Source organism: Anabrus simplex, chromosome 6, assembly GCF_040414725.1.
Source record: "Anabrus simplex isolate iqAnaSimp1 chromosome 6, ASM4041472v1, whole genome shotgun sequence".
Taxonomy (NCBI): Eukaryota; Metazoa; Arthropoda; class Insecta; order Orthoptera; family Tettigoniidae; genus Anabrus; species Anabrus simplex.
In genome coordinates, this window is record NC_090270.1 from 133,521,832 (window position 1) to 134,098,547 (window position 576,716).

Here is a 576,716-nt window from a genome sequence, read left to right on the forward strand (position 1 = left end):
CGTTCCTCCTCCTGGCTTGGTGACCGTGGTGTGGCGGGTGGCCCCGCTGCAGGGCCATCTTCTCCCTCGTAGTTGGCGGCGGCGTCGCTTGTTACTGGCATCTCTGTGCATTCCCTGTCCTGTAGGGCGCATATGGATGTCTGCATCGTGAACGAGGTGCTAGCAGGCCGGACCTGGGTAGCAGCCTCTGAACGCCCGGGGGCTCTTTTCTCCGTGCCGCATTCCACCCTTCGTGTCGCCTTCCTGGTCTGCGCCAGGGTGGTAGGCCTTCCCTGATTGGCCCGGGCAGATGGTGGACGTTCCTGGTTGGCGGCATTGTTGGTCTGCGTGTACTTCGTGAAGTACAGCAAATCAATTTGGGGCGCACCATAGCAGCGCTCGGGAACGCTGCCGTCGTCCTCGGTCCTCGGCTCCGGAGGAGCCAAGAAGCGTATGTCCGTTCCCACCTGCTTGTGCCAATGTCTCCTGGCTGTCTGCGTCCCGACTGTAGACGTCTCCTGTGACATCTGGGTGGCTGCCTCCTGGCTGCCTGTGTCGTTCAGCTGCTCCCTGAGTCCTGGTAGTTGGACTACCTGGAAGTGTTTGGACGCCACTATCTCGTAGGCGCGGAGGCGATTTGCGTCCTTAGAGCGGATGACGACCGCCCACCCAGGGATCACTTCGCCGAAGAGCTAGATGATCGGCTCCACTTCGACAAGCTCCGCAATCGCTATAAGAAGATCGATTATGAAAATCGTCTCCGGGTAAGAGTGCTTCCCTCATCGGTTGTACACCATCTGCGCCGGGAGACTAAGGTCTTGGGCGAGCACCGAGCTCTCTTTCGCTTGGAGTTCCTGTGTGGCTGCCCTGTAGTAGCAGTCGGCTGGTCTCGCTGGAATGGATAGCTGCTCCATCCTTGTACTCCTGATATAAAAACCTGGAAGAGAAACAGCACAAAAAGTGCTTCCTGATAAAGCTCATGGCGTACTTAAAAGTACACACATTAGAAAATGCTCTTTCGGAGATGTACCAAGAAGTACAGCTGTCTGACTAGTGCTTGGAAAGTACAGATCGCCTGGCGAAGAGAGAGAGAGTGAGCGAGAGAGAGGAACACGTTCTTCCACTATGACAGTCAAGCTCGTCCTCCTCTGAAATGGTGGTTTTTTTTTCCCGGGGGCATGGCCTCCGACATGCTATTAGTTCTAAGAAGAGAAAGATAGCAGGGAGGATTGGAAGTGTGATACTACAGGAGTATCTGCCTGTCCCCATGCTCAGCATGTTACCAGGCCAGATGTGGTGGTGGGTATCAATAGTGGTGTAATCAGGTAGTAAGGGTCAGGACAAAACCACATAGGCAGAAATAGAAAGAAGCCTACATGTAAAACCTGACATTTTGTAGATAGCACATGCAAAGATGTGGTTCTGGAGAGGTCCAGGTAATTGCGTTAGTTGGGAATAGGTATCATGCTCAGTCACAAGCCTATTCCTCGCCATTCCAGTTATTCAGGGGATCAGTCCTTCTGGGCACTGCTGTGACTAGCGTGGGCCGTGCCGGTTGCCGAGCCATGCGGCAATAGCCACTAGTGCCTGCCGCACCGCCCGAACCCCTTGAGGTCCTCATACCCAGTTTCCAATCCCGGAGAATGAGGCCAAGCCCGCCGAGGCGGGGACCTGCTGGATGGTTGTGGGACATGGCACCGGGCCTCCTTCCTCTCTGCCTGCGTCATGGCCCGGTATACAGGGCAACTGCGATGGGAGGCCGGGTGGCCCCCCGCGCAATTGGTGCACACCGGCGCCTCCCTAACTGTAGCGCAGGCCGTGCAATGGTGATCAAGACCACAACGGTTGCACCTTATTTGGAGCCCACAGCTGACCTGACGGTGGCCCCACCTCAAACAGCGGAAACACTGCAAGAGCTGTTGAGGGGGACGTTCTGTTCTCACCTGAGTGGTGCTACCTGCTGAGATCCTCTCCTGATTGGTTCCTCGGTCGACTGCTGTCCTGGGTTGCAGCTGAGCAGTCCTCTCCTGATGGGCCGGCGACGCCTTCTGCTTCCTGATCCGGCGTCGTCTTCTTCTTCTTCCCGGGAGTTTCTTCTCGGCAGAGGGAGAGGCCTCATCCTGGTGGCCCTCCTTCCGGCCTGGTGACCCTGGGGTAGCTGGTGGCTCCGCTGCGTCGCCGTCTTCTTCCTTCTCCTGGCTGGCAAAAGCGGCGTCGGTCGGTGCTAGCACTTGACTGCGCTCCCTGTCCTGTGGGGCGCACATCGAGGTCTGCAGCTCGACAGACATGCAGGCAGGCTGGGCCTGGGCAGCAGCATCAGAAAGCCAAGGGGCGTCTTTCTCCATTGCTATGCTGCTTTCCACCAAAACGGGCGCTTTCCTGGTTTGCGCCCGGGTAACAGGCCCTTCCTGGTAGGGCTGCGTCTGTGTCCACTTCATCTTGGTTGGGGGTCGACGATCCTGGTTGGCAGCCTTGTTGGTCTGCATATACTTTGTAAAGTACAGCTTTCCAAGTGGGGTTGCGCCGTCGCGGGAGCGCCGCCGTCGTCCTCGTTCCTCGGCTTGTCTGTGTGGCTGTCTCCTGGCTGCCGATGCCGGTAGTGTAGTTCCCCTTGCCTGGTATTTGGGTGACCTGAAAGTAAACAGAGAAGCTCCTCTCGTAGCAGCTGATCTGGCCTGGGTTTGTGGGGCGTATAATTATCGCCCAGTTCTTAATGTTCTCGACGGCGTCAGGGGAGAGCTCCTTCCCTGTGGCCCCCCGTGAGCCTCATGAGGAGCTCGATGATGAGGTAGGCCTCCCTGTAGGTGTCCTCCTCAGGTCGGTACTGCACCAGCAGCGCAGGGGCGGCGTGGTTCAGTGGGACGGTCCTGTGGTCGACCCAGAGAACAATCTCCCCTACTACTTCCTTGAAGTTCTCTGGTAGGTCGTCTCGAAGTTCCATCATCCCTGTCGCTTCCTGAAATAAAAACCTGAAAGAGAATAGCACTAAAAAGTGCTTCCTGACAATGCTCGTACTGCGTACTTACAAGTACAGACAGTAGACAATGCTCTTTCGGAGATGTACTAACAAGTACAGCTGCCTGACTAGTACTGCGAAATAGTGATGGGACATTCGATTCATTTTACTGAATCGATTCATTTGATTCCGTTCACGTTACTGAATCGATACAGTGATCCGATTCACGGCTCATTGGTCACCGCTCCTACTGCATCTGTGTAGTATGTGCTGGTAAGACAGCAGCAACAGCATTCAGTGCTCGCAGCTGCCATCTGGTCTTCATACTATGAACTCCTTTCTTAAAAAAAAAGCTAGTTACTCTAATACATGGAAGGTTTCCGGCGACGCAGGGTGGGAAAGATCAGGAAGGTAGCAGCCATGGCCTGAATTAAGGTACAGTCCTGCGCACGACAACTCGCTCTGTCATTTTTTAAAAAAGTATTTTTCTATCAGCTGAGGATTTTTTAATCGTCATATTTTGTATAGGCTACCCGAGATGTACAGTAGCCCGCTGGTTTTCTGATTCAACATACTCTTATTGCATCTGTCCACATATGATTGAAGTCTTGTGCAACGATGTGACATATGAACTGAGAGAATACTGAGCCGTTCTTCTCAATATAAAACAGGTACTGTTGAGTGGTCATGAGCATGACTCATAGTCATAGGGCAGGCTAGAGTCGAGTTTAATTGTCAAATGCCAACTAAGTTATAATACTAAGATTCATTAAACTAATAAATAGTGTAACCTAATAGCCTACCTACTTACTAGCTACTTCAGAATTATGTTGTGACTACCTTTTTATCACTGCAAATAAATCCATCTATTATTTAAACCTCCCTGTAACAAGAGGACAGTGAATGCAAATGGGTATTATTTTCAAATGAGATGAGCTCGAGAGTCCATTATAGCATACGATTCTTTCAGTGTAGCATGGCTCACTGTATGTCTTGCTGCAGCGGAAGCTCTGCTCTCCGCGTGTCCAGTGAGCCGATAAGGAGCCGTGTGTATCATGTGTCTCACTGAGCCGCGCACATTCATGATTCTTTTGATGTGCCATGATTCACTGTCTCGCTGCAGCGGAAGCTCGGCTCTCCGCGTGTCCAGTGAGCCGATAAGGAGCCGTGTGTATCATGTGTCTCACTGAGCCGCGCTCGTTCACAATTCTTTCGATGTGCCATGATTCACTGTCTCGCTGCAGCGGAAGCTTGGCTCCCCGTCAACGTCCAGTGAGTGCGCCACTCAGCACTGTCCGCTGGGAGTAAGCTGAATCGTGTCCCGTGAGCTCGCCTTTCCTGTGAATCGATTCACTCGGACACTTGAATGAATCGATACACTGCTTCGAATCATGCATTCAGTAGCCAACACTACTGCGAAAGTACAGAGCGCCTGACGAGGAGAGAGCGAGTGAGAGGAACATGTCCTTCCACTACGGCTGTCGAACTCGTCCTCTGAATTGGTGTTGTAATCCCAACTCATTATATAGTGCAGGCTACGGTACACTGCTCGCCTATTGGTCCGTCATGCTGGGGAGGGGTGGGACGGTCGCTGATTGGTTGTACTTCAGCCAATGATTGAAGCATAAAGGAGTCCATGTACATCGACCTGCCTGTTCTAAAGCAAATTTATTTTTTCTACGTCTTACTATATTCAGATCACTGTCAAGAACCAACGCCTCCTTTAAAAAATTCCTTTGGACAGAAATTTGATCATATATGGAAACATGTTCATCACTGTAATTTGAAAGATGACTCACCAAATTGTCCAGCTTACTCCACCTGTTACACTTCAGGTCACTGTTTCCTTCACACTGCATTATCCACTTAAACTTCTCAGTAGGCATGCACAGATTCCTATAAAATACTTTTACATCTAAGGAACTCGATACTTTGGAACACACATTCATTAATGGTACATCGTTAAATATCCCACCATCATCTATCTTTAAAAAAAAAAAAAACCCACTATTTTCACTCATAATTACTGTGAACGGAGCCACCTGTTTGTTGCTGAAAATTCTTCTAAAGTTTAAAAAAATGGTTTTAAATCTTGCTCACACCATTTAGTAAAATTATTCTCCTCCCTGTCGACCACTTGCTGTAATCATTCTTCTGGATTTCTCCTACCTTTGCAGAGTCTAATTGTATGGTAAGAAGGTTGATTTGGGAAAATTGTAGGAACTGCAGCAGGAGTTAATTTAGGAATTTTACGAGGGATACAAATAGGCTCACCATTTTCTGTTGGAAAGAGAACTTCCGTAACCACACATTTTGATTCGAAATGTTTCACACATACAACAGTTTGGTCTTTGACTTCCAAATTTTCCCGATGAATATTTCTTATCCATTTCTCTCATAAAGCTCTATATTTAGGGAATTTAACAGTTGAAGTATCCGCAACGGTATAGTTCAATCCACAACCAGGAACGCAGCAGGAACGACCAATTTCGTGAAATGATACAGAACACCAATATATACACAATACAATTATATACACTCCTAACAATGCACCATACTAATAAACCGTTAGTGATTACTATTTCACAAAATATATACTTTATACTTCAATTACTCGATCGAAATAACACTTTTCACACAATGTAACCACAGCCATGAATCAACTACACGTCTCAAAAGATCGCCTGCCGAAGCACCATTTTCCTCCCAATCGATAGTAGTATTAAGGTCTGATATATTGTAGTCGGTCTTTTCTCTATGTTGGTTTCTCCACAACTTTCTTATGGGGAAATAGCACCTTTTGAACAGACACTACTCAGTTGCTCTATGAAGGGAATAAACGAGAACGTCGATTACGGTACCTGCTTTTCAAAAGTTGTCACATGCTGGCAAGGAACGCGTAGGTTTGTAATTATAGACGCCCTATAGGAAAAGTATTTTGCAACTATCAGATAATTGGTATCGGTACGGTTGTACATTTATGATACTCCAAATTTTCACCAGCATGCATAATATAAACACATCGAGAACCATAAAAATCATCATAGTTAGTTTAATACAGCTCCTGACTGTCAAACAAAGCAGGGAATTTATTATTTTGCCATTTGATTTACGTCGCATCGATACAGAGAGGTCTTATGGCGTCGATTGGATACGAAAGGCCTAGGAGTGAGAAGGAAGAGGCCGTGGACTTAATTGAAGTACAGTCCCGGCATTTGCCTGGTGTGAAAACGGAAAACCACGGAAAATTATCTTCAGGGTTGCCGACAGTGAGGTTCGAACCCACTATCTCCCGGATTCAAGTTCATAGCTGTGCGCCCCCAACCGCACGGCCAACTCTCGCGGTAAAGCATGGAAAGACTGTGCATTTTTGCTACAGAGAGCTGTGCGTGATGAAAGCTGCACGCAAGGCAGCTGTATTCCTCGGCATCCACACCACTCCCTTTACAAACAACTTTGAATTTGAGTGTGGGTTCCAGTCAGCACACACGAACTCAGCACGGTGCGATACTCCCAACCCGTTTGTGGAACAAAGCAAATTTGTTCTCAATTCACTTTGCAGTTTCCCAGAATGATTTATTATTCATAATATTTACTGCGTGAAATAAACAGCAGTCTACAACCCACTGTGGTAAGTATCAAACAATTTAACGTTCAACGGTGCATCTTCTAGGTACTTTATTTTAAAGCGTGCGCTACACACATCGCACCCTATAAGGGTGTACACGCCCGATAACTATGAAATACAACTGTTGGGAAGAAATAAATGAAACTCTGGAAATTGATTGTACGTATCATTTATTGCTTTAACATACATTTTTACCCTACATTCTATAATTTGGGTACCTACTTCATATTCAGCAGAGAGAAGTTCATGGAAATGTTCCTGATTTAGACAAAAGTAATTTTTAATTCTACAACATTTCCACGCAATGCTTGAATCAATTATGGAATTCATCATGAATTATTTTCCCTCCAATTTCATGTATAAATGATCTCTTTCTGTTCATTTTCTTTCTTCGTCCTCCTTGACAGCGGCCAATAAAAAGTCTCCTGTTTAATGGATCCGCCATCCTCAAACGGCTGTCTAGCATTACCTTAACTTTATATTCGTGACATAGCACAACATAGCTTGGCATCGCTTAGCATAGCGTAGCCTAAAGTAGCTTATTCCATTATTGGACATTATAAATCTTCCAGCCAACTCATTCCTGGTTGCCAGCATTTCGGCCCCGTGTGCCAGGTGGCAAAATCCCTATACGTTGTTTTTCTAGCCTTTTCTTCAATGATTGCACAGAAATTGGAAATTTATTGAACATCTCCCTTGGTAAGTTATTCCAATCCCTAACTCCCCTTCCTACAAACGAATATTTGCCCCAATTTGTCTTCTTGAATTCCAACTTTATCTTCATATTGTGATCTTACCTACTTTTAAAGACACCATCCAAACTTATTCGTTTACTGATGTCCTCCCATGCCATCTCTCCACTGACAGCACGGAACATACCACTTACCAATATAAATGGTCCATTATTGGACATTATAAATCTTCCAGCCAACTCATTCCTGGTTGCCAGCATTTCGGCCCCATGTGCCAGGTTGGGCTCATCAGCCGGTACCTAGCACACCCACCAAGACGCTGGCCAGTGCATACCGTGGAGGCCACTGCGTAGGCTACCTGGAGCCACCGGCAGTGCCAATGACCTGTGAGAGACTTTGTCTCTTTACCAAAAATTGATGCCTGCTTGGCCATGCACTGGCCAGCGTCTTGGCGGGTTTGCTAGGTACCGGCTGATGAGCCCAACCTGGCACACGGGGGCAAAACGCTGGCAACCAGGAATGAGTTGTCTGGAAGATTTATAATGTCCAATAATGGACCATTTATATTGGTATTATAAATTTACTCATTCGGGACAAATATTTCAGATTCCCTATGGGAATCAACATCTATATCAACATACCACTTAGTCGTGCAGCTCGTCTCCTTTCTCCCAAGTCTTCCCAGCCCACATAATGCAACATTTTTGTAACACTACTTTTTTGTCGGAAATCGCCCGAAACAAATCGAGCTGCTTTTCTTTGGATTTTTTCCAGTTCCTGAATCAAGTAATCCTGGTAAGTGTCCTATACACTGGAACCATACTCTAGTTGGGGTCTCACCAGAGACAAATATGCTCTCTCCTTTACATCCTTACTAAAACCCCTAAATACTCTCATAACCATGTGCAGAGATCTGTATCCTTTATTTACAATTCCATTTATGTGATTACCCCAATGGAGATCTTATATTAATACTACAACAGGTGGACCTCTAGGATTGTTCACTGGAGACCATGGGGACACAAGAGAGGCATTGGAAGACCCCTGAAGAGATGGCTCGACGACATAAAGCTGTTGGCTGGAACACGCTGGTTCCAAGTGGCTCAAGACCGAAGACGATGGAAGCACATGGAAGAGGCCTATATCCAGCAGTGGATTGAAATAGGCTAGAAAAGAAGAAGAAGAAGAAGAAGAAGAAGAAGAAGAAGAAGAAGAAGAAGAAGAAGGAGAAAGATTTACAATGATCCCCAAGGGGAACTTTCACCCCATCAATGCAGCAATTCAAACCAAGAGACTTTTCCTATTTGTGAAACTCACAACCTGACTTTTAACCCCGTTTATCATCATACCATTGCCTACTGTCCATCTCACAACATTATCGAGGTCATTTTGCAGTTGCTCACAATCTTTAACTTATTTATTACTCTGTACAAAACAACATCATCTGCGAAAAGCCTTATCTCTGATTCAAATTCTTTACACATATCATAGATATATATAAGAAAACATAAAGGTCCAAGAATACTGCCTTGAGGAATTCCCCTCTTAATTTTTACAGGGACAGATAAAGCTTCACCTACTCTAATTCTTTGAGTTCTATTTTCTAGAAACAGAGCCACCCATTCAGTCACTCTTTTGTCTATTCCAACTGCACTCTCATTTTTGCCAGTAGTCTCCCATGACCTACCCTATCAAAAGGTCAATCGCAATACAGTCCAATTGACCTCCTGAATCCAGGATATCTGCTATATCTTGCTGGAATCCTACAAGTTGGGCTTCAGTGGAATAACCTTTCCTGAACCCAAACTGCCTACTATCAAACCAGTTATTAATTTTGCAAACGTCTAATATGATCAGAAAGAATGCTTTCCTAAAGCTTACATACTATGCATGTCAAACTGACTGGCCTGTAATTTTCGGCTTTTTGTCTATCACCCTTTCTTGTACACAGGGACTACTATAGCAACTCTCCATTAATTTGGTATAGCTCCTTCATGCAAACAATAATCAAATAAGTACTTCAGATTGGTACTACATCTTACTGTAAATGTCATTGCTGTCATAGGTCAATTTTAATACTTCTTTAGTAGTAGTCACCTCCTCTATCTGGACATTATCCTTGTAACCAACAATCTTTACATACTGCAGGCTGAATACTTCTGCCTTTTGAAGATCCTTGCATACACACTCCCCTTGTTCAATAATGATTCCTGGAATGTCCTTTTTGGAACATGTTTCTGCCTTAAAGTACCTATACATACTTTTCCATTTTTCACTAAAATTAGTATGGCCACCAATTATGCTTGCCATCATGTTATCCTTAGCTGACTTCTTTGCTAGATTCAATTTCCTAGTAAGTTCCTTCAATTTCTCCTTACTTCCACAGCCATTTCTAACCCTATTTCTTTCCAACCTGCACCTCCTTCTTGGTCTCTTTACTTCTCTGTTGTAATATAGTAGATCTTTTCCATTCCTTACCACCTTTAAAGGTACAAACCTATTTTCACATTCGTCAGCAACTGCTTTATACCCATGCCAGAGACTGTTTACATTTTTATCAACAGTTTTCCACTGATCATAGTTAACCCTCATGCCTGTTTTATCAGCCATATGGTACTGCCTAACAGTCCTAATTTTAATCTCTTCCTTTCTTTCACATTTATTTTTAATTACCACAAAAACAGCTTCGTGATCACTAATACCATACCATCTATTACTTCGGTTTCTCTATAGAGCTCATCTGGTTTTACCAGCACCACATCCAGAATATTCTTCCCTCTAGTTGGTCCATCACTTTCTGAATCAGGTGCCGTTCTCATATTAACTTATTTGCCATTTGTTGGTCATTCTTCCTGTCGTTTGCATTACCTTCCCAATTGACATTTGGTAAATTGAGATCACCCGCTACAATCACGTTCCTTTCCTTATTGTTTCTCACATAGCTTATTATCTTATCAAATAATTCTTAATCAGCATCTGCACTACCCTTTCCTGGTCTGTGGACTCCAAAGTCATCAAGTTGACTATTATCTTTAGAGATGAGCCTAACCTCAAGAATTTAATGTTTGTCATCTTTAACTTTTTCGTAGCTTACAAATTCTCCTTTCACAAGAATGAATACTCCCCCTCCTACCATTCCTATCCTATCTCTACGATACGCCCTCCAGTTCCGTGAGAAAATTTCTGCATCCATTATATCATTTCTCAGCCATGATTCAACTCGTATTACAATATCTGGTTAGTATTTATCTATTAAATTACTTAATTCTATTCCTTTCTTTACAATGCTTCTACAGTTGACCACTAACAGTTTTATGTCATCCCTACTTGATTTATAGTTCCCTGTTCCCTTAATACCGTTCCCTAGGCCACCCTGTTTCCCTGATTGTACCTTCCCATAACCCTTCTAAACAAATTTCCTAACTTATATGTACCACTGTGGTTTAAGTGAAGGCCATCTGAGCGCAGATCTCTATCTCCTACCCACCCATTAGGATGTAGAAATTTCACTCCCAGTTTCCCACACACCCACTCCATAGTCTCATTTAAATCCCCAATCACCTTCCAGTCAGTATCCCTCCTACACAGTATTCCACTGATAACAATCTCCGCTTCCTTAAACTTTACCCGTGCTGCATTTACCAGATCCAACACATCCCCAACTATGTTGGTACTTATACCTGCTTGACTTACGTTGTTAGTACCAACGTGAAACACTACCACCTTCTCCTTTCCCTCCTTCTTCTCTTCTACTTTCCTCAACATCTGCCTTCACTTAATTCCTGGATAACACTCTGCCCTGGTACCCTTTCCTCCACACACTTTCCCGACAAGTCTAACGATAGAATCCCCCATAACCAGAGCCTCAACCCTACCCACCTCATTTGATTCCCTCCCCTCCTGGTCAGTCCTATCTTTCCTGACAGCTACAGAAGCTACTTCCTCCTCCCTTTTCTCCATCGCATGACACTGTTCCACCTGTCTTTTCCTACTACTCCACATTTCCCTTTCCCCTACCTCCACACTTCTCGGCAACGGTTCCCTGTTCCTCATCTTCCCTCGGTTGTTCTACCTGCAGTGACTTGTACCGATTTCTCACCGACACCTGTCCTGAATTTTGATCCTGAATGGACCCCTTAGCCTGCAATCTCCTTCTCCTTAAAACAATTCCCCCTTTCCGTCCCATCCCTCTATTACACCTACTGTATCCTGTACATTGTTTGGAGTCCTACTTTCCTTCCTGTCATCTGAGAGAATCCTAATTATCTCCTTCAAGCTCTCCAACTCCTCCGTCATTCTCCTTAATGCCTGGCCACACCCACAGTTCCTACACTCGCACTGCTTAGTCATATTTTACTAAATAATGAAAAGAAAAGGAAAAATAATATAACTTATTTTGTGCAAAACAAAAATGAAAGGAAAGAAATACTGTCTAGGTTAGTTCACAAAGATCACACGACAGTAAGTTAATTAATATAGGCTACTACTGCACTACAATACTACTTAATTATACTACTTTTTATTCCTACAACACGTTAACATGATGAAAATTGCTGTTAATTACTGGAAACAGAGAATAATACACAAGAATTACACAATTCTTAACTGCAGTTAAGTCTAGCCTAATTACAACAACAGAATTTTAGTAAGAGAGTTACTACAGATACCACAGAAACGGTACTATACTACACAAATACTTCACAGTAATAGAATATACACACTACTTTCTAATAAGATGCTACAATACACTACAATAATTTTAAACTACGTTCAGACTAAGTACATATACTACAATAATTTTCACTACATTCAGATGTATTCTAATTACAAAAGGTTATTACCAAGCAAAAAACAGAAAAGAAAATTACTATTGAAGTTCAAAATTTGCAAAACTATTCAAAATTATAGAATAGGCACTCATCATCATCATCATCATCATCATCATCATCATCATCATCATCCTAAACCATCTCCAGTTTCCCGGGTGTGGTAAATAGGCACTCTAATTTCTAATAAGTTACAATACTACGCTACAATAATATTAAAACTACGTTCAGACGTATCCTAGCTTCTTACTAAGCACAAATGGAAAAGAAAATTATCTTAGCTTTCTGTGTGCGGTGGCCTCAAGTTGGTTGAAATTACGCTCAAGCTAGCTCCCTTGTCTATTACACTTCACATTTGCAATCCGTAGATCCGTGTCATGAATATGGGAAGTTGTTTCACACGATCTTCTAATGAGTACTCGGGCTTGATCATCCAAGATTCTATCTATGTGATACTCCATTCGTTATTTTCTCCTGACTCAAAATTCAATTCAAAATCGGCGTTAATTTGCTAGATAGCCGGTTGATAATTTTATACTGATGGGCTATGTCTGCTATCAGCGTTTTTGCTCCTTCTCTCTTCTTGCAAAGCTAAACTTTAAGCTGCCGTACAGTCGGTATTGAGATTTTGCTGACTTACGACATCGCTCTTCTGTATTTGCCGTTACCTACGCAGGCAACGGTGTGACCAACTCTTCAATAACATATTGCCATCTCAGAGCCATCTGCAGTTAAAGCCGGAAAGTACGCTTGGCAACGCTGCATCTATCTGTCAAGCGGAGGCCGAGGAGAAAAGGGTGTGTGTCCGATTTTGAATGACTTCACCCATATTCACTACGTTTAAACCAACACGATGATTATGATAAATGCACACTCTTCGTAAAATGGTACTAACAAACACACACATCAGTAAATGCATTCACTGAAGTTAGAAATACACATTTTACGTTAATAAAAACAAAACACATTAAGAACAGTACTCACAAGTTCAATTATTTTGGAGTGTTGACAGCTTCCTCCACTTAGTGTTTCTATCCTCACTACTGACATAACTCGTGTTCTTCATCTGCTTTCTGCACTTATTTAATACGACATTGGAAAATATGGACAATACACAATCTATCGCACCATTATTGTCATGCCCACAATGACGGTGTTCAAACAGAACTGTTGATTGTCATCTCTTCCTAAAGCAGCTAAGGATAGAGAGAACAGAAATTCTTTATGATTTTCACAATCCAGGTAGTCTTCGTATAACACTGTTCTGCAGACACACCCAACACAATGTAATGGCACGACTAACCCACCTCTGAAGTTCTTCAAAATAGGGAACACCTGTTTCATTACTCTGCAGGAGACCTAAACAAGTGTCACAGCTTATCCTTCAGGATGTTGTTCTTAGTGTATACCCAGAAATGTACAGCATATTACCCCTCACATATCAAAATGCTCACCAAAAAAATCACATAATAAAAGTGAGTCTAACTTGTTTATTACTTCCACACTGAGCCCAATAACATCTGTCTTGATGGAATCAGACATTTTTAATTGGCTACAGCCAAACTTCACTTTTCCATACCATCACCACCACCACCACCGTAACCGTAAAACACCCTTAATCCTAATTTTCATCTCACTTTTTAGGACTTGAAGTGCAGTAACAACCAATAAGCTACAAGTACTGACTAAACCTTCTTTCTAAGTTAGGCTATCACTTTGAAACTTTCTTGTCAGTAAATAATTTGCTTTCACAGCTCCAAACGAAACTTTTTGAGTAGGGCCTAACTCTTCTTCCTCTTAGTGCTAAGAATAATAATGTTATTTGCTTTACATCCCACTAACTACTTTTACGGTTTTGGAGACGCCGAGGTGCCAAGATTCAGTCCCTCAGGAGTTCTTTTACTTGCCAGTAAATCTACCGACACGAGGTTGACGTATCTGAGCACCTTCAAATACTACCGGAGTAAGCCAGGATTGAACCTGCCAAGTTAGGGTCAGAAGGCCTCAACCATCTGAGCCACCCAGCCCGGCTCTTTTAGTGCAAAGTTCAAATTGTTCCCTTAAAAATATGAGGCACGACAAAGAGTGTGCTTTCACTGCTTACCTCACGATACTCTATGAGATTGTGAAGCATTTTAATAGATTTATTTGTACATATTTAACACTACAAGAAGTGATATTTTACCATCTGCTAAACATGTAATTTTTTTACCAATAACTGATAACTTAACATATATAGTGATATACATATCTTGGTGAATTTTGAGTAAATGGGTTACATTTGGCATATCATCCTTGTTTACCATACTCTACATTTTCAGGCTCCTACCTTTAGGATCTTTCCTTTTAACACTTTTCGATAACAAACATTTTGGCAAAATTGGGAAAATAAGTGGACATTCATCAGGGAGAAGCTAGTTATGTTTAGGTGATAGTATAGTTACGTTGACTTTACTATCACAAATGTTATCCCCTGTTGAAAAATGTCCATGTGTGACATGTTTTATGCATACAACTGAATCCTTTTCAGGTTCCCAATTATCCCGTTTAAAATGACAAATCCATTTTTGTTTTAATTCCTCGTCTGAAGGAAAACTAAACGAGGTAACAAAACCTTTTTTAATGCTATGCTATACATGGAAAAACAACTTTTTCTGGCCATCTGCAAATACACGAAACATTTTATTAATAAGCCAAATTCAGTCCGCACCTTCAGAAATAATGTTATTGATTTAACATCGCTGTAACTACTTTTATGGTTTTTGGGAGATGCCGAAATTTTATCGCGGAGGATTTCTTTAACGTGCCAGGAAATCTACCGACATGAGGCTGACGTATTTGAGCACCTTCAAATACCACCAGACTGAGCTGGGCATAGAAAGCCAGCTCTACAGTCCAAGCTACTCAACCCTGCTTAGAGTTCACATTATTTCGATAATGGGCTCTACGTATGCGTATTCTATCACTTATCTTGTTATACATACTCGAACCTATCTGTGAAAAATTAAACAAAATACGAGACGAAGTTCACTAGACATCAGAATACACGAATAGATCCTGCGCTTTCACTTTGGGCTCTAATGGACGTTGCCAAACTTACATGACTCCGGCTTGTAATTGTAGTCGGCTATGGCCATCTGCATTATTCTTGGCGCATTGGCGTGTTGTATATAATTATGAGTGTTTGTCACTAAATAATTTTACATTGTAGTTATATTCCAAGGAAAGTGTGATGCGATGAACAAATTACCCATGGCATGGGCACTGATAGGGACCGCAAGTATTAAAAAAGTAATGACCTCACATCTGTGTTAAGGTTAGAGTCTATGCCCTTATATTAAGAAATCAATCAATTACTCTACTGAAATGTAAGAGGGACGTAAAACCAATAACATTAACAAATATGGAACTCTTAGTACTCTTAGACTTGAGGGTCAGCATTGTTAAAAATTCCATAAATTTCACAACTGACAACTTGTGGGCCTTAGGTTAATGATTATTGCGGTAGTCTTGAAATTGAAAGCCATGAGTTTCGAAACCATTCAGCTTACTTTTTACTGTAATATAATAATAATAATCTTTTACGGCTTACGGTTTTCGGAGATGCCGAGGTGTCCGAATTTAGTCCCGTGGGAATTCTTTTACGTGCCAGTAAGTCTACCTACATGAGGCTGGTCGTATTTGAGCACCTTCAATAATACCACCTACAAATTGGATCAGAAGGCCAGCGCCTCAACCATCTGAGCCACAGCCCGGCGTAAGCAAATTATTTCAGTATATTATTGGCATAGGGACAGGGTAAGGAATGAAAGAATAAGGGAGCAAGCTGGTGTGTACCCATCCCTGAATGAAAAAGTGACAAGGGCCCGTTTGAAATGGATTGGCCATGTCAAACGAATGGACGATGGAAGGACAGCAAAACAATGGCTACACACAGTCGTGGCCGGAAAACGACCGGTAGGAAGACCTAGGAAGAGGTGGCTGGACCAAGTGAAAGAGGACATAGGAGCAAGAGGAATCAGCTAGGATGTCGTCTTGAGAGAAGAGTGGTACATGGACAGACAGAAGTGGAGAGTGCTTGTAAACCACACCCGGGCAACTGGAGTGGAAAACTGATGATGATGATGATGATGATGATGATGATTGGCATAGGCTTGAGTACCAGCCTAACTAATTTAATATGCATGTAGGGTAATTCTTCACGCATAAATTTGAGAAAGAGACTTCAGGAAAATCTGAACACTTCTTACTTGTCAGGAACATCGTAGTTCACTCATGTAACCCCAATTATGTATTATACAGGGTTATTCACCTAACATGTTATACGCAAATAACTTCTAAACCATTAAAGGTATCAGCATTCTGTTTTCATATTCATAAATGGTACGCAGGGTCTTGTAAAATAACGTGCTACATAGTCTCACGGGGTGATTAACAACCGAGATATTGATACTAACTCCATATTTTTAAATAGAACGGCACAAATTTATACAGCTGATTTAAAAGTTCAAATATGTAAGTATTTTCAAAATCGGACAATTACTTTTTGAGATATAAGTAAGAACAGCATGCGCTGTTTTGCATGCCGCATCAGACTGCGTGACATATTGAGGCGCAAGCAGTTTCCTGGGAGCGAGTTCAGCCACAGAATGGGTACCAGGCATATAAGCACCTCGTACACATGTGAAGGGTTTGCAAAGTGTGTATGACAGGCGAACACATGACAGGACAGAAAGGGTTGATGTGTTTAAAATGAATAAAATAAGTACTTTGCCTTGAAAGGAACATAACGAAAGCTATAATTGTCACTGGTTTTAGTGCACAGTTCATACTACTCTATGAGTTGAGAAATAAACATAACACAAAACACCGGAAGAACTCCTTCTAGAAAAGCAAATGTTCACAGCTGATCGTAGTGAGATGGCAGCAACACTGTTATTTATGTTTTATTTTACATGCATTAATCTCCGCAGAGCTCTAGCGCGACTGTAGTAGCATGCATTCGGGAGAGCGTAGGTTTGAGTCCGGTCTCGCCCAACCTGACATTGATTTTCATGGTATCCCATGTTCAACACCAGGCAAATACCGGATAGGTACCTTTGTGATAGGCCACGGCCGACTTTCTTTCCAAATCCTTCCCATTTCCATCCGTCAGATAAAATGCTAAACTGAGCGCAGCATATTACATGTCAAAACAAAACAATATAACTTTAATTTCCCTCCCCGTTATGTGTTCGCCAGCCATACAATAACGTTGCATATCCAGGGTATGTTACGGTACATCACATTATGTTTACAGTACATGTCTGGTATCCGTTCTGTGGCTGGAATCAAGGCCAGGAAGCAGCTTGCACCTCAATATGTCCTTGCTCGACTTCACGCCATCTAATGCGGCATGCAAAACCGTGCATGCTGTTCTTATTTATATCTCAAAAATTAATCGTCCGATTTTGAAAATACTTACATATTTGAACTTGTATGCAGATGAACTTTTAAATCAGCTGTATATATTTGTGCCGTTCCATTTAAAAATATGGAGTTAGTATCAATATCTCGGCTGTTAATCACCCCATGAGACTCAGTAGCACGTTATTTTACAAGACCCTGCGTACCATTTATCACTATGAAAACAGAATGCTGATATCTTTAATGGTTTAGAAGTTATTTGCGTGTAACATGTTAGGTGAATAACCCTATATATTGTGCCTTTCCACTATTCCACTATTCCAGTCGCAATGAACGTGATTACTGGCAACAAAATTAAACATAATGAATGACATTATAAAGTATCATGGAAGTTCAGAATAACACAAAGCCGAAATATTTAGGATCGCACTGGCGGTGAAAGACAAAGTAAGAATTCGAATTTTTAAAAAGAACCAACACAGTATAAATGACACTAATGAAGAAGCAAGCTTAGGAAGCAGAAGTATTGCGACTGAGAAGCAAACTGAATCTTTTAAAATATCAAGAAGATAATTTAAGAAAAAGAAGTTACAGTATTATCGTCGATAGAATAACAAAATAACGCAAAACAGAGAAGAATGTTAATATAAAACGCGTTATCTGATATATATATGATACGTGACAATACTTGGTTATCAGCCATACTATAGACGGAAAGAAAAAGCTTTGACCAGAGAAACAAGCAGTTCATATAATGCAATATCATCATTGTGCCATTCATAAGGCAATTCTAAATGGCATGTATATTGAGATGACTGCAGACATCTTGGAGGTCTGATAGAAATTAGAATGTCTTCAATGTCTGAAAGGTGACCTACCCGTGGTGGCTGATAAACAACTATTAGAACTTTAACTGTTGTCACAGTGATCTCGGCAAAAATGAACTCGGGTCTCAGGTCAGCACAATGGGCAGATGATTCATACGATTTTACATTTAGTATCACCTCTACGGTACAAGGCTACTCCTCCACCTCTTTTATCTATTTGGTCATGCCTCTAAATATTATAGCCCGTTATGCATACCATACTACTAGGAATAGTTGAGCATAACCAGTTCTCACTAACACAAGCTATGTGTAGGCCTACATTGCTGTTTTCAAGGAGAGCTGTTAGCTCCTCATGGTGAGCAGATAGGGACTGAGAATTTAAATGAATGCAGTTCAGTGAACATGAGTTGGCCTGAAATACTTTCACTAATGAGCTCTGGCAGCGGGGTGTCTCTGTTCTTGGATAGGAGAGGTTACAGGTAGGGGGACAGTCGGGTCCACAGTTGGCAGTGGTTATAACAGTACTCATCACACAAAGCAGAATACCAAGTAGAATACATGCTTCTTATGTTCGTATCTCCTCCGACATCGCGCCGGCATTTCATGCACTCAGTAATAAAACTTAAACTAAACCACATTGTCATTACTTCACTACACTGTTTCACCCCCTAGCTGCTTGAATAACATTGTTAAGGTCAGATCATGGGTCACTTTTAATTTTCTTTCATCAGAGTTTAGAATACCGGTAATGATTCGTTCATCCTGAGTCCATACAGATTTCTGACTGAAGCGGTCATGCGCTGCGTTTAGTATGCCCTTTCTCGCTGCTGTTAGCGATTCCCTTATCCTCAGCGATTTCTTTGCATGCCAGATATGGTCACGTTTGTGATATCGCGTGAACTTTATTATGATGGGCCTTTTCCCTCCCATCACTACCTCAGCTGTTGTTCTTGGTTTCCCAATCCTGTGACAGCGATCTAAATTGTCCAATGTCAAGTCTATCCCTAGATGAGATTTCACAACACCGAACACCTTATCAAAGACGTCCTCGTTCGGAGCTTCTGCCACCCTGTGGAGTAATAGGCAGTTTCTCCTGCTGTACTGCTCTGTCGTCCTATTTGGATTTCTTATGCATTTCAGTAATTTTCAGACTTCACCTCCTTGGTGACAAAAGCTCTGAAAGACTGGAACTCAAGGGCGGGTGTGTCTAGGGAAACATCGCTGGTGTTGGTAGCACTGTTGTTGGCGGCGCACGTTGCCTTCTTGAAGCGAGCTTGGATGTCGTTTAGCTCATTAGCTTTTCTTCAAATGATGAAATCCACTTGTTCAAAGACTTTAGAGACATTGTGAATGATCTAATCACCGAGTGTCATGTAGTAATGTAACTTGATCTAGTACACACAAATTAAGTCATCTATTTGCAAAACCGGCCATCTCCAAATGGTTAAATTTTTCAGGAGACCGAAAAAACGTATAAAATCTAAATAAAGAGATTTAGAATTATTTGAATTTGCTTTATCACTTATAAATAGCATTGTAATGAATGTTACAGAATGCCAATGTTTTATTCGTATAATTATTTGAAATATTTAACGTTCAAATTTGGAGATTGCCAGGTTTACCCCAAACTAAAGAAACTGAAGGAATGAAAATGTGCAAAAAATGCTTTATTTAAAAGTTAACTTAAAAATCAATGCAATATAAAAAGCCAATGTATTTACACAAAATGAATCAGAATTAAATTTTAAAAACATTAAATTAAACATTAATGCCATTGTCTACACTGTGATCACATGCATTTTCTGGGTTATTTTGTGGAAGGTTATTGTTATCAATGGGTTCTTTGTAAAACTTAAGTTCTTCAATATTTCTCCACTGAGTCCCAAAATGTTTAGTCAATAGAGATTCAACATCTTTTGCCTTTAAATTGTTTACTATTTTACCAGCATGTATAACTTTTTGCCTTTCTTACAAACGCCTAATTTTGTTTCAATGTCTATTCTGTAGCTGGGTTCACCTTGAATTAACACTGAATTAGCTCCTTTTGATTTGGTCAAAATAACCCTTTTTGCAGTGTCCGACTCGTTGGCTGAACGGTCAGCGCACTGGCCTTTGGTTCAGAGGGTCCCGGGTTTGATTCCCGGCCGGGTCGGGAATTTTAACCTTAATTGGTTAATTCCTACGGCACGGGTGCTGGGTGTATGTGTTGTCTTCATCATCATTTCATCCTCATCATGACGCGCAGGTCGCCTACGGGAGTCAAATAGAAAGACCCGCACCTGGCGAGCTGAACCCGTCCTGGGATATCCCGGCACTAAAAGCCATATGACATTTCATTTTACCCTTTTTGCAGCAGAAAATTTGAAGTGCCATTTCCCTGTAGGTTTGAAAATACTGTAGAAATACATTCTGTTTTCCAGTCAAAGTTGGAAACATTGTCATCTTTTCCTAGATGAATAATTTGCCATACTGAGAAAGAACATTATGAAATTCCTCAGGTTGTATTAAAGTTTCTCTTTTCTTTGTATGTTTTTCAATTAGCCCAAAAACTCTATCGGATGGTAAAAATGAATGGCCTGTCACAGGGAAAATTAACTCAATTTCCTTAATGCTTTTAGGTGCCTTTGTGACAAACCAAAAGGAGAGCATTGATATCATAACAGAATTTTTGTTCTGTCCCTCACATCCATCAGCAAAACACCTTATAAAAGAAACATTGGACATATCAGTAGTATTTAGCTTATGATAAAGCGCTGATACTATTTCATTGACTTCTTTCGGAAATCATTTTCACCCCATGAATAAATAAATGTGTTATCTGTCAATGGTTTTTTTGAAGAACCTTTCACAATGGTGAAACTGTATAAATACACTTGCCTACTATAATATGTTGCCTGGTCTGGAATTTTAGGCATAGGGAAATTTTTTTGACAATCAAAAGAAAGAATCAGTAAATCATCTCTCTCTTCTTTCATTAGTTGGTAAAATGCTTTAAGTCCTCATTTTATGCAGGTTTTTTTTTCTGCTCTTAAGATTTTTGGACTGTCAGCCAGTTTAATTCTCTTATGTAATTCAAGACACTTGGAACAAATATCCGTACGTGGGGAGCCAAATCCAATGTTAAAGCATGTGGTGAAAATTTTGTGAAAAAGATTTTCTTTTAACCTTAATTCAGTGACAGTTTGGGAGTTATACATGCATTTTCTTACTATTTAACTCACTACTTAAATTCCAACATCAGATTTACCTCTACAATAATGTGATTCCAGACCTTTGAATTACTTTATGAAACTTACAATATAACTGCATCCCTCTTTTGTGAATATAACTGGGTTCTATGGTCACCTCCTCTATTTTCTTTTGGCATTAAACCAGACTTTTAAAAAGTTTTGCCACTCCCTGTACTCTGTGTTTTGTAATACCTAACACACTCAGAAATGTTTCCCTGCACACAGGAATTTTGGTTGTTTCTGTTCATATAGTATATTATCAAAAGTGTTTTTGCTTCCCCGGTGGCAGCACTAGGCCTATGTCGAACTGAAGGCATTATGTCATTGTACTTCAGAATGAAGCAATCTTGTTTTATTTCAAAATCAAAATCTCTTTATTTGCAAATGAGGTGTCTACCTCGGTGGCAAATGGTACACTAAAATACGTTATTGTCAAGCACTAAATTTTAAATTAACAAGAGACGAAGAAAATTTTCCTAGAATACAATATTATACAATTTACGCTAATAATTTGTTCTATTAAACACACACATCATCCTTAATAAATTTATATTGTTTACAAAATTCTACTTATAATATCTTACAATCATAGTCAACTCATATACAGTATGTGAAATTACTTCTAATAATAATATACAACTGGTATAAGATTAAAATTAACATTGAATTTATTTACATATTTATATTTTACCCATTTTGGAACCTAAGTAGCATAACGACCTGCTGCGTCTTAACCAGAGCCCCTTTTGCCACCACTTTTCAGAGTTCCTGAAGGGCCTTCACAGCTACCGTAGCGGTCCCAGGGCCCTCAAAGTCCCTACTGTACTTCACCCCTACAGGCAGTCCCCTACTTGGGCTGTCCAAACTCCATAGACCAGGGGATGGAATTAATTTAATCACACACATTTTTTATTTACAATATCCTGCACTGGTCAAATGCCCTCTAACATTTCACTTATTTTCTCTGTTGTTGTTTATTCTCTTCTTGAATATCTGTACAGTTTTTGGAAAAGGATCAAACACTACCCCTGGTAAACTGTTCCACTCCTTCACGCCCTTCCCAATGAATGAAAATTTACCCCAATCGCTTCTGCTAAAATTCCTTCTAATTTTGTACTTGTGGTCAGTTCTACCAATATAATTATTTTCCAACTGAAGCCTCTCATGGATATCTCTCCATGCTTCTTCTCCTCCTGTATAGGCTCTATATAATCCTATAAGTCTAGTTTTCTCCCTTCTCTTACTTAAAGTTTCCCAACCAAGTTCCTTTAACATTTCTGATACACTACTCTTTCTCCTGAAATCCCCTGTTACAAACCTTGCTGCTTTCCTCTGCACACCATCTAGTTCTTTTATTAGGTATTCTTGGCGAGGATCCCAAACACTGTTTGCATATTCCAATAATGGACGAACCATACTTAAGTAACTTTTTTCTTTTAATTTTTTGTTGCATCCTTTAAGTAGCCTCGTTATGACATGTAACGATCTGTATGCTTTCCCAACAATGTCATCAACATGACCCTTCCAGTGCAAATTACTTTCAAATCTCACACCTAAGTATTTGCACTTGCCATATTTAGGGATAACTACCTCATCCAAAGTATATTCAAATTCAGTTTTAAAGCTCCTGTTTGTAAATGTTGTAACAGTTGATTTGCCTCCATTAATCTTCATATAATTTTCTTCAACCCATTCTTGGATACTCTCAAGGTCCCTTTGTAATTCTGAGCAATCCTCAATGTTATTTATTTCCCTATAAACAATTATGTCATCTGCATACAATCTTATTTTCGATGTTATATTGTTCCCTAAATCATTTGCGTATATTAAGAAAAGTAACGGACCGATTATGCTACCCTGTGCAATTCCCTTCCAAACTTTCTCTTCCTGTGATATATTATTTCCTACTTTGACTTTCTGAACCCTTGAATTTAGAAATGTTCTTATCCAACGCATAATCCTTACGTCCAATCCTATTCCCTCCAATTTCTTTCATATTCCATGTTCCACTCTATCAAAGGCTTTGGAAAGATCTATGGCTATGCAATCTAACTGGCCTCCTGAATCCAACTGATCTGATATGTCCTGCTGAAATCCCACCAGTTGTACCTCGCAAGAAAATTTCTTTCTAAATCCATACTGGCTCCTCATGAACCAATTTTTATCATCACATATCCCTCTGATGTACTTTGCTATTAAACTCTCCAGTATTTTACAAACTATACTGGTCAGGCTGATTTGTCTGTAGTTCTCTGGTTTACTTTTATCACCCTTTCCTTTATAAATTGGTATTATTATAGATTCCTTCCATTCCTTTGGTATTACACTATTATTTATGACATAGTCAAAGAGAAATTTTAAATAAGGCACTATATACCACCCCATTGTCTTTAATACCTCCCTAGTAATTTGATCACTTCCTGCTGCTTTTCCTTGCTGAAGCAGTTGGATTTCTCTGAAAATATCTTCATTTGTGAATGAGAAGCTTCTTGTTTCCCTATGTGTCTCTCCCTCTCTATCTTCTGTTATGGTTTCCAAGTCCTGACAATCTTCTACTGAATCTCTGAATTCCCTACTGAAGAGGTTTGCTTTCTCAGTATCTGTTAAATAGTGTTCACCCCCTTCTCCCACCATTGTAGGAATTTGGATTCCTTTTCCTTTTTGATTCCTAATATATGAAGTAAGATGGCGACTACTGTGTGTGAGTCGGTGATATCCGTTGTAGATAATGGTGTAAGATGCAGTGAAAAATGTGGCAAATGCAGAAGAGTAGTTAAAAATGGGATTCTGTGTCGTAAGTGTGATGAATGGTACCATTTTCGTTGTGCAAATATTGTAAACAGGACTGATATTGAAGAAAGTGAGTGGCTGTGTCCCGAGTGTAAACAAACCGATAGTGAGACAGAACAACAAGAAAGAGAGACATACGAAACTATAATTAAGATTTTAGGAGTGCTACAAGAAGACTTATGCGCTCTGAAACATGAAAATGAAAGGTTAAAGGACAGAATAAAGAAACTGGAAGATAAAGAAGACATTGGAGAAGAAAGATCGCCATGGACGGAAGTGACGCGTAGCCATTTTAGGCCTAATGTTAAACATATGGGAGAAAGTATGTACAACTTAAAACCGGGAAAAAGCTCTTTGCAGTGCCAAAATAGATTTCAGTTACTTCAGCAAGTTCCAGAAGAAGACACACCAAGTTTTCCAAATAATTTTAAATCCAGTGGAGGTAACCTACAGAAGAAGAAAACCAACCGAAAGTCAAGATCGCCAAAGATTCATCTCTACGCAGACAGTAAAGGGAGGGGTATGGCAGAAGGCATCAAGGATGAGCTACAGAATCCAGAAACTGAGGTTTTAGGACTAATTAAACCAGGTGCCAAAACTGAAGACGTCCTTTCAAGTTGTGATCCTGTGTTAGAGAAGTACAATTATGTGGTAATTGTGAGTGGTGCAAATGACATTGCTGCAAATGAAGGTGAGGAACTAATTACGACTCTCAGAGGTAAGATTTCCAAACTACCTGACTCAAAAGTAATTGTAGTTAATGTGCCACCTAGGTATGACCTTTTAGAGGACTCATGTGTGAACAAAGCTGTACATGATGTAAATATAAAAATCAAGAGATTATGTCAGAGTTTTAGAAATGTCTATGTAGTAGATACTTTAGGTCTTAGCAGGCAAATGTTCACTAGGCATGGGTTACATCTGAATGGGAATGGAAAAGCAAATCTCTGTAGACAAATTGCTACAATTATCAACAGAGATTTGCAAACTAATCTGTACTTAAGAAAACCCATACCACTAAACTGGCACATACAGGGAAACTTGCCAGAAAACCCAGACCCTTAAATCAAGATTTATGTACAAGGATCTGGGTTCCAGGGACGTTCTCAACTCATGAGTCAAACGTTACCCAATTGCAACAGTCAAGTTTTAGGGAGGAAGGAGGTCTGAGATTGCTCTTGGTAAACTGTCAGAGTGTAGTAAATAAACAATTAAAATTTGGTACATTGATGGAATCTTATGAGACTGATGTGGTGATAGGAGTAGAATCATGGTTGAGAGAAGGGGTGGCTAATAGAGAAGTATTTCCAGAAGGGGACACAGTCTTTTCTCTCTCTGCTATAGGCTTTACGTCGCACCGACACAGAGAGGTCTTATGGCGACGATGGGATGGGAAGGGCCTAGGAGTTGGAAGGAAGCGGCCGTGGCCTTAATTAAGGTACAGCCCCAGCATTTGCCTGGGGTACACAGTCTATCGTAGAGACTGAGGAGATAAAAAGGGAGGAGGGGGGGTGTTTATTCTGGTGAAGGAAACTTATTGTTCACATGAATGGTTTACTGATGAAAGGGATGAAATATTAGGGATAAAATTAGTTTGTCATAATATGAAGGAGGTGGGAATTATAGGAACATACAGGCCTGGAAGAGAGGAAAGAGACATGGAAATATTTGAGAAAATAATAGATTATACTCATAAAAACAATAATAATGATATGGTAATAATTGGGGGAGATCTAAACTTGCCTGAAGTTGAATGGAATGGAGCTGCAAGTGAAGCCCATGAACAGAAACTGGCAAATAAGTTAATTTGGGAGGGAGGATTTACACAAGTAGTACAAGAACCGACTCATCTCAATAACTTACTAGATGTATTCTTAGTTAAACCATGGGAAATTGTTGATAAAACTGAGGTAATTGAAGGAATAGGTGACCATAAGGCTGTAATAATGGATGTAGGACTGGTACCAAAAAGGCTTAATAAGAGGGTCACACAAGACAAGAAATTATACAGAAAAACTAAAGTTGATGAATTTGGGACTTACCTTAAATCACAATTCAGTTGTTGGATAAGTGAAGGGAGTAATGTGGATACACTTTGGGCTAAATTTAAAGGAATCATTTGGGAAGAAGAGAAGAGATTTGTACCTGTTAAGAAGGGTAAAATGACCTCAAACCCTGTTTATTATACAAGGGAAATAAGAAAATTAAAAAGAAAATGTAGAATAGTAAACAAGAAAATCAAAGAGGGTAGGGAGAATAGAGAAACTAGAAAACATCTAATGAGGGAACTGAATAGAGTGAAAAAGGAAGCAAAAGAGAATTATATGAATGGCATTCTTCAAGAGGGTAATGACCACAAAGGGAAATGGATATCTGTAGAACTGATCATGAAAGGTAGTTATATCAGCTTTCTTTACAGTCGTACACTGGTGAGTTTTTGTTGAATGCCAACACACACTGGAAGTTTCGGCCTGTCACTTGAAACACAATATCTGTTTGAAAACAAAACACCCTCGTTATTGTGCAAATTAAAAAATCAGCGATGTTTAAAAACATATTTCACTGAAGAACATCAAAACATAACCTTAAAAGATACAGTTACCTTTCTCTTTTCTGTTTTTCTCGTTTCCAAGAAACTGGATTCCTCTGCCTTTTTCTGGCCCTTTCAGGTGTCACTTCATCAACCTTAGTGTCCATTTTTCCCACTAGAATTATAATACATACATAGTTCTATGATAAAAACCACAACTTTCCTTACAACAGAACTACAACACCTACAATAGTCACCATGAATCAGCCGTTCTTTCCTGCACAATTGCTGCGATTGCTCTGCCCTCTAGCATTAGATGAGATGGCTGGTATTGCAACTCGTAACCATACGTGGATGGCCGTGTTTGTAATTAACTCCAATTTTTGATGAAGTAAATAAGCTGGTTAGATGCTGAGCTTGCAGTTAATAGTTTGCCACCTTGTGTAAAAGTGGACAGAGAACACATTCAGCACAAAAAGTGGATTTCAATTTTTTTTGGAAGATGGCCGGTTTTGCAAATAGACGACTCAATTGTAGTTAAACTTGCTGATTTGCTAGGTGGTTTAAGGAGCTCTCTTACATGCACTTCTTTACCGCCACCATCTTTAATCTGTTATTGTATTTTATTTTCATTTAAATATCAAGTGTGGCCCACAAGATAAAGACTTCATCATTACTCTTGTTTTCTAGCCCAAACCCTCTACTATCGGCTCAGTTGTACTTGTCTTAATTTACAGTGTGAACCAGACTGATGGCTTAGCCCATGCACTGTCAAATGGCCTACAGTTTTGTTTTGATTAACGTGTCACCAGCTGAGCAGCAGTGTTTGTTTGTATGGGTGGAGACGGCAGTGAACATGGGTGGGTAGGTTGACAGATGTATGAAGGAAATATTAAGCATACGATTACTGTTATTATTTGTAACTAGTTTATGAGGATTTATATCATATATTACTATATTTTGGTACAATAAATGAGACTTACTCTGATATCAAGGCAAAAAGTGTTTTTATAACAATAAGTAAGGTAAAGAATTAGGTTGTGTTACTGGGACAACAATTATAATGAGTTATGACTAGTGGAAATTGATTCACTTTATCAGTTTTGACTTTTTATCTACATTTTAATACAATAGTTTATTAGTTTGCTGTTGTTGAAAGAAAGACTACAAGAGGAAAATGAATTTCATTTTGTATTGTTTCAGGTAGAAAATATATCATTAATGAATTCATTTATTATTACACATGTATTCAACACAAGAATAATATGACCCAAACATATTTTTAGGGTTGATTAAAAAAAATAAAACGTAACAACAAAGATCAGTGTATTCATGTTCAACATCGCCATGTTCCAGTTGCCTGGGTCCTGAGTATCAGCCTTCACCACCTCTTTCAGTTCAAGATTATATTTTCATGTTCACAAATATTTTGAAACAAAAACAGCTACTGTACTGTATTTTGTTCTAAACTATTTTAATAATAAAGTATTAAGAGTCATGTCCCAAAATAAAAAAATCTTTCCTTAAAAATAACACCTAATTCCTTAAATTGTATGTATTAAAATTATGATATTGATTTAATGGCTGACTGCCTGGCAGGACATCACTGGTATCACTCAATTCACTGCTCCAAACCATGTTGCACATATGCTGCTTGAAAGACAGGCCCATGCAGACGAGTAAATCCAACCTACATGACAGTGCACTGAGGTGAAGGCTCCTGGTTTAGTCTCTCTCTCTGATTTTTTAAGTCAGTTTATACAAAACAGGAAGACTGGTCCTTTCTTCTTTTTCTTCTTCTTGTTCTGAATCTGAATAATGGGACTTACTTCTGGTAACTTTACAACGGATTTAGATTGAATTTCCAGCTTCTAGCACTCCTACTGCAATTAACTAAGCTAATTACATAATGGGTTAACAGCCAGTTAATAGCATGAATGCCCTAAAAAGGAAAAATAAGTACAAAAGTCAGCAGAAAGGATCAGACTAATTATAGGACCTCAGGTTTATAAATAAAAAATAATAATAATCATACAGAGCAGAGGGAAGAATTCAATCAAAATTAATAATGATGAAAAAATCATTTATTGCTTGGAAGGCCTGTTTAACACTTTTGACGTCAATACTGAAGAGAGTTTCTAATGGAAGTTTACAATGAAGTTTTTAGGTTCCAGACAATTCAATCAAAAACAGTACATACTGGCTGATATATTAAAATTATAGTCGAAATTCTATGTATTCCTACTTTCTCAGTAGAGATGTCACAGTCATTTATTAACTTTAATGATACAATGTTAGATTAACATAAAATGGTTCAAATGAAAATACACTGCAATGCTTCATTAAACGGAACTCAAAAAAACAAAGTTAAGCTTAAGCTAATCCTTGATAATGTAACACAAGGTCTGGTATGCTTTAAAAAATACTGTATTTCAAAACAGGGAGGTACTGAAGAGTGAATACAATAAATACATTTCAAAAAAAAAATAAATGGAACACAGCAAAAGTTAAGTTATCATGGAGAAAGTACAAAGATTATAATCTAAATCCCAGAGTACTGCTTTGCTCCTGTGAAACCTAACATTTATAATATCTGATACAATTCTCACAATTTTTATATTATTTGATTACAAAATTCAGTATCTTATCAGACAAAGAAAAGATCCAACAAGACAGGCATTAGAAACTAAAAACAAATTATGATATTTAAAACAATCATTTGGAGAGGTTGAGCCTACAACCATTCTAAAATTTAAAGAACATATTTTGTTCTGCCACACCTTCCACTGATGAATAACAAACATTCTTGACTCTTCTGTAGTTGATGTTGCCAAAGATCTTATTATAGAATAAGACAGGACAGCTTTGATAAAAGCTTTACACACCCGGCGAGTTGGCCGTGTGGTTAGAGGTGCACAACTGTGAGCTTGCATCCGGGAGATAGTGGGTTTGAACCCCACTGTCGGTAGATCTGAATATGGTTTTCCGTGGTTTCCCATTTTCACTCCAGGCAAATACTGGGGCTGTACCTTAATTACAGTCATGGCTGTTTCCTTCCCACTCCTAGGCCTTTCCTATCCCATCGTCGCCGTAAGACCTATCTGTGTCGGTGCAATGGAAAAAACAAACTTTACACATCACTCTACATCCACTAGATGGCAGTAACATGTCTTCTACTTTTATTATGGTTGTTATAGTACTGTCCTGTCGTGTTCTAGTATGAGGTCTTTGATAGATACCTATAAAATGATACATAAAATCTGTTGATGTCACTTCAATCATCTTCCAATACACTTGGTAATGCAGTAGCATCACAGCACCATAACAGAATTGGAAGTGCTGTCATCTAGCAGACGTGGAGTAATAACGTAGCACTGTCCTGTCTTGTTCTATAGTAAGTCTTTGTTATTCTGTCCTTTCGTAAATAGTGAAAGGAGACAGCTTTCAAAGAAATTCAACAAACCTAATACCCACAGCCCAGCATAAGAGACATGGTAGTCTTTAGGGTAATTAGTGCAGTGGCTTAGATGCTATCTTTTCACACAGTGTGTTGAGGTTTTAATCTTTGCAGATCCTAGGGTGGAATTGTTACCTGAAATGCCATTAGCAGGAGCGTGTGAGCTTAAAACCCCAACCAGAACTGATAATGAGCCAGGGAGGCTCAAGAAACTCCAGAAATAACTGGGATAAACTGAAAAAGTTAAGCAATGGTCATCTGGGTTCAATAAAACAAACCAAACCCAAACCCCATGGCACTACAGCCCTTGAAGGGCCTTGGCCTACCAAGCGACCGCTGCTCAGTCCGAGGGCCTGCAGATTACGAGGTGTCGTGTGGTCAACACGACGAATCCTCTCGGCCGTTATTCTTGGCTTTCTAGACCGGGGCCGCCATCTCACCGTCAGATAGCTCCTCAATTCTAATCACGTAGGCTGAGTGGACCTCGAACCAGCCCTCAGGTCCAGGTAAAAATCCCTGACCTGGCCGGGAATCGAACCCGGGGCCTCTGGGTAAGAGGCAGGCACGCTACCCCTACACCAGGAGGCCGGCTCAATAAAACAAACTTCAGGAAAATTCTACATTTTGAGAGGACTTCTCTAGAACAGTCGTGGCTGGTCATGGATTACTGTATTTCTGAGGAAGCAAAAGGAGGTTTTCATGAAATATAAAAGTTCCTTGCAGTCTGTCCTGTTCTACATGTTATAAACAGAAAAGACAGATGTCTACAAAGCTACATCTCAATCCTGTTCTTCACAAATCCCTTTCAATATTGCAACCAAATTTCTTTAAGTTCATGGTACATGTAATAGTTAATACTTTTGAACTATGTGTATTTTTTTTACAGAAAGGAGTATATTAAATTGCAGAAGCATTGAAAATCACAGTACACTGAAATGAATTGCTGAATATAGTGGAATCAGATTATTATTATTTTTTTTCTTTTTCTTTTCCTAGGGGTTTACATTCCACTAACACATCAAAGGTTTTCGGCAACACAAGGTCGGGATGATAGTGGCCGTGGCCTTAATTAAGGTACAACCCATTCTAAGTCATTTATGGTTTGCAGGCTATGACTGCGGTGTGACAAAGTCACTATCTTCTCACCTAGGCAGCCACAGTTATAATCCTTGCCAACATACATGGAATTTTGGAAATGAAAAATCATGTTCTTATGGTTCAGATTTCTGGTTGCTTGCCTTACTTTTACAGTTTTTATGAAGATAATATTACTACAGAGTTCTAGGAATGGCTGTAATGTTGTGAAAGACAGCAACTACTTCATTCTCTTCCTTCCTTTCTTGACATTTCTTTCTGCTCTATTGGATAAGTAATATTTTCCTATGCTGGGTAGTTTAAGATCGGAACACACTGTACTTGAATTTGATGCTACAATGGGACCTTAATAAGTGAAATATTACAGGACAGAGTTCTGGAGTAAAGAGTTAAGAAGGGGATACACTGTGCTTGAATTTGATGCTGCAAAGGGCCTTAATAAGTAAAATATTATAGGACAGAGTTCTGGAGTAATGAAGTTATACTCAAGACGTGTTCAGTTGTTGGAAGGAAGTATAAGGAAAAAAGAATGAGAGGTGAGAGGTGAAGACAAAAAGATTAGAGTAGATGTAAGATGCAAGCACTGAACAGTCAATGGACTGATGACCCAATCAAAATACAACTACAATAAAACCTCGTTAATTCGAAGTCGTTGGGACTCAAAAATTGGACTTTGAATTATGTGATTTAGAATTAACCGCCAATTCATAATTCAGAAGTGCCAACCCTTGCCATGTTACAAAATATTCTAAGGCCCGTTACTGCATGCAGTTAACCTTGATTCACAGTTTGAACCATTCAAATGCCATGGAAAAAGAAAACTATTATTCCAAAATGAATCCAAGAAAGTGCATTTAGAGTATTCAACTCACTGACAAACATAACCTCTCGTAACAAAAGAAAGAGAGAGAAAAAAAAAAAAGAGCACGATTCAAAGACGAAGATAAACTATGCTAGTTCCCCTGTGCAAATGCATTATTTTTTTGGATTACTCCACCGTTTACATTTTTAGATGTGTTGTACTTTCACGGAAAATGCCCGACGCCCTTAAAACATTGTGGCTTATCGAACTTTCCTATGACAATGGGAGGAGTTCTCTCGCTTCCGTGTTCATTGCAACACAGTACAATGACTCCCACCCCCACACCCTTGTACGATGTCGCGGCAGGCACTTTCTCCTTTAAAACAAAGAGATCGGTCGGGCTCGGCATTAAAAGAAAGCAATGCACTTTCGTCGGCAATGACAATATTGTTCGGTGCCTATGAATTGATTATATGAGCCACGCTTTTTCGTCAACTGTCGGCATTGTCAGGGTTCGTGAATTCTGTTTCTCCGCACATTGCCTACTGCGTGATATTACGGCGTTCCTTAAAACGTTGTATACAACAGAATTCTGATTTCACTCAAACTTAGCAATTATGAAGCACACTGTAGACACACCGAAGTGTGTGAAAGTGCAGAAAGCTACCCCTGCACGTTCTGGAAGACGTGTTCCATTATGACGCAGATAAATTTTGAATTTAAATTACTCAGTAACATACTATTGTTTTAAAATGTAAAGGCAGTTTCAAATTAAAAGTCTGAATTTCGGCAATGGGGCCGACATTGTACTTCAAATTATGGATTATCTATATTTCGAATTAAACAATTTAAATAACATGCAAAACTGCATCTCATGTTTCCGGGAACGAGAGCTTCTTTGAATTAGGCGGGATTTTGAATTAACCGATTTAGAATTATCAAGGTTCTACTGTATCAAGTTCTTCAAAGGTTTGTGAGTTTCGATCGATCAATCGATCGATCGATCGATCAATCAATCAATCAATCAATCAATCAATCAATCAATCAATCAATCAATCAATCAATCAATCAATCAATCAATCCATCAATCCATCCTGATCACTGCATTTAGTTATTCTCTTAAGTAGTTGAACACTGGCCATAACTTAACCACTCATATGATGCTCACAACACAGTATAGAGACATGGTTATTCAAAGCTATTTGGTAATGCTATAATGCATTTCTCCATCTCTCTCTGTGTGACCTAGCATCATTCATCTTCTGAACTCCCGCATGGGTGAAAGCTAAGATCATATCTTGGTAAAAAGCATCTCAAACACATTGAACTGACGTCAACTGCTAATACTGAAATGGGTGGACTTTGTACTGCAAAATAAGTCCCACATCTTATGTGTTGACCCATGTTCTGTGAAACCAAAGGCCAAATACCTATTTTTAACCCTAGCAATACCAATGCAGTCGGCGGGGGTGGGGGTATTTTGTGCCTACCACTTCAACTGTTTATGGTTTAGTCACGGTATTTTGTTCTACATTAGGGAAAGTTATTGTCTTTTTTGAATCCGGTTACCTAGTCATATAATTACTTTTTAAAACTATTATTTATAGTAAAAGATATTAACAATTTTCTTTTTGTGGGCGCAGAAGACACCCCTCCTAGTGGTAGTTAATTTGTTATTACAATAAGACAAAGGGTGAAGTGGACACTGTGGATAAGATGGTGCAGGAATATTCCACAATGATTCTACAACGAATGGCACTCGAAGATGGTCACAATCAGCTTTTTACACTCTTTTACACATTGCGGCATTGAATGGTTTCACACTTCTTTTTGCTAAGATTTCCTGAACTGGAACAAACAAAAGCTTAATAAGTGAGGGCTGTATTAATAATAACTGCAAGTTCAGCTCATCAAACCATGTACTGAGGAGCATGCTCAAAATACTGAGGGACTGTGAATGTCACTAATTTTGGCCATGGAAGAGATATTAGACTGTAAAACAAATCAGGCAGTGAAAGCCAAGAAAGCTGATGGCGGAAGAGGGCGCAGCCACCTTTTCACTAAGGAATGTGATTCCAAACGGCAAAAGTACAAGAAAGTCAACAAAAACCATCATAATTTGTTCTGGTTGCATGGAAAAAACACAGTAAGAAAACAATCATATGTTCCAAGTGTGCTGAAGATAGTGAGGAGAGTGATTAGTGAGATGAATAATTTACTATCTCAACTTCTTTTTTCATGATATAGAAAATTTGTATGATTTTTTATACAACTGTTATTAATGAAGTTCTTTATTGTCCTTTGAGGTTCAAAATATATGATATGTTAATTCAAGAGTACAATACAAATCACACAATATGAATTTAGTCTATTGGCCAATTGGTACCTTGTGGTTTGAAAATAGTTTGGTATTGCTACGGTTAATGCTAGTTCATTTTATATTTCTTACGTCCAGCTTTGGAATTATATCCTGCTGATTCAACACACATAAAGTTACAAATAATATATCATTAGTCACAAACTTCTCTATATCAGTCATCAAGGATATCAGATATCTCCTTGTCCCCCCAATCCCCCTTCCATCTGTTTTACGTTGCACCAACGGCAATGATAGGATAGGAGACGGTTAGGTGGGAAGGAAGCGAACATGGCCTTAATTAAAGTAGAGCTGCAGTATTCCCCTGGTGTGAAAATTGGGAAACCACAGTAAATCATCTTCGGGGCTGCCGACAGTGGGGCAGTGGGGTTTGAAACCGCTATTTTCCGATTGCAAGCTAACAATATATGATCCACACCAAATAACCAACTCACTTGGTTCTGGTTTTGTAATAATAATAAAACAATAACAACAATAATAATATTTTTTTTATGCCCCACTAACTACTTTTATGGTTTTCAGAGATGCCACGGTGCTGGAATTTAGTACTGCAGCAGTTCTTTTATATGACAGTAAATCTAGCAATACGAGGTTGATTTATTTCAGCACCTACAAATACCATGGGATGAGCCGGAATCAAACTCGCCAACTTGAACTCAGAAGGCCAGCGCTCAACCATGTGAGCTACTCAGCCCGGCATCAGGATATGTACTTGAGGGATCCCAACATAATGAAGTGCAATAGTGATATGTTTGGTAGGACTAAAAGTAAGTTCAGATGTCCTTGAGACTGTGAAACAGCATGCCAAGGAGCTAACTGAAAGGAAATGCAATGTGTGTTGGGAAAACAATAGGATACAGCACACGACAAAACATGTAATGTGTTGTTCTACCCAACGCAAAAAGCTACCGTGTCCCACACGGCACAGGAAGCAACACATCATTACCGGTATATAAAAAACAGTATTTTTTTCTGTTTCAAGATATTCTTGAAATTCAGAGAATGGCCTTAGGCTTAGTGGAGTGACAAGGCAAGGAAGTTTGACAGGGAGAGAATTAAATCCTTGGTGGAGGTGGTCAATTCTGTGTATGCTAAATAAGCAACATAAACAGGTAAAGGCATTGTTGAGGGCCTATTGGTAGGACAAAGGATAAGGTACATTTAGCATAATAAGGAAAGCGAAATTCAGACATAACTGTTATAAGGATTAACATGATTAATAGAACTGGTATATCCATATGAAAAGAGATGTCATTCATGAACTAGGTGTTGAAACAACTGTATGTCTCCCCTGTCCCCCACTTACTACTCTCCAGTGGTGTGTTTTGGTTGTATTCTTACCTGGTAGGCCACTCTTTCTTTCTATGCTCTTTTTCCTACAGCTTTAAAATGTTACATCTATTTTGATTTTCTCTAGTAGTTTACTACAAATATAATGAAAACTTCAGGTACAGGATATGAAACTTATCCACATCAGAGAATATTTCAGACTGTATATTATAAACAGCGTACTAGTTAATAGAATATGTATTCTAATTCATTTTCAAATACGGTGCAATTCTTCCTTGATCATCACAAACTACAATCGATTTACGAGGATAAATAAATTAAGATTCAAAGTAACTATGAAGCTTAACTTTCATGATTTAGGTGGTGTCATGCAGTTACCGTCAGGGTAACGCTTGCGAAATGCTTGAATGAGTTCAGGATCCACTAAGCGAACTCCATCTACTTGGTTACCCAACGTAATCCTGCAAACATATTAAACAGACATGTAATGATCTTCACACAATACTGGCATCACATTAAAAATTTAACAAAAAGGATAAACTTTGCAGTTAATACCTCCTAAATAAATACAGGAAAAAACAATATTTCCATTTATTACAGCAGGAAGATGCTTAAATACCTAGTGCAGTAAAATATCTAACTATTCTCTATAAAATAACATAGGAATACTTAGATGACAACATTTATGAAAAGGTTACAAACTCTTTATAAAGATACTGAATTTCTATGTGACCGTGTTTTAATTATTATGCTATACTAGTTGTAATATCTGCTTTATCCATATAGGCTATTGTTACGATGGGCGCGCCACACACAAAGGCATTTTATACCTACTGCCAAGTTCAAAATTAGGCCGCCCCTAACTGGAGACAGACTCCTTTCGTAGCTGCTTCTCTGGAGTACAGATAAGGAAGTGCTATTGATAGGAGATCTAAATGCACAAGTTGGAATGGAAAAACAAGGAAAGGAACATGTTGCAGGCCTCTTTGGATAAGGAAATGTAAATCCGGAAGGCAAGTTGTTGGTGGATTTTTGCATGAGGAACCAAATGATTGTTGGAAATACCTGTTTTAGGAAGAAGAACAGTCAGAAGATTACAATGTATGGTTGGGGAGACAGACGAACAAAGACCATGACTGATTATATAATCATCGAGAAAGAACACTGGAAGAACTTTTTAGATGTTACAGCCATTCCTGGAGAAGCCTTTGGTGGAGATCATAGAGTTGTGATAGGAAAATGGAAAGTGGGAAAGATTGAAAAACCCCCATTTAAAAGATAGAAAAGAATTAAAGTATGGAAGTTGAAGGAGAAAAGCATACAAGAAGAATTTCAAAGGGAAATAATACCTTGGTACCCAGGATGGAGATGGAGAATGTTGAAGATGAATGGACAAGATTTAAGGAAGCACTGGTTGGATGTGCAGAAAAGGTACCGTATAATCCCAAATACCACCCACACTTTTTTCCCCCAAAATATTGGTTCTAAATCTTGGGTGCGGGTCGTATTCAAGCTATTCATTCTCATAAATATTTACTACGTTTAAATGGAGTATTGAAATAGATCTGAATACGGTTACCGCACTCAATATACCACATGTAAATGGGCATTCAGGTCTTATTGTGTTTTAGTTATGTTCTAGAAAACAAGACTGATTTTTCTCGATACGGTTACAGTGGCATATAAATGCGACATGTAAGGTAATGAAATACGGTAAATCAAAGAATATGGGTAAATATGCAGTAAATATGAAAGCCGCTGCCACGGATGCTCGATTGTCATTTGTTTTACAAGTGTTGCTGGCATGCTGGGTGCGCGAATAGCTGATCTAGCGGGATATCGTACTATGCAAGAGTCGAGACTGTTGGTTACGGAAGTCTACCTCGCTCACATTTGAGTTCAGTATCGGTCTCGTGAAAGTGCTGTCTCGATAGTAAGTGATGGATTCAAAACGGTGTCTGCAGTCATTTACTGTGTGGGAGAAACTTTAAGTTGTAAGTGAAGCTGAAATACACGGAAATCGTGCCATTGGCAGAAAGTACGATATTGATGAATCGTGTATTCGTGATTGGCGGAAGAAGAAGAAGAAGAATAAGAATAAGGAAGAACTTCTAAAAAGTAACGGCGATCGCAGAACGTTCTGCAAGCAGAGTGCAGTGTTTCCGGAAATTGAAGAACGACTCCACAAATTTGTGATAGGTTGTTTCTAGTGAAATGTGTCAATTGAAAGCACTAGAGATCTCAAAATAACTCAAAACACTGGTTTTTTTCTGCAAGCCGCGGATGGATCTGAAATTTTTATTGGAGAAAGGGATTGTACATTCGGAGATGTACGTCTATTTCACGTCTCCCTGGGGCGTATGAAGAAAAAGTAACGACCTTTCAGCGTCTCATTATTCATTTGAGGAAGCAAAATTCTTATTTGCTGTCGCAAATTGGGCATGCTGACCAGACACCTGTCTATTTTGAAATGCCGTTGGAAAATATAGTGGATACGAAGGGTTCTAAAAGTGTAACCATCAGAACAGATGGTAACGAAAAGCAACGATGCATGGTAATGTTGTGCGTATTAGCGGATGGAACCAAACTCCCTCCATATGTGGTTCTGAAAAGGAAAACACTTCCGAAAGTAAACTTACCGTCTGGTATTACTGTTAGAACACACGAGTCCGGCTGGATGGACAGTGCGTAAGTTGAGGACTGGGTGAAGTGCATTTGGCAACGTCGCCCGGGAGCTTTGTTACAAAAACGAAACATGCTTGTGTTGGAAAGTTACCAAGGACATACAACTGACACCGTAAAAGATGATGAGTAAAGGAAAAACCGATCTTGCGATAATTCCCGGAGGACTCGCTTCTATTCTACAGCCGTTGCATGTGTGCGTGAACCGGCCTTTCAAAACTGCAATGAAACAGTTGTACACCAAATGGATGTCTGATGGTGATCACGCGTTAACACCAACCAGACGAGTGAAAAGGCCTGAAGTGGGACTAATATGCAGCTGGATCAAGACCGCATGGGCGTGCATTCCCAACGATCTAGCGTCCAAAAGCTTTAAGAAATGTGGAATTTCAAATTCAGTGGACGGTAGTGAGGACGACTATCTATGGAAAGATGCCAGCAACGAAAGTTCCTATGGTGAACTTCAGATGACGACGGTGAATTGTGAATGATCTGAATATTGGACCGATTTTATTTACGATTTTTGTGATGATTTTATTAATTGCAAGCTGTTTGAATTTATATTTGTGGTATATTTGAAGAAAATCAAATAAGTTTGTAAGTTATTTTATTTTTCTTCCTATTTTGCCGTCTCAAATTTAGGGTGCGGGTCTTATTTGGTGGCGAGTGGTATTCAAGATTATAGAGTATGTGGTAGAACATCAGGAAATGTGAAAGACAAAAAGATGCACTGGTGGAATGATAGTGTAAAGATTAAAGTGAAGGAAAAAAAATGGCATGGAAAAAGTGGAAAACATCTAAGATGGAAGAAAGTAGAAGAAAATATGTGGAGGCGAAGAATTTTTCAAGAAAGGGGTGGAGAAAGAAAAGAGGAAAAGCTGAGCCTCGTTTACGCAGAAATTGAGAGATGATATGCAGGGCAGCAAGAAATTACTGTATGGTATTTTAAGAAACAAAAAGAGCAATCAAATAAACACGAGATTTGTGAAGGATGAAGGCAGCATAATATTAACAAAGCTAGAAGAAATAAGAAATATATGGAGAGAGTATTTTCAGAAGTTGCTGAACATGAGAACTAATGACAGTCATTCAATGGACGACCAGGTTAGGCAATTAGTTGATGGAGAAATGGATAAAGAAATTACAATGAATGAAATTGAAATGGCAGTAAGAAAGATGAAGAACGGAAAAACTGCCGGAATAGATGACATTTCAGTGGACATATCGAGTTCTCAGGATTGTCTGGGAGAATAAGGAGGTCCCTGAGGATAGGCAAAAAGGAATAATCAACCCTATTTTCAAGACAGGCGATAAGAAGGTATTGAAAAACTACAGGGGAATTACTCTGATATCCCATGTTGCTGAGATAATAGAGAGGATACTGGAAAGTAGGATAAGATTGAGGGTCTAAAATCAGATACAGGAAAATCAGTTTGGTTTCAGAAGTTGAAAGTCAACAATAGAGCCCATTTTCATTATGAGACAACTAATGGAAAAGTAATGGGAGTATGGGAATGATATGGTGATGGCATTCATTGACACTGAAAAGGCATATGTCAGTGTCCCCAGGACTAAAGTTTGGGACAGTCTGATGCAAAAAGGAATTGGACAATGATTAATAAAAATTATCATGGCAATGTACAAGGAATGTTGTAGTTGCATGTAAAGACAAGTTGGCAGGACAAGTTGGTTCAAGATCAGTAGTGGGCTGAGACAGGGAAGTGTTCTATCACCAATCTTGTTTACAATAGTAATGGATGACATCATGAAAACAGCAAAAGGAATATATGGAGGAAGAGAAATGAACATCATGTTATTTGCAAATGATATTGTGATTTGGGGAGAAAAGGACATGAAGGTTCAAGAACAGTTGGATGTGTTGAATGGGAAGTTCGAAGAATGTGGATTGAAAATAAGCGTAGAAAAGATTAAAACTCTTGTTATGACTAGAGGGGAGAAAGAAGGGTAAGGTCAGATTAGACTTCCAGACAAGCCCCTGGAAGTAGTGGAGACATTCAAATACCTGGGGAGTGAATTAATGGAGAATGCTCGACTGGATGCTGAGATTAGTAAGAGGATTCAAGCTGGAAGCTGTTTCTATCATAGTATAAGAAACATGTTATGGGACAAAGATGTGCCAATGGAAGCAAAAGAAACTATGTACAAGATGTATTACGTACCCATAACAACTTACGGAGCAGAAACTTGGACAATGATGAAGAAGGATGAGAGTCGAATACAGGCAGCCGAAATGAAGTTCTTGAGGAGTATGATACAGAAAAGACAAAATAAGGAATGAGAAAATCCGGGAAGAAATTGGAGTGGAAAAATGAATGACAGAATAGAGAAGAGCCGACTAAGATGGTTTGGGCACATAAAGCAAACGAGTGATGAAAAAATGCCAAAAAAAAGGTGATGGAAATGCAAATGCAAGGAAGGAGAGGCCGTAGACGACCGCGAATGAGATGGAAGGACACAATCCAATGCAGTATTATAGAAAGAAACCTGGACTGGGACACAGTGTTGGTGGAGGAGTGATGGAAAGACTGAAGAAAGTGGAGAGGAACCATAGTTACCCCTACCCAGCTACAGCTGGATAAAGGGAAGTGATGATGATGACTAGTTGTAACGAAATATTTTAAGTTGTTCTTCATCTTCTACTTCATATTGCTAATGACTCTTCTAGTTTCAATACAATCCATTACAGAGCTCCTACATCTCATTTTAGGCCCTTCTTCTTCATATAGCTAATGACTCCTCTAGTTTCAATACACGCCGGGCTGAGTGGCTCAGACGGTTAAGGCGCTGGCCTTCTGACCCGGTGGCAGGTTCGATCCTGGCTCAGTCCGGTGGTATTTGAAGGTGCTCAAATACGTCAGCCTCGTGTCGGCACGTAAAAAGAACTCCCGCGGGACTAAATTCCAGCACCTCGGCGTCTCCAAAGACCAAAACGTAGTTAGTGGGACGTAAAGCAATTAACATTATTATTATTAGTTTCAATACATTCCATTACAGAGCTCCTCCATCTCAATTTGGGCCATCCCCCAGGACTCTTCGCAGTCACTGTATCCATGAATGTTCCTTTTGGATTTTTTTAAAGAATATAAAGAGATTAAAACAAAAATTGATAACGAGTAGGGATGGCAGACATGTCCTCTTTTTAACAGCATGAAAAGCTTCCAGCTGGATTTTCGAATAACTTGACAATTGTCCACTTTCTGGTTAAAACAAATATTTTAACTTCATGCGGTGTTTAGTTATCAACTTCACTGCCACATTTACTGTAAACAGGCAGCACTTTTGTTTATAATTATTGTTTGCATATGTATATTTTGTTCTCTAGTTCAGCATTGTTTAGACGTTGTGTCTGTGCATAAATTGTGTATAAATTGAGTTCTGAAAGTTTTATCAAGTATTATTTTGCCGTAAATATAAAGTTTTCTCTTGTACCAAGTCGTAATGCAAGCACAGAGTGAATATTTTTATTGTTTAATTCACAGTGGACCAAGGACAGAAACAGGTTCACAACTGAGACTGCGAACGGTGTAGTGTGTTTGCAGTATAACTTCAAATATTTCAATTGCATCCAGTTTCACCACTATTTATTGGAGAACAAAATACATTTACAGAAGATTTCATCTGCGATGAATGTGAAGCCGATAAAAGTGATAAAGGTGCAGTGATTCCATCAGTAGACTGTGTCCTCTTTTCTTATGTTGGTGATATGGCATCCCTAATAATGAGCCAACAATGAATGAATAAATGATAACAATCTGCTTCACACGTAAGTTAGAGCATTTTATGCAAAAACTTCTAGTGTCTAACCAGATCAAATATTGAATGAAACTGCACCTACACAAATTGCACTTAATGGAAAGGAAAGTGTGTGATTAGTTGTGGCAAATCTTGCAGGCTATAGTTCATTTGATCTCTTCATGACTGCGATGATCTTATTCAAACAACCTGTTACCAATGATCATCGTTATCTTTTCTTCTTCCTGGCTTTTCCCCAATTTATAGAAGTCAACACTTGAGATGGATTTCACCCAGTTTTATGGCTGGGTGCCCCCAATGAAACTAATCCTATGTGGAGGGATCGCGTGTTTCTGTGGTGGTTGATAGTGTGGTGTGTTGTAAGCTGGTGAAGCTGTTTTACGACTAACACACAAACCCAGTCCCCGAGCCAGAGGAATTATCCATATGCAAATAAAATCTTCCGCTTGGCCAGGAATCAAACCTCGGGCCCTCTGAACTGAAGGCTAGTGGTGATTAATGTTCTAAGAGGAGATATCACTGGGCAATCATCCTCTATTAACACTAATAAGAGGGAAAAAGTGGAAGAGGTTCGACACCTCAAAAATTAAAGGTATCAGCAACAGAAAGAGATAAGACATAAAGGCTGGAAAATCGCTAGGCCTTTTTTAAATACAATTTGTTTTATAGTGCACTGACACGGATAAGTCTTATGGTGACGATGGGGAAGCAAAGGGCTAGGAAAGGGAAGGAATCAACTGTGGCCTTGATTAAGGTACATGCCTGGTGTGAAAACAGAAAACTACAGAAAACCATCTTCAGGGCTGCCGACAATGAGGTTCGAACCTCCTACTCTCGAATGGAAGCTGACAGGTATATGACTCAAACTGCGCAGCAGCTCACTCAGTAAATCAAATACCATTGGGGTTGCGGAAGAATGAAACTTGACCAAGAGAGGTCAGATATGAAAGATGAAAGTGAGGAGCCTGATACAAGTAACTGGAAGCAATGCCAAATTCAGCTAGGTAGTGGTGGTGATTATTGTTTTAAAGGAAGTACAAATGGATAACCATTCTCTATTAACACTAAAAGATGGAAGGGGTCTGATACTTTGAAAAATGAAGGTACTGGCTAAAGAAAGACTTGGGTCATGAAGGGCGTGAAAATAAAAGACTTCCTTAGAGTTACCTCTTACAAAAGGCAGAGGATACCATGGATGTTATTCTACTGTTCCCACCCACAGGGGTGACCGTTCGGCCAAGGAGTCAGTGAAGAAGTATCATCTACCCCTGAATAAGACCAGCATCCTATATTTTAAAGGACAAAATAAAAAATTTAAAAAAAAGTTTCACTCAAATTTATTTACAATACGGTATTTAGAACACACACAGAAAAAGTTATCGATCACAGAACGATAGTTAACAGAATATGTATTCTAACTTATTTTCAAATGCAGTGCAAGTCTTCCTTGATCATCACAAACTACAATCGATTTATTAGGATGAATAAATTAAGTTTCAAAGTAACTATGAAGCTTAACTTTCATGATTAGGTGGTGTCATGCAGTTACCGTCACAGTAATGCGAAATGCTTGAATGAGTTCAGCATCCACTAAGCAAACTCCATCTACTTGGTTACCCAACGTAATCCTCATTCATCATCAGAAGTCGCCATAAGACGTGGGCCACGAAGGGCGTGAAAATGAAAAAGTACCTTATAGTTACCGCTTACGAATGGCAGGGCATACAGTGGATGTTATTCTACTGCTCCCACCCACAGCGGATTGAAGGCCAATATGTGAGGTTCATCATCAGAAGTACCAATTTTGGCGCTTTCACTATCACTTTGACCATCACTTTTCCACACAATGTCGTCTTCGCTGCCATCCATAACATTAGAAATAATGCACTTCTGAAACTTTTCTGGACGAGGTCACCAGAGATACGATCCCGCACAGTCTTTACCCATGAACAAAGCAGTTGAACTTCTGAGCACTTAACATATCCAGTTAGAGTCAGTGCAAGATTGTCAGCTGCCACCCACTCGGTATACAGGTGTTTCAAGGCTGCTTTGAACGCACGGTTTACACAGACATCCAACGGCTGTAACTTAAATGTCAATCCGCCTGGAAAGATATCTAGAGTGGTTTTTGCGTCCTTAGTTTGCTTCTTCACAATTTCTGTTGTGTGACCGCAGTAGCTGTCCATAACAAGCAAGCTTTTCCCTCCAAGCAATGCACCAGGGCGACGTTGCCAAACACATTTCAGTCAGTCTTCCACTAGTAGATTGTCCATCCAACTGGAGTCCTGAGTTCTGATGATTACACCAGCAGGTAGATTTTTTTCGGAAGCGTCTTTCTCTTCAAGACAACGTAGAGTGGAAATTTAGTTCCATCAGCAAGTACACATAACATTACTGCCGGGTTAGAAAGGAATTAAACTTCGCAAGAAAGGAACCAGTGATTATCAAAGATTGTCAAATTAGGCTTGTAGCATGAAAAACCACCACCACCAGCAATACCATTAAAAACAGTGTTATGCAGAATATCTGTATATCTATATATGTGGATATACAGTATTTTAGTCAATATTAATAATGTGGTGGAAATTCACTTACGATAATTACAAATCAGCAAAACTTTTTAAAAATCATTTTGGTCTCTTCTATTACCTTGACTTGCATCAGTTAGCCATTAGTTTCCTAGAGACAGGTTTGAACATACATATTAGTTTTACTGCACTGATAAAAATCTTACCAATTTGGTTGCACATTATGTGGTCGTCCAAAGAGTTCAATTTTTCTTGTGCCGGGAGACAGGCGTTCAATAATGCCATAGATCTCGTCTGGCTTGTGACTAGTAGCACGAACTTCTGCAACTATGACGTCACAATCCAACCCACGGTTGAGATTGTCAGGGCTGCCTTTCATTCCAACCTATCAAGGACAGAGAGGCTGAGTAATATTTAAATCATTGGCAGCAAAATAGACAAGTTATTTCAGTTATAAATTCAAGAATCCCATGTGCATCGGCTAGGATACAATTTATGGCTATGCCATTCACCTATCACACCAGCTAGTGGGAAATTTCCCACTCTTACCCTGTTATCACTGAACCAGCAAAAAGTGAATCTTTTATAGTAACAGTTACTGCTGGAAATGATGAACTTTATACCGATCGAGTATCAGGACCTGCTCGCATATTAGACACCAACTAGCTTTTCAGGACAAGGAAAATAAGAAATTAAAGCCCACATTTTATATCCACCCAATATAATTTGTCACAAAAGAACAGGGATTCCATAACAAAGCGGAGTATTTCAAATGTGACTGAATCAATGACAACAATGCTGTAACAGTTTTATTTAGATAATGACCTGTGTTCAGTGCATCAGTCTGCTTCTGAGTGAGGTTTTACTTTCCTTTACTTTTTTAAAATTCTTTTTTTATTTTTTATTATGGAGACGAGTAACAGGAAAAAGAAGAAGTGTAATGTTGCTACAGCTTTTAAATCAAAAGCTGTGTTTTTTGCAGAAAACAAGGTTGAAGCCAGCAGTCAAAAAATTTTATATTCAATCTAACATGATCGTATACTGGTGAACTAAAGAGAGAAACTGAAAGAGGCAAATAAGAATTTTTTCATGGAACCAAAAAGGTAAATATCCTAGAGCATATAACTAAGTTGAGAAATGATTTTGTTGTAACTTATGATATAATTTAACAAAGAGCTTTGGAAGCACCAAAAGTATTTAATGTCAGTCGGCAAAAATAGATAAACTTTTCCAATATTTATAACAATAATCTTGAGAGCCTCTTTTATGAGAGGAAGTATTTATAATGAAGAAATTAAGCCATATTAAAACCAGTACCATCTTTGAATATTGAATTTTCACGACCACATTGTAATCGAAAGCGACTTTCAACCTACAACATACATTTAGTACGTGTTGAAGAGATGTTAAGTACAGAACAAAAATGGCCAATCAGACACGACCTAATAGGTTGAAAGTCGCTTTCGATTACAATGTGGTCGTGAAAATTCAATATTCATTGACTTGGCCCTCAACGGGCAACTTAAACGCACTCTACAGTGTGATGGTAGTAGTACAAGACCTGTAGCTCAGATCCTTTCCAACAGAACAAAGATGGCTTGGGCCACCATAGCTCAATTGGTAGAGCAACCAACGCAAAATTGGGAGGTTGTGGGTTCGGATCCCACTGGTGTCTGGTTGGCCATTTTTGTTCTGTACTTAACATCTCTTCAACACGTACTAAATGTACATAACACGACCTAATAGGTTGAAAGTCGCTTTCGATTACAGTACCATCTTGATGTGAAATACTGTAATCTGCAACATGAATAGCAATATAGGAAACCATAGTGTCTACAGATGAGTCTATGATTGATCAATAACTAACATTAGCCATATAGCTAATTTATTTATTTATTTATTTAATTGTATGGTGACTATAACAACAAATTCATAAGTCCAGATCCAAGTTTTCAGCCACTCTACATCACTTTCTGAAAGATGAAACAGGTCGCTGGGGCTTCCGGTGTAGGCATTGAAGAGGACATCACAGGATGACATGGTCCATGGTCTGTTCCTCTTCACTGCATTCACACACTGGAGAATCCATCCAACCCTGCTTATGGCATAAGCCATGCCCAGTTCTCAGTCTGTTAAGGTGACACCATAGTTTTCTTGGGAGGTCGAATCCCTTCATTTTCTGAGTTGGATTTAGCTCATGAGCATTAGTTCCAGATGTTGATTTTGACCACTCATCCCGCCAGCTCTGGTTTAGATTAAAATTATCCCTCAAGAGTCGGCTGGCCAGTATGCTTGCTGGTCTCCTAGATCTAAGTCATTGTGGCGACGAGTAACAAAATTCCTGGTGAAAAGGTAATGAGGGAAATGACCAGATCTTCTTTGCTTCTCTCAGCAGAGCCTCCTTTCTCCTCAGGTGTGGTGGAGGGATATGACTAAGTACGGGTAACCAGTGGCGAGGTGTTAACTTTACAGTACCAGGTATGCAGAACATGGTATCATTCAGCTTAGTATCCACTTTATGCACATGTGCCCTTTTCAGCCATACCGGGGCACAGTATTCCGCTGCAGAGTAGACAAGACTGATACCCGTTAGTTGTAAGCAGTCAGCTGAGGATCCCCAGAAACTGCCACAGAGCTTGTGCTGGATGTTATTCCTTGTAGTGATTTTGTGAGAGAGCTTAGTAAGATGTTCTTTGTAGCTCAGGGTTCTGTCCAGGGTGACTCCTAGATATTTCAGGAATGGGTTGTATTTTACAGTAGTTTTTCACCAAGGAATAAAACAGATGGTTCGTAGTTTACAAGTCGGTTGCTGAGATGGAAACATGAAACCTCGGTCTCAGAAGCACTTGGAATCAATCACCAAGACCTGAAGAATGTTGCCATTTTGTCCAAGTCTACCGAAAGAATGCCTTCTCCAACCTCAAAATTTCTGCTCTGAGCTATCAGTGCAATGTTGTCTGCATAGATGAACTTAGTAGCTGTCCAACTCGTTGGCTGAATGGTCAACTTACTGGCCTTCGGTTCAGAGGGTCCTGGGTTCGATTCCCGGCTGGGTCGAGGATTTTAACCTTCATTGGTTAATTCCAGTGGCTCGGGGGTTGGGTGTTTGTGCTGTCCCCAACATCCCAACAACTCACACACCACACATAACACTATCCTCCACCACAATGACACGCAGTTACCTACACAAGGCAGATGCCGCCCACCCTCATCTGCCTTACTAGAAATAGCCACACGAAATTATGACTTAGTAGCTGTGATTGATGGTAAATCATGGATGTAGAGGTTAAAAAGAACTGGGGTCAATACTGATCCCTGTGGCAGACCGTTATTTAATTTTCTTTTGCGACTTTTAGAATCACCTAGGAATACTACAAACTCTTTTGCAGAGCATGTTGGAAATTAGGTTTGCAATTTCCAAGCAGGGATTTACTTCCAACACTTTAAGAATTAGTACATATCGCCAGACAGTATTATATGCACTTGTCAGGTCAATAAAGACAGCTGTTGATTTTAACTTCTTTTGGAAGCCTGCCTAGATGTGAGTGGTAAGAGCCAAAACTTGATCAGTACAGCTACAATTTCTTCTGAAACTGGCTTGTTCTGGAGGGATTACAGCTTCAATGAGGGGTGCTACCCTAGTGAGGAGAACTCATTCCAAGAGTTTATAAATGCAACTATGAAGTGCTATTAGACGGTAGTTTTCAGGTCTCTGCTCCGACTTTCCAGGTTTAAGAAGGGTGATTACCTTTGACTGTTTGAACTACTTTGGCAGGTTGTTAGTATGAAGGATGTAAGTAAAAAGAGAGGTGATCCACTTTGTGCTATGTGGACCAATATTTTGAAGGAATTCGTTGTAGATATTATCTGGACCGGCAGCCTTACTGGTTTTCAGCATTCTGATAGCAGCTTCAACTTCCTGAATAAAGAATGGCCTAAACAGTTCCTCATTTTTCTGTATTCCATGACAGAGCTCGGTGAGCTTATGTTTCACAGTTTTCGTATGGTATTTATCTCTCTTGGTTCGGGTGACTTTAACCATTCTATTTGCAATGACATCTTAGATTAAATTAGTGCATTGCTTTCTAGAATAATGTTTTCCAGTAAGTCGATTTAAGACTCTCCAAGCTTTTCTGCTCGATTTTTCGAAGTCCATGTCTTTTACTGTTGCTTCCCACTTTTCTCTCCTATTCTTGTTGAATGACCGTAGAAGCTGTGAACCTACTTCATGGCTGCCTGTTGTTTGATATTCTTCATACAGAGCCTCACTTTCTGGATTCCAACCAGGCACATTTTCTGAAACCTCTCGGAATGTTCGATTTGGCAGCTGAAATGACTAAGCTGACAAAGTCATCATAGTTACTGGCAGTTGGTTCTAGATATATATCCGAGAGCTTCTGATCAAGATCTTTAGAGAAATTATCCCAGTTTGCACGATTAAAATTCCACCTAGGTAAAGGCAATGAGGTCACCAGGGGTATCTTCATACCTGCTTCCAAAAGGATTGGTCGATGCTGGCTGTTTGGGAAACTCGACAATATTGTATGTGAACATTAAAACAAGAATAATAGTTAACACCATCTTTCCAATACTTATCTTTCCTTATATTTAGGAAATAAACATTACAACAGGCGTTGTAAGATGGGACATGTTTCGCTTAACAGTGTATGTGTAATACTGAGAGGTTGGTCAAAGCAATCCTTGGGACACCAAATGTTAGGTCAGGGTTGTAGTCTCTTCTACAGCGAGCAGAATGGAAAGTGCCCTTGTCTTTCGCATCAAAAACTGGTTGCAGATAGGACATTTCAGCAAACTGAGTTAATGGATCACCACTGTCATCAACTGTGTCACATCGCCAGTTGATACGACGGCTGTTAAAATCTCCACTGTAAATGCAAGGATGGCTGAAGGTTGGCATATGATATAGCTAATATAAAAAACACAGATGGTATACAGAGTACTGTAACTTAAAATTAGAAAGGAAGTACAGCACTAATTATTGGTGAAACTAAACATTACAACTGCAACTCGCTGTGTAAATTGAATATTTTGACTTATTCCTATCCAACACAATCAACTACTGCAGGCGTTCTAACAATACTGGCTTATTTTGAACACATTAAAAAAGGGTCAGTCATAATTAGAGGTTTTGTTGTTTAAAAAGTTGAATTTGAACATGGCTACTCCATCCTTCATTTCTAGTCATTCGTAATAATGACTACAGCAATCCATCCAATTTTAAGATTTTAAGACCATTTTTGTTGAAAATGAAATGTGTCCATTAACACTTTAGCGTCGACGTGTACATTTGCTTTTTTTGTGGTAAACTGATGAAATGCGATATACATTTTTCAGATTGTTGTGGGCTACGGATGTTCGTAATTTCATTCGTAGACGATAATCAAAGACATAATTTATGTTGAAAGTTACTATTTTTGTGTCCCCCCCATTGGGGTGACATATGGTTATTAGGTTGACTATCCAACAGAGAAAGCGCACGTCACCCCTACAGGGGTGACGGCTTTTTTACCTTTGTTGTTGTGGAACACTGTGCTCTGTGTTGTGAGCTGTTGATTTACGCGCCTTTCAACGAGTTCCTTGTAATTTACAGTTTTGTGACAAGAATTTAATTCATGTTATGTGTTTCTGTGTTGAGTAAGCCATGGTTACTGATGGAGAGATAAAAGAACAGCTTGAAAAGGGTTCGAATGTTCAATCAAGAGATGTTGACATTTAGGATTTGCAGTGTGATGCCACCTTTTCCGAGTCGGAATTCGACAGTAGTTTGTGTAGTGAGGACACTAGCAAGGATTCCGATCCTGCATCAGGCGATGATTCAACCAAATCACCAGCCAGTGTCCGCCTCCGTAGCGTAACAGTTAGTGTTATTAGCTTCCGTCCTCGGAGGCCCGGGTTTGATTCCAGTACTGCCACAAATTTAAGAATGACAGGAGGGCTGGTAGGTGGTTGAAATGGTACATGCAGCTCACCTCCAATGGGGGTGTGCCTGAAAAGAGCTGCACCACCTCAGGATGAGGACACGAGTTTACGTTTACCAGCCAGTGACAATTACTGGGGAACATTCTCAGGTTTGCAGAAACATTTATATTCACACGTAGCCTCGGTTTACAGTTTCATCTGAGTGCTAAATCTCAACCAGTATGTAAGAATAAAGCAATAATAAACTCCAATCCACATTATTTTCCTTGCCATTAATAACTGAGTTCTGATGGTTGCGTATGTCACCCCATATGGGGTGACAAATGTCAGAGAAATTCCACTGTCTGTTGCGCAATGCACAGCGTGGTGAGAAAGGAATGGGCACTGCGCTGCACTCTATGAACACCTAACGTGAACAAGCAATGCAATACAACAGCGAATGATAGCGCTAGTTCCGTATGACAGCCTAAAGTTGAGAGGCCTGGACATACTACCGTGTCACCCCATGAGGGGTGACATACTATATTTTGTATGAGGGTCCATCACCCCACATGGTGTGACATCGTCTTCAAAGTGTTAAGCAAGGAAATTTTTTCTAAAATTTTAAGGGGAAAACTGGGGTCTGACTATTATGCAGTGGCATCCATTACATGAGTAGATTTGGTATATAGGTCTAAAAGTCTTGTGTTCACCATTTACTGTAATGTAGGCCTAAGAGTCATATGTTCACCATAAATACTGGGAGATTCTCACATAATGAAGCTCCCTTAAAGTACATTTTTCAGTTATAAAAAAAAGAATAAGAGTGGGTCTGAGACAGCTCAGTGAGGGAAGAAAACACATAAGGAAAAGGACAATATCTATCGGGTGTCCACAAGTTATAGTATTCAGCGCGGGCTGTAATGACTGTAGGAGTCTGAACTTTTGTAGATATGCTAACTAAGCAATACACTTGTGAATTATACCACAAAAATTATTAGTTCCAAGTTTTGCCACCAGGTGAAAATAAGCGGTCAGAACATACAATATTCTGTAACTCTGACATCAAAATGTAATGTAAGAAAGTTGAACTTTTCCGTGTGAAACGTAACGCCTATTGGGAACACAGACCGTGCAGTGCTAGTGAAGTTGCTTTTTCAGAATGACAGCAATAGCAATGCTGCATTGCATGAAGGTCGCGGACAGAAACAGCAAAGAAGAGGTCCCATGACAAGTAATGGGCTGAAGAAAATGATTAAGAAATTCGAGGAAACAGGTGAATTAGGTGTCGCACCAGGGAGAGGATGGTAGCCCATCCCCATGGATGTTATTGATGAAGTTGCTGTAGCTGTAGCAGACCGTGCAGCACATTCTCCCAATTCTGTAACCAGTGCTCGAGCTGTATCATGTAAATTGTTGCTACCCCGGTCAACAATTGACATGATTTTGCAGCACATTTTACACAGGTATTCATGCTGTTCCCAAATTGGAAACCCCAAGATGTTGTGCTGAGACTTTGCCCATTGGTTTCTAGCATGTGTGGAAATGGACATCATGTAACCAGGGAATATTCTGTGGACTGATAAGACGCATTTTACACTTTAGGGTACAGTGAACGCACAGAATTGTCGCATATGGTGTTTGACTCCTCCAAACATTGTGCAGGAACAACCATTGCATTCAGCTTACATGACTGTTCGGTGTGGTTTTACAAGCTCCTTTATTCTAGGTATGGTTTTCTTTGAGGAGATGACCCCTCGTGGGCCTGTTAGGTGAACAGTGACATCTGCACATTATAGGGACCTCCTTGTGCAACACGTGATTCCAGCTTTGCAGGAACGCAACTGTGACCACACCGTTATTTTCATGCAAGATGGGGCAACACCACATATCACAGGCCAGATGAAAGAATTGCTTCGAGAAACCTTCAGTAATGACCGCATTATCTCTAGGCATTTTCCAGATGCGTGGCCTTCCGACTTTTGGTTGTGAGGATATTTGAAGATCGTCTATCTGGTACATGCCTGGTCTCTGCCTGATCTAAAGGCTAGCATACGAAAACATGTACCTCTGATTTCACCCAATATGCTGCGGGCAACTGTCGACCATGCCGTGTTACGGATCCAGCATGTTGCCAAGTTCGGAGGCCATATTCAACAGTGTTTGTAACCATAGATGCTAATAAATCTCCCAGAACCACTGCTATCATGTGTCTGATCTTTCGTGCCTCTATATTTTTTTTTTTTTTGAATGCCCCCACCATTGCTTACAGCACCATATTTTTGCTTGGAACTAATCATTTTTGCGGCATATTTTGCAAGCGCATTGCTTAGTTAGCATATCTATGAACTTTCAGACTCCTATGATCATTACAGCCTGTGCTGTACCGAACTGAATACTATCACCTTAATTGTGGACACCCGGTACAGTACATCTTCATACATTGTCATCTTCAAATATATTTAGCTCACCCCTCAACAATACCAGTTCTACATCCATTCCTTCTATCTAATCATTACATTAGAATATCTTCAGTTTCCAGTGCCATGTAACGCAATCATAAACATTTAATCTGAATCAAATTGTTAGGACATTTTGAGTTGTTCTTGCTTATTGTTCAAGGGCTAAGTATACCACTGCTGTTCTTCAAATCAATTTTAAATTTGTAACACAGCTGGAAAACAAACTTATGTCAACAGGTGGAAGAATAAAGGTTAATTCCTAGACCATATAGTTTTCTCACCTTATATCCAGAAGAAAACAAAAAGTGATGATGCAAGAAGGAATTCCAGTCTACAAAATGTAGGAATTTAGAAATAGCTTTACTACATAGCTTCTTTTAAAACAATATTTATTTAAAACAAAACAGCTGAAAATGTGACAGTTGCTGAAAGTCAATCTCATGTTGAATTGTTTTGTCCATAAAATCATCTGTCAGGCATGTCTAAATGCCAATAAACCCAACTGATGATGTACCAATATGTTCTACCAGCCGAGCTGGAAAATGAGTAAATTCTTAAAACTTAAGAATGAATTTACAGGATGATTTCCTTTAATCTAAATTATTAAGATATGAAAAGATTACACAGGAAATTAAAGATGAAATGATGTTTGGTTTCACTCTGTAAAAAAAAAAAAAAAAAAAAAAAAAAAAAATTAAAAATTGGAAGTCTTATTTGCAGTTGAACGGTGCATTAAAGAACCTGTGATAAATGGTATACTGAACCATGTTAATCATTGTTGCTACTCTAGAGAAAACTGATGCAGCAGCTATCATACTTTCTTCTCTTCTTGTTGTTGTTTTTGTTGATAACATCACATTTACATGAAAAGATTTGTTACGATTTTCAAAGAAATGAAGTTTCACTGTCCGAAATTCAATTACAAAGGAGTTCTGCAACTCTTTCTTGTCATATATAAACATATACCTATTGGTTGGAGATTTAGACAGCCTATGTAACATCAAAGAGTTGAATAATGTGTCAACCATTCTAGTAAAAATATGTTTATAAATCCATCTGGAGAGAGGGAGGGATTCGGGCGAGTGTGTTATGGGCAAACACACTACTTGCTTTCTCTCCCTTCGATTAAAATAATTAAATGCAGTTAACATTATCATTTCTCTTCACTAAATGGATTTGAGGTGAATAGTATAGAGGTGTGTTATGGATGAATACCAGACCTGTAAAAAGTTACACTGATATTTCAGCAAACACTGAAACACTTCATTACATCATGATGTTAACAGTAAAAATTAGGGACACCAAAGAGAGAGAATGGAAGGCAAATCAAGTAAAAGTAAGGGACAGAATTATAAGTATGGAAGTATATATATAAAAAAAAAAAAAATAGTGAAGAGTAAGACTTACAAGACAGTGTTCCTTGCCATGATTGAGCCAGTGTCCAGTTCGACCAGTGCGGATGATGCGCTGAAGCTGGTTTGTTTTGACCCAGATGATCTCGTCCACACGTTCATAACCCCACAGCTTCAAACATTCTCTTCCCAATTCCATGGCTCTGCACACACATTGGCCTATATAAAGGTCAGTCATACTATGACAATATATTGTGGAGGGCAGTGCAGATGACTTGAGCAAACCTCAAAACATATCACACATACTTATGAAAAGAGTTTCTCTTTGAGACTTATGTCCTTGAGTGACCAAGAATGAAGTCAGCAAATTGAGAATCTCTATGATTCCCAATTTGCAACTAGTATTCTATTGCTTAATGATGGCCGTGGCGATGGCGGTTGCAGTTTTTGTTTTAAGAGGAAATGTACACTAATCATAGGAGAAAGAGAAAAAGGTCTTACTGTTTAAAGATTGAATGTATAGATTATAAAAGAGAAGGGCTTTGAAAATAAGGCAAATTAAAACTTTCCAGATCTCAAAAACCTAATACTACCTAACAGGAACAAAATGAAACAATATTAGATTTAGTGGGGCCTCATGGTAACTACAGTATAACCTTATGCTCACAAGGTATAAGTCCCAGTGACAGGTAGCATTGTTTAGAGGAAGAGTATAATATCTTTTTGCATTTCACAATTGAGACATGTAAGTAAATAACAGGCTAAGCTGCAAAATTATAGTTTTGAGATAAACAACAAAAAGTGCATAACATTTGAATAACATAGTTTGGGGAGGCGAGACAGGTTAGATGCAAAATATGCACTCAGTTTAAACTAGTCTGGATGTAAAATGTTACATAATTTAACATTTTTGAAACAGTACATGTTTAACTGTGCTAACAATTAAAACGATTCAAGCACCACACAGTAAATTTCTTCATTTTTACTATACAGAGTCATCAGAAAATTTTAAAAAAATGTTTATTTTTTATTACCATTATTGGGAACTGTTTCAGTAAAATCCTTTGTCCTTCCGTAATTTTTGCCAGTTCATACAATGAAGCAGTTTAAGATCACTTCACTTCACCAAGACTCACCTCTTCTCATCTGACAACCTCTTTGCTGTCTGAAGTGGTTCCAGCTGTGCTTGTACAAGATCAGAATACTCCATTCTTTCTTTCAGGACGCATATTTCCTTGAATTCTGATATTTTGTTTAGTGTCAATCAAACTTGCAACACTCCTGGTCGTTCTGTTGTCAGCCTGATTCATTATGCATTTAAAATTCACGCTGGAGGTATTAGTGAATCTGACAACAACTGATTTGAAATTAACCCACTCGTCTCATTTGACGTGACATTCACACGGGCATTGGCCAGGCCATCCGCTCAAGTGACAAGACATTCAAGCGCCGCGCCGAGTCTAAGTACTAGCTTATATTTTGATCACCCCTGCAAGGGTTTCCCTTTTGTAAACTTCTATGAACAGAACAGGAATATGGCTTGTTTAAATCTCTCCTTCTAAGAACTCATACCATTATCTGTTGCCCAATTTTAACCTCTGAAAGCACAAACATTTCATCAGGTGTCAGTCTCCAAGCCTTGGCTCTGAGCGTAGTAAAGGCCGTTGACAGTAATGGATAATATTGAAGAAGAGATTTTAGGTGACAGTTCATCTGATATGAGTGACTGTGAAATCAAACATACTGTAAAGCCCCACATGCAAAAGCAAAAGATACTGACTTAGTAGGTCAGTAATAGTGATAACCAACCAATTATTCATCACTTTACAGTCTCTCCATGGGTGTCAAGATAAAACTGAGAGACAAACATTTTGGTAATTCTGTAGTGAGGAGTATGCACAAGAATACTGGTCTTGCTTGCCTGAAAGATTTTGCAGTTTCTTCGACCCCAAATAAAGTGTCTTATGAATTAAAGTTCCTGGTTCCTTGGGATCGTTGGGCCATCTACACACGGAGCTACTCATTAGTAACTGATTGGTAACTGAAGTTTCCGGCCGCGTACTTGAGTGAAACTTCCTGTGTATTTCCTGGAAAGCCACCAGTTAGTAACTAGTTTGTAATCAGTTCCAGGTGACTCGCGGAGCCAGTCACCAGCGAGTTTAGTTTCTCAGTTCCCAGTGATCAAGTGCCTTTTTACGATGGCGAGCGAACAAGTTTTCAACGTATAGTGGGAGTATGAAAAACACCCCGTACCGTACAATTGTACGCTGAAGGATTACGCAAGAAAGGACATTACGGAGAAAGCATAGAATTACTTTCTAAGCTTTTAAATTTTTGTTTGTTTGTAAAAATGAAGTTCACTTTTCTTACCTGAGAGTTATTAGCACACTTTCCTCAGCACTCACACATTCTCTCACATTTGTATTTCGCTGTCGAATGGCACCACCGGGCGAGTTGGCCGTGCGGTTAGAGTTGCGTAGTGAGCTTGCATCCGGGAGATAGTGGGTTCGAATCCCACTGTCGGTAATCCTGAAGATGGTTTTCCGTGGTTTACCATTTTCACACTCGAGGTGCTGTAATTTTGTCCCACGGGAGTTCTTTCACGTGCCAACAATTTATAGCGCCACACACGTTTCCATAATATGTTGACTGCATTTTAATCAGTACAGTGGTTCTACTTCAGATACTGACAACACGAACACTGTTCATGTAGTGAACCACTATAAAAATATTATGTATCCGTGATCCGATATACAGTAAATACGTAGAAAGAGACAAAAATGTCGTTCGGTCGATAAGTCACTTGCTTTCTTGGCTTATGCTGCGTGAACCATCAACGATAGACCCCAAGTGTAAGCGGACGAAATGTAGAGCATAGAATCCTCTACAAAAAAGTCCATGATGGCACATATCTATTTCCAACCGGCTGCCCTCTAGAAGCGATTTTATGCTATAGTCCGCGGTAAAAAATATAACACCTTAAAATTAAATAAATATTTCGATATTATCCTCGAGCTCCTCATCAAAATAAATTGTTTAACCTCCTCCAGTATTTTATAAGGATTACAACAACCTTATCAGGACATTATTTGCATGAATGGTTCAGAAGTTATGACCATTTTAGACTGTAGTGGTAATACGTGTCAACAGGATGGGCAAGCGCTGTGTCCGTCACCGTACAGTAGCTTCATGTGTGGAGCCAAGTTACTATTCAGTTACTAACCAGTTTGTGACCCCGGTTACAAACCAGTCACGTTTCTAATGAGTAGCTCCGTGTGTAGAGGGCCTTAGAGGTACTATAAACTTTATGGAATTGTGTTAATGTAGCATATGATGCAATCTGTAATGCAGGAAGGAGCTGAAATCAAGGAAAAAGCAATCCAGTGATGGGAGCTGCTAAACTGCTATTCCATTGTTTTCATTGCCAACTTCATACCTAATTCTTGACATCATAACTACTGTTCAAATCAATCACTACTGATCTGCATTTAGGACAGTCAACCAAGTGACAGATTCCCTATCTGTTGCTTACATAGCTTTTTCTTAAATTATTGCAAAGAAATTGGAAATTTATTGAACATCTCCCTCAGTAAATTATTCCAATCCCTAACACCCCCTTCCTATAAACAAATATTTGCCTCAATTTGTCCTCTTGAATTCCAACTTCAACTTCATATTGTGATCTTTCCTAGTTTTAAAGACACCATTCAAACTTGTTCATCTACTAATGTCATTCTATGCCATCTCTCCACTGACAGCTCAGAACATACCGCTTAGTCGAGCAGCACGTCTCCTTTCTCCCAAGTCTTCCCAACCCAAACTTCGCAACATTTTCGTAACACTACTCTTTTCTCTCGGAAATCACCCAGAACAAATCGAGCTGCTTTTCTTTGGATATTTTCCAGTTCTCGAATCAAGTAATCCTGGTGAGGGTCCCATACACTGGAACCAATACTCTAGCTGGGGTCTTACCAGAGACTTGTATGCCCTCTCCTTTACATCCTTACTGAAACCCTTAAACAACCTCATAACTACGTGCAGAGATCTGTACCCTTTATTTACAATCCCATTTATGTGATTACCCCAATGAAGATCTTTCCTTATATTAACACCTAGGTACTTACAATGATTCCCGTAAGGAACTTTCACCCCATCAATGCAGTAATTAAAACTGAGAGAACTTTTCCTATATGTGAAACTCACAACCTGACTTTTAATCCCATTTATCATCATACCATTGCATACTGTTCGTCTCACAAAATTATCAAGGTCATTTTGCAGTTGCTCACAATCTTTAACTTATTTATTACCGGTATTCTATACAGAATAACATCATCTGCAAAAAGCCTTATCTATGATTCCACTTCTTTACTCATATCATTTATATATATAAGAAAACATAAAGGTCCAATAATACTGCCTCGAGGAATTCCCCTCTCAATTATTACATGGTCAGATAAAGCTTTGGGTACTCTAATTCTTTGAGACCTATTTTCTAGAAATATAGCAACCCATTCAGTCATTCCTTTGTATAGTCCAATTGCACTCATTTTTGCCAGTAGTCTCACATGAACCACCCTATCAAATGCCTTAGAAGGTCGTCTGCGATACAATCCATATAATCTCCTGAATCTAAGATATCTGCTATATCTTACTGGAATCCTACAAGTTGAGCTTCAGTGGAATAACCTTTCCTAAACCCAAACTGCCTTCCATCGAACCAGTTATTAATTTTGCAAACATGTCTAATATAATCAGAAAGAATGCTTTCTTAAAGCTTACATGCAATGCAGGTCAAACCGAATGGCCTGTAATTTTCAGCTTTATGTCTATTGTCCTTTCCTTTATACACAGGGACTACTGTAGCAACTCTCAATTCATTTGATATGGCTCCTTCATACAAACAATAATAATCAAATAAGTACTTCAGATATGGTACTATATCCCAACCCACTGTCTTTAGTATATCCCCAGAAATCTTATCAAATCCAGCCGCTTTTCTAGTTTTCAACTTTTGCATCTTATCGTAAATGTTGTTGTTATCATAGGTAAATTGTAATACTTCTTTAGCATTAGTCACCTCTTCTAACTGGACATTATCCTTGTAACCAACAATCTTTGCATAATGCTCACTGAATACTTCTGCCTTTTGAAGATCATCGCTAACACATTTCCCTTGTTCATTAATGATTCCTGGAATGTCCTCCTTGGAAGCCGTTTCTGCCTTTAAACTACCTATAAATCATCATCATCATCATCATCATCATCATCATCATCATCATCATCATCATCATCATCGATGTCCCATTCCAGTCGCCTGGGTGTGGTTAACAACCCTCCTCCACTCCTTTCTGTCCTTCCACTTTTCCTGCTCCATTACTTCCACCACATCCAATCCAGCTTCTCAAATGTCCTTCCAAATCTAATCCATCCACTTTCTTCAAGGTCTTCCAACTGGTCTCTTTCCCTTAACTTCTCTTTCCAATTCCCTACTTGCTACGCATTTCTTTCCCATTCTTTTTACATGTCCAAACCATCTCAGTCTTGCTTTCTGTACGTTCTGTACTAACGGTTCTATATTTAGCTCTCCTCTGATTTTAATATTTTGGATTCTATCTCTTCCTGTCTTTTTAAACGATGTTCTTAAAAATTTCATTTCTACTGCTTGGATCTTACTATAATATCTCTTATTAGTTACCAGCGTTTCTAGTCCATATGTTACAACTGGTATGAAATACTGTTTATATAATGTTAATTTCGTTCTCTTGGGTACTATACATACCCTTACAGTTTTCACTAAAATTTGTATTGCTGCCAATTATGCTTGCCATCATGTTATCCTTAGCTGACTACTTTGCTAGATCATCACCCTCTAGTATATCTCTCAGCCTTCCCACTTCGCTTGGCTTGCATGCTTCTTTGCGAACATCACGTAGGGACTACTTTGGCCGCTGTGGCGCTAGAAGCGTGGACGAGACCCGTGCTGAAGGCACGTTAGGAACAACAAGAAAGGTAGTAAACAATGTGTCGAGTGTCATTTCTTTATGTAGTTTACTGAGATTGTGTTGAGTTGTGATATTAGTGGAAGTACAGACTATTGATTTCATCATAAGAAGGTATGTAATGGTAGTAATTTTTACAAGAAGTAATTACAAGGCATACTTCAATCTCGCGCACCGTTCGAGTTTCTCATAGCCTTTTAATATAATTTCCTACTTCACTGAAGGCTATCATAACGTATTTGCTTTAATTAGTTATTGCTTACGATCTTGCCATAGGCTACATTAACTTGGCATATTAATGTCCTATTGCAGGTTTCTATCTATCAATAGCAATGGTGTACTGCTATGTGCCTTGCTGCACAAGCCGGAGTAGTAAAGTGAAAGGAGTATCATTTCACGAATTTCCCAACTGAACTGACCTCAGAGGACAATGGCTTAAAGCTATATCAAGAGCAGACTTCAGGCCCAATTTAAATTCTAGATCTTCTGTGGTATGTAGCCTTCATTTTCATGAGTCTGACTATCGACCTGGATTGAAAATTAAGAAACTGCAGGATGCTGCTGTTCCCTCTGTTTTCCCTTCGTATCCATCTTACAAAGTACAACAGATCAAAGCAGAACGTAGACCTATTATAAAACATTCAGTCAATGCCAAAGATAAGAAACGGAAATATAAATCAACTGAGCCAAGCTGTGACGAAAGTAATACTTCAGGTGTTTCCCTGCACGAGTGTCCCGCAAATCATGACTTTCATCATTCCGTTGATGTCCAGTGCGACATTTTAGACGAGAAGCTACTCAAAATAGAAACAAATAAATTGCGACTAAAACTCTGGAGAGCGCGGGCTAAACTTTCACGTCCTGAAAACGAACTAAATAAAACTAATCAGGAGTTGGAGATTTATAACAATAATTATCATAAAGCCTTGTCATGAATAATAACGTTTGTGTAACTGAGACACACTGAACTCTGCAGGTAAATACAGTCTACAGGATTTTGTTCTGTTGTAGTGAGACTCGCATGCTCTCAAATTCCCTATAAATTCCATAACCTTTTCCTTCTTGTGAATACTCTTTTGTGATCGGCAATCACCTCCTCTATTTTCTGGTATTACTTTTCCAGCCTTCTTGAATTTTGCTATAGTCAAAACCCTTCGTTGTGAGATGGAGAACACTGTGAGGAAAATTTTTGACAAACATCTGTGTGATCTTCCCCGACAGGTATTTGTAAAACAAATCATGCGACCAAATATGTATATTGTCCCATTGTCAACGTACTGTTATAAATATCTAATCTTTGTCTATTCATTATTATCAATAATAGCTATTGCAATATTACCTGGTATTTAACTGTCAGTGTGTTGCCTCCACGTGCATTGTTCCTCTTTCTGTGTCTCTTTGGTGATTTGACAACAATCCAGTTGGATAATTTCCTATCTTGAATTAACTTATCTGGAATCGCATAACATTGGTTCCTCACTGCTAGGATATCTGTCCTGTTAACCTCACGACAATCATATCGTCCCTACTCTGGCAAACTAGCGAATCTGCAAATTGTCAAAAGGTTAGAGGAGCTGAAAGAAGTTGTGATTACTCATGTCAAATCAATTTTTATATTTAATGCTTGCTTTCATGTGTTAGGCATAAGGAACGAGTTGCAGATGTGAGACTTTGTCAGAGGGTAGACAATATTTAACCAATAAAATCTACAACAAAACTTCAAAAGTAGAGATTCCCTAGTTTATCACTTTCGCTAGTTTGCCAGAGTGGGGACGATATCCACTGTTGAGTGGATGATTGCAAGGCATTTCCAGACCCAAACAACATAGAAAAAATGAATGTGAAACGAGCGAAGGACATATTTTCTACACCAGTAATAACAGCTCTGGAATATCTCCAAAAACATTCTGGACATCCAAAAGCCCACTTGTTCCAAGACTGCACAGCAACTATATACTTCATGAAAATGATTCGGAAATCGTTCAATATCCATGATGTTAGCAGTCACAACACTAAGTTTTGCCCCGACAAGGTCCATTTTTTCAACACAGATGATGACAGGCTTCACTGTCTGGAGAGTGAGTTTCTGGTATATCTTGAGGATGTGAAGAAAGCATGCCATGAGCAAGGAGCGAGTTTTCTCAGCAATGAAACTTATGAGGCTATTCGGCTAACTACGTGTTCTACAGTTCTCTGTATCTGATACTTATTGTCGTCTGGCTTTCATTTTGTGCTAACTAGAGTATTTAACAGCGATTCCCTAGAAATGTTCTTTAGCATTTTGAGGAGAACTTCAGGCAACAATGACATGCTGGATTCAAGGGCTGTAGTACTTGCCCTCAACAAAATTTTGAAGATTGGAATTCCTTTGAAACAGCGAAAGCAACATACTCGTGAGATGAATGTTATTAGCTGTGTCAAGTCATCTCAATCAGTCCTATCGGAAGTGATCCCTAACATTCCAGGAACAGTGACAGAAATCCTGCAAAATTTTCACAAGCCGCATTGTACGTATACTCACTTTTACAAAATTTATTTACTGTTGGTTATTAGATAACAGTATTCTAAATAATAACCATACTGTTATTATGCAGTAAGCTTAATACCCTTATTTCTTTTACAGGTCTGGAGGTCATGTCTATTAAACTTGCATCGCTTGGTTTTCTCAGTGGTTTCATTGTGAAGGAAATAAGAAAAGAAGTAACTTGTGAATCATGCCGTAGCCTAATTCAACAAGAAAAATGCAGTTCTCCACTAATGGACATAATTTTTACGCAAGATCGGTGTAATGTCTTCTTCTATCCATCAGAACAGTTGTTGTGGATTATAAACATTGTTAATGATTTCGTGTGTGAAGCTGCAAAATTTGTTAATACAGTAGCTTGTACGACTTTAACTACCGTAGTTCTGCCTGTTTTGAAGAGTTCGAGGTTTTAAAGTGCGACTCAAATGACAGTTCTAATCATGCTGAGAAATCAGGTCAGGCAATCTGCAAAACTCTTATCCCGAGTATCTTAAAAAACAATGGAGATGAAGTGACTGAACGTTTTGAGAGGGTGAAATACTTAAACAGTAAGCCGATCAACAGGAAAATAATCAGAATGTAGGCCTAACAGCTGTGGGGAACTGCGTGCCGCTCGTTATGACTAGCCATGCTTGCAGCGCTCCAGTGGAGAAAGTGAGTACTTCTTGATGTTCGCATGTATTCTTAAAGTGGGGAGGCTGATTTATACTAGAGGGTGATGGCTAGATTCAATTTCCTAGTAAGTTTCCAGTTCCATGAGAAAATTTCTGTATCCATTATATCGTTTCTCAACTATGATTCAACTCCTATTACAATATCTATTAAATTACTTAATTCTATTCCTTTCTTTACGATACTTCCACAGCCATTTCTAGCTCTATTTCTTTCCAATCTGCATCTCCTTCTTAGTCTCTCTGCTTCTCGGTTATAATATAGTGGGTCTTTACCATTCCTTACCACCTTTAAAGGTACAAACTTGTTTTCACATTCCTCAACAATTGCTTTAAACCTATCCCAGAGTCTGTTTACAGATTTATTTATTGTTTTCCACCGATCATAGTACTTTTTTTTAAACTCCCTCATGCCTCCTTTATCAGCCATATGGTACTGCCTAATAGTCCTACTTTTAAGACCTTCCTTTCTATCACATTTATTGCTAATGCCATCTATTACTTCAGTTTCTCTATAGAGCTCATCTGGTTTTACCACCACCATGTCCAGAATATTCTTCCTTCTAGTTGGTCCACCACTTTCTGAATCAGCTGTCCTTCCCATATTAACTTATTTGCCATTTGTTGGTCATGCTTCCTGTCGTTTGCATTACCTTCCCAATTGACACTTGGTAAATTGAGATCTCCCGCTACAATCACATTCCTTTCAATATCGTTTTCCACATAGCTGATTATCTTATCAAATAATTCTGAATCAGCGTCAGGGCTACCCTTTTCTGGTCTGTACACTCCAAAGACATCAAGTTGCCTATTATCTTTATAATGAACCTTACACCTAGAATTTCATGTTTGTTATCTTTAACTTTTTTGTAGTTTACAAATTCTTCTTTCACCAGAATGAATACTCCCCCACCTACCATTCCTATTCTATCTCTACGATACACACTCCAGTTCCATGAGAAAATTTCTGTATCCATTATATCGTTTCTCAACTATGATTCAACTCCTATTACAATATCTATTAAATTACTTAATTCTATTCCTTTCTTTACGATACTTCTACAGTTTAACATTTTTATGTCACCCCTACTTGACTTCCCTCATGCCTCCTTTATCAGCCATATGGTACTGCCTAATAGTCTTACTTTTAAGACCTTCCTTTCTATCACATTTATTTTAACTACAGTAGAACCCTGCTTAACCAAACTTTGCTGAACCGAAAGCCGGCTTAACCAAAATGCTCTTGCAAAATTGTATTTTAGAATTTTGTTTTTACCTTCTCGTTCTTAGCTGTCGATATTAGTAATTATCTTGCTTTATGAGGTGAGAGCTACTAGGCAAACCCTATTTTTACCTTGCGACTTATGCCAGAATGCACGTGTAGCATAAAACAAAACGATTTCTTACCCTCTAATTCGTTCCATGATACATTTTTCTTTTACAAGGAGAAATTATTATTATTATTATTATTATTATTATTATTATTATTATTATTATTATTATTATTATTATTACTGTATTATTATTCGTCATGAAGATTATGTAAACTGTGGTTGACGTTGCTTCAGTTGTGGGAGTTTCATCCTGCTTACTGCTTGGACTATACTGCAGCTTCTGTTAGGAAACCAGGGAAGTCTAGCGACCCTTCTGCATTCATATTTTTCACAATTAAGTATTTATTTATTTTCCACCTAGTCGATACAATGATTGCTTAATGCAATTTATTGGTTTAAAGTGGTACATGTTTCGTATATTATCAACATCTTCAGCTACATAATACTGTTTAGAGGAAAAATATATAAATTGACAAAGTAATACTTTAGAGGAAGTGTCCTTAAAATTAACATAAGATTGACAACATTAAAACAAACAAATAACTAAAGAGAAAATATATAAATTATGAAGCTGATTTTATGTAATTCATATTTTTCTTTCACCTAAGGTCGTTCCACTGGCCTTGCAGTTCTGTACTGTAGTTCCAATGATTTTCTTACCCCCATTGTAACATGAACTACTGTACCTGCTCATAACTGTACTGTACCTTACATTACCCTTATCCTACCAACGCTGTCCCAGGCAGATGGACTGGGTTCTTTTGAAATACAGTAGCAAGGTACAGTACACAGTAATTAGCTGTGTTAATAGTACAGTGGAAAGTGCGTGCTTATTGAATAATGTCAACTAAACGAAAACGCGTTGTTGCAAGAATCGAAAAAAATTTGAACCAGTGAGACAGGTGGAAAATGGTGCGATATTGCAAAATGATGCTGCAGATTATGGAGTTGGTATGTTAACAGTGACTCTTTGTAATTCCTGGAACAAACTGCAAGAGATGGTGAAACAAATTCCAGGATGTGACAATGTTAACCAGTGTAAAGCGAACGAGTGGTTACAATCAGACGATGCTGAACTTGATCTAACAGACCATGAAATAGTGGATTCCGTTTTACTGCCAAGGGTTGAAGCAGATGACTCTGACCTTGCCAATAGCAATTCTGAGAATCGAGTTACAGCAGATGATGGATTTAATGCACTGGAGATAAGATTGATTTTTAATGTTTATTAAAATACAGTGTTGTTGTTGTTGTTGTTGTTGTTGGAGTCATCAGTCCATAGACTGGCTTGATGCAGCTCTCCATGCCAACTTATCCTGTGCTAACCTTTTCATTCCTACGTAACTACTGCATCCTACATTTTCTCTAATCTGCTTGTCATATTCATACCTTGGTCTACCCCTACCGTTCTTACCACCTACACTTCCTTCAAAAACCAACTGAGCAAGTCCTGGGCATCTTAAGATGTGTCCTATCATTCTATCTCTTCTTCTCGTCAAATTTAGCCAAATCGATCTCCTGTCACCAATTAGATTGAGTATCTCTTTATTTGTGATTCAATCTACCCATCTCACCTTCAGCATTCTTCTGTAACATCACATTTCAAAAGCTTCTATTCTCTTTATTTCTGAGCTAGTTATCATCCATGTTTCACTTCCATACAATGCCACACTCCACACGAAAGTCCTCAAAAACATCTTTCTAATTGCAATATCAAGTGAGCAAATTTCTTTTCTTAAGAAAGCTCTTCCTCGCTTGTGCTAGCCTGCATTTTACGTCTTCTTTACTTCTGCCATCATTAGTTATTTTACTACCCAAGTAACAATATTCATCTACTTTCTTTAGGACTTCATTTCCTAATCTAGTATTTCCTGCATCACCTGCCTTCGTTTGACTGCACTCCATTACTTTTGTTTTGGACGCCTTACCCAAGGTTTCGTCCATACCATTCAGCAGCTTCTCAAGATCTTCTGCAGTCTCAGATAAAATCACAATATCAAAGGCAAATCTCAAGGTGTTGATTTCCTCTCCTTGGATTGTGATTCCCTTTCCAAATTCCTCTTTGATTTCATTTACTGCCTGTTCTATGTAAACACTGAAAAGGAGGCAGGACAAAATGCAGCCTTGCCTCACTCCCTTCTGGATTTGCTGCTTCTTTTTCAAACCCCTCGATTCTTATCACTGCAGACTGATTTTTATACAGATTGTAGATAATTCTTCATTCTCGGTATCCGATCCCAATCACCTTCAGAATCTTGAATAGCTTGGTCCAATCTAAGTCATCGAATGCCTTTTCTAGATCTACGAATGCCATGTATGCGGGCTTGTCCTTCTTAATTCGATCCTCTAAGATCAGACCTAAGGTCAGGATTGCTTCACGTCTTCCTATATTTCTTCTGAAGCCAAACTGATCATCTCCCAACACAGTTTCAACTTCTTTTTCCAATCTTTTGTAAATAATATGTGTTAAAATTTTGCACGCATGAGATACTAAACTAATGGTGCGGTAGTTTTCATACCTGTCAGCACCGGCTTACTTGGGGATAGGATAACAACATTCCGCTGAAAATTCTCCTGTCTCATACATTTTACACACTAAATGGAATAACCATGCCATGCTGGTTTCTCCTAAGGCAGTCAGTAATTCAGAGGGAATGTCATCAATTCCAGGTGTTTCGTTCCTAGTTAGGTTGGTCACTGCTCTGTCAAACTCTGACCTCAAAATTGGGTCTCCCATTTCATCAGCATCAACAGCCTCTCCTTGTTCCAGAATCAAATTATCTACATTTTTACCTTGATACAACTGTTGGATATGTTCCTGCCATCTTTCTGCTTTGTCTTCTTTTCCTAGAAGTGGCTTTCCATCTGAGCTCTTAATATTCATACACCTAATTTCCTTTCTCCAAAGGTTTCCTTGATTTTCCTGTAAGCAGCATCTTCATTTCCTAGGACCATACAACCTTCGACATCCTTGCACTTCTCCTTCAGCCATTCTTCCTTAGCTACCTTGCACTTTCTATCTACTTCATTCTTTAATCACCTGCATTCTTTTCTGCCCTCTTCATTTCTAGCATTCTTGTATTTTCGTTGTTAATCAATTAGGTCTAGTATCTCCTGAGTTATCCACTGATTTTTAGTTGATCTTTTCTTCCTTCCTTCCTTCCTAACATTTCTTCAGCAGCCCTACTGACTTCATTTTTCATTACTATCCACTCTTCCTCTATTGTGTTTCCTTCAGCCTTTTCATTTAGTCCTTGTGCAACATGTTCCTTGAAACAATCCCTCACACTCTCTTCTTTCAACTTGTCTAGATCCCATCTTTGTGCATTCTTCCTTTCTTCAATTTCTTCAACTTCAGATGGCATTTCAAGACCAACAAGTTGTGGTCAGAGTCCACGTCGGCTCCTGGGAAAGTTTTGCAACCAAACAGGTTTTTAAATCTCTGCCTAATCATAATGAAGTCTATTTGATACCTTCCAGTGTCTCCAGGCCTCGTCCACGTATACAGCCGTCGTTTGTGGTGTATAAACCAATTATTGGCAAGGACTAAATTATGATCAGTGCAGAATTCAACCAGCCGAGTTCCTCTTTCGTTCCTTTGTCCCAATCCAAATTCTCCCACTGTACTACCTTCTCTTCCTTGGCCTACCACTGCATTCCAATCTCCCATTGCAATTAGATTCTCGTCACCTTTTACATATTGTATTAAATCTTCTGTTTCTTCATATATTCTTTCGATTTCCTCATCATCCGCTGAACTAGTAGGCATATAGACCTGCACTACTGTGGTTGGCATTGGTTTGGTGTCTATCTTGACTACAATAATTCTTTCACTATGCTGGTCATAGTAGCTTACCCGCTGCCCTATTTTCTTATTCATTATTAAACCAAATCCTGCATTTCCCCTGTCTGATTTTGTGTTGATAATTCGGTAGTCGCCTGACCAAAAATCCTGTTGTTCCCCCCAACGTACTTCACTTATACCAACTACATCTAACTTTAGTCTATCTATCTCCCTTTTCAGATTCTCTAACCTACCACAGCGATTCAAACTTCTAAGATTCCACGCTCTGACTTGCAGAATGTCAGTATCCATCTTCCTGCTGATCGCTCCCTCTCGGAGATCCGAATGGGGGACTAGTTTACCTCCGGAATATTTTACCCGAGAGGAAGCCATCATCAGTACATCATTCATACAGAGAAAGCTATATGTCCTCGGGAGTTAGTTACGGCTGTAGTTTCCCGTTGCTTTCAACCGTATAGCAGTATCAACACAGCTAAGCCATGTTGAGTATTATTACAAGGCCACATCAGTCAATCATCTAGACTGCCGCCCTTGCAACTTCCGAAAGGCTGCTACTCCCCTTTTGATGAACCATTCCTTAGTCTGGTCTCTCAACAAATACCCATCCGATATGGTTGCACCTGCGGATCGGCTATCTGCTTCATTGGGACACGCAAGCCTTCCCACCGCGGCAAGGTCACATGGTTCGTAGTACTACGGTACCACACGCTTTAATTGCAGACTGTAATAAAATTACTGTATACGGTATTCAGTTCAGTAGTAACAAAATAAATTGTTTAATTATTTCAGATTGCTTTGCGCTGTGTCAAAGCGATGAATCTACACTAGCTAATGTACTGCTGATTAAACGGGGTGCGACATAGCTGCGCGACAGTGCTGCACCGAGAAAATTCAGAAGGAAATCGATGATTTTATACAATGAGTGACATTATGTAAACATTTTAATGTTAACATTCAATATGCACCTTCGGTTAACAGAGTTTATCGTTTTTATTTGACATTTAACTTCCAAAAATACTTACCATGTGTCATTCGAAAAAAAACCACATCAACCGCCCCCTTTATTTTGGATAAACGGAGTTCTACTGTATGTGATTGCTAATGCCATCTATTATTTTAGTTTCTCTATAGAGCTCATCTGGTTTTACCACCACCACGTCCAGAATATCCTTCCCTCTAGTTGGTTCCATTACTTTCTGAATCAGCTGTCCTTCCCATATTAACTTATTTAAGCCTTATCACCGCTCCCTAGACCACTCCGTTTCCCTTAATGTACCTCCCTATAACCCTTCTAAACAAATTTACTAACTCATACGTACCACTGCGGTGAAGGCCATCTGGGCACAGATCCCTATCTCCTAACCACCCATTAGGATCTAGAAATCTCACCCCCAATTTCCCACATACCCACTCCAGTCTCATTTAAACTCCCAATCACCTCCCAGTCAGTATCCCTCTTACACAGAATAACAATCTCCGCTTCCTTAAATTTCAACCGTGCTGCATTTACCAGATCCCACACATCCCCAACTATGTTGGTACTTACACCTGTTTGCCTTACATTGTTGGTACCAACGTGAAATACTACCACCTTCTCCTTTCCCTCCTTCTCTTCTATTTTCCTCAACATCTACCTCAACCTAATTCCTGGATAACACTCTCCCTGGTTCCCTTTCCTCTACACACTTTCCCCACATGTCTAACATTGGAATCCCCCATGACCAGAGCCTCAACGCTACCCGCCTCATTTGATCCCGTCCCCTCCTGGTCAGCCCTGACAGCTGCAGAAGCTACAATGTTCCACCTGTCTTTTCATATCCTCTACTCTACATTTCCTTTTCCCTTCCTCCTACTTCCACACATCTCAGCAACAGTTCCCTGTTCCTAATCTTCCGTCTGTTGTTCTACCGGCAGTGACTCGTATCAATTTCTGACAGACACCTGTCCTGAGCTCTGATCCCGAATAGACCCCTTAGCCCGCAATCTCCTTACCCTTAACCCTTTTCTCCTTGAATATTTTCCTAGCCGCAATGTCTCCAAACTTCTAATTATTTTAGTCAGTTTTTGCCATACTGCGTGAAGTATTACGAAACACTTATTTACATATTTACAACAAATTTCTACAGAATCAAAATGCAAAGGTATGGTACACAAAGACATAAGAAAGACAAAGATAGGTTTTATCCCACATTTTCATTGAAATTTCTGGAGGGTGTGATATTTTTTCAAGCACAGTCCTGGGTAAAGTCCTGGTTGGTTCTCACAGATTTTGCAGAAGTGACCCGTTTCCAACCTCCTCAGCTCAACTACCCTACTGCTGCAAACCTTGCAGTTCTTCTACTGTGACTTCTTTCCATGAACACCATACAGACTGCTTCTGAAGTGGAGTGTTTCTCTGAATGTTTAGTTTCGCGTATTTGTTAGTCTCATTTGTAATGGAGGCTAGTAGTTGGTCCGTAAAAAAATAATTGACAGTAATGAAATTCTGTAACAGGTCTATTGACATGGCTTACCAATCCACTTACTGACCTAAAAGGGCAATTTAGGCAGGCCTACATCACCTGTAGTCCACGATTCCCAAGCAGTATTAGCATTCTCTACATACCGATGAGGTCCGGGTCGCGGCAACACATTATCACCTCCCCCAACATTACATGCATCGCTGTCATTATTATTACCCAGATCACTTTCTGAAACATCACTTGCCTCAAAAAGTTCATCACTTTCATGGTCATTACCATAAATTCAGTCAAAATTTTCACCTATATTTCATCCTCCGCCAAGCCAGGCGCCGCCGTTTTCTCGCAATCGTTTTCCATTGAGCATATACATAACCAAGGAAACAGAGTAATATTGCCTTTGCATTCTAAAAGAAGTTGTCTGAAATTCGTTCTCACAATGCCCAGAAGATAGCAGCACTCACTGAATAATAAACAGTCTTAATATACTCCACAGAGTAGTTATGCGACGCAAAACCGTGTGATATAGATGCTGATTCCCATAGGGAATCTGAAATATTTGTTCTGAATGAGTAAATTTATAATACCAATATAAATGGTCTGTTATTGGACATTATAAATTTTCCAGCTAACTCATTCTTGGTTCCCTATGGGAATCAACATCAATATCATCTGATGGCCAACCAGGCATCAATTTTTGGTAATGAGAATAAGTCTCTCATAGTGTATTGGCACTGCTGGTGACTACAATTAGCCTACACAGTGGCCTCCACGGTATGCACTAGCCATGCGTCTTGGTAGGTGTCCTAGGTACCAACTGATGAGCCCAGCCTAGCACACGGGGGCGAAACGCTGACAACCAAGAATGAGTTAGCTGGAAAATTTATGATGTCCAATAATGGACCATTTATATTGGTATTATTTACTCATTCAGAACAAATACAGTGAAACCTCGGAATGCGAGTAACTTGGTCTACGAGTATTTTGCAAGACAAGCAAACATTTTAAATGCATTGTAACTTGATATGCGAGTGAGGTTCCACAATACGAGCATCACGTGTGCTTACGTTTTCCCCACCCCTGTGCCTTTGTTGAATGGATGAACGTGGTCTTTGGTCCTGTAGTGAAGAAATACCTTTCAGAAAATAATCTGACGCTCAAAGTCTTGCTGGTTATTGACAATAATGCTTCTGCTCATCCTCCAGGCCTTGAGGACGACTTACTGGAGGAATTCAAGTTCGTTAAGGGTAAGTTCCTTCCTCCCAACACTACTCCAGCCTATGGATCAGCAAGTCATTTCGAAATTCAAGAAGCTATAACCGAAAGCACTATTTCACCGACGCTTCAAGCTGACCGAAGGAAGAAACCTTACCCTCCGTAAGTTTGGGAGAAATCATTTCCCCATCGCGAACTGCCTGCTGGGGTGGAGTCACCAAGAGAACTTTCACTTCCGCTTAGGGAAAGCTGTGGCCTGACTATTCTTCGAAGTGAGTTTGAGGGAATTGCTGGGGAACAATGAACCGCCGATTGTTGATGAAATTGTGTCATTAGAGAAGACTATGGAGCTGGAGGTGAATGATGTGGACATTCAAGAGCTGATGGAAGAACATAACCAGGAACTGACCACAACGAACTGATGGACCTGTATCGCGAACAACAGGAGGAGGTTAAGGATGAGATCTCGTTCGGGGAAGAGGAGGAGGAAATGTCAAAGGAATCTCTCACTTCAACTGAGATTCAGGAGAAGTGCAAACTGTTAGAAACAATGCAAAATTTTGTAGAGAAACACCACCCGAATAAGGCTGTAGCAGTGCGAGCGATGAATCAGTTCAATGATAATGCAATGTCACATTTTCACGAAATCCTAAAAAAGAGGCAAAAGCAACAATCATTGGGCAGGTTCCTCGTTAAAGATGCACGAAAAGAAAACAATTCCAGTGAGACAACGGATAGCAGCGATTCGGTTCATGAAATTCGTGCTACACAGTAACTCTTCACATGTCATCTCTCGTCTCCCTCACACCAACAATGATTCTATGGTAAGGTAAAGTGCACTTTAATTTGTTTTACGTTATATTTTGTCTTAGAAATGGTATGCGAATAAATATTTTTGTGTTGTGGACGAATCATCCGCGTTTCAGTTGTTTCTTATGAGAAAACTTGCTTTGATATATGAGCGCTTTGAATTACAAGCACGTTGCCGGAACGAATTAAGCTCGCAATCCAAGGCTCCACTGTATTTCAGATTCCCTATGGGAATCAACATCTATATCATCTGATGGCCAAGCAGGCATCAATTTTTGATAATGAGAATAAGTCTCTCATAGTGCATTGGCACTGCTGGTGGCTACAATTAGCCTACGCAGTGGCCTCCATGGTATGCACTAGCCATGCATCTTGGTAGGTGTGCTAGGTACCAACTGATGAGCCCAGCCTAGCACACGCGGGCGAAACGCTGGCAACCAAGAATGAGTTAGCTGGAAAATTTATAATGTTTTATAGTTGGTCCGTTATTGGAATTACAAATTTTTCAGCTAAGTCACTCCTGGTTGCCAGTGTTTTACTCTGGAAAATTAATTAGGTGACTAAGACCACAACGACTGTGTTCCTGCTTTACTACTTCGAACATTATGCCATACCATTTTCTAATCCTATTATTACGGGAACTTTATCAGCACCAAGTGCTAAGCAATTTTTTATTATGAAATGCAGAACTTTTGTAAAATTGAGAGCAAAATATTGGCAATGTTCGCTCCAATAAGATCCCCTTCTAAACCAGGCACAGGGAATAGGCAACTCTGAATTTCATTGAGTTCAGACCAGGAAAACATTACAACAACGAGGTAAGTACTTTGCAGACACTTTGATTGCTATTATCAGTTACAATAGAAAATGGTTCCAATTTTCTCCTATTCTTACCTGCAAAAGCAAAGCAAACCAAAAGCAAAATCACCTCCGTACAGGCCATGAGGGCCTTGGAGGAGTGGAAGGTAAAAGCGTCCACCATTGTTAATCCGTTATGGGGTAGAGTGGTTAGCTCTACGCCCGGCCACCTTTGCACCTAGGAATTAACCTGGTACTCATTTTCGGTGCAGGCTGAGTGAACCTCAGGTCCATATGCACCTCCGGAAGTGGAAATATTGTTTCTTAAATTTTGCGACTTCCTGATAGGGATTCGAACCCACGTCCTTCCGGGCGAACCGAGCGCGCCTTTACCGCCTCGGCCAGGCAGCCCCTATTCTTAACTGCAAATTTCTGTAATAACAGTTGTCACTTTGGTTCTGGTATGTCCACATTATTTTGCAGTTTCTGAATCAGGAAAATACTATGTGAAACAAAGGACTCCCATGGTTGGCACAATTCACAAGAAGGTTTTGCTCTACGATTATTTAGCATATGGCTTTTAGTGCTGGGAGTGCCTGAAGACATGCTTGCTTGGTGCAGGTCTTTCTTATTCATACCCATGGACAACTTGCATATCTGGGTGTGAGATGATGATGGTAATGCAGTAAGGAGAGGGTGAAACATGGTGTCGTTACATTGCCTACTCCTGTCAAATAACACCAAGAGGTCTGTTCAAGGCTTAATGTCTCCATCCAACAGACAAATCACTGTCAACAGTGTCATATGCCCTCACTCCATCTCAAGAATAGAGAGGCTTTTTGTACTTTGAAAGTCAATTGGGGCAGCATTCCACTGGAACACTCCAAGAACCCCCAAATATCTGGGAGTTAATCTTGGCCATGCTTGAAAAGAATAAGTTTCAATGACATCTCTGGCACATCCTTTGTTTGGCTATCAGCCAGCTTGCCAACATGTTAGAACAGGAGGAAGAAGCTTCTTAAGACCTACTGAGGCACTTCAAAGTACATCATGGCAAGCAAGAATTAAAGAGTGGCAGGTAAGAAGCCAACTTAAAATGACTGGAAGATGCCAAATAAACACATCCCTCTTGGTTACACAGCAGACTGGATGACACGGAAGTCACTCAACCGACCGCTATTAGGCGTCACGAGATGCAGGTCAAACCTGCGGAAGATGACTGAACTATTTTGTGTTTGAAAAATTCTAAAGAATAATTCTGATACAACTTTAATGTAGAAGAGAGGCACATTAGGCCTCACATTGTCTTAGTGGAATACCATTTGTTCACTAATTCTATGAAATGTTTTTGTTGTAATTTATCCAACTTGTTGCAGTATATATTTGAGTTATCATATTAAGAGGCAGTAGCAATAGTAAAAAATAACTTTTTAAAAGTGTCCTACTTTGGTGTTTGATTTGTTAAAAGCACTTATAAGAGTACAGAATACTACAGAAATGATTATCTAGTAATTTTCTTGATTGTTAAAAAATATCATATATCTTAAAATTAATTACTAGCTGTTGCTATACGATATTTCTGTGAAGTTTTTTCCTGCACATAGTCATCAGCAAAAAGTCTTCTACTTTTCAAAACTTAATCATCCAATGGGATATCATTATTCTCCAACAAGCTATGATTAAATGTTATGCTTAATAAAATAATCAAACAAATATCTACTTACCGGCCTGTCACCCACAGAAATATGAGTCCCTCATCTTGAAGGGTAGGAATGCCCAACTGTCTCATTTCATCATCTGACATGGTACCATACGGCAATTCCATATGAATATCCCATGGGGGATCAGCCATGATTACTGCAAATTTTCCTGCAACAAAACAAGTATCATCTGTAGACAGAGCTATACAGGATAATTTTTAAGAACTATTTTATTACTGGCATGTATTTACTTGCATATCATCAGGTTTCAACTGCTATCTCAAGTGGTATACTGAAGTTTCCTGTCCGTTTCTTCTCCGACTGCATACTGATTGTTCCCCATTTCTCTTTACTCTTCCACTAACAGATAGGTTTTGTTAGATATCAAGATAGAAAAGGCCAGGACAGGGAAGGTAGTAGCCATGACCTAACTTAAGGTACAGCCCTGACATTATTTTGTTTAACCTTTTAAGTGCTGAGTTACCAGTTGACTGGTTGGTACCTGAGTGCTGAGTTATTTCATTCGTATGTAAAAAAAATTACAGAAGCCTCAATTTTTAACTTATCAGCGACGTGATTAGCTGAAAATGTTTATAAATCTAAAAGAAAAGCCTAAATTTTAGTTAAATATTATTTTGAGAGAAAACAAAATTACACCTTTTGTGCCATGCGTACATCATCTTTATACAAAGTAAAGAGCCCGAAATAAAATTATTTCCTAAAATCTGTAGGTAACTAATACACACAACTCCTTACAAGTACATAAGTTGACATTTTATAATATTTTCTAAACCTGGAATGTGGTGACAGCTCAATGCTTTTCACTAATTTTGTTTGTGATACTGATTTGTTTCATCAACAACCACCTGCACCAACTCCTGGCAGAATAGTTTTTAAAAAGTCAATGATTTTGGGGTTGTCATCAAACCCTACTTGGTTCCCAGAGTCTGTCACAGTAACTTGAAAGTCTGGTGGAGAAAAGTCATCCGTCCGCCACGAAAATAGTGGTGAAATAGCTTTCGTTTAGAAGGAGGCTCTGTTTCTTTCTCACTTACAATATCTTCAGCACACACTGTATCACACTTTCAAAATCGCTTAACAATTCACTAAAATCATCTTCTTTATCATCACTTTCTGCTGTGGTTAATTAAAAGATTCTTTGAACCAAAATAACATCGCTGTGAGAGCAACTAGCTTGTTATTTCGCCATGATTGTTTATATCACAAATGAGCTCTACAGACGTCTACAAAAAACTCAGTAAGTCACTTCCCGAAGCCATAAGCCATGATCAATTAGTTCTAGATAATGCCCAACAGAAGGCAGAACATGCCAGAGATCGAATCGGCACTCGAGAAAGATACCAATATAAATGGTCCGTTATTGGACATTAATTAAGTGCACTAGCCATGCGTCTTGGTGGGTGTGCTATTTACCAACTGATGAGCCCAACTTAGCACACTGGGGTGAAACGCTGGCAACCAGGAATGAGCTGCAAAATTTATAATGTCCAATAACGGACCATTTATATTGGTATTATAAATTTACTCATTCGGGACAAATATTTCGGGTTCACTGTGGGAATCAACATCTATATCACTCGAGAATGAACCGGGACACTAAAAAAAAATTAAAGTTCTCGTGCACCGTCTATAGACGGGCGTTGCAGTGCTGGACCGGCCGCGTCAGCCCGTCTATAGGCGGGCATAGCACTCATCGGGTTAATAGTGGGAAATGAAGGAAAAACCAATCTTACGGCTGCTGATGATGGCGTTCCAACTCACCATCTTCTGAACACAAGCTTACAGCTACACAGTCTATAACATGTAGTCAACTTGCTTGGTCATACAACTTTAATCAGAGGTTATGAATATGTTCTTTTATTCACTTGGATCTTAACTGGAACTTAATATAAAGGTTTTAGAAAAATATTATTAAGAAACTCACATATGCAGAACAGAGTTCAAAGTGTTGCCAATTGGAGAAGGTACAATCATACCAATCTATAGCTGAGACAAGCAGACAAAGCTGCACAGGCTAAATTATACAAACTCAACTTTTGTTTCTCTTTTTATTATTGGCAAACAATTGAAAGGATTTTGTATGTGTCTTAAATAATTAAAAATCTCCCTGGGAAAATTGTAAGAAAATTTTACAAATAAGTTTCAACAGAGAAAGAAAGAAGGTGCTTAAAACATATCCCTCCACATGCACACACACTAACTATGTATTGTTAATGAGAGGCTCTGTCTTTACATGCTATCTATTTGTTAAAAGACTCCTGACTGGTCTGCTTCTGTGCTATTTTTATTATAATTTATGGACAAAGCCTTCTACAGAGAAATCTACAATGTTTAAGTATTAAGAGGAGTAGATACAGGTTCAAATCATTACATAGTCAAAATCAAAATTAAGTTCACACCACTAAAAAAGAAACCAAAATGCACTAAACAAAAGAGGAACTTTGATCCACACCAATTAATTAGAAATGATAAATGTAGAGAAGTCACACAAAACATAAATAACTGACAGATAACTTAGAACTGGTTCCAATTCTCAGGCAACAAGCTGAAAATTTAGCCCCATTGAACCCATGTAAGACATGCCTGGTGGACCTCAGAATGTGACAAAATTCATGAAGAAAGACATCAGGCATGGTTAAAATTTCAAACACACAAAACAGAAGAAAGTACAACTAACCTCAAAAATATCAGGAAAAAGTTCACATAAATTATCAGGCAAATCAAGAGACAATCACAGAAAGATCTAATTGACTCAGCAGAAGAAAATTACCACAAAACCAATTCCAGAGACTTTTAAATGTTTGGAAGACAACTACAAAAATTTGCCCCTCTCACGTTAATGCTGAAAAGTGAGGATGGAAAAATAACACACGACAAGGAAAATGCCAAAATCATGGCAAAAGCATTCATTAAACTTTTGAATTCTGAAGAATCCCAGGAACTTTTAGCAATTAATACAAACATGCCCATCAAGACCCCATCTGAACTCATTAACCCCCTCAGCAATCCAAGAGGTTGAAACAGCACTCAGAGAGGTGAAAAATTATAAGGCATGCGGAGAAGACCAAGTTTTCGTAGAAATGTGGAAATATGCCAGTGATACATTTCGAACATCCATACATGTGGCCCTAACAAAAATCTGGTTAACAGGAAAGTTCCCCGAACATTGGACCACAGCCATAATCCACCCATTCCACAAAAAGGAGATAAAAGCAATCCAGACACTAACTCCTGGCAGAATAGTTTTAAAAAAATCAATGATTTTGGGATTGTCATCAAACCCTAATTGGCTCTCAGAGTTGGGCATTTTTCATTATAATGGCATAAGGATAACTGTTAGAGTGTCAACAGAATTGAAGAAGAGAACAAAAGAAGACAATAAACCCAGGCTAATTCCAACTAAAAACAATATCAGTATTCTTGTTAGAATACAATATTAACAGACTAGAATGTCACGGTTAAAAGCAATGCTCTCATACAAAATGGTCGATCAAATACAAAATGGTAAAGTTTCTCACTATCTCTTAAGAGTGCACATACAAGATTTTCTCTAGAATCCTATACAGGAGGGTCAAAGAGCAACCAGAAAAAGAATTAGGTGAATACCAAGAAGGCTTCAGACCTTGGAGAAGCTGTGCAGAACAAATCATCACTTTAAAATTAGCCATAGTATATTACAAGAAACAAAACAAACCTCTTGCAATAACCTTCATGGACTTAAAAAAACTTACGACTGTATCCATAGACATTCAATGTTAGAAATCTTAAGAAATTTCAGGCTCCATCCAAAATTAATCAAATTGATAGAACTCACCCTTACCAACACTAAATCAAAAGTCCAGTACAGAGGGGAATTCTCTGAGCCATTCATCATAAAAACAGGTTTAAGACAAGGAGATTGCTTGTCACCACTGCTGTTCAACTGTGCCTTGGTGTATACAATGAGGAAATGGTACAAGATTAACCCAAAGAACATCCAAATTGGAAGACCCAAAGGCAACATAAGTTTAAATTGCCTAGGATTTGCTGATGACCTTGCTCTCTTGTCCAACAATATTTAGGAAACCAGACAACAAGTTATATCACCAGAGGAAATAGCACAGAAAATTGGTCTTGGAATATCTTTTGAAGAGACAGTAACCATGTTAACTGACTCACCACTCACAAACAAAATTGCCATAAGAAACCAAGAAATTAAAATTGTAGATAAATTTAAATATCTGGGAGAAATCATAACATATAACCTCAACAAAAAGCCAACATGGCATAACAGAATAAATAAAATGACCAGAGTACAATATGTCCCAAGAATACCTACAACAAAATTAAAACACTACAAAACAGTCGCTCAACTAGAAATAACATACGCAAGTGAAATCATTTTCAAAACAACTAACACTGCACAAATAGACAAAATACTCAAGACAGAGAGAAGAATCATTAGAACGTGCATCAGCAAATCATACCAAAAAGATGGACACTGGAGAGTACCTTCTAATGAAACAGTCTACAGTAATGAGCACAATCAGGAAGAAACACATTTTATTTTTTGGACATCTAATCAGGACACCAGAGAAGAGGATCATCAGGAGAACAATAGAAAAATTATGGAATAGTGACCTAATCAGACAAGAAAGAAAGATAACATCCAAGAGAATGAAGGAGTACTGGGCTGACAGGAAACTGAAAAATTCTTTGTATAAAGTTGGCTAGAATGGTCCAATGAAGGCCGTAACATCATCATCATCATAATAATAATAATAATAATAATAATAATAATAATAATAATAATAATAATAATAATCAGAGCTTTGTCTGTACATTGCTCAGAATTTGAAAATAATGGTATTTCTGTATCGGTCATGTCCACAGTAACAAGGAAATGCACTTCCCCCCCCGTAATTTCTGTCTGTCTATATGTATGTACACGCATCACTAGAAAACGGCTAAAGAGAATTTAATGAAAATCGGTATACAAAGTCAGGGAATAAGTCGCTACAATCTAAGCTATAAATAATTTTATTCATGCTGATAGAAATGGTAGTTTAGGGGAAAGCCTAAAATTTAATTTTCAAATATTTATGTTATTAGTGGTCCTATCTTAATAAAAATTGGTATGCGAAGTTGGGGAATAAGTCGCTACAATCTAGGCTATAAATAATTTTATTCACGCTGAGTTAAATGGTAGTTTAGGGTAAGGCCTAAAATGTAATTCTTAAATATTTACATTATTAGTGGTCCTATCTCATTGAAAACTGGTATACGAAGTCGGAGAATAAGTCACTACAATCTAGGCTGCAAATCATTTTATTCACGCTGAATTAAATGGTAGTTTAGGGGAAGGCCTAAAATTTAATTCTCAAATATTAATATTATTACTGGTCGTATCGATACATACTACATAACCAAAGTTATATAGAATTAAATTTCCGACCATTTATGTCTTATACATTTTTACCATACCGGCTATGATAACACATATATTCATGAATTTGTATTTTTGTTCCTAAGTCCATATCGACGCCAAGCCACGAGAAAATGGGTTAATACATTTTAATGAAAATCGGTATATAGAGTCAGGGAATAAGAAACTACAGTCTAAGATATAAACAATTTTATTCACCCTGGATGAAATTGTAGTTTAGGGGAAGGCGCCTAAAATTTAATTTTTAAATACCTATGTACTTGGTCCTTTCGAAAAGTGCTACATAATAAAAGTTACAGAGAATACAATTTCCTATCTTTTGTGTCTTATTCAGTTTTACCATATCGAGTATGGTAAGAGTGGTATTTCAGAGTCGGAAGAAAACTAAATGTGAAAGCCTATAATATCAAAAGCGCATAATATTGATCAACAACAAAATTACATTGACCATTGTTTGTTGTGATGTTATTTGTTTCTTATGCTGCCTCTCAATTCCGATAGATGCGATTACTGCTGCGTACCGAGTAAAATAACCTGGCTGCACATTGGCGGGAGATAGCCGGGGAGTTAGAAAACTTTATTCTTTAGCATGCCATTCCTCTGGTTCATACATTTTCTGATACAGCTGGTACGTAACACACTGGTTCTCATCGTATTCCAGTTATTCGATCCCTATTCTGACGCGCTGTTTTGAATGAGCAGTGTGCATACTTAAGGCAGAGGCTGACTTAGTAGTAGTAGTAGTAGTAGTAGTAGTAGTAGTAGTAGATGGGTCTAGAATAACAATTTAGGCCTATTCCAAATGATAGCACCACAATTCACTAAATAACTCAAAATTCAACCCTGAAAAGAGCCGTTTCTTAAGAAAATTTTCTTCCTCTTCACTTTTATTAAATTCTACATTTGTTTTATTCCAAATTATCAGTGAAGTGGCGGTTTCTCCTCTGGCTTGGAATTTTTCCACCGCCAGTGTAGTGAATTGATATTTCCCGACTCATCAGGTACTCCTAGGAAACAGATTAGTAAAAGGGCATAGTTTTTGTCCTGGGAGTCTCCACTATTTGACCCTCTCCCCGCCGAAAAAAGACGAAGAGTGTTCACGAATCATGGCTGTCTGCGGCTTGGTCATTCCAGCTCTGGAACTTTGGACTGTTAGATCGGCAGTGTAGTCCTATTCGTTAAAAGTGAGAAACTGTGGTGTTTCATTTGATCAAATATTTCATATGAAAGCATTGCTTTTAATCGCGCCATTCCTGCTGACGTCATTGTAATGTATGATTATTTCAGTTCGGAAAACGTCTATGACAGTCTTTCTGAGGATGTAGTAAGGCAGGTGGAGAGTGAGTGTCTACCATTATAATGAAAACTCCCCAACCTGATTGTGACTGATGGCATGCAAGCGGGTCTACCATTACAGTGAAAATTCCCTAACTCAGTCTTCACATGAGGAAAGATGTTTGGTGACTTCCCCGTAGCGTTTCTAGGCTAACGTCAAGGGCTATGCAATTGCTCACATCGTGTACACTAGAATTGTGTATACAATGTAGAATTCCGTAGCGAAGCACGGGTACATCAGCTAGTAATAATAATATAATTATCAAACACATCTTGCTTTTCATTCTGTAGGATGGACCTCCTTTAGTTGAACTCAAGTACGTGACCCATGGGTAAGAGCTGAGTGGTCAAGCTATTAAGTAGTACCAAGGACCAGGGAATACCATTTAGCATATAATGGGACATGTTTTGCAGACAGATTCTGACTTCACACTTCTTATGCTAACTGGTTAGGCTTGTACGTTTTAACTTGTTGATTCCAAAACCAAACCAAAGCACACCAAACCAAATCAAATAGCTTATTACAGGCTATAGCCAGCCAAGATACGAAGGTTATGCCGGAAGTTTTTAGCAGCGCGTAAACTGTAATTCTGAGGACAATGGGATTACTTTCATTTGAAAGAGCGATGTTTTTCGACCTTGGAACATGCGCACGCAACCTGTCCTAGCAGTAGTTCCTCCACAGTGACGGAAGAAATCACAGGCAGTGCTGAGTCAGACACAGTGCAAGATGGATCTGTCGCGCCACGATTTTCGAGCAATGATTTTTTTTATAATTATAAAAAGAAATTAAGTGCCGAAGAATGCCATTCTTCTTTGCTGTGCATTTTTGGTGAGGCTGCCCCTTCTAGAGCCACAGTTGGAAATTGGTTTCGCGAGTTTTCAAGGGGTCGGCAGTCAATTGAAGATGAACCTCGTCCTGGTCACCCAGCAACATCTGCGACTCAAGAAAACACTGATGCTGTGAGGGAAATTATCAAAGTAGATCCACATCTTACATTTTGTGACATTGAAGGGACCTTAAATATTGGGTCAAGAGCAGCGCAGACTATCATTCACGATTATTTAGGCCTTACTAAGAGATGTGCCCGCTGGGTGCCACATTCCCTGACAGAAAGCTAAAACGAGGAGAAAGTGGACTGGTGTCACTTCATGCTAGAAAAATTCAATGGAGGGCACTCCGAAGACACCTACAATATTGTCACAGGTGATGAAACATGGGTATACCATTATGACACTGAAACAAAGAGACAGTCTTCTGTGTGGTGCTTTCCAGGGGAGGAACCACCCACAAAAGTTCAACGAAGTCGGAGCTCCGGACGGAAAGAAGATGGTGGCAACTTTTTTTTTTTAAATGAAAATGGGGCATCTCACCTCTGTGACCTTGGTCACACGTCGTACAGTCAATGCTGAATGGTATGTGAATGGCTGTCTTCCCAAAGTCCTCGCCATTTGGAGGTCACAGCACCCAAAGACCAAGAGTGGGCACCTTCTGCTGCATCACGACAATGCATCTGCACACAGGGTTGCCAGAACAATGGACTTTTTGGAAAGGGAAAAAGTGCGAGTGTTACCTCATCCCCCCTATTCACCTGACCTGGCCCCATGTGACTTCTTTCTGTTCCCTAAGACCAAGGAAAAAATACATGGCCAGAGGTTTTCGTCAGATGAAGAGGCCATTGCAGCGTACGAGAGTGCACTAAGTTACACCCCGAAAGAATCTTGGACTGAAAAGTTTTCTAAGTGGTTTCAGATAATGGAAAAATGTATACGTGCTAATGGAGAGTATTTTGAAAAGTTGTAATTGTTGTTTCACAAATAAAAAATTTTTCTCGCACTCTGCTAAAAACTTTTGGCATAGCCCTCGTAACATCTGCATTCCAACAAACCACTGCACCCATTATATGTTCGAAAAGTGCACTGGTGATTAGCAAAGAAATTAAGAGTGAATTCCAGAATTGTTCAGGATACTTAGAGGAATATAAGAAAAGAATCCCAGAAGAAGAGAAAGAACGAGTGATTGACATACAGGACAAGAGGCACTTTGGATGAGCATCAAGTCCAGAAATATGATAGGCCTACAACATTCAATGACATGGTAGTGATAATTGCTGTATTTAAAGAAAAACAATAAAAGAGTTCCAACCTCTACATGAATGGGAGTCTTCTTCTTGGCGTTATTTACCATCACAAGGTGGGCTCAGCCATTTTGCACCTCACCTTCCATTTGGCATGGTCAGCTGCATGGGCAGGGTGGATGCCTAGTGTTCACATATCCTCCCACTAGCTGATGTACCCATGCTTCACTACGGAATTTTACATTGCATACAGATTTCTAAATGAAGTAGTGTACACGTTGTGAAAAAGATTTGATTAAATTACATAGCTCTTAGCGTTATTGGAGAAACGCCACATGTTGTTTCTCATGTGAACACCATTTTAGGGAGTTTTCACTGTATTGGCAGGTCCTCTTACCTATTGCCAGTCACAATCGAGTTGGGGAGTTTTCATTATGATGGCAGGTCCCTTTGCCTACTGCCAGTCACAACTGAGTTGGGCATTTTTCATTATAATGGCATAAGGATAATTGTTAGAGAGTCAACAGAATTGAAGAAGAGAACAAAAGAAGACAATATTAACAGACTAGAATGTCACGGTTAAAAGCAATGTTCTCATGCGAAATGGTCGATCACATTTAAAATGGTACAGTTTCTCACTTTTCACAAACAGTACTGTACTATGCTGACGTTCAAACCGCGCCAAGCTCCACAGCTGGAATGACCCAGTCACAAACATCACTGAACACTGCTCTGCCACTGTCCGTTAAGTGAGCAACCTCCCCATTCCTATAACAATAACACATCAGGGACAAAACAACGGGAAAACTGTAATGAACCAGTGTGTTACATACCAGTAGTTATCAGACCATGCATGAACCAGAGGAATGGCATGCTAAAAAAAAAGAAAGTTACCTAACTCCTCAGTTACTTCCCACCAATATTTAGGCAAGCTGCTCTACTCGGGTAGTTAACTTCCTTAGCTAACGTGGCACGCACCAATAATGCCATAATGAGCGGCAGCAGTAGAGACAAAGCATATCACAACAAACAATAGCCACTGCAATGTTACTGTTGATTAGTTTTAAGGGCTTTCAATATTGTAGGCCTTCACATTTAGTTTTCTTCCAACTCTCCGAAATTAGGTCATCCAATATAAAAGGAGTCCTTCCTACTTTCATGACTTCCTCTTGTCTTATTCTTCAGGCAATCATTTCTTCATGACTTTTTTTTCTCATTTTGATAGTCATCTTCAGAATTACTCTTGACGATATGGGCTGAGGACATGACAATTACGACAGAAACCACCATCATTGCCAGTTAACACGATTGAACAACATTTCCATGTTAACTCTGTTCGGTATTGATATGGACTAAGCAACAAAAATCTAAGTTCATCCAAGAACTGAAGGTGAGGCCTTTCCCTAAACTACCACTACTACCATTTCACCCATTTACAGCCATCAATGTAGTGCTTTATTCCCAACTTTACATACCGATTTTCATTAAATTCCGTCGAGCCATTTTCTCGTAGCTCAGGGTTGATATGGACTACGTAACACAAGTGTAAATCATGAATATCTTGGTTACTACAGCCGGTACTGAAAAAATTAATAGGACATAAATGAAATGAAAGAGTAATGTAGGCATAAACAAACCTTTCATATCACTCTGCAAGGTCCACGTGGTCTTCACACGCAAATATGAACATGTAAATTTATGGATATAGCTGCTTTGCCTGAGATAATAAAACAATTTACCCCTGCAGTGTAATATATTTGCCATGAAAATTAGCAAGTGAGTCTACTTCCGTGACAGATATTTCATTGGAAGATAGGAAAACTTATAGGGTCCACCTTTTCAATACAAAAAATGTTATAGATAGATAGATATACTGTAGATATTTCATTAATCTGAACTTGCAATAGGCTCGATTCCCTGTAGATCGGAAGATTCGGTATCTCTTGCATCAATAGAATCCTCTCCTAAATTTCTTACAAATTCGTCACACTCCACTTCTAAACTGCTCCTTACGCGCGGTCTCTTTTTACTCGGGTAGTAACCTGACTGGTGGTGGATAATTCTTTTCGTGCAATGTAAACATATGAAACAAACACACCTGCGGACTCGTTAGATGGTTTTGCGATACAGTAAAATCTCGTTAATTCAAAGTCTTTGGAACACAGAAATCGGACTTTGAATTACATGACTTCAAATTAACTGCCAACGTGTAATTCAGAAATCCCAACCCTCGCCGCGTCACAAAATATTCTAAAATCCATTACCACATGCAATAAACAATTGATTCTCAGTTTAAAACTTTCAAATGCCATGGAAAGAACTACTTCCACAATGTATCCAACAAGGCACATTTACAGTATTCAAATGTTGCACATGGATAACTCACTGGCAAACATAACCTCACCCAACGAAAAAAAAAAAAAAAAAAAAAGATTCAAAGACGAGGAGAAATCTCTGCTGGCTCCCCTGTGCAAGCGCGTTATTCATTGCATGCATTTTAGATGCCTTGTACTTGCACGGAAAGTATCTGATGCCCTTAAAACATCGTGGTTTAACAAACTTTCCTATGACGAGGGGAGGAAGTAGGAAGTATCTCGCTTCTTCGTATTTGATAGACTTCACTCGCGCGTTACGTCCAGCCACCAGTCTTTTTTATAATAAAAGGAAAGTTTCATGAATAAATGAGGTTGGGACAAGTTTGGGATTAAGCCCGTAGGATTTGTCTCTCTCTCTCTCTCTCTCTTTCGCTTCCGTTTGCATTGCACTAGACTACAGTACAGTGACTCTCCTGGTGCAATTTACCGCCGTGGCACTTCACTCGTAATTCAGAAATCAATCAATCACTACTGATCTGCATTTAGGGCAGTCGCCCACATCGCCAACACTTGCAGCGTAACAAAGTAATCTTAGACCCTTTAATGCATGCAGTCACCTTGATTCACAGTTTAAACCTTTCAAATGCCATGGGGAAAAAAAAAAATCTCTTTCTGAAATGTATCCAACAATGTGCATTTACATTATTCAAATAATGCACTTGAATAAATCAATGGAAAACATGACCTCATGCAACAAGAGGAAAAAAACACCGTCCAAGACAAATTATGCTGGCTCCCTTGTGCAAGTGCTTTATTTTTTGGTTTACTGTACTGTTTGCATTTTTAGATGCCTTGTGCTTGCATGTAAAGTGCCCAACGCCCTTAAAACATCGTGGCTTTTCGAACTTTCCTATGACGAGGGGAGGAAGTCTTTCGCTTCCGTCTGCATTGCAACACAGGACAGTACCACAAGTCCATTTGGGCTCGGCATTAAAAAAAATGCAGTTTCATTGGCATTGACAATATTGTTCGGTGCGTGCAAATTGATTATGATTATGATCCATGCTTTTTCGCCAGCTGTCGGCATCGTCAGTATTCACGGATTTTGCTTCTCCGCACACTGCCTACTACGTGATATTGTGGCGTTCCTTAAAACACTGAATACAAAATAATTACGATTTCACTTGAACTTCAACTATGAAACATACTATAAACACACCGAAGCGAGTGAAAGTGCGGAAACCTACCTCTGTACATTTCGGAAGATGCGTTCTATCGTGACGTGAAGAAATTTTGAATTTAAATGACTGTGTAAAATACTATTTTAAAAAGATGTAAAGGCAGTTTAGAATTAAAAGTCTGAATTGTTTTCCGTTTAAATATGACATATGGGGACAGTTTTCTTCCATCTGCAGTTACACAAAGCATAACTGTACACTCAACACCGAAAACTAGGTGAGCCAGGAGCTTGTTGCCAACCTTGATGCAAATAAAACCCACACCCCAATTTCTTGCCTCAAAATGTTTTACAGTCAAAGATAAGGGTAGGGTTTTCCACCAGCTCAATACTATAAAAAAATGTGAAATAATTAAAACGTCTCATTTTTATTGTCATTTTTGGTACCGGTTTCGGCAATTTTATTTGCCATCATCAGCCTAGGAGGAAGTAACAAGGACATTTAAATAGTTACATTAGAATATTTATAATATATGTATGTACAAACATAGAACCTTCTAAAATAAGTTTGTTATTTACAATTGCATTATATCATAAAACATTTGGATAGTTGAAAAACAAAGACTTACCTCCTTATAAAGTTCTAGAAAAGACATAAAATGTTCTATATACAGTCTTGTACATGTTTATCTCGTGGCGTTGCTAAATGTTTGTAACTATGCATAAAATTAATTATAGCACCAAGTTTCAGATAAAATTTCCTTTTTTAATTATATCTTAATAGCTGTTAAAAATATACAACTGTCCTTGAAGCGATCCTTGTTACTTCCTCCTAGGCTGATAATGGCAAATAAAATTGCCGAAACCGGTACCAAAAATGACAATAAAAATGTGACGTTTTAATTATTTCACATTTTTATAGTATTGAACAGGTGCAAAACCCTACCCTTATCTTTAAGACTGTAAATCTCATTTCAATACGGACCAATAATGAAATTTTTTACATTAAATCAAAATGTTTTTTTTAAATATGCAGGGATTATTCGCGTAAATACAGTAATCTAAAATTGTATTTTCTATAACTTTGGTTACATAATATTTATCAAAAGAACCACCAATAACATACATATTTGAGAATTACATGTAAGGTTTCCGTTAAACTATCATCTCACCCAGGGTGATTAAAATTATTTATAGCCTAGAATGTAGGTTTATTCTCATATCGATTTTCATTAAATTCTATTCAGCTATTTTCTCGTGATGTACGTACGTACGTACATACATACAGACATACAGACATGATGGAAATTTAAAAATTGCATTTCCTTCTTACTGCAGACATGACTGATACAGAAATATCATTCTTATTTTAATTCTGAACAATGTACAGACAAAACTCTTATTTTATAAAGATAGATGGGCTGTCCACCCACCACTTCCTGGGCCAACCTTGGAGTTGTCGTCCATCTAGGCTAAGTGCAACTGCCTATTTTGTGATTGAATCTGGATCAGCTCTAGCCACATGGTGAAATCACTGAAGCCTGCCTTCTCTCAATATGTCTGGTATTGTAGCTAGTAAAAGAGTGTTTCAGACATCTTCGTACTTAACATGGTTCAACTGTGTCATCTCCAGCGAGAAAGATTGAACGACAGATATCTGATCTGAAGTGTAACATTTTGCGATCACAGAAGACACCTGTAACTTGACACTAACTAAATCAGGCAATACTGAATGTGGTCTGACATCTAATGATGCGTCGCCATCAGTTGTCATGTAAAAGCCTAGGTACCTAAAATGAGATGGCTTCGGGAGGAAATTACCATTGACTGTGATCATGCTAGCAATCTTGAGTGTTACCTCATAAGGTTGAGGTGCAGTCTGAAACTATCTTGTCTTGCCTTCAGCTAACTGACTAATCGCTGGATTCTATCCCAAGTTTCACTGGCCAGCATGATATCATCAGTGTAGAGTAGCGTTCAGTGATGGGGGATTTTGTAAGTCTGCAGTCACAGTGACGATGCAGAGGATAAACTACAAAGGTGACAGTGGAGAACCGTGATGGACACCCACTCAAATGCCAAACTGATCAGTGATGCCAACAATGCAATGGACACAGCTAATGATAGTATGATAGAGAAGCACCCAATAGACATAGGCCTTCAGAAAGACATGTAAACGAAGCGAGTACCAAATAACATCCAGGAGGACCTGACTGAATGCCTTCTCCAAAATAAGAAAGACCATAAGCACTGTCTTTCTCTTATCTCATTACTTCTCTAACAATAAACGAGTAGCAACAATCAAGTCAGCTGTTCTGCCACCCTTCATGAAGGCACACTTGTTCACTGAGATCATGCTAATACTATGTAGACAGCCATCAATTTCATTCTCCAGGCCCTTCATGGTATGGCAGAGAAGGTGGATGAGGCAGTAGGTGAGGCACTGTCTTGCCCAGTGATACTGATCTGTCAGGAGGATGGCATCTCATCATCAATGCACCTCCTGAAGAGCTCCGTTAAGATATCCACACCATGTTGTTCCATATTCTTCCAGACTTCAGCAGGGATGTCATTGTGTCCAGTTGCCTTGCCATTCTCCATGGCATGGAGAGCAATTTCAATCTAAGTTGAGGAGTAATAAGAACAGGACCCTGAAACGGAATGGCCTGTGACCATCTCCAAGCTGTGACTGTGGTGAAGAACTCCAGACAATGCGACACATCATCTTCAGATGCTCACACAGAGCCTTCCGCGGAACTATCGACAACCTCCTGACAGCTTCAACAATGGCTATTCAATGGCTGCAACAACTGAACATCCAAGTTTAGTTTTCATTTTTCATTTGTTAATTTATGAATTTACTTATATTTTATATCATGTCTGTGTTTTTGTATTTTTCTTTCTATTTTTCTGTATCTATATACAGTAGAACCTCGATAATTCGAAATCGGTTAATTCAAAATTCCGCCTAATTCGAAGAAGCTCTCGTTCCCGGAAATATGAGATACAGTTTTGCATGTTATTTCAATTGTTTAATTCGAAATACGGATAATTCGTAATTCGAAGTACAATGTCGGCCCCATTACCGAAATTCAGACTTTTAATTCGAAACTGCCTTTACATTTTAAAACAATAGTACCGTATGTTACAGAGTAATTTCAACTCGAAATTTATCTGCTCCGCGTCATAATAGAACGCACGTTCCGGAACGTGGAGGGGTAGCTTTCCGCACTTACACTCACTTCGGTGGGTCTACAGTGCGCTTCATGATTGCTAAGTTGAATGAAATCGGAACTCTTGTGTGTTCAACCTTTTAAGGAATGCCGTAATATTACGCAACATGCAGTGTGCGGGAAAACAGAATCCGCTAACACTGGCGATGCCGACAGTTAACGAAAAAAACATGGCAAATATAATAAATTCGTAGGCACCGAACAATACCGGTACTGACATTGCCGGTGAAACTGCATTGCTTTACGGTATGTTAATGCGAGCCCAAACGGTCTTATTGTTTTAAAGGAGAAATTGCCAGCCGGGAAATCATACAGTGTGAGGGATGGGGGTCATAGTAATGCGTTGCAATGCACATGGAAGCGAGATACTTTATTCCCTCGTCATAGGAAACTTCGATAAGCCACAATGTTTTAAGAGCGCCGGGCACTTTCCATGCCAGTACAAAGCATCTATAATAAAAATGCAAACAGTAAAGAAATCCAAAAAATAATGCATTTGCACAGGGGAACCGGCATAATTTATCCTCGTCTTTGAATTGTGCGATTTTTTTCTTTCGTTGCGTGAGGTTATGTTTGTCAGTGATTTATTCAAGTGCATTATTTGAACATTGTAAATGCACCTTGTTGGATACATTTCGGAAATAGTTTTTTCCATGGCATTTGAAAGGTTTAAACTGTGAATCGAGGTGATTGCATGTATTAATGGTTCTTAGAATACTTCGTGGCGCGGCAAGTGTTTATATTTCTGAAGTACGAGAGAAGTGCCATGGCGGGAAATCGTACAAGGATAGAGTCATAGGAAAGTTCGATTTTAAGGGCATCGGGTACTTTCTGTGTAAATACAAGGCATCTAAAATGCATACAGTATAGTAATCCAATTAATAAAGCACTTGCACATGGGAGCGAGCATAGATTTCTCCTCGTCTTTGAATCGTGCTTTTTTTTTTTCCTTTCTTTCGTTGCGTGAGGTTATGTTTACCAGTGAGATATCCGAGTGTATTATTTAAATACTGTAAATGGACCTTCCTGGATACATTTTGGAAATAGTTCTTTTTTCATGGCATTTGAAAGGTATAAACTCTGAATCAAGGTTAAATGCATGCAGTAACGGGCCTTAGAATATTTTGTAACGCGGCAAGGGTTGGTACTTCTGAATTGCGAATTGGCGGTTAATTCGAAATCACGTAATTCGAAGTCCGATTTTTGAGTCCCAGCGACTTCGAATTAACGAGGTTTTACTGTATATATAAAAGCAAGTCGGTCTGGAGTGATGTATATATAAATATTTAAAAATGAAAAAAGACGTGAATTAATGAGGCACTTTCAGAAATCTCAGAAATTTGAAACTTGGTACGGGAGAAGCTGATGACCCCAGCATCCCTAGAAAAATCGAAAATTCTCAAAATTCCCTCAAGGCGGCACGCTGGGGGGCCTCAAATTTTGGGCTCAGCATAAGAGCGCAGTCGTATAATTTATCCAAAACGACAACCTATAGGTTTCGAGGGCTTAAAAATTTTCGGGAATTTCCTCATTTTTATCCCCCGTCCTCCCAAATCAAGATGGCGGCACAACCTGCCAGACGAGGTAGAAAATTGAAATTTGGTGAAATTATAGCTTTTGGTCCCTAACCGATGGAAAAATTCCAAGATGTGCAAATTTTTTACTTTTTACCTGCAAAGATATCGAAATATGGCGGCAATTTTAATGACTGTGCAGACATTCCTTTTGAGCTATTTGTTGGCTAAACGCTAAGTCGTATGGCAAAACGGATGGCACAATTGGCTTCAATTTGGAGTGATCTACAACTTTGGTCCTATGACATTTTGTCGTATCTCTCTCCCTTATACGTTAGATTTGGCCGTATTTCTGGATTGTTCGTAAATTTGGTTATTTTTACAAGTATATTTCACTGCTTGACGCACTTATATGAACGATAGGATCATCAAGTTGGGTTCGCACATTGGCACAATCAAGGGCCATAAGTGGACCAAATTTCATGATTCTAGCTTATACATAAGTAGGCAAAAAGGAATGTAAAACGTTACAAATGTACCGAAATTTCACCCTATTCAAATTTTGAACTCAATTTACCCACTAAATAGGGGAGATACGAGGAAATGGTTTAAAAACCAACATGTATAGCGATAAATGAGGCGCCTGATGGCGCAAACCATTTGTTAATATCATGCACCGTTTAGGAGTTAAGAATCTCGAAGTGGAAGTCTGCACTTTTCAACGTGCTCATGCTTATCCCTCATCATCTTTATAAATAAAGTTGTAGGGGGTCCGCTGTCTGTAATTTCTTTTGTTTTGCCAATTTTTCAGATATTTATCCGTTTTAGGTCAACTCAAGACCGAATCGATGGTTTTTACTTTTCGTGTCTGTTTGTTCCACCATCACGTCGAAACGGCTCGATAGATCTCAACCAAACTTCATATTTAGGGTATACTCATGACGGGGAAGGTTTCGATATGCATATCATTTTTAATACCTTTGAATAAACGGGGGGTTTATAGGAAAACCAGAACGGTTTTCCTCCATTTTCTCTTATACTATTGATTTTCTGTAAACTCCATGGACCATACGTGAAATGTCTCTTCATTATAAACAAATTTCGTTATGTTCATAATTTACCTTACTCTTCACATGGCGGAGAAATTTACTACTTTCTGCGGGTATCATACTCTGCATTGAGTGACCGACAGACCGACAACAAGCCTACAGGTCACCATGGCAACGAATCTTGACTAATTGCCAGCAGGGAAGTAACGTATTGCCGTTTTCCTCATCATGCTTTTAAATTCGGGGTTGTTCCTTGAATAGAAGGCAAGAGAGGTGTCAATCGGCCTATCTGCGGGATATTTGCGGAATAATCATTGGAGGTTATAACCGTCCTCGAATAGAGTAAGTAATAACACCATTAGTCCTCTTATCTGTTTACCTAAGAATCACTGTGCCTAAATGTCTCCTCTGTTACCGCTTTATTATATCCATAACTCACACCAGCACAATTTATTGAGGGGCATTTGATTTCTCAATACATTAATTTGGCATTTACACATTTGTCGTTATCCAGCTGTCCTCAGTTATAATCCATTTTCTATTTATTTCAACTTTTCTTCCTTAATTACTACGTATGTACGCGAGTGCTAGAATATACTGGATATATTTCCACCAAACTTCATATTTAGAATCCACCTGTCCTTGTGTAGGTTTTAGGGCAAATATTGTTTCTAAATCGCTGAACTGACTGGGGGGTTTATACGAAACCGAAACCGTGATTTTGCACGCCCACAAAATATACACAACCAAACTTATTGGAAATCTACCTGCCTTAACGGAAATTAATTTCTAAACCTTTTTTCTCATGTGCATCATTTCAATGCGAGGATTAATAAGGGAGATATCTTTAACGGACCATGTTTCGGTACAAGTCTCATCGGACTTAACTCAAGAGCGGGTGCGTGTAAAGCGTATTTCTTACAACTTGAAAACTACTGAAGATATTCGAACCAAAAATTATATTTAGCATCCACCTATCCAAAGGTAGGTTTTTAAAGGTCAATAACATTTCATGATCAAGGAATGGACTGGTGGTTTATAAGGAACCGAGATGGTGATTTTACTCTTTCACAATACATACAGTACAGTAATACCAATATAAATGGTCCGTTATTGGACATTATAAATTTTCCAGCTAGCTCATTCTTGGTTGCCAGCGTTTCGCCCTCGTGTGCTAGGGTGGGCTCATCAGTTGGTACCTAGCACACCTACCAATACGCTGGCTAGTGCATACCGTGGAGGCCACTGCGTAGGCTAACTGGAGCCACCGACAGTGCCAATGCACTAAGAGACTTTGTCTCATCACTAAAACTTGATGCCTGCTTGGCCATCAGATGATATAGATGTTGATTCCCATAGGGAATCTGAAATATTTGTCCTGAATGAGCAAATTTATAATACCAATATAAATGGTCCGTTATTGGACATTATAAATTTTCCAGCTAGCTCATTCTTGGTTGCCAGCGTTTCGCCCTCGTGTGCTAGGGTGGGCTCATCAGTTGGTACCTAGCACACCTACCAATACGCTGGCTAGTGCATACCGTGGAGGCCACTGCGTAGGCTAACTGGAGCCACCGACAGTGCCAATGCACTAAGAGACTTTGTCTCATCACTAAAACTTGATGCCTGCTTGGCCATCAGATGATATAGATGTTGATTCCCATAGGGAATCTGAAATATTTGTCCTGAATGAGCAAATTTATAATACCAATATAAATGGTCCGTTATTGGACATTATAAATTTTCCAGCTAGCTCATTCTTGGTTGCCAGCGTTTCGCCCTCGTGTGCTAGGGTGGGCTCATCAGTTGGTACCTAGCACAACTACCAATACGCTGGCTAGTGCATACCGTGGAGGCCACTGTGTAGGCTAACTGGAGCCACCGACAGTGCCAATGCACTAAGAGACTTTGTCTCATCACTAAAACTTGATGCCTGCTTGGCCATCAGATGATATAGATGTTGATTCCCACTGCGATAGTAAAGCGGTAACATGCTTTGATGGACACCTCCGTCCTGTTGCATGGAACATTTATAAGTTCATTATTGCAATTAGCTGGTCGGAGAGATTTATTCTCTATGTTTTCAGCCTACCCGATTGATGTCAGGTGATACCTGCAGCTATTTTCTCTGTGTAAATAGTTACTCTGAGCTGAAATACGGAAAATAAAAAGCACCTCATTTTGCAGCTCGTAAACAATCATGGCGGCATCCAAGCGCGGCATGGATGAGTTTATTCGTAACAGGTTTGAAAATAGTGATGTTGAAAGTGGAAATGATTCTCTGGAGAGTGAAAATCTTCTTCTTCAACTGAGTGATGAAAGTGTTTCCGATTTCAGTTCTGTGATGATAGTGCCAATTGAAACTACATGACAAAACCAGAATGCAACGCAACAAGAACGAGTGAGAAGTCTAGGTTTTCTTCTTTTTTTTTTGCTAGTTGTTTTACGTCGCACAGACACAGATAGGTCTTACGACGACGATGGGACAGGAAAGGCTTAGGAATAGGAAGGAAGTGGCCGTAACCTTAATTAAGGTACAGTCCCAACACTTGCCTAGTGTAAAAATGGGAAACCGCAGAAAACCATCTTCAGGGCTACCGACAGTGGGGTTCGAACCCACTATATCCCAGATGCGAGCTCACAGCTGCGCGCTCCTAACCACACGGCCAACTCGCCCGGTGAAAAGTATAGTAAAATGATACTTGGAATTATGATCTTGTTGACAATAAGCCTCTTTCTGTAACATGTAAACCAGTTTTTGAAATTCACTCTATAGTGGGGAGGGGGTTGGGTAATAATCCGAAAAAAATGGACGTAGGGAATGAATTTCTGACCCCACAGTTCTGGGATCACGTTACTAAGGAAACCAATGCCTGTGAGTCTACATTTCTTGCCAATTTATCTGCTTCCCTTGAAACCAGTAATACTTGCGAACAAAAACATTGGTTTCCTGTTACTATAGACGAGCTAAAAGCTCACTTTGCTTTGTGTATTCTTATGTAGGCTATGTGATTAATCAAATTTATGTTAAAGTGACGAAAAAATAAATGGTATGTAAGGGAATATTTCCTTTCACAAGTAATGGTAGGCCAAAGGGTTAAATCATTCAATGTGTGGAATTTCTTTCACTGGCTAAAGAGCACTGCAAGGAACAATCAATCAAACAGCAAATACACTTTCAAGCACCACGTTCATTCTCTTTGTGTGTTGACCCTTGATCATAGTCGGTTATTCTCGACATTGGTGTTGAGTAGTAGTTCCGTTTAAAAGTACGGTAGCGATTTATTTTATTGTCTGGTAGCCGATCAAACAGCATGTCGAAAGTCACAAATCGGGACATTTTTATGTAAGCGATACAGATGGCCTATATTGATGTGCCGACTCGGCAATCAAAGACTTGAAGAAGAAAAGAAAATGTTTTGCAGTCCTTCCTTTGCCTTGGCAGCACTTTTGTCCCTTTGGGCCTCTACGAACAGTGTTGATGTAGAGTTGTTTTTAGCAACTACACCATAATTGTAACTGATAAGCGGTCTCAGATGAAGGAGGACACCTTTTCAAGCAATTGGCATGTTGTACTTTAAATCATCATTGGAATTCCTCTTCCTTGTAGGTGTTTTGTACTGTGATAAATAAATAGTTCAGAATAGTATTTTTCACTTTGAAATTGTGATTGTAAATTTGAAAATAAGCATATTCCTGTGTGTGCGTTAATACTTCTTGCAGTCTTATGTTGATGTTTGTCTTACTTTCCATAGTGAATTCAAAACTGCATGATGAGCAATGTGTGATTAAACAGTATGATTTTACTCCCAACTGTTGTGTGTTCAGTTTAGCAAATTATGCCTACTTTTAACCAATTTGGTACAAAACACTAAATTTGAGAAGTTTAGATGCTACAAAACGCTAAATTTGAAAATCAAAACGCTAAATCTCTGATTTTTAAATGCTATAAACCACGAACTCTACCAATTAGAGATGAAAGTACAGATTGATGCTTATGAGCTTATGCTGGGGGGCAATGCTGTCTGAGGAGGATGACATTGGAATCCATCACCAGCTTCAGATCTCTTCTCCACACCAACCAGTAGTTAATTTGTGTATCATAGCCATCACTACTATGCATAATGAGGTAGAAAATACTCTTCTTGAAGAATATTTTCACCGGCACCAAGTTGCATAATTCGGTGCACTCTAAATCACATTCCCAGTTTCACTGTGTATGCTGTATCCACAACCACCACGGACTCAGTTAAAGCCTTGCATGATCTACCAACAGGGCAGTCGAGGTCACTATCAATGAACAGACACTCAATATCGAGTAACTGAACGATTGCTTCAAAATCAGACCAAAATGATCCACACAGCTGTTGACCCAGTGATGATTCGGATGCTCATCAACTGGTCAGAGACTCGGTTCACATCGGGAATGGTGTCTTGTAGTTGTTCATACACAACTACTGCCAGTCCATTTCAATGAGATGTTGTGCCATAGTACAGGAGTTTATACCCTTCACCAGTATCGGTCTTTGCGCCTTTCCGTTTTGCTTCCTGAATGCAGCTGATACCAATCCGGCATCGCTTTAGAGATTCAGCCAACCTATGGCACCTTCCAGACAGGGTCCAAGTATTGATGGCTGCAAATCAGGTTCTTTGGCTTTACTTCTCTAGCCTGCTCTGACGTTGTGCAGGTACCTTTTGCCCATTTCTCACTCTGATTGGGTGGGGTCCGAGCGTGTCACCTATGGGGGTTGCCAAGCTGCAAACTGGACTCTGTACTGGATTTAATGGTTGATGACGTGGCAATGTAAACTTAGCCGACTTGTCAAGTCTGACATCAAGCTACTGACAGCAAGAAAAATAGGTTGCTCATAAAATTGAGAACAGATAATTGTTTTAGATGCTCTACTGGAGGAACAGATGCTACATGTAAGGGAGTTTCATGAGCATTTCATCTACTGAGGATACCTTGCCCTACTACAAAGACTCATCCGTCCAAAGTGGCTGGCCTTTGTAGGTAGTCGAATTATTTCCTGCCGCCTGACACTCAGCAATGACTTGCTGGCTGTATGGTTTACTCCATTCCTTAGTATGGACATCTTTACAAGATGGGAGAATGAAGTAAGAAAGAGGCAGGAAAATTATACATTCCAACACCTCACAAACTTAGTACTATACTTTACAAGCTACTATGACCTATTGGGAACAATGGCAAAAGAAATGGATTATGGTAAGACCATGTGATGTGTACATACTGTATACGGAGTATATATAGAAGTTCAAAGGACTTGTTGATAAAAGAAACCGACCGGGCGAGTTGGCCGTGCGGTTAGGGCCGTGTAGCTGTAAGCTTGTATCCAGGAGATAGTGGGTTAGAACCTCACTGTCGGCAGCCCTGAAGATGGTTTTCTGTGGTTTCCCATTTTCACACCAGGAAAATGCTGGCGCTGTATCTTAATTAAGGCCACGGCCGCTTACTTACCATTTTAGACCTTTCCTGTCCCATCGTCGCCATAAGACCTATCTGTGTCGGTGCGACGTAAAGCCAATTAAAAAAAATTAAATAAAAAAGTGGCTAATTGTGAATAGTGTGTCACAAATGTTGAATGCACAGTGGCAGTGGCATAACAACCTAAGAATATGTATGAATAACTGAACTGATAAGGTCATTATATTTAAGTTCACTGAGTACAAGATTACCTTACCTAGAACTGTCATATCCAGGTAGCGGAGATCACACTGGACCCACTGAGGGGGATACAGGATAGTCATTTCCTTTGGACGTCCCAAAGCTTTACATTCCAAACTCTCGATTTTGCTGCCTGCATCCTTGGGGAACTGTACTGTTGGACCATCCACCTCATAATGAACATATCTATCACAGAAAAAAAAAAGAGCACAAAATTATTGAATGTGTTTTGAATTCCAGTTAGTGGAAAACTGAAAGGCTCCTTGACTGCAAGGTTGTGACAGACTATTCAGTCATCAGTCCCATACACTTTGTTATAACATCACAAAGTCTCTGTTTATGTTTTTTTGCTAATTTCTTTTCTTTTAGTGTCGCACCAAGGAAATCAAAGGTTTTTGGCAGTGCAAGGATGGGGAAGTGATAGGATTGGCATGGTAGGATCTGTAGCCTTATTTGTGGTACAGCTCCAGCATTTGCCTGGTGTGTAAATGGGAAACCACGGAAAACCACCTCCAGGGCTGCCAATGGTGGGATTCAAACCCATCATCTCCCGAATGCAAGCTCACAGCTACATGACCAAATCTGCAGGGTCAACTCATTTGGATTTTAGATTTTAAAACTGAATTGATGATATAATAAGTATTATTATTATTGCTGCTGTTGTCATCATTGTCATCATCATTATCATCATCATCATCATCATCATCATCATAATTTACACAGATAAATGATAAACAAAGAGTAATCACCCTAGACTTTAAACTTTATATAATAAGCCTACTGGGACTTGGAAAACAGTGCAGTGCAGTGAAGAGACAGAAAAGTGAATAAGCAAAGAGCCGGTCTCGATAGCATTGAAAAATGACTAAAATAATCAAGCTAAGTTATTCTTCAGAACTTACAAGTCCCAGCTTCATTTGGTTACAGCCACTGGAGTAATAAAACCTCTTATCCTCAAACAGGTTGTTTAATTGTATATCATCAAAACTATAATATGGTAAAGTACCCTAGGACCAAAAATGTTTACATATGCAAAGTTTGTCTTAGAGAAACTATACTCATAATTAAGCACTCGCATGAAATATTTGCTTTAACCTTTTGACACCGACCTCCATACGTTGTACAGACCTCCTTTTCTTCAAATACTGTGAAGTATACACCCCTGTAGGCCTAACTTCAATTTGTTCCAGCTTGTACATTTTTATAGTTGTCAAGATAGAAATAGTATACTGTTGAAGAGGTAGATCTCTGCCTTCCTTGTAAGTATGAATCAGTCCAAATCAGTGTTAAAAGTCGAGATAGAAATGGTATATCTTTGAAGGGGAAGATCCCTGTGTTCCTTGTAAGTATGAATCAGCCCAAATCAGTGATTCTTTTTTTCTTTCTAAAGTGTTTGAAATAGTCTGACCTATTTCTGCTTGACAGCATATAGGCTTACATTTCTTATGCATTCTAGTGAATGTATGTTTCATTACAGGACGTTTCCTTAGGAGACTGATAGTATAAATCACCATCTCTTCACTGATATGAATACTGACATCATCTGGTGAAAATTCCTTTAATTCTTCCAATGCCTTGAAACCTCTTATGACTCGTTATTACCGTCACTTTGAAATACGATATTGAGTGGCGAAGAAGCATGGCACAGTGCAGTTTGAATGAAAGAGAAGTAATTCAGTTTTAATAAATCAGACGATAAGAGCACTACACCCAACTGAACTGAGCAAAGCAAGAGTGGACGCATGACGTAAGGAATGGCAAGGCATGATGCGCACAGTCAAGTAATGGACGACAAAACACATCAAAATTATATGCCCTCTTTCTCATGAACTAATTGTCCCATTAACTTGGAATTTGTACTAAATGAATCTTTGAACTATTGTTCCCAGTTCTTCCACTTAAAGTTCCCTGAGACATTAATTGTCCTACTTTCCATTGCATTGCACTGCATTGCATTGTGAAACAACCCGGACAAATATAAGAACGCTACTTTCATTCCATGCAAAATGTGGAAGGTCTCTTCTCCATTACTGAACTATAAGGTAAATATAAAGTTAATGAATGCAAACTACATTCTTTTGAGTCTCTACTGTAAACATTTGAAAATAATCTGAGCTAAACATTTGTAACAGTGAATTTTTAAAGAGATCACTGCATTTTCTCACACCTGAAGCACCTCCGTCCACTGGGTAAAGTGGCACTCAAACGTTCCTCGTCGCTGAGGGGTTAATGAGTGCTGTCTGCTTCTACTTGCACAAGGAATCATTATGTTCTGTACAATCATACAGTCATTGCATAACAATGGAAAGCAATTTATGAACTATTTTGGATGATGCAGCAAAATTAGTATATTATATTAAATCAAGACTCCAATGCACAAAAGTTTTAATTCCTTGTAAAGAAATGGGCATCAAACATACAAGTTTGTTGTTTCATATAGAACCACGATAGTCATCTCGGTATAAGTTTTTGTATAGTACGGCCAGAAGATATTGGAGTTTTACATGATTAGTGTTACAATTGCTCTGCAGAATTTATGAGGTTAGGAGAACCCTGTTCTACCCAACAAGCACAGAATAATATAGAGATGGCAATGTGTACTGTAATATGCTCGCTGAAACCAAGTTTTGCACACGTCACCATATTGGCAAGATCACCATTTCCAGCTAAATCCTATGAGAACCAGTATTTTCAAAGGCATTTCAGTGTTTTTACTTCATCTTTTTACCAATCTGATGCAATGAAAAAGATGATGAGCACTCGACAGTCGAGAACACTATGTGATCAAATAGCCCAGTACTGGGCTATTCATAAGTAATAAACATCATTGTGGTCCGTATTGGCGAATGATCACTAACAAAGAGGGGGAAAGGAAGGTCAACCTATTCAATACCTGGTACTTCCTCCTGGATCAGGGCGATATCCCAAATTTTCAACCGGAGAGCATTCCTCCGCTGTTGAACCTCGTGAAAATTCCTCAGTTGTGCAAGGTATCCTTTCAACCAGCGTTTCTACAAATCGTCCACTAGCTTCTGGTGCAACCTGAAATCCTTAGTTAAATTATTCCTGATTTAACCTCAGATCCACTTGGGATGGTTGTCAATTTTTTGCCGCAGAGGAAATGGGGCAGGTGTCGAAGGCTCGAATCCTAATTTTTTCGAGAGACTGTGTTACAGTCCTTATGTTTAAAGCTGCTTTGATCATGATAAGGACAGTGTTCATCCTTTCATCTATTAACTGGGCTCGCTTGACCTAACACCTTCCTCAAGCAATGTTTCATAGTGCCAACCATTCTCTCACACATTCCTCCCTACCAAGCAGCCCTGGGAGCAATGAACTTCCAGGTAAAGACATGTGCTGCAAGGTGCTGACTAGTCTTAGACACAGTGAAAGCACTGCACTACTCTGCCAGTTCTTTGTTTGAGGTGTGAAAGTTCTTGACATCATTGGAATATACCGGATGAGGTAACCTGTGTCTCCCTACGAACTGCTGGAGTGCATAACTCAAGATGGACGGCACATGTCGTGGCACATGTAAAAAGTGCAACATAAGCTTTTCTAATTTCACTCCCCACCTAGATGTATAATGGGCTGGCAAAATCAATCCTGTGACTTGAAAAAGTTTTAGTGGTTTGATCCTGTCAGAAGGAAGAGAAGCTTCAATTACCTGTCCCCATGGGTTCCTTGCCATTTTACAAGGAGACATTTGCTAATTACGCTCTTAATTGATCGATGGGCATATACTATCCAGAATTCCTGTCTAAGCTCTGAAAGAAAAATCTGAACACTCATATAATGCAATTTGATATGAGTATCTTGAATCAGCAGTTGAACAAAGTGATATTGCCCATCTAGTAGTAGTGGATGACATTGTGATTGACAGAGGCCTTTGGCAAACTGTAACCGCCCTCCAAGACTAATGAATCCATTTTCGATAAATGGATTGAAGTGTGCAATCTTGAAATCCTTCAGCAACGGAATATTATACTGCAAGGTGTATCGTTCGGCTGGGAAAGTCTCCCTTTGGGCAGTCTTGATCCAACTGTTCTATGCGGTGGAGTAAGCTCCAAAGCTGTGAGTTCTCCTGAAAGTCTGTTCAGTGTGTGTGCGTGCCGTATAAAGCGAAGAATCCATGCTGTTATATACAGTAGCTTCCAGCAGGAATTGTATCGTGTAGTGTCAATAGGAGACACACAGGTATTGATAGTCAGTACTTGGTGGCTAGTTTTTCTTGCCTTGGGGAATGTAACATTAGAAACTTCGTCACAAAGCCAGAAATCAGGATGCTCTTTTAGCCACTGCAGTCCGTGCCACCACAGCAGGGATGTCTTCAACTGAATGGCCGTTGTTCAATGAGACAATAGATCTGTTGAATTCTCCAGACCAGGACAGTCTCAAGATAGTGCTGGAGCTATAATTGACTGAATTTGATTAACACAGTTGCAGATGAAGGCTTTCCAGTGGTTGGCACTGCTGCGAATCCATCCTAAAATGACAAGAGGATCTGTCCATAGTGTTGTCTTGGTAATGTCATAGCCGGTTGACCGAAAAAAATATTTTAGGAGTTGACAGTCTACTACTGTGGCAAGCAGTTCAAGACAACGTTGTAGTGTCACTTTCTTGATTGGAGAAAGCCTAGTTTCACTGCAGGCTAACAGTATAACAATGTTGGAGTCATATTTTCTTCTAACATATAATACAGCATCGCAAAATACGTGGACTTCTGGTGCTAAAGCGACAGACATATCCATCATGCAACTGTCATATCTGATAATTCTACAAGGCTTGACACCCAATATTGCAATTTACGAGCAATGTCGGCTGGAAGAATTTAATTCCAGTCTATGTCAGCCATGTATCTTGAAATAATATTTTGCCTTTAACAGAGACCGATGAAAGTATGCCAAGTGGATTGAGAATCCGGAGATAACCATCAAAAGTTGTCTTTTCGTAGTTTGTTCCCATGAAAGTCCATCAGTAACACCACGAGGCAAAATAAATCCAGTGAACCTGATTCTGTATTCCAATGTACTCCAAGGATACCAGTTTCGTTCTTTACATCACGTCCTTCAGCATGCCAAATTTTCTGCAGCAGCATAGCATTGCTGGCCCATTTCACAATCGGAAGTTGTATTTGTTTTAACAAAGCAGTGATTTGATAATACACTGTGATAGCTTCATTATTTTTTTCAGTGCTAGCAACAAAATCCTCCATATATGCATTTTGGTCCAGAAGTTTTGCTGCTGTGGGAAACCTGTTGTGGAACTTAGCAGCAAGCTCTTGCAGAGTGGCTGACAGGAGAGTCCAAACGGCAAGTGCGTAAATCTGTACGTGATAACTTCATCTGTCATTCATCAGGAACCGGTCGCTAGTTCTTTGACTTGAAACCAGAATCATGTCAGGTCTCTGTCTCTCTCATTCAACTTTACTTGGAAAAAAAAAAAAGCTTCATACCTTCTCTTTTTGGTACAAATGAAAACAAAACAGCGTTGACAAACTTTCAGGTAACAAGTTGGGACCAAGTTCTAGGACGTCGTTCAGAGATGTGTGCTGAACCAAGCCTGCCTTGGTGATGCACTTCCTTTATTCCTACTTCTCCTTGACTGTCGTTGTCGCCATTAGTGATAACATTACCCGAATGTGACGTGAAACTTAAAGTTTCTCATTGAAGATGGCGCTCTAGCCATCGGTGTTGAGACACAGCCTGTCTCTCACTCTCCGAATGTTAGGTTGGTCTGCTCGTGATAACAACAATGGAGGGATAGAAAATGATGGACAAACTGGGATTTAAAATATGCTTCTTGATCTACGAAATGCTATTATCAAGGATTTACTTGTTTCAACGCTCGGATCTCTGCTGGGAGTCATTATTTTGATTAACGTAAATATTTTGAGGATCCAGATGTGCTGCTCCCAGGTATTTCATTTTATTTCATTTCACGTGCCATAGTTACAAGAACGGTTACAAGAACAGATGCATAGTAAACTGTCTTCTACCTAACACAGCTTCTCAATTTTATATCGCGGCCCTTCCGACCCTTTATAATAAGGCAAAACACCAGCCAACATTATGGAACAATAATCAAGAAAGGGACCGCTAGATTGAGGAGATATTGAGAATGCTGCTATTTCTCAAGCTTTAAATTTCATTGGTGTTTTTTCCTTGTCACAGGGTTTTCGCCTGCACGTTATATCAGGCTTGGTTTCTCAAAAATGTTTGCTCCCGCTCCCCTCCTGACCAATTTAATGTGATGGGTTTCTACAAGGATGATTTTCGACAGTGATTTCAACCTGTTTTGTTATTGTTACTAAACAATATTTTGTAAACTATGAGGTCCACAACCTCACCATGTGCTACTATTGTTCATTTCCATCTGCATCATTTGTTTTTTCATTCCTTTGTTTTCTTAAGTTAACACAGTTTTTAGTTTCAATTATTATTTTAAATTAACACCTTTTCGCTGAATTTTGTCGCAGTGAGTTGTTTTTTGCTCCGCATATTGATGTAAATATTGTATATTTGTGCTAATTTTGTTTCCGTCTAGGCTCTCTTTTGTTTGTTTTTTCATTTGCTCCTTCATTATGTTTTTTAGCATTTTTTCAACTTATATTATGTAAATTATTTCAAACTCCTCTCATTTTTCACTGAAGATGGCTCAAACAAGCCGAAACATGTTTGAATTTGTTTACTCCGTCTAATGACGGAATATTTATTGTATTGAATTAGGAGGATACTCTCATTTTTCACCTATGTAAAGTGAAAACCATCAATACGGAATGATTCTAATATCTTGTAAAGGAATCGTTCTACAAACTGAAGCGGGATTCATCTGTGAAGAGCACATGCCTCCATTCATTCATGGTCCCATGGTCCAGTTTTGATGTTGACCGCTCCACAGTAAATGGGCCCATCTCTGTGCTGGAGTGAGCGGGACACACACCGCTGGACGTTGGGCAAACAGCCCTGCTGTTCTGAGCCTCCGGTACACAGTTTGCCGGGAAACGGCAACCACTGAGATGGCTGCAAGCTCCGCCGACAATTGTCTTGCAGGTGCACTCCAATTTTGTCGGGTGGTTCAGGCCAGATATCGGTCTTGCTGTGGGGTGGTTAACCTTGGTCGACCTGATAATGGCCTACAACTAACATCTCCTGAGTCTCGAAATCATCTCCAAAGTCTGGAAATGACACTTTGTGTCACATTCAAGGATACGGCGACTTCGGTCTGTGTCTGGCCTGCTTCCAGGCGACCGAGAATTCTACCCTGCAAAAGGGGGTCCGAATGGCGTCGTCGTGACATTATGTTGTCACGTTCACCACAAGGCTACACTTCGCACACTATAACAGGGCAAACATGACTGAGGGAATATGGGTCGCAGGCACTGGCTGTGTTTACCTTGCGGTTATGCCGCTAGTCAAAGCAGGCAACACCCCTTTCCTATACAGAGCGAACACGTAAGGTTGGTAGGTGCGTATGTCGTGTGATTTGCGGTCTATTTCCTGTTGCTCTGCTTACTCGTAACTTATGCTTAACTTTTGGATACTAGTGTAGATGAGAAAATGCTTTTTTTCCTTCTCAAATTGGAAGCAGGGACCAAACTCCCATCTATTTCGATATGCTGTGAAGCACAACAGTGCATCTGAGGGCGTGTCCAGTGTATTAATTAAAACAACAGGCACGGGGAAATTATGATGTACAGTCATGTTGGCAATTACAGCAGACAGCTACCACCCTTTCAAAAGAGCAATTCTGCCGAAGTTCAATCTTCCTGGTGGTATTGTCATTCGAGTGCAGGAACAAGGATGGATATCAGCGCACGTAATGAAAGACTGGCTGAAAGTTGAGTGGGATTGACACCCTGGAGCTTTACTTCAGAAAAAAATCCATGCTTGTTCATGACAGTTTTCATGGCCATTTAGCAGAACCCGTTAAAAATGAGATGTTCCGTCTCAACACCATTCCTGTCATAATACACAAGGTAGGTAACATCAATTTTACAACCGCTAGATGTCTCAAAGAATAAACGTCTCAAAGATCATCTCAGCCGGTTTTATGAGCAATGGATGGCATCTGGTTCCAACAAATTGACAAAAAGGGGCAGCAATAAGAGACCTGCCATCGAACAATTATTGTGCTCATGGATTCTTTGAGCTTGGCATGTGATCAAGGAAGACATTGTTGCAATAAACTTCAAGAACACTAGGATAACAAATGTGATGGATAGCTCGGAAGATGGCATCATGTGGGATGATGCAATGGATACAAATAACTCCACTGATGAAGAATATCTGTCTACTGGTATATCTTCCCAAGAAAGCTGTCGAGAGTAAAGGACAGGGACAGTGATTTTATTTATGCACTTAATGAGCTAATTTTGATTCATGCGATTTTTAGCCTGACATACATTTATTATGCAATGTTAGTGTTGCTAGGCTTGACCCCAAATTTAAGTTCACTTGTATTGCTGCCGCTTTTGATATTGAACACGACACAGTGTTTGAAGAAAAATCTCACAACTGTTCAGTTTTTTATACTAGTTATTTACTTTTAAATGTTAATTTGATAAATAAATGACATTTATGAAATTGTATATTTCAATAGGGATGTAGGCAGAGAAAGTTCGCGCCAGATAGCGCTCGTGTACTACTGGGTAAGCGCAAGGCGATCGTCTTATGTGTATCCCAGTCAGCTGCGAGTAATGTATCGAATGTGACCGACATTTCTGAGCTAAAGTCGATTGTATCTTCTCTAGTTTTACTCCAAGACTATATTAATTAATTGTATAGGTACATCCCCTGGTATATTACGGACGATTTTCAGCGTTTAAGCCTTAAACAGCTGCAAAATGAGCTACGGACCAGAAACGCTAAAACTAGAGAGAGGAAGGAAGAATTAGTACCGGTACAGCGGTAATTATAAAATTCTAACACGCTTTATTATCCAAAAAATGAATAGGAGTCAGCATGCCTTTTCCTTAAGATAACAATTACTTGAGTATTGTACATTGATAAATATAGAAATGTACCTCCATAAGACTTAAATCATAAATAGATACTTAAATATCCACTTGCTCCCCTTGCTTATAGACTTCGATTCATGTATTTTTTAAGGTTGATGGCTTACATGAAACTGCAGATACAGCCTCTGTCCACCACCAAAGGCATGTGAATATTCTTGAGTTTCCCAGTGCCGGTTCCGTTGAATATTTGACCATCAGCCATAAGGTGAAGATCACTATCACAAATCTGCATCTGATGGATTATTTCGCATTTAGAAAATCGGAAATAGATGGAACACCTGTTTCCAACTACAAATCATTGTGTTATGTTGGATACAGACTTTTCAGTGGAAAGTTTGTTTTGTTTATAAAAGGTTGAAATTCTAAAATGCAGTGTCAGATTTGTTGTCCTTAGCTTCATAACAGTCAAGAAGAAACACAGTCTGTGTTCAGGAGGGAATATCTGTAAATTATATCTGTTTTCTCTCAGAACAGCAAACACCAAATTACGATGCTGGACGTCTACAAACCCTGTATAAAACAATATGGCATCACGATTACGCATTGCTTGCTCAACAACCAAATTACCTGTAGAATTTTTTGAGTGCTGGTGTCTTTGAAAATGGGAGTCACAAATGTAACATTCACTTCTTCGGGTATATTCACGATTTCTTCCTGTATCAAGGGAGGTTATTTCTGCATATTCTGATATTGTAGGCTTATCGAGGTAATCAGGCAAATTTATGGTGTATGGCCCCTTCACTGTTTTCGTTGTGTTCATGGTCGACGGAAAAAGCGATGGAACAGCGCCCGGTTTTAATCTTGCTCTCTCACCTTTAAATTCAAACGCATAAATTCGGCGGTTGTTATCAAAATGCCTAATCAGTTTATCGGTAGAAAATAGGAATTATTTCCCTTCGTAAATCGGACTTGTCCAACAAAATTTTCGTGAAGTCACCGGGTTGAAAATAATGGGAACACCCTTTAATACTTTCGGTCAGATTCTTCTCACCGAAATTTTTCCTTCTAATAGCATGTAACCATTTCTTCCTCATTTCTTTATTTTGTGGAAACTGGTGAAACGAAAATGGGCTTCCCTGATATTTTCGAAGAGGAACACTGCAACAGCTCGGCATAGTCACGAAAATAACAATTTAAGCAACTTAAATTCGTGGATATTCAGCAGCATGAGTATACAGGAGACAAATGAAGAGCGCATTGCGCTTACCCAGTAAAACAGCAGTGCGCTCTATCGGTGCTAGTTCTATACATCCCTATTCTGCGTTCGATATTTTGCAGTCATCGCATAATCTCCATGTATTTTCTCCTCTCGAGTTTTACCCTGTAAATTTTAAGGTGGGGGGATTATGCAAGTAAATGTGGTATTTTACCTAAAATACATTATTCAATATGGAACAGAAACTCTGAAAATTCACATAAGTTTGCTTATGAACATTTAGTACAGCTAGGGTGCAACATCCATTATAGTGTTTGAAACAACACACATTTTTCAAACCATGAATGCTTGTCATAACGAATACACTTAAAAAGACATATAAAAAAAAAAAAAAGCTATATATCTAATGTCTAACCATGAGCTTAATTCTGTAGGTTTCAGGATCAAAATAGTTAGATCTAGACCTAACAAGGGAACTGTCCATACTGTCATATCGAAATCGACAATGAAATTTGGTAGAGAGGATGAGGGGTCCATAAGAATGCAATGTACAAAATTTCAGCTGTCATTTTGATCTGTAAGGTCCTGAAATCGATACAGAAATGTCTAACAGTATTGCACAAATTAGTGAATAGCTCAACGTGGACCGCCCTGGTGATCATCTAAAGCAACTGGGTTACCTTAAGCTTTCTGCACTGGTCAGTTAACACACGTTCCTTCGAAAGAGCAGTCATGAATTTGGCTAATGTTCTAGAGTATGCTTTTCGTTATTTCCATGAAAAAGGTTTCTCCTCTTCCTGTGAAATCACTTCAGAAGAAAGGGAGATGGGTAGACATGTGATCGAACTAATTGAAAATCATGCCATGGGTGCCAGCATTGTCTCGGAGTCGTATCTGGAGAGAAATACTAACAGTGAAAGTGACAGTAGAAGCAGCAACACCTCATCTGCATTATCTGAAAGAGAAGGCAGCACACCATTGCCAGGAACAAGATGTGTTACGGATCCGATTTTGAGCCCCGAGTCTCATTCCCGTCAATCCAGTGAAGAGACACTGCAGTCATCTAGCAAATATACAAGTTCAAACTATGCTTCCAGTCCACAGAAGAAAGTGAAACAAACTGTGGATCTTGCGTACAAGAGAAAAGATGTAAATTTATGGTTAAATAAGGGGGTTAAGAAGAGGCATTCATTAAGCACTGTTCACAAAATTTGTCGTAAGGCGACGTCACTACGACAACTGTACAGGTGGAAGAACCAATTAGAATCTACATCAGTAAGCCCCATTGAACACAGGAAATTGATGCATACAAAATTATTTTATCTCTTTACAGAAGCAAGAAGACTGAAGCGGAATGTATGCGATGAAGACCTGTGACTGACGGCCTCTGAAATTTCAAGAGAGATTTCAATGGGGCGAACAAATTTCAGCATTTGTGATAGTTGGTTGAGTCGTTTTAAGAAAAAGTACAGATTAAAAAGTAGAAAAATTACAAAATTTGTATCCCGTACATATCTTCAAGAAGAGGACGAAAAAGATAAAGTCGCAAAGCAATTTGTGGAAGCAGCTACAGAGCGATTTTTAGATTACACCCCTTCTTCAATATACAATACTGATCAGAGTGGTTTCATGCACGAAATGAAAGCGAAAAGGACTCTCGTTTGTTGATGAGAAACATACAGAAACAGCTGCTCAATCAGTTAGTGCACTCACCCATTCGTACACAATTCTGCTTACAATTAGTATGGCTGGTGCTCTTCTCCCGAAATGATTCACTGTACTACAGGAGGCAACTGGAACTTTCGGTTCGAGAATTTCCAAAGAAATTTTTCATGCCAGAAATATAATTGTAACAGCCACAAAATCAGGGAAAATGGAGAAAAATGAATTAAAGTATTGGTTTCAAGAATACTTCTTCCCATTTGCAGAAGAGAAGTGTTTACACTGTTAGATTCCTGGACTACTTATAGTGATAAGAGCTGTCTTGAAGACATTTCTCTAGACAACAGTATAGAAATTCTCCAGATTCCTCCCAGCACTACAGGGAAAATACAGCCCTTGGCAAGTTTTTCTTCTGGCACTGGAAGGCTTTGTATCCCCGCTTAACAAACATTGTGCTAACTTGTGAAGACTTTCAGTTTGATCTTTATCAGAGAAACAGCATACTGAAAATGCAGTCCTTCATTCATTTTCAACTTTCTTCCCCATGGTTCAAGGACATGATTAAATATTCGTTCTTCGCAACCAATTATACAATGGAGAGACCTCCCGAGTTCGAAGTGCCTGCGAAATATTGCCTTTAAGCAAGTAAAGAAAACTGTGAAGAACAATGTGGTCTCAAAGGACATATTTTTTGTGCATGGTGCCAAAAATATTTGTGTTTTTATCATGTGATTAACGCACCTCATTTATGTTTCACATTTGTTCCGTAATAATGAAGTGACCTTGACGCTTGGCAACCTGCTAGTTCGTTCTCTCTCTCTTTCCAGTACAACTGCAACTCCACTCTCTTGTGCGACGCACGAGCCAGCAAGAAGCAAGGGTTGTCCAGTAAGCTGCGTTGTCACATAGATTTTGCATCAAGATTTCTAAACGCTCCAGTTCGAAATGGCAGCTAAATTTTTGTACATCACTATTAGTCTCCTCAGGGTCTCTGCGAAATTTCATTGTCGATTTCGATATGACAGTATGGACAGTTCCATTTAAGTATAAAATATAAAAAAAGAACGAGTTGGAGTCATTACAATGTACGTGACTAGGTAACAATCTCATATGTAAGAGCTCATTACACATACTTGCATGTATCCATGTGAAAACAGGTGTTTAAGAAAGAACAGTCACCCAATGATTCGTCAGTGTGCTTCTGGATGATCTTTTTGAAATGCAGCTTCTTGCAAGGCTCTGTAGAGCTTACTTTTATGCATTCTGCCTTGGTACCATGTGGACAGAATTCCATCACCTGGGCACCTAAGAAAAATTAAATATACACAATCTGATCAAAGTAGCAATAGTTTTGAATTGTATTCTAGATCAGTAGAGAGATATTATTATCAAGATTGAAGAATGAAGTGGAAAAAAAAAAAAAAAAAAAAGAAAGGAAGTGGGATTTACTGAGCAAAGGCAAGGTAGAAAATTTATGATGTACATACAATGCAAAAATTAATGTTTCATAGTAGGACCAAAGAAGCAGTTTTTCTTAACCTAGCATGGAAAAACACTTGCGAGTGGAAAATGTGAACAATAAATCCTGAATAATACATACAGTACATTCAGACATTATAATTTCTGCTTGCATAATTTTGGATTTTCTAACCCTGCATTAGTAACTCCTTTTCTAAAACATCAATGGTTGCACGGGGTAGATATCAACCCCAAAATATTTCCCTTGTAAAAAATTACTAAATTCATTTATTTCTTAAATATTATTTATTTCAAATACTGTATAATCCCGAATACACCCGCCACCGAATAAAACCCGCACCCTAAATTTGAGACGGCAAAATATGAAAAAAATCAAAAATCAAATAACTTACATACCTATTTCATTTTCTTCAAATATACCACAAATATAAATTCAAACAGCTTACAATTAATAAAATTCTCACAAAAACATAAATAAAATCGGTCCAATAACTCAGATCATTCACAATTCACCGTCGTCATCTGAAGATTCACCATAGGAACTTTCGTTGCTGGCATCTTTCCACAAATAGTCGTCCTCACTACCGTCCACTGAATTTGAAATTCCACATTTCTTAAAGCTTTTGGACACTATATCGTTGGGAATGCGCGCCCATGCGGTCTTGGTCCAGCTGCATATTAGTCCCATTTCAGGCCTCTTCACTCGTCCGGTTGGTGTTAACGCGTGATCACCATCAGACATCCATTTGGTGTACAACTGTTTCATTGCAGTTTTGAAAGGCCAGTTCACGCACACATCCAACAGCTGTAGAATAGAAGTGAGTCCTCCTAGAAATATCGCAAAATCGTTTTTTCCTTTCCTCACCATATCTTTTATGACGTCAGTTGTATGTCCTCGGTAACTGTCCAACACAAGCATGTTTTGTTTTTGTAACAAAGCTCCCGGACGACATTGCCAAACGCACTTCACCCAGTCCTCAACTAATGCACTGTCCATCCAGCCATACTCATGTGTTCTAACAATAACACCAGATGGCAAGTTTCCTTTCGGAAGTGTTTTCCTTTTCAGAACCGCATATAGAGGGAGTTTGGTTCCATCTGCTAATACGCACAACATTACCATGCATTACCACCTGTTCTGATGGTTACACTTTTAGAACCCTTAGTATCCACTGTATTTTCCAATGGCATTTCAAAATAGACAGGTGTCTGGTCGGCATTCCCAATTTGCAAAAGCAAAATAATAAGAATTTTGCTTCCTCAATGAATAATGTGACGCTGAAAGGCCGTTAATTTTTCCTCATACACCCCAGGGAGATGTTGTGAAATAAGACATACGTCTCTGAATGCACAATCCCTTTCCCCGATAAAAGTTTCAGATCCATCTGCGGCTTGCAGTAAAACCCTGTGTTTTGAATTATTTTGAGATATCTAGTGCTTTCAATTGACACATTTCACTAGAAACACCATATCCTAACTCAGGTTTTTCTATCACAAATTTGTGGAGGCATTCTTCAATTTCCAGAAACACTGCACTCCGCCCGCAGAACGCTCTGCGATCGCCGTTACTTTTTAGAAGGTTTTCCCCCTTCTTCTGCCAATCACGAATACACGATTCATCAATATCGTACTTTCTGCCATATATTTCAGCTTCGCTTACAATTTTTTCTCATGCACAGTAAATGACCACAGACGACGTTTTGAATCCATCGCTTACTATCAAGACAGCACTTATGCGGGTCAGATATGGAATTCGAATATGAGCGAGGTAGATTTCCGTAACCAACAGTCTCAACTCTCGCAAAGTACGATATCCCGCAAGATCAGCTATTCGCACACCCAGCATGCCAGCACAATTTGGATACAAATGACGATTGAGCATCCTTAGCCGCGGCTTTCGTATTTATCGCATATTTACCCATATTCTTTGATTTAGCATATTTCATTACCTTACATTTCGCATTTACATGCCACTGTAACCATATTGAGAAAAAAATCAATCTTGTTTTCTAGAACACAACTAAAACACAATAAGACCTGAATGCCCGTTTACATGTGGTCTATTGAGTATGGTACCCGCATTCAAATCTATTTCAATACTTCATGTAAACGTAGTAAATATTTAAGAGAATGAACGGCTTAAATAGTACCCACACCCAAGATTTAGAACCAATATTTTGGGGATAAAAGTGCGGGTGGTATTCAGGATTATGAGGTATACAGCATAAGTCTGTTATAGTGAGAATTCATAATGTCGAAACATTTACTCTCTATAACGGATTGTCGTTATGTCCAAATTTTTGTAAAAAAGTCGGGAAAAAACCCATACACATTAAAATCGGTATGAAACAGCAATCAGTTTGTTCAAAACTTGGATTTTCGCGGATATCCACACTACGGCTTACTCGTTTGTTGTTTTCCAAAATCCAATACTGAGTGAAAGAGTATGTTTAATTTCATTCTGAAAAAATTATAGTATCACTCCAGAGGCCTCTGTGGCAAACATCCCAGTTCACTTCCTCAAACAGCGCCACCCAACCTAATGGTATAATTATCATGAAAACATATTTCAAGCACACGTATAGAAATGATAACTTCCTCATTAAATATTTGCATGGGAACAGCCTTTCCAAAATTTAATTAAATGCAAGAAAATATAAACTATCCTCTGAAATCAGTGATGTACTCTGCCATATCTTGAGATGTAGCAAATTCTTACTTAATTTCAGTATATAACAAAAAATCCTGAATAATACAAACGGTACATTCAGACATTATGATTTCTGCTTGCATAATTTGTGATATTTTTTAATCCGGCATTAGTAACTCCTTTTCTGAAACATAGATGGTCGCACCTCTATCGCATTTTGTGGCAAACATTTCAGTTTTCTTATTCAAACAGCATCACCTATCCTAACTTAACAATACTATATGTTTGATGAAAACATATTTCAAGTGCCAGTAGAGAAATGATAACCTTCTCGCTATAAAGTTATATAACAGGCTTTCCAAAATTTAACCAGATGCGAAAAAATATAAAACTAACCTCTGAAATCAATGATGCACTCTGCCATATCTTGAGGTGTATACCAGTCTTACTTAATTGCAGAATTTAGCACTAAAATTAAGGGATCATTTACTTTGGCCTTTATTTTTAACGAATTAACAACTGCTATCGGACACGTTATTTACATATTTATTATGAAAACATGTTCTTCTCTTTCATTTCCATTTTTCTTTACGGAACAAAATCGACTGGTATTACTAATCGACTCCGACATCGCTTTCGAATGTCAACGAGAGAACTTGCTAGTGGTCATAGCGAGAAAATTATACCGAAGATGATTGATCGCCTGCAATATAATCGCTGGGTTCACAAATGTCGGTGACGGAAAAAATCGTGCACACTTATTCACTTGTAATAATGGATGCGTCAGTGATGGGGCTCTCGTAACCGAAGGATAATACACAGTTTAATATAGGAATTTTGAAGAAACCAACAAAAACTGTCGTTATAACAGGGTTCTTGTTATATGACATACTTGCTACAGCAGACATCTACTGTACTATCAACCATGTAGGAAAAAATGTAAACTGAAATTAAAACTTACATTACTAATTAGTCTTTCTTCACCTATATATTTTGATAATAACATTATAACTGAAGAAAAAAAAACACTGAAAATTTGAATGAAATGTTTGTATCCCAGAAATTGTCAGAAAACATTGTGGTCGGCTGCAACTCATATCCGAGTAAACATATTCTTCAGCAGTTTACATTTTCACACTCACAAAGCTTTGTGAATATGTTTTATACGACTTAGTAGCCCAATCTTGGCATGAAACATATGTCCACACAGATCACATGAAGTGGTTGGGTGAGGGCGGAGTTGTAAGATCCTTATTCATGAAGACATGAGGGGATAAACGTCCAAATGCTGAGTGGGCAGTATCAATTCTCCTATCAACATCTTGTGAGCATTTAGCATTTGTTAAGAGGATACTTCCTAGATATAAAAAGTGGTCGACCTGCTAATTTGGAGTATCCGCAATGGAGATATTGAAAGAAGGGAGGTTCGATCCAGGTGCAGGCTGCAAGAGTACTTTCGTTTTCTGAACATTAATGGAGAGACCAAAACGATCACAAGTATTCTTGAAACAACTGACTGACTGTTGCAACTCCTCAGGTGTGAGAGCAGGTGTGGCAGCATTATCTGCATACTGCAATTCCATAATGGAGGAAATCTTAATAAGCTTTTGGGAGCGGTCTAGCTAGATTGAACAGTCCCCCATTGGTTGAAGCGATATCTGATCTTTACACTTTGGTTGTCTGTAGATGTTCTATAGAGCATGGCAGCTAGGTAAAGAGTGAAGAGTGTTGGAGCAAGCACACATCCTTGTTTCAATTCATGAGTGATTAGAACTGGATCAGAGATAATAGTTTGATGAATGACTTGCCCAGATGTGTTATCATGAAGAGCCTTGACTAGATCTACAAAATGCCGTGGACAGCCACAAGTGTTTCAGTATTGTCCACATAGCTGGCCTCGGGACTGTGTCAAAAGCCTTTTCCAGATCACAGAACACTAGGTATGAAGGAGTTTGTTGCTCTCTGCATTAAACATATGTTTACACAAAAACAATAAGTCGGTGTAGGTATAAGACAGCTAACTGTTAATCTTGAAAAGATACCTAAAACTCTGTTCGTAACAGGCTTATTCTGAATCATTTCCAAATCACTCCTTGCACACAGTAATAGAATAGTCAACAGAGACCCACTTCTCACACTTCTAACAACATTTTGTGGATTTTATGTCTTTGTTGCAGGGGCAAATGAAGCATAAGCATCTTCCAGATGACCTCATCCTTTCTTGCTGTTTGGATTGCTCTGGCTTCATCACTCCTTCAATTCTTGATGACTTGCCATGGATAGTTCGAGGAAGGGAAGACTCCAATGCTCACGTAGTAAGAGTAGGCTTCATAAGTTCCATGATGATTCTTAAGAAAAGTCTTCTTTTTATCTTCTTTTGAGTAATTGAAGTACTGTACATTCATAACAAATTTTAGGATAGGCTACCTTATGTGACTTTACTGTATTTAAGATGCTTTTACTTACAGTCATTCAACACAAATCACAATGTTTTGCTACTAATATCTCTGAAGGAAGTATCACATATGTAACCGGTACTTCAGCAGCTACATCAAACACAGTTAAAGGGAGGAAAATAAATGCAATTACACGGTACATAAGACACTACATTCACAATAAAAAATCTGATGCACTACGCAGAACTCCGCCGAAAACAACACTAGTAAATATCAATGAGGGCAACTTGATGATAATAAACCAGGAATGTGGAAAGGAGACTAGGGATCCTTACCAAGGGCCATGGAGGTTGCGGTTTTCCGAAAAGCCAACAGCGATCTCTTGTTTTCAAAATATTAGTTACAAAATCAGCAATACAAATTAACTTCTGAAACAAATTCAGCTGTACACCAAATCAAGATACACACTACACATGAAATCAAAGTTCTTTGACAAATATAGTTTAGATGTTCCTAGACAAGAGCTTTGCCTTAAGTTCAAAGCAGTACACAAATACATCTCAGTACAAATCAAATTCCACACATACAATATTGAAGGTAAGAGGAAGCACAAAATACTATTACATTTTAGAGTGAAATCAAAACTTGCTTTTCACAACATCTGATCAAAGGGGTGACGATTAGGGCAAACTCCTGTGATACACCAACGAAAACTAAATGGAACTTAAAACCGGTCAGAAAACAACAGCGCTTACCCTAAGGTAGTCCATGCTGGTACCGAGGAGACGTTCACGACATCAAAAACTTCGGCAGGCTCGGCAGGCCAAGACCAAGACGGCTCAGAGACTTAAGACCTCTCACAAAATGCTGCCTAGCCCCTTTTAAAGGGAAATCTGGTCTAGGAGTAGCCAATCAGAACACAGGAGCTTGCCCAGATTGACCAATTATAACACTTTCTGCGTTCGCGATATTTAAATCACTTTCTCAAATACATTCGATCGCGAATCTTCCATTTCCAGAATAGTAAGAACATATTTCTCGAAAGCGTAACTAACAAAGGCCAACACACCCTGTTCAAAAATTTGTGTCACAAACTTTCTGGACTGTTCCAGTAAATATAGAAATGTAATCTACTAGTTACCAATATGTTACAAAAATATTTACACTGTACGGGTTAGGTAGTTACATGGAATACAAATAAAATATACTATCACCGCACTCCAGATCACACAGAAGATATTATTAAAACACAAGATTTACAAATAAAATCTCCTACAAACACTTTCCACTTCCAATATATTATTCTACACCTGTGTCAAAATATGTAGAATAATGCAGGCTAAATATCAAGATTTTTGCAGGTGCCTGATTAACATTTGCAACAAATTTTAAAAGAAGAGAAAGCAGGACTTTCATGGTGCTATGAATAGTCACAAATTTCAGACACGAGTGGATATATTATTAATCATAGGATTAAGAAATATAGGACCCTGTATTGTCTGCAGCAACTGACAATGAAATGGAGAAAGGATTAAATATTTTCTACTGAATGATATTTAATGATGTTACAGATTTTAATTTAATTTTCCTTCAATTTACAGTCATGGTTGAGGCAGAGAGGAGTGTCCCCACCAGAAAATGCAATGAAAGATGAGTTTGAAAGGTTGTGTCATATGAATCAAAGTCACTTAAACAGGTATAGCATCTAAATATGAGTATGGCTAATGTTGTTTATTTGCCTTTATGGATAATAAAATGACTTTTTTTTAAACCAGATATGTTATGGCACGAATGCTACACAATGAAGGCCATACTGTTCTATGACTTCCTCCATCTCACTCATTTTTCAATGCTATAGAATTAGTATGGTCTGTGACAAAGGAGTATTATATCGAAACAGTGGCTTCAAGGTCAAGCCATGAATTAGACAGAGCTAGACTTGTAGGAAGGGAGTCTCTTGATCAGGTAGGCCAAGGCAAAGTATTATTTGATACAGGCATGTGGATTTCACCAGATTCTTGTCAGGTTGTGATACCTGAATATATCCAACAGGTGAAAGCAGAGATATGGAGAAATGAAGCAAAACACATCAAGGAGATGATCGTGAAATACCATAAGGATAGCGAACCTGGTTCTTACAGATAGGACCTAGATTTTATATTCAGGGAGGTCAGGAAATTTAACCTGGATGTGAGGGCTGGTTCAAGGTCCACTCAGTCTGCATGAGAACAATAATTATTGAGGAGCCACCTGATAGTGAGATATCAGCCCTGCTCTAGAAAGCCAAGAATAATGAATGGCTGAGAGGATTTGTTGTGCCGACCATGCACCACCTTGTTATCCGCAGGCCTTAAGGTTGAGCAACGGTCACTTGGTAAACAAAGATCCTGCAAGGCTGTAGAGCTAATGAGGAGGTGGAGGTGAGGTGGAAATAGTTAGTGGGTGGTATGAATAAAACTAGAGTACATACTCAAATTTTATGCTTGTGAGCTTGTTGTACATCAGTGCTTGTTCTACATCAGACATTAGAGATTTACTTCTTTGCCTGAGGTCTTACGTCAACTTAAAGGCATCATATTATGACAAGAAGATCATAACCATAATTTTTGTTATTATATGTATTTTAATGTTATAATTATTTCTGCAACACTGTCTTTGTCTGGTATACATATGTTTAGTTATAACATAATCTGCTTAATTTTTAATTGGCTGAAGATGGCCACGAAGTGGCTGAAACTAGTCCCAAGACTGATGTAATATCATTTACTTGATATATTGTATTAAAAAGGGCCCTCTTGTCAATTGATTTCTTATATGTCAATCAGTAAGATGTTCATATTTCAACATCACTGGGTCCTGATCTCCAATACATATGCATGCAAATAAAGTTGTATTTTCCTCACAGCAATGGAAAATGTTCTCTCAATAACATTTGCAAATGTTTAATGGGAATATTTTGTCCTGTTAACAAGTCTTGGAAGAAAAATTTGAGGCTTTAGAATTAATTAAAACAAAATTACAAACCTTGTGAAGGAAGGAGACAGAAATATTTACAATAACAAACAGGTAAAAAGTATAAAAATGAGGTGGAAATGAATAAAAGTGTGACATGTATGTTAATATTTTAAAGCCTTTCAAAGGTGAAAGATTACAGCCTTGTTTAACCCTTGTAATTAGCTTGAACCAAGAATTCATTCCACCATAAATTCTCAAAGTAGCCCAATTGTCAACATGAAATTTTTTGATTAATTTTAATAAGCTACCCAAATTATCAAATCATCTAAAATGAAAGCAGACAACAATGATAATATAGTTTCCTACAAGACAATGTTTCACTTAAAAATATGACTTTCTTGAGCTTATCCTGTCTACTTTTGGGTTTGCTAGAGCCACCCAGGTTCATTTTGGTTTTGCCTGGGGGTTAAAAGTCAGATGCCCTTTCCGACGACACAAGATATTTGAGACAAAATTCTCAATGTAGAAACAACTGGGATTTGAAACTCAGCTTTTTGGGTGGGAAGCCAGCAACTAATCCACTGAGCTAATGATACCCCTCCAAAGCTTCAGTAAAAAATATATATCATCATCCATCATTTTCCAACTCCAGTTTCTTGGGTAAAATTACTAAATAGGCATACTGAAAAGTAAAATCTGTAATTTTAAAGATAAATTGATATTTACTTGTACCACTATACCTGGTTTTACTTTGATCTCAAGTTACCAATAATATTGCCAAAATTGTATTTCCAAATTGGAGAATGACAATACTGTCTCTTACCTCCTTGAGACCGGAATCTTTCAGCTAGAGATCGTTCTTTAGCAGTGGGTTTGCTAAGTAGGTCAAGAATTTCTTCTCCAACCTTCTTATTCTCCTTTTCACGAATAGATGGCATTGACAATAATGACTGAAACAAATCAGTAATACATATCATGAGATGAAAAAGTATGCAGAGGTGAACTAATATTTCTTTTGCATTTATGTAACTTATGATTTGCAAATGATACCATATGGTAGTTACAATTTAACATTTAAGAATTGATACCGAACATGTTAACCCTGTTGACACTCAGTCAACCAAGTTTCCAGCTGGAGGTACAGATTTTAATAAAGAAAATAAATGACTCATTTTTTGACAGAGTAAATATTCTATGACATCAGCCATAATGCTAATAAACAAATTTATTTTATTAACTGTCTATGCAACTCATTTGCAACAGGATTATACTTTAATATCTGATTATATCTTACAGTTCTTAATGTTATTATATTTCTAAACCTCTCAGTTACTGGTCCAACTATGTTTTTTAAGAAATTAATGCCAATATTTATTTTCTATCAGTTATGAAAATTTTTGATCGGTAGAAATCAAAACAGAAACACAATCTGCAGAAAGTACAGTATAAAATGGAAAGATATATTATTTGCACCAAATTAATGGAAATCTTTCAGAAACCTTTTATTTTAATCTAATGTCCTCTGCTCAGTGGGGAGAGAGAAGTACTAAGTAGCTATATTCTATTTGTCATTGTGTGTATTAGAAAATGAATCCATGATGATAATTTTTAAAAGAAACCTAGTACAGCAATGAATTACAGAGTACTTTGTATGAGTTTATTTTTAGTGATAAAATAATAGACTGTAAAAGAGTCTCAAGCGGTGATGAGTATTGTTAGATATAACCTAACCCACATTCCAGACGTACATTGAGCCAGAGTAACCTCCAATGGAATTAATTAAGATCTAAGGAAAAATAGTGTGAAATGCTGTTTTACCAAATTTGAATTAATTTAGCAGCGTGAAGAGGATGGAATTTTTCGGGAATGTGTGATCGTTGAGGTTGGATTGGTTAGATTTTTTTTTGTGATGTGTATTTCTATAGCTTCCTGTATGATTAATGATTTGCTTTTATTTTCAATGTGTCAAATTTTAAGATCTGTATTGATGTCTGTGAAAAAGCGAGAACTGTTATATACTGTACATGTTATCTGAAAACTGAATGTTGATTGTATCTGACAGCATTTTGGTGTTCTTTGAATCTGGTGTGGAAATTGTGTTTAGTTTGCCCTTTATATTGCTTTTGGTTCTTAACACTTGCATTCATAAATACCTGATTTGGAAAAAAGGACCTGTTTAGTCTATTTAGGTTGCATTTCAACTTATTAGATTAAATTACCACCTAATCGATACTTTATTACATGCCTTTGGCAAAATTATAAAAACATTAACAATCACAGTACATGTTTCGACCACTTAGTGGTCATCTTCAGCTGTATCCAAAAAGCTTAGATGATAATACATGAATAGTAAGCACATTGAGAGCCTCCGTGGCTCAGACGGCAGCGCGTCGGCCTCTCACCGCTGGATACCGTGGTTCAAATCCCGGTCACTCCATGTGAGATTTGTGCTGGACAAAGCGGAGGCGGGACAGGTTTTTCTCCGGGTACTCTGATTTTCCCTGTCATTTATCATTCCAGCAACACTCTCCATTCTCATTTCATAGCATCTATCACTCATTAATAAATCACTTTGGGAGTGGCGACCCCATCGTACTAATAGCCTATATTTGCTTCATTCACTCCATCCCTGACCCGGTCAATGACTGGAAAACAGGTTGTAGGTTTTATTTTCAGTAAGCACATTATAAAACCTTAATCTTTTTTTCCCATGGGAACCTTAAAAAACTATTACTATGTGGTGTTGAAAGATGAAGTTACCTTAGGACAACAGTAAATCAAACAGCTTATCACAGCCTTCTAGTACAGTTTAAATGGAGCTTCTAAGGAAGATTTTCAATATATCATACAATCAATAAACACCTGAGGACTGTAATACACATAGAGTTTTTATTGTATACAAGAACAAGTCATTCAGTAATCTTACAGAAATGCCTCACCACAAACTTTTAAAAGATGTTTTCAAAAATGTTTAATTGGAAAAATATGTTTTAACAACATTGTAGACACAAATTTTAATTTTAAGTATTCTCCTTTTATCCCATCTTACCCAACCTCCAAACTAAAATATAAATACTGTAAAACTGCTTATTTAAATGATAAATCTTCATTATTGTCAGCATAATTGCATCAATTACATGGGAGTTTAAAGGTTTAGCTTGAATATCATGTAATGTCATGTGCAAGCAGTGTCTGGATTAGCATGGAAACGCAAGCGAGCACTCTATTTTACATGATTATGAACGAGCAGTAGAATCCTAGAAGATCAAAATTCTCTGTTATGTCTTGTTCATGGTAATGACACTAAAATAGTTCAATTTTGGAGTTAATGTTCACCTGTCTGATATCGCTGTTAATGCCCTGAGAGGAATAAATTGAAATTTTATTATATTCATTTTTTTACGTAGTATTCCCCGCCTGGCTACTCATTCCTGCCACTCGGCTGATGAAAATTTCTGGGGAGAACACTCTACATCATCTACATATCTGCTTCAGTGTCAGATCCCTTTAAACAGTTGGTTGGTTAAGAAAATGTTCTTATGTTATTTAGGAATATGTTCACGATTATTCCTGATAATAGAACAATATTTCACACTATTTTCCCCTAGGTCTGCCTCCTTGGCTGAATGGTCATTGTTAAGGCCTTTGTTTCAGAGCGTTCTGGGTTTGATTCCCAACTGGGTCGAAAATTTAATTATGTGTGATTAATTATTTTGGCTCGGACACTGGGTGTCTGTGTTTGTCCCAACACTCTCCACTTCATCTTCAGACAACACACCACACTACCAACCACCACAGAAACATGCAACAGTGATTACATCCCTCCACAAAGGGTTAGCATTGGGATGAGTATCCGGCTGTAAAAAAAGGGCCAAATCAAAATGTGCAAACATAGTTCGCAACTGCGACTCCACAGGTGTGGGAAAAGTGGTAGTAATAGTAGAAAAAGAAGAAGGAGAAACTATTTTTCTCTAGCTCTTAATTAATCCCACTGGCAGTTAATCTGATGCAAGGTATGTTTGGAATATGTGTTAGTTATATCTATCTAGTTACTAAATTCTACGAAGTAACTCGCCATTCGGGACCATTTTGTACTCTTATTTTACCCTTTGGCTTACCTAACTGTCAAATCAACAGGGTGTGCTACCGTGGACTCGACTTACGTAGCCGCCGAATCGATGGGGCAATGCAATGTACACGAAGATATAAGTGAGCGAGAAGTTGTGGATATCTTAACACATAGTGACTGTGATGAAGATTATGATATATCTCAAAGTTCTTCTAGTGAATGTAGTGATGAAAACACCTCATCTGTGCTTAGTGAAGTTAGTGATAATGATATGAGTGATGAAGCAAACATAAATATTGCGACTTTAAATGTTCCCGTGCAACATAACAAGAAACAGAAAGTAGAAGAGTGGAAATCTTCTTGTCCATTAAAAGATATTCCTACAAAAGTGCAATTGACAAGAATTCCTGGGGTAAGTCCCTATTTTTCAAACATTGAACTTACGGGTAAAAAGATTCTGGATCAGTTTCTCAGTGATGACTTTAGCAAAGCGTGTGTAATAAGAAAAACTGATGTGCATTACTAGGTGAGTTTATTTCCTACAGGTTTTTTTTTGCTGTAATGTAGCAAATTTCATTGAAATAGTTATTTATACTGCGTTGACCTTTGCAGTGCAAGGCGGCTGCTGTCCGGCTTGTGACCTGAAGATGACGGGAGACAGCAACTGCAGTTTTGGTTCCCTATTAGGTACTACTACTCGCAGCAGCTTCCTAATTGTCTTCACAACGCATGGTTAATGCCATTCCAAGATTCCTTGTATTTCTAATCTATTAAAAATCTATTAATTTTATAGATTTTATAGAAGATGAAGAAAGAGTTACTATTTTCAGATATAAATAAGGACATAAATTAACATAGAGAGATTAATTTAATTAGATTTTATCATTTATGATTGGTAAAATTCTGGTAAAATATGCGACAAATGACGATGTTAATAGGCAAAAGAAAGAGTAATATTGTAACTAATTTAAAATTCATATATTTTAATATATAATTGAAATATGATACCAATGAACCATAGTCCTAAGATAATTAGTACTTGGCACCGCTGAGGAAGAGAGCGGAGGCTCTCGAAACATGTACATGTACGGTAATTAAATAGAATAAAGTGTATAAAGTATTGATAAGGCAGAAAATTATTTTATAGAAATTTGTATATAAGTCAGTACGGACCAAAATGGTGAAAACAGTCAATTTCTAATCTATTGTCGGTGCCAAGAATCAAAACCAGGTTGCCTTAACGAGATGGTAGAATTCTATACTGGAACCACAGTGGGGGGGTCTGTCTGATTCTGAGTATTTATGTACCGGTTTCACATTATTTGAGCAAATAGTTGCAGAGGTATTACGGTAATATTTAAATACAGCCACGTATGAAACTCATTTGCATCAGAATTTAAATGGTAAATCGAAGGTTCAGAGCACATGTTTATATAGTAAGCAAAGGGGTTAATCACTAAAGTACCGAGCTCGATAGCTGCAGTCGCTTAAGTGCGGCCAGTATCCAGTATTCGGGAGATAGTAGGTTCGAACCGCACTGTCGGCAGCCCTGAAAATGGTTTTCCATGGTTTCCCATTTTCACACCAGGTAAATGCTGGGGCTGTACCTTAATTAAGGCCACGGCCGCTTCCTTCCCACTCCCAACCCTTCCCTGTCCCATCGTCATCATAAGACCTATCTGTGTCGGTGCGACGTAAAGCACCTAGCAAAAAAAAATCACTAAAGTTAAACTCATACAAAGTACTCTTTATTTCAATGCTGCAGATTAATTTCTTCCAAAAATCATTATCATTCATTCATTTTCTAATATATGTAAAGATAACCAGACTGTAGCCACATAGCACATCTCTCTCTCTCTCTCTCTCTCTCTCTCTGCTGAACAATGTTGTCCCCCACTTCACCTTCCTCTACTACCACCCCTACAGACATAATCAAGGCCAGTCACCTGAAATCAGTCCAGCCTCGAAAGCTGGAGGTAATGGACATGAAACTATAGCTGGCTTTAAGTTAAGTACAGAAAACTTCAGCAAACCTACTAACATGCTAATAACAGACTTCAATATTCATATAATTTGTCACACTTGTTCATTACATCACCCATCCACAAACACTGACAAGTTTATGCAACATAAACAATACTGTACATATATAAGCATGGTTAAAAGTGATCTGACAGAATATGAGGATGTTCTTGTACAACAAAACATGTCAATCTGTCAGATTCTTTTCCTTAGGTATGGTACAGTGTTCTAAGTGTTATATTTCTCGTGTTTTGACAGACTGGAAAACTTAAAAAGTTATATATACAGAGTAGACAATGAAAAAGAATGACTTCCCTCTTAACAAAATATTTTCATTGTACCAAATTTTAACATCATCACACAAATATTCATTCTCTCCAACTCGCACCTCATTCAGAATGCATGATGGCAAGGTATTAAGAGAAATGAGAAGGGTTTTCATTCCACTTCAGAGAACATTAATTTTTTTTTTCTAGTGGCTTTACGTTGCACTGACACAGATAGGTCTTACGGCGAAGATGGGATAGGAAAGGGCTAGAAGTTGGAAGGAAGCAGCCGTGGCCTTAATTAAGGTACAGCCCCAACATTTTCCTGGTGTGAAAATGGGAAACCATGGAAAACCATCTTCAGGGCTGCCGACAATCGGATTCGAACCCACTATCTCCCGGATGCAAGCTCACAGCTGTGCGCCCCTAACCACATGGCCAACTTGCCTGGTGCGTAACATTAAGAAAGTATGAAAATTTACATTACATTTATGACCGTGTAGCTCAACACATGAATCTAACTCATCTTTCCTCCATGGAACATGAATCTAACTCATCTTTCCTCCATGGAACAGACAATTTTATTAGAGCTCCATTTAGATATTTAAAGGGGTAAAACTTGCAATACACTTCTTTATCCTCTACTGTGGAAAGGAACACAAGACTGCTGTAAATTATTATGCTAACTGAGCAGTCATACAAAGGAACTACTATATGTTTGGGAAAGACTAGTGTGTATCCCTCATATACTGTTTTTCATACTGATTCTTGAAATACGAGTACAGAATAAAAGCTTTCTACTAATGTTACACATACATCACAGAAACAAAACATTTATACCAAATAATAACGGAGAAAGAAGTGCAGAGAAAATATTTTATTTGTGAGACTCAGTTCCAAGCATTTTTTAAAATGTATGAGTCAGTCTAATGATATAGATCTCTCTCACTAACATAAATTTAAATGGCCACCAGCTGTACTGGGAATCAATCTTGCACACTTGAGCACAGCGAGTCCCTAACCAATTAAGTTATACAGCTCATATGACGAGGAAATGAAAACAAAGAAATATCATCAGCCTTCTGTCTTCAACCACAGTCAAAATAAGTGATAACCATACAATTCACATTCACTTTTGGCTACTAAGTCAGAAGAGGTACTTTACCATGATATCGGCAGCTTTAGGATCCTTCTTTTCCTTCTTCTTTTTCATGTCAGTTTTATCATCCCTGTCTGTATTAGCAACCCTAGCTGCTTTGGGTGCAGATTCTCCCTCTGCATCACCCCCATCTGCTCTTCGCTTCAGTCCATCTTCAACAGGTTGATCTGCATGCTGTCCATCAAAATCATGCACCATAGCAACCAGTTTGGTGTGTTCTGCCTGAACCACTTCCAGTTCTTTGTTGCATTCCTTCACACTACAAATAAAGATGAAACACACTGCTCACTGATCTGATGTAGATTCCAGAGCACTATTACAGTATATACAGTACTTATACTCTTCACTCATCAAAAGAAACCTGGGGTATTTTTTTCTAAAATATGAACTCATCAACTGTAAAGGAAAATCCTGAAATTTAAACTGTTTCCTAAGTTTCTTAAAGCATCCAGTAAGTGGAAGAAATAACACCCAGTATACATTTTAAATAACTATTATCTATTATGAGCCCCAAATGGGGATACATCTTAAAATACCCTCCACAGAAATATAAAATAAAATGCTATTAGGTATCATATATACTGTAGACTATAGGAAATAATATCCTGATATTACAAACTGTCTATATAATGATTATATATACCTAAAGAAAAGAGATTAAGAAATCCTGAAAAACATGTGTGCTTTCTATGAAAATGGTTCCAGGATGATAAATCCATGGACAATATATCTACTTTTCAAATAGTCTATCTGGAATCATGTCCATAAAAATACTGGACATTATATCTCCATTATAATTAAGTAAAGTACTACCAAAATATACATTTAACTTAAAGTCCACATCTTTTCAATATCCATTATGTGTAATAATAGTTTAATTGAGTCTATTAACTGTATGCCGTTAAGTTCCAATTGGTATTTTGCCATCTTGTGAAAAATTGGTATAAGTTTACTTTAAAATTGGGACAAGCTGAGCAAATGATTCAAAATTAGGTTGCCTATAGAGAAAGAGGTGAAACTGAAAGAATCTGAGAGGCATGTCTTACTAGTTGAAGGATTAACCTGAAGAATTCACCACTGAAAACAAAAATTTTGATAGTTTGTGTAACTTAAAATTAATCAGCAGCTATACTTAATTTCCTTCTTTATCCAAAGTATAACATAATCTGTCTAAAAAAAACAATGAATCATTATTAAATAAAACTTTCATAGACATAAAATGAAGGTATTTCGGTAGCTTTAGGCCCCTGCGCATAGATTATAGCAAAGCAAAATCATCTCCATACAGGCCTTGGAGGGGTGGAAGGTAAAGGTTTCCTCTATTCGTAACATTGCCACTTGATGGGGTAGAGTGGTTAGCTCTATGCTCGGCCACCTTTGTCCCCAGGAATTAACCTGATACTCATTTTTGGTGTAGGCTGAGTGAACCTCAGGGCCATATGCACCTCCGGAAGTGGAAATCTCGTTTCTTAAATTTTACAACTTCCTGACGGGCACATAGATTATGGACATCATAAATGTGGACACAAATGCCTGTAAACATTATAGCCCTAGACAAAAAAACGTGGACATAAGCACTGTGAAGTCTGAAAAACTGGACATGTCGTTAGCAGACGTAAAACAGTAGACTTGACATCTGTCAACTTAAGTAACACTCCGCTACCAATACATTTAACAATTCAACAAACACCTCATGCATAGGTTTGAACAAAATTATGGATAACAAACCGACAATGCCAATCTATAGATTGCTTCAAAATTTATGCAACAAAAAAGTTCCCCAAATGAAAACCATGTCAATTAATGAGTTAATGATAGAGTGTCTACTAGCTCTATGAAATATTAACCATTACTTTTGTTTTTATGAATTTCTAACTTTTGGGAAAATAAGGTATCAAATACTGTATATTTTTAAAATCAAAATTATATGTCCCCCTGTTACAGCAAACTCAAGCCTAGATATCAGTAAAACTACACTTACCAGCATAAAAGGAGACATAATGCTGTTACTGATTAATTAGAGGATTAGTGAGTCAAAATAGCCCGTGACATCCAACATGGACTAGTTATTCATTGTTACATCAGAAACAAATCAGTTGGGGACATTTCACTCCTCCTGAAGTAGCCCAAATTGACTGTTGGTTGGATTCTTTACAGCGCATGAACTCAGATAGGTCTTTTGGTGATGATGGGATAGGACACAGTTAACCAGGACTGGGAGGGAAGTGACCGCACCCTTAATTACTGCAAGGTTCAGCCCCATCATTTTGCTGGAGTGAAAATGGGAAACCATGGAAAAACCATCTTCAGAGCTGCCGACAATGAAGTTTGAATCCAAAGCTCAAGCTCACAGCTACATGCCCCGAACCGCACAGTCAACTCCTTTGGTAAAAATTGACTGTTGATAATCTAGTAGCACAAAGGAAAATGTTAAGGCACAACCACAGAACAACTATGGCTGAGTAAACCACATTTAGTGGCATGCAGGGATTTGAAATTTGAAAAAGATGCTACGTGAAAATTGTTGAGCATCGAGTGAAACAATCACCTGAGAGTTCAGCAGCCAGCCAGCATTATGATTGTGCCGAGAGTTCAGAGGAATGAGGTTCCAAGGTCAAGCAGTTGCCCATAAACCAAACAATTCTTCCATGAATGTTAATCCCCATCTAAAGAGGTGTAAAGAAGAATAGTGTGAGAGGTAAAATAAACAACACAATAAGCACCTAGAAGAGAAAAACAGACATATATTCAAGTATATTCAATACAATCTTATTTTAAAGGGAAGGGTGACGTGTATGTGCACACTTCTTTTAAGTTTTGAATGTTCTGACAGTGAAGCAATTCTCTTCAGACAAAAATAATTCTAGATTAGTTATGAGATAACAAGTCCAATTAAAATTTAGAACTATTTACAGTACATTAAGAGTCACGGTTAATGTTCAGTAGCAATTTAAAACTTCAATTAAGTGCTAACCACCTGAAACAACCACCATAATTATTTTCACTCTAACTCAGCTACGCTAAACTTTCCCCTGTGAATGTTTTCTCTACGTACTTATGTAGATACAGGCTTACTACGTCAATATTGAGATATTATTTATATAGTTTTATATAAGAAGTTTATTTTTCTTCTTTTGTTAGTTGCAAGAAAATGCGAACAGTAGTTATAAATTTGATTTCAGACTGTTCAAGCTGCATGCCCAAACATTTCCACTTGCCTTACGGAACAAACCTATATAGAGTTTAATGTCAGCAATGTTATTTCGTCATTCTGAATTAGATACGCAAGCTAGCTTGCTCTCGTTACAAATTTACAAGTGCAGGCAGATGCTGTCTGACGCATGTGCTTATCATGTAATAAAGATGCAGACCTATAAACAGCACATCAGATTACAAAAATAAATATACAGATCTACGCTCATGCTATTATACAAATATGCCTTGAATATTTAGGTTGGATCACTATCACTCGTAACTATGGCTTCAACAAGTCAAGGCGAGTGGTTTGCAAAGTTGAGTGTTAGTGGCACAGAAATTACAACGTATTTTGTTGAAGGTGTACTAGACAATGGCAGTGATATTGATTTCAGCTTTAGCGATAGGCTAAAAGAGAGACATTTCATCTCCAACATTCCATACACAGACAAGGAAAAATATGCTAGCCAGCAATTTGTGTTGTGATTTTACCACCCACACTTCCCTCAAAAACTACCTGAGCAAGTCCTGTGTCTCTTAACTCTCTTGGAGCCAGGCGGTACTGCGAGCACCCGCTCTTTAAATTGCCAGAGCCGATGAGATCAGCCTTTAAATATCCGGTTGGAAGTTGTCAGAGCCGATTACATCGGCCGGCTGGAAATGCTATGATATACATAATTTTGTGGTCGCCTGTAGTGACGTGCATACTTTTGTGACAACCTGTAATAAAAGGGGCTACAAGTTATTGTGTGCCTGACCTTGCTTTGGAATTTCTAAGATGGTGTTCTAGCTTTCACAAGAGTTGTTTCCTGTGTTTAGAAATACCGCTAACCGGTCAATACAAGATTGCTCCTTGCAGTGAGTGGATTCTTGACAGCAGAATGGCAAGTGGTTCACGTGATATATTTTCAGCAGGTATTGATGACAATAATTTAATGGAATATTTGGAACAATGCGAAGTGAATGCGGATGATTTATTGGATAGCGATAGTGAATTTAGTTCAGAGAGTAGTGATGAAATTATACCAGACACGCCCCCGGGATCACCACAGCTAAAGAAGAGGTGTTTGTTTTTAAGTGCTTCAACAGTCGTCTCAAATTTTGAACAACATTATATAGCGGTGACGAGTCTTCTTCTCAAAAATTTTTGGTGAGTAAATTAATTTTGTCATTTTCCTTCTTTTTACCAGTGACATAATAAATTTGAATTTACATATTTTTGTTTTTCTTTTTCTCATTCAGAGCAATTATTCTGTTCATAAATGAATTATCTATCATACGTAAATGCCGGTCCCCGCGGGTCAAGTGTAGTGTGCCTGCCTCTCACTCAGAGGTCATGGGTTCGATTCCCGGACAGGTGAACGATTTTTACTTGGGACTGAGTATTGGTTAGAGGTCCAGTCAAACTAAGTGACCCTAAGTGATTGGTCTAGAAAACCATGAATAATGAACGAGAGAATTCGTCTCACTGATCATGCGTCACCTCATAAGCTGCAGGTCTTCAGACTGAGCAGCGGTCGCTTAGTAGACCAAGGCCCATCAGGGCTTTAGTGCCATAGATGTTTTAATTACGCACATTGTATTGTATTGTAAAATTTTTAAAAAAATAGATACTGGAACAGAAAACTAGAAAAAGGGATTTCCGATAAAATAAAAACTATAATCTCAAACATTATTTTTTACTTTTTAATAACTCAGAACTATTTTTATACAATCTAGTCCACACATATAAAATTTATCTTAAGTGTTTGCCATACATCGATATATACATAAATTTTATCGGTGAGTAAAATTGTCTTATTTTCATTAGTGACATACGTTTGAATTTGAATTTTTTATATTTTTATTTTTCCCGTTCAAAGTAATTATTTTAGAGAATTATATTTAGAAATAAATTCTACATTATCACGTATATTCTTTTGTATCGTAGATGATATTTTCAAAGTAGATATTGAGAGAGAAAGTGCGAAAATGTTTTTCTCTTCCTAAAAGTAAATGTTATCAACAAACATAATATCAACAATAATACTTTTTAATTCTTTACATCACTCTAAATCAGTTGCTTATTTTATGTAGTCGACGTGTAGAAAATTTCTTGTCGGTATTTGACATACACCGGTAGATATACGCGAATGTTAAAATGCACGTAATTCTACTAAAAACGGCCTGGCACTTTACAGTAGTAGAGTCAAGCGGAGCTCTGGCCTCTTCCAGCTGCTAGTGAGTGGCCGACCAGATCGGCTCCTGGCTCCAAGAGGGTTAAATGTGCCCTATCATTCTGTCTCTTCTTCTGGTCAAATTTTGCCAAATCGTTCTTTCCTCACCAATTTGATTCAGAATCTCTTTATTTCTGATTTGATCTACCCATTTTATGTTCAGCAATCTTCTGTTACACCATATTTCAAAAGCTTCTGTTCTCTTTCTTTCTGAGCTAGTTATAATCCAGGTTTCATTTCCATACACTGCCATGCTCCAGATGAAAGTCTTCAAAAACATCCTTCTAATTCCTATATCAATATTCGAAGTAAGCAAATTTCTTTTCTTAACAAAGGCCTTCCTTGCTTGCGCTAGTCTGCACTTAATGTACCCCTTACTACTGCCATCATTAGTTATTCTATTAGCCCAGTAACAATATTCATCTAATTCCTTTAAGACTTCATTTCCTAATCTAATATTGCCTGCATCACCTGACTTTGTTTGACTGCTCCCCACTACTTTTGTATTGAATGTATTTATTTTCATCTTGTACTCCTTCTCAAATACTGTGTCCATACCATTCATCAATATCTCCATAACTTCTGCAGACTCAGAAAGAATAACAATACCATTGGTAAAAATCAGAGTTTTGATTTTCTGTCCTTGGACTGTGATTCCTTTTCCAAATTCCTCTTTGATTGATTTCCTTTATTGCCTGTTCTATGTAAACACTGAAAAGAAGAGGGGACAAATAGTAGCCTTGTCTCACTCCTTTCCAGATTACAGCCTCTTTTTCATAGCCTCCAATTATTATCACAGCAGACTGATTTTTGTACACAGTGTAAACAATTCTTCTCTCTCAGTATCTGATCCCGATTACCTTCATAATATCAAATTAACATTACTGAATTAATTTTCTAGATCTACAAATGCCACGTATGTAGGCTTGTCTTTCGTAATTTGATCCTTCAAGATCAGACATATAAAGTCTGGATTACTTCACGTGTTCCTACATTACTTCTGAAGCCAAACTGATCTTCTCCCAACTCACCTTCAACTTGTCTTTCCATTCTTCTGTAAACAATACGTGTTAAAAATTTGCAAGCGTGGGATACTAAACTAATGGTGCGCAGTTTTCACACTTGTCAGCAATTGATTTCTTGAGAATAGGTATAACAACATTCTGCCAAAAATCGGATGGCACTCCCCCTATACCATACATCTTATACACCAAATGGAATAATCTCCCTATGCCGGTTTCTCCTATGTCATCAATTTCAGTTACTTTTTTCCTATTTAGATATTTCAAAGCTCTGTTCAAATCTGACCTCAAAAATGGGTCTCCCATTTCATCAGTATCAACAGTCTATTCTTGTTCTAGAACCTTATCATCTACTTCTTTCCTCTGATACAAGTGTTTAAAAAGTTCCTGCCTCTACCTAGTCTTCTTTCCCTCAAAGTAGTTTTTCATCTGAGCTCTTAATATGCATACACCTAGTTTTCCTTTCTCCAAAGGTTTCCTTGAATTTTATATATGCAGCATCTACTTTCTTATAACCATACAACCTTCAACATCCTTGCACTTCTCTTTTAGCCATTCTTCCTTAGCTGATGTGCACTTTCTATCTACTTCATTCTTTAATCGCCTATATTCCTCTCTTCCCTCCTAATTTTTTGCAGTCTTTTATTTTTCTGTTCATTAATCAGGTCTAATATTTCCAAGTTATCCACTGATTCTTACTAGATCAAGTTATCTACCGATTCTTACTAGATCTTGCCTTTCTTCCTAATTTTTCTTCAGCAGTTTTACTGATCTCATTCATTTATTGTGTTTTGTTCAGCCTTTTCATTTAGTCCTTGTGCAACATGTTCCTTGAAACAATCCCAGCGCCGATGACCTTCAATGTTAGGCCCCTTAAAACAACAAGCAACAAGTGAAACAATCCCTCACACTCTTTTTTTTTTCAACTTATCTAGATCCCGTCTTCTTGCATTCCCTCCTTTCTTCAATTTCTTCAACTTCAGATGACATTTCATGACCACCATGTTGTAGTCTGAGTCCACATCTGCTCCTGGGAATGTCTTGCAAATCAACACCTGGTTTCTGAATCTTTGACTAATCATAATGAAGTCTATTTGGTACCTTCCTGTGTCTCCAAGTCTTGTCCACTTGTACAGCCATTGTTTGTGGCGTTTGAACCAAGTTGCAAAGACTATATTATGATCAGTGCAGATTCAACTAGCCGACTACCTTTTTCATTCCTTCATCCCAGTCCGAATTCTCCTATGGCATTACCTTCTCTTTTTTTTTGTGTTGATAATTGTTTAGTTGCCTGACAAAAAATCTTTTTTTTTTTTTTTTTGTTATTTGCTTTACGTCGCACCGACACAGATAGGTCTTATGGCGACGATGGGACAGGGAAGGGCTAGGAGTGGGAAGGAAGCGGCCGTGGCCTTAATTAAGGTACAGCCCCAGCATTTGCCTGGTGTGAAAATGGGAAACCACGGAAAACCATCTTCAGGGCTGCCGACAGTGGGGTTCGAACCCACGATCTCCCGAATACTGGATACTGGCCTGCAATTAAGCGACTGCAGCTATTGAGCTCGGTAAACAAAAAATCTTGCTCTTCCTACCAACATACTTACTTTTACAAACTACATCTAGTTTTAGTCCATCCATTTCTCTCTTCAGATCCTCTAACACAACAATTCGTAGAGATAGAATAGGAATGGTAAGAGGGGAAGAATTCATTCTGGTGAAAGAAGAATTTGTAAGCTACGAAAAAGTTAATGATGACAAACATGAAATTCTAGATGCAAGGCTCATCTCTGAAGATAATAGGACCGGGCGAGTTGGCCATGCGGTTAGGGGCGCGCAGCTGTGAGCTCTCATCCGGGAGATAGTGGGTTCGAATTGAACTGTCGGCAGCCCAGAAGATGGTTTTCCGTGGTTTCCCATTTTCATACCAGGCTGTACCTTAATTAAGGTCACGGCCGCTTCATTCCCATTCCTAGGCCTTTCCTCTCCCATCGTTGCCATAAGACCTATCTGTGTCGGTGCAACGTAAAGCAAACAGCAAATAAAAAAAATAAAAAAATAGGCAACTTGATGTTTTTGGAGTATACAGACCCAGAATTATTTGATAAGAAAATCAGTTATGTGGGAAACGATACTGAAAGGAACGTGATTGTAGCAGGTGATATCAATTTATCAAACGCCAATTGGAATGGTAATACGAAGGACAGAAAGCTGCTTGAAATGGTCCGCCAGTGCTGCGATTGAGTAAACTCGAGCCGGACTTTGCGCCGGCGGTACTGCGGTCGAATATACTCGATCTGCCTTATAACTGTGTGTCATATGCCTCTGCCATCTATTAGTCACATTTTAAGCTAAGTATATATATTTTTTCCAAGAGTAGTTCTGCAGGTAAAGGTTTCTCTTTTGTCACAGTTGTAAACATCGTATTTGAATGATGGCTGCCACATATGAATGTAAGATGCTTCCAGAAGAAATCTTACACTTTTAGGGGAGATTAAGCCTGATATGGATTTCGACCGTGACTTTAATAATGCTATTTGCTTTACGTCCCACTAACTACTTTGACAGTTTTCGGAGACCGTGACTTTACTGATATTGAGGATATCAGTGAAGTGATAGGAAGTGATAATAATGTTGATAGAGCTGATGATTTGCTGCCAGAGAGAGGAAGAAATAACACTGACCTAGGCCCGCCCACGTGGTTGGACAACGAGTTTACGCCGAAGGTGCATGCATTTCAAGCGCCAAACTTAGCTATCGATACTTAGGTGGAAAAGTTTTTATTTAATTCTTATTTGATTACAATATCGATACGGAATGAAGTGGATAGTATGTAATAAAATAAACTTAGCTATTTCAAATAATACTAATAATTTGACCCCTGAATGCCCTGACATGGATTATTTCTGGGTATTTGTGAATGAACAGACATCGGCGAGGGTAGCGGACGAAGCAAACAGATTTTATAAACAGACAGTTGATGCTAATTTTATGACAAGTTCCGCCCTACATTTATCAATATTGTGTGTTTAATTTAATCTTTTTGCTGTTAATCGTATGTATGGTTTGGTATTGTGTATAAATATAGTAGACATAGCCCATAATGCAAATGAAAATTTCTAAGCATCTTCCTAACGGATGAAATTTTCAACACATCATCAGGAATCGAACCCTGGATCCCAAACATGAACCATCTCCAACACTGTAGGAACAAACTGGTGAGTTAAAATATCATCTCAAAATATTATTCTGTAGTTACTGCTTGTATTTTATGTTTAAATTGGCGATAACCTTCGATGAGGTTGTTGGCTGAAAAAATCCAGCACAGTGGTCGCACCAGCCTATGTGAGAATTCAGTAGCGAAAAGCTTAATATGGGAAGGACAGCTGAATCAGAAAATGACGGAACCAATAAAAGGAAGAATATTCTATGTGTGATGCTGGTAAAACCAGATGAGCCCTATAGAGAAACTGAAGTAATAGATGGTATTAATGATAACAAAGCTGTTTTTGTCATAGTTAAAAAATAAATGTGATAAAAAGGAAGGTCGTAAAAGTAGCACTATTAGGCAGTACAGTATGGCAGATAAGACAACATGAGGGAATTTTTAAAAATTTTAGTGAAAAGAAAAAATTATGATATGTGGAAAATGATAAATAACAATGTAAACAGACTGTGGCATAGGTCTAAAGCAATTGCTGAGGAATGTGACAACAGGTATGTACTTTAAAACTGGTAAAGAATAGTACAGACTCACCCAGGAACACCTCTGCGGAGGTTCGGACCTGCCTTCAGGCAGAATGACCCTTACCTTACTATACTGTAACAGAGATGTAAAGAGACTAAGAAGGAGGTGCAGGTTGGAAAGAAATAAAACTTAGACATGGTTGTGGAAGTCAGGTGAAATTGAAGGAACTTAGTAGGAAACTGAATCTAGTGAAGAAGTCAGCTAAGGATAACATGGTGGCAAGCATAACTGGCAGTCATACAAAATTTTTGTGAAAAATGGAAGTGTATATACTGGTACTTTAAGGCAGAAACAGCTTCCAGGAAGGACATTTCAGGAATTATTAATGAACGAGGCAAGTGTGTCTGTGAGGAACTACAGAAGGCAGAAGTATTCAGTCAGCAGTATGTAAAGATTGTTGTTTACAATGAATAATGTCCAGAAAGAGGAGGTGACTAATACTAATGAAGTTCTGAAATTTACCTATGATAACAATGACATTTATAATAAGATACAAAAGTTGAAAACTAGAAAAGCAGCTGGAACTGACATTTCTGGTGATACACTAAAGATAATGGGTTGGGATATATTACATATTTGAAGTAATTATTTGATTACTGTTTGCATGAAGGAGCTATACTGAATGAAAGGAGGGTTGCTATAGTAGCCTCTGTGTATAAAGGAAAAGGTGATCAACCTAAAGCCAAAAATAACAGGCCAGTCAGTTTGACATGTGTTGCATGTACGCTTTGGGAAAGCATTCTTTCTGATTATATTAGACATATTTGCAAATTTAATAACTGGTTCAATAGGAGGCAGTTTGGGTTTAGGAAAAGTTATTCCACTGATGCTCAACTTGTAGGATTCCAGCAAGATATAGCAGATATCTTAGATTCAGGTCAAATGGACTGTGTCATGATTGACCTATATAAGGCATCTGATAGGGTAGATCATGGGAGGCGATTGGCAAAAATGAGTGCAATTGGACTAGACAAAAGTGTGACTGAATGGGTGGCTATATTTCTAGAAAACAGAACTCGGAGAATTAGAGTAGTTGAAGCATTATCTGATCCTGTAATGATTAAGAGGGGCAGCAGGGGGGGAGGTCCTAAAGGGTAGAATTATTCATCTTTACGTTTTCTTATACAGTATAAATGATATGAGTAAAGAACTGGGATCAGAGGTAAGGCTTTTCGCAGATGATGTTTACTGTAGAGAGTAATAAATAAGTTACAAGATTATGAGTAACTGCCAAAAGACCTCGACTATGTTGTGAGATGGATAGCAGGCAATGGTATGATGATAATGGGTTAAAAGTCAAGTAGTGAGTTTCACTAATACAAAAAGTCCCCTCAGTTTTAGTCAGTGCATTGAGGGGGGTGAAAGTTTCTTATGGGGATCACTATAAATGCCCAGGCATTAATATAAGGAAAGATCTTCATTGGGTAATCACATAAATGGGATTGTAAATAAAGGGTACAGATGTCAGCACGTGATTATGAGGGTAATTAGGGGTTTTAGTAAGGATGTAAAGGACAGGGCATAAGTCTGTGGTAAGACAGCAGGTTTTTTTAAAGTTACTTTACGTCGCACCGACACAGATAGGTCTTATGGCGAAAATGGGACAGGAAAGGGCTAGGAATGGGAAGGAAGCGGCTGTTGCTTTAATTAAGGTACAGCACCAGCATTTGCCTGGTGTGAAAATGGGAAACCACGGGAAGCCATCTTCAAGGTTGCCGACAGTGGGATTCAAACCCACTATTTACTGAATGCTGGCCGCACTTAAGCGACTGCAGCTATTGAAATCGGTAAGACTGCAGTTAAAGTATGGTTCCAGTGTATGGCACCTTCACCAGGATTACTTGATTCGAGAACTGGAAGATATCCAACGAAAAGCAGCTTGATTTGTTCTGAATGATTTCCGACAAAAGAGCAGCATTATGAAAAACTAGCAAAGTTTGAGATGAGAGGACTTGGGGGAAAGGAGATGAACTGTTCGACTAAGTGGTATGTTCCAAACTGTCAGTGGAGAAATGGTGTGGAATGACATTAGTAGACTAATAAATTTGAGTGGTGTGTTTAAAAGTAGGACAGATGATAATATGAAGATAAAGTTGGAATCCACGAGGTCAAACTGGGTCAAATATTTGTGTATAGGAAGGGGGGTTAGGGATTGGAATAATTTACCAATTCTTTGCAATTATTTAAGAAAAAAAAAACCTAGGTAAGCAACAAATAGGGAATTTGCCTCCTGGGCAACTGCCATAAATGCAGATCAGTGGTGATTGACTGTCATACTGGACAGCATGTCAAAATAGACAGGCAATCTGGTCAGCACTACCAATCTCGTTTACCATGTTCTTTTCTAAATTTAATGGCATGATGCTGAAATGCAACAAGTTCTTCAGCATATGCTGTGGGAAGACACTTTACTAGCCTTGTTCTATGCCACGAGAGCCTTGCTCTCTTCATCATTCTCATGCAACAGTTCGAAATCTCTTTGCAGATCTGCCACCTGTTCTGAGGAGTTGCCGTTTCAACTCAAGCGCCTTCATTCACATACTCGATCCTCCAACTTCTTGATGTGTCCATAAATAGTCCAGGCAACGTAAAAACTTTGACCCTGAATGGGTGTATAGGTGATTTTGTATTCGGGGAAAAACTATTGTTTCTTATATTAGGGTAGAGGAGAACAACGGAAACTACCTCACTCCTGACTTCCCTAGTATGCCTCTTCAGTGACGCCTAGGCTATCTAGGCAGCTATTGACGGAACTGTGGAGGATCAAACCAGCCTTCGGGCTGAATACCCAACATACATATTAGGGTAAATAAGGTATTTATTGTGTTCTGCCCTCATGCAGGTCTTCACACAGCAACTCTCCATGCAGTCCTGTCTTTAGCCACCATCTTCGTTTGCTGCTAGGTTTCGGTTATCTTGACACTGTCCACCAGCTGCTACATTCTCCATCTTATTTCTCTCCTTTCACTCACCATTCCTTCTAGGGTGCCAATCTGCAAACACACTCTTTGTAGTCAGTTCCTCTTCCTTGTTTGGATAGCATTTAATAGTTTCCCCAGCTATTCAATAACCCCCCCTCATTTCATAAATTTTCCACCCAGGATATCCTTACCATTCTATTCCATAACTACTGTACCTCACAAATGCTTCCAGTCTCTTTTCATCCTCCTTCCTTAATGTTCAGGAAGAAGCAGGCAGGCCATCTTCCAGATTGTTCTACATCAGACATTAGAGGAGAGTCTCATAAATAACTTTTTTCCTTTTTAATTTCTTTTCTGTTTGTTTATTCATTCCTAATTCTGGCTATCATTTCCAAATTTACTTCTTCGCTTGAGGTCCTAAGTGAACTTTAAGGCATCATATTATCATGATAAGAAGATCATAACCATAAATCTTGTTATTACATGTAATTTAACGTTATAATTATTTTTGTAACATTGTCTGTTATACGTATGTTTTAGTTATCACATAATCTGTCAAATTTATTTGGCTGAAGATGGCCAATAAGTGTCTGAAACTAGTCCCCAGACTTATGTAATATCATTTACTTGATATATTGTATCAATTTATTCTTACTATTACAGACAAGTTACAGCAGCTGTGATTATTCTCTGTAAGAAAAATTCTAAAGAAAAAAGGTGTTCGTTTAGCAATCTTCCGTACAATAGGAGGAACAGTAAAAGAAGTTGCTCCCACTATCTACAATGCCCTTGAGGGAAAATACTTACAGGTAAAGAAATCACTTCTGCTGAAAGAATATCCTTATTTAATCTTAATTATTTATGAAAGTAATTAGACAAGTTCTAGTAAAGCAAACTGATAATTCAACCAAAAAGAACAATTTTAGGCATACTGTATATAAATTTTCACAACATACAGGAAGGAAAGAAATATAGTGTACATAATTTTGCATTACAGATCTGCCAAATTAAAAGTATTAATACAATCTCTTGCCGAATTCAACTGAGAAGTCTGTGGTAATGCAGGAGGAGATGAGAGAAAATCACTGTATCCTGGTGAAGTGCTGTTGCTGGCACTCACTGAAGAGAATGAACACATTGCTTCTTCATCCTCATCCTCCGCACGAACTATGGCTTTCCTTATTACATCTTTCAACTTCCTTCTAACATACTCATTTCAAAGAGTGCATAATTCTAAAGCAACATTTCCCAAATTTGTTGTATTCGTCTGGTGTTTCCTTCGCTAGTACATCTAATGCAGTCATCTTCTTCCTCACGTTTCCTTTTAGGTGACTTTGAAGTTTTTTACCTTTCTACTACACTCAGAGCAGTCTCCTCATTTTCGCAGGGCTTTTCCGAAGTTTCAAAAACTTCTCCTTCCTTTGGTATGTCTATGTCAGAATTTGAAGAACTGTCTACCTAAAATTAAATAACAAAATACCAAATTAAAAAACAGACCTAATAAGAAAACAATAAAATCAACTGTTATTGTTTATTATTATTATTATTATTATTACTACTACTAATATCTACTTTTATCAAATATTACAACAATAATTAATTAATACATCTTCCTAGTTATTCACTGACTAAGCAGATTATTATTCGATCATTACAGTTTCCACAAAACATGGATGAATGGCTTAAAATAGCAGAAGACTTTGAAAGACGATGGAATTTCCCTCGTTCCTGGGTGCCTTGTACGGGAAGCATGTAGTTATACAATCTCCTAATAACAGTGGGAGTCTGTTTTACAACTACAAAGGAATGCACAGTATTGTTTTGTTGGCAATTGCAGTTACTAATTACAAATTTATTTACAAAGACATTGGTTGTAATGGCCAAATTTCTGATGGAGGTGTACTTTCTAACAGCAGTTTGTTCGATAAATTGGAACCTCATTCTGAACCACTTCCAGGAAGAAATATGCCAGTGCCATACTGTCTTGCTGGTGATGATGCATTTGCATTGAAAACATATCTGTTGAAATCTTATCCCTTTCGTGATCAACCAGCACCCAACCAAATTTTTAATTATCACCTGTCAAGGGCATGTAGAACTGTGGAAAACAGTTTCAGGATTTTAGAAAACAGATTTCAAGTACTCAGAAAACCTTTGCTCTTGGATCCGAATACAATTACAGATGCTGTGTCGTCATTATGTGCCCTTTAAAATTTCCTACTGAACCCAAACGAGTCAACCTATTTAGGAAATGGAATGACTGATTCAGAAAATGTGGTAAGTCGAAATGTGATATCTGGACTTCGGCGTGATGAACAGAACTCTGGAAATACACTTTTTCTGCTGGAACGAGGCAAAAGAAATAACTATACAACTTCAGAAAAGGATGTGAGAGATGAATTCAAAAACTATTTTATGACTACTGAGGGTGAAGTGGGTTGGCAGTATAGCCACATCGCAATCCACAACAGAGAATAATGAACTTGTGTTGAAGATGGAACTGAGAATATGAACTTACCAAATTAGACTGTGTTGAACAGGGAATAAATCCTGAGATGACAAACTTCAGAGCATTGAAATAAGGCCAACTACTTCGGTAAATGTGAACTGTCCGGCTACTGCTTTTCAATTTATTCAATTCTTGAGATACCTTAAACAATAGAGAGCATCACTTTATTGACTAATTTATATATTGTATATACATATCATATACTTGTTATTATAATATTGACCAGGCTACAATTATTATATTTATTTTCATACAAATTGATGTGATTATAATAGAATGTAAACTAACAATTTACTCTTAATGCAACTTTATTAAACAGTCTTACCTGATTCCTTAAATTGTGAAGTTTCCTTTGAACATCAATTCTGTAACATAAAAACTTCACTCCTAATTTCTCTTAAGTTTTATGTTTCTTCACTCTGTCGCGGTAATTAGTACATTTCACATTCCACAAAATTTCTCAACTTTCATACATGTCAATTAACAGTTTTGTTTCCTCCGGTTACCAATTTTTAATCATCTTAAAATTTTAAATAGAACCAAGCTCTCGATAGCTTCGGCACAATTCAAACACAGTATGTATCTGGAGAGCTAATCTCCGAGAGGGCCAGGGAGCACATGTCAACTAGCGAGCAAGTTGAGACAAGTTAGCTCTCAGAGAGTTGCGAGCGCTCGGCACTGTGTCCACTGGCAAGTAACTGCTATCGAGAGGTTCTCGCCAGTATTTACTCTCAAATGTATGGGCACCTTTATACAAGATCAGTTAAAAAAAAAAAAAAAAAAAAAAAAGCGCAGAATGGGTAAAACCAATCATCATCATCATCATCATACATTTTAAAATTTCATGCACTTTCGCGCAACACAAGTTTGCAAGACATTGATACATTTGTGGCACACACCACCAAACCAACAATGCTGGAACAAGTGCTATTTACAAGCTAACAGAAGCACTGTTACCGAGATAAAAATTTCACTTGAATTACTGAGGTTGGGAAAGAAACGTAGTGTGCGGTATGAACAATGTGATTTAGCAGTAAATCTTTATCTCAGTATGTAAGTAGGACTATAAAATGATATTGCAAAATAATTAATATTTATAAGTAAGCTGTTTCGAGATATAAAAGAGTGGATATGTAAACATTTAATTTTGTAGGGTAAAACTTTTTTTTTTTTTGCTAGTTGCTTTACGTCGCACCGACACATATACGTCTTATGGCGACGATGAGACAGGTAAGGGCTAGGAGTGGGAAGGAAGCGGCCGTGGCCTTAATTAAGGTACAGCCCCAGCATTTGCCTGGTGTGAAAATGGGAAACCACGAAAAACCATTTTCAGGGCTGCCGACAGTGGGGTTAGAACCTACTATCTCCCGAATACTGGACACTGGCTGCACTTAAGCGACTGCAGCTATCGAGCTCGGTAGGGTAAAACCAATCATGCCGTGACATTATAAGAAAATTCAGTATACCTGGAAACTGCAGTCCAATATGCAAGGGTTGGAAGGTAAAGCATTCAGGAGGCCTCCAAAAAATATGCTGTGCCAAACACAACGCTGAATGACACCTTACAGCAACGGTGCTTTTAACATCGGAGATCTAGCTTGTGCAGTGACTATGAAATGTGTAAAAGGGGATCAAACTGAGTTGAAAGGGAGGGACCTTATGCATGGTCGATATATTTTCTTGGGTGTCAGTGAATTCCAAGTACAGCCGTAGAAGAAAACAGCATTGTTCAACTTTAGCTGTTTCTTATTTTTTGTTTTGTTTTTCAATTCACAAAACATTGTGATCATTTCTTTAAAATTAAGTACTTGCCTAATATTAGCTAGTTTTAATTTGAATAACTTAGTTATACCATTTAAGATATCCAAAACTGTATCAAATTTGCAAGCATTCATTGATGATGATTAATCTGAATTAAATCTTTTTGAAAATTTGTTTTTTAGTTGTTCCATCTATTCTCTGTTCAACTGTGCTTGTCAGAAATGTTTAACAGGTTAATATTTTGAGAAGTATGATGAATAAAAGAAAAGAAATTAAGAAATATTTTTTTCTTAGAAAACATGTATAAATAAGAAAAACAACTGGTGTCAAAGAGGAATATTAGCATTAACGCAACTATTGATTTTGAACTAAGAGAGCAAAACCATTATTCGGGCACAATATAATATGGCTATCACCCTCACATAGGGGTAAAACTGATCAAAACTCAAATTCTCAAAATCATTGAGTGGATTCTTGACCAGCGCCTTACAGATACTATCACAATAGGCATCAATCAGTATGGTTTTGTAAAGGGAGTCAGTACTTCAGATGCAACCTTCGCAGCCTGCATCTTCTGAAGAAATGTCGAGAAAAAGTAAGCCATTACACCTGGCATTCTTTAACCTAGAAAAAGCGTTTGATCGTATTCCCAATCAGCTCATCAGGTTTGTGTTGCCCAGAGCTGCTTATCAACTGCGTCTGTATGCTTTATGACAATGCTTGTAGCAGAATGAGGTGTGTTGCTGATTTCTCTGGGAGCTCCCTGTGAGAACTGGAGTACATCAGGATCAGCCCTCTCACCACTGCTTTTTGTGACAGATACAATCTCACCATGAGTGGTGGTGGTGATTATTGTTTTAAGAGGAAGTTCAACTCAGCAACCACCTCTATTAACACTAATCAGAGGGAAAAAAACAGAAGGTTGATTTTTTGCTGTTATTGTCGCACTACAAAGCGGAATCCTTATACTTCTTTCACAAATTATGTTGTGGGGTGTTTTATATAAGAGCTTTGATTTTTTTTAATTTTTCACTGTCTCGAAGAGCCAGGGCACTCTAATATGCAAGAGGTTCAAACAGTGTTTCACGAAATGTGTAAAAGGGGATCAAATTGATTTGAAAGGGAAGGACCTTATGCGTGCTCTACTGTACATTACATTAGCTTAACTATATTCTATTTGCAGTGCACTTTGAAGCTTATTTATGAGAATTTTTTCTTTCCATACGTCCCAGCATGGAAATCTGAATGGACAGCTGAAGGTGTACTGAGTGTTCCATTTAACAAAGAACCACTTTATTAGGTTTGTTTGACCTGATAATCATTAAATTCACACATGTAAAACAAACCATCTTCGGGAGGTCTACCAGCTCAAGGTAATGGCAGATTCAGTATAACCATGTGATAGTCTTTGAAAACTAGCTCGTGGGGATGGTTTCCAGTCTTAGTAATGTAATGTTTCTTTTCTCCAGTGTAAATTTCAAGCTTTAAATGTAAATTTCAAGCTTTAAATGTAAATTTCAAACCAGTAGAAACAACTTATCCGAAATCAAGAAATAGAAAGTGAGGTACCTGAAGCATTATTCATCAAAATACGCTAGTTATGTCATATACTTTGGACAATCAACCGTCTACGTGACATATATTGTGTCTCTCAACGGCACTTGTAATTTGGTGAATTATTTCATTCTGATATGGACCTTGCATTTACGGCCTAGTGATTGCACGGAGCTGTGATATTACCACGATTATATGAGACTAGAATTCTACTATAGTTGAAGCATTGGATGTATAAAACTTTTGTATCTGGTGGACTCTGATAAATTGTGCCTAAGCACTGTGAACTCTTTGCCTACTGGTCATCTACTCTGTCTATATGTGGAGAAGTGAACCTTTAGTCACATGGTTATATTGTGTGTTATTATCTCTAAGGATATTATTGCATTGCGGACGGCTACACATATTCTTACGCCATCTATGAGACTACATTGCTACTACAGTGTGTGTTTAGACAGCGCCCACCAGGGCGAGTATCGGTCTAGTCTGTGTCGCTCCTAGTGTAGAACTTGGAAGTGCACTGTTCTACACTTGAAGGTGTTTGAAGACAGACGTCTCGGTGCAATGGCTTATATTACCGCTGCCAATATTATGTGTCTGCAGACTGGTATAGGGTAATGCCCGAAAACCTTCCCACCTGGGGAATTGTGGTTTTTTTTAATGTGTAATTTTGTTCCATAGTTCTTCTAGTGTAAATATGTAGTTGTAAGAAGGTGAATATGTAAAGTTTATTCCTTACTGGGGAGTTGTAGTGATAGTTCGGAACACGGTTGCCTTACCTAGGCATATATGGATTAAAGTAAGTACGCCGTTATCATTTCCTTTTTTACAAAAACATCAAATGATTTTTTAGTATTGAGAAGGTGGAATATTAAAATTTTGTATTTACTTTAAGCATAGTCTCAACTCAATACGTAACCTAACAATGAAGTTTATTACTTTTAATCATTTCCTTGTGCTCATACTTTTTTCTTGTGTACGTTTGTGTATGCTGGTGCGTGTGTCCATTATGATTTAAATATATATTTTAGTTTGGTGGTAAGGCGTCATGTTTTCTGTGTGTTCTGTTTGTAACGAAGTATGCCAGTATTGCCTAGGTAATTTCAAAATTCTCCTCCGCCTTGTTTGAAAGTGATTTTCCCTTTGGTTTATTTGTTTCTTGTATTTTTGCGTGTGATTATGGCCTTTGTTTGTTGCGTGTGCTGTTCCTATTTTGAATATTTTTAAAATTTTGCTGTTGTGGTGTGTTTGGTACACATTCCTGCGTGTGATTTTGTCATGATTCTCATCTAATATTTTTTGTACATCTTTCTGTGTGTTCTGGCATTTCATTTGCCCGTGTTCGAACTAACACTACACTTACACTAGTTTCTAATTTGTTTTGAAGTTCATTATTATTACTATTATTATTATTATTATTTTCGTTATTTTAAAAACAATTTTCTCTCTCTGGGAATATTTATTTGGGTTTAGTTAGTGTATTTTCATCCCTATTGTGGGTTTTTAATGAGATCCTTGTTCTAATTTTTTTGTAAACCCGCATTTATGTTAACGTTGGTCAACAATGCCATTGAAACGTGTTCATTTTAATAGAGGGCTTGGATACTCCTAGTGCGAAAGATATGGACCCTGGTCCTTATCTTATCGCTCCTGATTATCATTGTTGTGTTATCTTTCGTGCCTGACGGTTACGTAACCTATTATTATTATATTTATAATTATTGGAGATATTATGAATTGCCGCCGGCACGCTAAGAGCATCTTGTGGATTGCTCCGTGAAGATTATTATGACTTGTTTCCTTCTGAATCTGTGTGTTTGTTTTTTGGGTCTCGGTGATGTTATATGAACTAGTTCTATCCTGTAAATTATGTTTTGGTGATTAATTTATTAATTGTATTTTTATTTTCGGGGCGTGTCTGCTGTGGTGACTTTATGGTCCGTATTTGCTGTGTTCTGTGTTAATGGTGATATGTCGGGTTTCTTCATTAATATGCGGTTTGGTGGGATGACATTTTCCACTGGGTTGTGGACAAAAGCCCTCGATTTACAATCCAACACTTCCTTTTTCTGTGTTAAATTTTAAATTCATTTAATATTAATATACTTCAAACATGTGTTTATCATGGGTAACTGTTAAGCTAAGCTGATGCATCAGCATATCTTCTTCTTTTATGACCACATAGGATCACTTTAGTCAGTACGTCGTTCAGGTCTCTTTGAAGGGATTGTTCGGGCGTTGCAGTCCTCCCAGTACTTCTTCAGACGCTACGATCATCGTGCCCTTTCCTCAGTTGAAAATGTGCATGTTGTTGGTTTGTTTTGTGTAAGGGTAAAGCGGAGGTTTGTATTCTTGAGTTTTGTATTCAATTTTATCTTATTTGTGGTGTCTTCTGTTGTAAGGCCTATTTCCTTCAGATCCTCTCTTACTTCTCTGATCCATTTACATCCTGTTGTGGTATTTTTTGAGACGAGATTGTGTTGTACTAGTTGTTTCAGAAGTCTCGAATCCTGCATCCTCATGATATGTCCAAAGAATCCCAGTCTCCTCTTACGCATAGTATCTGTAATGGGTTCTAGCTCTTTGTACACGACTTTGTTAGGTATTAACCGCCACTGTCCATCTTTCTGGTATTTTTTGTTAATGCAGGTTCTTCCAATCCTCCTTTCAATTTTCAATTTTATTCAGGTAAAAAGAGTGTTCCTGCTGCATATGTAGCTTCCAGTTTTATAACTGTGTTGTAGTGTTTTATTTTTGTATTTAATGATAGACATTTCTTTTTGTAGATATCCCATGTTAATTTTTGTGCTTTAGCTAATCTATTTGTTCTTATTTGGATTGAGATTTTTCATTTAGGTTGTGTGTTATTACTTCTCCAAGATATTTAAATTGAGTTACTATTTTGATTTTATTACCATTTATGGTGACTTCTTTTAGCTGTGTTGGTTTTTGGGGCATAATTTCTGTTTTTTCAAATGATATTTTGAGACCAATTTTATTTACAATGTTTTGAAGTTCTGATATCTGGGTTTTTGCTTCTTTTATGTCCACTGCTAGTAATGCTAAATCGTCAGCAAAACCCAGGCAATTTGTTTTGACTTTTGGGCCAATCTTTATTTTGGGGGGACATTTCCTAAACCATTCCCTCATTACTATTTCTAGAGCACAGTTAAATAAGAGTGGTGAGAGCCCATCTCCCTGCTGTACTCCAGTTTTAATATCAAATGTCTCTGATGTTTCACCCCTAAACTTCACTTTAGATTTGGTGTTGGTGAGAGTCAATTTTATCATGTTTATTAATTTGGGGTGTAGTCCAAGGTGTCTTAAAATTTTAAACAGAGATTCTCTATGGATGCAATCATAAGCTTTCTTGAAACCTACAAATGTTATCACCATATCTCTGTTTCTTCTCCTGTTATAGTCCATTATCAACTTAAGACTCATGATCTGATCAGGACAGCTCCTCCAGGATCTGAAACCTCCTTGATATTCTCCTAGTTCTTTCTCAAGTTGTAAACTTATCCTACTAAGGATGATTATTGAAAATATTTTGTATGTTATGTCTAGGAGCGAGATTCCCCTGTAGTTATTAGGGTTGGTTTTGTCTCCTTTTTTGTGCAGTGGATGAATGAGGGCTGTTGTCCAGTGTTCTGGTAGTTCTTCTTTAATCCAGATAGAGACAAGTTATTGATGGAGGGCAACTTTTGCTGACGTTCCTGCATATTTCCAGATTTCCGCAAAGGTCTGATCTTCTCCTGGCGCTATGTAGTTTTCAAATTTTTTCAGAGCTTGTTAGACTTCCTTTATTGTGGGGGGATTGATGTTCTCTGGTGATGTTTTTATCGGGGTGTTGGTGTCCAAATGAAGGAGTTCTGTAGGTTCCTCACAATTTAAAAGCTTGTTGAAATGTTTAGCCAGAATTTCTGCATTGTCTTTATTGTTACGGGCCAGCTTACCATCTTCATCAGTAGGATCGGGGGTTCATATTTTTGGAGCTGCTTTCTGAAGGTTTTGTAGTAATCCCTTGATTGAGTTTTATTGAATTGTTCTTCAATTAACTGCAGGGTGTCCTTATGATGTTGTCTTTTTATTCTTCTTAAGACTTGGGTAGTTTCTTTTCTCTGTTTTACTAGCTTTTGATAGGATATTTCTGTTGTTTTTTTTTTTGGGACTGATGTAATAGCAATGCCTGATGTCTCTTCTCGACTGTTTCATCACATTCACTGTTCCACCATTGGTGTTTTTTACGTGGTTTAATTGGAGCCAGGTCTTCTGCAATTTGTTTAAGGTTGTGTGCTAAGCCTTCAAGTTTATCTGTGATTTTTTTTTTTTCAGTTGCTTTCTGGTAATTTTTGTTGTTGATTAGCTGGGTAAGATCTATTTTTCTTTTAGTTGTAAGGGCTTGCTTTTGTTGTCTCCTCTGGGGAGTGAGTTTAATTTTAATTACGTAGTGATCTGAACCTGTGTCTATTCCTCGGAGGACTTTGACGGTTATAGATCTCTTTGTGGTGGTATTTGTCCATGCAGATGTGATCCAGTTGCCATTCTCCTTTAGTGTAGTCAGGTGTTTCCATGTTTTGAGTTTTTGAGGTTTCCTCTTAAAACATGTAGATTTTGAGATTAAATTATGGTTTCTACACAGGTCAACTAGTCTCTCTCCATTTCCAATTGTTTTCTTGTGTGCTGGCCATTCTCCGATGATGTCACGGTATTTTCTTTCTCTGCCTGGTTGAGCGTTGAAGTCGCCTCTTAATAATTTTATATGGCGTTTGGGGATGTTATCTATGGTCTGGTCCGATAGGTCCCGAAAATTCTCCTGTTTCCTTCTGGTCTTTTGAGGAGTTGTTTTTATCATTAGTGGGAGCATGGGCATTTATTATAGTACAGATTTTATTAGATGCCTTTAAGGTGAGCATTGAGAGTTGTGGAGACTGTGATCTGAATTCTTGAACTGAGTTTATTATTTTAAGGCTGACCAAAAATCCTGTTCCAAATTGTGGGACATTCTTCATCACTCTCTCCCCGGGTATACATTTATAAAGTCTGTACCCTTGAGATTCCAAGGCATCCTGGTCAGTGTTTCTAATTTCCTGTAATACCATGATAAGAATTTTGTGTTGGCCCATTATGTCGGTGATCACTTTTAGTTTACCGGTTTGCATGAGTGAGTTTATATTGTGTGTAGAGAATTATGTTATCTGCTTTGGTTTGATTCTTGATTTTGTCTCGTTCGTGTATGTGGTACTGGGGTATTTCCGTGCCTTTGACTTCACGGTATCTTTCAGGTGGCAGCCCACCTTATCCGAATGCTGGCTTCTCTGAACTCTTGGTTCAGCCGGTGGAGTATTCCTTAAAAGACCTTCCATGGTTGACTGTCAAGGTGTCACCTTTGTGGGACTACAGTAGGTCCCGAATTACAACTTTGGATGTGATCCAGTGAGGTGATAATGAGGCCGCTCCTCTGGAGTACAGACGCCTTGTGCAGCCGCCCCTAACCTGGAGAACAGACGCTGCATAATGGATTCCAGTGGCATTTCCTCCACTGTGGGGACCATCACCCCACCCAAAGGGGCTCATTCACCGGAAGCCGTTGGCCCCCTTAGGGAGTTTCTTTTTTTTCAGATAGAATGATACTATTTATTAGGGATATTATTTTATTTACATCTAAGTCATGTATTTAATGAATGTTCATTTTACTCCTTAAAGTTGTGTTTGTTTTTTTGCAAGTTCCATTTATTCCTCAGAGATATTTATTTTATTTTAAATTTGGTGTATAGTTGTAACTATTAATTATATTTTTATTTTTTGAAAATTCTGGTGTCATTCTGAGATGAATTGCCTCGTGATTCCTAGGATCCCCTCCTCAATCCTTTTTTATGGGTAGGTTCCAGCACTCTTCCTTGGTTCCTTTTATTTTGGTGTGTTATTTCCTGTTTTGGTTTCATTTACTCCTTGTTTATTTTTGTCTTGTGTGCACACGTCCCTATGACGCACGTCATTCATTGCCATGGTTTGGGGGTGTTGCATACCCTCTCAAATTTCCTTTCAACTGGCTTTTGAGGTGATTATGATTTTGTAACTTTTTCTATGTTGTAATTTTTGTAACTGAAATATTTGCTCCATCTAGTCACCTCAGTTGTACAGGCTTAGCCTCTGTAACGTCGGGCCGCAAGCTCAACTAGGTTTTTCAAAAAAAATGCATTTAATGTAAACTTCAAGAGTGCAAGAGATCGCCTCCTTTCCATTTTGGTTTTTGGGCCAGTAAGTTAACCTTTTGTTTTTACCAAAGGCCTTGTAGAAAGGGTAAGTGCTACCCCTGTTACAATCAATGCCATTCCTTTTCATGTTAAAGATACCAGACTGCTGAGTAATTATGACTGAAATTTTGTAAAATGTAGGTTGTGCCACTGATAATCCTGGCAATTTTTGGAAATAAGATTCCTAAGTGTAAATTTAGAGAGCAAAGACGCTCTTCTTATTAATGTAAAGGTTGAATGGTGCCTTTGGAAGGCTAAAATGTTATAATGTTCGGAGAGTTGTCTCCTCGATAATTTTGTGGAGCTAAGGTTCTTTTGTAAGAGATATTATTGAATGGAGTAGTGGTCGCTCTTGTCACATTGTCAATGTTGGAGCTTCAAGCTCATATTATTAATTAATATTGTTTAATTGTTCTATGAATTCATAATATTACTTTTCGAGATTATTGATGTACCTGAGATTTTGTTATTCGCTTAGTGAATTGTTTTTGTTAAAAGTTCACATTTGAAAAGAGGAAAGGAAAAAGGGGAAAGAAATAAAACTGCCAATTTTAAAGTTTTAAATCAATCTTTCAATTTTCGAATATCCATCCATTCATGCCCGCACCTTCTTTCACCTCTGTAAACCACGGTATCCCACAACAACAACAACAATAATAATAATAATAATAATAATGATGATGATACTAGCTTTACATCCCACTAATTACTTTTATGTGCCTGTATATCTATCAACAAGAGGCTGACGTATTTGAGCACTTTCAAATACCACTGGAATGATCCAAGATCAAGCCTGCAAATTTGTGCTCACAAAGCCAGTACTTTAAAGTCTGAGCTGCAGTAATCAGCTTGCAAAAGAAGGGAGAGATAATGATGATGATCATTTTTTTCATGTAGAAATACTATGTACAGGACATGCTACTGCCAGGTAAATTCTATTTCCTGCATGATACAGGCCAAACATACTGTGGGTTAAGAATATGGGAGTATGTGCAAGAGTACAATGAGCAGTGTAATCCACATTAAAATTGTAATTAAACTTGCAATGAGCTTGCCCTTACTCCTCTCTTACCATATTTTCTATGGTTAGTGCTTAGGGAAGTCTGGCTCGTTGCTGAATGGTCAGCGTACTGGCCTTTGGTTCAGAGTATCCCGGGTTCAATTCCCAGCCGGGTCGGTGATTTTAACCTTCATTGGTTAATTCCAATGGCCCAGGGACTGGGTGTTTGTGCTGTCCCCAACATTCCTGCAACTCAAACACCACATATAACACTGTCCTCCACCACAATAACATGCAGTTACCTATACATGGCAGATGCTGCCCACCCTCATCAGAGGGTTTGCCTTACAAGGGCTGCACTCAGCTAGAAATAGCCACACAAAATTATTATTAACAGTGCTTAGGGTGAGAACTGAATCCCCTAAACTGCAAGACAAGATAGAGACAAGTAAACTGAAATGGTATGGACACATGATAAGAATGGAAGAAGATAGATTTTGAATTTCAAAGCGAGTATTTACAACGAAAATAATACGAGGCAGACACCAGGGAATGCTCAGAAAGAGGTGGATGGATTCTGTGAAGGAGAGTATTGAGAAGAGAGGAGTAAAAGTAGAAGAAATATTGAAGGAAAAGAGTGGTGGATAGACTACTGTAGAGGTCCTTGATCCACAAGCCAACAGAAGAAGAAGAAGAAGAAGAAGAAGAAGAAGTAGTTTTCAGGGATGTCACACTAGGCTGGTTTTCCAAAAATATACACTCACAACATAGCATGGTTGACAAGGATGCAACGCAAGCAGCACTTGAAAGTGCATACATTATTAGCACTTTCTCCTCTTTCACCAAGAATCTCTTGCTGAGCTCTCCTAACTACAGATTATCTTCCAATACTAAGGATTTACCATCAACCTTAGTACCCAACCATATATTTTGGGCACAATCTTGTTTTTAGCATACATTTTTGTCAACTTTATACATCTCATTTTTTGTCCCGTACTGGCATCAACTCAACTATGGTTAGGTTGAATGGAGAATCCCACCTTCCAATACTTACTTGTTTTTTATTGCTAGTCTATGTATGTATGTAATCCAGCTTAAAATCTAATTACAATATTAAAACGAACATCATCGCAGCCGGGACGAAACCTCCTATGTGAAACATTTTAGTTTAGAAATTTGGCCAGTAGGGTTCTGTCATCTAAGGTTCAATATTGTGTGAATACTGTCAAGGCATTTTCGCTCTTCATAATATATGTTCTGCGGGTCAGTATAACTCCAAAAGTATTATCACATAGGAGGTTTTGTTCCCGCAACGACGACATGTTTCATTTCATGTGGAACATCTTTAGGTAAAAAAGATACAAACATTGGCTTAAACAAACTAAAAACACTTATGATGATAATAATAAGATTAAATGTTCCTTCATGTTGGGTTAAAACCTCAACAAGTAAGTGAAGGAACATTTTATCTTATCATCATCATCATCATCATCATCATCATCATCATCATCATCATCATCATCATCATAAGTGTTTTCTATTTCTTTTATGCCACTTTTTGTATCTTTTTTAGCTGAAGATGTTCCACATTAGGAATGAAACATGTACTTTTTAATATTGTAATTAGATTTTAAGCTGGATTATGTTACATAAATACATAAACTAGCAATAAAAAACAAATATTGGAAGACGGGATTCTCCATTCATCCTAAGCATTGTTGATACATATTTGTGTTCTTAACAGAGTACAATTATGTTTTTTTTTTTTTTAAAAATAAAAAGCAAGGTCAGCCATCTAGTCATTGTAAAAATTCTCTAACATACCTTATTAACTGTTGGGTGGCAAATTTCTGTAAGAGATTAGTAACAGCTAGATGGGAAACACTCTTATTCAGCTGCTTGCCCACAGCTGAGGCCAATTCCATAGAACTTGCAGGAAGTGTAACTGAAACTTCACATAAACACCGTAACAATTGCCTCTCAATCTCAGGATCTGGTTTAATAGGATCAGCCTTCTGTTCTGCTTCTTCGACATCATCTGCAAAGAAAATAACATGACAATTCATACTGTTGTAGTAATCAGGCTTACACATCTAATTTTCTGTATTTATTTGAGAAAAGAAATACAATGTAAAAGTTCTAAGAATATATTTTACAAGTGCTGTTTTTTTCCCCCCCTAGATGTTAATACTTTGTCAAAGAAGTTCTTCAGATTGTCTCTAGTTTCAGTCTGTATACGTACCATCATTCTGAGACTACATGCATCGCGTTTATTATCAAATAATCTATCGAGATCTTAAACAAATTCATACAACCTTTTATCATAAAATGCCATTTAATGACTTGTTATTCAGTACATACTCAGAAAATTGGTTTGAAATCTCGGACAGTAGGTGTCACTTCAATGTCATAATGCTGGGTAACACAAACATCAAAATAACAACAGTGAATTCATGTGGAATGGCAAACTATAGGCCTTTTTGAAGGATAATACTCTGTAAGACAAGCAAAGTGACACATAAAGTGTAAGATTTAATTTCGGCATGCACGTTTTATTTTAGAGTGTAGGCCTATATCGTGAGGGAAACAAGGCAGAGAGAGTGTGTGCACATCCACATGTACATAAACATCACTGTTGCCATCAGACTAAAGTGTGAAAACCAAACAACCGATGATTGAAAAACGAATTCAAGATAAGAGATTATGGTGATTCGGCCATGCGTGCGAAATGTCCAAACAGTGTTTGATTAGTCTGGCAACAGAGAATTGCACACTGGAAGGTTCAGAGAATGGCTCCCAAGAAAACCTGGGCAAAGCACATCGAGAATAACCTCGAAAAACAAAGGCATAGCCTTCTCAATGGCAGACATGAAGTCCTTAATCGTCAGACCTGGAAAACTGTATGTTAAGTTTGTAATCTAGGGGTATTCACAGCAGTGCATTGGCTTCAAGGTCACACTTGTTGAATCATTAGCTAACGGAAAGAACAAGAGGAAGAAGAAGAAGAAAAAAAGAAGAAATATCACTAGAGGGAAGAGAAAAAGTCTATAGAAATACAGTAACTCCACATTCATTTGAAATTTTAGGAAAACCAGCCTAGTGTGATACTCCCTACATGCATTGCTTTTAAAATCAAATAATTTATGATGATATTAAACAAATTCCAGAAATTTAGGCTTAGAATTAATTCAAGATCAGAGATTATGGTGATCTAGCCACGGGTGAGTAATGTCCAAACAGTGTATACCACTTTGATTAGTCTGGCTACAGATACCTACAAACTTGAAGGTTCAGAGAACAGCTCTCAAGAAAACCCCAACAGCATTTACATGCAAGCTACTGGATGAGACATGGCATTGTAGAAACAGAGGGCAGGTTGAGGATGTGTAGTGCTATGAACTTTTGTTTAGTCAGCAGTGTTCTCCCCAGAAATTTTCATCAGCCAGGTGGCAGGAATGAGTAGCCGGGCGGGGAATACTATATAAAAAATTAATAAAATTTCAATATATTCCCCTCAGGGTATTAATAATAATATCAGACAGGTAAACATTAACTGCAAAATTGAACTATTTTCCATGTTCCAGCGTGGCTAACACGTGAGTTGTGAGGCTCTCAGAAAAAGTAAAAATAGGAGGGGTAAAACAGTGGTGTGTGCATTGAAACTGTGCTTATGTGCCATGTGTGAAGTGTGTTTAACCAATAGCTAAGTACCTTGTACGAAAAAGCTGCAGTTTCATACTTATCTTTAAATTATTGATTGCCTTGTGAAGTAGCGTCATGCCTGTATCCAAGCCCAGAGGAAGTGCTGCCAACCCTAGTGTGGAGGGCACCATTCGGCGCGTACTCCAGGAGCTGAACGTAGCAAAGGTGCTAGCTGATGTGGTTGCAGCCAGCTTAGAAACTCAAATTTTAAATAGAGTGGAGAAGGCACTGTCTGGTTAAAGACTTTGAATAAGGAACTTAGAAAACAACTCAGTTTACAGGACAGTGAATTGAACAATTGAGGCAAAGCTTGGAGAAGCTAAGGACATCGTCTAAGGAAGAAATTATCTCTCGGACTGATAACCTCGAGCAGTACCAGAGGAGAGACAATCTGCAAGTGTTTGGTGTGCCTGAGACTGAAGGGGTAGACACTGACCAACTTGTACTGGATTTTGCACGAAAAATAGGAGCTGACATTTAGTTAGCCGATATTTTGTGCAGCCACCATGGTGGTCCGAAGGCGGGGCAGAAACCTCGCCCGGTAATAGTTAAATTTGTGTAATACAGAGACCGCAGCAGACTGTTTCATAACAAGAGGAAGCTTAAAGGGAGTGGGGTCACCATCCGGGAAGATCTGATGACCTGCCATCTGAGTATCTTTCGTGCAGCAGTGGAGCTCCACGGACTATGTAACGTGTGGACCAAGGACTGCACAGATGGCAGCAAAATCCGAGCAACACGGATGGAACGCATTACATTGTAAATATTAAGATAACATTATTTTCCGTAGTTATGAAACTCCGGTGCCCACTATTCTGAACTGTAACGTTGATATTTCAGTATTACTATATTTGTATATACCTTTCCTATTCGTAACACTTTATTTTTAATTTTAATTAACCTTTGAATTTAACTAAATATGTGTATCTGAGTTCTTATTTTTTATGATTATTATTAATGTAACATTTTTTATTTTAATTTTTAATTTTTTAATTTTTATTTTAAATAGTTTCATTACTTTTTTTTTTTTTTTTTTTTGCTAGGGGCTTTACGTCGCACCGACACAGATAGGTCTTATGGCGACAATGGGATAGGGAAGGCCTAGGAGTTGGAAGGAAGCGGCCGTGGCCTTAATTATGGTACAACCCCAGCATTTGCCTGGTGTGAAAATGGGAAACCACGGAAAACCATTTTCAGGGCTGCCGATAGTGGGATTCGAACCTACTATCTCCCGGATGCAAGCTCAGAGCCGCGCGCCTCTACACGCACGGCCAACTCGCCCGGTTTTCATTACTTTACCAGTAATATATACTTCATTATTTTTAGACTAGACACCCCTAATTTAGTTGTACTTTAAAAAGATTAGGTAATTTTATGCACAGTTGATTCATTACCTGCACCCTTGTACTTCAGTTAACGATAATTTCCTCCTAGCCCCTCGTGTTTATTTATCTATTTTGGTGATTTACATTCTACCAAGTTGGTTACTAACACGAGTCACAATGCACAATCCTCTGACGTCACCTGTCTATCTCAGCAGCCACCAGGCCATCTACCCTCTCCTTTCCTTCCGCTGTCCCCGCTTCCCCCCCGCCCCCACCCCCCTCTATTTCCAACCCTGACCAAGGTACCGCTAACATTTTATTAGCTGCCAATCGAATGGATGAGCTTACAGAAATATTCAGCCCAGTTGTTTTCCATATCCTACTAGTGTCTGAGTCATGGTTAACAGATAAGAGCCCGTCTTCTCTGTGTCAACTTGAAGGCTACTCGCTTCTGAGAAATGACCGCACCCACAAGCATGTGGCTATTTCTTAACCAGCCTCAAACCCAAAATGTTTGGTCATTCACCAGGCAGGTATGAGAGGAAACCAGAATACATGTTTGTAGAAATAACAGCGAACGGGATTAAAGCCCTTATAGGAGTAGTTTACAAACCTCCGAATACAGGCCACTTAGAAGATTTTGAAGCTGACTTAACTGCTGCCAGACTACCCTCACACAATAATTATGGGAGATTTTAATACGGGCTTAAATGACGTAACTTCCCCCGAGACCACGCGACTTAAAACATTGTTTCAAGCCCATAATATGGACACCTTGTCTCTCTCTCCAACTCACCACACATCTCATTCGCACACACTGTTAGATCTTACAGTTACCAACAATTCAGACAGAGTTCTCAATGTTGCTCAAACCTCTGTATCTGGTATTTCTGCACATGACGCGCAATATACATCTCGTATAACCTCCGGCCACCGAAACGCTCCCAGAAATTTATTACCTATCGACCATTGAAACACATAAATAAAGATAGACTCTTCGAGGATGCAAGCAACATACCCTGGCATAACATAATGACCTATAACAACTAGACAGCAAAGTCACCTTTAACAGCAAAGTAGCGGAACTATTTGACAAGCATGCCTCAAAACGGCGAGCGAGAATATCTAAAAGACCCTCCCCGTGGTTAAATGACTTTATTGCTAGTTCCTCCGCAGTACGACCTGTCGACAAATTGAAACTTATGAACCATTACAATACACCCCCACCCCTGACAGAGATAAATTCTATTTCAGTTACGTGACACCCCTCCAAGTCAGAAAAGCAGTCCTTAGGATAAGCATGAAAGCTAAAGGAATCGATGACATTGGCACCGAGATGGTCAAACTAATTCTTGATTTTATATTACCAACCTTAACCCATATAATCAATTTCTCTCTTCTATACTCCACATATCCAACTCTCTGGAAGAAGGCTATTGTGCTACCTCTTCCGAAAAGTCAAATGCCTTCGAACGAGGGAGACTATCATCCAGTCTGTACTTTATCAGCCTTATCTAAAATCTCAGAATATGTTGTCCATACACAAATATCAGAGTACCTTCAAAAGCACAATCTCCTTAATCCTTTCCAGTCTGGTTTCCGAAAAGGACATAGTACAACTACAGCCTTACTCAAAGTGACTGAGGACGCTGACAAGAAATAGACAGAGGATGAGTCACAGTTCTAGTACTACTAGATTACAGCAAAGCTTTTGACAGCGTAGACATTGGCATATTACTTGTAAAACTGAAGGCTCTACATTTTTCTCAGAGTACGATTGCTTGGATGCATTCCTATCTTCACAGATGTCAGCAATATGTGAAAGGTAATAATGGAATAGTTTCCTCATGGCACCATGTGAATAGAGGAGTCCCTCAGGGCTCTGTACTTGGACCTCTTCTTTTTGCACTCTTTGTGAATGACATATCATTGAATTTAAGACACTGCAAATACCACATGTACGCTGATGACCTTCAACTCTCCACAGACTCTACAGCACAAGACCTTCAGGAAAATATAGACTCACTAAACATTGACTTACTGTTAGTGAATGGTCTGCTGCCCACGGCCTGTAACTGAACCCTACAAAGTCACAAGTAATCCTTCTTGGCCATCAAAATCAAATGGCAAGTATTAATAAACTTCCACTGACAAGAGTAATCCTTCAGAATGTTGCAATTCCTTTTGTACCACAAGTGAAGAACCTCGGCGTTATCATGGACGAACGCATGACTTGGTCTGGACATACCTTACATATCTGCTAAAAGGTTTTCTCTGCTCTTCATTCTCTATATAAATATATATTTCCTATAAAGCTTAAGCAGAAATTAATCGAGGCTCTTGTAATGCCACATTTCGACTATTGCGATGTTGTTTTCAATGATGTGAGACCACTGTTGTCCTTAAGGCTACAACGTGCTCAAAATGCATGTGTGAGGTATATATGCAATCTAAGAAAATATGACCACGTGTCATCATCTTTCCTAGAACTAGAGTGGTCGCGACTCCACGTTCGCCATAATCATCATACTCTGTCTTTCCTCCACCAAGTCCTTACTACATCTTCCCCATCTTACCTTTCTTCGCGTTTTCATTATTTCTCAAATGTGAATAACAGAGATACAAGGGCTCAAACATCAAACCTGCTCGTCATTCCTCATCATCGAACTGCCACATATAATAACTCATTTTCTGTGTTTGCCCCCGAGAATGGAATCGTATACTGGATGACGTCAGAGGAATACCAACCACAAAGTCATTTAAAAGAGCATTAAAAGGTACAGCAGGATATGAATGAACTGTGCATTTCTAGTATTTTACTGATGGTACTAGTACATTATTACCACTAGCTATTATTATTATTATTATTATTATTATTATTATTATTATTATAGTAAGTATGTTTATCTCACTGGGGTGGAATTTTATTTCTGTTACAAAGTAGGCTATTTAGATTGTCTTTAACTGTGCTATATTTAGTATTAATTACGGTAGTGTTAACTTTGATTCTATGTACAAATTGGTTTAGTGTAAGAGAAGGCTTAATGGCCTTAAATACGCCAATAAAGACATTTATCTATCTATCTATCTATCTATCTATGAACAAGACATACCAGAGTATTTTGAACTTCTAGTATTCTAATGCTCTTTCATAATCATGTAACACCAGGGCTTACCACTCGGTTGCTGTGAAGTGGCATCATGCAGAATCGAATACTCGCATGTGATTCCACGCTAATTCAGACACTGCTCACACACGACACTATGTGATATTCAAGCTAAATATTTAAGTGATGCTATTATTCTGACAATAATAAAGATTTATCATTTAAATAAACAGTTTTACAGTATTTACATTTTAATTTCGAACATGACTCAAAATTGTATTAATATTATGTAACGTTCTTTTTCTATTTTGCTTCACGTCGCACCAACACAGATAGGTCTTATAGCGACGATGGGATAGGAGAGGCCTAGGAATGGGAAGGAAGCGGCTGCAACTTTAATTAAGGTACAGCCCCAGCATTTGCCTGATGTGAAAATGGGAAACCACGGAAAACCATCTTCAGGGTGGCCGACAGTGGGATTCGAACTCACAATCTCCCGGATGCAAGCTCATAGCTGCGCGCTCCTAACCACACGGCAATGTTATGTAACTAGCATATATCTACGTTATGCTAGCTGGGCCCACTAAAAAGGTCCTAGGGAGTACACTGATCAGTGTCTGCTGCAACTAGCATATTAAAATATGTCATCCTTTTATCTGATAGTGTTTTATAAACTGTTTAGCAGCCATATTTCAATGAAATTTAAAACCTCCAATTTCAAATTTTCAACATATGTAACTAATTCACACATACTTCTATATGTATTCTATTTACCTTAAAATGAAGGAGAAGGAAGACATACATCATCCTTTGCCATTATTGCTATTGCAGTGCAGAACAATATACATACGATGGTTGTCAAAATTATATCGCAAAAAACTTCTTCCGATGTAGCATGAAGTGGTGGATGCATATTTAAAATATAACACATCTTTAAAATTTGTATCTTGTCCATTTTGTTGTTCAGAATTAACCAGATCATTTCTTATGGAACATATTTCAGAATAAACATAAATTTTCTGGAGAACACTGTTAAACTTTTCCTTTACTCCTCCAATAAGATGTCCAGGTGACAGATTTTTGAACACTTCTAAAGACTTCATCATGGCTACATGAAATATTTCTGATGTTTTATGGTTTTTGGTAAACTTTCAACATTAGTTTTAATGAAATTTAAATTTGTTGATAAATTTGTAGAAATTGCAGATATGGCAAATCTTAATTGAAGGCACTTCCTTGTCATTAAGACTGTTGATAATCACAGTTTTGTTGTAACGTTCACCATACAATATCACCACTTCCAACATCTCCCCCACAGAGTTAATACAGGTTGAGGAAGAAGTGGAAGGACTGATTCTATTCTTTAAATTTCTAATTTTCTAAGAGCCGTTCAAAAATCTTCTTCTGTAATTGGCCATGAAAGTGGTAACATCAGCAAAGGAAAGACAAATCACTTCAGATACTCTATGATGTTGTGAGTTACAGCAGACAAGTCAGGCGCAACCCTTGAAACAAAACAAATTTGCTTACTTGTCTTCATGATGTATGGGGCAATAAGAAGCAAATCTAATGACTTTGGGCTGTATAAGTGACATCACATTAAAAATAAAATCTAGATTGTTGCATGGTTTACCTTTACCAGAATTTCATACATCAAATTCCTTCAAAGCACGCATGAAATAAAGATATACTACATACAGAGCATTCAACAGCTATTAACTGAAATAGCCATGACCCTGTTCTATGCCTAGGTAACGCCAATTCTAACATATGAAATTGCGATCATCTCGCTTAAATTTCCGTTGAATAATGTATCCACCATAGAGAAAGTTAAAGCCTGCTTCCTAAAAGCCACCCTTGGCCTATCAAAATATACTCCCGCAAGACTGGCTGACAAGTGATACCATATCAGTTGGTAACTAGGTCACCTACCAAGATGTATGTCTAGTACATACAGATGGAGGCTTCTACGTAAGCCACTTGGAGCCAAATTGGCACACCTGGGCAAAACGCTGGCAACCACAAATGAGTTAGCTGGAAAATCTATAATTTCCATTAACGGAAAAATTACACTGGAATTATAAATTTACTCATTCAGAACAAATATTTCAAGTTCCCTATGGGAATTGAAATCTACATCATCTGATGACCTAGCAGGCATCAATTCTTATAAAAGAGGCCAAATCCCTCATAATTCATTGGCACTGACTGTGGCTCCAAGTGGGCACTAGCCATGTGTCTTGGTAGGTGTGTCAAGTTACCAACTGATGAGCCCAAATTGCCACACGGGGGTGAAATGCTGGTTACCAAGAATGAGTAAGCTGGAAAATTTGTCATTTCCAATAACAGATCAATTACATTAGAATTATGAATTTATGGATCAATTACATTATGAATTTATTCATTCAGGACAAATATTTCATGTTCACTATGAGAACTGAAATCTACAACATCTGATGGCACGGCAGGCATCAATTTTGATCAAAAAGACCAAGTCTCTCACAATGCATTAGCACTGCCCATGGCTTCAAGTGGACACTAGCCATGCGTCCCTACACAACCACTGTTAACAGTTCCCAAAGTTAATTTACAACCGTTAGGTTCTTCAGTCTGCCGGAACTTAAGTTGTTTCTTCTTCAAGTATAATAATGTTACCATATGTTTTCTTTTTTTTCAGGTAGTTTATGCATTTATTACTAAAAATTAGTTTCGGCAGACTGAAGAACCTAACCCAAATTAACTGAGTCAAATCTGAAAAGAGACGGCTTCAGATGTTAAGAAAAATTCCCAAAGTGACATCAGGTACTTGAAAGATTAGTACACTGACTTAGCAAATGTCATGGGATAGTCACCTAATAGCGTGTGGGGCCTCGTCTGGCCTGCAAACTGCAGTAAGACGCCGTGGAAGTGAGTCGACAAGGCCCTGGTAGTCCTCTGGACGCAGCTGACACTAAACTGTTTGCAGAGCGGCCGCCAATGTTGGTCTGTTTGTGGGTGCAGGATCCGTGGCACGGAGCTTGCGTTCCAGGACATCCCAGATATGCTCGATAGGGTTTATATTGGGGCTCCCGGGTGGCCATGGCAGTCGTTGGACCTCCGCTGCATGTTCCTGGAACCATTCCCGGGCAACGTGGGAGCGATGTGGCGGCGTGTTATCATCTTGAAACACCGCAGAACCGTCTGGGTACTGGAAGGCCAAAAATGGGTGGAGATGGTCTCTGAGCAGCTAAACATACCGCGTACCATTCAATGTCTCTTCCAGAACAACTAGGGGACCCATTCCATACCAGGAAAATGCACCCCAGACCATAACAGAGACACCAGCGCCCTCGACCACACCTTCGAGGCAGGCGGGATCCATCGCTTCATGTGCTCTGCGCCATACATGGGCCTCCCATCGGCATGGTACAGTTGAAATCGTGATTCGTCCGATCATATCACATTACGCCATTGTTCCAGTGTCCATCCCTGGTGACTGGCGACAAATGTGTGTTGTTGTGCCTGATAACGTTGGGTTAACAGTGGCACCCATGTGCGGCGCCGGCTCCCATACCCCACAGAACCCATGTTCCTATGGATTGTCCACTAGGAGACGTGTCTAGCACGGCCTGTGTTGAATTGAGCTGTGATCTGTTGCACGGTTGCCCGTCTGTCACTACTGACAATCCGTCTCAGATGTCGCCGGTCACGGTTATCGAGGGTGGCTGGATGGCCAGTCGTTCGTCTGTTGTGGACGGTGACACCCGCATTCAACCATTCACGATACACCCTGGACACGGTTGATCGTGTAAAGCTGAATTCCCACACCACTTCCGAAACCGCACTTCCCATCTGTCGGGCATTGACCAACATACCCCGTTCGAACAGTGTCAGCTCACGACGACGTTCCATGTTACACCTGTCACATGCACAGCCACTGCTCACAAGGTCTCCTATACAGCTGCCGCTGGCACAGGGGGTGTGTGGTACGCAGACAGCACACCTGGGCATCAGTGCTCCGCTATCCCATGACGTTTGCTCAGTCAGTGTAGATACTGTAATCATAATGGCTGTCAGACGACTATATTGCGATTTAAGTTCACAATTTGATTATGTAAACGAACTAATACATAATCTATGGGTGAGAAATACTACTTAACATGAATATAGATTAGTTTGATGCAGAGCAAACCGCTAATTACTAAGGGGAGAGGGTAGAAAGACATTAATATGACCTTACACTCAGCGGCCAAGATGGAATAAAGACCTTCACTATACAGAGGGGGAAAGGATAACATAAAATAAAGCTCCTCACTGTATTGAGAGTTAAGAGATTGATCAGACGGTTAGACATCGGCCTTTCAACACTGCAACCCAAGTTCAAATGTCAGTCTGTTCGCGTGAAATTCGTGGTGGACAAAGCGGAGGCAGGACAGTATTCTCCGTGATCTCCAGCCCCCACTGTGAATTTAATTCCGGTAATAATGAGTAATGCCATTTTTACAGCTGTTGGTGTTGTGTTGCTCTTCTTGGTTTATAGCTGAAACTCGTAAAGGGTAGCGATGTGCTTGAGCCCGGCAAGAACTGCTTGAACAGATGACGTCAGAGTTCAAACAAGTTCGAGCTTTTGGGCGCGCAGCGACCTAGCAGCTTGCTTGTTATCAGCCAGAAACCTCAAGAAGGCTGTGTTAGATTACTGAGCTAGGAGATACCGCCTTGTCCTGTGTTTGCTGAGCACTTCCGTATAGTTTGAGCGTATAATCCCTTCAAAATGTATTTAAAATTTGGAGACAGCCAAAATCTGTGTATGTGTGACGATTCATTGCAAATGCCTCCCCAGAATATACAGACTGCCTCCAGAACTTCATTTGAATGTACAGTACAAAGACGACGCATTACAACAAGTTCTTCTTACAATGTTGCGGCAACATTATTTGTATAGGCCTATATGCAAGGAACATACTTTTGTTGCTATCCTTGACACTATTACCCCCTGGCCAGAAGTCAGAGGCACATCAGGGATGGTGGGCGGGGGTAATAATCTATATTATTACTATTATTATTGTGTAGCCTACTTTTATTGGTAACTACTAGACAATTATTTACAATTTGCTTTTACTTCGCTCCAACACAGATAGGTCTTATGGCGACACTGGGATAGGACAGGGCTAGACGTGGGAAGGAAGGGCCGTGGCTTCAATTACGGTACAACCCCAGCATTTGCCTGGTGTGAAGATGGGAAACTACAGAAAACCATCTTCAGGGCTGCCGACGGTGGGGTTCGAACCCACTATCTCCCAAATACTGGATACTGGCTGCACTTAAGTGACTGGAGCTACTGAGCTGGTTTTATTATTATTATTATTATTATTATTATTATTATATTTCCATTCTTAGTTTGTTTACCCTCCAGGGTTGGTTTGTCCCTCGGACTCAGCGAGGGATCCTACCTCTACCGCCTCAAGGGCAGTTTCCTGGACCTTCAGATTCTGGGTCAGGGATACAACTGGGGGGATGACAAGTACCTCGCCCAGGCGGCCTCACCTGCTATGCTGAACAGGGGCCTTGCGAGGGGATGGGAAGAATCAAAGGGATAGACAAGGAAGAGGGAAAGAAGCGGCCGTGGCCTTAAGTTAGGTACCATCCCGGCATTTGCCTGGAGAAGTGGGAAACCACAGAAAACAATTTCCAGGATGGCTGAGGTGGGATTCGAACCCACCTCTACTCCGTCGACCTCCCAAGGCGGAGTGGGCCCCGTTTTACCCCTCGTACCAATTTTCAAATTTCGTGGCAGAGCCGGGAATCGAACCCAGGCCTCCAGGGGTGGCAGCTAATCACACTAACCACTACACCACAGAGCCGGATGAGTTGCCAATCAATGAATAAATTGATGGTTTCATAACGTATTGCTTATGCACTTAAAATCGGTACAAACTGTGTACGTCAACAATAGAGTAACTTTGTAGACCCTGTCCAGGCAGACATTCTGAGCCCTTCACCATTCTAATGTGAGCGGCCATCCACTGTGCTATTCATGAAAAATAAAAAAGGAGCCTATTAAGGATATTTTACCTGCATATGTCGATGTTGTTTTAGGTAGAAATATCTCCCCCTCATTTGGAATGGTTTCATTCGACGAAGAACGAACATAATGAATTTTTCCTATCATCGTTGATGTATTTTCCTTCTCCTTCTTAATCTGTTTACCCTCCAGGGTCAGTTTTTCCCTTGGATTCAGCGAGGGATCCTACCTCTACCGCCTCAAGGGCAGTGTCCTGGAGCTTCAGATTCTGGGTTGGGGGTACAACTGGGAGGATGACAAGTACCTCGCCCAGGCGGCCTCACCTGCAATGCTGAACAGGGGCCTTGCGGGGGGGATGGGAAGAATCAAAGAGATAGACAAGGAAGAGGGAAGGAAGCGGCCGTGGCGTTAAGTTAGGTACAATCCCGGCATTTGCTTGGAGAAGCGGGAAACCACGGAAAACCACTTCCAGGGTGGCTGAGGTGGGAATCGAACCCACCTCTACTCAGCTGACCTCCTGAGGCTGAGTGGACCCCGTTCCAGCCCTCGTACCACTTTTTAAATTTCGTGGTAGAGCCGGGAATTGAACCTGGGCCTCCGGGGGTGGCATCTAATCACACTAACCACTAACCAGAGGTGGACCGATGTATTTTTACTATCGTTTTTTTAATATTTTATCACATCATGTGTATTTTACTTGTTTGTCTGGAAGCTCTTCAAAGTAGTCCCAAGTCCAGGACCTTTTCCTACTGGTCATTGTCTGCTCTGTCTGAAGTAATAACAAGTTCGTATAATATATTATTAATAATTATTAATGAGAAAATAATAACCCGTAGCATACAAAAAACATGTTAACTATCACTACTTGAAAGTAATGATTAACAACATTATGCTTGCAAAACAGGACAAAGTTATAAAGAAAAGCATTTCTGAAGAGCAGACAAAATGTGAAATGCAAAGTTAAATATTAACGAAATAAATAGCTCACAATAAAATTGCTTTTAACTATCTGTTGTTCATACTACCTGATAGACTATAAACAAATGCTCTTTCCCTTCACAGAGAACATTGTGTTCACCACCCCACACACATAAATATACTGAGTGTAGTAGTCTAATACGACAACTGGTCCATCAGCGCTCCACATAGATTATGTGTAGGGGTTGCCTGACAGTTCGAACAGGTTCGATAACATATCGAGCCTACGTAGCGTATCAGGCCAGCTTGAACTTGCATATCATTCGCCCATCATTAGTAAAGGGTGTTCTGGGTTTTTAATTAGTACAGGATAAATCTCATCCATCAACCTCACTACCGCCCTGAGTGGCTCAGCTGGTTAGTTGTCGTCATTGTAGGCCCAAGTTCCAGCTCAGGTAAGTGCCCTTTAAAGGGTATTTCAAAGGTAACAGATCCGTGTCATTGGCTTCTGGCACATTAAAGAACTCCTGTGGGACAAAATTCTAACACCCCGGCTTTTGTTAAGAGCTAGCATTTAGGACAGATGTATAACAGAAAACAGTATTATTACGTTCAAACTGACTGTTGTTTGAGTTCTCTAAAGGCAGCAACCTATGTACAATTCTGTATTGAAAGAATTCATTACAGCTATTTCAACGATCAATGACCTGTTCATCATACCTTTATCACGAACATACAGAATGTTCCAGTGACTCTGCCATGCAAGAATCCAAATCTCACTGTATAGGAAAAGTCCCTACAAATTCATAAAATAAAATTTAAAAAAAAAACTATGGATAATGAAAACTGAAGTGATATTAACCAAGCAAAGTGTATGACAAGATTGTTTCAGTAATAAGCTGGCAAGTCTATACAACGAGATTTAAAAAGGGCCTAGACTTAAATTTGATCACATAAAAATAGTTGTGCTTTAGAGAAAGTTTCATCCCAGTAACTGATGCCTGTTAAACAAATAAATGTACAGTATAAGTACATTTAAAAATTAGGTACTTATGTTGTGTGAGTATTTGTTTCTACAATTTTCTGAAGAGAATTCCAAAAAGAAGTAAATTAGTAGAAATCAGAAATTTCCTCACTGATTCAAAATGGAAATCAGGTGCTCAATTTACAAAAGGTGTTCAATGTGACCACCATTAGCCCGAGCGCATAATTCGCATCAACAAAGTCGGTTTCCTTGTACATGTTCACATGTTGTGATAGCTATAGCAACAAGAAAGCTGGTTGGTCAAACCGCTGAATGATGCAAAATTAAGGATTACTAAATTTGGCATTTGCTCTGCTTTGAAGCGAAGACAAGAGACAGACACTCACAAATATTGAATGTGTAGTGGACATCCTAGAAGAACATCTGCTGTCAAAGTTAAACAAACTGTGATCTTCAGCAAGTGTAACAAAAGGTTTACAGCTATGGAATCTGCACTGAAATGAATGAATGAATGAATGAATGAATGAATGAAAATCAACAGCACTAAAGAACAATCAGCATCAGTGTCAACTGTGAAATATCATTTACGTGATGTTGGGTTGTGTAGACACGTATGTACCAAAAAGCCTCTTTTAACAAGCAAACATAAATCTCAAGAGACTTCAATGGGCCAGACAACGCTTGTGCTATGGACTAATGAGTCAAAATTTCAAAAGTTTGGGTCAAGTCATCATCAGTACGTCTTCCATTGTGCAGGAGAAAGAATGCTACAATGTTGTCTAACACCAACTGTGAAGCATCGATTGAGATGGTAGTGTTATGGTTTGGGGTTGTTTTGGAAACATTAAGGCAGGAGATTTGGTGAGAGGTGGTGGTGGTGATTATTGTTTTAAGAGGAAATCAGACGGAAAATATGGAAGGGGTCCGACACTTCGAAAAATGAAGATATCGGCCAAAGGAAGACAAGGGCCACGGAGGGCGTGAAAATGAAAGACTCCCTAGCCCTCGCAAACCTAATAGCGTTGGGGTCGGAAAAGAACAAGAGCTGACCAAGAGAGCTCGGATAGGATAGATGAAAGTGAGGAGCCTGGCACAAGTAAGTGGAAGCAATGCCAGGACTCAGCTGAGGGACCCGTGGTCGCCAACCCACGCTCCAAAGTTCAGAGCCCCTGGGGCCCCTTTTAGTCGCCTCTTACGACAGGCAGGGGATACCGTGGGTGTTATTCTACCGCCCCCACCCACAGGGGAAGATTTGGTGAGAATAGAAGGTATCTTGAAAAAGGAGCAGTACCATCGCATTCTATCGAGCAATGCAGTACCATCTGGAACTCAACTTATTTGAAGAGGGTTTGTTCTGGAGCAGAAGGATGACACAAAACACAAGACAAAGCTGTACAAGAAGTATGTAAGAAATAAAAATCATCAAGAATTCTACAAGTAAGGACGTGATCCTCCTAGTCACCCGATTTATCACCTACCTACTGAGCTGTTGTGGGATCGCCTTGACTGTACACCAAAACAATCTTCAGTCAACAGTCGTGAAGACCCCTGCAATGATTTTTGCAGGCATGGAGAACTATAACCACAGAGATGTTGGAAAAACTAACCAGAACAATACCACAAATTTGCCAAGCAGTAATTAGAACAAAGGGAGAAACACAGATGAGCAAAGAGCTTGAACAGTATAGCTTTAAAAGACAGTGTCTTTCATAATTTGAAGCATAAACTGTTTTATAGTGTGTCAGTTTATGTATTATGCATGTCTATTTTTGTATTTTAATTTTAAATATTTGTTATGTGAAATAACACCAATCTGCAATCTTTCAAATAACAGGAACAGGAGTTTTCTTAATATTAGTTCAAACTTTTTTATGCTGGTGTACATATTGCTAGAATTATAAACTTTCATTTTATTCATACTTATTTATTGCATATCTGAAACATATTGTCTAGTACACTTTCTCTTTTTTAATCCATAGACCTGCCTTTCTTCTTTTGAATATTTTAAAGGAAGCATTACATAGTTATTTGTGAGTACTCATGGTATAAGCATTCCATTTTGTTTACATTGACTTTTTAGTCAACTTATGATTTACTGCTTTCTGTTACCTATGATACATTATTGATATGGTATAAATGGTTTACATGTTTGTGGGTTTATGGCTATGTCAAGGAGGCCCTTTAAGAAATTACCTAGTCTGTGTGCCTCCATCTAGTACTACTGAATAAATATACTAAGCGAGTTGGCCATGCCGTTAGGCTCATGTACCTTCATCTTTGCCATTACTGTTACTGAAATAACACAAAACAACTGTATTAACTCACCTGTCGATCAACATTGGCTGGCATGAACACATGCATATGACTATGCAAACTCATATGCATGTAAACACACTATTTTGGTACCATTTTCCTGCCCTTTAAATATCATGAAGGGTCAAAAGGAGTAGCTTCCAGTGAATGCTAGAACCACCTCTCATTCAAGAATTTTACCAAAAAGTGAGGAAGGTGACAGCTTGATATTTCCTGGGAAGTGCCGTAATGAAACATATCTTTCTCCAAAAATATCCTATAGGAACACTTGATCATAGCCTCATGTACAAAAAAACAAAACAGACAGTTGCTGCACATAACAATACACTATGCAAGATAGTCAGTTCAGGATGGGGTGCAAAGCAAAGCAAAGTCATCTCCGTACAGGCCATGAAGGCCCTTCGAGGGGTAGAAGGTAAAGGCTTCCACTATCCACAAGCTCGGCACTTGATGGGGTAGAGTGGTTAGCTCTACGCCCGGCCGCCTTTGCCCCCAGGAATTAACCTGGTACTCATTTTTGGTGTAGGCTGCGTGAACCTCAGGGCCATGTGCACCTCCAGAAGTGGAAATCTTGTTTCTTAAATTTTACAACTTCCATTGCAAGTTATAAATCTCATTCCGTAATATTTATAAAATCCTCCTTATCAATACATAAGGAGGATTTTACAAATATTTTCATTTACAACTTCCAGATGGGGATTCGAACCCATGTCCTTCTGGGCGAACTGAGCACGCCTTTACCGCCTCGGCCTGGCAGCCCCTCAGGATGAGGTGCACAACCACAAAATTTGCAGACAACTGCTTTGTCTTTAAAGTTTCTCAGCTGGTGAATAAGAATCCCTGTACGGTGCTGGTCCATGCATGCCAAATTACTCTGTAGAACTGTTACAGGCTGTCGCAGACGAACACTAACCGGCAAAGTATGACTGGTTGAAATAGCTCCAACTTTGAATAGAAGGAAAGTTTCAGCATGCCAAGACAAAACTATGTGCCAGGAGAAAACTGTGGCTGCAACAAATGGAAAGCATCCTCTGTATCCATATAGGCCTAAAATCTCAAAACAGTTTCTTCCCAAATGACATTACAGCAAAAGGTAAATAACGGAAATCTTACCTTGTATTACTTGTACAGGAGAGATGTACCGGTATTCATTATGTTAGTGACATGCAGCTGCGAACTTGCATTCGAGAGATAGAGGGTTGAATCCCAAGGTCAGCAGACCTGAAGATGGTTTCACATTTTCACACCAGGCCACACTGTAAATAAGGCCACAGCCACTACCTTCCCAATCCTAGCCCTTTCCCATGCTTGCGTTGCAGAAAACCTTTGATGTGTTCGTGAAGTGTTAAACGAGTAGAAAAAATTCATTATGAATGTCATGAACCCATCAGCCCGCCAAAAAAGTATATTTACTTTTATAACTTAATCATCCATACTTCCAATAAGTATTCCCAATGCCAGTGGATTTAATTTCATGAGATACACCTAAGAAAATGGAAATTGCAACACCCAGAAGGAGTGGTGCTACATAGCTGCAATTGAACAAGCAGGACGAGTGTTCGGTTGTGCTTCGATGATTACACTTTCAGATCCCTCTGACCGCAAGTTTGGACAACAGTCAATACAGGATGTGCCCACCACGAGCTGCAATACATTGATGAATTCATCGAGGCATGGAGTCAATAAGGCCCTGGATTGCTTCCTGAGGAATTGTGGCCCATGCTTGCTACACTGCACGGGTCAGTTGTTCCAGAGTTGTGGGTGGCTGAGGACGGTTGGCCAGTTGTTGACCCATTATGTCCCTCACATGCTCAATAGGACTGAGGTCCGGGAATCTGGCGGGCCATTCTAAGGCTGTGATGTTGTGCAGAGCTTTTCTGGAGAGCGTGCAGTGTGAACCCGGGCATTGTCCTGCTGAAACATCCCATTAGCAATGTTCGCCATCATAGGGACAATCACTGGATTGAGTACCCTATCAACGTACTGTCGAGCAGTCATAGTGCCCAAAACAACCACTAAGTGTGATTTCACATTAAAGCCGATAGCTCCCCAGACCACAATGCTTGGTGTTGGCCCTGTGTGCCTCTCGACAATAAGATCTGGGCGGCCCCTCTCCCCGGTACGTCAGCGCACACGATTCCGGCGATCACTGCGGGCAAGACATCATCATTAAAGACGACACTATGTCATTCGTTGACCCACGTCGATCTTTCTCGACACCAGGCCAGCCTTACATGTCGCTGTTGTGGGGTCAATGGAACACCTTCTGCAGGGACACGGACTAGTAAGCCAGCTGCACACAGGTGATTACCAACTGTTTGTTGTGTATCGTGGGGTGCCACAGCTGCTCGAATTTGCGCTGCTGTTGCATGGGGTTCCATCCGGGCCATCCGAATGATGCGGCGATCCTCTCTCACAGTTGTCCATCGCGCTGGGCCTGTGCCAGGTCTACGAGTGTGGGTACCTTCATTTGACCACTGCTGCCATACACATTGTACCGTAGATGCCTGTCTGCCAACACGTGCAGCGACAGTCCTTAGCGATAATCCAGCCTCACACACTCCAATTATCCGAGCCCTCTCAAACAGCGACAGTTGTTGATAGCACGCTCTTCTCTGTTGTCCAGGCATGTTTGACGGGGAACACTTCATTGCACAGACTGCAAGTCAACTACGCTACACCAGAGTCCGTATACTGGAGTTGATTCCTCCGCGACCAATCACGTGGGGAGACCTATAGCAACAATCCAATGGGTCTGAAACTTTGATTGTTTACATACCCAGAGGTGCCAACCTTTGAAGTGGATTATCAGTAATTGCCCCCCGCCCCCGAGAAAAATTTTGAGTCCAGTCCAAATCATGCTCCTTCCTTCTCGATAATGACACCCCTTTTGCCCTTCCCTCTAGCAACCTATTCAAAAATATATCATATTACACAATAAAATTTGCAAAACAACCTGAAAGTTCTTTGATAAAACAGGTAGAACTCCATAGGCTACACTGCAAGGATTATTACATAAAATGTTACTTTAAATGCTGCTCATTCCTTATCGCTTCTTTCACACGCAGCAGTTGCTTTTCAATGTACTTGTTCTTGAAGCATCCTTCCCACTGTGATAACATTTTCGTCTTCTGAACCATAAGCGATTCCAGTGCAGATGTGCTTAATGCAGGCCTCACTTCTTTCTCAATCTTTCTGTCAACTGTCAGGCACACTTAACACATCAAATACAACATTACTGAAGGATTTATAGTGGAGAAGAGCAGCGCCTGAACTCCTTCATTCACAATGAATGTTACAACGCTTATGGTTAGCAAAAGGAAGTCACGAATGAATAAGTATCGAAACAAGCATTGAAACGAGGATGATTTAGGAGAAAGGCTCGAGGATGGTTTAGGAGAAAGGCTCGAAGGATTGAACATTTTTCCTTCTTTTCTCTTTTTCCGTAGAAAATTATTTTTTCGTGATAATGTCATTTTCCGTAATAATGTCTCCTTTGACCGTAATTCCGTAATCATGAGGTGAAATCCGTAATAGTTACGGACAATCCGTAATAGTTGGCACTTTTTCATACCTATATGGCATCGTTCCATATCTTGAAATTCAACACAAACGACCAATACCTTCATGGTGTTGCAATTTCGATTTTCTTAAGTGTATGTTGTCATTCCAAGAAATAAATAAAACTAGTTAGTTACCAACTACTGCACAAGAAAAAATTCTAAACAATTTTGGTCAATGGCTAACATGAAACACGACCAGGTGGAGCATTTATTAAAGAGTAAGCAGAAATAATTTCACGCTCTGGCATGCCGCAGCACTATAAATATGCTGCAGGTGGTACATCTAACAACTAGCATGAGGGACCATTATTTAACTTATAATAAAGCTCAGAAAGAATACAAAATAGAACTGTGAAGGGGCCCCCAAACTATGAGGCTGTCTTCATGGTTACAACCGGAAGAACAATCCCTCCAGACCAAGAGTGTGAATGGAAAGCCCATAACAGACTTTGAAATGGAGTGGGAAGATGCAAAGGAAATTGACAGAAATGGGGATATCTGGGCAATAACTATACTGCACTATGTACATGCGTAGAAACCCAGACAGTATGCTTAATCAGTGCCCACTGGCTCCTGTAACCTGTATTCAGTACAATTAAACCTATGATTCGAATGAGTCTCTATGAGTAACCTGTATTCAGTACGATTAAACCTATGATTTGGATGAGTCTCTGCGAGTAGCACAGTATTGGGCCAACTTAGAGTAATTGGTAAAACTTTACTAACTAGTTTGCAAAAAGGAACATGGAATGGCATGGCTCACATGATGTCACAGAATGCTACACAAGGCAGCCATCTAAGGAACTTTGGTCAGGCTAGTGACAAGAACATAACCAGAATACTACATACGTCCGGCTACAGAAAAGAACATTGGTATGGATAGGTTACGTCCATTTAACAACAAGACCATTGGTCTGGATTTGTTAAGTCTTATTAGTAACAAGACCACAGGGCTAGATTGCTTAGGTCTGGATAGTGACAAGACCACTGGGCCTGGAGGGGGATAAACAGGATCAAAGAGCATTAACCCCCCAAATTAAACCTGTGAAATGGCTCACAGTCCTCTACTATCCCCTGTGAAAATAATGGGCTGTGACTAGACCATCAGTTAAGGATAAAGACTACTGGAGAGTTATGTTGCAGATGCTGCAACTATATCCAGCACATTCAATGGCATGTCACTTTCATTATTTTCACAGAATGTGGTAGCGGTGGGGTCACACTTAGGTGCCCAGCAGCCAATAGGAACACAGGAAATGGCAGCAATTTAGAGACTGATATAGGTTTTTTTTGCTAGTTGCTTTACGTCGCATCGACACAGATAGGTCTTATGGCGACGATGGGACAGGGAAGGGCTAGGAGTGGGAAGGAAGCGGCTTTGGCCTTAATTAAGGTACAGCCCCAGCATATGCCTAGTGTAAAAATGGGAAACCACGGAAAACCATCTTCAGGGCTGCCAACCGTGGGGTTCGAACCCACTATCTCCCGAATACTGGCTGCACTTAAGCAACTGCAGCTATCGAGCTCGGTGGACTGACAAGGTATTGGTCTTAATTTTTCTATAGATAAGAATACCTCTTGGGGCAGATTGGAAGGTCCCTGGCAGGCATAAAGGAAGTATCTCTTCTCTCATCTACTTCAAGTATCAATACACATCATTTTTGCATGATTTTCATCCCCACTTCTTTTAATACTCAGCCACTTCAGACAATATATAAACATTCGTAGGCCCAATGTGTAACTAACCTGTAACCTGGGAAACCGGGGAAGGCACACTTGTAGAACTACTCTCTGTAGCTAAGACTTTAGTCTTCAATGATGGAGGTAATGCAGCATCTAGAATTCATAACATAATACTGGTAAATTACGTACCATGATAATTTCCAGAGTAAATAAAAAGGCACAACTGTTGATTTACAATCAAATCACATAAAATTTTTGGCTTATCCCAAAATTTTAATATCAATCCACTCACCAGACCCCAAAGTTCCACCGGACTGATTCAGTATATCTTGCCGTTCCTTTTTTCTCTTCTGCAGCTTTTCTCGTAAACTGTTTCTTTTGCTCTTAATAGCCTGTATTTCTTCCCAAGCATCTGACATGTTTATTCAGTAAAAGTAACAGAACTAGTGAACAAAAATAAATGTTTAAAATCAGACCAACCGTAGACTACTGTAGGCTATTCATACCATTTCAATATAACCTCAAAGGTTACGAAAGTCAGCAAATTCGAAATTACACTTATAATGTTTTACAAATCAGCCGTCATTAAAAACAAGACTACGTTTATTCAAAACGAGCCAAGTTTTTTAAAATATCACGGTACGCATCAGAACAGTTCTTCATTACAATCAAACATCCACACCATGCTATAATAACAAAACTGAAACAACACAAACACAAAACCACAACAAAACACAACATTCAATTCGATAGTCGATAAGCGACCCAGCGATTCAACGATTGTGGCCAAATACAGTAGAGACAGTACACGACACTGAGCGAGATATCGAGGGACAGCTATTGGAGCTCACTCTAGCGGATAGACCTGAACGGTTCTGATTCTGTCATAAGAGCACGTGTATTTTTGTGTGAAGTTTTTGGTGTTATTTATGCGTTTTCAATGAGTTGACGTAATTAAATAGTAGCGTGTGTCATTCCTTGATATCTCCTCTCAACATGAGGGGAAAGGTACGTGCTGCAGTAATTACGTAGTAGAGAAAAATGTGCGCTCGTTCTTCAGGTTCCCTCGTGACAAGAACATGTAAGTAATATTGTGTTTGCATATATATATTCTTCCAGTGACAGAGATTTTTATAGTACTTCATAATCTTATGACCTGCTCGACCCATGTTTTAACGGGCTTAAAATATAATACGCATATTTTATTGTATAGTGCAGCAGTTAACCTTCAATACTGATGTGTTGTTGTAGGTGTGATCTGTGGGTTGTGAAATGTCACAGAAGCGATTTGGATAAAGTGTACAAAAAGAAGGGACGTTACGCTTGTATAAGAATTATAAGATCTGTTCAGATCATTTCCAGGCCAGCGACTTTAAAAATCCTCGACTACACAGCCAAGGGTATGTTACATTTTTACTCTAATTGTACGTAAATATTCCTCAAAGCATCACTATCGACAACATTTTCAAACTTTTATTTCTTTTATCCCTCTTCTCAGATTAAAGCCGGGATTTTATAGATTTTCTTTCTGTTAGTGGACTTCATGTTAAGAGGAAAATTGTCCAGCTATTAAATGTTAATTCATTGCATCATATGTGTAAGGAATGTGCCGATATTTTTATTGACAAATGTCTTAATGTGATGATACATTGTTTTTAAATGAGGAAAAAAGACAAATCCAACCGTAAGATTTCAGGCAGGTATGCTAAAGCTAAAAAAGTAATGCATAAATGAAAGATCAAGCCATTTCACAGCAGTCCATTTCACACCTTGTTTATATGTCTAATTTCAGTCTTTGAATAATAACCTTTTAAATAATTCTTCATTCATTTATCCAGAATTGCTTTAGCAACTTCGAAGTTAATATCTCAATACCACTTTCTTTCTAGACGTAATTTATTTATCCATTTCCGTATATATATTTCCATTGATATTTGAATTTAGCGCGATTTGTTCAGGTCAAGTCACTAGGAGCGCCACCGTCGAATTGTCTCCCATTTTAGCAAGGCGAAATCCGTAAGTGTCGTGTATTGTCTCTACTGTATTTGTTGTGGGAAATCGGTCACAAAATGAACTACGTCTGCCATACCAAGACCGACTCTAATCAAGACCATCTACGGTCTTGCCAAGACCGAATCCAATCCTCAGAACGTTTCTACTATTCAATGAAACAACTTTGCTGCAAGTCCTTAGCAAAAGGGCGAGTAATTGCAGTTCTTGTATTTGTCTACAAATTATTTTACAATCGCATTAGTAGCTATAACTTGCTCTCTCTGTTCAACTTGTCTGTCCCTAATCCATCTACACGCCCAAAACATGTTACTTTCTACTGTTCTAGATCAAGAACCCAGCAACATAGTAATTCGCCAGTGTTAAATTCAATGAAAATATTTAATAAATATGGCAATGAGTACAGACTAGATATATTTGCAACTACATACACATGCATAGAAAAACAATGTAAACAAATTACTTAATTGTTTTCTGTTCTAAGTTAAAATCCCACTTTGCTGACTCCTATTGTTAAGCTCATAAATTTAGTTATCTTTCTAGTTTCTGGTTATACCTTCTACCTCATCATCATTATTGTCTTCAATAACATCACTACCATCATGTATAATTACAGCACTAATGCAGCTTTAAAGCAGTTCGTAATCATTTTAATTGTACTATTTTAAATACCTTGTTATACTATGTGCATATGTAACTGAATATTTGTAATATTATATTACTGAAGAAAAGTGTATTTTTATTTCATTTATGACTTTATTTTAGAAGGACTTTTATAAGAGGCATTATAATTTTAATTTAATATTTGTTTTTATCTAATGTAATAGTATATGTATACGTGTTTCACATCATTAGGTGTGCACCTGTCTGAAGCACAGTAAATAAATAAATAAATAAATAAATAAATAAATAAATAAATAAATAAATAAATAAATAAATAAAGTGTCCATCTGACCTTTATATAACCACACTGCAGTGGACTACGCTTCTTCACCAATTTGCAGGGTACCCATTGTTAATTATAGCAGGTGACTTAAATTCTCACCATACCTCCTGGGGTTGTGATGTAGACTTCTCAAATGGTAACAACATACTTCATGCTGCCTAAGAGCATCACACATTAATTTTGAATGATGGATCACCCACTAGGTTAACTGCTCCGGGAGTTTCTCGAAGTGCAGTAGACTTATCCTTGTGTAGTATATCATTAGCTCGTAAAATGACCTGGAAAACCATCAAGGACGCACACCTGAGTGATCATTTGCCCATTTTTCTCACAGTCGGAGTCAGTAAACTTAATCGGATTCAGGTGTGTCAAACGTACAAATCCTTCCATCGAACACTAAAAAATTTTAACCCCCATATCTTTCATAATTATATTTTGACACACATGCAACATCATGGGGCTGCACCGCTAACACATCTCCAATTAATGGCCCTTATAAAACAATATTTAGATATGCATCATCTTTTATTAGTGACTATACCTAATTTGTTCATACCGTAGCTAAAATACATTGGTGGGATAATCAATGCCACCAACCGCTTGTGATGAGAAAGCATCTTTTTAACGTATATCGTCGTGCCTTAACACCACAAAATTATTTCACTCTTAAAAAGCGTACTGACAAATTCCCCATGACTTCCTATATCTAGCGAGCAATTTATTAATTGATCGCCAATTATGGATGAAAGCTCCCAGCCACCCCATGCACACTAGGTCTACTTCGCAAGGCCTCCCTCAAGGGGATATATTGAGTGGTCTATTTCTTGCATTATACTTACAGGACTTTGGAACATTTGGTTACCAGGACAGCTTGAATCATCACCTTTGCAGATGATATACTTATTTACACCAGCCATGCAAACATAGATATATGTTTGCACAATATAATGACCACCTTGAGAGAGGTTAATGCCTGGTTTTTGGTAACGGTTTTCAACTTTCCCCTGATAAATTTTCAGCCATGATCTTTACACATCACATGCAGTATGATACCTCCCGTAATATGATGGATTCTTTTGCAATTCCTATTCGCAACGTTCATCGTTATTTAGGGATACCGGTGCTTATTGATCATAAATATTCTTGGAAACCTCATTTTCGGAAGCTAAAACAACAAACCAACTATGTACGTAAATATTCTTAAATCAGTTTTTCGGCGGCAAAGAAGAGCAGACCCAAAGCTATGGTTTGGCCGCGATTAGTTTACGGCGCTCATCTTTTTGACACTTCTTCTGGGACCCAGCTACGAGCCTTAGATCTTATCCAATATAGTGTCTTCCGCCCTAGTCTGGGTGTCCTAAAAACAACTCCAACAAATGGGTGACTAGTAGAAGCTGGCGAGCAACCATTACATATACGAAGATTGCTACCAGCAAAAAAATACCTACTAAAGAAAATGTCCATGGCGCGAAGTGTGATCATCCCCAAAATCCAGCTCTTATATGAACATTTCTAACAATATATCAAGGGAACTATGTCACAGCCCGCCTTGGTTACGGCATATAAGCAAATTTTCACCCTGCCCCATCTGGCATTTCCACTCAATATATTACAAACCGCAAATCATTATCCCTTCTATAAATTCCTTCAATAACTGTATAACTACGCATCAAACTGCCATGGCAACTATTAAGCGCCTTCGATTATCCAATTTTGATATTGTACTTGACATTTATACTGACGGATCTAAAACTAGGACAGGAGTATAATCTGCCATTTACTTTCCCCAACTTGCAATCTTCAAAATAATTTTCATTACCATCTACACTGTCTATTTTTACAGCAGAAATTTTTGCTGTTCGGCAGGCTCTCTTATTTATTAACGATTCCCATGACAGAAAGAATACTATTTATACTGACTCGATGAGGGCCCTCCAGTCGTTAATTTATTTTAATACATCTCTCAAATGGTATGTGTATAATGTTAAAAAAAATTTATGACCTGGAAATGGCTGGGCAATATATTACATTAGTTTGGATTCCTGGGCATAAAGGTATTTTCGATAATACTACTTTAGATCACTTGGCCAAATAAGCGGCCTTAGATACAGCTGTAGTATTTGACATCGCCCACCCGTTTAGTGATTTACTAAAAGAAGATAGCAATAATCAATGGAATGATTTTTGCCAATCCACTTCCAAACACAAATGACGATAATTATTATTAGGAACTTCAATCCTCTGTGTGCACTAAACTTTGGTATTTCACAGAGGATTATACTCGTCGCCATGTAACAAATATTATCAGATTAAGATTTAATCACGCACTCACACAATATAAACACAAATTTCATCTCCAAACATCCGCTTCGTGTCTATAAATGCCGGTCTCCACTGATTAACATTTAACACCAACATGTTAAATTTAATATGTTACAATTGACATGTATATCGTGATTGTGTCTTCCATTTGACTTTGCATGTTAACTCAGTATGTGAGGTTAACACTTTTAACATGTTAAAAAACTTAGCGTCCCTCAGCTCCCAATACAGTCGAGTACTGCAAAAAAATCAAAAGTCGGGTGCGGGAGCGGACGAAGTTTATACTTCAAAGTGGTTTGCTTTTGAAGCAATGAGGAGGATGAAGCCAGGAATTGTTTCTAATAAAACTGCATTTCTAAGTCATAACAAGAAGCAACAGTGGCAATAACAAAGTGCCAAATTCTCTTCATCTGAGTCCGTTGTCCTTATTTGAAAATACTAGACACCACCTAAATGTATTACCACACATTGTTATGATGAACTACTTAGAGCCTATATATAAAGAAATAAAGTCAAGTTTAACATGTTTATTAAGTGTGGACACAATGTTAAATGAAACAGTATTCAACATTTAACATGTTGATGGTGTCACCAGTTAACATTTAACACTTTTAACATCTAACATGTTGTTGTTAAATGTTAATCAGCGGAGACCGGCCTTATGCGGTGAGGTTGCGAGTGATGCAAATCATATTTTTTTACTGTAAATTTTTTGATGTCCCTCGCAAAAACATTTGCAAAAGTTACCACAATTATGCATTCCTTTTCCAACCAGTATATCATTTTTGCTACATCAACCTTCTAGGTCCATCATTAATGTAATTGATTGTTTTATTGACCAAGCTCAGATTATCGTTTTGATAAGATCCCTGCTACCAATATGACACAGAAAAAAAAGGTTGCCTTATGTCATATATTTTTTTTTCATAAATCCCTTTGTCTGCAGTCACTTTGACGCTACGTAGAACATTTCCACTGATTTGGTCCTCGATCTTCTTTCAATTGTTTTACAGATACCGGTCATGTATAGCTCGTCGTTTCATTCCTTCTTCGTCGCTCCGTAATTCTCCTTGTACTGGTAATGCTTCATCGCCTCACCATGTTTTGATATTTTCCCTCTAGCATCTATCCCACTAGAGTTTTTCCTATACTTGTTGTATCCATTATATGTCGATTCGGTCCTGTCTTAATGGGTATTAATCCTTATAGTCTTGTATGTCGAGCAACTCGTTGGCTGGATGGTCAGCGTTTGTTATTTAACATCCCTGCAACTCACATACCACACATAACCCTATCCACCACAACACGCAGTTACCTACACATGGCAGATGCCTCCCACCCTCATCGGAGGGTCTACCTTACAAGGGCTGCATTCGGCTAGAAATAGCCACACGAAATTAAATTATTAAAATGTCGAGCAGAGCATCAGAGTGCCCGAAAAAAAACATTAATGTAACACAACTTTACGAGGTGGTGCTTTACATAAATTTGTGTGAACAGTGTTGTAGAAGAAACTGTGATTCTTGTTCTGGTGAACTCCTAATGTGAATACTCTCCTTCTTGAACAGCAGTCTTACAGTACTTATATGACTTTTATTTCAAGTATATCAAATTATAAAAGCTACCTTAAAGCCGGCTTTACATTTACGAGTAAGGCTACTCGGACTGACTCGGATAAGAAATCGTAAATGTAAACGATAACTCTTACGTACTCGTAGCTCGTATACGAATAGCAATCAAAGTAGAGAGGCTTCCGACTTGCATCCGAGTTAGACTGTTTTAAAAATGGCGGAGACTAAATACTGCAGGATGTCTCGTGAAAATCTGGAGGAGTTCATTAATTTATACTACAGAGCGGAGTGCCTGTGGAATGTTAAGTGTTCTCAATATCGGGACATCAATGCGAGATATAAGGCCTATGAAGTTAAACATAACTACGGATCTAGTTAAAAAGAAAATCAACAACTTTTGGAATGAACAAGGAAAAAGTTGAGGCTGATACACGCGTCAAGAATTCTAATGATTTGAAGCTATCTCCAGTAGCTAAAAATCTGAGTCACTGCCAGTTCAGCTAAGAATTGATACAACTTCTCATCTGAGTGTTTTCTTTGGGGATATGAGGGGCAACCTAGAAAAAATTAATTACTAATAATATGCCAGTATTTAGCATATCGGTACCGGTATTATAAAAGTCATTTCGTCCACTTACCAAAAGGTACAACATTTCAAATGTACTAAAATTCATCCTTAAGAAGTCTCTATAACCATCTCCTCCCTCGTTTAATAAATCAGCTAATAAATGTTCCTGTATTCCAAAAACGGGTCTTTTCTTCAAGGATTCTTTAACCCAAAAAGCTCCTGACTTTTTTCGCTCATTCTGTTGTCTTGTTTTAAAACACAACAGCAAGATACCAGCCATTGTAAGACGTTTTCATCTGCTTGGAGCCATATTGGAAACGGTACTCTTATACGAGTAAGCACCATAAATGTAAACGTGTTTCCTACTCGTATATGTAAAGCCGGCTTACAGTACTTATATGACTTTTATTTCAGGTATATCAAATTATAAAAGCTACCTTAATGGGCAAAATAAGATTAGCCCAATCAATATCAAGTAGGAGAAGAAGAAAGAAAACAATCATTACCTAAGAAGAAGAAGAAGAAGAAGTACCTCTCTTGTCGTAGAAGAATGATATTGCTTTTGTGCAGTTCTTTGCTTCGTTGCACGTTGTTTTGAAGTCGGGTAGCTCGCGTGCAGTAAGGAAAGTGTGGTTTCGTCTTACTACAACGTTTTGTGTTTGTTGTGACATTGTATTATAAATTAAATACAACAAGACAGCTTGCTACTACGAAACAGGAGAGGATTACTTTTGTTACTTAATAGCTTCATATTATTGGCAACATTGTTTCTTATCTTATTTGCTGATGATGAAAATATATTACCATTTTATGTTCAGAAAGGTTAGAAGTTTGTAAGTTAGGTATTTCAGGAGAACTTGAAGAATTTTTATTGTATCCGCTGGTGTCGGAATTGCCTAAAAGATGTCAACGGTAGCGATACCTAAGAAGCTTCCTTTAATCGTCATCGAAGACGACGTATTGTTGCCCAGTGCGACAATGCGGATTCCTGTCACACGCACTTCGAGGTGAGATATGCTTCTTTTTTCGCCTTTCAAACCTGTAGGGAGTACAACTAATTTGTTCACATTGATCACGCTTGAAGTTCATCTGTTGGCCTACCGCAAACTAATTCTGTCTGTATAAATTTGTATAAATTGACTTCTGATATGCATTGTTGAGATTTCTTCAACCCGTCAAAGTCGAGACACATTGTACGAAATAAATCAATGTACTTTGTATGAAATTATGTTGCATCCAGTAGGCTGAAGAAAAAAAGCTCTTAATGCACAGGAAAGATGCTCCACAGAACATGTAGTGCTTAAGGGTTCTTGCTTGTCGGTGGCATTGGTCAATGAAATGACTGAGCTGGTAAGACGTGGGCTGTTTCGTTCCTAGTAAGTGAACTGTGAACTCACAGGAATTTTTTAGTTCACTCACTTGTCTATGGTAATTGAACCAGCACTGAACATGTAGTCCCATTCTATGCTTGTAGACAAAATTCTTGTGCGCTGATGTCACTGAGCACACATCCTTTGAGTACAGTTTCTGTCCATGTGTATCAGAATTTCCACGTAGTTTCACTTTGACGGGTATCCTTGATGAGACTGAACCTCTGGCTGGATTCCTGTATGGAAGCTTTTATGCAGTACACATGCACAATATTTCATTGGGAATTGCAGTATGCCAAGTCCCCTTGCTGTACCTGCCATTCTGTTTAATAACTAGGGCCTACCAGTATACTGGCGTGCTGCGTCCAAGTCAAATGCAAAAGGTAAAAATCACCATTTCTTGCTACGAGAGCTAACACGAAGTGAATAGGTATTTTCATCAGATATGTTGACCCCTTCCATGTATTTTTTGTACTTGAAGACAAATGAACAGTCCACCTGAATTTTTCTGTGCTTGCCTTCATTAAACCCAACTCGGTCTGCTTTTGTTATTGGAGAGACACAATGTCTGTTGCTCTGAATGAGATAGTTTCATGAATTTATATTTTCATCTGTTTGACTTTCTCTAAATCACAGTTCCCCAGTTGGTCATCACAGATGATTCCTTTAACACCATGTTCACGAAGAAATTGAACGCTTGAGAAAGTTATAGAGGTTGTATGGTGCGCGACATGCTGGTAGCCTACTTTCAGTTTTGAGGACAACTACTTCTCACCTATACTCGGACTTCGGGAAGCCAAGCTTATTTAACTCCTTGGTGCAGTGCGAAGGCTATGAAGTAACCAAGTCGTGTTGCAAGTTACATAGGCCCTAGTATGTAGCTGAACTGAACGGTGTTCCATGGATATGTTGCTTGGTACTGTAATAGTTGTAATAGGGAACCATTGTTTTATCCACTACAAGATGGTTTGATTGGGTTTTTTCAAATTGGTGGTCAAAGTTTTGATTTATAATTTTGAAGTAGGTATTCTTTTATCTTGTCAAATTTGTCATTTAGGGGGAGGTTCAAATTATCATAAATTTGCAAATACTGATGAATTTCTGCAAATTATTTCTTCTTGAACTGTTGGAAATAAAGTCTTCGTTTACATCTGGTTTTGCTTGAAAAAAAATTTGTACGTTTTGCACTGATCAACAATGGTATAGCAGTATAAACCCTTGTATCATCTGAATATATGTCTATATAGTATAGGTACCTCTGCACAGCGTATAACTTGGACATTAATTGATTTATCACTAGACAGTAACTCAGAACACTGAACTGAAGACTGTTGCAGTCTATCATATTTTGAAAGTTCTCCCTTTCACATTACCTCCTTCCGATCGCTCCATTGGTGGGGGCAGTAGAATACATGCAAGGCATTTCCTGCTTGTTGCATGAGGCTCTTAATTTGGGAGTGTGGTTTGGCGATCATGGTTCCTATAGTTGTCTGGCATTGCTTCCACGTGTGTCAAGCTCCTCACTTTCATCTTTCATGTCCAACCTCTCTTGGTCAACTCTTGTCCTCTTCTGACCTTCACAGTATTAGGTTTGTGAGGCTTAAGGAGTTTTTCATTTTCACGCTCTTTGTGGCTCTATCCTTTATTTTGCTTATACCTTCATTCTTTGAAGTGTCAGGCCAGGGCTCCACTGTCAGTTTTTTACTGCTTTAAAATGGGAAGCTTGCTTTGTACTCAATGTGGCTACAAGGGCAGTATTTTACTGTGGCAGTACGAATGGCAGCAGCTGTTTCAAGGTCGCACTGCCGAGAAATAGGACGGGTTCCATTTACCTGCAGTAATTTCCTGTCTGTGCTCTGGCTTCACTGGCAGTATTTTACTGCGAACTTCGCTGTTGGACACTGCGGTCCTCTTCTATTGTGTTGTGTTGTGTTGTGTTTAGCTGTATTTGCTTGTTGCAATGGAGGTTCATGGTGAATTAACAATAATGGAAGTTGAAAAATATCCTGTTCTCTATAACCTTGCGAATGACAATTATAAAAATAGGAGTGCAAAAATTGAAGCCTGGAAGAAAGTCACTGAGGCCACCATCGGTGAATTGTACCAGACATTGGATGACAAGCAACAAAATGAAATAGGTAAGTAAATAAGAGAACATTACATACTATTCTTAAGAATATACTAACTAATTACATACGGTAAATTCTTTAACATTACACTTTACTTTGTATTAAAATGTGATCGTTAGATCTACAAATTATACTACAGTATTTTATTTTTCTTCATTTCAACCTTAACACCACAATTTTAATATATAGTCCTAAAGTAACAGTGTTTCCATTTATGTTTATGTTTCTATAATCTTTAACTTAGGGATACTTGTTTTGCCAAGGAACTGATCCCTCATCAGAACAAAAGTAATTCATAAACGTGTCCCTTATTTTAATACCATGTGTTGTAGCTCTCAGATATTGTGCGAGTATACTTTCCATTTCACAAGTCAAACTTTCTTCCAAATTGTATCCATCTCTTCGTCTAAAAGTTATGTAGAATACAGCCCGCTTTTACCATACAATCAGCAAATTCAATGTCAGCATCCAAAGGATGATGTAAAATTTTCTATTTATCAGACATGATCCCAAATGCACACTCTGCATAACGTCTGGCTCTAGAGTGTCTGTAATTAAAAATCCTCTTTTCTGCAGTAAGTGATCTTTTAGGAAATGGTCTCAATATTTGTGCTTAGCGCAAAAGCTTCATCAGCCACAAAAACAAAAGGGCAAGGGACTACTGAATTACTTGATATTTATCTTGGCTTAGGTATATTTAAATTACCCAAGTACAATTGTTGCCCGAAAGTTGTGGATTTCAGCACATTTGAGTCATTAAACCTTCCGTAAGATCTGACATATATGTAAGAAAAGCAGTGTTCTGCATCTGCCACAGCCATTAACACCATCGAAAAATAACTTTTGTAATGAAAAAAATTGCTTCCAATTAATGCTAGTTTCACGAGGCGAATATGCGTACCATTGATTGCGCCTAAGCAATGTGGAAAATTAGCCTTTGTTTTGAACTTATGTTCTGTTTTAATCCAGTCCTCTTCTGTTGGTTGTTTCATAAAGCTTCACATGTGTCTTTAACAATGTTCCATATTGTTTTACGGCCCATGCAGTATTGGAAGTGCAGTGATCGAAAGGAACATTCTGAAGCCAGATATCTGAAAGTAATTAAACACTGTTATTTTATTTATCCAAGGAAATGACATCAGATCATACAAAATGAGTGACCACAGGGGTCCTGAAACAAAATAGTAATTTCTTTCCCATGCTAAAATAATTGAAAAGATTACTTTCCCAAACATAGAACATAGAACAAGAGCTTACTTAACCCTTGAGGACTGGTGCGAAAAAATATAGCGCGAAGACTGGCGTATGGGTGTATTTGACCCGGATTTTTAAAATCTATTTTTAGCCATCGTGCACTACGTACAAAATAAATTTGCACCTGGACTGTTCTAATGAACTATTCTAAATCGTTTAATGTGATTTTTTTAACATGTATTCAATATAACATACAAAATAATTACAATAATTTAATGAATTGTAAAATGGGCCTTAATATTGGCAGGAAAGTATTTATCTTCAATTTCAGCCACTTAGGATCAACAATTCAAAGAAATGTTCACATTAATGTATAACACAAGTCTCAATAAACGTTTTCAGTCACTCACAAATCGTTACCTGTATTCTTCAAGAATTCATGGCTGTCCGAAATCTTCCCTTCTATTCATGCTGGCTGGTAGCGATACCCGTACACTGGAGACACATGGGAGTGGTGTATTGATCACAAATCATTATTCTTACCGAGCTGGATAGCTGCAGTCGCTTAAGTGCGGCCAGTATCCAGTAATCGGGAGATAGTGGGTTCGAGCCCCACTGTCGGCAGCCCTGAAAATGGTTTTCCGTGGTTTCCCATTTTCACACCAGGCAAATGCTGGGGCTGTACCTTAATTAAGGCCATGGCCACTTCCTTCCCACTCCTAGCCCTTTCCTGTCCCATCGTCGCCGTAAGACCTATCTGTGTCGGTGCGACGTAAAGCAACTAGCAGAGAAATCATTATTCCACAATTGTTGCACTCTGTTTTCGTCTTCCTGTCAGCAATGGAAGGGCAGTACCCACATCTTGTTCGGCCTTTCTTAGCCTACATATCCAGCTATGTTCGACATCAGTGAACGAAGAAAGTTCTCCATTACGGCTGGGCTTTTCATGTGTTCGTGGACCATTTCTTGAGACAGTTGCGTGAGAAAAGCTCGTCTAACTACCTTATCAGGTCCCTTTGATTGGTAGACAATGAGAGTATTTATGCCAGCTACATTCAGCATGGCACAAAATACCATTAGTGGCCAGCATTTACTCACATGTACAACGTTGTACGTTGTACAAAGCTCGTTAATAACATCAACGCCAGACTTTGTGCGGTTGTAAAATGTATTCATCTCCGGCTTCTATTTGTCACCGGTTTCTCCATCAATGGCTGCGTCATGCTGCTTTGTTGATAGAAGCAGCACGGTCTTTCCTTTCCTCGGAACATGTGATACTAGAGTCACTTGATTATCAAATGCAAATTTACTTGAATAGTGTGGTCTGTTTCTGTGTTGTACAAAACTAAGAGGAATTTCTCTTTTATTCTTACGTATCGTTCCGACTAAAGCAAGCCGATGATTGTTCAGCAAATATTTTGCTAAGCTCACTTTCTGACACACAGTCATCTTCACTTTCACTTGCCTGTCCACCGATTCCTTCCTCCTCTTCATCTTCTTTAAATACTTCATCAATTAGTTGTCTTAAACGTTTTCTTATTCCAATCCATCGACACAGCTATCAAAATAAGCACTGATTTGATCAAAAAGTCACGCGAGGACTGGCGCCTTGGGTAAATCTAACCCGCCAGAGAATAACACACTAATAACTCGGGGTACGACAAAGCTATAACGTGAACTTTCCAGAATTTAGTCCAAGGTCAGGAAGGTAGGTACTGAAGGCGACAGGAAACGAGGGGTGACCCAATCAGAATTATAGGCTAATATTTAAGTCTCGGGTCAAAAACACCCGTGCGCCAGTCTTCGCGGGTTAAGGACATTGGAAATACACAAAATTCCTACTAATAAAAATGTTAAAATTGGAAGCCTTGATATTTCATAGATTCAGTTGAAGTAGAGATGATCATGATGATACGTGATACTGAAAAATCTTTGATAATTCCTATCAGGACATGCTTTAAAGAATTTTGGGCAATCCCAGTATCTTTTCAGTGGTTCTTTGTAAACTTACATTTGTCAAAATTACTGCAACTTGGTGTATATTTATTATTGTACTTGTTTGTTTGATTCTTTTTAGGTAAAGAAGTTTAAAAAAATGGAAAACCATGAAGGATACTTATTTCAGATCCTTGAAAACCCAGGTATTGAAAAGTGGGAGTGGTGCTTCTAAGAGAAAGCCTTATGTTTATCATCAACAGATGTCATTTCTTCTTCCCATAATTGAAAATCGGAGGTAACTGTCTGCAAAAATGTATTTTACATGTAACAAGCTTTAACAGCTTCATTTCTGATAATAATAATCCCGTATTGACTATATATCAAATAGTGAATATTTAAGGTAAACTTAAATATTATACACTGAGCGGCACGAAAAATGCAACACTCAATAAATGATGTATAATTATCTATTTAATCGAAGTGAAGCACTTCAACCATTGTTTTTAGATGGGGTATGCTATTGGCATTGCTTTGCGAGTAAACAATGAAATGTTGATTGCTTATTGCACTAGCCTCAATTATTTTTTCACGCGCAACCTGGAAAACACATCGCTGGATGTGAGCCAATATTTTCCAGCTCTTGTAGCACTTATTGTTGTACCTTTAATTGTTCCCCTTACAATCACACGTGTTTGTAGGATCTTTCTGTGATTTTCTTAATCAGCTTTCTGGAGTAAACATGCCGTTAAGCCCTGAACAAGCTGCGAAAGCTGTTGCTTTGGTGGAAGATGGTCGCAGCATGCATTACGTTGCAGAAGTGTTGAGTACTACACCTTCTACCATTTCCAGAACCGTACGAAGGTACAGGGAAACTGGAGGCTTTGCAAGGAGACCAGGATCAGGCCCGAGAAGAGCAACATCGGAGAAAGATGACCGCTTCTTACAACTTCAAGTTCTCCGCAACCGTCACACCACCGCTATTGAAGCACGAAATTGACTCCACCAAGTTCAAGGGGTCAATGTTAGTGAGAGAACCGTTCGAAGAAGACTGGAAGAAGCCAAACTTCAGTCCAGAAGAGCTGCTTCAGGACCGGAACTCACCAGAGAGCATCGCACAGCTCGACTGCGTTTTGCAAGGGAACATCTTGGCTGGACAGTACAACAATGGGATCAATTGTTGTTCACCTACGAGTCGCGATTTGGCCTCCGATCACCTGACCGAAGAGAGAGGGTCTGGAGAAGGCCAGGGGAAAGGTATTCCCCTTGCACATTCTCATCCAGGACGCCTTTTCATGGTGATTTTGTGATGGTGTGGGCAGGAATCAATACAGCTGCAAGGACGGATTTAGTCTTCGTGGAGTATGGGAGCCTTACCGCACATTGGTATGCGGAGGAAATCCTTCTGGAGCATGTTGTGTCTTTCGCTCCGTTTATTGGTGATGGTTTTACAATAATGCACGATAATGCACGCCCACATGTTGCGAGAATTGTGCAACAGTTCTTGGATGAAACAGAGATTAATGTATGGTTTGACCTGCTCGAAGCCCCGATTTGAATCCCATTGAGCATGTTTGGGACAAGCTGGGGAGAAGAGTCCGTCAGCGCTATCCAGAGACCCTACAGGACCTACGGAACACCCTCCTGGAGGAATGGGAGATGATTCCTCAACAGAACATTACCGCATTAATCAGGAGCATGCCTGAAAGGTTGAATGCCGTCATTGCTGCAAGAGGTGGCAATATATGCTTTTGAAGATGCGAACAGAGGTCCCCGAGATAGTCTCCGAGGTCTGTGAAGTGAAAGTGTGTAACATTAAAACAGAGTGCGTTACCTTTATGAGCTTACTCAAAATTTCCTTGAAATGTGCATCTCTCGCTTAATTTGTTCAATTTGTTTATAATCGTCTTTTCTTTTCATTGTTAGACCATTAGATGGGACCGTACCACAATATTCCATCATAAGATGGTGGATTAGTGTCATAAAAGTGTCATAAATTTAGAATTTAGAATAGAATATATTTCAGTTTATGAAAGAAATTGAAGTGTTGCGTTTTTCGTGCCGCTCAGTGTAATTAATTATATAAATTTTATTGAATAGGCGGACCTCTTGTTTATAATATTTAAGTTTATCTTAAATATTCACTGTTTGCAAAAATGTATTGAGAAAACACATTCTTTTATATATTTCTTTTCATTATTTACTAAGGTGTTGTCCTTATTCTTCTAGGACCACTGGGTCAGGGGAAGGAAATAATGCCGAAAGAAATGACAATGGCGAGCAAGATCCGGAAGATAACTCAGTACCCACAATAATGCCAAGACTCGCACGTGCCGAAAAGGAGAGTTTTGAGGTACAACTGATCAACTTGTTAAAGAACCAATCAACTAATCAACCTCAAATGCCGTCAGAAGACAATGACGCGGATAAATCATTTTTACTATCACTTCTGCCCAAAATGAAAGCGTTAAATCCTTCTGCGTCATTGGCTTTCGAAATTCAAGTCGTGCAGTTACTGCAAAGTTCTCTCTCCGATGGCAAAAACTTAGTCAACCTACCACATGTAAGCCAGCCTTCTGCTTATCATGCAGTAAGAAACCTTCCCTCAACTTCACAAGGTTCAATGCAGCCGATTTTACCTGAAAGAAATTTGAACCCCATGTTCATTACATCTCCATTGCAGTCAACTAACCAATCAGTTTTGTCTCCAGGAAGTGATACTGTGCTTTCTCCAGCTGACATTGACGGTGTTTTAAGTTCAGACAATTCTGTGCTCTCCTTCCATCAATTGTGATTTATGAAAGGTCACTTCTTTTAATGTATATAACCAAATACTGTTAAATATCAGCAAAGCTGGATATTTTTTCTTTAATCTTGTATCTATTGATTTATAAATTATAAATAAACTTACCTTACTGTAACAGATAGCTTTCCTTCAACTCCTGTACATTCTCTTAACTCAGTATTTTTCTTCTTAATACTGCCAAATACAACTGACAAAAGGTAGTCAAACGACATTTCAGACATCCGATAATACTCAAAAAACTTTTCAGGGTACTTTCTAAGTTTGTGGTGTAAAGTGAAAAACATTCCTTCATTCTTTCTATTAGTTAGTAGCGGATGTATCCATAATTTTTTCTGATGCAATCTTCTCTAACTACCATCAAGAAACACAAAATAACAGTTACAAAAAAGGTCAGTCTTGTCATTTTTATGATATAACATATAGCATAAATGAACAGTTATAATATATTGACAATATCACATTTTTATTGGCTTGCAATGCACTTCCACTTCACTCCACAGTGTATACAATACTGCTCGTAGAAGCAGTAAGTTACTGCCAGTGGAGCGCTGGCTTTACTGCAGTGTAGCTGTTGTTTTGAAAACACAGTAAATGTAGCCACCCTGTTTTCCGGCAAAAAATGTGCAGTAAAATACTGCTCGTAGAAGCAGTAAAATACTGCCAGTGGAGTCCTGGCTTCAGACCTCGTCCATTTTCCTTCTGACATGTTAATAGAGGGCTGGACTGAGCTCGATAGCTGCAGTCGCTTAAGTGCGGCCAGTATCCAGTATTCGGGAGATAGTAGGTTCGAACCCCACTGTCGGCAGTCCTGAAAATGGTTTTCCGTGGTTTACCATTTTCACACCAGGCAAATGCTGGGGCTGTACCTTAATTAAGGCCACAGCCGCTTCCTTCCCACTCCTAGCCCTTCCCTGTCCCATCGTCGCCATAAGACCTATCTGTGTCGGTGCGACGTGAAGCCAATACCAAAAAAAAAATAATAGAGGGCTGGGCTGAGTGACTCAGATGGTTGAGGTGCTGGCCTTCTGACCCTAAATTGGCAGGTTCGATCGTGGCTCAGTCTGGTGGTATTTGAAGGTGCTCAACTATGACAGCCTCATTTCAGTAGATTTAATGCCATGTAAAACTCCTGTGGGACAGAATTTGGGCACCGCAGTGTGTCTAAAACCCATCAAAAAGTAGTTGTGAGACATAAAACTTATGGCCACGATGTTATAATATTAATATTATTATTGTTGTTATGAAGGTTGGTTGCACAGTTGTACTTCTTCATAAAACAATAATTACCACCTTTTACTACTGGGAAACAAAATGCTTCTTAGTAGCTGGCCATACCATATTGGATGTTCTTAGAAGATACTGGCTTATTGGTCCTACCGCAAGAAACACCAGGTGTCTGCTGCACTTTGTTGCAAGGTATCGACGTACCATCGTCTGGTGATGTCACATTTATTTCCAGTGTTGACCTCAACATCCTACTAGGAAGATGATTGTCATCACCATCAGTGGTTGTTTCATCACGACTTTTCTAATCCATAAATTGCCAGAGGAAAATTACAAACATTTTAGCAGACTGAAAAGAAAGAGAATAAATGAAGTATATATTAGACGCTACTCATAACTGAAACTGGGCAATAAGATCTACTTTATGTGACCAGTGTCACTCGCAGATTACACCTTGCCTTTTCATGGCAATAAAGTATGCTTGTATTAGAACATTATACTAGCAAACATATCACCTTTATTACTAAAGATATGAGCGTTTTCCACACCGTATGGTTTGTAGTTATTTCTCCACTGCAATCCAGTCTGCTACCTGTTCTATTCAAGTAACAGTTGACCGACCAGTGTAGGCTGCGAGTCCAGCAGTGGTCCATTTCATACCAAAAGACCTTTGTTTTTTAAAGCTTCAAACAGGCAAGGAAGTTCAAGCAGCCTGATGAGAAGGAAATGTTTTTAATATTAGATATCACTGTTAGGTGACATAGGGCTTTGACGGGATAATATACTTGTACGTTACTGTGTATCACAGTTCTAAAAGTATAGCCTAGTACTATGATCGTCTGATGAAAAGTTGCGTGCATGCGGGTTAAGGGGTGTGGAGAGCAAGCATGGCTGCTACACATGCGCTAATCTCAAGTCTTAAGGCTTGACAAGCAACATCGGTTCTGTCCCCGGTGATTCTTGTGAACTAAGATGCTGCTGTGAAGTATCAAACTGGTAGCGCAATTGTGCTTTAGTTACACATTTACTGTAAGTTCTGCATAATGAACGCACATCTCCTTCAAAGAGCTCGCACTGCTAATCAAGACTCGTGTTTGTGGCTTAGTGTAGTATCTGTTACTCGTGCCGTACCTACAAGCTCCAGCAACTTCTTGTGAGACGCAGATAGTATATTTGTAAACAATTGCCTCATTGAAGTCTAATAAAAAGTAGGTTGGTTTTGTAAATTTTCCAGCTAGTTATTCCATTTAATATATGTATACTGCATATATATTTATTGTCTCACTAACCAGCTGTGAAAACTATTTGAGAGGATGGTGAATCGCTGACTCGTGTGCTGTGTGGAGAAAAGATGACTTTTGTCCGAGTATCAGTGTGGTTTTCGAAACATCCGCTCTACCACTGATCGTTCGGTACATCTGGAGAATTATATCCAGGAAGCATTTCTCCAAAAACAGCATTTACTGGCCGTTTCCTTTGACTTAGAAAAGGCCTATGACACCACCTGGTGATATGGTATCCTTTCTGTCTTGCATTATTGGAGATTCCGAGGTAACCTGCTGATTCTTATTGTAGTTTTTTGTTCCTCCATCTGTTCCGTATCCGAGTAGGGAGGGCATGTTTGCAATATCATGTTACGGAAGATGGAGTCCCACAGGGATCGGTTCTCAGTGTCACTCTGTTCATGATTACCATAAACAGCATTATCGCTGCTGCTGTTTCAGCTGTAATACCATCACTATATGTAGACTATTTTTCAGTACTATATAGCTCACAAAGTATGGCAATCGCAGAGTGACAATTACAGCAGAATAGTGGAACAATGGACCATTGACAATGGCTTTTGTGGTTTTCAGTTGCAAAGACCTCTGTTGTTCAGTTCTGCCGGAAGTGCACTCTTGACCCCCATCCTGAGCTTTATTTAGGGGATGTCGCACTTTCTATAGTTGACACTTACTGATTTCTTGGGCCCCTTTTCGATAGAAAATTATGGGAACCACACGTGTGTTAAAAGCTAAATGCACTAAGAAGCTGAGTATTTTGAAGTTTCTCAGAGGCACTACTTGAGGGGGCAGACCATACAGTGCTCCTACAATTTTATGGAGCACATATTTTATCCAGGTTAGACTAAAGCAGTGCAGCATATGGATCAGCAAGGCAAAGCGTCCTTGTGAAACTGAATACCATTCACCATAGCAGAGTTCGGTTGGCAATGGAAGCATTTCGTTCAAACCCCATTGCTAGCTTGCTTTATGAATCTGGTGTGCTGCCTATACACCTGAGGCGCCAACACTTCCTATTGTCCTATACTTTAAATTTGTGACATGCCACTTCACCCAAACTATCCATGAATATTCCACAGCGGAAACCATCGGCTGTACGCTGCTTATCCACGAGCAACACAGCCGGTTGGTATGCACTTGGATAGCAGTCACAGATTGTTTGATGTACCTTCAGTTCCTTGTCTTGTCAGACGACCAAGTAGGGTACCTCCTTGGTTAATACCATAGAGTTAGTAAATAATACACTAGAGGTAACAGCGGCGCCACTGTCTGCAAGAGAATTACTGTAGTGAGTGGAGCATGTTGAAATCGCAGCTGTTTGGCAAAAAGCTCACTCAGTAAATAAAGAAAGCCCAAAAAACATAAATGCAGGACTAAATGTGTGGAAAAAAAAAAGACGATGGTGTTCAGGTGCAGTTAAGTAACCCAAAATCAATTTGCTGTTCATATTATGTGTTTTAACAACATACGTTTAGGAGGAGGGCATGTATATTTCACTAGTTTTTGTGTAAATGACCAGGACTTTGGTATAATTCTGCCCAACGACCGAAAATGTCCTCTCTGTTGTACAAAGCGGATGAGCGAGTTTTTAGGTCTAAAAGCGTTGGCGAGATTTTGGGGTAAAGTAGACAAAATATTGTCATTGCCAGTTTAGACGCTGGATTTCTGAGGCCAAGTTGGTAGGTTCAAGCCTGGCTCAGTCCGGTGATACCTGAAGGTGTTCAGATATGTCAGCCTCTTGTAGATAGATTTACTGGCACATGAAAGAACTCCCCGCTTAAGTGCGGCCAGTATCCAGTAATCGGGAGATAGTGGGTTCGAGCCCCACTGTCGGCAGCCCTGAAGATGGTTTTCCGTGGTTTCCCATTTTCACACCAGGCAAATGCCGGGGCTGTACCTTAATCAAGGCCACGGCCGCTTCCTTCCAATTCCTAGGCCTTTCCTATCCCATTGTCGCTGTAAGACATATCTGTGTCGGTGCGACGTCAAGCAAATAGCAAAAAAAGAAAACAAGAAAGAAAGAACTCCCCGTGAGAAAAAATTCCGACACCTCATCATCTCCGAAAACCGCGTATGTGTAGTTGGTGGGACGTAAAGACAATATTTTTAATATTGTTGTCGATGTTTTCTAAATGTGATTACAAGTGGAAATATGACACTTGGTTGTGGTTTCAGCCTTTTATGGAGTTTTTTATTTAGCTTTTCCTGAAATGTATGATTTGCTTTAAGATTTTAACTTGTAAAATGATTTCCCGTAATGGAAAGGCAGAGTGGTAAAATATATGATTGAAGAGATCTGAAAAAAATACTTCCAATATTCTTTACAGTTTGCTTTACATCGCACCGACACAAATAGGCTTTATGGCCATGATGGGATAGGAAAGGGCTAGGCGGGGGATGGAAGCGTCCTTGGTGTGAAAATGGAAAACCACGGAAAACCACTTTCGGGGCTGCCGACTATTTCCCGAAAGCAAGCTTACAGTTGCGCGGCCCTAACTGCATGGCCAACTTGCTCAGTCAATAATTTATTATGCTTGTATATAGTCCTATATGACATTAAAGGAATAATAATATTGACAAAAGTAAAGGACTCAGATGTTCACCAACATCTAGTCTCTAAATTGTAACATTTGGCAGGGTATGAATGGGGACTGTTACATGTATTGTATGAAAGGAAAGCAATAAACTGTATACACTGAAAACATGTTCAGTAGCTTTTAATACTATAAACACACACAAAAAGTGAAAAACAGAGCACAATTCCAGGCTATCATGCACATCTTTCTGTATTTTCTTTTTGTACCAATTTGCTTTAGGTTGCACCTACACAGATAGGTCTGATGTAAGGCTTTTTTCAGGCGCTTTGCTCTATCAGCCAGCGTTTCATCTTAGGTCTGACACTAGACTCGTCAGAGTGGGATGTGTCAGACCCTACCAACTGACGCTGGGGTGTATGCAGGTGAACTTATCAGAAGCCCATTATAAGAGGCACAGTCTCATAACTGCATATGGGAGATAAATCTCCACAATGGAATTATTGCCCGCCTAGCAATTCCGAAAGGAAATTCTAAGTTCCCACGGACGGAATTAGATATTTTTCCCCAATAGAGCATGCAGCCGTTTGCTCGGTATCATGCGCATGATTTTTCTGGATATTTGCTTTCAAAGGCATGGCCATTCAGTAAAAGGAAAATGTCATCCCTTATATTTCCTAAAACATTAATTTCAGTCTTCTAGGTAAGATCCAAAGAATCTCATTCATGGCGACAGGGGAATCTGTCGCAAAGTCAGCCCAAGTAGGCCAATTCACATGACAATAAGTGTCATGCAAAATATTATTTTATACGCCCTTAAATGAATTTCAAGGAAACATACCTATGAAATGATACACCATTGCCCTTTATGAACCTCTCTATGCAGCTATAAGCCGCGTAGGAAACTGGCATTTTCCTTCAGAGAAGTATATACTTCAACATATCGGAAGCTCCAGTAGTGACAGTGTCAAACAATCCAGCTTTTGCCAAGCAGCGTGCTCGCTCAACTTCGCACGCGGCTGCAGCACCATTGCTGCCCCTAATATATTATTTACTAACTCTATGGTTAATACGATGACCTTAAATAATCCTGCATCTGCACACTGACCCAAAAGAGAACACAGACCGCTCCATTTATGGGAGGCTCTTCCTGTCCATTGTTGGCCGGTATCTGGATTCTGTAGTTGTTCACACGGATGTTTCAAGAACAGAAGTGAAAGTAGGCTGTGCGTTCATTGTTGTTAAGAAGAGGTTTCTTTTTTCTCTACCGGAAACCTGTAATGTGTGCACAGCAGAGCTCTATGCTATCCTTGAAGCTCTGCGGTACGCGCTGTTCAATGAATGTTGGCACTTTTTGCTTTGTACCAACTCCTTAAGTTACAATCGATTGATGCACATTTTCCTTGGTCCCTGGGGCAGCAGATCCAGGACCTGCTGGTTTGCTGTTGGAATGTTAACACTAGAACCACATAGGTGTAGCAAGAAACGAGTTGTGGTCAATAGGGCTGCCAAGGAGGTGGTCAAATTGCCCCCATTGCCTTACAAGGTTCCTGCCAGTGATATGCATTCTCAGTTGAGAAAATTGGTTATGTCTCATTTGGAGATGGAGTAGCAGGCCACCTCTCTTCCAGATAAGCTGAGAATGATAAAGGGAAGTACGGAGGTATGGAAGACTTCCTGTCGGGTTTCTCGGGGAGAAACTTGGGTGTTATGTCGTCTTTCGATCGCCCATGGTATAGCAATGCTCTCATACTTATTGAATGGAGAAGGCCCCCCAGTATGTACTTGAAGCGGTCATTTTATCGTGGTACACATCCTTACAGAGCCTGTGGACGTGGCCCATCTGTGCCTTAGTTTAAAACTTGAGTACCATGTCCCTCATCCTATGAGATGATAAGCAGTCAGCAGACCTAGTCGTCCGTATTATGAGGGATAGTGGCCTATTCTATTGTGTATGAAAGTGTATTTTCCATTTGTTTTTGAATTCTTATTTTATTGTTAACTATGCTTTAATCTATTGACTCTGGTTTTAGTTAGTCTTTGTGCATTTTAATGTGTTATTTCAACTTTTAATTTGAGTGATGAGCCGCACCCCCTCCCATCGTGGACACAAACCCAGTATAAATAAATACAGTGAGAGATTTGAGGCGTAGATCGTGACTAGGACAGGCCAAAGAACACAGCCTTGAACTGGAAAGGATCCTCATTACCAATTAAAAATAGTGAGAGACTAACTCTACAAGTAATAAAATTCAAGTACACGTAATGAGGGTTTATTAATATTGTAAAATAAAGGTAGAAGGAAAGAATAAAAGGAATCAATTAAAAAGATAAGAACGGGTACATACATGAGTAGGCTTGGTCCAGTTGGTGGAATAACGTTGGAATGTGAGCATGACGTTATCAAACTCCAAGATAAAATTAAAATTTTGACGAGCTCACTCTGTTAAATCATTATTGAATATGCCAGTATAAATATTAGTGTCATAGATCAAGCAGGTCATTCTTTCCACGAGTTTAATATCGTATCATCTTTCTCGCACACATTTCAACTCCACCTTCATACCAACAATCACCATAGATAGTCCAACTCCCCACACAGCAAGGAGAAAAAGACCCGAGCAGGAAAAAAATAAAATATGTTAGATATCAGCATGGCACAGAGAAACATCTCTGGACCAAGGAAACAATATAAAATGACCAAAAGGAGAAACCCAGGCATGCGCATAGCCTAAATATAAGAAACATAAACATGGCGGCCCCACGGGTAAGCGAGCGGCCAAGACAGGTGCGAAGGCAAAAGAAACAGCACCGTACGAAAAGGCAAAAATAAGATACAGAAACAATATTAAAATGTAAATTTAGCTGACCGATACATCATTCTTTCACTCTCCTCTCACACCAACATACATGCACACATTCAGATACAGCCGGGATCGGCAACCAAAAACGAGCACAGCGCCAGTCAAAAGGCGAACTCAGTTTCATACAGCACAGCTCCAAGGGCACAAATGGGGTCTCATTAATATCAGAAGTTGCGTGCACAGTACAAAGTAATTAGCTGTGTGATCAGAGAAATCCTGTAGTCATGCACAAACCCATCAGGATTCGCACTTCGTACGACACAAGTGGAAGCTTGCGCCGACACAAAGGACAAACAGTCATTAGGTGGCGGATTACATTAGAATGCACTGCACATGAAAAGAAGTAAACATGAGACCCAAGTATCAACATATCATAATCACAATAACCACAAGAAAACACAGTCCATTCATACAGCAGAGCGAGAAGACGCATATCAATCAGCTATGAATAACAGAACAAATATTACGAAAGAACAGTCGAACAAATAATAATATGGAAGAATTACCATACCTGGGATATATTAACCAGCAAAGTAAAAAAGAGGATGGTAGTATAGGCTAAGTTTGAATCTTTTAAAAACCCTTCTGTAACTCAAAAATGCCACTCCAATCTGCGTGGGGTCCATTTTTATTCTTCTCTCTATACCAAAACAAAGATTTGAGTCAAAGAGACAAAATTAGTATCTTGTGGGAAAGATTGACCTTCCATGTTCACCATCGAGGGAGCTGCCCTCTCTAGTACAATCATGGAAATAGTCGTCATTCATGGTGAGGCCAGAAGAGGCCATTAGCAATAACAGAATAGTTACATTAATGAACTTGCCATGCTGACATGGCTCAGTGATATATATATATATATATCACATCAAAGCCACGAACCTACTCGGTGTCATAGCAGGCGGAGGGATGATACTCCGACGTGGTGCGTCCCAGTTGGCGGATAGAGGGGTCCTCACCGGCTTGCTGGCAGACTTGAGCGTAATAAAATATCTCTCGCAGACCAAACACACAACATCATGAAATCCGCTGGTGTCTGTTCTGGTATCCAGTGACTAGTGGTCTGCGTCTGTTCACCTAGTTGGTGCGGCAGTGAAATATGGCTTGATCTCAACAATCAAGTCTGTAATTACCGTGATCATTATTAAAGATCACCACAACCAACTTCAGCTTGAAGTAATCATGATGGAACAAAAGGAAAGAAATCCGCTACCCTGGATCCCAGTCAACGCATTGGACTTTCCTGGTCATCGGATTCTGGGGGACCAGGAACATCATGAGGAGAAGAGTCGGAGCTTCTCAAAATCTCTTTGCAAACACTACATTGGCACTCTCAATGCAAACACTCTCTTCAAACTTGGAAAACTAAAACAACTCACAGACATGCTGGGAAAATTTCACATCAAAATTCTTGCCATTCGAGAGACACGCTTCATAGATGAAAACAATTTCGACACAGAAAATGACAGGATTTACAAAGGTAAACCTGCTGTCAGAAGAGCCACACCATTAATGTTTGGTACAGGATTTGCAGTACACAAATTAGTCGTGGATAACATCATAGACTTCAATTCCATATCAGAACGTATCTCCACACATTCTCCTTCAAATCAGGTAATAAAGCATACACAATTAGCAGTGCACATGCACCTACAAATGACCATAACAGAAATTTGGGTCACAGAGAAAGTGCCAGAGGAATGGAAATGTGCATTAATCCATCCATTACATAAAAAGGGTGATAAATCAGATCCAAATAATTACAGAGGTATTTCGCTAGTAGCAGTTGTGTATAAAATTTTCTCTAAGGTGCTATTAAACAGGCTAGAACCACAAGCAGATCCACAAATAGGGGAATACCAGACAGGCATCAGAAAACAGAGATCATGCATCGAGCAGATCTGGAACTCGAGAACACTTTTGAAAGTCAGACAAACAAGAAACACGGTAGATACCTTTGTGGACTTCAAAAAGGCGTACGACTCCATAGACAGACAGACGCTCTTTGACATACTGGAAGAATATCGCATTGACAGAAAAACCAGAGCACTTATACAACAGATGCTTACAGACACTACCTCCAAGATCAAGTTCATGGGAGAAATTTCGGAACCCTTCCAGATACACACAGGTGTTCGACAAGGAGATGGGCTCTCACCAGTCTTGTTCAGTATGGTGTTAGACAAAATTATCGGGCAGTGTGAGGAACAGGTTAAAGGAATACAGCTGGGAAGAACATGTGAAACAAAAACAATCATAAAATGTCTGGCATTTGCAGATGACATAGCCATACTCAGCAATTATACACAGGAGGCAAAGGAAGCACTGGAACGCTTGCATGAAATGGCTGCCAAAACAGGTCCACAGATATCTTACGTGAAGACCCAATACATGGAACTACAGAACAACAATATGCACACCATACCTACTCTATATGGATCCGTAAAAAGAGTCGAGAAATTTAAATATTATGGGGAGTACATACAAATAGGAGGATCAAACAAGGCGTCTAACATAGAACGAACGGAACAACTCCAGAAAGCATACAAACTCACATGGTCACATTATAATAAGAAAAGCATATCAAGACAGGCCAAACTTTGCCGCTACAAAACACTTGTATAACCAGAAGCATGGTATGCGTCAGAAACGACCACAATTGGAGCATGAGGTATCATAGAGTCAGAAAAGATAGAATGTAAAATTCTCAGGAGAATATTTGGACAAATACACAGAGAAGGCATATAGATGAAACGACGTACCGAAGAGCTGTACCAGCACACTTGACAGACTCACAGACATGATCATGCAGACTAACTTTCTATGGGCACATACACAGAATGGACAACAACAGACTTCAAAGAAAATCTTTGATGTAGTAAACAGTTCAAGCAAGAAAACAAATTGGCATCATGAAATAGAGGAAGACTTACAGCAGGTGGGGATCAACAGGCAAATGATAGTAGACATAAAAGAATTCAGAAACAAAATTAGGAATACAAAATTTATAGTAGACGAGAAGAAGACAGGCACATTGTGAACAGAACAAAGGAAACAGGAGCACAGCCAAAGAATGAAGAGATTTTGGGAAGAGAAGAGGAAGAAGTGAAAATTTTGTCATCATGAGATATTCAAGTTCAAACACTGTCTATAAGGGCAAAAATGCTATGAATGAATGAATAATACGTCAAAGGTAATGCCTTATCCTGTTTCAATCTTTTTGTATATCATATTTTTAAGGAAATAAGGCATTGCAAAATAGGTCCACTGATTATTTTAAATTCATATTCATTCTTCATCATTATTTTCTAAATTCTAGCCAGTAGACAAATTTTAATTATTATATTTTGTTACGTGTTGTACTATTTGGGGCCAATGACCTAGATGTTAGGCCATTGTAAACAACAAGCATAGTCATTATCATCAACAGTAACATATATTATAGCTTAAATGTTTATTGTGATCAATTTTTATCTCCTTAAATGTTACATTTCTTGGTACTGGCCTGGATTCTACAAAATTGTAGCTCTTCAAGAATTATCAGTTCAAACTATTGGTTACATTTAAGCATCAGAATGTAGAGGGGTTGTATGTTGTGTTGTCTCTCTTAATTAAAGTTGTTGTTTATGTCATCAGTCCATAGACTGGTTTGATGCAGCTCTCCATGCCACCCTATCCTGTGCTAACCTTGTCATTTCTACGTAACTATTGCATCTTACATCTGCTCTAATCTGCTTGTCATATTCATACCTTGGTCTACCACTACCGTTCTTACCACCTATACTTCCTTCAAAAACCAACTGAACAAGTCCTGGGTCTCTTAAGATGTGTCCTATTATTCTATCTCTTCTTCTCATCAAATTTAGCCAAATCAATCTCCTCTCACCAATTCGATTCTGTATCTCTTCATTCGTGACTTGATCTATCCATCTCACCTTCAGCATTCTTCTGTAACACCACATTTAAAAAGCTTCTATTCTCTTTCTTTCCAAGCTAGTTATCATCCATGTTTCACTTCCATACAATGCCACGCTCCACAAGAAAGTCTTCAAAAACATCTTTCTAATTCCTGTATCAATGTTTGAAGTGAGCAAATTTCTTTTCTTAAGAAAGCTCTTCCTTGCTTGTGCTAGTCTGCATTTTATGTCTTCCTTACTTCTGCCATCGTTAGTTATTTTATTACTCAAGTAACAATATTCATCTACTTCCTTTAAGACTTCATTTCCTGATCTAATATTTCCTGCATCACCTGCTTTCATTTGACTGCACTTCATTACTTTTGTTTTGGATTTGTTTATTTTCATCTTGTAGACCTTGCCGCGGTGGGGAGGCTTGCATGTCCCAATGAAGCAGATAGCCGAGCCGCAGGTGCAACCATATCAGATGGGTATCTGTTGAGAGACCAGACTAAGGAATGGTTCATCAAAAGGGGGGTAGACTGGGCGAGTTGGCCGTGCGCGTAGAGGCGCGCGGCTGTCAGCTTGCATCCGGGAGATAGTAGGTTCGAATCCCACTATTGGCAGCCCTGAAGATGGTTTTCCGTGGTTTCCCATTTTCACAGCAGGCAAATGCTGGGGCTGTACCTTAATTAAGGCCACGGCCGCTTCCTTCCAACTCCTAGGCCTTTCCTATCCCATCGTCGCCATAAGACCTATCTGTGTCGGTGCGACGTAAAGCTCCTAGCAAAAAAAAAAAAAAAAAGGGAGGGCGGGAGGGGTAGCAGCCTTTTGGAAGTTGCAAGGGCGGCAGTCTGGATGATTGACTGATATGGCCTTGTAATGATACTCAACATGGCTTAGCTATGTTGATACTGCTACACGGCTGAAAGCAACGGGAAACTACAGTGCAGCCGCAACTAAATCCTGAGAACATGCAGCTCTCTCTGAGTGAATGATGTACTGATGATGGCTTCCTCCCAGGTAAAATATTGCACAGGTAAACTAGTCCCCCATTTGGATCTCTGGGTGGGGACTACATGAGAGGGGCGACCATCAGGAAGATGGATACTGACATTCTGCGAGTCGGAGCGTGGAATGTTAGAAGTTTGAATCATTGTGGTAGATTAGAGAATCTGAAAAGGGAGATGGATAGACTAAAGTTAGATGTAGTTGGTATAAGTGAAGTACACTGGCAGGAAGAACAGGAGTTTTGGTCAGGTGACTACCAAATTATCAACACAAAATCAAACAGGGGAAATGCAGGAGTTGTTTTAGTAATGAATAAGAAAATACGGCAGCGGGTAAGCTGCTACGACCAGCATAGTGAAAGAATTATTGTCGTCAAGATAGACAGCAAACCAATGCCCACCACAATGGTGCAGGTCTATATGCCTACTAGTTCAGCGGATGATGAGGAAATCGAAAGAATATATGAAGAGATAGAAGATTTAATACAATATGTAAAAGGTGACAAGAATTTAATTGTGATGAGAGATTGGAATGCAGTGGTAGGCCAAGGAAGAGAAGGTAATACAGTAGGAGAATTCGGATTGGAACAAAGGAATGAAAGAGGAAGACGGCTGGTTGAATTCAGCACTGATCATAATTTAGTCCTTGCCAATACTTGGTTCAAACACCACAAACGACGGCTTTATACGTGGACGAGACCTGCAGACACTGGAAAGTATAAAATAGACTTCATTATGATTAGGCAGAGATTCAGAAACCAGGTGTTGGATTGCAAAACTTTCCCAGGAGCAGACATGGGCTCTGACCACAACTTGGTGGTCATGAAATGCCATCTGAAGCTGAAGAAATTGAAGAAAGGAAAGAATGCAAAAAGATGGGATCTAGACAACATGATAACATGATGGCAAGCTTAATTGGCAGTCATACAAATTTTAGTGAAAAATGGAAGGGTATGTATAGGTATTTTAAGGCAGAAACAGGTTCCCAGAAGGATATTCCAGGAATAATTAAAGAACAATGGGAGTATGTATGTGAGGATCTTCAAAAGGCAGAAGTATTCAATCAGCAGTATGTAAAGATTGTTGGTTACAAGGATAATGTCCAGATAGAGGAGGAGACTAATGCTAAAGAAGTATTAAAATTTACATATGATAACAATGACATTTACAATAAGATACAAAAGTTGAAAACTGGAAAGGCAGCTGGAGTTGATAAGATTTCTGGGGATATACTAAAGACAGTGGGTTGGGATATAGTACCAATATCTTGATTATTGTTTGGTCGAGGGAGCTATACCAGATGAATGTAGAGTTGCTATAGTAGCCCCTTTGTATAAAGGAAAGGGTGATAGACATAAAGCTGAAAATTACAGGCCACGAACCTGCTACGCAGGCGTAGCAGGGGGAGAGGTGATACTCCCACGTGGCGCGTCCCAGGTGGCGGATAGGGGGGTCCTAACCGGCTTGCCGGCGGACTTGAAGGAAATAAAATACCTCTCGCGGACCAAACACACACCCCCGTGGGTGGGGGAGGCTGACGAATAATACACCCATGGTATCCCCTGCCTGTCGTGAGGGGCGACCAAGGGATGATTGAATTAGAACCATGAAACTACTTTTGATTCGTACCATCACGCGGGGAACACCATGGGTTGCCTGTACTTGCGAGTTGTACCACTATGTTTAGTAGTAGTCATGAGCATGGCCTGGGGGTTTCCAGTACCCGTGCGTCGTACCCATGTGAGCACCACCGCGGGTCTGGGCGTAGCCTGTGAGTTGTACCACTATATGAGCGACACCGTGGGTCTGCGTTGCCTTTGATTAGTATCCACTCTGTGAGGAACACCACGGGGCCCGTGGGACCGGCATCCGTGCCTAGTACACCTAGGTGAGGAAACTCATTGGTTTGCGTTGGCTATGAGTGGCGCCATTGTGTGAGAAACACCATAGGTCTGCGTTACCTGTACGAAGTACAATACTTGTGAGTAGTACCGTCTTGTGTGGAACGCCGTGAGTTTCGCTACTTTTGATTAGTACCCCAACATGCCAATACCATAGTTCTACTTTACTCGCGACATGTACCATTCTGTGGGGCCTTAGGCATGGATTTTGCAACCCCTTTCGACATCAAGCATCATCGTGCTTTATGAGTGGTCCCTTGGTCAGTAATCAATTATGTATGATCTTTGAGTCTGATCCTCTGTATTTTGGTTGTTTTTGTTGGGTTCATGTCCATCCATTCATTCTTCATGACGACATTATTATTTTTTTTGGTCAGTGGATGGATTTGACATTTTTGTTCTTTTATTTCGTACCATTAGGGGCCGATGACCTCGATGTTAGGCCCCTTTAAACAACAAGCATCATCATCATCATCATCATCATCGAAAATTACAGGCCAGTAAGTTTGACATGTGTTGTATATAAGCTTTGGGAAAGCATTCTTGCTGATGATGTTAGACATGTTTGCAAAATTAATGACTGGCTCGATGGAATGCTGTTCATGTTTAGGAAAGGTTATTCCACTGAAGCTCAACTTGTAGGATTCCAGCAAGATATAGCAGATATCTTGGATTTAGGAGGTCAAATGGACTGTATTGCGATTGACCTGTCTAAGGCATTTGGTAGGGTGGATGATGGGAGACTACTGGCAAAAATGAGTGCAATTGGAGTAGACAAAAGAGGGATGGTGGCTATATTTCTAGAAAATAGATCTCAGAGAATTAGAGTAGGCAAAGCTTAATCTGACCCTGTAATAATTAAGAGGGGAATTCCTCAAGGCAGTATTATTGGACCTTTGTTTTCTTATGTATATAATAAATGTGTTGATAGGTCCTATAATCTTCATTTCTACTCATTACACCAGTTTAGGTAATCAAATTATACCATAGAAACACCAGCTTCATCGTATACATCCTTTTATAACGAACTGTTATCGACAACTATCACAGACACCAAGCATTTCAAAGAACAAAGCAAAGCAAGATAAACCACTCGACTCAATTTACCTGAGTTGCCAACACATAACCTTAACGTTGTTTTCTTATAACTAATACTAGATATAATACATGATATTTTATTTTTATGAGAAAATCACAACATTCCAACACTCCCCCCCTTTTCTCAGAAAATAAAAAACTACACTTCAATCTGTTATCCTCTCATTGCAATCCTTTAAGCTTATACAAACTCTTAAGCTTGCTGCTTGATAAATTCTTTGTGAACAAGTCTGCAGCATTTCTCTCTGATGCATATACAAACCCAATGAACCCCTTTTCTACTAGTTCTCTACATACATGGTACATGATGTCAATATGTTTTGACCTTTCACTCACATTATCGTTTTACTCAATTTAATCACTGCTGCATTGTCAGCAAAATCTTTACAAAGTATATTCATAAACCTTTCCAGCCCTAGCTCTGATAGAAAATCTTTCATCCAAGTTACTTCTCGAGATACCTCTGCCCTTGCCATGTTGGTAGATCTAGCAATACTATACTACTATACCAAGTTACTGCTCCCCCTGCCGCTGGGGTTACGTACCTACTCACCGATCCTCTTGACTCAGTATCTCCTTCCCAATTTGCATCACAGAACACTTGTACTGACTTCTCACAACTATTGAAACACAACTTTAAATCTCTAGTACCACATAGATATATCATGATATGCTTCACCTCTTTCCAATCTTTGATCTCAGGTTTCTGACTAACTTTACTTATCACAAATGCAATGTCAGGTCTAGTATTATTTGACAAATATAGCAAACTTCCTACTGCACTGCGATAGATAGTACAATCAAATTCTTGCTCATCATTTTTAGCTGCTGAATACCCGCGTGGTAAAATAGTCTTACTCAGTTTACAGTCACTGATGGAAAAATCAGCAAGTATGCAAACTTTGACTCAACATAACCTCTTCTTTTGTCTGTTCTATTTTTATTGACAGTAAGTTTGTTGCTTTCCCTAGGTCTTTAATCTCTAACTCACCTGCCAACCTTATTTTAACCATCTTAACACCCTCTTTGTCACCTATTACAATTGTGTCGTCGACATACAAGCCAATAATACAACACCCCTTTACATACACACATGGTTCTTTGACACATCTCTTAAAATCTAGTCTTCTAATTATAGCATCAACACAAGCATTCCAGTCTTTACTCAAATTAGGTATTCCATAGATGATTTTCTTCAATTTACATATGTAATTTTGGACACAAACAGTTCTGGTTGTTCCATGTATACAGTACAATTGATTTCACTGTAAGCACTAGTTACATGTTGATATTCTACAGTCCAACCTTTATGTACTGCAATACCTATTGTAATGTATTACTCTGCTCTGGGATCTAACTTCCTGCTGTCTGCTCTCACCTCCCATGCCTGACATCAAAATACTTTCAATCTACCTATTTCTACCTACCCAACTTCCTATTGAACCACCGTTCATACGGTATCTGAAAATTTATTGCTGAGGATAGGCACCTATTTCTTAAATACACTGTAGTCATTACCAGTTCTCCCCAAAATTCTTTTAGTAACCCAGACTGGATCAATAGACATCTAACAGTATCATACATCGTTCTGTTCTGCCTCTCTGCTAATCCATTTTGTTATGGAGTGTACGGTACAGACCTCGTATGAGTAATACCACATTTTTGCAATTGTGCTTGAAACCCGCAACATGTACACTCTGTACCATTATCAGATTACACTACCTAATTCCTACACCATGTAACTTTTTTGCCTTTGCTTGATACCTATTAAACACCTCCAACACTCCATCCTTATTTTTCACACATACAGCCAAAGTATATCTGGAGTATTCATCAATCATAGTTACAGCATATTGAGCTTTCCCAAGTGATGGTGGACTAATTTTTCCAATTGCATCAGTGTGCACAACATCAAGTGGTTTTTCTCCCTTATGCTCACAAGACTCAGGTACTCCTTTGTTACTTAGTTTCCCCTGAATGCATTTAGAATAATTATTAATATCATTACCTCTTTTCAATTCTAACATAGGTAATTTAAATAAAGCTTCAGAATGTACATGTCCATATCTCTCATGCCACAACCTAACCTGCCCAACACATTTAACTGCTACATTGTTATTACATTCTTGATCTATCGTTTGGTCACAATCACTCACAGCGACAATATAATTTCTTCCCTCTATCTGTACTACATACACATCATTCCTCTTGTTTGCAATAAATGATGTTTCATCTGCATTACTATCTACAACTGCTGCTTTCTCACCTGCAAATCCTACTTTGAAACCTTTGCTGGTTAACTTACCAACTGATATTAAATTTGGACCCAAGTTTGGCACATACAACACATCTGTAAATGTAATTTTCCATCTTGTTGACATTTTTACTTTCACCTTACCTATACCTCTAATATCCAGTTTACTGTTATCTCCTATTTCTACATTCCCAGTTACATTTGTTGACATGTCTATAAATATCTCTTCTGTTGGACACATATGATGGGACGCACCTGAATCGAACAGCCAATCTCTTAATTTTCTCAGTTCCTACAGAAACTACCATGTTCATTGCTTTATCTACTACATGTATAATTTCCGAGCTTACCACTTTTCCACTCGCATTCACTGATTTACTCTCCTGTGATGATTCGTCACTCTTCATTTTTGGGCATACTTAGAATAATTGTCCTGACTTACCACAATTGAAGCACTTTTGGGTACTGCGACAATATTTAGATACATGTCCCTGTTTACCGCATTTGTAGCAACTATACTGTTTTCATCGTCCCACTTCTTCTTTCTTGATATCTCGCTTCTATTGAACAACCATGGCTTGAGCTTCATCTTCCTCACGTTTTCCAGTGTCGTAAGCCTTTCCTCCACTTTGCTGAAGTTTCCTTTTGCTTTCCTCAGTGAGTAATGTCGCCTTCACCTTCGAAATTGTCAGTTTCGCCAAATCAACTTCCAAGGAATGTATACAACTTGCTTATTCCTCTGTAAGATTTCCGATGATCATTCCTGCAACTTGTTGATCTGTGAAATCGTATCCGGCTGTACTCATTCTCCTCCACAGTGATTTATTTTTGCGAAGTATTCTTGAACACTCATGTCCTTGGGCTTGACAAAATGAGTTACCTGTTTTAAGGTCATGGCACCATTCAGTAGTCCTCCGTCATTGCACAACTCGTCCAGTTTTTCCCATGCCTTTTTTTTTTTGCTGATTCATTATCTGCAGTGTCACTTTCAAAATTTTCTCTGACATATTTGAAAATAACCGCTAACGTGATCACATTGTTTCGCGCTCGTCATCTTGTTTCTGTCTGAGGCAGTTACTCGTTACTCCATTTCAACTTATATTGTCCGGAATGTACTGCGGTGTTCTAAATCTCTGGAGCTCTGGGCCCATAACCTGTTGATATATCTTCATTTCTACTCATTACACCGGTTTAGGTAATCAAATTATACCATAGAAACACCAGCTTCATCACACACATCCTTTTATTACAAGCTGTTTTCAACTACACACACACACTCTCTCTCTCTCTCTCTCTCACAAGAACAAAGCTACATACCTGAGTTGCCTACACATAACCAACAAATGAGTAAAGAAGTGTAATCAGAGTTAAGGCTTTTTCCAGATGGTGTTATTCTGTATAGAGTAATAAGTTACAAGGTTGTGAGCAACTGCAAAATTACCTCGATAATGTTGTGAGATGGACAGCCGGCAATGGTATGATGATTAACCCTCCGTTAAACGCGCGCTCTGTTGTAACACCGCTACACGCGCGCGGACTGACAGTCCGCGATTGTTTGTAAGCTTCCATTCCTTTCAATTATTTTTTCAAGAATTCCTTATTTCTCTCTTTTGTCAATCTGTCTTACATCGTAATTACTTTATTTGATTTTATTTATATTGATAAATGTGTATACAATCTACATTTACAAGAACATTTCAGTCCTTTAAATAAATTAGAAGTTATCAACTGAAAATCACAGAACTTAGCAAAACTAATTGTAAATTAACAATAACTGGTTATTAATTTACTCCTTGGAATAACATGGTAATCTTTACATTCTATTAATTGATGTATATCGCACGGAAGAAGTCACGACGTCGTGATGTTCTTGCCATGGATTAAGTGCATTTCATTTCATCCACGTTATCAACGCCCGATTAGTGTCATTATAGAAGGTAATCATTGAGGGTTTTGATCCATCTGAATCATCATCAATAGAATGGTCTTCATGGAAAGTGGATAGAACCAATAAAACTTTGTCGTTCCTTGACTTGTATGACACAAGGGTATATATAGCGATTTGTGCATGTTACCATTTCTTGTAGCATTTCGTCGGTAACGAACAATTGCAGAGCTTCAACTGGCGTCTCAATATTCATGGCAACTCCTACTACTCCAGGGAAATGTTTTATAATATTACGTTCAGGTTGCCTGACCCTTCTATTGCAGGGCGATGATTCCACTCGGCCCCATCCTTTCCAACATATATTCCATGCTGCTCACTTTCAGTCACGTCCTCTTCGTACGTGGACTGTTTGCTCTCAGAATTATGATCACTATCGTTTACGACGTCCCGATCACTATAATCACTTGCACCAACTTCATCGTCGTCCAATGACTGCTCGATTTGATCCATAACTCTCGGAATAAATCGCACCAACTCCTTGGAAAGAGGATGCAAAATAATTATTCATAGCTCATTTTGTAATATCGTGTTAATTCCACTGTAAATAATCACAAGTAGAAAATATATCAAAATGAGCCCACTACTGCACTTGTATGTAATAAAAGTATATAATTTTATAATAAATAGTAACGGAAGAATGGATGACTTACCAAAACAGTGAGTAAGATTAACAACTCACCAATACACGCCTGCGGACTCAGACTCCGCAAGTCTGCACCTGACAATATAAACTTCCGTAATCAACAGCTCGGTGAATACTCAGACATTCTCACGCCGTCACGGCCTTTGTATTGTTGCAAAAGGAAGCTACAAGAAGGTAGCCCGTTCTGCCTTACATTTTCGGCCTATGATACCAAAGAATAATAAAGTGCGGACTCTCACTCCGCGGCGCGTGTAACGGAGGGTTAAAGGGGTTTACAATCAGGTTGTGAGTTTCACAAATAGGAAATGTCCTCTCAGTTTTAATTACTGCATTGATGGTGTGAAAGTTCCTTATGGGGATCAATGTAAGTACCTATGTGTTAATATAAGTAAAGATCTTCATTGGGGTAATCACTTCAATGGGATTATAAATAAAGGGTACAGATCTCTGCACATGGTTGTGAGGCTGTTTAGGGGTTGTAGTAAGGATGTAAAAGAGAAGGCATACAAGACCCTAACTAGAGTATGGTTCCAGTGTATGGGACCCTCACCAGGATTACGTGATTCAAGAACTGGAAAAAATCCAAAGAAAGGCAGCTTGATTTGTTCTGGGTGCTTTCCGGCAAAAGAGTAGCGTTACAAAAATGTTGCAAAGGTTGGGCTGGGAAGACTTGGGAGAAAGAAGACAAGCTGTTCGAATAAGTGGTTTGTAAAAAATAAGATACAATGTTATGTTCAATGGTCCACCCTATCAGTACACCTCACATTACAAGTGAAAACTATTTAATATAAAAACATATTAAACATATCCTGGAACATGTTTCTTTTCATTTGAGACTCTCATAGTAGATTACAAAGCTCATTGTTGCTGTCTAGTAATTGAAAAAATGGAAGTTCTCCTTTAAGAACTATTTGAGAACACACATTATTTACACAAAATTGTCCTCACTTCTTGCAATTATCTTGGGTGTTAAAATTTGAAACATGATATGCCAGCCATAACGTCTCATAACAGAATACAATGCTCATTGTTGTTGTCTAGTAAATTTTTTTTTTGCTAGTTGTTTTACGTCGCACCGGCACAGATAGTTCTTACGGCGACGATGGGACAGGAAAGGGCTAGGAATGGCAAGGAAGCAGCCGTGGCCTTAATTAAGGTACAGCCCCAGCATTTACCTGGTGTGAAAATGGGAATCCACAGAAAACCATTTTCAGGGCTGCCGACAGTGGGGTTCGGACCTACTGTCTCCCGAATACTGGATACTGGCCGCACTTAAGCGACTGCAGCTATCGAGCTCAGTGTCTAGTAATTTAAAAGCAGAAGAACCCTATGAACTGTTGAGAATAACTAGAGACAAATATACACACTATTTACAATAAAATATTTTAGTTCAACACTTCTTGCAAAAAGTATTTCTTCATTGTTAAATTTTGAATGACCTTTCTTGAAAGTATTGAAAATATTACATGCAGTGTTGGTAGCTGGTAGTTTCAGTGTGCTGACTGAGGAAGATTGAAATTCTGGCCTCGGAATAGGAATGGGACCAAATCCACATCAGAATATTTAAAAGCTTTAACTCATATGGAAATGTCTTTAAAACATTAAGCTATATTTGGTAGAGGGAATCTGAAGCTTCTGAGATGGCCTGCCGTATGGCAAAGATCAGCGCTGGATATATTATGCTTGTATCTCTTTTTTTCCAGAGCAGATATATTTTTATATCTCTTTCTTTCCAGACCTTGTCTTTATAAAAAAAGGAATATTCATAAGAATTAAACCATCAATATGGTGGTCATGCTGCACAGTGTTTGCTATCCTCACCAGGAATACCTAATAAAAGAAATAGGTAGCGTGCAGAGGAAAGCAGCAAGGTTTGTAACAGGGGATTTCAGGAGAAAAAGTAGTGTATCAGAAATGTTAGAGAAACTTCGGTGAGAAATTTTAAGTAAGAGAAGGGATAAAACTAGACTTACAGGATTATATAGGGCCTATACAAGAGAGGAAACATGGGGGGAAATCCATGAGAAGCTTCAGTTGGAAAATAATTACATTGGCAAGGCTGACCACAAGTATAAAATTAGAAGGGATTTTAGCAGAAGCGATTGGGGTAAATTGGGAAGGGTGTGAAGAAGTGGAACAGTTTGCCAGGGGAAGTGTTTGATCCTTTTCCAAAATCTTTTCAGATATTGAAGAAAAGAATAAACAGCAACAGAGAAATGAAATGTTAGAGGGTATTCAACCTGTGCAGGTTGTATATAAAGAATTTTTGTGAATAAATTAATTCCATCCCCTGGTCTGTGGAGATTAGACAGCCAAAGTAGGGGACTGCCTCTAGGAGTGAAGTACAATGGGGACTTCGAGGGCCCTGGGACCGATACGGTAGCTGTGAAGGCCCTTCAGGAACTCTGAAAAGCAGTGGCACAAAGGGCTCTGGTTAAGACGCAGCAGGTCGTTATGCTTATTAGGTATCAAAATGGGTTTAAAAAAAATGCAATATTGATTTTAATCTTACAGCAGTTGTATAGTATTATTTTAAGTAATTCCACATACTGTATATGGGTTGATTATGTTTGTAAGTACAAAAGATATGAGTAGAATTTTGTAAATAATATACATTTATTAAGGATGAGCTGTCTGATTAATATAAAAATTGTTAGAGTAAGTTGTATAATACTGTACTTTAGGAAAATGTCTTCTTCTCTTGTTAATTTAAAATTTAGTGCTTGATAATAATGTATTTTTGTGTACCATTTGCCACCGAGGTAGACACCTCATTTGCAAATAAAGTGATATTGCTGAAGTAGCTACTTGCATTCCTTTTGGCCAACGTGAAGAGAGATGTGATGCTTTTCCCATCAATGATGATAATTAGATTGCGTTGCCAACCCTGGCAGACCGAGCTCGATAGGTGGAGTCGCTTAAGTGCGGCCAGTATCTGGTATTTGGGAGATAGTGGGTTCGAATCCCAGTGTCGGCAGCCCTGGAGATGGTTTTCCGTGGTTTCCCATTTTCACACCAGGCAAATGATGGGGCTGTACCTTAAGGCCACAGTTGCTTCCTTCCCACTCCTAGCCCTTTCCCATCATCGCCAAAAGTCCTATCTGTGTAGGTGCGACGTAAAGTAGATAGAAAAAAGAAAAGAAAACCTTGGCAGAATAGAGCATACATAAATAGAACATGTAAAGGAAACAATCTGGAATACAGAACAGCAAATATTCAGGGGAACATTTCAAATTGAATGCACTGCACTCGCCCACATCGAAGGCTCTGTTATCGCCGTAGGCGGAATAGAATGTGGTGTTTGCCCTACAGAGTGTTAGAGACCTAAAAGCCGCTTTACGGCCCTTACCCATGGGCTTGTTCACATTCCAGTGGTTTTGTCACTAATCAATCCAGACCAATCGCTTTGTCACTGACCCAAATGATAAATTAATTCAGCTTTTCGTCACTGATCAACATAGAATCTGCTGTTATCGCCCCACAGAATGCTAGAGGCCTAAAAACTGCTTCGGGGCCCTAACCTGGGGGCTTATGCCCGCAGACCCCCTTTGCTTGGTCACTACGCAGAATGATCAATTAATTCAGGTGCAGAATTATCTTAGTTCTAAGTAAACAGGATGGCAGCATTGTTAACCGCCCAGCTACATACTCCGCGAGAAGTAAACAAACAGCAGTCATTCCGCGTGTAGCTTAATGTAGTGAGTATTGGGTAGCATGGCGTTTTCCCTGTACCATTTGTACCAAAGTGATTGATTACATGGTAGGAGCTCGAGGCTTTTTTCCTTCTCCATTTGTGAGTGTATATAATCGGCTGAGAATTCCCAATTCCACCATTCAACAAGTCTCTAAAATTGCCCTTAAATGAATTTGTTTAATCTTCCCTCATCATTTATTATCATTTATCATTGTTGCTTTACGTCCGTAGGTATAACCTTAAAGTGCCCTCCACGTGTCCCCCCGGGTAGTGCAAAATAAGCAACCATCAGCTGCTGGACTAAAATAAATTTTCTTGCAGATATCCCAGCAAATAGAGTATATATCACAACCGTGATCATGAGTACAAACAGTTCTTCTCAGAGTCAAACAACAACGAAGGACCTAGAACATTCACTGACTATACTACAACTAAATGTTGAAGGCATAAGCAAGACAGTGAGCGACATACAAGAGTGCTTAATAACAACCAAGTGGAAGTAGTACTCTTTCAAGAAACTCACTGTGAAGACCAAAACCAACTCCTGTCCAGATGTAAGTTGCCAGGATACAGTCTTGTTGCAGCAACTTTCCATGAGAGCTATGGAACAGCAACTTACGCTAAGAACAACATTGAGCAGGTAGAACCTTTAATTACAAGCGCTAATAATATTATATTCACCATCAAAATTAGAACTGCTGGCATAGAAGTTATCAACATCTATAACCTTCCTTCCCAAGCCTGGGTTAATGAAGCCATCCAGAATGTGGAACATCCTACTGCCATCCTAAGAGATTTTAACAGTCACCACACCATCTGGGGATATAAAGATACCAATTCAGATGACAGTAGTATACTAGAATGGGCAGAGGCTGAAGATATTTTCTTGATGTATGATGCCAAAGAGAGAGGTACCTTTCACTCTGCTAGATGGAAACATGACTATAACCCAGACCTCTCTTTTGTTTCCAGGGACCAACAGGGGAGACCTCTTCCCTGCAGAAGAAAAGTGTTAGACAGTTTCCCCCGAAGTCAGCACAGGCCAGTTCTTCTGAAAGTCGGTATTGAAGTTCCAATTATAAGATCAAATTCAGTGCCCAGATGGAACTTTACAAAGGCTAAATGGGATTTCTTCACCTGTGAGATTAAACACAAAATCCAGTGGATTCCACCAACTCTTGAAAACTATAACTGTTTTACTGGACTGATATGTTCTATAGCAAAGAAGCACATTCCCTGAGGATTTAGAAAGGAATACATCCCAGAGTGGAGTAAGAGGTGAAATGAGCAACATCATCAGCTGCTGGACCAAAATAAATTTTCTTGCAGATGTCCCAACAAATATAGTATACAGAAGAATACCAATGCAGCAGTCAAACAGAAGTCACTGATGAATTACTGCGTTGCTTAGGCTCTGCCAGAAAGGAAAAATGGCATACACTGACGTCTAGTATTAACTTCCAACACTCCAGCAGAAAAGCATGGTACCTCCTTAGAAAGTTCGGCAGTAGTACCCTTAATTACCATAGCAAGAACCCTAAAATAAAGCCAGAACATATAGCAAACAGAATTGTTGGCTTAACCAGAGCATCAGCAGACACAAAAAGCGATGAAACAATGCAAATCCTAAACGAGCTAAAGATAGAACCATCCAGAGCTGAAACAAACTCTCATTTCTCCCAGGATTTTTCTGTTGCAGTGATCTCAGCTGCTTTGAAGGAAGCAAAATTGGGGAAAGCAGCAGGCTTGGATGTTATCCATCCCGAATTTCTGATGCACAGTGGTCCTGGAACTATGGAATGGCTTGCTAAATTCTTTAGTGACATCCTAAAGAAAATAAGGCTTCCACAGCTTCTTAAAAAAACTAAAGTAGTTGCTGTTGTAAATCCTGGGGAAAATGGCTGTAATGCGGAAGATTATCGACCTATTGCTCTACTGAGTATCTGCTACAAACTACTAGAGAGATGATCTATAACAGAATCTCAGCTACAGTACTTCAGCACATTGCAGTTGAACAGGCAGGATTCAGACCTAACAAGAGCTGTTGCGATCAGGTTTTGGCACTAACCAGCCATATTGAGCAGGGCTTTCAAGAAGAAAAAAAAAAAATGAAAATGGTTGCTGTGTTTGTGGACTTATCATCAGTATATGATACAGTCTGCCGAAGAGGGATGATCCTGAAGTTCCTGAAAATTATCCTTTGCAAGACCCTAGCTTCCTGAAAATTATCCTTTGCTAGACCCTAGCTTCCGTGCTCAACTACATGCTGTGCAATCGCCTAATTCAAGTACATCTCTATGGAAACATAAGCAGATCCTACAGATTAAATGATGGATTGCCGCAGGGTTTTGTTCTTGCTCCACTTCTTTTCAATGTCTACATGGCAGATCGATGGAAGATCTGCATGCCGAAAGTTTATATATGTTGAAGACACAGCCCTAACAGGACAGTCTGCAGACTTTGAGACCGTTGAAGCCATTCTCACACAAGATCTAAAAATGGATAGATGCTTCATCACCTGGCAATTGATAGCCAATGTAAACACCTTTCATCTAGACAACAGGATAACCCATTACATTCCACAAGTTCAATTCAGGGGCCAACAGCTAAAATGCTGTGCACGTTCAAAATACTTGGGTATTGTACTGGATCACTTTTTGACGTATAAATAACACCTCTGCAGAACAGCAGCAAAGGTTAAAACATGTAACAACATCCTTCACAAACTCAGTGGCATTAACTGGGGAGCAAATGCTCATGTCCTCCGAACAACAGCTCTTGCCCTAGTATACCCAGTTGCAGAATATTGCAGCCCTGTATGGACCAACATTGTGCACACACAGAAAAAGTTCATGTCCAGCTGAATGATACCATGAGGACAGTGTCTGGCACACTCAAATCCACACCACTTAAATGGTTGCCAGTATTAACTAACATCCATCCTCCCCACCTTTGAAGGCTAACTGCTCTGAAGAGGGAATGGTTAAAATGTTCTGCAAATACACTCTTGCCAATTCATCAGGACTGCAACCCACAGAAGCATGAAAGATTAAAATCTCGACATCCATCATGGCAACTAGTAAAGAGGCTGGTTGAATCACAGTACAACGTGAAAAATGCCTGTAGGGAAGAGTGGGCTGCTTCAAACCCTGACCAGCTAGGGTTGACCGCTGTGGGAAACTTGCTGGTTTCAACTTGCCAAGAAGAATCTGGGCTTCGTTGAACAGAGTGCGGACCGGTCTTGGAAGATGCAAGTTCTGGCTCCACAAGTGGGGAAAAATATCCAGCCCTCAGTGCGACTGCGGTGACGTGGCTCAGACTCTCCACCCTTGTTGTGAATATGTGCCCACTTTGGAGCTTCCAGGGAGGGTACCACGAACATGCAGCAAGTGAAAAGGCAGTGAACCGACTAAATTCTCTGGTCATTAAACTATAAGTTACATACATTTCCATCCATTGATCCTTTGTCCGATTGTTGTTCTGTCTGCTTTAAGTGTATATAGTGTTAAGTACATATATGTATAGTTTCTTTGTACCCTCTATATGCCATACAAAATAAATTTATGCACATTTTTTAGTTGACGGTTTTGTGCCTTTTTTAATTAATCTATTTTCTAAATTACTTTCTTGTTCAGGTTGTTTTTTTTAAATTTGTTCCTTATCTTTTGGTTATAGGCCAGTGTTGTAATGTTGTTCACAGAAGAATGCATAATATATCTTTGTAGATTTTATTTTCAACCTTTTTAAAATTAATATTGTATTCTTTTTATATAATTTTGTGAGCTTTGTAAATCCTGGCAATCTTGTAATTAAGAAAGCAAGATAATTTGAAAAGAAGTCACAAGGTATCATACGAGCTTAACTACTGTCTTACAATGGTAAATGTTGAAAACAGCATATGAAAAATTATTTCAAAAAGTTCCAATGAGGTCATTCATTTACTGTCAAAGGACTGGAGGCCAGTGAAGCTGATGAAATTCCTTTTAATTTTTGTCATCGTTTTGATTATTAATGGAAATTCTAAGTTCCCATGGAGGGAATTAGATATTTTTCCCCAATAGAGCATATCGAAAAACCAGATCAACTAAGATGTATGGCTTTTCAGGCGTTTGCTCTATTAACCAGCGTTTCGTCTAATTCCCTCCATGGGAACTTAGAATTTCCATTCGGAATTGCTAGGCGGGCATTAATTCCATAGTGGAGATTTATCTCCCGTATGCAGTTATCAGACTGTGCCTCATAAATAGGCTTCTGATAAGTTCACCTGCATACACCCAGCGTCAGTGGGTAGGGTCTGACACATCCCGCTCTGAAGAGTCTAGTGTCAGACCTAAGACGAAACGCTGGTTAATAGAGCAAATGCCTGAAAAGCCATACATCTAATTGTTGATCTGATTTTTTATTATTAATGTTGATTGGTCGACTTGAATGATCAGCTTCAGTTTTAGGGCTGTGAGATCGATCTTTCCCGATAATTGTTGTCATCATTATGTGATGAATGTTAATTTTGACTGGACAACTTGAATCCAGCTTCATTTTAGGTCTGTGAGATTGATGTAGGTTGTGCCTGTATGTTACTTAAAGTAAAGTTTATCGATAAATTGATGACATGGTATTTTTCTTTTTAGCATAGAATTGGTGAAAAGTCAACTGTTACAAACTAGCACATTTCCAGCTAATATCATCGGTGTTGTGGTAGTGAATACCAAGGAAGACATGGAAAAGGTAAGTTGTAGGGAATTAAACATAATTTATTCCTACATAATGCTTTATGCTGTGATCTATTTCATACTGTCAATCTGATTGCTCGTAACCTGTCATTGAACGACCAAAACCCTCCATGGCTAAATGAGGTGATCAGTAAGGTAACTGGCACAGATGGGGGCCTCCTTCACATCACTACTTGTATAGCAGTTGAGCAGCATGGATGTTGAGAAGATCACGATAATGATAAAACTTTTTTCTACTAAGAAAAAAGAAAAGAAATGGGATAGTAATAATTCACTAACCTATTTCCACCGATGGTTCTTCAAATCCCAGTTTGCATAATTGGGACTTGCATGGAGCTTTGCGACTATGCCCAAAATAAATCTTTCTGTATCAAAACTAGTGGTATAATACTGATCTCTGTGCGATATGCTGGGCAGCAACAACTGAATGATGGATACGTTGTCCCTCTCTAAACTCTGGTCATTGATTTCAGTTGTGTGCATGTGATTACCGTCTATGTATCTTGTGGTTGCTGATTGATTCTGGGAGAGTGGTTGTTCATGACTGTTGACAGTGTGATATGGCTCCACATGTAGCCTATATTAAGAGAATCTCAAAAGTATATTTTTAATTCACGGTTTGTGGCTAATTGTAAGCTCCAATATAGGTACATTGTTTCATGAAAAGGAAAAACCCTTGACATTTAAGTTCTCCTAGACCTCGGTAAATTGGCCTATGGTTGCCTTTCCAGGGACAGAATGATTCAATATTAGGGGCTTTGATCAAGGTGTCCACTAGAGAATGTTAATTGTGATGTTTCATGCACTGGTTACACGGCAAACATGGTTGCCATACACTTTCAAAGTTGGTCTGTCGAACAATAGTGTTGGGTCTTAACCCATTCCCATACCATTTCTTCTTCTTCTTCTTCTTCGTTTTGCCTCATGACTGAGGCGTCGTGACTATCATAATATTCAGCCCTCTAGCCGATGAACCATACTCTGCCATTTAATTGAACTTATTTATGTCTTGGTGTACCATTTATTTTCATTACTTTACATGATATTATCACTGACACTGAAAAAGCATGCTTTACAGCAACCGAATGAGAGGAAATATCCATACTACTGTCAGATGTACTTTGTAAAGTCTTTATGCGTATGGTAGATCATAAAACAGTGATCTACGTGCAGTGCCACCTTGCACCAGTGGCATTCAAGTGAAGATTCCTTCCTCAGACCCCGTGTCACACAGACTTTGCATCTCCGTGATGGGATAGCCTTCTTTGTTGTTGGGGGTATTTTGGTTGGAAAGTGTCCTCAGTGCCTCTCCTGAAGTCTCAGTGGTGTATCCCCAGGGCTTGGGCGTCCTTGTTTTGGATAGTCGGGTCACACTTGCCAACAGCTGTTCGGCCAAATTGATCCGGAAGATGGTAAAGCCTACTCGCTTCTTGTCAGGGTTGAGGAGGCGATGAATGATGTTGGAATTCAGAAGTGTCATGTCTAGCATGTAGAAGTATATATTTTTTGCATCCTTTTACATACTTCCTCTTCAAGGGGAATGATGCGAGTCTCTGGTCATGGGAATCAACACCACCCATTCCACAGTTGTAGTCAACAACAAGATTGGGTCTGAACTTCTTGTCATCATACTTCACAAATTCAAGGTAATCTGATCTTCATTTCATCCACAGATATAGGAAACCAGTGTTCCTTTTCATATGTCATTATCCTATTTATATCCTTAGCAACTGATACAAGACATTTACCTGCGTAGAATTTGTATCTTTGGTTAGATGTTCCCAAAAGTCTGCTATTAGAAATTAGTTCACAACTTGCAGTTCATTCAGGCATTGTCCTAGGTGCCTTTGAACAACACTATTTATTTCACCAGTTTCGCTGCATGAATGACACTCTGGAGTATTACTTACGTGCTCCCAGTTCCATTTCCTATCGTGTAAAATATGATTAGAAGTCGTTGGTGTGGCATCAGATATAGGCCTAAAATTCAGTGACACATTTGATGGCAAAACAGCACTTTGTTCACCCCTACCAGCGCTCACGTCACTGTCACACGAACCACTTTCACTACTTTTACTTCCACTACATTCTTCATCGCTTATCTCTTTATCAATGTCATTCTCTTCTAAAAATTCCATTATAATCGCTTCTTCACTCAACTTGGAGGCAGCCATGATTTCGCTTAGGATGAGGTTGCTAAGATACAGGTTATTCTTTCCATGGAATGACTGCACAGAAGTTTTTATCAAATACTTCAATGGAATAAAACTGTGCTTCCATCTGTCAAGAGGTTATCTTACTAGTATCAAGTCCTTTCACAAAGGAAGCCTGCTTGGAGTGGGTCCGGAAATAAACACTACGCGCAGACGGAGAGATCCGTCTTTGTACCAGAGTGCAGTCAAGAGCCAGAATGGAGAGATCCGTCAAAGTACGTCAAGTGGTTAGCTGGTTCCTCTTAACACTAATGAATGTGTAATAGAATTTCTCAAAAATGATAACATTTAGGTAGTAAACAGACATTTTGTCAACTTTCATATTTTATTATTTTTGATTTATTACATACTGTGCATACAACACAACAGATACAAAATTATTATCCATAATGTAGCACTTGTACAATTTAAAGATGAACTTCATTTCAACATAAGAGATTGTAATTTGGATGATCTCTTCTTGATTCTTTTGCCATTTTCGCCTTATGTTTTTTAAACCTTAACCCATCAGATACTTCTGGTAAAACCCTCTTCTTCTACTTTATTTTTTATGAAGTATTCCAACAGAGAATGATTTTGGCATGGCAATAATATCAAATTACTCAAACGATATGGAGGAATTCTTTCAGCAGACTTTAGCTACAGTATGCTGGGGTTTCAACTCATTCGCTCCTTTTTGATAGAAGTAAAGTAATAATAATAATAATAATAATAATAATAATAATAATAATAATAATAATAATAATAATACCATACTTGTCGGGCTTGTTTGTCATAAATTGGCTAACTTTTTTTTTTTTTTTTTTTTTGCCTATTTGCTTTACGTCGCACCGACACAGATAGGTCTTATGGCGATGATGGGACAGGGAAGGGCTAGGAGTGGGAAGGAAGCACCGTGGCCTTAATTAAGGTACAGCCCCAGCATTTGCCTGGTGTGAAAATGGGAAACCACGGAAAACCATTTTCAGGGCTGCCGACGGTGGGGTTTGAACCTACTATCTCCCGAATACTGGATACTGGCCGCACTTAAGCGACTGCAGCTATCGAGCTCAGTAGGTGGTGCAATTTGAGGATCCAACCAGCCTCTGGGCTGATGACCTAACAGACACAGACATGAAGGCGAAAAACACCAGGCCAACAAACAAGTTCAAATGTACACTTTGAATGGGCATAACAAAGAAAGAAAGAATAATAATAAAAGAAGAAGAATTCCATTAGTTATGGCTCTTCTCAAATGCCGCCATACGTCTGACTGTGGTCTTATCTATATAGAACTGGTTGAACTATTTTATATCCAAGAAGTTCAGAGTGTTTGGAGTATAGTTCTCTAGCAGCAGTTTTCTAGTGCTACCTTGTGTGATGTCCTGCAACTATAATTATCAAGAATGATTATGTTTGGAGGTTTAGTAACCAGATCACTCTTCAGTTGTTTATTTATCCTTTTGGAGTTATTACTACTGTTCTGAGGTTTGTTAACCAATCAAAATCTGCCTTTTAACCTTAAATAGCACCGATAAGAAAAGATTTCATCATTATTCGAGAATTATCAGCCAGTTCTCTATGAATAGTGAGAGACTGCCTGTTTTTCCATGTCCGTCAGAGCACTGTTTGCTTTATGATCTTATAAAATGTGAACTCTGGCAAACCAAATTCAATGTGTCCCTTCACTAGTTTCGACCCTCAAACGCACGGACAATTTTCACTTCGTCACTCATCGAAAACACTTTGATTTTCCATTGAGACGTGAGGACTTGATGCACCTTCCTCTGCGATTGACAGTTATTAACCTATCTGTCCTTGAATGAACTCATTGTGTGAAGTAAATAACGATATGAACATGCTTATTGCAACTTACATTTTGTACGGATAAGCAACTGTATTCCGTTTATGTCTTTCGACACCATATCAACATTTATTGTATTACAAGATGAACTTCAACATTGATTTCATTTCCTCTGAATCCTTATTGTGAAAAGGAGAAAGGTATTCTGTTCGCATAAAGCTTACCGCTGCACTTTCTGTTACCCTGCTCGAGTACTATTTGTGAGCAGCTCATTGTTTGTGGCTTCTGAGTGTTGGATGTGACTTATTGTGGACTCTCACGCAATCTGGTAATGAATCGGCTAACTTGTGCCGAGTGAGTGATAGCTGGAACGCTGGGGTACATGTGCTAGTCATGTCTCCTCGATCGACTGTAAAGATGAAGCGTAGTCCTCCGGCTGGGGTCAGATAAGGCTTACACTAACATCCTGTAGGGGATGATTTTGAGTTAAAATGTAGGATCAAAACAGCCATTGGCTGCAATAAAATATATTATTATTAAAACAGTTATTCTTTTAGTTATGTAGTTGTAATTTTATGTAATTTCTTGTTTATAATGCAAATGATGATTATAATCATAATTATCGGTGTGTTGTACTGCATGTGGTAAGTTACTGTGAAATACATCTCCCATTTTGTAAGCACCCATGTATTTTGGTCCTGTAATTTAATCTTTTTGTGCACCCTTTTAGTTCATTTTCCTGTGAGGGTTGTGGAATGATGATTTTGTTCCTCTCTCTGTGATGCCCTTTGAGTGCCATTTTGTTGGTTTTAATATCTGATGTACATTATTGTGGACTGAGATTTGAAATTTATTCCACATATATAAATTTCAGTTCTACTGCTTTAGTCTCTTTTCGCTTGTTTACCCCTGATTTCCTTAAATTTGTTCTGAGCTTGGGTTTAACTATTATTTTGTATATATTTTTGCGGGATGGTATTCCATGCCTTCATGTATATGGATTTTAATCTTTTCTTCCTTCCACGTTTTGGTTAATATTGATAATTCTTTCCTTATTTTTGGGACTGTAACTTGCCTTGTGTTGTTTGAATGCGTGGTGTAATCACCATTTGCTTTATCATTTGTAACTTAAGAATTTATTATGATTAATTTTGCGTAGCAAGGACGGAACCTGGAAACCCTCTTGACCATTTGGGTTGTGGAATTTTCAGTAGAGATTTGTGTAATATGAAAATATTGTTTGTGTAAATATCGCTTTTTATCTGTTAAGTGAAAAATGATTATTTCTTTATTATTAATAAAGTACGTTGGAATTATACAGTTTTTCCTTCCGATGATTAATTTAAATACAGTACATAAATAACGGCAGAAAATTTCCAAACAACTTAAAAAAGGCTAAATAAAGGAATTAAATTATAAAATAGGCTACGGAAGCAAAAATAGACAAAAAAAGGCATTTTGCCTAACATCCGAGCTCAACACATTTATTTATTTATTTATTTATTTATTTATTATGCCTTTGTATGTGGCGAAGTTAGGGCTCTTGGCCCTCTCTTACACTTAACCACTGTAGTGATACATCATTGGGAGCAGAGTTTGAGTACATAATATTATAGGCCTATAGTAAATAATAACCTACACAAAAATACATTACTCTTTTCTAACTCACATTCATTCGATCTTCCAGTCATACAAGTTAGTCAGCTGCATTTAGCAGGTAGTCTCGGCAAGCAGTCTTAAATTTAGGTAATGAGGTGGAATTTCTGACACTGACTGGTAGGGAATTCCAAAGTCTAGAACCCGCCACAACAAAGGAATTGTTGTACATAGAGGATCGGTGAACAGGAACAGAAAGGGAAGAACCAGAGCGGGTATCACTGCTTTGAAAGGAGGACAAATACTTAAGCTGGGAAGAAATGTATAGTGGTATGTCTTCAGAGAGCAGTCTGTATATCTGTATCAGTATGTGATACGTTCGTCATTTGTCAGGTTTCAGCCATGAAATAGTGTAATAGTATGGGGTGACGTGCGTATCATAACTCAGACTGTATATAAATCTAAGGCAACAATTAAGCGCTCGCTGAAGTTTCAAAGTCTGCTCTTTTGTTGCGTCTACCAAATTGACGTCACAGTAGTCGAGGACGGGAAGCACTAGCGTTTGTGTAAGTTTGACTCTCACATTACAAGGTAAAATATTGCTGTTTCTTTTAACCGACTGGAGTATCAAAAATATTTTTTTCCACACATTCTTAATATATTCAGACCAATTTAAAGTTTCGTTCATTGTCACTCCAAGATTTCTCACAGTTTGGCTGAATGGAATAACTCTACCATTCAGTATAACTGGAGGAAAAGTCTTGTACTGTATGTGGCTACTTGATGGTGGCTCAGCCAGAGTCATATGCTAGTTGCTTTACGTCGCACCGACTCAGATAGGTCTTATGGCGACGATGGGACAGGGAAGGGCTAGGAAGTGGAAGGAAGCGGCCGTGGCCTTAATTAAGGTACAGCCCCAGCATTTGCCTGGTGTGAAAATGGGAAACCACGGAAAACCATCTTCAGGGCTGCCGACAGTGGGGTTCGAACCTACTATCTCCCGAATACTGGATACTGGCCGCACTTAAGCGACTGCAGCTATCGAGCTCGGTAGAGTCATATGAATATATATAAAAACATTCTCGATACCCCCTCTCGAAGGCTGAACCAACTTCAACGTTTCAGTCTTCTGACACCCAGGTATTCTAAACACTTCCAGTGTTTATCCTTCGGTAGTCCCTACAGGCATCCTCTCAGTTGACAAGTATTCGAGGTGAATGTGGCCAGATGAAAGAACCTCTCGTACAAAATGATGTCGCACATCAATGTGCTTAGTCCGAGAGTGGAAAACAGAATTTCCAGCAAGTTTCTGAGCTCCAATGTTGTCGTTATATAGCTGCATAGTCGACACGCAGTTAATGCCTATCTCCCTTGCTAGTCGTAGTAAGTGCACTGCCTCTTTTGAAGCCTCACTCAAGGCCATATATTCAGCCTCTGTTGAGGACAATGCCACTGTCCGTTGTTTCCTGGATTCCCAAGATATGACTCCGCCATACATTGTGAAGGCAAAGCCAGTGTATGATTTGCGATCATTGATGCATGCAGCCCAATCAGCATCTACATAGCCAGTTAGATTACTGATATCGCTACCAAAGGTGATTCCCGCATCAGAAGAACCCCTCAGGTACTTCTGTACCCTCTTCGCTGCTTGCCAGTGTTCTTTGCCAAAAGAATCATTGTATTGGCTTAAGACACTCACTGCATGAGATATGTCTGGATGCGTTGCAGTTGATAAGTACATAAGAGCACCTATGAGCTCTCTGTAGGGGGGGCCTCTCCCCATCATCCTTGGACCAAGTACTTAATCTTGACAGTTTAATTCCAGCTTCAATTGGTGTGGCCACGGGCTTGCAATCAGACATTTGAAAGTGACCTAAGATGTCTGTAACGTAATCTTTATGTTTCAAGGTGAAACCGGATTCATCTCGAGAAAAAATCCCGAGACAGTACTTAATGTCTCCTATGTCTTTGACCTCAAACAACTTTTGTAGAAATTTGTGGACCTCGTCAGTTTCTCTCGAGTTCTGTGACAAAACTAAAATGTCATCAACATAAACTATGATTAGGAGAGCATCAGCATCAGAACCCTTCACACAGACGCTCGAATCGCCAGACGTTGGTTTGACACCAAGCTTTAGTAGTTGCTCATTCAAGCGTTGGTGCCAACAGCGGCCATCCTGCTTCAAGCCATACAGAGCCTTTTTAATATGGCACACACAATCCTTGTTCAACATCTTCAGCATCCTCTTGGCTTCAGCTATGATCTCGGATGTTGCCTTACTTTCCTGTACAATGAATTTGAGTATTTCTCTGTGTAGTTTGGTACTTCCATAAAGATTTCCTCTTCAACAATTCCATTTAAGTATGCAGTTGCAACATCAAATTGTCGGACATACATTCCATGATAAGCAGCGAGCGCAATAGCCATTCGTATTGAGCTGAGTCGTGCTACTGGTGCGAATGTTTCAGTGTAATCTCTACCTGGCCTCTGGGAAAACGCCCTGGCCACGACTCGAGCCTTCCTTCTTGTGATCTCACCATTTGCTCCGTACTTATTCCTAAGGACTACACAACTTCCAATTGTCGTCCTATTTTCTGGGCGGTCTACAAGATCCCAGGTCTTGTTTCTTAGAAGAGAGACAAATTCATCTGCCATCGCCAGCATCCACTCATTTTTCTCTGGACCTGAAAATGCCATCTGAATTGGAACCTCAGCCAGACATACCGAATCAGTTTGTCCTCCATCGTGTTCCCGGTAAAGCTTTCGAGGTCTGCGTGTTCCCGAACGGATCATTTTTGGTCTTCCTGGAGCATGTCGAGATTGTCGTATTTCTGGTTCTGGTTCATTTTCAAAACCAAGAAATTCTTCTTCAGAACTATCCGGATCTTTGGTGCTTTCTGTACGTTCTGTGTCTCTAGGAGTTATGTTTACATTGATGAAAGGATCAACCTGCTCTGGCTCTATCCTGGGATGATCTTCATCAAAGTGCTCTACATTTGGGCGCTGACTTGGAAAAATATCAAGATCGTATTTTTGCTCTTTTCTGTCTCCTTTGAAAAACTTGACATCACGTGATATTTCCACTTTTTGTTCCTGTAGTATCCAAATTCTGAAACCTTTGGACTGCTCCACATATCCGAGGAATATGCCCTTTTTCCCCCGAGGGTCGAATTTTCCTATGTTCGGCGATCGATTTCACATCCAAATTTTTTTCGAATTTACAAACATTTGGAACCTTTCCAGTCCAGGCTTCGTAAGGAGTTCGTCCACTCAGTTTACTTGTAGGACATCTGTTCCTAATGTAATTCACTGTTGAAACAGCCTCTGCCCAGAAAGAAGGAGGAAGTCCGGACTGCATTAATAAACATCTGGCCATCTCGACGAGTGTACGTTTTTTTCTTTCCGCTATTCCATTTTGTTCCGGGTTACGCGGAATTGTCAGGCGTCGTGGGATCCCGCAGCTTTTCAACAATGCATCGAATTTGGAATTCACGTTTTCTGTACCATTATCAGACTGCAAAATCTTTATCTTTGCATTTTCTGTGTTTCCAGACGTTTTCTGAAGTCCTGAAACTCATTAATGACTTCATTTTTCTGACGAAGAAACTTAACTTCGCACCATCCAGTCGCATTGTCGACGAATGTGATGAAGTAACGCGCGTTCCCATTCGAGGAAACCCTCATAGGGCCGCAAATATCGGAATGAATCAATTCCCTTGGTTCCATTCTCGTATCGGACTGCCTGACGTAGATCCGTTATGTTTAGATGCCCCAATCGAATGTGCCAGTTCATAATAGATACTGTCAAATGAGTGTTCCAGTTAGCAGGATTATTGTATTCATCTCATCATTTAGAAAGTGTTCCTCTTACAGACATGTCGTGTTATGATCGTCTTCCTGTTTACGAGGTGTCTCGTATGCTAGAAAATTGAGATGTTGAGTCTGAAAGTGAACTCTCCGATTCAGATGGTGATTTTTTGCTTAAAACAAGCGAGACTAGCGAGGACGAAGATCATAACGAGACAGGATGAATTATCTGCAGGAGAATTCAAAAGTGCTAATCTGCCTCTGAACTCGCCTCAGATGTCTCAGTCTTAGTTAATTGTTTCATCAGTGAAGGTGGTCGCCCGAGACGGAACTGAGTGGAAGGTCTTGGATTCAAACTCTTCATCTGGAAGGTGGGCTGCAGTGAACATGCGAGGATGTCCAACAACATATTCTTACCACCGAGTTGACGACTCCGTCATTATTGCCTTTCGTCTCCTCTTTGATGAATCTTTGTTTCATCTAATGAAATGACGCACAGAATCAAACGCTCATAAAGAACTCCAGAACGTGGACTGGACCGTGTCGCTCGAGGAGTTGGGGGCTATAATTGCCATCATGTATACCCGTGGTGTCCTGTGTTCGATAGGTGTTCCTGTGGATGAACTATGGTCGTGTTCTTGTGGACAGCAATTCATGAGTGACACAATGTCAGGTGATAGATTTCGAGAGTCTCTCAGATTCCTCCATTTCGACAAGAAATCAACCCGAGCTGAGCGCCTGCCAGCTAACAGGTTCGCTCTTGTCTCTGAAATCTGGGGCAAATTCGTAGAAAGTTACCTTCACTGTTTCCGCCCAAGTAAAAATATTACAGTTGATGAGCGATTACTTCCCAGAAAAACCAGGTGCTGATTTACCCAATTTACCGAGCTCGGTAGTTGCAGTCACTTAAGTGTGGCCGGTATCCAGTAATCGGGAGATAGTGGGTTTGAACCCCACTGTCGGCAGCCCTGAAGAATGTTTTCCGTGGTTTCCCATTTTCACACTAGGCAAATGCCGGGGCTGTACCTTAATTAAGGCCACGGCCACTTCCTTCCATTTCCTAGGCCTTTCTTATCCCATCGTCGCCATAAGACATATCTGTGTCGGTGCGACGTAAAGCAAATAGGCAAAAAAAAAAAAGAAAAACAGTTAGCCAATTTATGACAAACAAGCCCGACAAGTATGGACTCAAATTCTGGATTGCTGCAGATGTGAACTGAAAATATATCTGCAATGCCTTTCCATACCTTGGTAAAGTCGACACACGACCGGATAAGCAGTCACTGGAAGAGTATGTGGTACTTCGCCTCATGCAGCCGTTTCTAAACCAAGGGAGATACGTGATGACAAACAGCTTCTTCACATCACTCCAACTTGCTAAGTAGCTCCAAGAGAAAAATACTTGGTTGGTGGAACAATCAACCCCATTTGTCAGGAAATCCCTACTGAGATGAAGAAGTCCATGTCTCAATTGTACTTTACAACTATCTTGCGACAGACTGAGAACTCACAATGCACCTTGACAGTGTACCAAGGGAAGAAGAACAAGAACGTCTTTCTTGTCAGCATACGGCACACTCAAGTAACAATGAGCACAGAGCGAAAGAAGAAGCCAGAAACTGTAACTTCCTACAACGGCACTAAACACGGGGTAGTTGTGGTTGACCAAATGTCCCATAAATATACCCACCAAGGCTGCATGCTGGAGGTGGCCAATGCATGACTTCACAATATCCTAGACCTGACAGCTAACAGTGCTTGGGTCATTTACAAGCAAGTAACGTGTAGGAAGATAAAGTGGAAGAAATTCCTCCTCCAACTGGAGGCGGGATTAGCAAGGGCAACAACAACAATAACAAAAACAACAAGAGGAGGATGCTGTGGGACCGTGTCCATCTGAAAAGCAGAAGTAGTGCCAAGTTGGTCTGTGTAAAGGCAACAAGTCTAGCGATGCCTGCAGCAAGTGCCTCAAAGCAGTATGCGGAAAATGTGCACGAAAAGTAGAGGTGTTTGCAAAATGTGTTTAGGGTGTTTTTGATTTTCCTAAAGAATTTCTGAAAGTGTTATTATTGTTGCAATGTGCACGACTGACTAATAAAGGGTGTTCAATTGGATAATTTTGTGAAAACTCCTTACAAAAACAGAAACATGGTGCAGTTATTTGTGATTATTCATGTGTCCATCAGTAACATAAAAGGTCCATACACTAATGTCAGGTGTTTATGCATAAAATAAAATTGTGGAAACCCAGTAGAAGAATATACATACCTTATTGTGTTCTATTTTGAACGTTTCCAAGCATTTCCCATGATGGGTCAAAATGGCCCCTTACCGCCGTTCTAGGAATGTTAGATTTTCCGCCGTTCTAGTGTTAAGCATGAAGGTGGAGATTAAGGGGACGTTGGGTTTTCTTTCTTTAATGTGGCTGAAGGACGATGTCTGTATTTGTTTATTATTCTTTCAATGAAAAAATTATTGTAATCATTGGATTTTGCAATACCTAAAATGGTGTTCACTTCGCTTTTTAGATCTTTTTAGACATAGGTACAGTAAAGGCTCGGTGAACTAAGCTATTGTAAGTTGCTAGTTTGTGGGTCTGTGGATGTATTGATTCTTGGCGGATTGTAGAAGCAGTTTGAGTGGGTTTTCTGAAGATCTTATAATTTAAAAAGGAAATCTAAATTGTTTACTTTTTGGTCTTTTTCGGATTCCAGTGTGAATTTAATATGTGAATCAACGTCATTAAGACTGAGGAGAGTGGTAGCAGCGTCGACTGTTTTTCATCCATAATTACTAAGATATCGTCTACATATCTAGCCCACAGGAAAATATTGTTGAAGTTTTTACTGTTGTCAATTTTAGTATGTTCTAGAAAATCTAGGTATATTTCTGCTAAGGTACCCGAGGCAGGCGAGCCCGTTGCCAAACCTTCCTGTTGATAGATGATGTTATTAAAAGTGAAGAAATTGTTATTTACAACTAATTTTAGAATGGGCATGAAATCCTGGATTTCTATTTTATGTAAGTGGCTGTATTTATTTAAATTATTTTCGATAATAGGGTTTTCTTTCTTTAATGTGGCTGAAGGACGATGTCTGTACTTGGTACTTGTATGCTGGGATACATATTTACGATATCAAAAGAATGGAGTGATGGGGTTGGATATTGAACTTTTTAAATTTTTCAATTAGATCTGTAGTGTTTTTAATGGATTTTTTGGACCTAAATTGGTAATTCTTCCTCAAAAACTTTTGGATAAATTGAGATATATTGTACAAAGGGTTTGGTCTGTTGTTGATGATCGGGCGAATGGGGATGCCGGTCTTGTGTATTTTAGGAAGGGTTTTTGCAGTGGGAAGACCTGGATTCATAATTATTAATTCTGTTTTTTCTTGATCTGTAAATAGGTACGGGCTGTTCTTTAGGGTCTGTTTCAGCAATTGTTGAATTCTCTGAGTGGGGTCCCTTTTAACTATGGAAAATGAACTGACCATAAAAAATTTCTTTGTTTTGCTAATGTATTCATTTTTATCGATTACGACGGTTGTATTACCCCATCACCCCCTTTATTATGTTGATATTGTAAATATGTATCCACCATGTGAGTTGGCCATGCGGTTAGGAGCGTGCAGCTGTGAGCTTGCATCCGGGAGGTAGTGGTTTCGAACCCCACTGCCGGTAGCTGTGAAGATGGTTTTCTGTGGTTTCCCATTTTCACACCAGGCAAATGCTGGGGGCTGTACCTTAATTAAGGCCACAGCCGCTTCCTTCCCATTCCTAGGCCTTTCCTATCCCATAGTCGCCATAAGACCAATCTGTATGGGTGCGACGTAAAACAAATAGGAAAAAAACACACACATATATATATATGTATCCCAGCATACAAGTATCATCTGGTATATTATACCCTGTTGTCGAAAATAATTTAAATACAGCCATTTAAGTAAATTAGAAGTAAATTCAAGATTTCATGTCCATTCTAAAATTAGTTGTAACAATTTCTTCACTTTTAATAACATCATCTATCAACAGGAAGGTTTGGCAATGGGCTCACTAGCCTCGGGTATCTTAGCAGAAATCTACCTAGATTTTCTAGAACATACTAAAATTGACAACAACAAAAACTTAAACAATATCCTCCTTTGGGCTAGATATGTAGACGATATCTTAGTAATTATGGATGAAAAAACAGTTGACGCTGCTACCACTCTTCTCAGTTTTAATAACGTTGATTCACTTATTAAATTCACACTGGGATCCGAAAAAGACCACAAAATACACTATTTAGATTTAACCATCACCAGACACCCAACCTTTTTAAATGATAAGATCTTCAGAAAACCCACTCAAACTCCTATAATCCGCCAAGACTCAATACACACACAGACTCACAAATGAGTAACTTACAAAAGCTTAGTTCACCGAGCCTTTACTGTACCTATGTCTTTAAAAAAATCTAAAAAATGAACTGAACACCATTCGAGGTATCGCAAAATCCAATGGTTACGATCATTTTCATTGAAAGAATAATAAACAAACTAGCAGTTTCCTGCAATGTACAAAGTGGTGTTGTTTGTTTCGAGTTAATGAAATAAAGCACATGATCTGCTGTGGCAATAAAATGTAATATTATGTCAACGAAACACTTGAAAATACATCACACAAAGAAATTGAATTAAACGTTCCTTGGAACAACACTACATGCCGAAGTGTTAAAAAGTCCTTCAAAGATCTTCATCATGGAGACAAATGTACTCATAACTTTTCTCAGAATCTACCAATTTAAGCAGTTATTACATCAAAAGAAAGCACTTGATCCACTGAGTGTTTTTAGACCAAAATGATCTGTGTACTTCAATTAGAACGAAAGATATGATTGCTTCAATGAGAAAAAATGTTGAAGAAATGAGACTTCAAATTGAATGTGCACTCATAACTCTCCTCAGTATCAACAAATTTGAATAGTTAATAGCTGAAATGAAAGAACTTGATCCATTGAATGTTCTTAGACTAAAACTAACTCCGTACCTCTATTAGAACCAAAGATAACATTGCTTCAAGGAGACAAAAAAATTGAAAAATCAAATAATTTGAGGAAGGCAGAAGTTAAGTGATTTATAGTACCTGATGACAAATCCGTGCATGAATACCTTTCAGCTAAAAAAAAAAATTGACCGGATAGAATGGCCGGACTGAATGGCTTTAATTTGCATAAATTTTGTAAATATATAGATACAGACATTGTCCTTCGACCACATTAAAGAAAGAAAAACCCAACATTCCCTTAATCTCCACTTTCACGTTTAATCAAGAGATCTATAAAATCACTAACATTTTTAAGAAACACAGTGTAAAAATAGCCTTTAAAACAAATAATCAAAATGGAGATATCTTATGCAATTTCACATCGGTTAAATAGTTTCTCAAAATCAGGAGTTTACAGAATTAAGTGTAATAATTGCAATTTTTCGTATGTTGGACGGACTGGGAGAACTTTCAACACAAGATATTCAGAACATATCAATGCTCTAAGTAGCAGTAGGTCAATACATGCAAGATTACAACCATAATTTTCCTAACATAGAGTAAGATATGGAAATTGCTGTTTATGTATTTTGAATTTTATCAGAGAAATTGTATATTTTGTATAAACTACAACCCTAACATACCTTATGGTAAAATAGGGTTCACAGCACTTTAGAGATTAAATAATAAGATATGGAAATCCTTAAGATATTAAACAAAGGCCCCCTACTTGATATAACGGAAAATTGTTTTATACATTTAGATCAGTATTTCAATTCAAACTACAACCTTAATGTCATTTCAGAGAAATCCAACATTCTATTTGACCTTCTCATTATTATTTTTAGAAATTTTAATTTAACAAATCAAAAATCGATTTCTCATTCAATTCATTAAAGAAAGCCCCGCCATAAAATAGCCCCTCCTCACTTCCCCCTCCCTTCCCCGTTCTCTCCGATCTGCCCTATCCCGTTTTTTCCCTCCCTTCCTGATCTTCCTTCCCTTCAAATCAGTTATGAAATTCGTCCAACCGTTGCCTACGAGATAATATATAAGGCCGGGACATAGCTACTAATTTGTCACTGAAAAAGCGGCCCGACCGAGTTCACGGTTTGGCCGCTAGATGTCAGGTTTCCGTTCTGATCTTGGCAGACTTTTAACATTGTGATATGCGGAGTAATTGTGATGCTGTGTTGATTTTGTGCAACTTATTGTGAATATTGTTTCTGTCGGTGAGTGTCTGTGAGGTTGAGAAGAAGGTGCACTGTTGTGTACCTCTCTGTATTTCGGATGACACTAAAAAAGCATGAAAATTGACGTTCCATAGTTTCCCTTCCGAGTGTGGTTTAAGGGAGAAATGGAAGCAAACTATTTCTAGGCAAGGTGATATAGTAGGATCTCTTTAGGTACCTAGCAATTCTCATAAAACAGATTTCAGTGTAAGGCGTAAGCACATCAATCAAACTTCCTTCTGTTTTCATTGTGTATCCTGTTCACAAACAGGAAAATGTCAAACGCAGGAAGCGTCCAGCTCCCAAAAATGATGTATTGCCATCAAAATTGTTTTTTGCTAGTGGCTTTACGTCGCACCGACACAGATAGATCTTATGGCGACGATGGGATAGGAAAAGCCCAGGAGTGGGAAGGAAGCGGCCGTGGCCGCACGGCCAACTCGCCCGGTCCTTCAACATTTAGTAAAAGTTCCAATTCAGATAACGATGAAAATATCATATCTTAATACGTCAGCCACAAACGAAAAAGGAGTAAAAGTCTCCGTTCTATATCAAATAAAGTCTATGAGTATCTCTGTTAAAAAAGGATGAGAAAATTAAATACCAGATTACAGAAAAGCAATCTGTAAATTGAGAAGTAGGATACGGGTAATGAAATCAGAAAAAAGAGTTTTACGGTATCTGAACTTGACCACAAAAAAAAAAAAAAGCTAAACAAATTGAAAAGCATGCTAAAATTGGTCATTTAGGAGCTTTATTCCTGTTAGAACGAATTTAATTTTCTTCTGTCTTCATCCGTTTACCCTCCAGGGTAGGTTTTTCCGTCGGACTCAGCGAGGGATCCCACCTCTACCGCCTCAAGGGCAGTGTCCTGGAGCCAGACTTCGGGTCGGGGGATACAGCTGGGGAGGATGACCAGTACCTCGCCCAGGCAGCCTCACCTGCTATGCTGAACAGGGGCCTTGTAGAGGGATGGGAAGATTGGAAAGGACAGACAGGGAAGAGGGAAGGAAGCGGCCGTGGCCTTAAGTTAGGCACTATCCCGGTATTTGACTGGAGGAGAAGTGGGAAACCATGGAAAAACACTTCCAGGATGGCTGAGCTGGGAATCGAACCCATTGCTACTCAGTTGACCTCTCGAGGCTGAGTGGACCTGTTCCAGCCCTCGTACCACTTTTCAAATTTCGTGGCAGGGCCGGGAATCGAACCCGGACCTCCGGGAGTGACAGCTAATCACACTAACCACTACTCTACAGAAGCGAACACACAGGTGGACTTATAATATTGTAATAATACTTGAGACATACGTCAACTTCAATACGGAACCAAAATGAGAATAGTTACTTGTAACTTGTCGGAAGTATCTCGAGGACAAGTTTAGTGTGCTGTATTTCCCGGCCTTGTGTATCTCGTAGGCAACGGTCCAACACATTGCAGCGCAAGGTGAGTCACATATTATATTTTTATTATTTTTTAATTTATCTTTAGTAATTGATTGGCCCCCTTTTCTCAACAGCCCTTGTGCTAATTTGGCTTTTTATTATTATTATTATTTTATCAGTTCACTTGTTTCCCCATTGAACTGCGAATCTTCTCCACCTACTTCACAGAAATAATTTGACTTTCAAGCGCAACTTTTGCCTTCAGTTTTTTAAGGGCATTAAACTAGAAGCTCTTTGGACATATATGTACCATGTTTCTACATTGTTCACTGCATGTGCATAAATTGTTTTCTAAATGCCACTGTTACCATATGATGACTTACAGCTGTCAGAACTTTGTAGCAAGGGATACACGAATTTTCAAGAATCTTTCGCATCCAGATTGATCAAATTGAATCATCCTTCAATGGCAGCTAAGTGCCTTACTTTAATGCAATTTACATATAATAATAACTTTTATCTCCATTGTGACTGTTTCATCTTCAACTTTTAACTTTATAGGATCAAACGACAATGTTTCTGTGATGTATGTACATTGTTTATGGACTATTTGATATGTTGTTAAATTTGTGTTGTTGGCTGATGATGACCTTGACCTTAGGTCGAAACTAGTACTAATGTTTCATTTGTAATGTAACCCTCATTACAAAAATTTTGTATTGAAAAGGTGGAACTGTTAAACTAAACTTTTAATTTTATATGACATATTCTATGTCTATAACTGCGTCTCCGTGTTTACTTAGGAGAAATGCTATACCATTACGTGCTTAATTTGTATTGCCATGCCAGTTGAGAGTGTAACCTTGTAAAGAGACTTTACACCTTTCCCTTTCCACTTTGTTTCACTCATCCCTAGGACATCTAGTTTTTTTTTTCTTCCATGAGATCAATGAGCTCTTCACACTTGCAGTGAGGGTCATGATGTTTAAAGTCCCAGCTCATGTCTTATTCTGAGTCCCCTATCCAACTTGTAAGGCAGCAGGTTGTACTCATATTAATCCCCAAGTACAGGCCTGCCCCTTCCGCAGTCTCCACCATTCCGAAGTCCAACTTCTCCGCTGTAGATGCCGTTGAGGTCTTCACTCGTAACCCTGAATGGGGCACTTACAGATGTTACATACTGGGTTAGTGTGTTCTGGGATTCACATAGGCAGGGGCGCCACTCCCTGGGCAGCCCTGCCTTCAAAGAAGTCTCTACCTGCTACCATACTATACTAACAAATTTATTGCTTTCCATCCAGTTGGGATTTTTTTGTGTGTGTTCACTTTAAGAAGTTTGAATATTTTCATAGTCTTGTAATGTTACATCTTTGCTTCTTCCAAATTCCAAGGCATCTTCCTCTTCTTCTGATCCAGTGTATTTGTTGATAATCTCAGTTCTTTAGAATCATCATATGTTATAATGCTAGGAGATGAATTCCGTGAATCACCTTGGTGTGCATCTTCTTGAGTATCACCTACGAGAGTGATGTGTAAGTTGTGTATGACTTTTGGGTTAAGTCTCACATTGATTTTTATTTATTTATTTATTTATTTATTTATAAATAAATAAATAAATAAATTTATTTATCATTTACTTAGTCAACGTATATGTCCAGAAACATCTTTGTCGTCAAATTTTGAGTGGTAATTCTTATGAATGTGAATACAGCAATTTGTTCCAAATATCCGCAAGTGATCAAGCTAGTCTATTTGCCATCCATACCAACGTTCATAAGGTGCCTTACCATTTACTGTTGAGATGTAAGGTGTATCGTGCAGTGTTATAAGCCTCAGTCCACTGAGAGAGCTGACCCTGGGAAATTTGGAAAAGGCCAGCAAGAAGATTACATTTATGACAAAGCTGTTTTTTTCTTTGCTGTCACTTGTACCACAGTTTTACTCAGCCCTTCAATTGTTTCAAGTCCATATGCAGTAATACCATACACATGTGCCATTTCCACTTTGCCCAGTCTTCAAGACCTTGAAGCTTGTCTGAGTAACTTGCGAACACTTTCATTTTTTTAAAATGGGCTGATGACCTAGATGGTAGGCCCCTTGAAACAAGAAGCATCATCAAACAGGTAAGCTTTTTGAAAATTACATGATCTCATCAACAGTTGGTAATATGACTAACAGCCATGTAAGCCACTAAGCTGCTAGCAACAAGAAAGTACCAAACTTAAGTACAGTAGTGCCAGTGTAGGAAAAGGAAGGAAAGAAAGAAAGAAAGAAAGGAAGGTTTACCTGGGTAGTAAACAACAAGGAACACAGAGCACAGACGGAGAAAAGAAACCTTTGGGATGTACCACATCCTCTCTTTTTGTGGAAATACGTAACGCATACCAGCATCAACATCCAGTTTAGGAACAATAAGATCTTTGCCACATAAGGTTGTTGTTTCTGAGCATACTGCTAACTGGACCACCAAATGAGATTTGAACAGACTTTTATACTGCCAAGACATACCATTTCCATGCTCACTTAAGTGATAAAATCAATTACTTACTGTGAAATTTGGTTATACTGTAGGTAAGAAAGCCTATACTAAAACAGGGTGTGGTTCCTGGGATTAAAAAACTCTACGCAACAGTCTGGTTTCAACTCTTGTAAACGACAGACTGTACTGTAAAACAAGTATGCCTTCTCGATAAGAGGGATAAATCTGGTTTGATTTCCATGCTGTCTCAATAAGAGCTACCATATCCTAGGTATTAAATATGCACACTTAAATATAAAGACAAGACCTAACGCTTAACATGTTAACCATTAACAACTTTTGTCAAAACCTTTGCTATTTACTGAACATTGTATGTTAAATCTGCATTGAATATTCCAAATAATATAATCATATCGATATCTCTTAATGAAAACATAAAATTAGTCTTTAGGTTTACTTTATTATTTAGGGAAAGTTTCACTTTTAATTGTACATTTTTAGGGACATTTGCCATTTCATGGCATTGGAACAGCAGCAGCAGTGGTCCATGCAACTGTTGTAAACTTTCCACGTCCAATGTGTACTGTGTATGTCCTGGGACTTTGCCGTTTTCGGGTAGAGAAGATGGTTCGTACAGAACCTTTTCCAGTGGCAGTAGTAACGCAGCTTGATAGAATAGCAGCCTCTGATGGTAGGTCCCTTACTACTCTTACTTCATTTTTATAACAACCCCATTTGGATTTTTAGAATGGAATTTCTTTCCAGATGGAGAGAATTCAGAGTTGTTTCAACTGATGGATGATTTTCGTCAGAAGACAGCAAAGGTGATTGGAATTCTTGACCCTCGTGTTCCGCATATAGTGAACATTAAAGTAAGCAATTTATCCCAATGTTCAGTCATAGTGTGTAAAAAAATACAGTGAGAAAGATTCTTTTGAAAAAGTTATGTTTTCTAAAGATGTGCACTGTTGCTACTTCCAGTCTATTCTGGGATCACTGTCAGCTCATGACTTGGTGGATTTGTGTGCCGCTTCGCTGAATGCATCTTTTTCAGAAAAGTTGGCTATCTTAGATGCTATTGACATGTCAGAGCGTCTAAAAATCTTGCTTCCTCTCCTTCGTCGACATCTTAAACGTAAGTATAGATTTCAATGGGAATTAAAGTTAAATGGTGTCTGTTGTCCCTGTAAACAGCATTATTGCACATTATAAAATCGTTTGAATAGCCATGCAGAAAGATGATAGGCCTAAATGTTAAAAATTATTTATGGAATGTACAGACAACGTTAAAAGAGAACATACCAAAATCGGATACAAATGAGAAATATAGACAGGTATGTGTAAAAATAGAAACTAAAGCAAAAACAAAGACTGTAAAAGACAAATTAAACTATTGAAGGAAAGAGGAAATAAATTTAAAACAGTTGGTAACATTGCCAGGTACTGAATGCTTTTGGGAAATTTAGTAAAGAATTTTCTGTTGAATGGTACTGTCTTCGTGATCTTGATTTAAAGTTAAAAACTTATTCTACTCTGATTCCTTCCAGAAAGACATTTGAAGTTCCTTTCCTCCAGTCTCTTGTCATTGTCTCTACCTTGGTTATGCTAACTCACATATTTCAAATTGATTTTACGAGCATTTAATAGTTTATAGTTTTCACTTCCTTTTCATATTAAAATGTAACTTGCAAATAGTAAGACATTATTATATTCTGTCAGTGTCTGAATTTCTTTCATGTCCAGTTATGATGTTAAGAAAAGAAATACTGACTTATAGAAGTTCATTTTGATTCAGTGACATGCTTTATGAACTGTAGTCAAATCGTCTTTTAGGACTATCATCTTTTTGTATGCAGTTTTAGTAAACTCAAGTTACCATAGGCCACACATACATATTTTTAAGTGTAAACATCAGCTGTACCACAACCTTTTCTCACAAGAATCAAGTCATTTGGTACCTTCTCTATAATATATCCTTTTATCACATCCAGTACTGTTTCCAAGGAAGGCAGCTGTTGTTTGGTAGACAGACATCTTGGTCTCAAGTGCTTAGATTTTGTTTGTAATACTTTGTAGCAAGAACTTTACTTTTCCTAAAGTAGGTTTTATGTGAATATTGAATTTTTACGACTGCTGTGTACGCAAAATAAATTTTCACTGTATTAGGTCATGTTCAGTAAAATTCATTGAATTATCCTACAACAGGCAATTTGCGTGCACTCTACAGTTGTGATGGCCGTAGTGCCAAACCTGTAGCTTAGAACCTTTCCAACAGACCGAATATGACCTAGGCTTCTGTACCTCAACTGGTAACAGCATCCAATTCGAAATTGGAAAGTTGTGGGTTCGGATCTCACTGGTGCCCAGTTGGCCATTTTGGTTCTATACCTATCATTTCTCTGATATGTACTGTATGTACTGAATACAAACTAATTCGTTGAAAGTTTATTTCAAGTTATGCATATGTTCAAATACAGTTTCATGGACTTGTTTTTCCATGGTTGTTCTACATGTTAAAGTTATAACTAGGACTTGAATCATTATGTATAAAACCCCTCATTAGAACCATGCAAATAATATATGCTAAAAAGTGCCAAAATATATGCCAAAAATGAAACGTCTGCTATACAGTTTCACTTTTAGAATATGTTCTGATGTAAATAAGGAAGTGTGCATCGAATGTACGCTCCTTGGCTGATGCTGTGTATGTAGGTGTGCACAAATTACTTTGAGTGTGCACTTATTAACTGACGCCGGGTTCATTAGGTTGATTGGTGACAGTCTCGATGACTGTTTGAATCTAGAGGACGATGCATAAATACATACAATTGTCGCTTATTTTTATTGTTTATTATTTTTATTGTTTATTACTTCCCAGACAATACAGGCTGCAACAAGGACAAAGCTCCATGGGAAACGAAATAATATAAAACTAAAACTTTTAATTAAACACACAGCAATAACTCTAAAAGTGCAAAATAGTTAAACTAACAAAGTAGTTGATAAGATATAAATCAATGTCACAATAAAGAAATCTACAGAAATTCACTTGACACATAATTAACCCATTCACATCCTATTTAAATACCGTAGCAGTTCACTGAGAAAACACATTTTAATCCTGCACTACAGCAGTCTTCTGCACAGTATTATTTACAAAAATCATACAAAACCAACCAGTAAAGATTCCGTTCTGAAAATTTGCATACATAATAACGAAGGAATAAGCTTACCAATACCGCTTTTCTAGTACGTCTGCTGAGTGTGGTACACCTCAAAACATTCTTCTAAGCGAAGTGCTACACCACACTTTTTGCACTGCCAGCAACTTTTACTTCTCTTACCCTGGCGGTAGCACACAACACACCTTTTCATGACTTCTGTTGGGGGTATATGCATGGGAAAGTGGGCCCATGATTTAGCTTATAATCTGGTAGGGGTGGTGCTCGCTGAAGGTCGACCTCGAACAAACTACTCCGGCAACTGAACAGTTTCAAGTAGCTGCTTTGCAATGTTAATTCTGAAGTCAGTATAGTTCGTATTTTTGTTAGCAGCGATATTGTGATACACAGTGAAGGAATTGAAAATGCATATATCTAGGAGATAAAAGAATATTTTCTATATCCTTTTGCTGTGTGTTGATAATAATTAGTATAACTAACGCAAAGTATGCCTTAATTTCGTCAGGTGTAGTCTCAAACCATTTGTCATCGTCTTTCACTTTCTTTCTGTCAGGATTGCTCTAGTGTCTTGCTGCATAAGCATTTGTCTTGTCAGATATTTTGTCAGACATAATGTTCATGTATTCCCAAAAAACTGTGAGTTAAGATAGTGGCTGCGTATCATACTTTTTCAGTAAGTTATCACTAACCCCGCTGTGTTCACTAAACGTATGTACAACAGGGATATTTTAACTTTTTGTCCAGTTCCAGTCAGTCAAGTTAGTCTACGCCGAGGTATGAACTTGTTTCGAAAGACTTGGCTCACTGTCGTCATTTGTATCACTTTCCGTGTCATGAGCACTATTACACACATCACTCAAACTCGAACTAAGACCTTCAGGGTCTCTTTAGTCGTCACAGATATCACTGTCTTCATAATCACTCTCTAAAACACTATCTATTAGCTTTCATATTCCATTTTCATCAAGACCAACACATCTGCTTGACGCCATGATTGCAACTGACGTGAGCGAAATAGTATGAACAAAGATTCTTTTATTTGTTATTCCAGAAGTGTGTGATAACCTGGTGTGTGGGAAATAACTGAAGCCACATGTCTAAACTTCAGCTCAGAATGCATACAAGTGGTATCTGTGAGTTAGTAACTGAACTACATATGTTGATATACAGCAGTGCATCGCCGCAAGCTGAACTCGCCATTGGATTCATATGCCATGAATAAATTTTGCAAGCTAGGGTCGGCAAATGGTGTGATTGGGTTACCCGATAATACAAATCCTAAAAGTAGACATTCAAAAAGAACCCACACAGCACGGGGAGGAATTTCATATCAAGACGTTATCTGGCCTATTTATAATGAATGCTGTGGAGCAGTACAGGCCCTCTAGTAGTATATATCAAAACAAGTATCAGAAAGGAGCAAACAAGTGTCCGATCAAGTCATACAGGGTCTCTCTTATAAACCCAGACTGAATGCACGGTATTTGTACTCTGCCCTATGGCAGCTGCCTCAGCCGAACTTATGTCTCACGTGGCCGCCCTGCTTTAAGTGTGTATACAATCTTATATGAAATCTTACCTTATAAAAAATGCTGGAAGTGTTGTCCTTCCTGGGTTATACGGGCAGTGTATCTGGTAACCATATTCTGGTTGACGCGAGTGAGTTCTGCCACTGTAATGTTTCTGACTTCAGTCGTAATATTTTCTTTCACTTCCTCTAGTGGGTGAGGATTTGTTCGATACATGTTTTATTTCATTTTACCCCACAAGTAAAAATCACACACTGTTAGATCTGGAGAATGAGGGGGAAATAGACCAGCACTGATCATTCGGTCTGCAAACACTTCTGAGATTGTAAGAAAGGAATCTTTACCGAGCGAGGTGGCCATGCGGTTAGGGGCGTGCAGCTGTGAGCTTGCATCTGAGAGATCGTGGGTTCGAATCCCACTGTCGGCAGCCCTGAAGATGGTCTTCTGTGGTTTCCCATTTTCACACCAGGCAAATGCGGGGGCTGTATCTTAATTAAGTCCACGGCCGCTTCCTTCCAACTCCTAGGCCTTTGCTATCCCATCATCGCCATAAGACCTATCTGTGTCGGTGCGACGTAAAGAAAAAAAAAAAAAAAAGGGGAATCTTCTGCTGTATGAGCAGGGGATGAATCTTGTTGAAACCACCCACGTGATTTTTCTTCTTCCGTTAACTAATGGAAGAAAGGCATCAAAATGTTATCTTAGTATCTTTCTGCATTTACTTTAGTCTCGAAAAAAATAGGTCCAGTTATTCGTCTCGCACTAACTGCACACCAAACACCAATCTTCCTGTCATAACGAGGGACTTCATAAACACCATTACGATTTTCTGCACACCAACAGCGAGAGTTATGTCTGTTCACATGACCATTAAGATGAAACCAGAACTTTGACATACAAAAATACGGTGTTGCTGTGATAACTGTCTCACCATGTTAACAGCTGAGGTTCAGACTGGCGGCTGCTTCCCAGGTCGAACACGTGCAGGCTACTTCCAAGGTCAAGAACTATGCGTGCGCCTCCCATGCTGCAGCTGCCATAGCGCAGAGTACAAACACCATGCGTTCGGTCTGGGTTTATAAGAGAGACCCTGTATATAGAGAGGGAGAGATAGGAACAAGAAAAGGAACACACAATCAGAAAAACACAATAGCAGATCAGTGTAGAAAGAGAACACAAGAACAAACATGAAAACACAAAAGGACAATCTCTACATCTTCATACATTGCTGTCTTTAAATACAATATTTTCTCACGTTTTCTCCCAGCTTTTCGAGACAAAGAAAATTAAAAAAATTAAAGCTTGCACATAAGATCCTGCAATGTATTTTGTCAGAGAAGAACGATTCCACTTCATAGCGAGTACAGCCATACTGCAGCTTCGATGACATCACACAAATAGGTGGATTATTTTGTCCATCTGACCTGTGCAATGCAAACACACATCAGAGTCATGCAGTATGTCTGTGTTTCATAGTTAAGTAATACCCGCTTCCGTAGCATACCACAGCTTCGATGACGTCTCGCATATAGGCGAACAGCTTCATATTTCCAACCTGTGCATTGTAAGCACGCATCAGATATGCAATGTATCTGTGTTTTGTCTGCCTCTGTAGGTAGTGTAACGGTTAGTGAAATTAGCTGCTGGGTAAATATTACATAGACCCTTCGCACAAAACTATATGTCCAACCCTTATCCTGCTTCTCTACTGGGTCGGATATGAAGCAAGATGAATCTTCATAGCGAGTTTTTACAACCTGATGTCCTTCTTGATGTCGCTCTCATCAGAGAAGTTAATGAGATGAAATGAGTGTTGTGATATACAGTAAGAGTAAATAAAACTGATATATTTACAATATATGTACGCCTAAAGGTCATGTATTCATAATTTATGGTTTTATTTTCTTACGTTTAGAAATGCTGCCTTCCAATGAAGGTAGCCAGTAAGATTTGGAACACAGTCATAAATTACTTCATTTTTCAAAGTGTCGGACATCATTGATTTTTACCTTCTGATTAGTGTTAAATGAGAATGGTTGCCCAGTTGTATTTCATTTGAAAACAGTAATCACCACCACATCCTCAGATTATGCATTTGTTCATTATTCTCAAAAATTCAGAATACACACATGTACAATTTATAGTTCTTTTCAGACAAAAGTCCTGTGTTCATTGCATGAAATGGGAGGCTGTTGCATATTGGAATCTCCCTCCCCATTACTTTTTGCAGCTATAGAAGTGAATGAGAAAGGGGTCTAATACACTTCTCATTAATCGCAGTTCTGCTACACCCATCTCTTCTCAGCTTCTGACGAGCTTGTTTCTGCTTCCAAGCTTCATCGGTAGGGCGGGCCTCAACACTCATTGAGGTGCCAGCTTGACAGTTCTTCAGTCTTCACATGTAAAGTGTAGGATAAGGAGAAAGCCGGGGATGAGTACACCCTTTTTTATCTTCATCTTATGTTCTTCCCTTTTCCTGTATTTATCAAGTATGTGGCACTCACAACTGACTTTTGGCAAAGCAGGTACACTATATTAAACTTAGCCCAGTATTCTTCTCAATTCAAACTTGCCTAAACATAAAATTCTAAAAGAAACCTGTCTCCAGGGGGAAAAGTATTCGTACATGAAGACAAGCAAATTTACGAACAAATAATAATAGTCATTTTTTTTCTTGTGGTAATTTCTACCCGAGTGCAGCCCTTGTAAGGCAGACTCTCCGATGAGGGTGGGCGGCATATGCCATGCGTAGGAAACTGCGTATTATTGTGGTGGAGGATAGTGTTATGTGTGGTGTGTGAGTTGCGGATTTTGGGGACAGCACAAACATCCAGCCCCCGAGCCATTGGAATTAACCAATGAAGGTTAAAATCCCCGATCCGGCCTGGAATCGAACCTGGGACCCTCTGAACCGAAGGCCAGTACGCTGGCCATTCAGCCAACGAGTCGGACAATAATAGTAATAATAATAATAATAATAATAATAATAATAACAACAGTAATAATAAACTGGGGGTCTAGATTAAAGAGGGTCGGCTAAACGAGTTTGTACTGTGGTTTTTCTGGCACTTCACTTACGTGAAAGTGGGGTTTGTCAGAATTGTTTAAACGTAATTTACCAACAATGAAGTTCGCCATGTATCAAACACATGCAATATCATTTCATTGACTGATATACGGATACAGTTTTCTCTAGTGTTGCAAAGAATTTGCTTAATAAATTTCACTAAATATTGGTGCATACTAAAGCTTTGTAAAGATCATTGAAGTTTTGAAAGGAATGTAGGCCTGCTAGCTATATGGTTGTGCTATTTACCAGGGAAGTTGTGTTCCTTAGTGGAGCTGGAGACTTGAATTCAGTAACAAGGTATGTTGAACACAGATACAACTAATTTACCATTTCAGTTCATTCATAAATACTGAAATTATTCTTCATTTCTAGTGTATACTGAAACATTTTTTTAAATCTTAAAAATATGTACTGTACTAATCCTCAGATTATGCCCTCTTTGGGTGGGGGCAGTAGAATAACATCCACGGTAACCGCTGCGTGTCATAAGAGGTGACCAAAGGGGGGTTCAGTTGCTTTCAGCTTGGGAGCATGGGTTTACAACTACAGTTATCTTCGGTCAGTCTGGAATGCTTCATCTTATGTTAGGATCGTAACCCTCATCTTTCTTATCCAACCTCTTTTGATCAGTTCTTGTTCTTTTCTGACTACGACAGTATTAAGTTTCGAGGCCTAGGGAGTCTCTAATTTTCCCCTTTTCTTTCTTTTGCCGATTACTTCATTTTTTGAAGTGTAATACTTCTTTGATATTTCTTCCCCTCTGATTAGTGTTAATTTAATCCTCCAGCTCCACTAAGGAACATAACTTCCCTGGTAAATAGCCCAGTTGTACTTTGTTTTAAAATGGTAATCACCACCACCACCTCAGATTAAACATTTGTTCATTATTCTCAAAAACTCAAGAGTCCTAGTTATTTCTTGTATTTGTTCTTGTGGGTGCACTATGAGATTTTTTTTTTGGTTTAATGAGTATAATTTTATGGTCCTATTAGAGAGCGATGATGTGTGAATGGTTCATTAATAGATACGGTTTTTCCTTCTTTCCTTTAAGAACTGGAAAATGTCCGCAGGATTCCAGTACACAGTATGATAAAGGAGGTTAAGCCAGTGATACATCGCATAAACATCAAAGACAGTAATGCAGGGAATGGTGGTGTAATGAAAGTGATTGATTTGTTAAACAAAGGGAATTCAAATGAAGAATTGGATGAACTGGAGAAGAAGCTCACGTAAGGCACTATTCTCTGTTACGCTACAATATGTATTACAAGGTGGTGCATGTTTCTTAATTAGTAGCTCATAGTGAGCAGAATAACTAGTCAAAAATCTGGTATGAGTAAAAAATCTTAATATTGTGTAAGTTTTATTATTCATGTCTAATACTCGCAAGAGTCATGGTCGCGCCAATCTGTGTGTGTATATCTGTAAGTCCTGTTGCAAAATATTCAGAACACTGTCAATACAGAAATACACCCCCTACCGGTCGCCAATCTGTGTGTGCGTGCATGTGTGCGTGTGCGTGCGTGCGTGTGTGTAAAAATGTGCCGTGTAAAATACGAGGGTATAATTTCTCGCCTTATCAGCCTGTCTGGCGTTTCAGAAGGTTCACTATGGGGACCTTCATGTTTGCTTCTATTTGTTAATGATCTGCCATCACAAATCCATTCGAGCAACTACCTGCTCTATGCTGATGACCTTAAACTTTACAGAGTAATTGAAAATGTGAGGGACTGTAAATTGTTACAGTGTGATATAAATAATATTAGTGATTGATGCAAAAAGTGGCTTTTAACCCTAAATATTTCGAAGTGCAGTGCAATATCCTTCATGAGAAAGTTGCAAGTTACTGTATTCAATTATCATTTAAAGGTTCAAGAAGTGGAGTGTGTTAATAAAATTAACGATCTTGGTATTATTTTTTAGTAATCAAAAGGATCTAATCTTTCAATGAGCATGTGTTAAATATCGTTAACAAGGCATTTAAAACGTTCGGCTTTCTCAAAAGAAATTGCAAGAGTTTTAAATCTGTTGTCCCATCGAAAACCCTGTATTTCTCACTTTAGAGTACTCCTCTGAAGTGTGGATCCCTTCACAGCAATACTTAGTTACTGCCTTAGCGCGAGTACAGATCAGATTCTCAAAATGGATCAGTAAAAAATGCTGTCATCGATAGATTATGATTTGTTTTGTACAAACATGCATATTGAGTCTCTTCCCAGAACTAGGCACAGGTAAGTCAATGCACGTTTCATACACAAATGTATCGATAATTTCCTTGATTGTCCCAATTTACTCCAGTTGCTACCAATTTGTGTTCCTTCCCGCAACACCTGACAGGCTGTCACCTTTCACTTACCCAGGTGCAGAACAGAATTACACAGGAACTCTTGGTTTATGCAGGCCCTAAGATCCCTGATGAAATTAGCGGGATGGTAGATGTATTTCACTCGTCAGCTAGTGAAATTCGCAGACATCTTATGGATGCTTCATAGACAGAGTATTCCTTGTATCTTGTTCTGCGCATTTGGTAACTGAAAGTTATACTTTTTTCCTTTGGTCATTTCAAATGTATAAACACTTTTCTGTTTTCATGTTTTTTAAATTCCTTATGTGTTTTGTAAATATGTATATGTCATATATTGCTTGGTGGTGGTGGTGGTGGTAGTAGTAGTAGTAGTAGTAGTAGTAGTAGTAGTAGTAGTAGTAGTAGTAGTAGTATGTTGATAAATAAACAAATAATATCAAATATGACAATGACTTGAATTTCTCCCACAGAGAGCTGCAGTTTTCATTATGACTGCTGTTGAACTCGGAGCTTGGCCGGTAGATTGCTAAATTTTTAGTGTGTTGTTAAATAGTAACAAAGGAATGCAGATGTCATTAGTTGTTGGCATTCTGTCAAGTGTAACAGGTTTTCAAGCATACGTACACTTCTAGATTGACTATGTCTCCTCATGTTCAGAAGATACAGCACAGTTGCCATTATTTATGAAGCAACCTCTGTACACTTTCCTCTCTAAAAGATTACAGATGCTCGTTGCCTTCCTTGTTATTGTGCCTATTGCATTTTCTGACGTGTTCCAAGATGGCGTCAAAGTAGAGGTATGGACTACACAGGCTGCATTTGTATGAAAAGAACCATAAGCTAGAAGTTCACAGGAGGCCAAGACCAAGTAGGAGCATACAATTTTAAAAGGCTGTGAAGAGTGAGCAGAACAGTATCAAGTGAATTGTTTCAAGAAAAACAAGTAAAATATATTATTATTACACTTACTAATCTGATGAGATAGAGAACGGATGTACATCAATTCAGCTGCGACAGAAAGGAAGACTAATTGCTATGATAGACGGAATTATGCACATATTACCTGTGTTAAACAAGAAAATATAGCGTAATACATGTTATTCAACATCGAAGAGAGGAATCGCAGCTTGAAATAAGAAAATTTAAATAAAATACGTTCACCAGTTGGACCGATACAAAGCAATTCGACACGTCGAAGCTCATTAAAAACAGAGGTTAGAGAGGAGGAAAAATATTCAGGAATCATTTTCCAAGAAGAGAAATTAAGCAATTATTAAGCTTTCAAGAATAGAAATATCACGTAAAATTACAGATATTGAAAAAAGACAAAGAAAAGATCGAAGACTCTGAACCAAGTGTTAAATATTTGATTGATCAGATTAATAAGAAGAATATAAGGATACTGATGAGAGATTATAATTTTAAGAAGCTCTAAAATGAACATTTACTCATTGGAATTATTTGATTTTAACATTAGCTCAAGAGTGAAGAAGGATATGTTGTACTAATTTCAAGGTGGACAGCCCTAGAGATGAATATGAACTGGCCAGCAGACAGACCTGATGATGGGGGAATACTCCAGCCCTTCCATAGTTTTATACGTCTTAATAATTGTATTTTTTCTTCTTCTCGTATTGAGTTGATGAATCCTCTGAATTGCTGGGATATGCACAAAGCAGAGCTTTGGGTCCAGCAGCCAATGTTGTTGCTCTCTTAGCACTACCCACGGGTCACGTGTAGGGTAATATGAGGTTAAAATGCAAAGAGCTATATGAGGAATATATTCTCAGTAGTGACCCTGAAATTGCAGATGAATTGATTCAGTCTCTAGATTCATCTAGAAAAGAAAAATGGTTCAATCTCATGGAAAATATGAGTTTTTAACATTCCAGTCGAAAAGCATGGTCACTTTTAAGGAAACTTGGCAACAGCACTCCCAAATTCAGTCCCAAGAGCTCTAAGATAAAACCAAACGAGGTGGCAAACAGAGTAGTTAGCCTGACAAGAAATCCTATCGGTACAAAGAAGAAAGAGTCAAAAAGAATTCAACAAGAGCTAAAATCGAGGATAACCCAGGCCAAAGCAGTCTCTCAGTTTTTCACTGATTTCACAGCTGCTGAGATCTCAACTGCGCTAAAAGAAATAAAGCCAGGTAAAGCAGCCAGATTGGATGGAGTATAGCCAGAATTCCTTATACATTGTGGCCCCTGAACAATAGAATGGCTTGCCATATTTTACAGCAATATCTTACATTAAACGTGAGGAACTTCATCTTATTTGCCCGTATTGAACTGAGATCACAATTAAAATAAAAATCTTTAAGTTTCCACCTTGTTCAATACAAATACACTGTTGTTAGATGACTTTTACAACATATATTTTATTGCAGTACTAGTTTCGGCGCTCTATTAAGGCACCATCATCAGCTGTGCAATAAGTAGAGAAAACTTGAAGATATAACAATACAAAACAACATACTGATATACTTAACTCCTTAATTTCTATCTAATGGTAAGTTTAAAACTCTAAGTTACAAGCAAGATAACCCTTGTGAATCAAAATTGTAAAATCTCATGGGTTGTCCTTAAAATTCTGTGATGGCTATAATTTTTTACATTCGTAAAAATCAAGTTCAACAACATTACTAAAATCGTGAAATTAAAGCTGAATCAAGTCCTAAAGTGTTAAAAATGTTCATTTCACAGATGCATTAGTTGCCATGTGTTGGATAAAAACTTGTCGTATTCATTAAATTGCCAGACTGTGCCGTCTTCTGATGTTTGTTGATATATGGAAGCTTAGTTCTTATGTTGTGTTTCTAGTGGTTGGAACTGATTATTTGCCCTGATGTTATTAAGCAGGCATAACCTCTCAGTTCAATAACCCTGTAATGATGAAAGTCCTCTGTTAATAGAAAAGCTAGATAAAGATATTAGAAACCTGATTGAATCAAAATGTTATTGAAGTTGACTCACCTCAACGGTTACGTACTTTGCGCGGCGTCTGCAGCATGACGAGTGTGTCTGCTCGTGTCGAGTGCGATGTGATGAAGCACTAAGGAAGGGGAAGTAGGGGTGGCAAGGGGAATGTTTCTGGAACGTTGGCAATGTAGGAGAGGGTCCGGGGGGCGTTGCGGACGAAGACAGTAGAATGAGAAACTGTTACGTAGCGTTCGAAAGACTGACGAATTTTCCGGAATTCTTAGCTTGTCGAGTAATAGAATCAAGCAATCGTATAATACTTTGGGTTTCTCGGAAATTTCATTCACATTTAGGTTAGCGTTATAATACTGGTCTAGATGTATTAGACACGCTTCTGTAATGTCAAGCCTCGGTCCCTTGGATAGTGTTTCCATTATTTCAAGATCGTGATTTATGTCTGTGAATTTATGCTTATATTCATGGACGTGTTGGCCTATGGCTGAAAATCTATTGTATTTCACAGCATTGAGGTGTTCTTGATATCTAACATTAAAGCTGCGCCCAGTTTGCCCTATATATCCGCTCCCACAGCCTTTGCATTCGAACCTGTATACACCTGATTTAGAGTACGGGTTGACCTTATTAACAGCTGATGCATTATGCAAAATTTCAGTACTTCTGTTATCTGTTTTGAATGCAATCCTAATGTTACGTTTCTTAAAAATGTTCGTAACTTTATAAACCTCTTTGTTGAACGTAAAGGTTGCGATTTCTTTTGATTCAAGTTTATCTTTAGTCAGGGTTGCTTATTATCCGCTCTATGAAATTCCCTTTAAAGCCATTAGCCTTAGCCATAGCTCGAATAATGTTCAGTTCCTTGTCCAAGTCTCGCTTGGACATTGGTACGCTAAACGCGCGATTAACCAGGCTGTTATAGGTCGCGCGTTTATGAGCTGCAGGGTGTGTTGAGTCTTGTCGTATTGTAACTGAAGTTTCTGTGGGCTTCCTGTAAATGCTAAATGAAAATGAAGAGGGATGTCTATTAATCTTTAAGTCTAGATAATTAATGGATTTTTCTATTCTAGATTTCAAAGTAAGTTTTATATCGGTATCGATTGTATTGAGATTATTCAGAGTGTTAGAGGTGTCAGATATGCATTCATCCAGAATAACAAAGGCATCGTCTACATACCTGGACCAAAATACAATATTCTTAAATTTGTCATTGTTAATTATTTGTGTATCTTCTAAAAAATCTAGATAAATCTCTGCCAAGATCCCCGAGGCCGGTGACCCCATTGCGAGGCCATCCTGTTTATAAATGATCTGATCAAATGTGAAGTAGTTGTTGTTGACCAATAACTTGAACAACGCCATAAAGTCTTCAATTTCGAAATTGCTTGGGTGACTATATTTCTTCAAATTCCTAGCAATAATAGGAAGCAATTTTGAAGTTTTAATGTTAGGAAACATATTCACTATATCAAAAGAATGCATTGTGAGGTGATCTTGTAATTGAAATTTACCTAGTTCTTTTATCAATTCTATGGAATTCTTAATGGCTTTATTTGCAGTGAATCTGTAATGTTGTTTTAGGGATTTTTGGATATACTGCGCCAGTTTATAAAGGGGGCTAGGTCTGTAATTTATAATTGGCCTGATGGGGACATCGGCCTTGTGGATTTTTGGCAGCGCTTTAGCGGTTGGTAGACCAGGGTTCATGCTAATTAATTTTTGCTTTTCGAATTCGTTAAAGAGGAAAGACGATTTCTTTAATGTTAGTTTCAATTGCTTCTGCAACGATTGAGTCGGGTCTTTCTTAATAATAGAAAAAGAGTCGTCGTTAAAAAAGTTTTTTGTTTTTTGGATGTAATCTGCTTTATGCATGATAACCGTAACATTGACCTTATCAGTAAGCTCTTCGTTTTTTATTTTCTTTTTCAGTTCTAATATTTGTTTTCTATCCTTGAAAGAACCTTTAGAAAAAATAAAATTATTATTATTATTATTATTATTATTATTATTATTATTATTATTATTATTATTATTATTATTATTAACCATTTTGTTAAGCTGTTTTTTTACTTCTATTCTGGCCTCATCTTGCAAGTCGTGTGTCAATTTTCCGAGCGCGATTTCTGCGTCTATGATAAGATTTTTAGTTACTTTAGCTTGATTAAAGTTCGGCCAATTATCATTGGGACCTTTCTCGAGAATGCATCTTTCCTCTCTGTTCTATTAACAGAGGACTTTCATCATTACAGGGTTATTGAACTGAGAGGTTATGCCCGCTTAATAACATCAGGGCAAATAATCAGTTCCAACCACTAGAAACACAACATAAGAACTAAGCTTCCATATATCAACAAACATCGGAAGACGGCACAGTCTGGCAATTTAATGAATACGATGAGTTTTTATCCAACACATGGCAACTAATGCAACTGTGAAATGAACATCTTAACATTTTAGGACTTGATTCAGCTTTAATTTCACGATTTTAGTAATGTTGTTGAACTTGATATTTACGAATGTAAAAAATTATAGCCATCACAGAATTTTAAGGGCAACTCATGAGATTTTACAATTTCGACTCACAAGGGTTATCTTGCTTGTAACTTAGAGTTTTAAACTTACCATTAGATAGAAATTAAGGAGTTAAGTATATCAGTATGTTGTTTTGTATTGTTATATCTTCAAGTTTTCTCTACTTATTGCGCAGCAGATGATGGTGCCTTAATAGAGCGCCGAAACTAGTACTGCAATAAAATATATGTTGTAAAAAGTCATCTAACAACAGTGTATTTGTATTGAACAAGGTGGAACCTTAAAGATTTTTATTTTAATTGTAATATCTTACATGTTGGACAACTACCATCAATACTCAAAAGAACAAATATAGTAGCAATCCTTAAACCAGGGAAAAGTGGAGACAGGCCCATAGCCCTTTTAAGTGTCTGCTACAAGCTACTGGAGAGAGTAATATACAACAGAATTTCAGCCAGAATCCTAGAGCACATACCACTTGAACAAGCTGGCTTCAGACCAAGTCGCAGCTATACCGACCAGGTGTTAGCCCTAACCACCCATATTGAGAGAGGATTTCAAGATCGAGAGAAGACTGTAGCAGTGTTCATGGATAAGTCATCAGCTTATGACACAGTCTGGCGAAAAGGAATGATCCTCAAATTCCTGAAGTTAATCCCTTGTAAGACACTTGCCACCCTGCTGAATAATATGTTGGCTAATAGAATGATTGAAGTACACCTACACGGCAACATAAGTAAAACTTACAAACTGAGTGACGGATTACCACAGGGATTGGTACTGGCCCCATTGCTCTTCAACATAAATACAGCAGATCTACCTTCAACCAATGCTAGGAAGTTTATATATGCTGATGACATTTGCTTGACAGCCCAGTCTGGTGATTTTGCCGGAGCAGAATCCACACTCACTAAAGGTCTCTGCAGAATTGATAATTATTTTAAAACCTGGCGACTGAAACCAAACATAACAAAAACAGAGGTCAGCTGCTTTCATTTGAGCAATAAACAAGCCAATTATGTCCCTCAGGTTCAATTCAGAGGTCATATTCTGAAGTTCAATCCACATCCAAAATATCTAGGCGTTTCCTTGGATCGATCCTTGACTTACAGCGAACATCTTGATTAATAAATTTCATGATGTTCCGTATTGATATATATAGTATGTCATAGAAAGAAAGAGATCCACCTTATCGATACTAAATTTATTAACGTTTTTAAAACAGGACCGGTTTCGACTTTTCACAAGTCATCCTCAGCTGTCATATACATACACATTAGAATACATGTTTTAACAGTTGTATCTTACAAATAAATATGTCATATTTGATAGACATTAGATAGTATGTCTAGAAGTGAAATTCTGCTTCTTACGTCTAAGTTTAGAGGATCAAGAATATATTAAAAAGATATCTATCTTTAACACATTAAAAGAATTACAACACATGATAAAATTTGTTGTTTACACCTGACCTTGAATATAGCATTAATGTTCAAGTTTTACCAGTAAAAGTTCTTTAAAAAGACTTTCATATTGCGTTGTATTTAGTCGACTAAATATGCTTAAATGTAGCTGCATGTGCTTATACAGTATACTTTTTATTAGGCTTAAACTTTGTCAAAATAAGTAATGTGAATCTGAATTTGAAATTATGATAACAAAGTGAAATGCGTTTGAAATAACAGTAAGCTAGGTAATTGAAACCTGTGTTGAATGACTCCTTCAATTATATGCTATTTAAAATACATTACATGCAAATAAGACAATAGCACACTTCAATATGTAAAAGTTAAAAGGTATAAGACAATCATGTAAGTTTTGTGAAATTCATATGAAGTATTGTTCTTTCTTCATGCGTATGTGTCAAGTTCAAATGAGGTAGTATATTTTATATAAACTTTGTCAAAATAAATAATGTGAATCTGTGATTCCTGAGTCCAGTTAGTGGGGGGCCATGGATAGTATGGTCGTGACTTCCATGTTCTTTGAAGAAATTCTTTGTTCACTGTTGGAGGCAGACCTTCACATACCCTGATGTAGGCCAATATAATTTGACGGAAAGCTTGGCTTTGTTAAATATAAGTGGCTTTAATCCAGTTTTTATTTATTTATTTATTTATTTGTTTGTTTATTTATTTAAATACAGTGAGCCATGAAAACCTACGTTCATTAACTAAAATAATAGTCCAATAAAACAGACAGTGTTTTATTTGTAACATAATTTATTTTGTTGGTCTGAGTAGCTCAGATGATAGAACACTGGCCTTTTGAGCTGAAGTTGGCAGGTTGAAAGTGGTTGTTGTAGTTTTAAAATATGCAATTATGCTGTAGTTTCTGGACATGGAACTTGCTTAGAGAAATTTTTCTGAATCTGTGTTCAAAGGAATCTCTTGAGATATTTTTAGATCAATGGATAGGTTAATGCATTGTTATTTCTTTATTTCAGGGAATCAAATATGCCACCTCATGCCTATAAAGTGGCAATGAAAGAATTTGATCGCCTGAAGCGTTCACCTGGATTTAGTCCAGATGCTAATGTAACTCGGAACTATTTGGAACTCATGGCAGAGCTACCATGGTCTAAATCATCAGAAGAGACCATTGATATACGAAAAGCTCGCCAGGTAAATTATTCTGCTTCCATTTTATTTTCAGTTACATTCTTCATTTCAAAATTACAGAGTGCTCTGTGGTTCTGTTATTTATGAGTGTTGTTTTGCTTTCTACTTTGTGATGACTGTTGTGTTTTATACAGGAATCCACACGCATGAGATTTGGATAGTGAGCGATGTCTTCAGATGGGCCTGGCATAACTTCCCCTGTTTGTCAAGTTTCTTTCATTTTTCTTTCTTGCCTGACCTCTCATGTTTGACTCTGACTGTGAACTCATTACTATCATGTCTGTGTGATTGGGAGGGGGGGCTTCATCAGGGGTTAGACATCAACACGCCTGGAGAGGGGAACCATAAAATTTAAAAAATCTGTCATGGTATGGAAAAACGTAGGTTACGAAGAAACATAGAAAGAGGAAAAGGTAGATAAACTGTTTATACACATGGTGCAAGACTAGGAACTTACATCAAGCACAGAAGGAGTAACCATTTGGGTTAGTATAACAGAACCGTGAATTATTACTTAATTAAATGTGGAGAACTTGAATACTTTTGTCACATCATAGGAGGTATCTGTCCAGTTAAGCTTGGACATTTTTCCTTACCTTCTTTTACTATGGGATTTCCTTTTTGCCATCATCTACTGTGTTTGATGTGATGTCCCTAGGCTTGCATTATTGCTCGACATTGCAGTTTCCACTCCAGAAGGCTGCATCGCTGGACAGGAAGGGGAAGGTTAGCCCAGACCTCTTGACAGACATTCTGTGATACCTTAAGTGGTGATGGGATGTCGAGAAACAAGGCCTTGCTTCAACAGACCAAAGTTGTTAAAATCCATAGGTGAGGCATTCGGTGACTTCACAGGGATTGTTCTGAACGTTATCACGTGCTCACTCACCTCGGCAACTTTATGTTGGTAGTAGATGAGTTGTTATGATCTGGCAGTGTGACTGGATGCCTTATCCTTGTGGATCCAATCATCTGAGCTGTTGTCACCTCAAACAAAGAACGTCTTCAACAAAAATTTGCTTTCAACCTAAGGAGTAGAAGGAAATACGTGACATCATGACCTCCCTTATCCAGAGTGGTCAGTCTGTCAGCTACGTTTTGCACTGCGACTGATTGCTAAACACGTGTTTGCATTCCCCGTTGATCAGTTTTTACACAAGATGCAGCTGTGAAGTACATTCAACCATGTTTCTATCCGTGTTGAATGACAAATGCAGTGTCAGTAATGTTCCTTGTGCATAATATCAAGCAGTGTTTGTTAAATAATAATTATACAGTTCTTTTTAATTCTGTGTTGTAGATTGGATAAGGTAAAATATCCGGTGTTAGAAATTTCTTCAGCCTATCAAAACTGTTACCTCTACTACAGTGGTAACACCAAACAAGGCACAAACACAGTTAAAAGGGGAAGGTAAGAGTACAATACACAATATAAGAAAACACTACACACTTGGAAAAACAGTAACTAGCCTTTACGCGGATCTCCAACAAAACAAGTACGTAACTATCAGTAGGGCCAACTAGTGAACGACAAAACGGGAAGATGGAAGGGCTGGGAACCTACCAAAGGCATGGACATGGCTTAGATAGTGGATTCCGAAATGAATCACCGTGATCCTTAGTTTTTAAAATATTATTTACAAGATAATTCTACATATACATTCCAAGTTATGAGCTATAAGTTCAGTGATATACATAGGTTATTCGTAGCAGTGTAAATTCAAATTACAAATCAACTGTACATCTAGTTACCAATGCAGTAGTACAATGCAATTTACAGGTTATCCAAAATCTAGCGTACCTAAAGTGATATAGAACTATCAGAGGCAAACCCCAAGGGAAATATTATTGAACTACAATATACATATTTTAGTGAAACAAAACGGGAATGCCTCGGAAACGAACAGGTAAGTCTAGCTGAAAACTAAGGCGTCATAAGTAACTAATTTGGTGAATCTAGGCGAGGTTAGGGCAGACTCCTGTATGAAAACCAAATCGGAACATTACGGAATTTTTAGCAGGAACGGAATTCAAGAGTGCTTACCCGAGGAGTGTGCCATCCCGAAAACCGGAGGGACTTCATCCAGATAGGCTGCTTGCAGACAGATAAACCGAGACCGACAGAATTCAGGATACAGAATTCATTCGAACACTGCCTCGCTCACTATATATAGGAATTACTGGCCTTGGAGGCAACCAATCAGCGTGCACGTGTTCCCTATCGCCACCTAGACTCACCAATCACAACCTTACTTTCGATCGAGAACTTTGACTAACATTCTGGAATACGCATGATCGCGAAAGTCGTATTTTTCCAGAATAGACAGAACACACTTTCTAGAACACATACCAACAAAGTAACACACCCTGTACAAAAGTTATGTAACTTTCTGGATCTTTCCAGGAACTATAGACAGAATTCTACTATTTACAAATGCCTATGTTACAACCTTATACAGTACAGGTTAGGTCAATAAAAATAAAACATCATATCGTATTTTTCAAACAAGGTCTTCAAAAAAATACATTCCACTCACATTACATAGTTCACCTTTAACAAAAACAAAATTATTTCATTGCTTGAAGTGTCGATTCTTCTTTGGGGAAAAGGAAATCTGAATAGTGTCCTGCTCATAAAACTGCATGAAATCTGTCAAAAGTAATCTCGTGCATGTAATTTGAATTAACAAGCACTTTTAATAGTGTTTTCCATATTAACAACAATCTGTATTGGTGTCAAATACGGAACAAAACTAGCTAGTGGACCTACCTGAAGTTAATGACAGCTTGTAGGGAATTTTCCTGAGGCGGTGCGTGATGAATGGACAGGAAGGGAAGGAACAGCTCATTGTAAATTAATGGTGTGTAGAGGCCTGGTGCAGGTCTAGACTGGATCAAGAGGTACAACCACTTACTGATGGGTAAGGAGTGTACTTCTTACTGACAAGGAGAGCCGGTGGTAGGCATATAAATATCACGAAAGTGTATAGAGAAGGAAGTGCTCTGTTGTTTGTCTTGCTACCTCACAATCTATTGTACATGGGTGATGGACGTGCGTAAGATCGGCTCCTCAGTTTAAGTGAATTAGAAGGTGTTATTCTAAAGGGAGCTATATAATAAGTGGCGGACGAGTGTGTGATACAGTGTTGAGTCAAGTCAGCGAGTATCGGTCATTGAAACAATCAGTTCACCAATATTAAGTAGTGTTTTTTCAAGCAGTATGGGCCGGAACAAGCGCAACACCAGTGACCCGACCAGTTGTGCCAACCCTGTTGAAGAAGCAGTCACCAGAATACTCATTGAAACCATCAGCTCTGGTAAATTCCTTGAAAAGATAGTGGCCGCCATATCAGAATGTGTGACTGAACTTGTCATAAAGGAGCTAGAAAAATCTCTCGAGTTCAGTTGTGAAATTGTGGCAGAACTGTATGCAAACTCGAGAGCTGGAATAAAGAAATCTACGAGATGGGGGAAGATTTTGCTGCAAGATGTGACACACTGGAACAATACAGTAGAAGAGCTAATTTTAGAAGTTTTGGGGTACAGGAAAGTGTAGGTGAAAATACAGACGAACTTGCAGTGAATGTTTTGAGGGAGATAGTTGTGAATGTGAATTTGCAAGACATTGGTAGGAGTCACCAAGTCGGACCTAATTCTCCAATAAAACCTCGGCCAATAATTGTCAAATTCACATCTTATCGAACAAGACAGGAAGTGTTTTGCAATAAGCAAAAATTGAAAGGTACCCCTGTAACTTTTCATGAGGATCTAAACTTCACCAGGCTGCCATTCTCCACTTTAATCAGAGCAATTGTTTGACCTCGACTGGAGATATTATTATTGTTGTTGTTGTTGTTGTTGTTGTTGTTAAACCAGATGGCAGTAAAATTAGAAATAACCGGTTGACGAGGGAACATTGGCAGTGGTTAAGTCTCTGATTGCAATGAAACTTGGAAAACACATTGAGATACATGCTTATTTAAGATGTCAGCATCAATTTTGGGTGCTGACATTCATTGGGGTGTTAACTAAGGGGGCTAAAAGTTGCGATATTTCAAGTTCTGCATGAACAGCGATGAATACCTGCTGGCCAATTCTAAGCCCGCACACTGCCTGCCTCCTGCCACACCTCCTCCCCTTCCCCCTCCTATTGGTTCGCCGCCACACGTTTCCCTTCTCCCCGCGCTTCCATCTGCTTAGCTGTTGAATGGGACCGATGCTATACTTTGCTTCTTTTCGTACTATGACAATTGAAATCCTTTAAATAACATTCCTTTTCACACATAATGATAATAATTAACCTAAACTAATATACCAATATTTTATTCTAATTTCATAATTTCATTCCCGTTAATTCCGGTGAATTGTCACATTCGTGGGTACAATCCCGAGTTAAGCACCATCGGGCGTGGTCAAACGTGGGATGGGATACCGCGTTCGACCTACGCTTAAATTATTATTTATTTCTACAAAAGCCTTAAAGCTGTCGGTAGTGTCCCTTAAAGTGGACATAGATATGAAATTAATTAAATTAAACCACCCACCATTAAATAAATCACCCACCTTTAAACAACGTTTAATGTAATGTAATGAGTGAATGTAATGAGATTCGGTACCTCGGGATATGAAAAAATGAAATGTCGCATGGCTTTTAGTGCCGGGATATCCCAGAACCGGTTCGGCTCGCCAGGTGCAGGTCTTTCTATTTGACGCCCGTAGGCGACCTGCGCGTCGTGATGAAGATGAAATGATGTTGAAGACGACACATACACCCAGCCCCCGTGCCGTTGGAATTAACCAGTTAAGGTTAAAATCCCCGACCCGGCCCGGACTCGAACCCGGGACCCTCTGAACCGAAGGCCAGTACACTGACCGTTCAGCCAACGACTCGGACACCTTCTGTTTATGCCCCCCTCCACACAGACACTTTGTGTACGCTATCAGTTGTTTCATAACGAAATCGCAGACAACAACAGTTATTAACTCTGAGTTTGAAACTACTGTTATTTTCTGTATTGCGTACTATGGTATAAGGAATATAGGTAGAATGGTTTTATTTGTTCTTGTACTGAGCAATTTATTTGTTTTGCAGTGACAGACACAACACATTTCAATTGCAGCAATGTAAATCAATTTAATGCATAGACAACTTTGATACCAGTATGTCATGGAATGTAGTAAAGTTTGACATAATAAGGAAAATAAAATTTTAAAATGATGTGCATTTATATATACAGTAAGCTTGCATCCGGGAGATAGTAGGTTCGAACCCCACTGTTGGCAGCCCCGAAGATAGTTTTCCGTGTTTTCCCATTTTCACATCAGGCAAATGCTGGGGCTCTACCTTAATTAAGGCCACGGCCGCTATCTTCCCATTCCTAAAAAAACTACTACACAATACATAGTTTGGATATCAAAGATATGTACTCCAACATTCCTATCGTAGATACTATAAAAATAGTTAGAAAGAATTTAATGCAGCACAGCGAATTAAGTAAGGTGGAAAGTGAAGAATTTTTAACATTACTAGAATTTACTTTAGAAAATAACTATTTCGTTTTTGACAACAAAATTTACGAACAGTCTAAAGGCCTAGCAATGGGTTCGCCAGATTCAAGTATTTTAGCAAACATATTCATGGATTACATGAAATATAATAAAATAGTGGATAAAATAGATGGACTGATTACATGGTTGAGATACGTCGATGATATATTTGTTATCGATGAACAGAAGGTTAAACCTGATGGTATATTAGAGTATTTAAATACTTTGGATAAACAAGTGCATTTTACGATGGAATCCGAAAATGATAGTACTTCAAATTATTGAGCTTTAACAATCACTAGAAATTCTGGTCATTTTGGTTTTCAGATTTTCAGAAAAGCTACTCAAACAGATACTATTATCAGTAATGACCCCAATCATCCAGGTCAACATAAAAAGGCAACATTTCACAGTTTAATTAATAGAGCTATGAACATATCTATGTCTAAGAAGAATTACAACAGAGAGAGAAATATAATCCATCAAATCGCTCGTAGCAACAGATATTCCAAAAGATTTATTAATGGAATGATAAATAAAGTGAAAAATGAACCAAAAACAACTTTGATTAAAGAGCAAAACGAGAAAAAGAAATCTGCAGTTCTTTTTCAAAATAAGCACTCTTATCAACTGGCTAAAATTTTCAGAAAAAAGAACATCAATGTCGCATACAAAACGGATAACATGCCAAACATATAAACATGAATACATAGGACAGTCTGGAAGAAGTTTGGCTATAAGGTACAAAGAACATGTTAATGCAGTCAAACATAAAAGAGATTCGGCAATGGGAGAACTTATCGTTGGAAAGAATCATAAATTCACAGCCATTTCTAATGACATGAAATAATTATATTCAGCCGAAAAGGGTAAATTAATGACTGTTTTAAAGTTTAGAAATTTATCTTACACAAAAAAATAATTTTGAATCAAGTTTAACTGAGAGAAATGCAGAAGATAATCCACTGTATAGACTAGCATATGATCATTTAAGGAACAAACAAAGAAAAAAATGAAGAAAACTTGAAGATAAGAAATGAAATGGCGTATGGCTTTTAGTGCTCCGAGTGTCCGAAGACACGTTCGGCTCGCCAGGTGCAGGTATTTCAATTTGACGCCCATAGGCGATCTGCGGGTCATGATGAGGATGAAATGATGATGAATATGACACATGCACCCAGTCCACGTGCCAGAGAAACTAACCAATAATGGTTAAAATTCCCGACACTGCCGGGAATCGAACCCGGGACCCCTGTGACCAAAGGCCAGCACGCTAACCATTTAGCCATGGAGCCGGACACCTTGAAGATGTTAAATTTATATAGTATTTTCATTCAGTTCAACAAAATTTTATGTATTGATCATTTTTATAATATTTCATAAGTTTTCTTTACTCATTGATATGGTGTATTAGGATACAATACTTCTTTGAAGTTGTAAAAACAAAAGATTGTGTTATGTTGTTTTATTCTTTGATCTAACCACTGATGAAGGAAATGGTTGAATTCCTGAAACATGGTTGGTTGAATAAATAATTTTCTTTCATTAATAAGTGTATTGATAAGGCTGATTCAAATATAATTATTTTAAATATTTCTTTACTACATTCAAACTAGTCAATACGGATCAAACACTCATTTTAACCTATCATGGTTAAGTTTATCAACTGCACTAGTGTTCGAATGAACTTGTAAGATATTTAATCTCTGCACAAATAAAGTTATTATTATCATCATTGACGACGAACAGTTCACAGGTAACGATAAAGTCTGATCAAACTTGACGATTATGATATAATGTCACTGACGTCGAAGTTAACACAGTCAAAAAAAAACAAAAATCATATTGAACTCGTAATTAATTGAGATCGGATCTGTGAGGTATCAGCCAAGGAAGAAAATAAACATGTGACTTTATCACAGTCAAATGTTGGCTGAATAATAACGAAAGAAAAGAAAGTATTTCACTATGATCACCTTCAGGTTCACACAGTTTGATTACGAATTGATATTTGAAATAAACTAATGAATCTTATTCTGTGAATTTAGTTCCGTTCACTATTAAATAATGTTGAAACAAAATACTGCTTGTTCTAGAACTGTCCAGGTTTGACACAAGTCCTGTTCTAATAATTAGTAAATGTCTTATGCATGTTAATGACATCAGTTCATTTTATCACAGACTTGAGACTGAGTTCTACCAAGAGTCTGATCATTTGAAAAAAATCTAAGTTCGTTGGCACTGTTAGACTCAATTAATTATGTCAGTAACTTGGTAAAGTAAGCGTACAGTTCGTAAAAATACTCTATCACCTTGGTAAATTCAAATACTAAATTATGTACCATTTGACATTTCACTGTCAGAAAAGTTCTAACACTTGTTAAGTGTAAAGGCTGAATTATGTACAGGTTGATATTTCACAGTCAGAAAAGTTTTATCACTCTTAGAGTTAAACCACCGAGTCAAGAAAACGTACAGTTTGTTGTTTCACTCTCATCCAAATTCTATCACCTCATGAAATTCAAACATCAAATTATGCTCAAGTGCTTGGTAAAGTAGCATCGTACTCATGAGAAAAATATAAGTTTGAACCACGCTGTTCACATAAATAGTTAATCACTCGGAATATACATGTCTTGCAGTAGAACTTCTATTGCCGTACGCAACACGATGCGAAAATATTCTAAGTCTGATCGAAGAGTTGCAGAGTTAGAGTTCCGTAACGAGGACTTGAACTTTCGTCGAGGTCGAACTGGAGACTCACATTACGGCAATGAAGTATGACCATCAGCCAACCGACTGGCCTCGACTGTGGCACAAAGTACACTGGTTTCACAAGCGAAATGCCTGCCCTTTTTGTACGGGATCTTGGAAGATTGAAGCTATTTTATCTTATTTAATACAGGGTGGGGTAGAGTGGACTCCCTAGTTTCAATAAATCACTGAAGAGCGTGCACGTGAGTAAGCGGAGTGGGAGTAGTAGCATTTGGTGGGGGGAAAGACGCCATTTTAGTAGTCACCATGCCGTGGGCTGGCGAGCATCGTGGTTTTGTAGTCGAAACGTTTTTTAAAAATAACGATAGTGTGGTGGCGACGCAGAGGGCATTTCGTAGGCGGTTTGGTAGCAAAATTTTCATTACTGGGCAGCTGAAAACCCACGCAATTTTCACCAAAGACCTCTTCATTCACCAAAAGTGACTGTGTGGTGTGCTGTGTCCTCCATAGGCATTATTGGCCCCTACTTTTTTGAATCGGAAGATGCAACCGTTACTGTGAACGCTGTGCGCTATTGTGAGATGTTGGAGAACCTTTTCTTCCCCAAAATGGAAGAGTATGGTGAGGAAATGGAAATGGAAGCCTTTTGGTTTCAACAGGATGGTGCCACGGCTCATACCGCCCATCGCTCTCGCCAACTTCTGCAAGAACAGTTTCCTGGCCGCGTGATCTCATTACGAGGGGATGTCTCATGGCCCCCTCGATCCCCCGATTTAAGCCCATGCGATTATTTTCTTTGGGGTTACCTCAAATCTGAGGTTTATAAAGTTTGACCAAGGACCGTGGAAGCCCTTAAGGAAGCAATTGCTGATGTCATGGCTGGAATAACACCAGATATGCTGCGCAGAGTTTTTGAAAACTTTATTGAACGGCTGAATATGTGCGTCGCTTGTCAAGGTTGTCACCTGGACGATATCATTTTTAGAACCAAATGAAAAAAAAATGGCATTGTATGTAGATTTCAGAAATAAAAAGCTTTTGTAATAACCTTGTACGGTTTTTATACAGTTAACCCATCAAATCAGGGAGCCCACTCTGCCCCACCCTGTATCTCCCTTAATCATCATCATCATTTCCCTTTATCCAGCTGTAGCCGGGTAGGGGCAAATATGGTTCCTCTCCACTTTCTTCGGTCTTTCCACCACTCCTCCTCCAACACTGTGTCCCAGTCCAGGTTTCTTTCTATAATGCTGCGTTGGATGGTATCCTTCCATCTCAATCGTAGTCGTCCACGGCCTCTCCTTCCTTGGATTTGCATTTCCATCACCTTTTTTGGCATTCTTTCGTCGCTCATTCGCTTTATGTGCCCAAACCATCTTAGTCGGCTCTTCTCTATTCTATCATTCATTTTTTCCACTCCAATTTCTTCCCGGATTTTCTCATTCCTTATTTTGTCTCTTCTACTCTTCTGTATCATACTCCTCAAGAATTTCATTTCGGTTGCCTGTATTCGACTCTCATCCTTCTTTGTCATTGTCCAAGTTTCTGCTCCGTAAGTTGTTATGGGTACGTAATACATCTTGTACATAGTATCCTTTGCTTCCATTGGCACATCTTTGTCCCATAACATATTTCTTACACTATGATAGAAACAACTTCCAGCTTGAATCCTTTTTACTAATCTCAGCATCCAGTCGAGCATTCTCCATTAATTCACTCCCCAGGTATTTAAACGTTTCCATTACTTCCAGGGGCTTGTCTGCAAGTCTAATCTGATCTTTCCCTTCTTTCTCCCCTCTAGTCATAACAAGAGTTTTACTCTTTTCTACACTTATTTTCAATCCACATTCTTCAATCTTCCCATTCACCACATTCAACTGTTCTTGAACCTTCCTGTCGTCTTCTCCCCAAATCACAATATCATCTGCAAATAACATCATGTTCATTTCTCTTCCTCCATATGCTGCTTTTGCTGTTCTCATGATGTCATCCGTTACTATTGTAAACAGGATTGGTGATAGAACACTTCCCTGTCTCAGCCCACTAGTTATTTTGAACCAACTTGTCCTGCCAACTTGTGTTTGCACGCAACTACAACATTCCTTATACAATGCCATGATCATTTTTATTAATCCCTGTCCAATTCCTTTTTGCACCAGACTGTCCCAAACTTTCGTCCTAGGGACACTGTCGTATGCCTTTTCAATATCAATGAATGTCATCACCATATCATTCCCGTACTCCCAATGCTTTTCCATTAGTTGTCTCGTGATGAAAATGGGCTCTATTGTTGACCTTCCACTTCTGAAACCAAACTGATTTTCCTGTATCTGCTTCTCAACCCTCAACCTTATTCTACTTTCCAGTATCCTTTCCATTATCTTAGCAACATGGGATATTAGAGTAATTCCCCTGTAGTTCTTCAAAACTTTCTTATCACCTTTCTTGAAAATTGGGATGATTATTCCTTTTTGCCAATCCTCATGGACCTCCTTATTCTCCCAGACATTTCTGAGAACCCGGTATGTCCACTGCAGGCCTACAGCTCCAGCTGCCTTTATCATCTCCACTGAAATTTCATCTATTCCAGCAGTTTTTCCATTCTTCATCTTTCTTACTGCCATTTCAATTTCATTCATTGTAATTTCTTTATCCATTTCTTCGTCAACTAATTACCTTTCCTGGTCGTCCATTGAATGACTGTCATCCGTTCTTATGTTCAGCAGCTTCTGAAAATACTCTTTCCATCTATTTCTTATTTCTTCTGGCTTTGTTAAAATTATGCCACCTTTATCCTTGACAAATCTGGTGTTTACTTGATCTCTCTTTTTGTTTCTTAAGATACCATACAGTAATTTCTTGCTGCCCTGCGTATCATCTCTCAATGTCTGTGTGAATAAGGCCCAGCTTTTCCTCTTTTCTTCCTCCACTACTTTCTTGGCCAAATTCTTTGCCTCCACATATTTTCTTCTACTTTCTTCAGTCTTAGATGTTTTCCATGCTTTCCATGCCATTTTCTTTTCCTTCACTTTAATCTTTACCCTATCATTCTACCAGTGTGTTTCTTTGTCTTTCACATTTCCTGATGTTCTACCATACACCTTTTCTGCACATCCAACCAGTGCTTCCTTAAATCTTTTCCATTCCTCTTCAACATTCCCCACCTCTGTCCTGGGTACCAAGGGTATTATTTCCCTTTGAAATTCTTGTTCTATACTTTTCTCCTTCAACTTCCATACTTTAATTCCTTTCTCTCTTCTTAATTGGGGTTTTTCAATCTTTCCAACTTTCAATTTTCCTATCACAACTCTATGATCTCCACCAAAGGCTTCTTCAGGCATGGCTGTTACATCTACAAGGTTCATCTCCCTTAATATTTGATATATTTCATCCAAATTTGAGGATAATGATCATAAAAAATTGGACTATATGATGATGTAGTTCATTTTCCCGTACGGTAATCCAATCAAGAGATATTGACGATAGAAGGTATCAAATTTTCCATTGGCTGACGCAGTCTGGCCTTGACCTTGTTCCTCAGGTCGTGACATCACAGCTCCACCTTGCTCTCAGCTGTCGTGCTTGTAAGTTGCCGGGTGTGATCGTTTGGCGCGGAATACAACTTTATATATCGGGGACTATCTCGGACCATCATTCCTGGTACAATGTATTCTTGGGGTGCTATGATGAGTAATTTTCATATTACTATACCACTTCAGTCTGCCCAATTCAGATATGCCCAACAAACTCGTTTCCAATGCAAGCTGTTAGGGTGTTTCCTCCTCCTGTAATTTTTCTCTTCTGGTTTTATGTAAACAAGGTCATAGGAACTTCATTTCATTTGTTTGGAGTGTGCTGTAGTCTGGTGCTGTCATGTACTTGTTTTAAGTCTGTAGGTCAAGATTTATACTACATAAGATTTACGTAATGTATTCTATTTTAGATTTCATATTCGATAGTGTTGTTGGAGGACAGAGAAAGAGCTGTGTACGTATTTTAAATTGTTGATGATATCTGTTTCAGTACCAATTCGGAGATGATCTTTCCAGGTTTCCTGCTCATAACCAAGCAAGATTTCTTATCAAACTCACTTTGAAAGATAAACTTTACTTGCACTTCAGCTTCCCTTTCACCCTACAGCACATCATCGACGAACACTAAAGTATTTGTTGTATTTTCCTTCTTCACAGCCGTTATTACCTCATCCATCACAGTATTTGATAGTAGTTCTTGTGTAGCATACAACACCTCTCTGGTAGTCAGAAATAAAAATCATATAAAGGTGCCGATGTTGTCATCTCAGAAGAATATTATACTGCTTTAATACTTAGTATCACATAACAATTCTGATATGTTATATTGAACAGGCTATATCCTTCAGAGATAGATATATCTATGTGTTGGCATCTCAAAGAATATCACTGATGCACGATTATGTTATCAAAAGAAAGAAACTCAGAAACAAGACAAAGAAAGTCATCATGTGGTCTGAGATGATACCTAGTGGCCTTGAAACAAACCACTAACAAACATTGGAAATAAACAACTCCTGGTTGAACTTCACTTTTGGTTGCAAACCACCCTGGACTTGAACTCAGCTTTTAATCTAATGATAGTGATGTCTAATGCCTGTTGCTCAGGGTAAAATTTTTTTGTAAAATTTATTGTACAATAATTTAATTTTTCAAGATTTCTGTTGCTCACGGTCGGATTTAAGTTTTATAAAACCTTTGATAACATTTTTCATAAAATAGGACATGTTTTATTCCATAAAATTAATTTTACGAAACGAACCAATCAGCGACGCTGTCATCACGATGATGCTGGCGCTACGTCGTGAGAAGATTGTGAAGCTCGATTGTAAACAAACAAAATGGCAGGATCCAGGTGGACAAAGGAAGCTGTTAGTGTTTCACTGGACGAATACCAGAAAATATCCTTGTTTGTACGAAGTTAAAACGCCACTGTACCACAACAGAAATGCAAGAAGAGAGGCAGAAAAAACAATCGCCTAATTCCTATATGAATGCTGGTCTTCTAACCTCAACTAATTTTTCAGCCAAGGACAGCAATCCTCTACCTTGTTCTCTTCTTCTTATCCAATCCCGTGTCCAGCATTTCCTGGCATTTCTTTTCTTCCTTTTTACCACTGTAGGCCTACAACATATAATTGCAGGTAAAGCAGCAAGTTTTGCTTTGTTTGTTGGAGCCATAGTCTCAAACACACTGTAAGTTGGACAGCTGATTCTTGGTTTAAAAGTTTATTGATAAATGGCAACATATACACATCTCAGTTTAGAAGTGAGTTCATAGATGGCCATCCTGATGCTTCCACCACTTCCATGGATTTTATAAAATAATTTTACTGTGAGCAACACAACTTGCTTTCACCAAATTTTTATAAAATTAATTGTACAACAAATTTTACAAAACATTTTACCGTGAGCAATAGGCATAAGACTGGTAATAATATCTTGCACTTCTTTCTGCCTCAGGCTTTCACAGATATATTTACATGTTATATGGTCATGTGCCATTTCAGTATTAAGAAAAACAGCAATAATTGAATCTTTTCCCGACACTTCTAAAAAGGCATTTGGGTACCAAAACTAAGATCTATAGTTGATCTGGCTTGTTGGAATTCATGCTTTTCTACTTAAAGTTTATTGCTCTACATATTTTCTTATTTTGTTCTCAAGAAAAAACAAAAACACACATGTCTGTGTGTGGATTTTGAGCAAAACTGTGGTCACGATATCAACAGTTACATAAAATTACAAGCTTGATTTTGCATCTTAGTTATTTCGAAAGGCATAACATCATTCTGTCAGAATGGTCATAGCTTGGAAGCCTTAACTGATTTAGTTAATAACTGTTAATCATAAGTAGAAGTAATTGTTTCTGGTGCATGTTCTTAAATGTGAAATTTTAATGAATTTCTGTACTTTCTCTCCTTTTGATGGTGTCCATCTTGCTTGTTGAGAGTATTTCTGAACCAGTATCTTTTTAATGTTTATCTTCTGTCTTGTATTCTTTCAGGATTTAGATGCTGATCATTATGCAATGGATAAGCTAAAGCGTAGAGTGCTGGAATATTTGGCAGTTCGGCAACTGAAGAATACTCTGAAGGGTCCAATCTTGTGTTTCGTTGGCCCCCCTGGTGTTGGAAAGACAAGTCTGGGGCGCTCTATCGCTAGAACACTAGGACGTGAATTTTTTCGGTAAGTAAATTGTAAGTTAACTTTTTATTTCTGCTGACAGAAAACAGATGTACAAAATGAAATGTCATATGGCTTTTAGTGCTGGGATATCTCAGGACGGGTTCAGCTCGCCAGTTGCAGGTCTTTCTATTTCACACCCGTAGGTGACCTGCGCGTCTGATGAGGATGAAATGATGATGAAGACAACACATACACCCAGTCCACGTGCCATTGGAATTAACCAATTAAGGTAAAAATCCCCGACCCGGCCGGGAATCGAACCTGGGACCCTCTGAACCGAAGGCCACAAATGTAAATTGATCAAATATGGATATGAACAAAGTGAAAATATTTTTAACCAACAGGACTCGAACCAGCTAACCATAGTGCCAGACCATACAGACTTGACGCTATGTGCCAGCACTGGGTTTCACCATCTCCCTACTATCATATATCATGTTATTCATTTCATCTCATTAACTCCTCTGATGAGTACAATTGATGAATACCATATTTGTTCCATATTGACTTTGAATAATAAAATAATATTTCTTTTAAATGGAATATTATATATTTTCTACCATTCCGTACTTACAGAAGGTATAAATAAAGTATTTTCTTTCATAATTAACGCCCTTGCATAATTTATGCATCCCAATACTTTTGGGTCCAAGGTGGAGAAAAAGAAATGTTTACGAATTTCTTTGAACATCCATCACGCAGCTCTGGAAGCGTTTCAAAATAAAGATTTCAACTACTCAGGCAGCAGCGTTCCTATTGCAAAACGGGGCATTCCAAATGCCGGGCAACGTGCTGTTATCAGCCGGTAGGAAATACCACTGCACTAGTTCATTGAGAGAATCAGCCCAGAAGTGACTAGTGATAGATAGATAGATAGATAGATAAGAAATGGGTGAGCCCTGTCTTCGCAGAGCTCCACACGTAGGTCTATGAAGACCCTTTGTGCCCCTTAAACAGGTTTGCCTAGTCCAGCCCTAGTGCTCCTATAAAGGATACTAGTGTCCGGATACTGGCATTCCTGATGTCTTCCAGCTCACAAAATGTGAACCAAGGTATCGATGTCTGGTGCTTGCAAGAGCTTCGCACTGACATAACACATGCGCGGAGGTCTCCTCCTCCTTACCACATCTTCTACACATCGGATCCTGGGTGATTTTCATGATGTGTAGGTGTCTCTGTAAGGTATTGTGGCCTGTTAACAGTCCAACTACCATTCTCATTCTGGTCCTATTCAAATTCATTAGGACCTTTTTATAACTTTGGCTAGGCCCTTTGATAAGTTCACGTGCCTGCCTTGCTATAGTTAACCTCTGGGATATTACCAGTCTCACACTTCGGAGTGACACTCCCAGGAAGGGCTCTGGTCCTGTGAAAGAACCTTTTGAGCCTTGTTTCGCTAGTTTGTCAGCTTCTTCATTTCCAATGATACCGGTGTGCCCAAAGACCCATAATAGGGTAACTGAGCTAAATTCACACAGCTGATCTAACATCCTTTGGCATTCCCATACCAGTTTTGATGTTGTTTTAACTGCACATAGTGCTTTTAGTGCTGCCTGGCTATCCCTGCAAATAGTGATGCATCTTCTGTGTCCAGGCATATTCCATATATATACAGCACAGGCTAGTATTGCGTATACTTCGGCCTGGAAAATAGTGGCATATTTACCCATAGGAAGGGAGAGCCTTGTCTTAGGCCCCCAGACCCTGGCGCCTGTGCCCGTCTCCGTCCGCGAGCCATCTGTGTACCATGTACAGCCCCCAGACTTAAGATGGGCCCCAGCATCCGCGGCCCACTCCTCCCTTGTGGGTATCACCACTGTAAATTTATAATTCAAATTAAAGCTAGGCTTCATCAGATCCCCGATCATCATTGTCATAGGCAAGTCTGGTGGAGCCTTGTAAGAATAGAGGCATGACCTCTATTCGGGTTTTTGAAGGACCATCCTCCGAGTGACCAGAGGCGATAGGCACTCATTCCCGCTATTACCTTAACATATAAATGTAAGGGGCGAAATCCTAGGATGGCCTCCATTGCACATAATGGTGTAGTATCCAGTGCCCCTGTTATTCTTAGACACGCAAGTCTTTGGACACTGTTTAACTTGGTGGTCACAGTTTTACTCTCCGAGCCTGGCCACCAGACTAAAGATGCATAGGTGATCGTGGGCCGCACAATAGAGATATAGAGCCACTGGACCACCTTAGGTCTTAAGCCCCAAGTCTTCCCGACGGCCCTGCGACAGGCCCACATAATCTTGCGAGCCTTATCCACCTTATGATCTATATGTTTCTTCCAACTCAGTCTTGCCTCAAGGATTACCCCTAGGTACTTAACTGAGGTTGTCTTAGCTAATTTTTTTCCCAAATAGGAAAGGCTCTGACAGTCCGTCTAGCCTCCTCCTCCTGGTAAATACCACGAGCTCCGTCTTATCGGGATTAACCGACAAGTCTGTCTCGTGGCACCATCTTTCCACCCTACGTAAAGAGCTCTGTATGAGCTCGGAAACCGTGCTGGGGAAATTTCCTACCGCCATCAGGCTTATGTCATCTGCATAGCCTTGGGCGTACATTCCTCCAACATTTAACCTGGTAAGTAGTTCATCCACTACCATACACCATAATGTTGGTGATAATACTCCTCCCTTTGGACACCCCCTGTCTATATTAGCTCTCAACATTACAGCGTTGAGGGTAAACAGAACTTGACGGCCATGCAGTGAGGCCATAATCCATTTTATGAGCATACTGCTCACTCCTCTTCTCTCTAGACTACGTTCTATGGAGCCCAAAGATGTATAGTTAAAGGCCCCTTCTATATCTAGGAATACAACCATAGCAAGTTGTTGCTGATCCAAGGCACTCTCCAGCCTAGAAACTAGCTGATGTAGTGCCGTCTCAACCGACTTCCCTGGTTGATATGCATGTTGATGAGAATGCAGGGGAAAGTCCCTTGATACTTTCTCCCTGATATGTCTATCCACCAGTCTTTCCAAGGTCCTAAGTAGAAAAGACGTTAGACTAATGGGTCTATAATCCTTAGGTCTAGTATATGAAGACCTTCCGGGTTTAGGTATATACACCACCTTCGCCTGACGCCACAAGGAGTACACGTACCCCATAGTGAGACAGGCTCTAAAGATTCTGACCAGGTATGGTATAAGGACCCCCCCCCCCTTCCTGAAGAAGTGCCGGGAAGATCCCATCCACCCCTGGGCTTTTGTAAGGGGCAAAGGATTCTAATGCCCACTTAACCCTTCTTGGGGTAACAATCTCTGCGGCTTCCTTCCAGCCACTTTTATCGGGTCTGAAGGATCCGCTCGATTCTACCTCACTATTCGTGACTACCGAACCTGGAAAGTGGGCATCTAGCAGTAAGTTCAGGTCTCCCTCTCTGTGGATGTGTATCCACCCGAAGGCGACTCCAGTGAACCCAGCCTTGCCCTTTTATCCAAGGTTAAAATTTTATGAAGCCTTGCCGCTTCATGTTGACTTTCAATGGATTCACAAAACTGTCTCTAAGATTTCCTAGAAGCCTTTTTGACTTCTGACTTGTACCTTCTTTGTGATTCTTTGTAAGAATCTAGGCTTTCTTGATCCTGAAGTTCCCTGTATTTATTCCAGAGCCTTCGTGTATTTCTCCTCAGGTGTTCAAGATAACTATTCCACTTGAAGCTTCCTGTTACTCTTTTTGCCTTGACAGTAGGGCAGTTTAATTCATAAGAGATAACCAGTGTCTGTGTGAGAAAACTCACACTGAGCTCCAGCTCCTCTTTGTTTTTAATTATATTTGAGGGTCCTCCCTCCAGTCCCCTCCACACGTCCTCTCTAAAAGACGTCCAATCGGTTCGTCTAGGGTTTCTGTAAGATGGAATATCGAGGGAGCCCTCTATATAAAACACAGTGTGTCTATGATCTGACAAGGAAGGCTCCAAAGAAACCTTCCAGTCTTTAAATTCCTGTATGATTCCCATGGAACCCAGGGTAAGATCTATGATCCCCTCACTCCTATTATTAATGAAGGTAGGGGTATCATCAATGTTCATGATCTCAAGATCAGTTGTACATAGAAATTCTATGAGGTGCTCTCCCCTTCGGTTTGTATATTTACTTCCCCAAATGCTGTGATGAGCATTGGCGTCACATCCAACTATGAGGTTTAATCCTTGTTTCCTACAGTATATCACCAGTCTCTTGAACTCCTCCGGCGGGGGTGGAGTTCCAGAGTCTCCTGGGAAATATGCAGAGCAGACAACCAAGTCTTTTGGCTGTCCGCCCTCTTCATATCTCACTAGGACTGCTACCAGGTCTCTAGTAATGAAGCCTGGTATAGCCCAGGCGTTGTGATCTTTAACTAGTATACATGCTCTAGGCTTTTCCTCTGCTATTCCACTGAATAAAGTGAAACCTGCACATTTTAGTCCCATGATGTGCCCCTGTCTAAGCCAGGGTTCTTGTATCAGGGCGACCGAAAACCTGCCCTTCTGGATACTTCTAATAAGTACCCTAGAGGCCGCTATACAATGTTGTATATTTGCTTGTATGAAAGTAATCATTCTTACCTTCATGCAATACTTTACCTTATGCGGTCTCCGGAACGTGCTGCTCCGTCTCCCGCGATGAGTCTTGAGGCTTGGCTGGCCCAGGTTCCTGTCCGGGCTCCTGCTCTTCGCCCCTGTTAGTCTCGGTATTTTCTGTGGTGGGGTTGGTCCTCTGCTTGTCACGCTTGCCCTCCACCAAGGTGAAGGTAGCCACATGCACCCCGCAGAAGATCTTCTTCCCCACCACTTTCTCCTCGTCTCTGGAGTCCATGCTAACCACAAGTCGGACACCTCTCTTCTCCTCCTTGCGGTCGTAGACTCTCCAGCTGGTGGGATTTAAGCCATGGTTCTGGCGTGCCATTCTTCCCAAAAGGACGTTATTGTCCTTTGGTTGTCCTGGTATCCAGACCATGACTCTCTTGTAGGAAAGAATTTTATCCATGCCCACAATTGTGAGCCTGGCTCCTTCCCACGGTTGTATACCTGTAACAAGACTGGAAAGCCATGCTACAGTCTCGTCGTTCTCGGCTATGATGACGGCCGCACCTCTCGACAGATAGCAATCCAGGAACTGAGGCTTAATGGGCCCCTGCTCCGGAAGCTCGTCTATCAGATTGGTGATAGCCTCTTCCACAGCTTCCACCTGTTTCTCAGTTAGCTGCTGGTCAGGTTATCCTACAGGTAGTATGGCCATCCTGATCCCAGCTTTAGCTATCCTGGCATATTCCACCTTGGGATTTTTGCGGGTCTCCAGATCTTCTTCTGGGGTTGCCCCCGACAGAAGTCGTTTCCCCGCTGGCATCTTAGTGGGTGGGGTCCTCTGTGCCCTAGAAGCAGAGCCCTTTTCAGGGTCCTGCCTCTTGTGCCCATTGGATCCCCCCACAGTTGTTACTGTCGTGGTATTAGAAGGCCCCTCAGCTCCCGGAGTTAAGCCCTCTTTGGCCTGCTCCCGGGCCTTTAAGGCCTTCTTATATCTCCTCTTCTCAGCGCCAGAGCGCGGTTTCTTCTTCTTCTTCTTCTTCTTCTTCTTCTTCTAGACCTATAGATTGCCCACCTCTTGAGTGAGCCCTCTAACTGTCGAAGATGAACTATCCGTGGGTATCTCCGAAGAGTCCCCTTCGGTTGTTGTTGTAGTGTTTCTCTCGGAGGCCCCAGAAGAGCTCTCCGGTTTATGGATGGCTACCGTATGCATTCAAGTCCCACGAGTAGCTAGGGAAATATATGTCCGCCCAGGCAGAGCCCCGCATACCTGGGTAAGGCTACTTACTTCGAGAGGGCGCCAAGTATCTCGAAGGCTCCGTTCAAGACACATCTCCCATGTGCCATGCACCCCATCGGCACGGGTCACATTACACCTTAGGGTTGGGCGGTGCTTTAGCTTCCTCCTCCTTGTATACCGAACGGTTACCCAATGGGGCTCCATTCGGCATCGCAAGAAAGGAGCTACTAGTCCCCATCACCACGAAGAGGATCTTCAATTGAAGAGGGTAACCAGGGTTAGCCCCCTACAATTGTAGAAGCACACACAAGGGGGAAGTGACTAGTGATGGTCTATTCCAGTCTAGTACAAACGTATTTTATGAGTGTTTCAGGTACGGGACATGCGTTTTGTGTGATCTCAAAATTGTTTGTTGAGCTTGCATCCAGGAGATAGTGGGTTCGAACCCCACTGTCGGCAGCCCTGAAAATGGTTTTCCGTGGTTTTCCATTTTCACACCAGGCAAATGCTGGGGCTGTACCTTAATTAAGGCCACGGCCGCTTCCTTCCCATTCCTAGGCCTTTCCTGTCCCATCGTCATCATAAGACCTATCTGTATCGGTGCGACGTAAAACAACTAGCAAAAAAAAATAAAAATAAATAAAAATTGTTTGTCAGGCCACAGTGAGCAAGTGTTCGAGTAGTACTGCATTATATAAACTTGTGGTGATCAGTTATGCTGAAACATACAGGAATAGAGCAGTATTCAGTGTCCGAATGCAACATGCGCTACCGCAAAACCAGAGTAGTGCACTTCAAGCTATCAATAAGTCTCGCAAAGCATTTCGCGGACTAAAAAGTGGTAAGTTTCCGAAAGTAGGGGAGGATCTGCCTAAATATATGATTTTATTATGCAACTTTGGGTATGCCTTTTTTGACGAAATGCTGTATTTCAAAGGACAAGAAATAGCTGCTGCACATGGAATCAGTGTCTCGGATTTTAAGGTTAACCGAGGCTTCATGATTGATTTTATGAAGAGGAATGGACTTTCTCTTCAACGAGTACAACATTATGCCACAAAATGCCGAATGATTTCAACCAAAATGTAATTGATTTTCATTGCTTTGTGATTGAGAAGCATAAAGTGAAGGAACCACAGGTCAGACGCCAATCAGTTTCCGTATGCCACAAAGTCGAACAATCGATAAGAAAGGGACGTCGAGTGTTATCGCATTCACTACTGGAAGCGAAAAAGAACAGTGTTCTGCAGTGCTTGCTGTAACAGGTGATGGCAGAAAGCTTGCACCTTATGTTGTTCTAAAACGAAAAACAATGCCTAAAGTAAAATTTCCCTGAGGGATCCATATTCGTATCCAAGAAAAGGGGTGGATGGACACGTCACTCATACGAGATTGGATACGAACGGTTTGGGGGAATATAGCAGAGGTAAATTTTTTCTTTTGCTGGTATGTCATTATTATGTACTTACATGAATTATACATTTATTAGTACCTACATGTTTATTTCACGTCAGGTTGTGTTGTCAGCTCATAATAGGAAGAATATTTTCCAATATTGATACTTCAAACCCACGTGTCCAACTTACCTGATGTACCGTATTTAACTTTTCAGGAAAAAAATCTCACGCTGGAATTTTATGCCAAATGATGATTAACCACAAATAAATTGAACCAGTTGCAAGTATATTATATTTTAATATGCAGTATCTTTTAAATGTACATGAATTGTGAATAATTTTTTAATACCTGAATTCCTCAAATAATTTACGCATCCGAAGTTTTCGCCTATATTTTTTCATCTAAAAGTGCATTAACTATGTAAGAAAGTACGGTACATATATTGGTACAAGTTTCAGTCTATGTGACCTCCTTCAGCTAATGAATTTAATATTTATTTTTATTCCTCTGATGAGGTTATGCCAGTCCTTTGACCAGGAAAGGTCAGCATAGATAACTTACCTTGGCTTATCAGTGGTGCTCTCTAAAATATTTGCGCAAGTTGTTCTTTTCCTCAATGGAGCATCCAAAAATTATCACAGGGTTCAAATGGGATCAGGAATGCAACTGGAGTGATATTATCACCAAAAATGATTAAACAAGTTAAATTTACATCTGTCGTGAGGCAGTAAAGTATTATCTTGAACTAGGGCACGATGCCTAAAAAAAATATAAATAGAATATTCTAATATCTTATCTTAAAAAACAAATTAATATGCCACCAAATTGTTATATATATATACCGGGCGAGTTGGCCGTGCGCGTAGAGGCGCGCGGCTGTGGGCTTGCATCCGGGAGATAGTAGGTTCGAATCCCACTATCGGCAGCCTTGAAAATGGTTTTCCGTGGTTTCCCATTTTCACACCAGGCAAATGCTGGGGCTGTACCTTAATTAAGGCCACGGCCGCTTCCTTCCAACTCCTAGGCCTTTCCTATCCCATCGTCGCCATAAGACCTATCTGTGTCGGCGCGACGTAAAGCCCCTAGCAAAAAAAAAAAATTGTTATATAGAAGGTGAAAACACACCATGTGGATCTCTTCTTAAACGTCATCAAAATCTTGGGCGGTAACTATATTTCTGGCCGTATCTCAAACTGGAACAAAAATATTAGAATGTGTGCAGTGGTCCAAGTCACACATGACAGTATGAAACGCTACGTAACTTTTGCAAATTCGTTGAATGCGCCGACGTGTTTCTAGTTTGGGAACTAGTAAGGGAATGATGAACAATATTGGTCTTAGAGCGAGCAGTCAGTCAGTCGGTTACCTGAAGTCACATGATTACTGTCAGCTCCAACTGAGTTCCTAAAATATTTGACAATTTGTTGACACTTCAAAAATTCAAAAAATAAATAAATTATTATTCGTTGGCACAAAAATATTAATTAAATTCATACACTCCATTCATGTAACTCACACGTGTATTCCATGTTCTTCCAGCACTGTGTCAAGTATACTTATCGTAGATTACATTTCTTTATTGGAGATGATTTACACGTAGCTAGCTGATTGAAATTCTAAAATCAAGTATCAGTACTCGCACAAGGCCGCTGGTTACATGTGGCGTATAAAAAACTGTTCTTCGAGTTCTTCGCCAGGCGGGTTAATTCAAACATCTCCCACTCTCGGATAACGCTCCGCTGACCAAAGTACACATGGCACAAAGATGAAATCGGCACAGTATTTCGTTCCTATGTAAAATTTCTATCACTATATTTGATTTCAAAGTTATGCTTATCATTACAGGCTAATAATTTCATGGCTGTTGGCTTTCATGACCAGGTCCGCTGCCTCTCATGTAGGGCAGGGCAGCTCTTCAGTTGGTATTGCAAGACTGAGTGAACACCATTTCAACCCTCAGTCATTGATTAAAATCCTTAGGCAGACCTGGAACGCTGCCCCGCCCACACTACAGTTTCGCGTCCTTTCCTGATTGGAATTTAAATCAAATTCATGGCTGGAATGGAGCTAACGGATGAAAATGTCAATAGGTTTTGTGTGGCAATAAGAAGCAAGAAATGCTGGTGGGCCATATTTTTCTGGCTTCTTGATGTGTCTCTCCAGAATGCACGGTACCTTAGCACTATGTCACAAACGAGGGAATTCAAGAGAGAAGTGGCTCAGTATTACGTTAAATCTTTTGGTGTTGAGCCAAAGTGAGCCGGTTGTCCATCAGCTGGGTGTGCAGGGAAAGAGCGTGTGAATGAAGACTTGAGATATGATGGATGGAATCATCTAGTCATTGAGATTCCATGAAAGAAGCAACGGAGGTGTGCCACTGAAATGTGCAAAAGCGGTGTTCGTACCGTGTGTTCAAAGTGTGATGTAGGACTTTGTGTATTGTGCATTGTACCATACATGATATTTCATGTGATATTTCATGTTTAAATGCTTTCTCTAATTGTCCACGTTTTCTGTTGGGTAAATATATTTTAATTAAATTTAATTAAATTTAATTTAATTTAATTTAATTAAATTACTACAAACTAAGATATTTGCAAACATAATTTACAAATTTCCAGTTTGCTTGGTAGTTCTGACTACACAAGGGCCTAGCGTTACATACATGTAATGGCCTGTGTTTCTGAAACTAGTTCTGAAAAGTTCTGAAAAAAGTGCTTTGGGTAGTTCGTTACCTTTCAATAATGGGATCAACTGACAAAAAACATAACTATTCAAAAATAAATAATCCTTGCATTCAAGGGTTAAAAGGACCAAAGGAAATTTCCAAAGAAATCTAGAGCGGTGATGCACATCATCAATAGAATATGTTTAAAAACAATATAAGGAAATTGAAGAAAAGGGAATAAAACATTGACACATAATAAAAGGAGGCTCAAAGCAGATGCAAAATTTAAAGGGGCAAAAACACTTGAAAGAAAAGTAAATAACAGTGTAAATTCCCCAACAAGAACAGTTATCATTCACATTGAAAAAAACAAGGAGAACAAATACACATGGTGACGTGATCAAGGCAAGAAACGGGTGAAAATACATGAATAGGAAATATTCAAATACAAAATCAAATACTACATGCTGGATAAAAGGGACAAATGCACAATCATAAGTATCCAAACTCAAAACTCCACATAAAGGGGTACCAAAATGATAACAAATTTAAGGTACGTGATTAATCAGTCACCAGTTGATTATGGTGAGTAGGGAAGCCTCCATCAGTAATTAAACATCTATAACAACAGTGACTTCACACATATTTAGAATGTCAACTAAACAAAGTTAATTTATTTATTCGAGTCAGAAACAAACAAGATATGCACATACACAAATGACTGTCTTAAATTTCACAACACAGTAGACCAGTGATGTGCAACCTTAATAGCGTTTGGTTTCACAAGGAGATCATCTTCAACTGTACAAGATGCAGGCCACAACATGCAATCCAAAAGATGTTCCGTGGTCTGGGGTTCTCCGCAGTTTCAGTTGACGTTGTTGACAGGGAAGTGGAGATTGCTTTTGGGTCCTCCAACTCCAGAATGAAGATGATTGAGTGATCTCCACACAATCTGTTTGTTCATGCCCAGGTGGGAGGCTGTCCAGAGTAATAAAAAATAATGTTGACAACTATTTATACTTTACATTTTAAATTAATTTCATTTCATTGTAGTCTTCAAAATTTTGGTTTTCAATGACTGTACACATAAATTTAAGTTTGGCTCCCTTTTGCATGCCTTGGGGCTGCCATTTGCTTGATCACAGTTTTAAGTTGATGAAGGAGTCCAGAACATGAACAATAACAAAATATCCACAGTGCCACCAGTACAGAAATGTTGATGCAGGGGTGTATATAAGAATATAGTACTCACATAGATTATCTTGATTCTTTAGTACCTCTTAATTATCACCTACTGGGTGCAGATAGGATTGTATACATAGCTGTATTATTTAGAATTAGGAGATCATGTTGAGGGAAAAGTTAATTAATACATTGTTTTCTTCATGCCACACCACACTGACGAAGCATGATAGGTCCACGTTTCATCTTCACTCTTGGGTGGTGCGCCATGACTCGGCACCAAAGCACTTCTACTCGACACAAATACTAGGCGGCAAAAGACGCATTTTCTCTCGAGAGCACGGCTACGATAAATCGGACGGAAACGGTGACGGCCTTCTTGAGCACAAGGTTACAATTCCAAAGCATGCAGCTGATGGTGTTGACCTTTACTTTTAAGATATAGCAAACATAGCTAACATAGGAAGGTTCATTCACATACAAGGTCAACCTTATCGCTCACACAGTTTCAAGATTTCACATATAATAACAAAGCCATGTCCATAAGCGTTCAGAAGCATAGTACTGATTAAATACCTTCACATGCAAGTTCACAAGCGATCAAGGACAATCGTAATGTTCACCATGTTCATAGAGGAGATGAATGACACACAGCCATTCCATAGACTCAAATTTCAAGAGTTCTTTGTTCTCTGTTAATGTTCGAAATACAGTATAATGTTCTTCAGAATTATAACGCGTAAAGACAAAAATTAAACAACCCCTCCTTGACCATCCTTCTTGTTGCCATTCTGCAAACTGGCATTTGAGCTTTGGTTCATATGCCCTGTCCCAAAATTCATCTGTAGTCACTAATCTCTCTAGAATTTGCTTGCCTTCCTGCCAGTAGTGTACCAAGTGGTCAGAGCATATGGCATACTATGTCCACTTTTGCACATCAGTGAGTGCATGTGTCACCCACCTTGATGCAATTTTATGCAGATGATGATGATGATGATGATGATGATGATGATGATCAGCCTTTCTCAGCTCAAGTAGTGTCCATCTTCTGTCCAATTCCATTACTGGATAATTACTGTACATGACACATTATTCTGGACACTTAACAGGTCTTCTGGATAGTTGCACATCACTGTTTTTTTTTTCACTTTCATGCTGAAATGCTGCTGCCCATCTCTTATCAGTTCAATATGGAAAGTCATTATTGCCCACAGCTTTCACAAGCTCTCTGACTTTCATTGGCATTGCGGCCCTAGCGAACGGCCAGTTTGATACACACATGCTGTTCTTGTCTCGTCACATCCATTCTGCAGTCCCACCCCCTTGTGTGTGGTACCTGTCCAACGCACCTCCATATCGGTGTGTCCATGTACATACTATAATGTTATGCTTTCAGGGACATATGACCACTGTATGATAGCACCATGCAAATGTGAGGAAAAAATAGTTGCCATGATTTGCTCCCCAACCCTTGTATTCAAAAAGTAAATACAAAAAGACTATTATTGTTATCCTCTTTTATAAATCAGGATTAAGTGGGATAGAGTGGTAGTTACTGCCTTCAGGAATTAACCTAGCTCTCGTTTCTGGTGTTGGTTGAGTGAACTCTAGGGCCATGTGCCTCTCCAGGAGTGGAAGTCTCATTTGTAAATTGTTTGTCTTCCTAATGGAAAATAGAACCCATGTCCTTCTAGGTGAATGAGCATGCCTTTACTGCCTTATATAGGCAGTCCATCAGTTTTCTAAATGAAGTATGGCTTGTCTCTTGTGTATAGTTTTTTAATAACGAACTTCATTGTAATATTCATAGCTTGGTGACAACAACTGAAGGAGAAGTCATGGATCAATTTAGGGGCTGTATTACTATAGGGACAAATGAAGGGTCAGGGAAAAAACAAAAAACAAACAGGTAAATCAACTTCCTTCTGAACTCAGAAAAACAAAATTTTAATTTTAAAACATTATGAGATAAACAAGTAAAAAATTTACAAAATCATATGTATTGAATAACTGCAGTTCGAAATGTAGTAAACTGAATTAAGTTTGGTCTGATTCCCAATATATCACTGCTAACTCGATTATGACAAAATGTTGGCACCTGTTTCCTTTCTTTTTTTCCCCCTGACCCTTCAAATATTTTTTGCATACAAGTTTGTTTTAACACCTTGTACCCTGATCTAGAGTGTGCGTATATCATTGAGTAAATTGTCTGAAATAAGAGACTCTTGAACGTAAGCAAAGAGATGTAGAAAGCCCTGAATTTTCTTTGATTCGTGTTCTTTTGAAACTGAGGAAGATAGATGTATCGACAATATATTTTATTGGCGGGTCTGTGTATGTCTATAATCCTAGATATGAGCTTAGCAATAATGAACTGCTTATGATCTTTTTATAATATGGTGCTGGAATGATTACTCTTTTAATAATAACCTTTTGGCTGTTATTTCTATAGAATTAAATATTACTGATATACGTGGGTCAAAAATTTCTTGTAATTTAGTTTTTGTATATAAGTGTGTTTTATAGATCATGCGTCTTTACAACAAACTTTTAATTTCTGGTCTTTTAAATTTAACATTTCAGCATCTCATTGGGTGGTGTCTGCAACCAGGCTGACATCCGTGGCCATCGACGTACCTATGTGGGATCTCTCCCAGGTCGCATTATTCATGGTATTAGGACTGTGGGAACCAATAATCCTGTATTCTTGCTTGATGAAGTGGATAAATTGGTTAGTATGTATGGTAGAACATAATTTTTTGTTTAATTTGTTTCATTGTGATGTTTCTGTTTGATTTTAATCACCAATGGACTTTTAGAATAGTCCCTTATTCAGAATTTTGATGTACAATGTTGTCAGTTTTTTAAACATAGTCATTTTTAAAATATGACCGTTATAGAATTATTTCAGTTAGCTCTCTCACAAGATTACCTGGGTTATTGATTTGTATTAATAACAAATTTGTTGATTTGGAGGATTCTAAAACAAGATACCAAACACTTCGTTGACTGGCCTATAAAAGAGCTGGTAGATGATGATAATCTTTAGTATATCCTAGGCCAAAAGATCATGAAAAGTAGTCTGGCAGTGTTATTGCAGATGTTCAGTTCAGTACTGAAGAATCTAGTCCAAGTACCTATTCAGGGACATCATTTGTAGGAATCAGCTGCTAAATTAAGAACAAGAAATAGCATATTAACATCAGCTTGTTGGATCCACATGGGGAGATTCTGTATCCACCCTATGTACATCAGCTTTGGACTTGGTGCATTCCTCACCAGAGTATTCTCTTCTGAACAGCCCTCTTGTCAAGAAAATTTACACAGCCTTAAACCAGCAGCACTCTCAAATCTACTCCTCTGTACGCCTGTGCTGGGTGATGTAGGACCCCACATATTGAGAAGAATAGCCAGTCTGGTGCGGGTGCATGGTGAAATATCTTTGAATTGGACTCTTTCCAGTACATGGTGATATAACTGTAGGATTCTGGTCAGTGAAATCTAGATCTCCAGCAGTGCGAACAGTGCAAGAACTGATCTCTAGAGACTATGGTGCAGCAGCTGAGTGGCGCTTGGAATGGTAGTTTCGGTTCGGGACCAACGGGTCCTGCTGTTTTTATAATTTCCACACACAGTTTATCCAGTCATGCTGCTTTCCCTACTGTCATTCATTTGGCAGCAGTTTCTGCCTTTTTCATTGTGATTACAGTTCTTTCTCCTCACACTCTACCTGTATCATCTCATCTACACCCCTTCTCACATTCAAAAGTTCATGAAAGTAATCCATTTTTTCCTTAATGCCTCTGGTTGTGTTATTCTCTCTCCTTGTTTCTCTTTCACCTGCTTTGTGTAGACTCTTTTCTTTCTTTTCTTCTTCAAATTGTTGTGTAAAGTCCTCCCACATTTCCTTCACTATTACTTTCTTCCATTTTATCCCTGTTCCATAATTGTCATGCTTTCTTATTTTTCACTGCTTCCTTTACCCTTACATTCCACCGTGGGATCTCTTTATCTTCCACTCCTTCAGATATTCTGCCACGAGCGCATACTACACATCTTACAAATTCTTTCTTGAACATGTCCTATTCCACTTCCATGCTCTCCACTTCAGTTCTGGGTATGTGTTGTTTCAGTTTATACTGAAATTTCTTTTACTTCCATATCACTTCATTTCCATACTTGTCTAATCTGTTATTTCTTCCTTCTTCTTTTTGTACCGCTTTTCCCACACCTGTGGGGTCGCAGGCGCGAACTGTGTCGCATGTGTGGATTTAGACCTTTTTTACGGCCGGATGCCCTTCCTGACGCCTACCCTATATGGAGGGAAGTGATCACTATTAAGTGTTTCTGTGGTGGTTGGAGTGTCGAGTGTTGTCTGAATATGAAGAGGGAAGTGTTGGGACAAACACAAACACCCAGTCCCCATGGCAGAAGAATTAATCAGAGGTGATTTAAAGCTGACCATTCAGCCAATGAATCAGACTCCCATTTTCACTATTTTCCTACTTTACCGAGCTCGATAGCTGCAGTTGCTTAAGTGCGGCCAGTATCCAGTATTCGGGAGATAGTAGGTTCGAACCCCACTGTCGGCAGCCCTGAAAATGGTTTTCCGTGGTTTCCCATTTTCTCACCAGGCAAATTAAGGCCACGGCCGTTTCCTTCCCACTCCTAGCCCTTCCCTGTCCCATCATCGCCATAAGACCTGTCTGTGTCGGTGTGACGTAAAGCAACTAGCAAAAATAAAAAATAAAAATAAAAATCCTACTTTTGTTTTTGTTACCACTACTGTATGGTCTCCATCAAAGGCCACTTCTGGCAAGGCTGTTACATCTAACAACTGTCTACAATTTGCTCTTTCCACCAAGAAGTTATAAACTACTCTTTGTCCTTCTGTTTCCCCATCCATATTTTGTAATATTGCTATTATACTTCTTTTTCTTCCTGAACCACATGCAGTAGAATGTCGATGCATCGTTCCCGGAACTGCCATTTTCCCGTATCCATCGTTCAATTTATTCGGTCCAAAAAATGTTCCGTATAAACCAGTGTTAAATTCCCCCACATCTATCGTTCCTCGAACTGTCGTTTTATCGCATCGATCGTCAAAAAATATTTGTCCTCGGCCACAATTTTATTCGGTATAAGTAGTATGAGCACGTCCGATCGATCTTATGTAAGAAAAATATACACAAACTTTTTTAATTTAAAGAGACAGCTGAATACTGCAGCATATAATAGCGGCAACTTGTTACGCAAGGATGTACGAGCGATTACGAGTTGCTAGTCTTGAGAAAGGATCTTGTAGCATGGAGTGCTGTGCGCAGGTTATTCACGCGCATCACTACGAGCCTTCTGGCGCCAACGCTTCTCCTCGACCCACTAACTGGCCCCTAGGAGTATTGTTATTTAAAAGAATTAAAATGGAGGCACTGTAAAACTCAAATTTGCCACCATTTTCTGTGTTGCTATTGGCTGGCTAGGGCTGCCAGCTTCGTTGAAAATGAGAAAATCGTGAAGTTTAAAATAGTCATGGCGTGCGCCGGGTATGTTTTAATTAGTCACAGGGTTATTAATCGCATCGTACCTTGTGATGTGTGTGGGATGGTAGAGGCTTGTTGACCACTTGGTTGCCCCCTGCCCAGTTGTCTTGTTACAAGCTAGACCTAACCAAGCCAGACCAATAATCTTTTCACTATTCTGGTCTTGAGACTAATTCCTAAGTTGACAGCATCTCCCGCTGTGACATCGTCCGAGGTGCGCCATGTTGAATTCTTAACCTCTGTGACATCATCTGAGCCTCACCATGTGGGATCTCTAACCTATCGTTCGCGAAGTGTCTACGAAATCTTTACCAAAGTTCAGGTTATCGACGTAATATCCACCTATACCATTCATTTGCAGTAAGAGAACTGACCTTGAAGGTTTTCCAATCACTACGAGATGTAAGGAAAAGTGAAATGAAACAGCTTAAAAATTGCACTTTTTATTTTAATCGTGTATATCATGTTTGCATCAATATTTTGATATCGTTATGTATAGTATGAGCATGTCCGGCTCAATGGCTAAATGGTTAGCCCGTGTTGGCCTTCAGTTCACGGTTGGGTCATGGATTTTAACTTTCGCTGGTAAATTCCGACGGTTCGGGAGCTGTGTGTGTGCGCCGACTTACGCATTAGGATTCATCTTAGGTAGGGCCGCATTTTCATAAGCGCACAGATCTCCTATCACATGACAACTCGCAAGATCTGCATCCGGCTTTGGAGGCCACTTGCCATTATGATTATTATTATTATTATTATTATTATTATTATTATTATTATTATTATTATTATTATTATTATTACTATTATTATTATTATTATTATTATTATATGATGAAAAAATGCCCAAATACAGTAGCGGTATTTTATTATTTTGCTTCCCCCCCTATTTTATGTCACCCGTATTTATCGTTTTCCTTCATCCATCGTCATTTTCCACCTTCCCCTTGAAAAACAATGCATCAAGGTTTTACTGTATTGCCCACATGTAACCCATTTCTCATACAAAAATTCAACAACTCGATCCCTCTTCATTCCTCTTTCCATACCCAAAAGATCCCATTACGTATTCCATTTCTTGTTTGTAACTTATATAGTCTGCTTTCTCTACATACTCAGCTAAGATCTTGTTGGTCGATATCCCTGCTGCATTCTTTGCCTTTTGTCCTCCACTCCAATAGAGAGTGTATCCCTTCCTCAGCTTCTTTCCTTTTCCTCTCCACTTAACCTCACTCATTCCCATTATAGCCATATTTTCCTTGCCCATGAAATCAATTACCTCTTCTGACGTCAGTCAGTGACATGAGGTTGATTATTGCCACCTTAATAATGTTCTCTCCTGGTTGCCCACTTATCACAGTTTCCCCAGTATAGGAACTGCACATCACTTCCAGGGAATGCCCTAGCCTTTTCTGTGGCTGATGTGTCATTTTCATTTTAGACTATTACTACAATGGGGTCACCTCTCCCAAAAGCATTTTAGAGCTACTGCAGAAAGGTAATCAAGCCGCTCCTAACATAGAGTCCAGACTCCTTTTGCAGCCACCCCTAACCTGGAGTCAGACGCTACTTGATGGATCCTGTATCATCCGGCCGAAGCAAATGGTCACCTTAGGAGATAGGGTCATTTTCTGCTTCCCGACACTCAGCACAGAATTCAAATTAAGAAAGAATTTCACCTATTCAGTACACTTTTCTTATAGTAACTATAGGTTCAAACACCATGGTACTAGTTTTGACTTTTCTCGGAAGTCAAGCCATAAATCTTAAAAATTGACATGACAATGACAAAATGACATACAATAAAGAACAAGAACAATAAAATCTGGCGATATTTTAAAATTTGAATGAAAATGCCTGTTCCTGGTTTATAGTTTGTGTTATGACTACAAAAGTCTTTTAAATGTCATCAGAAATTCTATATTAAAACTTGAAGATAAACATGTAGTTTGTCATATAAAAGCAAAATCATTTGGAGATACTTATCATAAAATTTGAAGCTATTTATATTCTTGAGGGTGCCAGTTACTTAATGGTCAGCTGGGGAACATCTTACCATGATTCATCGAAGTACACAAGTCCAATTCAAGTTTATTTTCAGCGTGGTCCACAATAAAGCAAGAGAGGAGAGGTGTCCCCATTTAATGCATTGTCCAGCATGTGTATCCTTATATGACTTAAACTACAATAGCAGCGGTTTGTGTCGCGCACCTATCAGCTTCCATTCAGGAGATGATAGGTTCAAATCCCACTGTCAGCAGACCTGGAGATGGTTTTCTGTGGTTTCCTGTTTTCACACCAGGCAAATTAATTAAGACCTTAATTAAGACCATGGTCACTTCCTTCCACTCCTCCTATCCCTGTCCCATCATCGCCGTAAGATTCAACTTGATATGACAACAGTTCAGGTAATTACAATGTGATATGTTTTAAAGCACGTCAAAATATAATTACAATTACATTGTTGTTAAAAATTGCTTTGTCAGAAGTGGCATTTGGTGTTGAGCTATGATATACTGTATTTTTAGATTTGATGTTGTAAATATTTAGCAGCAGTGTGTGAAAACACGACGACAATGCTAATGGTATAGTGCGTGTGTTAGATCGGGTCAGCAGCTATAAATTGTACATGTGTACATTCTGCACTATTCTTACCAAACTTTTGAATGTATTTGAGTTATACTGGCTATTGAGGTGGATTGGGCATGTAATGAGGATGGAGCCAACAAGGATGGCATATGTTAATTTGGAGACACACTCTAATTGCAACACATCCAAACATACAAGAAACAATTGATTGACTGATCAGTCGATTGTAGTACTCCAATGTAGATTAAACTCGAATATTCTACTGCAGTATAAAAAACCATAAAGAAGAAATCTTGAAGTTTCCACACGCATCTGGATAATAGAACATCACAGTAAGCTTCCAGAAGTCTTCATATGTATCAGAATGATAGTTGATTATACCCAATATACGAATATTACAGTTTTTTTTTACATTTTTTTACTGAATGGTTTTTAAAGTTGTATGAATTAACAATAAATACATTATTAACATGGAAATCATTTGTTAGTCGGCAGATTTTAAGGTTACACGAAATTACAATACATACCGTATTTACTTGCGTATTAGACCCCTTTTCTCTCCACTTTTACAGCCAGAAATAAGTAAAGCGGGGTCAAATTTTGTGCAGTGAACACACTACTTCTAGGCTATAAAGAGCTATAAATTGTACATGTGTACATTCTGCACTATTCTTACCAAACTTTTGAATGTATTTGAGTTATACTGGCTATTTTCGTTGGAAGGCAGTATTTCTGAACGTAAAAAGATAATAAATGGTAAACACGACTTTTAGGCCTACATATAAAGTAATATTTATCAATATTAGTATTATATGTTAGGTATGTTGGCGAGTAAAACAATAGTTATAATTGGATAGTTTTTATCACGTTTTCAACTTGCTTCTCTCCAAAAAAAAAAAAAAAAAAAAAAAAACGACTATATTGGGCTGAATTGCGAGATACTAAACGATCACTTTGTTAATGATCTCGCCTGCTATATTAGTAGCAACAACCGTGAATATTTCTGAACTAAAGTAAACTCGTTTCCTCATCCTGAGGTGGTGCAGCTCTTTCTAGATACGCCCCCTGTGGAAGGGAGTTACATGTACGATTTTTACCGCATATCAACCTTCCTAATGGAAATTCTAAGTTCCCATGGAGGGAATTAGATTCTTTTCCACCAATAGAGCATATCAAAAATCAGATCAAAAATTAGATGGAAGGCTTTTCCGGCGTTTGCTCTATTAACCAGCGTTTCGTCTTAGGTCTGACACTAGACTCTTCAGAGTGGGATGTGTCAGACCCTACCCACTGACGCTGGGGTGTATGCAGGTGAACTTATCGGAAGCTTATTTATGAAGCACAGTCTGATAACTGCATACGGGAGATAAAACTCCACAATGGAATTAATGCCCGCCTAGCAATTCCAAATGGAAATTCTAAGTTCCCATGGAGGGAATTAGATTCTTTTCCACCAATAGAGCATATCAAAAATCAGATCAAAAATTAGATGGAAGGCTTTTCCGGCGTTTGCTCTATTAACCAGCGTTTCGTCTTAGGTCTGACACTAGACTCTTCAGAGTGGGATGTGTCAGACCCTACCCACTGACGCTGGGGTGTATGCAGGTGAACTTATCGGAAGCTTATTTATGAAGCACAGTCTGATAACTGCATACGGGAGATAAAACTCCACAATGGAATTAATGCCCGCCTAGCAATTCCAAATGGAAATTCTAAGTTCCCATGGAGGGAATTAGATTCTTTTCCACCAATAGAGCATATCAAAAATCAGATCAAAAATTAGATGGAAGGCTTTTCCGGCGTTTGCTCTATTAACCAGCGTTTCGTCTTAGGTCTGACACTAGACTCTTCAGAGTGGGATGTGTCAGACCCTACCCACTGACGCTGGGGTGTATGCAGGTGAACTTATCGGAAGCTTATTTATGAAGCACAGTCTGATAACTGCATACGGGAGATAAAACTCCACAATGGAATTAATGCCCGCCTAGCAATTCCAAATGGAAATTCTAAGTTCCCATGGAGGGAATTAGATTCTTTTCCACCAATAGAGCATATCAAAAATCAGATCAAAAATTAGATGGAAGGCTTTTCCGGCATTTGCTCTATTAACCAGCGTTTCGTCTTAGGTCTGACACTAGACTCTTCAGAGTCAGACCTAAGACGAAACGCTGGTTAATAGAGCAAACGCCGGAAAAGCCTTCCATCTAATTTTTGATCTGATTTTTTATCAACCTTCCTGCCATTCGTAAATCTCTGGCAGTACAGTACTGGGAATCGAACTCACAGACTCCCGATAATGGCAGCTAATTGTGCTAACCATTACACTGGCGAACATTCTTAACTATAAAACTATAAAACACAGACATATAGCGTGACTGTTGCATGCTTGCAGTGCGCGGGTTGGACACGAAACTATTTACCTATTTGTGCGACATCATCAGAGCTGCAGTAGTCCTACAATACGGAGGCGGACATTTCTTAACTACGAAACACAAATGTGCCGCATGACTTTGACGCGTGTTTTCATTGTGTGGGTCGTACGGACGAAAGTATTTACAAATTTGTGCGATATCATCAGAGCTGCAATAAGACTTGTACCCACTTCAAAGTGGAATCATTGTTGTTCTCTGATGAATAACATTGGGGGAGTCCTTGTATGCAAGATTTCTTTTTTTTATTTTCTTCGTCTTGAAAAGCCAGGCGTGTCTAATACGCGAAGGGGTCTAATACACGAGTAAATACAGTATTTACAGGGAACTCATATGTTAGTCTTACTTAGCATTTAATAAAAGATAATTAAAATATATTAAATATATGTTACAGTGTTTCTGGACCAGAGAGGTGTAAGAATGTGCGGGCATGAATGGGTGGACAGAGAACAAATCTTTAAATCTCTGAAATGTGAAATTTTATTTCTTTCCTTTTTTTTTTTTCTTCAGTCTAAATGAACAACACCAAGTAACAGTTGGATAGACAAAAGGCGAGCTTGTTAGATCTAGAAACAGTAGTTATTTGAAACACTAAGAATAATCAGGTATATGTGATCAAAAGTATCCGGACACTTGGCTGAACATGATGTACAAGTTCGTGGCGCCCTCCATCGGTAATGCTGGAATTCAATATGGTGTTGGTCCACCCTTAGTCTTGATGACAGCTTCCACTCTCGCAGGCATATGTTCAATCAGGTGCTGGAAGGTTGCTTGGGGAATGACCGCCCATTCTTCATGGAGCGTTGCACTGAGAAGAGGTAGCGATGTCAGTCGGTGAGGCCTGGCACAAAGTCGGCGTTCCAAAACATCCCAAAGTTGTTCTATAGGATTCAGGTCAGGACTCTGTGCAGGCCAATCCATTACAGGGATGTTATTGTCGTGTAACCACTCCGCCACAGGCCGTGCATTATGAACAGGTGCTCGATTGTGTTGAAAGATGCAATCACCATCCCTGTAATGCTCTTCAACAGTGGGAAGCAAGAAGGTGCTTAAAACATCAATGTAGGCCTGTGCTGTGATAGTGCCACGCAAAACAACAAGGGTTGCAAGCCCCCTCCATGAAAAGCATGACCACACCATAACACCACCACCTTCGAATTTTACAGTTGGCACTACACACGCTGGCAGATGACGTTCACCGGGCATTCGCCATACCCACACTCTGCCATCGGATCGCCACATTGTATACTGTGATTCGTCACTCCACACGTTTTTCCACTGTTCAATCATCCAATGATTACGCTCCTTACACCAAGCGAGGCATCATTTGGCATTGACCTGCATGATGTGTGGCTTATGGGCAGCCGCTCGACCATGAAATCCAAGTTTTCTCACCTCCCGCCAAACTTTCATAGTACTTGGAGTAGATCCTGATGCAATTTGGAATTCCTGTGTGATGGTCCGGATAGATGCCTGCCTATTACACTTGACGACCCTCTTCAACTGTCGGCGGTCTCTGTCAGTCAACAGACAAGGTCGGCAGGTATGCTTTCGTGCTGTATGCGTCCCTTCACGTTTCTCCTTCACTATCACATCAGAAACAGTGGACCTAGGGATGTTTAGGAGTGTTGGAAATCTTGGGTACAGACTTCTGACACATCCCATTTTCACACCAGGCAAATGTTGGGGCTGTACCTTAATTAAGGCCACGGCCGCTTCCTTCCCACTCCTAGTCCTTCCTGTCCCATCGTCGCCATAAGACCTATCTGTGTCGGCGCGACGTTTAAAAAAAAAAAAAAAAAAAAAAAAAAAAAAAAAAAAGAGACCTTCCGACACAAGTGACACCCAATCACCTGACCACGTTTGAAGTCCATGAGTTCCGCGGAGCGCCCCATTCTGTTCTCTTATGATGTCGAATGACTACTGAGGTCGCTGCTATGGAGTACCTGGCGGTAGGTGGCAGCACAATGCACCTAAGATGAAAAACGTATGTTTTTCGGGGTGTCAGGATACTTTTGATCACATAGTGTATAATGATTTTGAAGGGATAAGTTAGGTAGCTCAAAAGTTACACTATTACAGAGAGCACAACTCCTCCAGTCAAGTACATGTAAGGAGCTGGGGCTCCAAAATTTACTACATTCGCAAGAGCGTCTTTGTTCTACACAATTACCTAGGAGACTACTGTCCAAAATTTACAAGATTCAAACCTCTCTGCCGGGCTGAGTGGCTCAGACGGTTGAGGCGCTGACCTTCTGACCCCAACTTGGCAGGTTCGATCCTGGCTCAATCCGGTGTTATTTGAAGGTGCTCAAATACGTCAGCCTCATGTCGGTAGATTTACTGGCATGTAAAAGAACTCCGGGACTAAATTCCGGCACCTCGGCGTCTCCTAAAACCGTAAAAGAGAAGTTAGTGGGACGTAAAGCAAATAACATTATTATTATTATTATTATTATTATTATTATTATTATTATTATTATTATTATTATTATTACTACAGACCTCTCCAAGGCACAATCTAACTTTTACATTAGTCAAATACAAACAGTTTCCACTGTCTTATTCGCTCGATAGTATAAGTTACATTTAAATAAGGAATGTTAAATATTAACAGAGACAATAAGTGCCCATTCTACCTGGCCTTAGTGAAAAAAATAAAATGTTAGAAGGCAAACACTTGAACTCCTTTGAAGTTCACTTGAAAATTCTTAAAACCCTATGTAGGCTTATGGCCCGAAGTTACAGAGGCTAAGCGTATACTGTGGAGGTGACTAGATGGAGAGAAAATTTTAAATTATGAAAGGAAGGAATGTTTTAAATGCAAAATTATAGTTACCCCATTACCAGTTTGAATAGGAATTAACACTCTCTATATCCTAAGTTAGAATAAAGTTCTTAGACTTATTTGAAAATTTACATTGAAAGATTGAAAGGAATTTTGAAACCTTCCCCTCAAGTTAGCTTTCTGAGACTATCACATGATTAAAGGATGTCTACCAATACCTTGAGCTGGTGGGCCTTCCGAGGATGGGCGAGACTTTCCCCCCTGCCCCTGACACACTCTGAACCTCTTGACTGGAGCGATGGAAAGACAACATGGCCCAAAAGGTCCCAGCTTTTATAGCGGCGAGGAATGTTCCAGAACTCTCTTGGCCGAAGCCCCATACACACCCACAATTTCTATTGGTTAATTAATTAAATAAATATAAAAAATTCCTGATTGGCTCAAATTTTAAGAAGCGGGAAGAGAGAGAAGTGCTAGTAACCTTAGAACACCAAAAACAATCTACAAACAATTCAGTTTAGAAAACTTATGAATACCAAAATTCTCTAAATTGTCCATCCTCCCACCAGAGGAGACATCTGATGATAAACGTTCAAACTTCTTCCAATACACAGTTTGAAGTACACGATGCAGATGGCCTTCTAAAAGGTGCTCGGTTTAAATGCACGGAGCGGGTGTACTTCCGGTATGATAGTAATTGAATGTTATACGAGGTTTAGGTCAGGTGTAAGATAGTGTACATACGACACCCCCATAAGGCTGCTTGGATGAAATGTCTGGAATATGGGTGAGGATATTCTTACCTTCAGTAAATTCTCTGCATTTACGCAGCGTCTTTGCCAATCAAGATGTTTTAGCAGGTTATTACCTATCTGCAAAAATAATATCTGACAAAATTCTCTTTAATTGAATTCCTTACATTTTTTCATCAAAATCATTAACTTACATTTACTCTCTTATACAAAAAAATACATTATAAGATGAAAAAGCAAAAGAAAAAAATCACTCTCCTCCATTGTACAGAATCAGTACACTCACATTCCCATCGCCTCACCTACTTCCCCTCCCCCCCTTGACGAAACAAGCTATTGCGTAGAAAATTTCTCCTTCCCACCACTTAGTGACAAAGTGGATATAAAGAACTGGCGTTAGTCGAAATACAGTTGCTGAAGGTAATATACTACAACATCTTATGATAAGTACAGAATTATTTCCGTAATTTATTGAAGTGATAGCAGAAGATTAATACATTCAATATTTGTTCATAACATCACCATTTCTTAATAATTGACTAGTTTACACAACATAAACAAAATTGTACGTATATGCGCGTGATTTAAAGTGATTTGACAGAATCTTATAATGTTCTTGTAGATTGAAACGTCATTAATAGTGTTTATTTTTTTAAATTCTTATGTTATGTTTTGAGCTAGTGTGTTCAACAGACTGAAAAGCTTTTGAGTTACATGTCACCAAAGGCTTGAGGAATCAAATTTTCTCATATTATAGCAGTTTCTGTGCCATGTTAGATAATTGTTCTTGTAAAATACAAATTGAGGTATAGTCTTCCCACATATTTCACTAGTCATTATTTCTGGTGATTAAATATGAGGATGTTAAGGAAGAAAGGACGATGAATTTACCTTGACAAGAACACAAAAGGCTTTCAGATAGTAAAATAGTGACACACACAAAAAAAATCAGTAAAACATTTTAATCCAGTAATGTTCAAAATATCTGTTATGTTGTTTGAATCTATAACGAATGTGTGCACATGTGTATATCTCGGTATAGATATATCTCATTATCTTTTATTGAACTTGATTCATTGCTTGTATTTTGGCTTTGTATGACAAAATGTTTTACTGGAAATTAGAGCAAATATCCACATGCCTCACTTAGCTAGAGTCAGGCATATGCTTGTCATGGGCTGAGAAGTGGATTCTGAGGAACTGGCATTGACGAGGAAAAAGCTCCTCATTGTGATGGTGGCAGTTTTGAAGAAGTAAATTTTTCTTAGTCCTTACATGCTTTTTTTTTTTTTGGTCTTGCTTCTCTTTTCTCTTGCTTGCTCTTCCTGTTTTGTGTTCATCTTTGCATGTGTTCCTGTCATCAAACTTTGATCTAGATTTCAAGAAATCAAGTTGATAAATGATCTTTTGTTGTTCTGAAGGGCTCCGGGTCGCATGGAGATCCAGCAGCTGCTCTCCTGGAAGTATTGGATCCAGAACAGAACTGCAGCTTTGTAGATCACTATTTGAATGTACCGTTTGACTTGTCTCAAGTAATGTTCATTGCAACGGCAAACACCACTAAGAGTATTCCTCCTGCTCTGCTGGATCGGCTGGAGGTTATTCATGTGCCAGGTTATACACAGGTATGCGTTGTCAAGTTTATGATTGTTTTGAATTGCTTTATTAGAATTAATGAAAGGGATAACTGTTATTTTTGAGAAAGATTAACGTCCTTTTTATGGAAAAGAGGATGGATTAAGTATATTCACTAAACAGCATGCAGAGTCTGTGTTATTCCTTGGGAATTGATTACAGTGAACTTGTTAGTGCATTGCTGATTAAGACGTTTTCTCGCTTAGCAAGTCTTTAAAAAATTTAAGTCCCTATTCACGCGATATTAAATCTACAGAGGAACTATTATGGATTGTCTGTAATTTTTACAAATTTCATCCAACGATTACGGCATTACGGTCAAAGGGGAAATTATTACGGAAAAGCAACATTAACATGAAAAAAATAATTTACGAAAGAAAGAAAATAAAAAAATATACAATTCTTTCGAGCATTACTGTTCAACCCTCCTCGTTTCACTGCTTGTGACAACATAAGAATGATGATGAAGCCTCCACCTTATCAATACCTTTATTTATATACTATTAGTTACAGTAATCACAGTACCGGTTTCGACCCTTCGAGGGTCATCCTCAGCTGTCATATACAAATATAGTTATTAAAACATCACATAAGAAGGTGTTGTACATACATGAAAATTGACCAATTTGACAGGTCGTTTAAAATAAATTATATGTTAAAATGGTAAAATGAGTCCTTCTTCAATTATAAAAAGATTATCTAATATAAAAGACAAGTCCTTATTATGTTCTTGTTGATTTGATAAGCGTAAATTGAGATTTGTACTATTGTGTATGCACTAATGTTCTTAAAGTGATCACTATTTTACGTTAAATCTTATAATTAATTATAAAAAACATTTCGAAATTTTATTCTTCTGGTGATTATGTTGCTTATTTCACGATGTCCTTCAGTTAGTAGTATGTGTAGTATGTATATACAAAATGCTGAGTTAATAGTAATACATATTGTAAGTATAAAAAAATTTTGTTTGGTTTGCGACGTGCACCTTAATATGACGTTATACACTATGTCAAGTGTCAAATGGTTTACATTTTTTAATGTCTTAAATGATAGCGTGTGGGCTTCTTTCTATATGTTGTAGGCTGTGATATCTGTAAATAGAAATGAAATGTATAAGAAACGGCGTTTGATGGATTTGTAAAGAGTAAAGTTGTGTGTATTGTACTTACTCTGGGTGTTGACACTATGTGTGTTGCGCGGCAGCACGTCGAGTTCTGTTACGTGTTAGTCTGTGGCTGCTGCTCGCGGCTGTAGAGGGGAAGTTAGGAGGGGTGGAAGGAGCGGCTGTTGGGGGAGTGGGATTAGAGTGGGAGGTGTCTTTGGGCGGTTCTTTTGTATGTATCGGATGTTGTTTCTTAACTCTTTTTAGATAATTACACAACTTGCGAGTAGTACCACTTCATGAGGTACGAAATAGGTTTGTGATTAGTAGCAGCAAGAGGGGGTTCTCCTGTGGGTTTCCAGTACCCATGCGTCGTAACCATGTGAGCAACACCGCGGGTCTGGGCGTTGCCTGTGAGTTGTACCACTATATGAGCAACACCGTGGGTCTGCGTTGCCTGTGATTAGTACCCACTATGCGAGGAACACCACGGGATAGTGTGAGTCCCTGTGGTTAGTACACCTAGGTGAGGAACCTCATCGGTTTGTGTTGGCTATGAGTGGCGCCATTGTGTGAGAAACACCATAGGTTTGCGTTACCTATACGAAGTACAATACTTGTGAGTAGTACCATCTTGTGTGGAACACCGTGAGTCTTCGCTACTTTTGATTAGTACCCCGACATGACAAATACTATGGTTCTACTTTACTCGCGACATGTACCATTCTGTGGGGCCTTAGACATGGATTTTGGACCCCTTTAGACATCAAGCACCCTCGATTCAGGACTGTGCTTTATAAGTGGTCCCTTGGTCAGTAATAGTGTTATTTATGACCTTTTTTGAGTCGGATCCACTGTTTTTGTTTGTTTGTTTCTTGTTTTTTTTTGGGTTCATGTCCATCCATTCATTTTTCATGATTTTTTTATTATGGTCAGTTTTTTTGGAACCTTTGTTGTCATTTCATTTCGTACCATTAGGGGCCGATGACCTCGATGTTAGGCCCCTTAAAACAACAAGCATCATCACCACCTCTTAGGAAAGTTTGATAAAACAGGATGTTTTAAAGTCATCGAGTACTTTCCGTGCAAGTACAGGGCATCTAAAATGCGCACGGTATCATGCTTTCTTTTTCTTTCGTTGCATGAGGTTATGTTTGTCAGTGATTTATCCAAGTGCATTATTTGAATAATGTAAATACACCTCGTTGGATACATTATGGAAATACAGTTGCTTTTTTCCATGGCATTTGAAAAGTTCAGACTGTGAATCAAGGTTAACTGCATGCAGTAATGGGTTTTAGAATATTTTTAAACACGGCAAGGGTTGGTATTTCTGAATTACAAGTTGGCGGTTAATTCAAAATCACGTAATTCGAAGTCTGATTTTTGTGTCCCAATGACTTCGAATTAATGAGGTTTTCCTGTTCTTTGTGTAGGGTAAAGCTTACTACTGATGATGCTAGGTATACAGCAAGTACATGGCAGGTGTTGCAGCGGTTGTGTTCACAGGGGAGCCAGAAGGGTGATGTGGTTTATGGAGAGTGAGAAAGATTTTGTAGCTTGGAGGTTGCCTGTGGGCCTTTTGACACCCTACACCTGTGATCTTCTTCCAAAAGGCCCCAGAGTCTTATTCAGGAACCCACCAAACCTCGAAACATTCTCACTTGCACCGAACCACACCAACCCCCACCCCTTTCTGGCTCTTGCCACTGTGAATACAGCCAATGTAAGACCTGCGATCTGTATGTATATATATTATATATATACACCCAGCACCATTTTCACCTGTAGCATCTTCAGCAAGTCTTACCCCATACAAGGTCATCGTGATTGCACTTCTGTTGAAATATCTTCATTTCTGCTCATTACACCAGTTTAGGAAATCAAATTATTCCATAGAAACAAGCAATTCATACGTTCAAAGAACAAAAGCAAACAAAGATAAACCACTCCACTCAATTATCTGAGTCACCGACACATAACCTCAATGTTGTATTCCTTTAAAATATATACACATGACATTTTATTTTTATGAGAAAATCACAACATTCCAACAACTTCATCCAACATCATGTACTAGCTTTGATGCAGACTCTGCCCAGCTTTCTACATTGACTTCCAGTCTCTGTAAAACCCATAACATTGGTCTTCCTGTCCCCATTCACACCCAGTACCATCAAACCACATTTAATTATTGTTTCATGGTTAAAGTCCTTAAATATGTATCCCCCAACTTCCCACCCTCTTTCTTGTAGAGATTCCGAAGTTAGACATCAGCCGGTGCTCATGTCTAGGAAAACATCTGCCTTTAACAATAGATAACTGTTCTTTTTTCCCCATTCTCGTGTCTTCCCTGTCTTCTCTATCCATTTAACTCACAACAAAAGTCAACAATAACCACTACCATTGTTGTTCTGTCCTTCACTGACAAAGGCTCCAGCCAGAAATCTTGGACCTTTGTCTTCCGTTTGTGTGTGCCATATCCATGTGTTCTAAGACAATAATTTGTTATGGAAGCTATTTCTTTTTAGTTTCGATTTAGTTACTCTATAACGGTTAGGTTTTTCAATTTGTCAAAATGAATTTATAATTAAATAAAATAGCCAGGCTGACTAGTTCAGACGGTAGAACGCTGGCCTTCTGAGCCCTTCGGCAGGTTCAATTCCATCTCAGTCCGGTGGCATTTGAGATGTTCAAATACATCAGCCTGGTGTCGATAGATTTACTGGCACGTAAAAGAGCTCCTGCAGGACAAAATTCCAGCACCTTGGCATCTCCAAAAACTGTAGAAATACGGTAGTTAGTGAAATGTTAAATCAGTAACTTAAATTAATTAAATATAGGAAATACATGGAAAAAAACCTTTAAAGACAGATTATACTGAAAATAATGTAATCTACAGTTAAATGGTTTCTTCTTCAGGTATTTTCTATATTTTATTTAATCATACATTTGTTTCAACAGACTGAAGAACAATGGTTATAGCTTAGGCTGTAAGGCACTGCTCTCCATCCATTTCCAGTACTTACACAGTATATACTTTGCTCTTGTTAGCTTTCTTACCTGAGCAGATAGATAGATACTGTGTTGTTGGTTTCCAGTTCCATATTTACGTACAAAATTCTCACTAATATTTTTTTCTTATTGATATTTTATCCAGGATGAGAAATTATACATTGCTGTGAGACACTTGTTACCCAAGCAGCTGGAAGCTCATGGACTCAACAAGGACCAAATGGAGCTACCTGAAGAGAGCATTAAGATCCTCAGTATGTACTGATTTTTAATCATTTGTATTAGAAATTATTTGTAGAATTTTGGTGGTTAAGATTTTTATTTTTTCTGATTGTGAAGATAGGGAATCAACTTCGTGTGCATGTAATTTTTATTAAAAAAGTAGGCATCTTCCTCTCAAATATATTAATATATTGATTAGTCAATAATTGAAATATCTTTGTGCTTTTAAGATCTCAAGAATATTTCTGTCTTTTAATGGCTGAAGTATAATTTTATATAAGTTCGGTATGCATCCTTGTCTTGAACCATATTCACACCACAAGGAGATTATTCTTTGTTTTGTACTGTGATTACCAAACAAAAGTTTACGGCAAACTTAAGCAAGGCATGCATAGTAAACCGGTGGGAAGGACAGGTTACAGGTTGGATTTGTTCCCCAGAACTGCACCTCTTTCTTACCACTGGAGATGGCTGCTGTTCTCTTCGAGCAAGAAGGAATTAGGAAACAGCCTTATCACAAAATAGCATAATGCCATTGCAGACGCTAAAAATGATCCCCATTTTCGTTTATGCAGACCTGGCATCTTTAAAGGATATTCTATGACACGTATCATAATTCGTCTTCTGTTACTTCACTTACCACTCTCCTAATCTTGTTTTGTAGGGTTTCAGTTGCACGCAGATTGTTCCGATAGACTTCCCATTTAAAATTTTCCTGGCCGGGTTGCGTGGCTCAGACGGTTGAGGTGCTGGCCTTCTGAGCCCAACATGGCAGGTTCGATTCTGGCTCAGTCCGGTGGTTCTTGAAGGCACTCAAATACGTCAGCCTCGTAACGATAGATTTACTGGCATGTAAAAACTCCTGCGGGGCAAAATTCTGGCACCTCGGTGTCCTCGAAAACCTTAAAAGTAGTTAGTGAGACGTAAAGCAAATAACATTATTATTATTATTATTATTATTATTATTATTATTATTATTATTATTATTATTATTATTATTAAAATTTTCCCACAGATAAGTCACACGCATTGAGATCAGGACAATAATCCCTTGCTAATTATCCAGTCACTAAACACATTTCTAATTTCAGCCATAGAATTGCATTCAGTGTGGGCCGTTGCACTGTCTTGATGATATTAGGCATAGTCTCTCTCTTCCATAGTAGCATGTTAAAGAAATGATGCAAACTAGTGCCCAATATAATTTGGAGGTCAGTGTTTCATTAAAAAAAAAAGAAAAGGGTTCCAATAATTCTTCGTCCACTAATGGCTCACTTTCATGTCCTCATTACTCTGAAGGCACACTGAACGGAAGAATCTACACTGACTTCCTTTGGAATGATGCTACCCATTCTGATTCACGATTTTGATTTAAGAACGAGGTGAGTGATTTGGATGCAACAGTATGGTGCACCCTTTCATTGCACTGTACTATGTGCCAAGCAGCAACAGATCTTCTTCCTTTAAAAAAATAAAATAAAATAAAATAATAATAATAATAATAATAATAATAATCATAATAATAATATCAATGGGATATTTGCATGGCCAGCTATGTCCTAGACTGTTACTTTTGGGGGACAATAAAGAATTATGGTCTACCCAGCACAATGTGACACCCGTGAGGAAATGAAAAACAGACTCGGGCAGTCTTGCTCTGTATTTGATAGGTCATATGACCTAAGACATGCCACAACTAGTGTCTAGTCTAGGCTAAAACGCTGTTGAGAAGAAAGGGGTAGCTTTCTGCAACACCTTAATGAACTGATAAACACAGTAATAATAATAATAATAATAATAATAATAATAATAATAATTGTTATAATTGTTACTGGGGTTTTGTGGATCACAGAGAGGTGAAAGAAGGTGTGGGCTGAATGGGTCTGTCTACGAAATTCAAAGAGTTTTTAAAACTTAAAAAAACCAAGGTTATATTTCTTTTCAAATTTCAAACTAAACAAACTTCTTCACTGAAAAAAAAAGTCAGGTACAATAACTATTTTGATACAAAAGCAGAAAACCCCAAAATAGGGAATTTTTAAGTTTTGAGCTTCAAGCTCCCAATTTACAAATTTACAACCTCGCCAATGTTGCATTATTTAGACAAGGACAGAAATATCCCAATTCAAGAGCACTTTGCTCCAACGGTTACAAACACGGCCTTCCAAAGGCCCCACACAATATTAAACAAATACCAGAAAAGAGCTCACATGCTCTCCAAATGTAATCAAGGAGACTGCGCTCCCAATTTCTTACAGCCTGCTCAAGGCAATGTTACATAAAATCTTACAATCTCTGGCCTCTCTAGGCACAACCTACAATTTACCATCTAGTTAATACTGGGGTATCTAATGCCCATACTACTGGGCCTTCGTGGAAAAGAAGAACATGTTATTTTACTGGCCCGAACTTGAAATATATGGAGGCGTACACTTGCGCTCCTTGAAAACCAAGTATAAAACCCTAATTGGGCTCGCGGCCCGATGATACAGAGGCTAATCCCTAGCTACTGAGGTGACTAGAATGAAAGGTTAATTTAATCCATTACAGGAAAAGGAACAGTTACAAGAATGAGTTAGCTGGAAAATTTATGATGTCCAATAATGGACCATTTATATTGGTGTTATAAATTTATTCATTCGGAACAAATATTTCAGATTCCCTTTGGGAATCAACATCTATATCAGCTTACTATGCATGCCTCGCTCAAGTTTGCCGTAAACTTTTGTTTGGTAATCACGGCACAAAATAAAAAATATAATTGATATGTATTAAATAGTGTTGATCTTCAATACGGAATAATATGATTTTTATTACTTATATAATTAGTGCTTTTTTTTAAAATTCATGTTGACGAGGCGGACACATAACATCACCTATTTTTCAGTGTTATGATAATCAAATGAAAGGTTATTATGGACTAGAATAGACCATAACAGTCAAAATAATAAATTCATAATGGGATTCTTTTGCTGTTCGTACTTGAAAATACGAATGGGGTGCCATTGCAATAAATGGGTTCAAAACTACTTTTTAAAAATCCCAAAAATAGAGAAGTTTCCCTGAAACAGATTCCTTAGCAGTTTCACTTACAAGCTCACACTTTAAGAAGGTGGTATCTTTCTGCTTCACGTAAGTCCACTGATAAAGGCCAAGTCTCGGACAAGAACTCAACGAATCCTCAGAAGAGTTCTAAGAGTTCTACTTGCTCATCTGATCCTGCTCTTTTTCTTCTACAACCCCTGATCCTATGCCATGTACAGTGAAACCTCGATTCTCCGTTTTTCGAGGGACCATGAAAATAAAACGTACAATACGGGAAAACGGAAAATCCGGGAATGAATGAAAACCATCAACAATTTGGCTAAACATCACAAAAATGAAATATGTATAATTATAATCTTACAAAACTCCTAAACCAAACTACAGCCCCAGTGGGACTTTGCCTGCCAAGCGACCGCTGCTCAGCCCGAAGGACTCCAGATTACGAGGTGCGCACGGTCAGTGCGACGAATCCTCTCGGCCGATATTCCTGGCTCTGTAGATCGGGGTCGCCATCTCACCATTAGATAGCTCCACAATTAAAGGTAATCACGTAGGCTGAGTGGACCTGGAACCAGACTTATATCCAGGTAAAATTGTCTTACCTGGTCGCAATCGAACCCGGGCCTCTGGATGAGAGGCGGGCATGTTAGACCACGAAACCGCATTAATTACCGGTACGCGAGTACAAAATCTCGATACTTTATATTCAGTTTTACAGGGGAATCTTCGTCAGTTTCCCGTGAAAACTTCTTTCATTAGGCTTTGATTAGGCTAGCCAAACTCTTTGAAAAATCTAATAACGCCAAGCCAAACGACAATCGACCACAAGTAGTTTTTAAGTCTCTCATCTAATAAAATAAAGCACATTAGATACGAAAGCACCCAAAATGAATGCGAAATCCGTTCATTTCTTAATCTTTCATTGTAATTTGGTCTCCGGTATACTGTTCGTAGTCAGTTTCTGGAAATCTCGTACCGCGCAGATTAGGCCTACGTCGACTTTTAAAGGTTATGTTGAACTCGAAAACATGGTTTTCGTATGTAAGTATCAATTCTTAAAAGTTCTCGAATGCATTATATTCAATTCTGCGCGTCACAAATTCAATCAAATTGGAAAGATAAAAGAAATATCAAAACTTCAGAAATTACGGTTATTCGTGACCTTGAGGTCATCTGGAAAGCGCGCTCGCTGCACATGTCAGTACGAGTTTGAAATTATACCAACCATTTAAAATGTAACGTGCGCAAATAAAACGACTGCGGTTTTTGGTATTTTAACACGAAAACGTAAAATTCCCAGTCTTACATTAGGACCTAAACAGTAATAGACAATTCCAAGACCTCCCATGGCTTTCTTTTTTTAAAATTACATTTAGGTGCAACATGTGTTTTGGTCTCGCTAACATAATCGTGTACGATAATATCAAAAATGCTGAATTTGTGTTAAGAAGCAGTTTCGATTCCTGCTTGAAAGCCCAGTTACTCTGCAAGTGCCCTGAGCAAAGTGCCAAAAACCTCTTCGGCAGTTCGATCGAAAAAAGTAAAAATATAAACATCTAACCCTGGACATAATATGGACGTTTTATAATTGCGAACATTTGACGAAACTCGTTCCGTCTTCAAGCAGAGCTGTCGAAATGCGCCGTGTCTCCTTGCAATTGTTGTCGCCACTCTCTGTTTTATGATTTTCCGAGATTCTCTAAACAATACCACCCGAATGCAAGTTCACCTCCGATCGCTTTTCCAGTACCGGTACAGTACTTGCTTTAATTATCGCAGGCGTTAACGCCAAGATCCATAAATATGCCATAGCCGTCCTTTTGTGAGATACAGTTTATTAAAAAACGATTGATCGAGAATTTAGCGTTGATGGGACTGGATTTTCTGGACGGTTGATCCGGGAAATCGTTTCTTCGAGGAACGGATAATGCGGGACTTTTACAACGTGATTTAATTACGATGCTCGCGGGACCACGTAATTTGAACACATATTCCGGGAAAACGTATTTTCCGGGAACGGATAATCGAGGTTCCACTGTACATCCAAAACTCGTTATTGAGACAAGTCCAAATCTAAGAACAGTGAAACCTCGTTAGTGCGTTCCTCATTAACACGCTTTCCCGCTTAGCACGTCGTAAATTCGAAGTCCCGATTCTTATCGCATTAAGTCTATATAAAAATACCTCACCTATAGCGACACTAATTTTCGCTATTACCGCTTAGTATGATCACATTTTTCCTAGCCTTGAAAATGTTTTCGTCATCCCTTGTGAAACAAACTTGGTTTCCAACTTGGGTAAGATCCGTCGCTACAGTTGCATGATTACGGAAAAAGTCCTTACATTCGTGAACTTCACAGGATAAGTTGCACATTTGAGGAGCAAGCTGGTAAGGCTCCAGCAAGATTGCTGAATAACACAGTGAGTCTATTTGTGCTTGTATTTCGCATTCCATTCAGAAGTTACAAATTTATTTTGTGTTGAGTGGTACAGTGAATTGTAGCGAATGTTTGTCGCTTGATACGGTACCATATATCACGATTCGGAACATATAAACATACCTATTGGATCACGAATTTTGGCTATCACCGCTTAGTACGATTAGTTTTTTCCTAGCCCTGAAAATGTTACTTGTCATTCCTTGTGAAAGAAACGTGATTACAACTTGTGTAACAGCCGTCGCCACAGTTGCGTGATTGCGGAAAAAGTGAGCCTATTTGTGCTTGTATTTCACTCAGAAGTTAGAAATTTATTTTGTGTAGAGTGGTACAGTGAAGTTTTTTCACCTGATTTGGTACCACTAGCCTATATCTGGATCAGGAGCATAATCGTGTGAAATTGACTAGCGTGATAGCCTAGGTATGGATATGGAAAAAGTGAAATTCCTTTCTAATGAAGACAACTTTAAAATCTTTCAGAAAGTGGATTAGCATCCACATTTTTAAGTACGCAGAGATTGCGAATGTTGAACTCATACCTTCGAGTTTTGCCTTGATCGATTCAACTGTGTCGAAGTTTTCAAAATGGCGGCCATAGTAATTCTATTGCAGTCGCACTTGGCGGAATACAACCTCCAATTCATTGTCTAAGAGTGTAACCAGAAAATAATGGTTCATAATCCACTGCTCCGGAATAAAAGACTTCTACTAACAGTTGTTTTATAAAAAGTGTGATCTACAATAATACTTAAATATTTTTATTCGCCCCATGCATTTTTTTTCATATTTGTTTTTAGGTGTTTTTCACACCGTTCAGTGCACTTGTTATTCTGCAAGCCCCAGCAGAAAAGGTTTTCATATTTGTTCTCTCGTGTTTTTCACACCTTTTAATACTTTCCTCTCATCTTGAGAAATAGTAGATATAGTTTTCACTGTACTTGTGGATATAAGATGCATACCTGCCAATTTTTACAGTTTATCTGTAAAATTTATGGAAATTGCATTATTTTATGGTTTTACGGATTTCGCGGACAAAAATTTGAAACGTTAACATTTGATAATCACTCCACTTCCGTACACTTGATTGTTTGCATGGGTTGTAGGCAAGTCCACGATAGTCGATAACTCATTCTTTGATATGACATTCCAAGCTTGTGTCAATGTCATACCTTCATATGTGCATATACCTGTTATGTTATGTGAGCCTCTTAGACTGATTCTGATGGTTCTGTCAGCTTCCGCTTCAAGGGAGCCATCTGGTGATGAATGAACGTACCATTTCCACTTCTGTTGGGTAACGTCTAAATTTAAACCTCATTGTTTTAGTAAGCCTTTCTCGTGGACAGTGAAGATTCTCTTCTGATGACGCAGAGCAAAGTTCTCTGCGAAATGTAAAGAATATCACCTTATTTTTTTGACATGGCATTAAGTCCAAAAGCCTGTATCATATCTATAAGGCAAATTTTCCTTATACGTGAGAACCTTGGAGAATTCCACCAATTTGTGCCTTTGTTGTGGAATGACGAAGAAAAATTCATTTATTTATTCATTCATTCATTCATTCATTTATTTAGCTTCCATAGACTGTACAATTACATATTTTGAAATATGCCAACATTTTTGAAAAAGAAGAAAAAGAAAAAACAGAACCACCAAATACCTCATTGTTAGGACAGCACATCTTAATTTTTTTAAATAATAAATAATATTAATAACTAATATTTACAGGACAAAATAAAAATCTATTGGTGTCGAGTTAATAATGTGTACATAATCAATGTGACATTAACATATTTTTAAGGCTATATACTAGATATTAAGAACGTTTACAAGTTAATAAGTAATAGCATCATTACCAGCACTTCGAGGGCCCTGGGACCGCTACGGTAGCTGTGAAGGCCCTTCAGGAACTCTGAAAAGTGGTGGCAAAAAGGGGCTCTGGATAAGACGCAGCAGGTCGTTATGCTACTTAGGTTTCAGAATGGGTAAAGGAAAAAAGTAAATAAATGCAATGTAAATTTTAATCTTATACCAGTTGTACAGTATCATTTGAAGTAATTCCACATAAAGTATATCAGTTGACTATATTTGTAAGTAGTACAGGAGATATTATTAGTAGAATTTTGTAAACAATATAAATTTACTAAGGATGAGCTGTGTGTTTAATAGAAAAAATTGTTAGCGTAAATTGTATAATATTGTATTATAGGAAAATTTTGTTCTCTTGTTAATTTAATATTTAGTGCTTGACAATAATGTATTTTAGTGTACCATTTGCCACCGAGGTAGGCACCTCATTTGCAAATAAAGAGATTTTGATTTTGATTTGATTTGACTTCATCATGTATTCTTCTGTACTATAGAAGCAGCTACTCAGCAGGACATTTTTTAAAGCTGTGGTAAATGAACTGACGGGAGTAATATCTTTAATCTTATTTGGAAGCTTATTATACAATCTGATTCCAAGGCAATGGTTTTACTCTTGTGCTTGATAAAAATATTAAAAATATTATTTCTTGTTCACGTCTGGTAATTGTGATTGTCAAAATTCTTTCTGAAGTGATCAATATTTTTTTTTCACGTGTAGAATGCATTGCATGATGTATATGCTTGGTACTGGGAGTATCCTTAGTCTCTTAAATAATGGTCTGCAATGATCTAACCTGTTACGTCTCGATGTAATTCTGATAGCTCATTTCTGTATTCGAAAAATAACATCAAAATTTGATTTGTAGTAGCCCTAGCGACCAATAGTGTAAGTAATGAAAGTGATGACTGAATGGAAATATCCAAAATATGCTATTCTAACATATTTTTCACTACAACTATTAGACAAAATCCTTAAGGCAAAACAAACAGAACTCGGAGGCTTCCCTATTTTTTTAATATGACAATCCCATCTTAATTTTTCATCTATATGGACACCTAAAAATTTTGTGGTCAACATATTTTCAATTGCATTTGCATTTAATATAAGGTGGTGGTTTTTTTTTTCTTTTTTTTTTTTTTCAGTTTTGTCATGGTAGTTAGATGCCTTGAATTCCATGTATTGGGTCTTTTTTAAGTTCAGTGTTAATTTGTTTTTCCTGAACCATGATTCTAACCTAGACAGGACTGTATTTGCTGCAGTTTCTGTAGACTAGGGTCAGGTTATTAATAATTATGTTTGTATCATCAGCATACAGAACTGCAGTTTTTACTTGATTATTGTGAGGAAGATCATTCACATAGATCAAAAAAAGAACAGGCCCCAAAATACTACCCTGCGGAATACTTTAGTCTCTGTTTTTTACCTGAGAGTGATATGGCTCATTATGCCCTTTACTGTTACAATGTGTAATTTCAACAAACTGGGATCGTTTATCCAGGTATGATCTAAACCAGTCGTTAACAATTCCTCTAACTCCAGTCTGATATAATTTGTGCAACAATATTTCATGATCAGCAGTATCAAATGCCTTTGAAAGGTCAAGAAATAGTCCTCATCACAGTTTCATCATTATCAAGAGCATTTACGACCAACTGTATAAAATGTGATAAAGCAGACAAAGTACTTTTGCCAGCTCTAAACCCTTGTTGTGCATTATTTAACAAGTTATATTTGATTAAAAATTTAGTAAGCCGATCTTTCATAGCACATTCAAATATTTTTGAAATAACAGTATGTATTAATATTGGTCTGTAATTATGTAAATTATGTAAGTTTCCAGTTTTAAAGACTGGGATAACTTTAGCTAGTTTTAGGAGATTAGAAACTAACCACTAGAAAATGATTCATTGATGAGTTAAGTTAAAGGCTGTACCAGATAAGGAGCACATTTTTTAATGAGTTTTGTGGTAATTTCATCTACACCTGTGGAAGTTTCATTTTTCAAAGACTGCATGATTTTAACAACTTCCAATTCTGTTATTGGAGTTCATTGCATAGAGTTTTGCACAAAGGTTGGGAGTTCTGGTAATACATCTGAGTTATTTGCATTTTCAAGTTTGTATGGTCGGGATAGAAAGAAATCATTTATATAATTAGCCAAATGATGAGGGTCGTTCATTTGTATTCCCTTATCATTTTTTATGGCAGCAACTTTATTTCCAACTGTGTGTTTGTTGGTTTCTTCCTTGATTACATTCCATATGGTTCGTGATTTATTGCACGACTCTTTAACTTTCTTGTTATTGTGCATTATCCTAGCTGCCCTAAGAACTCTTCGACAGACTGATTTGTAGTTTTTAACATACTTACAAAATTCCCGGTCACAACTCTGCTGTGCTAATCTACTTAGTAATTTACATTTTTGACTTGATATCCATATACCCTTTGTGATTCATGGCTTTTTTGAAGATTCATTAATTACTGCAAGTTTTATTTTTGGAAAATGTAATTCAAATTGCGTTAAAAAAGGTTGCATTAAAGGTTCTATACTTTTGGTCAATTCTGTGACCAAATGTTTTTGGAGCCCAGGTCTGAAGTTTTAAGACTTTCAATGAAACTGCCACATGCAGCTGCAGAGAAAAGAGTTAATTGTGCTAGTTCATTTTGGTTGAATGCTTGTTAGCATTCTCAATTTCTAGTTGCAAAATTTGATGATATGAAAATCCAAAATTTATATTGGACGCTTGCAAGAACAATTGGAAATGAATACAAATGTTGTCTATCATCGTAGCTGAGGTGGCAGTTACCTGGGTGGGTGTAAAAATTAAGTGTTTTAGATTACAGCTTTGAAGAACATGCAGTAGTTGTGATGTTGATGGAAGGTTTTATTCAGCAAAATCTATGTTAAAATTACCACAAAGTATTACTTCTGCGTTGCTATTCCTACCGAAAATGTTATGAAGGACTTGATTTAGTTTTCCTAAGAAAATCTCCACATCAGCATCTGGTGAATAGTACACGGTTTACAGAATTACCCTTTTAACATAGGGAAGCTTAAATTCCACTGAACTTAGTTCAAATTCTAATTCAGAATTATGCACTTCAAGATCCTTCCTTTCTTTACATTCAATTCCTAACTTAGCAAAAATACAACTCCCCCACACTCTTTATTAACTCGACTGTAATTACTTGCCAGATAATAACCTTCAATATTAATGAGTTCAAGTTCATCCAAACAGATAAACATAACATCCTGTATTGAATTTAAAATTACTTGTAATTCTAAAATTTTATTTTTAAGACATTGAATGTTCTGATGAAATATTTTGAACTGCCTATTCCCACCCTCCAAGTCATTGCCGGTATTTAATTCTGGACCCACATTCTGGATTGAAATTTTATTGGGTCCAGAATCTAACGCATGTTTCCCGGACTACGTAGTTCTAGGACAATCTTTTCCTGATCTTTACTTGTAATGATGTTGCTTATTAACTTGCTTACATATTGCTTCCCCAGTCTATTCAAGTGCATGCCATGCCTCGTATGAGAAGTTTGGTTTAATTTACTAATGTCTAACAGTGTAACATTTTTGAAATGACTACATATTTGCCTGAATTTCTCACTTGTGTCCTTGACAGCTTTGTTCACAATTTACCAGTCAGTTAAATCATGTCTATGGGGCATGTTTGTCACTATCACATTTGTATGGGTCAGCTTACCTAGAGTTCTTTTCAGAGTACTTGCAGCCTGATGGCCATCATTTCTCGCTATGTTGTTGGTTCCGTCGACAATAACCATGACGTTGTTTGACGAGAGTTTATCAGCTTTCCTCGAGGGGTTTCACTACTTCTGAAAAGAGGGCACCTGGTTGAATAAAACCTGTCACTTCACTGTCGGCTCGTAGTTCTGCTAGATTTGCTGAAAGGCCTCGACCGTGACTATCACCAAACAATTTCACTCTCTTCCCCTTCCTTACTTTCTTGATCACGTTATCGGCGTGAATTCGGCGTTTTTTCGTCGGAGAACTCGCATCTTGGGAGAAAGAAGTGCTTCCTTGCTCTTCCCGAACTTCGTGTAAAATGCTGAATCTGTTTGTTAACGCAGGATGATTTCCAGATGAATCACGCCTAGTTAGCGACACTTTCCTTGGCTACGACGTAACCTCGCTCCACGATGCGCCAACACCAACACCATTGCATTTTTTTAGTTTTTTCACCTCTTCAAGCAGATTTGTCTTTTCAGACCATAATTTTTTAATTACAAGGTTTGCTTCTACCAAATCCTTATGTAGCACTTCTATTATTTTGTGTAGTGATTCAACAGTTTCATGGACAGATGAAGGTGTCATTTTAGGCCTACACACACACTCGCATTCGTAGATATTATCGGTACAGATCTCTTTTTCTGGAGAAAAAGAGTGATTATTTTCACTACTAAGAATACCTTGACTGTTCTTCTTACCATCGGTAACATTTTCTGTACATCTTACAGCACATTTCACTTCGTTTTCTAACAAAATCTGGGGACACTCATTGGAAGCTTGAACTGCCGATGCCATCAATCACTAAGGAACTACTACCGAATGTCCATCAATACTTATAAGGAATTAATGGTAAAAGTGAAGCCACTAGTAGACATAAGGCAAATAGATTACAGGAAAAGTGTAAGTTTTGAAGAAAGGCTGACATTATCATTAAATTCATTATTCACAATGTTTTTTTAAGGTTTAAAGTTAGAAGTGATGTTCACTACCGAAACAACTAACATGTCCATGGCAAAATATATAAAATAATAGATTAGTGGCAGGTACATTTCGTTGTATTTACAGGTTGCTAATAAAGTATTGATTTTTTTAAAAAAAGGGACACAGTGGTAATGTATTTATTTACAGGTTTCTGGCCATTTGTGACTCGTACATGTCTGCATCCTACAGATTTAGAATTGCACACAATACAATCTGAATTTTTTCCTGTTATACGTGATGCCATTTAGAGCATTACAGCCAGAATTCTTGACTTTCCCAAAGAAAGAAGATGTAGAAATTTGCAACAAAAGCCTCACAACAGTGTCTCAAGATTTTATTATTTTTTATTATTATTCTTATTTTTTAATGATGTTGGTTCTTGGAACATAATTACTGTCTTTTCAAATGATGTTTTGTGGTATTAGATAAATGTTAACAGCTTTTAATTTTCTTCTTCTTTATACCACTTGGAGAGACCCCACCTACCAAAATAACAGACATATCAAGAAATGCTTCCAGTCAAAATGTACATTACCTAATGTAGAAATAGAGTGTTAAGTTCCATTACAATCCTGTCAATAATTTTGAAAAGAAAAATGAGCATATGTTCTGAATATTGTGAAACTGAGAAAAACAAGGAAAAGCAATGGAGTTCGCTTTCACTGTTTAATATGCCCCATAACTGTATTCTTTCTCAAGATCTTCTCCAAATTGTTTTTGCTTCCCTTCTTCGTTGTTATTGTGCCATGTTCAGAATAGTAGCATATCGCTTTCATGACAAGCATGTTGCTGAATTTCCTTACTAGCTTCTGTTCAAAGAATCCAGGTCCAAATCCAAACTTTGCAAGAATGTCAATCCTGTCTTTATTTACGTCATTAAAGATTACATCGGCTTCAAAAGCAGCTAGTTTTATCTTCCAAAGTAGAAAATTTAAATTTTCATTGGGGCTCTATATATACACATATGTGTGCATTTCTTGAGGAATTCAGGTGAGATTAGTGCCCTGTATACTGGCTTAGTAACTAAAGGAAAATCTTGTGTAATATTGTTCTTATGAGTAAATTGGCAGTGTAATAGACTGATACTTGTCACAGCTACATGTAAATTATACAGGAGTAGAGTTTGTGGTTTTTAGCATTTGGAATAAATGTGAAATATGTTGAAACTTTGTCCGTGTATGTGCCTTCACTTTATATGACCCTTGCGAGTAGTTTTTAGCGATTTTGAATTGGCGATAAAATGCAAAATTGGTTCAAAATGTGAAATTATACAATGTATGTGAAATAGATGCAAAATTCTCGGTTTTATCCGAAATACACACATCTTTTTAAAAACGATGCACTTTTCTTTAAAATAAGATATATGTGGTTATTTATTTCAGTGAAAAGAATTATTACGGCGCTGTAAATCTTTCAGTGTGTGGACTATCTTTCAACGGCCATAGAGCGATGCAAAGAACAACCAATCACACAGCTTAATGCAATACACGCGTCGATGCCTACTCGATTCATAGTTTGTGTTCTAAAGGTTGCCAATATGAATCTCGAAGATAACCGACGTCTACCGATTCAGCACTAAGGGAACCCAGGTATCACTTTCAATTACACACGTTCATTCACTTTATGTTGACTCTTGATCATTGTTGGTTATTCTTGAGATAGGTGCTGAGTAGTAGTTCTGTTTTAAAGTACGGTAGCGATTTATTGTCTGTTAGCCATGGGTAGAAACAAAGTGACGATCAAACAGCATGCCAAGAGTTACAAATTGGAACATTTTTATGTAAGCGATACAGATATATTGCAGTGCCGACATTGCAATCAAAGACTTGAATGGAAGAAGAAAGGTGTTTTGGATAAACACTGCAAAAGTGCAAAAACCATGTGCTACTAAACGAGCGATTTTTATCTCAACCAGCATGTGAACAGCGTGGTGTCAAGCGGCAAGCCACAATAGATAGAAATGGATAGAAAGGCAAAAATGAGCAAAAACTGAGAAACAAACGTTCATTGAGGATACTGTGAAGATGTGCCTGCAGACTAATATCCCCATCCACAAGCTGGACCGTCCTTCTTTCCAAGACTACCGTGAAAAGTAAGTGTCGATTTCAGACATATTTTTGGGCATTATTTATATTTGTGTTTAAAATACATTTACACCATCTTGAGTGGTATAGCCTACGTGACTGCGAAATATTCATAAACTAGCCTTTATTCTTCATCTCCCCCTCCCCCAAAGAGAACCACATGGATGGTTGTTTTGAAGTATTGCGATTGTTATACAGCCTTGTTGAATTTTAGGTTAGGTAAACTTTGTATCAAAAACCACGTTGATGCACGTTTTCGAATATGATAATTTCACGTGGAATTTTAGGTTAGGTTATTCAAAGTTTCAACCAAAAACCAAACAAACGTGGATGGACATTATTTTAAAATGTTACAATTCAATAGACCATCTAGGATGTAGAATAGTAGCTTGTTTTCATGTACATAAATGGAAGTTTATAGGGAAAAGCTTTAAAACTCATTCAGTGATTCGCTAGGCTAGCACTACACCAAATCTTTAAGTATTTGTCCTTACCTCTAAAATTTATTATTATTATTATTATTATTATTATTATTATTATTATTATTATTATTATTATTAGCATGTTTAACGAAATGTTATTGGCCCCATAGGTACATCCCAGGATCAGGAGATCTGCCTCAAGTCAGTACCCTTAGCAGAGATTATGTTTCACATTGCGGAGATTCAGCAAAGGCAGAGGTGAATGCTGCATTGGACGGGAAGCCCATTTTAGTAATCGCAGACGAGACGTCGGACAGCCGAGACAGATGTGGCTTTGCTGTTCTATTCAGGACGATCACGCCAACTGCAGAACAACAAGTTTATTTGGCAAGCTGTTCATTTTTGGATGCTGCCAACGGGACATCATGCATGATGCTCTCAAAGACTATAATATTGATTATGAAAATGTGCTGGGTTTAGTGTCAGACTGCCAGATACATGGGTACATGTTTCCAGGCATTAAAGACGATTATTGGGGACCATCTTCTTCACTTCCAGTGCTTTGCACATAAGTTGCATGTTGTGGGGAATGTTATTCTCAAGGAACTGTCACAGTTGAACAGTTTAGTTTCAAAGCTTAAGATGGCTTTTCTCCACTGTAGGAAGTTGAAGAACTCCTATCTAAATTTTTTGCAAGATAATTTCCCTGATTTGAATGCACTGTTATTCCCAGCTCCTGTCGTCACCCGATGGAACTCTTGGTTTTGCTCAGTCCAGTATCTTGACAAGTACTTCACACCCCTGGTAGAGTTCTTTAGCTCTCTTGATGAAAATTCCCTAAATAGCAGTAGCCATTCAGTGTTGGATATGTTTACAGATCAGGATATGCTTCCGTTGCTGAAAGTTCAGATAAAGTTTGTTTCACAGATATCTAAAAATTAATGCAGCACTCGCAGTACTGGAGGGATCATCCTACCCGTATGCTCACAAGCTGTGGGATGATCTTACCACTATTTGTGTAGAATTGAAGAGGTGTGCTAACAGATAGTTTCCGTTGGGAACAAGTAACCTGCTGGAGAGTTTCAGAAGCAATACGAAGAAAGAGGAAAAAGAAGTGTGCAATTTATTTAATCCTGCAGTTGCAGGGCAAAACAGTGCTCTGGAACCCAAATCACTTGTGTCTTTGCAGCATAAGTTGCCATTTTTTAGAAGTGTCACTGTTGATCAGTTTGTCAAGGGCTGCGAAGCATATCACCAACAGATGCTGCGGAACATTAGAATGGACAAAAACACTGACACTTTTCCAATGTTGATGGCACTTAAGTTAAAGTTTCCTTCCTTTGCCTCGGCAGCACTGCAGTGCATTTGGGCCCCTATGAACAGTGTTGATGTAGAGTGGCTTTTTAGCAAGTGCAACATGATTGTAACCGTAGGCGGACTCTAATGAAGGAGGACACCATTCAAACAATTGGCATTTTGTACTTCAATCATCATTGAAATTCCTCTTCCTTGTAGGTCTGCTGTACTGTGATAGATGAATATGTTCAGAATAGTATTTTTCACTTTGAAATCGTGTTTGTAAATTTGTAAATATGCATATTCAAGTGTGTGTTAATATTTCTTGCAATCTTATGCCATTGTTTGCCTTATTTTTCATACTGTATTCAAAGCTGTACGACGAGCAATTTGTGATTAAACAGTATGATTTTACTCCCAACTGTTGTGTGCAATTTCACAAATTATGCCTATTTCTAACAAATTTGCTATAAAACACTAAATTTGAGAAGTATAGATGCTACAAAATGCTAAATTTGAAAATCAAAACGCTAAATGTCTGATTTTTAAATGCTATAAACCACAAACTCTACACATGAGGTCTTGTTTATTACCCTTATCACTATGCATAAACTACTGTCTCCACAAACTTTGCACTGGCAAGCTGATCTAATTGCTCACTTGGTAATAATAAACCTATTATTCTAAATCTTGTACCTCCATCCAATTTACTGGTAAACTCCATGGTACAGAGTGACTAATTTCCCCACAAAGCACTAGTAGGACTCTCTTTCTTACCTCAATGTTGATTTTGCCCTTCTGTATATTGTTCATATGTATCTTCTTTACTGCTGTGGACTCTACCAAGCCTAGCCACCCTGAAACACTTTCCTTATGAAACAGCTGAAGAAAAATGAAAACTTTGCCTTCATTTTCACCAAAAATGAATACCAAACACTGCAATATAATAATAGATGCTAATAACAAGCACCTTGCCTTCTATTTCAGAAGTGAAGAGTATGCCTTTCCAACAACTAAACACTATGACTGTCTATAGTAGAATGTTATGAAAGGCTGTTGCTCAGATGGTAAATTTCCTATCACATAGTCTTTATTTAAATGATTTCAGTTTGCTATGTCTTACATTGCCTGTCAAATTTTTTTGTAAATATTGATTATATAAAATAATGTTTCACAGAGTAGGGTGCATGGCTATTGTAAGACCGTGGATAATAGGATAATTCATCTACTGAACATTTTATTACAAGCATGTAACTGGCAAATATTTTTTTAATAAATACATTTTCTGCCATCATATCCCCTTAATAACACATCACATAAAAAGAAGTTTTTTATGTTGTAGATTAAAATCTAGAAAGCATTGGTAGATAAAATAATTACAAATGAATTTTTCACCTTTGTTTACCTTGATGCCATCAATGGACTCGGTATAAGTTATTCATAAGTTAGAAGTAACAGACAAGAAAGTAGTGAGTATGATCACTGGTTCAAACAGGTATGATCAGTGGATCAGATCAACAGATCTGATATTTGCTTTGGGGATGTTGGCGCAGAAACACTGGAAAAGAGGAAAAGACCTAATTATTGTGTTTAAGGGCCTTGAAAAGGCGTATGATAATGTTCCTAGATCAACTATTTGGAAAAGTCTTAGAAAACTTGGTGTACCGGAGTACCTTATTAGGAATATCAAAATATACGAGGGTTGGGGCAAAAGTCATGGCAACTTTTTTTTTTCCTCTTGAAAATACCAGTCTGGTTGGAAAATGTGACATATACAGACGAAAGGACAAGGGGTTAACTACATGTGTGGACAATGAATAGTGCATATCATAACACACTAATTTATTACGGTAGTATACAGGGCAATATGGCCTTCCCGGTGCAAAAGAATGTCAACACAGCACACATAAAGTTGACATGACAAACCTGGGCCTAAAAACCCTCAAAGTAGTCCCATGCTACTGACACCACACGATGCCAACGATGTGGGAGGCGCTGAATACTATCTGCCTCAGCATTTGCCGCACCACGTGTGAATCGGGTCATCTGTTGGCGCACAGCATTAGCAATGTCCTCTCGTGTTGCAAACTGCCTACCACATAATGGTTCCTTAATCTTTCGAATGAGATCAAAGTCACAGGGCGAAATGTTGGGAAAGTACGATGGGTGCTCCAATTCCTCCCATCCCCAACATCCCAATAGCTGCCCTACACACTCTGCTTTATGTGGTTTTGCATTGTCATGCAGGATTATTGCACTGTCCACAAGATCCGGACGTTTCTCCCGAACGCCACGTCGTGCCTGTCGCACCAGGAAGTCCCTGTATTACTGTGCGGTCACTGTTGTGCTATGTGGAACAAAATGGCAAACAATGACACCCCTGACGTCATATGCGACGATCGCCATCAATTTGACTGGGGAAGGATTCTGACGGACCTTCTGCCTCCTTGGTGATCCAGCATGTCGCCACTCCGCTAACTGACGTTTCAGTTCTGGTTCGTATGCCCTGGCCCAAAATTCATCGATGGCGATTACTCGTGACAAGGAATTGATCGCCGTCCAGTTGCCAGCATGCAAGGTGGTCGGAGCATATAGCATAGCGCACCCACCTTTGAACTTCCGTCAGTGCATGCGGTACCCACTGCAATGCAATTTTGCGCAGTTGCAGCTCATTACGCAATATCCTGTGGACAGTGCGTTTCTCGTTGCCACTTGCCCTCTATAACTCCAGTAGCGTCCATTGTCTGTCTTCATCCAGGAGCTGCTTAATGATGGCAGGTGCCACATTGGTCTGCACACTGACAGGTCGTCCCGAACGTTGCTCATCACTGGTTGTCACACGTCCTTGCTGAAACTTTCCTACACACCGTGCTACTGTACGGTATGATAGCGCATTATTCCCAAGGGCTTCCACTAATTCACTGTGACATTCCATCGCATTTCTCCCTCGGAGGACGGCTATTTTGATGTAAGCGCGCTGCTCAACACGGGTTACGTCCATCTCTCACGACACTCACCAACTGACTGATTTCACAGCCCTCGCTGCGCTACTACCAGCTATCACAGAGCCATCTGTTGTTCTGCATACACACTATGCCTGCAGAACTTCCACACAACACAAATACGTTTGTGATCCGTTCACATATCTACAAGAAAAAAAATAGTTGCCATGACTTTTGCCCCAATCCTCAAATATTTTGAAAAGTTTCAGGAAAACTGATAATTAATTTTTCTTTGAACATGTGAATACAATATAATTTTGAATGAAAAAGTACCCTGCATCTAAAGGGGCAGAATTTTTAAAAATGGCTAAATGAAGGGTAAATGCAAACCACTTCTCAAATATTTAGTTGATTATGACCATTTTGGTGTTTTTATGTGCATATTCTGTGAAATAATACATATGTCAGAGTGACATACAATAGGTGCTGCAAATGTGTGATGCACGCCTACCAGTTAGAGATATATCAACTACCAGCTCGAGGGTTATAGCATTAGAATATGAGATATTGTAGTTGGCTTTTTATGTGAAACATATTTCTAAGTGTCCCTTGGAGATGGATTCAGAAAAGAAGTTCAGTTTTATTTAGCGGAGATGTTACACAGGTTTGAAACCCAGTCACACTATCTTTTATAGACCTCTGTTCTTTTGTAGTTTGATGGTTGTGTTGTGAGTGTAGAGAGTAATTACATCTTGGTCTAAGTCATGAGTCCCACTCAAGTTCATGCTTTATGATGCTTGTAGTTTGTTCTTTATTTGCTTATTGTTCATAAATCATCATTGCTGATTATAAAACAATTCGAAAGTTTATTTTCATGTATTCCTTTCACTTTTAGTCTTGATATTGCAGTTGATTATGGTTTGTAATTAACAGTCAGGTAGAACATAATTGAATGACAGTTGAATTGTTCTCAGCTAGATGAATTTGTTGAAGTTATTAATGATAAATGTGATGCTTTATCCCTGTTTATAATTCCTTCATTCTCTTTTCAGTATCAGGCTACACTCGTGAAGCAGGAGTTAGAAATCTGGAGCGTAAGGTCTGCTCTCTTTGCCGTGCTGTGGCTGTACAGGTGGCAGAGATGAGTTACAGTGACAAGGAACAGGATCTACCCATTGTGCTAGATACAGCAGCTCTGGAGGAGATACTTGGGGTGAGCTACAATTGTATTACAGTGGAACTTTGATTCTCCGTTTTTGGAGGGACCACGGAAAAAAAAAGTACAGCACGGGAAAACGGAAAATCCGGGAACAAATAAACCATCAACAATTTGACTAAAGCATCACAAAAATGAAATATGTATACTTATAATCTTACAAACACCCCTAAACCAAACCAAACTACAGCCTCAATGGGCCTTCCGCCTACCAAGCGACTGTTGCTCGGTCCAAAGGCCTACAGATTATAAGGTGACGCACGGTCAGTATGACGAATCTTCTCGGCCCTTATTCCTGGCTCTCTAGACCGGAGTCGCCATCTCACCATTAAATAGCTCCTCAGTTGAAGGCAATCGTAGAATGAGTGAATCTGGAACCAGCCTTCATATCCGGGTAAAAATGCCTGACCTGGCTGGGAATCGAACCCGGACCCTCCGGGCAGGTTAGGCCGCGGGGCGGCTTCAAACATTAATTACCGGTACACGACTTCAAAATCTCAAAACTTTACATTCAGTTTTGCTGGGGAAACTTTGTCAGTTTCCTCTGAAAACTTCTTTCAGTTCAGCAACTTTGATCAGCCAAACTCTTCGAAAAATCTAATACACGTAACGCTAAGCCAACAATCGACCACAGGTAGTTTTTAATTCTCTAATCTAATAAAATAAAGCTCATTAGATACAAAAGCGCCCAACATGATGGCAAAATCCCTTCTTTTTTTTAAATCTTCCCTTGTAATTTGATCACTGGTAGCCTATACTGTTCATAGTCGGTTTATGGAAATATTGTACCGCGTAAATTAGGCCTACATCGACTTTTAAAGGTTGTGTTGAACTCGATAATATGGTTTTGGATGTATCGATTCTCAAGTTCTCAAATGCATTATATTCAGTTCTGCCTGTCACTAATCCCAATCAAATTGGAAAGAGAAAAAATATCATTAACACTTCCGAAATTACAATATTCGCAACCTTGCGCTCAGCTGGAAAGTGCGCTCGCTGTACAAGTCGTTTCGAGTACGAAATGATACAAAGTTTTTAAATGTAACGTGCGCAAATAAAACGACTGTGGTTTTTATAACATTTTAACACAAAAACCTGAAAATCGCAGTCTTTTATTAGGACCAAAACAGTAATAGGCAATCTCAAAACCTCCCATGGCTTTATGTATGTAAGGTGTAACATCTGTTCTGGTCTCGATAACATAATCATATGGACATTCTAAGTTCCCTTTGAGGGAATTAGATATTTTTCCACCAATAGAGCATGCCAAAAGTCAGATCAAAAATCAAATGTAAGGCTTTTCAGGCGTTTGCTCTATTAACCAGCGTTTCGTCTTAGGTCTGACACTAGACTCATCAGAGTGGGATGTGTCAGACCCTACCCACTGACGCTCGGGTGTATGCAGGTGAACTTAAGCAGGCAATAATTCCATTGTGGAGTTTTATCTCTCGTATGCAGTTTTCAGACTGTGCCTCTTATAATGGGCTTCTGATAAGTTCACCTGTATACACCCCCAGCGTCAGTGGGTGGGGTCTGACACATCCCACTCTGATGAGTCTAGTGTCAGACCTAAGACAAAACGCTAGTTAATAGAGCAAACGCCTGAAAAGCCTTACATTTGATTTTTGATCTGATTTTTAACATAATCGTATACGATAATATTAAAATACTAAATTTGTGTTACTTAAGAAGGAGCAGTTTCGATTCCTGCCTGAAAGTCCAGTGACTATACAATGCCCTGAGGGAAGTGCCGAAAACCTGTTCTACGGTACACTCGAAAAAAGTAAAAAAAATAAACATCTGACCCTAGACATAATATAGACGTTTTGTAAGTACGAACATTTGACGAAACTTGTTCTGTGTTCAAGTAGAGCTGTCGAAATGCACTCTGTCTCCTTCCAGTTGTTGTGGACACTCTCTGCTTTATGATTTCCGAGGAATCTCTAAACAATACCGCCCGAATGCAATGCTAAGATGTTCCCTTATGCAAGTTCACTGCCGATCGCTTTGTACCGACATGTGCAGCGAGCGTGTTTTCCAGATGACCTCAAGGTCACAAATAACCGTAATTTCTGAAGTTTTGAAGATTTTTTTTTTTTTCTCTCTTTCCAATTTGATTTGATTAGTGACTGGCAGAATTGAATATAGTGCATTCGAGAACTTCTGAGAATGGATACTTACATTCAAAACCATGTTTTTGAGTTCAACATAACCTTTAAAAGTTGATGTAGGCCTAATTTACGCGGTTCAAGATTTCCAGAAACTGACTACGAACAGTATACCAGAGTCCAAATTACAACGGAAGATTAAGAAAAGAACGGATTTCGCCATCATATTGGGCGCTTTTGTATTTAATGTGCTTTATTTTATTAGAAGAGAGAATTAAAAACTACTTGTTGTCGATTGTCGTTTAGCTTGGCGTTATTAGATTTTTCGAAGAGTTGGCTAATTAATGTTGCTGAATTGAAAGAAATTTTCACGGGGAAACTGACGAAGATTCCCCTGTAAAATTGAAAATAAAGTATCGAGTTTTTGAACTTACGTACCGGTAATTAATGCGGTTCCGCGGTCTAACATGCCTCTCATCAAGAGGGCCCGGGTTCGATTCCGATCAGGTCAGGAAATTTTATCTGGATATAAGGGCTGGTTCATGGTCCACTCAGCGTATGTGATTACCTTTAATTGAGGAGCTATCTAATAGTGAGATGGCAACCTCGATCTAGAGAGCCAGGAGTATCGGCTGAGAGGATTCGTCACACTGACCTTGTGTCACCTCGTAATCTACAGGCCTTCGTGCTGAACAGTTGTCGCTTGGCAGGAAAAGGCCCATTGGAGCTGTAGTTTGGTTTGGTTTAGGAGTTTTTGTAAGATTATAATTATACATATTTCATTTTTGTGATGTTTAGCCAAATTGTTGATGGTTTTATATTCATGGTTCCTCGAAAAACTGAGAATCAAGGTTCCACTGTTTATCTAAAGTAATAGAACATCGTGTAAAGGAGCAGTTATCAGCATATTTTGGAAAGTACAATTTATTAAATACTGCACAGTTTGGTTTCAGAACTGGTAAATCCACCATTAAAGCTGCAGAAACCGTTGTGACTGAGGTAATACAGGGTTTTGAGTCTTACCACATAACATGTGCTACATTCTTAGACCTCAGTAAAGCTTTTGATTCCGTACCACATGATATACTAATAAGAAAGCTCAACTATTATGGGTTAAAAATGTAGAATTATTATCTCAACGATGGATGTCCAATTGTACTTGAAAAAGAAATCTGTAGCACTTAAAATAGAAACAGGCATAGTTCAGGGAACTGTTATAGAACCTTTTCTGTTCTTCGTGTATATAAACTATATTGTAAGTAATTTACCCTGCAGGTCAGTGCACTATGCAGATGATATCACTATCATAAAAAATGGTAAGGATTTAATAAATGTGTAAGATAAAAGGTTAGAGATGCTAGGCAAATCATCCAATTGGTTGCAGGCTAATAAACTATTTTTAAATAGTAACAAGACATACATTATTTATTTTCACTTAATTAAGTCAACTTTAAATGAGAATGAACATAGTTCTGTCAAATTATTAGGATTACATTTGGATTCTAAGTTAAGCTGGTATACTCTCACACAAAAGTTATGTAAAAGACTGTCTAGAGGGTTATTTTTACTTCGAAGACTGAAAGAGTCGGTTAGTAATAATCAGATGTGTGCATACTATGCTTTCTTCCATTCACATTTATCATACGGTACCATATTACGGGAGAATTCTACTGGAGCATATGATGTGTTTAAGTGGCAAAAGAAGGCAATAAGATGAATAAAAGGCAAGGCCAACAGGGAGTCAGGCCTATGTTTCAAGAACTTCCTATTAAGCCTCTCCCATCACTATACATATTCCATTGCATCCGTAATACAGATGTGCCAACTCTCCCGATTTTAGCGGGAGACTCCAGATTTTTCATCTTTCTCTCTGCTCTCCCGATCGCCGGGACCTATCCCCCAATTTTCAGAACACTTTCAGTAATTTTCGTATTATTTTGAACTCTCACGCGTTTCCTCGTCTTGTGATGTAGATATTGATTCCCATAGGGAACCTAAAATATTTGTCCCGAATGAGTAAATTTATAATACCAATATAATGGTCCGTTATAATGTCCAATAATGGACCATTATATTGGTATTATTTCCTTGTCCTATCGATATATGGCTGAGTATGGTGGCTTGAAAGTAGTTCTAATAATCACAACCGGATGGCAGTATGGGGCACAGTGCCCAGCTATGTGCTCCTCTTTGGTCTATAATACAGTCAGATACTCAAATAGCTCAATAATAGGAATTGGAAGTCACAAGCGAGTAACCTAACCTCAGAAGTAGCACGCCATAGACATCAACCTGGGGCAGGACCTCCATAAGTGCTCGTGTTACGTCATATAGTAGTGCTTCTTCGTTGTATCTCTTAATATTTGTTTTGGCCTAAATGTCAAAAAAAGAAATATGATGCAGTGTTTAAAAGCCCTTATAGGGAAGAGTTTCTGTGTTTAAGTCAATTCAGAAAGGGACCAACGTTCACATTCTGTACTATGTATAGGTGTGATTTTTCAGTTGCGCATAGCGGGAAGTGCGATATACTCAAACATGTGCAAACGAAAAAAACGCAAGGAGAGTGTCCATTGTGTAGAAAGAAACCAGAAACTGAACTTTTCATGTAAAAACCAAGATGTAAATCCTGTGATGAATGCCGAGCCTTTATTTACGTCATTTATTGTAAAACATAACCTGCCTGTAAATTGTGCTGAACATGCGGGGCCTTTGTTTCTCAAAATGTTTCCTGATGTGGAAATCACTAAATTATATGGGTGTGCTAGAACGAAAACAGCGGCTATCATTACAGAAATGTGCATGGAAGAAAGGGCGAAAGTTGTTGTAGTAAGCCTGAACTCAATGAAATTCAGAGTTGTCTACTCTCTGTGCCTAATTTGGAAGGGGATGTTACTGGAGCTAACATTGCCAATCTTTTGCTATTAACTTTTCAGGAATTCTGCATTCCATTAAAAAACTGCCTAGCTCTTGGCGCTGATAATGCTCCAGTAATGGTAGGATTAAAGAATGGTGTGGCAGGATGTTAGAAGTGGGAAAATAGTAACATAATCATCGTACGCTGCTTTTGCCACCTAATTAATCTTGCTGCAGAGAAGGGTGCAGCCTGCTTCCCTGTAAATGTAGGTGAAAGTATAATTGATATATTTTATTATCTGGAAAGGAGTGTAAAGAGGAAAGAAAAGTTGTGAGAATTTCAGACTTTACACGATACAGAGATCAGGAAAATTCTGAAGTATGTGCCTACTCGATGGTTGTCTCTAAGAAAGTGTGTAGATAGGATGTTGCTGCAGTGGGACCCTTTGGTTACTTTATTTCAGGAACGAAATTGTGAGTAAGGATTCTCAGATGGGAAGTTTGAAGACTTACAAAATTTCTAAGCACAGTCCAAGTGCAGATGTGTCTTGTTTGTCTGAAAAGGTGAAGCATTGTCATAACACACTCCTCAGTTAAATGGAAAACCCAGTCATCGGTTTCACCTCCCTTCCCCCCCCCCCAAAATGAAACTACTGATGACATTAAGAGCCATGCTTTGTCACGCGAACGACTGTTCATGTTCCTTTCATCAAATTTACTTAAATCTTTTTGCCTTTTTCTCTCAAGTTTTATGGATATCTTTGAGAATCCAAACGTAGCTCTTCAGTCAAGTATGCCGCACATCCACTTATTGAGGTCAATTTTGGAGGAACTATGGAAGAATGTGATGGTAAGGTTTGTAAAACCACATGTTATTAAAAGCTCCTCCTCTCTCCTTGATGTAGATTATCATACTCCAGCAAATCAAAAGGACAATTGTGATCTGATGATAGGGAACTCTGCGTTCATTTTGGCAAACACTTTGAAGTCTGAGGAAAAGTTCATATTCTTTAAGTTTGTTAGAAAGTGTTTCTCTTCATCATGTGACTGACTACATGGTACACAAATTTCCATTCAAAGATTAAGTTTTAATTAATGCAGGAGTTGCAAATATTTCTGCTATTTTATAGCGTTAGATTTTTCGTTAACAAGTTTCCAAACATTCTGATTAGTGAAACAGAACATTTAGATAAATAAACTGATATTCTGCACTCCCAGTTCTGTAACTTTCAACTCGAAGAAACAGACCTTGCAAAAGGAAGAATTGATGTTCAGTTGGCATTGGGGGGTCAGATGAAATCAGCTGATGTTGTACTTAAATATGACAGACTCTGTAAGGTGATGCTTACTATTTTATCAATTCCACATAGCAATGCAGAATGTGAAAGGATTCTTAGCAGAGTCACAAAGACAAAAACACAGTTCAGATCCTTGCTGTCTGAATAAAGTTTGGAGAAACTTTTAACCTTAAAATCAGTTCAGCTAAGCAAGTGCTTTGAGCAAAAATTTAGTTCCGAGTTTCTGAAGAGGGCTAAGTCAGCTATGAGTGTGTTGAACAACAATTAGTCGTAATGTGTTCAGCATGTTGAAGGATGATAAGTCACATGTTCCTAAAGTACAGGTATGCCCAGTATTTAGTATTCACATATAAATAATTAAATACCATATTTACACGAATAATCCCCGCATCCTAATTTTAGGAAGGCTCATTTTGAAAAAAATAAATGAACAAAAATTCCTTGCTTTGAAGGAGTAACATAGGCATAAACAAACATTTTATATCACTCCGCGAGGTCTACGTTGTCTTTACGCAAATATGAACGTGTAAATTTATGAATATAACTGCTTTGCCTGAACTTATTTGAGAAATACATTATCGATGCTATGAAATATATTTGCCATGAAAATTATCGAGTAGACTTAGGTATTTCATTAATCTGAACTTGCAGTAGGCTCGATTCTCTGTAGATCAAAAGATTCGTTGTCTCTTGCATCACTAGTATCCTTTCCTAAATTACTTACAAATTCGTTACACAGCATGTCTTAAACATTTTCCATACACAGTCTTTTCTTTACGCGGATATTAACACGACCGGTGGTGGATAATTCTTTTCCGTGCAATGTAAACAGTTGAAACAGACACACCGGCGAACTCGGATGTTTGTTTTGCGATATGGTAAAACCTCATTGACTCGAAATCGTTTGGACACAAAAATCGGACTTCAAATTACGTGATTTTGAATTAACCGCCAACTCATACTTCACAAATGTCAACCCTTGCCGCGTCAAAAAATGTTCTAAGATCCATTACTGCATGCAATTAACATTGCAATTAACAGGATTGCTTGTTGTGCTTCATTGCGCTTCGCATAGACAGCGACCTTTTGAGGTCTGCATTGAATTGGAAATGTTCTTGATAACATCTCAAAGGACTTATTGCTCGTTTCCACCTCATTAGGATTGCTCCATTAAAGGGACACTGTAGTTTTTATTCAATTATTATTCTACGATACTACGTGAAGTTTTAAGAAGTGCGATAAATTAAGCACATAGTGTTTCAAGACTATTCTATTGTATAATTTGTTGTTCTTTTTTTAAATCCACTTTATGTCATAAGTGAGCAAACCGGTTTGCATATGTTTTTATCAGTTTATGGCATAAGACTCACAACTCTTTGACTTGTTGAAAATATTAACTTAGAGACAGTATATTTTAAACACAGTTTCATGTTATTAATATGGTTTTAAATTGTGATGAATTTGACGTTGATATATGATAGTCAATTTTTCTACAAACTTCTATCAGCTGATGATGATGCAGTGGGGCGTCGAAACTAGTACTGATTGAAAAATATATGTTGTAATTACATATACGCAACAATTTTTATGTATTGGAGAAGGTGGACCCAAAATTATAATAAAAAGTTGTTATATTGATTAGTACATGTTCTGCCATCAGTGATGTGTCGTAATACGTCGCAATTCGCTGCCAAATTTCTCCTGATTTTTTACTTTTGAAGTTGGCATGTCTGTAAATATCAAAGAAAATCTTGATGATCTGACATCACGTAAAACTGTGCATTCATACGATACATGGAGAAGGACTGATTTAGACGTTAGACTGAAAATACATAAGAAAATTATAGATATAATGGGAATAAATTATTCAATAAGCTACCTACCCAGTGGATAAATATGCCCTTAAATAACTTCAAAACATATCTTAAAAAAATGGCTGATATTAAACAGTTTTTATTCACTATCTGAATTCAAAGAAAAAGTAACGCTATTGTCAAGGGACGAATATATAAGTCAGCACCTTCCTAATAGGTAGGTAACATTGGTACTTATGATCAGATCCACTATTCAGTAGACTAATAGCCCAAAGTGTCATGAAAAGTTTTCATTTTACTTTTCATTGTTTACAAACCTTTTCTTCTTCTTCTTCTTCTTCTTCTTTTATGACCACATAGGATCAATTTAGTCAGTCCGTCGTTCAGGTCTCTTTGAAGGGATTGTTCGGGCTTTGCGGTCCTCCCAGTACTTCTTCAGACGCTCCGATCTTCGTGCCCTTTCCTCAGTTGAAAATGTGCGTGTTGTTGGTTTGTTTTGTGTAAGGGTAAAGCGGAGGTTTGTATTCTTGAGTTTTGTATTCAATTTTATCTTATTTTTGGTGTCTTCTGTTGTAAGGCCTATTTCCTTCAGATCCTCTCTTACTTCTCTGGTCCATTTACATCCTGTTGTGGTATTTTTTGAGACGAGATTGTGTTGTACTAGTTGTTTCAGAAGTCTCGAGTCCTGCATCCTCATGATATGTCCAAAGAATCCCAGTCTCCTCTTACGCATAGTATCTGTAATGGGTTCTAGCTCTTTGTACACGACTTTGTTAGGTATTAACCGCCACTGTCCATCTTTCTGATATTTTTTGTTGATACAGGTTCTTCCAATCCTCCTTTCAATTTTCTGAAGTCTGTCAGTCTTTGATTGTTTAATCAGGTAAAAGAGTGTTTCTGCTGCATATGTAGCTTCCGGTTTTATAACTGTGTTGTAGTGTTTTATTTTTGTATTTATTGATAGACATTTCTTTTTGTAGATATCCCATGTTAATTTTTGTGCTTTAGCTAATCTATTTGTTCTTACTTGGATTGAGATTTTTTCATCTAAGTTATGTGTTATTACTTCTCCAAGATATTTAAACTGAGTTACTATTTTGATTTTATTACCATTTATGGTGACTTCTTTTAGCAGTGTTGGTTTCTGGGGCATAATTTCTGTTTTTTCAAATGATATTTTGAGGCCAATTTTATTTGCAATGTTTTGAAGTTCTGATATCTGGGTTTTTGCTTCTTTTATGTCCACTGCTAGTAATGCTAAATCGTCAGCAAAACCCAAGCAATTTGTTTTGATTTTTCGGCCAATCTTTATTTTGGGGGGACATTTTCTAAACCATTCCCTCATTACCATTTCTAGAGCACAGTTAAATAATAGTGGTGAGAGCCCATCTCCCTGCCGTAGTCCAGTTTTAATTTCAAATGTCTCTGATGTTTCACCCCTAAACTTCACTTTTGACTTGGTATTGGTGAGAGTCAATTTTATCATGTTTATTAATTTGGGGTGTAGTCCAAGGTGTCTTAAAATTTTAAACAGAGATTCTCTATGGATGCAATCATAAGCTTTCTTGAAATCTACAAATGTTATCACCATATCTCTGTTTCTTCTCCTGTTATAGTCCATTATCAACTTAAGACTCATGATCTGATCAGGACAGCTCCTCCAGGGTCTGAAACCTCCTTGATATTCTCCTAGTTCTTTCTCAAGTTGTAAACTTATCCTATTAAGGATGATTATTGAAAATATTTTGTATGTTATGTCTAGGAGAGAGATTCCCCTGTAGTTATTAGGGTCGGTTTTGTCCCCTTTTTTGTGCAGAGGATGAATGAGGGCTGTTGTCCAGTGTTCTGGTAGTTCTTCTTTAATCCAGATAGAGACAAGTTGTTGATGGAGGGCAACTTCTGCTGAGGTTCCTGCATATTTCCAGATTTCCGCAAAGGTCTGATCTTCTCCTGGCGCTTTGTAGTTTTTTAATTTATTCAGAGCTTGGTAGACTTCCTTTATTGTGGGAGGATTGATGTTTTCTGGTGATGTTTTTATCGGGGTGTTGGTGTCCACATGAAGGAGTTCTGTAGGTTCCTCACAATTTAAAAGCTTGTTGAAATGTTTAGCCAGAATTTCTGCATTGTCTTTATTGTTATGGGCCAGCTTACCAACTTCATCCTTCATCAGTAGGGTCGGGGGTTCATATTTTTGGAGCTGCTTTCTGAAGGTTTTGTAGTAGTCCCTTGATTTAGTTTTACTGAACTGTTCTTCAATTAACTGCAGGGTGTCCTTATGATGTTGTCTTTTTATTCTTCTTAAGACTTGGGTAGTTTCTTTTCTCTGTTTTCTAGCTTTTGATAGGATATTTCTGTCTTTTGGGACTGATGTAATAGCCATGCCTGATGTCTTTTCTCCACTGTTTCATCACATTCACTGTTCCACCATTGGTGTTTTTTACGTGGTTTAATTGGAGCTAGGTCTTCTGCAATTTGTTTAAGGTATACAAACCTTTTATATGTAGTACTCTGTTTAATGACAATTAGATGTATTTATGTTTTTTAAACTGTAACTTTGTCTATTGCAACTGCATGTTGTGTAACGGCAATAAACTATATTGTATTGTACAGTAAATAGTATGGAGGAAAATTTATTTGGTATGAAGAGTATTGTTCAACTGAACAGTTTTTCAGGAATGGTATATACCAGCACGATATGATTTTCTTTGTTAAAATAATTATTACTCGCCTTACACTCCCACGGATCTGTGAATACGAGCAGAAACATCCCCCCCCCCACACACACACACACACACATGATGTATTTTCATGTTTTTCCTTTTCTCATTTCTGATGTTCCCTCTGTCAGCACTAGCCTGTTATTATGTTTCATCCTTTTTTCATGTTCTTTTTCTTCTTCCTAGACTGCCAAAGAATAGTAATTATCATTCAGAGAGAAAGAGGAGCTTGGTGTAAAGTGTTAGTGTTCCAACATACTGTAGGTTGACAATAATTGCAAGCATCCTCAAGGAAATCTCAGTATTTCGTCTGTAGCTACTATCGCCGCATGTTTTCTTGACCCCTCAGTTTTGTAATGCCAGATTAGCAGAGCTTGATGAATATTGTAATAGGAACTGACAAACTTTACAATGTCAGCAGCCACAGTAAAGTACAAATCTTCCCAGTTTTTTCTATATAGATTTACTACATTTCTTTACTTTAATTTCTATTGTTTATCACCAAATGATCAGATTATAAGACTACAGTAGAACCTTCATAATTCAAAATCTTGCCTAATTCGAAGACGTTCTTGTTCCCGGAAACATGAGGTACGGTTTTGCCTTTTATTTAAATTGTTTAATTCGAAATACGGATAATTCATATTTTGAAGAACAATGTCGGTCCCATTACCGACATTCAGAATTTTAATTCAAAACTGCCTTTACATTTTAACAAAATAGTATTTTACAGAGTAATGTAAATTCAAAATTTCTCCGCATAATGAAAGAATGCGTCTTCCAGAATGCTCAGGGGTAGCTTTCTGCACTTTCACTTTTACAGTGCGCTTCATATTTGCTAAGTTAAAGTGAAATCATAATTCTTTTGTGTTCAGCGTTTTAAGGAATGCCACAATATCACATACCAGGCATTGTGCGGAGAAGCAGAATCTGCAAACACTGGCTATGCCGGCAGTTGGCATAAAAGCATAGCTCATATAATCACTTTGTATGCAACGAACAATATTGTCAATAAGAAATAAATTGACAATATATATTTCAATACAGTATATCAAGTAAATGATATTACATCAGTTTTGGGACTAGTTTGATCCAGTAGTGGCCATCTTCTGCCAAATACAAATTAAACAGATTTTGTGATAACTAAAACATATGTATACCAGACAAAGACAATGTTGTAGGAATAATTATAACATTAAAATACATATAATAACAAAAATTATGGTTATGATCTTCTTGTCATAATATGATTTCTTTAAGTTGACTTAGGACCTCAGGCAAAGAAGTAAATCTGGAAATGATAGCCACAATTAGGAATGAATAAATATACAGAAAAGAAATGAAAAAAGAAAAAATGATTTATGAGTCTCACCTCTGATGTCTGATGTAGAACAAGCACTGACTTGTTGGAGGAAGCAGGCAATGTAAACAAAGGAGTAGATACGGAGAGGAGGGGAGGGGAAGGAAAGCGGTGAGTGGGAGAGGGAGGGAGGGGAGAAGGAGAGAAGGGGTGTTTAAGGTGGGGCTGATGGATGAGGAAAGAAAGACTGCTGCTGAGAGGGGAACTTGAAGAGATTATAAAAGAAAGAATTCTTTTTATCTGAGACATGATTACTAAAGATAGGAATTAAATGACCAACGGGAAACTACAGCTGTAACTAACTCCTGAGGACCTGCAACTCTCTCTGTATGAATGATGTACTGGCGATGGCTTCTTCCTGGGTAAAGTAGTCCCCCATTCGGATCTGTGGGTGGGGAGTACACGAGAGGAGCCAATCACCATGAAGATGGATACGGACATTGTGCAAGTCGGAGCGTGGATTGTTAGAAGTTTGAATCATTGTGGTAGATTACAGAATCTGAAAAGTGAGCTGGATAGATTAAAGTTAGATGTAGTTGGCGTAAGTGAAGTACGTTGCCAGGATGAGCAGGATTTTTGGTCATGCGACAACAGAATTGTGTTTGAGTCATCAGTCCATAGACTGGTTTGATGCAGCTCTCCATGCCACCCTATCCTGTTCTAACCTTTTCATTTCTACGTAACTATTGCATCCTATATCTGCTCTAATCTGCTTGTCATTTTCATACCTTGGTGTACCCCTACCGTTCTTACCATCTACACTTCCTTCAAACACCAACTGAACAAGTCCTGGGTGTCTTAAGATGTGTCCTATCATTCTATCTCTTCCTCTCGTCAAATTTAGCCAAATCAATCTCCTCTCACCAATTCGATTCAGTATCTCTTCATTTGTGATTCGATCTATCCATCTCACCTTCAGCATTCTTCTGTAACACCACATTTCAAAAGCTTCTATTCTCTTTCTTTCTGAGCTAGTTATCGTCCATGTTTCACTTCCATACAATGCCACGCTCCAAACAAACGTCTTCAAAAACATCTTTCTAATTCTGATATCAATGTTTGAAGTGAGCAAATTTCTTTTCTTAAGAAAGCTCTTCCTTGCTTGTGCTAGTCTACATTTTATGTCCTCCTTACTTCTGGCATCGTTAGTTATTTTACTACCCAAGTAACAATATTCTTCGACTTCCTTTAAAACTCCATTTCCTAATCTAATATTTCCTACATCACCTGCCTTCGTTCGACTGCACTCCATTACTTTTGTTTTGGACTTATTTATTTTCATCTTGTACTCCTTACCCAAGACTTCATCCATACCATTCAGCAACTTCTCGAGATCTTCTGCAGTCTCACATAAAATAACAATATCATCGGCAAATCTCCTTGGACTGTGATTCCCTTTCCAAATTTCTCTTTGATTTCCTTTACTGCCTGTTCTATGTAAACATTGAAAAGGAGAGGGGACAAACTGCAGCCTTGCCTCACTCCTTTCTGTTTTGCTGCTTCTTTTTCAAAGCCCTCGATTCTTATCACTGCAGACTGATTTCTATACAGATTGTAGATAATTCTTCGTTCTCGGTATCTGATCCCTATCATCTTCAGAATAATAAATAGCTTGGTCAACATTATCGAATGCCTTTTCTAGATCTACGAATGCCATGTACGTGGGCTTGTCCTTCTTGATTCGGTCCTCTAAGATCAGACGTAAAGTCAGGATTGCTTCACGTGTTCCTACATTTCTTCTGAAGCCAAATTGATCTTCTCCCAACTCAGCTTCAACTTGTTTTTCCATTCTTCTGTAAATAATACATGTTAAAATTTTGCAGGCATGAGATACTAAACTAATGGTGCGGTAGTTTTCACACCTGTCAGCACCGGCTTTCTTGGGAATAGGTATAACAACATTCTTCCGAAAATCGGATGGGACTTTTCCTGTCTCATACATCTCGCACACTAAATGAAGTAACCTTCCCATGCTGGTTTCTCCTAAGTCAGTCAGTAATTCAGAAGGAATGTCATCAATTCCAGGTGCCTTGTTCCTATTGAGGTCACTCACAGCTCTGTCAAACTCTGACCTCAAAATTGGGTCCCCCATTTCATCAGCATCAACAGCCTCTTCATGTTCCAGAATTATCAACACAAAATCAAACGTGGGAAATGCAGAAGTTGGTTTAATAATGAATAAGAAAAAAGGGCAGCGGGTAAGCTACTATAACCAGCATAGTGAAAGGATTATTGTTACCAGGATAGACACCAAACCAATGCCCACCACAATAGTGCAGGTCTATATGCCTACTAGTTCAGCAGATGATGAAGAAATCGAAAGAACTTATGAAGAGATAGAAGATTTAATACAATATGTAAAAGGTGACGAGAATCTAATTGTGATGCGAGACTGAAATGCAGTGGTAGGAGAAGGAAGAGAAGGTAAAGTAATACAGTAGGAGAATTTGGATTGGGACAAAAGAAGGAAGGAGGAAGCCAGCTGGTTGAATTCAGCACCGATCATAATTTAGTCTTTGCTAATACTTGGTTCAAAAACCACAAACAACAGCTGTATACATGAACGAGACCTGGAGACACTGGAAGGTATCAAATAGACTTAATTATGATTAGTTAGAGATTCAGAAACCAGGTGTTAGATTGCAAAACTTTCCCAGGAGCAGACGTGGACTCTGACCACTACCTGTTGGTCATGAAATGCCTTCTGAAGTTGAAGAAATTGAAGAAAGGAAGGAATGCAAGGAGATGAAATCTAGACAAGTTGAAAGAAAAGAGTGTGAGGGACTGTTTCAAGGAACATGTTGCACAAGGACTAAATGAAAAGGCTGAAGGAAAAACAATAGAAGAAGAATGGACAGTCATGAAGAATGAGGTCTCTCGGGCTGCTGAAGAAATGTTAGGAAGAAAGGAAAGAGCAACTAAGAATCAATGGATAACTCAAGAGATACTAGACCTGATTGATGAATGACGAAAGTTCAAGAACGCAAAAAATGGAGAGGGCAGAAAGGAATACAGGCGATTAAAGAATGAAGTAGATAGAAAGTGCAGGTCAGCTAATGAAGAATGGCTGAAGAACAAGTGTAAGGTTGTTGAAGGTTGTATGGTCCTAGGAAATGTAGATGCTGCATACAGGAAAATCAAGGAAACCTTTGGAGATAGGAAAACTAATGTATGAATATTAATATCTCAGATGGACAACCACTTATAGGGAAAGAAGACAAGGCAGAAAGATGGCAGGAACATATCCAACAGTTGTATCAGTGTAAAGACGTAGATGATATGGGTCAGAATTTTACAGAGCTTTGTGAAACCTAAATAGGAACAAGGTACCTGGAATTGATGACATTCCCTCTGAATTACTCCCTGCCTGAGGAGAAACCAGCATAACGAGGTTATTCCATTTAGTGTTTAAGATGTATGAGAAAGGAGATAGAAGTGCCATCAGATTTTCGGCAGAATATTGTTATACTTATTCCTAAGAAAGCCTGTGCTGACAAATGTGAAAACTACCGCACCATTAATTTAGTATCTCACACCTGCAAAATTTTAACGCATATTATTTACAGAAGAATGGAAAGATAAGTTGAAACTGAGTTGTGAGAAGATCAATTTGGCTTCAGAAGAAATGTAGGAACTCGTGAAGCAATCCTGACTTTAGTCTGATCTTAGAGGCCACATATAATATTAAAAGTTTAGTTGAACAGTTCCACCTCTTCGATACAAAATTTGTTTTCTAAACGCCACTGCCACCATATGATGACTTACAGCTGTCAGAACTTTGTAGCAAAGGATACACAAATTTTCATGAATCTTCGGCATCCACATTGATCAAATTGAATCATCCTTCAACGGCAGCTAAGTGCCTTACTTTATCTCTATTGTGACTGTTTCATCTTCAACTTTTAACTTTATAGCGTCAAACCATAATGTTTCTGTGATATATGTACATTGTTTATGGACTATTTAATATGTTGTGCAATTCGTGTTATTGGCTGATGATGACGTTAACCTTAGGCCGAAACTTGTTCCAAATAAATGTTTCATTTGTAATGTAACCCGTATTACAAACATTTTGTATTGAAAATGTGGAACTGTTTAACTAAACTTTTAATTTTATATATAATCACAGTTCAATACGGACCATTCAACATGAAGTTTATATCCCTTAATGATCTTACAGGATCGAATTAAGAAGGACAAGCACACATTCACAGCGTTCGAAGATCTTGAAAAGGTATTTGATAATGTTGATTCTGAAGGTGATCGGGATCAGGTACCGAGAACGAAGAATGATCTACAATCTGTAAAAACAATCAGTCTGCAGTGATAAGAATTGAGGTCTTTAAAAAAGAGGCAGCAATCCAGAAAGGAGTGAGGCAAGGTTGCAGTTTGTCCCCCCCCTCCTTTTCATTGTTTATACAGAACAGGCAGTAAAGGAAATCAAAACCCTGAGATTTGCTGATGATTTTGTTATTTCATCTGAAACTGCAGAAGATCTGGAGAGATTGCCTAATGATTTGGACAGAGTCATGGGTAAGGAGTACAAGATGATAATAATTACGTCCAAAACAAAAGTAATGAGGTGCAGTTGAATGAAGTCAGGTGATGCAGGAAATATTAGATTAGGAAATGAGGCCTTAAAGAAAGTAGATGTATATTGTTACATGGGTAGTAAAATAATTAATGATGGCAGAAGTAAGGAGGACATAAAATGCAGACTAGCACAAGCAAGAAGGCCTTGCTTAAGAAAAGAAATTTACTCACCCCGAACATTGATATAGGAATTAGAAAGATTTTTGAAGAATTTCGTTTGCAGTGTGGCATTGCATGGGAGTGAAACGTGGACGATAACTAGCTCAGAAAGAAAGAAAATAGAAGCATTTGAAATGTGGTGTTACAGAAGAATGCTGAAGGTGAGATGGATAGATCAAATCACGAATGAAGAATGCTGAATCGAATTGGTGAGAGGAGATCAACTTGGCTAAATTTGACCAGAAGAGGAGTTAGAATGATAGAACACATCTTAAGACACCCGGGACTTGTGCAATTGTTTTTTTGAGGGAAGTGTAGATGGTAAGAACGGTAAGGGTTGACCAAGGTATGAATATGACAAGCAGATTAGAACAGATGTAGGATGCAGCAGTTACGTAGAAATGAAAAGGTTAGTACAAGATGAGGTTGCATGGAGGGCTGCATCAAACCTGTCTGTGGACTGATGACTCAAACAACAAGAAGTTCAAGTCCAGAGACCTCCTCAGTTAGTCTAGTTCCTTCACATGGTCGTTTTGATACATCCTAATTACATAATAGCATTATTATGTTTTTTTTTTTCTTTCTTTCTTGTATGTGGTGGCTAGTTTAATATGTTGACGAATTAAAAAATTCAGTTGTAAATTCAAGTACTTTTTGGGTTGATCTTTTTCTGAGTCATAGCTCTGCTAGATTTTGTACTCTCCGGGATGATTACCAGTTATATCATTATTAATTTTGTCAACATGTTTGTTGAACAAGTATTGCTCTATCTTTCATTCCTTTGTAATTTCCAGTGGCAAAGCAGTTTACGAACACTTCATCAATAAGATTGTCACTTGAAATGATATCTTGTGGCCATTTTATTTCTTCCATTGTATTCGTTGGTAACTTTCATTTGCCTAGCTTTAAAAAATATTCAGCAAATTGGTGTTGCTCTGAATCAACACACACGTTTTCTTGGTGACTGAACATCTTGAATAGTGGCCGTAGAGAACATCTTTTAATTAAAAGATCTAATAATTCATTTTTGATGGCCCATGTCTGTACAGAAAAGACATTGATGAAAATCTCCTCTTGGTACCATTGCCACCAAAAGGGAGATCTGGATTTCCAGTTCTTCTCAAGAGTTTATCCCCGTGAAAACTTTCACGTCAGCAACTTTCATCAACTAAATTTGCCAAAAAATAACACCAAGCCAAGCAACAGTTGATCACAGAAGTAAAGATGACCTTAAAATGGATTCAGGAGATAAGAAGAGAGGAGTTGGGATCTGTACAAATGAGATGGAACAAAGCCTCCGTAGCCCAGGAAGCAGTGCGCCGGCCTCTCATCTCTGGATCCCATGGTTCAAATCCTGATCACTCCACGTAAGATTTGTGCTGGACAAAGCAGGCGGGGGGGGGGGGGGGGGGCAGGTTTTTCTCCGGGTGCTCCAGTTTTCCCGTCATCTTTCATTCCAGCAACAGTCTCCAATATCGTTTCATTTCATCTGTCAGTTATTATTCATTGCCCCAGAGGAGTGCAACAGGCTTCGGCAGCTGGCACAATTCCTATCCTTCCCGCTAGATGGGGGCTTCACTCATTCCATTCCTGACCCGGTTGGAACTGGGAACAGGCTGTGTATTTTCATACAAATAAGATTTGGAATTGAGCAGAGTTTCAAATTAAGGTTGATAAATTCATGGGGTTCCAAGAACAACATACAGAGGTCAAGACCACCTGGTCAGAAGAAAAGAGGAGGGACCTCAGTGAAAGGAACAAAAAATTCTGGGAGAAGAAAAGATGAAATGGTAAATCACTTGTTTCTCATGATCTAAATTAGACCAAAATAATACAAAAAAAAAAAAGAGAAGAAAATGAGGCACATCCGATACAAAAGTGCTCAATATGATGGTGAAATCTTTTTTTTTAAATTTTATCTTCCCTTCTTATTTGGTAAGTTTTTGTAATTCTTGTCATCACCATCATCATCAATGTCCCACTCCAGTCGCCCAGGTGTGGTACTGTACTGCTCTTGTACTGCATAAATTACCTACTCGACTTCGGAAAGTTATGTTGTACTCGAGAGAATATCGTTTTGAACGCAAGTATCGATTCTTAAAAGTAAGTACATTGAGGCACGCACTTCACAAGCTAGTACAGGTGGGAAATGCTAACTTTTAAAATTTAAGACTACACATATAAAATTACTGCTGTTTTTATTTGGACATTTTAACATAAGCATATATTTTGACCTATACGGTAATATCCCAAGACCTCCCGTGGCTTTATTATACAGTACAGTAGAACCTCGATAATTCAAAATTGGTTAATTCAAAATCCCGCCTAATTCAAAGAAACTCTCATTCTCGGAAACATGAGGTACAGTTTTGCATGTTATTTAAATTGTTTAATTCGAAATACGTATAATTCATAATTTGAAGAAAATGTCGGTCCCATTATCGAAATATTGACTTTTAATTCAAAACTGCCTTTACATTAAAAAAAGGTAGTATTTTACAGAGTAATTTAAATTCAAAATGTATCCGGTAATCCGGAACGTGCAGGACTAGAGACATGAGAAAGCTTCCTGGCATATTGCAGACTCAAGACTCATAAGATATCCAATCATTTTAAAATACTAGACTCATATTAGAACGAAGTTCAATTTCTGTCTAAAAGCCCTGTGACTAGTGCCCTGTGAGAAGTGCCAAAAACTAGCTCTGCGATACAATCGTAAGAAGTCTGTCAAAAATATGTGTCTAACCCTGAACATAACATAGATTTTCTTTTTATTACAAGTATGGACATTTGAAGATTCCGTCTATCAGAATGCACGCTATATCTTTTTCTTGCTTCTTATACATCCTAATTGAATTCTATACATAAGAATTGGACAGAGACCGTATTAATAAAATGCTGCGTTAGTCATTTAACACAAACTACATTATGAAATGCATTATTCAAACATACCTCTGTTAATACTGAAGGTAGTGGTTTATAGTTATTTTCTAACTGTTGGGTGTCCAGCTCCATGGCTAAATGGTTAGCGAGGTGGCCTTTGGTCACAAGGATCCTGGGTTTGATTCCTGGCAGGTTCAGGAATTTTAACCATCATTGGTTACTTTTGCTGGCTTGGGGGCTGGGTGTATGTGTCATCTTCATCATAATTTCATCCTCATCATGACACGCAGGTCGCCTACGGGAGTCAAATAAAAAAAGACCTGCACCCGGCGAGCTGAACATGTCCTCGGACACTCCAGGCACTAAAAGCCATGCCCATTTCATTTCAACAGTTGGGTTTGATTCAGTGTCACTAACCACACTGTTTAGGGACCCTACTTGTCTTACAGTTACCATTAATTCTGCATGTTGGCACTATGTAGTCATGATTTTGTTGTGACTTGCAAGATTATACGTACTGCCACTTCCGTATTGTGAAAATTACTAGTGTTGCGGGTGTAAGTAAAGCATGTTTTCTTTTTCTGTAGGATTGTAAATCTGTTTGGGTCCTGTTTGGGTAATACCAAGTAAGTAGAATTGTGGTATGTTTGAATAATGCGTTTCATAATGTAGTTGGTGTTAAATGACGAACGCATCATTTTATTAATGCGGTCTTGTTTTGTCCAATTCGTATATATAGAATTCAGTTAGGATGTATAAGAAGCAAGAAAAATCAGGAAGAACTCCTCCAAAAAAGTAAAGCAACGTTAACTCCTCTATAAAGATAGTTCAGTTGAAATGGAAGGAAATTTCGTTAGCAACCTTTGTGTTGTCACAACTGTGGTACAGTTTACAAACTTAGTCGTCGTGTATTAATTCTTATTGATTTATGGCATATGCACATGTAATATATTTGCCTGTGTGTATTATTACAGCGTTATTTCACCTCAGTCCGACAGTACAGTAGAAGTCCGCTGTAGCGAGTACAGCATATAGCAACAACTCCGTTATAACGACAGCTTTTTCCTGTCCCTTGAAAATCCCTATATTTAACTGTGTATTAGCCTTCGGTTACAGCAAGAACCCCATCACTGATGCCTCCGTTATTGCAAGCGATTAAGCCTGCGTAATTTTTTCCATTATCAATATTTACGCACTCCAGCAATTATAATGAATGTGCATATTCATCTTCAGTATAGATTTTTCACTATGTGCACTAGCGAGCTCTCTCGTGACATCCGAAGTCGAATCATAGTTTATTAGTTTCATGTCTCGTATTGATGATTCCAATGATCACAATTATAAGGCTGAATTTCCCCACCTAATCAATACTTTTATTTATATTAAAGTACTTAAAAAAATTTTCAGTACTGGTTTTGGCCTTTGTAACAGGGCACCTTCAGCTGCTGAAGAACCTTAATTTCTGTTAAAATAACATACAGTGTTAAACACTACTTATTCTAAGTTTAGGACTACTTATTTCTAAGTTTAAATGATACATTGTTGTGATAAAACATGCGTCAATGAGTGCTCAAACCTTATGAAGATTTTAACTTAATTTATTCATTCCACCAAAATTGGCATTTTAAATGTACAGTAGTACCTGCTTTAATATAGAAATCATAAAAGTGTGTTGATAAAACATCAAGACCAGTGATACTTCATAAACAAACTTTTAGAAAATTTTAGACTTCCTATTGATGCAAGTTTTATCAAAAAGTTGTATTATTTAAATTTAGAGATAAGCTACCTTAATCTCTGAATAAGTAGTGTCTAACAATGTAATATAGAAATTTAAAAAGTGTGTTAAAGGAACATCAAGACCAGTGACACTTCACAACGAACTATTAGATAATTTTAGACTTTCACAACCTTTTCCACTGGGACTTATCAAATAAAAACAGTGTATTATAAGGTGTGTAAAACACCTGACAACAAATATAAAAACATTTGCAGTGGGGGCCTGTAAAAGTATCAGCCCAATATTGCAGATCACACTCTTTCTAAAACAAATGTCAGCTGAAGCCTTACATTTCAGACCAGTGGATTAAAGATCGTTTTCTGTTACTATTCCAAATCAAGGCTTGGAAGTGGAGGCTTCACCCACACATGCTAGAGAGGCTTCCATGGTTCCGCCACATGGGTGATACGGTGGTTCAGGTGAAGTGGGGCTGGTGATTGAGGTGAAGGCTCACTGCGGGGTGCTGGAACCAACACATCACTTTGCTCTACATAGCCTAGACGAGCTGCGGGTTGGGAAAGGGGCGATCGCAACCTAGGGGGAAGTCATGGCTGTGAACTCAGTCTTGATAATGCCAAGTGGAGACTACGTGAGTAGCCCAACTGGAGGGGGAACAAACCTGGCCAGGTTCGGGCCAGGGGCGGACCACTGTATGGACGAGTGAGGGGCGTGGTCTCTGCTATGGAGAGCCTGAGTTGCGGGAGGACAATGTCTGGCTCAGGACCCTAGAAGAGGCAAAAACCCTATGATTGAATGAAATATGGATGCTTATAAAGAACCAATTTCAAAAACTTCAACATCAAGGGAAGTTACAAGTAATCAGCTTCATTTTCCGTATCAAAATTTAATCACTAAATTTACACTATTGAGATTCTTCCACCGTTTTGATACTTTATTTTGCCTTTTGGCAAATTTTTTATTTATATGTCAACAGTACATGTTTCGTTCCTTATTTAGGAACATCCTCAGCTGTTATAGTACCAAACCAAACCCCATGGCATTACAGCCCTCGAAGGGCCTTGGCCTACCAAGCGACCGCTGCTCAGCCCGAAGGCCTGCAGATTACGAGGTGTCGTGTGGTCAGCACGATGAATCCTCTCGGCCGTTATTCTTGGCTTTCTAGACCGGGGGCGCTACCTCACCGTCAGATAGCTCCTCAATTCTAATCACGTAGGCTGAGTGGACCTCGAACCAGCCCTCAGGTCCAGGTAAAAATCCCTGACCTAGCTGGGAATCGAACCCGGGGCCTCCGGGTAAGAGGCAGGCACGCTACCCCTACACCACGGGGCCGGCTTTCAGCTGTTATAGTGGCTTAGGTGAATGGTTAAGATTTTAAAACACATAGATTTACAAATACATTGATTCACTTAAAAACTAAATACGAATTAAGATAGATGATATTAAAGACAATGTGGGATGAGAGCAGATGATTACATGGTTGGTTGACTTAAAACTATGTCTATTCATTAGAATAGTTGTTCAAAAAATTTTTCACTTTGTTACATAAAAAGTCTGTATGCAATTAAAAATTTTTTAAAAAAATGTTTAACTTCATAACATTGTTCGAATTGTTGAAAGTTTTTCTTCCTTTCCTTCCAGGTAAGTTGTTGTATGTTGTGTGCTTGCTTATAGTGCTTTTGATTGAGTCTAATGTGGAAACTTTGGAGCTGATTGCTGATCTATTAATGTGGAGGGAGCCTCGTTTCAAATTTCTGAAATGAAATAAAATACGGTAGTGGGAATTTGTTCGAAAGCATGTGTCTTTGCGTAATAATAGAATGTATAAAAAAGTTCCTTTACCTTGCTATAGCTGAATTCCGATTCTACTGTGACCCTGGAGGGACGTTTGATGCTGCTTTGCGTCTGGTGAAGTAATGGTGTGTGTATTCCGTTGTATGCTCCTCCCTGCGGGGAGGTGGGGCTGCGGAGAGGGGAGGGGGCGTGTCGGTTACAGTCACGGCATCAACTTTAGGAGGCCTGGGTAGAGGGGATGTACAAAATGGCGGATGCTCTGTCTTGTTTATCCTTCTACTATTTGTATTGTGTTTTTTGCCTAATGCTTCGAGACTTGATAATGTCCCTTCAAATAAAGGGTTTATATTGTCAATAGTTTCATTGAGGTTATTGTCTTGATTACTTTTTTGTTCTAAATAAATATATAGATTTTCTAAAGTATTAAGGAGAGCTCCTTTGTTTATTTTATGTAATATAGTTAAGTCCTGCTCTATGGTTGTAAATTGATGTCCCGTTAAACTCATGTGCTGGTCCATCGCGGATTTTTTTTTATGTCTTTCGGCATTGACATATTCTTGGTATCTTACAGTAAAACTGCGCCCAGTTTGTCCATCATAACTTTTTTTACATTGATGGCACTTTAATTTATAAACCCCTGATTCAGAGTGTTTGTTTTTACCTAGGGAATTGACACTGTTGTGATTAAAAAATTTTTGCTTCGTGTTGTTGTTGGTTGAAAATGCAATCTTATAATTATGTTTTCTGAATAAATTGGTTACTGTGTACAGGTTGGGGTTGTTGAATGTGAACTTGGCGTATTTATCTTTCTTTTTTGTTTTGGGTGTTAGATTGGTTTGTAATTTTTGTTTGAATTTACCAATTATTTTGTTTATTATCTTTGGTTCGAAACCGTTATATTGGGCTTGTTTGCTAATAAAGAGCAGTTCTTTTTCTCTTTCTGTGTGTGTAAGGGGTATGTTAAACGCTCTGTATATGTAACTGTAGTAAGCTGACCTTTTTTGCGATTCTGGGTGCAATGAGTAGTTCTTTATTGTGATGGGAGTGAAAGTAGGTTTTCTATGTATCTTGAAGACGAACTCTTCCTTTTTTCGTGTTACATTTATGTCTAAAAAATTTATTGAGTTTTCTTTTTCTAGTGTGAACTTTATTCTGGAATCAAGTGTATTTAATTTATTGAGGAAGAAATGGATAAAGAAATTACAATGAATGAAATTGAAATGGCAGTAAGAAAGATGAAGAATGGAAAAACTGCTGGACTAGATGAAATTTCAGTGGAGATGATAAAGGCAGCTGGAGCTGTAGGCCTGCAGTGGACATATCGGGTTCTCAGGAATGTCTGGGAGAATAAGGAGGTCCCTGAGGATTGGCAAAAAGGAATAATCATCCCAATTTTCAAGAAAGGTGATAAGAAAGTTTTGAAGAACTACAGGGGAATTACTCTAATATCCCATGTTGCTAAGATAATGGAAAGGATACTGGAAAGTAGAATAAGGTTGAGGGTTGAGAAGCAGATACAGGAAAATCAGTTTGGTTTCAGAAGTGGAAGATCAACAATAGAGCCCATTTTCATTATGAGACAACTAATGGAAAAGCATTGGGAGTACGGGAATGATATGGTGATGACATTCATTGATATTGAAAAGGCATATGACAGTGTCCCTAGGACGAAAGTTTGGGACAGTCTGGTGCAAAAAGGAATTGGACAGGGATTAATAAAAATGATCATGGCATTGTATAAGGAATGTTGTAGTTGCGTGCAAACACAAGTTGGCAGGACAAGTTGGTTCAAAATAACTAGTGGGCTGAGACAGGGAAGTGTTCTATCACCAATCCTGTTTACAATAGTAACGGATGACATCATGAGAACAGCAAAAGCAGCATATGGAGGAAGAGAAATGAACATGATGTTATTTGCAGATGATATTGTGATTTGGGGAGAAGACGACAGGAAGGTTCAAGAACAGTTGAATGTAGTGAATGGGAAGATTGAAGAATGTGGATTGAAAATAAGTGTAGAAAAGAGTAAAACTCTTGTTATGACTAGAGGGGAGAAAGAAGGGAAAGGTCAGATTAGACTTGCAGACAAGCCCCTGGAAGTAGTGGAAACGTTTAAATACCTGGGGAGTGAATTAATGGAGAATGCTTGACTGGATGCTGAGATTAGTAAAAGGATTCAAGCTGGAAGTTGTTTCTATCATAGTGTAAGAAATATGTTATGGGACAAAGATGTGCCAATGGAAGCAAAGGATACTATGTACAAGATGTATTACGTACCCATAACAACTTACGGAGCAGAAACTTGGACAATGACAAAGAAGGATGAGAGTCGAATACAGGCAACCGAAATGAAATTCTTGAGGAGTATGATACAGAAGAGTAGACGAGACAAAATAAGGAATGAGAAAATCCGGGAAGAAATTGGAGTGGAAAAAATGAATGATAGAATAGGGAAGAGCCGACTAAGATGGTTTGGGCACATAAAGCGAATGAGCGACGAAGGAATGCCAAAAAAGGTGATGGAAATGCAAATCCAAGGAAGGAGAGGCCGTGGACGACTACGATTGAGATGGAAGGATACCATCCAACGCAGCATTATAGAAAGAAACCTGGACTGGGACACAGTGTTGGAGGAGGAGTGGTGGAAAGACCGAAGAAAGTGGAGAGGAACCATATTTGCCCCTACCCGGCTACAGCTGGATAAAGGGAAATGATGATGATGATGATCGTCACTGTTATTCTCTTTTTGATTTATTACGGCAAAAATGTCGTCTACGAAGCGTATCCCTAAATTAAGACCTTCTAATTGTCCTATTATTTTGGTATGTTCTAGGTAGTCGAGATAAATATTGGCTAAAATGCCCGAAGCAGGAGCACCCATTGGGAGGCCTTCTTGTTTATATATTTTGTTATTGAAAGTGATGTAGTTGTGTTTCGTAATGAATTTGAGTATGTTAATGAAATCCTCTACTTCTGGAATGCCGAGTTGATTATGTTCTATGAGATTCTTTCTAATAATTTTTATTGTTTCGTCCACTGGAATGTTTGTGTACATGTCCTTGATATCGAAGGAACATGTTACTTGATGTGGTGTTAACTTAAAGTTTTTGAGTACTTTGCAAAAATCTATGGAATTTTTTATTGGTGTCTTGTTGTGAAAAACGTAATGTTTGGTTAGGAAAGTGTGTACGTATTGTGATGTTTTATAAGTAGGTCTGTTGCGGAAGTTTATTATTGGTCTTATGGAAATTCCTTCTTTATGTAACTTGGGTAAAGCTTTTGCTGTTGGAAGGCCGGGATTCATGTTTACCAATTTTTGGACGTCCTGTTCATTCAAAATAAAAGTTGCGTTTCTTAATAGTGTTTTAAACTCTTTCTGAGTTTTAGTTGTAGGGTCTCGTTCTATTTCCGAAAAAGTGCTAGTGTTGAAGAAAGTTTCTGTTTTTTGATGTATTCCTGTTTATCTAAAACTACTATTGTCCCTCCCTTGTCCGCTTTGGAAGCTCCAGTAGAGCAGATCCAGAGGCAAGCCCAGGATGAAAAAATGGAGACAGAAGTCCTAATTGCACACGCTGTCACCGACTCAAAACAAACAATGGCAACAGAAGTTCCAGTAGAGCAGACTGCTGTCAGAATCAATCAGCATGACACCAAACTTCTAACACAAGAGTGGAGAGTGCTGAATGCCACTTCAATCGACAAGACAGGAAGGTCAGTCGTTGTAGCCCTTGGTGAAAGAGACTTTGAAGAGCTCAAAAAGAGAAGCCTTAAGGCTAAACTCGGACTTCGACAGATCAAGTTTCAAGTCATCAGGGGAAAAGCAAAACCCATTGTTGATAAAGATGGAGCTGAAGGTCCTTCAGGCCAATCTTCAGCATAATGGCCAATTTCGCCAGGGAGTTCAAGTCCGAGGCTATTGACGTAGCCCTTATTCAAGAGCCATGGGTAGTCAAGGGTAGAGTAGCAGGACTGGCGGAATTTGGAGGTAAGCTGATGTACGATACAACATCAGAAATACCCAGAACATGTCTTCTTGTGAACAGGAAATTAAAATGTCTTATGTTGCGGGAACACTGTTCACGGGACTTAACCGTGGCCAAGATTAAACTTAGAAATTGGGAGAGACCCAGAAATAACCATAGGCTCTGCATACCTCCCATATGACTCAACTAATCGGCCCCCAGCAGAAGAAGTTGAGAACCTAATTTGCAACGCAAAGAGGAAAGGTGAACACCTAGTCCTTGGAGCGAATGCAAATTCACACCACACAGCATTGGGCAGCTCGAACTGCAATGCAAGAGGTAAGTTGTTACTAGAGTTTATTATTGGAACTGAGTTGACGATACTAAACCTAGGAAACAAGCCTACATTTATAAATAAAAATTATGGGGTGGTAATAGACATTACACTAAGCACTACACATATTGCAAACTTTATTAAAGACTGGAAGGTGCTGGAGGAACCATCATTGGCAGACCACCAGCACATCCAATTTGCAATAGATGCGAGACTATGTGGGATTGAGATGTACAGAGACCCAAAAAGAACTAATTGGGATAGATACAGAGATGTTCTAGGGAAGGCTGTACAAAAATTTCCAACTAACGTGAGAGGACAGAAAGAATTGGATGAGGCAGTGGAACTATTAGAAGAGGCCATTATAGTCTCATTCCATGACAACTGTCTTCTCAAAGAAAAGAAAAATACCAAAAAAGTAAGGTGGTGGAACAACAAACTAGCCAAAATGAAAAAAGAAGGTAGGATGTTGTATAGAATATCATCTAGAAATGGTATGTGCGACGTATATAATAGGAAACTCACTGAGTATAACCTAGAGATACGGAAAGCAAAAAGAAAATCTTGGAGACTGTTCTGTGAGAAAGTGGAATCACACACTGAAACAGGAAGGCTCCAGAAAGTTCTTAAAGCAACCCATATAAATCAGGTGGGGACACTGGAGAGACCAGATGGGTCGTTTAGTTAGGCGGGGAAGGACACGCTGGAGGTGCTAATGGCGTGTCACTTTCCTTAGGCTGAGGAGATGATAGAAGAAGAAACGGTTGGAACAGAGACTGAAGCTCGAAGAGCAGACTGGAACTGTGCCAACAGAGTAATAAAACATAACCATGTAAAATGGGCAATCGACACGTTTCATCCTGTAAAGGCTCTGGGGCCAGATGAGATACTTCCGATACTCCTACAGGAAGGGAAGATACTCGTCACTGCCCTGGCGGACCTTTTCAGAGCTAGTCCAGCTTTAGGGTACGTGCCAAAATCATGGTCTGAAGCTAAAGCAGTATTCATACCTAAACCTGGAAGGGCAAACTATGCCCAAGCCAAAGCATACAGACTATTCATTATGTTTAGCCTCCTTCATGCTGAAAGCAATGGAGAAAATTCTGGATAAATATATCGGAAGAACAGTACAACTGAACTCTACGTTACATGAAAATTAATTTGCATATAGACCTGGCAGATCCACTGAAGTAGCACTCCACCAGTTGGTTTGTAAACTAGACAAAAGCCTACAGTATAAGGAAATTGCACTGGCGGCATTTCTAGATATAGAAGGAGCCTTCAGCAATACAACCTATGACTCTATGATGAAAGAATTGGAAAAGAGCGAGGTGAGTAAAACTGTTGTCAAATGGATTAAATCCATGTTAGACGGAAGAAAGATAAAAGCAACCCTGTTTGAAGAAATGCTGATGGTTAGGGCCACCCGAGGCTGTGCTCAGGGAGGAGTTCTTTCTCCTCTGCTGTGGAAGCTCGTGGTGAACAAAGTCATAACAATGCTCAACGAACAAGGTTTTTATACACAAGGATACGCAGATGACCTAGTGATTGTGGTATGAGGTAAGGTAATGAGTGTTATCCAGGACCTTGTGCAAAGATCACTTAACCTTGTGGAGAACTAGTGTCGGGAAGAATAACTGTCAGTCAACCTGAACAAGATAACTCTGGTCCCTTTTACAAGATGGAAAACATGAGATGGAAAGAGATCACTGAAGCTCTTTGGGCAAGATATATATGGAAGAACAGGCACTGCCCCTAGATGTAATTTTAGATAAATATCTAACCTGGAATCCACATATAGAAAGGAGCATAACCCAGGCCAAGAACTTGCTGTATGCATGTAAAAGATCCGTCGGGAAGACATGGGGCCTAAGACCATCGATGGTAATGTGGATATATACAATGATCATTAGACCGTTGATGGGCTATGCTGCAATCATCTGGTGGTAGAAAGTAAGCTAAGGAAAAGTCAGTAGTAGATTGGATAGCCTACAGAGAATGGCATGCGTAGCCATAACTGGGGCTTTGAGAACTACGCCGACAGAAGCCTTGAATACTTCACTAGAACTCCCATCACTATGCAATTTCATAAACGGACAGGCTAGAATGAGTTCATATAGATTGGCACAATCAGAGTGCTGAAATGCACAAAGACCCAATCTAGGACACTGTAAAATTTATGGAGTAATAACAGAGGAAGTTCTACACATGCCTTCTCGACATACTACGATTTTCATCCAACATTCCAAGATGTGTTAATCTATACCGCCCCCAATTCGACTACATATTTTCATCCTAATTTTAAATATTAGCCTTCAACTTCATCAAATAATGTACTGTATCTTTTAACTGTATTATTCTTATGCGGTTTTGATAATCTGTTCCCCAGGCGTGATATATATTGTTCAAGCTTTTTATCAAAAAAGATCCAATTCAGTGTCAGACATGGATTATTTTTAAAATACAATGCGACACAATTACTTTTAGACGAACGTTTCAATTTTTCAAAGTGATTTTAGTATATGTATCTATTTTATTCAATATTTTTTGTGCTGTAATCATTATGCAACCACAATATCAACACCTGTAAGTGTTGATCAATATGTTTTTTGTAAATTGTTAAGATTCCTCAGACCAGTGTGTGTTTTAAGATTGAACGAGGCTGATGATGCCCAATAAATAGTGGGCGAAACATGTACCTTTAAAATTCTGGTAATTTCTATGTGTATTTGAGCACACAATAGTGGAATAAATTGTATTGAATAGGTGGTATTAGAATTACTCCTTGTGTAAACTTTATGACAAGTAATTTATAGCAAAAACATTATATTACCCTGCTGGTACTAGGAAATGTTTTCATGATACATATGAGGGTAGGTGACTCTGATTGAATAAGAAAACTGAAACGTTTGCCACAGAAGCCACTGGAATGTTACTCCTCATATTTTTCAAAATGAAATTGAACATATGCACTCATGCTGTCTCGGAATTAGGAAAAATAACTAAGCCGTAGTATGGAAATTGGCGAAAATGCAAGTTTTGAACAAACAGATTGCCGTTACATAACTATTTAAATGTGTGTGGGGCTTTTCCCGACTTTTACGAAAAATCGGATATAAAGACAATCTGCTATAGCGAGTAAAATGTTCGCCATTATGAATTATCGCTATAACGGACTTCTACTGTATGACATTAAATTGAGTGAAGGTGTTTAATTCCTTAATTCCTCATTGAGCTTGAAAACAGACTTAATTATGAATATCTTGATTGATCATTTACTTGGGTAAGGAACCTTCATTATTGATACTTACATTGAGGTTAGTTTGTTGATATGTTGATTTCAATATGTAACCAGTCAAGTTGGCAGCATTGATGAGTGATTAAAAAAAAGAAGAGAATAGGGTGGAGATTTTTTTTTTTTTTTTAGTGTACAGTCTTGCATGCTGAGTACTATAGTAATTTTTTGTAAGTCTTGTAGTGCACCATTAAGCTGAAACTTTGTGAATGCATTATACTCAGTTCTGCCCATCTTGAAAATCATTCATTCAAGGATTTAGCATTAATGGGTTTGAAATTTCTGAACGGCTGATGTGGGAAGTAGTTTCTTCGGGAAATGGATAATGCCGGGTTTTTAACACTAGAACCGCCGGAGCGGTCAAAATGACCGCTACACATTTTCAAAGCCTTATTTTGACCACATTTTTTATCCTATTGTAAAGAGCTTCAGTGACTTTTCCTGATTACCAGTCAGAATCATCTGTATTAAATTTAATTAATTTTGAGTCATTGGATAGGACGTAGGTAACGAGTATACCTAGAACCGCCGGAGTGGTCATTTTGTTACATGTTATAAACCTCATTTTAGGTCCGTATTGAAAATTTAACAGTTCAACAATGATAAAGGTGTTTTAATTTATTCCACCTATTCAATACTTATATTTTCACGTATAGTTGTTACATAATTAAATTCTTAGTTACATGGGACATGTTTCACCCTCAATTAAGGGCATCTTCAGCCTAAATACAATAATCAAAAATACAACTAAATTAAAAGTGGAAGTTAATACAATCATCAAAAATACAACTAAAATAAAAAGTGGAAGTTAAAAGTTTAGTCTGTTATTAAAATTAGGAACAATAAAATTGTGAAAAATGATAAAATAAAAAGATGCTAATGGAAAACTGTCTTATGATTAAACTATAATCTTGTCGGAGACTAAAACTTCTATTAAAATTCTAATTAAAACAGTTCATATAAAATATTGCAAAATCAAAGTGGTAGTAATAAAAAGCCAACGACATGAGGGCGTGTACACAAGCATAAACTTGATTGTCATGAATACAATCTTTTCAAGGCCGCTGATGAAATTCGTAGTAAGTAAGGCAGAAGCGTCTATTGAAAAATTGTAAGAGGCCGTTAGCACCGGTAGGTAATAAAATGGCTGAATCCTTGCCAGAAAATGTCAACAGATGCAGAAATAAGTTTTATGTAAGTGGAAGTTGTTATTTGTTAACTACTGTTGAGTTGGTTGCTGCCCGTCTGTTGGCTCTAAGTCTGGTGTTATAACTGTGCTGCAGTTATAACACCAGACTTAGAGCCAATAGACGGGCAGCAACCAACTCAACAGTAGTTAACAAATAACAACTTCCACTTACATAAAACTTATTTCTGCATCTGTTGACATTTTCTGGCAAGGATTCAGCCATTTTATTACCTACCGGTGCTAACGGCCTCTTACAATTTTTCAATAGACGCTTCTGCCTTACTTACTACGAATTTCATCAGCGGCCTTGAAAAGATTGTATTCATGACAATCAAGTTTATGCTTGTGTACACGCCCTCATGTCGTTGGCTTTTTATTACTACCACTTTGATTTTGCAATATTTTATATGAACTGTTTTAATTAGAATTTTAATAGAAGTTTTAGTCTCCGACAAGATTATAGTTTAATCATAAGACAGTTTTCCATTAGCATCTTTTTATTTTATCATTTTTCACAATTTTATTGTTCCTAATTTTAATAACAGACTAAACTTTTAACTTCCACTTTTTATTTTAGTTGTATTTTTGATGATTGTATTAACTTCCACTTTTAATTTAGTTGTATTTTTGATTATTGTATTTAGGCTGAAGATGCCGTTAATTGAGGGTGAAACATGTCCCATGTAACTAAGAATTTAATTATGTAACAACTATACGTGAAAATATAAGTATTGAATAGGTGGAATAAATTAAAACACCTTTATCATTGTTGAACTGTGGTCATTTTGACCGCTGTATTGATTATCATAATAAAATGTGTTAGAACATGTGCTTATTCGTCTGGTTGAGATAAAATTTGTTTACAATTATTCTCCCTGCAATAATGTAAGCACAACAATGAAACTCTGATAGTCTATGCACGGTCATTGTTATTATTATTATTATTAAAGCGTCTTTATTGTGCCGAAGTTAGGGCTCCCGGCCCTTTCTTACACTTAACCACTTCATGTATATACAATGTATATTTTACATAAAATTTAAACATATGAAATCTTTACAATCTAAAGTATAACTAAAGCAACTTAAGTATCACTAACTAAACTAAGGTGAGTAAAGTATAACTAAATTATATACAGGAACACATTGCAATAAACAACCATATTTACTCTCATTCATGCATCCCATTCACACTCAAGAAAGACTGGAAGTGCTTAAAAGATGACGCTGGCAAAGGATTTTAAATTTTGTCTTAGATTTAGCTTCCCTGATGTCATTGGGGAGTTCATTCCACCAGCTCGTGGCGGTGATAGTGAACGATCTATTGTAGGTTGCGGTTCGATGCACAGGAATTTCTAGCGTACAGCCTGACCGGGTATTGAACAGGTGCAGGGAACTAAGGTAGCGAAATCTGGTGGATAGGTAAGGAGGAGTGTTTTCAGAAAGCACTTGATACACCAAAGTAGTTGCGTGGAGTCTACGTCTGTCATTCAGTCGTAACCAAGATAATTGTGTATAGAATGGGGATACATGGGCATATGGTTGTATGTCGAATGCATACCTGATGCATGCATTTTGGGCACGTTGCAGTCTCATGCTTTGCTCGTTATTGATATCAATAAAAACTGTATCACAGTATTCGAGAATTGGAAACAAGAGTGATTGAATGAGCTTTATTTTCAAGGACCGAGGAAATATATTTTTAAACCGCTTCAGAGGATGCAGGCTTTGATATACCTTTTGGCACACTTTCATCACATGTTGCGACCAGTTCAATGTTTCGCTTATAGCCACACCAAGATTCATAACTGTTTCACAAAATGGAATAATGGTATTGTTTAGTGCTACAGGAGGAATTTCGTATTGTTTTAAGACGTGTAAGTTTTTTGAAGTACCAATGATTATTGCTTGCGTTTTAAGAGGATTAATTTTGAGATTGTTACTCAATGCAAAATTACTTATGAGACTTAAATCAGCATTAACTTTTTCTACAGCACTCTGAATTTTATCAGTTCTTGAGTGGTAGTAGATCTGCAGATCATCAGCATAAAGATGATACTTGCAATGTGTAATCGATTTGGCAACATCGTGTAAGTAAATTGCAAACAGCAATGGTCCAAGTACAGACCCTTGGGGGACACCGAGGGGTTTGTTAAGCCACTCAGATCTGCTATTATTTACTTTGACACACTGACGGCGATTTTTGAGGTACGAACTGAAAAAGTTTATTGCCGTCTTGCTGAAATTTAATGAATCCAATTTTGAAAGTAGCAGTTGAGGAACAACAGTATCAAAAGCACTAGAAAAATCAAGTAGAACCAGTACAGTCACTTGTCGAGTGTCCATTGCCTGTCGGATATCATCAGTTACTTTCAGTAGGGCAGTCGTTGTGCTGTGTCCTTTCTTGAAACCAGATTGGTAAGGGTCAAGCAGTGAGAAGTTAGTCAAGTAAGTGAGGACTTGTTCGTGTACCAAGCGTTCTAGTACTTTGGAAAGGGGTGGGAGAATGGATATAGGGCGATAATCTGATGGTAAACTAGGAGAATTCTTCTTAGGAATAGGAATGACGATACCGTGCTTCCACACAGTTGGGAATACTCCCTGTACAAGGCAATGATTAAATATATGCGTCAGAATAGGTAATATGGCACCAATAATATTTTTTATGAAAGATAATGGTATGTCGTCATTACCGGGAGCATCAGACTTGAGGGAGTAAATTACACGCTTCACATCGTTCGCCCCAACTTTTTTGAAAGTGAATTTTACTTGATTTACTCGGGAATGGGCATTTATGGCGTTAATATCATCATTGGTTAGGTCATCAACTGGTTGATTATTATTATTATTATTATTATCATTATTAGGATAGTTAGCATCATAGTCATTATTGTCAGTAATATCATTATTAGTGTATGCTGCTTTCGTAAAATGAGAATTTAGATCATCAAGTGGTATACTGGGTGTGTGCATGGTCAGGCTGCGACCTATACCCATCTGATGCAAATGTTTCCATATTAGTGCTGAATTTCGTCTGTTTGTTATCTCTTGAATATATTTATACTTGCTGTTACGAATTAATTTCTTAACTTGATTTCGGAGAATACGGTAATTTTCGAAATCACTAGTGCTTTCAGTTCGCCTAAATCGCCTATACCAAGCATCACGATTTGCCATGACCGACTTAATTTCATTTGTTAGCCAAGGAGACGAAGGGTGAGAAACTCGAATTTGCTTCTTCGGAGCGTGTTTGTCATACAGTCCTAATATTAAAGAGTTCAGTCTGTCAACCTTATCATCAATGTCATTAGTCAGTAGAATGTCATTCCACGGCAATTGATATGCTTCATTTCGTATTATCTCAGTATTAAAATGCTTGAAGTCTCTTCGCATTATGTACCTGGTTTTGTACTTTGGTGCCTTGAGAGAGTAACATAAGTATATGAGATCGTGGGTCGAAATACCTGGTACAGCAAGCTGTCCATGTTTTACCACTTTCTGCGGATTGTTTGTTATAATAAGGTCAATCAGTGTGTGAGACGTGTGGTTTATTCTGTGAACATGGTTAGTCGCGTCTAGTGTCAGTATATTGTAATCCATGCCATGGAATAAGTTTTGTAAGTATGTTGATTCGTTACTTGTAACTAGGAGATTAGTATTGAAGTCACCAAGAATGATTATGTTTTCGTACAGCGGAGTTAACTTCGATAATGCCACTTCTAGGTCAGATATATGTTGTATGTCCGGCGCCTTGTATACCACTCCGATCAGTAGTTTTTGATTATTAACCAAGAGTTCAACAAACATGAATTCAGGTCGAAATGGAGTCTTAGGATCTGAGGTCATAATTATTTTACTTTTTAAGTCGCTACGGCAATATATAGCGCAACCGCCCCCTACACGATTTAAACGATCTAGGCGATGTAACGTCATGTTATTCAGCTTTACGAGATCAGATTTGAGTGACTGCTGTAACCATGTCTCTGTTACGCAAATACAATGCAAGTTACTGTTAATAAATAGAGCCTGTATTTCGTCAAAGTGACAAAGAAGCGATTGTGCATTGATATGACAACACTGAAAATATTGTTGGTGGGGAGCTAACATTTCCTTAAGAATGTCTCCTGCCACAGCTGGTGAAGGGGAAGGTAAGGGTGAAGGCGGACGACAATGAAGAGGGATAGTGTCAATGACATCACGGACATGCTGTTCGGTATAAATAATTGACTCATTTACGTTAGCCATTGTCAACAGAAAAATTCAAACTACTCACCCTAGTTGTTTCATAAGCACCTCCAGAAATATTTACACAATCACTCTCACACACACTATCACATTCACATACACAAACATTATACGCTATTATATCACTCATTGTTTTTCCTAGTCAATCTCGTCGCTCACATAAGGCTTATTAATTGTGCCATGCTGCTAACAAACATTTTCTGTCCATTGTCTTTCAAAACAATTTCCTCTTCATTCATTTATTGAAAGGCTGCTACGAGGGCTAATGGTTCACTCTCCTCTGAGAGTAGCGAACATTCTTCCGCTCTCACAGTCCCCTTCAAGGCCTCCCTCACCCCTCCTCTTACGGTGAGCCAATCACAACCTTGGGACAGTCACAGACCATGGCTCGTAGACCAGCGACCCTTACCGATGAAGAATTACTCACTCTACTGCATGACATTCCAGATGATATGTCTGAAGTTGAATGTGACCCAGATGTAGAGGACCTACGAGAAGAAGCTGCGGACGAAGATTACTACTAACCAAGTGTCCATTCTGAAAGCAGTGATTCGGATGATGCCGAATACCAAATTGTTGAACCAGGTAAGTTACAATAATGATATACGTTATCTTGATGTCAACATTTCAACTTTGGTACTGAAATTCTACATTTAGACTGCAATTATGCCTGGTATAGGCCGAGAACTGAAAGTTATCAATTGTTCTATTACAGCAGCAGAAAATGTAGTACGAAAAGCTGGAAATAAGAGGAGACGAATCAACACAAGCCTCCCAGGAACAAGTAATACGTTACTAGGTACAGACGGCATCACGGAGTGGACTGTAGGAGAGTTTGGGAAGACTACACCTGGCAGGATGGCTTGTCACAACATCTTGAAAGAAAATCCAGGACCTACTCCATATTCAAAGCGGCATGTTTCTGACGACAGTGTAGCGAGTGCATGGCGTCTTGTTATTGATGAGTCTATATTGAAACACATCAAACACTGTACGGAAACGGAAGCAAATCATGTTCTAGATAATGAATTGTGGAGTGTAAGTTTAGAAAAACTGGAGGCATTCATTGCCTTAGTGTATGCTCATGGTGTTCTTGGAGCCAGTAACACTGAACTTGATGAACTCTGGTCTAAAAAGTGGGGGCCACCATTCTTCAGTGAAACAATGGGGAGGAATTGTTTTCGAGAAATTCAAAGATTTTTGCGTTTTGACGTCAGAACTACAGGATCAGAACGTTTGAAGACTGATAAATTTGCGTTAGTATCAAAAGTATGGAACAAATTCATTGAAAATTGTCAATTGACTTATATTCCAGGTGAAAATCTGACGGCTGATGAGCAGCTTTTCCCAAGCAAAACAAGGTGTCCATTCTTACAGTACATGCCGAACAAACCAGATAAATTTGGAATTAAGTTTTGGCTTCTTGTGGACGTTGACTCAAAGTTTCTGTGCAATGGGTTTCCTTACCTAGGAAAATACGATCTCAGAGGACGTGACGAGACTCTTCCCGAAAGTGTAGTAATGAAGTTGATGGAACCATTTCAAAAGAAGGGGCGAAACGTGACTACAGACAATTTTTTACAACAGTGAAACTTGATAAGAAGTTGAAAAGTAATGGTACGAGTATTGTTGGAACCAGTAGACGATCAAGGAGAGAAATACGTAAAGCTGTGAAGGCTATGAAAGCTAGTCTTTACGACTCAACTCTCCTGAAACATTCCAATGACACACTTACTGTTTATCAAGGTAAACGAAACAAGAACGTCCTTCTATACAGTACTTTGCACTCAGAAGTTGAAATTCAAGCTAATCCCAAAAGGATTCCCGAAACAGTAGACTTCCACAACAATACAAAATATGGTGTGGACGTGGTGGATCAAATGGGAAGAAAATATACTGTTCGATCCGCTACCCGAAGATGGCCTGTTCATGTATTTCATAATATTCTTGACTTGGCAGCTATCAATTCCTGGATCATTTTCAAAAAAGTGACCAGGAAGAAGATCAGTCGCCGAAATTACATCCTGAAGCTAGCAGAGGAGCTTCGTATGGGGTACATGGAATCGAAACCTAAGTATGTGGAAAGAGAACCCGAATTTAGGGAGTCTGTGGAAGGAAATGTAGAGAGGAGGCAATGCCAAATGAAGAAATGCAGGAATAGGCAATGCCAAATGAAGAAATGCAGGAATAAGACAAACTTTACCTGCAGAAAGTGCAAACAGCGAGTGTGTGGTTCTTGTTCAAAGGACATAACTAAGGTTGTGGTATGTAGTTCCTGCTTCTAAAGACGCAGAATTGCATCAGCGTGTGCAAGTACACTAAAGGAAAAGAAAGACAGTGTTTCAAAAATATGGTGTGGTACGTGGATTTGGCAAACATATTTCAGGTCATAAATTACACCAAAATAAAATGTTACAGTAATTTTCTTTTCTGTTAATGTGTAATAACTATTTTACAGTTTAGACTAAAAGAATTTGAAGTAAAAGCAATGTTTGTTTATTAGATAAGTGTGTTTTAGAGAAACATATCTGTGTTTGTAATAAATTAGGAAAATATTACATTTGCAATACAATGAAATAATTTGTTTCTTTTCTGCTTTAGATCCCATAATTAATGTTTTATAAACTTAGTAACACATATTTGAAAGTATGACAATGAGTTACTATACGTATTTAGAATAAAAATTATAATTCCAATACAGCGGTCAAAATGACCGCATCGGCGGTTCTAGGTATACAATATGTTCCGGCGGTTCTAGTGTTAAAACGTGATTCAATTAGGATGCTTGGGGGACTATGTAATTTGAATGAATAATCTGGAAAAATGTTTCCGAGAACAGATAAGAGTTCCCACTGTATATACTGTACATGTAAATGATAGATGTTGTTAAGATTTGTTGCAAAACTGCCATCTGTTGCTCGTTTGATAAATTTCTTTAAGCACTACTGTCTAGCTGACTTCCTAATAAAAAAAAATGGATATTGCTGTCATCCTGTATATAATGCACGTAAATGCCTGAAAATGAATTTTCCCAAAAATGATATCCTGACACATTTCTACACCCAAAAATTCCTAGTTTGTTATTTAATCAAAATTTTTAGGGTCATTTTTGATAAAGCTAGTACAAATATACAAGAATTGCTCAGTTAATAGTATAGAATTATTGATGATATTATTACATTTTAAGTTTGAATTTTAACGTGTAGCTGTACGTCAAGGGAATTTCAGAATTAAAATATACCGGTATATGCTCATATTATGCTATAAATACTCTATGAAAGTTTGAATGGCATTACAGTACATTACTGTCACTGTTACCGTACTGTACCTTGCCCATTGTTCTAGGGCAGCTATCCCTTGTGGATTTTTTCTCTTGAATTTCCAGACCAGAATTTTTGTAATTATTCATAAATGTTTTAATATTTCCTTCTGTATTACTTGCCTAATATTATTTTTAGCAATTATTTTAGTATTCTAGCAGAAAGACTAAACTTTTAGTGGATTTTGTAGTACATTGAAGAGACATGTCTTCAGCATTTGAAGGAAAGTCCTGCAGCAGTGCTAGGGTTAAGTGCCTGTATTAGTCATTGATAGATCTTAATTCTTTAGAAATATGAAATTTTTTCCTAACTTATTATGTTAGAGAATTGGAGAGATACGTAGATACGGATACTCGGGTAGGAAATGAAGGAGTCCAAGAGTAAGTAGCGTTTACCAGTATGTGGGATTCTTAAAATGTGGTTAGGATTTGTTGTAAAAGTGGAGGTCCATTGGTTATGAACACAATATACATACATTTGTAAAACTACGTGTCTGCTTTTTCAGATTGGAAAGCTAAGCAGGAGTAAATAATAAGCTATGATCTAACTGACAGTGTGGCTATGGGAAGGTGGTTGTAGTGATTATTGTTTTAAGAGAAGTTCAGCTTGGCAACCATCCTCTTTTAACAAACAAAATGTAAGTATAAATAAACATAAATGATTTTAAAAACATGAAATGTTTCCACAGTAAAAGAACACTTGAAATTTAGATGTTGTTGAAGACACCAGAGATAAGCAGTATCCTTGCTGTCTGTCAGTATGAGTTAGTGTGTTTCCAGTAGGCTAAAGTCTGCTTTTCTCATCATCATGAAACCTTTGGAGGAGAAGGCTCTGTCTTCAGCACTCATTAAACAAATGACTGGTGTAAAGAAAATATAATAATCTTTTCTCTCTCTTCTGAGAATCATGTTTTATTATGTAGATGATATTAGTGAGAATTTACTGTAGTTGAAGGTTGTGGTTCTCATAGATACATTCATGGGTAGACAAACATCCAGAAATCTCTCTCTCTCTCTGTCTCTCTCTCTCTCTCCTAAAATGATAAGTGTTTTACTTCTCTTTACAGCCTGCACCCTACTCAGATGCTGAACTTTGGTCACGATTGGGTCAGCCAGGTGTGGCAGTGGGATTAGCATGGACAGCAGTTGGAGGTGAAGTGCTGCTGGTTGAAGCCAGCAAAATGGAAGGGGATGGAGAAGTAATTCTCACTGGACATCTCGGTGATGTCATGAAGGAGAGCGCTAGATTAGCTTTGAATTGGGTGCGAACTTCAGCTGCACGTGTGAGTATTAAAACTTTCATATGTCGAGAGAATGGTTTAAATGGTTTGTTTGTAATATTTTATCATATCTATTTTTCTATGTCATTTCTACATCAGTATATTTAAAGAGCATAAATGTGACAACATGTACTGTAGTTGGCATGTATTTGTGTACATCATAACAAGGAAAGAAATCCTGAACAAAATCAAGAAGAAACATGTAACAATTGAGATATGGTGATTATAATGCTTGTTGTTTAAAGCAGCCTAACATCTAGCTGCATTTTATAAAATAGGTCTGCTGGGCTGAGTGGCTCGAACGGTTGAGGTGCTGGCCTTCTGAACCCAACTTGGCAGGTTTGATCCTGGCTCAGTCCGGTGGTGTTTGAAGGTGCTCAAATACATCATCCCCGTTCGGTAGATTTATTGGCTCGGTCTCGATCCTGGCTCAGTCCGGTGGTATTTGAAGGTGCTCAAATACGACAGCCCCGTGTCGGTAGATTTACTGGCACGTTAAAGAACTCCTGCGGGACTAAATTCCGGCACCTCGGCGTCTCCGAAGGCCTTAAAAAGTAGTTAGTTGGACGTAAAACAAATAACATTATTATTATTATTATTATTATTATTATTAGATTTATTAGCACGTAAAAAGAACTCCCGTGGGACTAAATTTCGGCACCTCTGCTTCTCCAAAAATAGTAAAAGTAGTTAGTGGGACGTAAAGGCAATAATGTTACGTGCCAGCCCCACCCCTTTCGGTACTTCTAGAAAGGGACTAGAGACTCAGACAACCGGGGATCTCCCAGTCGGCTCGTGAGATGGGGCCAGCCTTTCTGTGTACTGTTCTCGTCGGCTGGCTTATCTGTGAGTTTCTTGGAGATTCAACGAGAATGTTCTGCCTCTAGCCACCTCGCAAAATTTCTGGCTCACATCACCTGAGCATAAAAAAGGAAGGCTAGCTATGGACAGTCAGTCAGAGTTGGGCTCTGTGGTAGAGCTATAGTCAGTGCTGGATTCCGTGGTGGAGTCAGTGTGTTGGGGATCGGTAGTTGGGCTGAGGGCGACATAGGTTTTGGCTGTCGCTAGTGTCCCACCGTGATCTGAACCAGGTGTTGTGGTTGTGGTGTTGGAGAATCCAGTGAGTAGGTGAGTTAGAGACTACGGAACGGAATACTGTGTACTAACCTGAGAGTACTGTGTGTTTATGTATTTCTGTGGACTGAGGATCGCCGTAAGTCAGCGAGTTAAGCTGCTGTCATGAGTGTGAGAGTAAATGAACCTGTATTTAGTTTCACTGTTGTGAGTATCGTCCTGCTGCTGAATACTATTGAGTTGTTGTTGTTGTTGTTGTTGTTGTTGTTGTTTAGTTGTTTTCACTGCATGTGATTGTGTGAATTACTGGACTGTCTCTGGAGTCGAAACAATGAACAGTCATGGTGTGTTAAGTGGCCTGTAGCCCTCTGTTCAGATCCAGCGGTTTATACACAGCTGCTATGAGTTGACGGGGAAGTGAAAGTAAGGATTAACCGTCCCCAGGTACAGCAACGGGCCGAACCGCCTGCTGTGCCATAAGGAAGAGAGACTTCTAAATGGACAGCAATTAGTGTGGCCATTCATATCTAATTAGTAGGGCCCGGACTTTTTAAAAATGCATATGCGCATATGCAAATGCATATTTTGAACGTTAGTGCATATTTTGAACATTAGTGCATATACAGACATATTTTTCTCTTGTGTGTGATCGATTATCTTAAGATTTCTGAACGAAATGAAAAATTTAATGAAATCTGTATGTTGCACATCACTTGGTAACATGAGAAACCTTCCCTGATCAAGGAAAGTGCTTTCAGTGTCGCAATACAAGTAGGTAGATGGATAATGACGTTTTCCACAACTGCAATTTCCTTCTTTCTGACAGTCCTTCCTCCTTCTCCTTACAGTTGCCTGCCAAGGTTTGCTTAAACAAGTGCGTTCATCTGTTAACTTTCTCTTCGTCCATTGCAATGTTTTACCAGATTAAACTGCAAAAATGCCTAAAGTCTTTGCCAGAAGGATGTTCCGAGCAGTCAGAGCCGGTGTACAAGTATTGCCCAGTTACGTCCGTCGACGTACAACGATAATTTTCAGCGTATAAATTACTTATGTCCGACAACAGAATGTCATCGACTCCTGAAAACATTGACAAACTGTTGAATCCTACTGCCACGTATCATTTTATAAGGAGTGAAACTTGTTTATCAATTTAACACTGAGTTAAAATTAAATAATTTGTTTGGTAATTGCAATATGTTTTATATTTAGTGCATATTTTCGTGCATATTTTCAACATTTTTAGTGCATATGTGCATGCATATTTTCGGAGTTTTTAGTGCATATGAATCCGAGCCCTACTAATTAGACACACGTGCACGTGTGTGTGTGTGTGTGTGGGGGGGTTAAAATATTGGCTCATCCTGAAATAAATTGGAGTAATGAAACAGATGGAGTTTTATTCGTAACAATGTTAAATTAATTAATATTATAAAATAGGTCTATCTAGTATTCGTATGCGTCATTCACTTACATGCCATAATAGCAACTCTCATTTCACTGTGTACGTACTTTCATTGTTAATGTATGCATGAATTGCAAAAATTTCCTTTTTGAAATAATTTCATATAGGAAGTAATCAGAATATTCTTGACAGACTTTCTTTGAATTTTGCTACAAATCTAACTAATCTAAGAGTTGAACAGAAAGTTATATTACATATTCAAACAAAACTCAATTATTTTTTTAATTGAAATATTTTATTGAACATGTTGTCCAAGGCAAATATGGTTTCTCTCCACTTTCGTCGGTCTTTCCAGCACTCCTCTTCCAACACTGTGTCCCAGTCCAAGTTTCTTTCCATAATACTGCATTGGATTGTGTCCTTCCATCTCAGTTGTGGTTGTCCACGGCCTCTCTTTCCTTGCATTTGCATTTCCACCACCTTTTTTGACATTCTTTCGTCACGCATTCGCTTTATGTGTTCAAACCATCTTAGTCAGCCCTTACCTGGCTACAGCTGGATAAAGGGAAATGATGATGATGATCATCCAAGTTTTATTTTGAAAATGAAATTGAACATGGTACAAGCCATGAATTCAGGCTATTGTGACATATGAAGGGGTTAAAGGTATAGTGGTGTAAGTCACTTTATCATCGTTTTTAGGAAATGAGCATAATGCGAAAGGTATTGTAGTTAATTCAGTAGACAAGTTTTTGTGATGGTATTGTTTTAGAGGTACTACGTAGGTCCAAACTTAGGGATTAGGCTTGATTTGAAATTTTTTTTGCTCAAAAGTTGTACCTCACGCACTAACCAAAGTCACTTGCACCACTGTGCCTTACCAAAGCCTGTGACATACACCACTGTATGACCTAAAACCAAAGACTTACACCACTATGGACATCAACAAAATGATGTAAAGTTGACTTGCACTTCTCAAACACATTTTTATTGAACATTACACAAAGTATAAGAATAATACAAACAATTTAATTTTTTATCACGAATGGAGTCTTAATGTTTTTAACATGGCAATACGGATTCAGTCTATTTCATCAGGATATGTGGTTTCCACAATTTCCAGAGGTCCAACATCTACAAGCTCCTCACCTTCTTCAATAGTGGTTCGCAGGGAAACGAAGAATTCATGTTTCACTGGTGGAATGTATGGCAGAAGATCAAGCATATCTTTCTTTTTAGCCTCGGTAACAGGCCTTCCCCTTGGGTACAAAACATCTTGAGAAACGTTGGCCAGAGAATGTCGCCTACCGGGCTTTGCTGCCTTTAGATTTAGTTTAGAAAATGGGATATCCTCATTCACAGTTTCTTTGTAGAAGAGAGTGTAAGGTTGATCTTTCAAAATTCGTATCCATTGAATTTTCAACCAATTAACAGCAATGTTGTTCTCATTTTTCTTTCGTCGCGTGATACAACTTTCCAACTTTGCAACAGATTTGAAATCCTCTCGGCTCATTTTCGTCACCATGAATGGATTGTTCCTTCGGCACTTCATTATGATACTGTACCAGTCGTCTGCAGTATAAATGGACTTGTTCTTTGCGTACGATTCAATTGATCCAAATTCAGCGTCGTTGGGTAGAAAAGAGTGGCCACTTACCATAAATTTGTGATCGATAATTTCTGCATTGCTTTGAGGGCCCTGTATGTACTTCATGAGGTACAAGGAAAACTTAATATTACGGTTTTGGCCCGTGCATGCGTCACTGTACAACACTATGTGCCTAGCAGATGACGCTCTTGCTGCAAGATGTTTGACGATACAGGAACCAATCTCTTGAGACCCACGAGAAGCGATCGTTTCATCCCAGCAGAACATGAAGCCTAAACCTGTTCCAAGTTCATGGCAGCCAAGGTTATAACAATACATATTCCGCTTATAGTAAGCCACGGACGTCGTCAAAACAGGAAATGGCAAAGCCTTTTCGAGGTCGAATGTCAGACCATAGAAAGATTCGTCTTCCCGTGCTTTCACTTTGTCCCGATCTCTAGCCTCTCTCACCTTTTCGGCATTTCTGAGGTGTAATTCTTTTTCAGCCTTCAGCTTTGTAGATTCGTCTTCATCTTCACACACTTCAATCTTCTTGTCAAGCACATCGCATCTGGTGCACGTATCTTTAAGAGGCCGGTGGAAATGCAAGTTGAACTCATTGCTAAAGGTTCGACGGTAGATGGCTTCAGAAACAGGAATATCACCTTTTTCCGTGCACTTTTCTTTGTACAGTTCATACATTGTACGTACATTCATGTCAGGAGGAAGGTATTTCCTGTTAGGGTTCTCTGATCTACTGTAGTGCGATTGATACGATGGGAAAGATGCTATGTGGTCACGCACACCATTCATGGCAGCCTCCGGTGTTTTATTTTTGGGGGGATGGCATCCTCGGCCATCACTTCCTGGTTGTTGACCCTCTCGTACTTTTTGTATTGCCCTTGTCATTCGCCCATCCGAAACTTGGAGTGTTTGTAAGAAAAAACGCTTGCACACAGTAACGCTATTGCCTCTGACTTGGAATCTGAAGCTGTTTGAAACAGACTTTGCATTTCTCGTTGAATTTCGTGGGCGTCTTACATTAGGTTTCTGTTGCACAATCAAACCACATAAAAATACGTTTTGTTCAGAAAAACTGCTTAGCTTCCAAAAGGTGTCGAAAATTTCTCGCCTCGCCACTTCAGGTACGTTCTCCACACACTTTTTTTTACATTTACAATCAAAGTTCTGATACAGCTTACCGGCCACTTCTTTTCCTCTAGAGGACACGTACGGGAGCCCTGAATTTCGTGCTCGCTTTCGCTTTTGAGCTTTACTTTCGTGTTTTTGTCTTTTCCTCGTTCTCGGGTGAGCGTTTTCTCGATTCTCAGAAGTTCCAGCAGTAGGAAATTCGCTGGAATGGTTGCGCTGGCGTCCGCCGTCTACCTCTTCATCTCCTTCTGATTCTGAAACAACAAACATCTTGTTACACTTACTACCGAAATAAAAAACTGCAGGGGAAGCTTCGATTCAGCATTCAAAATTACGTGAAAAACGATACTCAACACGACCATTTTCAATAATCACAGAAAATTCACTAAAAACATCACTCTTCATGCATTTTTCTCCATTTTTCCTTTCTTTTTTTCCGAACCGATTACAAAGGTGTATTATTCAGGGAATAGTAGACCAAAAGGACCTAAGGCATAATCTAATGTAAGTACTTGCTAAAAACGTTGCAACAAAATAGGTTAGTAGGTGAGTAACTGAGAGTTTAGAAGGTGAATAGTACTTACCATCATCTGTTTCTGATGTGTTTTCTCCTTGTTCACGCTCCCATTCATCACTGGACTCCAGCTCATCCAACGGATCACTTAAACTTATTTCAGAATCCATCGTTTCTTTGAGTATTCACGCATGCATTCAACACTCGATGAACATCGCGGAACAATTACAACCACACTGGTGTAAGTCTGACTCAGACCACTTCAGTTATCAGCAAAACAGATGATCCATTACCAGTCTAACTTGTGCTGCCATCTAACGACGAAATGAGTGAAGCTCTGACTTACTCCACTTTTTCTATGAACAGTTTTTTATTTCTACATCGCCTTTCTGTGCCTAAGTCAACTTCTACCGAAAATTGACTTACACCACTTTGACTTTAACCCCTTCATATATCACTGTACTAGATTTCCAGTTGTCATCCTTACTTCTTGCAGTGTTAAGCAAATAATAGTCATTTCAAGGAACCAAAAGCCAAATTTTACATTAGCGAATTTGAAATTATGCCATATATGCTGGCGTATAACTCACACTTTTTTTGACCAAAAACAAGTGTCAACATTTTCGGTGCATGATATATGCAGGGATTTGTGTGCAAAAGATCGCATTCAAAAAACAAAAACAAAACCATGATATTTTCATTAAGCTATTGAAACAAGACAACTGGCATTATTACCCTATTCATTGTACTGCCTTCAATCTCTGACCTATTTTCGCATGCATCATTCTGGTCACCATCCCATACTGCATCATCCTGACTTTCATCCAACACATTTGTGATGCCCGTCTTCAAGAAACTTCACAATAACATCTGTCGACACCATAACCCATGCCTGCATAACCCAATCACACACAAGTTCAACTGACGGCCTCTTTATTTTGCGTGCTGGCGTTAGTTCATGCTCACCTTCTGCCATCCATTCGGCGTATAATTTCCGTATTTTGTCCTTGAAGGGCTTGTTGACGGAAACATCTAAGTGCTGTAGACAATGTGTGAGTTCATCAGGAATTACGAGAAGATCATTTTTAATTTCCAGAAGACGTTTCTTCGTGTCTTCCACCAAGTGTCCTCGGAAACACTCCCACACTAACATTGCTGGGCGTTGAAGGAGTGCCCCTGAGCGTGCTCCCCACACCAATATAATACCAATATAAATGGTCCGTTATTGGACATACGGACACCATACGGACCCAGACCTGGACAAGAGCTGTATCCATCTATCTTTTCTCTTGAACCCATACATGAATGCCTTTGGGAAACTTCGCTCTAAGCACTGTTTCTCTTTTGAAAATAACGTATGGTGGCAATTTTCTTCCGTCTGGGGTTATTGCTAGCACGGCAGTGCAGTGCTGTTTTTCACACCCAGTTATTCGTACAAGCACACTAGATTCTCCCTTCTTGTTGATGGTGGTGTTGCATGGCATGTCGAAGTTTATTGGGGTTTGATCTGCATTGGTAATTTGAGATAAAGGGTAATTGTTTTTCTTTCGCATCGCTATCACGTTGTTGATAAACTTAACCATAATAGGTATTATGTTTGATCCTGTATTGACTTGTCTGTATCTATTAAAGAACTATTTAAAATAGTTTTTACTTGAGTCTGCCTTGTCAGTACACCTTATAATGATAGAAAACTATTTATTTTACCATACATGTTTCAGGAAAATCATCCATTCCCTTCATCAGTGATGAATACATCTTCTCTCTATAAGGTGTAAAAGGTGTATTGACAAGGCAGACTCAAGTAAAAACTATTTTAAATAGTTCTTTAATAGATTCGCTATCACATGGCGATGAAAATCTATGATTTTGTTGCTGAAATCGCTTGGCATTCTCTGACAGAGAGATGTTTGCCTTCACAGACACAATCCCTTTAATGTCATGAATCTACGCATCCAACCCCAGCTCATTTTCTGATCCGAACAGCTGATTCCTCCTTTAATCGCCAGCTTGTGCACTTTGAAATGTAGCATCTCCTGAGAAATACTAAAGCCATCATTTTGCATCTCTGTAATGTAATGAAGCTGCAGCTCAGGGAACTTACCATTTTTCGGCCCTCTGAACACCTTACGTGTTTAGTTGGTAGTTTCTAGCACAGTTTTCTTTTTACTCCAGTAGTGAGCATTAAACTCATTCACACTGAATTCTTGACCGGCAGCTCTGGTACCATATTTCTCAGCATAATTTATCATTTGAGTTTAAACCAGCCATATAACTCCCACGTTTCTCCATAACTTAAAAGATCAACCTACACAAGGAAACTTAACTGAGAAACAACAATGAAGCGTGAATACAGAATACTGGTACTTGTTGACGATCCTAATACCGTGATCACTTGACTGCCTGGACAGGGAAACACTCCCAGTTCACGTGATTAGCTCTGCCGGACGGGTAGCGATAAGCATATTTTCAAAGGCGGAAGAGTGAGAGGGATGGCTGAGTGTGACTGACTGGCTAGGAATGAGGCCCTGGGGCGGGGGTTTGCGAGTTTGGTATTTTTGTTACAACCGTACCGTAACAGCAATTGATACAGTCCCAATATTTAGTGTAGGCACGTTCACAGAATACCCAAACTTTATTTTGTGTATCTACCGTATGTTTTTGTGACATCAGAAATTAACCCATTGCCTTGCAATGACGGAAATTGCCGTCGTCCGCGGATTGCCATAAATGCAATGACGGAAAGTTCCGTCCACCCTCTTTATTGCTTTGTTGAGGTTTCCAAGGATACATATCGATATTTCCTTGCAATCCCAACATGTCTACGAGATGTTAGTAATCGTATTTCAGCTATCTTTGCCCTTCAGCTACGTATTTCGCCGCCAAAGAGTCTAAATACGATTGAGTAAATTTCCGCGTAAAGCTTTAGTGAAGTAAACGTCATGGCCGAGTCAGATGAAGCTCGAATATTACGTTTTTTTGGAGGAAAGCGATGTCAGTGACTTTTTTTTCCGATGAAAGTGATATTGAATTACCTTAGAGTGACGTTAGCATTAGTAATTCCCAGGAATTAGATGACATTATTGAAGAAAATGGAGACGGGGACGCAGGTGGGCGTGTGCATAACCTAGAAGACTGAACGTGTACACAAATAGACAATGTACCAAATAATATGTGGTGTAATCTTCTTGCTACCACAGAGTTCAGTTCTCCAATCCCCATAGTTTCTCTTCTGCTGAAAGAAGGTATTGATCCGGTTTGCCAGTCTTGTATTTATTATTATTATTATTATTATTATTATTATTATTATTATTATTATTATTATTTCATTACGCCTGACTAATGAGCGCAATTCAACTTATTTAGCTGATGTCGTTGCGTTTTCCTTCTCCCAAAATCTCTTCATCTTCTCACTGTGGCTTTTCTTGCGAGGTCTGCTATTACTGCAGAGGAAAAAAATCCCAAGGGAAAGAACAGGGGTGAATCCCACAATTAATGTGATAAGTGTAAGGTGGCACTGCATGTATATGAGTGTTTTAAGATCTACCACACTGTGTTGAACTATTGTTAGAATGTGAACTGTGTTTCAGTGTGTTAACTTGCTGTAGCAAAAGTGTTCTCTTTTAAGCCAGATTAAATCGCAATGAATGTATATTTATTTTCAAGAAAAATTGCAGTTCAATGGGTTAATGCAAGTTGTGCAATTTCAGATGTTAAAAATGGGGTGTGAGATATACACGGTGGCGAGTTATATGCGAGCAAATACGGTATGTTGTCGCACACTGCTTTGTATATTGAAAAGGGGGCCTTATTATTGATTCCAGCCCTTGCATACTTAATACAGACAGTGTTGAAATAGACCTAGAATTAATCAAGGGAGGTCGGATAAGAAACACGAAAGAGAAGAGCATGGGACAGAAAAGGGAAAGCAATTCCAAACTCAAAAGGACCCCAAAATGAGTGCTATTGGAGGAGAGAGAGGGTATAAGTGGATTTTTTGAATTGTCATCTCTTTGTTACCTTTCCATTATACAATATTGATGTACGCTCTGATGTGTTCAGTATGGCCTGAAGCTAGATGGAGAGATGCTGTCACAGACTGATGTGCACATTCATTTTCCGGCTGGTGCTGTTGGGAAGGATGGTCCTTCTGCTGGTGTGACTATAGCTGCTGCCCTCATGTCTCTCTTTGCTGGAAAAGCCCTGGCTTCTGATGTGGCAATGACTGGAGAGATAACTCTTCGTGGAGTTGTATTGCCGGTGAGCCTTTTGAATATATTTAATTCTATTTGCATTTTATAAAATGTATCTATCCAGTGTTGGTATGAGTCATTCACTTAGATGTCATAATAGCAACTCTCATTTCAGTGTGCAAGTACTTTGTTAATACATGTATGAATGAATTTCTGGAATTTCCTTTTTTGAAATAATTTCGTACAGGAAGTAACCAGAATATTCTTATTTTATTCTTGACAGACATTCTGTGAGTTTTGCTACAATCTAACTTTCTCTTAAAATTATTCACCAATTGTTACATAAGCAAAATATACGAAGGTCGATCAAATATAAACAGGATTTTTGTTCCTGAACATCAACAGTTGGTAGGACTGGCCCCGCACTTCTGCTATGCTTAGGTGTGATCGTTAGGAGTGGGAAGAGCGTGCTGTTAGATATTTCCCGCCGTTTCATCAGTAACGCTCATGATGTCGGAGCAACAGGTACACCCCTCTACTGCGCAACGCATAATTATAAAATTTCTTCCCCTTGAAGGAATTGCAGCGGGAGAAATTTGCCAGAGATAAACTGCACAGTTCGGTGATCAAACATTGTCAAGAACATGTGTGTTTGCCTGGCATAAAATGTTCAAGACAGGACAAGAACATGTGAAAAATCAGCAACACGATCGCCGTCCTCGGACCAGCATTACAGACAAAAACATTTATGCGGTTAAAGACATTATTGCTGGTTGATTTTTTGCATGAGCGACGCACAATCAATGCTGCTTACTACTGTGAGGTGGTGGTGATTATTGTTTTAAGAGGAAGTACAACTAGGCAACCATCCTCTATATAACACTAATCAGAGAGAAAAAATGGAAGGGGTCCGACACTTGAAGATATCGGCCAAAGGAAGACAAGGGCCACGAAGGGCGTGAAAATGAAAGACTCCCTAGCCCTCGCAAACCTAATAGCGTCGGGGTCAGAAAAGAACAAGAGTTGACCAAGGGAGGTCGGATAGGATAGATGAAAGTGAGGAGCCTGGCACAAGTAAGTGGAAGAAATGCCAGGACTCAGCTGAGGGCCCCGTGGTCGCCAACCCACGCTCCAAAGTTCAGAGCCCCTGAGGCCCCTTTTAATCGCCTCTTACGACAGGCAGGGGATACTGTGGGTGTTATTCTACAGCCCCCACCCACAGGGGGATTACTACTGTGAGTTGTCGAACAAAGCGAGGGTTGTATATCGCCGCAGAAGACGAGACCAACCGATTTGTCTCGTCATCCTTCTCCGCGACAATGCGTGGCCCCATACTGCAGCTCTAACTGTCTCCAAGCTACAGGAAATGCACCACTGGACTACACTTGATCATCCTCCTTACAGCCCGGACTTATCGCCCTGCGATTTCCATCTGTTCGGACCGCTTAAAGAAGCTCTAGAAGGGCATTGATTTGAAGATGATGAGAATGTGGAAGACTTTGTGCGCAACTGGCTGGTGACACGACCCTGTTCTTTTTACGATGCATTTCCAAAGCAGGAAACTATGTGCAAAAATAAATTGTACTTGCCTTGAGTTCTTCAATAAAGGAATTTAAATTAAAATAAAATCCTGTTTATATTTGATTCCCCCCTCGTATGTTGTATGTAATTTTGGAAGTAAACACAACTTTCAGGATAACAAAATAGGAATTATAGGAGATAGAAAGTATATCTTACCATTTGTAGAGAAAGCCAGGAAGCTAGAAGAATTGAAATGGTTTGGTATTACTGTCATTGGTGGAATTTTTTCTGTATTGTTCTAAAACTTTTCAGTTTTATTCTTGAAATTTGTGGTATAAACAATTTTAATTTTTCTTTCTGTTTACTGTAGGTGGGTGGTATTAAAGATAAGGTATTAGCTGCTCATCGTGCAGGTATCAGACGTATTATCCTGCCGAAAAAATGTGAGAAGGATCTTCATGAAGTACCTGATAATATTAAGGTGAGCCTTATTTACACATTTTTGCATTTAATATTTTCCCCCCCTTTCCTATCTGTGAACATGCTTAAAGATGTATGTGTGCCAGTCCACTTTCTGGAAGATTTTAACTTTGTCTTCGTTAGTAAGTAATTCCACGACTTTTCCCAAATTGATAACTATTTTGCCACAAGACAAGTGTGCACCACGTTAATAAACTTCACACAATTACGTTCCTAATTCAGATGTAGGCTACCAGGTGACAAATATTCGCTACCCTTTACTGTACCACTCAACACAAAATAAATTTTGAATGGAATGCGAAATACAAGCACAAACAGGCTCACTGTGTTATTCAGCAATCTGGCTGCTAACGGGCAAGCAAAACTGAACATTCCTGCGGCTAACAGGTTGCTCCCCAAAGGTGCAACTTATCCTGTGAAGTTCAGGAATTCAAGGCTTTTTCCTGCAACTATGACGAAGGCGCTTTCTTACCAGAGTTGGAAATCTCTTTCCTTTCACAAGGAATGACAAGTAACATTTTCAGGGCTAGGAAAAATGTGATCGTACTAAGCGGTAATAGTGTAAATTCATGACGCTATAGTGAGGCATTTTTATATACTTTAATACAGTGAGAATCGGGACTTCAAACTTACGACGTGCTAAGCAGGAAAACGTGTTAATGAAGAACGCACTAACGAGTATATATAATTATAATCTTGCAAAAACTCCAAACGAAACCAAACCAAACCCCATGACATCACAGCCCTAATGGGCCTTGGCCTTGGCCTACCAAGCGCCAACTGCTCAGCCCAAAAGGCCTGCAGGCTTGATGTATGGTCAGTGTGACCATTCCTCTTGGCTCTCTAGAAAGCTTCTTAATGATAATCACATAGGCTCAGTAGACCTTGAACCAGCCCTCATATCCAGGTAAAAATGCCTGACCTGGCCTGGAATCAAACCCGGAGCCTCTGGGTGAGAGGCAGACAAGCTATCTCTAGACCGTGGGGCCAGATACATGAATTACATTATATTTTTTTTAAATCTTGATACTTTATAAATTCAGTTTCATGGGGGAAATTCATCACTTTCCCGTGAAAATAAATTCAGTTTTATGGGGCAAAATTCATCACTTTCCCGTGAAAACTTCTTTCAGGTCAACAACTTTGATCAGCCAAGCCCATTGAAAAACACAGTATAACCCCAATTTTGCGTGACCTCGATTTAGTGCAAACCAGCATTTAACAGAAGAAATTTCATGTTCCGAAAATGATTCCATAAGAGCATTGCAATTTTATATTCTGCGTGAGACTTCTTCTGAAGAGTCAGAAAGGATACATCAGGTAAGTTGTACATGTGAGTTTGAAATACCGACACTGGAAAATATTCTTCACATTATGAGCTGACAATACGACCTGAAGTGAAATCATGAACCAGTAGAAGTACAATTCATTTAAGTACATAATAATGACATAACAGCAAGAAAGAAAACTGTCCAACATGCGAAGGGCCGGGTATCGAAGGAGGGACCCTGCTAGATTTTCCCCAAACTGTTCGTATCCAATCTTGTATGAATGACGGGTCCATCCACCCGTTTTATATAATAGGAATGTAGATCCCTCGTGGAAATTTTACTTTAGGCATTGTTTTTCGTTTTAGATCAACGTAAGGTGCAAGCTTTCTCCCATCATCTGATACAGCAAGCATTACAGTACATCGTTGTTTTTCGCTTCCGGTAGTGCGTACAATAACACTCTGTGTCCCTTTCTTATTGATTGTTTGACTTTGTGGCATACGGAAACTGACTAGCGTCTGACTTGCGGTTCTTATTTGGGAGAGCGAATATTCCTTCACTTTATGCTTCTCAATCAGAAAACGATGGAAATCAGTTACTTTTTGGCTGAAATCATTCTGCATTTTTTGGCAAAATGTTGTTCTTCATCGAAGAGAAAGTCCATTTTTCTTCATAAAATTAATCATCCAGCCTTGGCTAACCTTCAAATCCGAGACACTGATTCCATGTGCAGCTGCTATTTCTTCTCGTTTAAAATACAGCATTTTGTGAGAAATGGCATATCCAACTTTGGGTAACAAAATAATGTTTAAGCAGATCCTCCTCTACTTTCGGAAGCTTGCCGCTTTTTGGTCTGCGAAATGCGTTGCAAGAATTGTTGGTCCCTTTAAGTGCACTTTTTTTATTTATTTATTTTTTATTTTTATTTTTTATTATAAATACACTGAATACTTGCGGCCCACTACCCTATTCCCGTATGTTTTTGGCATAACTGATCACTGCGAGTTTATATGATTCAGTGTTACTCAAATACTTGCTCACTCTGGACTGACCAACAATTTTGAGATCACAGAAAACGCATGTCGCGTACCCAAAACACTCATGAAATATGTACCAGACTGGAATAGAGCGTCACTGGACACTTCCGCACTGATTCTCTCACTGAACAAGTGGAGCGGTATTTCCTACCAGCTGATAACAGCACATTGCCCGGTATTTGGAATGCCCGGTTTCGCAATAGGAAGGTTGCTACCTACATCTTTATTTCGAAGCGCATACGGAGCTGCGTGATGAATGTTCGAGGAAGTGGGTGCGTCAAATACGTGAACATTTCTTTTTCTCCACTTTGAACCCAAAAGTATTTGGATGGGTAAATTATGCAAGGTCATCAGTTATGCATAAAAATACGGTAATAGAGAACATTTTCCTACATTGAAAACAATTTCTTAACTATCTAAGAGACGTAGAGGGAGACAAATTTTTAAGAGGTGCGCAACTGAAAGAAGCTGCAGAGCTGGTTACAAATAGAGGATTATGGAAGCACTTAGATACCGTGTAATCTTGAATACCACCCACACTGTTTTTTCAAAAATATCGCTTCCAAAATTGGGTGCGGGTCTTATTTAAAATTTTGGGAAATTTATCTTTCCGAATGCACGTAAATCGGGCATCACCGCCGGCGCGGCTTGGCAACAATGCTCTCTCCGCTCTCAGTATACGCTATTTCCACGCTTGGCGTCAGTCTTACGCATGTTCTCAGAGTATCAACATGAATTCTACAAAGCGTTTGCGATCTTTCACTGCGAGTGAGAAACTGAAAGTAGTTCGGGAAGCCAAAATTATTGGAAATTGTGCCACCGGTAGAAAATACGATATTGACAAGTCGTGTATTCGCAATTGAAGAAAGAAGACAAATGTGCTATTAACATGTAATGGTTATCATAGAGCTTTTCTTGGACTGAGTGTACAGTTTCCAGAAATTGAAAAAAAACTGTGGCAGAAAGACAGGAATTGGGATTATGGTGTATCAACCGAAATGTGTCAGCTAAAGGCATTAGAGATCGCAAAGGAACTTTCATCGGAAGGGTTTAAGGCAAGCCGAGGATGGGTTTGTAATTTTCATAAAAGAAATGGGTTGAGCGTACGAAGGCGTACCTCAATTTCGCAGCGTCTTCCTGGTGCTTACGATGAGAAGTTATTGTCATTTCAGCGTCACATAATTCCGTTCCGGAAGGAAAATGTATATTTGGTTTCCCAAATTGGCAATGCAGTTCAGACGCCAGTCTACTTTGAAATACCAGTGGACAGGATTGTGAATGTTAAGGGTGTGAAAAGTGTTACCATTAGAACAGGTGGTAATGAAAACAACGGTGTACGGTAATGTGTTGTGTTCTCGCCGATGGAACCAAATTGCCACCGTACATTGTTCTCAAGCGAAAGACGCTTCCTAAAAATCTACCCACTGGTGTTATCGTCAGATCTCAGAACTCCAGCTGGATGGACAGTTAGTTCACTTGTGGAAGACTGGGCAAAGTGTGTCTGGCAACGTCGCCATGGTGCATTATTGGGATAAAAGAGCTTGCTTGTTCTCGACAGTTACCGCAGCCACACAACAGATGCTGTGAAGAAACATATCAAGGATGGGAAAACGAACCTAGCAGTCATTTCGGGCGGGTTGACATCTATGCTACAGCCGCCTGATGTCTGCGTCAACCGCCCATTTACAGCAGCCTTGAAACAGCTCTGTACAGAATGGATGGCAGCTGATAATCACACACTGGCACCAACTGGTCGCATTCAGCGCCCGGAAGTTCAACTGCTGTGTTCGTCGATTTTGATGGCATGGAATGGTATCCCTGGAGACCTCATATGGAAGAGCTTCAGGAAATGTTTGTTTACTTTTATTTGTATTTTCTAATCATTTGATGTGTGTTAGTAAAGATTGTAAATAATTTTGACTTCACTTCTTTTTGTTTTGTTTTTTCAAAATAAAGGTGCGGGTCTTATTCGGTGGCGGGTGGTATTCGAGATTATATGGTAATTTGCAGAGGCTTGCAGGCTGAATGCGGAAAGGCGTAACAGTGTACAATGAAGATGTATGTATGAGATAATGATCCATCATACAGGAACCACATTTCCTTGTTGTATGTGCCTTCAGCAATTATTAAGTTGGGTTCTGCAAATAGCATAGGTCTGTTAATCTGATGATAGTGCAAAGGAACAAATTTGTTAGGCTGTACCCAAGCAATGCATGCATGCATATATTTAATTAAGTTTGTTTGTTTATTTATTTATTTATATTTAGGCATCTCCAAAGACCGTAAAAGTAGTTAGTGGGATGTAAAGCAAAATAACATTATTATTATTTATATTTATTTACAATATAACCCCAATTTGCATGACCGATTTAGTGCAAACCTGCAGTTAACGGAGGAAATTTCAAGTCTTGAAAATTATTCCGTAAGAACAATGCAATTTTATATTCGATTTACCGTAATTCACAAGAGGGAAAAGCCTGTATTTATTGCAAGAAAATATTAACATTTCTAGTATTTCTTCCTATTCGTTTTGGTTATGGGACATTAAGAAACTTTGAAAAAAGCATCATAAGCTTGCTAAAGATGATTCAAGGCAGAAGAGGAATTTAGCGCGCGGGAACATAGGGCTAAAGTGATATGTCTAATTCGGATACACATCTGACTGCGGGCGCTGTTGTAGAGTAGAAGAGAAACCCTGTTTTAATGACAATATACATTATGTCCTTCGAAAATTCCTATATTGATCTGTGCAATATCTTTCAGTTACAATGAGGACCCTTTTACTGATTCATCCACTATTACAGGCATGTAAGTTTTTTTTTTTTTTTTTTTTTTTTTTTTACCAGTATTCATACTCCAGCGATTATATTGAATGCGATTGATCATCTTCCGTAGGTATCGATTCCTCGCTGCGCATGAGCATTTGGCAAGTCACAGGGTCTGTCTTGAGCGAGCCTGAGCTCTCCTCACAACTGCGTTTGGTGTAAACAAATATCGGGAGAACATGTTTTCACAATAAGTACACTGACAGCAGTTGTTAACTCCTTAGAAATAAAGGCTGAAGTAAACGATTGCCGTATTTTAATACTATGTACTGAAATAAAGTAAGAATGTTGATACTTCTCCTCAATATAACAGCAATGTGCTTAAGTAATTTCAGAGGTTATGTTATGTGCTGTCGCATCTGGTTAAATTTCAGAAAGGCTGTTCCCATGTAACTTGATAGTGAAAAGGTTAATTATTACTCTTCAGGGAGCCTGAAATAAAAATGAAAATCTACAGCCTGTTTCCAGTCATTCGACCGGGTCAAGAATGGAATGAATGAAGCCTCCATCGAACGGTGAAGATAGGCAATGTGCTGGCTGCCGAAGCCTGTCGCACTTCTGTGGGGCAGTGATAAATGACTGACAGATGAAATGTTAATGGAGAGTGTTGCTGGAATGAAAGATGACGGGGAAAACTGGAGTAGCCGGAGAAAAACCTGTCCATTCTCCGCTTTGTCCAGTAAACATCTTACATGGAGTGACCGGAATTTGAACCACGGTATCCAGCTGTGAGGGGCCGGCGCACTGCCGCCTGAGCCATGGAGGCTTAGGGATCTCGAAATATGTTTTCATAATACGTGCGTGATAAACCTAGGTTAGGTGACACTGTTTGAAACAAGAAAATGGAAACGTTTGCCACAAGCCTCTGGAATGATGCTGTTACAATTAAGATTGAAACTGAATATGTGTGATAAGACTATTGGAATTAGAAAATATGTGCTAATGAGTAAGCCGCTGTTTGGAAAATATCCTCGAAAATGTTTAAACAAACCAGTTGCTGTTTCATACTGATTTTAATGTGTTTATGTACGAGTTTGGTATCTTTCTCCACTTTTATTAAACTGAAACAGTTTTGCATACACCGACAAAAATCTACTGTCAACCCTGGGGTCACCATTATCAGGAATAATAGCCAACATACTGTAGAAGTCTGTTATAGCAAGAATTTACAATGGCAAAAAATTTACTCGCTATAGGAGATCGTCGTTATACCCAATTTTTCCTAAATTTCCGAAAAGATATGCAAAAAACCCAATTTTGCTGTAAATTTATTGAGGGAACAGCCTTTCTGAATTTTAACCCGACGTGGGAATGTACTAACCTCAGAAATCAGTGATGCATACTATCGTATCTTGAGATGTATCACATTTTTATTTATTTACTGTACCTAAACTGCTGGGCTGAATGGCTCAGATGGTTGAGGCAGCACTGGCCTTCTGACCCCAACTTGGTAGGTTAGATCCTGGCTCAGTCCAGTGGTATTTGAGGGTTCTGAAATACATCAGCTTCGTGTCTATAGATTTACTGGTATGTAAAAGAACTCCTGCGGGACTAAATTTTGACACCTCGGCATCTCCGAAAACCGGTAAAAGTAGTTATTGGTACGTAAGGCCAATTACATAGTTACTACTGAAATCAGTTGTTTATTTTGACCGAGCTAACAAAAGCTATCTGTCACGTTATTTATGCACTTACGAAGAAGAAGAATTATGAAGGCATTTTCTCTCTCATTTCGATCTTGAATATTTATTTTCACCAGTCAACGGGAATTAATAATCGGCAGCCCAAGATAGCTCGCTAGTGTGGGTAGCGGACGTAGTGAGGAATCGATATGGATGATTAGTGTTCAATTTAACAAGAAAAATTTCAAATCTTGACAAGGTTTGAAAAGATTTGGCAAGATTTGATAGAATTTTGTTTTAATGTGAAGGAAAGTCAACCAGCAGTTGTGGTTCTTGGACTAGCAGTGTGATGTATTCTTAAAAGGAAGAGAAACACCCATTGAGGCATAATTTACACTGGAAAAAATATTGCGATTTTCTTCTACATAATTTTTGTAATGTATTCACTGCCGTAACATCATTTGCAGAGGTTATGTTATATTGCATTTACGCATGTGATTTGAATAAAAAATTATAGAAATGCAATGGAAATTCATATCTTATTGCATGAAAACATATTAGGAATTCAATAATAATATTGATCTTGTTATTTTCTTCTAATATTGGGAGAATTTGCTACTACTAATAATAATATGTGAAGATCGTCATAAATCAAACATTGCGGATGGTGTTTACTTACAGGTTGTCATACGGTAATAAATATAAAAGCTGTCCACTTCCTTGAGAAATTTCTCCTCTATCTTCTCATACGCTTCCGCTTTATTCATTTTATTGTGGTACTCTACGAAGCTCCCTGAATAAAGGCAGAGATGTGCTTCATACTTTAGCATTTAATACACACACAACATCCACTGATCATGAAGCCATTTTTGTTGTTTACATTCGTACATATCCCAACATGCCTGGCGACTTAGCACGCACCATTAATATTAGAATTGCAATGGTCATTTCTGTCACAGTCTTTGATCAACAGGACATGAATTGAGTTTCAGCACACAACTTTTTATAATACAAAATAAAACACATCAGCATAATTCAAACAAGGGAGCAGTTACCAAAACTGGCGAAAAGTGCAGCGATTAAAAATGTTTCACCATGCAAAATGAAAGTTAAAACTATTCTAGGCTATATTACATTTGCATTTAAAGTTTCCATTCACAACATTAAATTTGAATACAGTAGTTACTTTACAGGGGCTTCAGGAAGGAGTCCAAAGTCGCTTGCTTCAGTCTTGTGCCGGCAATGTTGTTCCTTATCACAAAATTCTCTATTCGCTGGACAGCCACCAAATTGTCTAGCAATGTGTCATTTACTGCATAAAAATGTTTTTAAAACATCTAAAGCATTCATGACTGCAGACTGTGTTGGTACGTCTGTAATGTCACCGTCCTCACTCTCATCAGATTCATCACATGAGTTAGTAGGCTTAACGAGTTCAAGAATTTCACTCTCATTCAGATCCCCGCACACAGGCGCACCTTTGTCAGCTTTTACATAATCGTCAAATTGGCATGTGACTTCCAGCTGAGAAGAGACACGATTCCAACTATCTGGCACTTCGAGATGAGGAAGTTTTTCTTCAATAATTTTGCTTTCTGTTTCACTTTGTCAGAAGCCAGCGTGTCTGAAACATGCAGGAATTGCAGCGGGAGATATGGTTTCCCATGACACTGCGATACCTCAGATAGCTTCCGGTACATTCCATTTCAGTACTCGTTTTACCTCAAGTCTAAGCATCAATGAGTTGATCAGTATTCTACAAAAGCGGTGTTTAACTCATTGAGGGCCGTGGACGGCGTTTTAAGCTTGTTCCTATGCTCCGGGCCGTGGACGGCGTAAGACATTTAATGTTCCGCGCGATGCAATGCTGTTTATATTCGTCATCTATGCATTTTTACACCTTAGTCAGCGTTACTGGTTGTAGCAGGAAGTTGGTTGACCTTTTTGAGATAACTCTCGTGTTGAGTGGGCTCATGTTTATCTTAGCTGTTTTAGCGGGAATATCTCAGCACTTCCTCGCGCGTCAAGACGGTACTTGAGATTCCAATGCAGTGCGTGTTGTTCTTACCGAGTGTAGTGTAATGGCTTATAAAACAAAGTTTCTTACGGAGGATTAATTATTAGATATTGTTCACAATGATTATTCTGGTGATGAACTTATAACTGAAATAGACTCAGATAGTAAAAGTGAGAGTGACGAGGAAATTCCGTTATAAAGAAAAGTGAAGTGCCTGGTACATATCATCCTAGTTATTGTCCACCCGTTCTACCCTTTACAGAGAATTCAGGTATAAACTTTCAAATAGAAAATAAGCAGGATATTTTGAGTTACGTGAGTATTTTCATGTATGACGAATTTTATCAGTATGTGTGTGAGCAGACCAATTTATACGCGAGTGAGGTGCGGTGCCCCTGCCTTTCACAAAGAATTCAATCATGCAATCGTGGAAACCGATTAGTCCAAAATCCTGATACAAAAATGTACTGGACCGAGGACGCTGTTTTTCATACTCCGATATTTTCTAATACAATGTTCCGAATACGCTTCCTTCGTATTCTTTCATTTCTTCATTTCGGTGACAGTAATCATTACGCCGAAAATACAGATAGGCTGTATAAAATTAGACGTATTTTGAAACCTGTGATACCAGATTCACACCCTAAATATTTACTAGAGGTAAGCACAAAGTATCATTTTTCTAACATTTATAGTTTATGAGTAATTGTAAATTGTATTAAGTGATGCACGTCAAGAGGGCCGGGCATGGAAATGGCTGGTCCAGGCATTCAAGTGTCCCGCTCAGAAGCAGGTACTGAACGTGTTAAGGAGTTTAAATACGCTCTCATCAAGTGGTTGTAGCACAACTGGTAGTCTGGCCCCATGGTGTAGGGGGCAACGCGACCGCGTGTCACCTGGCGGCCCTGGGTTCGATTCCCGTCCGGGTTGGGTTTTTTTAATTCTAATGATTAATATCCCTGGCCTGGGGACTGGGTGTTCGTGACGTCCTTAATCTTCCTTTCCTCACACACAACATTCCACACTACCGCCATTCCAATTACACGCAGGTTCATACAATATGGTGCCAATAGGAGCAAACGCACATGGGTCGACACCCCAAACAAATAGCATTTTTATAAATTTAAAAAAAGCACAACTGGTCCAATTTGGTGGTAGGAATACCAGTTCAGTATTCCGTAGCTCAACATTTGGATGAGCGAGGCAATGGTCTGTAAAAATAACGACTTCTATATTCTTCGATCCCATTCTCGAATCAAATGCTTGGAGCCACTGCTTAAAAAGCATCGATGTCATCCATGCTTTTGTGTTCACTTCATACGTGCACGGAATGTTATACGCCTTTAAATGCTTGCGGGTTGGCTGACTTGCCGATAATAAACGGTTTCAGTTTATCACTACCGTCCATGTTGCAGCACAAAAGAACGGTTAATCGTTCTTTGCTGCGTTTTCCACCTTTGCATGGGTCGCCCTTCACCGCAAGAGTCCTTTGGGGTAATAAATTATAGAAAACTGCAGATTCATCAGCGTTGTAGACATCTTTGGGCTCGTACTTTTTAAGAATTTCACAGAGAATTGGAAGCCAGTCATTGACGGCTTTTTCGTCTACACTTCCCGATTCGCCTTTTATTGTGCGAAGCGAAATGCCACGTCTGAATTGTAAAGTGCTTTAACCATCCAACGCTGCACTGGAAGTCTGAAATACCGAGTCTGAGAGCCAAGTCTTGCGCCTTAGATTTTAGCGTGTGCCCTGAAATAGGAACTTCTGTAGCTCGTTTCTGGGTAAACGACTCAAAAAGGGCAGCTTCAAGGTTAGCATGGTCCGCACCACGCAGTTTCATACTCCCACTTGGGATGCTTCCTTTTAAAACAGTGTCTTTGATTTTTTCCTTATTTTTAAGGATAGTAAATAGAGTCAAATGTGTTAAATTATACTGCCTGCCTATTTCACTTTTGCTCACACTGTTTTTTCCACAAGCCTGCACAGTTTCATATGTTATAGCCAAATCTAACTATTTTCGTTTCCCACTTGACATTGTAATGTGTTAAGTCACAGCAGAACGAACTGGATTTGTTTTATCACCGATGCTGTTTTCAAAAGGAATGAAGACTCCCAAACACAACTTAGAAATAGGTAACAGTGTGAACTATGCTGTTCACAGCACCAAAAACTGAAGACAAACAGAAATTTAAATGAACACTACAGATTACAGTCAGTTCGCTTTTAATATCACTAATAGGGCCTACACGACTTCTTCGCACGTTACGGAAAGAAACTCGATCTTTTAACTCTCTTGGTGCCAGGCGGTAGTGCGAGCACCCACCCTTTAAATTGTCAGAGAGGAGGAAGGGGAAGCATGGTAGAGGCGGGACTATAATCGGGAGGGCGTGGGCGGCGGTAGGTGTAATATGCAAGCGTGTTATGTATTATTTTGAAGATTGATCTATTTTTGGGTAATTTAAGATTATCCAATATTGTAATGAGTGTATCAAACAATATTGTTGATTTTTCAGAATCGAGCTCGATAGCTGCAGTCGCTTAAGTGCGACCAGTATCCAGTATTCGGGAGATAGTAGGTTCGAACCCCACTGTTGGCAGCCCTGAAAATGTTTTTCCGTGGTTTCCCATTTTCACACCAGGCAAATGCTGGGGCTGTACCTTAATTAAGGCCACGGCCACTTCTTTCCCACTCCTAGTCCTTCCCTGTCCCATCGTCGCCATAAGACCCATCTGTGTTGGTGCGACATAAAGCAACTAGCAAGAAGGTTTTTCAGAAAGGTCATTGAGATTAAAATTTGGATTATAGTACTGATCAAGTGAAATGTAGCATTGCTCAGTTAAATCGAGTACGGGGCCTTTATTTATTATATCAATGATGTCTATATCGTGGTCTAAGCCATAAAATTTGTGTTTATAGTCGTTTATATGTTGACCTGCCGCAGAAAATTTTCTGTACTTGATTGCGCTTATGTGTTCTGTGTATGTGATTTTAAACGATCTACCGGTCTGTCCAAGATATACACTGTGACAGTCGTTACAATGAAATCTATAGACACGTGACTTTTCAATGTGATTGGAAGCGTTAATTAAGTTAGAGTTGTGTAAAATATCTAGGTTTCTATTATTGGTTCTGAAGGAAATGTTGATATTCTGCTTCTTAAATATATTTTTAATTTTATGAAATTTGCAATTAAAGGTAAAAGTTGAGAAAATTTTAGATTTATTTGTTTCTTTGAGTAGATTAGATTTTGGGCGATGTCTGAACTTGCTAATTATACTTTCTATAAAATTCTTATTGTAGTCATTATGAAGTGCAGTATTGTGTATAATGTTTAATTCTTTATCAAGGTCTGATTTTGACATAAGAATATTGAATGCTCAGTGTACTAGGCTATTGTAGGTGGCCCGTTTATGATTAAGGGGATGTACGGAGTCCTGTTTTATTGTTGTTGCGGTGTGCGTGGCTTTTCTATAAATTTTATATTTAAATGAGGAAGGAAGCCTGGTGATAGTGAGATCTAGGAAGTTGATGGCATTATTGACTGTGGATTCTAGCGTAAATTTAATATCTGCGTCGATAGTGTTTTGGTGTGTTAAAGTAGCAGCTGCATCTATGGTACGTTGGTCCAAAATAATGAATCTGGACCAGAAATGTATGTTGTTAAATGTTGCATCATTGTCTATTTTTGTGTGTTCTAAAAAGTCCAAGTATATTTCTGCGAAGATGCCGGACGCTGGTGAACCCTCATTTTATATTGATTATCCATCATGTAAATAAAATTATCAGCAGTATTTTGAGAAAGTGTGGCACTTCAGAGGCATTCGTTTGGGTGCGGTTGTGTTTCACTTGATAGGTCTCACAATCAATTGTCTCATTTATGCCTGGTTTCACTTTCTTGTCATAACACACTGCACAGCCCTTTGTTATTTTAGCCTTGCAATAATCTATTATACGTAGCTTCCCATTCAGACAAAATTCTTCGTCACAGCTGCTCTATCACTGCACTTTCAGGCATTTTGTTTCATAACATCCCCCGTAAGTCCCCTGTTAAATAAGTCCCTGAAGGACTTGTGACTTGCTGCTAGCTTATTTTCAGCTTTTTTCTGAAAACTGCTCACTAAAGCTATTGGCTTTTTTCCTGTATTAGGAGGCATGTATTCCATAGCACTGTAGGGAGAATATTTTGAAAAATTGTGGTCACCTTCATTTATCACCCCTTACATCACCGTTTTTGCCACTGTCTTCCACCTCAGCTTCCTCTTCATCACTCTAAAAATTGTTCTCAGATTTGGGAACACTAATTTGACTTTCAGAATCGGTCAACAAATCGTCAGTATCACTATTGTCAAACAACCATTCATAAATATTGTCAGGTTCCATGCCACGACTGGTGGATGACATGATGATCAAAAATGTAAAAACACAACAGCAATGAACTATCTTCTAAGAAAAAGCAACTCAGTTAAAACAAATGAATAGTAGATGACAGCACAGAACAGAGAAACATCCAAGCTAAATAATGCATAAAACTCGGTGACATTTTGGTCCAACATACGAAATACAGGATGTCTGGCTTGAATTAATGTACAGCCCAGTATACTTATTTCCATTTTCACTACCATCGAGAACATTCAAGATCCGGGTTTTTTTGAAACATTTTTTATATAGTTTTGTTCCCGATTAGCCTAGAGGTTTCTAGAGGAGGTCTCTGTATTTTCAGATGTATGTGTAACAGAAGCCACCCCTTCGTAATAAAGCCATGCTGTAGAAAGCGTGCTAACCCACCAGCTGATAGCTTGGGATGGTCTCAGCAAATGTTAGGAGTTGTACTTCCAAACGTAACACATAGTGATTGGAAACAGTAACCGTAATCAAGATAATTATGCCTACACGAACTACTACTACTACTACTACTACTAATAATAATAATAATAATAATAATAATAATAATAATAATAATAATAAAACTGACACTTAATATGAAAAGTGAAATCGTAAAATGACACAGTGGCGGTGGTTACACATCAAAACATGGAAATATGACGGTAGATAATAAATACGCAAAATCAAACCAAATGCAAGGGAACACTTACAGGCCTAATAATGACAACTAATGAGGATTGTGGAAGGTGCGGTATCCCTATGAGGTCCATGGGAAGGTATGACATTATGGGGGGAGAAAAGACTTGCAAGACACACCCTCTAGCTCAACTATATTAAAATTAACAAACAAACATTACAAGAAACAAAGTTAAATGACATAGCAACTGATACTCAACTCACAAACCAAATCGGTTTAATGACAGATACAGATCAGCTAAACAAATGAAAACCTAATCAGAATACTTAAATCACTTAGTAAAATACAAGTTTAACGTTGTAGGCTTATGCAGAATTACAATGGTTTTTGATTAAAAATGCGGGTGAAAGAATTAAAATTACAAACGACGGGAATCTAGGTCAAATTTAGACGACACGTTAAATTTAAAACTTTGAAAAAGACATTAAGGGAGTAAATACCGAAACGCAAAAGGAATTAAATTAAATCAACTGAAATCAGAAACTTAGAAATGGCACTTACCAATAAGGAGTTAGGGTTCCCAGAGGGGAAACCCTCGAGTGCATCCACACTCGGGGACGGTCAGATGGAAAGACGCCAAGAACTCGCATCATACACGCAAAGCCAGCAGAAGACTGGAAATAGCCAGATCACAAACAATCAATCGGATGTAAATTTCACTATATTCCCGTTCTTTTCGCCAATTGGAATGCCCATTCTTTTGGCCAGTCCAATTGTATGACCATATATGGTCATTTCCTGACTTGCTGAAGCAAGAGGAATTGCAACACCTGTTACAACATCAGTAACCACAAGTGCGGTATAGGATGCCTCAAAATTAAAGCACCTTAAAAAAAAATTTTTTTTCTCAGATTACAAGGTTACAATTTTGACATAGGCCTACATAATTTAAAAAATAATGTTCAAATAATTCTTCAAGAAATTCTTCAAGTTAAAACATCCCAAATGTCTTTTCTTCATGCTTGCTGACATTAATTTAAATGATCAATTACATAAAATTTAAATTTAAAAAAAATCACTTCAAAATTAATTCTTGCATCAAAAAAAAAGTCACTTTAAAATTAATTCTTACATCTTGCAATGTTCATTTACAGTTCCATATATCTTGCTGTTTCCCTAAATTACATTTTAAAAAATTTTTACAAACATATTTAAATTAATATTTCTTGCAGTTACATAAAAATAATTCCAGCAGAGTCCAGAGTTTTTATTTCTCCATATCTCACAATACAAAATATTACAAACAAAAATGAAATCCTGCTGTCCTTTCTTGATGACAAAAATGCAATTCTGCTGTTCTTTCTTGATGACACACCTGTCACAGAAACATTCTTTGCGGCTGTCAAAAGCCAGGCCTTTATTTTAAATTATTTTTCATGCTTCTTCTCTACCTTTATCACATTAGGAGTTACCTAAACAGCTGTAATTGAGATAGTGATTGCATTGTTTAGGTTAGGTATGTTAACTCTAAAGGCCTGGATGGTGCCAGAAGTTCACTAAAAAAATATATATAAATAAATAACGAGAAAGCTTGCCATATATATGGATATCCAATGGTGTGGGGAGGTAATGCGGTTTATTATCATAATGTTTAATTTTGTGTGTTCGTTGTCTCAGTGTTTTTATTAATGCAAAGTAGGAATATGATTTGTTAGGTATGTTGACGAGTGAAACAATGTTATGATTGGATTGGTTTTATCACATTTTATACATCCTTCTCCAAAAATTACCTGTATTGGCCTGACTTATGAGTTATTAAACAGTCACAGTGTTTATAATATCACCTGCCATATTAATAACAATAACCGTGAATATTTCTTAACTAAACTCGTTTTCTTATACCAAGGTAGTGCAGCTCTTTCCAGGCATGCCCTCAATGGAGGTGAGCTGCATGCACCATTTTACCACATACCAAATCTCCTGTCATTTTAAATCTCTAGCAGTACTGGGAATCAAACTTGGGCCCCCCAAAACGGCAGCTGGTTGTGCTAACCGTTACACTTTGGAGGCGGACATTCTTAACTACAAAACACAGACATATCACATGACTAATGCATGCTTGCCGTGCAGTGCGCTACTGAGGCAGACATTTTTAACTACATACTGCATGACTTTGATGTGTACCACTACTTGCATTGCGTGGATCAGAGAGTTGACTATTCACCTATTTATATGATGTCATCGAAGCTGCAGTACGGCCTGTATCCGCTATGAAGTGGAATTGTTGTTGTTGTTCTTCTCTATTGAATTACGTTGCGGGTTCTTATATGTGACCTTCAATTTTTTTCATTTTATCTCGAAAAGTGGGGGGGGGGGGCTTAATATACGAGGAAATACAATATATTATGTTTTATGTGTAGTCCGTATATCCAATTTTTTATTGTCAATTTTCATCGGACTGGGAAGTGCTCTAATAGTTAAATAATCATGTGTGATTGAAGGGTAAATAAGAAAGTCATGATTGAGGCATTTTTGAAATGGCTTGAATTGAGATTTCACTTTTTTTAGCTGGCATAGTTATACCAGTAGCTTGTTTTCAGTTGATTGAACAGCATGGGAAAATAAGTTAATAAGTTGTCTGTAATTATGACTGTATTTTAGTATAAGATAAAATTGTTGCAAGTAATGGTATAATTGGTAATTCTTTGTGCTTGTTAATATAGATATTATGTCTATGCTTGTTTTTTTTATTTATTTCAGAATGACCTAATATTTATATTTGTTGATCATGTGGATGAAGTCCTGCAAGCTGCTTTTGAGGGTGGATTGCCTGGTGATTCATCCTTTGAAATGCCACCATTACGTAGTAAACTCTAATGTTTATAATTTGTTATTATTACTACTAGCTTGAGCTGCTGGGTTTACTGTGTGGTATTAAATGATCTCAAGCCAGTTGAAATTTAATCTATGATTGTAAATGTTATGGATATTATATCAGACACAAGGTTTGAAAAATATTAAAGGATGCAACTTTATTTTAGTAAATTTTTATCAGCAAGTATAAGGAAAAGGGAATATTCATGAAGAGATGTTTGTAAAATTGGACCAGCAAATGAAATTTAACTTGATATTGTTTATGAGGTAAAATTTAAGGCACGTACTCATATTGGCCAGTAGTTTACATGTATTTCTTATAATATACCATCACATTGGTCTTGAGTATGTGCTCATCTGAGGACTGGAACTTAGGAAGAAAAAAAAAAACCTCTTATTTTATAAACTGTTAGTATCCTGATCATCAGGGATAGGATTTCTGTATGCTCCAAAGTTTGTATCTCTGTGTGTATATTGTTATTATTACGAAAAAGGATTAAGTACAGAAATATCCTTTCTTCAGAAGTAAGTTAGGCTGTTATTTTGTGTGATAAACATTTAAGTCATTTGCCAGGAAGTATATTGCAAAACCTGCATATTATCTCTTAAAATGGTAAACTCCACTTCAAATGCAGCAATATAATCACGATTGGAGTTTTACAACACAGTTGAAGGGCGAAAGATGGTAAATATTGTCATCCATATTATCACCTGTTGTGAATTTCTTATTGCCAGATAGATAACCAGAACAACAAAAACCACAGTTGGACAGTCTCATCCATTAATCCTTCTAAGTTGTAGCAAAAGTCCACAAAGATTTAATTATTACAATAGGAAGAAAACACCTGTTGTCTCTATCTGTAAATTTGTATAAATTCTATTAAAATGTAATACTACTCATAATGTGTAAAAAAAACATGCAGTAATGCTTAATATGTGCAAAAATGAATGGTTTTGGTACTAAACATAATGGTTGATCTGAAATTTCAACAATACGTAGTATGGTAAATATATTTCCATGTAAATCCTGCTCCTGGTGATCATAATGTTGCCTGTTTATATTCTAAACCATAAAGAATTAACTTCTACATTTCTCTTATCAGAGATCATTCATTCATTAATTTTCCTCTTGACAGCAATTTTAATTGTATTTATTTTAGTCAGTTGTGGAACTTATTTCTTTCCTTGTAAATTATTTTTTTAATGTTTATTTGCAGAAATAAGACTTAATACTAAGTTCTGAGACATTCCTCTGTTTCATGAAAGTAAATACTGTTATATTAAGTTGCAAAATATAGCTTATATTTTTGTAGTAAAATATGTATAGCCAAATATATAGTTACTGTGATGTTTTACTTTTCTACTTTGTAACCATGGTACAAGAATTGGATATAGGCCTATGTTGTTAATAAAATATTTTAAAGCTACATGGCTTTTATTTTGTCTTTGACAGATGATGGAAGTGATTTTCATTGTATTTGAGAGGGAAGTACAATATGATAATCCCCTCTTAACTCTTGCTATGTTGTATATGAGAAGATCCCATCGAAAAATGAAGGTAAAGGGCATGAAAAATTAAATTTTTCCAAAGCCTCACAAACCTAGTACTGTCTTGTTCAGAAGAGAAAAAAAGTTGAGCAGAAGAGATTGGATAAGAAAGGTAGAAGTGTGGAGCTTGGCACAAATAATCAGTGTTGGGCAATGCTCTCTGAAGACTCTTGAGACTGACGTCACAGATCTCGAGACCGATTCTTCTGTGCTGTGATCTGTGTGGCGTCCCAGTAAATACGAGTTTAAGCTTGATAGTACATCATCAGCGGTTCTCATAAGAGAATGTGTGTGCCGATAAATTTTGTCAAAAACCTGGAAAAGCATTGCATGTTTAACTATGAACCCCTGAATACCATTAACGAAAGTGAAAACAGAATGTCAATATCTTAAATGGTTCAGAATTATTTGAGGTGAAAATCTTAGCTGAATAACCCTGCATTAAGTGCCAGATCATCCCAAAAGTATTTCTGCTGACTTACAACACAGCGGGCTGTGCTATGTGGCATCTCTCTAAAATAACCTACATCCACTACTTACATTGTGTTTCGGACATAAGTCTTAAAGTTGTCACGTACAATTAAACACAATTACGCATTGCACCGTAATATTCCAAAGTACCTATTTATGATGCAAATACTATCATTGTAAGGAATTATTTCTTTTGTCACCAAAATATCGGTAAACACAAGCACTGGTCATACGGATATTGAACGTGGGGTCTGATAAAGATGTACATCTACAGTAGCCGTCAGTTTCTCTACTTAGCCTACTCATTCGTGTACTGCATACAGTGCGAGAATATGTTATAAATGTTGATTCCAAACAGGCATCAATTTTTTGTAAAAAAACAAAGGCTCTCATAGTGCATTGGCACTGCCGGTGGCTTCAAGTAGCCTACGCAGTGGCCTCCATGGTATGCACTAGCCATGCGTCTTGGTGGGTGTGATAAGTACTAACTGATAAGCCCAACTTAGCACACCGGGGTGAAACGCTGGCAACCAGGAATGAGTTAGCTGGAAAATTTATAATGTCCAATAATGGACCATGTACATTGGTATTAATATGTTATAAGTATGTTATACTGCATCAAAATAGACCTCGGTAGAAAAAAAATTAACGCCCTAGTCACTTGTTGACACGTATTTACGGAATGGAGAAGGCCCGTGGTGGACTATTCCCATGCTCGTCACAAACAACATTCAGCTCCATCTACCTGTAGGCCTACGACACAATGCGGGGACAGTGTTCTCAAGATCTCTCAAAACTTCTCGCGAGAAACAGTGCCTGCGCTAGTCTGGAGAAATCTAGAGGAGACTCCATTTCAGACTGCCCAACACTACAAATAAGTACAAGCATTGTCAGACTCGGCTAGAGGAGTCCCAAGTTGAGTTGCCTGTTACAACAAGGAATGGATAGTATATGGCTATCGAATTTATTCGCATATTGGGTGCAGATCAATTTTCCCATAACATTCTAGGCAAAGAGAAATCCTTGTTTAATGAACGAATTTCATTTTCAACAAAAATTGCCTTGGAAATATTGAAAATCTTAAAATTGTATGGATTGCAGTAATTTATAACTCTTAGGCTCTTCAGTGTGTTGAAACTAATTTATGAGCACATAAAATTTAGAAAAAACTAGTAATAAAAAATTAAGGACTGCATACTTGGTTGTGCTGACGACGCATTACATTCTCCTCAAAGGATAGCAATTACCAGTATTTCTGTAGTATGTGTGTGAAGGGGATGACAGTATGCAGCATTTTATTGGTGATAAGCAGCAGTGGCTGCTGAGGGGGACTGGCGGAGCACTACTTTTTAACAAATTTACGTTCTTACTAAACACACACAAGTAAACAAATGCATACTCGGATACACATCATACAATTAAATACTCGATCATTACTCCACTACTTCACTATCTTCTTCGCTTTAAACTTTTAAGTGCTGAGTGACCAGTTGACTGTTTGGTACCTCAGTGCTGAGTTTTTTCATTCGTATGTAAAAAAAATTGTAGAAGCCTCAATTTTTAACTTATCAGTGGGGAGATTAACTTAAAATGTTTATAAATGTTGGTTGTTTATATATCTACATGCAAATGGAAAATCCTACGCTTATGTTCAATATTATTTTGAGAGAAAACAAAATTACACTTACGTGCCCATGTGTGCATTATCTTTATACAAAGTAAAGAGCCCAAAATAATATTATTTCCTAAAATCTGTAGGCAACTAATACATGTAACTTCTTAGAAGTATATAAGTTGACATTTTAAGATACTTTCCAAACCTGGAATGTGGTGATGGTTAAATGTTTTCTTTCCGTGGTTTCCCATTTTCATACCAGGCAAATGCTGGGGCTGTACCTTAATTAAGGCCACGGCCGCTTCCTTCCCACTCCCAGCCCTTCTCGGTCCCATCGTCGCTGTAAGACCTACCTGTGTCGGTGTGACGTAAAGCAACTAGCAAAAAAAAAAAAAGTGTTTTCTACTGGTTGTTTGTGATGCCGATTTGTTCAACTATCTGCACCAACTCCACTGGCACAAAAGTTTATAAAAATCAATGATTTTTGGGTTGTCATCAAACACTACTTGGCCCTCAGAGCCTGTCACAGTTACCTGAAACTCTGGTGAAGAAAAGTAATCCTTCCACCATGAAAATAGTGATAAAATAGCTTTTGTACTCACTGTGTTTTCCTTCTTTCATTTAGAAGGAGGCTCTGTTTCTCTCTCACATACAATATTTTTGGCACTCTCTCTATCACTCTCACTTTCAAAATCGCTTAACAATTCCTTAAATTGATCATGTCCATCATCACTTTCCGCTGTGGTTAATAACTGAAAGATTCTGTGATCCGATATAACATCGCTGCAAGAGCGACTAAATTGTTGTTCCGCCATGAACAACTCCACAGACGTCTACAAAAAGCTCTGTAAGTTACTTCCCTAAGCTATAATCTCTGATCAGTCAGTTCTGCATAATGCCCAACAGATGGCAGAACATGTCAGAGATCAAATTCGCACTCGAAAGTGAACCGGGAAACTAAAAAAAAGTTAAAATTCTTGCTCACCGTCTATAGACGGGCGTAGCACTGGTGGACCGGCCGCGTCAGCCCGTCTATAGGCAGGTGTAGCACTCATCGGGTTAAGAGAAAATGTGGAATGAAATGTTGGTGTCCATTCAAAGAAGGTGGCGATCCAGACTCCTGCTTCACCCAAGTATCTTGAACTCTTTAAATGTACAGTACCCATCTTGAAGTGGTGGTGGTGGTGATTTTTGTTTTAAGAGGAAGCACAACTAGGTAATCAACCTCCCTGAACAAATTTAATGGAAGAGAAATTTAAAATAAAACAAAATTATTTATTCAACGACGGAATTTAGATACGAAGTACAAAATAAAAAAGTATTGTATTAAGCCAAAAAGTTCACTAACGTATCAAAAGGATGTTCCCTGAGTAACAGAACATTTGCAGTTGACATACCTTTGAATAATCCACTGTCGCACATAAAGCAGATGACGAGGACAGCAGTAGTCGCGTCATCGGCGAATATGCGTTCGAGTGTTTCCAGTAGATTCACAATTAAGTATTTAATTTATTTTCCACCTAGTCGATACAATGATTGCTTAAGGCAATTTTTAATGGTCAAAAGTGGTACATGTTTCGTATATTATCAACATCTTCAGCCACATAACACTGTTTAGATGAAAAATATATAAAATTGACAAAGTAATGCTTTAGAGGAAGTGTCCTTAAAATTAACATAAGGACACTTCCTTAAAATTAACATAAGGACACTTCCTCTAAAGCATTACTTTGTCAATTTTATATATTTTTCATCTAAACAGTGTTATGTGGCTGAAGATGTTGATAATATACAAAACATGTACCACTTTTGACCATTAAAAATTGCCTTAAGCAATCATTGTATCGACTAGGTGGAAAATAAATTAAATACTTAATTGTGAATCTATTGAAGTGCGATACGGACCATGAAGCTGATTTTATGTAATGTTTCCAGTAGGCCGAGGTTCCATCTTAGGCTAGAGAGATCGGCGCACTCTGTGGGCCATGGTGCAGTCGGCACCACAAGAACAACTGGGGGATCTCCCCTCTTTAGGAGATAAGAAAGCATTGTCCGCGATCTATCCTCAGCCTACACAATACTATGGTCTCTCTCCAGGAAAGCTGGAAACAGGACCGCCACATGATAGTTGTCTTCTTAATTACTCTTGGCTTGTTAGGAGTTTGGATAGTTAGCCAGTCCGATTCCCAGGACGCCAAGATGGTTCGACGTAGCTGAGAACAAATATCTTCAGGAGGTACATTCATAGGTCTTGGAGGTAAAAGTACCGCTTCCTTTGCAGCTTTATCCGCAAGTTCATTTCCCGCAATCTCAACTTGGTTTGGAAGCCACGTGAAGGTGATTCTGGTGCCAGCATCACTTAACCTGGCTAGAAGATCATGAATCCGCTGCACCAGTCGGTGTTGCGAGAAACAGGTTTCGATAGACTGTAGAGAACTTAACGAGTCGGTACACGTGAGAAAATGGTTTCTTTCGGCACCCACTGTAAACTGCAGAGCCTCTACGATGGCGTAAAGCTCCACAGTATACTCGCTACATATACTTGGAAGTGAGATCTTCATGCTTATATCATCGGTGACGAAAGTGCAAACAATATTTTCTCTGATTTTAGAGCCATCCGCGAAGATATGTCTCGCAGCCGGATACTGGTGAACGAAATTCTGGAAATACCTCCAATAAACAGAGGAATCCATGTTCACCTTGGTTCTACGGAGTAGATCTAGGTGTATATCCAGTCGTGGAACTAGCCACGGAGGTACTTCGCTAAAAGTCTGTTCAAGGCAACCACCGATATCTATATTTAATTCATGACACAAGCTATCAATTCGAAACCTGACCGGATGTGTGGCAATCGGCCCAGTCTTGGTACCTCTGATGGTATTGGGTATCAAAGATACATTGATAGGTTGGATGTAGCGGCATTTCATGAATTTTGGCACCGTACGTGAGGAGTGACTGCTGCCTCCTTATTCATAAAGATGGAACTCCCAGTTCAGCGAGTAGGGTGGGAATGGGGCTAGTATGGAAAGCACCAGTTGCCAGCCTAACTCCACTATGGTGAACACTGTCTAAAAGGCTCAGCATAGATTTTGATGCTGAGCCATAAGCCGTTGTCATGTAAAAACGCAGCAGCACCACACAGTCAGTCCCCCACAAAGTGCCGCTGAGAAACTTAAGCATGTTAAGTCTCTTCATGCAGGCAACCTTTAACTGATGGATGTGGGGCTGCCACGTTAGTCTCTTATCAAATTGGAGACCCAGGAATCTGCAGGTGTCTACCACAGGTAAGGCACTGTTTTGCAAGCGGAGCTGTGATTCAGGATGCACAAGCCGATGTCGGCAGAAGTGTACAACGAGGTTTTCGCCATTGAAAATCGAAAACTATGTTGCAGGGCCCATCTGTTGACTCGGTTAATAGCTTGCTGCAGCTGTCTCTCAGCAAACTCCACCCTTCCGGAGCTGTAATGTAGAGGTAAATCATCTACATATAGCGAAGGAATGACTGCGGACCCAGCAGCGGCAACTACGTACACTCAGTACAGATCCCTGTGGTACTCCGTTTTCTTGAACGTAATATTGAGAAGATGCATTCCCTACTCGAAAGAGCTTGAGGGACATGAAGTTCTCAATAAATGTTGGCAAATTTCCCCCAAATCCCCACTGGTGTAGTGTGGAGAGAATCCTGTATCGCCAGGTAGTATTGTAAGCTTTCTCCAGGTCAAAGAACACAGTGACTAGCTGTTCCTTCCGGAGAAAGGCCTCCTGAATGACTCTCTCCAGTCTGACCAGATGATCATTGGCAGACCAATAAGAGTCTGGTAATTCTTAGACAATAGACCTTCCTTTTCCATGGCCCACACAAGATGCCGGTTAATCATCCTTTCAAATAGCTTACAAAGGCCATTTGTAAGGCCTATTGGCCTATATCTATTCAGAAGTTTTGGATCTTTATCTGGCTTAGGAATTGGTATCACAATTCTCTCAGGCCATTGAGAAGGAAACACTCCTTCACTCCATATTCTGTTGAATAGGGTGAAGATATCCTTGAGACATCTGTCACTCAAATTCTTAAGAATATGATTGTGGATCTTGTCCAGTCCAGGAACCGTGTCAGTGCATAGCGAGAGTGCACTCTGCAACTCCCACTCCGTGAAAGGCACGTTATAGGAATGCCAAGCACTAGAGGCGAAAGAGAGATGGTGTGCCTCTGCCTCGTGCTTAATTGTTAGAAATGCAGAGTTGTATCTCCCAGAACTGGACGTATCTGCAAAATGTAACGCGATGTGGTCTGTAATGACTTAAGGAATCCTAACTATATCTCCATTAATGGAGATTCCGGGGACTGAGGGCATATTCTGTACTCCGACAATATGGCGGAGTTTTGTCCACACTTGTGATGGCAGAGTGTGTGGTGCCACGAAAGACACATACTTTTCTCACGTAGCTTTCTTACTTTCTCGAATCAGAAAACGGGATTTCATGCGCAGACGCTTAAATGTGATGTGATTGGCCATCGTAGGATTCCGACAATAATGCTTAAAAGCCCATCGGCGATTACGTATGGCTGCTGCAGTTTCGTTGGTCCATCATGGGACCTGTTTCCGGCGAGGAACACCGGACGAGGAAGGAATTGCTTCCTCTGCAGCAGCAAGAATTCCAGTAGTAATGGAAGAAACGTGGTCATCAACAGACTCCAACATATCATTGGCCATCACTGCGCGTTTGCAAAATTCTCCCAATTTGCCCGCCACAGTAGCCAGCGCTTGGTTACTTCAGACTGTCTTTGATTCAAGAGAGATAGAATTATCGGAAAGTGGTCACTATCACAGAGATCTTCATGTACTTGCCACCGTAGCAGGGGAACTAGTGCACGTCTGCACAAGGTGACATCCAAGTGTGAAAATGTGCCATGTGCGTTGCTGAAATGTGTCAGTTCCCCTGTGTTAAGCACACAAACAATAGTGCCATTTTGTGGATAGGTAGCGCAACAAAATTAGGACAATTGCTTGCCCTCATTCGGTTCACCACCTGCCAGTTTCCGCTGTTATTGTCGGTATTGTCATCACCGTCCACGACAATTAGTGGTTCAGTCTCCATTTTCTCCTCAGAAGAGGGAGACGCAGTGGCTGGGCACTCCGCAGACAGTGATCTCATTGATCACGAGCGGTGGACCTTCTTCCTGGGAGAACTTCGTTCCCCAGAAAGTGATCGAGTAGAGGGACATCGTGTTTCTTCACTCTTGCCCACCATTTTGAACATTTTGGAGGAGGTCTGGCAGATGACTTGCCAGGCTTTTTTGGGGATCCTGGGAACCCCAATCTTGTTGGAGAAGGTTTCTTCTCCAAACATGTAGGGGAGGTTTTAGGCTTCCCTTTCTCCTTTTTTGGGCCAGTTGAAGGATGGCTGGAAGGTGATTTTCCAGCCATTGTTGAGGAAGTTCTTTCCCCACCCCCCTGCCCTTTTGAGGGAGGACTTCTCAGCTGAATGTATCTGGGAAGAGTTCTTCCCAGACGTCTTCGGCAATGACACACTTGCTGACTGTTGAACCTGTGATTTGATGATTACTTGCTGGGTACTTGATGTTGCTTCTGGAATTGATGGTGGAACATAGGGTACAAAACTTACGGGAGATATGCGTACACTAGTGGCCTTCTCTGCAAAGGAGATGGAGAATTCCAGAGGAGCCATTGATATATACTTCTTCCCTGCCTCTGGATAAGAGAGTTTATCCAGAGTCTTAATCTCCCGGATCTTTTTCTCCTGCTTAAATGTAGGGCATTCCTTGGACCGAGGAGCGTGCTCTCCAGTGCAGTTAATGTACACTGGTGGTGGTGTACACTCCACACTGGCATGCGCCCCTTTTCCTCATGCCCCGCATATCGCTGATCCCTGGCAGCATGGTGAAGTGTGGCCAATCCGCTGGCAGTAGTAGCACCTCATAGGAGAAGGAAAATATGGCCGAACAGTAAGTGTGTACATGGACACCTTAATACGTACGGGCAATTTCTCAATATCGATAGTTAAGATGAAAGCCCCTGTGTCGTAGAGGTTGTCACCGACACGCCTCTTAAGACGTTTAACGTCAAGACACACCTCTACGAGCAAGGCTCCAGATAAGGTCATCATCGGAGGCCTTAATCAAGTCCCTATGAAAGATAACTCCTTTGCTGGAATTAAGGGACTTGTGGCTCTCAATCTTAACTGGCACTGGCCCGAACATTGTGACTTCCAATGAATTTTTACTCTGTTCAAGCGTACTAGTCTTCACGAGTACAGTACCATCCCGCAATTTCCTCATTTCATTTATTTCACCGACAAGACCTACAGCGTTGCTTATCAGGAATGGGTTCTCTTCAAGTAAGCTCTGTCCATCGATTCTGGTCGCAACCAGAAATCGTGGCAGACGCTCTTCAGAAACTTCCTTATGAGACAGGTCAACACGATTGAAGCACTTATGTTTCCTAACTGAACAATTAAAGGACACAGTTTTAAGGCCTGCAGCCTTAGGAGAATCAAAACCAAACTCAAAAACCATGCATAGTCCCACAAGTATCTGGGATATAAAAGGTCGACCTTCGGCAGAGCCCTTACGTACCAAAGGCAAGGCTATATGCTTCGGAGGGTGCCCAGTATCTGGAGGGGGTCGCTAAGAACTACTCTCCCAGTAGCCATGCATCACATCGCCACGACCCGAAGCTTGTGATTGGGGAGGGTTGTTAAGAACTACTCTCCCAGTAGCCATGCATCACCACGCCGTGACCCGAAACTTGTGATTGGGGGAGGGTTAAACCTCCGTAGAACGTACTACCCGAGTCAGAGAGGATGGCTAGACAGGAAGAAGAATGAAATTTAAGAAGGTGATAATAGAAGGGTAGAAATAATAATGAAGAATAAAGAGCACAGACACCTTTTAGGCAACTCGGGGAACACCTTGGTAGTCTGGCCTTACACCGAGGCCAGTCCAACATTTATAAGCGTGAGCTGGCACAGCCCTCGAGATCAACAAGCACACAAGCCCCCACACCGAGGTCAAGGTCTTGATATCCCTATAGGGAGAAAAAGTATCTTGAACTACAGCAATTTAAATGTACCTACTCTCACTGAAGTCTATCTGAAATACGTTCACAGCGCTATATACATGCATTATGTAACTACCGTTGGATGGCCGCATAATCCTAAGTCCATTCAAATTACTGTACTGACTGATAGGCCTACTACTGAGTCTACAGGACGAATGAGGTACAGTCTAGTTGCCCTGGCCATGCAAAGGATCTGTGCATTGTTCGATGATGGCAGTGTTATTCCTTTATTCAAATACGAATTCAATTCTATGTTGTAAATCCACAAACTTAGAAATGACTTTATCGTCAAAGTCAGGCATATCATAAATGAGGTCTTTTGCAGTAGAAATTATTGCCAGAGCAGCCGTTCTTCAGTTACTGTATTGCATAGAAATTACTTAAGAGCCAGTGTCGAGAAACAGCGCTCTGCTTCGGCTGTGGACATGGGTGTTGTCACAATTATCCTGAGAAGCTTTAGTTTCTTTGATTTGAGATTATTTCCTAAAATAAAAACGAGAAGTGGTAGAGCTCCTTTGACTTGCCTGAAATCTGTCTGTAAATTACTTCCAATTCTGTCTTTATCCTTTCTTTCTGCAACATTGGATAATGTAACACAGTAGAATTTAATATATTTTCTGGAAAGTTTGTAGAGATTTTGTCAAATCATTGTACAGTAGTGTTGCAGCTTCAATATACCCGGTAAATGCAAACCTATCATGCACCTGATTTGTTACATCACAGACTACTTTCGCTGCAATGGTCCTTGTGTCACTTACTCTACACCTTTGATCGGAATTGTTGTATTCCGTAAGATCACATGCAATTGTATGTATTTCTTCATGTTGTTGTATTTTGCAAAGTCAGAAATAGCCTTTTTTATTTGGACTGAATCTGTTTTGCGTTTTTGTATCTGATTGTGCAGTGTGTCAACATGCGGCATTACTTAATGACTTAAACAGACAACCAGACATGAATATGGTATCCTCAAGAGCCCGGCGCAGTCCACTGGCTTCATTTATACTAATAGACATTTTACCCTCTTCTTCTATTCTACAAAAGCACTCAGTTTGTTTCTCTCTAATCTCGTAAACTACATTCACCGTACAAATGTTATAGTTCCAGCGAGTATTGATTGTCCGAAGGAGTTTAGTCTTCAGTATTTCATTCGGGAGGTCGCTTCTGTGAGACGAGTTGAAAAAAAAATTTGGATTGCGGACAGGTTATAGAAAAATAATTTGGCTTGGGGATTGTATGAACAAGCCTTCTGCATTGTCAAATTTAGTTGGTGTCCATAGCAATGAATGAAATGCGCATTAGGATACTGTACTTTCAATTTCGCCTGCACACCTCCTGTCCTTCTGCTCATTATGATGACTCCGTCATAACTCTGACAAATAAGTTTATGTGGTGTGTCCCTTAATATGGGATTCATTTGCTTTAAACAAACAATGACTCAGTCTATCCGTTGTCCTGTCTGTTGGATTCATGAACCTCCGAAACCTTTCATGGACATGACCTTCTAATGCATATCGAAAAACAAATACCAATTGGCATGTGATTGAAACATCTGTTGTTTCATCTGCTTCTATTGCAACGAATTGGGATTCCCCAATTTCTGAAAAATTCCTTCCCTACACACATTCAACATACAGTTGAGAAGCTCGTTCTGAATGGTCTTCGATGTACGTTTAAATACAAAAGCTTTAGCCACGTGCTCTTTCATAGCAATAGACGATTTCAGCTGTAAAATTAATGAGACCTTGTAAATTCCAGGATATAGAGAATTGTCTGTCTTATGGCCATGGAGTACCATTTTAAATATGCCATAGAATTGAATAATTGTGCCTATTCTTCCTAACCTGATCAGTGTGTTAAGGGATTGACGATATGGGGAATCCAGTTGAGTCACTATATTAACTTTCCCTAGCACAGCTAATTCCATGCATGAATTCATATGTTGGGAGGAACTTTCGTGCTTTTTAATTTTTTCTTTCAAGTGTTTCAGATCTGTTAATCCGGTTTTCGTCCAAATCAGGTCATGTCTGAATAACGTACGTGGAAAACAGAAAAACACATTCCTTGTATCACAGCTACACAACCACTCATATTCTGTACACACCCCTGGCTGGAAACTACATCGATATTTGCACCCTGTATATTGTCCGACTTGTTCTAGTTGTAAATGAGGTGTAGGTTGACCGAGTGTCTTTATCTCCATCTTTTCAGTTAGGGACAGTTGCAAAAAAAATCTACTTAAAATTTTACTCACAGATGTCATTGTATATAGCCTACAGGTTAATCGTACCTGTGTGATATACCTTATGCGACTCTTCATAGGGATTCTATATATCCACATACAATGCACAACAGATTTACTTTTAATGATCCCACACTAAACTGATATTGATAGTGACCTACACTAAATATTACAAAATAGGATACTAACTAATTTCATTAGCCAGTACAGCACGTTTATCAGACCACAGACGACAGACTTGGAATACAAATTTGAAAGCGATGTGCAGCTCGGTGCAATAAGTCTTTGCGTATTTTCGGAATCGTAGTGGGTTGGCTTCGGCAATGACCCAATCTCCCATGCTGTGCATGTTAAAAATAGTTCTACGCATGCGCTAACGAAAATCACCTAAGAAAGAGACAACAGCAAAGGACACAGGGCCAGCGAAGAGCCTACTGGTGAAAGCAAAGTATGTGTCTGATGAAAACAATGATGCTCTAGCTGCCTGCGGTGCCTAATATCAAAACTGAATGTATCATCATTCAGATTACCCAGTACTTGTAAAACCATGCATTAACAGTTACTTAGCTGGAGGGACACATGCCCCTCTGCCCTTTAGAGCGAGCCACTACTGGTGATAAGTGAAGGGTGGAATAGTAATGTTCAAATTTAAATTTTTAAACAACAATGCACGAAAACTGTAGTCGCAATCGGTCCTTTTTAACGCGCAAAAGAATACACTGAATGGCTAATAACTAGGGATGGGAAATTAGAGCACATGCCTCAAGAATTGCAATAACTTCTCAATGGTTTTCTCACAAAAGCATGCTTCATGAGACTCTCGGGAACATAAGCACGCTTTTTAAGTCACGGTTATGTGACACACTGAGAACAGCAGGCTTTGACATCATGCCCAATTAGACAACAGCCTGATTCATGAACGGAAGTTTGGCTTTCTATTCGCAGGGAATAATACACGAGAACATTTATGATCCCTGGAATGTCCTTCCTTCCTGGAACCTGTTTCTTTCTTAAAGTATCTATACATATTTTTCATTGCCCTCTAAAATGCATATGGCTGCCAATTATGTTTGCCATCATGTTATCCTTAACTGACATTTTGCTAAATTCAATTTCCTAGCAAGTTTTAATCTCCCCTTACTCTGGCAACCATTCGTTACTCTGTTTCTTTCTCATCTGCACCGCCTTCTTAAACTCTGAATTTCCCTTATAATACCAGGTGGTTCACCATCACCTTGCAATTTAGTTTTATGCATCCCGCCGCATATACTGGAATTCTGAAATACATTGATCCCTTTCCCTAAACCGTGGTAATATAACGAGATTTGTGGCTACGAACCAGCAGGAATCGTGAGGGCCACTATTAATTCAATGTGAGTACCCCAAATGAACCCTTAAAGCAAGCACAGATACAAAGACTATGTACCTTTCTTCAGGAGGTACACACACAGACCAGGAACAGGTATAGGCTGTAAACTGCATGCTGAAAGTCAAACCTCACAATAGCTCACTTGGCAGGGGCGTGGGTTTTTTTCCATCCAGTTGACTAGGATGTAGCAAGGTTGCATACTTCGTAGTACTTAATAAAATTGAACATGAATATTATTTTAAAAACAATATCAAACTCTAGCAGTACTGTATATTTCACACATGACATACACACATAACTGACCCAACATAGATGTTATAAATTTGTAATGCACATAGCCCTTACTTTCAAATTAAACAGATTAATACTCTTTGGAAACAGTTGTGTATCATGTAAGCAAAAATTGAATGTCCTAATTCTTTTCTTACTTCAGAGAGGATGGTTACCTAGTTTGTATATATGTTGAGAATTCAGCTCGAAGGTTGGCTCCGCCATCAATTGTTATAGATGGCCTAGGCTTCATTGACGAGTTGCACATCCACTTAAAACAAAAATCACCATATTATTTAAGCCTTCAATGGTTTTTATTACAGCGATTCTTTTGATTCACTTATGTGATGATTCAGATGACATGGTGCTTGACCTCTCAAGACTATTTCCACCTTACTTAATGTTACACTGAACAGTTTGCATGCTAACGTTACAAATATCCAACACACTGTGTTGCACATATGACATACTTTCCAAGGAATGCTTCCTTTCCTTGACTGTGTATTACCTCCTCTCTCATTACCATTCTGAGAGTTTTGGTAGCAAAGAGAAAACAAAATATGGACAAGAAAGAAAAATTGCAAAAAAAAAAAAAAGGAACAGAAGTACAAATAAGTCACTTACAAAAACAGTTACATGCTGAGCAAAGAGCACTATGCATTAAGCAATGATAATACTAAAATCACCTCATAAAATCTGTTGGAAAATGTAAACCAAAATAGAAACATGCTACCAAACGCAGACAAGAATAGCATGACACTTGGCAACACTACAAGTAGCAGAGCAAAATGAGTATGTTTGTATCAAGAATTGACCTAATAACTTGGCGCTACTACCCCACTTCCTGACAATATTGGTCCAAGCGATCGTAGAAGGGATGTCAGAACGAAGGTCATTGAAAGGCACTTGCCATAAGAGTAGAAAAGACTTCTAGTAATGAACCACTGTGAGTGGTGACAGTAGAATACACCTCCAGTATCCTTTGCCTGTCATAAGAGGTATGCAACCTTGCCACACCCCAGGCAGTTGACAGTAAAAAATTAAAAAAAAGGAAAACAAACAATAATTGCATGGGATTCGAACCTCTGGACCGCCCCCAAGCTCTGTCCACTATCATATCTATGACTGCCAAGTGAGCTATTTGCATAAAACTGGATCGCAAGTGGTGGGTGGGCCATTGGTGTATACCTTGTACATACTGCTTTTATACTATATAAAAACTGTGAGAAGGTGGTAATGAGACTTGCTGTTCTGTGTCTACTCATCTGGCCACATTAAACCATGATACTATTGAGATCTTTGCACTTTTTATGCAATGATACTTACTGTGTCAGGCTGAGTGGCTCAGACAGTTGAAGCACTGTCATTCTGAGCCCAAGCTGGCAGGTTTGATCCCAGCTCAGTTTGATGGTATTTGAAGGTGCTCAAATATGCCAGTCTTATATTGGTAGATTTACTGAGTTGTAAAACAACAACTGCAGGGAAATAATCTGGCACAATGATGTCTCAAAAACTGAAAAAGTAAGCAGAGGGATGTAAAACTAATTACAAGAATATTATTGATACTTACTGTCAGGTGTCTGTCCCGCTTTGCTTTTAGGAGTATTTAGCAATTCTCATTTGGTGTGCATTTACATATATTTCCACAAGTCCACTGAGCAACTGTGCATGTCATTCTCAAAGATGTGTTCTCTCACAACCTGATGATATAGATGAACTATTATGTCACATTTACTATATTCTGTTCTTCTTGGAGTTTCCCAACTTTTTGAATTATTGTGCCACAATTGTCACATTTTGTTCTTCCTAGAATCTGCCAATTATTCAACTTCATTGAAACCTATCTTGTCATTCTCTTTAGGACATATGTAGCTCAATACCAAAACAACCAACATTGTGCCTGCAAAAACCACTATAGTATGTGAAAGTTTTCAGCTTAGAACTTTGGCCAGTAAGGTTCTGTGATCTGAGGTTCAATATGGTGCAATTTACCTTAAAGAATTTGTGTTCTTATTGATATGTGTGCTATGGGTCAGTATTTGTCCAACATCGTCACAGTGGTTTTTGTTGGCACAATGATGTTGAACATCTACAACAATTTTCATTCTCTAGGAACCGTTGCTCTTGAATAGCAATCATAATAGTTACTTCTTAACCCGGCAACAGTCACGGCTTTGAGACAGACCAGTTTTGTTGCAGCAATCTCTGAGCTCTTTGATTTAAAAGGCCTTGAAGTGCCCTCATATATTACTCCTGTCTTTTAGAATGGTAATGGTAAATGCATGAAGGTGATTTATATAACTTTACACTCTTGATCACAAATTGATATTCTATTAAGAGAAGAAATACAGTGTATCATAAACACATTGCCTCTCACCAGAAGAATGTACAGTACGGTAAATACAAAACAGAGCATAAGCAAGGCTTTTCCTTACATACACAATAATAGGTCAAATATAAGCAATTACTGGATGCAATTAAATAAAATTGATTTTTCAAGAAACACAATTTCATAATGAACATAAATCTATTTGATATAGATTAAGAAAAAAATACTAAAAGAATAGAGATATAATTCTAATATAGTAGGGACCTCAGTAGGTACTTCACAAGCTCAGCAAACAATTCAATTATTAATGAAGTTATTATTAGCGATAGTATGAAAACCTGCAACAGTTGTAACAATGTAGTAATTGTCTAGGTCTGTATGAAGGCAGACCAAATATAAATGGGAATTTGAATGTACTGCTGCTGTTAGTAACAATTCTGAGGCGGCGCTTTGCCAGAATGTTGTTGGGGGTGTCTGGAGAAGGGGTTTGTGCACACAAATGAGGGTGGATAGCTGGGCTGCTTCGGTATGGCGTGAGTGAGCAAGAGGTGCACATGTCTGTTGCGCAGCACATCATTATCAAATTTCTTGCAAAAGAGGGCACCAAGCCTTCCGAAATTTTGAGACTGCTCCACACACACACACAGTTTGGGAAAGAAACATTTTCGCAGACTCGATTGTATGAGTGGGCTAAAAAATTTGTGGCAGGAAGAGAAGCTGTGGAAAATGACCCTCATGAAAGGAGACCGCGGACAAGCATCACTGCAGACAGCATTGTTGCCATTCATGACGTTATTGTTGAAGATTGGCAAAGAAAACTTTCAAAAATTGTTTTAACCATAGGAATAAGTTATAGAAGTGTTCAAACCATCATCTGAGATGAACTTCATTTCAGAAAATTGTCTGCCAGGTGGGTTCCTTGTCTCCTCAACGAGGAACAAAAAACTTTACACCAGAAAGTTTGTTAGAGACTCCTGCATCTCGTTATGAGGAGGAAGAAGAGGATTTCTTGCATTGTATTGTGACTTGTGATGAAACTTGGGTGCATCTTTACACCCTAGAGTCAAAGCAAGCAAACATGGAGTGTCGGCAAAGAGACGAAGCAGGTCTGGTCAAGGCCAAAACACACCCATCTTTTGGAAAGGTGCTTGCAACCATTTTCTCGGACTCTGCAGGCATTTTGCTGTTAGATTTTCTTCATGAACAAAGGACAATGAATGCAGCCTATTACTGTGGGCTTTTGGATGAAGCAAAAGCTGCGTATCGCAACAAGCAATACCAGTGACCGATCCGAAACATCATTCTTCTCCATGACAATGCAAGGCCGCATGCTGCTGCTTTAACGCGGGAAAAACTGGAGGAAATTCACTGGACACCTCTGGAACATCCTTCATACAGTCCAGATTTGTCACCCTGCAACTACCATTTATTTGAACCACTCACACAAGACTTAGGAGGACAGCAGTTTGATGATGATGCAAGTGTAGAAGAGTTTGTGCGCAACTGGCTCTGCACATGTCCCTCTTCTTTCCATCTGGATGGCAACAAAAACTTACCAGACCAATGGAGAAGATGAGTATCAGAGGCACTATGTAGAAAAGTGATCTCTATGTGAGTGGGGTTTTTTTGGTTGATGCAAGAAATTTTTAAAAAATAATTCCTGTTTATATTTGATCCATCCTCGCATATTAGGTATATAGCTCAAAGAACTTGTGCAGTCGTCTTATTTTACATTCACAGCATCTGGAATTAGGAATTACATAAATGTTTTCCTGTGATACAGAGACATTTACACCTGTGTCTTTGTTACACATGATTCTTTTCTTTACTCTTCAGCATCACTATTCATGGATTAATACACTAGTGTCCAAAAATTTAGCATAATCACCAAATGTGGCCATACCGCTTGATGGGAATGTCAGACGGATTGCTGAACAAACGGAAGCTGACTCACACACCATATGTCACACAATATGTCCAAAAAAACAGTGTCAGAAAGGTTCTGATAGCTAAAGTAAACCTTTGACAACAACTAACAAAACTTGGCAATGTCTTCCACAACAAAATATGGTGTTAATAGGGTGTACGGTTACCCCTAATGGCCACACATGTTTTGCAGCTATGTGGCATGCTCTCTGTCAGATGGTCCAAGAGCTCTTGTGGCAGTTGATCCCATTCTTCCTAAAGGGCAATGCGAAGGTCTTGAAGGGTCCTTGGTAGAGGCTGACGGGATGCAGTTCGCCTCCTCAATGCATCCCAGGCATGTTCTATAGGATTCAGATCCGCAGACCTTGCTGGCCAGTTCATGCAATGAATTGTCTTCCCCAGCCAAAATTCATTCACCAGAGCAGCGCGGTGCGGTCGGGCATTATCGTCTATTAAGAGAAAGTCTGGACCAACCGCACCTCTGAAGAGTCGAACATGTGTTCTCAGTACCTTATCCCTGTATTTCCAAGCGTTAACAGTGTTTCTCGGACCACCCATGAAGATGTGCAGGTTCGTATGGCCATTTAACATGATGCCACCACCACCATACAGATCCCATTCTACGATGTTCCTGTGGTTGCATCAGCTACCCGGTTCTCTCCAGATTAATGTGCGACGGAAATCGTTCTGCAAACTGAAGCGGGATTCATCTGTGAAGAGCACATGCCTCCATTCATCCATAGTCCAGTTTCGATGTTGACGGCTCGACAGTAAACGGGCCTGTCTCTGTGCTGGAGTGAGCGGGACCCACACCACTGGACGTCGGGCAAACAGCCCTGCTGTTCTCAGCCTCTGGTACACAGTTTGCCAGGAAACGGCAACCCCTGAGACGGCTGCAAGCTCCGCAGACAATTGTCTTGCAGGTGCACTCCGATTTCGTCGGGCGGTTAAGGCCAAATATCTGTCCTGCTGTGGGGTGGTTACCCTTGGTCGACCTGGTTCTGGCCTATGACTAACATCTCCTGTATATCAAAATCATCTCCAAAGCCTGGAAATGACACTTTGTGGCAAATTCAAGGATTGGCAATTTCGGTCTGTGTCTGGCCTGCTTCCAGGCGGTCGAGTATTCTACCCTGCAAAACGGGGTCCAAATGGCGTCGTTGTGCCATTTGTTGTCACGTTCACCACGAGGCTACACTCCGCACACTGAGGGAATATTGGGTGCAGGCATTGGCTGTGTTTACCTTGCAGTTACGCTACTAGTCAAAGCAGGGAACACTCCTTTCCTATAGGCTCCGTGCGCTGCTGGGAAAAATGCACCGCTGCGCTGCAAGTGGCGAACATTGTAAGTTAATGCGATCACCGCGCACATATCCCTGTCGTTTCACAGCGTGTTGCTATGGCTGACTAAATAATAAGAGTGGGATTTCAGAGTGTTTTATGCAACAACAATCGGCCAAATTATTTCAAACCTTGGAAAATGGTCATGTATTAAATTTACAAGAAAAACTGTTCGCAGGAAATACCAACAGAGCGAATAACTCCAAATATAAGAGAAAAACGTTGGTTCACTAGAGAGTAATGTATGTATTATTTGTGGTGATAACGAGATTAATTTTCATGTACACATTAACCAATGCTGTCTTCAGAAAAATATATTTGGCCTATCTCGAATACAATATCATGTTAGTGTAGGTTAATATTACGAGGGAGGCCTTTGTAAAATAATAAAAATATTTCTATGAAATGTAAGCCTATTTCTGCTTTTATTTTACAGTTTACTCAGAACATTCACCTCGTGTACCGATCAACCCTGTGAATTCAAAATCAAATCAAAATCTCTTTATTTGCAAATGAGGTGCCTACCTCGGTGGCAAATGGTACACTAAAATACATTATTGTCAAGCACTAAATATTAAATTAACAAGAGAACAAAATTTTCCTATAATACAATATTATACAATTTACGCTAACAATTTTTTCTATTAAACACACAGCTCATCCTTAGTAAATTTATATTGTTTACAAAATTCTACTAATAATATCTCCTGTACTACTTACAAATATAGTCAACTGATATACTTTATGTGGAATTACTTCAAATGATACTGTACAACTGGTATAAGATTAAAATTTACATTGCATTTATTTACTTTTTTCTTTTTTCCTTTACCCATTCTGGAACCTAAGTAGCATAACGACCTGCTCCGTCTTAACCAGAGCCCCCTTTGCCACCACTTTTCAGAGTTCCTGAAGGGCCTTCACAGCTACCGTAGCGGTCCCAGGGCCCTCGAAGTCCCCACTGTACTTCACCCCTACAGGCAGTCCCCTACTTTGGCTGTCCCAACTCCTTAGACTAGGGGATGGAATTAATTTATTCACACACATTTTTTATTTACATTAACCTGCACTGGTCGAATGCCCTCTAACATTTCATTTATTTTCTCTGTTGCTGTTTATTCTCTTCTTGAATATCTGTACAGATTTTGGAAAAGGATCAAACACTACCTCTGGTAAACTGTTCCACTCCTTTACACCCTTCCCAATGAATGAAAATTTACCCCAATCTCTTCTACTAAAATTTCTTCTGATTTTACATTTGTGGTCAGTCCTGCCGATATAATTATTTTCCAACTGAAGCCTCTCACGGATATCTCCCCATGCTGCTTCTCCTGTATAGGCTCTATATAACCCTGTAAGTCTAGTTTTCTCCCTTCTCTTACTTAAAGTTTCCCACCCTAGTTCCTTTAACATTTCTGATACACTACTCTTTCTCCTGAAATCCCCTGTTACAAACCTTGCTGCTTTCCTCTGCACACTGTCTATTTCTTTTATTAGGTATTCTTGGTGAGGATCCCAAACACTGTTTGCATATTCCAAAAATGGACGAACCATACTTAGGTAACTTTTCTCTTTTAATTCTTTGTTGCATCCTTTAAGTAGCCTCATTATGACATGTAATGATCTGTATACTTTCCCAACAATGTCATAACCTGAGACTATTGCCAGGTTAATAAGCATCTCTTAACAAACCATAAGTGCTGACGAAAGAGTACTAATAAAAATACTTATGTGGCCTCAGTGACGGTGTGGAGGCATTTTGATCCCGACACCATTTAAACTGCCTGCACATTTTCAGTGTTCAGTTTTACTCTACCCATGGTGGAGAAAACACTACCGTATTCATGAATTTTAATTAACACTGAGTAGCATCACCAGAGCTTTTCTACATGTTGCCAAATGTACCTTTCTTGTGTTTAAAAATCTGACTCCCAAACGAGTTGGTCATGTGGTTGGGGTCACGCAACTGTGAGCTTGCATTCAAATCCCACCGTCGGCAGCCCTGAAGATGGTTTTCTGTGGTTTCCCATTTTCACACCAGACCTATGCTGGGGCTGTACATTAATGTTATGTTATGTTTTATGGGCTTTTACCTTGTGAATAATAATAGTAATAATGAAGATATTTGTGATTAATTCATTTTTCACAAACTTCCAAGTATCTCTGGAAATATTTGTTCCATCTAAAACTATACATTAACAGAAGTTACAGAAACTATACTTTCTAATCATTTACATCTCATACATGTTTACCACATGGGTTACAATAACAGAGATATTTACTAAGGTGAAGGAGTAAGCTGCTAAGGAAAGTGTGTATGTGAGGATCTTCAAAAGGCAGAAGTATCCAGATAGAGGAGTAAGATTTCTGGGGTTATACTAAAGGCAATGGGTTGGGATATAGTACCATATCTGAAATACTTATTTGATTATTGTTTGCATGAAGGAGCTATACCAAATGAATGGAAAGTTGCTATAGTAGCCCCTGTGTACAGTAGCAGTGATTAGAGGGGTTGGAGGGCGGGGGGGGGGCATTTGCCCCCCACTTTTTGGAGAACATATTACATTTTTATTTGCATTTTTGCTGACTGAAACTAGGAATTATTAAAAAAGGCAACTTGTACAAGCCCTGTTATCTTATCAGCTAACTCTTTCCTTTATTTTGCTTTGTTTTCTTTAATTATTAACAAAATTACTAGCGGACATACGCACAAAATGTCGTTCATCCCGTCTAACCAATTTTTATAGTGTCACAGCAGGTAGTGGAGACTTTGCGCGTGCTGTAAGTGTAGTAGAGGTGTATTTATTTATTTATTTATTTATTTATTTATTTATTTATTTATTTATTTATTTATTCACCAGTGTTAGTTTCTTAGTGTGTAGTCAAATACCAACTGATTTTAATTGTATAATTACACCGTACTTCTATTTAATTGTAATAAATGCATAATATTGTGCCTTTCGTGAAAGTTTAATTGTGTAGTATTGGATCAAAATCTTAAAAAAACTATTTTTACCGCACTTAAATTGGTAAACTCTCAACTTTTACCTCTGTGTTGAGATTTGCTTAGAGGGCATCAAAAATGTACTATTTGAAGGGTCGGGAGAAAAACCAGGTAAGTCACTTTTTAATCGAAATTGAGATATTGTTACAGTCCGCTTCAGAGTGATCAAGAAGTAAGTATAAATAACCACCTAATCGATACTTTAAATAAAGTATCGATTAGGTGGTTATTTATACTTACTTCTTGATTAAACATCGATACGGTCATGAAATGGACAACTTGTAATCAGAGTGATCATGCGCATCTATTGAGAGGTCGGAAATGGAAAAACAGCAGGCGAGTCAGGAGAAATTAGCATTCAGAGTTTCACTGTTAAGGGAAAGAACTAGGGAAGTCAAGCACAAAAGTTGCTTTTTCTCAAGTTTTACAAATATTGACTCTCCTGCTTTTTTTCCCCTGACCCTTCATTTTGTAGCTTGTTTCTTCAGTTCTGATGTATATCCCTTTCAGACCGAGTACGCACAATTGTGCGGGTTCGTATTTTGTTTATCCCTGACCGTATTTGATGTTTTTTCGGCGCTAGACTGGACTGCAGTGATTGTGCGGGACACGTGGCGTCAATTTCAATTATTTTTAGTATGCGCTTGACCGCCAGGGCGAAGGAAGAAGAGTTTAAAAAGCACAGTTGATCGGCGAGATGGCGAGAAGCAGTAGTGCCAAAAGTAAGTATTTATTTATTGCGTTTATATTAATCTAGAAGCTTTACTGAATACCGGAATATATTCAATGAAGTGTGTACATTGGTTAGTGAACGTAAATTTTTAAGATACATCATCGTATGTGATACAACGAGGTTTTGAATTTTGATACGCACAATTGTGTGGGTCCTTTTTTTCGGACGTTAGTTTTTATTTTGTAAAATAAACTATCAATATGTGTATTGAGGAGCAATTTAGTCAGTTTTTGACATACAAACAAAAATTCACGCCTCCAGTTTTCTTTCAGGTCTGAAAGGGATATAATCCGCCACCCCCGTCCGCTAAATTCCACAAACCCGAGTACTGTTTGTTGACTGTATATTTTTTTGCCCCTGCACTTTTAATACCCAATCACCACTAATGCCTGTGTATAAAGGAAAGGGTGATAGAAATAAAGCTGAAAATTATAGGCCAGTCAGTTTGACATGCATTACATGTAAGCTTTGGGAAAGCATTCTTTCTGATTATATTAGACATGTTTGCAAAATTAATAACTGGTTTGACAGAAGGCAGTTTGGGCTTAGGAAAGGTTATTCCACTGAAGCTCAACTTGTAGGATTTCAGCAAGATATAGCAGATATCCTGGATTCAGGAGGTCAAATGGACTGTATTGCGATTGTCCTATCCAAGGCATTTGATAGGGTAGATCATGGGAGACTACTGGCCAAAATGAGTGCAACTGGACTAGAAAAAAGAGTGACTGAATGGGTGGCTATATTTCTAGAAAATAGAACTCAGAGAATTAGAGTAGGTGAAGCTTTATCTGACCCTGTAATAATTAAGAGGGGAATTCCTCAAGGCAGTATTATTGAACCTTTATGTTTTCTTATATATATCAGTGATATGTATAAAGAAGTGAAATCAGAGATAAGGCAGTTTGCAGATGATGTTATTCTCTTCAGAGTAATAAATAAGTTACAAGGTGCCAACTATTACGGATTGTCTGTAATTATTACGGATTTCACCTCACGATTACGGAATTAGGGTCAAAGGGGAATTATTATGGGAAAGCTGACATTATCACGAAAAAATAATTTTGTATGGAAAAAAAAAAAGAAATGAAGGAAAATGTTCAAGCCTTTCATGCCTTTCTCCTAAATCGTCCTCGTTTCAATGCTTGTGAGTTGGCAACGATACTTATTCGATCATGACCTCCTTTTGCTACCCATAAGCGTTGTAAAATTCATTGTGAATGGAGGAGCTCAGGTGCGGCTCTTCTGCACTATAAATCCTTCAATAACATTGTACTGCTGTGTCAAGTGTACGTGACAGTTGACAGAGACATTGAGAAAGAAGTGAGGCCTACATTAAGCACATCTGCACTGGAATCGCTTATGGTTCAGAAGATGAAAATGTCATCACAGTGGGAAGGATGCTTCAAGAAAAACTACACTGAAAAGCGGCTGCTGCCTGAGAAACAAGCTACAAGGAATGTTTTATCACAGAAATAATTTATCACAGAAATAACAGGTTGTGTGCAAATGTTATTGTGTAATGTGACATATTGCTAGAGGGAAGGGCAAAAGGAGTGTCCTTATCGAGAAGGAAGGAGCATGCTTTGGACTTGACTCGACGTTTTTCTCGGGGGCGGAGGGTGATTACTGATAATCCACTTCAAATGTTGGCACCTCTGAGATTGTGAGCAACTACAAAATGACCTTGATAATGTTGTGAGATGGACAGTAGGCAATGGTATGATCATAAACGGGGTTAAAAGTCAGGTTGTGAGTTTCACAAAGAGGAAAAGTCCTCTCAGTTTTAATTACTGTGTTGATGGGGTGCAAGTTCCTTTTGGGGATCATTGTAAGTATTTAGGTGTTACTATAAGGAAAGATCTTCATTAGGGTGGTCACATAAATATGATTGTTAATAAAGGGTACAGATCTCTGCACGTGGTTATGAGGGTATTTAGGGGTTGTAATAAGGATGCAAAGGAGAGGGCATATAAGTCTCTGGTAAGACCCCGGCTAAAGTATGGTTCCAGTGTACAGTGTACAGGATTACTTGATTCAAGAACTGGAAAAAAATCCAAAGAAAAGCAGCTCGATTTGTTCTGGGCGATTTCCGACAAAAGAGTAGCGTTGAAAAGTTTGGGCTGGGAAGACTGGGGAGAAAGGAGGCGAGCTGCTCGACTAAGTTGTATGTGATATAGAAGTGGTATGTTCCGAGCTGTCAGTGGAGAGATGGCATGGAATGACATTAGTAGACGAATATGTTTGAGTGATGTCTTTAAAAGTAGGAAAGATCACAATATGAAGATAAAGCTGGAATATAAGAGGACAAATTGGGGCAAATATTTGTTTATAGGTAGGGGAGTTAGGGACTGGAATAACTTACCAAGGGAGATGTTCAATAAATTTCCGATTTTTTTTTAGATCATTTAAGAAAAGGTTAGGAAAACAACAGATAGGGAATCTGCCACCTGGGTGACTGCCCTAAATGCAGATCAGTAGTGATTGATAGTGAAAATGAATTATGATAATTGAGATTTTTAGTGCAAGTCCATCAGTGCCGAACATTGCTCATGTGGAAATTTGTTCAATGATCATGCTAATAAGTTGAATGGCAATAATGGTCTTTGTTGTCGTGATAGTTTTTATAAGGTACAAAATCGCGTGATCATCAATATATGTTGATCAGGAAGATAATTAAGATAATATTTTTATCAAAATAAGAAGAAAAATAATATAAGAAAGGGAAGTTGTAAAGGAAAATTGAAATGAAAGAATCCCTTGATCTCGGATGCCCTGATATTGCCAAACCAGAAGAAAACTAAATGCAGTGGCCTACAATGTCCTAAGTGCATAAAACTGATTAACAGTAACATTACATGACTTTTGTTGACTCAGATGTGCTCTCTCTTTGGCTGCCCCTTATCTTTACTAGATGGCATTACCGCTGCAACTGTATAAAAACTCATCTGTAAAGAAGAGGTTCAGGAGCTAGTCTGTGATAAAATAGGAAGAAATATATTGTAATTGGTGTACAATATTTTGAGAAAAGTTAATTCAAAGTATAGGAAGATGATCAAATTATCAACCTCAGTTTTACATACCGGTACCATAATGTTTTTAGCATTGCAAATTTCATGGAAGTTGTAGGAAAATATAGCTGGAGACTTCATAGAACAACGATGTTCTTGCATTTGTTCAAGCATTTGAAAGCAAGCTTTATGACAGATTACCATATTGTAAAAAGAATAATCAGTCATTACAAATCATTTTATTAACACTGTGGATTATACACAAACCATAAAAAAATCACATTTCATGATAAACTTCATACAATTCTCTTAATATCACTGTTAAGAAACTATTACAGAGTAGTGTATAGAAATAAAAAAATTATAGACAAATAAGTTATAAAAATTCAGTGATAAACACATTCATAGGAAATGATGTTTTGTTGAATTTTATTCCTAAGCACACAGGTTTGTGTAGTCTTCTTCCTCTTCTTCTTCTTCTTCCCTCTAATTAAGTTCATATTGTGGTACATTTCCCCAAATATCACACCTGTAAATTCTGTCTATTTCTTAGATTTTATCCTTCCTTGTAAAGTCCTTGGAAGTGAATTTGACAGAAATCTTGATCTCATTCCTTTAAGAAGGTTAAGGCGATCTCCTTGAGTGAGTTGGTCTGGGCGGTTTCTGCCCACATTAATTTTTGTACCCTCATAAACACTTGTGTTGTTTATAGTAAATGTGGGCAAGCCAGGGTCACTCGTAAAGGTATTAGCATCATAAACTGCTGGGGTATAGCAGTTTTCATTTCTATAATTTATCCCATATGTAAATCGCTGTTCTGATGGTGGTGCTGTGCACGCATCATGGATTGTTGGAGTTCGGGCTTTCCTGTTTTCGTTTCGAGACTTTCTTTTTATATACAGCACCTTCATCTTCATATCATCTGCCACATCACAGTGTTTTCTAAGTGTGCGTGGCAAGGTGGGAGGTTGCTCCATCTCAACTGTGATTTTAGGTATAGTAGTTTTGACTGGTGATAGCAGTTTTGGAACATACGTGTTCACAATCCTAATGTTGTCTTCCTTGGCTTGCCTGCTGTAGATTCCGTATGTGTGATGGGGAATCTTATCGCCATCACCGTGATGATTTATCCTACATACAATAAATACTGCTGAAATATCTTTTGATTTGATAACATTGAAATAGAAAACAGATATCTACAGAAGAATTCACTAAACACATATTATTTGAGGATTTCAATAGATTAGATGCTGACACCCAGTCATTAAGTTTTCATACATCTAAATTCATTATAGCTATATATTTCTATGCAGTTTTTCTGTATAATGTTAAGGAACAATTCTTTTTTAGAGCAATCATTTTAAATAAATTAAAACTCAAGAAGAAATGCAATATACAACTAATACTACATTTATCTTCCTGTGTGAACCATGTGTCATTGCTGCAGTGGGGAGGTTTGTGCATCACAATGAAATAGGTAGTCGAGCCGTAGATCCAACCATATCGGATGGGTATCTGTCAAGAGACCAGACTAATGAATAGTTCATTGAAAGGTGGGTAGCAGCCTTTCGGAAGTTGTGAGAATGGCAGTCTGGATGATTGACTGATGTGGCCTTGTAATAATATTCATTATGGCTTAGCTATGCTGATACTGTTACGGTACATAGCTGAACCCAGCAGGAAACTGCAGCCATTACTAACCCCTGAGAGCATGCAGCTCTCTTTGTATGAATGAATGATGTACTGATGGTGGCTTCTAGAGGTAAAATAGTCCCCCATTCGGATCTCTGGGAGGGGACTATCATCAGGAAGATGAAGAGTGACATTCTGCAAGTCAGAGCATGGATTGTTAGATGTTTGAATCATTGTGGTGGATTGGAGAATTTGAAAAAGGATATGGATAGACTAAAGTTAGATGCAGTTGGTATAAGTACGTTGGCAGGAAGAGCAGAATTTTTTGTCACGTGACTTCAGAAATATCAACACAAAACCAAATGGGGGAAATGCTGGAATTGAATACGAAAACAGGGCAGAGGGTGAGCTACTACAGTCCCATGCAAATTAATTGGAACAATGGAATATTTTTCATTATTTTCCCAATGGATAACAACATTGTGCTACACATGACTTATTCTTAGTTCCCACACTCTCTACACGTTATTTGCAGTATTATTCAGTGTTGTTTAATTTGTGTGGTGATTGTTGTGGATGGAAGTGGTATTCATTTTGAACTGAGCCAGTTTTGAGGATTTTTGAGGTGGTAGTAATACCTATTTCTTCAGTGGATATGACTCCCAGGAAGTGTAGTGTGATTATAGCATTATCTCAAAATATTTCTATGACACAAAGAGAGGTAGCTACTAAATTTGGTGTCAGTGTAGACACTATAAAGAGAACTATTCAGTGGTACAAATAAACAGGATCAATTTCACCGAAGAAAATGGGTAACTTTTGTAGGAAAGAGAAAACGAGCCAATTGATGACTGTTTTCTCTTAAGGAGAAGTAAAGTAAACCCTAGGCTAACTGCTGTGAACTTGGCATGTGAAGTGGGGGGGAAAGGGGAGTGAATCTGCTCATTTCTAATGTTCGCTGCAGACTTCTTTTAGCTGGAAGGAAAGCCTGAAAACCTGTAAAGAAACACCTTCTAACAGGGGCAGAGGGTTCAATACATGCACTGAGTGAATAATGAGGCAACAACTTCACATCATTTGCAACAGACCATAAAATACCTCATGCAGAAGATGTTTTGGGGGTGCAAGGAGCCAGATCTTGCTGAAAAATACCATCACCATCTGGAAACCTCTTCTTCAACTCAGGAAGGCCTTTCTTCAGAAAAGAAATTTGCTCACATCGAACATTGGTATAGGAATTTTTGAAGACTTTCGTCTGGAGTGTGACATTGTGTGGAAGTGAAACATAGACAATAAGTACAATACGTACAATTAAGCTTAATATTTCTGCCTATCTTGAAATTTAAATGACATTTCTTTACCCATTCTCGCATGACTTTCTCCAGGGCACAGTTAAACAATAATTGCGTGAGTCCATCTCCCTGTCGAAGTCCAGTGTGGATTTCAAATGGCTCAGACAATTCACCTCTAAAGTTGACTTTCGACTTAGAATTCTTAAGAGTGATTCCAATACGATTGATGAGGTTTTGGTGTAAACCAAATTCTTTAAGGACTTTCAGTAGTGACTGACGATGAATACTGTCACAAGCTTTTTTGAAATCAGCAAAAGTGATGATTAATCTCTTGTTCTGAATTCTATGGTGTTTCATGATCCACTTAAGACTGATGATTTGATCGGGAGAGCTTCGCCCTGGTTGAAATCCTCTCTGATATTCTCCCAGTTCCTGGTCAAGTTGTTCCTGAATTCTTGTATATATAATTTTAGATAAAATCTTATCAGTAACATCAAGCAGAGATATACCCCAATAATTACTGGGATCTGATCTATCACCTTTTTTTGTGCAGTGGCTGGATTATTGCTGTAGTCCATTCCTCAGGCATTTCTTCAGTATTCCAGATGTCTATGATATGTTTATGTAAATTTTGAAGGGTTTGATTATTTGCATTCTTGCATAGTTCTGCTACCAATCGATTCTCTCCTGCTGCTTTGTAGTTCTTGAGAGAATTTATTGCTATGTAAGATGTATTTTTACCCCAAATTGACAAATGCAGCAGAGACCTGGGCAATGAAAAGAAGACAGGCAAATAAAATCCAGGCCAGTGAGATGAAAATTTTAAGAAGTATGATAGGAAAGACAAGAAAGGACAGAGTAAGAAATGAGGATACCAGGAAGAAGCTCTGAGTAGAAGCTCCAGAAGAATGGAGAGAAATAAACTGAAATGGTTTAGGCATCTCAAGAGGATAGAAGTGGGAAGTATATTGAAGTGAATGATGGAGACTGCGATTGAAGGAAGGAGGAGAAGAGATAGATCCAGACTAAAGTGGCTGGACTCAATCAAGAACAGCACAATAAGAAGGAACCTGGATTGGAACACCGTTAAGAACAGCAGTGGTTGTTGGGTAGAGGAAGCCAGAGCTTGAAAACAGAAATTGATGATGATGATGATGATATTGAATCAACAAAAGATGTGGGCATTGTAAAGGAGAAGTACATCTTGAAATCACAATGGTAACCTTAACCATGCATGATGCCCCACATTTCTGTTCTTCTTACACTGCTACAACACTGTTACTCGCTTTGTAATTTACATGTGTATGCTAGAGCTGTCTTTCATAAATAAAATGGATCGATAAGGTCTGATTTACAAGAATTAATCTTACTTTTTGAAACTCTAGAAATATAATTTCCTGCATTATTGTATTTTCACGCTTATGCATGTCCAGTTAAGAAAAGTGTATGTAGCTTTAATACTGCAACAATGGCAATACTAAGAAGGAGAAATAGTTACAGATTGTATATATTCTGGTAACTAGTCACATGAAAAATACCTGTAATTTTCTCCAGATTTCCAGAGCCAACATTCCATGTGCTCCAGCCATGTTTGTTGGCGCCCAATGACTGAACCTGGTCTGCAGACACGCAACCATGCAATTGCCTCCTGAGCTGTCATGCGATAGTGTTTCATCAGATAGGCTGCAATGAGGGATCCTGTCCGACCCAGTCCAGCCTGAAATAAATCTGTGTTGTATTGTTCACATGAACGACATATAAAATCATCAACAGATAGATATCATACATGTACTTCTATTCCTTATATTACCAGTTTATGGTTTATTAATTTCTATTCTTATGTTAAAGGGTGTATTACTATATAATACATTGTTCCTCCCATGAGTTCTCTTAAATTTACATGTGTCACTGGTCAGTTTCTTGGTATTTGGTGCTTTGGTCAGCATAAGTGACCTTTAGTTCAGAGGGGACTGGGTTTGATTCCCAGCCAGACCAGGCATTTTAACTATGTCTGGTTAATTCCTCTAGTTCAGAGTGGTGGTGGTGGTGATTATTGTTTTAAGAGGAAGTACAACTAGGCAAACATCCTCTATCATCTAGCTCAGAGACTGGGTGTTTCTGTTTGTCCTAAAACTTCTTCATCTACACACAACACACTACACTATCAATAACCTCAGAAACATGCAATAATGAATATATTCCTCCACATATGGTTGGTGTATGGAAAGAGACTCAGCTTTAAAACTTGGCTTAATTCACACACAATACCAACTGTAGTAGTAGTAGTAGTAGTAGTAGTAGTAGTAGTAGTAGTAGTAGTAGTAGTAGTAGTAGTAGTAGTAGTTGGTACACTAAAGAATCTGCCCGATGAGTGGAAAGTAGCCAAGCTAGTGCCGTTATTGAAGGCAGGGAAACTATCATTAGATCCATCAGCATACAGGGCACTTTACTTATTAAACACCTTGAGCAAACTTTACGAAGGATTGATTAAAACTAGACTGGAGAAAGAACTTGAATAACAGGGAGGACTTTCTTCGAACCAGTTTGGATTTAGAAAGGGTAGAACCACAACCCAAGCTATTGAGAGGGTGATTCAAATACAGGCAGAAAGCAGTGAGAAATGAGCTGCCTTGTTAACGCTAGATGTCAAAAATGCTTTTAACACTGCTTCTTGGAGCATTATTTTGAGAGAACTTCGTAGGATGAACATTTCTTGGTATCTACAACAAATTATCGTTAAGTACTTCAAAGGACAAAGAATATGACTTCATGATTTAGAAGACCTTGAAATGAGTGCTGGCGTTCTACAGGGATCTGTCCTAGGACCCACCTTGTGGAACATTCTATATGATGGTGTCTTACGCCTGCAGCTGACAAAAGGGACAACATCTATTGGTTATGCAGATGACCTTGCAATAGTGGTAATAGCAGAGAATGTAGAAGAACTGACCTTCCGAGCAAATGAATCACTGAGACATTTGGTGCACATGTGAAGGCAGTAACCCAAAAGACAGAGAAGAAGGCATCGGCATTAGCCAGACTTATGCCTAACATCGGGGGACCAAGAACAGTTAAGAGACAGATTATGTGCTCTGCATTTTACTTTATGCTGCACCTATCTGGCACAATGCACTCAGGAGGAAGATTCACCGAAGAGCTATGGAAAGAGTACAGAGGAAAATGCTGCTCAGAGTTACCTGTGCATATCGAACTGTTTCGACAGCAGCTTTACAAGTTGTAGCTGCCAGTATTCCCATTGACCTCCTCATTGTAGAGAGAAAAGTTTGGCATGAAAGGGGTGCAACTATATCTGCTGAAGAAAAGAAAGCCTTGAGGAACCAACTCTTACTAGACTGGCAAGACCGATGGGATGGCACAACCGATGTTGGCCAATGGACAAAAAAGCTAATACCCGACATAGGAGACTGGCTTAAATGTAGACATCGGCAGGTAGATTACTATCTGTCGCAGATCCTGACAGGACATAGAAGATTCGGCGTATACGCCATGAAGATGGAAAAGACGCAGGGAGATGGTTGTCGGTACTGTTCTGAAAGGGATACAGTAGAACACACTTTTTCCTACTGTGTTCGATGGGAAGAAGAACGAAGGAAAGCCTGCCAACAACTTGGCCGACGACTCACGCCAGGGAATCTGGTTCAGATTATGTTAGAGAGCCCGTTTGCCTGGAATACAGTAAAGGCAATGGCGACAAGCATTATGGGGATGAAGGAAAAAGAAGAGAAAGGAAGAACTTAATAATATACATCACTCCATTCTGATGTCATGCCGACAAGCAGTTCCAGAATGGGCTGAATGAAGAGGGCAGGGGTTTTTAGTTGGTGGAAATCCAACTCCCACACAGAGTAGTGTCTTTAAAAGATTTTCCCCTGCCATAACAAAAAAAAAAAAAAAAAAAAAAAAAAAAAAGAATCTCCCCTTTTTGTTATTTTATGTTCTGACAATACATATTTTCTTCCATTCTTTATCATGTAAAAATTTCCTGTAGGTTTAAAAGAGGTATGATCCAATCAGAACAGTGGGCATGGCAAATGAGCACAACATTGCTCTTTACCTCACATGATGTTTGTTGTTTGAGTTGCATTATCGGTTTTCTTGGTCAAAGAATAAAATAGAGAATCAAGCTATTCATAACTTATTGGATGATTCACTTAAACTTTTGCATAATTCCTCAGATGTAAGTTAGCTATTTTTGAGGATGGACCAAAATGATTACATTTAACTAAAAATTGAAGGGATTACATGTAATAAACCACCAAGAAATTCTATACTTCCAAAAACTAAAATCTTCATTCTCAAAGATCTGTTGGCTCATTCTCTAGAAGAAGAAAAATCTCTGTTTTCAAGAATGATTCATTTACCATTGTTGCTTATTTGAGGATATCGTGTTCTTTGAAAAATGCGTGAACATTATTTTAAATGTGTTAAAAACCATTCGCATCACATGGAATATTCTTTCTACAAGATAAAAAACTCAGTAATATTGAGCCAAATTTCAAGAGAATCCCTCTGAAGTTGCAGATATATTGGATATATTCTGAAATGCACATTCACTAACGTCTGAAATCCCTTAATCAGTTTGTATCAGATTGGAAAGCATATTTTTATTTTAGTTTACAGAACTGCCTACAATGAAGATAGCCCCATAGAACTATGATTGTATATATATATATATGTTGGGTATTCAGCCTGAAGGCTGGTTTGATCCTCCACAGCACCAAAAAAAAAAAAAAACCCTGTTGTAAATTGCTTAGGTGTCACTGAAGAGGCGTACTAGGGAAATGAGGAGTGAGGTAGTTTTTCCGTTGCTTTCCTCACTGCGCCAGAAGTTGCTATTACATATCAGTCTGCCAAGCCCACTGAAATGCATGCACAAACCGACCCTATGAGTGGTATTTTCACACCATTCATAATGGACTGGCTGCTTAAGGAATGGTATTACTATCATCACACATATCTCAGTCACTTTCATATTGTCAAAGCCAAGGATGAGACCGAGACAGGTCAATGAAAGTAACAAATTTATTCTAGCTCATACCAGAAGACATAGTGCACTGTAAACACTACATCTTGCCAGCAAAGGCAGAACTATGAATACCACTCCTAAAATGTCCATTGTTTTCCCAATGAGTTTCACTTAACCCAGCCACTCCTATAAATTCAGTAATTCCTTTCTAAGTGAACTTGAAGAAATATGGAACAAGAATTGTAAGCACTTTTATGTTACAATTGAGGATTTTAATATTGATAATATATTACAAAATCAGCAATCTATTGAGTTGAGTAAACTAGGAGAATGCTATGGCTAACTGCCATGTAATAATATGTGTAATAAGAGTGACAGAAAAGAGTTCAACACTTTTGGATCATCTTTATATTAATGCACCTTGTAAAAAAATTGTGTATAATGTTTACAGTGACTTCAGTGATCACAATATACTGGTCTGTGATCTGACATTTCAATAAGAGATAGTAGTAGTACTGTATTTTTAAATATTCCACAACACACACCCGAAAAATATACATTAAAAGCGCCACGAAACTTTTATCTAAAAATCCTTTGATGTTTGATGCTAATGACAACTGTGAAATTACTGTTAATAAGTTAACTAATCTCTTAGCAGAAGCCAGCATATTCAGTGTTAAGACAATAACTGAATCAAGACATAAACACTCGTGATGTCCATGGACATCTTGAACTCCAAATATATGGGAAAAATTTAAGAGACAGCATTATATGTTGGGAGGGGATGCCACTATGTCTCAGAATATTTAAAAATGAATATAAAATACTCTCTAATAAAGTCACTGAACTTAAAAGAGAAGCTGAAAGTTCTTATTACAGTAACAGGTTAGTTTCTAGTAAAAATCCCTGGAAATTAGTTAACGAGATACTTCAAACAACAAATAGCAACAACAGAGATATTCAACTAAAAATTAACAATAATATAATCATCAACTCCTATGATATTTCAACAACATTAAAATGAATATTTTACTAGTATTTGTCAGGATCTAGCTGTTAATTTTGCCTACAAGCAGTACCAGTAATCCACATAGTTATCACACAGCACCAAGAAATTCTTTATTCTTGTATCCAACTGACAACAAAGAAGTAACATGCATGATAAAAGAACTAACAAATTCCAGTGGTTGCAATTGTTATGGTTTAAGCAACACAATTCTCAAACAGTTATCAACCGAATTAGTTCCATTCATCACTGCATTTATTATCAAATCATTAGCTGAAGGCACAGTTCCTCCATTGTTAAAAATTGCCAAAGTTATACTCATCCATAAAGGCCTAGATAAATTAGACGTAAACAATTACAGACCAATCTCTATCGTTCCCATTTTAGCCAAAATATTATTTTTAAAAATGTTAAAATAAGATTATTAAAATTCCTTCTTAAGAATAATTACTTTTATAAGTAGGCCTATTATATCTGGGTTATTTATAGACTTTGATACAGTTGATCACGAGATCATGATCAGAAAACCGGAAGAAACAGGAGTAAGAGGTGTAGCGATGAACTGGTTTAAGGATTATCTTGGTGATCGATCACAGTTCGTTTCATATAAAAATGCAAAACGTCTTTCTCTTCCTGTATCAATTGGAATTCCTCAGGGTTCAGTATTGGGTTCAGTTTTATTTCTAACATTTGTGAATGATATAGGGTTCCTAAAATTACAAGGACAATTATCTCCTTTTGCAGATGATACAAATATTTTTTATGTTGGTAATTCTGCTAAAGAAAATGAGGTAAAAATGCAGTATGACATTAGTTAATTACAAACTTGGCTTTCAAACAATAGACTATCCATCACTCTTAGCAAAACCAACTATATGATTTTTCACAAGCCCTCATGTGCAACTCCTCTTGATCTTCTTACATTAACATTTTTTGATCAACCTTTACCAAGAGTACAATTTGCTAAATTTGTAGGTTTAAAAATAGATGAAATGCTTGACTGGGATGACCAATTTAAAACCATATGCAAAAAAATAACTCCAGCAATTGAAGTGCCTCACAGACCAAGATATAAATTCAACCATAAGTTTTTTAAATCTATTTATCGTGCTCTCACTGAAAGTCACCTGACTTATATGATTAATGTTTGGGGATGTTGCAATAAGGAACTCTTTGAGAAAGTTGTCATTTTACAAAAAAGAGCACTAAAAATACTTTATAATTTACTGCCCTCAACACCTACAGATTATTTGTATAAGAAATGAAGACTTCTACCACTCCACATGTTACGTGATAAAGCTTCAGCTAAGATGGTATAAAAAATTAAGCATAATTTGGTTCATACAAACACTATCTGTATCAAAAATTCTGACATACACTCATATAACACTCAAGGAGCAGAGAGTTCATACTGAATTTGTAAAAATTAGTAAGTATGGTTGTAACTCCTTATGGCACTACTCTGTGAAGGTGTACAATGCTCTCCCTAAACATATACAACAGGCAACAACAATTTCAAAATTTAAACAAAAAATAAATAATCAATGGACAAAAGAAAATGAGCAGTAAATTTTATGAACCAAGTAATCTACAGTGGTCTTATATATTTATATTTATATTTATATTTATATTTATCCTCTTCTCTAAGACTGTAATGTGTTTAGAAATAAGGTTGTATTGTAAATATTTTGTAAACTCTGCCAATATTTAATCCAGATAGGAGAAGATGGCTGTGGCTTTTCATAGGACATATGCTATATACAAGAAGAAAACCATCTCCACACGAGCTAAACTAAGGCACTACAATACAGTGATTAAAACGGAATGTCTGTATGCTAGTGAATGCCTCCAAATGACAGGGAAAGCAGGACTGAGAGAAGCTGAGAAATTCGAAAGGAAGATCTTCACAAAATAATGGGTCCAAAGATTGTGGATGGACAATATAGGTTGCGAAGAAGGGAAGAACTTTACTGTGACAATAATATAATAATAATAATTTCGTGTGGCTATTTCTAGCCGGGTGCAGCCCTTCTGAGGTTGACCCTCCGATGAGGGTGGGCGGCATCTGCCATGTGTAGGTAACTGCGTGTTATTGTGGTGGAGGATAGTGTTATGTGTGGTGTGTGAGTTGCAGGGATGTTGGGGACAGTACAAACACCCAGCCCCCGGGCCATTGGAATTAACCAATGAAGGGTAAAATCCCCGACCCGGCCGGGAATCGAACCCGGGACCCTCTGAACCGAAGGCCAGTACGCTGACCATTCAGATAACGAGTCGGACACCGTAACAATGAAAGGCTAACTGAGTCTATGAGAAAACGGACACTTAAATTCTATGGGCATTTATTTAGAATGGATGAGAAGAGACTAACGAAAAGGATTTTCACAATACTAGACAGCAGACCTAAAGTGTCGGAAAAATGGTTCAGGGAGGTGAGAAAGGATCTCAAACAGGTGGGACTAAATTCAGAAGACATAAACTGAACAAAGTTTAGGTCAGTGATCAACAAATTCCAGGGATTCCATGACGAACCAAAACTTAACCGTGGGTGGACGGAAGAAAGAAGACAGGCTGCCAGAGAAAGGACGCTAAAGTTTTGGGCTGTGAAGAAGGCTTCCAGAAACATGTAACTGTTACCTAACATGGTCTCTAATAGCCGTAAACAAAAAAAATAATGTAATCGTTGTATTGCACCATTAAGAGCCTCAGCTCAGGTGCCCTTTCTTGAGTAAATAAATAAAAAATAAAAAATATGTTATATTTTTCCAGTTCTTGTATTGCAGGAGAAGTTTTCCTGGAGCTAAAAGTCCTCAGACTTTCAAAGTAGCTATACTCTATTTTGCTTTTCCAATCACAGATTTCACACATGCAGTCTGGTGGCCTACATGTCTGGAACTGGAGATATACTGGTTGTCAGCTAGGTTGCAAGAAGAATTAGGTCTGTTTAAAGCAGAAATGATGATAGTGTTTATGGGAATAATAGTGTAGTGAGGTCCCTCTCTCTTCCGCACCATAGCACCTAGCCAATAAACCAATAGTTTTAGTTATGCATGAGATTCCTCGCTCTTGACACAGCTCGAGCACGATATGCTCTGTGCATCAAGTCGATACTGATGGTGCTGCTGCCCAACATAACGTTTTCAGTGGGTTCTGGTAATATTTCCTCCATTGAGGGCCCTCCATCTCATCTCGAGGAGATCATCTGCTCAAAGCCATTGGCTCCCTGAGGATGTCAGGTTATTTCTCGCTGCCCAACACTTACAGTAGAATAGCTGGTTGTACAGTCTACACCATATCATACCAGAGAAAGCTTCTGGGCCAAATCCTTGTGTATTATACAGTATTTCTTTCTTTGATTTTTTAAATTCACAGAATAGGTTATTTTATTTTCATTGATTTTTCATAATACTTCATTATTTCCATTATGAAGATTAAAGAATGTCTGAGGAATACAAGTGAAGGGATTGTGGGTGTGAGTGGGCATTAAGAAGTATGAGGGAAAGAGAGTTTGAGGGAGATAATTAGGCTTCTAACAGAGGACAGAATAAATGTAGGTCTCCCTCAAACAATGATGGATCTGCTGTATTTTATTTCTGTGTATGCTAAACCTGTTAATCAGAACTTGATGATGATATGGTAATGGACATTGAATAATTGGAGGGAAGAACTAGATTGAAAGAGGAGTGTTATTGGTTGATTAATAATGATTATGTCCATAACAGGTACAAAATCTTTGAATAGAAATTTATAGACATTGATTTATAAATACACACATGCTGTTTGTTTTCTAATGGCAGTATTTGGATTGAGTCCATCAATCTTGTGGCATTCCAATACAGCTGCAGCGGGTCAATGAGGTACTGACAGATGTGGTCCAATTATAGGCATATTTGGAGATGTCCACTGTAGAATTCTGTTGTTTACATATTGCTCAGGAGCTACTATTAAAATTTTTGATTCGATGAAGATTTGCCGCTATACAGTCATGATCAGAATTAAGACAAAAATGTACTGCTGCTTCCTTTCTTGACTTACTTTTATTGATTTTCCAAGTGTTTCCTATATTTTCCCATTGTTTATGGTAGGATAAGGCAATAGTATCCTGGCTGAATTATTCTCATTTTTCTTATGAGGTCACCTGCAAACGAGATCAAGGCTACCTATCACAGTATTTCCTTAAAAAACTTGATCTGCTTCCCAACAATGTTTCCTCAGAAAAACTTGATCTACTTCCCTAGAGGCAGGCCAAGCAAATGGAAAGAAAAAGAATTTATTTTTCTTCTAAATGTTGTTCTCATTAATATACATCACATTTTACAGAATGTTGCATGTTGCTATACCGGCTACTTACAGTATCCATGCTACCTGGATAGAGGTGATAAAAACCAAACAAACAGTTGAACTGACCTTGTGCTCAAACCAAGCCCATAAAAAAAAAAACCTACAGGATTTGAGACAAAGAGAACACTTTCTATATCTGAATACTTTTTCCGATTATCATTTACTAATGTTTAAATATTTAAATGTAGATAAGATATATCATAGTTTGTTATAAAATGTGATCTTAACTTTTCTTATTTATAAAAAGCAAAAGTATACTGCTGAAAGAATAAATTACAACAGCTTGAACATGTCTTTCAATTTGTTCAGTTAATATTGGTGGCTTGAAGTAAATGATTACATACACAGCTCAATACATACCCAAGTTCCTCTGTATAGGATGTGACATCAATATTTAGACATCATATCAATATTTTGTTTATCATCCATGGATTTTAACAAGATTCTGCGCTCTTGCATGCAGCATATCACAGAGGTGAAGATGATTGCCCAGATGTTCTTCTTCTTAAAGCAATAATCACCACCTTCACCAATCATAGAGATGATGAACATCGTCCTGCAATACATTATTCCATGCCTCTTGCACCTGACGACAAAATTCTGTAAGAACTCTAGATGGTCTTACAGAATGTATGAAGTTTCAACCTATTCTGGCTCATATGTGTTCCTGTGGGAGAAAGCTCCAGTGTATGTGCCAGTCAGGGAAATCCTTCAACATCTGCACAGCATGTGGACAGGCTTAATATTCCTGGAATATTATGGTACATATGTCAGCATTATGATCTGCACGCACCTGATGCTGATGAACATTCCCTTCAGAAACATCCTATGTGAGCATATGTTGTAACTTATGGCAATCCAGACCACAATGCTAGGAGTTTGTTGTGGACTAACCCACTATGGATGATGTTGTTCTCCAGATCTACAGTACATCATTCATGTAGTCCACCATTACTTGCATAAAAGCAGAACCTGCTGTCATGATGAAACACTCCACTTAGTTATTCAGTCTCCCATGTAATCCTTTTGTGTGCTACTAGCCCAAGTCAAGGCATGGAAGTGGAGGCCTCGCCCACACATGCTAGAGAGGCATCCATTGTTCCTCCACATGGGTGATACGGTGATTCAGGTGAAGTGGGGCTGGTGATTGAGGTGAAGGCTCACTGCAGGGTGCTGGAACCAACACATCACTTTGCTCTACGTAGCCTGGACGAGCCGCGTGTTGGGAAAGGGGCGATCCCAACCTAGGGGGAAAGTCATGACTGTAAACTCAGTCATGATAATGCTAAGTGGAGACCACATAAGTAGGCCTACTGAAAGGGAAAAAAACCTGACTAGGTTCGGGCCAGGGGCAGGCCGCTGGATGGACAACTGAGGGGTGTGGTCTCTGCTACAGAGAGCCTGAGCTGTGGGAGGACAATATATGGCAGTATGCCTCGCCACAGATGGTGAGAACGATGCTCAGGACCCAAAAGGGACAAAAACCCTATGATTGATTGAAAGATGGATGCTTATAAAAAACCAATTTCAAAAACTTCAACATCAAGGGAAGCCATGGAAGCTCCAGTAGAGCAGATCCGGGAGCAAGCCCAAGATGAAAAAATGGAGACAGAAGTTCCAATTGGACAGGCTGTCGCCGACTCAAAACAAGAAATGGCAACAGAAGCTCCAGTAGAGCAGACTGCTACCACAAGCAAACTAGGAACGTCCGTAGAGACAGAACTGAAGATTTCTGCATCGAAAATCAACAGATTTCATATCGACAGACCACCTCGCAACAGTGCATATTACAAGGAAAGGAAGAGAGTGAGGAAGGAAGCCAAAATAGCGGCTGGAACTTGGACGGAGAAGAAGCCAAGCAACAGGGGTCGGCGAGAGGCTATTCCTCTGACAACGCTCAAAAGGCCAAGGTCGGAGGATAGTACGCCATCAAGTTCGGCTACAAAACCGCCCACCAAGAAACAGAAAGAAGAGATGGTCATGTCCTCTTGGGAAAGACTAGCTCCAATCAAAGTAGTAATAATACCAAAAACCTTTCCAGACGGGAAACTTTTTTTTCTCGTGTGGCTATTTCTAGCCGGGTGCAGCCCTTGTAAGGCAGACCCTCCGATGAGGGTGGGCGGCATCTGCCATGTGTAGGTAACTGCGTGTTATTGTGGTGGAGGATAGTGTTATGTGTGGTGTGTGAGTTGCAGGGATGTTGGGGACAGCACAAACACCCAGCCCCCGAGCCACTGGAATTAACCAATTAAGGTTAAAATCCCCGACCCGGCCGGGAATCGAACCCGGGACCCTCTGAACCGAAGGCCAGTACGCTGACCGTTCAGCCAACGAGTCGGACAGACGGGAAACTGAAGGAGGAAGACGTGAAGGAACTTTCATCTGCTCTGATAATGCAAGTGAAACTGCTGTCGGACAGATGCCTTCCAGGCTTCCTCGAGTCACCAAGGCTGGAATGTGGAGCAGTGGTACTGATCTGTACAAATCCAGAAACTAAAAGCTGGCTGGAACAGACAGTGGCCAATTGCAAACCTTGGAAAGGGGAGAATTTGGAGGTGGCAGAAGCCAGGAAGGTGCTGAATACTACAAAGGTCATTACCAAGTTTCCTCCCCCATTTGACAAGATGAAGGTTGATGATGTGCTTGTCAGGATACATCAGCATGACACCATACTTCCGACGAAAGAGTGGAGAGTGCTGAATGCAACAACTACTGATGACACAGGAAGGACAATTGTTTTGGCCCTTAATGAAAGAGATTTTAAAGAGCTCAAGAAGAGAGTCCTTAAGGCCAAGCTTGGACTTGACAAAGACAAAGTTACCTCCATACAGGCCATGAAGGCCCCTGGAGGAGTGGAAGGTAAAGGCTTCCACCATTGTTAACCGCGGAACGTGATGGGGTAGAGTGGTTAACTCTACGCCCGGCCGCCTTTGCCCCCAGGAATTAACCTGGTATTCATTTTTGGTGTAGGCTGAGTGAACCTCAGGGCCATATGCACCTCCGGAAGTGGAAATCTCGTTTCTTAAATTTTACGACTTCCTGACGGGGATTCGAACCCACGTGTTTCTGGGAGAACCGAGCACGCATTTACCGCCTCGGAAGCTTGGACTTGGGCAGATCAAATTTCAAGTAATTAAGGGAAAAACAAAACCTAGCGTTGGCAAGGATGGTACTGACATTTCTACAGGGCAACCTACAACATATAAAAAAACAGCTGTGGCCAATTTCGTCAGGAAGTTCAAGTCCGAGGCTATCGAAGTGGCTCTTATACAAGAGCCAGGGGTAGTTCAGGGCAGAGTAGCAGGACTGGCAGTATCTGGAGGTAAGCTAACGTACGATACTACATCGAATGTGCCTAGAAATGTTTACTTGTGAGCGGGAAACTAAAATGACTTCTGTTGCAGGAACATTGTTCAAAGGACTTAGACGCGCCAAGATAAAACTTGGAAATTGGAAAGGTCCCAGAGAAATAACCATAGGCTCTGCATACCTTCCATATGACTCAACTAATCAGCCACCATCAGAAGAAGTTGAGAACCTAATTTGCAACGCAAAGAAGAAAGGTGAACACCTAGTCCTTGGAGCAGATGCAAATTCACACCACACAGCATTGGGCAGCACGAACTGCAATGCAAGAGGTAAGCCGTTACTAGAGTTTATTATTGGAACTGAGTTGACGATACTAAACCTAGGAAACAAGCCTACATATATATAAATAAAAATCATAGGGAGGTAATAGACATTATACTAAGCACTACGCATATTGCAAACTTTATTAAAGACTGGAAGGTGCTGAAGGAACCATCATTGGCAGACCACCAGCACATCCACTTTTCAATAGATGCGAGACTATGTGGGATTGAGATGTACAAAGACCCAAAAAGAACTAATTGGGATAGATACAGAGATGTTCTAGGGAAGGCTGTACATAAATGTCCAACTAACGTGAGAGGACAGAAAGAATTGGATGAGGCAGTGGAACTATTAGAAGAGGCCATTATAGTCTCATTCCATGACAACTGTCCTCTCAAAGAAAAGAAAAATACCAAAAAAGTAAGGTGGTGGAACAACAAACTAGCCAAAATGAAAAAAGAGGTTAGGATGTTGTATAAACTATCATCTGGAAATAGTATGTGGGACGTATATAATAGGAAACTCACTGATTATAACCTAGAGATACAGAAAGCAAAAATAAAATCTTGGAGACTGTTCTGTGAGAAAGTGGAATCACACACTGAAACAGCAGGGCTCCAGAAAGTTCTTAAAGCAACCCATATAAATCAGGTGGGTACACTGGAGAGACCAGATGGGTCGTTTAGTCAGGCGGGGAAGGACACGCTGGAGATGCTAATGGTGTGTCACTTTCCTGAGGCTGAGGAGATGATAGAAGAAGAAACGGTTGGAACAGAGACCAGAGCTTGAAGAGCAGACTGGAACTGTGCCAACAGAATAATAAAACACAACCATGTAAAATGGGCAATCAACGCGTTTCACCTTATGAAGGCTCCAGGGCCAGATGAAATACTTCCTATACTCCTACAGGAAGGATGGGAGATACTCGTCAGTGCGCTGACGGACCTCTTCAGAGCTAGTCTAGCTTTAGGGTACGTGCCAAAATCATGGTCTGAAGCTAAAGCAGCATTCATACCTAAGCCTGGAAGGGCAAATTATGCCCAAGCCAAAGCATACAGACCATTCATGTTAAAAGCAATGGAGAAAATTCTGGATAAATATATCAGAAGAATGGTGCAACTGAACTCAATGTTACATAGAAATCAGTTTGCATATAGACCTAGCAGATCCACTGAAGTAGCATTCCACCAGGTGGTTTGTAAACTAAAGGAAAGCCTAGAATATAAAGAAATGCACTGGCGGGATTTCTTGATATAGAAGCAGCCTTCAGCAATACAACCTATGACTCTATGATCAAAGCATTGGAAAAGAGCAAGGTGAGTAAAACCATCGTCAAATGGATTAAATCCATGTCAGACGGAATAAAGATAAAAGCAACCCTGTTTGAAGAAATGCTGATGGTTAGGGCCACCCGAAGCTGTGCTCAAGGAGGAGGTCTTTCACCTCTGCTGTGGAACCTCGTGGTGAACAAATTCATAGCTATGCTCTTTTTTTTTTTTGCTAGGGGCTTTACGTCGCATCGACACAGATAGGTCTTATGGCGACGATGGGATAGGAAAGGCCTAGGAGTTGGAAGGAAGCGGCCGTGGCCTTAATTAAGGTACAGCCCCAGCATTTGCCTGGTGTGAAAATGGGAAACCACGGAAAACCATTTTCAGGGCTGCCGATAGTTATGCTCAACGAACAAGGTTTCTATACACAAGGAAACACAGATGACCTTGTGATTGTGGTACGAGGTTAGGTGATGAGTGTTATCCAGGACCTCATGCAAAGATGACTCAACCGTGTGGAGATCTGTTGTTGGGAAGAACAACCATCAGTCAACCCGAACAAGATAACTCTGGTCCCTTTTATAAGAAGAAGAAAATTAGAGGGAAAGAGATCACCGAGGCTCTTTGGGCAAGATGTATATATGGAAGAACAGGCACTGCACCTAGATGTAGTGTTAGATAAAAATCTAACCTGGAATCCACATATAGAAAGGAACATAACACGGGCCAAGAACTTGCTGTATGTATGTAAAAGAGCCATTGGGAAGACATGGGGCCTAAGACCATCAATGGTAATGTGGATATACACAATGATCATTAGACCATTGATGGCCTATGCTGCAATCATCTGGTGGCAGACAGTAAGTCAAGGAAAAGTCGGCAGTAGATTGGATAGCCTACAGAGAATGGCATGCATAGCCATAACTGAGGCTATGAGAACTACGCTGATAGAAGCCTTAGACCTCCGATCACTGCAATAATTGAAATTAATTGAATAGGAGGACCCCCATTAATTAATTTCAATTATTGTAATCCCACTTCAATACGGATCATGAAATTTCTAAATATCAACTCCCATAACTATGCAAATTCATAAAAGGACAAGCTAGAATGAATTCATATAGATTGGCACAGTCAGAGTGCTGGAATGCACAAAGACCCAATCTAGGACACTGTAAAATTAACGGAGTAATAACAGAGGATGTTCTACATATGCCTTCTTATCATATGGTACATCCGACTCATTGGCTGAATGGTCAGCGTACTGGCCTTTGGTTCAAAGGGTCCCGGGTTCGATTCCCAGCCGGGTCAGGGATTTTAACCTTCATTGGTTAATTCCGTTGGCTCGGGGGCTGGGTGTTTGTGCTGTCCCCAACATCCCTACGACTTACACACCACACATAACACTATCCTCCACCACAATAACATGTAGTTACCTTCACATGGCAGATGCCACCCACCCTCATCGGAGGGTCTGCCTTACAAGGGCTGAACTTCGCTAGAAATAGCCACATGAAATTTAAAAAACAGATGGTACCAAAGTACAATTTTGAAAAATCGTTTGAGACCCAGATAATAAAAAAAGAAGACTGGGATATCAACAAATGGAATACTGAAAAAGAAGATACAGTGTGGTGGACTGATGGCTCAAAGACTGGTGATGGCACAGGAGGAGGGATCAACGGGGGAAGACCTGAGAGATCAATCCAGATGAGCCTGGGCAGACACACTACAGTCTTTCAAGCTGAAATGATAGCTATCACAACATGTCTTGAAGAAAATCTGAAAATGAACTATAGGAATAAGAACATTTTCATTTGTATGGACAGGCAAATGGCCATTAATGCCATTAATGCACTAGAGGCACTCCGGATAATATCCAGAATTTGTCTGGTATTGCCACTCACTTCTCCTAAAGCTCTCAAAGTACAACATTGTCAAAATAATATGGGCATGCAGGTATAGAAGGAAATGAAAAGGAAGATAAACTGGCCAGGAGAGGGACAGAAACACATTTTGTTGGCCCAGAACCTGTATGTGGGATTTCCTATGGACAAGCCCGATACTACATAGGAAAATGGGTACAAAAGCATCAAAGGAAAACTGGAAAAATACTTCAGGATGCAGGCTTGCTGTTCCTGTTGACAACCACATTGACTCTGGTATGTGTTGTTGAAGCAATGTGGTCTGCGCTTCAGCCCTTGTAATGACTCAGTTTTGACGGATGTCTATACCACTGTTCTTAACATCGAAAGCAGCACATATACAGCAGTTCACATCCAATAAGTGCATCCATTCTCTGATAGAATTATCCAATTTTTTTACAGTCCACATTACCCCTCTCAAAAAGTTTTTTTTAATTTTTATTTTTATTTTAAAAAGCAGCCGTGGCCTTAATTAAGGTACAGCACCAACATTTGCCTGGTGTGAAAATGGAAAACTACGGAAAAGCATCTTCAGGACTGCCAACAGTGGGGTTCAAACCCACGATCTTCCGAATACTGGATACTGGCCGCACTTAAAGCAACTGCAGCTATCGAGCTCGGTTCAAAAAGTTTAATTGCAGAGAAACCATGTTCTCATCCATTAATTTCACTTAGTCTTACATCACACACTAAGCTTTGCTGAAACACATTAGGAGCCCAGGCATAGATAACATGTTAAAAAGAATGGCATTCTGTCACATGTCAAGCAGTAATTTTGTAAAGTGAATCAGAATATCTACTACACGTCAGTATAGATATTCTTGTGAAGTATAAATTGACAGTATATTACAGGGATCTTCAGTTTCTCTTTTCCAGCAGTATATTGTATTTTGTAATAATGAAAAGAAAATTACCATTATACACTATGATGCAGAGCATATTAGAACTAAATATGAATTTCATGTACTCTACAGTGGTAAAATTAAATCAGATTTTAAAATGATATATTCAAATACATATTTCACCAAGTTACTCAACCTTCCTACTTCTTTAGCACTTTCATTTATTTTTAATGACTAAGGAAAGTGAAGAGTTCTCTCATTCCAAAATAGATTAAACATCAAACTGGCAGGTTTAGTCATGAGTAGACATCGGATATGTATGCAAATGCATATTTTGTTTGCCGATATGTAGACCTCCAAAACGAACAACCGGGTGAGTTGTACGTGTGATTAAGAACACACAGCTGAGAGCTTGCATCCAGAAGATAGTGGGTTGGAGCCCCACTGTCGGCAGCCCTGAAGATGGTTTTTCGTGGTTTCCCATTTTAACACCAGGAAAATGCTGCGGTGTACCTTAATTAAGTCCACGGCTACTTCCTTCCCACTCCTAGCCCTTTCCTATCCCATTGTCACCATAAGACCTAGCTGTGTCAGTGCTGTAGAGAGATCATTCTCCATAGCAGAAAACTTAAAGAAGATTGCTGTAGTGTAGCAAAGCAAATTATAAACAGGAAAAGTAGGGTGTGCAGTGTAAAATTAATGAGGCATGTGCATTTAAGTGTGTTTCTTCACATTTGTGTTTTCTTACTGCCTTAATCATTATGAATTATTATTTGTATTGATTAGTACACTGTGTCTTATCCAGGAGACGTATGCATATGTTTTAACATTGAACACCGATAGATTGATACGTCTCACAAACTATGCACGGATTGTTGGTACTAGTGGAATGGTCGCACCTGTAAGTAGAGTGCGATTTTTTGTTTTTCATTCAGTCGTTTATTCCCGATCATGATTTTATGTATTGGTGGGGGTGAACTGCATGAGTATAGTAAAGGAATATTCTGTTTGCGTTTCATGAAAGTGTTTAATAGCATTGCATACTTAAGTACATATTTTACCACTTTTTGCAGCATAGTTGTTGCATGCTTATATTGGTGATTTATACAGCATATAAATCTGATGTCTAGTCATGAGAAATATGTCCAACTGTCCCTGAAGTCATTTTATGCTCTCTCTATCTCTCTGACTGATAAGTCATTACATGAGAATACTTCCTACTCAGTTACAAATCTACCAGAAAGGACAATAGTCCTTCATTAATGTGAAATTGATTAGTGGAATGTAAAACAGTAGTTCAAGGCAACATATAAATATTGTTTAATGTTTGATTAAGTACCTTGCAGTGAACAGCAATGGCTCCTTTGGCTGTTTCACTGATGTCAAAGAACTGGGCTAGGATTGAATTGGATGGAACCCCTCCATCTAGGAAGTAGAGGTCATAGTGATCAATTCCTGCAGAAGTGAAGCTGTAAGAGTCAAATCATCATAAGCTATAGACATTATAACAACCAACATATACTACTCTATTTTTATGGAATTTATTAGGTTTTTAATAATTATAGCTGGAAAACTAATGGCAATGACCAAGTTGGATCATGAAAGGTAGAAAGCATCCCATTAAAAAAAAATATATTTATATGGTTTTTCAATTAATTGATGATTATCCTATGGTTTGAATAGTGATTTTAGGTATTCTCTTTATAGTGTATGTATTGTATGTGCACCTTTTAGTGATAGATGGACACCCTAGTGCTGAATCGGTCGACCTCTTGTTATCTTCGAGATACGTATTGGCAACCTTTGAAACACAAGCTATGAATTGCTTATGCATCGCTCTGCGACATCTGACGTACACTTTACGTACTAATACTGTTGTTGTTTACACAGCAAAGCCAAACTATAGAATTCATGCTAGGAACAAGATTAGCATCGAGAAATGCTATATAATGTATGGGTGACACAGTTGTTGGCTTAAGAAAATAAAGGTTTAGAAACTTCATATCGATCGATAATATTATCAATTCAATTCAGATTTCATTTCCATTCAGTTGGCAGTGTAACCGGAACCGACAGAGCTTCCTCCTTACTCCTCAACCCGGAAAAAAATCTATCGCTAAAAGGTGCGCGTACAATATGTATTTTTTTAGTGTTTTCCGGGTGTGAATAACATAATATTTGATAGAGTTGTAGGTTATTCAGTTTGTTTATGAAGACCTCTGATTCCTATGGTGTGAATATAATCTATGATATGAAAGGATATTGACAGATGATCTTTCAATCCTATGGCAATATTACCACAAGTGGAGACTCACACCAAGCAAGTAAAATCCAGACATCCAGCAATAAAATCTGCTGTTGAACTTTTTGATAAGGGCTTCAATATAAATGATCGTTGGGAAGAAAAATGGATCCAACATGCACCACTAGATATTGTAACTGTTTTAAATACCCAAATTAAACCAGCTGGTTTTGGTCTGCCTTGATATACGTGGAAAACTGCCAACAGGATTCATACAAACCCTGGAGTATATAATGACTTCCTCTACAAATGGAACAAAATTTCTGAACAATCTTGTGTTTGTGGAACGACTCCCCAGACCATCCAACACAGTGTGTAACAGTGTAGTATTACATCATACTCGGGTGATCTGAAAGACTTTCTAACGTTGACTCCAGATGCTGTTAACTGGATAAACAAATTAACTCTCACTGTATAAGTGCATACATTGTCATTGTATACTCTGTTTTTTGTCTAATTGTTATAACGCCATTCTTATTTTATTATATAATTTATATATTCCAATGTGTTGCCATATGCTAAATAAATAAATATTTGAGTATTGATAATTACAAACATTATTTTCATTTAGTTAATATGAACCATGTACCATGTTTTGATTGTGTAACTGGCTTAATTATTGTCTATTCCATATGCTTTCAGCAGATATTTTGCAAAATATTTGAGAAAACTTATTCATTTACCGTACTCCATGACCTTGTTGTCATTCTACCCTTCATAGCGAAAGAAGTGCATACTTTTCATTTGTTAATTTATAATTGTATATGTTGAATGATAAATAAGAGTGGGCTAGGATTACTGCTTGGAAGTCCTAGTGCCGGTCCCAAGTCGAGGTAAAGGAGAAGGGTTGACGTCAGGGAGGTAATCTGGTCGTAAAATTCTATCAAGTCCACAGTGAGTCAGATCCAGAACGAGAGGCATGGCCAGCGTAAGGCAGACCCCATGAGCGATGTGCAGAATTTGAGGGCCATTTGAACGGACATATTGGTAGAAAAAAACGAAGAAATGGAAAGGATCCATGGAGGGCATGGTTTTGGAGCTTTGAATCAGGAAGGTGAGAAGAATTCCATATGGCTGTCATAAATTCCTTTTTCTAATTACATATACACTAATTACAAGACAGAAATTTCATCTGTTCATCCGTATTGAAAATAATGTTTATATTATATTTTCAATACATTAGATTAAATATTCAAAGAGAATATATTATAAAATCTTCAACATTTTAGTATGTGTTTTGTCCCCTAGTTAGGGCCATCTTCAGCTGATAAAAACAATTACAAGAGATCCAATATTCAAGGACACAAGTTAAAATTGGCCATAAGAAGTACAAAGTAAGGCATGGACAATAATAGGAACACTTCAGGTTTTTCTAGTCTCTTTGTGTGTGTGTGTGTGTGTGTGTGTGGGGGGGGGGGTGTTAAAATCCTACTGTATAAAGTAACTATATTATAAAATGATTGATAATTTTCATTAAAATAAGGCCAAGATTAAAAATCTGAAGAAAACACATTAAAAGAGGTCTTGAGGTCTTCTGATACAAAGCGTCATTTAAACGTTATGATTTCTTTGGCAGTTAAATATTACATTTAAATTTGGTAAACATAGGGGAACTCTGTTTTCTAAGAATGAGGACTCAAGTTTGTCTCATAAAGCATTGTATTGGTAATGAGTGGAAACAGCATAGAAAATAACTTGAAGATCAAGTAAAGTCAAATAGATGCTTACAGGAGTTCCTCTGCTGGCCCTGCTGTACTGGCATGAGTGTTGATGTGGCTGAGTGAAAGTTATTTTCTGTCAACAGCTTTTGCTATTCAACTTGACAAATCGACTGATGTTGCAAAATTATCCATTTTACTGCTTTACATCTGTTATGTTAATGGTGAGCCTGTAGAAGAGGACTTATTATTCTGCAGAGAGCTACAGGAGAAGATATATTGAAGTTAATTGATGAATAATTTTTTGGAAGTACAATAGACTGGACTCGCTGTATAGGCTTTTGCTCAGATGGTGTAAAATATATGTCAGGGTGTTATGCTGAGTTTGATGCCAGAGTGGTATCAAATGCTTCATTGCATAGACATGCTCTTGTTTCCAAACATATGCCTGAAGGATTGAAATCTGTGTTGGACAATGCAGTGAAAATTGTCAATTTTCTTAAGGCTTGCCCTACCAATTCCCTCATTTTTTGCACCAGTTTGTGAGGAAATGGGGAGCATTTATAACTGTTTATTGTCTCATACTTAAATTAAGTGGCTGTCTTGAGGTAGAACTGTTTTCATATTGTTTGAGCTTAAAGACGAAGTTCAAGTTTTTCTCACCATCCATGCCTTTCACAATCAAAGTGTATGGAAAATGAAAGCTGACTTCAGACCTGGGCTTATTTGGCAGATATTTTCTCAAAAATGAACAGTTTATATTTTTGCAAGACCCTGTTGAATTGTTCATCAAAAAAAAAATTTTGGGAAACTTGTTTCAATACCAATCAAACTGAGTGCTTTGATATCCTTCACGACTTTCTATGGATGAAAAAAATTTAACAGAATTTGAAGGGACTTGGAAAAACCTTCAGGGAATACTCCTTCATATATTCCTTGATATATGGACTGGTTAAGTTTAAAGGAGTTCCCAATGTTAATGAATAAAGCCATATCAACTTTGTTAACTTTTTCATCCACATTTTTGTGCAAAAAGTATTTTCCTTCAAATGCCTATTTAAAAATAAACACAGAAATAAATCAAGTCCTACATAGAAAAATAGAAGTCAGAAGCAGAAACAAGCTCATCAAGGGCTGAGAAGAAATTGATGGTAGAAGAAGGGGATTGATGAGAAGAGAAACCATCTATATGAAGACAGGTGAGAAACCATCTATATGAAGACAGGTATGAAGATATGGAGATTGTCCTTGTCCTTTTGTTTTTCATGCTTCTCTTTGTTTCCTCTTTCTATTGCTCCCTCTTCCTGTGCTGGCTTGTCATTTCCGTATGTTTATTCCACCATGTGTTCTTCTTCATGTTCCTATTAGAGGACCTATCTGTGTCGGTGCAACGTAAAGCCACTAGCAAAAGAAAAAAAAAAAATTAGATTAGAAGAGCATCATGACACATGTGCAATTTGTTATGCCTTACAAAGGCAAGTCTAGTTCTCCTGCACATTCTTTTCAGGTTCTTATTGAAATATGACTTGGGATGTGGCCTGTAAGAATGGAAATGCTCCTAATCTCAAAATGTCATTGATGTCATTGTCAATACTTGGAAGGAAGATGATGATGATCCTACACTTCGCAATACCATGAAGTATACAGTAGATGAAACTCTTGACTTATTGTCAAATCCACAGTATTTGTTTTATCTATTGCCATTAGAACTTCAACATTGTGCTGATTTGCAACTGATGCTGCCTAAATAAAAATATCTCATGCACTTTTAATGTGAGAGGAATGAAGTTAAACCTTGTTTTAGTTAATTCTGTCCCTAATATTAAAAGGAAAAGGAAGGTCCACATCCCTCTTACTGAAGTTGATCTAAAACTTGTATATCATTTCCATATATGGAATATTAAGGTCTCATTAAATTTTTTATTGCAGCAGATAAAGAGACCACACTTTCATCCACTTCTAGATCTTAAGGCAATATGGACTACAATAATATGTCAAGAAAGATTTTTCAGTCCTAAACAAAAGAAGGTTGCACTTCACAGTCACTCAGCTGTTTTTGACATCTATGAACACTGCCCAGTCGCCCTCCACATTGTGGAGAAAACGTTATGTTTTTATTCCACTTTAGCTGACTGAAACTAGGAATTACAGGAATTGTTTAAAATAGCAATTTGTAAAATTGCACGTTACACATACTTTAACGGAATCCTACAATTACAACCATATATTTGAATGGATTTAATGAATGAATGAATGAATGAATGAATGAATGAATGAATGAATGAATGAATGAAATGGTGGATGCATGATTTCATGATAAAATAAAAAATAAAAATAAAAGCAATTTGTACAAGCCCTGTTGTGTTATCAACTAATTCTTTCCTTTATTTTCTTTAATTATTAACAACATTTTTAGCAGAAATACTTTTTCTTTTTGCCAGAGTCATGGACACTGAGGTATGGTTCACCCGCTTGCCATGTGCATTTGTCAGTCTGGCAGTCTCTTTAGTGTCTGTTGGTTTCTTAGTGTGTAGTCAAATACTAAAAGATTTTTAGTTGTATAATCACACCGTACTTCTATTTGATCATAATACATGTGTAATATTGTTCCTTTGGTGAAAGTTTTATTGTATAGTATTGAATCAAAATCTCAAAAAACTATTATTACCGCACTTAAGTTGGTAAACTGTCAACCTTAACCTGTCTGTCAAAATTTGCTCAGAGAGCATCAAAAACTCACCATTTTGTAGCTTTCTTTTTTTCCAGTTTTGAAGTATAGACTATATCCCACACCCCACCCCCACCTGTATCCCTTATGTTCCACAAACCTGGGTACATTTGTTGTCTCTCCATTTTTTGCCGCCCGAATTCTAATTCCCAATCGCTGCTACTGGCTGTGACATAACTTTGAGTTAGGAAGATATGTCACAGCTAAGATGTATGAGGACTGGGATTCAAGGCTCAGGCACCCACCCATAAACTGTACATTTCACAGGTAGTATAAACAGAGCCGCCACTGGTCCATGAATGTCTGGAGATGCGTTATTTGGAGTAATAAATCATGCTATACCATGTGGCAGTCAGATGGTTGGGTATGAGTGTGGCAAATGTCAGGTGAACAATGCGTGCCTACCTGTACAGTGCCCACAGTGAAATTTGGAAGGATAGGGTAGACTTTGTCCTCTCATAATACTACAGAACAGCTTCTTATTGTCTACAGTAGAACACCAGTTCAGAGATGAACATTGTGTGTTTCAGTCTGATAATTCTCCCTGCCACAAAGGAGGCCTGTTCATGAGTGGTTTGTGGACAGTAAGATTCCAGAAAAGGATTGACTAACCCAGAGCACTGACCTCAATCCTATCTAAAACCTCTGGGATCAACTAAAATGGTGACTTTGCTACAACTTCAGTGACCCATTTCACTAACAATGCTTGCTACAGTGTTGCAAAAAAATGGTCTGTGATTCCCACAGAGACATTCTGACACCTTGTAGACAGTCCCCCCCGCCACCGTAGAGTTTGATTAATGTCCACTACTAGGTAGTACATCCGAGGAGCACTGAAAGAGCAGTTTCAACTAGGTGCCTGGACACTTTTGATCAGAGAGTGTATATGACAATAAAATGTTAATAATTTCTTCAATACTGTATAATAAACATATCCTGTGGAAATCAGATGACTATCAGTGGTCTCACATGGGTGTGCAAATATTTGCGAACAACGGTATTCTTAAGAATCCAATACTGTATCTGATTATTATTAAGTGATTATTGATAATCAGCTGGAAATTAATGGAAATTTGAAAAGGTCATATCTTACCTAGAAGCATCATACGCTTTCTTGTTGAGACGAATTACAGTTGTAACATTATTTTGCTTGAAGTACTTCAGATAACTCTCTGGTTTTCTATAAATGGAATTTAATTCAGATGTTGGGCCGCAAAAAGCAAGAAACTTGTTGGGAACAATCCAATTCAAGTCTCCATGCTCAATTGATTCATAATACTCATATTCTTCCAAATCGAAGTCATCAAAACTGAAGAAGCCATGTTGGAGAGCCCTGGAGGAAAATAATACATATTTTTTAGTTCTTCATAAAAATTAATTAAGTATATTTTCTAACTAATCAGTTGTCACAAAATGTGTCATTGCTAGACCATGCCCTAGATGCAGGTAAACATAGAGGAATGTATAGAGTAGAAATATTCTGCCTTCATTCTAAAAATAGTATTGAGTAAAATATTTTTCAGGTAACTGTTATTGAACCCAATTATTTGTATTGCTTTTCCCATCACTGCATGCCTACATACATACTGCCCCCTGCATACTGGTCAAGCTCAGCCAGCACATGAGAAATCCCGAGGTGGACCGTTTGTTTGCAAGCTGTCCTAATTTTGAAGGCATTTAAAGGATAAGGGCTGATGACAATATAAGAAAAAGAACAATTTAAAAACAGGCTTGACATTTATTATAAGATATACACAATAAAATGAATTTAACAAACAAAATATATCTTGCTGAAGTTACTTTTGAAGCTCACAAAGTTAGAATGGTTGAATAAATGCACATAAATCAATTCTCATGTCTGGAATAGCGTTGACATATTGGCCTATTCTGTAAGCGATAAAAAGAAAAATTAGCCTTCCTTTGGCTAAGCAAAATGAAATTTGGGTGGATGAACTCCATCCTAAAAACATCCTGAATCTCCATGATGTCTTAAAGTTTGATTTCAGTTATATCAGTTTAAACATGAACAAAAACATTAAATGTCCACTTAAACTGAGTGGTGGATAACCATGGTATCCTTTTTAATTGAATCTGTACAATATTTACAAAAATATACTCTACTCTCTCTCAGCTAATGATAATTTCTCAAATAACACAAGTTGAGATGATTAACTCAATTATATGAATTATTGAGACTCTTGAAAAATCATTAGATGAATTAATTGAAGTTAATCATGTCCTTACATGAACTTAATAATTGCTAATTTACATTTAGCATTACAATTCTTTCATTTATTTTTATAAATCTTTGCTTATGCTTACTCTTCAGAGAATTTATCAATCTTATTCACCTTCCACAAAATTGTGTTATCATAGAATTAAATCTGTCATTAATCTTTGCATAAAAATTTTAAATAGCAATCTCATATAATACGAACAAATCACAGACAATGCCAGAATAATCTGATCCACCGTACTGAACACGTGGTCAGACTAAGAACCACATTTCAAGAAATAGCACTGCAAAATATTACAAACTACATCACTCTCACACCATGCAAACACAGGATACTCGAATTTTATGTGAAAATTTACACTCGGATCCTAGGCTTTATTTTTATTTATGATTATTATCATGGGGAAGAATGTTGAATGCCATAGACAGATGACCTTCATTTAAATTCAATATGCTCAACAACTGACATGATTCGTGATGGAAGTCAGATGATCACTTAATTGAACATTATCTTGACATTACAGTGGTGATATCTTAAAAAATCACAATGTTATTCGCCTGGGTTAACACTGATTATCCTCTGACACGTGGTCATTGAGTGTCAAAAAATTATTATTAATCTTAAATATTGAAATACATCTCAACACATACTCCACTTTATCAGAATGCATTGTAACCCATGATACATGCTTCCAAAATTCAATAATATTGCCTGCAGGCTTTACCATTTTCCAGGTAAAATTATACAATAGTTGAACATACCTCACATATTCCACATGAACAATTCTAACATTATTTATCACTCATGGCCATTATAATTTCATTCAACCCGATCTTAAATTATTATTATTGTTAGTAGTGATTTTTAAATCTACCATCGGCATCTGAATTAATATTTAAATAAGATGACACAATCTGCATTATCGCGTGGCAATGCAATGGATAAAACACAACCTAAAACTCATCCCACAATGTTTCATTAAAATTTGAAATGATCATTTTAAATTCTTATTTATCCGAGAGGACATTGATTATTAGGCATGATTTTTATTAATTGCACTGAGGGAGAAATATTCTCAGAAGACAAACTATTCTACATCTAATCTAATACAGCCCAATACACACATTCTTGTATTCAAAACTACCTGTACTATGGCAAAATAAAATGTGAAAAATATCACTAAATTACTCAAGTCTAATAGAAATATTATTTTAGAGAAGAACATTAAATTTTCTAAATAGATGGACAGAAAATATTACAGAAAGGTACTTAAATATTGCAATGGAACTCGATTCCCGGAGCGGTCTACTATGCTGGCATGATATCCGTCACATTCTCCCTCCGATGTTAGTGGCCCTTACATGCTTAGTGCCACATGGTTGATGTAGATTTCAAGTCCCACGTCGGATGAATTGGTCCTCTTGAATTTGTAGTTGACATCCTGGACTGGTGTTATAATAACAGTGGGTTGTGATCCTCTTCTCTCTTCTGAAGTTAGTTCTGAACTGAAACTGACACAAAACTTTAGAAAATGTTCGTGCTAGGCCAGAATAATTTATGCAGGTGCACATGTAACTTAACTTGGCTCGTAGACTTCTTGAAGAGTAAGGGGGTAAGCTAGGTAAAACACTGGGTTTAAACAGCCTCACGTTTGGAAGTCTGGTCATTGAAATAATTAGTATTGGCATTCGTACGTGTAATTGTTCCTCGTAATTGGTTCACATCATTCTAGAATGTTACATGAGGAAGAGCGAGCACATGAGGCACTGGGTTTAACCTTGAGACAGGCAAGCTTATCATGTGATCTCCACATGTTCGATCGATGAGGGTGAAAGGAAAAATCATTACTTCAGAAATTCCAACTCGCTGGCCACCTGGCTGAATGAGATAACAGACTGTCACCAACTTGAAAAATAGCCCACACCATATAAATGACACAGGCACATAATTAAATACTCGAAAAACACAAAATTGACAAGGACATATCTCCCTTGGTTGATGATTGATTTGCTTGGCAGATTAAATCATTATTCAGATATATTCACAACATTAATGTTCCCGGAAATTTAAGTTTACTACTGTCTGCTTTTAATGTTTCTTTCTTCTAACAGCTGAGACTGCTCCTTGTGTAACCTAGAATTATCAGCTTCAACTGTCCGACTCGTTGGCTGAACGGTCAGCGTACTGGCCTTCGTTTCAGAGGGTCCTGGGTTCGATTCCCGGCCGGGTCGGGGATTTTAACCTTAATTGGTTAATTCCAATGGCACGGGGGCTGGGTGTATGTGTTGTCTTCATCATCATTTCATCCTTATCACGATGCGCAGGTCGCCTACAGGAGTCAAATAGAAAGACCTGCACCTGGCGAGCCGAACCCGTCCTGGGATATGCCGGCACTAAAAGCCATACGACATATCATCAGCTTCAACTGCTGCCTACAACAAACGTAAATCTCCCAGAAGTTTAGCCTGTAGATCTTGACATTCTTTACACGTTTCCTCAGGCATATTGACCTGGGTTGCTGTATGATGGTAGGTTGGATCCTCACATTTTTCCCTCGGAGGATGATTTTCCTCCTGAATGGTATTCACTTGAATGTCTACCCTCTGTTTAGGTTGGCAGCATTATTGACTGCTTCATACGTCTAATCTAGACTTTGAACTTTATGCGAATTGTTCCCAAAGACTTTTGACGATTCTATATGGCCCAACAAATACGAGTGCAAATCTGCATAGATTTTGTTGGTAGGTTCAGATACAGTCGGTTTCTTAAGTAACACAAGCTCACTTAATTTCAAAGGTCTGTGCAATTTCTTGTCATGAAATTTTCTCTGACGTCTTTCAGCATGACTCTAAGCATTTAGTGGCTGTTCTATGTTCTCCTGTAGAGTAGGCTTAAGGGCTCCTGGACATCGGATAATATTGTCCCATAGTCTAACATGATATTTATTAAAATGAAGCACTGATGGAATCTGTGCTGTGGCTTCATGAATTGTACCGTTAGAACACTCCATTATTATGGGCAATACATCCATCCGTTTCCAATGAGAATCTCCACAAAATATTCGGCAGAATTTAGCTAGTTCTTGCATTACCCTTTCAGCCGGGTTACTAGATGGGTGTCTGACAGAATTTAATACATGTTTAATGTCTAATTAGACCATAGCCTGTTGGAATTCAATAGAAGTAAACTGTGAACTATGATCTGTCAGTAGTGCTTTGGGTTTGCCCATAGGTGGTATGATTTTATGAGTAATACATTGTAAAAATGACTTGGAATTGGCCTTCTGAATCAGATACAAGGTCACATACTTAAAAAATACGTCAACTCTAACAACTATTTGATGGTTACACCTTTTAGATGTCAGGATTTCTCCAAATAGGTCCGTGGCATACAGTTTGTATTGGTCCTGATGGTATGATGGGAATAGGATTCTGTTGAAGCAGGTGAGAGCTGGGTTGTTTGACTCTCTGACAGATATCACATGTTCTCACAGCGTTCCTAACAAAAGTTCTGAGTTTCTTGGATCATAGCTGTTGTCTTATCTATGCTGCCATGACCTGCAATTCTTTGCACATGCCGTGTAAGTTCTTCTTGTAATTTAAGAGGTACAACAGCCTTTAAATTAGATTTAGCAGTGTTCACAAATTTGTATAGAATTCCATCTAGATATTGGTAGTTCCAGGCCTTCATTCGCATCTTCCTATATACGGGTTCACCTGATGTCAGTTTTCCTTCCATGAAGTCAGTTATGGGCCTCAATTTCCAGTCTCTTCTCTGGGCTTGTCTCAAATAGCTGAGCCTGTGCAAAAAGTCCTGATCTTTGGGAATTAATTTGATTTGGGGAATGCCCACAGTTTCCAAATTTGGGTTTAGACTCAAGCAGTCGGCCAATAAATTATTCCTCCAGTTGAAGATTAAATTGTTGGACAAATAGGTTCCATCAAAATACTCTGTCAGAAGCCATAGTAGTTTTCATCATGAATGTTAGGACAAGATGATCTGTTCTAATAATAATAGGAAACCCATAGATTAATTTTTGACAATATTTTAGCGTATACACAATTGATAACATTTCTAGTTCAGTAGCAGAGTAATGCTCATGTTTCCTTAGCTTTCTACTGACAAAGGCTAGGTAGGTCTTCTTTTCAGGATCGTCAGCTTCTTCTTGATATAGAATAGCACCGATTCCAATGTTAGACGCATCTGTCTGAAGGATAGATGACCTATTAAAGGCTGTGGAAACCTCCTCGTGAAAGATTAATCAACAATTTCTCCAGTTTAACCATGTGTTCTTCTAGGGTTTCAGTTGCTAGTAGTAAATCAGCAATATATCTTCCAGTAAAGCTTGTAACTTCTTCTGTGAGACAACGATCAAGGGCTCTGATGAATGCCGCACTGGCATTACACAAACTAAAAGGCAATCTGCATAAAATATAGGTTTGTTGATCAAACATGAACCCAGTAAGCAATCTCGATTTTTCTTCCAAGAGAGTATGGTAGTAGGAAGATGTAAAATCGACCGATGAGAAATATTTCATGTCCTTGAATTTCCTAATGATATCTTTGACGGTTGGAGCCTGGTCATTCTTGGGTATCAATTTCTCATTCACTGCGCGAGCATCTAAATATACTCCTAGTGAACCATCAGGTTTTGAAACGGCCACTAAAGGGTTAATAAATGGTGTTCTGGCTTTCATGACATTATCATCTTCATTTCCCATTTTCAGCTTCCCGGGTCGGGTTGTGAATCAAGGATCTCCATCGCTGCCTGTCTCTCCACCACTCTTCTCCTTTTTAAGTACATCAACTAGTTGTTCCCTCCCCCCTCTTCTCTATGCACTCCACACTGAATCTGTCCACCTCTATCGGGGTCTTCCTCGTGGTGCCTTTCCTGTTAACTTCTCTGAAAAAGCTTTTTATTTGGCACTCTCTCTTCTCCCATTCTCATCATATGTCCATACTACTTTAGCTTTGTTGTTTCTATCCTGTCTTGAAGTTTCAAGATACCTGTCCTTTTCCTTATCTCTTCATTTCTAATTCTATCCTTTCTGGTCTTGCCCTTGATACCTCTTAGGAATTTTATCTCCACTGCCTGTATTCTACTCTCCTCTCATTTTGTTGTAGTCCACAGTCCAGCTGCATAGGTTAGTATGGGTTCATAATAGGTTGAATATAATTCTTTCTTACATTTCTTCGGGACATCTTGGTTCCACAAAATACCCCTTACACTCTGGTAGAAGCTGTTTGCTTGTTGTATTATTTTCCCAATTTCCTTGGTTATCTTTCCATCTTCTGTGATCACACTTCCCAAGTACTCGAAACTTTTAACCACTTCCAGAAATTTACCACTCAGTTTTATCTTTCCTGTTCCTTTCTTCCTTCCCCCTGTCATCACTATTGTTTTACTTTTTTCTGTGCTTACTTTCATACCAAATTTTTCTATCTCTTGATTCCATACATCTACTTGTTTTTGCACTTCCGTTTCATCCTCAACTCATATCACTATATCATCTGCAAACAACATGACTTTTTTTGCCCAACTTCTATTTAATGTTCTTATGAATTTCATCCATGACTATGATGAATAGTATGGGGGATAGTACACTTCCCTGTCAGAAACCAGTTTCAACTTTAAACCATTTTGTTTTTCCTGTACTAGTCTTCACACTACTAACACAATTTTTGTACATAGCTTTTATCATTTGCAACTCCAGGCCTTCATGACAATTCCATCCTTTTCCACTTCTACTATGATTTTTCCTACCCTAGAATGAAATTTCTCAAGAATCGGGTAAGCCTTCTTCTTGAACGGGAGCCAATGAGTATTTAAAATCTGGAATCATGCCTGGCTTTGAATCAAACAGAGTTTGTACTTTAGCAATAAATCTCAGATTTGAGCTTGTTCCTGGTCTGTTCCTAGGGCTTCCTTAGCTTTAATCTTGATTAAATCGAATTGATGTACACTCCTTTCACCCTCTTCTAATATCTTATCCATGGCCATGTGAATCTCTTCTATGACCTCTCGATCTCCTGGTTATGCCGGAGATAAAGCATCACATTCGATTTGAAAAGTGCACAGATCATCTACTCCATATGAGTGAAATGAAGCAACCTCTGAAAGGTCAGCTTTCTTGAAATGAATTTGGTTAGCATTCTTATCAATAGTAGCCTGATAAGATGGCAAAATGTCAGCTCCAAGAATTATATTGAATTTTATCTGAGACATGGCCAAAAATAAGTACAAAATTTAGTATTTCCAATGTCAACATCCAAAAATGTTTGCTGTTTGCACATGACTGTATCGGGAATAATGCATCTAATTTTAACATGTGACACTGGAATAATTGGAATTTCATTTCTGTCTTTAAGATCATTCAGAAATGATGTTGCAATGACACTAATAGTGAATCCAGTATCTACTAAACACTTTACGTTGACATCACAAATATGGGCCGAAATTATAGGTAATATAATTGATGTTCCAGAATTTAGTTGTTCCTTTAAGAGATCATCTGACCTTGTGTCCGACTCGTTGGCTGAATGGTCAGCATACTGGCCTTTGGTTCAGAGGGTCCCGGGTTCGATTCCCGGCCGGGTCAGGGATTTTAACCTTCATTGGTTAATTCCAATGATACCAATATAAATGGTCCGTTATTGGACATTATAAATTTTCCAGCTAGCTCATTCTTGGTTGCCAGCGTTTCGCCCTCGTGTGCTAGGGTGGGCTCATCAGTTGGTACCTAGCACACCTACCAATACGCTGGCTAGTGCATACCGTGGAGGCCACTGCGTAGGCTAACTGGAGCCACCGGCAGTGCCAATGCACTATGAGACTTTGTCTCATCACTAAAAATTGATGCCTGCTTGGCCATCAGATGATATAGATGTTGATTCCCATAGGGAATCTGAAATATTTGTCCTGAATGAGCAAATTTATAATACCAATATAAATGGTCCGTTATTGGACATTATAAATTTTCCAGCTAGCTCATTCTTGGTTGCCAGCGTTTCGCCCTCGTGTGCTAGGGTGGGCTCATCAGTTGGTACCTAGCACACCTACCAATACGCTGGCTAGTGCATACCGTAGAGGCCACTGCGTCCAATAACGGACCATTTATATTGGTATTATAAATTTGCTCATTCAGGACAAATATTTCAGATTCCCTATGGGAATCAACATCTATATCATCTGATGGCCAAGCAGGCATCAATTTTTAGTGATGAGACAAAGTCTCATAGTGCATTGGCACTGCCGGTGGCTCCAGTTAGCCTACGCAGTGGCCTCCACGGTATGCACTAGCCAGCGTATTGGTAGGTGTGCTAGGTACCAACTGATGAGCCCACCCTAGCACACGAGGGCGAAACGCTGGCAACCAAGAATGAGCTAGCTGGAAAATTTATAATGTCCAATAACGGACCATTTATATTGGTATTATAAATTTGCTCATTCAGGACAAATATTTCAGATTCCCTATGGGAATCAACATCTAATTCCAATGACTCGGGGACTGGGTGTTTGTGCTGTTCCCAACATCCCTGCAACTCACGCACCACACAAAACACTATCCTCCACCACAATAACACGCAGTTACCTACACATGGCAGAAGCCGCCCACCCTCATCGTAGGGTCTGCCTTACATGGGCTGCACTCGGCTAGAAATAGCCACACAAAATTATTATTATTATTATTATTATCTGACCTTGTCATCCATGAGTCAATTTGTACTATAATCCATTCTTGATATTTATTACTGCTGGAATTCCTAGGATCGAGACTATCTCCAACTAGTTCATACTGATTTCTTTTATTGGGCCCTTAGTTTTATCCATTACTAGTCTTACTGTTGTCTTGTTCTCTTCTTCTCTCCTCTTGATATTGTAGACTCTCGGCACCTACAATGTCAGGGTTAGTGTTTTGATTTTGTATGGCATGTTTCCATTTTACTTTTTCTTGGGCCGCGTTCTGAATTCTTTTAGGTACCTCTCCTTTCCTTCATCACACCGGTCTCCTCTCTACGTTGGTTGATGGAAGTCTTGACCTCTTTTTCATTCTCGTCTGTAGTTTGTGTAGGGTCTTCTTCAGATAATCCTTCTGAAATATTCCCAGGTTCTAGAATTCCTTCGTCTGGAAACTGATGAATGGTTTCTGGGTATATTTCTATCTTCTTGATGTCTTCTCCAGATTCTCCCTTGGTTTTCAGAATTTTTCATGCAGTGGACTCTCTTCTCCTCCTCTCTAGTTATTGTGATCTGGCGAACTTGGTGTTATTGACCTCTGAAATTCCTGACAGGCTCTCTGGATGTCATATCGAGTTGTCTTAGTATCGACTCGGCCTGGATTGTAGATTGGACATTTGAGGCGATCATAATTTTCTGAACGTCGGGTGGCAACTGTCAAATTATAACTTTAACAAGTTCCTGCTCAGTCGGGGGTGAATCTAGCTCTCTAAGTTTCCTGAGCTGGCTTGAGAAGAAATCAGAGTATTTAGTTGGCATTGGTGATACATATTTTCTGGCATACAGCTCCGTCTTCAGATTATGTTGGACGTCACTGTTCCAGTATTTATCCATAAATGCCTTCTTAAAACAATCAAAATCGCCAAACAAAAATCTGAAAGCGACAAACCACGTGTGAACAGAGATTTCCAGATAACATTCTGTTACATAGAGTTGTCGTTCAGGAGGAATTTTGGTGTCTCGGAAATAATCCTGAAGTTTGTTTATGAAGTTCTTAGGAGTAATTCCTCTTACATTGTTGAGTCTGATGATGTTGACAATTTGAGGTTGATCTGTCGAATTTAGGTGTTGGGTGCTATTGTTATCCCCTACTGAAACGCTGAATGGATTTGTTATATTTTGGTCCTGAACTATCCAAGGAGTTGAAATTTTAGGTTCTCCAGTCATTCGTTTTTCTAGTTGATTTTGCTTCTCAAGGAACGAGGCAGTTATTAAGCTCGTGCTCTCCCTCTGGAGTTTAAGCATGTTCATTTCCCTTACTAAGTCTTATATTCCCTCAGTGAATTCTCCTTTACAGGGTTCAGTTTCAGTTTTCGATTCCGTCTTCACATTCTGAATCTCCTTTACCAAAGTTGACTTAATCGTTTTGAGTTAATCTTGATTCCCTTCTAGGACTTTGTAAAAATATTCGAACCTCTCAGTAGTGTTTGCTTGAACTACCTTAATCTCTTGGCGAATACCCTTCTCGACCTGTTTAATATTCTCACTCACTCCTGTAAAGCATTTGGTCCATGCTGATTTAACAGCTGCCAGGTCAGATATATTATTATCAATTTTGTCTTCCACACTCTGGAATTATTTTTCAACTTCGTCTTTGTACTCATCTAATCCTTGCATCATGTCTTGTGTGACATGAGCCAGCCTTCTAACTTAGCCTGGTCTGCATTTAATTCCTTGGTTAATTTAGTTTGAACTGTGTTAAATTCAACAGCCAACTTTGCATTCAGATTCCCTTTGAATCTAACTTGGTTTGCATTAATACTTTCACTGAGAGTTTTCTCTAAATTAGCCTGACTTGCACTAAGATTTTCACTGAATCTCTCACTAAGAGTTTTCTCTAAATTGGCCTGATTTGCAATAAGTGTGTCACTAAACTTCTTTTCTAGATTATCTTGGTTCCCAAATAAATTTGCCTGCAGGTTGGCCATAGCCTCCCGATTACGCTTCTCCATATCTTCTAACAGTTTCTCTAGACCTTCCATAATTATTGATCATTAAATAGCTCATACACCAACATAAAAGGGATCATGATTGGGACGTAAGGATTTAGGGAATCGCGTCCATCAAGTAAGTATAAGTTGTTTGGAATAGTTATATATATATCAACTCTGAATTAACTCACCAACTTAGGTTCAAATTATATAATAGATGCCCAAACAATCAGGCTGAGCAAGTTGCGGTACTGAAGGCCCTTGAGAAGTTACAAGACATAGACAATATACTTGAAAAATCTGCTGTAATACACATCATCATCAGTCGGTTTACTCACTGCTGAGCGTCGTGACCTCATTGCGTACTGCATCCTTAACGAGATTTTTCCATGCTGAGCGGTCTTCAGCTCTTCTTAAGATATTGTGAAGAGGGAGACCAGTGATCTTCTTTGCTTGGTCCAACCATCTACTTGTTGTTCTGCCTCTTGGTCTGGTGCCTTCAATTTTGCCTTGCAGAATGGTCTTTTCTAAATTGTCTCCTTCTCTCCTCAAAATGTGTCCCAGGAACTGGAGGTAACTTTCACTAACGTGGGAAGATAAACGTTTTGTGATGCTCAGTTCTTCTATAATGGAGGCATTTGTTCTTCTTTCTGTCCATGGTATACGGAACATTCTCCGCCAACACCACATCTCAAAGGCATCCATTCGGTTCTTGTCAGTAGCCTTCACAGTCCAGGTCTCACAACCGTACAGGAAAACAGAGAACACCAGTGATTCCACCAAACTTATTTTCACTGTTTTGGATAATGCCCGGTTCTGCCAGATCTTTGTGAGTTTAACCATTGCGGCACGACCTAGGATAATCCGTCGTTTTATTTCTTTATCACAATTCCCCGTGTTACTGATTATGGAGCCCAGATATACACAATCATTCACCAACTCCAGATCTTTTAGACATCCTGTTATTTGGATTGGGATTTGACTTTGTCGGTTGATAACCATTAGTTTGGTCTTTTTCATGTTAATTTCTAGACCAAAATCTGAACTAATGATTGTCACTCTAGAGAGCAATTCATCAAGTTCTTGTCCACTGCCTGCAGTGAGTGTAGTATCATCAGCAAAGCGTAAATTGTTAATTTTCCTACCACCGATTGAAATTCCACTATCCCAGCCATCCAGTGCTCTTCTCATTACATACTCTACGTAGATATTGTAGAGTTGGGATGACACTATGCATCCTTGTCTGACTCCATTTGTCACATTGAAAAATTCTGAGCATTTACCATCCACCCTTATGGTTGCATTATGACTATTGCTGTAATACACACTGACAGTAAAATAATCTTGGATCTTTTATGAAATAGCCGCAAGCACAATGCACTGTTAGAAGAAATACAAAGTATTTTACAATATTTTCAGCAAAAAAACTGGATCATACATTTTGCATGGATCAAGGCTTATGTTGGCAATGAAGGAAACGAACTTACAGACCATCTGGCCATACAAGCTGCAAACAACCTGGACTTACAAGTGGTGTATGATCGAACACCTATCTGTACAATCAAACAAGACCTGAAAGAGGAAACCATTCGATTGTGGGAGAACTATTGGGAAAACGCTACAAACAGAAGCATAACAAAAGCATGCTTTCCTAATGTACAGATTAGACTGAAAATTAAATTAAACCTAAGTCATAATATGACAGCTATGACAACAGGCCATGGACAATTTGGTGAATACTTCTTTAGGTTCAAAATAACAAATGACTCTACATGCGTGTGTGGTGAAACAAATCATCAGACGATTGACCATATTCTTTGGGAGTGTAAATTAGTCAAATCCGAGAGAGATGACTTTGTAAGAGTTTTATTAAATCACTGGGCCACTGGCCAGTGGAAAAATATGAACTTGTGAATCCGGTATTAATTAGTAGTGTCATTATGTATACACAAGCATGTAGTATTACTTTCTGTAATGGAGCATGCTGTTAATAAATGATTAAAAAAAACACACACACAGAGTATTCTCTGTAAAGACTGCAATGGGTTGCAGTGATCTCTCTAGAAGTCCGTCTAGATAAACTATGCTCCTCCATAGCCTCTAATTTTGAATCAGTTAACTGACCCCTTCATTACCTGTACCTCATTGTCATCATCATTCTAGGATGTCAGATAGGGTGATGTTAAGTGATGAGCCTCTTCCATTGTTCTGCATTTGACAATACCTCACTCTTCACTATCGATCTCCTATTCAGTCTTCTTTTCTGGACATCTTCTCTGCACCAGTCTAGCTATGTAGGTATATGGTCCCCAACCAATTACTGCTCTCTCTGTACAGGTACGTGATGTTCTTGTTCCAACCATACTCGTGTGCCTAAGCCATTTGAATCTAAACCTGGCCTTTCTTCCAGAGATTCTTCCCCTCCCATCAAAAATCTGACATCTTCAATCCATACACATATATCTTCAGAGGACTTCTAAGAACTTTCCTTTTAACTAGCATGAAGGTAGTTCCAGAAATAATTTTTGCCTATTTATATGTTTGAAATTAGTATGGCTAGGGTTACCTGCCACAGGATCGAGTAGACAGTGCAACCAGGGACTCAGTGCCAAGTGTTGGGCGGTGGTAAATAACCCTTCTCTCTAAAGGGGTCAACGGCTTTGGGCGAAGGCACTCTTTAAGTGGGTGCTGGTTCCCCAGTGGAAGAAATGCTGTTGAAATCTAGTATGCAGCATATGTTCTCCAGTTAGGGGAGGCCTCATTGAAAATTTGCAGTTAGGTATAAAATACCTTTGGGTGTGGTGAGCCCACTGCAATAATTGCCTATATAAGGTATCAAAGTGGATCAGAACAAGGAGAGGACAAAATGGAGGTCACTGATCCACAGGCCAACCCTAGACAAGGGTGACAGAAGAGAAAGTTATATGTTTGAAAGTAATGTACCTAAGAAGAAATTTAGTATCACCTGTAGTTCAGAGACATTTCTTTCCCTCCTTACTTTTCTCTTTTTTTTTTTTCCTTTCAATTTGCTTTATGTTGCATCAGCACAGATAGGTCAGAGACATTTGTCTGTGTCACTGTGATGTAATCGCAAGGATCCATGTTGTGCTTGCCCATGTCTTAAGTGATTGTTCCACGGTGGCTGATAGGTGTGAGTTACAGATGTGCACAAAAGAGGAGGTTAGGGTGGTTTTCGACCACGACTGTGAATGGGCATGTGACACGAATGGTACAGAAATTTGTCAAGGTATACAGTCTAGATGTCATGTTGGAGCAGATGGATCGGTAATGGCGTCACAAGTTCTGTGACGGGCATGAGAGTGTGGCAGACAATTTGCAGGTTGGACACCCAGCAACATTGTCTACAAAGATGAACGTTGAATGTATAGATACCATTATTCACACCAACCGATGGGTCACCGTAGGTGACTATTAGTAAGAGGAGCTCATTGAAGTTCGAACATGCCTGAGTACAACAAATTGGCAGCACAATGGGTGCGTAGACAGTTGGCTTTCAGTCGCAGTCACACATCTCAAAGAATGGACATCAGTCTGCAACATCATCCTTGTTAAAAGTAGGAAGGCTAGCAGTTTTTTGCATGGAATGGAAGCACCCAGGCTTCCTGATCAGTTTTTTAGGAATGGCTTCTTTAATATTGTGAAGAGGTATGAGAAGTGTGTCAGTATTCTTAGAAACTAGGTGGAAAAATAAAAGATTTATTACATCTCCTTCTAATGACGCTGTGTTTCATTTCCTAAATAAAAAGTCCTGTGCATAATAAACTTGCAAAACTTATTTTTAGAATTACTCTCATATCTCTCCTTTGTAGTGTGCATATTTCTGGCAATATATGAGAACAGTGTCAAGATAAAGATCCTGGTTTTCAAGATCAACTTTTAGCCCTATGTTAGGAATTCTGCCTGACTGTAGAAGTGAGACCCATTTAACCACCACTCTGTTTGCTCTGCCCTATCTTTGGTAGGTAGTGGTATTGCACTATGTTACCCAGGGATTTATCTTTTATACATTTTGAGTATATTGACCTTCAAGTTTTGTGTGGCATCTAATGTCTTCATAGCAATGACTTTTCGTTTCAGCTTTCTTCTAGTACTTTTGGTATTGCAGATACCGGTATCCATTATGTCCTCAGGGCAAATTGAAAGCAACATTATATACTGAAAAATTTCTAAATAAAGCCCTGCTTACCAATATCACAGCAGTACCAATTGCTCATACTTATACTCATTCTTAAAGTTACTATTGTCAAAACTGTAAAACAACAGCATGCTGACATTTAAAAGTAACCTAGACTTTGAATCGGCAATCTGCAAAAGAGTGAACCTTTTGTCCGTATCCATGTGAATGATTTTCTTCATTTCTAGTATAGCAGTTAGTCCAGCATCTCGGAAGCCCTTGCTGTCTCACAACCTCAACATTCCATTTTTGATAAGAGTGTATCTTTCAACTAGCAACTTATTATCTAAAGCTTCTCTTTTGAAGGAAAAAAGGAAAAAAGAAAAAAAGAAGAATATTTCTGGCACCTTTCAAATCCAAGATGGTATTACAGAAGTTAATTTTATGATCCACATTCTATTTAACTCAGTCAAATGAATAAGAGCATTGTTCAGAAGTCTTAATATGTTAGAAATATACTTCAATGTTGTATAATGTTCCCTGTGTCACTGCTTATTTCATTGTTTTGTCTTCATTGTTCATCAAGGGAAGAAGATCTGGAAGGATCTCTTCAATGTACAGTACTTGCTGATAGACTCCATAACTTCATTACTTGCACTCCATCTAGTTACTGACTCTTGATTTTTAATGGCATTTAAAATGCTTTCTGTTTTCATGCTCCAAAAAATAATTGCTTCAAGATGACTTCAACCACATAAAAAGAAGCTGAGGAAAGAATCTCTAAATATCAACATCCATGAACATCTCTAGGTAGGCCTTATGAAATCAAATCAAATGTTCAGCCACATTTGACTTTACATGCACTTTTTATTAACATCCACCAAGCATTTTACAAAATGAATGACTCTCCTCTAGACTTCAAGCTACTTTATCTTTTCCCTTACAATTCATTCTACATCACGTACTCCATTATATCAGGTTGTACTAGATTTCTTTCCATGTCTAATGGTTGTGTAGAGTAGTTGGTTGAGGTGTTCACGTTCTATGTTTGGGATTGAAGGCTAAAATCCCAGCGCAACTGTTTGATGTTTAAGAGTGCTTAAATATGAGAAACCCATGTCGGAAGATTTAATATCACATTGAAAAACTCCTTTCAGGAGCAAAATTCTGACACTCTGGTGTCTCTTAAAATCTATAGCAATGAAGAGTTATTAAACACGTTAGAAGATTTGCCTTGGCACTGTGATCAATGCTCATCCTTTCAGGTGCTTTAAAATTGTTAAATATTTTTTCCTGTTCTAATATAGACTGATGTCTTGATGGGGAGAAGAGAGAAAATAGAAACAAAATTCCTACCTTTTTGACAGAAAATATACCATCTGTAAACGAGTGACTTACTTACCAGGACTAAAATACTTTGGAACCAATTTATTATATAGAATGACTAGTGGACATGTGCGGTGCTCCACAGCATTCCTTATAAATAGGTCAGATAACTCATCTTGATATGCCTGTCGTAGTCATATTGTTTTTCCTGCCCACTTCAATAATTTTATGAACATTTAATACTGATAATATAGTTTATGGATTTTCCAAAAATAAAAAATGTGTTTATTTTTAAAGAAGATTCCAAATACCAATTTTAACGTCTGTAACATCTTCAGTTGTATGATCCCACCCATATGTGTGTCTTACCCTACAGTTTTCTTTCCCAAACAGTAAGTCATAATATGTTTACCATACCGATTGGGAACAAACTTTGACTTAAACAGCATTCAGAGTGTCACAGTTCATCTCAGCTACCCCAAAGACTATGAATTCGTCACTAATATTGTCATTTTTGGATTTTTAAGCTTCACCCCCCTTCCTTTAGGGGGGCTAGGGGTTTCTTGCTGCTACAGTAATTTTTCCAGATAAAAGCAGAAATAAGTTTTAAGGAACACATATTCTTCACATACTGTTGGGTAGGCAACCTGCTGATCAGACTTGTCTTGCGGTTTGCTTATCTTCCCCTATTTTATTTTTCACCCCTTAGTGCCGAACTACCAATCAGATTTTGTTCAAACCACTTCATAATCCCTCTCAAATGTAATAAGAACAAACTGTGAAAATTTCAGCAAAATCGGTCCAGTAGTTTTTGAGTCTATTAGCTTCAAACATACCAACATCCGATTTTATACATATAGATTATTTGTCAGGTGCCTCAATATTTGGTAAGTACCGGTTCTCAGAACCAAGACATACTATTTCTGTCTGCAATGAATTAGGCAATAGTGATTTTCCTTCTTTCTTGTTGAATTTCTGTGTTGTAGTGTTCAATAATTTCTGGAACCACGACTGAAGACTCCAGTTCAAAAAAGGCAAACTTGTATTTTACAAGACTGACCATAGCCATGGTATCTCCAGTTTTATATGAAAACTGGACCACTGGGGCGCACATACTTCTATCAGAAACTCTTCATGCATTGGTGGGCATTCGAACTGCATCTGCCGTCATGAGTAGCCAGCAACTATGTCACTAGGCTATCACGGCTCTAGTTCTAGTTACTAGGTACAGGTTCTTCTGTGTGTTCGAAAACACCAGTTCTAACTCTGGTAATTCTGTCGAGTCTTTTACCCTTCACTGAGTAGTTCAGGAGGTAGAGCACTCGCCTTCTGAACCCAACTTGGCAGGTTCGATTCTGGCTCAGTCCGGTGATATTTCAAGGTAGTCAGATACATCAGCCTTGTGCTGGTAGATTTATTGGGACATAAAATAACTCCTCTGGAACAAAATGCTGACACATCGGCATCTCCAAAAACCATACAAATGTACTTAGTGGTACGTAAAGTAATAACATTATCATGGTATCTTGTACTTGAAAATACTTGCCTGAAACGACTACCTCCTGCGACTCGTCTGAACTTGATTTGGCCACCGTAATACAACAGAGCAGGTTGAGACGCACTGGACAATGGGCATGTCAAACTATTAGACATACTTTCCCCTGGCTCTTTAGAAGATTTGGAAAAAAATGCTGGATATTTCAGCTTTATTTGTCATCAGCTTTCTTCTTTTCCACAAGTTTCTAAATTTAAAATTGAATATTGTGTAATGTAACAAACAGGGTGCAAAATCAGAAAGAAGTGGTGGTGGAAGGGGGAGAAAGAACATAGGGCTTAAATACTGGTGTTTATTTCAGGCAGTATCTGACGGGGGAGAGGGTATAAAATTCCCCTGTAAATAAAATACCTCCTCCCTCAGAAAAATGTAAATTGTAGATCTTTTACTTGAATTTTGTTGTGATAACAAGAATGATAAACATTAGAAAGTTATTCCAGCCAGCTGAGAAGTTTATGATAGACTGTCCCTTTCTTATGAAAGGCCAGAGGAGGCGCGATTTGTCTTGACTTATTGCTTTATTAACGGAACCTTCGTCTACCAGGGCTAATGCTGAGGGAACAAATTTGTTGGTTTGTACACACTGTAAGTGAGTATTGTCCTATTGGATACCTATCAGAAACACGCCTTCACCAAGAAGTATAGGAGTGGTGTAAGCTCGAGCTACTTAGAGCAATGACAAGGGAGGAGAGCTTCAAGTAATTTACATTTTTGCCTGCGTTTCAGATGGACTTGCCAGAATGAAACATGAACAATAGGCTGCAGATGCAGATTGCCACTGCTGCGTTGTTTTCTTGCTCAAGGTCTGGCAGTCATTTGATTTATTGCTGATGTTTCTATGAAAATATGCACAGTAAAAATCATTAATTTCAGTAATAAACTATATGTGTTCTACATTTTCCTCATTATTTTATAATGAAAGAATCCCCCCGGGCAATTTTAGTGGGGGGTGTGAATGTTTGAGATAAAATCGTTGGTGGGGGGAAATCCCTCCCCCCCCCCGCGATTTCGCACCCTGGTAACAAAGTTCGATCTTCAAATAGGTGGTGGTAGTGATCACTGTTTTAAGAGGAAGTACAACTGGGCAACCATCCTCTATTAACATAGAAGGGTCCAACACTTCGAGAAATGAAGGTATTTGCCAAAGGAAGACAAGGGCCGCCAAGGACATGAAAATGAAAGACTCCCTAGACCTCCATACGTAATACTGTCTAGGTCGGAAAAGAACAAGAGTTGACCAAGGAAGGTGGGAAGGTAAAGGCTTTCACTATCCAAAACATCTCTAAGCGAGATAAGTACGGGTTGCCTAATTAGCTCTAGGCCTGTAGCTGGCCAGAACTTGGTGTAGACTGAGTGAACCTAAGGATCATATGCCTCTCCAGAAGTTGAGGTCTTACTTCTAAAGTTTTCGACTTCTTAACGGGAATTCGAACCCATGTTATTCCAGTTAAACAAATGCCTTAACGGGCTCGTCTACACGATCGCTAAACACAAAACAAAAAGCCTTCCTTCTTCGTTGTTTCATATTGTTAATAGTCCAGAGTTTGAATTTGGTAGGAGTACATATTTGCATGTTACAGTGGGGGATCGCCTGGTGGCCATGATCGTTAAGTCTATATGGTCTGACACTGTGGTTAGCCGGTTCGAGTCTCGTTGGTTGAAAAATCTTCACCATCAGAATGTTGGCCGTTGGTGTTCATATATGATGTGAGGGCATATGCCGCTGTTAATGGTGATCCGTACATCGAATGGGGATGTTAAGCCTTGAACAGAGTCATCGGTGCTATTCGACAAGAGTAGGCTATGCGACACAAAGCCGGTACAAGCTTTCACCATCTCCTTATCACGTCATTCATTTCATCGCATTAACTCGTCTGATTAACTCGAAGATTCATCTCATTTCATGTCCGACATCGTAGAGGAACGGGACAGGGGTTGGGCAGAGATATGTATGTTAAAATTGGGAGTTACCAGGTGTTTGCTAGAATAATCATTTAAAAAAACACAATGAAAGAAAATATGTATTTTTGAAACCTCTAGAAAGTGAGGACTCCAACGGCCGATATAGAAAGACGTTTGCTGCTTCAACGAGTCGCCTGTCGCTCGGGCGAGCTAAGTAGCCTACTGTTTTTCTCCAAGCCAATTCTTATAAGTTTTCCCAGAATCGTTGTCGGAAAACAATACGAGTTGACCAAGAGAGTTTGGATAGGATAGATGAAAGTGAGGAGTCTGGCACAAGTGGAAGGAATGTCACGATTTTCTCACGGTGTCGCCAACCCTCTCTCAACTTAAGAGCCCTTGGAGCCCCTTTTAGTCGCCTATTACGACTTCTACCACCCCCACCCGCGGAGGGTAGTATACAAAAGAGCCAAGGTATTTTCTTATTGCCGGGGCTGAGTGGCTGAGACGGTTGAGCCGCTAGCCTTCTGACCCCAACTTGGCAGGTTCGATCCTTGCTCAGTCCGATGTATTTGAAGATGCTCAAATATGTCAGCCTCGTGTCGGTAGATTTAATGGCATTATAAAAGAACTCCTGCGGGACTAAATTCAGGCACCTCCGCGTCTCCGAAAATCGTAAAAGTAGTTAGTGGGATGTAAAGCCAGTAACATTATTATTTTCTTATTTGCCTCTATTTCCTGTTTGTTTGTTTTTTGCTCGTCTCAAGAGTCCAAATGTTTGAGATGAATATTTTCAAGTGTTTTATTTTCAGGATCATTATAATCTACAATGACCGCTAGATCAGTGAGCTTGCGGTGTTCTGCTCAGAAACCAGTGACAAGGCATTCATATCCCGTGAAAATATCCAAGGTAACATAATTTTATATAAACATACCTCTTTTTCAGGAAATGAAATATACGGTGGCCTTCGGTACGGTACGAGGAAGACTTTACTGTCCTTTCAATATTTCAGCAGTTTTAAAACTTCAGCAGAACTTACCATTCTAGTAAAAATAACCTGTTAGGGGAGTTGCAAATGTAAATAAGTCAGCAAAGCAGCTTATCAGCAACGACTTTCGGAACTAAAATTTAAGGACCGAATGAGTTGACCGTGCGGTTAATTGCGCGCAGCTGTGAGTTTGCATTCGAGAGATAATGGGTTCTGACTCTACTGTCGTCAGTCCTGAAGATGGTTTTCTGTGGTTTCCCATTTTCACACCAAGAAAATGCTGGGGCTGTACCTTAGTTAAGGCCACGGCCGCTTCCTTCCCACTCCCAGACCTTTCCTATCCCATCGTCGCCGTAAAACCTATGTCGGTGCGACGTAAAGCAACTTGTAAAAAAAATTAAAAAGGTAAAATAATAATGACGCGTGGCCTGCTGCAGGTCTTCCAAGTTGACTCCCTATAGGCGACCTGCGCGTCTATGAAGATGGGGCCCTACGTATGATTAATTATAATTATGAAGATGGCACACACCCCCGGCCCCCGAGCCATCGGAAGTAACTAATTAAAGTTAAAATACCCGACCCGGCCAGGAATCGAACCCGAGAACTCCTAGACCACAGGCCAGCAGGCTAACCGGTCAAACTCGAATCCTCGTCCCGACATCCCCTTTTCCAAATGAAGGTGAGCTACATACCAGCCTTCCTAACATTCTTAACATTCTGGCAATACCGGGAATCGAACTCGGACCCCGACGACGGCAGCTAATAGTGCTAACCGTTACGCTATGAAGGCGGACAAAATTTAAGATGAGAAACAACGTCTGTCTCTTCCATGGTTCATAGTTTGATCATAACAAGTAGAAGAGAAAGTGTGAGCTCTTAAGTTGTTCCCTGTTGGATAGTATAGGGACTGTGATGAATCGTCTGCTAGGGGCAGCACTGTTGCTATCTGAGGGTTGGTAGGCTATTTGTAGTTGTAATATGGTTATGTTTTTTCTACTCGCTTTGGTTTTATGTTCATGTGGATCAGAATCGAATGCATTCCTGACCTAGAGGAAGACCGAGGGACAGATGATTGAAAGGTGTAAAGAAGAGCATCGAGGCAAGAGGAAGGAACTGGACTACGACAGCGATGGAAGAAAAGTGGTGGATGGACAGAAAACGATGGAGAGGCTTATGTTTCAAGCAGACCCAGCCTGTGGTTGGAAACTGCTCCAGATGATGATGATCATCATCTTACTAGACTCATATATTAACATTCGATGTGTTACAGCCTTAATTCTCACTGCTGTCGATGATCGCTTAGGCATTGTGGTTAGCTGGTTCGAGTCCCTTTGTTGGAAACGAAGAATTACCATTAATGTGTAAGGTATATATATATAATTTCTAATCACTATTTTGCATGCCAAAAAGATGGGTTCAATTCCAGACCACTCCGCAGTGTTCGTATGGAGTAAGGGCATATGACGCTGTTTATGGTTATTAGTCCGTCGAATGGTGACATTAAGACAGGAGTAGGCTATCATTAAAATACACACATACCGTAACCTACATAATTGTATATAGACGCGCAGGTCACACATGGGCGTCAATTATAAAGACCTGCACCAGGCTTCTCCAGAGGCCACATATCACGTCAATTATCACTGTCTATTAAGTCTTCAGCCTTGAGACTTGTTGGATCCTCAAACAAGCTCCATCAAAGGTTATCGGGTTACGAGGGAAACCGCAAGAAACCTATAGTGGGACCATAATGAAGCTTATTAGGCGGGATGAGGAGTGAGGTAGTTTGCTATTGCTTTCCTCAATGGACCAGGAAGTGCTATTGCAACATGACTACCCTATGAGTACCTAAGTTAGCGCCTTTCATAACATCCAGATGTACTTCTGTATCGATACTCTGAACGTGCGTTACTCAGCACCACGTATACCTCAGCAGTTTCCATTCTGTCATAGCCGTAAATGACACTGAAACTTCCGTGGAAGATACCTTTTGCTCTTGCCTCTGGTACTATAATAATAATATTAATAATAATAATAATAATAATAATAATAATAGTAATAATAATAACCCTGTATTATGTGAAAACGATCAACTCGTAATCACATAATGGTGTTAGTTATATCTTTCCTATGGTAATCATTCTCCAGAGATCATAATTTTCAGTCGGATTTATTTCTGAAGAATCAATCAATCAATCAATCAATCAATACTGATTTCCATTTAGGGCAGTCACCCAGGTGGCAGATTCCCTATCTGTTTTCCTAGCCTTTTCTTAAATGATTGCAAAGAAATTGAAAATGTATTGAACATCTCCCTTGGTAAGTTATTCAAATCCCTAACTCCAGTTCCTATAAACGAATATTTGCCCAAACTTTGCAACATGTTTGTACCGCTACTCTTTTGTCGGAAATCACCCAGAACAAATCGAGCTGCTTTTCTTTGGATTTTTGCAGTTCTTGAATCAAGTTATCCTGACGAGGTCCCATACTCTAATTGGGGTCTTACCACAGACTTGTATGCCCTTTCCTTTACACCCTTACTACAACCTCTAAATACTCTCATAACCATGTGCAGAGAGATCTGTACCCTTTATATAGAATCCTATTTATGTGACTACCCCAATGAAGATCTTTCCTTATATTTACACCTAGGTACTTACAGTGATCCCCATAAGGAACTTTTACCCCATCAACGTAGTAATTAAAACTGAGAGGACTTATTTGTGAAACTCACAACCTGACTTTTAACCCCGTTTACCATCATACCATTGTTTACTGTCCATCTCACATTATCGTGGTCATTTTGCAGTTGCTCACAATCTTTTAACGTATTTATTACTCTGTACAGAATAACATCATCTTCAAAAAGCCTTATCTCTGATCACAATTCGATCAGCCAAAAATAATATTTCAGATGGACGACAACCTAACCAGATATAGTGCGACATTTTCAGTTGATAAATTCCTAACCTGCTTGGTAGTTTACACTTAAAATACAAATTTAAGAAAACGAATTTATCGATAACCGGTGCTGAAATCTTTAGATTAACATTTCAATCAACTATGTCCAGCATGACCCAAACTGCTTCTTGTACAATGAACGAAAAATATAACGTAAACAAGCACCATATACCGTATTATAAAACGTAGGAAACGAAGTACCGTACCGGAATTAATCTCGGAAATAAATTATTATTCATCGACGAATGCAGTCACTGAACACGTAAAACTAAGAGCTTTCTCTTGCCGACACACCAAATTCTATAAATTAAACTATTGATTCCAATAAGAGACTTGCCTGTAGACACCATCCAAAACGTCCATTAGTCGTATTTGATACGGGGAGTATCCAATAGAAGCATCTTGAAAGGGACGAAATGCTGGGCCCTTCTCTGATAATAATGGTTTGTAGGCTTCTCGGGGCACCATATTCAAATTAATCATAGCATAGCAAGACACGAGGAACGCAGCATTTGCTCTTTTTTCTGGATTTGTTGTAGTGTAGTGCACAACTTTCTTTTTGCCGTTTGAAAAGCATTTTAACTTGGTATTTACTTTCACACAATACCTGTACAGCATTCCCAGATTTAATGGACCGAAGTCGGAATAATAATTGTGGTAAACAAGTTCATTGTCGATCGAGAAGAAATGAAAATTCACAGTACTTTTAAGTTCCCTTCTCGAAGGAATTGTTGTGAAATAAAATCTACCTTTGATGTATTCACAAAGATGGACAATTTCGCCGTTCAAAGTATACGTTGGCTCCATTATATACCTACATAGAGTTATGTTATTACGATGCCGTGGAGTATAAGTAGAATTATTCCACATTAAATTTTCGTTGTAAAACCGCGCCAGAATGGTAACTGTGGGGTGCGTCGAATTAACCTAAAAATGTCCTTGCCTGCTTCTAAGGCTATAAGCCATTTTTCTGTTTTTTGGACTATTTTTCTTTCTAAAACACCACATCACTGAAATTTTTTCCCGTGATATTGAGGCATTGAACAGTTACTATTAATTTCACGACGAGGTTATCATTTTAGTGCCTTCTTTTCTCCGATGGGATATAAATATTACCTAAAACACATGAATATTGTTTACTGTTGATTGATAGGTACGGAGAGTAGCCACGTGATAAGCTAGGCTCAACGCAGTATTGCCAATATAGGCCCACTGCTATTATTTGATATTATGGTTTCGTGGCGGGAAACGTACAAAGAGGAATTTTCTTTAGATTTGGACCATTTGCTGGTCCTGTGATTTACAAAACAAGCGGTTACTGCTGTAGTATCTCTAATTAAATCAAATTAATTGAAACTGCACGTCATGATTAATTTTACTAGACAGCTGTCAACAGAGAGAAATGGATCAAGTATTCATATTAGTTGTACATCACTCTCGGTGATTTTATCACCGTAAACGAAAAATGAAGTTTATTCCACTTCTTTAATCAATATTTAGAATCTATGTCATTTAACTGCAAAAAAAAAAAAAAAATGGTTAAAGAATAGGTAACTTTTAACGTTCAATTATAACCACCTATTGATATGTCTGTTAAAATTAACTGCACCTCTTCGGACTACATAGACTAGACTATTTCCCAGTACATCACATAAACACCACGTACTTCTTAGGGATTAGGGATTAATCCATATTGACATTAATCGCACTAACTTGTTTCTTACTGGCACTTTCAAACTTTAAGACACTGCAGCCATCTTGTAAATATCCTCAATTTCTCAACGAGTAGCTCTTGAGAATCAGTGAGAACAGTTTTCCTGAACCTCAGCCACCTTTTATTACGAACCAGAATATAGATTTGGCTACAGTGCACAGGACAGTGAAAAACATGGCGGCTACAGCGGGTCGAGAAGACACGTGTTTAAGAAAATTGTGTTGTACTAGTAGATAAGTGTATTCAGATTTTTCTTATGAATAAAGACAAACGACAAAATATAGTTACGCAACTGTAGTAGGCCTACCTAGTTATTGCTGCAACCTAAAAGGAACACATGGATTAGGCTACAGAGTTAGTAAATTACCAACTTTATGGATTAGGCCAAAGCAGATATCTCCAACTTGCTACTGCTACGGAAAGTTAAGTCTTATGTACGAAAAAGTTGCATATTTAGGCCTGACATTCACTTCTTTCTAGCATTAACATATTACGTTATTTTGCTATTTGCTTTACGCCACACCGACACAGATAGGTCTTATGGCGACGATGGGACAGAAAAGGCCTAGGAATGGGAAGGAAGCGGCCGTGGCCTTAATTAAAGTACAGCCACAGCATTTGCCTGGTGTGAAAATGGGAAACCACGGAAAACAATCTTCAGGGCTGCCGACAGTGGAGTTCGAACCCACTATTTCCCGGATGCGAGCTCACAGCTGCGCGCTCCTAACCGCACGGCCAACTCGCCCAGTATACATTTATATTTGGGTGCTCAGTTCTGTCAGCAATTAACTAGAAACAGTTGGATAAGACAAGACATACAGTATCACTCAGTGAAAAATTAGTCTTCGATTTATACTTTGCAAACACCAAACTGTAACGATTTACTAATCAAGCAGTGGCGGATCTAAGCTATTTAGGAGGGTAGAGCCAAGGCGATACTTATGACAACATAAACATGCACTAGGAGAAAAACTAATCTACAAGGTCTTTCCATCACCGTTTCACGCAAAGTATAACAAAATCGCATTGTTATTCGACAAACATACCACGTAAATTCTAGAAAACATCGCGCCTGGTACCAAAATCTGCCATATACCGGTAAACTCAGGGTGACCATATTCCTGAAGGTTCAAAACGGGGCATCAATTCTCAAAATATAATATTTTAACGCGGTACCATGAAAAGAGCTTAGACCTAATTTATTTTCATGTTTAAATACTGCACTTGCATCTACCATTTTTAATTTTACTCAACAACATTAAATTATTCAGCCACATTTAACACGATAAAGAAACTTAAATATCAATCAATCAATCAATCAATCAATCAATCAATCAATCAATCAATCAATCAATCAATCAATCAATCAATCAATCAATCAATCAATCAATCAATCAATCAATCAATCAATCAATCAATCAATCAATCAATCAAAATTAATCTGCATTTAGGACTGTCACCCAGGTGGCAGATTCCCTATCAATTGTTTACCTAGACCTTTCTTAAATGATTTCAAAGAACTTCGAAATTTATCAAATACTTCTCTTGGTAAATTATTCATATCCCTAATTCCCATTCCCATGAATGAATATTTGTCCTAATTTGTCCTCTTGAATTTCAACTCCATTATTATCTTTCCTGATTTAAAAGCTCCATTCGTGTTTATTCGTCTACCAGTGTCACTCCACGCCATCTTTCCACTGACAGCTCGGAACCAGTAGCGGCAATTAGTCGGGGGGGGGGGGGGCTGGGGGGTACTTAGTGGAGAACACCTTACATTTTTATTCCATTTTAGCCAGCTGAAACTAGGAATTATTTTTTAAAAACAGCAATTTGTACAAGCCCTGTTGTCTTATCAGGTAAATATTTCGTTTAATTTCTTTAATTATTAACAAAATTATTAGTGAAAATACGCACAAAATATCGTTCGTCGCGGCTAGTCGATTTGCATAGCACCACAGCAAGTGCGGAGACTCGCGCAGCAACGTGTAAGTTAGTATACTGTAATTTGTGAGGAAGGGTAGCAGGGGTATATTTTTTGCCAAGGTCATGGACACTAAGGTATGATTCACCCGCTTGCCATGCGCATTCGTCAGTCTGGCAGTCTCTTTAGTGTCTGTTGGTTTCTTAGTGTGTAGTCAAATGCTAAATTATTTTAAATTGTATAATTGTATTTAATTGTAATACATGTGTAATATTGTTCATTTGGTGAAAGTTTTATAGTATGGTATTGAATCAAAATCTCAAGAAACTATTATTACTGCACTTAAGTTGGTAAACTGTCAGCCTTAACCTCTCTGTCGAAATTTGCTCAGAGAGCATCGGAAAACTTAAAATTTTGTAGCCTTTTTGGTTTTTATTAAAGTTTTGATCTATATACCCCCGCCCCCGCAAATCCGGGTACTTTTTGTTGTCTGTAAACTTGTTTCCCTCAATTCCCAATCGCCACTACTACCTGTAGTGTTTAGTGTGGGTAAGAGATCGAACATCTGATCGGCGGATGCAGGGTGAGTCTGAGTCCACGTGTGGTCCGACATCCCTGCACTCCGACCGACCAACTGAACAGAGGAGGGATGGCCACGGCTGTACCGTGGCTCTACGCCTCTGTATTCGGGAGACGGAGATGGGCTGGTCCCCAACTTCGGCTGTTCTAAGAATGGTTTTCCGTGGTTTTCCATTCTCCTGCATTAAGACGAATGCTGAGACAGTTCCTATTATAGACCACGAACGCCAACCCCCTCACTTTCTCCAAGCATCTCCTTCACCGGCAAGACATATCCTGCCTAAGTGACGGCGTCGCCGTCTAAGAGGCCCGCCTCCTCCTTAAAGGAAGGAATGAAAACATTTCCGTAGCAGTCGAACATCTTGGAACGCGACATCATGACCCGTTGATAGGGCGTGGTCAGCTATTGCTGATTTGTCTGGCTGGTTGAGACGGATATTACGTTTGTGTTTCTTGATACGAGTGCCAACGGATCCGGCATGTTTGACCAACGTATACCTTGCCGCAAGTACAGGTAATTTTGTACTCCCCATGGTGTATTTTGTATGGCTTATTACTAAGAGTGGTGCAGCCTTTGTAAGGCAGACCCTTCAACGACAACGGGCACTATCCGTTATAACTTTATATGTACGGTACCTTGAAAAAAATAAGGAAACAAGATCTTGCACGGATAAATGTTATTTTACAGGTAAATAAACTAATGCATTGTTGTAGAACACTGATACACATAACTATTCAACATACTCATTATTCTTATCCAAGCACTTGTTCCTCTACACCAAGACATCGATGTTGGCAAGCAAGAAATCTGTTTCCAGTATCTGAGCCACGTCATGACGTTCAATTGCTTACCATCCTGGCGCTTCGTCAACGATCCGAAGAGATGGACATCTCTGGAGGCCTGGTCGGATGGGCATCACTCAGCCCTGCTCGACAAGGTTTACCTCTTTCAAGGTGAGATAAAGAGAATAGAGTTGTGTTAGTACATGTCTTTTTCTTGGGGGGGGGGGGGCGTGAGGCTCCGACGTTCGCCTCACAGCCCGTGTGACCTACCTGTTTGCACAAATGACCGACACGTGAGAACTAATGCAGGAACATAGCCTAGTACAAGGGTACAGAATAACTTGAGCTGCAAAGGCTAGTCTTCTGCCAGCTACTTCCACCCCTCCGTACAGGAGAAGTTATGAGAAACCTTCCTAAACCCACCAGGCAATCCCATATCTCCTTTCGGCACTCGTTACTCTGTCGCGGTCATACCCGTCATACCAAGACATCCCCGGCGCGCAAGAGCCACTGTCACCTCCGGTCCATGGCCGCCTGCTAGGCTTTCAAGGTAGAAAATGGAGAAGTTAATAAAATAAAACAGAAATGTTGACGCGCGGTCGAGAGAGAATAAAGAAATAACAAGTAGTCTTGCAAACGATCATGCGGATGGCCAGTAATGCGAAAGCTCTTCCCATAGGAGCTACTTCGCATAGTCAAGATATTATTGCAGCCACCACATATAACATTAAGGACGGACCGCATAGAGAATGTAGTGCCGCACCATTGTTGTCACAAGGGTGGGGGTGAATATTGTTTTAAGAGGACGTACAACTGGGCAATCATCCTCTGATTACACTAATCAGAGGGGAAAAAATAGAACGGATCCATCAATTAGAAAAATGAAGGTATCGGCCAAAGAAAGACAAGGGCCACGACGGACGTGAAAATGAAAGACCTGCTAGACCTCGTGGCCTAATACAGACGGGGTCTGAAATGAACAAGAGTTGATCAAATGAGATCGGGTAGGAGAGATGAAAGTGAAGAGCATGACACAAGCATGCCAGGGCTCAGCTAAAGCCCCCGTGGTCGCCAACCCACGCTCCTAAGTTAAGGGTCCCTGGAGCCCCTTATAGTCGCCTCTTACGACACGCAGGAGATATGGTGGGTGTTATTGTACTGCCCCAACCCACAAGGCAAATTAAAGCATGGAAGCTAATGACCAGGGGTTTCTACAGTATACAACTTGTGACAGAAAAGTTCGGTGAATAGTCCTGTAATATCAACATAGATGAACATAGATGGCAGTGACCTTACTGTCCTTCGAAATAGTCCCCTCCCATAACTATGCACTGCTGAGATCGGCGATACATGTCCTGGAAACTTTGCAAGAAGGCTTCCTTTGGGATGGTGTCCAAAAGCCTCGTCAGGTTTCGTTGGATGTCAGAAATCTCTTTTCATTCAAAGCGAGTTTGAGTCGTGGGAATAGGAAGAAGTCTGGAGGATTGAGATCTGGCGAGTATGGGGGATGTTCAAGTTGCACCACCCCCTTTTTTGCCATGAACTGTTTGACGATATTGGCTGTGTGTGGGCGAGCGTTGTCATGGACAAAAAACCATGAACCTTGTTGTGCGTACGTGTAGACGTTTTATGAAACGGGTCAAAATTTCAATGTACCGTGCAGTATTCATTGTCGTTTCCTCAAGTAGGAATTCCTTATGGATAATGCCTTGACTATCGTAAAAGGTAGTGAGCATCGTTTTGATGCGTGACTTTTCGGCTCTGACCTTTTCCAACAAGGAGATCCCGGAGAACGCCATTCCATGCTTTGCTGTTTCGTTTGAGGGTCGTACCTAAGACACCAGGTTACATCCTCAGTGACAATACAGTTCAAGAAATTTGGTGTCGCATCCGCCGTTTCGACAAAATCCTGTGAAGCCTCTAAACGTGCCTGCTTCTGATCGTCAGTCAAGTGATGTGGCACAAGACGAGAACACGTTTTCCTCTCCCTAACTTCTGGGTGACGATTTGTGGCACGGATTCACGGTTAATCTGCAGTTCATCCGCTATTATGCGCACAGTTAATCGCCGATCGTTCGTGATTAATGTCCTCACCTTTCTAAGATATTTCCTTTTACTAACCGTTAAGTACTCACAGCGATCCCTGTGAGGTACATTCACTCCACTGAGAGGTGAAACTTACAACCTGACTTCATCCCGTTGTGCTGTTTACTATTACACCATTGTCTGCTGTGTCGTCTCGCAATACTGTCGAGGTCATTTTGCAGTCGCTCTCAATCCTGTAACTTATTTACTACTCGATACAGTATAACATCATCAGCAAAACACCTGATGTGTTATTCCAGTTTTTTACTCATATCATTCACATACGTATAAGAAAACATAAATGTTCAATAATACTGCGCTGTGGGACCCCCTTCTTAATTGTTACAGGATCAGATAATACTTGTAGGCCTATGTTTGTCCAACCGTTGTCCCATTTCTCTACGGGCTCGGGTATGAAGTGAGATATGTGAACGCTTTATTTTCCGTGGCGAAGTTAGAACTCCTGGTCCTCTCTTACATTTAACCACATCCACATAGCCTAAACTATCCCTTTGCTGGTGAGATGTAGTGTTTACAGTGCGCTATGTCTTCTGGTATGGGCTAGTTACTTTCATTGACCTGTCTCAGTCTCATCCTTGGCTCTGACAATATGAAAGTGACCGAGGTATGAGCGATGCTAGTAATACCATTCCTTATGCAGCCAGACCCTGTTATGAATGGTGTGAAAATATCGCTTATGGGGTCGGTTGGTGCATGTATTTCAGTAGGCTTGGTAGACTGATATGTAATAGCAACTTCTGGCTCAGTACGGAAAGCAACGGGCAACTACCTCTCTCCTCATTTCCCCAGTATGCCTCTTTACTGACGCCTAGGCTATTGTTATAGCTGTTGGCAGATCTCTGAGGATCATACCAGCCTTCGGGGTGAATACCCAACATACATACATACATACATACATACATACATACATACATACATACATACATACATACATACATACATACATACATACATACATACATACTTACTATGAAACTGACAAACTTAAAATACTAAGAACTACAAAAACACTAATGTTTAAGACAAACGTATGAAAACACACACACACACACAAAAGGAACTGACTACACAATACAGATTTGAAAAATATTAACTTCAATACAATAACTCTGTGACTAATCCTCAATCTGATTTTAAAATATGAAACTGAATTAAAACAATATTAAAATATTCATAAAATAAAATGCTCAATCGTCGGACTATCTACTCACACTTAGTACTTACCTGATTACTTACACATACAATAGTTGATGGGCGCCATCTACAAATAGATATAACGATAATAGAATGAGAGTCTTGAATATCTCTAGGGCTTGAGGTAATAAGCTTATTTTGACAGCATAACATATAGGTTCTGGGAAAACGGAGCCGGCCCCGTGGTGTAGGGGTAGCGTGCCTGCCTCTCGCCCGGAGCCCCGGGTTCGATTCCCGGCTAGATCGGAGATTTTTCTCTCGACCTGAGGGCTGGTTTGAGGTTCACTCAGCCTACGTGATTAGAATTGAGGAGCTATCTGACGGTGGGATGGTGGCCCCGGTCTCGAAAGTCCAGAATAACGGCCGAGAGGATGCGTCGTGCTGACCACACCACACCTCGTAATCTGCAGGCCTTCGGGTTGGGCAGTGGTTGCTGGGCAGGCCAGTGCCCTTTCAAGGGGCGTTAAGTGTCGTGGGGTTTGGTTTGGTTTGGTCTGGGAAAAGGAAATTGGCGTTCGGTTTCCCCATTAAAATGTGAGGTTATCTGATCTACTATATAAATGAAACAATCAATTATATTAGATACTAAACAAATCTATTCTTTAAAAATTAACTTTAACGAGTGAGATTTGCTGCGATAATTCAAAAGAGAATATAAAACTCTGACATTACAACTGAAGGAAACTGTAGGCATTAAATTTGAAATCCTCTTGACCGGACATTTAAAAATTGTACAAGACATTTATCCCTCACTGTTCACTTGGCTGTACTTCTAACACTTTGAGTGTTATTACGACGTATTCCTTTGAGTTGGTAACAGACGTAGGTATCTCAAGCCTGATTTGTTGATGTATCCTTTTAGTTTCACAAACGAGATATAGCATGGCTTGAAGTTATATTTACACTTCACAATTACAAGTAATTCACTGATAACTGTTAATTTGCATTACGGCGACTCAATATTCGGCTGTCACCAAACTGACACAAGAACTCGACCGAACAGATGCACGAAACACACTCCGAACATATAATCCATTTGGTCACTGACGATTACGTATCCATATCACTGTTACCCATTCGTCTCCTTCCAATTAACTCCAATTGACTTCATGGCAAGTCTCTCCATTCATCTCCGTCCAACCAACTACTTCCAACCAACTGCACTATCCAACTGACTGACCGACTGAGGTCTCTCCATCCAATTGACTATCAATCGACCAAGGCTCCATCCATCTGACTGACTCTATAGAAGACTGGTCCTTGTATATATAGACACTAGTTGTCACACCTACGTAATCTCAAAAAAAAAAAAAAAAAAAAAAACTATGATGTCGCTCCCACCCAGCTACAAATTTTACATATTATGTTGAAACAGACTCAGGCCAACAAGGGACTCCCTAAATATGATCTCATCGCTAAATGCGTACAATGGCAGAGCGATGACTCGACTGTTACTGTAACAGTGTTGTACCATATGTTGCAATCTCAAAAGGTTTCACAAAACATAGCCATATCTGATACTAGGCAGTTAGTCTTATTTTACATTATTTTGATGCTAATATACATACATACATACATACATACATACATACATACATACATACATACATACATACATACATACATACATACATACATACATACATACATACATACATACATACATACAATAAAGCAAGCGATAATTAATTAATACAGAGCGATTTAGATTATAGAATTGAATCAAAAAACAATAATAATTACAATAACAATACAGATATAATAATAATAATAATAATAATAATAATAATAATAATAATAATAATAATAATAATAATAATAATAATAATAATAATAATAATTGTACCGGGCGGTACACCTCCACGCCGCTAATTTAAAATGTGCGCCAGTTGAAACTCCTCTGCTGGAGGAAGTCTGAACTTTATTGACGGTATTAATTTTCAAGTTTCTCAGAAGATGTCACTACGTGGAAAGTTTGGAGTTTTTGAACTGTGCCACTTTTGATGTATTTTTGTTTTACCGGTAGTAAGAAGTGTGAACTTTCTCTTCTAGAGGACACTACTGAAAAACTACAATGGTGCACCCTAGTGCGATGTGAAAGAACTATTTTTTGGAGAAATTTTTATTTCAAAAGTTTGTTTCTTGTTAAAAAAAATTTCTGTTATTGTTTAAGTTGGCTGTATACCCCTCTCTTTCCCCTTGTTTTGTATTTAGCCAATCCCGAATTTCTTTAATTAATTTCTGACCAATCTGATGTATCTTCCCCCAACTTGAATATGCTGCTTATCCCTAACCAATAAAGTGATTGTGGGCGGGTGTTTTCTTCCCTGAAACGCCTCGAACTTTCCGCGAGAGTATATAAACTGCTGATTTTTGGGTCTCTGCGCCACTTCTGTACCATCTTTCAGTGTGTAAAGTACATAGCAGGGGGCGGGAAGCGCCTCTTTCTTCGGCAGCGGTCAACAACAAGGTAATGGCCGATTAATAACTTCTTTCTTTGCTAGCTCAGCAGTTTAACTCTCGGGGCGGGTCCGAAGTTTTTCCATAATGTAACCTTCCTTAAAATGTAAAGACCCTTGGTATCTATTCTATCTTTAAACTGCATATCGGGATAGAGAGTGCTTAACCCTCTCGAGCTCCCACTCATATTGTTTTGAGGTGAACTTATTTTTCTCAACCTATTCTTCTTTAACGTAATGTAAATTGTTTCTTTCTTAAGTCACCTCTTTAGTATGGGATTAGCCCTTGTATTAACGGCCTAGTGCCAAGTAGGTTTTAAACAAAGTGTATTAGGAGCGCAAGTTCGCCTCCTCTCAAATTGTTATTTTAGAGGTCATGTAATTAATCTTTTTCTCACTTAATAGACCTCAGTAGGTTGGGTATTTTACCCCTGTGTCTATGTCCTGAGAGGACAACTTGAAGGTGGAGTTTGGTGTGGCCTTTGAGAGGCTTAAAGTTTGAGAGCGAGTGGCTCTTTCTTGAAAATTGAGTGTTGTATGCCTCGAGGAGGCTTTTCTGTGTAATTTGGAGCAAGTGCTCCTGAGCATGAATTGGGTTTTCTGCCCCTCTGTTAAAACTTATTTTGGAGTAAGGTTGGGCTGATTGCCCAAGAATTGTGAAGCCGGGGCGCGAAGCCCAAATCCGGTAAATATTGTAACTACATTTTGTTGACTTGCTACTCTGTACCTGCCATGCTTGTTATTTCTTTATTTTGAAAAGAAAATATAACCTTGTTAATTTTACATGAACTCTAATTTCGTAGCTTGAGACCCGTTCACACCCGCACCTTCTTTCACCTCTAACTACCGCAAAAACACGGTAACAAGTGGTAGCAGAGCGTGGTTGAATGGGTCTCAATTTAGCCTCTTTTGACGGCTAAACATTGCTTTGATTCAAACTCTAACAATTTTCTCAGTTGCTGGAATTTTTGATCTTTCCTGTTTCAAAATTGTTCTGTCATCATGCCCGGCCCTCGCGATGTTCTCCATCTTAACTATTTGCGCAAGGAGGAGTTGATCTATGAGTTAACTATCCGAAATGTGCAATCTGGAGGCACGGTTGCGATAGACACCAACAAGCTTAGAGAGTCCCTTGATTTGCCCATTTCCATCCCCAATTTGGGAGAGAAAGAAATTGACGACTCTCTTTCCACAATCACCGAGAATACTACTGGGCTAGCATCGGTAGTTAGTTTTTTTTTGACGAAAATGATCCTTCTCCTAATCAAATTAAGCGCGTGCAAGCCAGGCTATATCATTTTTCAAATAGAGTTAACGATCTGTTGTCTCTGAAGCTGAATGACGTTCAGAGGAAGGAAGCTAGTACGTTGCTTGAAAGTATTTCTGAATTATCTAGCAAGGTCACTCAATTGTTAACTGGGGAAGTTCCTCCCAAAATTGATCAACCCACCACGATGAATGTAGGTAGCGAGGAAGAGCCTCCTAAGGGAGAAGCCAGTAGGATAACCGTTGCTGCTCAAACTATCTCTGCCCCATTGGACAACGAGTCTGAACGCCGTGCATCGTTGAATAATATACGTTCTGAATTAACTTCCTTGCCACTGAAACCTTTACCTACTATGTCACCCGGGTTTAGCAGCTTGCCTCATCCATTGGCAATGTTGCTCAGAGGTATCTCTAAGTTTTCCGTTAATACCACCAGTGACGTAATTTCATTTTTAAGATTTCTAGTTGAATTTCAGGATCATGCCCTTGTGTTTTCTCTTTCCCCATGTCAGATTTTGCAAATCATCTATCCCTATGCAATTGGTATTCTCTCAGACAAAATAGTAAGAGCCATTACCGAGCAATCATCTATTGAGGATTTCCACGCCCACTTGTTAGCTAACTTCATCCCGGCTAGGGTCAGGTCCTCCCTTATTCAGAAGTACTATTATCGTGTACAGCGTTTGGATGAAAATTTAGCAGACTTCATCCAAGATATTAAATTCTATACTAGGGTGTTTGCCCTTCATTTTCCTGCAGATCAGATTGTACAGGCTATTGTAGAAGGAATTTCACCATCCTATAGGTCATATTTGTGTTTCGCGGCGTGCCCGCAAACCTTCTCTGAACTTGAAGCATTGGCCGTCTCAGCGGAAGGAGTTAGATACGCCGATTCTTTGCGTGTCGCGAAAGAACCTCCTCCTTCTTTTGGTAATCCTCGGCCTCCTCCTCCTCGCCGACCAGTCACACCTCGTAAATGCTATGCTTGCGGGTCGCCCGACCATCTTCGGAACAAGTGCCCATTGCTCAAATCTAGTGGGACAAGGAATGGAACTGGTTCATCACAAGGCTGTTTTAAATGTGGGGCTTTCTCACATATCGCCAAGAATTGTCCCAATTCGAATAGCACCCCCTCCTGCTCAACTTCAGGTGCAACTTCCAACAACAATCAAAAGTGACTAGTGGCTTCGGCTGAGTCGACTAATCCATCTTCCCGAGGCTCAGCCCCTGGCAAACAGGTCGTAAATTCAGGGAATGTTCAATTTGCAAATCTATCTTTTGAATGCCCCAAAGAGTGTCTTAGGATTGCGGCGTATACCCCCGCACCGGTCCCTTTTCTCAAACTTGAGTTAAATAATGAACCTGTAACAGCTCTTTTAGATTCAGACAGTGTTTGTTCGATTATTTCGGCTGAATGGTATTCTAAATTGAAATCTGTTTGTAAACTACCTGACTATGTCTCATCTCCTGTTCAATATGTTTCGGCTAATTCATCTCCATTGGAAATCCTAGGTTCTGTAAATGTCAAAATTCGTATTTTTAAATTTACATGGAAAATCAAATTGTTTGTGGCTAAGCACCTGTCTTGCCCCATCATATTGGGAGCTGACTTCATTTCTCACACTGGTCTCGTGCTCGATCTTCAGAGTAAGTCGTGCACATTCAAATTTGCGTCCAATTGTAAAATTCCCTTGTTAAAGTGTAATTCTGTATCATGTTCATCTATTTCGCCTACCCAGGATGAGATGTTGTTAGACCTTAGACATCTACCTGAGGAGCAGGCTGATAGTATTCGTAAATTATGTCAGTCATTCCAGAGGTGTTCTCTGATACTCTTGGTGTTACTGACCTTATTGAATACAAAATTGAGGTCACGGATTCAATTCCTGTCCGTTTTCCACCTTATAGGCTATCTCCACCTAAAATGAAGGCTCTGAAAGAAATCATCGATCAGATGTTGAAGGATGGTATTATTAGGCCCTCTAAGTCGGCGTATTCGTCACCTATTTTTCTAGTCCCGAAACCCCAAGGGGGCTTCAGGCCTGTCATTGATTATAGGGCTCTCAATCGGAAGGTGGTGTTACAATCTGTGCCCCTTCCTGACCTTCATTCTTGTTTTTCATGGTTCCGTAAGGCCAAGTTCTTCACCATCTTGGATTTGAATCAAGCCTACAATCAAATTCCCCTTGCGGAAGAGTCTAAACATCTTACAGCGTTTGCCACGGACTGGAATTTATACGAATACAACCGCGTGCCTTTCGGGCTCCCCACGGGAGCAGCTGTACTCACTAGGCTGCTAGATAGGGTCTTCTCCGACATCAAATTTGAGTACTTGTATCACTACTTGGATGATGTCGTCGTATTTTCGGAGACCTTTGAAGAACATCTAGATCATCTGCAAGAAGTTCTCAATCGCCTTCGTAAGGCTGGGTTAACTGTCAAGTTGTCCAAGGTTGCCTTTGCTAAGCCCTCTATGTCATTTCTAGGGCATATTGTGTCACCTGATGGTGTTGCAGTCGATCATTCTAGAACACAGGCCATCCGTGATTTTAAACCTCCCAAGGACATCAAAGGTATTGCCAGGTTCATTGGTATGGTGAATTTCTTCAGGAAGTTCATTCCTAACTTCGCTAATAGAGCGGCGCCCTTGAACCTTTTTCGTAGGAAAGGCATCAAATTCGAGTGGGGACCTTCTCAACAAGCCGCTTTTGAAGATCTTAAATTACCTCTCTGTAATGCCCCTGTACTTGCTATGCCTGATTTCTCGAAGAAATTCATCGTCCAAACTGACGCGTCGTCGTCAGCAGTTGCTGCAGTCCTTCTTCAAGAGACTGAACTAGGGAGGCGACCCATCGCCTGTGCATCTAGGACTCTATCGGCTCAAGAAGCCAAGTATTCTATCTATGAGCTCGAAGGGTTGGCAGTCTTATTTGCCTTAGAGAAGTTCCGTCTCTATCTGGAACATGTCAAATTCGACCTGGAGACAGATAATCAAGCCTTAAGCTGGGTCTTAGGTAGGCCGCGTCGTACTGGTCGTATAGCCCGTTGGGCCATCCGAATTTCTGCCTTCCAATTCGATGTCAGGCATATCAGAGGTACCGAAAATGTTGTTGCTGATGGACTCAGCCGTATGTTTTCCATCGACGTCGAGACCCACGAACCGGTCGACAGTTCATCACCTCCCGAGTCCATACGATCTGGTGTTAATGCCATCTTAACAGATGCTCCCATGCTCTTTAGGGATATCGAGAAATACCAACGTGAAGATCCGACTCTGGCTCCGATAATGGAAACCCTTTCTTCTGGGGAACATGTTGTCCCTTATGTTCTGAGGAATGGTGTTCTATGTTGCCCTTCGAGGCATGATAAGATGATGAAGGTTGTCGTTCCAGCTGTTCTTGTGCCTATGATCTTCAAGTACTATCATGAGACCCCATTAGGGGGGCATCTTGGAATCTTTAAAACTCGTGAAAAGATTCGTGAAAGGTTCATCTGGAAGGGTATGGACGGTGAAATCCGTGAACTAGTAAAAGCTTGTAAATCTTGTTTGCTCAGTAAACCAACCATGTCCACCAAGGTAGGCCTTTTGTCTTCTCATCAAGCGTCGCGCCCCATGGAACGCCTGTATATTGATTATGTAGGACCCTTCCCCCAGTCGAAGGGAAATGCTAACAAGTTCATCTTTGTATGCGTAGATGGTTTTACAAGATTTTCCTGGTTATTTCCGACTAAGCTGGCTACCGCCCAGTCCACCATTACTTGCCTAAATTCAATTTTTGCTTCTTTTGGTCCGTGCCAATATATTGTGTCTGATAATGCTAAGGCGTTTACATCAAATCTTTTTCGTAAATTCTGCTTTGACCTGTCCATCTCTCATGTGACTACTTCTGCTTATTACCCTCAACCATCTCTGGCTGAACGGGTTAACCGTAATCTCAGGTCCGCGCTTATTGCCTATCATCATGAAGATCATTCCAGGTGGGACACGTCCCTGCATTGGTTAGCTTTTGCTTTGAATTCGGCGGTTCATGAATCACATAAATTTACTCCAGCCTCTTTGATGTTCAAGTTTGTTCCCAACACGCCGTTCTCTAACCTCTGGTCTCTGAGTGACATTCTACCTGAGACAATAGATCCGGATAACATTAAAGATCTTTGGAAGAAGGCTAAAGCCAATCTTAAAGTGTCTCATGAAAAGGTTAGGGAAAGGTATGATCGTGGACGGAGACCCACCCATTTGAAGGTAGGTGACCAGGTAATGGTCAAGAATTTTGTTCCCGCGGGCAAGCTTGCCCCCAGATTTCATGGGCCGTGTGTCATTCTCGATTTCCTTACGCCGGTTACGTTGTTATTAAGCAATCCAGCCACCGAGAGGATATTTAGGGTTCACCTGTCGCAGGTGAAACCTGTATAATTGCTGTGCTAACTTGCCTCATATTATCTTGAAAGGAATATGAAGGTTATATTTTTTTTGAGTTTCACTTTTAAGGCTTTCTGCCCCTTCTATAATATTTTGTTTTATATGTAAGCATTTTTGTAAAACCTGCCCCGAACCGTTAAACTGCCATCCTGTCCTTGCCACGGCCATTACCACGCTCCCGTCTCCTGCTCCACTCTACACAGTGGCTTATTTAATGCCATGGATATCTGCACGCCGCTGGCCCCTCAACCTCTCCACAAAGCCTGTGCCCTCAAAAAAAAAAAAGATGATGGTCCAACAAATTCTGCCGCCTAGCTTTAATGTTTCAGTGCCCCCGCAGCCGCGCGGCGCCGTGCCGCGACTGGGATAGAGGAAGGGCCCCCTCGACCCCAGCGAGGACGACATGTGCACGGCGAGCCGGAGCTCTCCTCCCGGCCAAGGCCGATGTGCGGCGCACGACCTGCTACTGGCCCGCAGCCTGTATATGTTCACCGCGGGCGCGGCGTGCTTCTACACCTCTGCTCCCCTCATAGTGCGGGCGAGCGGTATCTCAGGGTACTTGAGGGGCCCGGGCGGCCTCATCTGAACGCAAGCAGTGGCGGCTGGTCTGGCCGTTAAAATCATCAACGTTTGAAGTACATATCCAGCTATATGGACATTCCAGTTCAACTTTACTACCTTTTCTTGGGTATTCTACTGCAATATTTGGTGGACTTAGAAAATTTTCCTCAACTTTAAAAACTAAAGTTTTCCTTCTGAATTAAACTTCTACAAACATAAAGACTTTACTTCACCAGTTACAACAAAAATTTTGAAACTGAATCAAACCAAATTAAGAAAATCTTATAAATACTTCTGCAATTAATCTCCATATCAACATCAAAACTTGGACCTTGTTTCCAAACAAATTGCATGTGTCACCCCTGGAGGAACTTTTGGGGGGAGAGGTCTGTACCGGGCGGTAACACCTCCACGCCGCTAATTTAAAATGTGCGCCAGTTGAAACTCCTCTGCTGGAGGAAGTCTGAACTTTATTGACGGTATTAATTTTCAAGTTTCTCAGAAGATGTCACTACGTGGAAAGTTTGGAGTTTTTGAACTGTGCCACTTTTGATGTATTTTTGTTTTACCGGTAGTAAGAAGTGTGAACTTTCTCTTCTAGAGGACACTACTGAAAAACTACAATGGTGCACCCTAGTGCGATGTGAAAGAACTATTTTTTGGATAAATTTTTATTTCAAAAGTTTGTTTCTTGTTAAAAAAAATTCTGTTATTGTTTAAGTTGGCTGTATACCCCTCTCTTTCCCCTTGTTTTGTATTTAGCCAATCCCGAATTTCTTTAATTAATTTCTGACCAATCTGGTGTATCTTCCCCCAACTTGAATATGCTGCTTATCCCTAACCAATAAAGTGATTGTGGGCGGGTGTTTTCTTCCCTGAAACGCCTCGAACTTTCCGCGAGAGTATATAAACTGCTGATTTTTGGGTCTCTGCGCCACTTCTGTACCATCTTTCAGTGTGTAAAGTACATAGCAGGGGGCGGGAAGCGCCTCTTTCTTCGGCAGCGGTCAACAACAAGGTAATGGCCGATTAATAACTTCTTTCTTTGCTAGCTCAGCAGTTTAACTCTCGGGGCGGGTCCGAAGTTTTTCCATAATGTAACCTTCCTTAAAATGTAAAGACCCTTGGTATCTATTCTATCTTTAAACTGCATATCGGGATAGAGAGTGCTTAACCCTCTCGAGCTCCCACTCATATTGTTTTGAGGTGAACTTATTTTTCTCAACCTATTCTTCTTTAACGTAATGTAAATTGTTTCTTTCTTAAGTCACCTCTTTAGTATGGGATTAGCCCTTGTATTAACGGCCTAGTGCCAAGTAGGTTTTAAACAAAGTGTATTAGGAGCGCAAGTTCGCCTCCTCTCAAATTGTTATTTTAGAGGTCATGTAATTAATCTTTTTCTCACTTAATAGACCTCAGTAGGTTGGGTATTTTACCCCTGTGTCTATGTCCTGAGAGGACAACTTGAAGGTGGAGTTTGGTGTGGCCTTTGAGAGGCTTAAAGTTTGAGAGCGAGTGGCTCTTTCTTGAAAATTGAGTGTTGTATGCCTCGAGGAGGCTTTTCTGTGTAATTTGGAGCAAGTGCTCCTGAGCATGAATTGGGTTTTCTGCCCCTCTGTTAAAACTTATTTTGGAGTAAGGTTGGGCTGATTGCCCAAGAATTGTGAAGCCGGGGCGCGAAGCCCAAATCCGGTAAATATTGTAACTACATTTTGTTGACTTGCTACTCTGTACCTGCCATGCTTGTTATTTCTTTATTTTGAAAAGAAAATATAACCTTGTTAATTTTACATGAACTCTAATTTCGTAGCTTGAGACCCGTTCACACCCGCACCTTCTTTCACCTCTAACTACCGCAAAAACACGGTAATAATAATAATAATAATAATAATAATAATAATAATAATAATAATAATAATAATAATACAAATGAATGCTTGTAACGGGATTTGAACCATTACAACTCAAAGAAATGCAAAAGTAAAAAATACTACTAATAAAAATATTAAATATTTAACTAATTCTTGCTGTACTAGAGCAAAGTTAAATATTGTATTTACTACTATCTTTACTTCTAATTGGTAGATACTTATTTTTAAGTTAAATTAAATCGTTTAGCCTATAATACACTGTTAAATAAGATATTTTTTTAAACGCATTAAGTGATAAACAGAGCTTAATCAATCTAGGACCGGGCGAGTTGACGTGAGGTTAGGGACGCGTGGCTTTGAGCTTGCATCCGGGAGATAGTGGGTTTGAATCCCACTGTCGGCCGCCCTGAATATGATTTTCAATTATTTCTCATTTTCACATCAGGAAAAGGCTGGGGCTGCACCTTAATTAAGGCCACGGCCGCTTCCTTCCAACTCCTAGGCCTTTCCTAACCCATCGTCACCATAAGACATATCTGTGTTGGCGCGACGTAAAGCAGATTCTAAGAAAAAGATTTACTTTTAAATACAACATAATCAAATTAGGAATTACATTCAATTGTGCATATTTGTATAGTGCACAATTATTTTTGTGTAGTATTTGTATAGCTGCATTATTGATTGTATTGTACAACGTTTGAAAGATTAAAATATATAGTGTACCTTCGAACGCCTCGCGTTTTCATTCAAACCAAACTATTGTAGGATTATAAACAGGCTAGATTTGAAAGGTTAAATTAAATAAGAAGGAATGCAAGGGAGTTTTCATTTCCGTTTGCACATAGTAATAATAACAGTAATAATCAGAGCATTTTTCTTAAATAATTTTAAGCGGCTTCTCTCAGTTTGAATTCGACAAAACATTACCACCTTACAATACAACTGGGAGGGTGACCAGTACCTCGCCCAGGCGGCCTCACCTGCTATGCTGGACAGTGGCCTTTCGGGGTGATGGGAAGATTGGAAGGGATAGACAAGGAAGAGGGAAGGAAGCGGCCGTGACCTTAAGTTAGGTACCATCCTGGCATTTGCCTGAAGGAGACGTGGGAAACCACGGAAAACCACTTCCAGGATGGCTGAGGTGGGAATCGAACCCACCTTTTTCAGTTGACCTTCCGAGGCTGAGTGGACCCCATTCCAGCCCTCGTACTACTTTTCAAATTTCGTGGCAGAACCGGGAATCGAACCCGGGCCTCCGGGTAATATTTTTTCTTTGTTGAAAGTTTTATTGTATGTTATTGAATCAAAATCTTACCTCTGTCAAAATTCGCTCAGAGAGCTTCAAAAACTTACAATTTTTTAGCCTTTTTTCTTTCAGTTTTAATGTATATACCCCCACACCTGACCACTACATTCTCACAAACCCGGATACTTTCTATATTCTGTACATTTTTGCTCCCCCCCCCCCCTCCACTTCCAATTCCCAATCGTCGCTACTGTTCCGGACAGTCCGCAGCCCAAAGCACATCCACGTGAAAATCAGAGCTTTGCAATCATCCTTTACTCTAATGATATAATTTTATTCCAGTGTTTACGTTTTTGAGTACATTATATTTCTTACTCCCTCGCACCTTCCGAAGAGGCAAACGACAAACAAGCAAACATTTTTCAGGATATTTCAGAACGTCCTTCTCAAGGCAACCTCTGCGCTGCTACTTATCAGTGACGATTGATAGCTCCCTTTTTGACGAACTATAAGAAATTATTCCCAATGAAACCAGGGGGGTGGGGGAGAAGAGAGTGGGCGAAGAAATGGCTGTCAGGAAGCAAGATGATCTCATCAACGTTGCTCCCCATTTCGGATGTCATAATCACAAGCAATACAGTACAGCAGTGGCAAACGGAATCACAACACACACAGCCATTTAACTGTAATGCTTTATAATAATAATAATAATAATGTTCGCCTCTGTGGTGAAGTGGTTAGTGTGATCAGTTGCCTAACCCGGCTCTGCCACGAAATTTGAAAAGTGGTGCGAGGTTTGGAACGGGGTCCACTCAGCCTCGGAAGGTCAACTGAGTAGAGGTGGGTTCGATTCCCACCTCAGCCATCCTGGAAGTGGTTTTCCGTGCTTTCCCACTTCTCCTCCAGGCAAATGCCGGGATGGTACCTAACTTACGGCCACGGCCGCTTCCTTCCCCCTTCCTTGCCTGTCCCATCTAATCTTCCCATCCCTCCACAAGGCCCCTGTTCAGCATAGCAGGTGAGGCAGCCTGGGTGAGGTACTGGTCATTCTCCCCAGTTGTATCCCCGACCCAAAGTCTGAAGCTCCAGGACACTGCCCTTGAGGCGGTAGAGGTGGGATCCTTCGCTGAGTCCGAGGGAAAAAATCGAACGTGGAGGGTAAGCAGATTAATAATAATAATAATAATAATAATAATAATAATAATAATAATAATAATAATAATAATAATAATAATAGGCTAGACATTTTTCAGTCCGTCTCCTTGGCTGAATGGTTAGCGTTGAGGCCTTCGGTTCAGAGGGTCCCGATTTCGATTCACGGCCGGGTTGGCGATTTTAATCGCGTGTGATTGATTCTTCTGGCTCGGTGACTGGTTGTTTGTGTTTGTCCCAACACTCTCCTCTTCATATTCAGATAACACACCACACTACCAACCACCACAGAAACACGCCATAGTGATTACATACCTCCGGATGGGGCATTGCCGTAAAACAGGGCCAAATCCACATGTGCGATACTGGTTGCAACCGCGACCTCACAGAATGTGGGAAAAGCGGTAGAAGAAGAAGACTGCTGGAAATGTTTCGATACCCTTTTTCTGTTCACGTTAAACGTGGGTACAGAGAATATAAATGTTAAAATTTTACATGACTTGCATAGACTCTGAAATCTATCCACGGACCTCCAAGGGGTCCATGGACCCCGGGTTAAGAATCCCTGCTCTGTACGTTACATACAAAATATGTAGACCTACTTATTTTAGATTAGGATTCTTCATCTTCGTCTTCTTTTGTTCGAATGAGTGGCTCAGACGGTTAAGGCGCTGGCCTTCTGACCCCAACTTGGCAGGTTCGATCCTGGCTCAGTCCGGTGGTATTTGAAGGGGTTCAAATACGTCAGTCCCGTGTCGATAGATTTACTGGCATGTAAAGGAACTCCTGCGGGACCAAATTCCGGCATCTCAGCGTCTCTGAAAACCGTAAAAACGTAGTTAGTGGGTTATAACGCCAATAACATTATTATTATTATTATTATTATTATTATTATTATTATTATTATTATTATTATTATTTCCTTCGTCGTCTTCTTCTTCCACCTTCCTTCCTTCATCACTCAAAGAGCTCACCTTCCTTCATCGGTCAAGGAGCTTACCTTTAAGGTGAAAAAAGAAATGAAATCTCGTATGGCTTTTAGTGCCGGGAGTGTCCGAGGACAAGTTCGGCTCGCCAGATGCAGATCTTTCGATTTGACTCCCGTAGGCTACCTGCGCGTCATGATGAGGATGAAATGATGATGAAGACGACACATACACCCAGCCCCCGTGTCAGCGAAATCAACCAATTAAGGTTAAAATTCCCGACCCTGCCGGGAATCGAACCCGGGACCCCTGTGACCAAAGCCCAGCACGCTAACCATTTAGCCATGGAGCCGGACTCCTTTAAGGTGATACTTCTTAAACTTAATCGCTGATCTGTCATTTAGACAGTCTTTCGATATTAAATATTGTTATTAACAAATTGAGGAATATGGCATCTTGATAATAACTTAGTGAAATGAATGTCGTTTCAAATTCCATTTTTCTGTAATTATGTCCGTTTTAAAAATTGAGTTGCGGTCTCTTTATCGGCGGACGTTGATCAGGGGATCTAACAGCAACAGCAGCTGCAAGGATGTTCTCTAGAAACAGGTGTGGCGGGCACTGTTCTTGTACCGGTTGATTTAGCATTTAAAAACGCTGTGTCCCCCCAGGCAATTCCCCCATCCCCACAGGCTCACGTTTATCTCATGCAATTCATCATTTACATTCACAAACTATAGAAGACAATTTGTAGAAAGAAACAGGTGCAAGGGTTGGTCGAGTTTAAGTAAGAGTGAATACGATTTTTATCGCCCAAATAATACCACTTAAATGAGGGCTATTGTATCATCTCTTGTGGATTAATTAAAGATTAGGTTAAGTTTCATTCTTCTTCAGGTATAATATGAGACAGATTCTGCTCAAATCTTGGGGAAACATCTTAGGGTTAGCATTTTTAGTTTTTTCAATCTCTCTAATGGGTTTGGCATGTATTATACATTGGTATAAAAACTCATCAGTAGTACGAATGAAAATTGCAGTGGGAATTAGAAACTAAGAAACAAGAGACTCTCCATAAATAATGTTTTATTTCAGTTCTTCTTATCACATTACACTACCAACCACCGCAAAGACATACAATAGTGATTACAAGGGCCAGGCTTTTGATGACGTAAAAATGTTTAAAAATAATCTATAAAATGGTGGCATAAATCCAGTAAAATGATCCGAAAACTGAAAAAAGGGCATAAATCTTAAAATGAAATTTTACAATCAATTTACTAATCGAGTTGGTTTAGCCTATATTTATGTTATAGACATGATAATAAAAGGGAGTTAGGGACTGGAATAACTTACTAACGGAGATGTTCAAGAAATTTCAATTTCTTTGCAATCATTTAAGAAAAGGCTAGGAAAACAACAGATAGAGAATCTGCCACCTGAGCGACTGTCCTAAGTGCAGATCAGTAATGATTGATTGAATAAGCTTTTGGGCGTTTGCCATGTCAAGAAAACAAGGTGAAATTCTTTACGTTTCGCAGAGAACTTTGCTCCGAGTGTTCAGAAGAAACTTTCGACTGTTCACGAGGAAGACTTCTCCAATTAGAAGTGTCTCCCCTGGAAAGTAGACATTTCCAACAAGTAAGTCGTGAACAAAGTTCATTTAGTCTCCAGATTGACAAAGGGTTGTGAAGATTCTCAAGCCTCCGTTTTCATCCTCACTCAAAGTTGTGATAATATCCAATACCACACGCATAAATGCTTCAAAATCCTCAAACATGTAAGAAAATGACTCAAAAAGTATAAAATAGTCTAATAAATTCCATAAATTTACCAAATAATGACGTATAATTTTTTTTTTTTTTGCTAGGGGCTTTACGTCGCGCCGACACAGATAGGTCTTATGGCGACGATGGGATAGGAAAGGCCTAGGAGTAGGAAGGAAGCGGCCGTGGCCTTAATTAAGGTACAGCCCCAGCATTTGCCTGGTGTGAAAATGGGAAACCACGGAAAACCATTTTCAGGGCTGCAGATAGTGGGATTCGAACCTACTATCTCCCGGATGCAAGCTCACAGCCAACTCGCCCGGTACGTATAATTTTAGAAAATGACTTAAAAATACAAAGTGGAAAACATGACAAAAATGACCTAATAAATGAGCATTCCTACGATTTGGGAACTACGATCAGGATTTCTGTACGAGTGATTGTGTGTGAAAATAATATTAGATTATTGTAAAATAAAATAAAATAAAATATTGGGTTAATATGATAATTTAATTAAAATATAAACATCCGTACTTTATCTACAAAGTAGAAGTAGCCTAAACGTAGCTAGTAGTAACTAAAGTATTTAACTTAGATCTAGTATTGTAAGGATACAATTAGTTAAATTTCATTTAATATTTTTATTAAGTTTACTAGTATTTTTACGTTCGTATTTCTTTCGTTGTGTATTGAAATGCTTAATTTTTTTTTCAAATTTGTATTATGTAGGCAGTTCTTTCTTTCTTTCTTTCTTTCTTTCTTTCTTTCTTTCTTTCTTTCTTCTTTGTGTGTATATATTCTTATTTCTGTCTTAAAAATTAGTGTTATTTGTAGTTCTTAGTATTTTAAGTTGATCAGTGTCATTGTATTAACAAATAATTATGTGTGTGTGGTTAAGTGTAACAAAAGGGCCAAGAGCCCTAACTTCGCCACAGAAAATAAAGGCATCTATCTATCTATCTATCTATCTATCTATCTATCTATCTATCTATCTATCTATCTATCTATCTATCTATCTATCTATCTATCTATGTCTGTTGTGAACCAATTAAAAGATGACATGTCAACAAAATCCTAGCCCTGATGATTACATCCTTCAATAGAGGGTTGGGATGAGGAAGGGCATCCGGCTGTAGATCTGGACCAAATCCAGAATAACTGGGCAAAGGCTTACAAGAAGAAAAAAATACTAAACCCCATGGCGTAACAGCCCCGAAGGGCCATGGCCTACGAAGCGATCGCTGCTCACCCCGAAATTTCTGCTCAAGATGATATTCGTGACAATATGTGTAGATATGTCACATAGCTACGAATTCAAATAATGGAAAATAACAGAAATTTTTTCGTTGGTTTGAGTCATTAAATTTCATTAATGGTTAACGGATAACTATTTTACACTTGTCACGATATACCAACCGAGTGGGTTGGCCACGCGGTTAGCGTCGCGTAACTGTGAGTTTGCATTCGGAAGATGGTGGGTTCGAATTTCCCCTGTGGGTGGGGGTGGTAGAATAACACCTCCGGTATCCCCTGCCTGTTGTTAGAGGCGACTAAAAGGGCCCCAGGGGCTCTCAACTTGGGAGCGTTGATTGGCGACCACGGGGCCCTTAGCTGAGTCCTGGCATTCCTTCCACTTATTTGTACAAGGCTCCTCACGTTCACCTATCCTATCCGACCTCCCTTGGTCAACTCTTGTTCTTTTCCGACCCCGACGGTATTAGAGCACTCGAGGCCTAGAGAGCCTTTCATTTTCACGCCCTTCGTGGTCATTGTCTTTCTTTGGCCGATACCTTCATTTATCAAAGTGTCGAATCGCTTCCATTTTTTTTCTCTCTCTGATTAGTGTTATATAGAGGATGGTTTCCTAGTTCTCTTCCTCTTAAAACAATAATCACCACCAGCACCACCACCACCACCTGGGTTCGAATCCCACCGCCGGCAGCCCTATAGACGGTTTTCTGTGGTTTCCCATTTTTATACCAGGCTAATGCTGGGGCTGTACCTTAATTAAGGCCACGACCGCTACCTTTCCAATCTTATCACTTTCCCGTCCTTGCGTAGCCGAAACCTTCGATGTGTTGGTGCGACGTTAAACCACTAGGAAAAAAAAAAATGCCTAGCTAATACAAATATTTCTTCAGTATCAATTAATTGTCCATTAATTATTTCTTCTCATTTTCTGTATTATTCGGTAATGAGAAACTATAAGCGGTTACAACACGGGAAGTTATCTGAGGATGTTCTTGTAGAACGAAACATGTCATTCTTTGTGTAAGAGTGTGTATTTTTTACAGGTATGTTTGTAGTGTTATAATTTTTATTGAAATGTTGTGTGTTTGACAGACTGGAAATATTTTATGTCCTATATTTACAATAGGACTGGCGCAGTACTGACTCTTGTTAATGAACATCGCAGCAGATGCTGGAAATGGCCTTATCTGAAGAAATGAAAAGCTGAGGATCCAAAAGTCCTTTAACGCTTTAACGCATGCAAAACAGTAAATTTATAAGGATGCAGATGCGGGTACTTTTTGATGTTGTTTCGACACGACGATCTCTTTATTCCCACTCCCACAGAAAAATGGCGTTGAGATTTCGTCGGATTTATTCCAGGCTTTCCTTCACTCGAACAATGTTTTCTGTTGTTCGAACTCTTTTCGGATAGTTACGGATTTTATTCACTACAGAGCCCGTTTCACGTCATTTTCCCACTAAGTTTTGCATTGCTGGAGGTTTTGCCAAAACACATCCAGTCTTGAACCTTTGCGCAGACAGTTCTGCACAGGTTTTCCAAGAATCGTGCTTCGCATAACACTCGATAATGAATACGCGCTGTTTTATCGTGACACTATTTTGTGTTGGATTCAACTGGTTACTAAACACGTCTGCTCCTCTCTCTCATTTGCACGCAATGACACAGCGATGTACTCGGGAGATGCGCACGCGCAGACATGTGATAGTGACTGATTGGTGCATCGAAATCATGGTTTCCAGCTTTTCCTGTGATGAGCAGTTCTCCACGTCAGTCTTAAAAGTATTTTCCGGGCCACTTTTATTTTACCCTCCCTGTATTTACACCGGACGTCAATTGAAAATGAAATGAAAATCCACAGCCTGTTTCCAGTCATTCGACCGGGTCAGGAATGGAATGAATGAAGCCCCATCTAGTGGCGAGGATGGGAATTGTGCCGGCTGCCGAAGCCTATCGCATTCCTCTGGGGCAATGATAAATGACTGATAGATGAAATGAAATGTTAATGGAGAATGTTGCTGGAATGAAATATGACAGGGAAAACCGGAGTACCCGAAAACCTGCCCTGTCTCCGCTTTGTCCAGCACAAATCTCATATGGAGTGACCGAGATTTGAACGACGGTATCCAGCTGTGAGTGGCCGGTGCGCTGCCGCCTGAGCCATGGAAGCTACGGGAGGTCAATTATATTTTGATAATAAATAAAATTAAGTCAAATATAAACACGGGGAACATACAATACAATGCGCTAATTTTTTTGAGCGACTAACACCTTTCCTGTCCAACCTCCGTTGGTCAACTCCTGTTCTCTCAAGAACCTGACGGTATTAGGTATTGCTAGACCCAGAAAGTGATTTTCTGTTTTCCTTTCCTACAGCTTTCATCGTCCGTCCCTTTCTTTGGATGATGACGTCATTCCTCGAGGGTTGAAACTCATCTTATTTCTAGCATGATTATCGTTAAGGAATCCTTCCAAACGAGTTACAAGGATTTGATCTTCCAAGACGACAGTGGAGAATCATCAATCGAATAAGAACTGGACAAGGCAGATGTGGTCATCTGTTGTGCAAATGGGGTTGGACTAGCTCTACAGATTGTGATGTGGTGTCTCTTCTCAGTCAATCCACCACATTGTTGCTGACTGCCCAATTCGAGCTTTCAAAGGAACGCTAATGGACATTCACCGCACATCGGATGAAGCAGTTGATTGGGTCAAAATGCTAGACCTAGAGTTATAGTAATGTACGGACTTGTGACTACGCACATTTATCCTGAACTATATACATGTGTGTACATAGATTCATCATACGATAAATAAAATCGTTAAGGAAGATCGATAATCGCATTGCCTTGCCCCTTACAACCACTACCTTTACTCCCCTTGTGGATGGGGCAGTAGAACATATCCGCAGTATCCCCTGCCTGTCGTAAGAGGTGACTAAAAGGGAACCTCAGGAGCTCTCAACTTGGGAGCGTGGGTTGGCCACCACGAGACTTCCAGCTGAACCCAACTCATTTGTTCCAAGCTCCTGACTTTCACTCTTCCTATTGTTAATTTAATTTATTTATTCGTAAAGGACCCAACGAGCGAAGCTCACTGTACATTGCACATATGCATTACATTCAAAATGTAAAAAAATCGAACATACTCAAGGCGTGATAACTGTTAGTTGCAATGTAATTTAAAAGTGAAAGTACTGCAATAATACAAATAATATTATACACAAACCTAGAATAAAATTGAAAGACACTAAATTATAGCCTAACTAATAGACTCAAACAAAAACATTTACATTTTTAACTTAGTAATTTACAGATATATTTTTTACACAATTTTTTAGACCAGGTAGGACTGAAACAATAATGTCCTTAAATTAAATTTACATTTATTAATTGTTGAAATATATTTTATCTCATGAGGTAGTGCGTTGTATATTTTAAACAAATAATTCTTCAGACGTTTTGTTCCATAAGTTACTGTACCTGACTGACAGGTATTCCGATTTTTTCGTGTGTCATGTGGGTACTATATTCTGATAAGATTGTTATGAATTTTATTGTTAACATTTTTGAAAATATAAACAGCGGCATTGAACTTAATCTCTAATTCCAAAGGTAGTAATTTAACTCCTTTTTCATTTCTCTTTATCCCCCTTAAAGTGGATTTTCCGGAATTCAAAAACTACGTGTTTATTTTTAAAGAGGATTCCAAATACCAATTTTCATGTCCGTAACGTCTCCAATTTTTTGAATATAAGTATATTCATAAAAACAATTCAACCACTTTCTCACTTGTTTTCACCCCGCCCCCCCCCCCTTAAGTTAATTTTCAAAAACAAAACAAACATGTGTTTATTTTTAAAGGAGTTTCCAAATATCAATTTTTGCGTCTGTAAACTGTTAATTTTTTGAGATATAGATATACTCATTTAAACGATTCTTCCCCCCTTTTTAGCCCCCTTAGCGACTGAATGTCCAAAACTCCTCCCTTAGTGAGCATCAACATATAAATGTATCCCCAACATTTCATTTCTTTATGTCCAGAATTTTGGCTCGGCGATGATGAGTCAGTCAGTCAGTCAGTCAGTCAGTCAGTCAGTCAGTCAGTCAGTCAGTCAGTCAGTCAGTCAGTCAGTCAGTCGGGGCACGTTACTCGTATTTTATATATATATACTAGCAAGATACCCGTGCTTCGCTACGGTATTATACTGAAATTTATAATTGAATGTTGTTTTAGATATATAATCAGCCGAAATTCGCGATCTGAATCGTTTTCTGCAAGAATCCGCCAAAATTCGCGATCTGACTCGTTTTCTAATAGATTATGGCAAGTTTCCTCCCATTTTTCAATATCTATTTCCAGCACTTCCCAGGCTAGGTCCAGGTATTCCACCCTGTCAGTTGGGTCCCTAAATCTTTGCCATCTTTTCTTATAAGCATTTTTAATATGGAACAAATCCTTCAGGAGATCCGGCGTGGTGTCGTCTTGGGTGCCTTGGCGGTACTGAACCCGCGGCCGGACTGCATTCTTAGTCATTACCCGTCCAGGACCCGTTTCCACCGCGGTCCGCACATTTGACGACGGTCCAGAACATTATTATTATTATTATTATTATTATTATTATTATTATTATTATTATTATTATTATTATTATTATTATTATTATTATTATTATTATTATTATAGATGTTCTGGACCCCACAGCAAGATGCAAGACCGCTACTTGGCGGTAAATTACATCTGCTGCCATTGTTATTGTTGAGAATGTGACCAGCACCAATGTGGCGCGTAGGCAAGTGTGCGGGATTTCTGGCGATACGAATGACATACTTCCGTGCATTATTGACCTTATTATAGAGGTGAACAATTGGACGGTCAATCTCATTCCTATCGTTTATTCCAAATGTGTTTAAATTTTTATTCATATGCCAGGAGAATCTACTGTACTATAAGAACGTTCTCCGAAGGAAAAGTTGGCTGTTGAAAACGAACTCAGGAAAGATTAGAAAGATCGGTTTATGATCAGAATAAGTACATCGAATATATACAGCCTGTTTCCAGTCATTCGACAGGGTAAGGAATGGAATGAATAAAGCCCCATCTAGCGGCGACAGTAGGAATTGTGCCGGCTGCCCAAGCACTCCTCTGGGGCAATGATCGATGAATGACAAATTAAATGAAATATTGGACAGTGTTGCTGGAATGAATGATGACAGGGAAAAGCGAAGTATCCGGAGAAAAACCTGTCCCGCCTCCGTTTTGTCCAGCACGAATGTCACATGGAGTGACCGGGATTTGAACCACGGAACCCAGCTGTGAGAGGCCGGCGCGCTGCCGCCTGAGCAACGGAGGCTCCTTATAAGTACATTATGAACAGCAAAATCAATTGGTCTCACCTCCTTTTACACCCCACCGCCGTTAAGTTTATTTACCCCCCCCCAAAAAAAAATTAAAAGAAGGATTGTTTCTTTATGTTTAAAGGAGATTCCAAACCCCAATGTTCACGTCTATTACCTTGAGTTTTGAGATATAAGTATCCCCATAAAAATAATTCGCTTTTTTTACTTCCTTTCACACTTCTCCCCCCCCCCTTAAGTGAATTTTCCGGCAAAAAATACTTGTTTCTTTAATAGTAAAGGATCTTCTAAATAGCAATTATCACGACTCTAACGTCTTCAGTTTTTGATTTATGTGTCCTCATGAAAGGAATTCAACTCCTTTCCACTCCCGCCCCCCAAGATGGTTTCCCCCACAAAACGCGTATTTCTTTGTTTTTAAAGGAGATCAAAATACCAATTTTCACGTCCGTAACAACTTTAGTTTTTATTAGATGTATGTATTCTCATACAATTAAGTCAATTAATTTTAGAATTCTTCCCCCCCCCCCCCTTTCATTGGATTTTCCGAGAATACGCGTTTCTCTAGTTTTAAAGGAGATCCCATGTACAAATTTTTAGTTCTGTAATATATTCAGTTTCTGAGATATATGTATCCTCATTAAAGGCATTCAACCCACTATTCACCCTTTTACACCCCTCCTATTGGGATTTACAGAAAACGAAAAAATACTTATTCCTTTACTTTTAAAGGAGATTCTAAATACCAATTTTTACATCTGTAAACTTTTAAAGTTTTAAGATATAGACAAAATCATTTTAGAAATTCACCCCCCTTTTCACCCCCCATTATCCGGATTTTTCAAAAACGAAAATATACGTGTTTCCTTATTTTTAAAGTGGCTCCCCAATACCAATTTTCAGGTCTGTAATATCTTAAGGATCTGAAATATAAGTAGCCTCGTTAAAGGCATTCAACCTCTTTTTCACCCTTTTCCACCCTTCCTATCGGGATTTTCCGAAAACAAAAAAAGTGTTTCTTTATTTTTAAAGGAGATTCTAAATACCATATTTTACATCTATAAACTTTAAAAGTTTTGAGATATAGATACACTCATTTTAAAAATTCACCCCCCTTTTCACCCCCATTATTTGGATTTTCCAAAAACAAAAAAATACGTGTTTCTTTATTTTTAAAAGAGATCAAAGGTACCAATTATCAGGTCTGTAATATCTTCAGTTTCTGAGATATAAGTATCCTCATTAAAGGCATTCAATCCATTTTCACCCCTTTTCACCCCTCCTATTGGGATTTTCCGAAAACAAAAAAATACGTGTTTCTTTATTTTTAATGAAGATTCTAAATACCTATTTTTAGATCTGTAAACTTTAAAAGTTTTGAGATATAGATGCACTGTTTTTAAAAATTCACCCACCCCCCTTTTCACCCTCCCATTAATTGGATTTTTCAAAAACAAAAAAATACGTGTTTCTTTATTTTTAAAAGAGATCAAAAGTACCAATTTTCAGGTCTGTAATATCTTCAGTTTCTGAGATATAAGTACCGGTATTTTGATTAAAGGCATCCAACCCCCTTTTTTACCGTTTTTCACCCCTCCTATTGGGATTGTCTGAAAACAAAAAAATACGTGTTTCCTTATTTTTAAAGAAGATTCTAAATACCAATTTTCACATCTGTACACTTTTAAAGTTTTGAGATATAGACACACTCATTTTAAAATTTCACCCCCCTTTTCACCCCCTTAGCGACGGAATATCCAAAAATGCTCTCTTAGCGAGCACCTACATCTTAATATGAATATATCCCCAAAATTTAATTTCTTTATGTCCAGTAGTTTTGGCTCGGCGATGATGAATCAGTCAGTCAGTCAGGACAAGCTACTTTATATATATAGATATTGATGTGAGAATGCACGAAATAATAATACAATCTCTGTCCAGAAAGTGATAGGTCTTCTTTAAGTCGCCTGAACACACCAATAATTGGAACAATCCTATCATATAAGCTAGAAATATGCTGTTTCCATCTTGAGATATTATCCACCGTCAAGCCCAAGAAATTCACTTTGTTTACTTGCTGAATAATATTGTTTCCAATTGGTCAACTCTTGTTCTTTTCAGACCCCCACGGTATTAATTTGTGAGGCTTTCATGTTCGCGCCCTTCGTGGCCCTTATCTTCCTGTTTGCTGATACCTTCACTATTGAAGGGTCAGACCTCTCCCTTCTTCTCCTCTGCTGATTGTTGAGAGAGGATGGTTTCCCAGTTGTACTTCCTCTTAAAATACCCCCCCCCCCCCACCTGCCACCCCGCACTACTGTTGGTCAGAAAAACATGTTATGACATCGGCAGTAAAATAAAGCCTATTGAACCAATGCCAATTCGCTTTATAGTGTTGTGAGTGTTCCTGCCTGCTAATGATGGAATATACAAGAGATAAAACATAGATGAAACAATATACACATAACAGTACTTTCTGGAATAATTAAGATCATTTATTTGCACTCTAGGATCGATCTTGCTACTTAATGTGTATTTGTTGAGATACGATAGACAAAAGACGTGAAAAAAGACACTCTGTGTATTTCTAAAGATATATGAATTCCGTAACTATTTATTATGATGAAACACTTGAAATACCTGCGTTTAAAATTATGAAGATGTTTGACCTACGTCACACCCTCACATTACCCACACGCAAACATGTAAAAGATGAAGAAACCGGAACACGAACCAGTTTTTCTTGCCTGCTTGTTAAGCGTGGAGTTAAAATTAATGTTTCAAATTTGTGTTAAGTGTTTGATTGCCTTGATAATAGATCGATCAACGTCACCATGGAGCCCCTATCTTCACATCATTTGCGTATCAAATGTGGCTACTTAAATAATTGGTCCTTAAGTTTAAATTATATATAATACAGGGTCTTTCAAAACGATGAATTCTGCTTCACATTTTGAATTTCTAACGGCAGGGTGTCAGGTAGCGTATTGGCGTAAACTGTTTCCCTACCGTTATGTATTTATCTAGACTTAGGATAGCGCGCTGATTCTATGTACAAAATTGTGTATCATTGGAAGGAAACAATTAACTAACGTCATAAAGCATCAAGAATGTATGAAAAATAGTGGGAATTCTGGGCTGAAATTGCTTCAAAGATTAATGGGATTAGCATGGAATGTGAAGGCATATGATAAAGTATCAAAAGAAAAGCAGTAATTGCACCTGTCTATAAGGAAGGGAACAGGAAGGTTTGCAACAATTATAGAGCTATTTGTTTGGTTAATGTACCAGGCAAGGCGTCCACAGGTATTTTAGAAAAGAAGGGTGTGATCAATGGCAGCGAGTCATCATAGGTTGTTCTGCCATCCGGCAGGTTCAGTCATGGCTGTGACCTCCATATTGTCGATCTTGTGCTCTTTTCTTCACTTCTACATAATCTTCCTTTCTTTTTCTAATGCTCTAATAACTTATATCGTCTCCTTACCCTTCGTCGTTTTCCTTTTATCATCTCTTCCATTGCTACTCATAGAAAAGTATTATATGTTAGCTTATGCACTATCCAACTTTTCTTCCTTTTTTGGATTACGGTCAGCATGCTTTTCACATCTCCCACTATCTTCAGAACTTCCTCATTTAATATTTTATCTTCCCAGCTTACTTCTTCAATTCTTCTCCAAATCCACATCTCAAATACCTCTATTCTTCTCTGTTCTTCCTCTGTTCTGTCCAAGTTTCAACGCCATATAGAGCTATACTCTTTACGTAACACCTTGCAAGTCTCTTCCTCAGATCTTTCTCTAGCGGGCCATAAAACATTTTTTTCTTCTTGTTGAAGCTTTCCTTGGCTAAGGCAATTCGAGCTTTTATGTCTGTTATAGAGTGAAGCTCTTCAGTCACAATACTTACTTAAAGTTATTCACCTGTTCAATACATTCTCCCCCTATCTTGATTGTCGCTTTTTCACCTTTACCTCCAAGTATCGTGAATTTAGTTTCCTTTTTGTTTATGCTCATTCCATACTCTTCACACTTTTTGTTTAATTCTCTCAGCATTTTGCGGAGGTCCTTCATATTTTTAGCTATTATTGCCATGGCAGCGAGTAAATTGGATGAAAACCATTGCAATTTCAAATCACGGAAGATCTGTCAGGACTAGATTTTCAGTATGCGGCAAGTAATCAAAAAATTCTACGAGAGGAATACATGGTTCTGCTTATGTTTCGTAGACCTAGAGAAGACATACGAAGAGAAAATATGCTGACCATACTGAGGGACTATGGGATTGGTTATTACAGGCAGTCAAATGCTTTCGTGTCGATTATCGGGTCATGATGAGCCGTTGGCGGCCCTGAAAGTGGTTTTCCGCCGTTTCCAATTTTCACACCATGCAAATGCTAGGGCTGTACGATACCTCAGTTAAGACCACGGCCGCTTCCTTTCGAATCCTAGTCTTTTTCCGTCGATAGTTTTTATTTTTCTAGTGAATATGTAAACCTGCAACCACTCCGATCACTCTGTTCAAACGTATTATTATCCATTTACTTGGGCTGAGATAAGGTACCATACCATGAAATAAGTTTTCTGTCGTATGTGTGAAATGATCAGGAAATCGTAACTCACGATGGCGAAAGTTAGTATAATTTTCGAACCTATAATTAGGAAACAACCTCATATTTTCAGTCTAACGCGTTTACTTTCTAGGTAGAAAAATGTATTTATTAACTGATAATATGTGTGCAAATCAGTAAGTATCTGCAATCAATTTTTTTAATTCATTACAAAAAGAGTATACACTTTTTATTGATATCATTTTTCAACATAGTCACCCTGCTTTTCAATGCAGATGGTCCACTGTTTCACAAGCTTTCTGATACACTCTGCGAAAAGGTTTTTGGTTGCTCAGGAAGCCACGTATGCACCGCTTCCTTCACCTGTTGATCGGAGCTGAATCGACGGCCTATTATTTGTCACGTTATCAACAGTTATTCAGTATCATATCACACACTTGTTCAATATTGGCATCAGTTACGGCTGTAGATGGACGCCTGGATCTCTCCCCATCCGTCACACTCGTGAGACCTCTTTTGAAGTGTTCAAACCACTGGTAAACACTTCGCTGTGGCAAAACATTGTCCCCATATTGTGCTGAAAGTCTTCTATGAATTTCCGCTCCTGGTGCAGACTAAAAAAAAATTAAAAAAAACGGATTACGGAACGCTGTTCTATCTTGGTGCAAACAGAGAGTGGTGCGGCCATATTTACATCGCAACAGGGCAAGCTGTACTGATCTGATAACGCTGAAACCTATCACAGACGTAGACAACGGTGCCATCTAGCGACTGGTGAGCACACAACGCCATAATAATAATAATAATAATAATAATAATAATAATAATAATAATAATAATAATAATAATAATAATAATCGTATGGCCTCAGCTACCGTGTGCAGATATTTCAATTTGACGCCATCTGGCTGTCTGCTCGTCAATTTCGACGTTCCGTTTTACTCTAGGCCCCCACTAGATGGCAGGCCGAGTAAACCGAAACTCTCTTGGGCGTCTGGTGGTGGTGGTGGTGATTATTGTTTTAAGAGGAAGTACAACTAGGCAACCATCCTCTATTTAACACTAATCAGAGAGAAGAAATGGAAGGGATCCGATACTTCGAAAAATGAAGATATCGGCCAAAGAAAGACAAGGCCCACGAAGGGCATGAAAATGAAAGACTCCCTAGCCCTCGCAAACCTAATAGCGTCGGGGTCGGAAAAGAACAAGAGTTGACCAAGGGAGGTCGGATAGAACAGATGAAAGTGAGGAGCCTGACACAAGTAAGTGGAAACAATGCCAGGACTCAGCTGAGGGCCCCGTGGTCGCCAACCCACGCTCCAAAGATCAGATCCCCTGAGGTCCCTTTTAGTCGCCTCTTACGACAGGCAGGGGATACCGTGGGTGTTATTCTACCGCCCCCACCCACAGGGGGTTCTTGGGCGTCTATGGCTGAGATTTAATGAATTTTGTAGTGTAAACACCAAATGTGTTACCAGAGATCTTTTACATGCCGACATCGTACGACATGGAGTGTCGAATGGACTTTTTTCCGCCCTTCAAAAATCCGACTACCTCTGCCGGGTTTAGAACCCGCTATGTTGGAATAAGGAGGCCGACACTCTACCGCTGATCCACAGAGGCAGCTTACAACGCCATAGAGCCAACCTAAAGACAATTAGAGAAACAAAAATTGCAGATACTTATTGAATTGCCTACGTAGTTTTATTTAACAATTTTTTATTTAAATGGTCTGCGTACCTTACGACTCCTTGTCCTTCTCTTGAAATGTTATGGTTTCTTATTGGAATTTAATGTAACAGAGTAACATATTATATTTTCTATGAATGCGTTAGGGGTCCTACTGTTATTGGAATTTCATGTAGGAATGAACTCAATGGACGAAGCTGTGTGAATGCGACAGTGTTGGTGGTGGGGTCATGTGAAGCGAATGGAGGAAGAGAGGTTATCTTCTGAACAATTATAAAGTCGACCACGGACAGAAAAGAAGGCGTCAGTTTAATTATTTAAAGGTGAGAGGTGTCGAACTGAATGAAGCTACAGAGTTAGTTGCAAATAGAGTATTCTTGAGACGCTCAGTTCATTCACAAAAGCTTACAGATTGAACTCTGAAAGGCATAACGGTCCAAAAAAGAAAGATGTGTGTAGAACTTGACATACTAAAGCTGTGCAAAACGACATGTAGACTCGTTGTTTCTTCTTTTTCTGTTTAGATATTTCTTATTTGGTCGGTATTGCAGCTTCGCCTCGGACTAAAATGTGGTCATTCTCCTCCGATGTCCCGGAGTTTGTGGTCATTTTTATACGGAATACAATTGATATTGGGTGTTCGTTATACCGCTCACATAGGTGTTATATGGGTCTTTGTGGGAGATGTGAACGAGGATTGAATATAAACATTGGAAGAGAGATGACAGAACCCTGCACCAGCCTGGAGTGTAATGAGTTCTAACGACAATCGAAGGCGGAGTTCGAACCCCCCCCCCCCCAACGTCACTCGTTCAAACTCATTTATAAGAAATGGATCTCGCAGTAACAATAGCCTGTTTGAGCTGCTGATGTTGATTACAGCCCACAGTGACAAATACTGACTGTAATGTACAGTATTTGTTCTAACCTTCACAGATGTTGAAAATTCCATGCACAGCTGATGGAGCAATGGATAACGGAGTTCCGTAGTAGATATGGAATGATGTGAAATTGAGAATCTAGTTCTTGCCAAGAAAACCATCTCATGTTTGGCCAATGTACTTTTTTTTTTTAAATGCAGTGGTATTCATTGAAACTTACGAAAGCTGTAAAGGCATAATTTTCACATATTGTACGTCGGATTGGAGAGTACTTCCAAACACAGGGTATGTGCTGAAATTCATAAAGTTGATAAAGCAAAGCTACCTCCGCACAGATCATGGAACCTCTTGGAGGAGAGGAAGGCAAAGGCTTCCACAATGCGTAACCTCGGCACTGGGTGGGAGTTAGTGGTTGGCTCTATCCCCGGCCGCCTTTGCCCCCGAGAATTAACCTGGTAGGTACTCACTTTAGGTCTAGGCTGATAGAACCTTAGAGCTATTTACCTTTCCAGAAGTAGAAATGTCGTTTCTAAAATTCCCGACTTCACGACAGGGAAACGAGCGCGCTTATTTCCAGGTGAACTGAAAACGCTTTTACCACCTCGGCTTGGCTGATGCAATTTCAAAGGCTGATGTTTTCATAGTCTTAGCAAATAGCTGAAGCACCAGTTAATAACTAGAGAGGCTAAAATCGTAGGGAATGTATGTTTCTAGTGAAGTCAGTCCCGTGCTATCACATTTATTTATTTATTTATTTATTTATTTATTTATTTATTTATTTATTTATTTATTTATTTATCTCCATACATAACTGGGCTTGCTATAGGCTCCAATTACAGTGCACCTACTCTGCTTATTGATAATATATCTATAGAATAGAATACAATAGTGTTCATCATCATCATAATCATCATCATTATCATCATCATCATCATCATAATGTGTTCTGCCCACAGGCAGGTTTTCACACGGCAGTTCTCCGTGCTCTCCTGCATTCTGTCATCTTCTTCAGATCCTTGTAAGTTCCTCCTTCTTTGATGTGATCTATCATCTTGTACCTTCTCCTTCCTCTCAGTCTCTTTCCGCAAAACTAATCCTTCCAGTGCATCTGTTAACAAACATTTCCGTCTTAATACGTGTCCCGTCCATTTCTTCTTCTTTCTTCTTTCTTCCTTTCTCTTACAACTTGCAGCAATCTTCTCTTCTCACCAACTCTTTCCAATACTTTTTTTCATTTCTCACTCTTTACATTCGGCTTGTTCTCTCCATATTCCTCCACATCCACATCTCAAACGCCTCTACCCTTTTCTTTTCATCTTCTCTTCTCAATATCCACGTCTCTGCCACATTTAATGCCACACTCCAAACAAAGCACTTACCAAGTCTCCTTCTCAAACCTCTATCTAATTTGCCGCATAATAATCTCCTCTTCCTATTGAAAGCTTCCCTCGCTATAGCAATACGAGGTTTCATCTCCTGATGGCATCTCATATCTTTTATTTTTACAAGTTGTTTTACGTCGCACGGACACAGATAGGCCTTACAGCGACGATGGGATAGGAAAGGCTTAGGAGTGGGAATGAAGCCGCCGTGACTTTAATTAAGGTACAACCCCAACATTTGCCTGGTGTGGAACTGGAATACAACGGAAAACCATCGTCAGGGCTGCCGCCAGTAGAGCTCGAACCCACTAACATCTCTTCATTTATTGTACTTTCAAGATATTTGAAAGCTCTTACTCGGCTGATATGAACTTGCCCTATCTTGATATTTGCCGATTTTCTTTCTTTACCGATCACCACACTCTTTGTTTTTGATGTATTGATTCTCATCCCACACTCCTCGCAAGCTTCGTTCATATCTTTTAGCATTTATTTATTTTATTTATTTATTTTATTGTTCAATAGACTCATACAGTATTACATGAATTCTGTTTTATATCAAATATATAACCAAATTAACTAGAGTTACTTTAACCCAACAGAATGACACCAAATTAACATACATTATATTTGTTACAAACTAGTATACTTCTAACTAACGTACTAACTAACAACTATCATCATTAAATGTCTACAGTATAAATACAGACATGTTCAATCCTAGGGATGGGCAACATTTCCGTTAACTATGGCAATTCTGAAACTGAGCATAAATTGGTGGAGAAGAGTACTGTAAACTAGGTTCCGTTTTTTACGTACGAAATTGAGGAGTGATAGGAAGACAGGATTATCAATAGTTGCATTTACATGTCATATCATCCATCTGCCTTCGATATTCCAATTTTTTCATATCAAAATTTAGTAGTAATTCCTCGTAAGATACCATGAAGGAAGTGCCTTTTGTTTTCAATTAATCACCACCGTTCTGCATTTAGTGCTGTCGCTCATGTGGTAGATCCCTATATCATTTGTTTACCGTCTTTTCTTAAATTATAGCAAAGAATTTGGAAATTTATCAAATTATTCCAATCCCTAACTCCTCTTCCTATAAACGGGTATTTGCCCCAATTTGTCCTCTTGAAATCCAAATTTATCTTCATATTATCTTTCCTAATTTTAAAAGCTCCACTCAAGCTTATTTGTCTACTAATGTCATTCCAAGCCATCTCTCAACTGACAGCTCGCAACATTCCGCTTAAAAAATTGAAGATAATTGTTGTTTGTTATGTGGAGAATTAATGGAAGAGGAACATCTGTTGAGAATGTGTAGGGAAACAGACTCACTAACTCAGGACTAATACAAACTCTCCTTTACATCTTTACTACAGTTCCTAAATACTCTCATAATCATAAGAAGAGATCTGTAACCTTTAAAAACAATCCTGTTTATGTGATTACCCCGATAAAGATCTTTCCTTATATTAACATCAAAGTGCTTCCAGTGGTCCCTGTGAGTTACTGTCAACCCATCAACACAGTAATTAAATCTGAGAGGACTTCCGTATTGGTGAAAAAACTTGAATTTTCAGCCCGTTTGTCATCATACCACCGTCTGCTGTCCATCTCACAACTTTGTCAAGGTCTTTTTGCAGTCGCTGACAATCCTATAACTTATTTATTTTGAAATGCAGAAATCTCAGAAAGCATTTCTGAACTTGTTCTATGCTTTGAATATGAATTTTGAAGTCCGGATTCCAAGTTTGGCTCGCATATTCGATTTTTGAATGGCATTGTATAAATGAATACATGTATTAATTTTCGTGCAACACATAACATTTCTCATTATAAATCCCAGGTTTCGGTTACTTTCGCTAGTTACGTTGTTTATGTGCGGGATGAAGGTTAGCTCACGTTCATCCAAGGTCTCATCTCTCCATTACTGGTTGTAGTGATTCCACTCCTAATTTGTATGAATATCTGATAAGATTTTTGTTACGAGTATAAGGCATCGACACGCACTAGGGTACATTCAAATGAAGCTTATTTTCTAAGGTTCATTGCGTTACTTTGTCTAGATCATGTTGGATTTGAGAACATGCTGTAATCGAGTGAATGGGCTTAAATATTTTGAATTCATCGGCATATAGTAGATTATGGGAGAGTGTAATCCTTTCAGATAGGTGATTTATAAACGATGAAAAACAACGGGCCCAGGTTTGAAAAATATGGAATTCCAGAATTAACAATGTATTCTTGAGATATAAATCATTGATAAGATACGTAATGTTCCCTGCCATTGAAATATGTGCTGAAAAAATGGAGTAACATGATGGAAACTCTTAAGGCGCATAGTTTAAACTACACCATGATCAATTTTGCCGAAAGCATTTTCAAATTCGGTGAATAAAATGTCCATATGACCCCTTTCGTCTAGCTCTCTGGAAATGTCTTGAGTTTACTGCTGGTTTACTCTAACGAGTCGTCTGAGACATGTAGAGATTTTACTGTGCAGTGTGAACTCTGATACTGTAGCTATAGCTGATAATATTGCCATGGGCCGATAGTTATTAATATCCAGATTTTAGAATTGGACATACTCGTGTCATTTTCCTAATTGAAGGAAACTGAAGTGATTTTATTACCAGGCCGAAGATGAAATGTAAGCGGTCTTTGAGAATATCAGATCAGCCTTTGATTACGTAAAGAAGAATCTGGTCAGGCCCTGCTAAAGTTTTCTTTTCATATAGAATTTATGGTACACGTATCTGTAGTAACGGAAGGGCAAGCTGGTATGCTCTAAATTACTTCACTTAGGCTGTACACTGACTAGGAATATTGCGCGAAGCCTTCAACAATTGTTTCCGCACTATTTAGGGTCTGGTTATCAAAGGTGAATAAGTCCTCTTTATCATTAATATGTCTTTTACTTTTAATAAATGTCCAAAATGTACTCGTATTCGTACCGATATTCTGCTTTACATTTCGAATCTAACTGCTCTTTTCATTTTTGTCTTAATCTCGGACCTTAAATCTCTTAATCGTTCCCTGATACAGTCAGAAAAATGGCGCTTTCTATACAACTTTTTTTTTTTTTTTTTTTTTTTTTTACAATTTGCTTTGCGTCACATCGACACAGATAAGTCTTGTGGTGACGGTAGGACAGGAAAGGTCTAGGAGTAGGAAGGAAACGACCGTGGCCTTGATTAAGTTACAGCCCCAGCATTTGCCCGGTGTGAAAATGGGAAATCACGGGAAAGTACTCTGCTCTTTGTAAGTTTTTGTTCTATTTCTGGAAAGAACTAGAGGGAGTATCTTCTGTCTGAACATGGTTTGGTTTTGAATACTGCTTCTTGTAACACTGAATAAATATTATTACAACATATATCTACTGTTGTATCTACATCAGAGCTTCGTAAACCGATTCCCAGTTAAAGTCTGTCAGTCCAGAGTAAAGTTGTTCAAAGTTTGCCCTCTTAACACTAATGTTGACGGTGAATTGGTCTTGGCTTGAGCACAGAGGTAGTTGTACGTTCCGGGCGGGACGGCGAGGATCTTGCTGCAGTAACAAGGTGACGTCTCTAGTTACACTTAAATTATTTTGATTACTTAACATCAGGTCGAGAGTTCTTCCGTTGCAATTACGATTTGCATTGTATGGTTTAAGGTTAAAAAGATTGATGATATTACCAAGTTCGTTGTTGTAGTTATGTATATTAAAGTTTATGGACGTACTTTGAATACAGAAAAAGTTGAAATCTCCAGCTGTTATTAAGCTTTGATCATACATCGTTTAGATTTAGCCAGAAGACTTAAGCTACACGCATTGCAGGAAGGGCCTGAGATGGAAATTAGGTCTCTCCAGCTGGAAAACTGACGTCCGGCTCCTTGGCTCAATGGTCAGGATAGTGGCCCTCGATGCAGAGAGCCCTGGGTTCGATTCCCTTCTGGGCCGGTGATTTGAACCAATTCCTCTGGATCGGGGATTGGGTGTTTTTGTTAGCCTTAATACACATATTCATTTACCTACAACATAGCACGCTACCAACCACCACAGAAACACGGAATAGTGAATATATCCACCCAAATAGGGTTGGCATCAGGAAAAGCATCCGGCCATAAAACTGAGATTAAAATCCGCACATAGCGTCGACTCCAAGAAATTGGGAAAAGGTCAGGAAGAAGAGCTGCACAATATTCGTAGTACAGAAAACGCCTGCTTATCCGAGTGCGGAATATCTGGTTTGCGGGTTATCCGTGCACCCCCCGAGGTTTACTGTATTACATTTTTAATATTTCCTTTATTTTTGTCACAGCATTTTGAACACGTGTGAACTGCGCTGTTGAAATTCTAGTGCGTTCTCGACTGCAAGCAAGTGTGCTTTGTCGGAGAACTAAGCATTAAACCATGAACTGTATAGCAGTTCTTAGTTGGTGTTCTATGATAGGAGTCATGGGTACGAAGCGAAAGAAAGTCGTTTAACTTTAATACAAAAAGCAAAGCAGAGCAAAGTCACCTCCGTACAGGACATGAAGGCCCTGGGAGTGGTGGAAGGTAAAGGCTTCCACTATGTGTGACCTCAGCACTTGATGGGGTAGAGTGGTTAGCTCTACGCCCGGCCGCCTTTGTCCCCAGGAATTAACCTGGTACTCATTTTTGGTGTAAGCTGAATGAACCTCAGGGATTATGCGCCACCGGAAGTGGAAATCTCATTTTTTAAAATTTTACGACTTCCTGACGGGGATTCGAACCCACGTCCTTCCGGGTGAACAGAGTACGCCTTTACCGCCTCGGCCAGGCAACCCCTACCTTTAAAATAAAAGCTTGAATTAACCGAAAAGTTCGGGAAAGGATAATCAGTATGGACATTGGCGAAATTTAGATTGGGATTTTGTATACTTTTGTACCGGTACCTCAAGTATTTTACCAACAATAGACGTAAGTACTTGTTTATTGGCGTTCTTTATTGATTCAAGTGGTTATTGATGTGTTACTTGTTGGACATTATTGCATTTTCAAACAGTAGGCTGTTGTATGTTCTGTATTATTAAAAGTTTCGTTGAGCATTAAAAGGCACAAAATCGTACTATCCGTGTTTTCAGTTATCCGTGAGAATTGTCCGGTGATTATTCCGGATAATCGCGGGTTGCTGTTTTATGAATCTCACCTCTAACTGCTCTAACCTATGTTAAGTTGTTTCTTGAAAACCCCTCATACCAGGACCCGATTGACTTCCAACCAAGCAGATACAATAACCAACTCTGACCCCACAGTATATTTAAGAATGTTACACTACCCACCCTACTTGACACCACTGGTGGTGACTGCGGGGGATCATCCCCACCGAGTGTTGACAGCAATTTAGTAAACTCTGCTGGTAGGGAGGCTTTGTTAGCAACCCCTACCTAAAGTCATTGCATTGTTGTTCGTTGTAAGTGAAAGAGAGTTACACTCCACATTATAACAAGCGATCTCTCGAGACCGGAGTGCTTGAGATACCTAGAATTCAGATCATAACCACATATAATTAGTTATCAAGCTACATACTATTCTAACTCTGCAAGTGACACGTATTAAATTATACGGTGTTAGACGAAATGTTTTAAATTACGGCTGTACGTAATTAAAGCTCTCATTGAAATGAAATGTCGTATGGCTTTTAGTGCCGGGATATCCCAGGACGGGTTCGGCTCGCCAGGTGCAGGTCTTTTGATTTGACATCCGTAGGCGACTTGCGCGTCGTGATGATGATGATGAAGACAACACATACACCCTGCCCCCGTGCCAACCAATTAAGGTTAAAATCTCCGACCCGGCCGGGAATCGAATCCGGGACCCTCTGAACCGAAGGCCAGTACGCTGACCGTTCAGCCAACGAGTCGGACAAAGCTCTCATTGGCTAGTTGCTTTACGTCGCACCGACACAGATAGGTCTTATGGCGACAATGGGATAGGAAAGGGCTAGGAGTGGTAAGGAAGCGGCCGTGGCCTTAATTAAGGTACAGCCTGGTGTGAAAATGGGAAACCACGGAAAACCATCTTCAGGGCTTCCGACAGTGGGGTTCGAACGCACTATCTCCCGGATGCAAACTCCTGCGCGCCCTTAACTGCACGGCCAACTCGCCCGGTGAAAGCTGTCATTCATGTCACTGGTAATTAGTATTGATATGTGATATATCAATTAGAATGGGGGCAGTCCGCCTCTGTGGTGTAGTGGTTAGCGTGATTAGCTGCCACCCCCGGAGGTCCGGGTTCGATTCCCGGCTCTGCCACGAAATTTGAAAAGTGGTATGAGGGCTGGAACGGGGTCCACTCAGCCTCGGGAGGTCAACTGCGTAGAGGTGGGTTCGATTCCCACCTCAGCCATCCTGGAAGTGGTTTTCCGTGCTTTGTCACTTCTCCTCCAGGCAAATGCCGGGATGGTACCTCACTTAAGGCCACGGCCTCTTCCTTGCCTGTCCCATCCACTCTTCCCATCCCTCCACAAGGCCCCTGTTCAGCATAGCAGGTGAGGCCGCCCGGGCGAGGTACTGGCCATCCTCCCCAGTTGTATCCCCCGACCCATAGTTTGAAGCTCCAGGACACTGCCCTTGAGGCGGTAGAGGTGGGATCCCTCGCCGAGTCCGAAGGAAAAACCGACCCTGGAGGGAAAACAGATTAAGAAGAAGAAGAAGAAGAAGAATGGGGACAGTGTGAAATATATTGATTGATCAAAACGTCTCCTGCTTGCGAATGTCAGAGGTATGTCGAGCAACTCAGCTTCCAACCGTCCTGTGTAGAAATTTTAGAAAAGCGTGAAGAAACAAACTATCTCATTGTGAGCTTGGAGCTCCTTACTCTTCGTCACTGTTTTCCTTCCTCTTCTCGATTTTTCTTCTTTATTGTCCGGCTCCATGGCTAAATGGTTAGCGTGCAGGTCTTTGGTCACAGGGGTCCCGGGTTCGATTTCCAGCAGGGTCGGCAATTTTAACCATCATTGGTTAATTTCACTGGCACGGGGGCTGTGTGTATTTGTCATCTTCATCATCATTTCATCCTCATCACGACGCGCAGGTCGCCTATGGGAGTCCAATCGAATGACCTGCATCTGGCGAGCCGAACATATCCTCGGACACTCCCGGCACTAAAAGCCAAACGACATTTCATTTCTTCCTTATCAAAGGCAATGAAGCCTCCGTGGCTCAGGCGGCAGCGTGTCGGCCTCTCACCACTGGGTTCCGTGGTTCAAATCCTGGTCTCTCCATGTGAGATTTGTGCTGGACAAAGCGGAGGTGGGATGGGTTTTTCTCGGGGTACTCCGGTTTTCCCTGTCATCTTTAATTCCAGCAGCATTCTCCAATATCATTTAATTTCATCTGTCAGTCATTAATCATTGCTCCAGAGGAGTGCGACAGGCTTCGACAACCGCTAGATGGGGGCTTCGTTCATTCCATTTCTGACCCGGTCTTAATGACTGGAAACAGACTGTGGATTTTCATTTTCCTTAAAGGCAATATTTCTGTAGCTTCTTATAATTTGTATCTTTTTATCTCTTTAATTAATACATCGTCTTGCCCCATGGGTCAGGGATTTAAATCTTCATTGGTTAATTCTTCTGTCTTGAGGCTGAGTGTTTGTGCCTTCTTTAACATTAGAATTCATCTTAGGTAGTGCCTCATCCCCACAGACGTACAGGTCGCCTTTAGGGCGTCCACTCGGAAGATCTGCATCAGGCCTCTCTGGAGGCCATGTGCCATTATTATTATTATTATTATTATTATTATTATTATTATTATTATTATTATTATTATTAAATTAACAGATCTAGTTTTAGTAATAAATAATAGACTAATGCTATTAGTTTTACGTCCGACTAACTACATTTACGGCTTTTGGAGACGCTGAAGTGCCGTTTTTTGTCCCGCAGGAGTTCTTTTACGTGCCGGTAAATCTACCGACACAGGCCTGACGTGTTTTAAGCACCTTTAAATACCGCCGTGTTGAGCCAGGATCGAACCTGCCAACTTGGGCTCAGAATCACTCAGCCCGTCAAAAAAAGTACTTTTATTACATGATGTTTTTTTTTTCTAGGGGCTTTACGTCGCACCGACACAGATAGGTCTTATGGCGACGATGGGATAGGAAAGGCCTAGGAGTTGGAAGGAAGCGGCCGTGGCCTTAATTAAGGTACAGCCCCAGCATTTGCCTGGTGTGAAAATGGGAAACCACGGAAAACCATCTTCAGGGCTGCCGATAGTGGGATTCGAACCTACTATCTCCCGGATGCAAGCTCACAGCCGCGCGCCTCTACGCGCACGGCCAACTCGCCCGGTATTACATGATGTTATTTTAGAATTAACCCTCAGTACTATCATCGCTATAGTCACTCTTATTTTACGTATGGTAAGCAGTGAAATGCGCAAGGGTGGTGTTAAGTATTTTCTTTTACTCTCCAATACACTTTTCAATTTTATTTTAATTGTAACAAAAAACACTCTATAGTACCTGTGATAAATATTGTTACCGGTACTTGCATTTCTTTGTTAGTTCCTTATATTCAAAATAGCACATATATTAGACATAATAATAGCCTAACAATGATTGTAATAATAATAATAATAATAATAATAATAATAATAATAATAATAATAATAATAATAATAATAATAATAATATACCGGGCGAGTTGGCTGTGCGGTCAGGGGCACACGGCTGTGAGCTTGCATCCGGGAGATAGTGGGTTCGAATCCTGCTGTCGGCAGCCCTGAAGATGGTTTTCCGTTGTTTCCCATTTTCACACCAGGCAAATGCTGGGGCTGTACCTTAATTAAGGCCACGGCCGCTTCCTTCCAACTCCTAGGGCTTTCCCCTCCCATCGTCGCCATAAGACCTATCTGTATCTGTGCGACGTAAAGCAACTAGCAAAATAATAATAATAATAATAATAATAATAATAATAATAATAATAATAATAATAATAATAATAATAATAATAATAATAATGTCCGTCTCCTTGGCTGAATGGTCAGCGTTGAGGCCTTCAGTTCAGAGGGTCCCTGGTTCGATTCCCGGTCGGGGCTGGGATTTTAATCGCTTATGGTAAATTCCTCTGAGTCAAGGATTGGGTATTTGAGTTTATTCCAATAATTTCTTCTTCAAATGCACACAACACATTAAATTACCAAACACAACAGAAACACGCAATAGTGACGGCATCCCTCGATACAGAGTCGGCGTCAAGAAGAGTATCCAGTCATCAAACGGGGTCAACACAGATCGCATTCGCAACCCGCACTGGCAGTGGGAAAAGCGGTGGAAGAAAATTAGCGATCATCAGGGCCAGGATTTTGATGATCTAAAATTTTGAAAAAGTTATCTATAAAATGACGGCAAAAATCCAGTAAAATGTGAAATCTTATAAATTATATAAATAAAATTGACATCTGTCTAAATAACAATAAAAATAATAACTAATAACCATTGCAATGTGGTTAAAATAATCAAAAATTAATAAAATAAAATAATTACCTCACGCTTGGGCATCAAATGAAATATTATTATACATGAATAAATTAACTGAAATTAATTAAAATAAAATACATAAAAATAATTAATCGAAATGTCCGTAGTATGAGCGCCAGAGTTCACCAGAAAGGATCCCTCGAATTTTGATAAAGCATGAGAATTATCTCTCCCAGGGCGTGTACATAAAGCTGCGTACTGGTACATCTGCTTCAGGCCTTACCTAACCTTTTGAAAACGACTAAATAGGTAGGAACTGCACCTAGGTTTATCAATAACTCCACTGATTCTAAAATAACTAACTATATTCTAAATAACATCCGTGCCCGAGCACTTCATCAACACACCAACATATACTTAAAATACACTCACAAAGTACTGTTGGAAGACTCCATGTTTACTACAACAACAACGACAAAAACAGTGGGAAGCCAAAAGCGAAGAACAAGCTGCTATTTGCAGTCAGTCCGATAAAAGTTCATTACAAAGCATATATATGTGGATAAATACCCTTCATTGTCTCTGTGTATCAACACAACTTGCATATTCTCATTTATGGCACTTGTTATATCACACAGATACTTTACCTTTATAATACTGTGTTCACTGACTCTAACAGTTAGTTTAAAGATACATTCACACGAGCAACACACGCTTGCTGTTCCAGAACATAAATATAGAAAGTCTGAGTCACAATACCCCATAGCTGTCACCAACATATAAGACACCAAGCCGCCACAAGTGATATAATACCAAGTGCCTAAGCACTCCTCAGTTTTAGGTCAAACACGTCCCACAAACACAATAAGACCACGTTCCACGAAAGTTACATCTTCTCTTACTACCAAGGTTTTCAGTCAAGTTTCTCCGCCGTTTTCTCACATGCCTATACAGACCTCAGCTTCCCCTTACTCTCACATGATACGTCGAGATTGATCGTGGCCATCCAATCATGAGTGGAAGATCCTCTTACTATACCGAGACAACGCCCCGAACCTCTTCCGAGTCCCAATACAATAACAACCAGGCCGCGTCATCGAACTCTGGGCTGCCCGTATGGCTCACACAACTTACCGAGTTGTAAATAGCACTGTTTTCCCATCCGCTTGTACAAAACAAATTACTCATATCACATATGGAGACCTTCCAGCTTAAAATATTAAGAATAAATATACAAATGAAATAATAAAATGACGATAAAACGAATAATGACAATAATAATAATATCTCTCAATTCTGAATACAGTGCGAGGGTGTGATATATGTACTGTCATAAATGTTCCGAAAACTTTTTAAAATGTCATAAATTTTAAATGAAATTGTTCAGTCGATTAACTAATCGAGTTGGTATAGCCAATATTTACACTGCCTGACAAAAATACTGAAGCACCCAGAAGAAATGATCGGATGTCAGTGTAAACTTCGTACTGTCCACGTACAAACCATCGGCACCGAGCGAGTTGGCCGTGATGTTAGGGGCGCGCAGCTGTGAGCTCGCATCCGGGAGATAGTTGGGTTCGAACCCCATTGTCGAAAGCCCTGAAGATGGCTTTCCGTGGCTTCCCATTTTCACACCAGGCAAATGCTGGGGCTGTACCTTAATTAAGGCCACGGCTGCTTCCTTCCCATTCCTAGGCCTTTCCTTTCCCATCGGCGCCATAAGACGTAGCTGTGTCGGTGCGACGTAAAGAAGAAAAATAGCAAACCATCGGCGTGTATGTAAATTATTAGTGTTGAAATACTCGGTGACACGTAGAACGGTCACCGAAGTGCATTAGTATTGCTTATGTTTAGTGTTGTTACCAGGCCTCGTAGGGTACATAAGGGACGTGAACAGAGAAAGATGTTGAGTGGTCACTGTGAAGGACATGGAGGTGCGGCGTACTCATATGAAACAGCACCAACTTTATCATCCCATAACTCATAAACAAACAAAGCATTGAGCCAGATTTTGGTGAAAATGAAAACAGCAGCTCTCAATGACATGATATTTAACCAAATAAGTAATAATTTTTCTGTTCGACAGAGTTTTGCTCTGCGTAGGGTTTGCCTGTAATAATCTACCCTTAATTCCGTAATCTTCCAATACGGCTAAAAAAATGTCCATGGTACTCTGACATAAGTTATGCCTTCTCTAGATCTACGAAACATAAGCGTATTGTAACTGTCTATTCATCTGCTACCTGGCCGAGACGTTAAAGGCGTGTTTATATCATCCGGAACGTGGGTTCGATTTCCCGTCTGGAAGTCTTAAAATGTAAGAAACGAGATTTCCATGGTCCTGAGGCTCACTCAGCCTACGCAAAAAATGGGTACCAAATTAATTCCTGGAGGCAGAGTCGTAGAGCTTACCATTCTACCCTACCAAGTGACGAGGTTAGGTATAGTACACGCCTTTACCTTCCACCCCTCCAAGGGCCTTCATGGTCTGTACGGAGATGGCTTTGCTTTCCGCTTTTGCCTTGTGTGTCTGTGTGTTTTCCTCTAAAAGCATATTTGAACTACTCGACGTACACTGAACATCTGGGCCTGATACTTCCCTGTCTGAAACCATCCAGCTTATTCTCTGATAGCACTCTCAGTACCAAAACGCCTGTGAATATATTATCTGAAACAAAAAAAAGTACTTAGGAAAGGCCCAGATCCTTCGATAAATGAGTGTATCCCCAAAAGATAGGGAGGGGCCACGAGGGCCTTGAAAATAAAGGTCAACCTAAGCTTAGTAAACCTGATACAATTCGGGTCGCAAGAGAGCAAGAGTTTGTCAAGGGAGATCGAATAGGAAAGATGAAAAGGACTAACCCGGCACAAGTAAAGTCTCAGATAGTGAACACTTGGTCGCAAACCACACGCTTAAGCCGGCAGCCTCTGTGGGTTACCCTTTTTAGTCACCTCTTACGACAGGCAGGGCATTTCTTGGATGTATTCTACAGCCCTCACACAAAGGGCTGTAGAGCGGATTTACCTAATTATTTACAAAATCTTTAGTAGAGATTGCTGGTCCTGTGCTGTAGGAGTAGCGTGCCTACGTCTTACCCGAAGGCCCCGGGTTCGATTCCCGGTCAGGTCAAGGATTTTTTACCTGGTTCGAGGTCCACTAAGCCTACGTGATTACGTGATTTGGCCTAAGCAGCGGCTGCTTGGTAGGCCATGGCCCCTCAGGGCTGTTGCGTCATGGAGTTTGGTTTGGTTTTTATTAGAGATTAATACTTTGGTGTACATTTAATTATCTACCAAATAAAATACAATAAATCTACAAGTTTAAGTAGCTATCCGTCATCATCATCATAATCATTTTCATCCTCATCACGACACGCAGGTCGCCTATGGGAGTCAGATAGAAAGACCTGCACCTCGCGAGCCGAACCCGTCCTGGGATATCCCGGCACTAAAAGCCATACGACATTTCATTTTTTTCCATCATAATCTTAATCATCAACCTTGGCCTCTGTGCAATAAGTAGGTAAATGAACTTTCTTTGACACTGAAGAGAACAAAAAGGGACACTTTATTCTAACTGGACTGAACACTGGCAATACAAGTAAGTTTTCAATATTTTCCGGCAAGAGATTATATATTTTCCACCAGTTTGTATTGTGTTGTTCGAAGAAAGCTCCAAATCAGATGGTGTAATAGTATCGGAGAAAGTTGAAAGAAATTAACGGAGGAGAAGACAAACACACAAAATATTAATGAATGTGAAGATGTCTAAAGCACTGTATATTTTTTCTCGTGTTGATTTTATGTACATTGTCGACAGTAAAGAACCCTTGTTTCTAAAGTGCTGAGCAAACATAATCTATAATTATGAAATTTCACATCTTGCCTGCCACGGATCAAAGTCTTGTACGAGCCACTGTGTTCACCCGCACTCAGAGGTGTGGGAAGAAAGTTTATGACAACAGTCGCAAGAAGAATGGTGAATGACATATTAAGTCACCCACTCATACAATAGTAGTTCTGTCGTAACGCCTGTCCGCTTCAACAGACCTTTGTTAGAATGTCCTAATAAAGGACTCGCCTCGGAATCTGAAAACATTGATGATGCAACAAGGTTCTTCTTTGGTTATCACTCTGAATGGCGAAATGTCTACCTTGGTTGCAGAGAGCTCTATTCGCATTGCCATAGATGTCCGGACGGACCAACCGCGTAGCTCTGTTGGTTAGAAGCTCACCTACTGCGTTCAAGTTTAAGGAACTCATGCATTGCATGTATGTAGCAGGATTTCAGGGCGGCAAAATCTTAAAACATGAAAAATAAATACATGGTTTACGAGTTTCTTCTTCCTTCTTTCTTAATACATTTAGAATCCAGGGTTGGTTTTTCCCTCAGACTCAGCGAGGGATCCCACCTCTACCGCCTCAAGGGCAGTGTAGTGGGACGTGAGACATTCAGTCAGGAGATACAACTGGGATAATGAACCATTACCTCGCCCAAGTGGTCTCACCTGCTATACGGAACAGGGACCTTGTGGGGGAACGGGAGGATTGGAAGGAATAGATAAGGAGGAGGGAAGGACGCGGTCGTGCCCTTAAGTTAGGGACCATCCCGTCATTTGCCTGGAGAAGTGGGAAACCACTGAAAGCCACTGAGACGATGGCTGAGGTGGAAATCGACACCCCCGCACCCCGTTACTCAGTTGACCTCCCGAGGTTGAGTAGAACTCGTTCCTCCCCTCGCACCACCTTTCAAATTTCCTGGCAGAGCCGGGAATCGAACCCGGGACTCCGGGGTGGCAGCTAATCACTAACCACTACAGTACAGAGGCGGCCAGCCCATATGTTACTCTATAAAAACTGCCTAAACATATAAAAAATATGATTGGAAAAAATGTTTCAACCGGGCGAGTTGGCCGTGCGGTCAAGGGCACGCGGCTGTGAGCTTGCATCCGGGAGATAGTGGGTTCGAATCCCACTGTCGGCAGCCCTGAGGATGGTTTTCCGTGGTTTCCCATTTTCCCATTTTCACAGGCAAAAACCTTAATTAAGGCCACGGCCGCTTCCTTCCCACTCCTAGGCCTTTCCTATCCCATCGTCGCCATAAGACCTCTCTGTGTCGGTGCGACGTAAAGCAACTAGCAAAAAAAAAAAAAAAAAAAGTTTCAAACGTCATTAGAACATCACTTAACAGTTGCCTGTATTCTATAAATGAGCTGCAAAATCAGGACATGTGTTCTTTTTATTTATAGCCTATATAAATTGTAATATAATATGTTTGTGTTGTATATAGGGCATAGTATGACCTTGTGTGACAATTGTAAAGTTCTATGGATAATAATTGAAACGGGATGAATTAAACTTGATAAAGGAAATTGTTTTAATGAAGAAATATGACCGGTCTAGAAAGCCAAGGATAACGGCCGAGAGGGTTCGTCGTGCTGACCACACGACACCTCGTAATCTGCAGGCCTTTGCGCTGAGCAGCGGTCGCTTAGCAGGTCACGGCCCTTCGGGGCTGTTGCGCCACGGGGTTTGGTTTCAAAAATGAAAAATGAAAATGTGAGACTGCACGAGTGACAAATGAATCTGACAACGCTGGTCCCCCTGTGGGTGGGGGCGGTAGAATATCACCCACGGTATCCTCTGCCTGTCGTAAGAGGCGACTAAAAGGGGCCCCAGGTGCACTGAACTTTGGAGCGTGGGTTGGCAACCACGGGGCCCTTAGCTGAGTCCTGGCATTGTTTCCACTTATTTGTGCCAGGCTTCTCACTTTCATCTATCCTATCCGACCTCCCTTGGTCAACTCTTGTTCATTTCCGACCCCGACGCTATTAGGTTTGCGAGGGCTAGGGAGTCTTTCGTTTTCACGCCCTTCGTGGCCCTTGTCTTCCTTTGGCCGATATCTTCATTTTTCGAATTGTCGGATCCCTTCCATTTTTTTTCCTCTGATTAGTGTTATATAGAGGATGATTGCCTAGTTGTACTTCCTCTTAAAACAATAATCACCACCACCACCACCACCACTGACAACGCTGGCCGCCCTCCAACGTGTGTAATCGCTAGAGGCGTTGATCTTCAGCATTTTGCAGCGTTTATACAGTTGTAATTTAGTGTTGTGAAGAAACATTGCATTTCAGGTAGTTCTGATAAATTAGGTAATGCCTTTTGATAATCAAAATGTGAAATATTGTTATTGTACTAACGTCTGTATATTTACATTAAATAAATAAATAAATAAATAAATAAATAAATAAATAAATAAATAAATAAATAAATAAATAAATAAATAAATAAATGGTTCATGTTTGTGTGTTACTGTAGTCACGTCCTAGTTCGTGAACCATGGGCAACGGCAGAGTGGCCTAGTAAGTGGTCCTGATAGTCGGGATACCAGTTGCTATGGAATGCGAGTGGGCATCTCGGACATATTCTGAGTCGTGGCCCTCCTTGTGCTCAGGCGGCTAGGACTATACGATTCACTGGTGGTCCATAACCCGTTAGAGGAGAGATCCTCACTTGGACTATGTGCAAGTAGGGCAGCATCCTGCTTCATGAATTGACCGAGCTCAGAACACTTTAAACCGAGCTCGATAGCTGCAGTCGCTTAAGTGCGGCCAGTATCGAGTATTCGGGAGGTAGTAGGTTCGAACCCCACTGCCGGCAGCCCTGAAAATGGTTTTCCGTGGTTTCCCATTTTCACACCAGGCAAATGCTGGGGCTGTACCTTAATTAAGGCCACGGCCGCTTCCTTCCAACTCCTAGCCCTTTCCCGTCCCATCGTCGCCATAAGACCTATCTGTGTCGGTGCGACGTAAAGCAAAAAAAGAAAAAAAAAAAAAAAGAACACTTTAAGCAAGCCTCGGACCTATGGGAGTAATGGAGTCCCACTCCCATTTGACAGGCGAGGGACTCCTTGGAAACAACTTGGCGAACGAAATGGAATTCGATGGGGAGCTATCAATATTAATGGGGCTTTTGGAAGAAAGAAGGTAGAACTGGCTGAGTCAGCAAAGAGGATGCATCTGGATGTGCTGGGAGTAAGTGATATTCGGGTAAGGGGAGATAATGAGGAAGAGATAGGAGATTATAAAGTGTACTTGACGGGTGTTAGAAAGGGAAGGGCAGAGTCTGGGGTAGGGCTCTTTATCAGAAATACCATTGCACGCAACATAGTTTCTGTTAGGCACGTAAATGAGCGAATGATGTGGGTAGATTTGTCAGTATGAGGGATTAGGACAAGAATTGTGTCCGTGTATTCACCATGTGAGGGTGCAGATGAGGATGAAGTTGACAAGTTTTATGAAGCATTGAGTGACATCGTGGTCAGGGTCAACAGCAAGGATAGAAGAGTGCTAATGGGCGATTTCAATGCGAGAGCTGGGAATAGAACTGAAGAATACGAAAGGGTGATTGGTAAATGTGGGGAAGATATGGAAGCTAATGGGAATGGGAAGCGTTAGCTGGACTTCTGTGCTAGTATGGATTTAGCTGTTACGAATACATTCTTCAAGCATAAGGCTATTCACCGCTACACATGGGAGGCTAGGGGTACCAGATCCATAATAGACTATATCTTAACAGACTTTGAATTCAGGAAATCTGTTAGGAATGTACGAGTTTTTTGCGAATTTTTCGATGATACAGACCACTATCTGATCTGTAGTGAACTAAGTATCTCTAGGCCTAGGGTAGAGAAAGTGAAATCTGTCTGCAATCGAATAAGGGTAGAAAATCTCCAGGACGAGGAAATTAGACAGAAGTACATGGATATGATTAGTGAGAAGTTTCGAACAGTAGACAGTAAGCAGGTTCAGGATATAGAAAGTGAATGGGTGGCATAAAGGGATGCTGTAGTAGAAACAGCAAGGGAATGCCTAGGAACAACTGTGTGTAAAGATGGGAAAAGGCGAACATCTTGGTGGAATGATGAAGTGAGAGCAGCCTGTAAACGTAAAAAGAAGGCTTATCAGAAATGGCTCCAAACAAGGGCCGAGGCTGACAGGGATTGGTACGTAGATGAAAGAAACAGAGCGAAACAAATAGTTGTTGAATCCAAAAAGAAGTCATGGGAAGATTTTGGTAATAACCTGGAAAGGCTAGGTCAAGCAGCAGGGAAACCTTTCTGGACAGTAATAAAGGATCTTAGGAAGGGAGAGAAAAAGGAAATGAACAGTGTTTTGAGTCATTCAGGTGAACTCATAATAGATCCCAGGGAATCACTGGAGAGGTGGAGGGAATATTTTGAACATCTTCTCAATGTAAAAGGAAATCATCATGGTGGTGCTGTAAACAGCCAAGCCCATGGGGAAGAGGAAAATTATGTTGGTGAAATTATGCTTGAGGAAGTGGAAAGGATAGTAAATAAACTCCATTGCCATAAAGCAGCAGGAATAGATGAAATTAGACCTAAAATGGTGATGTATAGTGAGAAGGCAGGGATGAAATGGCTTCATAGAGTAGTAAAATTAGCGTGGAGTGTTGGTAAGGTACCTTCAGATTGGACAAAAGCAGTAATTGCACCTATCTATAAGCAAGGGAACAGGAAGGATTGCAACAACTATCGAGGTATCTCATTGATTAGTATACCAGGTAAAGTATTCACTGGCATCTTGGAAGGGAGGGTGCGATCAGTCGTTGAGAGGAAGTTGGATGAAAACCAGTGTGGTTTCAGACCACAGAGAGGCTGTCAGGATCAGATTTTCAGTATGCGCCAGGTAATTGAAAAATGCTACGAGAGGAATAGGCGGTTGTGTTTATGTTTCGTAGATCTAGAGAAAGCTTATGACAGGGTACCGAGGGAAAAGATGTTCGCCATACTGGGGGACTATGGAATTAAAGGTAGATTAATAAAAGCAAGAAAAGGTATTTATGTTGACAATTGGGCTTCAGTGAGAATTGATGGTAGGATGAGTTCTTGGTTCAGGGTACTTACAGGTGTTAGACAAGGCTGTAATCTTTCACCTTTGCTGTTCGTAGTTTACATGGATCATCTGCTGAAAGGTATAAAATGGCAGGGAGGGATTCAGTTAGGTGGAAATGTAGTAAGCACTTTGGCCTATGCTGACGACTTGGTCTTAATGGCAGACTGTGCCGAAAACCTGCAGTCTAATATCTTGGAACTTGAAAATAGGTGCAATGAGTATGGTATGAAAATTGGCCCCTCGAAGACTAAATTGATGTCAGTAGGTAAGAAATTCAACAGAATTGAATGTCAGATTGGTGATACAAAGCTAGAACAGGTCAATAATTTCAAGTATTTAGGTTGTGTGTTCTCCCAGGATGGTAATATAGTAAGTGAGATTGAATCAAGGTGTCGTAAAGCTAATGCAGTGAGCTCGCAGTTGCGATCAGCAGTATTCTGTAAGAAGGAAGTCAGCTCCCAGACGAAACTATCTTTACATCGGTCTGTTTTCAGACCAACTTTGCTTTATGGGAGCGAAAGCTGGGTGGACTCAGGATAGCCGAGCCGCAGGTGCAACCATATCGGATGGGTATCTGTTGAGAGACCAGACTAACGAATGGTTCATCGAAAGGGGGGTAGCAGCCTTTCGATAGTTGCAAGGGCGGCAGTCTAGATGATTGACTGATACGGCCTTGTAATAATACTCAACATGGCTTAGCTGTGTTGATACTGCTACACGGCTGAAAGCAACGGGAAACTATAGCCGTAACTAACTCCCGAGGACATGCAGCTCTCTCTGTATGAATGATGTACTGATGTTGGCTTCCTCCCGGGTAAAATATTCCGGAGGTAAACTAGTCCCCCATTCGGATCTCCGGGTGAGGACTACACGAGAGGGGGCGATCATCAGGAAGATGGATACTGACATTCTGCGAGTCGGAGCGTGGAATGTTAGAAGTTTGAATCGTTGTGGTAGGTTAGAGAACCTGAAAAGGGAGATGGATAGGCTAAAGTTAGATGTAGTTGGTATAAGTGAAGTACGTTGGCAGAAAGAACAAGATTTTTGGTCAGGCGACTACCGAATTATCAACACAAAATCAAACAGGGGAAATGCAGGAGTTGGTTTAATAATGAATAAGAAAATAGGGCAGCGGGTAAGCTACTACGACCAGCATAGTGAAATAATTATTGTTGTCAAGATAGACACCAAACCAATGCCCACCACAATAGTGCAGGTCTATATGCCTACTAGTTCATCGGATGATGAAGAAATCGAAAGAATATATGAGGAGATAGAAGATTTAATACAATATGTAAAAGGTGACGAGAATCTAATTGTGATGGGAGACTGGAATGCAGTGGTAGGCCAAGGAAGAGAAGGTAATACAGTAGGAGAATTTGGATTGGGACAAAGGAACGAAAGAGGAAGTCGGCGGGTTGAATTCTGCACTGATCATAATTTAGTCCTTGCCAATACTTGGTTCAAACATCACAAACGACGGCTGTATACGTGGACGAGACCTGGATACACCGGAAGGTATCAAATAGACTTCATTATGATTAGGCAGAGATTCAGAAACCAGGTGTTGGATTGTAAAACTTTCCCAGGAGCAGACGTGGACTCTGACCATAACTTGTTGGTCATGAAATGCCATCTGAAGTTGAAGAAATTGAAGAAAGGAAAGAATGCAAAAAGATGGGATCTAGACAAGTTGAAAGAAAAGAGTGTGAGGGATTGTTTCAAGGAACATGTTGCACAAGGACTAAATGAAAAGGCTGAAGGAAACACTATAGAGGAAGAGTGGAGAGTCATGAAGAATGAAGTCAGTAGGGCTGCTGAAGAAATGTTACGAAGGAAGAAAAGATCAACTAAGAATCAGTGGATAACTCAGGAGATACTAGACCTGATTGATGAACGACGAAAATACAAGAATGCTAGAAATGAAGAGGGCAGAAAAGAATACAGGCGATTAAAGAATCAAGTGGATAGAAAGTGAAAGGTAGCTAAGGAAGAATGGCTGAAGGAAAAGTGCAAGGATGTCGAAGGCTGTATGGTCCTGGGTAAGGTAGATGCTGCATACAGGAAAATCAAGGAAACCTTTGGAGAAAGGAAATCTAGGTGTATGAATATTAAGACCTCAGATGGAAAGCCACTTCTAGGGAAAGAAGACAAAGCAGAAAGATGGCAGGAGCATATCCAACAGTTGTATCAAGGTAAAGATGTAAATAATTTGGTTCTGGAACATGAAGAGGCTGTTGATGCTGATGAAATGGGAGACCCAATTTTGAGGTCAGAGTTTGACAGAGCTGTGAGTGACCTCAATAGGAACAAGGCACCTGGAATTGATGACATTCCCTCTGAATTACTGACTGCCTTAGGAGAAACCAGCATGGCAAGGTTATTTCATTTAGTGTGCAAGATGTATGAGACAGGAGAAGTCCCAGCCGACTTTCGGAAGAATGTTGTTATACCTATTCCCAAGAAAGCCGGTGCTGACAGGTGTGAAAACTACCGCACCATTAGTTTAGTATCTCATGCCTGCAAAATTTTAACACGTATTATTTACAAAAGAATGGAAAAACAAGTAGAAGCTGAGTTGGGAGAAGATCATTTTGGCTTCAGAAGAAATGTAGGCACACGTGAAGCAATACTGACTTTACGTCTGATCTTAGAGGATCGAATCAAGAAGGACAAGCCCACGTACATGACATTCGTAGATCTAGAAAAGGCATTCGATAATGTTGATTGGACCAAGCTATTTATGATTCTGAAGATGATAGGGATCAGATACCGAGAACGAAGAATTATCTACAATCTGTATAAAAATCAGTCTGCAGTGATAAGAATCGAGGGCTTTGAAAAAGAAGCAGCAATCCAGAAAGGAGTGAGGCAAGGCTGCAGTTTGTCCCCTCTCCTTTTCAATGTTTACATAGAACAGGCAGTAAAGGAAATCAAAGAGAAATTTGGAAATGGAATCACAGTCCAAGGAGAGGAAATCAAAACCTTGAGATTTGCCGATGATATTGTTATTTTATCTGAGACTGCAGAAGATCTCGAGAAGTTGCTGAATGGTATGGATGAAGTCTTGGGTAAGGAGTACAAGATGAAAATAAATAAGTCCAAAACAAAAGTAATGGAGTGCAGTCGAACGAAGGCAGGTGATGTAGGAAATATTAGATTAGGAAATGAAGTCTTAAAGGAAGTAGATGAATATTGTTACTTGGGTAGTAAAATAACTAACGATGGCAGAAGTAAGGAGGACATAAAATGCAGATTAGCACAAGCAAGGAAGAGCTTTCTTAAGAAAAGAAATTTGCTCACTTCAAACATTGATATCGGAATTAGAAAGATGTTTTTGAAGACTTTCGTGTGGAGCGTGGCATTGTATGGAAGTGAAACATGGACGATAACTAGCTCAGAAAGAAAGAGAATAGAAGCTTTTGAAATGTGGTGTTACAGAAGAATGCTGAAGGTGAGATGGATAGATCGAATCACGAATGAAGAGATACTGAATCGAATTGGTGAGAGGAGATCGATTTGGCTAAATTTGACGGAAAGAAGAGATAGAATGATAGGACACATCTTAAGACACCCAGGACTTGTTCAGTTGGTTTTTGAAGGAAGTGTAGGTGGTAAGAACGGTAGGGGTAGACCAAGCTATGAATATGACAAGCAGATTAGAGCAGATGTAGGATGCAATAGTTACGTAGAAATGAGAAGGTTAGCGCAGGATAGAGTGGCATGGAGAGCTGCATCAAACCAGTCTATGGACTGATGACTCAAACAACAAGTTAGAAGTAACAGACATGAAAGTAGCAAGAATGATTGTTGGTACAAACAGGTGGGAACAATGGCAGGAGGGTGCTCGGAATGAGGAGATAAAGGCTAATTTAGGAATGAACTCGGTGGATGAGGCTGTACGCATAACCCGGCTTCGGTGGTGGGGTCATGTGAGGCGAATGGAGGGGGATAGATTACCTAAGAGAATAATGGACTCTGCTATGGAGGGTAAGAGAAGTAGAGGGAGACCAAGACGACGATGGTTAGACTCGGTTTCTAACGATTTAAAGATAAGAGGTATAGAACTAAATGAGGCCACAACACTAGTTGCAGATCGAGGATTGTGGCGACGTTTAGTAAATTCTCAGAGGCTTGCAGATTGAACGCTGAAAGGCATAACAGTCTATAATGATAATGCATGTATGTATGTATGTATGTGTACATAAATAAATAAATAAATAAATAAATAAATAAATAAATAAATAAATAAATAAATAAATAAATAAATAAATAAATAAATAAATAAATAAATAAATTAATTAATTAAAATCTCACTTACATAGAGCTGATAGTAAAATAAAAATGCACGAAGTATAACTGTACATTTATTTACAACTGAAGTAAGCTAAAATAACCATAAAAGAAAAGGTCTCATAGTCGTGTCTTTGTGACACTGTTGAAGTAAATCATAGAACATACGTAAACATTTTGTTCCGTCATTCGTGTTCTATCACTTACCGTACAATTATGTTCGCTGAAATATCTTTCAGTATCTACAGTGTTGGTAGGACTTCATATACGTAGGCCATCCAAAAATTAAATTTCCCTATTGCTTTTCTTGTAAACGTATTTAGCCGGGAAATATGAGCATGCGCGACAGATCTCTGTCGTAGCAATCCTATACCGGCCGGGCAAGTCCCGCCTGGTGTCAGTAGCGCAGTAGCAGTGGCTCGAAATGGCGGATCATATTCTTTCTCCCCCATGAAGATGGTTTTTCCGTGTTTCTCATTTTCACACCAAGCAAATGCTGGGCCTGTACATTGATTAAGGCCACGGACGCTTCCTTCCCACTCCTAGCCTTTTGCTATTCCATCGCCGCCGTAAGACTTACCTGTGTCAAAAATCTTTCTCCCACCGCCTGCGAGGTTCGGTCTGTGATCAAGTTTCTGCGTAAATTGCGATGGGCCATTTGAAACAAGAGGTGTGGAATGCTCAGTGCAGGTGTTGTGCTGACCCATGGCACTGCTCGCCCACATACGGCTGGGCACTCAGCAACTGTTCTGCAGGAGTTTGGCTGGGAGGTGTTTGATCATCTACCGTGCATTTTTGATCTTGTTTCCAGTAATTTTCGTCTTTTCTTGCATCTCAAGAAATTCCTGTCCTCCTGTCAGCATTTACACACGGACGAAGAGCTGAAGACGAATGCCACGCGCGGGTTCCATTCCCAGGAGGAAGACTTCTGCGACACCGGCATGGAAAAGTTGAACCCACTATATGAGATGTGTCTCAATTCTGGTGGTGATTATGTAGAAAAATAGCTCTAATAGCTAATAAAGCTTATCATGTAACTATGTTATCCTTCTTTTAAAATTGGGAAACATAATTTCTGGGTGTCCCTCATACATACCAGGGTTGTCTGGGCAAACTCTGGATATTTGAGCTTAGCAGTTGGAGGGAGGTCCGCCTCTGTGGTGTAGTGGTTAGCGTGATTAGCTGCCACCCCCGGAGGCCCGGGTTCGATTCCCGGCTCTGCCACGAAATTTGAAAAGTGGTACGAGGGCTGGAACGGGGTCCACTCAGCCTCGGGAGGTCAACTGAGTAGAGGAGGGTTCGATTCCCACCTCAGCCATCCTGGAAGTGGTTTTCCGTGGTTTCCCACTTCTCCTCCAGGCGAATGCCGGGATGGTACCTAACTTAAGGCCACGGCCGCTTCCTTCCCTCTTCCTTGCCTATCCCTTCCAATCTTCCCATCCCTCCACAAGGCCCCTGTTCAGCATAGCAGGTGAGGCCGCCTGGGCGAGGTACTGGTCATACTCCCCAGTTGTATCCCCCGACCAAGAGTCTGAAGCTCCAGGACACTGCCCTTGAGGCGGTAGAGGTGGGATCCCTCGCTAAGTCCGAGGGAAAAACCGAACCTGGAGGGTAAACAGATGATGATGATGATGATGATGATGATGAGTTGGAGGGAGTCCAACGGTGCAGACTCTCTTTGGTTTAAGTTTTCAGAACAAACGTTTTCAAAAAATGAACAGAATTATATATTTTTAAACTAGGTTTCGTATTTAACTCGCATGTTAGTATCCATTTCGCATTTTGTCGCGTTTCCAGAATACTTTGAAACGTGATTTATAGGTAGTGTAAAAGGAAATTACAGAAGTACAAACCTATATTGAACATTTCGGTTGATTGTGAAAATTCAGTAAGCAGTGTTGCCAACTTCGCGGATTTTCCGCAAAATTTGGTGGAATTAGAAGACTGTCGGCGGAGAAATATATCATTTAGTGGACAGCGGATTTTTGGCGGAATTCTAGATTTATTATAGCGGAATTTAGTGTTTTATCCATTTTACGTTTTTTAAAATTTGTACTCCAGTCTTTCTCCAAGCTATTCCGTATTTCTTATCAGGAGCTAGAAGTTACATGGGGAAAAATTGTTATTTGGATTTGATGTTATGTGATCATGGTATCATAAATTTGTAATGCGTGGGGAAAGGGTACTTCTCTTAGCTGACGAATAACGACAGAGAATGAAACTGTGAGAGAGTAGCATTTATATTTATGCTATGAAGGAAGACCGTATAATGAACTGGCCTGTTTTGTGTGTGGCCATTGAGGTAGGGGATTCACCTAGTTTGCACCCGGCACTAAACCGCCTACAAGTTTTAGCTCGCCGGCTCGCAGGCAGAGGGTTAATCCCAGTGAAACTCACAGATCAGGTGAGTGCAGACATTTATTATTATTATTGTTATTATTATTATTATTATTATTATTATTGCTAATTTTATTGCTCATTTTATTGCTCATTATTTGAGATCGGATTTCTTGGCGGAATTTTAGCGGATTTTTAGTAGTATTTAGCGGATCTTGAAAATATAAGTTGGCAACACTGTCAGTAACCCTAGTAATCACTTACTGACGACTTGTCCCTCTTGTATGAGCAAGATTACCCGGCAGGGTGGTCATGTCGAAGTTTCTTGCGCCGATGGATAGTTTTCATTTTTAGGTGATACAAGTGATTTTTGGTGATTGATGTTTAAAATGACAAGATAACTATTATGATGGCAGTTGTTACCGTAGTTATTTCAAATACTTTATTTAAGAAGTGTGTTTTATATCGTTATTAGAACTGGTTTTCTTCTTCTTCTTCTTAATCTGTTTACCCTCCAGGTTCGGTTTTTCTCTTGGACTCAGCGAGCGATCCCACCTCTACCGCCGCAAGGGCAGTGTCCTAGAGAACGAGACTTAGGGTCGGGGGATATACCTGGGGAGGAGGACCAGTACCTCGCCCAGGCGGCCTCACCTGATATGGTGAACAGGGGCATTGTAGAGAGATGAGAAGATTGGAAGGGACAGACAAGGAAGAGGGAAGGAAGCGGTCGTGGCCTTAATTTAGGTACCATTCCTGCATTTGATTAGAGGAGAAGTGGGAAACCACGGAAAACCACTTCCAGGATGGCTGAGGTGGGAATCGGACCCACCTCTACTCAGTTGACCTCCCGAAGCTGAGTGGACCCCGTTCCAGCCCTCGTATCACTTTTCAAATTTCATGGCAGAGCCGGAAATCGAACCCGGGTCTCCGGGGGTGGCAGCTAATCACACTAACCACTACACCATAGAGGCGGACTTGTTTTATTATTACGTATCCGAATAAATGCTGTAAGATTTAGTATGCATCTATCTGGCAAATGCCTTCTGAACTGTGAAATTTCCTGTGGTGTGTTGTTGTGTGGAGTTTTGATGTAACGATATGTTTGGCTACTCTGTTGCACATTTAACCTAACTGTAGCATAAAGGGAAAACTCAGCCGCATTGTGCCTGTAATTATGCGATCTTCAGTTTGCCCGAAACTGTGCGAAAGTGCATAATTCCTGGGGTCAGCTCTGATTTCGTGTGATAATGTTATTGGTTTTACGTCCCAATAACTACATTTATGGTTCTGGGAAACACCAAGGTGCCGGATATTTTGTTCGGCTGGAGTTCTTAGCTGTCACCCCTGGAGGCGCTGGTTCGATTCCCGGCTCTGCCACGAAATTTGAAAAGTGGTTCGAGGGCTGGAACAGAGTCCACTCAGCCTCGGGGATCAACTGAGTAAAGGGGGGGGGGGGGGTTGGATTCCGACCTCAGCCAACCTCAAAGTTACTTTCCGTGGTTTCCCACTTCTCCAGTTAAATGCCGGGATAGTGCCAAACTTAAGGCTACCACCACTTCCTTCCCTCTTCCTTGTCTATCCCTTCCAATCTTTCCATCCCTACGCAAGTCCCCTGTTCTGCATAGCAGACGAGGTCGCCTGGACGAGGTACTGGCCCTTCTCCCCAGTTGTATACCGACCCAAAGTCTCACGCTCAAGGACACTGCCCTTGAGGCGGTAGAAATGGGAACCCTCGCTGAGTTCGAGGAAAAACGAATCCTGGAGGGTTAACTAAGTTAAAATAAAATAATAAAATTGAGTTCTTTACATGTCCGCCACTGTGGTGTAGTGGTTAATGTGATTAGTTGCCACCCCCGGAGACCCAAGTTCGATTCCCGGATCTGCCACGAAATTTGAAAAGTTATACGTGGGCTGGAACGGGGTCCATTCATCTTCGGGAGGTTAACTGAGTAGAGGTGGGTCCGATTTCCACCTCGGCCATCCTGGAAGTGGTTTTCCGTGGTTTCCCACTTCTCCTACAGGCAAATGCAGGGATGGTACCTAACTTAAGGCCACGGCCACTTCCTTTCAATTTTCCCATCGCCCCGCAAGGCCCCTGTTCAGCATAGCATGTGAGGCCACCTGGGCGAGGTACTGGTCATCCTTCCCAGTTGTATCCCCGACCCAGAGTCTGCAGCTACAGGACACTGCCCTTGAGGCAGGGTCGGTTTTGTCCTCGGACTCAGCGACGTATCCCACCCCACTTCCAGGATGGCTGAGGTGGGAATCGAATCCACCTCTACTCAGTTGACCTCCCGAGGCTGAGTGGACCCCGTTCCAGCCCTCATACCACTTTTCAAATTTCGTGGCAGAGCCGGGAATCGAACCCGGACCTCCGGGGGTGGCAGCTAATCACGCTAACCACTACACAAAACCACTACAGAATATCCCACTAAAAATCAACGGGCTGCTAACTCGGGACACTTGGCATGGGGCCGAGTGGCTAGACCAGTACAGCAGTATGCTCCTGAATGATGATAAAACTAACACTATGCCTGTCTACACGAATGTTGAACGTTTTCACATACGACGAGGTGGCCGAGTGGTTAAGGCGTTGGACTGCTAATCCAATGTGCTCAGCACGCGTGGGTTCGAGTCCCATCCTCGACGGTAGTTTTTACTCAAGTAGGAAAGGTTGCAAGTGGCTTTACGTCGCACCGACAAAGATAGGTCTTATGGCGACGTTGGGACAGGAAGGGCGGAGGAGTTGGAAGGAAGTGGCCGTGGCTTTAATTAAGGCACAGCCCCAGCATTTGCCTGGTGTGAAAATGGGAAACCGCGGAAAACCATCTTCAGGGCTGCCGACAGTGGGATTCGAGCCCACTATCTCCCGGATGCAATCTCACAGCCAAGCGCCGCTAACCACACGGCCAACTCGCCCGGTGATATTATAATGGTAATAATAACCATATGCATTTAAGATCCTTTCAATTCCTGTCGTTTTAAGAGACATCCAAATACCAAAAGATTTCACTGCAATTTTCTGACACAGCATTCAGCGTTCTTAGTGACAGCGTGTGGCATTTCTATAGTGTTGTGTGATTGGTAGTCTGTTTAAAATCTCTTCTAGAGTTGTTTTCATTATTTATTTATTTATTTATTTATTTATTTATTTATTTATTTATTTATTTATTTATTTATTTATTTATTTCTTAATCCGTTTACCCTCCAGAGTTTCTCTCGGACTCAGCGAGGGATCCCACCTCCACAGCCTCAAGGGCATAGTTCTGGAGCGTGAGACTTTGACTCAGGCGACCTCACCTGCTATGCTGAACAGGGGCCTTGTGGGAGGATGGGAAGATTGGAAGGGATAGACAAGGAAGAGGGAAGGAAGCGGCCGTGGCCTTAAGTTAGGTACCATCTCGGCATTTGTCCGGAGCAGAAGTGCGAAACCACGGGAAACCACTTAGAGGATGACTGAGGTGGGAATCGAACCCCCCTATATTCAGTTGACCTCCCGAGGCTGAGTGGACCCCCTTACTGCTTTCGTACCACTTTTCAAATTTCGTGGCAGAGCCGGGAATCGAACCCGGACCTACGGGGTGTCAGCTAATAACACTAACCATTATATTCACGCTGCATGAAATTGTAGTTTAGGGGAATGCCTAACACTTTCTTTCTTTCTTTCTTTCTTTCTTTCTTTCTTAATCTGTTTACCCTCCATGGTTGGTTTTTCCCTCGGACTCAGTAGTGTCCTGGAGCGTGAGACATTACGCCAGGGGATACAACTGGGGAGAATGACCAGGACCTCACCCAGGCGGCCTCACCTGCTATGTTGAACAGGGGCCTTGTGGGAGGATGGGTGATTGGAAGGGATAGACAAGGAAGAGGGAAGGAAGCGGCCGTGGCCTTAAGATAGGTACCATCCCGGCATTTGCATTGAGGAGAAGTAGGAAACCACGGAGAACCACTTCCAAGATGGCTGAGGTAGGAATCGAACCCACCTCTACTCAGTTGACCTCCCGAGGCTGAGAGGACCCCGTTCCAGCCCTCACACCACTTTTCAAATTTCGTGGCAGAGCCGGGTTAGGCAGCTGATCACACTAACCACTTCACCACAGAGGCGGACATGTTATTTAATTCTTAAATAAAATACTATGTTTGTAAATAAATAAATAAATAAATAAATAAATAAATAAATAAATAAAATAGAGGACACTGACGAATGTGTAATAAAATATTCCTGCGAACGTCTAAAACAAACGAGAAGAGATTCTCATATTAATACAGGGCAGATGATCACCTCAGCACCATTCTGACGATCAGAGACACCGACCTATACGAGAAATTTGGGAGTACTGTATACGATAATTTTAAGACTGGTACGATGTGCAGTACGATATTTTGTACGATACAGGGAAACCGTGATAATTGTAAAAAACTATTGACAAATGCGTTTTCATGGTCCGTTTTGTTTGATAACTATGATGATGCTTTGAACAAAAAACGTGATGAAGTGTAATTTCCCTTCGTAGCAATCCACGGCGATGGCACTTGTAGCCCCTGGCCCCTGCTTTCATTGACATCGCCGAAGCTTAAGGAAACTTTCCGAAGAATCTAGTTGAACCCGTGGAGGTTCTAGCTGTGGTCACATGAGCCTCCAATTACGGAATTTCCAACGCTGTAGGTGTGGGGGGGGGGGGGGGTGTAAAATAACATCCACGGTATCTGTCGTAAGAGGCGACTAAAAGGGGCCCCAGGGAGGCTGTTAACTTGAAAGCGTGGGTTGGTCATCACGGGGCACTTAGCTGAGCTCTGGCATTGCTGCCACTTACTTGTACCAGGCTCCTCACTTTCATCTATGCTGTCCGATCTCCCTTGGGCAACTCTTTTTTTCGGACTCCGACGGTATTAGAGCATTCTAGGCCTAGGGAGTCTTTCATTTTCACGCCCTTCGTGGTCGTTATCTTTCTTTGATCGATACCTTCATTCTCGGAAGTGTTGGATCCCTTCCTTTTTTTTTTTTTTTTTTAACAATTTGCTTTACGTCACTCCTACACAGATGGGTCCTATGGTAACGATGGGATAGGAAAGGGCTAGGAGTGAGAAGGGGCTGCCTGGCCGAGGCGGTAAAGGCGTGCTGGGTTCGGCCGGAAGGACATGGGTTCGAATCCTCGTCAGAAGTCGTAAAATTTAAGAAACGAGATATCCACTTCCGGAGGTGCATATGGCCCTGAGGTTCACTCAGCCTACACCAAAATGAGTACCAGGTTAATTCCTGGGGGCAAAGACGGCCGGGCGTAGAGCTAACCACTCTACCCCATCACGTGCCGAGGTTAACAATGGTGGAAGCCTTTACCTTCCACTCCTCCAAGGGCCTTCATGGCCTATAAGGAGATGACTTTGCTTTGCTTTGATAGGAATGAGAAGGAACCTACCGTGGCCTTAATTAAGACACATTTGCCTGGTGTGAAAATGAGAAACCACGGAAAGCCTGCTTCAGGTCTGCCGAGAGTGGGGCTCGACCCCATTTCCCGAATGCAAGCTGATAACTACGTGACCAAACCATGCGGCCACTTGCTCGGTCTTCCATTTCTTCCCTCTGATGAGTGTTAATAGAGGACGGTTGTACTTCCTCTTAAAACAATAATCACCACCACCACTTACGGAATTCTCTCTTCTGTGATAAATTCGGGCATTTATCATCTGGTTTTGGTGCCTCGCATAGTTCCGTTGACTGAATGCCGGTGTATCTTCGTCATTATCTTGATGGCGAGTTTAAAAGAATAAAAATGAAATGGCGTATGGCTTTTAGTGCCGGGAGTGTCCAAGGACAAGTTCGGCTCGCCAGATGCAGGTCTTTTGATTTGACTCCCGTAGGCGACCTGCGCGTCGTGATGAGGATGAAATGATGATGAAGACGACACATACACCCAGCCCCCGTGCCAGCGAAATTAACCAATTAAGGTTAAAATTTCCGACCGTGCCGGGAATCGAACTCGGGACCCCTATGACCAAAGGCCAGCACGCTAACCATTTAGCCATGCAGCCGGACAGTATTACAGTGAAACCTATTTACAACGGAACCTGCACATAGATGAAACGCGTTTTTAACGGAAATATTCCATGGTCCCATGTGATTAACATTAAAATATATACAAAAGCACCTGTGCTTAGAGGAAACTGCTCAACGCGGAAACGGAAACAGTTTCTCAGTAAACAGTATAGCATTTTATCTGTGTATTTTTAAAAATGCACGAAGAGTTGAATTGTTTACGCGTTTTTAAATATTTAAGAAGACAAAGGAGTTTGGCCATCCTAAAAGTTACAGTATAGGCTATCCAGACATAAATTATTGTCTTTAACAAATTGTAATTGTTGCGAGAAATACATCTTTCTTGAGAACATTAAAAGCGGCGAAAAAGTAACTTATTGTTGTGGTTCACTTGTATAACGATTGATGTATGTATGTTTAGTCCTCAGCCCGAAGGCTGGTTGGATCCTCAACAGTTCCGCCATCAGCTGTCATAGATGGCCTACGCATCACTGAAGAGGCGTACTAGGGAAATGAGGAGTGAGGTAGTTTCCCGTTGTTTTCCTCACCGAGCCAGAAGTTGCTATTACATATCAGTCTGCCAAGCCCACTGAAATGCAGGCACCAACTGACCCTATGAGCAATATTTTCACACCATTCATAGCAGGGTCTGGCTGCAGAAGGAATGGCATTACTAGCATCACTCATACCTCGGTCACTTTCATTTTGTCAAAGCCAAGGATAAGGCTGAGACAGGTCAATGAAAGTAAGAAAATTGCTCTAGCCCATACCAGAAGACATAGTGCACTGTAAACACTAGGTCCCACCAGCAAAGGCATAACGATTAATATAGTATGTTATTTATCGTAAGAGGTCCACAACATACCGAGTAAGTGACTGCACGGTTTGGGTCACGCAGCTATCAGCTTGCATTCGCGAAATAGTGGTTCGAGCTCCATTGTCGACAGCCCTGAAGATGGTTTTCCGTGGTTCCCCATTTTCACGTCAGGCAAATGTATCTTAATTAAGCCCACGGAGTTTCCTTTCCAATCGTAGCCCTTTCCTATGCCATCGTCGCCATAAGACCTATCTGTGTCGGTGCGACGTAGACCTAAAATGAACTGTAAAAACAAAAACAAAGGAAGAGCTCCGTAATGCAGCAAAGTGACTAGAAAACATCTGACTGCTGTGCAGAACAAATTTGGTGAGTGCAATGTACCTTATATCACGGGTGGTTGGAACGAAATTTCACGTAGCGTTAGATAGGGACCGAGCTTTAAGGTGGCAATAAAGGAGCAATGATGGCTCCAGCTAGTCCATAATGATCTGGGATAAGCAGAAGATTCTCATATAGGGCCATGGTGACACTGTGTTATTGCGGAAGTTAATATGGAGGCGAGATAACGGGAAGTGGGTGGCAGGAACCGCACGTGCTGATGAATAGTGATTAGCATCCACCATGCTGATCGGCGAGAATCTAACTGTACACGCAACTTATGGTAAGGCGATGATGAGCTGGCACCTTTATAGGGGCGGAGATGGACTCCATCATCACGTACGTGGTGAAATGCGTAACCTGGCCTGGATAATCTTATCTTTATTGGAACACTTTTCACAAACATATTTCCTCCTCGTGGAATGGGGGATGCTGCAGTTGTGCGTTGTGGTCAGAATCCGTGCCCGAGTTTCGTGAAAACATTTAACATGACGCATTACGAGTTGCGCGTAAATAGGATGAAAATGTGCTCGTAATTTCGAGAAGTGATTAGAAACACTGAAAATATAAATTGAAGCAATTTCTACTTCATACTTACTCTAAGTAGAGGTACTGTATATTCACATATAAAGTTTCAATGCTTGGGACTAGCATTCATTAAAAATGTAAATTTTCCAGAGAAACCAGTTTAAAAATTCCTATCACTTTTACAGCCATGCATTTAAAAACAATCTAAAATTCAATACGGGATAACCCTTTTTTTAAATGTGTTATATAATACGCAGCTCTGGTTATTTCCATGCTTATAATCTCTTACTGTTTGGGTCATAAAGCGTATTTAATTCTTATAATTATTCTTTTTCTTTTGGGGGGGGGGGTGATGGAGAGGATGATCGGTTCTTGATACCGTATGCATTTCTGTTTGGAATGATTTGAGAACTTCTGGATGCGGACAGTTTGGAAGCACTATAGACAAGAACCTGTCCGAAATGAGGCGCTGATATCGAGAACCAGCAAGATAAACTTGGCGTACAAAATAACCACGAACACCTGCAGCAAGAAGACGATCTCTATCAATTCAAAACTCAGACATTACCGGACAGTAATCCGTCTTGTATGCACCTGAATATCTGAAATTGACAAAAATAGGATTGGTCAAGAAGTTGGAACTGGCTAAGAGAAAGATTCTGAGGAAGATACTGGCACCCCCAAAGAACAGAGGATGGATCATACAGAAAGAAAGAAAACCAAGAATTGTACCTCAGGACGGAAAAGATCTGACACAATCCGGAAGAGGAAAGCCATGTTCTTCGGACACATCTACAGAATGGACCAGGGAAGACTGACCAACCAGGTAGTAAGATTTTTTAAACCAGGATAATTACGAAACCCCGGTCTAGAAAGCCAAGAAAAACGGCCGAGAGGATTCGTCGTGCTGACCACACGACACCTCATAATCTGCAGGCCTTCGGGCTGAGCAGCGGTCGCTTGGTAGGCCATGGCCCTTCGGGGCTGTTGCGCCATGGGGTTTGGTTTATAATTACGGTGCATTGCCATCAGGAGGTGAAGAGGGACCTGAAAGTAATGTGAATGCAAGGAACGGAAGTCAGTAACAGGGAAGTTCACAAGTCGAAACTCAAGAACACCAAGAGTTTTCAAGAAAAAGTTAGATCTGGGACCCAAACATCCCGGACGGAAGAGAGGAGGAGATTGCAGAGTGTAAGACTGTAGGAGTACTGGGTGTGGATCAAAGCCCAGAAGCAGCTGAAATCGAATTAACGTGGTCCACAGTCAGCCAAAACGAAAGAAGAATAAATAAATAAATAAATAAATAAATAAATAAATAAATAAATAAATAAATAAATAAATAAATAAATAAATAAATAAATAAATAAATACAGAATTATTCTGGACCTTTTCTGAAAAAAGAACACTATCGACCTGCTTCACCTGTGTATTAGTAACATTATGTGATTCGGTTCATTTCTTTGGTAATCTGCATTATAGGGGCCAAAGATCTCCCTTAGTCGACGCCCCGAACAAATAGAAAAAAACCCATTATAGTTAACTTTATTTTCTCAAAATTCATTGCAATCTGTATGTGTAGCCAAGCACACTGGTACCGCTAGTTAAATATGAAAAGATCACAATTTTTTGCCTAATCCGTTATAAACAGTTCTCGAGTAAATAACCGATCATGAAATGTTCAGCTGTCAACCAACTCCTGAACTCGACGTTACGGCACTGAACAGCATAGATCCTAACCAGATCATCGATTGTAAAAAGAAAAACCAAACACTATTATACTTACTACTTTCTCTGAAGCAGTCCAGTTTGCAATTGAATTTATCAATAAAATCCTTCTGAAATGCGTAACACAAAGTTGTAGTTTTACGTGACTGTTGATATCGTGATCATAACTACGGTATATCCAGTTTTACGTGGAATCCGAACTATAGGGTCATGATATTTTATTCAAAAAATGCAGTATTCATTGGTCGGGATTCAAACCACAGTCGCCTCGGCGAGCAGCCAGTGACCAAGACACTCGGCTATCACGTTTCATTATTCTGTTTGCTCACTGCCCGTGTTATAACACGATCTCTTCTGACAGCGTGCTCTGCCTAACACTGAAAATTACACATTTGGGGTTATTTAACCCTTCTACGATTTATTGACCACCAAACTTCGAATAGAAGTAAATTATTTCTTCGGCATGTTTGGACTGAGAAGGGATAAAATATAATAATTGTATGAGCCCAGCTGCCGGCCTCGTGGTGTAGGGGGTATCGTGCCTGCCTCCCATCCGGATAGAGATACTCATAAACATGCCGAATTCACTAACGTTTTGCTCCGGTAGCTAGTATACTTCCTTAGGTGATTTCCCCTCCACCACTTATTTGAATTTGGCCCTGTATTTGAATATGTCTCTGCAGTCACATACTGCAAACATGTTCATCTGAAGATGAAGACATCACTGTCCAAGTGACTGCATACTGATGAAAATCAGCGAACAAGTCAATGTTATACAAACAATTGAAACAGCACACCGTAAGTGCGTTAGGAAGAATATTTTAAGTTTTATTAATGTAATACTGAACCCTTGAACTTACCATTCCATCGTTGGTCGGCCACAGCTGCTACAGCAGAGCAATGTTGAACTCTTAAATCATGGGTCGTTGTGGGAACAAATTCGGTCACGATCTTAACCAAACGATGGGGTTCAGAAGAGAGCCTAACTACTTGAAATGAGGAGCAAATATGTGCTTACTAACTTTTATTAAATTCGAAATGGCACGACAACATTATTATTTTATATAAATCCTTGAAATTAAAAAAAAAATATAAATAATTTATTATTGTATGTTTCAAACGCAGTCACATTGCATAGCGTTGATTTATTTCTCACAATATCGAAGAGTTGCTTCGGGGAAAGTAATAAATTAGTGGACAGCGAAACTGAAAAACTGAAAAAGGAAAGACCTGAAAACCGGGCACCTATTACTCCAAACGAGAACTGAGAATTAATCCACACGATCCGTGGAAAATCTGACTTTCAACAAGTAGAACGCCTGATTTCCTCTCAATTAAGGTTATCCACCAGTCGAATACCCTTTGCGGATACGGAACACCCGCCGAATGGACCCTTAATCGAACCAAATTGACTGTCAGTTGCTTTGGGTAGGTTGCGAAATATTATGGGAAAGCATGGTGTTCACTACGAGTTAACAGCATCGTTCACGATTGAAATAAAATTCCACCATGTATTTGTCATTCATGACACCCTTAAGTGATAAGGTAATCCCGATGCTAAATGTGCATCACCCAAACAGCTGTTCGGAAGGAACCAACAACAACATGATCCGCGAGGATCTTACGTTACGTCGTTCTGAAGGAACAAAACTGCGAAATGCAGGAAACACTTATTCATCACGCATTTAGAAGAAATGCCAAACACTGAAGTTAATTAAAAAGTGGTAAATCACTTGAAAAGTATTATTATCAAACCGATTTTCAGGTTAGAAAAGGTTATATTACGCTTAATAAAATTACCAGTCCACATTGAAAAATACAACAACCTTAAGGAATTCTTTCCTTCTCAAACAATGACTACCAGTACAGATCCATATACTTATTGTTTGTCCCAGCACATTACCTACAAAGTCATCACTTAATCGAACTCAACTACGTATATAAATGAAAGAACGACAAAGATTGAAATTAAAAATAATATTACTGGCTGACGAATCGAAACCACATTCGCAACTCAAGCCTCACACTAATACATTGAGTGTCAATATGCACACTATCAAGGCGAAACGGACGTCAGAACGACAAAACAATTAAGTCCGTAAAATAAAATAAAATATCGAAGTTATTTTAACTCAACACGCATGGAGAATTACAGTAAAATATTTAATCACCCTTAGGTCGATATCCAATGTTGGGCAACCCTCATTTGCCAATAACGGTCCTATATCTTAGGGAGCACCTTCCAGCTGTTGGGAGCTGCGCACGAGTTGGCCTCATTATTACCGATCTAACCCTCTTCATATTTCGTATTTTACTGTAGATGCTACCTTCGCCCAGGTCACTTCGCAAAAAAAGAAAAAACATCTAATCTGAGACTTGAGTATGTACAGCTGACATCCCAGACCTATCGTTGGGCTTATTTAAAATCTGTACACCCTGAAACTAATCTCTATGTACACAATACCTTCCTAATTCTATCGTCGAGCGTGAACTAGGACGTCTCATCATCAGTATACTCCAACTATAACATGTAACGTCCTAAATCTATTGTCGGGCGGAAACTGGGTTGTATTATGCTTCCCCTGGCATATCAGGCGAATCAGCAATTTCAAACAAACCCTGACATTTCAATTGTAAACCTGGTCAGACTAATAACACACAACGGAACAACGTCTCTTACTATTAAACGAATGCAGGTCGGAAAATGCAGAAAGTCTCTACCTCGTTACAAAAACAACGTGAACTTGAAAATAAATATCACGTGACGAACAATCCCCCAACTCAAACACGATCTCAGCATGCGCAATGAATGTTTAGGGAAGAAATAATAATTCCCAACACACGTCTACCATTTAGTGGATGTTGTCCAAGAATAATTTTTTTGCTAGGGGCTTTACGTCGCACCGACACAGATAGGTCTTATGGCGACGATGGGATAGGAAAGGCCTAGGAGTTGGAAGGAAGCGGCCGTGGCCTTAATTAAGCTACAGACCCAGCATTTGCCTGGTGTGAAAATGGGAAACCACGGAAAACCATTTTCAGGGCTGCCGATAGTGGGATTCGAATCTACTATCTCCCGGATGCAAGCTCACAGGTCCAAGAATAATAATCATCACTACCGCATTGGAAACCCTCACATCGCCTACGGCCAATTTCAAATATTTATATCCATGACTATCCAGTGAAACGAAATTCAATAAATTTACACGGTCACACAACACCAACCGTGTATTCTAAATGCTCTTTTATCCTTGAGGTCACATTATCCTAATATTCACACTGACTTTACGTAACTAGTCACTTGACTTTTACTACCAAGATTTTTAATCTTTACTAGAATCGTTTTTCACTTGGGATCTTACTAGAAATCTACGGTGCCTCACACAGTAGCCGTCTCAATTTTCGGATTGTTAGCGGAATACGCTACAGCCTGCCACAGTACAGCCTGTCTTACAAATCCTTCCTCGGCAAACATAGCCTGTCTCAAAACTCATTCTCCTCGCCTTATCCCAGCGGTATTACTTAAAATCCAGGCTCCCTTTCACCTTCAGTATTCCTATCACTCTCATCTCCACATATATAAATTCTTCGCTCTCAATCCATTTTTCTTATATTTCCAAGACCCTTTTCACATTTCAATCCTCTTATGAAAAACAATAACCATTATAAAATACACCTCTTTATTTTACTGTTACTACAACTTTCGGACCTCGAGAATACAAGAACACACCGCGATTTTCCGTATCATCGACATACACGATGTCACAAAATTTTACTTCCCATGAATAAAACATAACTCTCTCGAATTTCACTGGAAATTTTCTAAATGCCTGCGATCCTTGTAAAACATAATTGTTAAATGCACGTTTAACATAGGAAAATTTTTATCCCGCGGTAGACATTATTATTATTATTATTATTATTATTATTATTATTATTATTATTACTATTATTATTATTATTACTTTTTATTATTAATTTCGACAAAAATTCCTGAATTCAAAATGATATTTGAAATTAAGACATTCGCCACGCCTACTTTACCATTATCGCTTTCCTAATTTTCCTCACTTTGGACAATATCTCATAGAACATTAACACCAGATTTAAACGTCGCATTTTACAGTTTCTTGACGTGAAATTTTTACAAAACTAAAATTTTCACACGCTGACCAAAATTACAACACTTTTCGCCTGATAATTACAAATATCAACCCGACACTCGTCTTGAAAAATTGGTTGGGACAAACAATTATCTAACTACAACATAATACAAAATATAGACAGACTTGCATTGACGTCATCTCCAGTATTCTGGCTACATTTTGCCAGCTGACCTCGTGCTTAGCCGCACATTGGTACAAGGAACATCATCTTCTTAAACATATCTATCTTACAAATACTGCCTTTGCACACGCTATTAAATGTAACACAAATCGCGAACTTCCTTCGTTATAATTTGTACAGCAAACCTCCTTCGTTCTGCAGTCGACTGCGACTGTCTCCCTTCTCCCCAGACTCAGCCTTCATTCACCCTAATACAACAGGTGTTCAACAGATAACGAAATCAGAACTACTCTGACTAGCTTCCCAACTCCCTTAACACTTTCCAACACACTCGAGGTGATACAATAAAATCTGCTATGTACTTTAACAGACGCCTATGCTTTCACAGTTTTGTCGGCGAAAGTTCAGAAAAATTTCTATCACCTTCCCTTTTTAACAGTTGATGTGGACCACAGCCACGAACATGTACTAAGTTATTTGTAGATCAATCTTATACAATTTTCTGCCGACGACGGACGTAAGCTTCCGCTGCTTCAGGAACCAGACCGACACTGAGAAATATGCAGAGGGGGGTTTCTTTTATAGTCTTAGGAGTGACGCTACTCACACCACTAAGCTTGATTATGTAATCTGCTAATTTCGCGTCCAATAGACCGATTTTCATGAAACTTGTTCCAGAATTCCGGACAGACTTGCGATTTATTTAGAGGTTAATCTCATAATTTTACCACACTCGCAACAGGTGAAATAAATTATTTCTGCCCGGGCGTTTCGCGGATTTTCTTCATCCATTGACCTTGGCACGTGGAGCTAGTCCACTGATCTGACGCTGATTTGTACTTAGGCTTAACTGCATTTATATTTAACCTGGGGGTTCTGTCTTCACGTAGGGTTTAAGAATAATTTAGATTATTTATTTCTGTATTTACTGTGTTGACAAAGTCTCTCGTTACGAAGAATTCCGTGAACATAAAATATTGTTGGATACTCGAAGTCCACCAAGGTGTCACGGTATTTCACGAGCTTGCCGCGGGTGAGTTCGTTCCCACGCGACAACGAGGCTCTGGAAGTGCAACATGGCTGCTCTCAAAAATAAAAGTAGCTTGTTATTTGAAATATTGAGAAAAATAAAAAATAATTTTCTCATCGTATAATTATGGGTTCAATACAAGTATATTATAGTACAATCACATTGAGCATATATAATATCAAATAAAAATGGCTTAAGTTGTCCAGCTTCAACTTACGTCAGTCTGCTGCTGTAAATGTGACAGGACGTTATAATTCCATCGCATGGAGGGAACAGGATTGCTGACAGTGTTTATAATTTAAATACGAGGGGAACTGGTTCATAACCTCCATGAATAATGGGATAGAATGACATTGCGCCTTTTCCTAAGAGGGAATTGAGCTACGTTTTTTAGATTCATTGGGGACTACATCCTTAACAGCTTTACACTTTCTGTACAGGCAGGTGCTTCAATGAGGGGTTCTGATTTTTGCACCAAATTTCCTTCTCATAATAAGTTCAATCAACATAGGGCCGTCGTCACTTTTAATAAATTGATGTCTGCGAGTTAGTTTTATTATACAGCCAACAGAAATTCAATTTAGTTTGTGTATTGATGCCTGTATTTTGCTGGAGACGCGTCTGGAAAGAGAGCAGTCATGGCTTGAATATTTGGTTCCAATGTGGTATTCGTATGGAGTTGAAGCGGTAAATTATAGAAAACCATTTCTAGAGTAGTTGAGGGTAACATTCGAACCTATTTATCTTCTGTGTTATTCTCGTGAGATCGTTTGCAAACGTTTCCAAATCTCGTATTCGGATTTAAAACCAGAATAGCTGATTAGGAATCTTAAATGATAACCTCTGATCTCAGAAGCGACATTTCCGAACTGAAATTATTAATTACGAAGTAGAAGTTTACTCACTTTAGATTAATTTTCACCGAGCTCGATAGCTTCAGTTGCGTAAGTGCGGCCAGTATCCAGTAATCGGGAGATAGTGGGTTCGAACCCCACTGTCAGCAGCCCTGAAGATGGTTTTCCGTGGTTTCCCATTTTCACACAGGCAAATGCTGGGGCTGTACCTTAATTAAGGCTACGGCTACTTCCTTTCCATTCCTAGGCCTTTCCTATCCCATCGTCGCCATAAGACATATCTGTGTCGGTGCGACGTAAAGCAAAAAAGGATTAATTTTCGTTAATAAGACTCGTCGACGAGTAATTGAATCATGGCTGAGAAATGATATAATGAATGCAGAAATTTTCTCACGGCACTGGAGTGTGTATCGTAGAAATAGGATAGGAAGGGTGGGAGGGGGAGTGTTCATTCAGGTGAAAGAAGAATTTGTAAGCTACGAAAAAGTTAAAGATGAGACACATGAAATTCTAGGTGTAAGGCTCATTTCTAAAGATAATAGGCAACTTGATATATTTGGAGTGTACAGATCGGGAAAGGGTAGCTCTGACGCGGATTCGGAATTATTCGATAGGATAGACAGCTATGTGGGAAACGACATGGAAAGAAATGTGATTGTAGCGGGAGATCTGAATTTGCCAGATGTCAATTGGGAAGGAAATGCGAACGACAGGAAGCATGACCAACAAATGGCAAATAAGTTAATATGGGAAGGACAGCTGATTCAGAAAGTGATGGAACCAACCAGAGGGAAAAATATCCTGGATGTCGTGCTGATAAAACCAGATGAGTTCTATAGGGAAACTGAAGTAATAGATGGTATTAGTGATCAGGAAGCTGTTTTTGTGGTAGTTAAAAATAAATGTGATAGAAAGGAAGGTCATAAAAGTAGGACTGTTAGGCAGTACCATATGGCTGATAAAGCAGGTATCAGGCAGTTTCTAAAAAGTAACTATGATCGGTGGAAAACGGTAAATAAAAATGTAAACAGACTCTGGGATGGGTTTAAAGAAATTGTTGAGGAATGCGAAAACAGGTTTGTACCATTAAGGGTGGTAAGGAATGGTAAAGACCCACCTTATTATAATAGAGAAATAAAGAGACTAAGAAGGAGGTGCAGACTGGAAAGAAATAGAGTTAGAAATGGCTGTGGAAGTAAGGAGAAGTTGAAGGAACTTACTAGAAAATTGAATCTAGCAAAGAAGGCAGCTAAGGATAACATGATGGCAAGCATAATTGGCAGTCATACTAATTTTATTGAAAAATGGAAGGGTATGTATAGGTATTTTAAGGCAGAAACAGGTTCCAAGAAGGACATTCCAGGAATAATTAATGAACAAGGGGAGTGTGTATGTGAGGATCTTCAAAAGGCAGAAGTATTCAGTCAGCAGTATGTAAAGATTGTTGGTTACAAGGATAATGTCGAGATAGAGGAGGAGACTAAGGCCAAAGAAGTAATAAAATTTACATATGATAACAATGACATTTACAATAAGATACAAAAGTTGAAAACTAGAAAAGCGGCTGGAATTGATCAGATTTCTGGGGATATACTAAAGACAATGGGTTGGGATATAGTACCATATCTGAAGTACTTATTTGATTATTGTTTGGTCGGAGGAGCTATACCAGATGAATGGAGAGTTGCTATAGTAGCCCCTGTGTATAAAGGAAAGGGTGATAGACATAAAGCTGAAAATTACAGGCCAGTAAGTTTGACATGCATTGTATGTAAGCTTTGGGAAGGCATTCTTTCTGATTATATTAGACATGTTTGTGAAATTAATAACTGGTTCGATAGAAGGCAATTCGGTTTTAGGAAAGGTTATTCCACTGAAGCTCAACTTTTAGGATTCCAGCAAGATATAGCAGATATCTTGGATTCTGGAGGTCAAATGGACTGTATCGCGATTGACCTGTCTAAAGCATTTGATAGGGTGGATCATGGGAGACTACTGGCAAAAATGAGTGCAATTGGACTAGACAAAAGAGTGACTGAATGGGTTGCTATCTTTCTAGAAAATAGATCTCAGAGAATTAGAGTAGGTGAAGCTTTATCTGACCCTGTAATAATTAAGAGGAGAATTATTCAAGGCAGTATTATCGGACCTTTATGTTTTCTTATATATATAAATGATATGAGTGAAGGAGTGGAATCGGAGGTAAGGCTTTTTGCGGATGATGTTATTCTCTATAGAGTGATAAATAAGTTACAAGATTGTGAGCAACTGCAACGTGACCTCGAAAATGTTGTGAGATGGACAGCAGGCAATGGTATGTTGATAAACGGGGTTAAAAGTCGGGTTGTGAGTTTCACAAATAGGAAAAGTCCTCTCAGTTTTAATTACTGCGTTGATGGGGTGAAAGTTCCTTTTGGGGATCATTGTAAGTATCTAGGTGTTAATATAAGGAAAGATCTTCATTGGGGTAATCACATAAATGGGATTGTAAATAAAGGGTACAGATCTCTGCACATGGTTATGAGGGTGTTTAGGGGTTGTAGTAAGGATGTAAAGGAGAGTGCATATAAGTCTCTGGTAAGACCCCAACTAGAGTATGTTTCCAGTGTATGGGACCCTCAACAGGATTACCTGATTCAAGAACTGGAAAAAATCCCAAGAAAAGCAGCTCGATTTGTTCTGGGTGATTTCCGACAAAAGAGTAGCGTTACAAAAATGTTGCAATGTTTGGGTTGGGAAGAATTGAGAGAAAGAAGAAGAGCTGCTCGACTAAGTGGTATGTTCCGAGCTGTCAGCGGAGAGATGGCGTGGAATGACATTAGTAGACGAATAAGTTTGAATGGCGTTTATAAAAGTAGGAAAGATCACAATATGAAGATAAAGTTGGAATTCAAGAAGACAAACTAGGGCAAATATTCATTTAGAGGAAGGGGAGTTAGAGACTGGAATAACTTACCAAGGGAGATGTTCAATAAATTTCCAATTTCTTTGAAATCATTTAGGAAAAGGCTAGGAAAGCAACAGATAGGGAATCTGCCACCTGGGCGACTGCCCTAAATGCAGATCAGTATTGATTGATTGATTAAGCTATTTAAACTGAATCGTAAATCAATCAGTCATTCAACAGTCAAAGAATGCTACAGTATTTGACCATTCACTATTAATAGGCTTATTATTTAAAATTATATAACTAAAACTAATTCAGTAGCTCCCTCCACAATCTCGATTGTTGGAAGGCTTCCCAATTGTATTACGGATTCAGATCCCGACTGCATGTAAGATTTATGCTGGGTAAAGGGATGATGAATTACACTATCGAATATCCAGTTCTTTTACTCCACCTGTAATAATTCGTTATTTTTCATTCATTTATGTTCGTCCTTAACATATAATGCCAATGATTTGGACTGCCAGCACGCTTGTATACTTCAGCACGAGCCGAAATTTCTGAATTTCTGACGAACATAAAATGTTCAGCTTCCAGTTTGAGCCATGGAAATGCACTTGCACTTCGTATATCGGCTGGCTGTGAACACTGAATGATTATACAGAATTGCCACTGCCAGTATTAAAGAATATGACAGAGATCACGTGTTTTTGAACAGAACTCACCACTGCGTATCACCCGTTCTGACCACAACACGTAAAAAGATTTGGCTCAATAGTCGCTGTATATATTCTTAAGGAAGATCTATCCTTAGCAGTTTTAACTGGTGTAGTACCGTCAATGAAGGTAGATTCCACTTACTACAAATATCTCCTTCATACGCAGTCATCATCTGTGCTCGGAGAGCAGTGAAACTCAACGTTAAATGCGTTATAATGCCATTCTGTGTGTGTCCAGGTTTCCTGGTCTTGCCACCGCTGCAAACGAAGCCACCGGTATTGTGGTGTTAGACTAAAATGACCGGTTTCCTGATTGACAGTTATCTATAGATGCAGAGTTATCAGTGACTTGATATGGTGATACGTTTGAAATGAGTTTTCGAAAAAAACAGTTATCGAATTCTTCACAGTTATCCGCGCAACGACTGGTAACTGCAGCTACAGTAGTTCTGTAGTTACCTCTACTCAAATACAGTAGGTTAGAATTGATTCTAACAAATACCGATATGAAGCGCCACTCGATACTGTTTCGTACAAGGTCTCTTGTATTAGTTTCGTAAACATTAGTCAGTGATAATGAACTGGTTGTAATATTTACAGTCATTTATTGTAGTTTTTACGTGTTTGGATGTACTAGAGTCGACAATATTTCGGTCAGTACGTTTACCTCCACGTTATCACTTGCTTTAGTCAATGATTCCACTTGTATGGTGTCATCTGTCCCAGCTGTTTTAGTTACAATCTCCTCGGAGCATGACGCCTCCACTGTAGATATATCTTCAAATGCGGGAAATGAATCGTCAAATAAAATAGAACTCGAATCAAACGGATTTTCATCAGATTCAAATTGATCTTTCAGTGCAGCTATAATGTTAAGGTCTCTTTCGTCAGGCTTTGAATCACGAGTCCCACCAACAGTTAGTGAACACCCAATCTGAAATTATGGAGTATTCACCATTGATATTTATATTTGTGCTAAATAATAAATATCTTAGGTACCGGTATGCATTTAATATAAGTCTGCTGAATAATAAATATAGATTTTTCATTGCTTTTTTTAATGTTATTATATCCTTTAACCGTTGACGTGAGGTCGCATAGACTTCCAATAAACATAAAACATCTGGACTTCCTTAATTAGAAATCTTTCAGGGAACTGTAGTTTATGTTACCTTCTTATCTGTGTCAACACACTTCACCTCCTGGGTCAGGGTTAGCTCGCTAGGTTCGAATGAAATTCTCAAGTGGACTTCACGTCAGCAGTTATGAGAGTATTTTTGTCAATACATGTTGCGTGGTCAGTGTAAGTAAAACATCTCAAATAACTAGTCCGTTACAGTTATTAAGAATTATAAGTCCTCAGTTCGAGGAGTACTTTAGGGAACTACTATTGAAAAACGTAGTGATAACGCTATCTCCTTTTGGCTACTGGAAATCGCAGTTTGTGGCGCTTTCGTGTTGTTCAAGTTGTACAGTGAAAGTCCGGTTAAGAATGGAATTCTTGTAGGGTTTGGCATGTGATCAGGTGAAATTATATGTTACAGAAGTATGATAAATGAGCGAGTTCCCAGAGAGATACAAGCTGGAATAAGCAACATTTTGCACGCAAGACTCGGCCCCGAGATACAGTAGGTTACGGAAGAAAAACTGAAGAAGCGCCAATTTTGCTGTACATATCCAGAATCCTTGACGAGAAAAACAGCATATGCGTGTTTTAAGTGGGAGTTTTCGGTTTGTTTGCAGTCTACTAAAAAAATCTGCAATAGTTGCAGCGAGGACGAATGGATATCGCACCATCAGTGCAGAACTTCAATGCCGCAATAACAGGTTCCAAAGTGTGTTGCACATTTTCATTTTTATGATTATTATGTTTACGCTTGTTGTGTTCTGGATCAGTAAAAGGTGATCTGTTTGGTAATTGCGGTGTATTTGTATAATTTTATTGATCACAACGATTACGGTGAAGTTTAAGGCGATGTCTGCGAAGGTACTGTGAATGAGAAAGAAGGGGAAAATATATCATTTTTGCATTATTAGATCGTACATATATTCATATTAAGAGAGACCATGCTGAATCAGATTGATTGAGATGACTGTGTACAGGTTTGTCAACCAGTTTTCATTACAGAAAATGTCTGCTAGCAAAAGTAACTAGATATTACCAAAATAACCCTAAAAACACTTATGTAGAGACATCTATTGGAGGACGAGATATACTAAACATGACAATATTCGTACTGTTTACTACCAGGGCTTATGAATCTGGATTTAAGTTTCCGGAAACCCATTAAAGTTACCAGCGCAGTTAAAGTTACAAGCGCATGCAGCTAACTCACAGGTAGGTAACTGTGGTGTACCAGAAACCGGCCATAAGGAAAGCTGGTTAGAGGGTTGCGCTACTGTAATTCACCTGATTAATAGTGCTCGTTTACACAAATGAGTGTCTACGTATCTTCCTTTACTTGGCATTGATGCGAGAGCTGCTTCTGTCTCCATACATTGGCTCTTTTTAGGTGTGTCTGTCTTGATGTGTTGTTGAATGTCCCGTAATTTATTTACTTACTGTTGCGTCTGTATGTTCCAAATAATGACGTGTGACCTGCGGAGAGGCTTGGTGCAGGTCTTTTGACTCCTGATAGACAACATGCGTGTCTGTGAGAAGGAGGCCTTACCTACGATGAATTCTAATGCTGAAGACGGCACACACACCCCCAGCCCTCAAACTATCGGAATAAACCAATGGGGTTTAAAACCCCAACTCAATGAAGAATCGAACTCGGGACCTCTTGGATCAAAGTCCAGCAAGCTAAACATTTATATAATAATAATAATAATAATAATAATAATAATAATAATAATAATAATAATAATAATAATAATAATAATAATAATAATAATAACCGTGCCCGGTCAGCTTACGTGGGGGTTTAGCTCTGAATTTAGTAAGAGCTAGGCATAACCCTTCGTAAGACACTGGGGTGGGGGCCCTCAACCCCGACACGGCGCGTCCCAATGGCTGATAGGGGAAGCTCCTGTAGATATGCAGGACAGGTGCGAATAAGGCTTCGCCAAATAAGCACCCGCGGATCAACTGAGGTGTCAGAAAAAATGGTCAACGGCTTCAACGGCAGAAGAGGACATATCCCAATGGCAGAGAGGGCGGAAGAACCGACCCAAATCCACTTTACGTCTGACTTGCAGCAAGCGGCAAAGTGGTCAGCGTCTGTCTCCAATGGAGCGGCTGAACGTCACATCACCTGGCTGTAGGTTATAAAAAGCAAAAATCAACTATGAAGAGTTCTAAAACTGTGCCTCGGAAAATGCCGCTGCCTGGGGTACGCCAGGGCATCTCTGGAGCCACCGCTAGAGATGACAGCATGCGAGCCGGTGGTGGTGGGAGCGTAAGCTGCTGGCCTCCCATCGGGTCACCCGAACAAGCTACAGTAGCTCAAGACGATCACGGCGGAACACAAGAACCTGATTATCATACCGCACCTGGTGCGAGTGCTTTTGTGCCAAGTACGACCTCTCGTATCAGTAAGCCCAAAAAACGCATTAAATGGAACAATGATATGAATGAATTTATCATGCGGGCATATCTTCGAATAACTCGTCTTGAAACTGAAATTGCAGGATATAGGCAACAACTACACACAGCCTTTACAAATTAGTACCCAACAATGAAAGTTACTGAACAGCGCATTGCAGATCAACGAAGATCAATCATCAAGAACAATTTGATCCCGGGTCCTGTTCTTAGTAGAATCAGACAAGAAGTAACACAAGAACTCTTTCCACATCTTGGAAGTACCGAGTCTGACTCAACGGTTAACAGTCCACCTGATACTGATATAACAGTACATACAAGTACTCCCGAAGTGATACTTTCAGATAACTCTGACCCCCATGACAAGACACATGTTGAATTCTACAAGGCCCTTCTAGAATATTCTGGTACCGATCCTACACAAAGACCCATACTGCCAAGGCAGCAATCATCCAAAAAGTTCGGAAAAATCATTGAAGATCTTAATTCGAAAGTCTTGCCAGAATATCTGAAAGAACATCAGACGTTCCCTGAAGTACATACTGCTATATACTGTGCAGCACTTGCCGCAGTACGATTGAACAATGGAAAGCCATTTTTGCCTAACAATAAGTCTGTCAAGAAAAAATTGAGAGAACTACCTTGGGCAAAACGCCTGAAAGAACGCATCATCCAAATCCGCCAGGACGTAAATCGCCTGCAGCAATATAAGAATGGAGTCAGAGGGAAACGCCTAAACAACAGAATTATTCGAATTCTGAAAATCAGTTCAAGGCAGAGTCTGGAGGAACCTGGAAGCACAGTACTACAAGAAACCCTCGAAACCATGAAGCAAAAGTTGGCCGCATTATCCAAGCGCCTCAAAAGATACCAAAACACCACAGAGAGAAAATCACAGAACGCAATGTTCGAAAGAAATGAGAAACAGTTCTACAACAATCTGAACGAGAGAACACAAGATGCAGCACAAGATGGAAATACGCCCAGCGAAGAAAAAATTCACAGCTACTGGTCGGGAGTATGGTCGAACCCAATAGAACACAATGCGGAAGCCCATTGGATCAGTGAACTGAAAGATAGAAGTAAAGAAGTGAAGCATATGGCAACCAAGGCTGTTGAGATCGGAGAAATACAACAGAGCATCAAGAAACTGCAGAACTGGAAGGCCCCAGGCATTGATCGTATACACAATTATTACTACAAGAAATTTACATGTACTCATTTCCTTCTGACTCAACATTTCCAGAAATTCTTAGACAACCCGGCAACATTCCCAGCTTTCCTGTGCACTGGCATCACATATCTGAAACCAAAGGATGAAAATCTGCAAAATCCAGCGAAGTATCGGCCTATAACATGTCTATCTACTCTATATAAGATATTTACATCTATAATAGCCAACAGAATTCTGAAACACTGCGAGGAAAACCACATCATTGCCGAGGAGCAAAAGGGTTGCAAGAAGAATACCAAGGGGTGCAAGGAGCAACTGATTATCGACACTGTGGTCCTGGAACAAGCACACCATAAATCCAGGAACCTATACACGTGCTTCATTGACTACCAAAAGGCCTTTGATTCAGTACCACACACTTGGCTCATACATGTTCTGGAACTATATAAAGTTGACCCCTCAATCATTCACTTCCTTAAGACGGTAATGGCAGACTGGAACACCTCACTTCACGTTTCTCTAAGAAACTACAGTGTTGCAACAAGACCCATACCAATACGACGAGGGATCTTCCAAGGGGACTCACTGAGTCCATTATGGTTCTGCATGGCATTAAATCCACTATCCTACCTACTGAACACAAGTGGGTATGGATTTAGCATTAAGAATAAGCGAGAAGAGCTATTCAAAATCAGCCACCTACTCTATATGGATGACATTAAACTGTATGCCTCTACCAAACCCCATCTCCAACATCTCTTCTCAATTACCAAGACGTTTTCTTCAGATATAGGCATGCGGTTTGGATTGGACAAATGCAGAACCCAAACTGTCATCAGAGGATCCTACTCAGCACAAGGGACACCTTTGAGTTTAAGCGACGAATCCATACAACAGCTGGAGGAAGAAGAAATGTACAAATACCTCGGTTTTCATCAGAGCACTCGTATGAAACACCCCGACATCAAGAGAAATGTCACGCAGCAATATATAACGCGTCTCAACAAGGTACTATCATCAAAACTGACAGCTAAACATCTTACCAAAGCAGTCAATACGTACGCCGTACCACTGCTCACATACTCCTTTGGTATCATAAAATGGACCCAAACAGAACTTCAGCAGTTACAAACGAAAACAGCAGTTTCACTCACCCGGTACCATATGCACCATCCTAAATCTGCAACCGAACGTCTTACACTCCCGAGATCAGACGGTGGTAGGGGCTTCTTATCCATTGTCAATTTACATAGCAATCTGATATCAAGTCTAAGAGAATATTTCCACTCGAGATCTGATACATCGTGTCTTCATCATGCTGTTTGCAGAGCCGATATAAACTATACACCTCTCAATCTGTCGTCGCCAGAAATGCCTGTTTCTACCCCACCTACAAAAGAGATGAATATGACCATGTGGAAGCAAAAACCTCTTCACGGGAAATACCCCCATGAACTGGATCAACCTCATATCGACAAATCTGCGTCGCACGCTTGGTTGACCTATTCCGGTCTTTTCCCAGAAACAGAAGGATTTGTTCTGGCCATCCAAGATCAAGTAATTGCTACACGGAACTACCGTAGATTTATCATGAAGGATCCAACAGTTGTCTCAGACAACTGCCGCCGCTGTTCCAGAACTACAGAGAGCATACAGCACGTCATCTCTGGTTGCCCACACTTGGCCAACACCGATTATAAGCACCGACATGATCAGGTAGCAAAAATCATTCACCTGAAACTTTCTGTAAAATGTGGATTTCTTCAGTCATCAACTGCATATTGGAAATATACACCTCCACCCATTCTCGAAAACTCTTCATATAAACTACTATGGGACCGAGAAGTCATAACCGATGTCACGCTCAGCAACAATAGGCCAGATATTATTCTAATCGATAAATCAAAAAGATCCGCATCCCTTATAGAAATTGCTTGTCCAAATACCTCCAATCTGCAAACAACAATAGCCACAAAGATATCAAAATACACAGAACTAGCAATAGAAATACAACGCCTGTGGAAACTAGAATCAGTCACCACAGTTCCAATAGTAATATCATGTACCGGTGTTATTCCAAAATGCTTGCACAGCTCTCTGGCCGCATTAAACCTGCATCATCACACATACGTAGAACTACAGAAAGCCACCCTCCTGAGCACCTGCCACATTGTGAGAAAGTTCCTAGGAACGACTTTTCCTCTGACTCACGCCAAACAGCATGAAGTTCCAGGTCGCAGTTCCAGTAATACTGAAGAACAGATTCCCAAAACGGGGACATAAGAAGTCTCAAGTTGTTTGTATTTATTGTATAAATGTATATGCTGTAATTATTTCTGTTGTAAATATTTGTACATATATGTACCTGTAGTTTCATAATCAAGAGGGTGACTCCTTGCTTAGGCCGAGTCAGCCCATCATGTTACCGGCACAAGCCGAGCCTTCCTAAATTGATACAAATAATAATAATAATAATAATAATAATAATAATAATAATAATAATAATAATAATAATAATAATAATAATAATATCCGTGGTTTCCCATTTTCACACCAGGCAAATGCTGGGGCTGTACCTTAATTAAGGCCACGGCCGCTTCCTTCCCACTCCTAGCCCTTTCCTGTCCCATCGTCGTCATAAGACCTATCTGTGTCGGTGCGACGTAAAGCAACTAGCAAAATAATAATAATAATAATAATAATAATAATAATAATCCTTTAGTGCCGTTTCCGTTTCCTGATACGGAGTCGAAAATGAGGTGAGATGAAATTGTATAACATGTTTCTTACAGCCGGATGCCCTTCCTGCCACCAAAGTCAGTTGGGGAGCTAATGAAGATGAAATGATTGATGGTGAATGAAATTTGGTAAGAAAGAGGTCCCGAGTTCGATTCTTCATTGGGTTGGGGTTTTAAACCCCATTGGTTTATTCCGATAGTTTGAGGGATGGGTGTGTGTGCCGTCTTCAGCATTAGAATTCATCGTAGGGCCCCCTTCTCACAGACACGCATGTTGTCTATCAGGCGTCAAAAGACCTGCACCAAGCCTCTCCGCAGGCCACACGTCATTATTTGGAACATACAGACGCAACAGTAACCAAATCGTCTTGATATCCCTGACGTAGTCATATTGTTTTGCCTGCCCTCTTCAATGGTTTTATTAACATTTAATAAGAAACGCTTTATGCTATGGCGCAGTTCGTAGTCAGAATTCATTCTTCTGACGTCATAATACCGTCTGTGTAAATATTAGCTTTTTTATCCCGCAGTTCTTGATGTAAAGCTTGGCACTACTACTACTACTACTAAAATGTTTTAATTCCTCCCCTGAAGGGGGGGGGGAGGGCCTCTTAGACGGTGACGCCGTCTCTCAGGCCGGGAGATTTGTTACGGTGAAGGAGATGTTCGAAGAAGGTGAGGGGGTTGGCCGACAGTGGGGTTCGAACTCACTATCTCCCGGATGTGAGCTCAAAGCTGCGCGCTCCTAACCGCACGGCCAACTCGCCCGGTGGTCCAGTAGAATGGACGGACGGATTTTCCAAAGCTGTTTTTAGTACGTAAACTCTCATAATCACCTAGCTAGTGGCTACAGGATTTGGAGTGCATAGTTGTACCTTAACTAAGGTTACGGCCGCTTCCTTCTCAGTCATAGGCCGTCCCCATCCCATCGTCGTCATAAGAACTGTCTGTGTCGGTGAGTTTTTAATAATAATAATAATAATAATAATAATAATAATAATAATAATAATAATAATAATAATAATAATAATAATAATCATCATCTGTTTACCCTCCAGGGTCGGCTTTTCCCTCGGACACAGCGAGGGATCCCACCTCTACCGCCTCAAGGGCAGTGTCCTGGAGCTTCAGACTCTTGGTCGGGGATACAACTGGGGAGAATGACCAGTACCTCGCCCAGGCGGCCTCACCTGCTATGGTGAACAGGGGCCTTGTGGAGGGATGGGAAGATTGGAAGGGATAGGCAATGAAGAGGGAAGGAAGCGGCCGTGGCCTTATGTTAGGTACCATCCCGGCATTTGCCTGGAGGAGAAGTGGGAAACCACGGAAAACCACTTCCAGGATGGCTGAGGTGGGAATCGAACCCACCTCTACTCAGTTGACCTCCCGAGGCTGAGTGGACCCCGTTCCAGCCCTCATACCACTTTGCAAATTTCGTGGCAGAGCCGGGAATCGAACCCGGGCCTCCGGGGGTGGCAGCTAATCACACTAACCACTACACCACAGAGGCGGACAATAATAATAATAATAATAATAATAATAATAATAATAATAATAATAATAATAATAATAATAATAATAATAATAATAATAGTCTAATAATATTGTTTTTATAATTTGCTTTAGACCTGCGTCACACCGACTCAGATAGGTCTTATGGGGATGACGGGACAGGAAAGGGCTAAGAGTGGGAAGGAAGCGGCCGTGGCTTTAATTAAGGTATAGCCCCAGCCTGCCTCATGTGAAAATGGGAAACCACGGAAAAATATATTCAGGGCTGCCGTCAGTGGGGGTTCGAACCCACTATATCCCTAATGATAGCTGACACCCTGCCGTGTACAGGCAAATTTGATGTCACTCAGACTGTTTGTGTTAATTTCGACGTTCCATTTTGTTGTACGAAATGCAGAGAAAACGGATTTTTGTTGGTCATTGTCTGAGTTTTGATTAATTTTGTTGAGGAAATACTAAATGTGTCACCAACGATCTTTTATATGCCGATATTGTACGACATGAAGTGCGGAATGGAGTTTTTACGTCCTTTAAAAATCCGACGATCTATGCCGTTTTTTTTTGTCACTCGTCCCCACAGGTACTGCGTGGAATCATAAGAAATACTAACCTACCTGCTGATTGTTAAATACGAGTTCAGAAGTGAATGAAGGTAAGACAGGAGAGGCTCTTATATCGCATAGACTACATAAATATCCATTGTGATTCGATTCTGAGTGATAATGACAGTAAACATCATTGTGAAAAAAAAAAAATAATTATGTGTGACGTCCGACTCGTTGGCTGAACGGTCAGCGTACTGGCCTTCGGTTCAGAGGGTCCCGGGTTCGATTCCCGGCCAGGTCGGGGATTTTAACCTTAATTGGTTAATTCCAATGGCACGGGGGCTGGATGTATGTGTTGTTTTCATCATCATTTCATCCTCATCACGACGCGCAGGTCACCTACGGGTGTCAAATAGAAAGACCTGCACCTGGCGAGCCGAACCCGTCCTGGGATATCCCGGCACTAAAAGCCATACGACATTTCATTTTTTTGTGACGTAAATATATTGGATCTAGCACATTTAAGTCAGGAAAACAGAGAGTCCTTTCTCAGCCCCGTGATCTCATCCACTTCGGCTCACTTGCTAGTCCTTGAAGTAGCAATATGGGAGGAAGGAGAGGATAAATACGCTCATATTTCACCGAGTTCAACATTTTCTTATGAAGTCACAGTATTGGTTGAGAATGAGTTATCATATTCGACCCAACAAGGCGAGAATCGTCCACCTCAGCAGTTCTTTTCTGATGACCCCGGCCGTGAGGATGCTGGAATGTGGCACGCATGAATCTACTGGTCAGCATTACAAGGGTCTTGACCTCCCGGCCCTTCCTTCCTTCAGGACGGCTGAGTTGGCATTCTATCCAGTAACTAATTCCAAATAAATGGCAAGCTTCATCTGAGGTATTACGAGATCTTAAGCTAAACTGTATGCCCTATGTCTTATGAATAATTATGATCACGCTATTTTAAGACAAGGAAAATATAATACTCTGTGGTTTAGTAGTAGTTAGTGTGGTTAGCTGCTACCTCCGGAAGCCCGGGTTCGATTCCCGGCTCTGTCACGAAATTTGAAAAGTGGTACGACGGCTGGAACGGGGTCCACTCAGCCTCGGGAGGTCAGTTGAGTAGAAGGGGGTTCGATTCTCACCTCAGCCATCCTCGAAGTGGTTTTCCGTGGTTTCCCACTCTTCTTCCAGACAAATGCCGGAATGATACCTAACTTAAGGCCACGGCCGCTTCCTTCCCTCTTCCTTGTCTATCCCTACCAATCTTCCCATCCCCCACCAAGGCCCCTCTTCAGCATAGCAGGTGAGGCCGTCTGGACGATGTACTGGCCCTCCTCCCCAGTTGTATTCCCCTGCCTCAAAGTCTCACGCCCTAGGACACTGCTCTTGAGGCGGCAGAGGTGGGATCCCTCGCTGGATCCGAGGGATAAATCAACCCTGGAGGGCAAACGGATTAAGAAAGAAAGAAAGAAAGAAAGAAAGAAAGAAAGAAAGAAAGAAAGAAAGAAAGAAAGAAAGAAAGAAAGAAAGAATAATTATTATTAATATTATTAGTTTTACGTCCCACCAGCTAAATTTTTATGATTTTCGGAGACGTCGAGGTGCCGGAATTTTGTCTCGGAGGAGTTCTTTTACGTGCCAGTAAATTTACCGACACGAGGCTGACGTATTTGAGCACCTTCAAATGCTAACTGACTGAGCCAGGATCGAAGCTGCCAAGTTGGGCTGAGAAGGCCAGCGCTCAAACCCTGAGTTACTCAGTCTATTATTATTATTATTATTATTATTATTATTATTATTATTATTATTATTATTATTACCGGGCGAGTTGGCCATGCGGTTAGGGGCGCGGAGCTGTGAGCTTGCATCCTGAAGATAGTGGGTTCGAACCCCACTGTCGGCAGCCCTGAAGATGGTTTTCCGCGGTTTCCGATTTTTACACCAGGCGAATGCTAGGGCTGTACCTTAATGAAGGCCACGGCTGCTTCCTTCTCACTTTTAGGCATTTTCTGTCCCATCGTCACCATAAGACCTATCTATGTCGGTGCGACGTAAAACAAATTGTTAAAACAAGATTATTATTATTATTATTATTATTATTATTATTATTATTATTGTTATTATTATTATTATTCTAGCTCCCTCTATGTATCAGTGGTCGAGTGTCAGCCTCCGGATCCCAAGATCACGGGTTCAAACTCGGTAGAAGTAGTTGGTTTTTCAGTGCGGCGGGGGGGGGGGAGGATAAAGTTTTCCAGATTTGCATTATTGTAAAATGTTTTATCCATCTCTATTCCTGGAATGGATGTGTAAATTTCAAAGAAATTATTAAGCTCTGTTTGCCTGCTATCAACGCCCAGATTTTATACCTCGGATTTTCGTTCGCTGCAGTTTCCTAGTCTTACCCAGGAGCGTGACTGACCGTCCTGGAGTCGAACATTTTGACAGTAAATTGTCTTCCCTGCTCAAAAGAAATGAAGTAAACTGCCTCCTCTGTACCTGAAAGAGTGAACGTTCTTTCTGTTTATAAATACTGTACATCACTGTAACCACATTTTCATTTCCATTTGCAGATTTGGGACTGTCAGTAATATATGCTTACGAGTATAATTCGCACAAGTTACTGGTAAGGTTATAAATGTGTTTGTCTTTTGCTGAAATATTGGTTATCTTCAGTCAGAAAAGTTTTGACATAAACTTTAAAATGTATCTGGAACATTAAATACTGATTTTTTTAAAAACAAATAGGAATGCAAAACAATCAGGCCTTACAAAATCAATTCGATTAATCTGTTCTTGCCGAAGTGCAATAACTTATTTAAAATTATTTAAATTATCGTCATCAAACAGATTAATTCTTTTTGTTCAGGCTTCTCAGTGATAGACCTACATAGGTGGCACTCAGTATTTGTTTAAAAATTTCAGTGAAGTAATCAATACTTCCGGGGTTGACACTGAAAAGAATGCCCGGCTCCATGGCTAAATGGTTAGTGTGCTGGCCTTTGGTCACAGGGCTTCCGGGTTCGATTCCCGGTAGGGTCTGGAACTTTAAGCATAATTGGTTAATTTCGCTAGCACGGAGACTGGGTGTATGTGCCGTCTTCATCATTTCATACTCATCAAGACACACAGGTGGCCTACGGGCGTCAAATCGAAAGACCTGCCTCTGGCGAGCCGAACTTGTCCTTGGACACTCCCGGCACTAAAAGACATACGCCATTTCCTTTTTCTTTTCACTGAAAAGAATAATTTTAACGTAGACTTACGTTTCTCGACAACGGCTACATTGAAAAAAAATAAAGACGCTTTTAGTGTTTGGGTAGAACGAGTATATAGCCGATTATGTTTAATGTCTCAATTGACAGATAAACAGAGGACGCTACCTGTTCCATAAATAAATAAATAAATAAATAAATAAATAAATAAATAAATAAATAAATAAATACATAAATAAATATTAAAACATCTGAAATATGGTTTGCATGAAATAGCGCTTCAAAGTAAGGCAAAATTTATGCTAAGTATGTGACGTCACACGCATACCTTTTTATAAGATGGCGCTGTGTTGACTCGCGCGCTCTGTTGGAAGTTATCTGTCGTTGTAAATACATCGTGGTCAGTTGTACAGAATAGGAAATTTAATAAATTTAATATTTCTTTTATTTCTAATAAGTAAGTCAACGAAATCCTAAAAACCCCGTGGTCGTTACAGTACAGCCTACTGACAATTTTTTTCTATGGAATTAATCGCAGTTGTTGGAGGTTTGTCTAATAGGAGACAATTTACGTACAATACCTCCCTTTAGAACGCCAGACAACGAAATCTCGTTGTTTGGTAGCCCACTTGTACGTAAAGTGCCACAAACGATATATCGCCGCTTGAACAAGTGCACCTTAACTTACTACCTGCATTGAGAACGATTATGAACAGCAGGTAGCATTATCTTACGTTTTATTTCCATAGAGTAAAGAACATGGTTTCCCATTTACACACCAGGCGAATGCTGGGGCTGTACCTTAATGAAGGCCACGGCTGCTTCTTTCCCACTTCTAGGCATTTCCTGTCCCATCGTCAGCACCACGCGGGCTCTTTTGTTCATTTATTTACGCACATTGGATTTCTGAATTTCATGTGTTTCTCTCGCCATGTGACGATTGGCAGTTACGTAACGGTAATTACCTACTGAACTGCCGAACAGATACTTTTTTTTTTGCTAGGGGCTTTACGTCGCACCGACACAGATAGGTCTTATGGCGACGATGGGATAGGAAAGGCCTAGGAGTTGGAAGGAAGCGGCCGTGGCCTTAATTAAGGTACAGCCCCACCATTTTCCTGATGTGAAAATGGGACACCACGGAAAACCATCTTCAGGGCTACCCATAGTGGGATTCGAACCTACTATCTCCCGGATGCAAGCTCACAGCCGCGCGCCTCTACGTGCACGGCCAACTCGCCCGGTACAGATACTTTTAAAATGTTCTGTGTTTATTCACTTGGATGGCTGCATTGCAAAGGGATTGCCACATTTCATCTGTAATTTTAATTTTGAATGATTTTTATTGCTATTTTTGAATTTTGATTTTTTTGTTTTCAAAGAGTTCGGAAAATATTTTAAAAAAAGGTAACGATGTTGTAATCATTGTCGGTAGAAAGTACATATCATCCTCAACATTTCCTGGAAGTTTGAAGTCAAAATATTCAGCATTGTATATTATGTGGCGCTTTAAATAGGGAGTTACAAAATGCTACTAATTAGCCTGGCAATCTTGTCACAATCTCAACATGAGAGCCTGGCACTAAGAGGGGTAGCAAACAGGAGGCGAACTATATTTGTAAAGAGGTAAACAACCCCTTGGATACAATGTATATCACCCCATTCGAAATGAATCTGAATATTCAGTTTATTTCATTACACAGAACCTTACACCCCTAAACCTCTGTCAGTGACGTAAGTACGTTCTGCAGGATTTTCCCTGAACTTGGCGCCCGCCCACCTGATGTGCTTACAAACTGCTTCTCCCTGGGGGAACTAGAGATTGATTGCATGAAAATATTTAATTGGTATGAATATGAGAAGTAGGCCTACTTTGAGACTACATAAAGGTACAATCAGGATATTTTCTGAATCATCAATCAAACACAACTGGTCCGCATTTGGGGCAATCACCCAGGTAACAGATTCCCTATTTGTTGTTTACCTAGTCTTTTCTTAAATAATTTCAAAGAACTTCGAAATTTATCGAAATTCTCCCAGGGCAAATTATTCCAGTCCCTAACTTCCTATAAAGGAGTATTTTCCCCAATTTGTCCTCTTGAATTCCAACTTCATCTTCATATTGTGATCTTTCCTACTTTTAAAAACACCACTCAAACTTATTCAGGTACTAGTGTCATTCCACGTCATCTCTCCACTGACAGCTCGGAACCTACCGCTTAGTCGAACAGCTCGTCTCTTTTCTCCCAAGTCTTTCCAGCCCAAACTTCGCAACAGTTTCGTAACGCTACTCTTTTGTCGGAAATCAACCAGAACAAATCGAGTTGGATTTCTTTGGATTTTTTTTTCCAGTTGTCGAATCAAGTAATCCTAGTGCGCGTCCCATACACTGGAACCATACTCTAATATTGGTGCTTACCAGACATACAGGGTCTCTCCTTTACATCTTTACTAAAACCTCTAAATATCCTCATAACAATGTGAAGAGATCTGTAACCTTCGTTTAAAATCCCGATTAATGTAATTACCCTAATGAAGATAATATATCCCTATGTTAACAACAAGGTACTTACGGTGATTCCCATAAGAAAATTTCACCTCATCATCGTAGTAATTAAAACCAATAGAAACTCCTTATTTGACTCTTCACCCCGTTTATCATAACACCATTGCTACTGTCCATCTTGCATTGTCGAGGTTTTTTTTTTTTTTTTTTTTTGCAGTCGCTCACAATCTTGTAACTTATTTGTTACTCGATACACTATAACATCATCCGCAAATAACCTTATCTGTGTTTCTAGTTCTTTAGTCATATCATCATTTATGTAGGTTATATATAGGCTAAAGAAAACATAAAGAACCAATAATACTGCCTTGAGGAATTCCCCTCTTAATGATCATTGGATTAGATAATGCTTCATGTACTCAAATTCCCGGCAGGTTACGAGGTGACATGTGGTCAGCACGACGAATCCTCTCGGCCGTTATTCTTATTTTTCTAAACCCGGGACGCTATCACACCGTCAGATAGCTCCTCAATTGTAATTACGTAGGCTGTGTGGACCTCGAACCAGCCGTCAGATCCAGGTAAAAATCCCTGATGCTTCTTCCTTCCTTCCTTCCTTCCTTCCTTCCTTCCTTCCTTCCTTCCTTCCTTCCTTTCTTCCTTCCTTCCTTCCTTCCTTCCTTCCTTTCTTTCTTTTCTTTCTTTATTTCTGTGTTTCTAGTTGTAAGCATATTATATGTGCAGAATAAATCAGAGGACAAAAATGAAATAATAACTATTCCCGAAGACAAATTTCCACGAATATAATAAAAAGAGAGTTACCAGGAATAAGTGTTTGTACGACAACTAGATCGGAATACGATTTGCAAATGTACTCAGGATGAAAGGAATACTTTGATCATGTAAGAACGAGCATTCTATAATGGGTAGATATCTCTACGAATTTATTTCTCGTGGAATTTCTTGTACAGTATTATAATTGCATCAGTCGAGACAGCTATCTAGGCTAAGTAACGAGATATTATAATCCCCACTTTTCATATCAAGCCAAGAGAGGTGGCTGGAGCTGTATGGACAGGGAGGGTCCTCAGCAGGTGCGTAAGGCAGTGACAGTGCGTGTAACGTGAGGGAACGCACAGGAAATGGGTTCGTCGCGCGCACCGCGACCTCATCCCCGTTACTAGACTCTGCCCCGCGCGTGCCAACACTTAAGAAGTCTGTGTCAACGTCTGCGTAGGACAGCTGCTAATAATTGTCAAGTAACTATTGACCGTGATCAGTATGTTAAGGGTCGGAGTTTCGGTTGTACATAATGATTCAGGGAGAATACGTGGAGATGAATGAACCGTTGATTCATTGTGACAGTACAAACATAGAAAATAGATTAAGAGAGTCAGGAAGATAACCGAATAAACATACATTTATCTAAAAATTATTATTTTTATCTGCCCGCTTCAGATTTTTGCCCCATATTTAAAAAAATCGATTTAGGTACACACAAGTCGAAAGCAGTTTCGGTTCACATTTTTGTCTGTTTTCTTGTTACGACATTGCGGGGAAACGGATCAACGAAATGTTTCAAGATATATATATATATATATATATTGCCTGCTGCCATTTCTTGATGGATACAGTACTTTTGTATCCATCTCTTGGCACAGGCCAGAGTAAAG

General features: G+C 39.2%; 3 protein-coding genes and 1 non-coding gene across 5 annotated transcripts; 2 read left to right on the plus strand and 2 right to left on the minus strand.

Moving 5' to 3' along the window:
- Nucleotides 1-34,827: 34,827 nt before the first annotated feature.
- On the minus strand, nucleotides 34,828-179,044 carry Mettl3 (methyltransferase like 3). The gene is made up of 11 exons (XM_067149938.2): nucleotides 178,656-179,044; nucleotides 178,427-178,516; nucleotides 156,591-156,804; nucleotides 128,593-128,845; nucleotides 121,894-122,020; nucleotides 112,724-112,895; nucleotides 99,770-99,939; nucleotides 75,945-76,089; nucleotides 54,658-54,805; nucleotides 45,076-45,254; nucleotides 34,828-36,346 (listed from the first exon to the last, which is right to left on the minus strand). Exons 1-11 carry the CDS (start codon nucleotides 178,780-178,782, stop codon nucleotides 36,235-36,237), a joined length of 1,737 nt encoding a protein of 578 aa, XP_067006039.2. The 5' UTR covers nucleotides 178,783-179,044; the 3' UTR covers nucleotides 34,828-36,234.
- Nucleotides 179,045-186,335: 7,291 nt separating this feature from the next.
- LOC136876197 (lon protease homolog 2, peroxisomal) lies at nucleotides 186,336-398,563 on the plus strand. 2 transcript variants are annotated; one of them, XM_067149940.2, is made up of 18 exons: nucleotides 189,136-189,288; nucleotides 192,551-192,706; nucleotides 194,638-194,761; nucleotides 224,189-224,285; nucleotides 244,310-244,499; nucleotides 244,574-244,680; nucleotides 244,790-244,943; nucleotides 252,641-252,818; nucleotides 261,809-261,986; nucleotides 276,285-276,466; nucleotides 290,058-290,205; nucleotides 302,994-303,197; nucleotides 307,473-307,581; nucleotides 327,443-327,603; nucleotides 368,332-368,547; nucleotides 378,337-378,534; nucleotides 380,359-380,469; nucleotides 397,023-398,563. In XM_067149940.2, exons 4-18 carry the CDS (start codon nucleotides 224,277-224,279, stop codon nucleotides 397,137-397,139), a joined length of 2,262 nt encoding a protein of 753 aa, XP_067006041.1. In that variant the 5' UTR covers nucleotides 189,136-189,288; nucleotides 192,551-192,706; nucleotides 194,638-194,761; nucleotides 224,189-224,276; the 3' UTR covers nucleotides 397,140-398,563. The 2 variants fall into 2 exon arrangements, with proteins under 2 accessions (XP_067006040.1, XP_067006041.1); XM_067149939.2 differs by lacking the exons at nucleotides 189,136-189,288; nucleotides 192,551-192,706; nucleotides 194,638-194,761 and adding an exon at nucleotides 186,336-186,787.
- Nucleotides 398,564-406,246: 7,683 nt separating this feature from the next.
- LOC136875892 (dual specificity protein phosphatase CDC14A) lies at nucleotides 406,247-477,263 on the minus strand. The gene is made up of 6 exons (XM_067149512.2): nucleotides 476,794-477,263; nucleotides 452,779-453,018; nucleotides 446,337-446,466; nucleotides 428,531-428,709; nucleotides 424,969-425,199; nucleotides 406,247-406,358 (listed from the first exon to the last, which is right to left on the minus strand). The coding sequence occupies exons 1-6, from the start codon at nucleotides 477,261-477,263 to the stop codon at nucleotides 406,247-406,249; spliced, it is 1,362 nt and encodes a 453-aa protein (XP_067005613.1).
- A 65,845-nt stretch (nucleotides 477,264-543,108) lies between these two features.
- Nucleotides 543,109-543,190, plus strand: TRNAS-GCU (transfer RNA serine (anticodon GCU)). The gene has a single exon. It is a non-coding gene; the product is annotated as a tRNA-Ser (tRNA).
- The last annotated feature ends 33,526 nt before the right edge of the window (nucleotides 543,191-576,716 follow it).

Bases quoted from the DNA above. Each gene is read 5' to 3' on its own strand.
- Mettl3 (XM_067149938.2), bottom strand. From the start codon at position 178,782: ATGTCAGATGCTTGGGAAGAAATACAGGCTATTAAGAGCAAAAGAAAC. The intron at 122,021-128,592 runs GTAAAGTACCTC...GATTTGTTTCAG, and splicing joins CTAAAGCTGCCGATATCATG to TCATTATTGTCAATGCCATC. The intron at 112,896-121,893 runs GTAAGAGACAGT...AATTTTTCTTAG, and splicing joins AAGATTCCGGTCTCAAGGAG to GTGCCCAGGTGATGGAATTC.
- LOC136876197 (XM_067149939.2), top strand. From the start codon at position 186,684: ATGTCAACGGTAGCGATACCTAAGAAGCTTCCTTTAATCGTCATCGAA. The intron at 303,198-307,472 runs GTATGCGTTGTC...TATTTTATCCAG, and splicing joins ATGTGCCAGGTTATACACAG to GATGAGAAATTATACATTGC. The intron at 378,535-380,358 runs GTGAGCCTTTTG...TGTTTACTGTAG, and splicing joins TTCGTGGAGTTGTATTGCCG to GTGGGTGGTATTAAAGATAA.
- LOC136875892 (XM_067149512.2), bottom strand. From the start codon at position 477,263: ATGGAGCCAACGTATACTTTGAACGGCGAAATTGTCCATCTTTGTGAA. The intron at 425,200-428,530 runs GTATTTTTCATG...TATTGTATGTAG, and splicing joins AAATCTGGAGAAAATTACAG to GATAAATCATCACGGTGATG. The intron at 406,359-424,968 runs GTATATAAAAAG...CATCAATTCCAG, and splicing joins GATATGAAGATGAAGGTGCT to AAGCAACATCAAGTACCCAG.